At 32.1% G+C, this 532,456-nt stretch overlaps 4 protein-coding genes and 1 non-coding gene across 9 annotated transcripts; 3 read left to right on the forward strand and 2 right to left on the reverse strand.

Moving 5' to 3' along the window:
• Positions 1 to 15,595: 15,595 nt before the first annotated feature.
• On the reverse strand, positions 15,596 to 85,680 carry LOC118190480 (dual specificity protein phosphatase 22-like). Its single transcript, XM_035361199.2, has 5 exons — positions 85,252 to 85,680; positions 51,306 to 51,422; positions 49,816 to 49,940; positions 38,116 to 38,287; positions 15,596 to 22,027 (listed from the first exon to the last, which is right to left on the reverse strand). The coding sequence occupies exons 1-5, from the start codon at positions 85,270 to 85,272 to the stop codon at positions 21,776 to 21,778; spliced, it is 687 nt and encodes a 228-aa protein (XP_035217090.1). The 5' UTR covers positions 85,273 to 85,680; the 3' UTR covers positions 15,596 to 21,775.
• Positions 79,188 to 79,260, forward strand: TRNAK-UUU (transfer RNA lysine (anticodon UUU)). The gene has a single exon. It is a non-coding gene; the product is annotated as a tRNA-Lys (tRNA).
• Positions 85,681 to 109,459: 23,779 nt separating the features above from the next.
• LOC118190479 (coiled-coil domain-containing protein 102A) lies at positions 109,460 to 153,875 on the forward strand. 2 transcript variants are annotated; one of them, XM_035361198.2, is made up of 10 exons: positions 109,460 to 109,635; positions 120,434 to 120,768; positions 124,051 to 124,614; positions 126,160 to 126,268; positions 127,988 to 128,104; positions 139,169 to 139,378; positions 142,313 to 142,483; positions 144,123 to 144,226; positions 144,420 to 144,450; positions 148,381 to 153,875. In XM_035361198.2, exons 2-10 carry the CDS (start codon positions 120,446 to 120,448, stop codon positions 148,423 to 148,425), a joined length of 1,674 nt encoding a protein of 557 aa, XP_035217089.1. In that variant the 5' UTR covers positions 109,460 to 109,635; positions 120,434 to 120,445; the 3' UTR covers positions 148,426 to 153,875. The 2 variants fall into 2 exon arrangements, with proteins under 2 accessions (XP_035217089.1, XP_035217087.1); XM_035361196.2 differs by lacking the exon at positions 144,420 to 144,450.
• A 9,339-nt stretch (positions 153,876 to 163,214) lies between these two features.
• On the reverse strand, positions 163,215 to 346,801 carry c11.1 (maestro heat like repeat family protein c11.1). Its single transcript, XM_035361194.2, has 37 exons — positions 346,644 to 346,801; positions 345,357 to 345,416; positions 330,462 to 330,607; positions 326,166 to 326,297; positions 325,911 to 326,073; positions 313,772 to 313,870; positions 310,283 to 310,434; positions 307,893 to 308,033; positions 304,534 to 304,626; positions 294,621 to 294,699; positions 289,166 to 289,279; positions 288,992 to 289,062; positions 276,927 to 277,049; positions 270,560 to 270,664; positions 267,091 to 267,235; positions 266,599 to 266,781; positions 262,179 to 262,339; positions 261,974 to 262,093; positions 261,735 to 261,851; positions 253,445 to 253,597; positions 246,850 to 247,052; positions 240,038 to 240,272; positions 233,510 to 233,614; positions 227,216 to 227,351; positions 214,491 to 214,603; positions 210,411 to 210,563; positions 210,061 to 210,215; positions 203,086 to 203,245; positions 198,456 to 198,667; positions 187,960 to 188,097; positions 184,008 to 184,269; positions 181,718 to 181,906; positions 173,907 to 174,062; positions 171,616 to 171,750; positions 171,411 to 171,513; positions 167,716 to 167,781; positions 163,215 to 164,400 (listed from the first exon to the last, which is right to left on the reverse strand). The coding sequence occupies exons 2-37, from the start codon at positions 345,412 to 345,414 to the stop codon at positions 164,318 to 164,320; spliced, it is 4,959 nt and encodes a 1,652-aa protein (XP_035217085.1). The 5' UTR covers positions 345,415 to 345,416; positions 346,644 to 346,801; the 3' UTR covers positions 163,215 to 164,317.
• Positions 346,802 to 347,827: 1,026 nt separating this feature from the next.
• Positions 347,828 to 390,277, forward strand: LOC118190477 (homocysteine-responsive endoplasmic reticulum-resident ubiquitin-like domain member 2 protein). Of its 4 annotated transcripts, none has more exons than XM_035361191.2 (9): positions 347,828 to 347,983; positions 366,434 to 366,589; positions 366,687 to 366,764; positions 372,829 to 372,897; positions 375,774 to 375,916; positions 378,047 to 378,181; positions 382,068 to 382,361; positions 385,525 to 385,681; positions 389,967 to 390,277. In XM_035361191.2, the coding sequence occupies exons 2-9, from the start codon at positions 366,449 to 366,451 to the stop codon at positions 390,135 to 390,137; spliced, it is 1,188 nt and encodes a 395-aa protein (XP_035217082.1). In that variant the 5' UTR covers positions 347,828 to 347,983; positions 366,434 to 366,448; the 3' UTR covers positions 390,138 to 390,277. The 4 variants fall into 4 exon arrangements, with proteins under 4 accessions (XP_035217082.1, XP_035217083.1, XP_085669208.1 ...); XM_035361192.2 differs by having other exon boundaries at positions 347,862 to 348,018; XM_085813082.1 differs by lacking the exon at positions 347,828 to 347,983 and adding an exon at positions 362,367 to 362,475.
• Positions 390,278 to 532,456: the final 142,179 nt, after the last annotated feature.

Here is a 532,456-nt window from a genome sequence, read left to right on the forward strand (position 1 = left end):
AGGAGGCGTGGTCACGAGTGGAGTTGAGGTGTTCGTAGACTGCTGATTGAGTTGTAGACCTCCTGCTTCTCATTTAAAGTTAGTTTTTTTTTAAATTGGCAACGGGGTCATGGCGTCCTCTAGGGATGAAAAATGAAAGTAATCTGCTTAGGAATTGCTCATGGCGTCCTCTACGAACGAAAAAAGAAAATAATTTATTTTAGAAATTTCTTTTTTTTTAAAAAAAAAATATTCTATGATTCAAAATATAGAATTGAACTCTCAAACAAAATATCTCACCAGCTCAGTAGTTTGAAGATCTTAACCACTAAGCTGATGTGATACATTCAGATTCAGGTAAAAAAGCCTATTTAAGAAAATGGAATTTGAATCGACTCATCAATTTATTCTGATACTTTTATCCTTTCTAGTTTTTCATGAAACTTTAACTTATTTCTCAGGTTTTCTGTTTCATAATAACATATTCATTTACTGTCATATTTTTTAATACTTAACGTTTCTAATTTATTTGTAATATTTTATTTAATTTCCACATACTATTTTTTTTCATACCTTTCATAAATTTCAGAATACCTGATTTTTAACTTATACGTTATATTTCACAAACGTTCCCGCACGTGCTGTTTATTTGTTACATTACTTAATTTTAGATGCAATTTCACACTTTTTTAACGTTATAATGTTCAATATATTCTGAATTTTAACTTCATTTACTTTTTTTAAACCATTCTAGTATTCTATATACACTTTAACTTAGTGGTATGAAATTGTATTTAAAAAGAAACGTTTAGTTTTCATGATCTTAGTTCTTTTACTAAATTTTCTACAGAATTTCTAATTTCTTTCACGTGTTTAACAATATCTTCCTTACATTACCGAATATTTTTAAAAAAAACTTAAGTCTATAACTGTTAATTGCTTTTCTTACGTTCATGACTTCCCTTCTGTGTTTATATTTCTTAATTCTAGCTTAACTTATTTATTATAATGTTTTTATTTCTGTCTCATCACTCGTAATTCCAACATTTTATCCCTTTTTATTCATTTTAACGATATGGATTGTTTTCATTTACTCCATATTCAAATATTTCCTTACAATTTTTTATAATACTTGTTTTATTCCTCGATCATAATAGATCATCTACAGGTTTTACTCAGAAATTTCCATTCACAATTTTACAGTTTAATACCATTTATATCTAAATGTATTTCTTTCTCATATAGTTTTATGGTCTTCAAAGTTTCTAACATCATGTTTAGTTTTAAATCCCGATTACCTTTAAGTGTGTTGATAATTTTCATTTCTAATTTTACAACCACGTTCAGTGTTTCATCCACACATACCAAAATATTTCTTACATTTTCTGATATTTAGTCTATGTCATATTTCAGTACTTCAAATGAATTTACACTGCTCACACTATTATTTTTTCATGTTTTAGAGACACTAATTATACTAATTTTACTATTTTTCCTGCACTAATTGCATCTATGTCAGCACTCATGATAAACTAGCAATTGTTTTGCATCACATGCATAAAGAAATTCTTAAAACCAACTTTTTCAATATCGTATTCAAATTACTGTTTTCCAGATGGGAATTACCAGTATTCTTTGGTTTTACTCTGTTACATCTTTTTAAATTTTAACATCTTACTTTTAATTCTAACATACATCTTTTAAACAGTTTTTTCTTTTAATGATAGCCTTACCTTATTTGTTCCAATTAATTCTTTCATTCACCTTCTTTACTACCTTTCAGTACCTTCATAATTCACTATGCAAACGCAATGTCTTTCACTGACATTCTGTTTAATAATACCACAAGTTTCCTTAATTGACAAAAAGCGAAGTATTTCTCGTTTCAAAATAGAACTACTATATTTTTGCACAAACATTACCTTTATCCATTCAAGCCACCCCTTAACCTGTAACTGACGTAGCGATAGGAAAGGAGATTCTTATCATATGCTCTTTCGACATTTGAGGTTTCTAGAACTTCTTTGACAAGTATATCAATACCATCAGAAAATATACTTAACACTTTTACCCAGTTTAAAGGCACCATACTGTTATAAGAATGGTTTTAGTTAAATTTATAACACAAATAAACGCATTTTGTGCTAAATAGGCATAAACATTTAGATTCAGAATATTTCTTTTTAATCCGATGTAAGACTTGAATTTCATTCATGATACGGATTGTCTCTTGATTTTCTTTTTGTTTACCTTACACTAATAGAAAATTTTTATTTTACAAGTTCTGCTTTTAATGAAATAGAAATAAAAACTACGATACACCTGCTGTTTTTAAGAAAAGGAACTTTGATATATTTCTGGAAATGTAAATGCTTTTAGAGTTTTCTTTCAATAACGTTGATTTTCATTACTTTACCAACTTCAATAATTCTCTTATTAGCTAATATGAATGAAAGAAGATTGTCAAAAATGTGACACAGTATAATTCTTACGAACATACGTACCTTTACCAGCATACAGATATTACCGATTGAAATGAAGAAAGATACAGATATTTTACTCCAATCCACATTAAATTAAAAAAAAATATTTAAACTTTCATACATTCCAAAGAATAAACGAAAACTCAATAGATATTGTCATGTTTGTATATATGAGATAAAAGTTTTATGAATGGTATTTAAAGTAATGCTTAGAACTTCATAAAAGCGAACATTCACTATGTTAATACACATATCATCAGTTATTTACATTAATAAATGTAATATTAATCATTACATGTACTATATGCATATATATTTAAAGTTTAATTGTCTTACAATTGAATAATTAACTATTGAGAGAAAGAGGTTCATATCTTACACTATTTAATTCACATGGAACAAATTTTTCCATCAACCACATTGAACCACGTTTATTAAATTCGCCAAAGATCTTTTATTTCTGCATTTTCACACTCACGACACATTTTAAATGTAACTATTGATTACCATTTCAAACACCGATATCATAACTCAGTGTAAAACTACATCATAACTCATTTTTTTCCCTACTAACTACAATTTTATATATTCAAGAAGTACATCTAGGACATGATCATTTTCTATGTTCTAGCAAATCGATTCAATTGCGAACATACTATTAAGACTTGCGATTTTAGAAGACTTGCATGTATTAACGATGTCAACGTTTCTTCGTTTTTGTAAGATTCGTATCAAACCATGTCGCATTCGAATGTGGTGTAAGAGATCACTTTTTCTTTTAAACACTTGTAAACAATGGATGCAATTTATAAGAAGAGAAGTATTATGCTGTTTCAAAACATCATCATTAGCATATTTCTGTTTCTTTTGACACCAGCAAAATTTAAAAAAAAAAAAAAAAAAAAAAAAAAAAAAAAAAAAGAGGTTCGTGAGATTTTCTTCAAATTCTGTTTTACTTGAAAAAATGTCCGAACATTCAACACGATGTAAAGATTCATATTGTTTTAATTTCTTATGCTCACTAAATATTTTTTATCATGATTTACTCTTAAAAGTAACTTTATAAGTTTTCATATCCTTTTTACATGAAAATAACTTGTGATTATTCACTACAAAATTCTAAGACGAGAAGCTTCGCGACTTTTCAAACTATAAACTTAAATTTCTTAGGACATACACTACATCTGATGTTTCTTTCATGAGATTTCAAATATCTCTTCAGATTACTCGTATTCAAGAAACCTCGCAAATATATCACATAAGTTCAGCGAATAATCGCTTCATAAACTCTTAAATTTTCAACACGAGTGAATCACTTAAAGCATATACTGCACTGTAAACATACAATACTTAAAAAAATTGTTATAAAAAATAAAAATACATTCATTTCACCAAAAAGCTTTTCTATTTAAATACATTTATTTATTTCCAAAGAACAAGTTTCTGTATTATACATAAAATATACTTAGAATTTTCTTTCATTAGTTAATATCAAATTAACAACAATATTCATTTACTGATATTTGATATACATGTTTGCTTTAAAATTAAAACTAAAATTTCAATATATTTCTATTAAAAAAACATAAGGAAAAAAAAATACTCATAACATCAACCAAAGACAGAAATTTAAATAGAATAGCTGTACTTATATTAGTGCATTTTTATAATCTTCATAACATTTCGATTCAAAAAACCTATTACAAAATAAATGAAACATTTTTTTCTGCCTTAAAGAATCTCTTATATTTTTAAAATTAATACATAAAAATATATCTTCACCAATATATTTAATTCTATCCTCAACACTTATTATAATGCAATCATGTCTTGTTTGTGAAGGATGATTTACAATGCAACCTTCGCATTTATATAGCTTTTTTATCACTGAATTTAATTCAGTTTTGATAGAGTTTATGAGTTCTTTAAAAAGTTCATCATCATCACTTACCATATCCGAACAATTGTTTTTACATTTGATTTGCAACGGTAAAATAATTTCAAAAATACTTTTATATAAAGTATTAGATACATCAGGAATAATTTCTTTCAATTTTTTTAAAATATCACAGTTTACTTTTAGGTATGTAGGTTTTAGTTTAAAAGAATTTTCATCTTGTTTAAAAACTTGTTGAAAAATACACTCACCTTCTTTGTTGAAAACTACCAACTCATTATTGCAAATGATGCTGGTACTCGTATAGACAAGATTAGATTCATATATTTTTGAGGAAAATTCTTGCCATGTTGCAGGAGTTATAACAACACCGCGTGTAGTAGGGTATAATATTTTATTTTGTTCCACACATTCACGTAGATGAATGTTCATTCTCTGTTTTCAAACTGATTTATGGACACAAAATATCCCCAAACAAGAGTCCACTGTGCAATCAACTTCGAACTTTCTTTTTTCTGTTCTCGATTATTCGGCATGAAGATATTTTCAGGAACAGACTTCATATAGTGGGCAAACCAGTCATCCTCTGGAAGTTCATCCTCATTATCTTCCAAGCGTCGTTTTTCAATTTTCGAAATTTTTATGTTTCGGAATGTGATACTAATTCTAGGATCGTTAATGTCAGGTTGAGAGGATATTCCGTGCATCCAAAATTGATTCGTTGGGGGTTTCATTACAAGGAGAGTTCCATGAGTTAAGTCCACGCTTCGAGATGTGAAATTTCGCCTGGTAAATACCATTTGACGTTTTGCACCTAAACTGATGATAGGTATATCACTTTCAGGTTCGAGACAAGTTTCATTGTCTTTATGCGTTGAAATTTTCGCCAAACTGAGTCCCATTAATTTCTAAACTAATATTTTTAAAATCATAATTTGATAGTTCATCTAGCAAAATATCAGCTTCATTTCGTGAATAAAATTCTTCGTATAATTCCACATTTAACTCTGTATCACATATATTCCTCATATTCGCTTTTGAATCTAACGACAATTCTGAATGATATAGAAATAAGTAGCATTCTTAAATAGCAAAAATTATCTAAAACATACATTAACGAAATGATTTCATCAACACTTATCGTAATACATTCTTCTCATATCTTGTTTGTGAAGCCAGTCTTTCCGGCGTCATATGTGTAAAAATAATCATGATAGGATAGTGGGAAAGAGTTATAGTGTCCTAATGTTGTTATTCTGAACCTCGATATTACATATATGCATAAGGAGAATCTTAAAAGCATCATCCACTTATCATGATAGAGTAATGGAAAATTTCTAAAACTCTAATAATCATACGCGAAAGAATGTATTATCTTAAAGTTGTTGTTGCTATTCCAAGTTTGACAATACATACAGAAGTGAAGGAAGACCCTTGATAAGCGCTGCACGTTATCATGATAACGCGAAGTCTACAGCGCATTTTATTGCAAATCGTTCTTCTCCGCTGCAAATTTTACAGTACTAATGTGTGGACTTTGTTTGGTTTTTAAAAAGATAATTGTGCGACTCCTTCGTCTTGCTTTGAATGCATTTCGGACAGTTCCACGCAGTTTCAATCGTTTTAATATATCAAAAATAGTTGAGTGCTTCTCATCAAGAATTTTTTTTAAAATTTTGAATACTTGAACCATGTTTAAGATGGTGAAAGGTTAAATTTCTAACAGAACTTGTTAATTTGTAGCGTCTTGTTATGTTCACCTTAGATGTAGAGCAGTTAATCCGTATTTATGCGAATCTAATGCGCCATCGAATCTAATGCGCATCCCCATTTTAAAACTTTAAATAATAAAAAAATTGTTTGTCGGCGAATGTAATGCGCATCAATGGTATGAGGAATTTATTGAATCTTATTTTATACAACAATGGATTTGTATATAAACTATCAATCAATGGTATGATAATTTTATTTAAATTTAGATACCATATTTTATACAACAATGGATTTATAGATAAAGTAACAGAACATAGAATTAACCTATTAGTGGGCTATTGTTATGTGAAACAATCATTGTTAATTACCACTACCGTATATACGGTACATATCGTAAAGTATGAACATGAAATAAATGGTAACATTTCTATCTAGCTAACAGTTTCTACAATCAGTGATTAATAGTAAACGTCTTTATTCACTATTTTGATGATAACTTTTTTAGTCCCCTTCTCCGTAATGGTGTAGTTACGAGGCATATCAAACCAAATTGGCGTCTCGTCAGCGTTGCCAATTTGCCCCATTGAAAAATTCTTTTCCTTCCGAAGTGTGATGACATACCGCTAAAATGTTAGTAGTTTTCCCTCAAAATCTGCAGGAAGCTTTTGGCATATTGTTGTACGGCGTCTTAGAAATAAGCCCATCCGCTTCATAAACCGATCCACCCATCGACGGCTAGCTTTAAACTCTCGTTTCGGTATTCCAAGAACTTCAGCCTCCTCTTTTGCTTTATTTCTTATAGTGTCGCTAGTCACAGGTTGTCCATTCTTCCTCCTTTCACGTACAAATTCCAAAACTTTTTCTTCAATTTTAGGGTGTCTTCCTTTGCGAGGGCCAGTGAATTTCTTTCTACTAGTTTTAGTTGCAAACAGTGCCAATTTCTGTTGCCGCCACAAGCGAACATTGCTCTCAGCTACGTTGAACTCTCTCCCAGCCTTTCTATTGCCATTTCTTTCAGGATAAAGAATTACTTTACGTTTGAAAGTAGCGTCATATGACATTCTTCTCTGCTTGCCCTCCATTTCGTGACTACGTACTCTGCAGTATGCAATAATGTGTCAACGATAAATGTAACGGTAAATGTAGTCGAGAAATACAGTAACCCATTGTTACGATTTAAATTCGGTTGACGTCATCGGCGAACTTTGCACTCGAATCTAATGCGCCATCGAATCTAATGCGCACCCCAATTTTGAGTACTACATTTGGCCAAAAACGATGCGCATTAGATTCGCGTAAATACGGTATTTTGCTGAAGAAGTATCAATTTCCAAAGACAGACATTAATTATTGCGATGTAGTACTTTTACTTAAAACAAAAAAATATGGCAAGAACATCGCTTCCCAAAACATTTGAACGAAACTTTTGAAGTGTCCGTAAAAATGAGACTAAGCTACACAAAAATCAAAAGTAATATACACAAAAAATTATCAATGGCATCATGTGCTAATCATCGACTGACCTGAAATAAAAGCGATTACGATGTTTCAAAGTAAGAAATGTTATTTTATAAACAGTAAACAGAGAAAATTATGGATGCAAATATTAACTGCAAATTCTATACCTACTTATCTTCAATAATTACGTTTATGAAATTTTTAATAATAATCAATAATACTAAGAATATTTTTCAGATGAACGAGTAGCACAAAAACGCAAATATTTTTTAGCCGTATTGTTTATTAATTTCACGCTTGAACGCTCATATAATATACTCTGGCGAAGAAATAGTAAATTGCTCAATTAAGCAAAATATGTGCAAAGGCGTTAATAATAAGAGAGCTTAAAACTGTATTCCAATTCATCACTTGAAGTAATTAAAACCTGTCAAAAGTTTTCTTGTTTAAATATGTTCTTAATTGCCTTCCTAATATCCATTACTGTTATTTTATGTCCACTGGATTACCTGTCAACAAAAAATTAAAATTAATGTTTTAAACTCCACTATAGAGAAGCAGTTTCTTGGTCTTAACAAATAATTAATTATATGACAGACTTCCAATGAACATATTTTACATGTTTTCTTTTGCTGAGCAGTAAATTTATGTATATGTTAGTTAAAATGGGGTAAAACTGATTTTTTATCACTAGATTTAACATGAACATTATCTCAAGGTGGCTTAAAATAGCATTACATTTCTTAAAAACATTTGATTTAATAATATCAGTAAAGAAAATTAGGAAAAATGGTTTGTGATTTAAAGAAAACGTTCCATGCAAGTACTTAAATTGCATACCTTGTTTCCTCGAAAATCAGATAGGGTCTTGCATTAATTTTTTATTCAATAGCCGCATTAGAGCTTATTTTCATTATAAATTATTTTTTCATGCACAACAACTAAAATTTATCCATTTACAACAATCTACATTTAATCAAGTACAATCATTGGCTGACAGCCGGCAGGGCAGCAAAGTCGCTGAATACTGGTAGTTTTTCCTAGGTTTCATTTCCGGCAAATGAACTCGCTGCATGAGCGGTTTCGTGGTTTCCTCTGTGAGTAACGAGAGTATGAGCCAGTTTCTCTTAAAGGTACTCCACTTGACATACCTCCCTTTAGCGAATGCCATTGTGTATCGCCGTAATTGAATAATAACAAAAGTTCAGTCATTTTTATCATAAATCTCCAAATCCCGAATTTTGTCCTCTTCTATCTTCTTAGATACAGTTCATGTCGCTGAAAGAAGCCACCCGCTCAAAATCGTGATGCTTTGATTCTTCTGGGGATATGTCTAACTGTGATGCCATTGTAAGGAGTTGAATATTAGCCTTGCGAACAACTAAACCGTTCCCAGCAATCCATTCCTAGACAACGCAACTGAAGAAATGCTGATGTTTCCAACTGAATAAGTACCGACTACTGATCTGATACACATTTGTGTTTCTTAATATTTCTCTTGACTGAGGTTACCGTATTTATTGTTATTTTCAGAACATTCTTAGATCTTAGATTCTTCGACCATTCTTAGATACTTTCAGACCACTTTTGTACTTCTTATAGCAGAAAGCTGTACAAGTATTACCCCAGAAATCCTTCATAACTCCTTTGTTGTTCTTTATGTAATAGCTCTTTTTTTACACTCATCTTGTTTAAAGATCAAAACATTATTATATTTAAATATATTATTAACTCAAGGGTTGACTCAAGATTTACGAGACAGAAGTGGCCACAAAACGTACTAAGAATGATGGACCACACAAAAGAGACAAAAAGCTACAAACACAAAGTTCAAAAAAAGTTTCTTTATTTAACATGAGTATATTAAATACCGCATCTAAACTACACTCATGTCTATAAATTAAGGATAATTCGGAGTCACGCGGAAATCAAACTCTAAAATAAATATATCACCTGTAAAATCACCACATGTGGACACACACCTTCAAGAATTATATGCAACTTTCAGGAAGTAACCAGATGACACCAATGGTACGTCACAATGACGAGAGTGATATATAAGGAATACAGGCAAAGAAGTAAAATTGTTCGCAGGGGCTTTATAAACATTTCAGTGCAATAACCGAACAGTTGTGACACAAAGGACGCATTAGTATGATTTTTTACGTGGTAGAATTATCGGCCGTCTGGAATGAGGGCGTACCCAACTGAAAGTATCAGAGGAGCTTGGAATTGAACAGAGTATCATCTCCAGGCTTGTCAACTATTCCAAGATGATGGTAATGTGAGTAGACGTTACAGCACAGGTCATCCAAGAGTTACAACGCCGAATGAGGACCGGTATTTGGCAGTTACTGCCAAAATAAACAGGCGGAGCACAGAATCAGACCTGTCTCGTCAGCTCTCTTCAGCCACTGGTACGACAATTTCAAGACAGACCGTGTACAGACGCTTAGAGCAGATTGGTCTATATGCTCGTAGACCTGTCAGATGCGTTCCACTTACTGCAACTCACTGTCGCCTGCGGTTAGCCTGGAGTAGAGAGCATGCATTGTGGACACCGCAACAGTGGGCTTGTGTGATGTTTTCCGACGAGTCTAGGTTTAGCTTGCAGTCTGATTCTCGCCGGACTTTCATATGGAGAGCTCCAGGTACCCGTTACCACCAAGAAAACATCATTGAATGACACCGTTACGGTTGTGCAGGAGTGCTCGTTTGGGGTGGAATTATTCTGGGTTCCAGAACTGACCTGCATGTTCAAATTGGAACCATGACAAACCAAATCTATTGGGACGTCATTCTGGAACAACATGTACGTTTGTTTTGGGGCACCATAGGTGCACAATTTGTGTTTATGGATGACAACGCCTGTCCTCACCGTGCAAACATCGTAAGCGAATGCCTTCAATCTGAGGATATCATCCGTATGGACTGGCCAGCATTCTCACCGGACTTGAATCCAGTAGAGCACGTGTGGGACATGCTTGGCCGACGAGTTGCAGCCCGTCAACCTCCTCCTACATGTCTACCGGAACTTCGGAGAGCATTGCTTTTTGAGTGGTGTAATATCCCCCAAGCTCAGATCGATAATTTGATACTCAGCATGCCTAGGCGTTGTACGGACTGTATTGCATCGTCTGGGAGACATACAATGTATTAACAATCATACCAACCATGTAATATTAATTTTTTGTAAATAGGTTTTTTTTTTGTAATTTGCTCCAGGGAGAAAAAATAGCTAATTTTTTTAGTAATATCAACATATAGCATTTTTTTTTTTTTTTTCTCTTTACCTTTTGTTTAATAAGTAAGCTTTACAAATAAGTCAAATTTGTTTTGCTTCTTACTCTTCCTTTGCCTGATTTTGCATTATCCTTAATTTATGGACATGGGTGTAAATTATGAAGATTTTCAATAGTCACAAGCATGTCCGTTCATTATCAAGTTTTCACATCAGTCCCCAATACTATTGAAAAATCAGACTGGGCTTAATTTCCGATTATGTCTTATTTTCGGGAAAACATAGTATATACATTCATATAAACAAAAAATGGGGCTACTTGTATTATATTAGAATCAAACTGAGTTTTGAGCTTAAGACTTTTTACTTTATCTCGATTTATGTTCTTAATCATTAAGAGGCTGAAGTCAGGTATCAGTTTCAAATAATTTCCATTTAACAATTCGAGGACTTTACTTGAATAACAATGAACTTCACTTAGCCGACTATCAATGCAACGTGTGCACGTTTTATATTCTCCTTGCCCATGCTAATAAGTGTTCTTATTTATTTAGTTACTGAACTGGCACATATATTAAGATACGATTTACTTCGAGATTCAAGTCATTTGACTTAATTTGGACTTCACTGACTGGCTGTGTTCTTCCCTCATTCCGACTATGAAGACTATTGAGTATATGATTCTTATCCGCTATTCACAACTGTAGGTATTTTTTTTACAATTTATTTCCAATTATTAGATAGTTTTAATATTCTCCTTTGGCAACAGACGATACATGTTGTTGTTTTAGAAGAACATATTCGATCGGACGATTGATATTGTAACTTAATGTAAGTTTATTACGAAACATACGACATATATTAAATATTCTCTCTTTCCCTGTTCTGTTACCGTAATTATATTCTAAAGTATTACTTCCATTCAAAAAAGGAAGTTAACAAATCATCAGAAGTGGAATTGCAGTGAATGAGCACATTAACGGACATCACTATTCCAAGTTTGAAACCGGAGTAAATCACTTTTAAGAATTTTCAAGTCTATAGAAGTATCTGAAAATTATTTTATGTGTATGACGATTACATTTGATTATTGGTAAATTTTGAACAAACCTATTTTTTGAATTAGGACTACATTTGAGCGTAAGAATAATTCTATTCAGTACCATTGTCTGTTTTAACATTGTATTAATTAATTAATTGGTTACATTAACAAATATTTGAATTTTAAACGCTAATATTTAGGTATTAATTTAAAATTTCATTAATTATTAATTAAAAACTCATTAATTTAAATTTCAAAATGTCTAAGTTTGGAAAGCAAGGAACTGTGATTTTTAGAAAAATTGCGAGCGAACATTAAGAATAATCCGAAGTGAATGACGTGAAGAGAATGATTTTGGAGAGTAAAGAGTACAATAGGGATTGTGTTAACATACATTTGAGCACTACTATACAATAGAGAAAAGCAAGAAAAGCTATGGAAGTAAAAGGTAGTTAAATTAAGAAAACTGACAGAAATTTGAATATCACGTAAGTTTATTGGATCAGTAAAATTATTGGAAAAACACAATTTAAGATGACTGTGTAACACAATTTGAAGATGGAATTTTGAGATGGCGAAAAAGGTGAAGGTTGGAAGGAATCGGCAGAACTACAACATGAAACTAGTGGAAAAAATTCCTAAACAATGAGGAAAGTTTTTCAAGCAGAACTTCTGTGCATTTATCTTGCCGTCAAATGGATCCAGGATCATGGGACAACATCCTCAAAGTACCTTATTTGTTCTGATTCTCTTTCTTCTCTTCAACTTTTGAACAGTATTACCAGCTGCGATAAATTAGTTATCGAAACCCTAGTAACTGTTAGTTCACTTAGAATTAGAGGTATTGATATCTGCTTTGCTTATGTGCGTGCTCATCATGTTTTCTACGGAAATGAAAGCTGATTTCTTAGCTAAAGATGCCTAAAATTTACCCATTGATATCAACATTAGCATTCCAAAGAGTTATTGGAAGTCCTTTCATTATAAAAAGCTTTTAGCTATGTGGAATGAGGAATACATTTCATCTTGTAATGCTGAAGTCACCAAAAAGTTCCTTCCTTCTATTTACCATATACTGAATTCCGAGTCTTTCCTCTCGTTAAATTTTAAAGTGTCTCAGTTTTTATCTGGTCACGGTAAATTTGCAAGTTATCTATTTCGTTTTAATCTACGATCAAACAATTTATGTGAATGTTCAAAAAGAGTTCCTCAGGATGTGGAACATTTGATTTTCTCGTGCCCTACATTTGATGGCTCTGGATTATGCTTACAGAACGATTTGAAAATGTTCGGAGTGACTTGGCCAGTGAACTTATCTGTTTTCGTGAAGTCCAGACTGCTGTTCTCTGCTTTTGTTCGTTTTTTTTATGCATGTAATTTTTAATGTTTATTTATACATGTAACCTTTAATATTCTAGTTAACTTACTTCTGTAAGTCCCGTGTTGTACATATGTGGTGCACGGGGAGTCTGTATGTTCTCAAAAAAAAAAAAAAAAAAAAAAAAAAAAAAAGAAAAGAAAAGAAAAGAAAAAAAACAATGAGGAAAAATGAAAACTGATTATTACAAGAAGAATTTCGAGCTTTTATCATTTGAATAAGGAGATATATTAGTAAGAGGAAATTCAAAATATACAGGAAAATCAACTAAAACTCTATTGGCTGTGCATTGCGAATCGATTTTTTTTAAATTTCATTTCATTTTTTAAATTGTTTATTTAAACAATATTGTGTTCAACATAATGTTTTTCAGTTTAGGTCAATTGTAAAGTCAGGATTGGACGAAATTGGGCTTTTTAATTCAAAAATTAATTTATGATTATTTTATAGTCTTCATATTCTTCGTTGGGAATAGATGACGTATATTGTTGTTTCCGAGGAACGTATATACAGATTATGTGATCGAAATGTAACTTAATTATTTTTATTATGATAAATGTGACATTTATTAACTATTCTGTGCTTCGCAACGCTATTGTTTTCCCTCGGAAGTATTACTTTGGTTTAAAAGCATAGAATCTAACTTTGCTTAAGTGAAAAACCTTTCTACTAAGTTACAATAAGTATAGCAAAAAAAAAAAAAACTTTAATAAAAATAAACTAATTACCTTAAACAAATTTGCAAAGTAGTTGTTTTAAAATATTTTCTTTATAGAAATTATTAAAATATCGACAGTAGATATCTCTTTAACGTTAAATTTTATTCTTTTTTAAGGTTCCTTTATAATGTATATTTGTACAAAGTAAATTATTTAATATTCTTACGGCTTATTAGAAATTTTAATGTAATACAATTTCCTGTAAAATTGTTTCCCCGATATTAAAGCAAGGATGAGTTATTTAATAAGGTCTTTCATATAAAATTCGAAATTTTTTATAACCACTTTGGGATTTTAAAAGGTTTAGGAAGCAATCAGCGATATTTTTACTGCACCTTCGGCTATTTAATTATCTTTTACTAAATGTAAAAGAGGAGAATCAGCTTCTGATTTGCGCTTAAAATCAGACATTAATATAAAATCTCTTAATACTTTAATGCAAAGAGTAAATATTCCTTTGACAACTTAAATTTACAAAGTATTTTCTCCCTTCTTTCTGCATACCTTCGTGGTGTAACTGGAAGCATACTCTGCGCGTATTCGACAGGTACAGGTTCGAGTCCCAGTGAGAACCCTGCACATTTTTTAGGTCTCCAGCATCAGTAAAACCTAATGACTCTACAGTGGCACCTGAAATATAAGGTGGTGGACGATAATTTGTCACCATCATGTTTCGGCGATTGGGTCCCCTAATCCCCAGTTGTCCTTTAAAAGGGGAAAAATATAAGATATTTTCTCTCTTTCTGCGTACCTTTGTGGTGTAATTGGAAACATACTCGACGCGCGTTTATTAATAAACATAACATTACCACCCTTTATGATGAGTTGCGCTCATAATTAAGTATTCGGATATTTACAGAGTTTAGATAAATACATTATTACTCATTTGCATGTAATATAATGTTATAAGTAAATGAATGTCAAATTAATTAATGTACAAATAGATCATAACAAAAATTTCAGGTATATAATTAGTGACAAAATATTTATTAAAACATGAAATATTGAACTTCTTCCAATGTTCATCCTTAATTATGTATTATCATAGAAATATTATAATATTATAAATACTTTTATCCTCGCCATCTTCCATTTTGTGTTTTTATGCAAATTTACTTAAACAACCGGTAGCAATGTAATTGACTCGATGCTATTTGATGTTTATTAAAATGACTACTGTAAACTTATATTAATGTAAAATAATAATGAATATTTAAAATAACTTCAAATAATTTTAACGAATTGTTTATTACACTTTAGAAGTGGTTAATTCCTAACTCCAGAGACGTAAAAATGTATAAATTTATACTGTGAAATATCGGCAATTTTTATCATAAAGAGGAAATACGAATATCAACCTATCAGGATTGTTTGGAAGCGAACACTGAAAATAGGAGATCTGAAGATTTCAAAAGTTAAATGGCGAAAGTAAGTAAAAAAATAAATAAAAATATGTTTCTGCAATTAATGCATAAAGGATTTATTTATAAAGAAACAAACACTTAAACATAATGTATTTTCATTATAATTAAATGCAATGCAATATATTGTAACTAACATAAATTTTGCAAAATGAATGACTAGGAAATCCGTATTAGTTCTATCTTTGTTTTAAACGTGTGAAATGTGAAGCTGTAATTGTTTGTGCTAAGTAATAAGGAAATCAACAAAGTATTTATAAAATACTTTTATTTGAATTAATATACTTGCTATGTTTTCAAGGCAGTCTAATCCTCATATGGGAGATACAATATAGTTTTACATGCAAGATAAAACTTTATACAGAATAATGAAAACTTTATCACAGTTATTGCTATCGGGTTGGTCCACCAACCTGTTTACAGTTGCTGTGATGCATCTAAATACTTGAATAACTGATAACATTGTAAATATACTTTTACATCATAGCCTTTGGTGCAAAAATGTGAAAATACATAGAAGCTGCATTCAGTTACTTATCCTGTGCCTGCACAGGAAGCAACTACTATGATTACATTGCTTTACCTGATGATGAACTATAAAATTACGAAAACCTTAGATTTAAGTAATTAACTTTGCCTAAGTTGGGCAATGTTACTTAAAGATAGATTTTAAAATGTTTACTGAGCAAAATTGTTCTTATTTTACATACTTTACATATGCATACAGGGCCGAATTTGTATATGTAAACTATATTTACAGATCAAATTGTTTCAATTATCATTTATGAAGCTCGCACATTAGGAGTTCAATGACCTCGATGACATATTTTCTCCTTTTACCCATTTTTGTGTCTAAAGCTTTAAATGATTTTTTAATAATGAAATCTCGGACTTTGAAGAAGGCTTCCAAACATTTTAACTAAGTTCTAGCATTTTGTTAGGATTTTAAATTCAACCATAGTTGGTTGAATCCATTATTGTAGAATTTAATTTACGGATTACTTGCATTATGATTTGCTTCTCATTGCCAGCATTGTTAAATGACCTCGCAAACCAATTTCTAAATTAGTAAAAATTTTAAATGCAGAAGAAATTCAAGTTTTTCCCAAAAGAAATCAAAGTTTAGAACATTAATTTTATAAGAATAAAGGCGAAAATTCTTTCTTTAAAATGGAAAACTATTATGCATCTTTCTATCAGGCTTTGAAAAACGGCATTATATATTTCTCTATCAAAAAAAGAACACATACTTTCCCTTTTCTCAAAACATATAAAATTAATTTGATGGTAGCCTAAACCTGAAATTTTCTTTCTATTAAAGCTGTCATATTCTCTATTTTCTCTAATAATGAGGTTCAATTATTAATATAAAGTATCCTCTAATATTCTCTGATACACACACACACACATACTATATATATGTAATAAACACCTGTACTCTTCTCTTATCGGAACCGATTTAGAAATGTATTTATGTACGCATGTATGGATGGATGGATGTGTTCATGTATGCATGTATATATGTACTTATGTATGTATGTATGTATATACATACATATATGCACATGCATGCATACATACAGGCATTTCTGAATCCGGTCCCAATAATAGAAGTGTACCTAAACACCTTTTATTAGAATTCATATAAATTTTATAAAACTGAAAGAAAAGGTCAATTTTATAATAATTTTAATTCCTATAAGGGGGTATATATTTAGTAGCTTCATGTTTCGTAAAAGCTCAGATGAGTTTTATAACTTGATCCCTAGATTAGCATTTTTATATTTAATGATAAAATATTTTCAAGTATTTTTCTCATAGAAGCAGAAATAAGAAATAGTCTATTTAGCTACTTAATATGCATACTACGCAGAACTAGCTGTAAAAAGTACTCTGATATATGATGCTGAAGGAAGATTATAATTAATGTAATTTCCTAAGATTAAGTTTCAAGCAATAAAGTGTCAATATTCCTAAAGTTCTTAATCTGTAAAATTAATAATTCAATTTGGCTAAAACATTCTCTTGAGTAAACCAAATGGTTATAATAAGCAGACATTTTTTACATACTGATAGAAATGATATGTAATCATAGCATTAGACGAAGCTCATTTGATGCTTCCCATGCAATTCAATATGTATATTTACAAATATATTTAAGTCTTATCAAGTCTTATCAAAAAGTTGATATGACTTCAGCTGTTTGACCTGTTGCAAAGGTTTTGCACTGTTTCAGCTGTTTAATGAAATTTCATTAAACAGCTGAAACAGTGCAAAACCTTTGCAACAGGTCCTTTAAAAAAAAAGCTGTATTTAAATGGCACTTCATTATTATTTAGTCCATTTTTACTGAGGTCCGTGAATAATTCAACCAATGAATCTGCTTTGCTCTAACTCAATTCCAGTCTCAGTTTTGTTCATTCTTACTCTATATTTCAATGGATTCATAACAGAGATTTCCATCTATATAAGGCACTCAAGAGCTAATACAATTTAAAAAAATCTTTAATTCATAAGTTAAAATAAAATTTAAAAAAAGAAAAAAACAGTTTTCTTCGATGCGTACAAAATCTTGCCTGCTATGGAGATTACAGGTAAATAAGCGCACCACAAAAAATAAAGATAAATGCATTGAATGCATTAAAACCGTAATGTTTAAAATGCTTAAATTATTAATTAAATAACTGAATTAAGGTGATATCCTCAATCATATAAACATTCAGTCATTGCGGTTGGTAATATTCAATTTCAGTAAGCTCATTATGGGAAAATCAAATTTAAAGCTTTAGAGAACTTTATCTTCTTTAATTACGTTGTAAGTTTGTAAAATGGAGATGAAAAAATTTTTACGAATGAAATTACTAATTAATGCAAGCTTCTTCTTGTGCTTTACTCTCTGCTTATCATTTAACCTTTAATTATGACCTCGAACAAAAACTTATGCGTTTAGATCAAAAATGCAAAAGCAATATTTAAAAATTTATTCTGATCTAAAATCTTAGATAAAACTTCTATTCAGTTTGCTAATGAGAAGAATATTAACTTCAGTTACAGTCGCAGAAAACATCCCTTACCATAAATCAGCAAGGAAAAAAATCTAATGCAATATTTCGCTAATGCAAAATATTAGTTGATTCCACTAATGCTCGAACTATTACTCATCATTCATAATGTTTGCGGCTAAATATTTTCGCTCATTAAAACTTTAAACAGAAAGCTGTAATTCGATCATTTGATACATAGTTTTTGCGAATATTTTTCTATCCAAATTTCTGGAAGCTGTATTCAATGCATTTTGCGTGAATGATGCTTGTTTTGTATCCCTATCTATTTAAAATATAATTCTGCAAATTTTTGGCATTGTTTCTAGATGCAGCGTAATTCACATGATATCAGAAAGAATAACTAAATATATAAAGAACCTTAAAGTCTTTCTCGTTCTATGTTAAATTATGACGCAAATAAACATAATATATCTTACAGTAAATAGCACATAAAGCAAGTCGTTTTGAACTACTAAATTATTTTCATATAACTGTAAGCTCGTTGAATGATAGACACCAAATTTCATAAAAACAGATATAAAAACTGTTCATCGCGATACTGAAATGCAAAAAGCATTCTGAACGTGTTTGCAGTGATATGAGCAAATTCAGTTAAAATTCTTTTTCCGAGTCTTAGAAATGATGAATTGCAGCAATGCAAAATACGAAGGAATAAAATAAATACGATCGAAAATTGATAATTTTTAAGCTCATCGCAAAGCCTGCGGAAAAAGAATATGATATTTGCAAGAAATTCGCAATATTTTTGTAGTGAGGCACAGTTATGGATCACTTTACAATATGTTGCTAATTAATTCCTGAATTGAATTATATAGGTATTTGAAAAACTTTATGTTTGTTATCTTCTAATAATAGTTTGCTGGCGCTATATAGCAACATTTTTCAGATAGAGAGTTATTTCAGACAGTCATTTCAATTACTTTCGCTATTTTACAGCAAATATCACAATTTATAATATACTATGATGTCACTTCACTTTTCTTTAATTTCGAAGTGACTATAATTAATCGTCTCTAACTTTAAGAGTCTAATATTTGACATTTTCAGATACGATTCATTCTAACTATATTATTGACGGCAAATAACTGTTTATGATTATTTAAATTAATTTGATAGTCAATGTTCAAAGATGGAAAATAGCTTTATTGCTTATTATTTAGTTATTGACGAATGTAGGCAGCAACCTACATGCAAGTATTTTCTTGTGCGCTCTCCGTTTTTGGTGTTTATGTGTGTTTAAATCGACACGCATTGCTAAAATAACTTAAAAATCGGACCTGCGGACATTCAGGTTTCCTTCGTTTCCGAAAGCGAAACATTCCAATGCAACAATTCAAGGCTAATAAATAATCTGACAAAATCATGTTCAATAAAACAAAAAAAATCTAAATTAGCCCTACAAAAAGCAAGATCTATACCGTAAATACATAGCTTAAAACTCTAAATAGTGTAGATAATAATAACTGCAACTTTATCTTCCAAAATCACGAAGAAAGAAAAATTGATGGATTGATGAATGATATGTTCGGCTGAAAATCGGAAGTAGCGGTGATAAGAGATAGAAGTGATTGAGATAAAGAGAAGTGGTGATGAAAATCATCAATAAACATTTGATTGCCCTTTAAATTCATTAGGGTAGATAGGTCCCTAACTTTTGCAATTCTTCATTGTCTGTGTGTAGCTCAAGGTCGAGGTTTGTTGTCTGTTGAGACTGATCTTGAAAGGCTTGAAATTCGAAAATATGCTTGCTTGCTTAACCTATCATTCAGTACTCATGAGCTCTTACAAAGTAAACTAAATCTAATTATGCGAACCTGCCTCAATATTTTTCAAAATTACAGTCATACATTTTATAATCCTAATAAGAAACAAACACTGAAAGCTATTTCAGGTTTTAAATTTTTTACAGGCAGGAGTGGAACTTTTCTTTAGCTTTCTTTCAGCTGGTTAAGATAGGCATTTCTTCCGAATTTGTAATATTTTGTAGGTAGGTCTTTTTTAAAGCATAGGAAACTATAATCCCACAAGAATACAGCAATTAAGCATACTTTTTACTTTCTGAATTATTTTAAACATTCTTTTTCATAAAATCTTTTCTAAATAGAAATGTTGACTTTATTTTTAATGTATTCTGAGCATTCTTAATAGAATAAAATAATTTTTAATATATAAATTTAAGTATTTGCATTAAATATTCAATGGATAGTTCTTGATAATCATAATAGTTTTCAGTATGTTCTTAATAGAAAACTAAATTCTGCGTTCTTAGCGAAATTCAGACTCAAGACCTATTGCGAAAATAAGTAATGAACGAAATGTCCGTTATAAATAAAACTGTAAATTTTTGTGAAATGGTAGATAAAAGATAAAAACGCATTAAGATCATATTTATAAATTGAGTTAATGGCTTAAACATCTCAGATAACATCAAATTAAAATATTTGAGTATATAAGCTGAAATTTGTGATTCAGTAACCGATCTGTTAAGTAAATCTTTATTTTATTGCTCTTTGCTAAACTTATCTACAGTCCTATTAATTTACCATAAATATATCGATTTATTTACGTACTTACTTTTTTAACGAGAGGAACATTATTTTCAAAATTTGTTTTCTTTTCTCATTTCCTATTTTGCAGACATTTTAATTTGAGAAAAGTCTTAATATGAATTGTAATAAATTGAAGGAGGGTAAACTGCAGAAACGTAACAAATCATTAACAGGGCGACCATGATGAAAAGATATTCTTAATATTTTTTTCAAAATCCAAACTTGATCTGAAGATTATGGATTATAGAATATCATCTAGCTCTCAAGTATACCATTAAAGTTTCTTTAATATGACATTAAATTGCTTTCTTTTGTACAGCGAATGCCTTTTTTTTTTTGGATGGAAATTATTCGAATAACACTTTCAAATCTCTTTCGTATAAAATAATTCAGGTTACAGAAATACTTTTCTACTGTGGTTTTTCTAAAATCAGATGCAACTGGCTAAGTTTTAGTTACACGTAACACGTTAATAAACACGGCATCCATAGAATTCCATACTTTTTAAGAAAATGTCATTGGGAATAGATATATTAAGACTCTTCCTGTTTTTTTTTTTTTTCGGGGTAATGGAATTTGAATCTTCCATTTAATTTTAATGCTTCAGTTATTATTAAATTAGCTTTGCAACACCTCATGCGTTCGGAGAGAATATAAAACTAAATTTTTCTAAATATGTTATTTGAAAAATATATGCAACCATTATTGAAATTTCGGTGGCCTTTCCTGTACTTAATCATAATAATGTATATAAAGAAAAATTACTCTGTATTAATTAATCTGTGAAAAGAATCAAACGCCTGGACCTTTCGCTATTATATTAATGGAAGTCAATTTCTTCTGGGACTACTCGAGATGCTCCTCTTCTTTTTCTGTCGATGAACTGGAGAAGATGCTGGGGAGGAAGCGGCCGATGATGTAGACGATCTCGAGGTTGAAGGCTTAGGAGCTAAGGTGCTAGAAGATGCGCTACTCAGCAGCGGAAGACTGCTGCTGTGGTAAATACTGATCATTTTAGCACATTCGTCTTCATCCCTTCTTATGTCAAATTCAGGATATCTGACTCTTAAACGTTTTCGTTCCTGCATAAAGAAACAGTATCTCAATAAATATACTAATTTATTTTAAAACATATGAATAAGGTATGTTTGTTAGGAATTATAATAACGTTACTAAGTGATAATAAATATATAAAATCAAAATTAACGGTAGGAAAATTATATATCGTTTAAAAAAAAGAAAATTATCCCATATAATACTGGTCATTTGCAATATAAAATAATATAATGGAAGTAATTTGTTTTGTCAACTTGGATTTATAGCTTACATTATAACAAAAACTTTGAATAATACCCAATAAAGCTTCATTTAACTTTGTGCTTCTATTTCAGTCATTTAAAGAATTAGATTCAAGCTTTCTTGAAAATATCAGAAAAAAGTCTCCCTTCAGAAAAGTAATACTAATATTATTATTTTCATTTTCTGCAAGAGTTTTTACCCAGAAGATTCGTACTGACCTAGATATGACGTTCCTTATTTTTTTTATAGTTCCTCAAGTTTGGATTCATTTTAATCGTTCTTCAAATTTGGAAATGAGCCTTTATTTATTTCCAAATATTCTGCAACAAATTTGTTTCCATCTTGATGCGTCCCAAGGAAGTTGTCGAAAGTTTTTCAGTGGGTGGAGGATGTCCAAGTTTTAGCTTAGAGTGATATTTCTTTGAATTCATTCAAAAACCTCTAATTCACTGATCATTGATGACCCTTCTTAGGATGTCCAAACAGAATGTATGTTTTCTTTAAACACAGAACCATGAATCACACAGAATCTACGACCATAAAACAGCTCCACTAATATTTCAGTTGGTATGCCGAAAAGAGATCAGTGCAATTTCACTGCTTCTTTCTTAATTCTTATCAACAAATAACTTTTAAGCAATGTCAAAATCATAATGCACATAGAATAATGATGTCACACGTTCATTTTATGCAGTGCTTCCAAAATGAAATGCTTTTATGTAATTCTTTTATGTAATAGCAACTCGTTATTTTTTAAAGGCAGCTGCTGGATATAAAATTTTATTTCATAAGAATCACCCAGTACTTTTAGCTTTGAAGTTCTTTACAATGTTTACACATTTATACCTACACATGTGCGAGATTCCAATATTACTCTTTATGTTATATCTTCAACATTGAATTAGCTATTTTAAGCCCAAGTCTGTACTACGCACTGTCTGCTCAAAGCGTTTGTAGCTGGTTTTAAAAGTTATATTCTAACTAAAGAACGAAACATGTAGTTTTTTGTGTATTACACAGTTTTATTGCACCATGTATTTAATTTGGGAGGCCATACATTTTAAGCATAACATTTACGTTGATATAAAATATGAGATAAATGTAAAGCGATAACTTTTTAAATATAAATATAAAATAATTCTTGAGTAGATTATTAAATATCTTATAGTTATTCCAAATTGATATACGTCGCTGAAAATTTTGTAAAAAAAACATCTTATGTTTCCATCTCTGGAAAATGCTGCCCAAATTGTTCATTTTGCAATGGAAGGCTGAACAAACAGGTCCTATGACTCGCTATATACTACTTCCTATATCGCTGGAAAAAGCTACCCAAACGGTTTCAGTTTTTAGGCAAAACGTGACTGAACGGACAAGTCTTTTGATTTCATTGCTGGAGAACAGTTAAATTTTGAGTTAAACTTCTTTCCTGTCAAACTCTTAACTTCAACTTACTACCAGAACGTAGTTTTAGATTCACGTCTGAATACATAATGAGGAAGAGTGGTATTTAACCGCGTAGTTCTACTTACTGAGTTAAAGAGAATCAGAGATTCTAATTAGCGCGCGTCCACCTTTTTGGCACCTCTCTCTCAAAGCTGTTATTACGTTCGGCCGTACTCAGGCCGTTGATAGCTTCGCCGTCAATTAGCGTTAAGGGGCCAACTCGGTTAGAATCTTGATAGCTTCGGCTATAACTCTTTAATTAAGATTGGCTTTAGTTTACTTCTTAGCCTCTTAAGTTCAAGCCCAAGTGTCGGCCATTATTGTACACTCCAAGACGGAGTTCTGTTAAATCTTATTTGAATAATAAAGGGTTATTTACCCTTCCATCTTGTTGTTTCTTGTCACACGAACTCAAGCGATTATTCGCTTAACAGTTCTTAAGATTCTTACGTTCAACTCTAACGCAGCATTTACAATGTGAGGAATCCTATAAAGTAACTGAATCTTATGATTTTACTGTAGAAAAATGCTGCCCAAAACGTTTCCATCCCCTTTTTGGTATGAAGTGAATGAAAAGACAACACGGAGATTTTTCTGTTTCCTAAATTCACCAAATTTGTTTATAAATAGAAATAAGCGTCATCGATAAACCAAATATTCATGAATTTTAGGCCCTTTTATGTGATTATTTTCTAAAATAATAGGAAAGTGTTGTTCAAAGAAAGCAGGAAAATGCCTGTATACAGGAAAGCATCGAAATAAAACAAATATATCCAATATTAAATCTTCAATCATATCTATAATAAACGTATATCCCAATCTTCAGTCTTATCCTTCAATCATATCCAAACGCATTCATGATAGTGTTCACGGAACTTCTTTTTGTTTTGCACTACTGCACATCTTATTATCTAGTATGATTATTGAAATTATTTCTATTGAAACAACTTCATGGGTTTCTTAGTAATCTGTCATTCTAATATGCCTCTGTCATTCTCAGATGCAATTTTTTCATCTGATTTCTGGAGACGTGAAGCAGTTGCTGGAATAGTGATTTAACGCCTTTTAATTATCAGCTGTGACGTCAGACCGCTATTATCTGACATTTCCGACCCCACCATCTACAGTATCTCATGCTCAATTATTTCCTGATACAAGAATATTCGGAAAAGTCCAGAAAAACTTAGCCACAAATTTCCTGCATCGTAAAGCTACGTTTTGAAACTTTAAATTAACCAAGAAACCGACTTCAAGCCAATTCAAAATGAAGAAGTGGACAAAATTTTGCGCCTTTAAACCAAACCCTCCCCCCCCCCAAAGCCTGTTTTTCCGTCCTGCTGCCATTCAGTCTTAATATGCAATATAATACAAATTATTTGCTAAATCGAGTCGGAGTACAGTACTTATACCTTCACGTCATCAATATTAAAAAAAGAGAACAGAAATAATAAAGCATACTTTAGCAGAAATTTAGGAAAAGTTAGAGGAAGTCAACATGATTTGAGAACATTTAAGAAGAAAAAATTTTTAAATAAAATTGTTGTTATTACTTTTTGGCTTTTTAATATTTTTTGATTTTCTTAATATTTTAAGGTGTATCGTAAAATACAACACTAAAGATAAAATCAGAGAATAAAGCGATTGAAACTAAAAGATCACCTGGTCGCATGGTCATAATATCATAATGCAGCAATAATTAGGTGTGTGGTAAAATACATTTTGGCAGAATTTAATCTGCAGAAACTGAAGTGATTTTCAGAGCAGGAAACTAATCGCTGTGGAACGGTGGTGAAATATCATTAGCATGAAGTATCATGGAAAATAGTCTTTAGGCGTTTAACTAACGACAGTAATTGTTAAAAGTTTTGGGACGTTTAATTGATTGATCGGCAAATGCATCATACTTGAGTATTTCCCGAACTCCTTTAAAGTCAGATCTCTTGATGTTGTCATAGATCATTTTGTGTGTTAGACAGGAGATGTAAAGGAATAGCTTCCACTGTCAGGTCTCTGCACAGGAAACTTGATCTCACGAACCATGGCACATTTGCAATAATGTGAAGTCACTTGTCTTGGGAAGACGTTTCCTGTAGGTAGACTTTGCTATAGTTCAATCAAAAGCAGCATACCTGAAAATGGATCTAATCATAATTTTATGAAACAGAAGTTTGGAATCGATGGCTAACACTTAATTCCTGCTTTTCGAAACGATTTGGCTCTTGAAAGCTACATTGTTCAGCCCATAGTTATAGGCTCTGAAAAACTAAAATTTTTATCAAGCAGGGACTTCGCATCTTCTTTTAAGTGCAGAAAAGGTGACGGGACTCGCGATCAATGACAGAGCGTAGTCGCTTCGCAGAGATAGGAATAGTAGCATCTTAGGCAATGAGTTCTTAAAATTCATGGTAATCAATCTGTTCAATTTTGAGAAACAAACTTTGGCTAAATCGTTTACTTAAATCATCCAGACTAAACGGAACAGGCAAAATATGCGAAAACATTCAAGGATAATTTACGACATTTGCAGCTATACGCTACCCCCAGAACAGGCCTAAGAAGTTGCGCGTGCGTTCTTAATATTTTCAGCCATATTCTATATATTAGACATAATGTGTTTATTATGTGAGAGATCATTGTGTGTTAAGGTGCATGGTTGGCAAATAACGTGTTTATTTAACGGCAGTAATTGTTATTTTAGTTGAATTATAGAGAACTCTAATCTATTCGACTGGAGCAACTAGTATTGTAAATTAATAAACGTATTGTGTGAATAATTCAAACGGCTCGTAATTCTCATGCTATGGTACAAATACTACTGACAGAGATGGCTAGAAATATCCAACAGAGAATGCAGCACCGATGTATGCTAAATTAGCTCACTGTACGCAGTTATTTATCCTGTTGGAGCAGCATACCGAAGAAGACGTTATCCTGTAGGAAGGACAGACTGATTTCCCCGACTATGAAACATGAAACCGTTCACAAGCAGTTTTCCAGAAAAAATAATTAAATTAAAAGTAATAAATTAATGTATTTCAATGGGTTTAAAAACAAATGGGCCTCTTTTTCATATTAAAGAAATCTGACCATTATCAGTAACCTAAAAAAACTTAGTTCACTATTTATATCCTTATTATTACATTCTAATACTATTTAATTCACATTTCAGAGCATAAGTAAATCAATTCATTTGTAAAAAATTAACTCCTTTAAATATTTTACGAAATGAAATGTAAAACTTCCGCGTGGTATTTTTCTTTTAAACTTTATATATTCACAGTGGTTTTTTCCACCATCTTTAAAAAGTTATTAAAACAATAATAGTTTATTTGTCGGCAAAAATACTTGTGATCTATCTAATTCACCATTTTTATTTCTTTAATTTAATACGATTTAGATCGATCTTTTTTATTATAAAATTTTCATTTTCATTTTCATTCTTGTTGCGTATAATTAGATATTTCTTTTACCTAATCTTCATTAACATTTGAAATAATATTCTTCCATTTTGAGATCTAAATTAGGTGAATCGAATATATTTTCCAGACTGATGGGAAAAAATGTCTATTTTTCTCTTTTTTATGTTTATCTCATTAATTTTGCATAATTTAGTTTAATTATAATAGTAAAATTAACTATCATTATAAAGGAATAATAGATGACAATAAAAAGTTGAAACAGCTTCAGAATGTGATGAATTTTCAATATAAACTTTATTATCGGAAGTATTTTCATTACCGTCATCATCATTTCATCATTCAAATCAGCCGATAAGCATTTACCGTCATCATCATTTCATTTCATCATCCAAATCAGCCGATTTTTGATACGCATTTTCTAAGACATCCCTATCATCTAAGTATCCAGGCGATGCAATACCATAAATGATTTTACCGAATATCTCCTGCTCTGCTTTACTTATATCGATATCAGAAAGATGATTTAGCTCATCATCAATCAAGGTATTTTTTTAAGTTCCATTAATTGGAAACCAAGCACGTCTGAAGATATTAATAAGAGTTAATGTTTTCTGAAATAGTAATCCTGTCATCTTTGCTGGTTTCTCTTATCTCAACACTTCATCTGCGATTTCAATTTGTTTGCATTATCGAAATCTTTGTATTACAACTATCATCTGCATTCTGAATGAATTTCTGAATTAGGTGCTTCCAGTACAGCATATATTGATTTTACGTAGCATTCTGGTCTAAAGGATAGAAAACTGGTGCTGAATTTGCTAGTAGGAATAATAAATTATTAGAAGAAAGACTTTTCTTCCCAAGTTTGTGAGCCAGGCAGTTAATTAAAATGAAGATACCTTTACGATTTTCACTATTAAATCTCCTGTCTATTTTAAATAATCATATTTCAGGCACTTATGAAATCACGGAATTTTAAAAAAGCTGATTGGAAAAAATTTGAAAGTTTAACTAGAGATGAAATAAATGAGGGTAGGTTTGACTTTAATAGCCAACCAAGCATATTAATTACTTTATAAGGTATTTCTCCCACCTTGTTGGGGTGCCTTCGTGGTGTGGTGGTCTGCACACTGGGTTGGAGTTCTAGAGGTCCGCGGCTCGATTCTCGGCGAAGGCGTTGCATATTTTTCATCTTTCCTGCTTTAAAAAAATACTTAATGTCTCTAAAACTGGAATAAATAAAGCCAACTTACAATGCGTTAAATTGAGTATTCCTTCAGAAAAAGTGAAACTTCTTATAACTTCTGGACCCAAGATCTGGAGGAAGCAAGGCAAAAACGTGATTGCCTTATAAGGAAGGCTGAACTAACAAATATCTCAGCGACGTCAAAGCATGGAGAAAACAAGTAGCAGTCTTCAAGTAGAATGGTTTGGAAATTGCATGTAAGGTTTTTGACAGTTTCATCCTACATATTAATATAGATAGGACAGTTTAAAGACTTAATAGATTTCTGGAAAATCTACGAAATAAAAAGTCTTACACCAAAAAAAAAAAAAAAAAAAAAAAAAAAAAGAACCAATTATTAAAAATAGTAGATTTCTGACTTCGGACAGAGAGATAGCTAACGCATTGAGTGGGAATGCAGAAACACAGAGAAAAGTAGTATATGCTAGAAAAATACCATGTTATATCACAAAAGTATTAAAAGATTAAGCCTTAACTAACGTTAATCGCCATGATATTGTTAATGTCTCTTTTGATGAGGTGGAGCTAAATCCTGCATTGAAATATTTAAGGTTGGATGATGAGGTGGAGCTAAATCCTGCATTGAAATACTTAAGGATGGCTGATGAGGTGGCACTAAATCCTGCATTGAAATTCTCCAAACATGCAGCTATCTCCCGATCTCTCTTACAAGTACATTGGGCAAAACGATCGAAATACTCATAGTCGATAGATTGAATTAGTACTTTGAAGAAAGTGGGTTAATGGCAGCAGAACAGGCTGGATTTCGAAAGAATCGCTCAACTAGTGACCATGTTACTATTCTTTGTTAACGTTGACGTTGTTAACTTTTCATCTTTACTGCTTCAAAAATACCTAATGTCTCTACAACACAATCAGATAACGAAAAGAAAGACCTCATAGAAATATGTTCCAGGTTTGATTATAAGAGAGCAGATAACAATTTTATGGATTTACTTCTATGTCAGGGAAAACAATCTTTTTAAAAGCAGTTTTAGATTTGAGATAAGCATATTGTATAGTCCCAAGTAGCAAATCTGACCACTGATGATAGTCTGAACTAGCATACTTTCTGGAGGTCAGAAACTGATATGTAGAGTCACACATTGAAGGTAGTTTTTTGCACAATACTTTAGGAACAAAATGTTCGACAGTGTAGCGATGTAAGAACATGCCATTAATATTGTTGCGTGCGTACGGATTCGTTACTAAATGAATGCACAAGTCCGATGAAAAATGAACAAAAATTTATTATTATCACAACAAAAATGCTTAAATTTTCTCAAATTATCACGCAGTATTACAATATCTCACAGTAGTTTTCTTTTAACTACTCAAATGTCCAATAGAACGTAATTCAAAACAGCTAAAGAACGCTAATCCGCGAATTCGCTACAATCAACAACAGTAGTTTTCTAAACAACAACAAACTAAGCAACTACTACGAACTGAGATGTTTTCCTCCTTTTATAACATTTTAAAATCACGCGCTAGAATTTTCCAGTACTTTCTCGAAATGAAAAAGAGTTATTTATTTATTTAATGCACGCGCTCTTGTATTTTCAATTTTCCGGCTTAGCTTTCTTTTAATATTCGTCACGCGCTGCACTGCGCGAGAAATAAAACCATTTAATTTATAATTGAACTAACATTTGCTTTTTAAATACCAAATTCGTAACACTGCCCCCTTCCCAAGGACTGCACGTCCCGGGCAGTACAATCCCTGGATAGGAAGCTAAACTTACAACTGTGGCATAAATGCAACTGAGGCATAAACATTACATTACAATATCAAACAACATGAACAATAAATGCAATAACTAACTTGAACAAATCAAATGCTATCAAATACTAAATATAAAACAAATACTAAATACAAATCAAAAACTAAATACAAATCAAATCAAATACACATTTAAAAACAAAAAGGACCATGGTCTAATACTATTTACAATTATTTACATTATGTACTATGGCCATAGTAACGAGCTAACCTGTCGTAAGAGTTCGAAGACTCACGGATCCGAACCACGACGTCATTCGTGTTCAGCGCTGTATATGGACCATCCGAAGGTGACTGTAATTTAGGACTCAGTCCTTTTCGTTGAATCGGGTTCCACAACCACACCTTGTCTCCTTTGTTGGATCTATGTCTAGTAGCTCTTGTGTCGCATCTGGTCTTCATTTTCTCCGTCGCCAAGTTGACTCACTTTCGTGCAGAACGGTGCATCCCCTCAAACCGGGCCTGGGCGTCTTGGATGTGTTCCTCAGGCGATGAAGGCGCATCCGTATGGCGATCAAACACGTGGTCACAAGGCAGACGAAGGTCTCGACCGGAGAGCTTCTGAGATGGAGAATAGATGGTAGTCTTGCGTTTCTTTTCGACCCCGGTATGATTTCGGCGGCTTCCCGAGCTGGGTCTTTCGGACAAGGCGTCGGCATTTCCAAGTGAGGATCTCTTCTGAGGATGGATAGTCATGTCACCAGATGCTGAAAGCAGTTTGTTGTTTTTGAAGTCTAAGGAAAAATTGTATTTCCTTAAAAAGTCCAATCCGAGTATGCATGGATCTGTGATATCCGCCACATAAGCCGTGTGATGGTAGGTGGCATTTCCAAACGTGATGTTTACGTTTAACTTCCCAGTTATGTCGATCTTGTCACCAGACGCAGTCTGAAGGGTAACACAGGATGGCGTCCAAATAAGTTTGTCTTTAAACTGTTCAGCTAAATCTTTCCTAATGATGGTAACATTAGCTCCTGTGTCAATGATCATATCGCAAGGAACTCCATCGATATTCCCATTAATGGACATTCCATTACTGTTGCCACTCACTGTATAAATTTTAAGCGCTTTAAAACAAGGTTTTTCATTATCTGACAACCTCCGTTCCTCGATATGGTCACTAATTCGTTTACTGCGTCGTTGCTGGGAAATGGTCTTATTTTCCGTACCTCGGGATGTTCTGCAATTTCTTCGTATGTGGCCTTCAACTCCGCAGTTCCAGCATTTTAGATTTAGTTTCTTTTCACATATGTTCCGTCTCAAGCCACTGACTTGTCTGGTAAAATCATCTGCTTTATATTCCGTACCCTGGGGTGCTCTGCAATTCCGTCTTAGGTGACCTTCACTACCACATCTCCAACACCTTAGAGCCACTTTCTTCTCCCTCCTACTCCGTATCAAAGCGTCGACTTGTCTGGCTAAATCATCTAAACGAGCCATCAGTTGATCCACTGGCTCATGGACTCGCACAGCTCTAATTGGGTAGCGATCTCTACTAGTTGCTTGCTGGGCTGCCTCGAACTTCATGGCGTACAACAGAGCGCTTTTCATGTCCTTTACATCTGCCATTCGAAGAGCTTTCTGTATTTCAGGATCTCGGATGCCGTCGATGAAATATTGCAGCGACAGGATTTCTCTTGTTTCTGTCGGGCACTCCGAAAAGGCGAGGTGGGACAGCCTTTCAACATCCGTGGCGAGCTCCTGAAGTGTTTCGGTAGGCTTCTGTTGACGAGATTTTAATTGGAGCCTGCTGTAGTCTTTTAAACACTTCTCCCCAAAGCGCAACTCCAAGGCGCCGGACAGAGCTTCGAAATCTAACCTTTTGTTTTCGGGAAGAGTCTGAAGGATATCCGCTGCGTCGGCTCTTAGAGAAGCGGCGAGATGACAGGCCTTAGCTTGGGAATCCCATCCATTCGCATCCGCCACGATAGAAAATTGTGTCTTATACACCTGCCAGGAGGTCTTCCCATCATATGTGGATAGCTTCAGAGGTGGACGAGCAGGCATTGGTAAGAATTTAAAATCATCACTCCTGCTCCCTGCCGACGCTACGAATTTCTTTAAAGTATCCATTTCTTTGGCAACTTCAGAAACTCTCTCATCAATTTGTTGTTCGATTTGGTGTTGGACGGCACAAACTCTTCCTTCAATTCGTTCCTCCACAGCAGAAACTCTCCCTTCTATATGTTCTTTTACAGAAGAAACTCTTTCTTCTATTTCTTCTTTCACCGAAGAAACTCTTTCTTCAATTAGTCCAACTTTATTTTCAACTGTGTCAATTCTGCCTTCCATAGCTTCAAATTTATTTTCTATTATGCAGGTAATCTCTCTTTTCATTTCTTCTTGACCTGCTTCAATCTTTTCTTGACTAGCTTGAACGGCTTTCATTTCGTCCTTAACAGAGTTGATGGCCCCTTCCATCTTTCCTTGGCTAGATTTCATCTCTTCTTTAATTTCTTCTTTAAACAAGGCAAAGGCTGTTATCAATTGCCTTAACTGCTCTTCCATCGCTCTTGTTATTGGCATTCAAATCCCACTTCTGACACCAAAAATTGTTGCGTGCGTACGGATTCGTTACTAAATGAATGCACAAGTCCGATGAAAAATGAACAAAAATTTATTATTATCACAACAAAAATGCTTAAATTTTCTCAAATTATCACGCAGTATTACAATATCTCACAGTAGTTTTCTTTTAACTACTCAAATGTCCAATAGAACGTAATTCAAAACAGCTAAAGAACGCTAATCCGCGAATTCGCTACAATCAACAACAGTAGTTTTCTAAACAACAACAAACTAAGCAACTACTACGAACTGAGATGTTTTCCTCCTTTTATAACATTTTAAAATCACGCGCTAGAATTTTCCAGTACTTTCTCGAAATGAAAAAGAGTTATTTATTTATTTAATGCACGCGCTCTTGTATTTTCAATTTTCCGGCTTAGCTTTCTTTTAATATTCGTCACGCGCTGCACTGCGCGAGAAATAAAACCATTTAATTTATAATTCAACTAACATTTGCTTTTTAAATACCAAATTCGTAACAATAGACTCAGTGTTTAACTTCCAGGTTTACAGGAATTTTAAAATAAAGACCCACATTATTTAAATGCCACGCTGTTCATTTCCTAAAACTATTAATTTGCATTTCTATCATTTTTTGCATAAATTGCATTCAAACTGGAATGCAGATGAATTTCTTATCTTACATTTAACTGTGAAGAGACAAATGTTTTCACTGCTTTGCATTAGTTTTTTTCTTGATTTTTTATACTTGCATGACTTCATGCACATGTTTATATGTTGCTGCTTTTTCTCACCTGCTAATGATAATTCTAGTAGTAAACGTAAATTAATTCCGCAACTACTGTGACTGAATATTTGAAAACAAAACCATTTAATTTTTTTTTTTACATTCATAAGGTCAATGAAGAATTTAGAAACCCGAAGAACTCAAATCTCACTCAATTCAGTTTATAACCTTTAGCAAATCTGCTGACATTCAAACAGAGATATTTATTTGATAAGGAAAAATTGGTACAACTTTGGAGCATGAATCTTAGAAAGTTTCCTCTGGCCTCGTTCTGTCCGGGCATAGTTCAGCATCTTTCAGGTCCCAACGTGTACGCTCATAGTCCCCCCCAACCGAGATAAATTAGACAGAACGAGTCGTTGGTGCTCCTTGAACATTGGAAAGTCCCAAGATCCCAACTCAAACGGCGTGTTTTCGCCCTTTGCTTTCATTGCGCATCTGGGCATGGTCAAGACCTATTGAATCGAGCACATGTTAGACTCTTTTGTCTGTGTTTCAAGACGGGTTGGGTGAGCACCCGATCTACTCGCCGTTAGCCGTTCAGCACCCCCACGGGCACGACGTAGCGATTGACGTCGAGACAGCTCTAGCCCCGCGCCATCATCGAACACCTGCTGCGTTCTAATCCCAGTTCTCCTGCAAACGAAGGAGGCGGACAAAATCGGGTCCATTCGGATCTCAAAAACCTCAAAACCAGGAGAACAGGCTGACAACGACGACACAACCGAAGCCACGCCACCAGCCACCTGCCCAGCGTCCACCCTTAAATCTGTCGAGCTCTTTCCAACCGGCTACGACGAGTTTCTGTATCCTAACAAATTTTCTTCAGTAAGCGATCTGAGCTGCTGTCACAGAAGTTCACCCACAATCAGCTGAATGTGGTGTGCCAAGATCAACACTATCCAATTACATGAAAAGAATATCTTTACATGAGGCTGTATCGCCTGGCTATCAAACACAAGCATAAACTCAGCATGTGTTGAGCGTGACAATTTTTACTTGAAATACACTAAACTACCTTATCAGAGTCAGATATTATGACTTCACACAAGTCAAATCAACCAAAAGTCAAATGAAGCTGAGGTATGGGAGGTCTTTGATTAAAAATGCCTAAAACGCTGGAATAAAAGACACAAATGATGAAGCCACAGAAATTTGGGTTTCCATTTCAAAAAATACCAGCACACTAGCCATGTTAATTGAAATGTCTCCTATTCCTCATCTTTTAGTCGAAAGTTATCAAGCTACAACAATATTTTTATGCAGAAAACGTTGTGCTTTGTTAAATGCGTGAACGAAAATAATGCTGCTTTTTAAGCAGTGGGCAAATAAAACGTAAAGGCGAAATATATTTTATTATTAAGTATAACATTTTCGTTTTGTTTCTGACTATTTCATGCAATAAATAGAGAACCTTTTCGTTACTAGACCAGAATCAAAACTATGAATACATTCCCTATTGCAGTTATAAAGTTTCATTATAGACAGGGAGAACATATTTTGTTTTACAAAAGCTTAATAGTTTCCAGAGTTTCGTTTCATTATATGCGTAAACACAAAATTTAGATCTGAGAGTTTTACCTTAACTAGAAAAGAGGTGCCACCCAGTATTCATGATGCGACATTAAATATCAATCCTTATCATAATATTTAATATCAACAGAAGTTTAAAAAAAGAGGAAAATGAGAAATCAAAAGTAGATTACCCGCACACAGTGCAGAATTCTTTTCTAACCTTATGATGATCCTATATCTGGGTTTTCCATTAGAGGACTAATGTTTCTTCACTCGTCGCTATTATTGGCACTGACTTCCATTTTAAAGTTTCGGTTTTCATTAAAGATTGGAAGCTAACCACCAAAAAGAAATTTTATTTCCAAATTATTAGATCTATTACTAAGGAGTATATTCATGTTCGATGAAATAATTAATGTTAACCTTGAAATAATATAAATAATCACGAAATGCTTGCTTTCGACTCAGAAAATTATTTTCTAAATAAATGATTACTAAAGCATTATATTACATAAAATTAAAGGTACATTCAGATACCTCCTGCAGAAACTCTTTAATAACAAATATCCTATATTTTATTGCCGTAACAGATAAACAAAATGTAGTTATAACGATGAACATATTTCTACTAATGCTATTACGATTTAAAAATATACAAAACTAGTTACAAAAGTTATTGGGACAGACACGAAACCATTTTTATTAGTGGTATTATTAATTTTAAATATTTAAGAAATAGTAGTAAAATTTAGTTGCATAAAATTGAAAATTCCTTTAAATTCGAGTACGAATTTCTACAAATCTATGCACATCCTAATTAAAGATTTATGTAATTAAATTAAAAGTTTTTTAGGGCAGTCCGTCCTAAAAGTTATTACTGTTCTGTTATACATTTAGTTATTAATAAAGAACATTTTAATCATTATCATTGTAAAAAATTTTGTTGTAAAGTTCTTTTTAATGCAGAAGCAAACCAAAACAAATAATTAGATTCCCATAAAAAGACGTCTAAAAATTATCACAGCTCTTCTTTTCATCTGTTTCTATAAGAAATTATTAGGAATAAGACTTTCTTGTGATTTCGAGAATACCAGTGAAATGTCATGAGCTACAGAAATTTCTAAATTTTAAAACTAAATTTCTAATAAAATAGATTGTATTCTAGTATTAAGTTTCCTCAAACACATTTTCTTTCATACCCCGTTTTGTATGGATGAAAGTTTGATACACTAGAGTTTTGATACACGAGAGTTTGATATTTTGATACACTACGGTTTGACATAATAGAACCTTCTTTTTATTAAACTTTTGAAACAGTCTATTGCTCATGTGAAACACATTAAGAGTCTTATATTAATATCAAAGATTCTAAATTTCAACTCAATGCCATAAAAGCTGATATCTTTCGCTGTGAGTAATATAATTTAATAATAACAACCTCTAGTGAGAAACCTACATTCATTTTCAAAATTGTTAACGGATACGTCCCTATTCTAATGTTTGTCTTTTTTTCCTAAACACATATTTTGCTGCTTCCTCCTTTCACTGCCAGATAAGCGATATGAAATGTATGTCAGAAAATGCCAAGTAACTACCGTGTCTCCTACATAAATGCCCATTAATACCTTTTTATATATTATTGTTTACTATGCTTAAACTCTGTCAAATATACCACTACTGCATCTTCATTTTTACGGCAAAGTAATGCTATGTCTAAAAGCAAATGTATTGATAAAGTATACATGACTATTCATTATGAAGAAAACATTGCTGCTATACTAATCTTCATCTACTTTACATGTCACATCATTTCAAACTATTATTACACATAACACGTTATAGATGTAGATTCATTTGTGACACACTGACATATTTGAATAATTTTAACATAAACAGAATATGAATAATTTTTATATGTTTTCACACGAACTGGTAACCTTTCCTTTGTGTCAAGTATCAGCTGATTTAAACATTTCTTTCATTTTATACCATTTTCTTTCATTAACATTTAATACTATTCGCTTCGCTAATTGATTCGTGATAGAGTTTTCAATGGAGTTCAAAAATATAAAGATTATTGTGGTTCGCAAACGATAGAAATTTATTACTCAGTTACGGGCTAAGAAATAAACGTTCGTGCAGAAATCAGAACAGCACGAAAAGAATGTTTAGTTATTCAAGCACCTCCAGAAAAGGAGCAAAAAATCAGATTTAGGCATGTTTCCAAATAAAGATTCAATAGTGTAACGGACACTCCCTCGATCAATACTAGCCAGTCCATCAGCTTTTGCCTGTTGCCCTAACAGCAGACATCAACATTAACCTTGGAGCCAGTCTTGGTTTGTTTTGGAACTGGATCTTTAATAAATCTTGATTTATCATTTCTAAATACCGAAAGTACAAATGAAGATATTCTGATAATGTGAACCAAACCTCAAATAAGAATTTTATCGATATACGGCAGAATTCGCTTTTCCGAATTAAAGTGAATGGAGATATTTTCAACAGACCATGAGAAATATTTTCGACAGTTAAAACTAAAACTAAGAAAATAATACTCTTAAGCTGAAATATAAATAAAAACATTCATATATCTGTATAATTTAAAATTAATGATTTTACCGAGACGATGTTAAATGAGCTGCATCTTTACATTTTTGTAAATTTCTGTAGTATATGCGTGTACCATTTACTTATAGATTCCTTGCCGAAACCATCAATCCTTAGTAAACAGCATTTGAACTCTTTACCAGCATAAATATAAATTAAAACATAGGTAGTTAAATATTTAAATATGTATTTTGGACCTTTTCGTTTAGTGATTTAATTTTAAATGAAATTTGGTTCACTTGCTAAAATTCATGTGCATTGTACTAGAGAATCTATTACTAAGGAGTATATTAGTACAGCCTAATAAATCTAACTATTAGATTTCGTAGACTATTAAACTGTTTTGACTTAGTTGTATGAAATTATATGCCATATTCTTCAGATTTTATGTTCAACATTAAGTTAAAAAATTAAATTTTATATTACATGTTAAGAAAATAAAGTCGAATATGACAATGAAATTTTAGTGCATCTTAAAGACGATATTTAAATATTTTGTGTGCAAATTTTGTTATTCAAGAAAGAAAGAAACTCACCGTCGTTAGAAGATAGGCTTCAAATTCTTTGAGCTGGGAATGGAACCCGTAATTGGGATTGGCGATGTTTCTCGCACCTCGAACTACTTTGAGTGCATCTTTACATGATAGGCTTGTTACAGACATAATATAGGCGGCCGCTATCGTAGCGCTGCGAGAGACACCTGCAAGGCTATAAAGAAAAGCATAGTTTTTTTATGCTTCAGAAATATTCTACATTAACTGGCTCCGCTTAAATCTACTTAAAATGCAACTATTCAGCATTATTTTCTGAATCATTATTCATCTTTATGCATATTTTAAGGAAAGAACATAGATGTAATACTGTTCAGTTTGTGTCAAAATACACCTATACATCTAAATTACTTCAAGAGTTTCAAATATTAAAACGTTATTCTTCATTGTTCGCAAATAATTTAAAATAGTTGCAATTTAGAGACAAGTTGGAATATTAATTGTGAGGAATAATGGTAAAAGGCAAATGAATATACCAAAAGCATTCAATAAATACCTTTCTTGGGAAGACTGTTTTAATAGAAGGCTTTCTAAGGAAACGTCTGAATCCTTTCTTTTTTGAATGCAAAGAATTTACAGATATTTTTACACAGATAACTCGTTCCTGTAAAGCTTAAAGCCTTAATGAACTCCCCAGTGTCAAGCGGTCTGTTTAATTTGTATAAATTAACTTACTAAACTTACTAACCTTACTTTAATCTTAGATCAAGAAAGATAACTTTGAACTTACAACAAACGCTATAATCAACTACAAGAAGATATTTCATGCAATTTACAGATTTCGAAATGTGTGCTATTTTTATTGGAATAGTTAAAATTTGGGTAATAACTTTATTGTCTCTGTTATCAGCAATCAATATTAAAATATACCTCAATATGTCGAGTTACTTAGGGGAATAAAGCAAAATAAGTTTAAAAGGTCTAATAAGATGATACAAGGCATAACTGCATTGCTACGATAAAGGACAAAACTCACAGTGTTATCGTTGTTTGCTCTCTTATCCGTCCGCTTAGCCAGAAAATAACTATCTTTATTAAGATCTATTAAAGTAATAACGGCGTTTGTATGTCATTCTGGACTGTTAAGATTACTGCCTTTCTAAAATCCTACTAGATTTGTTTATTTTTTCTTTCAAACAAAACTCATTATAATGCAAAATAGAACATTTTGAAACCGAAAAAGTTCCGTCCCGCCTTTATAAGAAAACCTGTAGCACTTTCAAGCTATAACGGCTACGTATGTGAATTAGGGTTTAGACTGCGAACAGGTGTCCTCAGTCATATAACGGGCAATAAAGAGAATTCGCTCAAGTTCCTATCATCAGGTAGAAAATACGAGAAGCTTATTCGATAAGCTTGATAATGGTCTTGGGTCTAGATATCTGGTTGTTCAATCAGGCTGTTGAATATCGTTCCTTTGAAGTAATCTTGTCTATCTGGATGAGGTTGTCGTCCAGAAAGAGAAACTGACCACCAAAACAGCTCTTCAATAAAGCTGCAAGTAAGATTCCAGATCTCTTTTGCACATTTCTGAGTAGCCATGATTTGTGGAGTAGTAGGCTTGTGTAGTCAAACATGTGAAGTGGCATGCCACAATCTAACATGGTATCTGCTAAGACTATGACGTTGCTAAACCTTTAATGGTCCCTTTTCTTAATAGAGGAGGAATGGTATCGGATCCATGTCTCTTCAGATAAAGACGTTCGAAAATCAATCTCTAAGCTCAATCTAGATTCTTTACTGAAAAGAGCTCAGGCTCACTGAGTTTTAAGACTAATGGTTCTTTGCAGTGTGCCAGATGCATTTTCTTGAGCCAAGGAACAAGCAGGACGCAGGCAGAAGGTTTTCTAAACAAACGCTCCATCTCATGAAGCCTTAGAGAAACAGAAATGCTTGACAATTAAGATTTCAGAAACGACTGCTACCCGTTACTTGGCTGAAAGAGCAAAAGCTCTGTCATTTGACAGCGTGGCTCTTCGAAATGTTTGCCCAAACTATCTATATATAAATCTTTAACTCTTAAAAGTATTTCAATAAATTGCAGATGACACTAGGTGTAACACTGAAATGTCTTCGTAAGTGAACTTGGAGTTATCTTACCTCGTGTCTACTAAAGATTACATATTTATATCATCTAGAAGATGGTGATTGCTGATTCTATCGCACTGCTTATGCTGTCAGGACTTGTGTTTCTTTTGATTTGCTTTGGAAACATGAATGATCCTGAATAGGAACAGGGAGCTTACTCAAGCTAGGTTCAAGAAGGTGTGAAGTAGACAACACAAGCAGGAAGGGTATACGAAACCCTTTATTTTCTATCTTTTACAGGATCTTCCGAACTTCGGAATACAGAGACCAACCACTTGTGGTCTGAACGTAAGAATATAAAAACTACTAACTAAGACTCTAACTAAAAGCTAACTTTGAATTAGTATACAAATGCCTAGCACTAAGACTGGCCTTTATTTTAAAAATGTACGTATGTAGTATGCCGAGCTGCTGAAACTACAATACATCTGCAAATATCAAGAGGGCTAAACCTGTGGCCTTAAAGGCAACTAGCAACCGAGTGAAAACTCGTAAAACTACAGTGGCAAGCGGCTTGCTTCCTAAAACTCCTCCTCTCTCCCGCTTGGCAAAAAGCCACAACTTAAGTACTTGGGCGTTAGCAAAACAATTTGCATAAACAAGTTAAAGCAGTTAATTCTGGCCGGAAGTAGAAAATAAGAAGTGATAGTACAGTTTTAAAATAAAATAAGCGTTAGTAAAACTTAGGATCCTTACAATGCATGTAACAAAATTTTACAACAAACGTATAACTATAGCTGCACGAACAAAATATACATGCACGAGTAGGACACTAGTATATATTTAGTTTTATATACAACTAAAAAAGCATACAATTTAATTCTAAGATGAAATGGGAACAAAAAACCAATTTTATTGCTAAAAGTGATTGATTGCTATACATTTCAAGAATGGTTCGCAGAAGCAATTCTAAATGAATCATAAAATGAAATATTAAATTCTTATCTTCGAAACGGAACTTTGGAGAAATTGGGAATTAATAGGCATAGCAATCATGAAACATCGTTTCGGAAGAATAGACTGATAAAATGCTTTTGTTAGAATATAAAATTCTACTACTATTTTCCAAAAGCACGAAAAGAAATAGCATTTTGAAACACAATTTAAAAAATGTTTTAGTGCACGAAGCTCTCTCTCAGCACTTACGAGCTTAAAAAAAATATGCCCACATATACAAAGCAATGATTCATTACCTTTGCCATGAAATAAGAAAAGAAAGTTGAGGCAAAATTTTTGCATAAGCAGGACAATAATATTAAAATACAACACATAAAATGTAAAACCTGGAAAGTGGAAGTAATATATAAACCGCTAATTTTATTTTAAGTAGATTTCAATTCAGAGCTTCGTTTTTTGGCTGTAAGGTATAAAGATTGAGATGTAAAAGAGTTTTCTTGATTCTTTTAAAAACAAGTAAAAAACGGTAGCGAAGCGGGCTATTATAGCTCTGTGTCCTAATTCAAATCCCGGAAAAGGCATATATTCGTAAGTATATAATGTCTTTGTGGCATGCTGTCAAGCAGAAAGTTCTCCCGAAAACCTAAAGGAGAAAAACAGTAAACGAGAACGGATGTGTCTTCCGGAGTGTTTTCATCAACATTAAGAAGCTAAACAAAGGTGCCATTCAACAGCCGACATGCTAAAATCTCAGCTGGTCAGCTGGACCGTAGTCATTGCAAAATTATGTCAATCCATATGTGAATATAATAAGAGACCTTACTCATTTCTTGCTTAAATAGTGAAGAAGTAATCAGTTCATAAAGATGCGACATTCTGCTAATATCTGCACAGTACCTTTAAGTAGAATAGCGTTCAAAATTAATAATATCGGATTTAGTGGCGTAATGAGGGCATGTTTTCACAGTCCTTTAGGTCCCAATAAGAAATAAAGGTAGCCCCTTAATAAAAATAGACAACTGCAAGAATTTTATTCTGAAATTAGCTATTGGCTCCGATACCGAGGGTGTAACATTCTCGGTGGAAAATGACTAGATCTTGGATTCCAGCTCAGTTTCAAAGGGCAGATCTTTAAAAGTCATTGTGTGAAAGTCATTAAGGGAACAAAACGCAATCATTTGACCATATATCATAAATGCAGAAATTTTTCACAGAGTTTAACATTTTGTAATAATAACATAAATTTAGTATTAATCACTAAATTTAAATTAAATAATTTAAATAAATCATTAAATTAAACATTAGTATTAATCATTAAATTTATGTTAAATTTAGTGATAAATACTAAATAAATCTCAGTTTGGAGAAATTTTAATAACATAAATTCAGTATTAATCGCTAAATTTATGTTATTAAAATTTCTCCAAACTGAGATTTATTCTAATTAAAAGATTTCACAAAAAAATTATATTATATGTGACATATAAAATTTTAAAAAAATTATTTTACAGATTTTCACAAAAGTGATAAACAAAAATTATTCACCGATGCTTTTATTATTACCACTGATTAACGCATTATTAAATAATAATGCATGACCCTACAAGAAAACTTGAAAAAATAATAAAAACAATAATTATTATAATTATTAAGATTATGGCCAAGCAATCAAAATATATTTGCTTAAGTGAAGAAATGTTGGAACTACTCTGATATGCGCCCTCAAGTCGCCAAATTTCTCGCCAAACATTTTTGGCGAGAAACTCCATGCTGCCATATTGCTATCTAAATTTTTTCTCTACATTTCGAACTTTAAGCCTAAAATGTCTCCCAAAACACGATTTTCGCGAATGTAAAAACCACGTTTTGAACACACAATTTAAGCTAATCCGAAATTCGGATTAACGACGACATCAGTTTTTATTCCTGTCATTTGTGTATAAAACAAATCCAATTATTAACTAGTACAATAAATTATTATTAAAAAATTGAGTAGATTTTACGAGCATTTCAGAGTTCCTTTGCTACCAGCCGACTGAGCATTAAAGTTGCTGAACGCTGGTAATTCGACCTTGGTTCTGTTCCAGGCCAACGGGCTGGCTGCATGGGCATTTTCGTGGTTTTTCCCATGAGTAACATAAATATGAGTCAATTTTCTTCAGAAAGTCCTCCATGAAGTCATTCCTTCTCTCAGGCAAATAGCCCTCGGGTGTTTTGCCTTAATTAAGTAAACAAAATCTTTGCTATATATTACCGTGAGAAAATTACGTAAGCATAATCAGGGAAATTATTTTCCTTTTATTTTTATTGTCACACGAGGATATATACAATTCATCTTAAGAAGTGTTTGTTATTTCTAAGAAGAAACAAATGCGATTATGAACGAACTATGATTTATTACTTATTTAATCCTCCCAAAGTTCAATTTTATAATCCTAGGAACTCGGATTACATGAAGTGCTATATATTCTTCGCGAAAGCAAATAAATCATTATTACAGATCTTTTAACGTTATGGCGAATTATGTGTCTAGATCCAGGGAGAGTCAACAAGAAAATTAGTTTGTACGACAAATGAATATCATGATGAAAATTATGCACTTTCAGATATGTAAGATGTTACAAGGTCTGATGCCACAACAGACAGTATAAAGATTAAAAGCATTTTGAATCATCAGAAACCTTAATCTGTGCTCTACAACTGGTTAAATTGGAATAAGTTATCTGAATATTGAAAAATACAATACGGCTATTTATTGAAAAGGAATGCCTGTGGAAAGGATTTTATATAGAAAACTGACTCACCTTTGCACTACACATAGGAAAAACCATAAAAACCCTCGAACAGAAAGCCCATTCGTTAGGATTTGAACATGAACATAACTACCAGTATTTAATTGCCTTAACAATTTAGTAGCTGGTGGGCTTTGCATTTTTTTTCGGGGGGGGGTATGGCTTTTGATTACGGCGTCGCACCCAGTGATATTCGCCAGAGCGAGGCAATGCCTCGCGGATATTTCTTTGAAGGGAAATTGCTCGTTAACTGGGAATTGCTCCGTGTTACACACGGAGAAAACAAGGAAAAAGTCTCTGCAGCCAGGCTGTTCGCCGGGGTTTAAACCCCTGACCAAAATTCCAGTGTTCATCAATTTTACTACACGGCGGCTTGTGGGCCGGGCTTTGCATCTGGGAAACAATTTCCTCGAATTAAACATTTAACAGTTCGTATAAAAATAACTTTTCCATACAAAAGCTGATTAACAATCATTAGCGAAAAAGGCCTTTTTGCATTGTGTGGGCATTTTTTCTTTCCTAATGTTTCATTCAGATGCTTTCACACTGGAATTTAATATGAATATAAGCACCATGGACTCCTTCGCTAGTTCGTCATGAGCTAAATGACATGAGCGTAGTTACATTTGTAGGGTTTATATTTATTTTAACTAACATTTATTTTAAGTTTAAACTATCTTTCCTGTCAAGCCTTACTTTCCCCTGGAATTGCCAATGCCAGAGTATGTAAATTTTAGTAGAACGCGCAAAGTATTCAAATCTTTAAGCAGAAGTAATTTGAGTTAACTAGAAGGGAAACGAGTTCGTAAGTGTGTTTTCTTGCTTCACGAGCGTGAAGGTTGCTAGGTGGAAAGTTAAGAATCGCGCATTTCGGCCTGTGTGCTTGCCTCGGCAGATAGTTGAATCTTTCAACTTAATATTCAGAAAGTTTGCTGAAATATCAGCTGTATCTTAGAACGCGGTTAGGTTAGTTACGTTTAGAGAGCCTCGTAGGTAGTAACTTGTTATTATTCATTTTTAGTTTCTTATTTTTATATTACCGCCGGGTCGGCGTAGTTTGTGAGCGTCAAGTGCACGCATCTGTAACTTCTAAAGTAGAATAAAAAGAGAGTTAAACTCTTCTTAAGAGTTTTGTGTATTTTCCAGTTCATAGCAGTCACTACTATTGTTGCTTGTAGGTCGGGGCCGCGCAACACCACACATTGATTAAAAATCTGAATCAGTTTTTGTTTGCGTTGCTATGGTTTTGTGCCTCCGCAGAAGAAATTGTTTTTCTAGCCTTATTTCCATTCTAAAACATTAACATAAAATAATTAAATTCCGTTTTTTGCTATGATCTCAGCTATAATTAGAAACTGAATTTCTTAGTCTCATTCTTAAGTGTAAAATGCAAGTGATGTCCCATTAATTGCTTGCTTCGTGATTCTGCTTTTACAAAGGTATTCGTATTATCAATCTTTTGAAAAACCACTTCATATCGGCGCAAAGTACTCACTTTTTATATAGTCATAGAAGCATTACTTCTTTTTTCTGTCCTATGAAGTTTAGAAAACAATTCAATTTCTGAATGTTCAAATGGACAGAAGGCAGTTTCCCTTAAAAAGTTCTCCAAAACATTTTCTCTACCTTTAGGCAGATAATTCTCGTGTGCTTTGATATCATCTGAGTAACCTAATCTACCTTTTTATACTATTAAATATACTGATTTTTATACTATTAAATATACTTATGATATCAAACTGTTCAAATTTAAAACCTAAAATCAGTTATTCAACTTACATATGTTGGTGCTGTTATTTCAATGACAGCAACGGCTAAGTCAAATTTTTTATTAATTCAAAAACATACGAAGGTATCTGATTAAGCAGAAGCAATTTCGAGGAAGACTTTTTAAGGAAAACTGCTTTGTAATCACATTCCACATGAAACTGAGCTTCAAACCCATGTAATCAGACCATCCAATAGCGGAGGAATAAAGCTTAAACAAACTACTAATGATCATTTTCCCTCTCCCATCGACTACAGTAAGCCTGATTGGTACAAATATCTGTACAGAAGAGAATGTAAACCTTAACCTTATAAGGTGTTTGCTCCTTTATTTCTGCATGCCTTAGTGGTGTAACTGTAGCGCACTTGGAGTGTATTCAAGAGGTCCAAGTTTCGGCAAGGGCATTGCATAATTTTCATGTACCCTGCTTCAAAATAACCTAATGGCTCTGCAACATTACTATAATAAATAGAAGTGCAATATTGCTGATCAGGACTTTAATTTCTAATTACTAATTTTGAATAACATCAGCATACATTTAAACAAAATAGGTGAAAAATCTGAGCTTCGAGAGGACTCGAACTTAAAGCCTTTCATCTTTACGTCGCTATCATATCTCCTGAACGAACATGAATATGATAAATGTTTTCCTTTCTTCTCCTTTTTCTCACTGGTGGGATACATGCGGCCAAGTTCAAATCCTGAATGTAATCACGCCTACCACCCAATGATTTTATTTTCCAGTCAGTCATCATTATAAGTCTGAGCTTTGACTTAAAGAAACGATACCATTTCTCTTCTCTGTACGCTCGGGATCTTATCATGTAAGGATTTATTTTATTCTAACCAATTATTTTTAGTGTTCTTTCCTTTCTCTCCTGGTTTCAGTTTCCTGCCGGAATGTAAAGTTGTATGACGCAGTACTTAAATTAAAACGTGTTTCAGAAGCATTATTTAAGCCGTGTTTCAAGAGTTCAAAGAGAGTAGTAGAAGACTTAGTTCCGAGTTTATGCTGCGTGCTTGAATTTAGCTCTCTTAGCCGGTGTTAGACACTTTTCAGTTTGCACCGGTATTCCTCGGCTCGGCTTTGCTGTGTGCAGCCGATATAGCGTTAAGCTAAAGAGCCAGTCTTTAGCTATCTTAATTTACTAGTTATTTGTTACATTCTTATTTTCTGTTAATTTACGTAGCCACAAGTGGTGATGATTTGTGAGCACGAAACGCGTGCCTCTCTTTTTAGTTTAAATAAAAAGGTTATTTAAACCTTTCTTCTGCAGTCTTTATTCTTCAAGACATATCGAGAATTCGCTACTTCATCTTCTATATAGAGTCCAAGCTGTATGCTATCAAAGAATACCCGTAGGCTCTATAACCAAAACTAATTAATATCTTACTCCGTATAATTTACGTCATCATTTAGAATCTGAGTAATTTCTCTCTGCATTTGAGCTTGAATTGATTTGACCTAGACTCTGCTTGACATAGATTTCAAGCAGTTTCACAAATTTATAATTTCTTAATCTTGATAACCTATATATGAAAACAAAATAGAAAAATCAAAATGATAAAAGAGCTGCCTCCCATTAAAATTTTTAAACAATATTTTAATAAAAAATTTGCCATATGCAAAGAATTCTAAAGTTAGATCCTGAATCATTACCTCTGAATTGCCTCCCTTCTAAAAATAAAGAAACCGTAAACCCGGTTTAAGTTGTAGAGGAAAAAAAAATCGAAGTTTTAAAAAGTTTCCCTGTGAACAATCCAAGCCCATTTCCGTCGTCACATTCCGTTATTGTCTTCCACAAAAGAATAAAAACTACTTCATAAAACAACGTCTTTCTGAGGCAGCAGAACATGTTATTTTGGGAGAAAATGTTCGAAAACATAATTTTCAGAAATTTTATTTTGTGAGGAATAAATCAAAACGGTTATGGGTTCTCTTCAAATATCCTCCCATGTTCAAAAAGAAAGTGATTTATTTTCGTTTAGCAGAGGACTTCATAAAAATAAAGTAAAATAAGACAGTTGCAGTATAAGATACGAAGAGGAAGGGAACTGAAGTAATGATTTTTGATTTCTTTCAAAGTTTTATTGACGGCAGGGAAAGAAGTTTCTAGTACTTGGCTCAAGGAATATTTTTCTGGGCTACATCTTCAGATTCGAAGACTGCTTTGCTCAAGGGTAAACTGATGCCGTACACTATATTATTCGAAAAAGAAACAATTTTGAAAGTTATTTCATCATATAGATAAATAAACCTGTGATAATCTTATCTTCGCCTCATTTTCAAATTCTTTTTTCTTATAAATAACAGCTGAAACTATTTTAATTAATTATAATTAGAAGCTCTAAAGAGTTCCAATAATTTTTTTTTATCTATTGTTGTCCGCAATTAGAAGAAAAACTTTAAATTTCGTAGTTACTAAATAAAGTTTTAAAAAAAATGTTATTTTCAAAGGTAGGCTTTTAAAAATAAAATAAATATGAAAAACACAGCAGGTTAGGTTATTTAGTAGTAATGCTACGAGGATTATGTACCTAAGAAGAAAAATGCCTCCGTGGGGACTTTCTAAGGTTTATTTTTTGGGGGGGAAAGAGGATTTGATTATGGAAAAGCACTTGAGGGCTATCTATTTAAGGGGATGGATGTCTTCGGGGAGGACTTTCTAAGGAAAACTGGCTATTATATACGTCACACATGAGAAAAACCATGAAAATACCCATGCAGGCAGCCCGTTCGCCGGGATTCGAAACCCGGACCAGGGTTTGGAAATTCACTATATTCAACGGTCTTAACTACTCGGCCGATAGTGGAGCCAAAAAAGTATTATTGCAAAATGAAATTTTAAAGCTAGTTATGAACTTAAAATTTCTATCAGTTACGATTTTAGAAAAAAATTACTATCCTTTGGAAATCATCCAAAGCCTAAATAAACTCACGTCTTCACCAAATAAAACTATGTGAACTATTACGTCAAATTTTCAATTAATTGCACACCTTTTTAGGAACGATGCTCATTTTCCGAATCTTTAGGCTTTATGCATGCCACATAACAACTTTGTTTTTTCACAATTTTCAGTGCAAGTAATGATACTATAAATTTGTGTAAATAGTTCCATATATTTGCTTAATATGTACTTATATATGTACCTATTTTACCATGTTTTAATATAAGAAATGTATATACATAACTTATTTTAATTTTTAGTAGCTACTGTAAACAAGAGGCAATAAATTTAGTGAAATTTTTTAAATACCTCAAAATTTTAAGACGTTTCCAAAGCAACAAAATTTTTTATTTTATACTCCAAGCAGCACAAGAGATCGGAACACAAAGATTTCTGGAGGAAGTCTGGATCTTCTCGCTTTCCTGGTATCAGTTGGTACTTGGACATTCACTGTTCAGTTTTCTTACAACTGAGTAAAAGCGTCTGCATCTTTTAAGAGCAAATTTAGATCTAATTCAATCGAAATTTGATTGATTTCCAACCTATTTACTAATATATTGCTATCTAAGCTTCTAATATGCTGTCTGAGTTCGTAGGAGAAGTTATATAATATGTTCTCGATTTCTAAAGAACTTTCTAGTGATAACTTCAAAAACAATTAAATTATGTGATAATATTGAATACTTATCGTACCACGCATATCGGTTCGAAATTTCAAAATGATCAATTTCTCCATACTTTCCAATTATTTATTCAAAAAGCCATACAAAATGTCAAAAAACAAATTTCCAGAATAGTAGTTTTTGCTTAGTTCCAGTTTACCTTAACTCACTTCCACTAATGTTTAATGTTTTTTTCTCACTAATGTTTAGTAAAAGATAAGTAAATTTTTCAGCTTTACTGTATCATTTTCTTTTGTCCCCCTGAACTTAACAGTTTAAATTTATTTACAGCAGTGAAAACTGGATTTCATTTAAAAAAAAGATGAGAACCAAGATCTTTTGCATTTTCCAAAGCCCCAACTCCCTTTTCACATTGTAAATGGTAGCAGTAACTAGGTTTTGAATTCTTTGAAATCAAGAACAAGCCAAATTTTAAATTGTGATATACTATTTCAAATTATGATATAACGTGTACGTAGAGTAGCAGAAAGAAAATTGCAGTTCCAACTTTATTGGTTCTCTAACTTACCAGTGAATTAAGACATTTCCACCAGTCGTCCTGGCATGGTGAATAAAATCGTTGCATTTCGGAAAGTATCTGCTGAGATTTTCTTCTGGAGAATCAGGTACTCGAATGCATAGATACTGTTTATCCTGAAAAATAGAATCACGAATCCATAGATTTCTGATGTAATTTTAATTTTATAAAACTCATTGTTAGAAAATATTTAGTAATACATTGATATTTAGTAAAACATCTCTTTATTTCAATTTAAGTCGAATGTGTTCATTATCTGCAGTTTTAGTTTTTATTACTTAATTTTATTACTTATTTTAAATTTTTCGATATTAATATTTTTCATTTTTTGTATGATTACTAAGTAAATATAAAGCAATTCTCCTTAAAATGCTTTCATGGAGACCCTACCCGCTTAATCACTTAACATTAAAGGTAAATAAATGTAACTGATCATCTATTATTCTATGCGAAAGGAAACATATGTATTTAGTTTTTTATCTGAGAACTCGATACAGGTTAAATAATTTTTTTGATGAATGCTTTCATTGTACAGAGCCAACTGTACGTGACCTGCTTTTAAGCAGGCCCGTTTTTCTCTTCTAATATACATTTCAAAGAGAAGAAAGAGGAAAGAAAGAATACAAAACAGTTTCACACGTGAAGTCATCTAATATTCGAATATTTCAACCTATATTTACAAAGGTTCCGCTTGGTTAGGAGTAAATCATTTCTACTAAAGAGAAACATGTACCGGTTTGCCCGCGAAATCGTTAGAATTTCAAGTTTTGCCTAAATTTAAATACTTCTGCGTTTTTATGTATGATTCAAACACATATTACTTTCATTTCGTGTACTGATAATTGGTGCTACATAAACAAGAATTCTTGTAAAACAACTGAAAATTTTTTTTTTCCGAAACAGATACTTTATGCTAATTTGGAAGCCATTTTAAAGAACTACAGTAACTTTCCTGGAGCATTATAATTCGGCTTTTATGAAGTAAGAAAGTGCTTCGAAATGAAAATCGCTGATTCTTTGTGCACTTAAAATCAAAAGCACTATACAAAACATTCATTAAATATTCTAGCAGTAAATACCTTATTTTCAAACAAAAACACAAATTCCAACCATAATTAAGATTATGAGTAAAGAATTTTTCATATTTTTTATTTTGTCTCATGAAATCATATTTTAATTAACTAAACAAGGAGAGATAAACAGAAGGTAATTTTTTTAATGCTTAATAAGACTTAATTTCCTTTTTTTTTTCTAAATTCAGAGTTATGTTATAAAAATAATCAAGTTTATCCTTCTTTTAGTATGATAGATATCAGTATTTATTAAAAGAGTGCCTGGTATCTTTTTGTAAAATGTAACCTAATATGCTTTCATAGCTCATGATTTCTAAAATTTAATTAAAATTTAAATGATCTCAACTAAGCATTGCTACTGTTTTAATTGTTAAAAAATTAATTAGTATTTATTAATTAAATCCTTACCTCCACAATTTCTTTTGCTGTATCATGAATCGAAATAATATGAGTGATTTCATTAGCCCGTAACTGTTCTGAATCTTTACCATCACGGAAACTACCTAAATATAATCCTGGTAAAACCTAAAATAACAGAAAAGATTTTGCAAAAACGAATATATTTTTTAGTTAAATGTTGCCATTCAATGAGAAATAAATAACCGAATAAAATAACGAATTTTCTATTTTTCGCGTGTCTGGAAAAATTTACGTGATCCAAAGAAGAAATTCTTATCATTATGTTCATTTATGTTTGAAACTCAAGTACACTGAAAAGCGGTTTTTAATATTTATGTGTAAATATTAAACTCCTATTAATGTTGAAAGCGAAGTTTAAAATTTGTTATGGAAATTTAGTCGAAAGAAAATGGCTTCTTAAAAAATATAAGAAATATATCAATGTAGAATGAAATTAACTGTTAAATATCTAAACTGGTAACTCTTAAGATACGAGAAATATCAAGATATAAAAGTATTTAGAATTTTCTTTGCTGTAAAATCTTTACTCGATTGTTGATTTGATTAGATGATAGTGAAAGAGAAGAAGGTCAAAACATCTTCGAATCATGACTTCTAATAAATTAATAGAGGCTAACTACTGATTTCGGCATCATGCTTGACCAAGAAAGGGAAATTTTGGATTTTCTTGAATTTGGGATCGAAGAGAGGCCTAGAATTTTTTACTACAATCAATTTAAATATTTTACTTTAACTAATTACTTATCAACAATTTAATGCTTTCGTAAACCTTAGAGAAATGAGTTCTTATAAAAGTGAAAATTTATGTTCCTAATTATTAAAAAAAAGAGAGTTTTTTGAGCAATTCTTGGACAAAGAATCCCTCTACTCAAAACGTGTGAACTTCTCTTTTCTACATTTTGATGTAAACAGGCTTTCTAACTCAGCGATACACTATGCGTCAATACTTACGCGTAACAATGAGCATCATAAAGGTTCTTTATTCTTGTGCGCTGGATTTTAAGCAATGGCAAAAAACTCAAAAATTCGTAAAAATACGTAAAAAATTCAATTGCAGTTAAATAGTTACAACTACATTTTCATATTAATGCACCTTTATTATGTCGAGTAGATGAATCTTTCAAGGAGAAGTTAATTCGAAAAGCCATAAAAGTTCGATTTATAAGCTATAAATTTCATAAAAAATACTTATTAAAAATTCTTTGTATAATTTTAAAAAATTAGTTTTTAAAAATTTAATTTAATTTTTATTTTTAAACCTTAGTGTCCCTCTCTCTTTTTTTTTTATTTCTTGTTTTGGAGCAAATTTTTACAACGATACAAGTTACATATAACAGTCAATAATTGAAAAGTAATCTTGAAAGAATTAATCGTAACTATAACGGTGCTATTTGATTTTACTTCACTTTCCAGACTGACTAATGTGCTGACTCAGAGTACAATGCTCCGTATGTTTCTTTAAACAAGAAATTGAAATCTAATTCTTAAGAAAATTATACCGAAGAAAATAAAGCCGGCAAGCAAAGCCACACAAAAGGCAGTCTAGTGTATGTGATAAATTTTGTATCATTTAATTCACATGCAAGTTTGGGTCTAAAGTTGTTTTAAATTCTATTATCACAAAAACCGAAGAAAATTGTAAAGAATTATTCTAAAAACATTTTTTTATCTTAACTAAATAACAAAAGATAATCTTGACTGCCTGCTGGCCATGACAAGTATTTTAAATTATTGCTTCAGGTCATACATGAGCAAAAGGTAACTAAAAATAGTAATAATCAAAATAAAATACTCTATTTACGTAGGCTGAGCCTTTTTTACATTGAATAATTTAAAACATGAAGTTTGTATTTTTATTTCCCATCAAAATTGTGTAGTCGAAGAATACCAAGTTATCTGTTTTCTTCATTTTTTCCCTTTTTACTTATTTCTTTAAATTTTCAGTTTAAATTAGTTCCAATTTTTGCTCTTTCGACTTTTAGTCTTTTTAGTCGATGACTTTATGAAACACGAAATAAAACATTTCTTATATTTTAACGGAAACTAAACGTATTTTTAGGTTTCTAATTCATCATCGAAAAAGCGTACTTAACTACATTTCTCAAAACTGGTCCAAAGTCTATAAAAATTTCAAAAACTTGTAAATATCAAGCAAGTTTTATTGCGAATCGCGTTTAATAAAAATAATTCGCTGAAAGGGAGAATGTTTTGGTGAGGATAAATATTTAGTTCAAATACCTGAATATGGCAAAGCATACGATTATTATTTGTATAAACGGAGGGATATCTTCATGAAGGAATTTCTGAGGAAAACTGACCCGTATTCACATTAGGCATGAGGAAAACAGATGTCAATAAACAGAGAACGTTTTAAGCTTCCCTCAAGCTGAATGACGTCACTTCAGTTACAAAAATGAGAGAAACGAAGACAAGGTTACATTTAGTTCCCCGAGGCAGTAGTTGCTATGGAACATTTTATGATGTCCGATGCTCACAGGCTTCTGGTTGAAGTGAGCAAAACTTGTAGTAACATTGGAAAAAATCACGAAAACCAACCACGCAGCCTAGATTCGAACTCATGTTGAACTACAGTATTCAGGGGTCTTTGGTTACACGGTTATTGGTGAAGCGACACTATATCATATCAGCAGAAATGGTTACATTCATAATAATACTACAAACGATTTATTCACAAGCAATGGATCTGTTGTCAGAGCCGTAAAAATAAATTTCTCAGCCCAGAAGAAATTATTGAGTATCTCTTCTTACCATCTATTCTGTCAATGTGGTACAACGCCTTGTATCCATAAAATTTTAAATTAAATAATAATCTTTTGCTAAAAAGTTGTAATACTTGTTTGCACATACTAAACAATACCTGTTTGATCAAGTTTTACAAAATTTTAAAATTTTTCAGAAGTTTGGAGAATAATGTGTCTTTTCTTGTAGTTAATGTTCCAAAAGAAAGAGCTTTGAGCCAGAACTTTTATTACGTATTTGTAAAGGTGAAGTTATATTAGGGTATTTGAATATGGAAAAGCACACGAAGGCTACTGCCTAAAGGAAAGGATGTTTTTCTTGGAGGTTTTCCGAAAGGAAACCGTCTCTTAACTTACGTTACACATGGGGAAATGCTCGAAAACAAATCATTCCAAAACCAGGCAAACAGCCAAGCACGTTTGCCTGGTTTTGGAATACTAGTATTCAGCGGGCTTAATCCCTTGCGAAACTCGTAAAGGTCAGACTAAATTTTCAATATATATTGTTACGAATTTTGTATATGTGTAATTAATTTTGGTGAAACTGAAGTATCTCTTGTACAATGTACCATGAAAAGTCTGAAAAGAAGAAGCTCTGTTGGAAAAATAAAAATTCAAGGGCAAGGTCTATTTAACATTGAGGTAAATGGCTATCTCGCTGAATTGGTGAGAAGCTGGAAATCGTTTCGGCTACTGATTTTTGTCACCAAATGTTTCGAGAAGTCGTCAAAAGTAGCCAAACTTGACGAGCATTTTTAATACCGATAATTCAATATTAAAAAAATAATAAGAAATATAAAATTAACTTCTGAAACATTTAAGTTCTGAGAACAAAATATTGAAATTTTGTTTTGAAATCAAATGATATTAGATGTTCATTAATTTAAAGAGCGAAGCGATCAAAGCAAGTTCACTCGCAAAACGTTTTATTAAAATTTTAGTATAGGTATCGCTAATTGATATTAATATGAAATATTGATAAATAAATGATACTGCTTGGTTTTTCCTTTGCTTCGGCTGATTCGAAAGCAACAAAAAAACAAAATTTCAGTAATTCGAAAAGTACAATACAGACAGTACCACTATGCGGTTTTTACAGAAATACTTTGGATGTTTTTAGAAACAAAATATTTTATTCCCAAAAATAGCTATATTTTCACTTACATGTGGCCTGTAGGATGCTGGAGAATTGATATTTCGTACGAGACTGCGAGATCACATAAGATCATCCTCAAGGTATTCTCATAAATTTCAAAAGATTGAGAAAGTAATGCGATCTAACTTTTAAAAGTCCTGCGGATAGACGAGGCATCCTTTCGCTTGGTGGGAGTGCAAACACACACACCTGCCGCATATAGATGCGGAGAGCCCACAGGAAAACCCAACCAAAAACGGGTGTATATGTGTTATGTACCAAAAACGTATCGACCAAAAAACGACTGCGCGGTGCTAGCTCACTGTTTTATCCATTATAGAATCTTTTATTAACCTACAGCTTTAATTTATATGTAATTTTTCTGTCACAGTTAAAAGTTATGCAGCGATTTTAAGAGACAGAATCATTCCTTCCTTGCAAGAGGGGCAAGAGCTCTGTAATATAACACAGCGCTTCTTAATCTCCTTCATTCATGATCCCTTTTCTTTATCGAAAGTTTTACGTGATCCCAGATATTAAATATAAAATAGAGATATAAAAAAATATTCCCATACATTATTTATTTCTTATATAAACAATACATTATGCGAGAGGAGGAAGTTTTAGACATTGTTTCAAGTGTACAAAAATAAATGAATAAAAATCATATTCTAAGGAGACGGGCGTATATTAATATTTGACACTGCTGGACGTGAAGATCTTTAACGTTTAAAAAAATCGTTTTACAGACATATGTGGTGCTGAATGGGAGAACATTTAACACCATTTCAGAAATTTCTGGAAACCCAGTTCTAGCTCTGATCCAGAATTCTGTCAAGGATTTTAGTGGAAACTCAAATTTTAAATTTGTGTGTTTCAACAGTTCAACAAATTCCTCTTGGACTTTGCATGGCAGATAATTAATCTCATGTTAATGAAAAATGTATTTTGTAGCCAAGATAACTTTTTGAAATCAAAATTTAATACCAAGATTTGGAAAATTGTTCTAAAATTTTTAAATGATCTATAATAATTTTTTAATTAAATTTTACATTATTTTTTTCAGTTATGAAATATCTATAGTCGAAAACATTTCAAATGAATCATGTTCCTTTCTACAGAGAGCACATTTATTATTAGACGGTTTTACTTTCTATGAAAACAATCGTCTGGATTTTTTTTCCAGCTGAAACAACATTTTTGAACGCATAAATTATCGTCAGCTACTTGAACGTTTTGTTTTCATGCAAAACGACACTTTTAAAGAAGCACTGGATGGAAGGTTATGTTTGTGCTCTTTGTGAAGAAAATTATTCCTCTTAAGTTTTTAAAAAATGCAGTACGGTCATGGTTTATCCATATCTAAAGCTATGATAGGTAATATTGTCAAAAGAAAAAAGAAACGTCAAAGTTTGGCTTCAAGTCGGAAAATTGTTCCAACTATATAACCAAGGAATAAAAGGAATATTTCGAATGTTGCAAAGGTAAGAATTTAAACTTAAGAGAAACTCTTCCAAGTGAACAAACAGTTGCAAAATCAATCATTAAAACGTTCAGCGTCTGTAGTAAATGATGATTGTCAGTTGTTGTCAGTTGTTAATGATGGTTTGAATCTTAAAAAGGCGAAAAATTGTAATGTGCATTATCTTTCTCCACGACATGTCGCCGAATGCAGAACGTGATGCAGAATTTTTTAGAAGAAGCATTAATATGGACAAAAATGGGAAAATGTTGTCACAATAGATGAATGTTGGATGTATTTAAATAACTTCAATAAAGCGATATCCATTTATTGTCATCAAAGAGGAGAAAAAAGATCATAAAACATGGTTCAAAGACTGTAAAGAAAATTTCACAAAAGGATATGTGCTGATTTTTCAAATAACGGCAAAAATCACATCAATCAGTAGAACTCCATCAAGACAGAGCAAGCAGCCACAAATAAAAATCTAATATAACACAGCAATGAAAATGGGGAAAATGGAACAAGAAATGGGTACCAAGGTCCATACTCTTCACTCATACACCTACTAAATCTTCCATTGCATGACTCCTGATGTATCAATTTTGCGCGTTTGGACTTTTAACAGGTGGATTTTCCAAATGTCGACTTACAACCATCCTTGGACTTGAAAAGCTGTTCAAGAGGAATGGAGTAAAACACCACTTCCGATACTAGAGAAGGCTATCTTGGAAATTACGGTTTAGAAAGATAATAAAGAAAGAATAAGGATTATCAAACACAAAACGTTTAGGCAAAATATTTCTGTAAATGTAATGAAAATAGTCTCAAAAATTGTGCGGATAGCCTTCATTCTTCCAAATGCTCGTTTTTTAAATATTTTCAATTTTATTATTCTCAGTAAATATGTTGCTATTTTTTTCCTTGGTAAAATAAGCTGAGATGGTTTATTTTTTCAAAAATATTTTACAAAAGGCATAGCTTTGATAGCACTAAGTCATTTTGATAAACAGCAGCAAGATCCAATTTTTGTTCGTTTAAAAAATGTAAAAGTTTCGTTTTTTAATAAATGCAATCTTAAACTTCAGCCTCTTGACATCAATCTTACATCTGCGTGTGAATATAAGTTTTTGTATTCGAAGTCCATTTCTTTACTGAAATTTGGAAATAAATGGCTGTTAATAAAGTGTATTATTTTGACAGCATCCGGGAGCGCATCAGCAAATTCCGTTATTAATATTTTTCCTTCTTGTATAGTCTTCCAAAACTCGACAAAATTCTATACTAATTCTATTGATGTTCATTGATGTTCTATGTTTTTCATTGATATTTTCTTTATAAATATATGTAACGTATTCTAACATTATAAGGTATTCTTGAAATATCAGTTGTTTCGTCGAAATAAATTGTAGATTTTGGGTTTTCTGTAAATCTAGTAATAAGTTTCTCGAATTGGTCATTAGTGATTTCAGAAAATCTAATGATGATAGTGTCGTTTGACAAAGAAAATTTCCTAATTTTACCGCCATATTTACTTTCTTGAAATATTTTTATCATCTTAATTGCAGCAGGTAAAATAAGATCGTCTCCAGTTGTATATATTTTATTTTTAACAATCAAGTACGAGACTTCGTATGAGACGAGTAAGTATTTTTGTTAACAGTCATAAATTCCCTTAAAAGGTCGTGATCTTTATTTCAAGATTTCATCAGTCGTACGATATATTATTCTTTTGGCTTCAACAAACGCAAGAAGCTTGGATTCAAGATCTAGATCTCTTTTTAATTTTGGTGGTTTCATACTCTCTATGGCAAAAACACTTTCAAATTAAACAAAGAGGTTGTTCATTATCCTGACAGCTATTTTAAAGGTAAAGCCGAATTAGAGCGATGTCTCATCATATTTTCTTCTTCGCATCTTAAATACCAGTCTTTGTTTACTAGAACTTGCTTGAAAAGACTCTACAGCATGGCCATTTGCATACTTTCCTTTGTTATTCAAGTAGTTCAAATATTTGTCTATGTATAAAAAATATTTTATCATAAATTAGGAATAAAATATCATCTCTCGTAATAATTATTAAAATAAATACTAACATTAGTCGAGTAAAATAGTGAAATAAAATGCTGAATTGTTCTTGAGATGTATAAGCTTGTTTCAATGATACAAAAACAACTGACTCTAGTAGAATAGTATTACGTTGCGATGCCGACATTATAAGGTATTTCTCCCGCCTTCTTAGCGTGCTTTCGCGGTTCTGCACACTGGGCCGGTATTCCAGAGGTCCGTGGTACGATTCCCGGCGAAGACATTTTCTAAATTTTCATCTTGCCTGCTTCCAAAAAATATCTAATGTCTCTACAACCTTATTCATGGCGAAGACGTTAATTTCTGTGTGTTTGCGGGCATATTTTGACTCTGAAATTGCTGTGCGATACCGGTATTATGACGCGCTTAGTAGTATGTCTTAATACATGAATATAATTTACAGCTGAAATTGGTCAGTATTACTATTTTATAATTGCGCTGTACAGAAAATATAGTATATTAAATTAAAAGTAATGAAGAGATTGTGGTTAATAATTTTTTAAAACTCATGTAACTCAATTAAATTTTTGCAACTCCAACATTTTGCTTTGCGATCTCATTTGGGGTCTTGACCCATAGTTTAAGAAACCCTGATATAACACAATACTACTATGCTACAAGCTTTGCTATTCTCGATCAAGGTCAACCAGCGTAGTGATGTCGACCGCCTGCTATAAAGTACTTACTCCCAAGGTTTTAGTTTCTTTCACTTTCATGAGTAAAGTGACGGTACTGAGCATACGGAAAAGACACGTCCGATGGTCGCTTTTTCCGGTTTCCTACGCTCGGAACAGCGACCGTTGGAAAGAGAAAAGTTTGACCCTAAAAGAGCATAACTATGTCTGTAGCATAATGCGCCAAAATTCGCTAAATTATTTGTAAAATTCCATCAGTAAGAAAAAGGAATTATCGAAAAACTTTCATGTGCAGCATTATTTTTCGATCTCTCTGATGATGTAAAAAACTAAATTCTGCTCTGATTGATATGATTATTAATATTATTAAACTTTTTTTAATTTAATTCATTAAGACAAACCAGTCACAGGCTATTTGCCTACGGGGACGTGGGCCTTCGAAGAAGACCTTACTAAGGAAAACTGGTTCGTATTTTCGTTACGAATGAAAAAAATACGAAATTTCCCATGCATCCAATCTATTCGCCGAAATTTGATTTCGGATCAAGCCACCAATATTCAGCGATATTACTAGTCGGACACTGATGGGCACCATTAAATTGGGACATATGAGAAAAATTCGACACTAAATAAAAACATATCCATATCGAATTTTGAAAAACCAAAATCCTGTAAAACCCAGTATTTTCATTTCAGACATATGTGCAATGACTATATATATTCAAACATATGAAAACTTTTAAGAAAATTAAATTTTGTAGAAAATGAGGGAAAGTAATTTCAAGATTTGACCCATACAAACAAACAAAGAAAACTAAATAAAGTAAAATTATGTAAAATTCCACGTGGTGGTTTAGAATATATTTATAAGATGGTTTTGTTTTAAATTAATTGTGAATTTATTTATAATTTGTTGTTTGAAGCTATAACCCCCTGAGCGTATACAAAGTACACAGGTTTTGGAAGATAAGTTAAAAAGTTCTTATAAATTGAATGGATTTACATAGAGATTCGGATTTTATACTGCTTGTAATGTTAAACCATTCGCCTTTGAAAGAAATCTAAGAGCATAAACCTCATGCATGTTCCATCATGACAAATGAAACCGAACGAAGATAATACGAACGAAACTAGATATTTTAGAGCGAAATCAAAGAGCGTCGTTTTGTTACTTCAAATAAATTGATACCACTCACTAAACGTTAGCAAAATTCGGGCTTATACTTTACTTTTATTAATTCTTGGAAAAAATGTAATTAATATTTTAAAAGCATCTGTAGATCATCGATCTCTTGCGTGTTCTAATAAACAGCCATCGTAGTCTATCACACAAACCGATTTTTAGACTATCGCAAAATTTTGTGAAGGAAGATAAAAGTTGAACTATGTTATCACGAGAAGGTATATAATGGAATTACATTTATAATGAACAGAAAATGTTCATTATAAATGACAACAATCAAGGTTAAACAACCTTCATTTAACCTTGATTTTACATGTTTAACACATCACAGATGTAGCGACTAATAGTTACAGTAATAAAATTAAGCAAGTTCGCTGTGTTTTAAAAAAAATAGATTTTTTTAGTGTTAAAATAATAATGTGCAGAATGATACGAATTAAAATTAGTATAACTCTACATAAACTTTTATATTTTACTGTAATTAATTGAAAATTTTATAATACTTAAATTATTTTTAATTTCTTCGAAAAGTGTTTGTATCCAGAAAGAAAAGATTTGCATGATTTGAGAATTATTTATTGGAACATTAGCCTTTAGTAATGAAAGTGAAATCAAAGTAAAAATGGAATATTTATTTTTTATTCCATTGATTCTTTAATATATGAAGAGTTTCGAAGTACAGATAAATAGAAATTTGAGCATTTATTCATTGCATACTTGAATAGCGTCAGTTCAGTAGTCAAAGAATAAAATGTGGTATGAAAAAAAATTCATGAAAATATCATCAAAGAATGCACACTGTGCTTAAACATGGGTTCATTGGGCTTGGACATGGGTTTGAACATGATTAATGAGTTAGCCAGAGGTGTATAAAAGTTTTTTTTAATCACAAAAGACTATCTCAAGACATTTTTTAGTTCTTATGAAAGTTTCCCTTTGCGAAATACCTCTAAGGAAACTTCTTCGAGATCTTCATTGTTGTTATTCAGTAGATTACTTTAAAAAACGAAAAAAAAAACCTTATTTGTTATAAGCTTTATGCTCATGGGATTCAGTAAAATAAATGCAAAGCAATGTCTTGACAATTCTTTTCTTTACTAGTGAAGTGCGTACATTTTTGCATGGTGTTAACTTACAATCAAAAATCATCAAACTTTTTATTCCAACCATTGGTTTTGTCATTCTCTAACAAACTCATTTTGGAAATATGATTTTATGTCCAATATTTTTGATTTTCCAAGATGTCAATTTTTAAATTACTAGACTGCTCATATTCAAACTATTTGAGCATTTAATTTAATGGTAAACTTTTTGAGGTGTTATACTGTAAACAAACCAATGCTTGTAATGAAGTAGAAACCTAAAATTCACTGGATAAACGCATAAAACTTTAACTCTCATGAGAAAAACTTAAAACCTTGTATACACTAACCCTTCTAATAGATAAACTAGACAAGAGATATTCATTTTGACTGAGTCTGCTGCTAAATATTTTCAATATTATTTAATTCCATAATATTTCTCAAGACTAATATTTAAAGATTATTATTTGGGTTTTATCTTAAAGCATATTTTACGCTTAATTATTTGACGTGACATTTCTAAACAATATAATATAATTTCCTCTTTAGTCTTCTTCCAGGATAATGTCTTTAGTCTTCTTCCAAGATAATGTCAATTTCAGTAACCGGTGACGGGGCTAAAAATAAGTTCTTGAGATTGCAACCTAAAAATACCACATCGTTAATGGATCGATGGAGAACAATACGAAGCAAAATTCTTCGGCGGATACTTTGTTAAATAATAAGAAAAAACTCCTTATATTCCCGACTAAATGAAAATACGCGTATTTTGTGTGCGAAGAATACTTCAGAAGATATTTCATTTGAAGTGTATGTATGTTTCTCACCATCGCGTTTCATTTCAAAATTTGTAATACAATTTTTGACACATTAATTCAAGTGAATAATAAAAATTGAGAGTATAGAATATCATTTTGTATTGTCAACGCATATGATACATTTAGAGGTCATAGAATTACTATTATTATCTCAATAATTTTAATTAAAAGAAGTATTTTCTAGTTATCTTATTAGATATGACTGTTTAAACAATGCAACTTTGAAAAAAATTTTCTGTGAGAAGATACATGTGATTTTTATCGACACAGGAAGCATGAAACTGTTCTTTGTCAAGAGCGAAGAACTGGATCGTATTGAATCGTATTGGATTATTTGAATTACAGTAAAGCTTAGAAAGGCTATCTGCCTGACGAAAGAGATGCCTAAGGAAAGGTATGTCTAAGAAACGAGATGCCTTTAGGAAGGACTTCTTAGGAGAAACTGGTTCATTTTCAACAGTTCATATGGGAAAAGCGACAGAAACTCTTGTGCAGTCCCATTCGCTGAGACTCGAATGCGTGTCTAATTACCAGTATTATCACTTGACCATCAAGAGTGAAAATAACATTGAAATAATAGACAGGTATATTAGAAAAAGTGAAAATGCCCTATTACTATGTGTAAGTTATTATGTAAATGAGAAAGTCTGTAAAACCTTTGATTCAAACAAAAAATCAAGTTAGAGAAACCTATTCATTGATGAGAAAATTTCGGACAATTCAAAAACGTAAAGGAAGCTGGGAGAAACTAAAACACAAATAAATCTCGAAAATAAACCCCAGAAAATAATGACAAAAATGTATCAAAAACTAAAGAAAGAATAGTAAACAAGTAGAAATGGCGTACCTCTAATTTAACACTACCATGCGTTTTAAATGCTTTTCAAGACTCAAAAACACATATTCTCTCCACTTACTTTCACTGGTAAATTTTTGACATTATTATAGCGTAAAATTTCAGAGTCCCGACTCCGGGGATATGTACATTTTAAAGAGTGTTCAACGAGGTATAAAATAAAATCTTCTCGAAATAGTTTAATGCTTATTTAAGCAGATTTTGCTGACTTTTTTACGACCTTCTTTTTTTTTCTCTAGTAAACTTTACAATGATGCTCCTTTCTTCTGATACTGTGGATTTAAAGTTAGTAAAGAGATTATGGAGCGCGGTGAGCTTTAGAATAGGGAGCAAGAGTTGTTGATACCAGCTTTAATAGGATGATGAAAATAATCAAAATTGACATATACCATAAACAGAAATGAAATGAGTCTAGAACTTCATGATGATTAGATAGAGATAGGCATAGATTTGCAATCAACGAAACTATTTGGATTCTGCGTTTAAGCGAATATTTGTATTTTAATCCAAGTGCAGAGGTAGGCAGGGAAGAAGAAATGCGGTGAGAACACTCTGTGGAGAACATGGCTGTAACTTTCAAACCGTATTTTTGGGAGTGGTGGGATGATAGTTTGGTTTAGTTTGTGTGATTATGGCAAAGACTTGAGGGCTGTCTGCTTAAGGGGAGGAATGTCTTCGTGGAGGACTTTCTAAAAGAAACTGGCTTGTATAGATGTTACACATGGGGAAAACCATGAAAATGGCGCTGCAGCCAGCACGTTTGCGGGATTCGAACCTCGGACCGAACTACTAGTGTCCAGCGACTTTACCGCTCGGCCGCTTATGGGCGGTGCTATGACGGAGGGGTAAATCTAAATACTTGTTAATATACGCCCTTTTTCACGAGAACTGAAATGAAACTCTATTACCAATATATCTGTGATCAAGGTATTCAGGGGAAAAATACGATGTTGCAATTTTCAGTCTTAAAAGTTAACTGCATGCTAAAGTCAATGCAGTTTTGGAAATGAAGAAAATAAATACATGAAATATTAGTGAACGAGTTATCCGAATACTACTAATTGATGTTAAAGTTAGACCACTAAAAGACTATTAGTAATGTCATTAGAATAATGGACGAGGTATTTATTACACTTGTAACAAATTCCTGAATTTAAACTTGGCGCGTTGCTGAAAAAACAGTTTATCAATAAAATCATACAAAATAAATTCGAAACAGAAAACATATTTAATAAAGAATCAAAAAGTGTTTTCATAATTTATTTATATTATATAGATTTAATATGACACAACCGCGGCCAGACTGAAAAGAAAGAATTGGTATCTTTGTGTTTACAAACGTACAATATTTTTCTGGTGAAAAAGAAACTAATTTAATTATCTTTTGTTTTTTAAAATAGCTGCTCAGCCGGTATATTGGCTATTGACTCCGGTTGCACTACCGATGGGACAGAGTTCGAATCTCGGAGAAGGCATACGTATTTGTAAGCGTACAGTGCCTGGGCGGCAAGAGGGCTCTTAAAACACGGGACGAGCAGAACGTCCTTTCGAAGAGCTGTAGGCGAAGAGGGCTGAGAGACCCTTGGATCGCCTCCCTCCCGGGAGCTCTCACTCAAAATTGGCACGGAATCTTTAAGTCCCAATCGCATTATGTTTCGGCTATGCGGGACTTGACGTCGAAAGGGACAATTCTCAGAACCCGCACAACTCCAGGAAATCAATGTAGCTAGGTTACCATTTTCACTTACTACAAAGACTTGAACGCCAAACAGTAACCGCTTATCGCTCAGACTGGGATCACGTGATCCTTCAGAAGCAGAACTTTTGTCTTTGGTTGTCTGTACCCGGGACAGAACTATAGCCGAGACATTTTCGATGAGGTTTGAAAAAATCCCGCGTAGCCGCAACATCGTTTTCGTAGATAGGCGGAACTTCGCTTCCAGCGGGACTCTTTTTTTCTAGGAATTCTCCCGTTTAAACCAGTGCTATCAGAATCTCGTTTCTCAGAAAAGTCTCGTCTAAGAGGACTTGTGCCATACGTGATAACCTACTTACAGTTAGCTACATTCAGCAATATTTCAAACACCTGTGTTACTATAGAGGTGCTGGCTTAGGTTGTACCTGTACCTGTCCTCGGAATTAAATTACTTTTTTATATTATTTTAAAAGAAATTTTTCATGGATGACTTACTGAATTTTTTGAATGTATTTGTTTATTACTTTTTTACTCCTGCCTCACTAAGCATTACGATAATTATGAAGTTGTAGTCAGCGTTAAATATTCACATTCACCTATGGTTTGTTCATGAAGGTAGTAACGCAAGAATAAGGTGGCTTATCAAAAGGAATTAAAAAATTATCAAAAATAACTTTCAATTAAAAAAATAGAATTCACAAAGATCATGTATATTAATCAATACGTAACGATGGGTTATAACATCATATACTAGCGAACTGTTGAATTAGTTACATATTTAAAATTATCCTTTTGAATCTTTTTAACCATTCATCGTGAAAAAGAAAATTTACCAAAGGAAGCTCTGAGAAATACGTGTAACTTAGTCATTTAACGTAACAATTTGTAGCCGTTAGAAATCTATAGACTAGCTGAAATCGAGCGTAATAGATACTTGAATAAAAGTCATTCTATTGCCCAGACTGCGGCTTTCTTCAATTTTACATGAAATCCTAAAAGTTTAATTGAAGGAAAATTTTGAATTATAACTGCATAATCTCAAGATCACTTGCTTAAAGAGATGGGATTGCCACCTCAGAGATATCTAAAAATTGTGTAAAGTATTCATTTGTTTTTATTAACCAGTTATTTATGTTAATTTTCCATTCTGTCTTTCTCGCTTTCTATTTTCCTGCCAGAATGCAAATTTCTAATTCGCACATAATCAAATGAAGGAGAAAGAGAGAGTATTTAAAGGAACGTTTTAGATGGTAGAATCAGAGCATGTTCCGCTTGTTGAAAGCCACGTTGCTATTTGATTCTTTTAAAAATTTATCTGCGGTTTTGCGTGATTTTCGCCATTAGACTTGTCATGCCGATATTAGGTCTGGGATAACTTGAGCGTATTTTGTATGTGTAGCCCTTTCTACTAACTTATGATTTACTTAGTTACGATTACTAACTTACGATTCATTCTTTTGAGTTATGCCATAAACGCAGGCTGGTTCTGTAAGCACAAAAGGTGCCTTCTATTGAACTTTATCTGAGTTAAATAAAAGAGTCCTTTACACCCGTCCTACATCTCTGTTGTAATTTCCAAGACATAGCGATAAGTCGCTTACGTCTTTTTAGAGTTCTGACAATTTATGTTCCTAAAGCGAATGAAACTCTATAACTGTACTCACTATATAAGCATTGGCGTCTGCTCGCATTCTTACCGATCACAAAGCGTAAGTCTTTTCTCAGAGCCGGAGAAATAAAGCAATGAAAACTAGAGTTAAAACTAACATCAGGCAGTGAGGCTTCATAGGAGTTTCAACTGCACTGTCATCTCCCGAAACCAAATGAGGAAGTGCATCGGGAAACCAGTAACAGCACAGCTGTTTAAACTCAAAGCCAACTTCCGTTGTTTTATTTTCTTTGTCCCGTTGACTTTATTTGCGATGCAATTTCCAACAAATTTTTTAAAGCTTTAAACAATTTCAATTTGCTGTGGCTGGAGCTCTTTAATTTTTTTCGTTTATTTGAACAGATTGTTGACTAGAGTTTTAACAGGTACAGCATCTAGTTGATGAAAGACACATACATTTTCAGGACATCATCAAGACCATTCATCCCACTTTCATAACGCCTGATTTAACTCTCGTCCATCGGTGCACCTACATTATATTATGAAGAAGATTTATACCAGATGACTAATATCATGAGAGAAAACAAAGCTCAGTGTTATTCCAAGATAAAAAAAAAATTAGGCTTATTTACAAATTAAACTATTTTTTTTACTTGCCAACTGCACATGGAGTATATTCGGTTAAAACCAGGAAAACTCTCCGTACCATTATCTAAGAACTGGACTCGTAAGCTGAAGAACTAAGTGTTGATTTAAAGAGATAATTGATCAAATGAAAATACAAATCTCTAAATGTTCATTAAAAGAATAGTCTATAATTCTGGAAAGTAAGCTAAAATTATTCTTCATCTCTAAGTGAAGTTCTTGTGGGTACTTCAGGAATTTTTCCCCTCCCTATAAGACGATAAAGCTCATTCGTACAAGGCTGAAGTTAACAGAATATGATAAGAAAGCTTTCATGCATACTGATTAATCAATTAGTACTTTAGTATTTTAATGCTTTAATTTTAGAACTCTTCACAGCCTCGCTTGCACCTTACGTCTTATCGCCAGCTCTGCCGGAGGTTATTCCGGCATTAGCCATTCTGTTAGTTGACGTTAAAATCGCGCCATTTAAAAATATTGAGCCAACTTAAAACTGGCCATTTAAAAATATTGGCCAGCTTGTGTAGTCTCTGATTACGAGACTTGAATTTGAATTCCAACTTATGTTATTTTAAAATATCCCTAGTAGCGGAAGGTATTCATTTTTAACTTAAAGATTAACAAAAAGTTTATTTAAAATGACTTTTTTTATCTTAATTCAGACTACAGCGATAACTTGTTTGTTTAATAGGGTCTGAAAGACGTTGAAACTCCTATGCAACATAACTCTACAATTTAACTCCTTGATATTGTTAAAAAGAAAATAAATCCTCCACCGGCATGGAGGACATGATATTTTACTGATGCACTAAGCTAAGATATTTATATTTTTTATTTTCTGAAATTTTATTGATGCTTTTAGCTAAAGCATTTATACTCACTATTTTCTGAAATATTGCTACTTTTACATTACCTTTTTCTGAATGCCCCTAAATTTATGAAAATCATTTTATATCGAGGTTCTTCATTTCTTTTAATGAATTCTCAATGCATTAACAAAAAAATGTTTATTTCAAGAAAAGCAAATAGTTATCAAATGTTATCAAATAAAGAAACAAACAATTTTAAGAGAAATGTTATTGGTACATAACAGCAAGTAAATATTTGCAAAATTTTTAAGCTATCTTTTATTGTACGTAATACTGTAAGGTACATTCGTAACTTATAACAGAGTTGTACATAACGATCAATGATTTTCGCATAAAAAAAGAGGGGGAAAATCTATCAGTTTATTAATTTCATACATTTCTATCTTAAATAATTTTAAACGCACAAAAAAATTCAATAACAGAATTATTCTCCGATTTAGTATACAAAATATCAATTTAATGTACAAAAAATAACTTTCAGGGTTGTTCAACAGCTTGTAGAGACATTAGGTTAATTGGAAGCAGAAAAGATGAAAAATATGCAACCTCCTTTGCCGGGAATCGAACCACGTACCTCTGAAATACCGGCTCAGCGTACAGAGCCACTACACCACGAAGGCTCGCTAGAAAAGTGAGAGAAATACCTTATATACTCCCCTTTTTAAAGGGCGACTTGGGTTTTAGGGGACCTAGTCGCCAAAGCCTGGGTGAGGAGAATCATCACACAACCCTTTTAGTTCGGGCGCCACTTGTAGAGTCATTAGGTTAATTGGAAGCAGAAAAGATGAAAAATATGCAACCGCCTTCGCCGGGAATCGAACCACGGCCTTCTGGAATAACGGCCCAGTGTGCAGAACCACTACATCACGAAGGCTCGCTAGGAAAGTGGGAGAAATACCTTAGAAGCTGATCAGTTATTAATTTAAGCAACACACTGAGAAGGAAATTTATAAATAAATCATATTTTGTTAACTAATATTTAATCATTATACTTGAAATATATGCGTTGTGTTGTGATTTATCTCACTTGGCTGACAGTAACGGCAGAACAAGCCCACAAAATTCAATGGCAAGGAGAGAAAGATTGCGCTTGTCGTTGGCAAAAGACTTGAGCACCATACTTTTCGGCTCCCCTAATCACTATACCGTTTGGGCGGCTCCTTGAAATATATTACTTGTTATTTCAAATTAATAATTTCATTAATTGACAAAACTATTTCTATTCTTTTATTCATTCATTCCTTTCCGTATATAAATTTTCATAATCATCCATAGAAACAAAACTTTCCTACTGAAGTTTCACCTACTTTTCTTTAAAGCTCATTCAAACCGAAACAAAAATAAGGAAACAAGTTCAGTAAAATAAATGTTTTATCAAACATCAAAATTTTCTCTTTTTATTCTTTTACTACTGGGTGGAATTCTTTGCGTGACATGTATCCTTCTTTCTAATGTCTGTCAAATGCTTTTTGATATCAGCAGTCACGAACAAGCAGAGGTATGGTATTCTCTGCCCTTTTTGTGTACACCATAGCAACAGTTAAGAAAACATTTAGACTTCTTTGCTGGCATTAAATTCTAATACGAACTCCGTTTTCAAACTCTGAAATTTTTATTTTTTATAAAAAGCATTTTCTCGAAATGAATATGTTTAATAGTGTTTTTGAAATGTTTGATCTGAAAGGCTAATTTAATAACTTTTTAATCAAGTACCATTTTTATTGATTGTAAAGGTGGAACGAACCTGAATTCTCTCGAATCCAGATCCGAATTTTAAAAAGCTTTCACATCTCTTTAATCCGTCGAAAAGGAACAAGAAAAAGAAAGAAAAAATTCTTTATTTAATCAAACTGGAAGAAACATACGTCAGTGCAAAAATTTAAATTATTCAAAAAGTAACCAGAATTTGGCGTAGATTTTCAACGAAACTGTACAGATTTCAAGGGGATCAGACATAGGTACATCTTCTTCAGAAGAAAAAATATGTTTGGAAAAAAACGAAAGGAGGATGGCAAATGGGCGAAGCAAAGCGAAAATGGACATAACGCCACCTGTCGCGGAAACTATTAATAAAATGTGAAAAACTTAGCTTTTAGAACTTAGCTTTGCTACGATCACTGATCTCACTAGCTTTCGCACTAGCAGTCGTGATTAAAAACCAGGAATCTTTCTCTGTTTCCAACTTTTTCAGAAAACCTTGCTGTAGTCTAACGATTCTCAAACCTATTTCAATCGCGAATCACTTTTTAAAATTAGAATATTTTGAGGACCACCTAACTTTCGCTCCTTCGAAAGCAGTTTTTTGGCGTACGTGACTACGAATATGAGTGCATTTTAAAAACAAAATTAATTAAAATTCCTTTAATTTTATATTATTATTAAGTAAATAAGCTAATTTTCTTTTGATTACTCAAGGTGGTTAAAGCATGGATAACCATTACCTTATTAACTGAAAATTAAGTAAATGTTGCAACTCCCATCAGTGAGATGAAGGATCCTGCCGATTCCAGCGCAGCTCTTCTATGTTAGATGAATGCTCCTAAGAAGCACCATAGTCATAGTGCTGTAACTCCCTCTTTTATTGCTAACACTAGAGTGGAAACTACATAGGTAGAATAAGCGGTGGTAAATCAGTTCGGAAGAAAATGTAATAGATTATTGTCATGCGTAATTTGCAAACTTTGAGATTTTCAACTACATTCCATGTACGGCATTCACAGTTAATTGGAATATTTTACTTATTTTTTTAGTCCAAAGCGGTTTTTCCCCTGAAGGACTATTGCTTTCTCTTTGCGATTTTGCGTTGAATCACTATAAATGTCCGTTTCCCTTTTCAAACTGTTGCCACCAAATGTTAGAGTCTTGCATTATATTTGAAGAAATTAAATAATTAAAAATCTGCATAAATGTATATCTATTTCTCCCATTGTGATAAAACAACGGTACATAGAACTATCGAATTTTGAATGACGAAATCCCCCTACGAATATGGGCATGTGGAAGACTAAATTTGAAATTGTTTTATTATCGATTTCATATTTTGTAAAAGTTTCACGAATTTTTTAGTAACAAATTCAACGATTTAAAAGCGAGCAATGGCAACACTCCACGGCGGGGAGAAAAAACCATTTTATCTCTATCGGAAACTGTGTATCGGAAATTCCAAAGATAAGCTCATTTTAAAATTATTTTCCGACATTGCTACTGAACTGAATTTTATGAAACACACAAAACGTTAAAAAAACGCCCCTTTGGAAGTAATTTAAAACCTGAAACCTTTCAGATTTTTTTTGGGGGGGGGGGGCTTGCATTTTATTAATTTTTTATTTTAAAATTAGTTTCATTTATATTTTTCGCCATTTCGAGACTAAGAGGTTATTAGTCTCGAAATGAGTTTTGCGTTCATTCACTATAAACGGTGTATCACTTTTCACTGTTGCTATCAAATAATATCTGCCTTAAATAATGAAGAATCTGCATACACGTAGACATATCCCTTTCACTTTGAAAAATCGACGGTATCTAGAGCCATCAAATTTTGAATAACGTAGTCCTCCACTCGAACATGTGCACCAGGATAACCGGATTTTTAATTTGGTTTATTATTTATTTCATATTGTTAAGAATTATGTACATAGATAGATGATTTTAGTGCAATTAAGTATGAAATTGTTGTATTTTTGTGTGTAATGCAACGCGAAAAATTTCAAGAGAGAAGCTATGCTGGAAAAGTAAGAATACAGGTACAAAGTCATTTAACATTGAGTAAATGGATATCTCTGTAAGTTGGTGAAATATCGTTAAGCTGAAAACGGTTTTGGCGTTAAATTTGGCAAAAAATCGCCAAACATCACCAAACTTGGCAACCATTTGGTTACATTTTGGTTCCGGTCTCTGTATCACCGTAATTGATGTTGTAATTGAATAAATGTAATTGATTACTATATTAGCTGCAACCGTAATTCGATACTCATATTGCTTTCCAGTTATTTCGTGAAGCAGAAAGTATTAGAAATATCTCAGCGGCCAGTTAAAAACTATATAAGGGCGGAGAGAGCATCTGCTCTCAGTTGTTTAGTTATCGTTGTTGCAAGTTGTTAGTTCAACATGAACTGTGATCTCTCTCTGGGTTAGCTTTCTCTTTAGATACACTTTACACTGCATTGTGTTTAGCGTTCCTAGTAGTTTAAAGCGTAACTACTGCTGATACTATGAACACCTATAAGAGTATTTCTGTAGAAAATTCCAGACCTTTGAGGTGTTAAATTTTATTAACCTATCGTCGGAGATATGCGCGTTCAATCTATTACGAGCCCGTACGCACGCAAGAATATTTTGTAAAATTGTAATGAATTTTTTTAATCAAGCCTAACGATCTGAAAACGAGCAATGGCAACACTGTTCGAAATAAGATATTTTCATAGCTAGTGCGCAGAACTCTTACCCTTCGAAAAAAATGCAAGATATTTGTCTTTCAGGTTTCATTAACAAACTCGGCTCTATAAAAGCAATGTGTTGCCGTGGCCAAAAATAAAATGCATTTAACTTCCATGTACTAGCATGTTCTCATTCAGAAAATCCCAAGATACTTTCAGGTTTAATCTGGAATGTTGCTGAATAATAAACTAAGCGATTTAAAAGCAAAAATACAGTTCTGAACAATTTTTTTTCTACTTTTTAATGAGACTGACTTAAATATACGTGTATTAATAATAACAAAAATATGTAAATATCTTACATGCTTATATTAAAATAAATAAACAGTTAACAAAGATAGCCTTCGTCCAATTTAGTATAAAATGTTTCGTAATTTTACCTGGGCCATATTTATTAATAATCTCTGCTGATAAACCAAATTAAACTGGTGAACATTAAAATTTTCATATTTAATTTTTTTTATTTTTTGATAGCAAGTTAAACAATTTTTCAGACCAGCAATATCCTATTAAAGTTTTTAGTCCAAAGGGGCTTTGTCCCTGAAGGACTATTGTTTTCGTTTTGCGATTTTGCGTTGTTTCACTATAAATGTCCGTTTCACTTTTCAAATTGTTGCCACCAACTATTATCGCCCTGTATTATATTCAAAGAAATTAAATAATGAAGAATCTGCATGAATGTATGTATGTGTCTCCCATTGTGATAAAACAACGGTACCTAGACTGCTCAAATTTTGTTTTGAATCTTCCAAATTTTGAATAACGAAATCTTCCATAGAATATGGACATGTGAAAGCCCTAATTTGAATTTGAAATTTGTTTTATAATCGATTGCATATTTTATAACACTTCAAGGAATTTTTGATTAACAAACGATTTCAAAGCGAGCAATGGCAACACTGTACGGAGAAACAAAACATTTTTATCTCCAGCGCGCGAGACTCTGTATTCGAAATTCTAAATATATGCTCATTTTAAAATTATTTTGCGATATTGCTGTTGAACTGGATTTTACGGTTTAAGTGCGAAGAACATGATATTTAATAAATAAGGGTAACACACAAAACGTTACAAAAATGCCCCTTTGGACATAACTAAAATCTGAAATCTTTCAGATTTTTTAAAAAAATTATTTATTTGTTAATCTAAGAGGGCTGCAAGTGTAGGCTTCGAGAACCACTTATGGTCCATGGTCCACAGATTGAGAAACGCTGTTGTAGCTATTGTTCGGCGAATGGTCAAGTCTGTTTTATTTAATTGAGAGGAGAAAAGGTTTCAAGGAGCTTTAGATCAATCACAACAAAGGAAATTAACGCAGCAGCTCACGGAGGACTCTTTGGAATATTTCTCCTGCAATCGTTTCACGGCGAGTTTTGACGATTTATGCAGTGACGAAGGGCCAGGGTTCGAATCCGGAGAAATCCCTGGATGTTTGTAAACATATAGTGTCGGAATCATGTGGTTTGATGGAAGAAGCAGAGGAGTGATAGACCCTCGGACCCGTTCCCCCGGGGTGCTCTCCATCAAAATTGGGGGCTGAACTTAGCTAAATCGCACTGTCACCTGAATGGTGCTCAAGGTTGTTGCCAACGGCAGGTGTAATCTAGCGTTCCTTGCCACGAGGAATCTCGTGGGCTTGGGCTGACTATTTCAGACAACTGAATATAAGTAAACACGAACAACAAATAATTTTTTTCTTTCAAGGAAAGATTAATACGGGAAGTAAAGTTAAGAAAAAAGGGTATACCTTATATTCCAGCGTATAACGTGCGCCTATTATATCAAACTACATTTTTTACATACGAGTACTTTGGGGGCGCTCTCATGGGCGGCTCTGGGACCCTTATTTGTGGTAGAAGAGATCATGAAAGCTGCGGACTATCTGAACTTAACTGCGGATCAGCTGCATGGCGTTTGTCTTACATGGCCTTACATGGCGTTTGTCTTCCCAACTGGGGAATGGAATCTTCCAGCAAGATAACGTCCCATGTCAAAAGACTCGAACTGTGTTGGAGTGACTCGAAGATTATAAGGGTGAATTACAATTAATGTCCTTTGCCACCCAACTCGCTAAGTCTTAACACGATTGAGCACACTGGGGATGTAATAGAGCACTAGAATGTATGAAATAAAATACAGTTGCTCTTAATATCTTTATATTTATTGGTTAACATAAAGATATTAAGAGCAACCGAAATCTTTGATTGTTGTAAAGAAGTCATACAATTATTTTATTTCATACATTTTAGTGCGAAAGAAGCTAATATAAGTAGTATTTAGATTGAAAATTTTATTTAATTTCTTTAAAAATAATATAGGTAATATTATTTGATGACAACAATTTGAAAACGATCCGCCGTATATAGTGAACCGGCGCAAAACCGTATTTTGGAGACTAATATCCTTTTTAGAGCTAAAAATGACAAATAATCTCGTATCTGCGAATTAATGCAATGGTCATGCTATTTTCGGAGCAGATAATTGTCATTAGGACAGCCCAAAAGACAAATCCGAATGTAATTTAAAAAATAATTCCTCCAAATATTTTCCTTTTCAAGTTTTATTTTATTTTAAGCAGTCTCTTCCTACAGTCTTACTGTGCAGTGTCCTTTCTTAAAAAAATTTGCTAACTACTTGTTTTCAGATCTCAGTTGGTTTTGATAATCGCTAAAGAAACCTTTTCAAGGATAAAAAATGCAGTCAACACTCAAGCTGTTTTAAACAGTGAAAATACATTTGAGAATTGGTGAACTCATGCATAGACTTTATAGCAGATGAGACAGAACCTGTCACTTAGGTATCTGTCATAGCCTTCCCGCATACAGAAATAAACAAACATTCAAAAGGTCCATTCCTCAATAAGTCAGATGTGTCTTGTTCATTTTCGTGCATAATTTTCAGAAGCATTCGTAATAAAATACTTTTCCAGCTAGAATTCTATCTTTTGTTATAATTCCCTGATAAACTTGGACAGAGATTTCAATTTACTTCGTCTGTAATTGTTTGAAATTTTTGAAGTCATAATGAGGATGGACTTATTCACTACAAATAGCTACGCTGTTATGGCTGTAACTATTGTTCCGGAGATCCTAGTTTCTTTTATTCTTTATGTTTTAAGTTACGCTACCTTATTTTTAAGTTTAATAAATGTTATGTTTTGTTGCAATAAAGTCCCATTTCCTGGATTATTTTATTTCTAGGTTCAAACATACGAACTTGGGGTAAACCCGATCGCGACTGCATTACTAACGTTGTTGCTATATTGCATTATTTCTTAAAAGAACATACATACAATGGAAATATGATATACTGATGATACATCTCAAATACTGCTGAACGATATTCAGTTTAAAACTAAAGTTAGATTAAATTCTAAATGTCCTAGAATTTTAATCCTAATGATTTATTCTAATGAGAGATTTTCCGAATTTTTTTTAATATCAGATCATCAAAATTTTAAAATCTGTGTTTTATAAAAAAAATTTAAGAATGCATTTTTTAAATACAACTATATATACTAAGAAAGTGCGAATGAAATTTTGTAAATGAAGTAGATGGTATTTTGAATTTTGAGGTTCATTTTCTCTACGTAGTTTAATAAATATACTAAACTAACATTTCGAATCTCACTAAAAGTTCAAAAATCAGCATATGCCATATCACGAGTTTTGCAAGCATAGAAGACGTATGTATAGTAATCTACCTACGTCCAAAATTTTTGAGATGATCCTAGACTTAGTTTCATGAATCTTCCAGGAAGGATTACGATTACGTGAAAATTCACCGATTAATTGAAAATTAATTAACGCGAGAGCCAACACACTGAGGGATATCAAATTAAATCATTTATTTAATTCTTTAGATGTGAGCTGGATTATCAGTTAAATTATATTTTTTTCTAAGGAAGGGACATTTGAATGATCATCCCGCAAATCTGCAGAAAGATCTGAGTTTTCAAAGCCAAACCTCAGCTTATTTTACTTATTCGAATATTTCACTTAATCTAAGAAAACGCCGAACATTCTGAAATGAGACTTTGGAAATATAAGTTTCATTGGCTCTTAGTAGAAGGTTTTACTTAAAGGAGAATGTAATGGCCGAAATCGTTTGAAGCCATACGCTTTCAGAGCCATCATCATGTGATTTTAGTGATTCAGATGCAATTGAACTTGTAAGGAACACATTCCCTTTATAATAAAATCTTCTATTAACAGCTAATAAAACTAATATTTCCAAAGTTTCGCGTTAAAATGTTAGACGATTTCTTAAATTAATTGAAATATTCGAATGATTAAAGGAATTTGAGGTTTGATTTTCAAGTCTTTCTACAGATTCGCGGGACCTGAATACTCAAATGTTCCTCCCTTAGAAAAAATAAAATTTTACTGATAATCCAGTTCAAGTCTAAAGAATTAAAGCAATTATTTAATTTGATCTCCCTCAGTATGTTGGCTCTCGTGTTAATTGTATCCAAAAGACTAAATATTAATTTTAAAGCGAAATCCTGAAAAAATTGGCAAACCATTTAAAACCATTTTGCTTTCTCAATAAGAATATATAGACTTCGTTTTCAGTAGAAAGTTCTCCACAAGGGCATCCTTTCTCTTAAGCAGATAACTCTTGAGAATACGTTTTTTAGCTTATCACATATCACGATGAAGGTAAATTTCGAAGTCTGGAATAAGCAATGAAGGTACCTTTCTGCAGAATAAATGCATCATCATATGTACAATAAATACGGATCTAAATCAAGATCTGCGTCAAATTAAGGTTGCTTTTTTGCCTAATTTTTAATTCTTTATCCAATACAATTAAGTTTTTAATTAAGGCGAGATTTAAAGTATGAATTTAATGAAAAACAAAATGAATAACACAGTTCCTAAAAATTCGCTTCATTTTTTAGGAAGATACAAATTAAATTTTGCAAGTGAGGTACATAAAAAACTACGAACCAAAGAATTCTTGGTTCATTTGTTTAAGATAACAAAAAATTGTTTTTTCAACAAACGGTACATACAGTTACTTCTCACATGCGTATTATTGCTATGAAACAAGTAATGTAAAAAAAATTAAATCAATTCCTACTTAGGTCAACAAAGAAAAAAATTATTTTAGTTACTTTTGATAACATTCTTAACAATTTACTTAAAAAATTCTTTTAGTAAAACATTTTTTAGTCAAATTTTTGTTTAGTAAATATTTTTCTAAACTGTATTAACTTCAAGGGCCATTCACTATAAGTTTAAAAAAATGTATTTGAACTTGCGTGAATGAATAAAAAGTATTTTATTAACGATTGAAGATTTGAACAAGGTATAGGGTGAGTGTGAGCTAAGGGAAAAACATGATGTTTAAAACGAAGTAAAATAATAATTATGTAATAGTAAGCATATATATATGAGAAAAAAATAATTATAAATGAATTTCTAAGTACAGATAAATATATGTAACAGGGTGACCAATGAAACTTAGCTCACCTCCGGCAACGATATTATGAGATAAACACCATCTTTCTGTCGCGAATCTTGAGAACCGTTGTGCTACGGCACATTTCTATTGGAGTTTCGATTGATTATTTTCAAGAAAGCGATAATTTGAAAAATTCATGTATATTTCTATAGATAGCTTGTCGAGACATTAGATATTTTTGAAGCAGGAACGATGAAAAATATGCAACGCCTTCGCCGGGAATCGAACCATGGATCTCTGGAATACCGGCCCAGCGTGCAGAATCACTACACCACGAAGGCATGCCAGGAAGGTGCGAGAAATACCTTATATACTCCCCCATTTAGAGGGCGACTGGGGATTTTAGGGGACCCAATCGCCAAATCCTGGGTGTGGAAAATCCTCATCCAACACCCTTTTAGTTCGGGCGCCACTGTAGAGACATTAGGTATTTTTCGAAGCAGAAAAGATGAAAAATATGCAACGCCTTCGCCGAGAGTCGAACCACGGACCTCTGGAGTATCAACCCAGCGTGCAGAACCACTACACCACGAAGGCACGCTAGGAAGGTGGGAGAAATACTTTATAAGCTTACTGGTAAAATTTTTACCAGTAAGATAATTTTACCATACATTGTCATTCAAAATTACCCCGAAATTGTATTTGTATCTAAGGGCGCACTTTTTTAGTTGCATGCAACTGAAATTGCAACAATTGTCAACTACGTTCTTTCATTCTTTCCCCCTTTTCTTTTTCTTTCTTTCTTTCTTTTTTTTTTTTTTTTTTTAATTCAGAATTTTCAGTTAAAAGGCTTAAGATATTTTTAGGTCAGAATTCGAAAGATTAAAAATGAATGCAAAGAGTGTTTTCGAATAAAATACAACAAACGAAAATTCGAGTTTTCGAATCTCGAATATTTTTCGAGATTTGCAGAATTAAGAAACACGAATAACCCGTCCCTCGTTGATTATAAATTCACGCTGATTATTTAATTCTTTAAACAGCTGTTTCTCGCTGACTCATCAAGCTAATGTTATTATACCTGCTGCAGAGGCAAAACTGGAAATAAAAAATTTTCTTTGTTTGAAATTGCACGTTTTATCGCAATTCCTAAGACAAATCCTATGTAGTTCATGCTTCCTACTCAGAGCCCGAATAGCTCAGTCGGTAGAGCGTTAGGCTTTTAACCTAACGGTCCAGGGTTCGAGTCCCTGTTCGGGCGGTTTTTACTTTTCTGTATTTAATGCATTTATAAATTCTTTGTGATGCGGGACATCGTATTAATTCCATTTTGCCGCTCAGCCGGTATAGTGGTTAGTGACACTTACTGCCCCGGGTTCGAGTCCCCGAGAAACTGTCCTTTAACTGTTCGTCCATTCATAGGAGGCAACGGTGGACACCTATTAGGAGCTTCCATAATGAAATAGCCACCAAGTCCGACCCTTGTAATGGAGCAGGGATAATGGCTATTAAGTAATCCCGGCTATTAATAAAATATTCCTGCTCATCAAAGAAATACACTCTTATTAAAAGGGATGAATAAGATAGACTGAATAAGATTCTAACTATCTGTTACTATTCTCGGAAGCGAAACAGAAAATAGCTGTTTCTAACCAAACAACAAAATACTTAGTTCTCATCTGATAAATCTCTTCAACTACCGTAACAGGATAAGTTTAATTAGGCAAGCGCGTAAGATTTCACAAAGAAACAAAGCCAAAGAATAGTTGACAGGGTAAAAGCAGTAAGAACGGAACTTATTTGTTCGGGAAAAAAATAGAACTGCACTTCTTGATTAAAAGAAAAAAATAGAGGAAGCATGGAAGTGTAATTTCTTTTTTTATCTGAAAGGTGAAAATAATTAATGATAACGTAATTAATGATAGTTATTCTATAATAATAGTTCATTTAGAGAGATTTTAAGTGTTTATTCATAATTTTCCCCGAAATTACATTTATGCATCGAGTATTAAAATACCTAAATTTATATCATGCTGATTAGAACATAATTTTATTATTATAAACTCGGTAAATATTTCTTTGCATTTATTGCAAAAATATTAATCTGTGAAATAACATATAAATAACTATCTGTATGAATTTATTACAATATGCAATGCCGCCCAACCGGGAAACTGGTTAGTGACTCTGACTGTTGTACCCCGAGTCCGAATCTCGGAGAAGGTATGGGTGTAAATGTATAGTCTCCCGGTATACAGGCACTCTAAATATGCGGTCCTCTCGAAAAGTTGGTGGTAGGGGAAGTGGGGTAAGAGAACCTTGAACCCGCCCCCTCCCTGGCGTCAGAACTAAGTAAAGTCGTACTTTCACTATGGTACTCAAGGCTCTTATTAGCGACAGGTGCAGTCTTGAACTCCTTGCCACGATGAATTTCGTGGTCTTGTTCTAATTTTACTGCCAGACAAATAAGATAAGTCACAGCAATACAACACAGCAATATGAAATAAAAGTATTTTCTAATTAATATATTATATAAGCTTTCTTAATTCATTTGCATATTACAAATTTGTTTTCGTATTTTAACTACTTTGGTGAAATAAATTAAGAGAATTTTCATAATTGATATACTATCTCCGGAACTACTGAACAGATTTTAATAAAATTTGGTGTGAACATAGGTTCATATAATACAAACAAAATAAACATTCAAAGTAATAATAGGTATACATGTTCGTGTGTAACACTCCTCGGAGTCGGAAGGTCTGAAACAGCGGTTGCAAAAGACAGACAAGAAAAGGGTTAATAGAGGGTATGGTCTCCTTTAGAGCCATACAGGCATCGCAGCGTGATGTCATACTGGAATTAAGGCAGTTTAGCGGTGCCTGTGGCAAATGGTCCCACTCATTCAGCAATGGTGTTTTCAGTTCTTGGATGGTTCTCAGAGAGGAGTTGCGAATTGCCTTCCCCAGAGTGTCCCACACATGCTGTATAGGATTGAAGTCTGGAGACCTGGCTTGCCAATCCATCCGGGGAATATCCTCACTCTCGAGAAATTCGTCGACCAGAAGAGCTCTATGTGGCCTCACGTTATCGTCCTGTAAGATGAACTCGGGGCCCATTGCACCCTGGAAAAGGCGAACATAGAGTTCCAAGACCTCATCCCTATACCTCACACCAGTCAAGGAGACTCTGTCAAAGACGTGGAGAGGTGTGCGGCCATCAAACATGATGCCTGCCCAGACCATTACACCGCCACCGCCATAACTGTTGATTTCGCGGACATTGGATGGTAGGTGGTGGGTCCCTGGCTCTCTCCATATGAAAGTATGGCGAAAATCGGTAATTAGGCTAAAACGGGACTCGTCGGTGAGCAGAATGGCCACCCATTGTTCCGTACTCCAATCACTATGCTGCCTGCACCATGCTAATCGGACTCTCCTATCCGTAGACGTGAGCGGGATGCAAACAGTCGGTCTTCTGGCTACAAACCTCTCTCATTCAGTCTTTTGGAAACAGTCACGCTTGTTACACGCGTTCCTGTGGCTGCATACAGGTCCCGAGAGAACTGAGAAGCTGTAGCCCCCTCTGTAATGCCTCTCTAAAATGGACAAATAGCGATCTTCTCTGGCCGTGGGGCCTCTTGGATGACCTTGCCCAGGCTTTCTCTAGATGGATCTAGTAGCCTGGAACTGTTTCCATAAGTTACAGACTGCGCTGGGCGTTAAATTAAACTCTCTTCATATCTGAACTTGCGATTGGCCTGCCTCTAGCCTGCCCACCAGTTCATTCCATCATCTAAACGTTGGTGGTTACTCATTTTTACTGTTCCGATGTGAATTGCTGCCAAATTGCCAAGAAATTCGCCGAAGTGTGCTTAGCGAACGCAATTCGTTTTACCCTCCACGCGCTTATAAAGCCTGTTTTTCTGCTAGCTCCCCATACACACGTGTACGCTTGTGTATTTGTCGTGCAAGATTTGAATTTTTATCTAGAAGCAGTGGTTTTTCCTTCAGTTCAGTTTTTTCCATGCAATTCGATAAAGTATGCAAATTCTCTTAATTTATTTCACCAGTGTATTTGTAATATAATGTGGATTTTGTTTTACTATTTTTTGCCCACATTTTTTTAAAACTTATCTTTATTTTGAGTTCAAATGGAATAACAGTTCATATAATTTTGGTTATTTTATTTTGGGCTAATTGGTTAAGTTTTAAGTAGAGAACAATTCGGATATTTTAAATAGCTCTAGTGGAAACAGAGATCCTGCTTTTTGCAAATCTACTAGCTCTAGACGACATTTATTGAAATGTCGCTACATTTGACGACATTTTGAAGGCTTCAGAAAGGTATCCATAACCAAAGCGTCAATCTGAAAGATTTTATCAAGAAAATTAACATTCTGCTCCCTTCCGCAGAAAAAGCCTAAAAGACTAATCTACAAAACTCACGAAACAGCTCAAATGAGACTTGGGAATAAATTCAAAGCGGTTTAATAAATGAGGGTTTACATTCTTATTAAGCTCTTTTGTAAGCCTTAATTATGGCGAATTTATGGAGTAAAGAATCCCTCATCCTTTCCGAATATCTCAACTTATGAGCACAGGGTATGTTAACCACTTTTTTAAAAATAAACCCATTAAGTGCCATTAAGTAACGTTTGGTGTCTCTTCACAGTGCCATAAAATATAAATGAAATTGTGAAAAATGCGCATGTTCATTCATTAATATGATTAATACTGACGGGATAATTATTCATATTAATCATTTGATGATTTTAACATGATATAAATCGTTAGAATATTTGTAGGGCTTAACTCTTATTAAAAGCTTATTATTTTGCTTATACTATTATTTTTATTTCCCTTGGCTCCCACCAGGATGCAAATTATTTAATATGTGTAACAACAGAGTTGTTGATTTTGCGAGATAATTTTGGCCTTTTCTTGTTACCTCTGGACCGTTTTAATATAATTTTCGCCTAACTTCTAAATTTATTTCAATTAGCTTTACCCTTTTCTATTCGTGTTTGCTTGCGTGAGTCAAGAGCTCGACGAAAACTTATAGGCGAACTTTGTCTACTAAATATCATTGATTAAATGCTTGAGTTAAGCTTTAATATTTGTATTCTGTTATCCTTTTGTGTTCTGTAATTAACGTATATAGAACATTAATTTCTGGGTGTCAGAAAGATGAAAAATAACCCTATCTTCATCGGGGTTTGAACTACGGATCTTCTCATTGTTAACCGGGCATGCTGATTACTCACAAAACAAGTGAACGCACAAGAAAAAGTAGGAATTATTTGTGCTCTCTACAACTCAAAGGATCAATGATAAAAAGCTCGAGACCTAGTCGAGCAAGTTCGATTGGTGACGAGAGATTGCCAGCCATATTTTCGTCCAAACGCTAATGAAAAGACCATTAGAATTTTTGGTGTAAGGAGCTGGAAAAATTCAATTGTGTCCTCGCAAGCATTAGAACCACGGTTATGCCAATATTTAAAAGTGAATATTTATTTAAAAATTATCATTATTTAAAATTTAAATGCTTATTATTTTAAATTTATTATTTAAAATTTTTTAATTTAAAATTTTCTCTTTATTTAAAAATGAAATTTTGTCACTTTAACTAAAGTCTGCTAAAATAAAGCTACTCTTCAAATACACAAATTTATGGTTATAAGATATTTTCTCCCTTCTTTCCGCATGCCTTCGTGGTGTAATTGGGACTATACTCGAAAGGTCCTGGGTTCGAGTCCCAGCGAGGGCACTGCAGATTTTCACGTCTCCTGCTTCAAAATAACCTAATGATCCTACAAGTGGCGCCCCAACTAAAATGTGGTGTACTGTAATTCGTCACCACAAGGATTTGGCGATTGGGTCCCATAATTCCCAGTCACCCCTTATTTTCTCTCTCCTTTCCACATGTTTTCGTAATATAATTGGAAGCATACTCGAAGCCTATTCGAGAGGTCCATGGTTCCAGACCCGCCATGAGCGCTGCATATTTTTCACATCTCCTGCTTCAAAATAACCTAATGATTCTACACAATTAAATATCTCAAAATTTCAGGTGAGGGAGGTAGTGATTTTAAATATTTTGTTCAGATTCCTTAAATTTTTTTGAAATTTCACCAACGAGTGCTTTTTGAAAAAATAAAAAATAATATTTTATAGCTGGAGATCAAAAGCATTGGATTAACAAAAAAGCCACGGAAAAGTGGTGGAATAAAACATTACTTCTTATTATCAAATGCCTTTTTCGCTTAGAAATATAGTTAGAAAGTAGATAAAAGGCCTTCAAAAAGAAACTTCAGAATGTTATTCAAAATATTTACTATGCATAAAAGTTTTTCTAAAATTGTGTAAACACATTCTGTATTTAAAATGCTTAAATTTGGTTTTCTTTAAACTGAAAAAGTGATTAATTTTGATTACTTGTTTTAAGATAAAATACGAAGGACTGGTTTGAAGGCATTTGAGTAAATAAAATAACAAAAGCTGCTAATTAGAGTTACGGCTTTTAATTTGCGTTTATATAATTAAAACTAAAACTGTAAAAACAAAGCAAAAAAGTAATATTAATAATATTTAAAATGTATATCTCTCTAAAAATTCATTGGAAATGTCTGATTTCCTCATGTTTTACGCTGAATTTAAATTTATCAAACGAGAATTTTACTTTATCAAACAAGTATTAAGTTTTCTAATTTGATAAGAACTTCATACTTTTCAGCTTTAAAGTCACAGTTGTTTACAGATAATAGAAATAATGTTGAAGCATTAGTACATGTAAAAATCGATTCAAATTTCTTTTAAGGAGCGAACTTCATTAAGATTTGTCATTGGAATAACTGTTTAATTTCTGCCCATGGAATCTATTATAAACTCTTAATAAGTGACAAAAATATGCAACGGTTCTTAAAATATTTGTGCGGCATGTATGCGCATGGAAAATTCGCAAATACTTACATTTTATTTCTCTCACCTTAATATTAGCAAACGAAGCACAGAAATAGATTTCCCCTAGAAATTTTTTAATCAAACAAAAACTCGCAGATGTGGAGTTCCAAATTTTTATATAGAAGAAGGATATATTTAAGGCATTTGCAAAAGATTGCATGATAATTATTAAATGTTTTACATGTGTATGCTTTGTCCAACGTAGTCTTTGAAACTATATAGCATTACAGCTAATTTTCGTCATATATAAAATAGCTAGCTACTTATTTAAATTATAAATAAAAACATACCTTATTCATTCCATTTCCCATCCTTCAGCAGCATTTTACTATACACCAGCTTTTAGAGCTTTGAGCTGCAAAGTTTAATAAAACAATTAAAAACTTCTCAGACTTTAATTCTGTAAATTCAGTCATTATTGAGCGTAATTGGCACTTAGAAGCAGTTTAATAGAAATAATCATAACAGATATTTCCTGGCTTTTGGAACTTGTACAAACCAAACTTTTTACTCCCTAACATAGATCGAAACCTAAATATCACATAGCGGCACTTAAATAGTTAAAGTTCTCGTAGCATTTTTATATTGTTATGGAGTTTCGCTTCGCTGTGAAGCTGAAAATTGGTGTCGAATAACGTGATATGCATGCTAAGTATCATTGTAAAAATCGCATGCAGATGTAAATTTAGCGAAGTGCTCGAGTACACTGCGACGTTCGATAGGTTCTGAAAATAATTTCTCCTCTCACAACCGTCGAACGAAAGGTACGCGCCATATTAATCGGCCATCTGGTGGCTATTCGAAAAACTGTTTTTTTCCCCTTCAGATAGTAATTCTTTACTTTGTCCACTCCTAGGAAATAGCAGCTGAAATATATCGACACCAAATTTCCACAGTACAGTGACCTAATGAGACTAGGGAAAATGTCTTAAATACAATCAAAAAGTAATTTGTCACCTCTATGTTAAAGAAGTATGATTGTATAATACTTTATAAGTTTACAAAAATGAAACTGCCCTTGCGCTTTCAAAACGGGAAAATATTTCTAAAATAGATTTATTTCGTTAAAATGGACGGGTAAGAAGAATTAACAAAAACAATACCGATTATATGACGAATAAAGAAGGTATTTTAAAAATAGAAATATAAAAAATAGCGAATCATTTATTTATTGATTTATTTATCTTGCTTATTTGGGATTACACACTAATTTTTGCACAAGTAATAAAAAGCTGTCTTTGAAAAATAGAAATTAAGAAAATAAACTGTAAGAATTAAAATTTTTCATTGTTATGACTTGTTTTGCAATAGTTGTTAACTAATTATTAATTCATTTTTAGCTAATATAACCATAAATAGTAATAAAACATAAAGTTCAGAATTAAAATTGCGAACCTGCGAAATACATATAATCAAATATATCTTTCTAAAAAGAAACTTAATAGTTAATTTTTTTCAACAGCACGGGAATGAGTGGACAAGACATCAAAACTTGACCCCCTGAGGGACATATACGAGTATAGTGGCATCGAACTGCAGCGAAACCTAAAAATGTTGCTAGAAGAGAAAATTACGCTACGTATAAATGAATGTAGTAGTGAATGACATTAGATTGGATTGAATTATTTGAATTACAGCAATAATAATCTGCCTAAGAAGAGCGAGATTCCTTCGTGAATGACTTTTGAGTGGAAGAAATCTGACCATATAAGGTATTTCTCTCGCCTTCCTAGCGTGCCTTCGGGGTGTAGTGGTTCTGCACGCTGGGCCGGTATTCCAGAGATCTGTGGTTCGATTCCCGGTGAAGGAGGTTGCTAATTTTTCATCTTGCCTGCTTCCAAATAAAACCTACTGTCTCTACAGTGGCTCCCGAACTAAAAGGGTGATGGATGATGACTCTCAACCCCAGGATTTGGCGATTGGGTCTCCTAAGAACCCCAGTCGTCCTTTAAAAGGGGGAGTATATAAGGTATTTCTCCTGCCTTCCTAGCGTGTCTTCGTGGTGTAGTGGTTCTGCACGGTGGGCTGGTATTCCAGAGATCCGTGGTTCGATTACAGGCGAAGGAGATTGCTAATTTTTCGTCTTGCCTTCTTCCAAAAAAAAAAACCTAATGTGTCTACAACCAGAGCATAAAATAGTGACCAAATCAACCTTATTCTCTCTTCTATTGCAATGAGATTTAATATTTTAAAATCTGAAGATGCTAGTAGTTACAAAAACTACATTTTCAAAAAGTACTAATTGAACATACATATTTTATCTTAAATGATATTCAACTGTAAAGAGCATTTCGATCAGAAAATTTACAAAAATTTAAATAAAATCTGTTAACTTACAAATTGGAACGTAGGATCACGAAATACCTTAATTATTACTTAAAAAGCAGCTAAAAAAAGTCAAACCTTATTACTGAATATTCATGGGAAATCAAACTATATAAAGAAGAAAGTCTGTTTGTTTGTTCGCTAATAACTCAGCCACTACTACAGATATCGTCACCAAATTTTCTACAATTCTTTTCGGGGTCTTGGAAAAGGTCGACGTCCACTTTTTTCAAAAAAAAAAAAAAAAAAAAAAAAAGCTAAAATCAGATATATTAATTATAAACGCTTAAAACGCTCATTTTCGCCCTCCTTTTCCGAGTGGCAACAGTCTCACACGTTGCTCGTTGCTCGCTTTCAAATCGTAGAGTTTGTTAATAAAAAATTTCTAAGCTTTACAATGAAATAAAAATATCATTGCCAAATATTAAATACATTAGCTCCGATTCCAAAAAATCGTGGGAAGCCATTTCGACTTCTCATACTCGCACGACTTTAATCAGCCGAGATATTAATTAAAAACTCTGAAAGGGCTAATTTTCGCACTCATTTTTGCGAGTGGCAACAGTCTCGCGCGTTGGAGATAAAAATTCTTTATTTCAAAAAGTGTTGCTACTGCTCGCTTTCAAATCGTAGAGTTTGTTATTCAAAAATTTGAGGTTTTACAAAATCTCTCTATATAAAGAATGCCTGTTTATTTGTTTGTTCGCGTTATCGATTTCTGATCAATTAACTGATAATTTTTGCCACCTTTAATAGACTAAAATTGAATATAGTGAAATACTAGGTGGAACTTGAGCTTTTACGAAGAAAGACGAATAGAAGAATAGAATTAAAAACTACGGCCATTGTTTTTGATATAATGAGAAAGAATTAGTTTATTTTTCTCTCGAAACTTTTTATGCGGGTTCCGTATCGCATCAGACTGAAAAATGTATGACTATGAATCGTATTTTTGGCATCGTTATTAGAGAAGGATTACAAAGAAGATATGGTTCTCTCTGTTAGATACATCACTCTCAATCTAACTTAACTTGCATCGGGTACTTCCGCTAGTATTAAATAAATTAATAAACATTTTAAGGTTAAATGTAAACCATTTTATTTAAATGGTTGCATTAAACGTTAAAATAGTAATTTGGAGAAGGGAGAGTTCCCGCCTTTGTGGCGAAAATGTTAAAGCAATTACAGAAATGTGAAATAAAGCTACAGTTCTAAACTTTATAAGTGTTTTCGAGTTATTGAAAAATTGTTATTTATATAATATGAACTTTCATGGATCGACGAGCCCGAATTAGAAACGAATCAGCGACGTCTAAATAGTGAGTTCGGGAAAACGAAAGTGTGCTCTTCTTCCGAAGCGATTGTGTTGTGTAACCTATGTTCATAATAATGGAAGAAAAAATTAATTCGTTAAAGCGTGAAAAAGCTACCCTAAAAGGTAAAATCACCCGTTTAGAAACCTTTGTAGAATCGGTGGTTGAATCTATAAGTGAATATTATAACCGAATTAGAAGTAAAATTAGAAAATGTGTGCACCGTCAAAAGATGTATAGCTGAATTACAAAAAGGATTACAAATTGCGTTTAAAAGTGGATATTAGTGAAGCAGAATCGGATTTGGAAGAGATGCAGGTTCGTCTGGAAAAAAATCTACGTAAGATTAAAAACATTCTTACATAAATTAAATGTGAAGCTTTATGTGAAAAGTACTGAGAATGAACAAGGTAAAATAAGTGTTGATAATTGCTCTAAAATACCCCTAGATGTAAAGCTTCTGAAATTGAGTTTACCTACATTTACTGGCAATGTTTATGAATGGATAGCTTTTAATGATCTATTTAAGGCTGTTGTGCATAACAAGATAATTTGTCAAAAGGACAAAAACTTCAATATTTATTATCAGCTCTTAAAGGCGATTCACTCTGAGTCGTAAAGTCAATCCAAGTTTCGAATCAAAATCATGACGTTGCTTGGTCACTGTTACAAGAAAGATTTTCCAATCATCGAGAACAGGTTTTTGCACACATTAAGCGATTTATGTCAATTCCACCTGTTCACAGTGAATCTGCTAGTGCTTTACTAAATTTGGTTGACATTATCTTTGAATGTATGATTTGACATCGACTTAAAATTACAATATAAAATTTTAATTGAGAATTTTACGAAAACTTATTTATTAATTCAAATATGTATCTTAATTACATTTTTAAATTTTAAATAACATTAAAATGTCTATTACGCAACAAAATATTAAATATTGTTGCGCTTTTTTTTCTGACACCAGTTGTTACGTTATTTTCTTCCTTCCCGTTCGTACGGGATTTGTGTGGATTTGGAGTAATAACGACGACTCTTGATGAATTAGCGAAACACACTTTATTTAGCCAATATTAATCAGAACAGCTCCAAAACACTTTTACAGTCGTCGAAGATCTACTATAAACACGCTGGAACAATCAGCGACACAGCCTTCACACTATCAGGCAATAACGGTGGAGACAGCTTCACTGCAAAGCATCAGAATACAGCTCCCGACTCTGCTTAGTCGTTCTCGGAACTCCACGTACTCTCGAGACTCTCCACGCTACAACTCGCGATGCACTCGACGACACAACAGAGCACCGGCTTTCGACTCTTCGGTTCAGTTGTTCCCAGGGCTTAACACAATCTCTCGACGATGCACTAACCACGATACACTACGAGACTCTTTCGGTGCACTCGACGACCCACTCAGCACTCGCTGCCGGCTGTCAACGCGATCGACTCCGCAGGGATTGACTCGCTAGACGAGACACCAACTCGATACTAACTAACTCTCCGCGTACCAAGCAGGGTTTATATAGCTTTTGACTGGTGTTCGAGAACGTTCTGGGCTAAACCGGTAAGAATTGGTTCCAGAAGGTTCTCCATCCGTCCATGGCATATCGCCAATTCTATTGCCAAATGTCGCCAAACGGACGATTTCTCGCCAAATGTGGCAACTTTGCATTAGTTTGCCATTTTATGGCAACCCTAAAACTGCTTTGCGGGGAAGCTATCTTGCCTCTCCTGTACATTTCGTAACAATATATTATATGACTTAATAGCAAAAATGAAACAAAAATATTAAAATATTTAAGTATGTTTACGTAAAATAACACAATAAATATTTAAAAAAATGAAATCTATAATGTTGTAGAGACATTAGGTATTTTTGAAAGTAGGAGATGGAAAATGAGCAACACCTTCGCCGGGACTCAAACCACGGGTTTCTCGAATACGCGTCGAGCGTGCTAACTACTACACCACGAAAGCATGCCAAGAAGGCGGGAGAAATACCTTATAATGTAACATCTTTAATGTAATAATCTATTCGAAAAATGTTTCTCTTCTCGCCCTAAATCTTTGATCTTATCGTTATTTTCTATTATATTTATAAACCTGTTTCACATTTCGTCAAGACATGTTCCTCTAAACGTATTTATTTCTTATAGCTATTTCCTATCAGAGATTTAAAATTGAAGTGATAATTTTTAATCCAGTTATTAAACAACTGTACATTAAGGGTAAAACGCCCACCAGCGCCCGAGCGGTAAAGTCGCTGAACACTTGTAGTTCGGTTCGATGTTCGAATCCCGCGAACGGGCTGGCTGCATGGGTGTTTTCGTGGTTTTCCCCATGTGTAACGTGTATACGAGCCAGTTTCCCTTAGAACTTCCTCCTCCACAAAAGCAACCCTTCCCTTAGGCAGACAGCCCTTGTGTGCTTTGTCATAATTAAATACACCACACCACACCATTAAGGGTAAAACATTTATAGTAATATTCTCAAAATATATTCCAAATAAATTTTTCTTAAAATTATAGTTTTTAAAATTAATTCACAGTTCAGATTTTCTTATATGAGTTTAAATAATGTTATACAGACTTTTATGAATTCGCGTAAACACACAGGTGTTCTAAATTAAGAGAATTTTACATTAGGTCTGTTTAGTTACACATTTTACATTTGTTCCAAAGTAAGGGAATTTTCTGGAGAACATTTCACATTGATTTTCTCCCAAACTAGACAGATTTTAATAAAAGTTCGTATGGACATAGACTGATGTTACGTAGAATATATATCATCGGTATAAAAATATCTAAAACAGAAGTTAAAAGAATGAACGTAAAAGGAGGTTTAGGGAAATATAGTGTCCTTTACCACACATACAGCAATCAAATATTGAAAATGAAGCAGTTTTTGAGTTCTTGCGGCAGTCAGTCCCACTTCTGCAGCAACATTATTTCAAGTCCTAGAGATTTCTTACAGGGAATAGCAGGTAGGAATTGTCTTCACAAGAGCTTCTTGGACGTGTTCTATAGGCTTTGTCTAGAGATCTAGCTGTTCAATTCATTCGGTATCCTCACTTTCTCGAACAGCTTTCACCAAATTAATGGCTGAGGGAAGTTGTCTATAAAAATGAACTGAGGGCATCTGACCCCTGACCAGAAAAACGTAGGACTCTAATCAGGTTTGGATTAAGCATAAATGGGATAAGCCTTTCTCTTCGTAGATGAATCCCGGTTTGATCTGCCACCAATTTTTGATGTATCTACCTGGAGAGAACCATGGCTACTTAGTTCCCTCCATTATCATAGAAAGAGACCAGTATGACAACGGATTGTTTTCGAAGTTCTGAGTAAGCACCATGTTGGATGAGCGCACACTTTATGGCTTTGTTCTATGAATATTCTGTGACTTCTGAGAGTATAGAGACTATCGTTTGCCTTTTCAGGGATTCATTTTCAGGAATCACTGCATTAGTCTACATGGGCCTAATCTGGTGGATGATATTCTGCAAAATTAGAATATTAATTAGATGAATCGGTAAGCCAAATCTTCAGTCCTAAATTCTAGAAGACATGTCTGGGACACTCTTAGAAGAGCAACTACAGCTCACCTTTCCTCTTCTGAAACCTCCAGAAGCTAAACTGCTCAAAACAATTAAAGGATATTGTAAGTTTTATATAAAATAAAGATATAAGCGAAATGTTTTTTGCCGAAAATGGAAAAAGAGAATAACAAATGCAAATTTTTCTGATTTTCAAGCTGTGGAGTATGCTAATTTTGAGTTCGACGTCAAAAACGTCCCTTCAGCTACAGCGAATGAAATTTGACTTTCAACTGAATAAAAGACAATGAAGACAAGGATGATCGGCATTCAGTGACTGCTTTGTTTCGATGAGTACGATGTCTCAGCGAAGTCATTTAACCGGTTCAGAAGCTTGGAGAGTTGTTGGTAGGTTAGAATGGGGCCAAACTCAAGCCGAAGTAGCGCAAGCCACTGGAGTGTCACAAAGTGTGATTTCCAGGATCTGGAACCGTTTTTTGGAAACTGGAAGTGCAGGCCGAAGACCAGGGCAAGGTCGTAAACGGGCAACAACGCTCAATGGAGATCGTTATTTAGTGTTAACGGCTCGGAGACACCGAAATATGAATGCTACTCTTCTCCAACAGCACCTTCGCTCGGCTACTGGCACCACGGTTTCAACTCAGACTGTCTGAAACCGGCTCCATGGTGTAGGTCTGTATGCTCGCCGACCTATGGTATGTGTTAGACTAACATCAAGGCATCGTCGCGACCGCAGGAAGTGGGCAATAGAGCATGTGAACTGGAGGAGAAATGAATGGAGCAATGTTCTTTTTCTGACGAGTCCCGTTTTTCTGTTCATCCTGATAATAGGCGTATTTTCATCTGTAGGGACCGTGGCAGTAGAAATAATCCTGCGTTAAGTGTCAGATTTGGCAGTGGGAGAGTGTTGGTGTATGGGGGCATCTCCATTGACGGGCGCACAGACCTCTACATCATTCGAGATAGACCTCTGACTGGTTGCCAATATAGGGATGAGATCCTCAGGCCTATTGTAGTCCCTTACGCTTTTTTATGGACATTTTCATTTTAATGGACGATAACTGCAGGCCCCATGGTGCTAACCTGGTGGAGGATTTCCTTTTCGAGGAAGGAATCGTACGAAAGGAATGGCCAGCGTGTTCTCCAGACATGAATCCAATACAGCACGTTTGGGACGGTCTAGGAAGACGAGTTGCTGGCCGCCAACCACCCCCACAAACTCTCCAACAACTGGAAAGAGCTCTTCTGGAAGAGTGGGACAGAATACCCCAACTTGTGATTAATAGCCTCATTGACTCCATGCCTCAAAGGTGTTCAACGTTGCTGGCCGTCCGTGGAAACCATACCCCCTACTAAAAATGATTTCCTTTGAAGAAAACACCTTTTCTTATTCTTTTTTTCTCATATGCACAGATGGTGTTTTTTTCCTTTTGTACACAAATGCGCAATAAAATGCATTTTTTTCTGCCAAACATGTGTAATTTATTCTCATATAACCTACTACGTCTGTCGACCATGTGTCAATCAGCTAAAAAGTTTCCCAGCCACAAGATCCACCTAAAACCGCAATATCCTTTAATTGTTTTGAGCAGTGTATATCCAAAATTGCTGCAGTACTAAGAGCGATTACAAGAGAGTTGCATAAAACTGTCTCATTTTCGGTATAAAGTCGCTTTACGATAACACTGTGACTGTTAGATGAATTCATACCTGGTATTAGCTTTCTTTTTTCGTTCGATTTTGCAATTTCGGTTTAGAACTTCCTGTTTCGATTAGCCGAACCCTCTATCTTGAATGTGTACATGACTGTTATATGGTATGTTTTTTTTATTTTTATTATTATTATTTATTTATTTCGTCAACCTATGTTCGTTCCAAATTTCATTAAAATCTGTCTGTCAGTTCTGGAGATAATCGATCAAATGTAAAACTTTTCTTGAGTTTGAGTTCAGTGAAGTCACAGATACGGATTTTATGCTATAATTTAATCGTTCTCTTCTGAAGGAATTATGCTTTAATACATTAGAGGTAACTTAACGTGAATTTTCATGAACGCTGTATATTTAATGATACAGATGGAGGCAGCACTGTCAAACAGTTCTGATTTTGCGGCACAGAATTAGCCTTACAGTCAAAATAATGCAGTAATTGCGAGATTGTAATTAGTATTAATTGAGTGAGATTGTAATTAGTACCGATTAGTAATTGCGAGAAATTGATATTCTTATCAAAGATTTGCTTTTAGAAATTAACAGCAAACAATCATATAATTTCGAGACACAAATAACTACATTTATCATAAATATCCCTTCAAATATACAGATGCTAATAGCACACAAAACATCAATTCAAGCATTTAATACTGGAAGTTCATACTCAAGCGAAATATCAGTTTGAAGAGTTTATGACTAATGGTTCCAAGCCTTTTCAACAGTTTGATATAAACTCTCATAATTCAAGCCGAAAGACCATCCACACTCCTATAAAATATGCAAAGAAACGAAACTTAGTTACGCAAATGTTTAGTATTCCTTTTTCAAGACAATTTCAAAATCTAGAAGTAGAACAAGTGTAGTTGTTGATAATGATAAAAATCTGGATCAAGAATTATTGGTTAACTCAACGGCCAAAATAACTCACCGGCTCAATTAACTCACCTAACTCCAACGTTCACATACAAATCAGGAACCTCGTAGATTTTAGTAGTGTTCAAGCTCATACCTAGAAATTGCTTGAAGATAAGGTGCTCAAAGTCATAACAAGAGGTCTGGCATTCACAGGAATCCCCAAAGAAATCATTCACAATCTCATTGCTAGATTCAAGTCTACATATAGGAGACGGTTAATGAATTAAATAGGAAATAGACTCCTTCCTCTATAATATACAGTGGAACCCCGAGAATACGAGCACCTCTATATACGAGAAATTTGATATACAAGGAATGTACGAAAACTTCGTCTCTAAATAAGAACATTGACTCGAATAATGAGCCAAATTGTTGGCATGCGTGGCATGTTTTCTGATCCGGGTCGACTAAAGAAATCCTCTCGTCAGATCACTCAGTGCTCTTTGATCTACTTGTTTGCGCGCTTGTGAGTTAATTGGTTTTTACATTTAACGTGAAAATATTTCACGATGCCTCCCAAGAATATTGTTGGCTCAGATAGTGTCGTAAAGAAAACGAAGGAAGGCATGGCCGTTGAAAGTAATAAAGGAATCATAGATATACATAAGCGTGGTGTTAATGGGACGGAATTGGCGAAGACTTACGGCCTCTCGATATCGACGATCTGCACTATTCTGAAGAAGAAGGAATAAATTAAGAAACTTGATGTGGACAAAGGAGTTACCGTTATTTCCAAGCACCAGTCGAAAACTCCTAGAAGATGTTGAAAAGCTGTTGCTGGTGTGAATTAACGAGGAAACAGTTCAAAGGCGATTCAGTATCGGAAGCTATCATTTGTGCTAAGGCTAAGAATCTGTACTTGAACCTTCTCCGAAAAACACCAGGTATTATTTACCAGTGTTATTTTTTAGGAAAATTGAATTATATGTTGATATTTCGGGATGGTGCGGAACGGATTAAGTGGATTTCCATTATTTTCAGGGGGGTGTTTGTTTCTAGATATGAGAAATTCCCTATACGAACTGAAAGCTGGAACAAACTAAACTCGTATCTCGATGTTCCACTGTATCTCCAAGTGCAGTGTCACTGCGCTTACCCAACGCAGTGACACTGCGCTTACACAACGCAGTGTCACTGCGCAAGGCCCAACAATATGGCCCTTGTGAGGTTCAAACCTTTTATCTAACAGCTAAATGTGTAGGAACTTCGTGAATAGATAAGCGAATAATCGCTTGAGTTCGGGAACAGAGACGTAAAACTCAAGAAGGGTTAATTACCCTTTATTATTCAAAATAAGAATTGAACAGTTGGCTCCTTTCTCAGAGCGTACAGCAAAGCCTCCACTTGGGCTTGAACCCAAAGTAATAAGAAATTAAACTTAACTAATGCTTAACAAAAACGATACAGCCGAACCTATCAAAATTCTAAGTAGTTGACCCCTAAATATTAAATAAGCTGGAGAAGCTATCAAGGACCTGAAATACGGCCGAGCTTAGTAATAGCTTAGAGAGAGACGTAGCCAAAAGGCGAACGCGTGTTAGTCAGAAACTCTGAGCCTCTCTAACGAAGTCAGTGGAACTTCGACTTACTATATACCACTCTTACTCATCTGTATTAAATGCGATTCTAAAAACATATTCTTATAAGAAATTGTAAGCTGAAATTAGGAAGGACAGGAAAGTAGCTTTAAATAAAGATAACTGTTAAAAACTTTGGATAAACCTTACAACCTGAATATCAAAACTGAAGTCCGAAGAAAGATTCCGGAACCAATGTAATGTTTTCGCTGTCAGAAATTTTTATCATAGCTTGCTGTACTGCACACGCAATCCAGTGGAGAAGGTCATTTTTCAAATCAGTGTAAATTATATGAAGATCAACTAGAGAAATGTTGCTCCACTGTTAGATTTATTTGACTTTTCTTTTCTGAAAATGCTATGGAATATTAGTAAGACATAAAACAGGCGTTATTTCATATCACCTAGAAAATTTATCCGAGCGTGTCTAATATCCTCAAGAGCACAAGAACAGAAGTAGATCTATCATGTCTTGGACTGCTAATGGCCTTTATGGCAAGAAAGAACTTATCGATCTTATTGAAGATTAAAATCTAGTCTTCATTCAAGAAACGCATCTCAAAATTTCTTCTAGTGTACTACTTCCTAATTATCAAACTTATAGGACAGAGAGGCATACTGGCGGAACCATTGGTACTATCACATATATACGTAAAAACATTCCTTGTTTTTGGAATAAGTGTAATGCACATTCCTTAAAAATCAGAGTTAACACCCTTCAAACAGACAACAAAAACATTACTTTAGGATATAGAGGTTTATTTTAATTTTTGAATAGTTATTTTGGAACAACCCTTTCCTTTCTCGTATTCCACCTACATTTCCTTGCCAGAATGAGGTTTTAGAAATGAGATAGAAACAAGTATTTAATCTGAACTCTAAATCACTTCACTAGAATACTTAGTAGAGCGTAGATGGACAGCATGTTCTGCCTTCCAGTCAACGTTGTTGCTAATCTTACTACTACTATTCGGCCACATTGTTACGTGCCTGCTAGTATCCGCTGATGATCTTAAATAAGGGCCAACTCTGTTAGTTGATTCTATGCGCTGGTTTATTTTAGTTAATATTAGATTAGTTTTTTTTTTCTTTTTTTCTATCTTAAGTTAAATACCAAGTGGAGGCTTACTGAAATCCCGAGAAGGGGCCATCTGTTCATTTATTTTGAGTTGGAATAAAGGGTAAATTTAACCCTTCTTTAGACTCTTATAGAATAGATCTCTGCAATAATTTGCTACACAGTTCTTCAATATTCTAGCCCTCAAGAACTTCCAAATTAGACAAGATATTACAAGGAAACATGTACAGGGTGGTCTTTTTTAAAGTGACAGTGTTTGGAGCGCCCTGTAGCGCGATCTAATAGCCAAAATGGCACCAAATTTGGTATTTACACTAATCAAGACACGGAACATCAAGACATACAATCTTACAGTTAAATTATTAATGTTTATTGAATACATTAACTTCCCCGGTGAGGAATTAGACCACATTCAATGTGAACACCGCTCTCAGAAATAACACCGTGCATTCTGTGCACAACGTTCTCCCCAGCCGTATGTAACATATCACGAGGAATATTCCGCACTGTCTTTGTTATGTTGTCCTTTAGAATAGACAAATTTGATACTCCACCAACATAAACTTGAGATTTCAAATACAGCCAGAGCCAAAAATCGCATGGCGTCAGGTCAGGAGAAAGAGACGGTCATGCAACTGGAAAACTGCGAGTTATGAGTCTATCATCAGTGAAGTTTTGGCGCAACATCTGCTTTACCTTATTACTAATGTGTGGTGGAGCACCATCCTGCATAAAGATTGTCTGTTGGAGACGGTTTCTTTACTGAAGTTGTGGAATAACAAGCGTTTGCAGCATTTCGTGGTACCTTTCTGCATTTATGGTGCTCGTTTGGGGTCGGAGTGATGGTCTCAAAAATGAATGGCCCAATTACGAATTCGGCTGCGAAACCACACCAAACAGTGACTTTTGGGGAATTTAATGGGATTTCGTGCACGGTGTGGGGCTGCTCAGAAGCTTAAATTCGGCTATTTTGTGTGTTTACGGACCCATTGAGATAAAAATGGCACTCATCTCCCCACAGAATGTGCCATGGGAAAGCATCATCAGTTTCTACCCTGGCAAGAAACGATAGAGCGAATGTCACTCCGTTATCATAATCACTTGGTTTCAGTTCGTGCAAGCGGCTGATTTTGTAGGGGTAAAATCCAATAACGCGCAGCAAAACTCTCCATACCGTGGAATAATTCATGTCCTATTGTCGAGCTACACCCCGGGCGCTGCTAGTACCAGCAATGGTTCCCTGCGATCCTTCGACAATTGCAGTTGCCACATCAGTTATTACATCTTCTGATACTGGTTTACGTCCTCTCCCAGCGCGAATGATCAGTAACCCCATTTCCTCGAACTTCTTAACCCCATTTCCTCGAACTTCCTTTCTTCTTCTTAATCATTTTCTTAAGACCATTCAGCGATAAAGGCCCCTTTCGTAATTTTTTTCTGGTTCGAAATTCCCGAAGAGCTGCGGATGCATTACATTGATTCATGTAATACAGCTTCACCAGTAACGCACGTTCCGGTAACGAGAGAGGCATGTCCACTGAAGCTCGTTTACTTCAGCTGAGATTATTTGTCGGAGCTGTCTACTACTTGCTTTTATAGGCCCTATTACTGGCGCTGTCATCGCACAACATTTGCATTTTTCTTTGACACCCGTGTTTTATGCTAATTCTCATTATTGTAAGCTACAGCAGCACCACAAAATGCCCAGCAGCGATTTTTGGAACTAAAACTCTTTTTCACGGAATCCTATTTCCCATGTCTTGATTAGTCTAAATACCAAGTTTGGTGCCATTTCGGCTATTAGATCGCGCTACAGGGCGCTCCAAACACTTTCACTTTAAAAAAGATTACCCTGTATATGTCACCCAGTAATATTACTGATTATGCGGAACTGAGTTATCCTTTGAAAATTAATTCATACATTATCATTAGCGGCTATTTCAGCACCAAACATCTTAGCTGGTATCTGGCTCTTTGTAAGTACAGAAGCTGAAGAATTTTTGTCTTCATACAATCTAAGCATTTCATTGCAATAGCACCAAATCCTCATACTCACTATCATTATAATACTTCTGCAATATTTGACTTTTTCCTCTTACGAATATCTCACATAACTGTTCGATTAAAGTACATTCAACAATTTTATCGAAACATTATCCAGTTTGCCTTTATATTGAGCTTCATTCCTTTTTATCACCAATTTAGGAAAGCACTAATATTCCCAGATAGAAAAAATTCACAAGTATTAATGAGTCCATGATCAAAAGAATTCCCAAAATTAACAACATTCAAGACTTAAAAATGAAATTGAAATTCTGGCGAAAGCTGCTGCTTAAATTTATCGATATTATTTTTAGTTTGGCTGTTTAAGGCAATGTTATTATCTTTTAATAGCGGGATCATATGCCCTTTGGCAGTGTTTACGTATTCTGTTATGCATTTTTATATTTCTCTCTGAACCGGTCATGTCGTCGGTATTTCCAGTAATTCCGGTCATGTCGTCAGTATTTCCTTAAAACAAATCTTGACACACAAACTCCCTTCAATCTACCATTTTATACGCGAATATCAAACTACGTAACGGAAATATAAAAATGCATAACAGAATATGTAAACACTACCAAAGGGCGTATGATCCCGCTATTAAAAGATAATACATTACCTTAAACAGCCAAACTAAAAATAATATCGATAAATTTAAGCAGCAGAAATGGACCACTTTTTTTAAACAGTCTGCTAATGAAAGGTAATTCCCTATTAGATATTTCACTCATAACACAAAAACATACACCTATCCTCCCATTTCTTGTCATCACTGATCTTGCAGTGATGAAGACAAAGCTAACGCATTTGTAGACAATCTATAGCCAACAATTCAACATAATCCAACACTTAACAATAATAATTTAATTACACATGTTAAGAAAACAGTTAACAATTACCTATACTCTCCCTTACCGAAAATTTTACCTTTGTTGTCCTACCTACTTTGGAAGAGAATATTATCAAGAAATTCAAAACTCCTGAAGCTAAAAGGAAGTATAATATAAAAAAATCTATTTTATAGTATAATATGTTAAAAATCTATTTAATATGCCCTTAAAGATATGCCCGTAAAATATATCACTTCCATTAGAAAAATTATTAACGCCCTCCTCAGACTCTGTTACTTTTCCTAGTTGTTGGAAACATGCAATTTAAATTACTTTTCTTAACCCATATCAAAACAGCACCTTTCTTCAAAACTATCGACCCATTAGCTTATTTAACTCGTTTTCAAAAATTTTAGTAAATGTTATACTAAAGTACATTCAAATCACCGTTCCATAACCTGCCTTTCCTTGACACGAGCAATTTGGATAGGAGGCGAAACATAACACTACACAACAACTCCTTCGTGTCGTCGACACAATTACTGAAGAACTTAATAGCAAACTACCCACAGGCGCGGCCTTTCTTGATATCATAAAAGGATTCTACCGAGTCTAGCACTATGGCCTATACAAATGAAACTTAATTTTCCAGATAATCTAATTCGAATTACGCTTCTTTTCTATATGAGAGATGTTTAATCGTCCACACTGGAAATGCATGAAAGAGAGAGGAGAGGCCGACTTCGCAGAGCCCGACTAAAACAAGTGTATCCTAAGATTGAGCTCTAGGTCCTCTATTATATATATATATAGATAGATGTAATATAAAAAATATGTAAATCATAATTATAATTTAAACTAACGATAACCCTTTAATTCTCCCTCTCTGTTTCTTTGCGTCATTTCTAAATCATTCCATCTTGCATGAACTGCGCAAAACCGATGACATAACTCTTGGAAACTAAAACTTTTCGAAATTAAACCCAAACCTTCCTCTTGGCGAGCTTTCATATTGGATAACTACTGACTTCAGCTTGTGAACTGCTTGGACGTAATTTCGCTGTGAACTGCTTGGACGTAATTTCGCTGTGCTCCGCTTCCTATCGCAAAAATATCAAAAGTATAAATGTTCTTGAATAGGCACGAGTAGTGTGTCAAGTGATTGTGGCCACAAACGTCAAATGGAAAATAAAAATGGAATTAAAACCACCTCGACAGTCAAGAACTTGACCTCGACTGTCAAGTTCTTTTTCTTTCTCAAGTTTAGATATTACGAACTCAACATATTAGCATACTGCGCAGTCAGATTGCTTCCTCTTCAATATGGATCTACGATCTATCCTATATAGGTGTTACGCATCAACACTGCTCAGTGTTTTTCTTGTTTTTATTACATTCATATGACATCCCATATAACCCTATAATTCAGTTACCTCTCTTTGCTGTCGATACAAATATTCTCACACAGGCCTTTCAAAATATTCACTGTCAACTTCAGCATTATCTTGGTTTGCTAGAGGCATGGCTTAAAGACTGGATAATTTCCACTAATGTAAACAATTCAAATGCGATTTTATTTGACAACGGTCAGTCATTCGATTTACTATCTATTCCCGTGGTATTTGAAAAAGAAATACACTAGAAGCAAGAAATCACATACCTTAGCATCATACTTTACCACATATTCACTTTTAGACCTCATTTTGACGAACTTAAAAATAAATTTAATATTTCCATAGCTAACTTAAAAACTCTTCTCGGAAAACATAGCAGCCTTTCTCTATATAATAAATTTATATTGGATAAAAATAACCCGTCCAGCCTTACTGTATGCCTGCAACACATCGAGATCAAATCTATGTAAACAAATCTCTATACAATTCAAATCTCTATAAAATTCAAATTCTGGAAAATTAAGTCCTTAGGAAAATAGCTAATGCTCCTTGGTTTATAAGGAATATCGCTTTACACACTGATTTAAAAATCGTAATCCTCAATATATATACATTTCCAAAACTGTTCATGATTTTTACTACACTATTGTACATCATCAAAGCACTTATAATTTCAATTCAAAATCACGAACCATGCCTACAAGAAAAGTATGCGTATCCAACTAATTCTCTTCTTTTGTAGCAATTAGCGTCATTTTAAGGCGGCAAATTTCAGCCTTTCACACACGGAAAAATTTTAATGTTTTTAACAAACATCCCACTGCTTATTATTACGCCTGACTCATGCTACCTGCAACGAAGTAGAGTGGACTACTTCCCGGAACTTCAAATTAATATATGTTCTTATAAAATCGTACTTAACCCATGCGAACCATGATTTACAATCGTATTTCTAATTGACATATGACACGTGTTCTAGTTTCAGCTGTTCAGATGCTGCAACAGAACGCTACATAACCGTGACCTGACATAAATGTCACCGCGCATAACGACGCCCGAACACAAAGGTGCCGACACCTTTGTAAAAGTTAACTATTAATCACTAGGAGAGAAATTTTTATTAGTGCATCCTCGCATAAAGGTGCTAACATCACACACGTATAAAACTCAGTTTATAACTTAAAGATAGAAATTTCATAAAAGAATATTTTTGGAGTACTTTTATAAAAGTTTTTGTCTTTGAAATAGGAGATAATATGTGTAAATGTAATAATAATATGTGTATGTTATGAAAAGGCGTGGTTTAGAAACTTTCCAGCGGCGAGGCATAGAATCTTTCCATCTTTATTCTACGGGGTATGTAGAGTTACGAGCTTTATTTCAGAGTAAGAAGCATGGAAATTTAGCAGCTAGATTCGAAAGCTGGGCTAACGAATTACCAATAGGATTTGCTTCCAATTTACTATGTAGACATGCGGTAAGGAGAGAGAATTTTTTTTACTTCCTTCTCAATTGAAAGTTGACAGGGAAGGAGGAGTTACAGTTGTCAAATTCTGTTGGTGAGGAATTGTAGTCCACTACCTGCTTTTGAAGCCGGAAAACATGAAAAACAACCGATGCCTTTGCTGGGATTCTAAATTTTGGACCTTCCGACGCTAGATGGATGTGCTTCTAATTACACCATGAAAGTACGCTGCGAAGAGAACATCCCTTACAGGTAAAAAATTAGACCGAACGTCGAGGAATTCATGACGATCTTAATGATGAAAATTTTAAGATGATGAATTTAAAACATTTAACATCAGTTTATTTTTTCATTAATTGCGCTTTTTTATAATTATTCATTATTATTTTTTTCACTTGTCTTGAATGTCACTAAATATCTCTTTTCTATGCGTTTATAAATTTTTGCTGCATGAATTCTGCAATTATGATCATGGGACAAGGAAGCACCCCTGCCAATCCGGAAAATTTCTCTTAATTTCTCTTGTCCTCATTTACTTTTGAGTAAATAACAAAACTGCCCTGTGTATTAGTAATCAAAACGATATCCTGTCGGGAAATAAATACATCCGTAGACACATTTCATGATTTATTATAACAAGCCATTGGAGTTCATGATAATAAAGGTGCATGCTTAGGAGAATTCTTGATATGTACATGTTTGTAGTTTCATAAAAATCTAATAATTCCAATGAATGCGTGTTTTAAAAATAATTTAAAAAGGAATTAAATTTTGAAAAAATGTACGAAATTAAATCACAGTTAATCATCCGAATTGAAAAATTCATTGAAATAATTCAATAAAAATTAATGACAATTCATCCTTGTTAAAAATCATGCTATCTGTTTTAAATCAAAAAGGTATATTTCAGAAAAAGACTACTTTTAAAAATGCAGTAGTTTCGAAAAGCTTACAGAATTTGCTAAGCTTGTGCAGAAAAAATGATCTCAGTTCAATTTCTAGCTGTAAATTCAAGTGAACTAACACGTCCCCAATTAAGAACATGAAAATGATGCGAACAAAATGATAGAAGTGAGAAACCTCAGTTCCTCAGGAAAAAAGGTGAAATTTAGCATTCCCTTGTACATTCGAAGTCCAGCTAAGCGAAAGAGATAATTTATAAGATAGGAAAGAAAGTTATTTTATTTTAAGTATGCTTAATACTTTAGCTTTATGTTGTAATACACTAAAACAGAAATTCACATATTTTTTATTGGCTATAGCAGTTGTTCAAATAGCTATTTCAGGAGAATGGTACTTGGTGCAAATAGGGTTTCATTTTTCCCCTCTTTTTTAAAGCATTTATTGGCATGCTTTAAAAATTTAAATAATTCTTAATTTCAATTAAAAAACACATATTTTAACTTTTATCCATTTATCAATTTTTAGAATTTTTTTTTATGAGATCTTGAGAAAAATGTTAATTTTGATTCACCTACATTAAATAAAATAACTTCATGGAATCAGAAAATCTAAAATACTAAACAAATAGAGATAAAAATAAACAGCAAATAGATTTGCCTGATACATATCAAAAGCGACAGCTAATTAGGGGTTCGGGGATTTAGATAGTTGCTCAGCTCTGTGTATCTCCAAGTTCTATTAAAAAAATTAAAAGCTTATTTAAATTCTATTCTAACTTATTTCTAATGATTTTCTGACCTGAAATTTCTAAATGTAATGAGAAAATGTCTTTGTCTAATATTGAATAAAAAATACAAAAAAAAAAAAAAAAAAAAAAAAAAATGCTATTTTTATTAAAATTACAACAGTACAACAATACCGCTGTATAGCTGTTTCTAATAGATTACAAAGGGACATTATATATTTAGGAAACCTGAAATTACTAACAAATAATTATCTAAAATTAGTCACAGGCTGCATTTTTTAAAAATAAAAGTTTTAAATAGATCCTTTTCAGAACCAACAATCTTATGACAAGAAAATAAATATTAATAAAATAGAACAGATTTAACTGAATTTAATGATTTCAGTTTATGCGTGTTTTATATCTATGAATCTCAAAGAAATTGCCTTGAATTAAGATGAATTACAGAAATATATCTATGTAAATTTTTGCATACGTCTTTCCACATGTTCAATTATGTAAATATTTTACTTATTTTTATCGCTATATTGCCCAGAATTTTGTAAGCTTATGCAAACAATTTTTAATAAAAGAATAGTTTATCTTGATCAAATGCACAAATTATATTCGTAACAGCTCACAAAACTTAAAAATTAATAATTAATACATAACGAAAAGCATTACTTTATTTAGCACCTTTACAATTCATAAAAATACTAACAACTGATTTCTTACTTTTCATGAAAATTATAAAAGCAATTACCTAAAACGTTCAAATTATATAGTTTAAATCCTGGCATATATCATTGTATGTTAAGAAACGAAGATACCAGCTATAAACAGGAACATTAAAAATGTATTTAACATAGTTTGATTATTATTAAGTACTTTTTTTTCAAATCTGAAAAGAAATTAACATGACATTGTGATATTTTTCAACATATTTATCGAATTACATAAAAAAAAATCAACACTCACGCGTGAAAAGTAATTGCACTTTATTTTAACTTAAGTTAAAATAAAGTGCAATGAAAAGTGTAAATACCAAATAAGCGAAATTATCACTAAATGAAAATTTACACTTTTCATTGCACTTTATTTTAACTATTTTCATTTAGTGATAATTTCGCTTATTTGGTATTTACACTTTTCATTGCACTTTATTTTAACTTATGTTAAAAAATTTTTCACCTATATAAATATACAAATTCATAAATATATAATAATATATTATTATATATATATTTATTTAAGCCAATATATAAATTCATATGTATCTTGGTTACCATATATTTTGTTTATTCATATGTAAATTTTTATTAAAAATTTCTACTTTTTTACAAGTTTACCTAGAAATATATCGACTTTAAGTTGGTGGTAAAAATTTTATACGTTATGATTCAAAAATGTTTTTAAAAAATTATAAAAATTACCCAAATTTACAAATTTATTATATTTATAAGAGCTCACAAAAGTTTAAAATTAATAATAATTAATACATAACGAAAAGCATTACTTTATTTAACACCTTTACAAAATTAACAAATCTAAAAAACAAATCAAGTATCTGAGAAGTTTATTTGGATTGAAAATAAATTTTGAACTGTGAAAGAAGAAATGAAGTAACTTTAATAAAAAAAAGAGAGAATTAAACCAAACTCAATTAAGGCTGAAGAGCTAAAATTTTGAAAGTCGCATTTTTAAAGACTACTTGTGCGAGTTTTACAAAACTTGTCCCCCCTGTCATAAATTGAGTTATAGAATTGAAATATGAAAAAATATCCATATGCCATTTCAGAAAAGGTTCCATTTTGTGCCGAAATACTTATGTTTGAATGATTCTGTATATTAATCGAATATAATATATTAGTCTCTCTTCTGACACATAAAAAACACAAGTTAATTCCTTCATTCTTCTTGGTAGAACGGGAGAAGTAGAACTGTCTTTTCGTTGCTGTTGTTGTTGTTCAAAGTGTACATAAGGCTTAAATGTTTTCTCAATTTTTTTCAAACTTTGTTTGGTAACCTTAAAAATCACACATGCGTTATAATAAATCACATTTCTTTATTGCATTGTTAAATCAATTTTATTAAAGAAAGAACTGCATATATCATGTAAAATTATAACAGATTATTACCTCATGAAATCTCATTCCCTGAAATCAAAATATGTAATTAAAAACTTTTAATTATAATTCAACAAAATTGATAAATAAAATAAATTAGACAAAAAATGATCTTTTCCTGGTACGTCGTCAAACGACGCCTTTCTGTCACATTTTTGATGAAAATTAGTGTTCTCTTTTCAATAAATGGTTCAACAAGGGCTAGAAATTAATCGAACTGACAAAGTGTCAAGCAAAAGTAATTAAGATATTTTCGACATCGTTCAAGCTCATCGCCTCAATTAAATTACTTGCATACCATTGATGGAATTGTATGTCACTACCTTTTATTTATCTTTACACGTAAAGTAAGAGGTAAAATATGTTTTTAACTAAGAGATACTGGATCCATTTGAATTTTAAAATGTAACCCTAGGAAGACAAATGCCACACAAAAATGCATGTTTTTCTTTAAGTTTTCGATATGAAGAGCCATCTAGTGTGAGCGGCATATTAACAAAGCCTACAGACCGGTTCTGCTGCTGATTGCTCCGATTAGTTAAAGCAGGAAACGTAGGCTTACAGAATCTTGTGATTGGCGACTTTTGCTTCATCGCCTTTACTTTTTGTATATGAGCGTGCTGTACCGAAAAGTGTTTGAGAGTCAACGGAGAAACCGCAGTTCAACGGTAACGAGCACAGATGAAATTCTCGGACTTCTAGATCGCCGGTTTTATCCCCACTCATGACTTTTAAAAACTCTGTCCTACACCGATTTCTTTTTATCCTGACTTTATTGAATGACTTTTTAATTACTGGTCTTTTCCCCTTCGGGTGCGGTGTTAAAAATTTAACACCTTTATTTTCTCAATTTTTGTTAATGCTAATTTTTCTTACTTTTATTTACTGGTTTATACTCTTTATAGTAGGTACTAGTAGCAAGATTACGATTGGAGATCCCGAGAAGCATTACAATAGAAATAGCGCATAATGGAATAAAATATAATTCTAGTTATACTTACTCATAATTGAAGTAAAAAGAATAAGTATCCAACGCCTTTAAATGTTTTCCTTGAATTGTTCCTCTGAAATTGAATGTTTTCACTTGGGTTATTTCTTTAATATTCCTTACTTTTAGCAGTTTAAATTCATTCTTTAACCAAATACAAATAAACTATAAGATTGGTAGGTTATTTAAAATATATTCCACACAATTCTCCTTAGCTTTCATTCATAAAATAAAAAATTATTGAATGAAATAAACGCTGTTTCTCCTCGCTTTACTGAAAGCCCACAAGGTATGTTTGGAGTTAATTACCAAGCCCAAAAGATATAATTAAGATACAATAACACCCACAAGATATGTTTGACGTTAATTACCAAGCCTACAGGCCTAACTCGCCATTCCAAGTATAACCGCCAAAGCAGATGTTTCATCCAGTGAGAGCAGACCGTAGAGGTCGATAAGCTTTGTGATTATCAGTGTGAGCGTACAAAAGACAAAAGCGTTTAATGCGAAAGTTTCCGCTTGGTGTGAACTGACGCACAGGGAAAGCGTTTTGTTCCCCGTTTCCATTTTTTTGTGAAAATAGACTAATGTGAACGCAGATTAAACACCTATATTCACTAACTTCTCTATTTAATTAACAAAAAAAAAAAAAAAAAATGTTTATAATTCAAGACAGAAGAGAAATATGTCAATGTAAAACATCCAATTAGGCAAAGCATTTCTTTATTTGTAATGACAAGCACTAGCCTTTGTAGGCGTTGGCCACTACTAAGGAAGTGGTGGTCACTTTATTACGGAGACACCCTTGTCTCCTAACAGGCGGGCCACTTTTGTCTCCTAGAAAGGGTCATACTTGATTCACATCCATGACTTCTCCAAGAATCGAACCCGGCTTCCTTCGGCATGGCAGGCAGTCACTAACTACTTTCCCATATGGGCGGCATTAGGCAAAGCAACAACCTTGTGTTTGAAGTGGATTTTAACCCAGAATCAGTCTTTGGTTAAAATAAACACCAAACACGAGTTTGTTACTTTGCCTAATTGTTTATTTACATTTTTTTAAATAGAAAGAACTGCTGCGCGCTGAGGCCATTCTGTACTATCCGAAATCTCCCTTCAGGTATTTTTAAGATCTATGTAATACTAATAAATGTTCAAAATGTAATTCAGCAATTCTAAATCACTTTTGCGGTTCACCTTTCGAGAGGTTTCTGAGCTTAGGAAAATACCTTCGCGTCTTTACCTAAATTAATAATGAACCGATTAATTTTTACTGTAAAATCTCACATATATATATATATATATTTCCAAGCGAACTCTTCTATTTTTATAGCTCAAGCAATACATGATTTTATCGTTCTCCAATAAGTTCCCAATAAGAAATAAATAAATAATAAGAATAAGAAACTCAATAAGAAACTTTTGGCTTTTTGTCGGGTATTAAAATTAAGATTTTATTTTCCCGCTTAAACGGTGCTAAGAGCAATGCCAACATATCCTTCAAACAAGGTCTTTCCTGTTATTAAGTTTTTCATAATGAAATGAAGTAAAGCTTTCTTATACGTCAGTCGCTAAGTTTTTGTTTAATGTTTATTTTCCATAGCGATAATTTTAACAATATAGCACCAAGCGTTATATTTAATTGTGTCAGAAATTTGATTTTAGTTCTGAAATTTGTATGATTTATGACGTAGTAAATGCATGCATTAGATTACTTTCTAGGTAAGTTGACAGTGCTGTCAAAGTGTCGGCATTTCCAAAACATGTATTTTCTATAAGGCGGTTGTTCTTCTTTGATCGTTTATTGTTGTATTTTTATTAATGTTATTTACTTTGGTTATTCATTTGCAGAAATGGAATATTTTATCTCATTTTATTTCTGTACTAATTCAGTTTAGATAGTGTTGCTGATGGTAGATAAATTTGTTATAATATATTTAAAGGATTAAAATTAAGAAAAATGCCGATTTCTTAGTTGAAAATTTAAATGTATCGAAATTTAAAGATAAATAAATGACTAAATGTATGTTGTCATAAAATAATTACTGTAGCATGCATTCATTATAAGTCTAAAATTTATTTTTAAAATGCGAACTGTTGGTAGTGTTTGCGTGGACTTATTTTAAAAATAATGATTTAAAAAGAAAGTCCACTACTTAAAAAATGTTAGTTTCTTACCATTATTATGTTACAAATTAAAAATCGAAATAAAGCTGTGGTTTAATATTATTTCGTGACTTAACGTTTATCATTTGTCAGTGGTTTTATTCAGTTTTGACAGTGGTATAAGTCGTCTATGCATTCATACTAATGTTCAAAAGAAAGGATTATATTTAAAGTATTCAGATGCCGTAAATTCTAGTTTTATTCTCTTTTACATTTCCATACTCTAAATTATTTGTACTTCTGTAAATTTAACAGACATACACACATATTTACATACATACCTACATTTCTGAATCCAGTCCTGATAACAGAAAAGTACTATATTATTTTATTAAAATTAGAAAAACTAAACTTTTGGGTAATCTTCAGTTATCAACACCAGAGTGAATGTTCCAGGAACAAGAACTTTTTACAGATTTTACTGGAATCTTAATAGGACTCTAAAAATGTGCAATTGTTTTAAAGAATATAGTGCTTAAAATTGTCATTCAATTAAAAATTTTATGAGGTATAATTTTTTAATTGTTCAAAAGTTAAATTTAGTTTCAAAAGATAATTTTATTTATTCTCTCATATTTTGCTGCCATAATGCTTTTTCTCTCAAAAAGGCTTCTCTATTGCTCTGCCTTTTTCTCTTTGAAAGAGGGGGGGAATGTGTAAGATGCTAAAATATTGTAGCAAACTTCTAATTTTAATTGGCTATAACCTCTTTTATTTGTAATTTAATTTGAGTACTTTCTCAGTCTATCTTAAAAATAGTGCTATAAGTCTAAACTGCATCATTCAAATTAATTATGTGATCCTACGTAATGCTTAACGTAGATACCTCTTTTCAATCACTAAATACAGTACGGAATCCATGATCCAGACTCATTGGGACTTCCGCGATTCCGGATGTATATTAGATCATCCGTTTAAATCTAGAATTATAAAAATATGAAATTGTGATTTACAAAACAATGAAGCATTTATGATCTAAAGGTTATTAAAATTCACAAAAAAAAGTGTGGTTGATCTTTGGATTGTGGTAACTTGGCGATTTTGTGGCGAAAATTTGGCGACCAACTCTGCTACACCAACACTCTATTTTTTCTTCGCCGCCATTTTCTCTTCACGAAGTGAAGACATGTTTCTTTTTATTTACTGAACACTTTTTCCAACAATCTACTAGCCGAATTACACTTATGCTAGAAATTTTATGTAACAAAACTGCTTAATCATGGCAAATTAACTGCAAAATAGGGAAAAAGTGCACAATCGCAAACACCTTGCGCGTTTTTCAGAATAGCTCATACACATAAACCATGTACACGTCGACTTATTTTTACTTAAAAAAAATCCCAGAATTGCACAAAAATGGCATTGCGCACACTCTTCACTATATCCATGAACACTGCTTTTTTCTCATAAATTAGAACTCATAAATTAGAAATTTCACGAAAATGCATGAAAATTTTGTGAATCTTTAAACCCGGTAAAAAGAACATATATGAAATTACCTGATCACAAAAAAGTATATACCCTTTCCAAAGATGAACATTTCCACGTATAAAATAAATAAAATATCCAAAAACTTTTACCTCTAAATTATCTATTATATTATAATACCAAATTCCTACAAACATAAAATTCACAAAATAACTATCATTTAATTAAAATAACACTAAACCATGTACACGTCGACTTATTTTTACTTAAAAAAAATCCCAGAATTGCACAAAAATGGCATTGCGCACACTCTTCACTATATCCATGTACACTGCTTTTTTCTCATAAATTAGAAAAATTTCACAAAAATGCATGACAAATTTCTGAATCTTTAAATCCGGTAAAAAGAACATATATGAAATTAGATCGCGAAAAAGTATATACCCTTTCCAAAGATGAACATTTCCACATATAAAATAAATAAAATATCCAAAAACTTTTACCTCTAAATTATCTGTTATATTATAAATGTCACCAACTAATTCATACCGCTAACATTACAAATGGTTACAAATACTTACTGTCAAATATTTAAATTATTTCCATGCACGTTTACTTCCACTCAAACGTATACCAAATTCCTACGAACATATAATTCACAAAATAACTATCATTTAATTAAAATATAATTAAATTCAAAAACACTACTTAAAATACAAATAAGCACATACATTAAATTAATAAAAATTAGCTTACAATCCTAATTACTTTAAATCATTGCTAATAACAATTTTCCAATAATACCATATTACTTTATTTACTCCTTACATTTAGAACAATGCATACAAATAATATCCTCAAATAATTAAAAATACTAACTTACCTAATCTTCTTCAGAATCTTGATTACGTGGCAGATACACTTTTCTTATTTCCTCCGCTAAATAGAAAGCAATCGTATGTGTGCCTGTTTCAGGATCATTAAAATCATACTTATAGTTCACGGGAAGATGTAGAAAACCTTCATCCTCCAAACAGACTTAATAAAACTTAATAAGCAATCTTTACTTCTATCTCGCACAACCTTAAAAAAACACTTATTACTACCCCTTTCAATCCCACTAAATACCCATTTCAAATTCACTTTAGATACGGCCATGGGATCCAAAAATTAACCAACACCGTTTCACACAACACAGAATAAAGCTAAATACAAAATTTCCAGATTTCCCCCTTTTTCCGATTAAAGAACTGTAATTCGTCCATTAATGTCACATGACATATCTCATGATCTCCCATTTCTCTCACACAAAATAATGCTTAATCGGAACTGAGAAGTACTCAGTTACCAAAGTCCTAGGTAGTAACAAAGTAGTAACTAAACTAAGTAGTAGTAACCAAAGTAGTCCTGGGTAGTATTACCAAAGTCCTAGGTAGTAACCTTTATCGCCTCCAAAATGTCGTCAAACTACCAGTTACCATATTCCAAAGATCAGCCAAAAGTGTAATACAGTACAAAGTCCGTAATCTGTACTCATTGGGACTTCAGCGATTCTGGATTATAGATCATCAATTTAAATCTGGTCAGATGGCATGCAGAAATTATATAATTAAAAATATGAAACCGAAATTTATGAAATAAAGAGCAATTATGATTAAGCAATTATGATCTAAAGGGTATCAAAATTTACAAAAATAAGCTTAATATTTATTTGTTTACTTTATTAAACATTTCTTTCAATGTAAGTTGTTTAAGTTGCTTCGTTTTTTTTTTTTTTTTTGTGCTAATACTTTCTCTTTAATTATATAAACAGACATAATTTCTTGTTCAGTTACAAAGTTCCACTGTTCAAGTCCTGTAATTGCTGTGTCGAGAATACCGACTAAGTTGTTAATCAAAATTTTTTCATTTTCTATAACCTCTCTGTCACTTTCTTCACTATTGGAAGTGGTATTTTCTGGATCTAGAGCCATACTACAGATTTTGCCATCCGTTAATTGATTGATGATTGGGGCATTGTCGTTGCGGGGAAAGTGCAGAATCGCCCACTGCTTGGCGCGTGTATAAGAATTGCACATACTCTGTATCCATGTACAAATCAACCTATTTTCACTTTAAAAAAATCCCAGAATTGCACAAAAATGGCATTGCGCTCTCCCTTGACTTTATCCATGTACACATCGACCTATTTTCACTTAAAAAGTCAAAGAAAATTGACAAAAATCCAATTCTTCTTACTCTTCTAAAAAGCGCCAATCAAATAAGTGGGTGATTCTGCACTTTAGTGGTCATTGCAATGAAAAACTTCGTTGATCTTTACATTATGGTAACTTGGCGTTTTTTTGGCGACAATTTGGCGACCAACTCTCCTACAACAACCCTCTATTTTTTTTTCCCGCCGCCATTTTGTCTTCACGAAGTAAAGACATGTTTCTTTTCTTTTTATCTACTGAACACTTCTTCCAACAATCTACTAGCCGAATCACACTTATGCTAAAAATTTTATCTAACAAAACTGCTTAATCATGACAAATATTCACTGCAAAATTGGGAAAAAGTGCACAATACCATACACTCCTTACGCGTTTTTCAAAATAACACATACACATAAACCATGTACACGCCGACTTATTTTTACTTAAAAAAAATCCCAGAATTGCACAAAAATGGCATTGCACACACTCTTCACTATATCCATGTACACTGCTTTTTTCTCATAAATTAGAAAAATTTCACGAAAATACATGATAATTTTCTCAATCTTTAAACCCGGTAAAAAGAACATATATGAAATTACCTGATCGCGAAAAAGTATTTACCCTTTCCAAATATGAACATTTCCACATATAAAATAAATAAAATATCCAAAAACTTTTACTTCTAAATCATCTATTACATTATACACGTCACCAACGAATTCATACCGCAAGCATTACAAATACTTAGTATCAAATATTTAAATTATTTCCATGCACGTTTATTCCAACTTAAACGTGTACCAAATTCCTACAAACATAAAATTCACAAAATAACTATCCTTTAATTAAAATATCACTAAACCATGTACACGTCGACTTATTTTTACTTAAAAAAACATCCCAGAATTGCACAAAAATGGCATTGCGCACACTCTTCACTATATCCATGTACACTGCTTTTTTCTCATAAATTAGAAAAATTTCACGAAAATACATGACAATTTTCTCAATCTTTAAACCCGGTAAAAAGAACATATATGAAATGACCTGATCGCGAAAAAGTATTTACCCTTTCCAAATATGAACATTTCCACATATAAAATAAATAAAATATCCAAAAACTTTTACCTCTAAATCATCTATTACATTATACACGTCACCAACGAATTCATACCGCAAGCATTACAAATACTTAGTATCAAATATTTAAATTATTTCCATGCACGTTTACTTCAACTAAAACGTATACCAAATTCCTACAAACATAAAATTCACAAAATAACTATCATTTAATTAAAATATAATTAAATTCAAAAACACTACTTAAAATATAAATGAGCACATACATTAAATTAATACATACATAAATACCCATTTCGAATTCACTTTAGTTACGGCCATGGGATCCAAAAATTCACGAACACTGTTTCACACAACACAGAATAAAGCCAAATACAAAATTTCCAGATTTTTTCCCAATTTCCCCCCTTTTCCGATTAAAGAACCGTAATTCGTCCATTAATATCACATGACATATCCCATGATCTCTCATTTCCCTCACACAAAATAATGCGTAATCGGAACTGAGTACTGCTCACATTATTACCAAAGTGCCAGGTAGTAACCTTTATCGCCTCCAAAATGTCGCCAAACTACCAGTTACCATATTGTAAAGATCAACCAAAAACTTCTGTTATATCATCTTCATTTATTACCGCTTCTCCACATTTCTTTTCAAAATCCAATAACTGGAAAATTTCCCCTTTAGCCGGATCCAATTAGAAGATTAAGGAACAGCGCAGTCTGCAAACATTTAACTGAAATGCCTTAGAATCAGTAAAGACAATTTTAGCCTAGTTTATACCGTCCGTTATACATTAAACACGCATGCGTAAATGCATTACGCACATGCGTAACGCATACAAAAAAAGTTTGTAGCTTTGAGGTCTGGATTATAGATCATTCTGGATAATGGACGTCTGGATTACGAACTTCGTGCTGTATTTATTTTTCTATTTTATTAAACATTTCGGTTGGATCCTAGCAGAGCCCACACCCTTGACACGCCTACTTATATGCCGTGTATCGGTATGTGCATAGACAAAGTCAAGGGAGTGTGCAATGCCAAGTTTGTGCAATTCTGAGATGTTTTTTTAAGTGAAAATAGGTCAATGTATGCATGAATACCGAGTTTGTGCAATTCTTTGACTTATTATTTTCAAGTTGGCGATTTCGAGAAATGCGCGAAGCTGTGGGTGATTCTCCATTTTCCCAGTTTGTCGCCAAGGGTGTGGGCTCTCCTGGGATTTTACCATTATTCCTTTCAATGTAAGTTGTTTAATCTCTTTAATTCTGCAGACAGACATAATTTCTGGTTTAGTTACATTGTTGAAGTCCTGTAATTGCTGTCTCGAGAATTCCGACTAAGTTGTCAATAAAATTTTTTCATTTTCAGTAACCTCTCTGTCATTTTCTTCACTATCGGTAGTGGTATTTTCTGGATTTAAAACCATAGTACAGATTTTGCCATCCATTAATTGATTGATAATTGAGGAGCATTATCATCACAATGAAAACTTCTTTTTTACCATCTTCATTTATTACCGCTTCTCCACATTTCTTATAAAATCCATTAATTGGAAAATTTCAACTTTTTTTGCGATTTCCAAAAACATTTAAAATTCGCGGCTGTCATCATAAAATTTAGCTATCGTTCACTATGTATGGTTATGTATCATGAGATTGGCGACTAACGACAAGTTGTTCCACTAAATAAGGGAAGGTGCTAGAAATTGTACCACTTGATGCAGCCTCTGTGGGTCCTAAATTGTGTTACCAAGTGCCTCCCTGTGTCTTCCCTGAATTCTGCCACCTGGTGCAGCCATACAAGCTCTGACGCTGGTTCTGGGTTTATGTGAATGACAAATCAGTTATTCTTAATTCAAATAGCACTAAATATAATCTTTTGGCCTATGAGAATCATTAACAAAATCTATTTTTAGCTTATGGAAAAGAAGTTTTTGTTAAATTTTTCCTCATCAACAATTCTTAGGGCATTTAACTTAAATCTGTAATCATTGTTAAACGTAATGTCGACATGAAAGGTTACAATACTCTTTATTATTCAATTACTAACATAAAAAAAATTGTTTAGGCATTTCTATACGAGTTACTACTCAAGTTGCCATGTGTTGATAAACATGCAGTGATGAAAGCAAAATATAATAAATAATGATTCATCAGGGATATAAAATCCCTGATGAATCATTATTATCGCATCAGGGATATAAAATATTAGAAATATATATATATATATAAAATACTAGAAATATATAGGGATATAAAATACTAGAAAATACTAGAAGGGATATAGAATACTAGAAAGTGTAAAATCAATGATGTATCTATGTAGAATGTTTCAGTTTGAAATGTATGTCAAGCAGATCAGCAGCAACGGAGGCAAATTATTGATCATACAAATTTATCCTAAAGTGATTGTTTCTTCAATAACGATGTATTTTATTTAGTGCCAAAGTGAAATTAAGAATGGGGACTCTCCATGTTTTATTATGCGTGGGAGAGATGCAAATAAATAATTTAAATAAAAAAAAGCTGGTGGTGGCTTTGAGGTCCAGATTTTTAGATCACTGCAGATATCGGACATCCAGATCTCGGACTTTGTAGACACTTTCACTTATGCTTTCCTCCTGGCAAGACTCTTTTTAGCTACCTTCTTTACTCACTGAATATGTACTGAGCTAACAAAAATGTAGGGCGCATAAGACGCCCATCCGTATGTGAACCAATTATTGCAAATCCAGAACTGATTTCCGCAATAATAAAATTACTTTGAATCTGGCCATGCTGGCCTTGACAAGTTTCTTCGCTAGGCATCTGTTATGCCACCACCAAGTTCCAAATCATTCATATCATGACATGTATAAATACAAAACATTTTTTATGAAAAAAAATATATATATATAAATGCATGTATGTGGTTCTATGTGTTAATGTATGCATCTGTATATGTATGTATATATGTATGTGTGTGTATACATGCATACATATATGGACATACATACATATCTGCATACATACTTGCATCCATTTCTGAATCTTGTCCCAATAACAGAAGAGTACCAACTTTTGTTATGAAAATCATTATGTGGGTAAAAGTTTATTTTAGGGTACCCCTTGGCGAAACTTGCAGATTTTTTGCAGTACATGGATCCCGAGTTTGGGCAATTCTTTGACTTATTATTTTGGCTTGTATAACGGCGAATTTTGGTGAAAAATCGCCGCTACACAAAGCCAAAATAACAAGAATTGCACAAACTTGGTATCCATGTACACATCGACCTATTTTCACTTAAAAAAATTCCCCGAATTGCACAAAAATGACATTGCGAACTCCCTTGACTTTATCTATGTACATGTTGACCTATTTTCACTTAAAAAAAATTTTAAATTTTAAAAATTGCCCAAACTTGCATTGCACACTCCCTTGACTATGTCCATGTACACATCGATATATTTTCACTTAACAAGTCAAAGGAGCACCCAATTCTACAATACAGGCAAACAAAATATATGTAATCTCAATAAACTACATTTTTAACCAAACAATAAGAAAACATAAAAAAGGAAAAACGTTATACATTTAAGCTCTTCAAAAAGCAAATATTCACTTACCCTATTTAGAAGTTCCTTCATCTTTAGGCACACAAAATTCCTCAACAGCATCCAAAATCTTCCTAAAATTTTTTTAACTTGAATCCGTATATCGGCGTCGCAACATCTGAACCTTTCTTCCTACAAACACATTCAAATCCATCTAAACGGCTTTAAGTTTGACTAGACGCATATCCTACATACAGGACACTTATAATAGCTACTAAGTAAATCTATATTTACCACGCCAGTCAATCAACACTCTTTTCCCTTTTGTTCCAAATCATACAGAAACTTCAAATTAATCTTACTACATTGAGCCATTCTACCGTCTAAACAATAAAACCACCACAAAAGCGCTTACAAAACATCCCATGATGCAAAATTTCCCACAGAATCATGCACCCGATTACATCACAATAGGGTTTCCATAATATTCAACTACTGAGGCTACCATAAATGAAACAACAACATGGAGATAAATGAAACAATAACTTCACCATAATACAAGGGGTACCTTGAAGTCTACTCTAACCCATTAAGTGTGATAAATAATAACAGAATTTGTGCACTTGGTATTTTTATAGGCTTCTTTTTCTGTATAGCTGGCAAATTATAAAAGTAAAGTTATGTTATTATCTGGAAGCAAGAATGCTAATATGTTAGATTGATTAACAAATATATAATGCTAATTTAAGATTAAATTGTAGTGCATAGATATATTGAACTGAATACATACATTTGTTTTTGTGTTTTCTCTCTCTCTCTTTAAATTTGACTACTGTGATAATAATTTCATTCTTTATATTTTCTAAAGAATTACTGGCTAATCTGTTCTGTTATTTTAAAAAAAGGATTTTTTTTTTTTTCTTTCTCAAAACGTTTTTATAGCTTGATTGCATGCGGAATCACAACTTTTACTAACCCACGTACCTTTTTTTCATTTTCCCTCTACTTTGGGACCAGTTTTAAATTTGAGATTTTGTCGCTTAGCCATCTTGGATGTTTTTTTCTTTTGAACAAAACCACCAAAAAACGATGCTATGTTGGACACTTGTTACCTCACATTAAAAGCACCCCCACCACCCAGACTCCTTTTTCTGGGAAAGCATATAGTGGCTTCACAACAAGAAAGCGTGGGCTTATTTATGGTTTGAAGTCCCTTTCTATTCATTGTAAATGCCTTTTTATAGTTTCTAGAAACCCCTTTACAAGGTTTGTTCGAAATTTTGGCTACGTTTTCTGCATCCAGATTTTTTGCAGTTTTTACATACTGCCGGCTTTCGTGTTTACAGAAGTTTAAGTTTGATTTATTCAATAGTTTTAGTTTTCTGAGTAAAATATTTTTCCTTTTTTAGCAAAATTACTTCAAAAATAGCATTTTTTACTTGATTGGATTTTTATTTCACAAAAGTAATCTAAATTCACTCAATAGAGCCCACCCTTATTTTTGGTTTTATAATAAGACTATCAATATTATTTTCATTTTGAAAATTAATTAATTATTTTGTTCTGTAGCGTTTTCTCCTTTTTTATATAGCTGTCATTTTTATTCATTTTTCCTTTTTTGGTTATCTATTTAATTGGTAAAATTAAAAATTAATTTTGTTTATTTATTAATTTGTGCATTTTTTGCTCCATAATTTTTGTTAATCAAAAACATTTTATTGTTAATGTTATTAGTATGAAATTGTGTTATTTTGGTTTATTGTTGACCATGTTTTACTGTCAGATATTAGTGCAGATCTACCACATATATTTCCGTGTACAAGACGAGAATTTTTTTCTCGGGATAAATTATGGGGGTTGGATATGCTGAATATGTTAAAATATATATATGCTATGGATATGCTGAACAAAGGATATGCTGGACTTGTTATTTTTTATTTCACAAAAGTAATCTGAAGTCACTCAATAGAGCCCACCCTTATTTTTGGTTTTATAATATAATTATTGGTATATTATAATATTTTAAATTCTCGTTATGAACTTTAAATATGAAAGTTATTTTATTTCAGTATTTAATTTATTACAAAATAAAATTATTATTTTTATAGGATAATCACAAAATGTCTCACACTGGTTCAACTGCCAGTTCTGTGAAACGGCATGTTGGTAATTCTTTGTCTCAGTGGTCTGAGCATGGAGATATGCCAAGTGATGTATCACAACATTCTCTGTCATCCCATCATCACCACCATCACAGCTATGATACAGAATGGGATGCCAAGGAAGAGTTGCGATTGCGAGAGTTAGAAGAAGCTCGTGCAAGAGCAGCTCAGATGGAAAAAACAATGAGATGGTGGTCTGATTGCACTGCAAATTGGCGTGAGAAATGGAGTAAAGTAAGAACAGAACGAAATAAAGCTCGGGAGGAATCTCGTGTCCTTAGGTATAGATCTCTTAATTATATAAAATTTGTTTTATGTGTATACTTCATAATTATTTCAATGTCATATTTTCATTTTCCAGTCTTTTATCTTGTACTAATTTACATTATTTATACATCCTTAATTGAATTTTAACATACCTTTTCAGATATGTATTTATAACTTATTTAAGGATCTCTATAATCTGTTAATTCTTATTGTTAAAAGCATTTTTTAAGCTTCTCAGTTTTCTGATGTTCCTTTTAAACTGAAATTTTTCTGTGTGTTTAAATTAAAAATTTTTGATTTTTTTCTTTATTTTGTATTTTTCAGAATTGGAGGAAGATTTATATTTACTTATTTATAAATTTGTTTTTCAGTAAAGTTTGACTAGTCGTAAGTTAGCAACACAGAAATTTTTATAAAATGTGTGTTTGTTACGTACTAGTATTATTTACCCCTTTCTCCCTAAAAATGAGAAAAATTCCTTTTATTGGAATCTTTATATTGAAATATCTTATGAAATTCAACCACACATTTAGTTATAATTATTAATGGTATCATTATTTAAATATAGTGAAACATCAGTTTATGAGTTTAATCCATTTCGAATATAACCACCATTACCTAAAATGTTTGTGAAGTGAATGGTTTTACCTAAAGGAATTGGCATAAAATTGATTATTATATTCATAAACAATAAATGATTGCTTATTTAAACTTGCAATAATATTTTGTGCGCAAGGGGGAGTCATTAAATTAAAGATGCAGGGAAAGGTTAAACATAATACTGAATCGATAAATAGCCAAAAACTAAATTTTATGGTATGTGTACTCAGAAAAGTTGATGAAAATATTAAAAAAGTTAAAGGGAAGAAATATTTTTTAATGGGGAATTCCATTCTGTGAAAAGATTAAGTAAGCATCATTCTAGGATTTCTTCATTTCTTAGCACCGTTTGATCTCAGTCTTATTCAAAGTTTGTTTAGTGTGATTTGTTTTTATCTCCATTTTACATTTCAAATGTGAGTCAGGGAACTGCCATTGAAAATGCTTATACTCTGGCTGACTGCTGCTTTCTGAGAGTGATATAATTCTGTAAAGTTTTGCTTTTTTCTTTGTTTTGCATAAATTTTGAGGATTAAGGAATTATGATAATTTTCCTTTCCTTCCTCTTTCCTTTCCTTTTCTTCCTTTGAAAATTACTTTTTCCTTCTGCATTATATGAGAAATATTGATCAGCTTTCAGAGGTGGTTACTGTGAGACATTTCACTTATTTGATATTGTATATAGGATATTTGATTTTATTCCATTTTATAGCATAGTAACAAAGTACAGTCAAAAGTCGTTAATCCGGACTCGTCGGGACTTCGGCGATTCCGGATTATCGATTTTTCCGGATTATAGATCATCAATTTAAATCTGGTAAAATGGCATTCAGAAATTATAAAATTAAAAATATAAAACCGTAATTTACGAAATAAAGAACAATTATGAACTAAAGGGTATCAAAATTTACAAAAAAAAAAAAAGAAGCTTATTATTTATTTGTTTACTTTATTAAACATTTCTTTCAATGTAAGTTGTTTAAGTTGCTTCGTTTTTTATGCGATAATACATTCTCTTTAATTCTATAAACAGACATAATTTCTTGTTCAGTTACAAAGTTACGCTGTTCAAGTGCTATAATTGCTGTGTCGAGAATACCAACTAATTTGTCAATCGAAATTTTTTCGTTTTCAATAACCTCTGTCACTTTCTTCGCTATTGGAAGCGAATTATAATGATGAGGCATTTGATTTAAATCATATCAAAGACGGAGTACATCGAGATGAAATACTACATTTAGTAAGCAATTGTAAGCCAAATAAAATAAAAACATCTGCCCTGAAGATAAGGATAGTGCTGACAGATCAACTTCTAATTCATTGCGCAGGGCGTTAAAGATAAACAAAGTTTAGATAAACGTTAAAGTTTAGATAAACAAAAGATATGCCTTTATCCATTTTTTGCAGTAATTCCACTTTTTGTTTAATAGACTCCGAAACATACTTTCGCTTAGTAGATCCTTTACAGATTAGTAAATATATATTGGAAATTCTATTTGACATAATCGAAAGTTCAAGCTTACTTTTATAAAATTGCTCTAACAGTCTGCAAAAAATAATAAGCCGGATCCAATTCGAAGATTAAGGAACAATGCAATCTGCAACATTAACTGAAATAGATAATTAGATAATTTTAGCTTAGCTTATACTGTCCGTTATACATTAAACGCACATTCGTAAACATATTTTGCGCACGCGCACACGTAAATTCGCAGCCGTAAAGGTCTTACGCGCATGCGTCTGTCTGAATTAACGACTTTTGACTGTATTAGTATTCTGTAAAATTTAAAAAATTGCAATACTATATTTGTAAATGTAGTGCAATTTTTAGCTTTGGAGAAGTATGTCTCTAGAAATAAATCAACTCCTTTGTATGTATATAATACATCATATATTAAATGTTTCAGGCTTTATATTCTTAAGTATTTATCATATACTCATATTTCAAACTGACTACAAAATTTTTCAAAATAACATAAAGAATTTTTTGAAAATAGTTTCAGCATAAATAATGAATAAATAAGTGTTTATAAATAATGGGAAAAAAAACTTTTAATTTGATTTCTGTAGAGCATAAAGTCCACTTAGTAAAATGTTAGTTTTAAATGTCAAATATAAAATGTTCTATATCTTTACATGTAAAATTAATAGATACATTTATTAGTAAAAAATAGTTTTGTAGATTCTATTGTACAAAATTAATTAAGAATATCAATTTAATGCAATATAGAAGCATTAATCCTCAAACGAGGGACTTTTGTTTTAGTTTCTCTCCTAAATTCTATCAAAATCTGCTCCAAAGTGCTCAGTAGTGATTTAAATTAATAAGTGTTATCTGATATATATCTTTATGAAATTTTGTAGGAAATCATGAAATGTTTTATATTTAACTTATTTAAACATAATTAATGTTTTATTAATTGATTTGTTTGACTTGCATATACACACACAAAAAAACTAAATTTTACATTTATAGAAACTTTCAATCAACAACGTTAAAATTGCTTTTAGAAAATTCTCTGTTGTTATGTGTTATGAATAAATATATTTGTGAGAAAAAAATGTGAAACTTTTTATATTTAACGTACGAAAACATAATGCATGTTTTACTGCATCTACAAGAACATTGTGTTTTTTTAAACATCCCCTATGGCAGGTTAGTTACATCCAGATTTATTATATTTATTTCATTTTAGGGGTAAACTTGAAGTTACAGCTAAGGAATGTAACACGTTAAAAAGAGAAAAACAAGAACTGTATTTACAAATTGAGAGACTTAAGAAAGAAAATCAGCTTTTCAGTGGCAAACAGGATTATATAGATGATAAGAAAGATGATTTGCTGTTGTATTCAGGTGTACAAATAACAGAGAGAGTTGCTGCTGAAAGAGATGTTGGCCCTGGTGATAAAATTCCAGATTCCAATGAATCTCTGCTTAATGAACCTTCATCTAAATCATTTAATCAGGACAATGTAGATGAAGAGAATACTGAAGTTTCATCAACAATAGTTGAGATTTCTGAACCATCGCAAACCACAAATCAGGACTTGCAGTTTTTAGATAAATTGCTTCAGAGAGATTGTAAAGAATCCATAACCATTAGCACTATACCAACGGTAAATGAAAAAAAGTGTTCCCGATTATCTCATCGGGGTATAGAAGATTTTAATGTTCCTGTACAGGAATTAACTGAACAAAAATTAGCTATGTTACAGCTAAGATTAGATGAAGCTACAAAAACAATTATAGCAGAAAGACAGTAAGTATTTTTAATTCTCTTAAATAAAAGTGTAATTTCTCTTTTAACTCATAGGATTTGCATGATAATGTAAAACCATTTTTGGTAGTAATTATGTATTAAAGTGGTTTTTATGAGCCAGTTTTTTTGCAACTGAAAATTTGATCAGTTTTTTTGACTTTGTACATTGAAGTTGATAAATTAAAGTTACTTAGTAAAACTTTCCCTAAATTGAGTATTTGTTTTCCCTTATCAAATAGTTAATATCAAATAAGAGAAAGAATTCTCTTTGTTCTTTCTTCTATTAGCTTATTTCAAATAGATTATAGCTTGATTTCAAGCAGTTAAAAAGATTTCCCCCCCTTCAGATGTGTTAGGTTAGAATGTCACATTTGCCTTTTATATCACTTTATAATATTTTACATAATTTTAGTAATCTGTATCCTTTTAAGTACTTTTCTTTCTCTTTTAATTATTACCTTTTATTAATATAAGTTTTTACAAAGATCTCCGGAATATGAATAAAATTTAGAAGCATTTTTTTTTTTTTTTTGCACAGTACAGGAAAAGCTGGAGAAATGCTGAAATATATATATAAAACAACCAAAAAAGAAAAAAAAAAAAAAAAAAAGAATTAACATTAGAAAAGACAAATTAGTGGAAAAAATTTCCTGCTTTAAAATTATATAGCTTATGTATTAACATGAATATCCAAAGTCTACATTTAAAATTCAGATTTTGAGAAGACTTCAGTCATATAAATGCCAGTATTTCATAAGCAAATGTAAAATCCCTTCAAATGTGAAAGTTGCGGAGATATTGCCGATTATTGTGGTAGATGTTTGAATGAGCAAATTGTTCTTTAGTTTGTTAGATATTTAAGAGATACAAACTGCAGATATAGCATGTGAAAACTTAAATTGCTTATCATAATTTTCATATTATGTCATCATTGTTTATCCATTTTCAGAGTTGCATATTGTGGCTTATTTTGATATCTGGATCCTGTAACTTTGAAAAAGCTCCACTTTATGCAGTCCCAAATATTAATCTTTTTTTTTTTTTTTCAATTTGTGGAGAAAGTTGAATTTATATCTTTCTTTACCAAAATTAAAGTACCTTAAATTAATGTAATTAAATTAAATTACCAAATTTAAAGTAGCATTCATTGAATTTGCATTAAACCAAAATGAACATATGATTGTGTTGTAACATAGTATCCATTATTTGCATTAAATTTGCACTCTTTGATGATAATATATCTGTGTTTATAGTATTATGAACTCTATAATGGCATTACAAGTATCATTTACTAATTTAGGGGGATTTTTTTCTAAAATTTAAATATTTTGGTTACTTGAGCTTTCTGAGTAGTTGAATGTCAGACAACTGGGCTTTTACTGTATTTTAATTACTTTTTAGAGTTTTGGCAATTAAATTTGTATAATTAATTGTTTTAAAATGTTTTTATACATATATTGCAGTGTTTTATATTTTATATTTTTAATACACTAATCTTTAATTAAATTTTAGAACTGTGTAATTGAAATATTTTATATTCAACAGAGAAAAGAATAAATTAATGAAAAGTATAGAAAAATTACAAACTGAATACAATCAGATTCGAATGAAGTATGATGACTTGAAGAAGTCAAAACAAGATACATTAAAAGAAGTAAGATTTATATTGTAGTTATATTTTTGCTGACATAGTTTTGTTTATAGAATATCAAACTTTTGAAGTATCCACCCTTTGGAAAATAGATTTCTGATATTTAGTAATATGTTTTTCATGCTATATGATGATTTTTAATGAGTACCTTGAAGATGTATGTGATATCATTAAGGCTTTGCTATATTAGCTAAAAGATGCAGTATATTAGCCAGGATTATTATGTAATTGTCTGATTCTTCTCTTTAAAAATTTTATTTAGTAATGCAGTTAAGTTTATTAAAGGTCTTGTGTATGCATATTATGCTATGCTGGAATGCAAAATATTTTCTATTAAGTAGCTGTAGCTCTAAAGTTTTGTTTAAAAAAGCATACAAAATAAGTTACTAATAAGCATTTATTTTCAAAAGTGTATTTAAAAGAAAATACGGCATTTAACTCATTCATATAGAATAAAGAGTTAGACTTCTGGGATGTATGTTGTTTAATGTATTATAACAACCACCTTAGTTGAAATCACCAAAACTTCAGAACACACCAAATTCTGGTAACGACGGACATAATTATTCAGACAACCATACACATAACAAATATTCGGTTTCCAATGTTGCTATTTTTTTGCTGCATTTCATGTTCAAATGGCTTTATAGAAAAGTTATGATAATTTTTTTTAACTTAAACTTGATTTTTAAAAATTTGTGCTAGTATGACTTTCCTATAATAGAAGAAGGAAAGGTGCATGCTTGTGAAATTTCTACAGGAACGTATTTTTTGTTACAAAAATGCTAAAAGGGCAATGCTTCAAAATCTTTCCCTAAGCAATTGCTATAAAATTTTCAACACAACAAAAACAAAAACCTATTTCTAACTAGGTTTACTGATTGTCTTATGTAATAACTATGTAGTTGAAAGGTAGAATATTTATGTAAGAATAAGCATGTATGTAATATATAATTTTTTTTTACAATAAAAGTAATTGTTCTTTTTCTTTCATAAAATTCGCTAAATTGTGCCCAGGTGGTTGCAATAATACACAATTACCTGTTTTTTAAATCAAGATGCACACTACTGAGTTTAAGACTCGTACATTTATAGTAATTTTGAATGCAAGGTTAGCTAGTTTCACATACATTGTGTGCATAGTTGCTATTATCATTCTATATAATTTTGAAAAAGTTTAATTCATATTATGTGTAGACAAGCATTAAAGTAATTTTGAAGCATATAAAGGTTATGGCAGTGACAGTTTTATTTATGCCTTGGAAGATGCTCAAAACCACATTTTTATTTATTTAGATATTTATTTTTAACATACAAGATGTAGCATTCTCCAGTAGGTACATATTATATCACAAAATTACTAATAATCTGTTCCATATAAGTAAGTATCTTTGCTCAAGGAAACTAGTCCTCAGAAAATACATTATTAACCTTCTGTCATGGGGATTTTTTTCACCACTAAGGCATGTTACACCTATACGCAGCATAAGAAACATTCTAAGGTTGTTCAGAATATTAAAAAAAGGAGTAAAACCGTTTGAGAATTGATTGTTATTTGGTGGCTTTACATATTCCTGAATGCTTTAAAAGGTAGCATGAAATACAGATTCTCATATTAAAGTAAAATAATAATATTTTTTTTAATGTTTTGTAAAATTAAGAAGTATTGATATTTTGCATTTTTGATTTTCTTATATAATGTGGTATTTTCCAATCGGCTAGTTGAGTCAAATTAAAGCAGAACATCAGGATGAAATTGATAATATGAGGTTAGATTTAGAAGATGAAGCCAATAATCGCACTACCCTTGACCAAAGACTTGCTGAATTACGAACTGAGGTAAGTTGTAGAAAAACTAAAAATTCTTTGAATCTGTCAGTATTTTTTTCTTTAATTCCAATTCTCTAAATACCGTATTTGACGGCATAAAAGACGCACCTTTATTTAGAAGGCCACACACAAGGAAGAAAAGTTTCAATAGTCCGCGCGACAGCACGGTATCACAATAACTTAAAATGTGGTTTCTTTCAGTTCTCACATTTTGTAAAAGCCAAATAAACAATCATTGATTACCAAGCATATTTTTATTAAGGAAAATTAACAAACAGCAAGCTATTTTGAACATGATATGTAAATTTCAGTAATGAATAAATGAATGAACGGCAAGCAATCAAACATAATACAAAATAAAGCAGAAACAACAAAAAACACAGATTCAAGGAAAACATTGCCTATCATGAAATTAGACTTTAATCACTTTCAAAACCATTAAAATCCTTTTCACTATCATCATCATCGAAAACGAGAATATTGTCATCACTACTGTTTCCGTCATCGCTAGTATCACCTTCTTCGAATAATGCGTCGTCTTCTGTTCCGTCAAGAGCATTACTGATTCCGCACTTCTTAAAGGACTTAACAATTACTTCAGCCTTTACGTCCTCCCAAGATCTTTTTACTCATTCGCACACTTGTGAAATAGAGGCCGCTTCATTCTACCTGAGGGCGTGATATGGCTCTTCTATTCACTTCTTCCATCGTTCTCGCACCTTTTTCTTAAATGGCATATTCACCGATATATCTAAAGGCTGCAATTGGCTAGTCAGTCCACGAGGAATGACAGCTATCTGGGTTTTTAATTCTCTCGCTTTATTCTTTATGGTTTCAGTTCTATGGGCGCTAAGCTGATCCAAAACCAAAAGAGAGGGTTTTTTTAAGAGTCCACCAGGTTGCCTCGGCCATACGTTCTGTAACCTCAGTTTCATTCCAGCTTCGTCCATCCAGCCTTTCGCATGAACATGAACTATTACATCCGTTGGAAGTTTTTCTTTCAGATGAGTTTTTCTTTTGATTATGAAAAACGACGGTAGTTTTGTGCCATCAGCACAACAGGTTAGAACTACCGTATATCGGGTTTTTTTTCATGACCTGTGGTTTTTATGGTTATTGATTTAGACCCTTTAATACTCACAGTCTTGTTGGATGGTACATCAAATGTGAGGGGAATTTCATCCATATTTCCTATTTGACCGAGCTCAAAAGAAGATTTCTTGTGTGTATTTATAACAAACCTATGAAATGCTAGTATTTTTTCTTCATAATCTGCTGGCATTTTCTGTGCAATAGTTGTTTTTGTGTGCATTGATAAGCCTTGCCTTTTCATGAACCTGTAGCACCAGCCCTCAGACCCTGAAAAGTTCTGATTCCCATGTTTTTCTGCAAATCCTTTGCCTCATTGATTACCATTTTGATTGAAACACTTAGCCCAGATTTCCTCTTATCTATCACCCACATTTTTACGGCATTTTCAAGTTCAGGCCAAGATGGAGCTGGGCATCGAAGGTTATGTTTTTGTTTTTTAGCAGTCTTCAGTTGATCTTCCTGCAGTCGCCAAGTACGTGTCATTTTTTTGGTAAATGATGGACCAAAATGCCTTGCTGCTGCTCTGTTTCCATGCACTTTGGCGTAGTTCAACACTCCTAGTTTATACTGAATTGTATAGCTTAATCTCTTGTTTCCTGTAGTCGTATTTTCCAGGGTATTTTTTTCAAACAAATAGTTTTAAGCACCAATACTGAGATGTTTATACAGAATAGCACCGATACCAACACGTGTGTCAGCTGAGTCAAAGAAAGTCTATGTAAAGAAGGAAAGGTTCCATAGACGTAATGTGACCGTCGAACCTGTTCGAACTTTGACATCAGCTTCGAGCTTTGGCACTTTTTGGCAACAGATATTTCACGCATGCGCAAAATAATTATGGCAGATGTAGAAAAAGGTATGTGTGTCTAGGCCTTTATCCGAGCTAAAAATAGCATTCATTATTGAAAGTTAACCCTTGTCCTTCACGTATAAGACACAGGTAACATTTTTTAGACCAAATTTAGGAAAAAAAGTGCATCTTATATGCCGTCAAATACGGTATGTTATTTTTTTTATTAAATATAGACTTGTTATGGTATTAAACTATTGAGCAATTAGAACAATATAACATAAGATATTACAAATGTATTATTTACTTCTTAACCTGTGTAATTGAATAATCAAGTTAATACCTATATTGTAGTAGGTAAATGTGTGGATAGGAACAACAGCTGAAGACATTTTTATAAACCAATTCTGCATCAGTCACATTAAATAGCACTTCGAGTAATGATCAGAGTAAAACATAAACAATAAAGCAATTCTAAATTACATTGTTTGCGTTGTGTGACATAATGTTGGGCAGTAACCCGTTCAAATACTATGGTCCAGTGCAAAGTTAATTAAAATTAATTCACAAACAAGGTAAGTAAAATCAAACTAACGTTTATTTATGGTGATAAAGAGAAAGAATACACGTTACAGTTTACATTGGTGGTGACCGGTCTTCTAAATATCTGAAGAAACAATGGAAAATGTTAACATACCTTCTTTAACATATTTAACATTTCACAGTTCCCGGTTGGGATCCATCATACAAAATTTGGATACTTGATACAGGTGTAAAACTAAGACAAGGGTATCTGTCATGAGGCAGGGAATAATAAGTATACGTCTGAAGATACATCTGTAAGAAGAAAAGACAATATGAGAAAAGTTAATCAAGGGCAACTCTTTCGGAGGCCAGGCTTTCCTTCCCACAGCCGCTTCCAACCAGTAGGATTCCAGTCTTCCCAAACCCACGGGCTGTACTTAAGACAGGAAAATCTCAGGAATTCTTGATTCATTACGCCTTTCTTCTGTGTAGGTTGTTTAATCATTTATAACACCAGGGACTCTGGACTGCTGGTTTCTGCTCTGTACCTTAGAAGTCATCTCTTGTTTTTTTTCTTTGAGAAAATTTCCTTCTCCATCTCCCTGGCTCCATCAGAAAAAGAAAAAAAAGAAAAGGTGTAATCGAAAATCTTTTCTCCCTTTCCCCTCTGAAAATATCACGCAGCCACTTTTATAGCTGGCGCGTTTTTTGAAAAATCTGTCGAAGAAGGTGATCAGCAGGAAGCCAAGCACAGCAACCCAAACAGAGAAATCTTCACGGGAAGGGGTTTCCCGACTACCAGAAGAGCCAACAAGCGCAGTTCAACCATTCGGCCTCCAAGGCCACTTCGATGGGTCAACAACTCTCCGCAGATGAAAACAAGGGGAGGGCACTAGCCTCGAATCGAGTGCAACTCGACCATGTAGAACTTCCTATCCAACGCTTATTCCCCCCTCCTCACAAATTCAATGTAGAACCTTTCCCTGCTAGAGATGTCACAGCAACCGGGGTCCTGTTTAAGTAAAACTCCAGATGGTGTAAACATCCAACACGTCATCTGACATGTGTTTGAACGCTTGGGCGAAAGAATTACGGGTTGCAGTAATCCTCTGATAAGGGATTCTGAGAATGAATTCCAAGTCGAGGGTTGGGATGAGAAAAGTTTCAGAACTAGTGAATAGTTAGTCAACACAAATGAATTTGGGACATTAAAAATTAAACTATTTACATAACAATATAATTCATTAAAAAATGTCAGCACTATATAAATTGCTTCTTCAGCAGCATTTTAAGTATACACACTCATTAACCAGATTGAGTTTCAATTACTATTGATTTACCTTACCACCAGTCAGAAAATATGTATTCAACAACTTTAATAGAAAGAGGGATAAAAATTTAAGTTACCTAAAGTTAAAAAAAACTAACACACTAAAAGTGCAGCAAACAAAACTTTAAGAAATAATAAAAGTTAAACAACCTTAAGGGTCAAAAACAAATGTACAAAAACCAAGCAAACTTAAGTCCCTAAACTCAAATTAAAAACTAAACAACTTCAACTTAAAAAAACTTTTAAAGCAACCAAACCTAAATTTCAAAGTTTACAAAAGTTACAGTTTAAACTTACAACCACTTTAAACAACTAAAGTAAAAAAAAAAAAAAAAAAAAAAAAAAAATTAAGAACATCAATTAAAGATTAAAATTGAAATAGTAAGCAAAACTTAAGCTTGAAAATAATAACAATTAATACATAACAGACTTTAATATGGATATCAGTTGCACTAAAAAATTATTCTGTTAAATAACAGCAACAAAAAATTGAATTCTTAAAGAATTTATAACATTTTAAAATTTATATTCTTAAATATCTGAAACTATTAAAAACTGTGTGTGACAGAGGGTCTGATGATTTGAAAATTCACTTTTGTGTTGAGACATATGCAAAGTTCATTCTCTATTGGCATCAAACATACATGTATTTTTTTTACTTTTCTTCAAATTGCCATTCTGATTTCAAATTTATTATAAAAGTACCAGGTCTGGCAAATTCATATTTTTGTAAGGTCACTAATGGCAGAATAGTTAAATGTGTGGAACAGCAACTGTTTGTTTTGAGACTATTTTCCAATAATTCCATAGGCTGCCTGTGTCATTTTTCTATGATTTACTCAATGTGCTCATGCTGTAAATACAAGGTAATTTTCTGTGTTAAGTCTTCACAAAGGCATCCTTTCTTGTGTATGTAACTGTCAAATACTTTGTCATAATTAACTGACAAAATATATCTAATATCTTGAACTTTAAATTATTGTTCGGTGTTATGCAAATTGTATTTCTTTCTTTGTACCGAGGAGCGGCGCAGACGCAAATTTGTTAGGTTTTTAAAGCTTGTGTTTAGAGCTTTGAGGTTGCTGTGAATTACTGGAGTTTCAACTAGGCAGAGGTTCTTCTGAGTTTGTGTTGGTAAGCCGCTACTGAGTTCGGAGTTGGCAGTGTGGCCTTCGCCGTTCCTCAACTAACTTACTTTGAAAGTCAATAAAGAAGTTTCGGTCAACGTTATGATTCTGAGCTTTTTTGGGTTCTATACTGAAGTAATATCAAGTCAATTTATAGTCCACTATTTTTAAACAACGGAACGTACATGGTTTTTGTTCTGTCGGCCACAGAGTCGCAGTAAATTTGGTGAGTCAGTGTGTTTTTTTATCTTTCTTATTAGATAATGGAATTTACAACGCTTAAGACTAAAAAGCGTGTAGCTAAAGCTAAATTAAACTGAAAGAGAAAATTACAGTGACTTACGATTCTGCTGATGTTGATCAGTTAGAACTTTTTAAATCTAGATTAAATAATTTAATGACCGAACTTTCGGATATTTTTAGTAACATATTTGTAGTGTGTGAAGAAAAAGATATTGATGTATTTATAGAAGAACAACAGGTCATACAAGATACTGTTGATGAGTTAATTTTAATGCGAACCAGAGTTAAGAATGTTAAAGACATTAGTGTGGAAACTAAATCTTGTGAAATAGCGAGTATACGCTTACCTAAGCTAACTCTTCCTGTATTTAGTGGCAGTACTGAAAAATGGTTATCATTTTTTGATTTATTTAAAACGGTGATAGTGGATAATGACCGTTTATCAGGTGCACAAAAGCTACAATATTTAAAGGGTTCTTTAAAAGGAGATGCTTTGCGGATTGTTCAAGCTTTAACTATTTGTGACAGGAATTTCAAAATAGCGTGGCATTTATTGTGTCAAAGATTTTCACATAAGAGAGAATTACTTTCATCGTTATTAAAGAAAATCTTGTATTTATCAAATTTACAAGCTGAAATTCCTAGTCAGATATTAGCGTTAATAGACACTGTAAGAGAGTGTGTATGTTCGTTTGAAAATCTAGGATTCAAAGTGGAGCAATTCGCGGATACTATTTTAATGTTAATAGTACATTTTAAATTGGATTCTTCGACGAGAGGATGGTGGGAAAGAACATTAAAGAGTGAGGAAATACCAACACTTAATAATCTGCTAGAGTTCTTGAAATCTCATGCCAGAACCTTGCAAGCAGGTAAACCGCAAGGTGTTAAAAAACGAGTTACAAAAGACAAATTAACTTCACTGGCTTCAGAGATTCGCGCGCAGTGTACGTATTGTAAAGCCGGTCATTCAGTTTTTAAATGTAATAAGTTTTTAAATCTGAATGTTCAGGAACGCATTAATTTTGTCAAGAGAAATAATGTTTGTTTTAATTGTTTGGTTTCAAATCATAAAGCTTTCGAGTGTAGAAGTACACATAAATGTAAAAAGTGCTTTAAAAATCATCACACACTACTGCATTTCGAAATAGTTCAAAATGAACCAAAGGCACGTAAAGGAGTTACGAACAGTTCGAAATTATCAGTGACGGCTAAGCCATTTTTCCCTAGGCCAGAACCTCGCGCTCAATCGGCTGTGTCAGGGGAGAATATCGCAAGTTCTAGTCCAGTAATTAAATCTTGTGTTTCAGACTTTAATTTTCAGAGTGAAGTTTTATTATATACGGCTGTTATTAAAGTGTTAGATTCATCGGGTGAATACCAATTGTGTAGAGCCCTCCTTGACCCTAGCAGTCAAGCAAGCCTGATTTCAGAAGATTGTGTACAAAGGCTAGGGTTAGCAAGAAGAAATGCCAAAGTTTTTATTTCATGTTTAGGGTTTTTGGATACGAAAACTAATGGAATTACAGAAATAAACTTCTTTCCGCATTTTCCGGCGAAAGTGTAATTTAAAACACCAGTATTTATCATCAATAGAATTATTGGAACTTTGCCTCATTTTACATTGGATAAGAAGTATGTTGAGGAATATAATGATTTAATGTTAGCAGATCCAACGTTTTACAAAAGTGGGCCTGTTGATATACTTTTAGGCGTAGATATTGCCTTACCTCTTTTAAAGGGAGAAATAATTAAATGCGAAGAAGGTAAACCGGTAGCTTCTCGTTCTGAACTAGGATGGATTATTTCAGGTAGTGTGAATAATTCAACAGAAATTAATCCTACTATCTATGTTAATAATATACAAGTGGAAACTGATCAGATGCTGTCAGACTTTTGGAAATTGGATGCTGTACCTACGTTTGACATGCTTACTAAATCGGAGAGAGCATGTGAAGATTATTTCAAATCTACATATACGAGAGAGGAAAGTGGGGTATATACTGTGAAATTACCGTTCCACTCTCCGCCTTCTCAGCTTGTAGATTCCAGACAATTAGCTATGCGTAGATTCCAATCTTTAGAAAATTCACTTCTAAAAAGGCCTCAGATATATGAACAGTATAAGGATTTCATGAGGGAATACCTTGAGCTGAGACATATAGAGGGAGTGCCTAAGGAAGAGATTCTTATTGACTCTACGTATTACATGCCTCATCATGCCGTATTAAAGGAATCAAGTACTACGACTAAACTGAGAGTTGTTTTTGATGCTTCAGCTAAAATGACGTCGGGTCTTTCATTGAATGATATTTTGATGGTTGGGCCAAGAGTTCAGCAAGAGCTGTTTCCAATTCTTCTACGGTTTAGAACTCACAAAATTGCAGTATGTGCCGATGTAGAGAAGATGTTCAGACAAATTCGTGTCCACCCAGAAGATACAAATTGGCAACGAATGCTTTGGAGGGATAGTCCTAGTGAGCCCTTGAGTACATTTAGATTAGTGACAGTTACATATGGGACTGCCTGTGTGCCATATTTGTCTACTAGAGTAATGAAACAACTTGCATTAGATGAACAAGTGAGATTTCCTTTAGCATCAAAAATTGCCCTTCGTGATTTTTATGTTGATGATTTGCTTTCAGGGGCACAAAATGAAGAGGAAGCGAATGTTCTAGTTCAGCAGTTGAATGAAATGATGAAAAGGGGTGGATTTCGCTTAAGGAAGTGGATTTCAAACAGTTCAGCTATTTTAGAGAATATTCCCGAGTGCTTACGAGAATCCAGTATTTCTCTTGAAATAAACAGTGACAAGAAAGTAAAAGTATTGGGAATTAATTGGAACAACTCTAGTGATACGTTTCATTTTTCGGTATGCATAAGTGATAAAGAATTTACTTAAGAGGACTATTTTATCAGAAGTAGCCAAAATCTTTGATCCAATGGGATGGTTAGCGCCAACAATAATATACGCGAAAATATTATTACAAGAGTTATGGAACTTACAGCTGGGTTGGGATGAACTCGTTGATAAGAGAATAAGTAGAAAATTGAAGCGTTTCTATCTAGAATTGCCCTTACTTTCAAGCTTACAATTTCCGAGGTATGTCTTGAGTCTGAAGGCAGTAATTATAGATATCCATGCTTTCTGCGACGCTTCAGAAAAGGCTTATTGTGCAGTCATCTATCTCCGAACAATCAACCTTGATTCGTTAGTCAAAGTCAGCCTTCTGACATCGAAAACCAGAGTAGCGCCCTTAAAAACCCAGTCTCTTCCCAGACTAGAGTTGTGTGCTGCGTTACTTTTAACCAACCTCTTACATGCAGTATTATTATGCATAGAACTGCCTATTAACAATATTTACGCATGGACCGACTCGCGGGTTACATTGGCATGGGTCTCGTCCGAACCTCGCCGTTGGCTACCTTTTGTGGCAAATCGAGTTGCAAAATTCCAAGAAGCTGTTCCAGGTATTCAATGGAATTATGTTGCTGGGAAAGAAAATCCTGCAGACTGTGGGACCAGAGGTTTTATTCCATCAGAATTCCTACAATGTGAGTTATGGATGAAGGGACCGCAGTAATTAAACAAATCCCTAATTCATGTACAGCAAAATTCAAGTGTAGAATTAGAGAGTGAAGTTATGTTGAAGGAATTGAAAAAGAGTTTCAGTTCAAATGTTTCCAAATTTGAAGAGCCTAGTGTGTTTTCAAGATTTTCATCATGGTTAAAGTTATGTCGAGTGTTAGCGTGGTGTTTAAGATTTAGAAATAATTGTAAGTTACCTACAGAGCATATAAAGGGTTATTTATCTACTGAAGAATTCTGTGAAGTTACTTCTATGATTGTTAGGATTGTGCAAAGAGCCAAATTTCCAGAAGAATTGTTCTGTTTAGACTCTGGTAAACCCTTGAAGACACCAAGTAAATTACTGTCTTTAAGTCCTTTCTTGGATTCTGTGGGTGTAATGAGTGTAGGCAGAAGGCTCAGAAACTCTACAGTTTCAAATAATCAGAAACATCCTATGATTTTACCTAAGAATCTTAATGTTACGCATTTAATTATTAAGCATTATCATGACACGTATCTTCACGCAGGTACGCAGCTACTCACTTCTGTCATACGACATAGATTTTGGATTGTGAATGCTAGAGATATTATAAGAAAGTGTATAAACCAATGTGTTATCTGCCGTAGAGTTAGAGCGCAAACTGCAACTCAGCTAATGGCAGATTTACCCGCTTCAAGAGTTACTCAAAGTAGAGCTTTTTCTCGTGTAGGGATTGATTTAGCAGGACCATTTAACATAAAATATCGTCCGGGTAGAGGAGTCAAAATCTTTAAGTGTTATGTATGTCTATTTATTTGTTTTACTACAAGAGCAATACACTTAGAATTAGTTGGAGATCTTTCAACAAAATCATTCCTCGCGACACTTAAGCGGTTTATAGCTCATAGAGGCAAACCGTGTGAAATTCACAGTGATTGTGCAACGAATTTTATAAGAGCTAATAAAGAATTAAGGAAAGCCTTTTCTATTGTTCAACGTGATGAACAGCTACAGGGTTATATTTCTTCAGAAAATATTAAATAGTTATTTATTCCTCCCTCTGCTCCTCATTTTGGAGGGCTTTGGGAAGCGGGTATCAAGTCTATGAAACATCACTTAAAAAGATGTTTAGGAACACTTATTTTAACATGCAAGGAATTTTTGACATTAATAACCCAAATTGAATCCTGTCTTAATTCTAGGCTTTTGGTACCAGCTTCAAGTGATTGTAGCGACTTGGAGGTGATAACACCAGAGCATAACCGGAGCGGCTTTAAACGCTATTCCAGAATCTAACCAAATTCAAGAAACCATGAGCTGCAGTGACCATTGGAGGAACGTGCAAAGGTTATTTCAACATTTCTGGAATCGATGGAGCAGTGAGTATTTATCTAGATTGCAGCAGAGACCCAAGTGGTGCATGTTACAACAAGATCTGAAGATTGGTGATATGGTTCTTATTAAGAACAAAAATCTACCTCCGTTACGTTGGAAATTAAGTAGAATTATTAAAGTGTATCCTGGTCTGGATGAGAAAGTTCGAGTGGTGAGTTTACGCACGTCTAATGGTGAAATAAAACGACCTATAGCAAAGTTATGCTCTTTGCCATTTAATTCCTGATTTAGAGACTTTAATTTTTATTTTTCAGTTTTTTGCAGTTCAACAGTTTAAATTTATTCTTTGAACCCCCCTTGGGACTTCAAGGCTGGGGGTATGTTCGGTGTTATGCAAATTGTATTTCTTTCTTTGTACCGAGGAGCGGCGCAGACGCAAATTTGTTAGGTTTTTAAAGCTCGCGTTTAGAGCTTTGAGGTTGCTGTGAATTACTGGAGTTTCAACTAGGCAGAGGTTCTTCTGAGTTTGTGTTGGTAAGCCGCTACTGAGTTCGGAGTTGGCAGTGTGGCCTTCGCCGTTCCTCAACTAACTTACTTTGAAAGTCAATAAAGAAGTTTCGGTCAACGTTATGATTCTGAGCTTTTTTGGGTTCTATACTGAAGTAATATCAAGTCAATTTACAGTCCACTATTTTTAAACAATGGAACGTACAATTATTTTGTTAGAAAAGTGAACTAATAACCTTTTAGATGATTATATAAACAGTAGCTTCACGTTTTTAATCAGGTGGAAAAAATACTCAGTGTCATATACATTATGAATTTTTTTCATTTTTTTTATTTAATACCCTATTAAGTTTCTGATTTATTTATTTATTTATTTATTTTTGTTATTTTTAGTAAAGCTAAGGCAAAATGAATCTATAGTAGATGAATATCTAGATGAATACAGCAAGTAAAAAGTAACATTTAACTTAAATTTAGCTCAATTACTTTGAAGAAAGCTGTTTAATAATTTAGAAAGTTATTCATAACATTAATGAAGTTCTTTGCTAGTTATTCGATTTACCTTTATTTTAGTTGGAGAGACTTCAGGGTGAAAATGCTGCTGAGTGGGGTAGAAGAGAGCGCTTGGAGACAGAAAAACTTGCTCTAGAAAGAGAGAATAAGAAGTTGCGCACTCAGATTGAGGATTTAGATGAGAGGTTAGAGAGGAAAACAAAACAGATGACAATAGCATCAGACTCAGATGTTAAAGCTCTTCAAGTGGAACTGCATGAAAAAAATAAAGTGAGTTAGAAAGCAATAAAATTTGCCAATTTGACTTGATAATAAAATTTTCCACTGTGTAGAAGCAGTGCACTTCTCTTGTCTTTGAAATACCATTATCATTCAGGAAGAAGAATCATGGAGTGCACGAGATCTTCAAATCTCATTAGAGATTCATAATTCACTTGGATCAGTCATATACATTTTACTTTCGTTTGTGCAGTTTTCTACTACAGGTATTTGTAATATATATTGTCATAGTAAAATTTGACATATATTTGGTTCCAACATATTGATGTCCTGATACATGGTTCCTGTTGTGTAATTCATAGGTATGATGACAAATTACTAAAGTGGGATTATTAATCTTTTGTTTATGACTTTGGCAATCAGTAAGTATTATGCATTTATACAAATAATTTAATTTTGAAAAGTGAAATACAGATTTAATAATAAAATGGGACATAGGGTGAGATTTGCTTCAAATAGTTAATTTTACTTTGAAAGTAAAACTTCTGCTTATTCCAATTCAAGCCACATTTAAGAAACAAGAACCACAGTTTGGTGGTGCCTGGTCTATAATACAGGATCATTTATATCTAAAGCTGACAGGAGGAGGAAAATGTGAAAATAAAGTATATCCTAGAAAGAAAGAGATATCTTAAGGTAGTGTTCTCAAATTACATTAGGGGGAAACGCATGATCTGAAAACTGCTGATGGGCTGGTTTTTGTTTTAAACAAAATAAGAATGAATTTATATTTATATATTGCATCATAACTTGATGTTACTTGTAATATATGTGTGTGGTGTGTTACATGTTTGGAAATTATACTTTTAAAATTTAATGTGACTCAAACATGGTTTAATTAATAACTTATTTCAATGATATTCAATTATGTTTTCCAGGATGTTTTGCTCTGCACTTATTTTTTTTTTTTTTTTTTTTTTTTTTTATTTCTCAAACTTTCAATTTTTTCCTTCTGTCTGTGGCTAAAATTATGGCTCTTTTCTTCTGTTTTCTTTAGGTGCCTAATCCTTTATAGACATTTATCAACACATAACAATAGTAATAATAATACAAAGAAAAAATTTCAAATTTATTTTCTATCTGAAATCTAAATTTTGGTATTTGCAAGACATTTTTTTTTAATACTCATCTTAGTTCAAATGTATTGATGACTAAATATTAAATTTTGAAACTGACATTTATATCAAATAATTCTAATATGTGAATTAATCTTTAAATAATTTACTTAAATTAAAAATAAACAAATTTTACACAAACTTTCCAAATTTTCAGAGATAACTTTTGAAATAGGGCAAAACGTGAGAATAAAAAATGGCAACTTTCTTTTATTTATTAATTTTTTGGACACATGCAGAAAAAAGACATATATTTTTATGTTAAGAGTTATAAACTTCTTTATTTCTTACATCTCCGTGACACTTGATGGCATTTTGACTCTGATAAATTTGTAGCCTTTGAGAAAAATTGCTAAAATCTATCTTCATCATGGATTGTATATGCTTATAGCCAATTGGATTCTTTTCTCAGATTTAATAATTTTCTTTTGAGAAAAATGTTGTTCACATATCCCAAACAAACAACTCATGATTCTCATTGCATAAATTTATAACTGAGGGTATTTATCTTTTTACTAATGTGAATAAAAGTCAGTCAAAAGAATAAAAGGATTTGAAGAATACAAATAAAAGGTTATAAAGAAACCATTGTATCTTCAAATCCTTGAATAAGATTTGTATCACATTGGTAAATTAATTAGCTCCTTTAATAGATTTTTTTGGTGCAATACTCATATTCATTTTAATGGTAATGAAACTCATGTAAAATTGGACAATAAATCATTAAAATCTATGGTTCTTTCTTCAAATTTTTGTTGTAGTAATGGTTGTTTCTTGCAGATTTTTGACATTTTTAATAATAGGACATAATTTAAGATGTAGGAAAAGTATGAAATATTTTCACTCATTGTGTTTACTATAAATGCAGTTTAACTCTAAAATGTTTAATACAAGCAACCATGTCAATGATAAGTTTATTCTTTCCTTAGAGCTCTTCATTGAGAACATTTAAATGTTCGCTTTAGTTGAAACGAAGTGCTAAATCTATTAAACATGTATCATTATAGAGCTTGTCCATGATTTAACTTATTTATTTATTTATTTTTGGGTCATGAAAATTTTAATTTTATTTATTAAATCATAAAACTGTTTTAATAAATCTCATTGATATAACTACCTCACCGTGTTATACTGATTAATTTCTCTGTACTCACTTTTAAGTTTTTTCAAGCAGGGAATCAAAACTCGATGGTTCAGAGCTCGTTTGCGAGTAAAGTTTCGTGTTTTAATTATTGTTTCAACAAATTTTTGGCACTGTATTTACAACAAATATATGGCTAAAATGTATTTTTTGGCCACTACAAACTAGTTTGAGACTACTGTCTTAATGTATGTGCTTAAAAGAATTGCCGGCTTTTTTAAATAAAAATTAATTTATATGTTCTTTCTTGTTCTTAGATATTAGAATTCTTGTGAATGTTTAAAATTTGTGAATCCAAAGGGTTAAATATTTTAAACCTTTGGTATTTATTTTATTATGAGCTATGAATTAGATATGTGTTCATATTATAAAATATAGTGTCATTTGTTTGACTTGAGTTTAATTTTTCCATTCAAAAGAGAAATTTATTTTGGAAATAGGATTCAAGGTAGTTAAAATTTATGTTTGTCTGATAATTTATAGTTGTAATTTTTTATTTAGATAAAAAAGTCTGATGACTTCAACTTTGCTGATGCTTGTTTAAGGAGACAGTATTATATACAATACTTATGAATGTTCTTTATTCTTCCAAAACAGGAGGAAGGAAAAATATAAATAGTCATAGGTCATATAAAATTTTTGACTCAAAATTTACATTTCTTTCTACAGGAATTAGCTGATTTGAAACATGCCCATACAAAACTCAAGAAAGTGTTGCAGGATAAATCTACTGAATTGGCACATGCGTTACGTCGTTCAGAACAGTATGAAGCAGAAGTAAAAAAACTCAGAGGGAGGATAGAAGAACTGAAAAAGGAGTTGGCTTCTGCTGAAGATGAGGTTTATTTCTTCCCTTAAATAAGATTATTAAATCAATTTAAAATTAAAGAATTTTAATCTCAAATTTATTTTAAATGAGAAGAATGAAGAACGTTTTTTTTAAAATTTTGTATAAAAGTTAGATAAATAGTGTTGTCTGCTGCGGATTTGTGACTGCATCTTTAAATACTCCAGTTGAGCCAGAATATATTGATAATTTATTGATGCAACAGTGCATATACAAAATGAATAGTTGTGTATAGCTTAAGAAGAATGTGGCCATTAAGCACATTTTTGTTAACACTCGAGAAATACCATAAATTACTGATATTATTCTCAGAGTAAACTCTAAAATAACCCTTTTTCAGTTGCAATCTCTTGGACCTGAATAACAACTGAATAACTCTTAGCCAATAGAGCCATATTTATATAGTGTTACATAGGCTTCTAAGCTTTGGTAAAAGTGGGTCCTAGAACATCAATAATTTATTTTCCCTAAACTTTCAAAAAATTGCCTAGTTGGCGAGAAATCACCAAATGTTGCGAATTGACAGAAAAAATTTCTGGAAAGGCCACTCAATAGCATTTTTGCTCAAATCTTGCATTCTAGTTGAGCTATTTTAGCCATTTAAACATCATTGGATTCAGAATTGAAAGATCTACCATACTACTTAAGAAATAAACACTTATGTATAAAAGTGTGGCCACAAATTCAATTACATGCAAAATAAACTAATTATTCAAAATGGGAAAGTTAAAAAATAAATAAATAAAACAACAACACACAATATTACAATAACGGATAAAAAACAGCAATGCAATCAGAAGTATTTAAATATTTATAGCAGTTTCCATTATTATTGTGTTATATTATTTTCTTTCATTTTTTTCATGTGAAGTTCATCTTTTCGCTCATTCTTGTTCTTGATATTGATGATCCCACCAAATACAAGATTAACTGTGTTGTCAGAGTTCTTAAACGTAGAAAGTCAAAATGTAAATTGTATAATGTCAATCAAATTGAGTAGTATAAATGCTTCCAGAATTTACGAGAAAAATAAACAGATGTTTATGATGAAGAAAGTCTTTTTTTCAGATTATACTATGTGTTTGCTTAATGGCCAGGTGACTGTGACCAAGGCTTGCAGCATATGTTGTTATATAATGTTTTCATTGGAAATACTTTTGTATTGAGAAATACAATTGTATTGTTTACTGTATTAACTTTTTCCCCTCTTTCTTGTTTTTATTTCCAGACTCTTCAGATTTTAACTGAAATAATTAATTATTTTTTTAAAAATTTAAAATAATGATGGACCCATTTTAAGTAGAGTTGATTTTAGCCAAAAGCAGTAATTGCAAAATTCATCTAAGAGATAACTGGAGGGGCAGGGGAATGAAGTCAAAAGAAATTTTCTTTTCCAGATAAAAGGAAATAAATTTGAGTATTTCTAAAATATGCTGGTTGTTCTTCTAATGCTACCTTCAGCTTTAATAATTAGTTGTTCAGTTTTCTAGTTTTTATACCTCATTCCCCCACCCTGAAATAGCAGTATAATTATTTTAATTTAACAATGCATTTAATTTATGTTTTGAAATTTCATGTATCATAATTGTTTGTAAGTCTCCATTATTTAGTAGAAGGCATTTTGTACTTTAGGTCGATAGTGCCACAAATAATATTAGAAAACTTCAAAGAACAAATGATGAATTACAGGAGCAAATCGAAAGCTTGCAAGTGCAAGTGGAACATTTGCAAACTAGGTATGTTTATATGACATATTAAGATTTTTATGTTTTAATTTCATCATATATTATATAGGATTGTTATTAAAATAGATTGGATTCTATCTAAAAGCGTAATATTTTGGGGAATTTACTTCATGATCTTAATTTGTGCCTCTGATTATTTATTTATCTCTTTTCATTTCCACGTGGCTTTGGTTTCTGTCTGTAGCAAAGGAAAAGACCCATCTGCCATACCTATGGTTAGTACTAACTGCATGTATTTTCATCTCCTTTATTCTTCTCTGTTATCGTAATTTATCTCAGATATTATTTACTAATTGATAAAAACAATAAAAATGAATAATAAAAAATATACATTTTAGTCACATAATTAATTTTTAATTACTATATGTTAATTAAGTTCTCCTTTATAACTTATTGTTAATAAATATATTAATTATTCACCTTTTTTTTGTTAAACTTGCAATATATTCAACAATATGCAAGTTTGTCAACTTACATATTTTTCTTGATAAAAAACATTAAAAAAAATTATTGTATTACTTTTTAAGTATATCTTAATGCAATGTTTAATTATATCCCTTAGACTTTGATTGATTTATTTTATTTGAGGTAAAAATAATCTAATGAGCTTTCAAATAATCATTCAGAAATTTCAACACGGCAAACTTTATGCTATGTTAATTTTATTTTATATTGTTTCTTATACTGATATAGACAGTGCCTTAATTATAAATATATTATTTTATGTATAGTTGATACTCAAAGCATGTGAGAAATGATTTATGATGAAATATCAACCATCTGAAATCTGTAAATGGTCAAAACTCCTAAAGCCATTTCTCGGGAGATTTTTTTTAAAGCACCTTAAAGGGGAAGCGCATATTGTCTTTAAATTGCAGCTAGTATACACAAAATAAATATTTTAAATTAAATGCATCCTAAGTTGGGAATTTTTTTAATGGAATTCTACTGTCTATATGTAATAATGGCTATCTGTCTGTTTATCTCACTTTGTAACATTTTTTTTTTTTTTAACTTTTGTCCACCCCTTTTTTTAAAATTTATTTTGTAACACATGTGATCACAAATCCACATCTAAGCTCTGATTAAAAATATTGGTCTCTTCTAAAAAAATTTGATGTGAACAAACAACACATGATTTCCTTGTATAGCCTGATTTGTCAAGGCAAGTTGAGAATGACACTAAAAATTGCAAATTTTGAAGTTATATATCCCGTTCAGTTCTTTAATACGGTAGTCAAACTTCTTATATTTTTATTTTTTCATTATGAGTGTAAAACTTTCCCAAATATAAGTAAAAAAATTGGGAGAACGAATTAAAAGTTTGATTTAATAATTTTTCAATAATTTTTTTTTTTTTTAAATTTGACATTGCCAAAACGTGAATATTTTTGTCATTTAAAACACTTCTATAATTGGAAGTATATGACTACAACCAACAATTACAGCAATAAAAGCTGGGTAAGGGAGTAGGATATATATATATATATGTTTGGTATAGTCGATTGAAATAAAAAAGGGCCATACACAACTAGATATAATAGCAGTTCCATATACAAAATTTCAAAACTCTATGGCCAATTGTTTTTCAGTTATGTGAGATACATAAGTATGTACAAACATCACAAAAAAAAAAATCCCTTTTGAATCCATTTTACAATCTGTTTTGGAAAAAAAAAGAGTCCTTTATTTTGACCATGTATACAGACGTAACATTCGGAATTGATCAATATGAATATTTCCATTGTAATATGGTACAGTAAATTTTTTTTTTTTTTGCAATACTTCCTTTCATTTGTACAAGGAAGTAAAAAAGTGCATATGTTCATAACCTTTATTACATTTAATTGTAAGATTTATAAATCTAAATACTCATATTTGCATTAATTTTGTATCCTTTTCAACAAAATTTTGTATCCTTTTCAACTGATGACTTGACATTCTTCATAGGGTAAATTAATTTCATTTTTTAGGTCGTACTTATCATTAGGTGGCAACTATCCACTGGGTTCTTTAAAATCATATTATAACTGAATCCATTTTCCTTTATAATTTATTCAATTTTTTTTCAGAATTCAAAAATGCATTTCGGTCATGCTTTCAGCTGTTAACTGTTAGTAACTTAAAAAAGTTATAACTTTTATAGCCCAAAGGGCGTTAGCTCAGAAGGGCTATTAATTTCGTTTTAGCATTTTGTGGCAGTTTCACTTTTCAAATTGTTGCCATCAAATATTAGAGCCCTGCATTATACTTGAAGAAATTAAATAATGAAGAATCTGTATGAATGCATGCGTGTTTCTCGCACTGTAAAAAAACAACTGTACCTAGAGACATCAAATTTTGAATAACATAGTCCTCTATTCGAATATGCTCATATAAAAGCCCTAATTTGAAATTAGTTTTATTATCTATTTCATATTTTTAAAACATTAAAGAATTTTTTATTAACAAACTCGTTAATTTCAAAGCGAGCAAGCAATAACAACACTGTACCAAAAAAAAAAAAAAAAAAAAAAAAATCTTCAGCCTGCAAGACTGTGTATCGGAAGTTCTAAAGATATGCTCTTTTTAAATTATTTTGTGATATTGCATTTGAATTGAATTTTATGGTTTAAGTGCGAAGAACATGATATATAATAAATAAAGGTAAAAGACAAAATATTAAAAAATGCCCCTTTGGGCATAATATAAAATCTGAAAGCTTTTTTTTAAAATTTTTTAGTGTTTTATTGTTTCAATTCCTAAAAGGGTTTTATTGAATAAAGTCACTTGGATAAATCTGCATTTCAATGCAGTTACTTGAAAACAGCTATTGCATAATTTTTAGATTTTGTTCATAAGAATGAAGGCAGGACTGCTTTATATTTTTTAATACCAAATGCATATTGAAAAAAGGGATGTTTGCAGTTTTGCAGAATTTTCTGTGCCCTAGCAATTGTTCAGTCATTGAACTTAGATAACTTACATAAAGACTAACTATAAAAATATTTACATTGGATCTTCCCATTATTCCTTTTTTAAATACTTTTCTTAGGCTGGAAGAAGTTTTATTGGCCCATAAGATTTGGGTAAGCCTAGCTTTTAGAACTTTTTTGTGAATAGTACATTCTGACCTGCTCTTAAACATTTGGGAGGGTTGTGTTTTTCAGGACGTTTATTACAGAAATTCTTAATTAAATTGTTATTGATTACATGAACAAGTTTTATGATGTGGTTGTCAACCCTGTCTGGTCCTAGGGCTTTACACCTAGCTAGGCTTTTTATTATGGGTGAGATTTCTTTTATTATGAATAGAATCATGTCTGTTTTCTCTGGAAAGACTTGCCACATACTGCATTCTGATTAGGAAAATCTTGTTTGAACATTGTATCTAGGATGCCATTTATTGTTATTGAGAGCAATATGTATGTTATTGCCTAGATTTATTTTTGCATTATTTGGAAGGTTGAATCTGTGTAGGTTTTAAAAATTTTTAGCTACATTTTTATATAGTGGGTTATAAATATATCTTTATTGTACATACAATATTTTTGTTTCTGTTATGATCTTTTTGTAGTGAGCCTTTTGTTTGTAGAAGTTTGTCAAAATTATTTTTCTTCATTTTTAGTGAATTTTAGTTTTCTTCGAATGACTTTTGTTTCATTGCAGTGAAACCCTAAGCTCTGTAGTCTACCAATAAATTTTACTGATTGAATTGTTTTTCTGAATTTGAATACACGCTGGTTATCAAATTTAAAAGATAATGACAGAAATAAGGCGTAATTGATACTGAATGAAAAATTATTAATAGAAATTTGTACAAAAGCATTAGTTAACATAAATTACAGTGTTTAACCAATGATTATTAGCAAAATATTGAAATTAAAACCAAATTTATGGGACTAAAAACATGACAGAAAAAATAATTTATCAAGTGGCATTCTGTATTTTTTTATATTTTCTAAAGCTAATTAAGTAAATATAAACTATTAAAAGTAATAATTTATGGAGACATTTAATTAGGAATTTTTCATTAAGACCGTATTTAAATTCTTTCACAAATCTTGCCAAGTTAAATTTGCCGTGTTGAAATTTTTGAAAAATTATTATTTTTATTTTGCAATTTATTTCAAATAAACTGAACATGGACTAATTTTTTTCTTTAGACTGAGGAACTCGGCAAGCCATGCACTATTGACTCGCCATGCTAGCAGCAGCTTTGTCCAAGCTGATCCAATGAGTGAAGATGATAATTTAGATTTCTGATCTCTACTATAGCTTTTTTTTGTGATATTTTTTATTATATATATATACTTACAATTTTTGATCCAATGTATTTTAGCTGTAGTTAACTTCATTATTTTCTAAAAATCTGTATTTTCTTTCAAAAAATGATCCTATCCTCTCTTGAACATAGTATGTATTGTCAGCTAACAAAATATGAAATCATGTAAATTTAATATACCTTACTAAAAATTAATATTTTAAGTTTATATAAGTTTTTATAAAACTGTAAAGGCCATATTTATGTCAGGACTCATATAGAATGATGCTGCATTATTTCATCCAGCTAATATTTTATTTATACATCTTCTCAAATGAATATGTATTCTATAGAGTTTACTTCATGAATTTTATTGTAACATTCAATTACAGAGAGTTTCTTTTTAATTATTTTGTAAGCATTCATGCTTATCTTCAAGTATTGAAGTATTTATAGAAACAGTTTAAAATAGATTAATCAATACATAAGGTCCATCCAGGTAATATACTTAGTTATAATTCATTTCTAGGATAAACTGCTTATTATTATTTCAAAAGAAAATTGATTAAAGCAGGTGTGCTAAAAGCAACTTAACACGTTGACTGCTGTGGGGGTCACAAGGTGTCCGGCATTTGACTTGGCTGCAGTGCCGTGGAGGCTGCTGGTGACCAATAGCAAAAGTATATAATTAGAGTAAATATCGATACTGATAAATTTTTAAATAATGCCATTGTTACTATAATGGTTGAAGAATAATAAATTGCAAAAATGGCCTACAGCACCTCAGGGGTCACCGGTAATCCCCACCTTGAAAAGTGTATTAAATGCGATTATATAACTCACATTATCTTCTGAAGATAATATTTCAACATAATATACATCGCATAATAAAAAATTTATGTTAGAGCTATGGGCAAACCATGTAAAATGTGTGCATCAGTCAACATGTTAATCAACAACATTCTTTGGCTTGCAGATTGTCAACATTTTGATATAATTGCACATATTATCTTCAGTACATATCTTTGTATTCACATCTTTCATCATTATTACAAAATTACTAGTAAATAAGTTCCAAGAACCTTGATGTGTACAGATAAAGATATAATTAAAAAGGGTTATGTTAGAGATTGTCTATAACTCCTGAAAATGAGATGCATAAATAAAAATAAAAATCATTTCATTATTCTGTTAATAAAATAATCATATCATTTAAATGTACAACAAAGTTTTCTAAAACCCAAAGTAGATTTGAGAAAGTAAGTAAAATTGATGGTAAAAAATTTTAGAGCATACAGATAGAATAAGCAAAAAAAGTATTCATTTGAATATAGAAATAAATATTTGAGTTGTTAGATAATTTTAATTTTTACTTATTATTTTTAAATAAATAAGTTTTTTAATTAAGACACAATAACACACTGAATGAATACTAGTTCAGAAGTCAAACAACAAAAATCAGTGTTATATTTTCAAAATTTTCAAGACTAGTTTCGATGGTTTTACCGAACCACCATCCTCAGCTGCAACACATTTGCGGTTTTGAAAATATAACGCTGATTTTTGTTGTTTGACTTCTGAATTAAGTTTTTTAAGTTGATACATCAGCAACAAATAATATTTTTAAGGTGGTTTTTTGCAGTGGTTGTACAACTTCTGTTCCTGAGATAATCAGTATGTATATATATATTTATATATATTTAATCAAACGCCAGGCTCTTGCCTTTTCAGCATTGGCCATGCCTAAGCCCGAAAGTTGTAGCCATTTTATTGTGGATGCACCTAACAAGTGGCCACCATTATCTCTCATAAGGGGACAGACAATTTACATCCATGCCTTCTCCTAGATTCGAAGCCGGGCCCTTCGGTATCTTCGGCTTTCGTAACCATTATACTGTCTGGGCGGCGATATTCAGTATCTGCATCATAGGTTGTTACTTAAAATACAAATATTTTCACTGAAAAGAAAACCTTCAGCATTTACTACTGAAAAAGATTGTCAGTTCAATATATAAATTTCAATAACATACTGAATTAACAGAGATCTTTGTTCATTATTGTAGCATTAATGATTGAAAGATCAAAACTTATCTTATATAACCACGGACAATATCATAAATCCTTCTTTATGGTAATGTCAGTGTGACATGCTTTTTAACTCTTTCTTATAAGGGAAAGCAGAATAATAGCCCAATGAATTACAGATAACCTTGTAGTACCGTAAGAGGAAATTTGCTTCCTTTAACATCACATGACTTGTTGGAGTATATAAGCCACTTCTGGGGTAAGTGCAAAAAACTATTAATAGCTGCACATTATTTTTAGTTTAAACAGTTTTACTGTCTATGTATAGATTTCTAATTAATATGATTTTATAATAAAGCTTATTAGTGTTCTTAATGCTATGATGTTACTAAATAACCTTATTCATTCACTTGAACTCTCAAATAGCAAATTATAAAATCTGTGTGTAGGAGATGACAATCAGTTGTAGAGAAAGTTTTTGAAAAAATGATTGAGTTATATCATCATATGAAGATAATCTGTATACAAAAGGCAGTAATTGCTTTTATACAGATTTCTGGCTTTTATGACATTATAATGCATAGAATACAAATTTTCATGTTTCCAATATATGGAAAATGAAATTTCACTTTAAATCACTTATTTTGTAATAATGAATTCATAAACTTTTAAAGGAGTGCCTTGAGGATGTGCAGTCATATATCAAAATTTACAGATTGTAAACCATTGAGTGCTTCAAATTAATGCTGATGTTATTGTTTGTATATCTTTCATAAATATTGTTTTTGAAGAGTATAAGTTATTTCACTATATTAATGCAACTTTAATGTGCCCTTATTTATTTAAAATATGCAAATAAGTTTTTATTCCATTCAAGAAATACTGACAGAAGCAAAAGCCCAATCAGTTGAAATATCAAGCCTTTATCATAGGAGTGTTCCTATTGAATTTCGTCCAAATAATTTTGATATGATCTTAAAAATTTTCTGTACATCAACTTGAGCAAATCAGTTATTCAGAAATACAAGTTAAATTTGTATAAGAAATGAATATGTGTGCCAAAAATTGTAGTGTTTTTATACATCTGTGACTTTTCATAATCTATTAGCATGCTTCTATTTAGGGCATATTGAAAGTATACATGTTTTTATGAAAGTGAATACTTTTGCTGTGTACCCAGTGAGTACTAACTTGTCTTAACTTATCATATGTAAAATGAAATGGAAGTTAAGTACATGTCAAAGTAGTTAAAATTATTACTGATATGATAAATGCACTAAAAACTAAATATTGAATTATGTTATGACTCTGTGAATAAATCTCAATCAACAATATTGTGAAAAAGAGCTACAAATTTCAAGAAAAATTAGTTAGAAGTGTTCATCATTTCTTTAAAATTATGCACACAGGAAGTAATAGTCTGGTTTTAACAATGTGACCTACATAGACAAATTCTTCATGAGAAATCTCTTTAATGCCAAAGAAGCAATTCAGTGAATTAATTACAGTGCTATATCTGAAAAGCTTTATATATTATCTGAAAACTGAGATGTTCTATTAGAACGAGTGTTGCTTGTTTCAGGATGTATCCATAAACTATTCATTATCAGCAGCAATTAAATTCTGAGGTATTTGGGTATTCTGAGGTATTTTGCAGTTCAGTAATTGATGATTGATTAATAAATGATTTGTTACTTAACTCTTGTAGCACAAACTTGGCAGCTATCTTCATGTTCCATACAGTTATCACAAAATTCATCTATCTGTATAATTTTTTTATGAAAATTTCACATGGTATTTTCTGGTGTGCTTGTGAAAGAAGGTTTATATCTTTCCATTCAGCCTCATGCAAGTTCTCAGTGTGTTACCATTTGGTATAACATTTCTGATTTATCTTTCAAATGTAATAAAAATCTGTAATTGCTGTACAAATTCAGCAGTTCAAAAGCAATAAATTCTTTTTGTAGTAATTTAAAGCTTTGCTTTATTTAGTACATTTAATTTATAACATATCCAACTGATAACTTTAATAAACATCTACAATGTTATAATTAATGAAAGATGTTTCTAACATCATTTATTGTGTGTCTGATACAGAGTCATTTGTTGCTTGCAGAACTCTTGGGATAGGAGTACATAAAGGTACTTAATATTGCCCTAACATATAATGTTCAAATAAAATGAGGTAGGTTATTATGACAAAACATCCATCAGTATTATCTTTTGATGGACACTATAATGGAGAAACATCTTAAACAAAACTCTCTCATACAATAGCCTATAGCCATAGTGTGGCATGTGAGCCACATGCAGTTCTTATGCAAATAAAGTATATGTATGAAAAATGGTAAACTAAAACTACTTAATATCCAAAAGAAAGAGGGGCTAACTGATATTAAATTATTGTTTAGACACTGCTTTTAAAATGATTTTAATATGGACTTATGGCTTTTTGGAAAATCTTGTGGCGGCTCTCGAACTTACCAGAATTCCAACATGGGGCTCTTGCTGACATGCAGCTTGGCCACTCCCTTTCTGGCATGCCTTATAACCATTATAAATTTGATGATGACAAAGTCCCCTAATTTGCTAAAATCCCCTCTGTGCAGTGATTGTTAGTGAGGGGAAGTAACAAACTGTGTGTGGGGAAGACTGCAAGCCTACGTATGATGTTAGTCTTTTCTACCAATGAAGACTAAACAGGAAACCAGATCATCAAATTTTCTCTTGTGCTTTTAATTCATATGGATGATAGTGCATCATTTTTGGAAGGCAGTAAATTCTTAATAGCATTTTTTTTCCATAAAATACCACTGCTTTGTATTATATTATTCCCATTCCTTATTATTCATAGGGGTGCTAGTGCATCATTGTTGGAAGACAGTAAATTCTTAATAACACTCTTTTCATAAAATACCACTGCTTTGTATTATATTATTCCCATTCCTTATTATTCATAGGGGTGCTAGTGCATCATTGTTGGAAGACAGTAAATTCTTAATAACACTCTTTTCATAAAATACCACTGCTTTGTATTATATTATTCCCATTCCTTCTTTTAATGGATATATAGGTACTGTAATGGGTTACACAGCAGAAGTTCATCATGTACATTTGTGTATATAGATGTGCATTTAATTTATTTTAACTGCTTTTTTTAAACATATTTTTAACGAATTTATGTTTTATTGTTATAATGTTGAGCGAGTATTTAGATAACGTCAGGGATTTTTTTCCTCTGTCGTAGTGATTTACCAAAAGTACAAGATAAATTTTATTATTTATATTCTTTGATTTCAAATATGATATTTAAACAAATTATATATATTTTAATTGTTTGTAATTTTGATTGGTAATAAATAGTCTCTAGCACTCAGTTTTCTTCTTTATTATAGTGCATTTTAAAATTATTTATGTTTTTATAAATGATGTATAAAAAATATATGGTATTTTTAAATATTTTAGTTATGGAGTTTTAAGATAAGTAGATCTGGAAGTGAAAATTCTGATGAACATCGTGATTTTCAGATTGTAACTAACAGCATCTGCCTTTGAAATTTTTGCCATTTCAAAAATTACACATAGTTTAAGGATATTACATTTCAGGTATTATTTGCCATTCTTTCTAACATAAAAGAGAAAGGTAGATACTTGATTGACTAATCAGTAAAGTTTTCATGTGTAATGAAACCCCTTCTTTGGAAAAACTGAAATTGTATATTTTTTTATGATAAGAAAATAGTTATACATAGTTATATGTAACATGAAAAGTAAACATCTATGCAAAATTTCTGAGACATATTGCTTTGTTAATACTGATATGTAAACTAAATAGGAATTTATATTGAGAACCAAATTTTGAATGTGAAACATAATATAAAATAAAGAGTTCATTTTTAACTAAAAAAAATACTTATTTATAGACATATAAGTCTAAAACATAATACAGTACTATTAAGCCGATTCGCGTTTCAAAGCAAAATCTTTTTTCACACATTTTTAATTTGCCATTCAAAAGTTACAGAATTCTGAATGTTACAAATAACACAATAGAGTCATAAAAATCTTTTACTCTTCCTTTTAAATAACATATATTGCTACTTGATAAACTCATGAAACACATTGCCACAACATCCCAAATACCTAGGATTCATCCTTCATCTTGAATTCAATAGCAACAGACATATAGACTTTTTGGTTTCGAAGGCCTGTAAGCGCCTAAACATCCTTAAATATCTAGCTGACAGAGATTGGGGAGCTAATGCAAATACTCTTAGAACCACATCTATTGTGCTATTCTAGAATATGGCTACCCAATTTATTCCTGTGCGTCTGAAACCAATCTTCTGAAATTAGAACATGTACAACTGAGTGCCGCTTGAGTTATTCTTGGACTCAGAAATAGCTGCCCTTCTGGTATAGGCTTGTTCGAGACCAACTTGCAGCCACTGCGTATTAGAAGAAGAGCCAATTTAGTTAAGTATTTCAATAAAATCTACAGCTACGGCTCCCCAACATCGTACTTTGTTGTATCTCCATACTTGGCACAACAATCTAAGACTTAAAAAATACAGCCCTTCGTAAGTAAATGGCAGAAACTCAGAACCTGATCTCTTGGGAGGTTGTACCTCTAAGATTTTTTATTGATCCCTCAGTGGGACTACCGAGAATTTTCTTCCACTTTGATTTCAAATCCCCTGCAAACAAGCAAACTCACCATGAAGACCTTCTTAGGAACTGGCTCTAGAAATTAGTTGCATTCCTAAAGATGCAGTTCAGGTCTATACTGATGGTAGTAGTTCAGAAGATTGTACTGACAGCGATATCTTTATTAAGACTACAATAAAGTGCTTTGAAACAATGCAACCCTGACACTTACTCTGTCTTCAGGAGCAAGTTAATTACGATTAATGTGGGGCTTGTAGCCATCTTGGCTTATGATTGTGATTTTCGGGAACTATGGATTTTATCAGACAGTCGCAGTGCACTACAACATCTTAGTGGCTGGTCATCTGCATGTGATGAAACCAGCATATCTATGCTGCTCAAACTGAGGAAGATCTTACAGACCCACAACGTTCACCTCCAGTGGATCCCATCACATGTTAATATTAGTGGTAATGAGGTCGCTGATAAACTGGCAAAAGAGGGTAGTGAAAATGAAATGGTCACTGGCTTCTCACTTACTTATCAAGAAATTTACTCAAATGAAAGACCTAAACTTAATTTAATGTGCCGTATTCCACCTACACACCAATGGTACACAGGAATATCCCCTGACTCCCTACTGGAAATCAAATGTGACCGTGGCTCCCAGACTGCTCTGACTAGACTAACAAGTGGCCACCTTAAATGTCTTTCCTTTGATAGTGGCAGAAAAATCCACTCCGCTTGTAAAAAATGCTGTGACCATCCAGCTTCACCGGATCACATACTGGGTTGCACTGGACTTTCTAAAGAGGACTTAACATCCGATCCCCTCACTGTTATTGACTTTTTGACGGTCAACAACCTTCTGGCGCTGAGATCTTTTGAGGATAAACAACAAGAAACATTTCTCCCCAAAATTTGCTCAGTTGCTTATGCGAACTTTAAAGAATTCCATTTTCGTTACAGCTATAATCTAACCACTTCCTAAACAGCTGAGTAAGATCCTCTTGAACAGATAGTTGCATATGTTCGCCCAAGATTGTACATATCTGAAGTAATCATCCATTTAGGAAAGTTGGGGTCACTATCCACTTTGTTGCACATCTCCAACCTGTCTTGTTTCTGAGAGGAGCTAACCATGCACATATTTCACACTTACCCTACCTTTATGTTGATTGTATAAGCAGATCCATATGTTATATATATATTGTCATTGTGAGTATTTGAACTATCAATCAACAATCTTTAGTTAAAAGTTGGCAACAAGTTTTTGCTGTTGCATAATGTCACAAGCCTACCTGGCTGTTGCATGCTGTTCTGACCATCACAGAAGCTCTTGTACTATTTGGATAGTTTTTTTCAATAAAGCAGTTGTTGCAGCACATTGTGACATTCCCTCGGCATTTCCACAAGATTGAAACAAAATTTCACATTTAGTTGTTTCTTTCACCTGTAACAACATAGCTGCACACCTTACTTCGACAATGGATGTACAATTCACTGACCTGACCTTAAACTAGTGAATCTGTCAGCCCAGAGAATGCCCAAAAAAATTTGGTTAAAAAAGGCATTTCCATAGCCAAAATGTAGGCTGGAGGGGTGAAAGTGATGACTTTTTCAGATACTGTTGAAGATTAAAAACAAAAGTCATCTGTGATAAATAAAATATATATAATTATGATATTATTTTGCATTGATTATAGAAGGTGGCATTTAAAAAATTGTCTGCCTGAATTTTTCAAGTTTTCTTAAACTGCGTAATATTTCAGTGTTTTATTGTAATGATTGCTTCATGAAAGTAACTAATTAGAAATTCATAAACTAGTTTTTTATTTTGAAAAATCAAAATCTGTAGAAAATTTGCTGAAATACCTAATTTAAGGGATTTACCAATCTTTGGTGGAATAAAACTGTATTCAAAGCGTGACTTTTGAAGACTATCAGAGCTGTCCTGTGGAATGCAACAGTATTATTAAAAATATTTAAAAAATATGAAAAGAATCAAATACTATGTAACCTCAAATATGCAACAGAATTTTATTAACAGTTTAGGAATCTACTAATTTAGAGCATGTTAAAATATTAATCCAATCTGCTGCATTTAATAGTCAGGTGAAAAAGGAAAACAAATCTGTGTCTGCCAAAGACTAGAAAATTTTAGCTTTCTTTCTCAAAACTCAATGAGAAATAAGAATTCTAAATACTGAAATGAGGTAATATTTAATAGTAGCTAACATCTTTGGTTGAAATGATCACTTTTTAGTATAGACGAGATTCAAAGAATATCAGAAACTCAAAATGTTCCAGCTATAGAACAGGAAGTATGATATATACAATTTTCATGGTTACTGTAACTTAGAAACATGTAAACAACACAATGTTATAAAGGCCATAATGCTATGAAGCAAAATTTCCTTGAAACCAAAAGTATTGATGAATTGTTGATTAATTGGTCACTGAGTTATTGAAAAGAGTTAAATGCCTTTTTTTAAATAATCTATTAGTCATGCTTTCAGAAAACAAAATTATTAAATGGATTTCAAATGATTAAAAATAAACTAATTGTGGCCATTAATGCAAAGAATGTTGAATCGATTAGTAGCAAAAGAAATGGCAAGTGCAGAGAAAAATTCAACTAGAGAACATCATGCAAGATATCACTTTGCATGAGGTATCGAGTTTTCAAAAATTTGCTTAAGAAACTGATGATGATGTCGTGTCTATGACAAAGTGCAATTATATAGCTTCAAAGCAGTCAAAGACAGCTTTTGCAACCTCGGCAGCTCTATCAGTATAAAGTAGGTCCACTGGGTCTTCAATGCCGATGTTAAACAGTCTGGACTGGATTGCTGGGCAGCTGAAGATGTGATGGTGAGACAGTGGGATGTCATCTGGGCAATGAGGACAAATGTTGGTGTAACTACGCTGTCCGTCTGCAGAAATCTTCATCCCTTTTAAGTGATTTATCCTAAGTCTGGTTATGATACCCTTTTCTTTCTCACCCCTTTTCTTTGATTATTGCGGTGGGATCTTTCTTGGTACAAGGCTGTAAGAGATTTAAATAAATTTTTGTTTGGGATATGGCTCTGTCACAGTTTAATTCCGGGATGGAGTTTTCCTTAACTTGACCAATTAGTCTTTGGCTGGCAACTGCATTGGGATCAACAAGGGTTAGGCAGTTGGATGGCTGAGGAGAATCATGGGATGCCTTTGCAAGCTCATCGACGTTCCCATTACCAAAAATATTTACATGAGCCAGTATCCATTGTAAGATGCAGGATCTTTGGGCGGCAATGATTTTGTTTGTGAGCTCAATGATCTGATGACTGAGTTGACATTTGCCCTTCTGGATCGCTTGTAATGCTGATCTGCAGTCAGAGAAGATGATGATGCCCTTGGAATTCTGGTCTTCTTTAGAGAGAGAAATCTCCAGAGCACTTTTGATGGCGATGAGCTCGCATGTATAGTTGGAGGCGATTTTCCCAACAGGAATACTGTGGCATTTCTGCACTCCATCTGGTCCGATGAAAAAGACTCACGCTCCTCCTCTGCTCAGATTGGAGTCGGAAGAGCCGTCTGTGTAGGCGATCGTCAGATCTTGAGTTGAGGTCGGAGTTCTTCAATGGTTTGGTCACCCCTTTTCTTTGATTATTGCGGTGGGATCTTTCTTGGTACAAGGCTGTAAGAGATTTAAATAAATTTTTGTTTGGGGGAGAGGGCACAGAATGTTGTAAGGTTCTTTGAAAATCCTGAGTCTCATATTTGTGGTTGATGACATTTCTGATATCTTGGTCATGTTGGAGGGTTGAGGATCTCTTAAGCCTGCAGTTGTCACTCCATGCCCTGAAGGTTCTACTTGAGATATGATGTTCAACAAGGGTTTGTATTTTGTTGGTAAATTTAATTGTTATTAATTTTCTTCTGCTCTCCCAAGGGGGCGAGGCCACATTCCTTTTCAATTTTGATGTTATTTGTTGATGAAACAGCTTGAGTGATGATTTTAGAGGCCCTATATTGAACAGCGTCGATCTTTCCCTTAGCAGTAGGCTTTGCCGATGCCCATATGGGTGCTGCATAATCTAGAACAGGCCTGACGATGGAAATGTAAGTATTCTTGAGGGTTTTTGGTCTTGATCACCACAAAGTCTTTTAAGGATATTTAGCTTTTTCAGTGCCTTTATTGAAACATGTTCAAGGTGTTTAGAGAATCTCAACTCTGCATATAGAGTCAGTCCAAGAAACTAAAATGTAATATTGAAGAAATAATAGATGCTAAATCTGTATAGACTTTTTTTGTTTATTTTTGAGATAAAGTGGAATTTATGAAGCAGGTGGATATTCAAATTTTATTTAGTAAGACCTTTTCAAGAGTTTAGTTTAAAAATTATTTGATTTATTAAAAATAAATTTTAACTTAATGATTTTGGAAAATAGAAGGAAATTTGTCTAAAATCATTATTTTTTAATCTAAAAATGTTTTGGTGGTTGTCTACACTAATTACGAGAAAGCATAGAAAAATATTAAAAGCTGAAAAAGTAAAGATTTAGGAGAAGAAAATTTATATTCTTTAGTGTCAGAAAATAGGTTTACAAATATAGTTTTCTCAAAAGGTGATTTATGTCCATGCTAGTTTATGAACACAATATCTAAAAAAAAAAAAAAAAAAACTTAATATAAATTTTAATTTAGAAGTCAAACAACAAAAATCAGCGTTATATTTTCAAATTTTTTGTTTTGATAGTTTTACCGAACCATCATCCTCAGCTGCAAAAACACAAATGAGCTTTTGCAGCTGAGGATGATGGTTCGGTAAAACTATCGAAACTGTAAAAATTCGAAAATATAACACTGATTTTTGTTGTTTGACTTCTAAATTAAAATTTGTTCAACATGTTATTGTATCTCAATATAAATTTACTTGAAAATGTCACCAACTATAGAGCAAGAACTCAAAGCATAGTAAATTAGAAGTTCTAATACTTAATTAGGCAGTTTAGTTTATTTGATATAAAAAGTCGCACTATTCTAATATTTTTAGAACAAATTATGATTCATGCATGGAAAAAAATTCCTTAATGTATTTTTATTCAGTATTTTCCAGTTAATGAAATTATAATTATTGTCAGAAAATGATATTTATGTATAAACCAAGCTAGTTCGAGTACAACTGAAAACCGAACACCAGTGCTAAAATTTGGATCCTATCTCTTCTGCTGTCTCTATAGAAATAATTTTTTCCTCCTCCAAAATGAACAACCCACAATTCTGTTGCTTATTTCATTATCTGTTCAGAATCCTTTAACAGAAATTGGAGCTATTCAAAGCCCCTAAAAATCTGAAGTGCCTGTAAAGCAACTAACACAGGAACGGGATCCTGCTAAAAAAAGTAAAGTACAATCTTGCAAACTCAACGAGTAGCAGCCATAGTGAGAACAAATTTTCTGTGTTCTATGTTCTTATATTTTGTAAGTTTTCCGACGGCTGCTGCAGAGCATTGGAAAAAATTGCGTATGTACACTGTGCCCCCCGCTAAAAAAAGGACAGTTCTTTATCTCCCATTCTATTGAGCCAGTTGACAAAATTCAAATTGTGTTTTTCATGCCTCGAATGTGCTACTTAAGATATATATTAATATATATCATTGTTTTAATATAGATATTTTGACACAAAATCGGACTTTTTCTGAAATGACATGGCAATCTTTTTCCATATTTCGATTCTATGACTCGAATTATGCCTAAATATTAAATTTTGTAAAATTTGGTGTGAAATTTAAGGAGAAATTAAAAAAAAATTTTCTCGGGGGACATTTTTGTTCAGTTTGCGCCAAGAATAATGCGCTTGGCGAAATTCTTAATTTTTAATAACCTATTTTCCTTTCCTTTTTTTTAATGTACATGAGAGGGGAAAAAAAGTCTTCATTCATTACTTCAGTAGTAACCCTCAGGTGCCATTGTGTGTTGTCCAGCAGTTAGGGAAAATTCAATTGATTAATCTTGTGAAAGCCAGCTGTCCTCAGCCATTTGGAACTATCGTCGTCAAGCTGTATGCACGCTACTTTGTACAACTCCTGCCATGAATTGCTGTTACAGTAGTTTAATTGCCATTCTATTTTCGACATCGTTAGCCGGAGTAATTTAATAACGCAGACTTATTTATACTTCACACGAGAAATTTTATTCTCAATTAAAGACTTCAGATATTTTATGCTATATAAAGTCATGTAATTTCTATCCATTACACTCAGCATGCGGCTTTAGCCCAGGAGCCTGAACTATGTGACTTTTGCACCTAAGTCTTCAAATAATTTTAACAAAATGCTTAAACCACATTTGGCGTTATCACTCAAGGAAAAAAAGAGGCCTAATTTCAAAATGAACCAATATGTAAATTATTGTATATCTTAGAAAATGTTAAATAAAATACTCTAAGGTGGGCCTAGAAATACATCTACTTTAAGATGCGTTACAAATTTAAGTTATAATACAGAAATTTTTTCGAAAAATTTATTAAAAATATTTAAAAATAACTTGTAAAAAATGGGTGAATTTTATTTGGAATGAACCTAAATTTCAAACTGTGAATGAAGAAATCAAGTAATTGTAATGAAAAAGAGATATTAATTAATATATATATCAAATTCAATTTAATATTGAGGAGCTAAAATTTTGAGAGCTAATTTTTTAAAAAACTTGGCAGTTTGGCATAATTTGACTCGTACAATCGAAATATGGAAAAATATTGACGTGTCATTTCAGAAAAGTCCGATTTTGTGTTAGAATACTTATATTAGAACAATGCTATATATAAATCTAATACATATCCCAAGTCGCGCTTTCAAGACATGAAAAACGCAAGTTGAATTTCGTCAATTGGCCTAGGAGAATGGGATATATTTAACTGTACCTTTTTTTTTTGCGTAGTGTACTAAAGAAATGGGCTCTTGAATGGTGATATTTAAAACTAATTTGGTTTTTTGCTAAATGTCTTTTACCATTCCTTTATTACAACATACACAAAATTTTGAATTTTTCTAAATGATTGGTTATGGCTGTAGGACAGTCCTGAATATGGGAACTTTAATTATAAACACCTTGTATATAATAAATTTAATTACATTTTTTGAAAAAGTTGTCTTCCATGGTTATACACAGTGTGTGACAATTTATGTTATTTTAGTATTTGTCTCACATTCTGCTTTTTGTGAACTGTATTTTTCAGAATCTTTGCTTAATTTGCTCCACACCATGCTTAATTTTGGACGTAGCTAGAAGTGACAAGAAAATACTTCAATTTAATGAACAGGATAATGTAATTGGATAATCCCCCCAGAAAGTTTCATATAAGGAGTATATTGTGACTATGCGTGTGATGCATAAACATCACATTAAATTTTTTGCATGTCAAGTTCTTCAGTTAAAGCTAGTAAACTTCTGAATTAATGAGTAATTTTATCAGTTATCAATCTCACAAACAGTCATTAGAAACAGTCATTAGACTGTATTATATCACAACCTGTAAATATTAATGTCCATAGTTTGCTTTTAGGTTCATCTGGCACATCCCAGAGTCTCTTACACAAATCAGATAGACTTGATTTTTTCACCATTTGCATTTTCAATGGTTCTAACCTATGAGTAGCACTTTTTCTAGTTTTCACAGAAATCCAATTGGCCATTTTTACCTCAAAGTACACATGCAGATATTTATTGTATTCCAAATAACTCAACACATGACATTATCATTCAGAAATATTTTATTTCTCAATTATCATAACTAACACCTATCTTAAAATTTACTCATACATTGAGACATGTTTAAACACAAATACTCACGATTTCGATATAATTATGCAATGGGCTACATTAATTGGCAATTCTGGGAATTAAATTGTTACACTCTGCATGTGCACATTAAAAATTTAATTTTACCATGAGTATAAATATTCATTTTAGCATAATTGTTTTAATGGAAATAAAAAGTTCTAAGTGTTTAAAGAAATGAAAATGAGAAGTTCAAATGAAACTCCCCATCAAATATATTACAGCAAAAACAAAATGTATCCCCCAAAAAATATTTATTTACAATCAATAGACAAACTGAAATATACAGTTTATTTCACAGTTTTACATTTAATCAAACTTTTCAGATTAGAAACAAAAATCAGACCTAAGACACTAATCTGTAAAAATGGTGTAGAAAAATATAAGAACTATACATCTAGCAATATTTCGAAACAAAGTATCACAAATATAGCAAATAAAAGAAAATATACAAAACATTTTTTTGTTTCAAGTTATCTTGCAAAGATCATGGCACATAAGCATGTAATAAAGCTATTTTTTAATTTACATATTCAATCATGCATTAAAATTATAAATCAGAAATTAAAAATAATTCATATTTGATTGCTACAAATTATATAAACACATTACTTTATAATTTCAGCTTCAAATATAACACTTCAGTATTGTCTATAATTTATAACTCTTCTACATATCCAAATAACTGCTGTGCTGTTTTCTATAGAAATGCTCACAAACTTTTTATTAAAAAAATAATTTTGTATACACTTCTATACTGTATATAGTTTAAATAGTTTTACACATGTAATATGACAACACTTTACTTTATAGTTTAAGAATAATAATAATATAAATCTTAACATTTTGCATCTGTTTTCATTTACACATAAGCTGATAAAAAAAGTTAATTCAGCTAGAAGTATATAATATCTGATGCATACCTTTTTCTTAACGAATTATTTTACAGCTTTAGATTAGATTTTAATTATAAAATGTTAAGCTTTAATCACTACAAGAAATCCACATTTTCAATAGAACAAGATTAGAATTATTTATATAAATCATAACACATGCAAATAAAGTACCTGAATTCAAGAATTTAATTTTTAGATGGATTTAAGTATACACTTTTTTATGTGAGGTATATTTCAAACTATGTGGCATGAATTCTGTATAACTGTTATAATTAATGTTATGAAAAAAGAACAGGATGCAAATAAATATAAAATTTATTATTTCTTGGCCAAAATTTATCGAAATATGAAACCTTTCATTGAAAAAAATATCAAGCAGATCTATTTTCACTTACTAGTATTCTACTTGAGGCATTGAATAGTTCAATATCGTAGATGTAAAATTCAGTACTCATATAGCAAACTTAATGCTTCAGCTGCTCTTATTCTTACATCAGATGACTGGTCTTTTAATAAAATAAGCAAGGCTGCAATATAAGAAAACATTTTTGGATAAAACAGTTTTCAGTGATAAACACATATAATACATTTTCACCATGGATCTTTTCCCTTTATATAGCATAAACATCAGAATATCTGAACCTATATGAAAACTTCAAATTTGAATTAATCTAAACTCATTGTTTGCAATTTTCTTAATCTGGTGATCTCAGCCTCTGGATCAATTTTATCTCTTTATGTCAAAATATATTAAATATTAATGTCTGCTAATTCAATGTTATAATATACATTAATATATATATATATATTATTATTTGATGGTTTTTTAGTTTTGAGTGAGACATTTTTAATTAGTAAGTAGCCATAACTTAATACTGATTATAGAAAATTATGCAAAAGTGCATCATCTGAAAAATTCATATTAAAATAGAGTCATAAATGCGTCATATACAGTCAAAAGTCGTTAATCTGGACTCGTCGGGACTTTGGCGATTCCGGATTATCGATTTTCCTAGATTATAAATCATCACTTTAAATCTGGTAAGATGGCATGCAGAAATTATAAAATTAAAAATATGAAACCATAATTTATGAAATAAAGAACAATTATGATCTAAAGGGTATCAAAATTTACAAAAAAAAAAAAAAAAAAAGCTTAATATTTATTTCCTTACTTTATTAAACATTTCTTTCAATGTAAGTTGTTTAAGTTGCTTCGTTTTATGTGATAATACTTTCTCTTTAATTCTATAAACAGACATAATTTCTTTTTCAGTTACAAAGTTTCGCTGTTCAAGTCCTTTAATTGCCGTGTCGAGAATAGCGACTAATTTGTCAATCGAAATTTTTTCGTTTTCAATAAACTCTGTGTCACTTTCTTCACTATCGGAAGCGAATTATAATGATGAGGAATTTGATTTAAATCATATCAAAGACGGAGTACATCGAGATGAAATACTACATTTAGTAAGGAATTATAAGCCAAATAAAATAGAAACATCTGCCCTGAAGATAAGGATAGTGCTGACAGATCAACTTCCAATTCGATTGCGCGCCGCGGCGCCCCCCCCCTGCCACAGAGCAGCGTGAAATTGATAAACAGGTTTCGGAATGGTTAGAGAAACAAAACCTTTATCCATTTTTTGCAACAATTCCACTTTTTGTTTAATGGACTTCGAAACATACTTTCGCTTTGTAGATCCTTTACATATTAGTAAATATATATCGGAAATTCTATTTGACATAATCGAAAATTCAAGCTTACTTTTATAAAATTGCTTTAACAGTCTGCAAAAAATAATAAGCCGGATCCAATTCGAAGATTAAGGAACAACGCAATCTGCAACATTAACTGAATTAGATAATTTTAGCTTAGCTTATACCGTCCATTATACATTAAACGCGCACACACATATTCGCAGCCGTAAAGGTCTTACGCGCATGCGTCAATGCGACGCATATGCAGAAAGTTTGTAACTCTGAGGTCCGGATTATGGGTGTCCGAATTAACGACTTTTGACTGTAATATGTTCAGGTCAAATACTTTGGTTATTCCAAGATGCTGTATTTATTATAGTTTGAAAAATAATTTCTCATTAATCCCTTAGTTCTTACAAAATAAAACTCCATCTGTTTTATACAGTTTTGCATATAAAGTGACACAGTTAAAAGATCTCAAAAGCTAAAAGTTCTTTTTTTCTTTTCAGTTCTTTTAAATATATATATAAAATTATCTGATATGCTGGTCTTCAAGTATTAATTTAATACACCATGAATCTAAAAAATAAACCAAGGACAGTTTTTTGAGGTTTTATAATAATGAGATTTTCTTATGGACTATGTATGACCTTGCACATCATTAAATTTTGAAAAAATACAAAGCAATAAAAAACAGTTCAAAACTTAATCTAATCGTGTGCTGATAGCAGCAAGTGGTGGTGGGAAAAAAAAATAAGAATACATTTAAAATCATCCTAATATTCAATTCTAAATAAACCAAAACGAGAAGAAAAAAAAAAAAAAAAAACCCAGAAGCTCAGAAGCAAACTACAAGAAATAGGATGTAAAATATGCCAGAACCAAAAATGAAATTTAAATCTTTTGCTGCATTGTCTCCAGCGAGTTGGTGCAATGAAAGAAGTAAATAAAACAGCCTGTTCTGAACAGATGAAGACACAGAGTTAAAAAATAATATTAGAAAAACAATCAAAGTAATCTGTGTCTTTAACAGTATAACCTCTGTATGTTAAAGCAGTATCAAAATGAAAAGAAGTTAGAGCATCAAAAACAATGATAAATAAAAAAAAAAAAATTGAACAAAATAACAAATTTAATAATATATTGTGACAAGCTAGAGTCCCAAAAACAAAACTTGCAAAAATAATAATCCAATACTTGAAAAAATAAAAGCATACACAAATTTTTAAATCTAAACTTGGAAATAAAAATTTATATATAAAACACAAAACATTTTTTTAAAACCAAATTACTTTCCTGTTAATGCTTCATTAAAGGGAAAAGAGAGAAAAAATATATGAATAAATAAAAAAAATTAAATAGAAATTACAAAATTCCTTTAGGTAAATATTATACTGAGGTAGGAGAGAATGATTATAAAATTTTTATTTTGAGAACTTCAGTTTCTCTGCTGAAAAATAATTCTCCTGAAATACACAAAATACAAGTTACGTAGGAAGCCAGAAGAATAAAGCATTTCTTACTTGCTAAGATTAAACCTGAACTGATTCCTTAAACTATACTAAATTGATATAAAGGATGTTTTGTCCAAATCATTTCTGTACTCACTTTTTTTCTCGTGTAATTTTTTTGCATTCAAATTTTTCCTCACACTAAACGATTATTTTATTTAAAGAAAAAAAATGTTATTTCGGCTGGCCTAAATTAATTATTTATTATAATATATTTATCTAGAATTATTTCATTAGCTAATTAATCATTTAAAGTTTTGTCCTAATTTCTAATAAGAAAATACCATAACATTTATAAAGAAGTTTATGTCAATATATATACATATCTTAGAAAATGTATTTTTCATACTTATTTAATCAAATTTACAAAAGTTTCATTTAATTCTACATGTTAATACGGAATTTTTGAAAGAAATTTTGTACTAATAAAAATAGCTTTAATTTACATATAACTTTTAACATTTCAAAGAATATTATTTTTTGAATTTAAGATTATTCATGACATGGAAATTATGAAAACATACAGAAACATAGTATATACAAGAAATATAGTATAATTTACCATGCATTACATAATAAAAATTATGAACACATTGATTGTATAATCAAAAGAATAAAATCATGAGCACTTGCCTGAACACACTCTTTCCTTTGGTATTAAATTTTGTTTTTCAACAGGAAGGTTTCCAAGCAAGTAACCTATAAGAAAATACAAAAATACAAAATTAAAATGTTTTTATACATTAAATAAAACTGATTGTTACTGAACTTTTAAACCATATACAAGTAATTACGAAACAATAACACGCTGAACAAATACTAATTCAGAAGTCAAACAACAAAAATCAGCGTTATATTTTCAAATTTTCACAGCTGACGATGGTGGTTCAGTAAAACCATCGAAACTAGTCCTGTGAAAATTTTTAAATATAACGCTGATTTTTGTTGTTTGACTTCTGAATTTATATACAAGTAGTCAAAAATCTTTCATCAGCTTTCTCAAATAAATGTTTTCATAGTTCAAAATATATCAAAGTTAATTTTTATGTTTTATTATTACATTTTTGCATTATTTTGATTTTTTGATATTAACTAAATGATCTTATATTAGTTTTCTAGCTCTTTCCCTTTAGTTCATGTTGGCAATTTTGACATTGTTAACTATTTTACATTACATGCATTCTCCCTAAAATGTTAATGATGATTGTAATTCTTTTTTTTCTTTTTTTTTACTTTATTCTGAAATTTTATAAAAAATGCATAGAAAATTTCACATGAGAAACCTGAATTTTACCTTTTTTGATTTGAATTTTACCTTCTTCTATTTTAAAGAAGATTAAATTGTGCAAAAAATATTCTTCAATAAACAGAAATTACAAAAACTTCTTTTATTTCAAAATAACAAAAGTGCTTTAAAAATGTTATTTTAGTGAGCATTATGTTATTGAACCAGACAGCATGTCTAAGGGTGCCTGATATTTTGAGTTATTTAAATTTGATATATAATTAAATGAGTAAAATAACACATTTCACCAAATATTTCTCAGACACATTTGTAAGTGCTTACTGTGTTACTGTTGATTTTACATTTACATGGAATAATTTATGAAGTGCACTTAAACACAGTAAGAAATAAAAACTTTTATTTCATATTTCTGCTTATTTTTTTTTTTGCTTCATTCCTGCATTGATTTTATTTAAATCAATTTTATAACATAAATTAAAAAGGTAAGCCCTCTCAAGGATAAAGTTTGTTCTACAGTTAAGATACACAGTATTAAGGCATTGGTAAACATAAACTTTCAGTTAGTCATCATGCTCATCTAAACATTTGTTCCAAGAGGACACTAAAATACAAGAAATTAAAGTCAAATCCTTGAAGTCACCACACCAGGTTTACATGTTTCATCTCCTGTAACAGCTGATGCAGAATTAAAATACCTTTGTTATTAAACAGTATTGAATGCATGACAGCTAATTCAAGGCTTGCAGTTTTATCATCATCTATGAGCTACTCAGGCATTCAGTATGAGCATGTCTTCTTCTAGCCCAAGTGCTCATTAATAATACTGTGCATATTGTTTTTTATCAGATGTTTAGTTTCTTAGCAATATTTTAAGTCATACATGACAATCGTTTGAATAAGAGCATCAAAAAGATAAACACCGTAATCTGTGGGGTCATGCTTGGCCAACTGTTGTTCATCTGTGCTGCCTTTATCAAATTCAGTGCATTAAAATCAAATGTGTTTGTGTGATATGATGATATTGTTGTATACTTCAACAACTTATGCTATTTCTGTGTCTAAGTTCATTTTAGACACAGAAACCTTATTACACTTCACTATTTGGCAAAATTTTCATTAGTATAGCCATTTTACAACTGATGTTTCATTACGTAGATGCAACGTATGTACCATCTACTGGCAGCATTCAAATACTTTGGTCATTTATTGCTCCTAAGAAGAACATTTTAAAAACTTTCTATCCAAAATTAATTTGTTTATTTAAATATAATACTCATCTATCAAAAAAGAGAATTATTACAAAATTTATGTACAAAGAAATAAATTTATATCAGAGAATTTATCTGAATTTTATGATCTGTTATAGTCACAAATATTTATGCATCTTCACTCATTTACAAAACTCAAATCTTATTTATTAAAGATAAATGCAATTATAAAATAAGAAAGCATATAGAGACTAGAAAACATGTAGGTTATTTAGAGCAGTGGCCATACGCATGGGTTGTTTGCATGATCTGGAAATAACTCCCGGGTAAGAATATTTATAACAAAATAAAATATATTTTACATAAATTAAAAATTTTGCTTATTAAGTATTTTTTGAAACATACATAAACAGTAGTATCAGAAAGGCAAAAAGCTCAAACTTATATTTATTTTCTATCTGAAATCTGAGTTTGGAACCTGCAAGACATTTTCGTTGGTGATACTTTGTAATACAAATATGCTCACAACTAAATTTTAAATTTACAGGCTGATGTTTATTTAAAATAGTTCTAATGTATTTAATTTAACATTAAATAACAAATTTAAGCAGAACGAAATTATGAAATGTTTAACTTTTCAGAGAACATTTTCCAAAAGGGTAAAAATTTGAGAATAAATGATGACAACTTAAGTATCTTTTTCTTATTTATTAAATTTTTCCTTGAAGCATAAATAAAAATAACATATGCTTGTATGTAAGTAATTATAAGCATCTTTATTTCTTACTACAACTTGAAACTTGATAGCTCTCTGATTCTGATAAATGCATAGAAATTATTAGAAATTATTTTCATTATGGATTGTAAATGCCCATCAGTCAACTGAACTTTTTTTTACTTATTTATTTTCAATTGTGGCAGGGGGGACCGCTCACATATAAATGTATTCCCGAACAAAGTGATTATACCTGGTGCAAAAATTTGTAACTGAACTTACTTCTTTTCGACAAGTACAAATAAAAGTTACTAAAATCTGTTCTTTAAATGATTAAGATTTATATCACACTGTAAATTGGTTAGCACCATTTTATAGATTTTCTGATGAGTTACATTAGTTTTCAAGAGCAACGGAAATAATATAAACTCGGACTTCAAATAATTAAAAATCTTGATATTTTTATAACGGTGTATTTGTAACAAATTTATAATTGAAATATCTTTGTGATCCACATACAATTGCTTCACGGGCTGCCAGTTTGAGACCACTGTATGAGACATGAAAAGTCACCTTTGTCTTTACCAGTATTTGAACTTTGATCTTCTTACATTAACTGGATCTGCTACCAATTACACCACAAGGGCATGCAACGAGAAATCTTTTATATTCTCCCTCACTTAAATGGTAACTCAAAAGAGAAGGATGAGATCCAATTGGCCAAATGCAGGTGGTGATGATTATTGTGCATTACATTTTAGCCAAGTATTACTTAAGTGATATTTGATTATGTAAGCCAGGAAATGGAAGAAAAACAGCTAAAAAGCTTGCAATATGAAAATTGAAGGTCCAGGTCAAAACTTAATTTTATTGATACTTTGCAACTTAATTTAACTTTATTTATTTTGCACAAGCCTAATCAAACAGGAAGTTTAAATCATAGTCAATTCAGAGTCACTATAAATAAGATCTTCAGTCAACTCAAGCCTAGACCTTAAAGTAGTCTGGAGAAATATGTCAGCTATGTAGGCTTATTTATTCATATGCAACTGCCATGTAAAATAACTAAACATTTTGTTTTGAGATGTATAAAAATAGTTCTTAAAAATGCAAAATTTGTTATTATTAGACATATATGATAATATTGAAATTTACATACCCAGAAATGAAATTGCATTACACTGTATTGATAGAAACTGACTCTTTAAATAGGACATGCATGATGTTGCATAAAATCCTACTTTTTCTGGAAAATCTGCTATCTGCAAAGGTAAGACTTTTTAAAATATTTTTATTCTTTTAATAGAAGATGACTAATAAAAATCCTGAAATTATTATTACTCATTTACAATTAATTCTCTTACCACAGTCTTTGTAAGGTCATTTATGAATTCACCATAATGTAAGTGCGCATCATCGAGCAAATGTTTCTGAAACATATTATTCATACTTTCAGACTTTAAAAGTGGTCCCAGCAGCCTTAAACTGTATTTGCAAGCCTAAAATAATACAAAAAAAGCATGGTAATATGCACAGATTTAAATTTATTAACATCTGGAAGAAATCTGAAAATGGACATCAGATTTTTTTTATAGTTTCATTTCTATAAATAATACTTGTGTTTCTGAATAGAATACTGCATAGTGAAATAGAACTGTTTTATCAAATATAATAATACATTTTTTAGAATGATTGAATATTTTAATAGAAGAGTAATTAGTCTTAAATGTAACTGAGCAAAACTTGTTTTATGCTTTTTAGTCTAAAAGACCTTGATTAACCTCGTCATTAACAGCATTGAACATTCCAGCTGCTTGATGACTCCAAATATTAAGTATTTTGAAATGGAGAATGTTACTTCAACTGTTTTTGCTGTCCAACTTATAGAATTTTGGGAAAGAGTTTGAGAATTTTTGGGCTATGGAAAGCTTCAAGAAAATCGAATTCACTAATTTTGGAAAAATTATAAAAATATTTGTTATAAAAATAAAAATTTTGGCAGAATTAAAATTTTCGTTATACACACACTAACCAATGAATTAGAAACCTTTGAGATTTTCCTTTGAATGCATGCTAGGGATGAAGTATGAAATTATTTTATGATGTGGGTTACACGTAGTTAGAATGCTAGTATAAATAAGGTGTAAGAGTGCTTTTCACGATGAACGAAGTAAAATGGGGAAAGAACAACATCTTTCACCATTTAAAATAGGGCTTAATGTTGGTAACCGTTTAGCAGGGGGCCTCGATTTCGAAGACAGCAAATCTTAACTGGGTTCTCAAAAGCAGCAATATCAAAGATTTGCAAAAGTTGCAATCAGAACCCAAAGTCCTTTACTAAGAGACATAACTGCAGTTTGAGCACAGTTTTCCAAGAAAGTGACTGACATCATCTTCAAAAAATTGTATGCCAGAAAAGGAAGTCTCCTATGTTTCAACTGGCACAGATCGCCATCCAAGGTTCTTCCCAACAGATTTCAGCTAGAACCATGTGCAGAGAATTGCAGAGGCTAGGAATGCATAATCGGGTGCCTGTGAGAAAACTATTCATTTCTGCTCAACATGCAAGAATTCATTTGCAGTGGTGTCGGGAAAGAAGACACTGGACATCTGAGGACTAGAAATGGATAATGTGATCGGATGAATCACGCTACACCTTTTTTTGCACTGATGAAAGATGTCAAATTTGGCGAAAGTTCCATGAAGCCATGAATCCATCTTGCCTTACTCGCACTGTGCAAGGGTCTGGTGGGAGTATCATGTTGCATTTTTACCCTGATGGCGCTGAATACTTCATGGATGATAATGCAACTATACATTGTGCCAGATGTTCGAAATTGGTTCGCTGAACATCAGTCTGACTTCCAATACCACCACATAGCCCGGATCTTAACCCCATAGAAAATGTGTACGATATGGTGGAAAGACACATCAGACATTACTCTCCTCTTCTATCTAATTTACATAGCTGGATAGTCAATGTATGGTATTTTCTGGACGGAAAGGCACTCAAGCATGTACACTTTGATGTCCAAATGAATCAAAGCAGTTATCCATGCAAAAGCTGGTCCAATAAAATATTGATCTTGGGTTTCTAATTCATTGGCCAGTGTATATAATATGTAATTCTAACATTATCAATTTGTTATTATTAACAACATAATGGATAATTTACCACTCATTTTTCTAAATATAAATTTTGTTTCCACAGTCTAAAAATTTAAAGATTGATCACTTTGATCAACATATCAGCCACAATAACAAGATGTTCTATAAAGTTCTAGGGAATTCTTATCATAAATTTGGTCTTTATGAATTTAAAATGTGAAATTTATGCAAAGTTAAATTTAAGACTTCCCCTTTCCTTCCTTCTTTACTAAAATCTTACTGATAAAAAAAATACTTTCTAATTTATATTTCTTACAATTTAAATCCAGTATTTTTTACTATGTCAAAATTCAATATTTTTTTAAAATACCTCAGTGTCAAAATAGTAAATCCTTACCAATGTTACTAATTTATACTAAAAAATTTAAAACAGAAAAATATTTGAAAACAACAATATTTAATAAAAATTTACAAAAATTGAAGGAATTTCATATTTAGTTATATTATAAGAGGAAAAAGATTAGGAAATTAAAGACATTTTATGTACCTTAACTACATGCTTATCTTCGTCATTAAGATGAAGAAGAAGTGGAATTAAATTTCCATGAACTTGTTCCATGAATTGTTCTTTCGATGGACCATTTCCAAATCGTGACAAGTTTCCAAATAAGGTAAATGCTGCAGCACGTATTAAAGGCTTTTCCTATATTTAAATATAACATACATATTTATATATGATTACAATATCAGTTTAATAAAAGAATAATTAATATACTAAAGTACATAAAAATTATAACTTTCTACTCAGCATGCTACATAACATAAAAATAGAAAAAGTTAAAAAATATATATATGAAAAATAAATAAAAATACTATATTATCCATATTGCAAATATAATAATTAACATACTGTAATTTCCGGAAGAAACGCCACGGCGTTTACGTGTTTAAAACTTAAATTTTCAGCGGGTGCGGCATTTCTACCCATGCGGCGTTTAGGTGCACTAAAAATAAAATATTCCCTATGATGGTCATTGTACATAGTTTGGATGGCCTTGTCATTGTGCATAGACTGGTGCTGTTCCCACACAAAAGACCACTCAGTTGCTTTTTGCGAACGTTATTTTGTTTACATTCTTTCCCTTGAACGGACCTACATGCCTTATTCACCCTAAACGAGATCTCAGAACAATAACATTCTTCCCCCTTTCAAATCAACATTCTCATCAGTTTGAATAGTCTCTCTCCTCTGCCATTCGATGAATCTTCCAGGACCCATCCTCTCCCCACCCCTGCCTTTTCTGCAATTTTTTTCAAAGGCGGACACGACTGCACCTGCCTCGCAATAACGAACTCTGACATATTGCCCCTTCAGCATGAATGGATTTTTCTTGGCATTCTGCCAGATACTGGTGAAACTGGTGCAAAAACTGTATCTGTGTTTATGATGGGGCATGAAAGAACGTCATTTACATATGCGTTAGCTTGTGGCGCAAACGGTGACAAGCTAAAGCCGATGATCATTTTTAAACGAAAGACTATTCCAAACGGAGATTTTCCTAATGACGTAATTATTTGTGCAAACGAGAACGCCTAGATGTGCAAAACAATCATGCATGAGTGGCTACAAAAAGTTTGGCAGTGTCGTATGGGATCTTTTTTCCAACCAAAGGGGTTATTGATAATGGATTCCATGCGTGCTCATTTCTTTGAGTCGGTGAAAACCAGATGTCAAAAATTGTCTACGACCGAAGCAATAATTTCTGGTGGTTTGACAAAAATCTTACAACCATTAGATTTGTCAGGTAATAAATCCTTCAAAGCTGAAGTCCGAAAGCGGTGGGAGTGTTGGATGAGTGAAGGATTGCATACGTAAACCAAAAGCGGTAAAATGCGTAGAGCATCTTTTGAAGAAATTGCAAAGTGGGCAGGAAGTGCGTGGAAATCAGTAGAAACATCGTCAATAATAGCAGGATTCAAAGAAGCTGAAATTATATCCTTAGATAAAGAGACTGTAAACCAAGAGGATGAATGTGACGATCTGGAAGACTTAGATCAGGATTTACTAAATCTTTTTAATTCAGATAGTGAAGATAGGTTGAGTTTTCGCATCTATACAGCCCACGACGATGTCACGCGCAATTTAATTTATTGCAGCGTTTCTGTGTAATTTTAATTTTTTTCCCGCCATTTTTCTCGAGTGCGGCCTTTCTTTCGGAAATTACGGTATTTCTGTGACAACTGCAGATGTGCAGTTTAAAAACTTATTACCATATCTGCAATTTAATACATTCATGGATCTAAACCAGTAACAAATTTATAAGAATAAAAAAACAGGCTGATATTATTCAGTTGCGAATATTTTCTATTGTGAGCAACTAGTAATTTGAGGGCATTTTTATAATGCTAATTCTATTTTCAGAGTTTAAATTCTTTTTCTTCATTTTTTTAAGAAAAAAAAAAAGTGTTTATAATTTTTATATTAAATAAATATTTTTCTCTAATGATCTTGTGGTGAAAAAATAGGAATGAAAAATAATGTAAAATAGATTAATTTACAATCTCTTATCTTTTTATGTGCTCTACTTAGAATTAAAAAAAAAAATTGACTGGCATAAATTTAGAAAAAAAAAAAAAAAAATCATACTTTGAAAGGTAATCCGGCATAGATCCTGTTTTTTTAGAAGCAAAATTTTATTGCAAATGTAAGAGAAGCCACAATCACATTCACAAATACAGTATAAAAAAATTATAAATACAGTCAAAAGTCGTTAATTCGGACACCCATAATCCCGACCCCAAAGCTAAAAACTTTCTGCGCATGCGCCGCGTTGACACATGCGCCGCGGCATTTACACGTGCGCGTAAGACCTTTACGACTGCGCATATGCGTGTGCGCAAGCGCAGAATACGTTTTCGCGTGCACGTTTAATGTATAACGGACAGTATAAGCTAAAATTATCTAATTATCTATTTCAGTTAATGTTGATGATTGCGTTGTTCCTTAATCTTCGAACTGGATCCGGCTTATTACTTTTTTCAGACTGTAATAGCAATTTTATATAAGTAAACTTGAACTTTCGATTATGTCAAATAGAATTTCCGATGCTGGAGCTCCCAAAGGATATACAAAATGAAAGTATGTTTCGATGTCCATCAAACAAAAAGTGGAATTGCTGCAAAAAATGGATAAAGACATGAAGATGGTGACAGAGAGGTTAGTGAAAACGAAAAAATTTCGATTGACAAGTTAGTCGGTATTCTCGGCACAGCAATTACGGGACTTGAACAGCGAAACTTTGTAACTGAACAAGAAATTATGTCTATTTATAGAATTAAAGAGAAAATATTATCACATAAAAGGAAGCAACTTAAACAACTTACATTGAAAGAAATGTTTAATAAAGTAAACAAATAAATATTAAGCTTTTTTTTTTGTAAATTTTGATACCCTTTAGATCATAATTGTTCTTTATTTCATAAATTACGGTTTCATATTTTTAATTTTAGAATTTCTGCATGCCATTTTACGAGATTTAAACTGATGATCTATAATCCGGAAAAATCGATAATCCGGAATCGCCGTTAACGACTTTTGACTGTATTGTTACTCTTTCTATCTTTGCAAAAATGTTTTGCCTCTGAAGAAAGATGACCTCTCTGATCACCTCATGACCAGTACGTACAAAGATAAGAATGTTTTATTTAGAATTCACATCAAACTAAGACTGCTTCCCACCTGCTATTTAAGTATATAATACAATATTTACAGTTTTCTAGAGTCATCTAAAGTTGCAAAAAATAATTTAAAAAAATGCATGAATCACATAACACATCAGAAAAACTAAGGTCTCACAACTTTTAATGCTTTTAAAAAAGACTTTCTTTCTGAAATATCCCATTGCATGTAACATGATTTGCCATCATCTATAAAAACATGTTAGATATTATCTATATAAATTTATTGCAATATCACTTTTGTGGGTAAAAAACAGTGCAACAGCTTTTGTGATTCTTGCTGTTCTAGCAATGGTTTAATTATGATAATGATGAAGCATGTCACTATAATGCAAAGTGAACATGACTATGGTACATAAAATACATGTCAGTAAAACAGCATTAGGTATGACATATAATATGGATGTTACCCAATGATACTAGTGGGACTAAAATAGTAAAATACAAACATTTTTTAATACAAAGACTATGGGAATATGAAGGACGGTTCTTTGATATTTTATTTGCAAAAAGGAATAAATTTTGACATAATTAAGTTTAAAAAATATAAAAATACTTAAGAATATTAATGCAGAAGACATTTTTATATTCACTAATGATAAAAAAGCAAGACAACTTAAGTTATCCAAAGAATTCTGTACAATACACCTATCCTTCGATTTACATGGAAGATAGGTTCTGCACAAAACCGTGTAAATCGAAATCTTGGATTTTGCTATGTAAATTCTAAAACACACTAAATATGCATAATTAGTAATTTATTTACATAAAACAAAAGTAAGAAATCTTAAAATAAAATTATACTTCATTCATAAAATAACAAATATAATATGTAGGTAATAGAAGTACATATTTAATTTATTTTACATTAGGAAACTACAAGATCATTCAAAAAAAAAAAAAAAAAAAATTATACGCTTAATCACTGTCATAACTTTCATGAACTATTATCTTTTTGATTGGTATGATGTCACTTTTATCACTTAAGCATTCTTGATATGATTTTGCTTCAATGGTTGACTAATTAGGGAAGATCTCAGATCGACAAGACTTAGTAGTGAAATCTATAATTAACAATTGCCTAGTTTTTTTTCCCTAAATCTTTGTAAACCTCCTCATATTGATTTAAGCACTAACTGAGTTCCCATTGAAATTGGAGAGCTCATTCAACATTCGTGTCACACTGTAATAAATGATTACCTAATTTTCTTCCCAATTCAAGTTCTATGCTGATGACTCTTACTGTGAACATAACTGGTTCAGATTGCTCTTCTTCAGAATCATCGTCTTCATCATGCTTATTTGTTTCATGAATCATGTTAACTAATTCCTCTTTATTTAGTTCTTCATCAGCCATTATGTCTTCAGTATCTGCATGAGCTAAATCCTCAAAACCGTCTCCTTCTATAGTTTAGTGATCTGAGAATATTCATGCTCTAATTGTAACCTATCATTCTCATTTGTAGCAGCATTCGGCCATATTGCTTTCCAGCATGCATTGAGCTTTGATTGTTTAATCTGTGTATATGACAGTCCAACATGCTTAACACAATCTAAGATAGACTGTAAATTTTTTCCAAACATTCATAACAGTAAGAGATTCATCATTCTCCATTTGTTCTAAAATATACCCAAAAGTTTGTTTGATATACAATGCCTTAAAAGTCAAAATTATTCCTTGATCTAAAGGCTGTAATAAGAAAGTTGTATTCTTTGGCAAAAAGACTTTTACATGTTCGTGTTGTAAATCTTGAGGATGACCAGGTGTACCATCAATTAAGAGAAGAACCTTAAAAGGCAATCCCTTAAATAATTTTTGACATCTGGAACAAACATGTTATGAAACCATTCATTGAAAGCTATGGCAGTGACCTATGCTTTCTTATTAGCCATCCAATAAATGGGAAGGTTATTTTATGTTTATTCCTTTAAGTAAGCGTGGTGTTTTTGATTTGTTAACCCCTTAACTGCCGCGGAAAACGTACAAGATTCATTTCCTAGTACCACCGTTTTTCACACAGGCCCGCGTAGTTATGTGATGTATTAGGGGGAAAATAAGTGCAAGTTTTACTTTCTGAAAACTGTTTACTTTCACAAAATAAAGAATAAAAGAAAAAGTGAAAGCACAGAATTTAGTGTTTTGAGTAAAAGTATAATAAAAAGATGTAAGTATGATAAAAAAAAGATCCCTAAAATGGAGTTTTGATCAATTCATTTTTAGACCAGTAAAGTGTAATATCAAGTTTCAGTGTTCTACCTTGTGAAATCAGTATGCCTAAAAAAAACATATTTCTTCTGAACTGGTTGAATGCCACAACTTTGTTCTTGATTTTTCATTTGCAAGGTGTTAGTTCATATACTCTTCTACAAAACGGTTAGTTTCAGTAACAATATGAAGCACGTGCAGTTCATCAAAAAATAATTCAAAAAAGATAAATGAGTTTGAAACGTCTGTTATACCTTTCTTTATTCCTGGAACCTACTACAAAAGTAAACGAAAATGGAGGACACTGAATTAAAAAAAATACGTTTTACTGAAACACCAGCCAATACCGCACAGTCATTACTTTCACCACTTTAGACACACCCCTCTCTCCAATTTCTCCCCACACTTCTCTGAAATAGTATCCTCCTTTGCATACTTTGTCAAGGTCATTGTGGTGTTGCATTCCCAAGCTTTGCGAATAGTTTTATGGGTAGCAGCACAAAGCAAATGATAGTAGTTTGGAAGGGCATATATATATGCCTGGGACAGTTAACGCTTCGGCTGAGCAAGGCGTATATATATGTCCGCGGCAGTTAAGGGGTTAATAATCAATGGTTTTGTTATATAATTGCCTGAAGCACTGCAACAGAAAAGAATTGTTATAAGACTTTTCACTACCTTATGTCCACACTAGTTGATTTGCAAGCTTTAGCTAAATAGGTTCTTTCAGGCGACTGATCAATTGAAATCTGTTTTTGATTTTGGTCTTCTATCCATATCACTAATGTCTTCTATATTTTCAGCTGTATTATATCTTATATATGAAATTGCGTTCTTACTGCTGCAAGTTCCAGCTGCTACACCTTTTTCTTATATAGTCTTCATTTTTTCTAACTGTCCTTATTGTGGCTTCATTCATGGAGTAAAATTTAGCTACATGTGTTACTTGTTCGCTATTATGTAGACAATCTAATATTTTAACTTTTGTTTCCAAAGAAATAACTTTTCCTTTTATTTGATTTTTTTTAAAAATCTTTTGGCATTATAAACTTTAAAGAATTTACGTAAATTATAAAAATGCCACAAAAAATATAAATGTTGAAAACTTACCAGTAAGCATTCAAATATGTAGATAAAAATGATGTAAGCTTTGCTGCTAAAATACTGATACTACACTAGTTCACATGAAACAAATACTTTTGCTGTTGTGAAATATGTATACATACTATGGGGATTCCCCATCCTTGTTGTTGTGTGAACCAAAAGTTAGCGTTACCAAAAGAATGAGATTAAAAAATGACTTCAAATATATGTATTTGTGTATATGCAGTCAAATATACATTTTTACCAAGTTGAAATCCGTTAATTTTTAAATCGTGTAAAATGAGCACAATGTAAATAGAGGGATAGGTGTAGTATGTTTCAAAATGTTAATGAAAAATTAAATAATAATAAGAAAAACAAGATTAACAATCTTAAACTGCAAGTTACAAATCAGTTAAACAGCCTTTTTTTATTAATACAGATAAGTATTAATGTGATGATCATACAATAATAAATTATTTTCACAGATGAATAGTCAAATTATTAGATTTGTGTTTAATTAAGTAAGAAGTCTGCAGGTATTTGACTAGTAGTTTCATTTAACTAAGTAGCCATTTCCAGCATATAAAATGGCTACTTAGTTAAATGAAAGCAATGCTACGGAACAAAATTTTCTGAATGATAATAAAAGTATAATTTTCAATTAAAAAATTGTAACAAAATCATCATGAGGCAATACATAATTTATCAATCTGTACCATGGTATGTAAAATACGATATTTGAAAGGTCATTAATTGGTTACATTAATGGTATTTTAAAAATTATCAGTTGCATATAAATAACATCAAGCATAAAAAATTATAAAAAATAGAATTAAATAAAAATAATTAACAAGCATGCATATCATTGTTAAATAGCTCAATTTTAAAAATATGTTCTACAATGCATTACACTAATATGCAGTACAGTTTTGTAACTTTCTAGATAAATTAATGATTTTTTATAGGAATAATGTAAATACAATTAGAATTAGGAATTTACAGTAAAGATAAAAATAGACAGACCATTCAGATAGGTAATGCCTGTAGTAATGTAGGATAGCACACTATAATATAACACGGAATAAAAATTGAAAGACTAAATTACAGATCTCTTAGCATAAAAAAAGAACATACATATAAATTTTAGTAAAATATTTATGAGAGATGATAGGTTACTAAAATGCCTTAATAAAACCAAAACTGCTACTGACCCTGTGCTTAAAATATTTGAAATTTATCAATCCAAATATAGAACTAACAGATTTATCACTAGTTTAAAAAGTAAAGTGTTGAAACAATACAAATATAGATTATGCAGAATAGCAAACCTTTTCAAACATTGGTTTTATCCGCAGAGCAATATTAATAAGTATATTCCTCACATCTTCCTCTGCTACTTGAGATAAAATTGAAGACAATCCACTCATTGCTTCCAAAGTAATACTGCAGCCAGGATCTTCTCTATCATCCATACCTGCCATCATAGCAGAGAGGATAGTGGTAGAATATCTTTCTATCTAAAAATAAAGACATTTAAAATATATACAATGACATTAACACAAGGTGAAATTACAATATTAAACTGTATACAATCACTCAATTCTTTGATTACATTTACTAACCCTCTATACCTCTACTATTACTACTCTATACCTTTAGCAATATTTAAAAGACCTTACATCATTAACACTTTGACTGGAGCTAGCTTACTTGTAATGTTTCCAGCATATATTACATAAACATTCAAAACTATAAAAGAAGAAAATTTTGAAATTTGAAATGAAATCTGGTCTATACTTCAAAATCTGTCTAACATACAGTTATGAGAAAAATTATTATCACACGAAGGCTTTTTATTTAATTTCTGAAGTGAACTATGGCTTATTAATATATTGTTAATAAACATCCCTTAAAAAATACATATATTTCATCCACATCTTTTCAGTTATACCGTGAAATAGGATTTTAATTGTTCTTTTACTAGCTGTTCCTTACCACAGCTAATAACATAGCTGTGGATAGCATTTGTTACTGATATTATAGTTTCATCGAAAAATAACTTGAAAGCTACAGAAGCTGTTTTCATTGTGGTGTCCAGTTCCCTTGAAGCTGCATTTCATTGTCAACATAAATATCATCCACTTTTGTTTATTTCACCATGTGATTACATTCTGCATTTCTATCTTCATCATTACTATGAATTTCTTCTACCATTTTCACCATTTAAATGAATGCTTGTAAATCTGATAACAATTCAATATATTAAAAGTCCAATTCACTACAATTATAGCATAATTTTTAGTATTTTCATTATCAATGATACCTTAAAGCATGAAGCAAACTTAATAAAATATACTAATAATACTATAATGAACACTTTCAGAATGTGCTAGTACAGTATCTACCAATAAGTATTTGGACACCCATGCAAATGCCGATATCAATGGTCTTGATAAATGTCATGCTGTTTGCCATTAAATGCCACACAGGAAACAACATTGGAATTAGTTGCATGCAAGATGCCACAAAGTGATGATTTTGAGAAATGTGTAATTGTCAGGTATCACAAAAATGGCCAATCCTTAAGAGGCATATCTGGTAAGCTGAATAACCCAAATTCAACAGTGCTCTAGGTGATTCAGAAGTGGAAGATAAACAGTGATTTTCGGAATGTGCCTCAAGTTGTCAGACCCACAAAACTGGAAGACAGGGATTGACGCATGCTGTCTAGAGAGAATTCGGAAGAGCCACATCCATAACCAATGGCCCACAAACTCTAGGAGTTTTAACAGGCAACCAAGAGTGTTGTTCCGATGAGCACCATCCATAAGAAATCACATCTGTTTGGTTTTCATGGCCATGCTACTGCCCATAAGCATTTGATCATAAAAGTCCAACCGCTCTGCTCAGTGGTGCAAAGCACGTCGACAGTAGACCATTGATCAGTGGAAATGGGTTCTCTCGAACAACAAATAAAATTCACCATCTCCTGTTCAGATGGCAGGGTCTGGTTCTGGCATCTGGCCTGGAAAACACCTCCTGCCAGAATGCATTGTGCTCACAGTAAAGTTCAGTGGAGATGGAATCATGATCTGGGGGTGTTTCTCTTGATATGGACTGAACCGTTGGCCCAAATTCATGCTAAACTCAATGCCAATGCCTACTGCACTATTCTGGATGAAAGTGTGCTTCCTATGCTGTGGCAGTTTTTTGTCGACCCACATTACTTTCAATATGGCACTACCAACTGCCTAGTTTGGTGGCAATGACGTTAACCGAATGAATTGACCTGCCCAGGGACCAGACCTGAACGCTATTGACAGCCTCTAGGATGATTTGGATCACTGAATTAAGAGGTGCAACAACCGTCCAATATCAGTGAAAGCTTACATGTCTTCTCCAAGCTGAGTGGAAGAAAATATCAATAGCTCAAGGGCTTGTGGAGGGTCGTGGAGGTTCCACAAACTGTTGAATATGAATAAATTTTGTTTTTCTTTTCTATCACATGTGTCCAGGTACTTATTGGTAGATAGAGTACAGTTTAAACAAATATATATTTTAAACAAATGCAATTTGAAATTCAATTAAAATTATTTAACATAATGAAAAAATCTATACCTGTTCCTTATCTAGCATGGATATATTTCCCAAGCCTGAGATACAAAAACGACGCACAGTTGGCGATGAATCAACCAAGCGACCCAAAAGATTATTCATTAGTGGTTCTGTCAAATTCTGTCTGCCTTTGTAATTTTGTGATAGAAATTCTACAAACAATGATACTGAAATGATGCGATGCACATTTACAGAACTATTCAACAAAGGGTTTAAGAAAGTTATAATTTTTGGAACTTGATCTGGACAGCATGCACATATGGACCTAGGAAAGGGGGAAGATATTTATTAAGCTATGAAAATTACAGATGTACTTCTATCATAAGACACTTAAATATTAGAAATCTTTGGTTTTGGGTAAGAAAAATAACAGTTTGATTGAAATAATGCTAAAATTAAAAAATAATTTTTAATTTATTACAAAGTATAGAAACTCTTATATTCAGTGAACTCTATAAATATTATCTAACTTTTGTCACTCAATAAAGTCTTTTTAAAAGAAATGAATGGTTTTCTTTTTACACCCAATAATTCAGGAGTAAGAGTTTTAATCCCTACAATTTTCCTAATACGAAAGAAATTTCAGAATTTGACTTCACCTGCAAATTTTGTATACTACATGCACAGAATACACAAGCTGACACATGTTTGCATCTTTGTCACATGAGCAAAATTTAAGCTTACTGAAGCTAGGACATATTTTATTATCCTTGGCTCATTAAAATTTCTCCAAAGTTTGAACTCACCTTCAGCTGTAAGAAATTTTGATTATTAGAAATAAATTTTCCCTTCAGCTGTCTTATAGAGTTGTATATAGTTATTTACATTTATCTAAACAACAACAACAACAACAACAACAACAACAACAAACTTTTTGATAATGTTGAAAAGAGTTTCGAATTCTGAAGCTGTACAAAGTAAAAGCATATTTGTTCCTTCCCTTGGCAAGAGAAAATGACATTTGCACAATTTGGGTTTAATAAAGAGTCCTTTAAAAATTGGGCAAAACAACAACATTATTTTGGCATAGATTATTGTAAATGCTCTAGAAGATGAAATTTTCCAATTAATGGAATTAGTGAAGAAAGGTAAAGAAGTTATAATAAATGGAGATGACACATTAGAAATTTTCCATTAAGATGACAATGCCTTAATCAGCAATCAACTAATGGATGGCGAAATTTATAAGATTGGTTTTAAATTCAGAAAGTATTACTTCCAATAGTGAAGAAAGTGAGACAGAGGTTTTTGAGAATGAAAAATTTTCACTGAAAATTTTATGGGAATTCTGAATACAGCAATTACAGAACTTTAAAAATTATACTTTGTAATCGAACAAGAAATTGTATCTATTCATACAATTAGGAAAAAAAAAAAGCAATAACGCACATACACACACACACACAAAAAAAAAAGACTGCCTTAAAAACTTACATTGAGGTATAAAATAAAAGAAATAAATATTCAGTTTTCTTTCCCCCTTTTTTGTAAACTTTGATTCCATTAAGATTAAATAATATTCCATTACTTCATAAACAGTTATTTCATATTTTAAATTTTATTATTTCTATATCTCACGTTACAAGATTCAAATAGATGCTCTAAAATCAGGAATCGTCAATGTCAAGATCTGGATCTCAGACTCAGATCCAGCATTCCAGTCTTAAGACTTTGTACTGTACATTAATTTTCTGAACACATATAAAATAAATATATATGTATATTAATTGTATATCAAATGCTGTATGATCTTAAATTCATTTAGTGCGAAAACAAGTTACTACTACTTGCGCAATTGCTGCAAAGTTAGTTAATAATAATTTATTTCCTAAACAATATTGATTAATTGATTATATTATCTCCTAAGTTTAATTAAAGTAAAATTATTTTAAAAGAGTGAATCCATACTGGTAAGTTATATTTTGAAAGATGTTTTGAAGTAACTTGAAAGTAAAATGTTAATAATGTTTAAAGGGGGACTGGAATTAAATCATCATGAAGAACAAAATTTCAATTGTAAAAGGAAAAATTAAATTAAAAACATGTAATCATTGTCATTGATCGGAAATTAGTTGACTTTTCAAGGGGAACAAACCAACTCCCGTTCAATGAACAATAATTAATAAAAATAAGTAAATACGAAGGTGTTTCGTCTTTACTCTTATAAGGTAAAGCCAAACCGGCAATTCTAGTCAAGCCAAAATTTCCACGAATGGAAGGGATTATGAACCAATGCTGATACTCAAGAGACTTATTCTTATGACGCATTTTAGCCAATTCAATTTGGAGTAAAAAGCAATTTCTGTAGAGAAATCTGAAAAAACTCGAGTAACCGTCCCCAACACCCTCATGTTTATGCATTTGAGTTCTATATTATTTGTAAAAATTAAACATTGGAAATTGTCATTATGAAATAAAATTCAAAGTAAAGTTGAAATAAACATAGAAGATTACAAAATAAGATAAATAATGCAAACTTTTTAAAACCAATCAAAAATAATATTAAAAAAATATAAAAATAATATAAAAAATATAATAATTGCTTCATAAGAATAAGATCATAAGAATTGGCTAAAATGCTTCATAAGAATAAGTTCCTTGAGTATCAGTATTGGTTCGTAATCCCATCTATTCGCGGAAATATTTGGTTTAACTCGAGTAAAGACGAAACACCTTCGTATTTACGTATTTTTATTAATTATTGTTCATTGAACGGGAGATGGTTTGTTCCCCCTGAAAAGTCAACTAATTTCCGATCAATGACAATAATTACATGTTTTTAATTTAATTTTTCCTTTTACAATTGAAATTTTGTTCTTCATGATGATTTAATTCCAGTCCCCGTTTAAACATTATTAACATTTTACTTTTAAGTTACTTCAAAACATCTTTCAAAATATAACTTACCAGTATGGATTCACTCTTTTAAAATAATTCTACTTTAATTAAACTTAGGAGATAATATAATCAATTAATCAATATTGTTTAGGAAATATAATTGTATACATATATTTATATTTAAAATTCATTTCCTGCCTATAATACAATTTATAAATATGATACATATGTATTTGTGTTTATTTATTTTTTTTTTAATATTTGTTTCCACTTAAATATATTGCAGTTTAAATTTAGACTTTTTGTTTAATAATAGAACATATAAGTAAATCAGCAGAAAAACTTAATTCTCATATTTGATTAGAAAGTCAAATAAAATTTACTTGCTTAACTTCTTTCTGCATAATGATCTATATCTGACTGAAACAATGATATTTAAACAATGATGGACAAATGATTTTTAAACAATGGTATGAAAGCTCATGATATTTTTGTGCATGGTAAGTCAGAAATGTACCTTTTTTTATAGGCTCTTTACAAGCATTAGATTTCTACTTTGCTACCAAAATTCTTGGCTACATAGTAGATATTGCAGAGATTGTGAATCAAAATCATTCAAAAACAGATTAAGAAAAATTTGATGTAAAGTGCTTGAAAATTGCAATGTTTACGATACGTCTTTTTAAATGTTAGAAAACATTACAGAAAGTAATTATGTGATTATCATTGTTGTTAAAGAATGATTTATTAACTATATAAATAATCAATTTAATAGGTCTCTTCTTTGTGCCTCAAAAGCTTTTGGTTATTCAGAAATTAAGATGTATGGTTCTGAGCATTAATTCAATAGATCATTAGATACATGCTTTAAAACTATTAGGCCAACAGTATGCAAAATAATAAAATACAGTTACACCTTGACTCCTCCTTATTTTTTGGAGGGAAAACAATACAGACTTCAAAAATAGAATTTAAAAAAAAAAAAAAAAATAGACTTCAAAAAATAGTGAAATTCATGAAATAAAAAATACTTTCTAAAACTGAATTTAAATCTGACAGACTTCTTTCAATCACATAGCTAATAAACAATAATTACTTTCAAACTAAAATAGTTCACCTTCCTAATGCAGCAACAGCTTCCGGATACTTGTCAGATTCTTCCATCATTATCCAATAGCCACTTTCAGTCATACAGCTAACTACAACTTCTTCTTTAACACACAAGAGGAAGTTTTTCATAGCATCAATGGCAATTCTATAACAAACTTAAATATGTTAATAAATAAGTAACACTTACCATATTTGACAGCCAGCATATAAGACGCACTTTTTTCCTAAATTTGGTCTCAAAAAAGTTACCTGCGTCTTATACATGAAGGTAATTGCATTCAATAATTGTTTATTTGGCTTTTAAGAAACATGAGAACTAAAAGAAATCATGCTATTGAAACTTTTTTCCTTGTGTGTGGCCGTCTACATAAGGGTGCGTCTTTTTTGCCGTTAAATACGGTATTTATTAACATGCTTACACACATGTGTGCATCTTTTCTGAATTTATTTTAATCCATTTTAAATTTAAAAAAAAATTCTTATGGATTTTTGTTTTTGATTCTGTAAATTAATTATTGATACAAATATTTCACAAAATGTATTTCCATTCTCTTTTACAGAATATTGAACACGAATTACCACTATCATTATTAATTTTACGCTATGAATATAGAGTCAATAGAAGCTTTTATATGCTTAAAAAAGTTGTTATTATCAACAGGACAGAAAACCAAGAACCATGTGAAGATTTATGAGCTTAATTAGCTTATCAACAAAAGTATAAAATTAAGTCCTTATTTTTTTTTTTTTTTTTTTTTTTTAGTTTCACATTTAGGAGCTTTACCCCTATCTAACAGTAGTTTAATGTTAGCTATGTGTTATTTCACTGGAAATGGGGGAAAACATTCTTTCGGTTAATTATTGAGAATTTCTAAAGGATTGCTCAGCACTATATTTCAAATGTGGATGTTGTTGGACTAATATGTAATGAGGAACTCTAGAGAGGCAATATATATCCTACAGGCAGAGGAGGCATTAATAAATAACTGGTCAATAAGGACACACTTTAAAATAATTTCACAGTGCAAAAATATTTTAATAAATAAACACTATCTTGATTACAGAACATTGTATAACTTTACAAAAATCATAAAGAATGTCATCAATAAATTTTTCATATACATTATTGGGAATGTGTACACTCTGGTGTCTCATGGCAGTAATTACAGACAGGCATGTATGATCTCGTGAATTAAGAGCTGACAAAAAACTCATTTGATTCTCCCAACTCAAAAAGGCTATAATGCTAATTTCACAATGCTTGGATTAAAGGGAATATTATCACAGGCAAGTAATATTAGTCAGGTTTGGAGAGTATTAAATACTCAATGACCAAGCATATGTCTTGTTAAACCTTCTCACTTTCTATAACAGAATCTGCAAGGAATGGGTTTTCTTAAATGCACAGAATAAAGTTATTTATTCTGTGCATTTAAGAAATAAAGTTATTTAAATAATAACAGAATAAACATGAATTATGTGCACAGAATTCTTTTTCTGTCTGACCAGCAAGAAAAGAATTCTGTGCACAGAAAGAAGTTATTTATTTTGTTAATAAAAGTTATTTATTCTGTGCATCTGCGTTTGAATAAAGTTATTTATTCTGTGCATCTGTGTTTGAAGGTAATAAAGATGATTTAAATAAAGTTCTTTCAACAATGAATTTTATTGATCCTGCTATTCAGTTCACTTTTGAACTTGAGACTTGCAATTCTCTTCCGTTTCTCGACATTCTGGTCACACGTAACACATCCAACTTCAGTACTACGGTTTAACGTAAACTTTCATCAGTTTGCCTTCCACCACACTTTAAATCATGTCATCCGAGTAAACAAAAGTTAGCTTCATTCTATTCCTATGTTTTCCGTGCTCTTCAAGTTTGCTCCTCCAAACTATCCCTTGATAAAAAACTAAATTATTTAAAAGCAATAGCTGTTGACAGGGGCTTTTCACCAACATTATTAATCAAGCAGTTAAAAAAATCTCATCTCAACACACTAAAAGGCACACTCTTGTTTTAGGAGATTATAAAAATTCTGTTGTCATTCCCTTCTTTCCATCAGTTAGCTATAAAGTTGCATATATTTTGTAGAAATTTAACTTTCGGGTCGTTTATTCTCCCATCAATAAAATTCCGAGTTCCATACTCAAGGACCCCATTCTGGATATGAATTCCTGGGGTATTTATAGGATTCCTTGCCAGTGTGGTTTAGTTTACATTGGACAAACTAAGAGAGCCTTAAAATTTCTGTCAAGGAACATAAGGCATATGTTAGAAAAAAGTAAAAACAGAAGTCTTCTGTTGCCCAACATTGTTGGTCCGAAAATCACACTTTCAATTTTTCTGCTGCCAAAATTATTCAAAAGACATCTTCCATTGGAGAACTCGATTTTCTAGAGGCATTTCACATTCAAAAAAATCTTTCTGTTCTAGTTAACGATCCTAATTCCAATCCATCTTTGCCTTCAGCCTTTAAAGAAATTATGTTTTAGTTCTGGTTTCATCAACAGATGGCACCACTAGCTTATTTTCTGTCCAGGCTTTCTTATCTTATCTGATCATTATATCATATCTCGTTCATTTGCGCTTTTGCAGCTGACAATGGTGGTTCAGTAAAACCATCGAAACTAGTCCTGTGAAAATTTGAAAATATAAAGCTGATTTTTGTTGTTTGACTTCTGAATTATTTATATCCCTTTATTAAAGGAGATTAAGCAAAGAATCATGCTAAATATATCACAAATAAAGTGCACTCGTAAATTGCTTTTGCAAAACTATGGGGAGAAAAAAGGTTACTATCCATTTTGCCTATAACAAAAGCATAATAGTCTCCTTTCTTTATAATAAATGTTTCTGAAAAGGTTGATAACTTCTGACAATTTTTTAAACTGAAATAGCTATTAGAATTGGTGTTAAAAATCACTCAGTTTCCATCTATATTTTGATATGAAGATATACAACAAGACACTGATCGTATAAAATACTTTACCACTTATATTACTATGACAGGAGCATTAACCTATCAGTTTTCATAAGAATATTTTGAAAGCCGGGGCATTTCATGTAATGACAGGTTCTCTGCTGTTTAAGGATTTCATTCAAAATACATACTGATAATATATGCATATATATACAGGGTGTCTTAGTACCATGTTTTAGAACTTCTAGCAAGGGTAGTGTGCGCTTGGTGATTCAGAATCATAGCAATGCAGTCTTTCCCGATGTGCTAGTGCACACAAAATCATCAGAAATTAAAAGATAAGCTAGCTAAGTTAATGTTTGTTTTAATAATAAATTTACAGGAACAAAAAGTAGCATGAGTCAAAGATAGTGTTCAAAGTTTTCTCCACTGATGCCTCCTATCTATGGCGCATGGAATTCTGAATATTCTACATATCTCGAATTTCCCCAGCAGCTACTGCGATTTACGCAATCAGCTTCTAGCCGATGTCAACAGGGGCATCATAAATCAGTTCATATGCTCCCTTAAAAAAGAAATCAAGACATGATAGTTCCGGTGGTCGAGCAGGCCAATGCAACGGAATACAGCATCCGATTCACTGTTGGCCAAATCTAACATCTAGGTGGGTGCGAACTTTATAGCTGAAATGGGAAGGGGCCCCATCATGTTGGAACCACACTGTCTGTTACAACCGGTTAGACCAAAATGCAAGTAAGATCCAATGAGGTGATCCTCCATAATGCTGTCTCAAACTTTAACTGAAAACCGACTCTGCACTGCACAGTATCGTGTTGCATGAGGGTTCTCTACCACCTAAAAATGGATGCTATATGTGTTCAATATTCCTTCCCTTGTGAAAAATGCCTCTTGGTGAATAGCACATTAGCATGGAAATGGCGACCCGTAGAACACTTTCAAAGACAGCATTGTGCGAAAGCATCATGAGGAGCATAATCGCCTGACTGTTATGCTGGACATGATATGAATGCATTTCGTTTTCTCCGAGAATACTTCAGATGCTGGAATGGGAAACATCGACTGTGTGCACTACACTTCACATACTCAAACTTGGAGTCAACTGTACTGATTCAGCACATTCTCTTCAATTTCCGAATTCCATGCTGAACATGCCCAATTCATGGCAGCTTTTTAAAAGGAGCCTGTTTCAGCTAACCTTCAGTGCAGCCTTGCAAAGATATTATGGTTGGGTGTACACCTCATAGGACTCGTTTTGCGTACAAGTGCTACATGTCTGGCCTACTACAATCTGCAGCCTCATTATGCCAAATGCATATCAGCTAACTCCAAGTTTGTATAATTATAATTCCTACTACCGTAATTTCCAGAAGAACACCACAGCGTTGCTACCCATGCGGCGTTTAGGTACACTAAAAATAAAATATTTCCTATGATGGTCATTATACATAGTTTGGATGGCCTTGTCATTGTGCATAGGCTGGTGCTGTTCCCACACAAAAGACCACTCAGTTGCTTTTTGCAAAGGTTATTTTGTTTACATTCTTTCCCTTGAATGGACCTACATGTCTTATTTAGCCTAAACGGGATTTCAAAACAATAACATTCTTCCCCCTTTCAAATCAACATTGTCATCAGTGTGAATAGTCTCTCTTCTCTGCCATTTGATGAATCTTCCAGGACCAATCCTCTCACCACCCTTGCCTTTTTCTGCAATTTTTTTTAAAGGCGGACACGACTCCACCTGACTCGCAATAACGAACTCTGACGCATTTCCTCTTCAGCAAGAATTGATTTTTCTTGCCATTCTGCCAGAGACAGATACCATCAGTTTGGGTACAAGTACTTGTTCCATAGTTTTTAAGTAAGAAAGGAGCGGAAATTTTTTGAAAATGGCACCTACATGGCACAGAAACTATACTGCTGGTTTTAAGCTTAATGTAATTTCACGAGCTGAACTAATTGGAAATAGAGCAGCAGCTCGAGAGTTTGAAGTGGACGAGAGATGTATTCAACGTTAGAGAACTGAAAAAGAAGAACTTAAAAATATGCCACAACAGAAACAAGCCAAAAGACGTGGTACTGTAAGGTGGCCGAATCTAGAGGACGACCTTGCAAACTGGATAACGGAGCAATGAGGAAAGGGAATGGGAATTTCGACTGTAAAAATTCGCTTAGAAGCAAAATTTATAGCAAAACAAATGAACATAAATGATTTCAAAGGAGGGCCTTGGTAGTGTAGCAGATTTATGAAAAGAAAAAATATTTCTGTGCATACTAGAACAACAGTTGGGCAACAATTACCAATGGACTGGCAGAATAAAAAGGCATCTTTTCTAAAATATGTGACAGATATTATTGACAAAAAAAAAAAAAAAAAAAAAAAAAAAAAAAAAAAAAAAAAAATTCTTCGGTCACAGATAATAAATATGGATGAAACACCATTAGCTTTCGAATCTCCTGCAAACAGAACTCTGGATGAAACTGGTGCAAAAACTGTATCTGTGCTTATGATGGGGAATGAAAGAGCGTCATTTACATGTGTGTTAGCTTGTGCCACAATCAGTGACAAGCTAAAGCCGATGATCATTTTAAACGAAAGATTATTCCCAAGGGAGATTTTCCTAATGACATAATTATTTGTGCAAACCAGAATGGCTGGATGTGTGAAACAATCATGCACGAGTGGCTACAAAAAGTGTGGCAGTGTCGTAAGGGATCCTTTTTCCAAACAAAAGGGTTATTAATAATGGATTCCATGCATGCTCATTTACTTGAGTCAGTGAAAACCAGATGTCAAAAATTGTCTACGACCGTAGCAATAATTCCTGGTAGTTTGACAAAAATCTTACAACCATTAGATTTGTTAGGTAATAAATCCTTCAAGCTGAAGTCTGAAAGCGGTGGGAGTGTTGGATGAGTGAAGGATTGCCTACGTATACCAAAAGCGGTAAAATGCGTAGAGCATATTATGAAGAAGTTGCAAAGTGGGTAGGAAGTGTATGGAAATCGGTAAAAACATCGTCAATAATAGCAGGTTTCAAAGAAGCTGAAATTATATCCTTAGATAAAGAGACTGTAAATCAAGAGGATGAATGTGACGATCTGGAAGATTTGGACGTAGATCAGGATTTACTAAATCTTTTTAATTCAGATAGTGAAGAATCAGATTTTGATGGCTTCATATGATGTTTAGTTTGCTGTAATTCCTTTTGTAAGGAAAATTTAAAATTTCTTTTGTCATCCAAATTTAATATTTCGTTGTTGCAACATTTTTTATAATATAGTCTGAGTATTACAAATATGGACTTTAGTGGGTAAATATAAGTATATACATAAACGTAAATATATTTTCGACATTTCTTTAATTTATTTTTGAGTTATGGTTTTATTTCATGCATTTTTCTTAACTGATATGTCATATATCAGGACCTAGGTTGAGATTTTGCATCTATACGGCCCACGACGATGTCACACACAATTTAATCTATTGCAATTATGCTGATGCGGCCTTCCGGAAATTACAGTAACTCTGCGTCCTTCTGCAAAATGCCCATTCCCTGCAAGAACTCTCTCAGAACTTTTGCACAATGCCGTCTACAGCATCAGAAAAGCATTTCAAATCCTGCATTGCCATATGATTCTGAGTCATTGGGATGCACCTGCCCCTCCTAGAAGTTTTAAAATGTGGAACTAAGACCACTTGTACAATGAATATTATATATGTATATATATATATATATATATATATATATATATACATATATTTAAATTTCTATCATAGTTAAAATTGCAATTCCTCCAATATTTATTATTTGGCAGCTTGCAAAGTTTTTGAAACAAAATTGCAGCATTTTTACGAATGTCATACATGACAGGAGAAATATTGGTTAACGCTTACATAGCCACTATGTGGATGGATTTAACTGCAACTTTATTAGGGAAAGAGATTGGTTTTATAATCTTTCCAAAATGTTGACTGTACTAATGGAAGCAGTGACCAAAACTTCATTACAATAACAAAATAATGGTTGAATGTACATTTTATATGTATTCATTAAAGTTTCTCTGTTACATCCCCATCGCCAGCCCACCACCAGCAGTCTCAAATTGAAAGTCTCCCTTCAGTTTCTTCCTTTATACAAGAAATACGTTCATTCCAATTCAGACGTGAATCAAGTCTGCATCCCAAATAGGTAACATTATTATTAACAGAGATTACTTCACCACGATAAAAAAGGTGGAGTAAAATGTGCTGTCTATTCAAGGTAAAAAACTGGCAATTAGTTTTATCTAGGTTTTAAAACATGTTATTATTCCTGCACCAAAGATCCAATTTCCCCAAGGCATCATTGAAATTAACATTCAGGCTTTGCTATAAATTCTTTGGAGCACAGCTCCAGAAAACTAGTTCATCAGCGAAGATTGTAGTCTCAAGTGCAGGATCAGACATCAGAATATCAGGCAAATTATTTATATAAACATTAAATAATCAGGGGCTCATTACAGCACCCTGAGGCAGACCAGTTTTTGTCTGTCTAAAAGGGATATGCTCTGGCCATAGCGAATCCTAATAAAACTTTGGTTGATAAATGTTTTTATCTAGGCTGTCATTTTGCCCTCTACATCAAGAGAGTGGAGTTTTAAGCGACTGACTCTCTCATAGGTGGATTTAAAGTCCACAAAAACTCCCAGGATGGACTTATGTTTATCTAAGGAGTCCTTTATATCTTATCTAAAGTACATAACTTGCTGAACTGTACAGTTATAAGTTCTAAAACCAAACTCCATAGGAGGTAATAAATTATTATACTCCAAAAACCAACTCAATCTTAATGTAATCCTGCACTCCATGACCTTAGCCAAGATACAGATCATGAAAATAGCTGTATAACTGTAAATCTGATCGCCAGGTTTATGCTTCTGTAATATACGAATAACAGTAGCTTTGAGCCAAGTAGATGGAACACGACTGTGTCAGCTCCTGTTCAGAAGTGCAAGAAAAGCCAATCAAGAAATAGGTCTAATATTCTTCAAAAAAGTCAGCTTGGATGTCATCCGGTCCTGCAAGAACCGGGCTGGACCTAATCTGATTGTGCACTGATGCTGCAACAAGTGATGATAATACTAATGCAAAATATATATTTATGTATATACATAATATGATAGGCAAACACAATTAAGCATTATAAAACACACAATAAATTGGGTGACCAGATAAAAGCCCACTGGACGAAAGCGCACAAAAAAGACCCCACTGAAATAATTGCCCACATGACTAATACCTACACCGATGAAAGCGCACATTGATAAAAGCCCACATAGATATAAGCGCACGCTGATGAAATCCCATATTGACAAAAACCCACACCGATATATATGCTACGTTAAAATTAATATTTCCCCCTTTTTTCTTCAGCTTCGCAAAGCAGATTCATGAAAAAAGATAAAATAAAAAATAAATTATATTAAAAACAAATAATTGAACAAAAATTTAAGTAGCGGAACACATTTAATTTTGGGCTCCAACTGAATTAAAATCCTGTATGTATATAGAACAGAGAGTCAATCAAAATAATATAATTAAAAACCTATACATGTTGTTTTTATATTTACGCGACAAATGGAAGTGACCTCGTATAAGTCCGACAAAGGGAGGTGAAAGGGAATACTGGCCACACTTGCTTCTTTTAATTCTACAAAATTATAAGCAGTGTAAAATGTATGCAAATTTTCATCATATACAGAGAATAATTTATGAATAATTTAACAATTCAGAAAATTTTGCATATAATGAATTTAATATGGAGAATTAAAGCCGAACTTTAATTTCAACGAAAAAGATAAAAGTACCGTATTCTATTAATGATTAAGAAAACATTTGCGTGCGCTATCATAAATAGTTTTAATAGTAAATTAAAAGCACAGCTTTAAATAGTTTAGTTAAATTTTGAAACTTCGCTTTTACATAAATCAATTTCATTCCCACTTGAAATTTCATTTTTAATCATAATAATTATTATTCATAACATTTTTCAGAATGTCATAGCTATTCTGGACTTCCTGAAAATGTGGGCAGTTTTTAAGTGGGCATTTGTCTTATGGGCTTTTGTCATGCAGTTTTCTAACTGTCCACTGGCTATTCAGGTGGGAAACCATTGCTTTCCTTTTCTTTTGTCCCCAATCCAATCCAGTCCAAGCATATATTGCCAGTGCGTCGCGAGTAAATGCAACTTTACCGGCTCCCGATGGTTTGCCATGATGGCACCTGGCAGTTGGAGGTAGCAAATTGGTGGTAAAGGAGGAACTGAAGTCTAGGGGGAAGATGAGGTGACCATGCGTCACAAGGGTGGGAAACCAGACAATAAGACCATGGGAGACAAGACTGAGTGCGGGGAAATGATAAATTCATGAAGAATAAGTCCTGATAAGTAAGGTAGTAGAGCATACATATGCATGATACAGAAATAAATTAAAGTGCAGTAATAATACAAAAAAAAAAAAATAAAAATACATTCATAATCAATATAATAAATAACTGAAATAAAATTCTGGATTAAAAAATGAGAGAAAAGTTTCTAGATTAATAAAACATAATATAGAACAATAACTATGATACAATATATACACAAAAGACAGGTGTCAGCTCACAGTTTTAATTTATTATTATTATAATTTTAATTTATTATTATTAAAATATCTCTAGAAAATCTCCAAATTATAATTGTTACATTCAAGAAAGCTTTCAATAAGAAATATGTTTAAAATTTGATAAGCTCAGTCTAAAGTAAAGAATAAAATATCTCTTAGCCAAGTTTTCATCGTGCTTAATTACATAAAACTGTTTTAATATTACTAAATTAAAAAGGAACTAAAAGAAATTAGAGGAACTAAAGGAAAAACTAAAAAGGAAGAAAATAAAATTCAAGTGTTTTTGCATTAAAAAGTTAATAGTTTTAATAATGAAGCATAATTATATTTAATCTCAGCCATATTACCTTAAAAATAGCATGTGAGGAGCTTTATAATGATATTTTTCTTTTTCACATACACGTACCAAAGTTAAGCAAGTAAATAAATCATAAAATGCATTTTCAGGTTTCTCGTCGAAATGTTATAGCTAATCACTTAAAAGCAGAAAGTTTGCTTTCAACCTAATAAAATAAACAGATAAAGTAGTGATAAAATATACAAACAGACGTATTTTTGAGATAATTAAAATTCAGAATACTCCATTTACTATAATTAAAATTACAAATACATTTTATAGTAATAAAAAAGTCCCTTTTCATTATGTGGGTTTTTATCAATGTGCGCTTTTATCAGAGTGGGCTTTTATCAATGTGGGATTTTATCAGTGTGGGCTTTCATCAATGTGCACTTTCATCGCTGTGGGTATTTGTCGCATGGGCAATTATCACAGTGGGCTTTTGTTGCATGCGCTTTCGTTCAGTGGGCTTTTGTCTGGGAACCAATAAATTGACATGAATATGTAACTTACACAGTATTTATTCCAATTTCTTTCAATAAACATATGTGACAGAATCCTATGAAAATAACATACCTCACTGGAGAAGAACAGGAAGACTGCGAATCATTTTTTTTAGATAATGTGGATACAGAGCTTTTTGCACTTTCAGAGGAATATACAGGAAAAACAGCTCCTACATAAGCTCCAATAACAAGTAATAAAGATGAAAATATTCTATCAAAATGTTCTTTGCCACAACTTTCCATCTCAGGTACTTTGAACATTTCACGTAAGGCACAAACAGCCTATAAAAGACAAAAGCGAAACATGAGTCATACCATTACTTGATTACAAAAACTTTGAACCTGAAATTTGTCCCTATATGCGAAACCTGTCAAGTTTGTATCCACCAAACTACTTAAATTCAAAACAAGATTTTTTTTCATTGAATTTTTTCAATAATATTTTTAGACAGCAAAATATATTACAAACAAAAATAAGTGGTAATAAAAATCTTATGCATGAAGCTTTCTCTATCAAAAATTCTATTAAAACTGTTGAACATACTCATTGCAAGTTTCATTACACACTGTGTTGATCATATCATGCTTTACTGGAATTACACTCTTATACTTTTTTTTGAATTATTTTATTTAAAAATAACTTTTCAATATCAGCCATTTTGGTAGCTCTTTTTTTTCCTTTGTTTTGACAAGAATTTACACGATATATACTTTTCTCCTTCTAAAAGTTTCTCTACATTAGTTTGTTACTTTCAGAAATTTACCATTTTCATCAGTATATTTATTGAGTTTTCAATTAGTTTGTTTGTTTTCATAGCAATGATTTGAAAATCTGATGAGAGAGATTTTGAGATCTCCTGCCATGATTGGTTTTATATGCATTTGCAACTTGGTATTTGATCTTCATTCATCTTTCAATAAGCAGCATTCTATTGAATATCCCCCCCAAAAAATTAAATACTCATTTTGTAATAGACATTTATTGGATTTACTAAAAAATGTTATTGCAGCAGAAGAGCCCTGTTAAGATGTATTTTTCCTGCAATGTATTTTTTCCTGATTTGGTTTCTCCCTAATTAACACAAACTGCAGAGAGGTACAAAATTTAGATGGAATATTATAAGCATTAAATGAAAATGAACTTCACATAGGCTTCATATAAACTAAAATTTATCTTGAAGATTTAAAGTCTTTAAATGTCCTCTACAGACATAAATAGTCATTGAGTAAATTTTAAATTAGAGTAAATTAGTAAGGTAATAGGATGAAGTTAGGAATTATATATAATAATCTTATTTATTGTTTCTGAAAGCAAAAAAAATGCTGAATTTTTGAAAAATCTTTTTTTTTTTTTTTTAACAAACTATTTCTGCAACTTATTTATTTGTCAAAATTAAAAAAATACCAGACACATACACTTGAAAAAGGGATAGATATACAAAAAAATAACAATTATTGCCAATTTAAAAATATAATCAAATGTTTCACAGCTCAGCCACCCCCCAATTTTTTAAACAAGGATTATGGCAGTTTGAGAAGCTGACATGTAAATCTTTAGGTTAGACATATTACAACTATTATTACAATATTTTGAAAAATAAAAAAATAAAGGTTGATCTGAATTTTACAAGACTAACGTACCATTTTCTAGAACTGAGGATATAAAATATTTCATATAATAAATCATAAGAAATTTTTGAAGAACATCAACAACTGATTGTTATTAAAGTACTTATTTAATTAAAATACTACATAAAAAATTCTAATCAACTGAATTTTTACTTTTAAGTAGGATTTTAAGAAGATTTCTCAGATCACACACCCTTTTTTTCCCTTACACTGATACACATTTGACTGTAATATAACTGTAAAGAAAGATAGCTACATAACTCATTTAATTTTTCACTTAACGTTAAAAATAATATTGTCTGTCAATAATTTTATATGAATTGCTATGAGAAAACAAGAAAAGATGTCGCCACATATGATGGGTAAGAAATCAAACAAATTAAAGATGTAGTCAGGCTAGTAATAACTAATTATATCATTTTCACACACAATCATCAGTGATGATCATCAGTGATTTTGGTCACTGATGATCACCCTAGAATTCCTCACAATTACTTTTCTTTTTATTCAGTAACAAATTAAAAATTTTCCGTTTTTTTAAATCAGTATTCATTACAATAATTTGTTGTTTTCTGCCACTATTGTTAACATTTTTGTTTATCCTTGACTAAGGTACACATACAACAAATACTAATCTAAAGTATACGCATACTAATGTAAAGTTTTAGATACAAAAGACAAAAAAGCTCTCACAGAAGATTTATTTCCAAGAATTCTAAGAAAATATTATTTTATATATGATTACATATAATGCATATTAGTTAATTCTTTTAATAATAATTGCTTACAGATTCTACCTGTCATCCAGAATAATGCTGAAATTTTTTTATGAATATTTAAAAAAGCTGATGTGTACAAGCTTGTATGGAATATTAAATTATATGAATTTTTTCCTACATTTCATTTAAATTTATTGAATTTAATTAAACCTACTTCGTCAATAGCACATAAACCACAATAGTGTAAATGCACTCTTTAAAATTTACTATATTTATTTATCATAGCGACATTCTGGTGTGAGGTTCACTTAACAGCATTACATCACATTCATTTTATAATTCAGAAGGTACAAAAGTTATATCATATAAAGAATTATCTAATCATTGCTACATGTTCTATTCAAATGCTATAATACATCTAAAACGATGTATCAGAGAAATTAAACAAATAAAAAAGAAAACGTTTTTCATAAATGATTTAGCCTCACTTACTAATGCGCATGCACTATGTGTAAACATTCTCCTCTGTCAAAGACAGACTGGCAACAATATTTTCTGCTAAAATGAAACACTTATTTCCTCGAATTTCATTAGACATATATTTCTCATTCAATTAATTCAGTTCTCACTTTGCAGCAAGGTAAAAATAAAGATAAACTCAAAATATTTTCATTAAAAATAAAATGATATAGAAAACATAAAACACCAAATACAGTTAAAACAATTTACAGTTTCTGCACAAAAACAAGCAGTTTGGCCAGCAGGCAAGAAGGCAGATTTTTCAGTGCACAAAGCTAAAAGTTTTCTTTTAGTCCCATTTGGCAAAAAGACAGTGAAAGTGCAGAAAGAACTAATTCACTATTCTGCTAAGTTTCAAATGTAAACAAATATGGCTGTTATGGTTACAAAAAAGGCTTAGCCGCACTTAACAACTTTTAAATTGTTGATAATTCTGCAAGTATTGCATGCAGATTAACTAAAGGCATAAAAAACTTAACCGGAAGATAAGAACAACATATTTCAATCATTTTTAAAGCAAAAAATGCACAATTCTTCAATATATAAGAATTAAAATAAACTGAGCTCATTGAGACGAGTAACAGTGTGTGTGTGTGTAACAATAACAGTAATATGTGAGTGTGTGTAACAGTAACAGTAATATGTGTGTGTGTGTAACAGTAACAGTAATATATATGTGTGTGTAACAGTAACAGTAATATGTGTGTGTGTGTATTTATATACTTTTGGTGCGGGCGGGTGGAACCACAAAAGGAGGTGCACAACTACATGTTATAGAAGTCCTATATAGAAAATTTGAATGTTCTGAGACTACTCATTTTTGAGTTATGTGAGATACATATGTACATACAGAAGCCATGTAAAAATCTCTTCTGAATCCATTTTCAATCAGTTTTGTAATTCGTTTGGGGGGAAAAAAAAGAGTCCTTTATATTCCATCCTTACAAACAGATGTCAGGCAAAAACATCGTTAAATTGCATTTGATAGCGGTCAAAATGGTTATTTTCATTGAAATATGGTACCTGGAATTTTTCATGATTACAGATCTTTTACTTCATACAAAGAAGTAAAAATGAAATCATATATTATATAAATTTTGTTAACAGAAATGCATTTATAAATATATTAATTAAAAATTATTTTACATAAGATGATTTAGGATTACATTTAATGCAGATTAGTTAATTCTTTTGTCCGATTATCTGAGTAGGAAATGCATTTAAATCTAAATTACGTATAATGCTGTAACATCTTTAATTCTTACATATGATGTGATTTAAAATATCTGGGGAGATTTTTAAGATGCAACATCAGCAGCTGAACAACATAAAGGTACATTTAGTTAAATCAAATTATTTCAAAGCAACTTAGTAACTAAAAACATTAATTTAAGAGACTTAAATTTGATGCTTCTTCAACTTGGACATCTATATTTGCTGTTACTCAGCATCCTTTACTGTGTGATAAGTTACCCCCCCCCCAAAATCGTTAAAGTTTTACAAAATATGAAACCGATAATAAAACAAATTCTAAATTTCAAATTTGGTCTTCCACATGCCCATATTCGTAGGAGGATTACGTCATTTAAAATTCGATGGCTCTATGTACCGTTGCTTTATCACAATGCGAGAAATATACATATATTTATGCAGATTTTTTATTATTTAATTTCTTCAAATATATTGCAGGACTCTAACATTTGGTGGCAACAGTTTGAAAAGTGAAACGGACATTTATAGTGATTCAGTGCAAAATCGCAAAACAAAAACAATAGTCCTTCAGGGACAAAACCTCCTTTGGACTAGAAAAAAAGAAAGAAAGAAATAACTTACAGCTAATGGCTTGTGAGCTGCAATATATGCAATGCTGCGTCCATGAGGATCAGGTGGAGAAGACAGTACATTATCAGAAAATATCTCCAAAAAGTGTTCAATAATATGACTAGCAGTATTTTTATCTAAGCATAAAGTTCTCCAAATATCAATTGTATGCCTGTCAGAAGAAAAAATATTAAAAAAAGAATAAAACCTGAAATATATAAATAATAAAGTAAACAATAATATGACTTTTGGAAAAACTGAAACAGATTTTTAACCCTTACTATGAAAAATATTTAGCATTAAAAACTGGTTTACAACAACATAACATATATTCTTTTACTATAATGATTCACATTATAGGGAAAAAATAATCTATTTCTGATCAGCAGTTTACATTAGCTAGAATTATATGCCATTTATATCATTGGAAAATAATCCTTTAAAAATTTATCAATCAGAAATTTAGTTCATTACATTTTCAATTTAAAACTTATGAATTAATTAAGAGCATAAATTATTTTTAGCAACACTTTCATTCATGATAAATGCTATATCACAGAACATATGTTACCATGCATATTTTATACTTTATTTATACTAATAATATTTAGCTTATTGTATACTTATCATCAGTCTTTATTTACATTAAGTCATTTACATCAGTCTTTATTTACATTACTTTATTTACATTTATTTACATAAGGCTGAGCATATTTTCTCCCTGAATTTTCATAAGAATATCCTACATGTTGATTAAAAATGTTATACAGTTAAATTTGCTTTTGGCACATCTACAGAAAGATATGAAACCATCTTGGGGGAAGGGACACTTTTGTTGATCTTTGAAATATGATAACAGATGTTTGGTGACTTTGTGGTGGATGACTAAAGAAGTTGCCAAATGGGATTTTTTAATGGCAAATGTATCTTCAGCAGTAATTCTCAGTTTGCTGTTGAAGATAATCAGCAGTAAAATTTTGGAGTAACAATTTTATGTTTTTAACAATTTAAAAAAAAAAAAAGGAAGACAGTTCTATATCTCTCATTCTACTGGGCCCACTGATGAAAATCAACTTGTGCCTTTCATATATTAAAAGCATGACTTTGGATATATCTACATATACCATTCTTCTAACATGCGTATTTTGACACAAAATCGGACTTCTTCTGAAATGACATGCCAATGTTTTTCCATATTTGGATTCGAGGACTCAAATTATGCCTAGTAGTATTTGGTGAGAAACTTAAAAAAATATCTTGCCATACTTCTTTCAGTTTGCATCTTGACGAAAATCTTGATTCTTAATTTATGGTAACCTACTTCACTTTCATTGTGTTCACGGAAGGGGGGTACATCATTTATTCTTTCAAATTCTTTATATTTTATTTTTTAAATCATAGTTGTTAGTTTAGATAATTTTTTTTTAATTTTATTTTAAATGTTTGAGTTGCATGGTTGAATTAATTTCTTCAAGTAATTATTGTTCAATTACAAATATCCGCCATTTAGCTTAACAGCTAGTCTTCTCCTGATGCATGAGCAGTTCGCCCATATTGACGTGCACCATGATGATGTGAGCTCCCTTCAGCCATATGTATATGCTATTCTTCGCATTCTGTCAAGTATGTACACTGTTAATATTTATCTATCTATGTAATTAAAATGCTGACTAATGTTATAATCTGTTTAGGCTCATTTTTCCTTCAATTATTTAAAAATTTCCTATTTACTTATTTGAACTGTGTATTTTAAATATATTTATTAATACACATTTTTAAGAATTTGATTTTATTTATTTGAACTGCATTTCTTTTGAAAGAATATTTTATGACCCATACTACAATGCATTTGAAAACTGCACGTATTGGGGGAAAAAAAAGAAAGAAAGAAAGAAAATACACTAAAGCACAGTTAATAAGTCTTTCAGTAGGATGTTCAGAAAAAAGATATAAATGAGAAAGGTGTATGATGACATTTTAATTTAGGATCATTGCATGCATTGCTTTACACAGTTTTATCACTGTGCCATTACTTTACATGATTTTATCAGCCTACTTTTAATTTCTTAAAATATTATTCATATTTCAGTTAAAACTGCTTTTTCTCCTTAATGGCTTGCCCTTTTTTTCAGGCACTATGCAAATATATTCAAAATAGCTTTTTTTTTGCTCTTTATATAACACAAACATTTTCACAACACCTTGATATTTACGACATTCATATATATAAAGGTATCGTCTTTTGTTTCACCAGTATTTGGTCAGAGTAAAATAGGGAAGTGACTTTTACCATGGTATTGAACTTCTTTAGAAAGGTAGGCATTTTGAAGGCAAAAGTGCAAAGAAAAGACTAGTTTCATCAATACGAATGATGTTCTTAAAAGATATTCACATACATCCTTGGATAAATTCTTGAATCTTAAACTAATTCAACTGAGGATTCACCATTTATGATATGATAAAATAAATTTCTATAATGTAATTTAAATTTATACAGTCATTTAGTCAAAAAACAGTAGCCCTTTATTTTCATCTGCAATGATATTTCTTCTGCCTTTTCTGTTAGCACAGACTCATTTGCTGGTATATTTGATGTATTTGAATCACAGTGTACTAAAAATAATAGTTTGTAGAGTTTATGCTGATGCAGGTTCCTGGCTTAAGCAAGACATGAAAGATAATGAAAAAGAAGGTTTGTAGAGGTCTATTTTTGACAAGCATTTATGAGCAGATGTCGTATTTCTTTTGTCTCTTCAATGTCAAAACTTTTCTTTGAAATGTAACTCAGTTTTCAGGAAAGTGAAGCAATCACAAGGAAACAAATCTGGAGAACACACAGGATGATTAAGTACACATGCTTATTTTCAGGACAGAGTGGCTTTGCAAAATGTTTTTTGACCAGTCATAAGATGCATTATCATACAGCAGGACAGCTTCCAACTGAATAACATAAGATTAAAAATCATTTGCTTAATTCTCTGCTATGTAAGTGGCCTACTCAGCTGAACATTTAAACTGCAGCACTGTTTTGACACTTCAGCTTATAAGATGACCTAATGTCACTTAATCTAAAGAAGACCTTTTTGATCTTCCTGGGTGAATAACTTAGGGAGAGAATTGTACTGTCTTTAGTTTAAATCCCAAGAATACCAAGCAAATACAGTAACAGCAAATGTAACTAAATGTTCATTTGCCCAACGGCTTATGTTGTATTAACAACACTGAAACTCTGATCTTTGTGCCCGAGAATATCACAATATTTTAAATATTCAAAAAAGTAAATAATAAATTAGAGACTTCATAACCTGAACATTTCTACCAAGAGCCTAGCATTTAAGATTGTTGAATAGAGGTAATTTGTTCTGGACCAGTATATAAAATGCAGTTTAGTAAAAGAGCAGATGATAAAATTTAAAATTTAATCTTATGAAAGAAGGGGAGGGAACTTCAAAATTTCGATATTTATTCTTTATAAATTAAAAAAAAAGCTTTTCATGCATTATTAAATAAATATTTATTAGGCATTATTAATATGAAAATAAATTCCAGATAAATTATCCTCAGTAAAAGTTTATTTGGAGACTTAATATTCAAAATAATTCTTGCAATTCATTGAAGATTGTAACAAAGTATGCAAACTACATTTGGCTTTATTATCGCTTATAACAAATATGCCAAATTCAAAATTCATCTATATATAAATTCATGTATACCTTCATGTATACCTTGTAATTTTGAATAAAAAAACTCTTATTTGCTGGTATGCCTAGATATATACCTATATATGTAATAGGTTATATTTCAAAATGTTTTTAAAAAAAATTATTAAAATTATTTAAATGCTCAGATTTTCAAAATAAATTAAGAAAAAACAAGAATTTTTGGGGGGATTAAATCTATATTTCAGATTAATACAGAAAAAAAGTTAATAATTTTGAAAGTTGATACTGTTAAATATATGCGAAAGTTAGAGGAGATATTACAGTTAGAGCAGACATTGTAGGGGGATTTTGACTGCTAACTTTTACAGAACTACTGCTGCGATTTTTACGAAACTTGGCATTTTGGTATAATTAGAATTTTAGAATCAAAATATCAGAAAATGCTTGGTTTTGCATCAAAATTTGCAATTTAGAGATGTGAAAACCAGAAGTTGAATTCTGTCCATCAACCAAATTAAATAGGAAATATAGAATTGTCTCGCTGTTTTTTTTTTTTTTTTTTTTTTTTTTTTTTTTTTTTTTTTTGGAGTGAGCATAAAACAACCTATGCCAAATAAGTTTCTTGTTTTAAGTTACTAGGATATATATTTTCAACCCCTTTTTTAATTTAATAAAATTATTTTAATTAGTTTATTTTTTGACCATTTGAATGTTTGCTTTATGAATATGAATTTCACATGTCCCCCCTCCCCAAGATCTCATAGTTGCTATAGAGAACAAAATGGAACATATTTTTTATTCCAATTTATTTAATTATTTTATATGTACACATCATATGACACTGTGAAGGTTTGGTACCAAAACTTAAAAAACAAGGACTATGACATTCAAGAAGCAGAGCGCTCTGGCCGGTCTAATAATATTAATGAGGCCCGTCTGTGAGAACTTGCAAAAGATCAGTATGCAACCACTCAAGAGCTTGCAAAGGAGTTAGTGAGATGTCCATTAGTCATGCTTGGCATCATATAAACTTGACGTACAAGTTCAATCACTGGGTCCTGCATGAACTGACTCAAGTAGATAAAGGGATAAGGACAGACATGTTTGAGACTGCACTAATTTGCTCGAATATCAATGCAAAGACAAAATTCTAGACTGAATCATTATTTGTGCATAAAAGAGGATTTACTTCAATAATATAGGCCGAAAAGGAGGTCGGTTTGCACCCGGAGAGCCTGTTGACAGCAGTACAAAGCAAAATTTGACTGAAAAATCATTTGTATCTGGTGGAATTGCCATGGTATTATCCCCAAAGAGTATCTGGAAAAAGGTAAAAACCTCGACAATAAGGTGCACAGTGAGGTGCTAGTCCGAGTTGATGTTGCTATCAAGAAAAAACATTGAACTGAGTTCCAGTACAAAAAGGTAATGTTCCAACAAGATAATACAAGACCACATGTGTCAGCATTCCCCGGCTGGACTCTGTATGGACTCGAGTGGGATCTTTTCCCACATCCCCCATATAACACCAACATCGCTCCTTCGGATGTGTACCTTTCTTCACACCTGCAGCTACATCTTGTTGGTGCTATCTTCCATTTCACACAGGACATCCGAAATGAGGTTGATCTGCTCTTAGACACAAGGCTACCAAGTTTCTGAGCTGAAGGCTTTAAAAAACTACCAAAGCATTGGTAGAAAATCATAGATTTGGGTGCTGGTTGCTTCCATTTCACACAGGACATCTGAAATGAGGTTGATCTGCTCTTAGACACAAGGCTACCAAGTTTCTGAGCTGAAGGCTTTAAAAAACTACCAAAACATTGGTAGAAAATCATAGATTTGGGTGCTGGTTGCTACCCACACTTAAGATACTGTTTTCATGTTTTTTCTAACTTTATTAAGAACATTTTTATTATTTTATGTGTGCAAAAAAACCCTTTTGTTTGTGCCTGGCAAGCAGTATTTCATGTGTAAAAAAAATTGGCCTTCAATGTTTCTTGGCTTCAGTTCATATGAAACCCGATTTCCTTGCTTTTGAAGCATTTCCAATAATTTTAAATTATCTGAAATTGCTCGAAATCACTCCTAATGTAAGGACAAGTTCTACTCGCTTTGGCACAAATCTTCATCCAATAGTGCTTCCGATTCTGGGTCTTCATACACTTTCAGCCTTCTGCTATATTATTTGTCTTCAATGTCAAATTCACTGCTTTTAAACTTTTAAAGCCACTCACAACAGCTTCTCACTGTACCGTATGCTATTACAAACAATTTGCGCACCTCAGCTGCAGATTTCTCAAAATTACAGAAGTAAATCAAAAGTTCCTGCAAATCACATTCATTCGGCTCAAAACCTTAAATTTTCACACAATATATATAGTATATATGTATATATATATATAATTTATTTCCTAAACAGTATTGATTAATTGATTATATTATCTCCTAAGTTTATATATATATATATATATATGATGCTGATACAAAATCGCTAAAATTTCAAGGTTACGTTTTTAGCAGATGTCCAACTTGACGATATTGTTTTACATCAGACAATTTTAACCATAACTGACTGGTGGCGACATTTTTAGTCAAATGGTGGAGACTTACTTGTATTCCCAATAATATTAGATATACTGAAAAGCTACCATGCTGTTTTGATATGATTATTATCTTATCAAAACTGCATGACAGTTTTCACCACCACTCAAAAGGACACTATCAATACATTTGAGACTACCGGTTCTAAGTTGGATAGTTAGGAATTGAAAAAAGTCATATACATTCCAGTTACATCAACTTCAGAATCATTAGCTTCTTGATAAAGAAAGTGATCTCAATACTAAGGCTGTCATTGTGTTTTAGCGAAAATTACAGCATTAACTAATAGATCCCATATTCCCTTATTCTCTGAAAATTTCAAACAAGATTCAAAATTGCCATTTACTAAATGAATTCCACAATGCTCATACTTTCCAGCATGTAGCATTTTCAACTCAACTCACGTATCCAATATCTTGTTCCTAATACCGCAAAGGTTAACCAAAAAAAAGTTTCTTACTAATTTAAGAATTTTTAATATAGAAATGCAAAATCTGAAACAGGTTGCTTGAGAAACAAATTTAATTACTCAAAAGAAAGTGTTGGTGACAAAATTTCTGAAAAAAAATGCTTCAGGTAATTTTTTAATTCTGCTGATCACATTTAATCATCAAATATGTAATTTGTTCAATTATACAAATTTTACAATTTGACTAACTATAACATTAATAAAAAATTACTACTTTCCTTGTTGCATTCATATCAAAGAAGATATACATACATATCTAAAGGAACAGGTGAGCTAAGTAATGAGGCTAGGACAGCTGATAAATGATGATTTGCTAAGTTCTGAAAGGTACGTAATGCACCTTTTCTAGTGTGAGGACACTGAATGTTGCCTAATTTATCTCTCACTGCATCTAAGAGATTCAGTGTCTGCAAGAAAACATAACTGTTGTATATAAAATTAAAATTTCATGCAATCACAAACAAAATAGTAACAAAAAATTTAAATCATAATTCTTAAAAATTTCAATCTTACATGTATTTTCAACAATAACTACAAAGTTAATTTTACAATCACAGCCTTTATTTCAATTTTAGAGTTAATAATTTATCTTTCTACTTCACCTCTTGTCTAATCTCTCGGCCCCTGCCCTTTATAACTGTATTCAAAACAACAGAAGCACCAGACGAACTTTGAGAATGTGGATCACAGAGACCATCTACTAATGACCTGAGGAAGGGATATAATTGCTCTAGTGGTAGCTTTTCAGATATGAACTGGAAAAAAAAAAAAAAAAAATACATAAATTATAAATCTCCATAAATTAAAAAAGGGGTAAATTCAAACTATCAAGATTAAAACGCTAATTGCATTAATTATTATATTTTAAAATTATACTATTATATTTATATTAAATTATATTATTATATTACTATATTTTATCAGCATTTTATATATATAAAATGACACCATTTACAGGAACTTTTCACCATTTCACTTTTGAATTACTTTCTGAAAATTCTATGATTAATTTTCATAAATATGGCAACATTTATTATTAATTCCCTCCCTCTCCTGGTAGTACATATGAAAATCCAGTTCTTCTGATCTAACAATCAGAGCTAACAGTCCATATTATTAACACATGATTTCTATAAAACTCACAAGATATTAAAACTAAGATAAAAGTAACTAAATCATTGTGCATTACACAGCATTACAGATAAATTAAATGGAAAAAAAATGACACTACAAAATGTAATGAAGAGGTATGCATGTAACTGTCTTCTATTATAAAAAGAATAATACACACTAATTGGATAAATAAAAAACATAATTGTTGAAATAAGGCAAGTAAATGTTGATTAAATATTTAAGCAGAATATTTAAAATGGATATCAGGAATAAAATATGATATCTTCCATTAAATATTTTACATTAAATTACAATAATAATGATAATAAAACCAAAAATCACATAAATTCAAACTGCATAATATATTTTAGCATATTTTTTAATAAGAGAAGTTATTAAAAATTAATAAATTAAAAATTTTATGTGACATTTGTATATCTATGTATTTGTAGTCATTCCAATTGTTTTAATAGTGTTTTCATATATTATTCCTTTACTATGGCTTTTCCAGTACTTAGATTTTTAACACGTTTGAAAACTTTTCACTACAGACGGACTTTTTCTTTATTTTAGAGGATAATAATGCAATAAAAAAGTTTAACACCTTTTCAAGAAAACTTTATCCATGATATGATTTCCAGAATTTAATTAGCTCCAGTGAAAGGAAGAAATATAAACTTCATTGCACCATAAGCCATAATAATAAAATTTAAGAATAATAAAAAATTAAAATAAAATATATTAAAAAAAATTAAAGCAGTCATGTAGTTTTATTAATTAAAGTTTCAAAACAAGTCAAACTCAAATCTCAGTTGCAATACACAAGGCACTGTACCACAAAGTTGCTTTAAAACTTCAAATAACTACTGCTAATTTCAATTTAATACCAGAAAGTTTATACACATTTTGATGTAACAGTCATAATAACATTTTTAACAATAAAAAAATCTGAAGGCTTTCAATTTTTTTTATATAAATATTTGAAAATATTTTTAAAACTTTAGAATTTCTGATATACAGTTTCACGTTCTGGAGATAAAAACATTTTTCCCTACAGTGTTGGCACTGCTTGCTTTGAAATTGTTGAGTTTTTTAATCAAAAATTCGTTAAAATTTTAAAAAAATTAAACAGACAATAAAACAAATTCTAAACTCGGGCTTTCAGGTGTCCATGTTCAGATTGAGGACTATGTTATTCAAAATTTGATGACTTTAAATACTGTTGTTTTTTCATAATGCAAGAAACATACATTCGTGTAGATTCTTCATTATTTATTTTCTTTAAATATAATACAAGGTGACAATATTTGGTGGCAATAATTTGAAAAGTGATACAGCTGTTATAGCCATGATGTGAGTGATACAGCTGTATATAGCGATTCAATGAAAAATGCCATTTCAAGACTAATAGCCCTTCTGGGCTAAAGCCCATTTGGGGTAATAATACTAAAATATTGTTTAAAAAATTTCATTTTCATCACTTTTAATACAAACAAATATAAGTCTAATAGTATTACATACATTCAGATCCTTTTTGTCTCTCACTTACCATAATGCAAGTGCAAAGAATTTTTCATTAAATTTTATATTATAATTTTAAAATAATATATATTAGAATCACTATTAACAAGAATAAACTATACCATCAAGTGTGGAAAATTGTAAAAAAAATCTTAATATTTCAACATTGCAGTTTACAAATTATAATGTGATTTAGCTTTAATTTTAATAAACAGAAAATATTTAGCTTCATAAGATGGCAGCAGTCTCACAAAATTAAATTCAAGTTAGTTCTAACTTGTTAGCAAATGAAAGTCTGTGACACTTAGCCGACAAGGCACTTAACCAACAGGACATTTAGCCGACATGGACACTTAGCCCAGGACATTTAGTCTATACAGACACTTTGTTGGCAGGTCATTTAGCAAACACAGAAGTTAGCCGACAAGGAACTTAGCTGACAGGACATTTAGCCAACATGGACACTTAGCCAACACAGAGAATTACCCATCAGGACATTTAGCTATGAGACATTTTACTGTCAAGACATTTAGTCAGCAGGACATTAAGTCGACAGTGATGTTTAGCGGACACATACCCAATATTTATTTAAATTTGCTAACAATTACAAAATTTCTCGACTTCTCCATAAGTTCAATATTTAAGTCATTATTTTTCTTTATCAGTAAAATTAATTTTTCGATTCTTAACCTTCCAGCACACGCGTATGCACAAAATTCATGACAAATTCAGTTTTTAATGCACATTTTTTGCATATCGAAGCTGAGACGTCTGAAGGTCATTTCTATTCCTCCTTTCTACCCTTCCCCACATCATGGAATGTGTCAATAGGAAGTCATTTGACTTTTTTTTTTTTTTTTTTTTTACTGGGCTTTTGTGCTGCGTGGCAGGTTTTTCGTAAAGTTTACGACACAAGCATGGTCGTGGGCGAAAATTCGGAAAATATTTTTTTCTCAAATATTTTGTAATTTTGTGTTATTAATTGCTGTGTATTATTTTAATCTGAATACATTTGGCTCTGTAAATTTTATATCGGTTTTCACGGCACAAAAAATATGTACAACCAGCTGATTTTGCTCACATTCTTTAAGAATTATCTGATGAAGAAAAGAAAGACAAGGAAACCTTTGGATGGGAGAACAATAGCGATTTCCATTCCCGATTTTCTTTTATTTCTATTTTTTAGAAATAAATAAAAATATTAAAGTTAGTTTAAAGTGCTTTTTTATAACCAGTCAGAAATCAATTTCTCTGCAGAAGTAAGTAATGCTAAACTTACTTTTTTCCTACCAAGGTGTTTTCCTTTTTTATTTGTCTATAATTGCCTTTGATGAATAATAAAATTAGCTTTGATTTTAAAATATAACTATTAAATAATAAATTTAAAATTTTCTATAATGAAATACATCATTGCATTTCCATCTCACTAATATAAGAACTTAAAAATAATTTACTTACATTTGAATGTGATATCATTTGTATTTTGCAATAATAAGATTGATATTTTATTTCTTAAGAAATTTATTATCAACATTCACTCCTTTCTGTCATTTTTTGTGCCCAAAATGGTAAAATAACGGATGTCGTAAAAAATACCACGTGCATGCGCTCACGTAAAATTGCCCAGCGCATGTGCTGGAAGGTTAAAAATCCCATATGGGCTTTGAATTCTTGTGTAATTTAGTCTTGTGTAATTAAATTCTTGTAAAAATAAAAATATAACAGGATATCTATGCTTGAAAAGTTAAGTCAGATTTTTATTTATTTATAATCATGGTTAAGGTTATCCACGTCCCATCCTGTGCAGAAATGAAGCTTTTATGAAAATCCTTTAAGGAAAATTATGGATTGATTTTATGGATATAATGCAGAAATTCACAAAATTTCTTTCATTCAGCTTATTAATTCACTATGCAGTGAATTCCAGATGAATTATCTATGGTTTCTGATTTAGATACACATGCACCTATGGATGCCAAAAATAGACATTACAAAATAAATTACTAAATACACAATCATTTTAATTAGAAACTAAAATAGTAAAATACCTTTCCTAAGCTTTTAGTAACAGCAAACAAAGATGATGGATCATCATTAATAATCTGCTGCTTCAAATGCGTCAAAGAAATGTTTGGTGTTTCGTTAAAAGACAGAGCAGAAACTGAAAAATTAATGTTACTTCTTTATTACTGAAATACTAAATGTCAATAAAACAGAATTGAAAAAAAAAAAAATAATAATTTACATAATATAAAGGGCATCTAGCAACAGTGACAACATACTGTAAACTAATAAACAATACTGTAAGCAATTGTTCCATTTTTATATTATTTACTTTAATTTTAATTTTGTTTTCTAAGTTTTTATTTCAACTGCTTTAAATTTGTACTTTCTTGTTAGATAGTTTATCCCTTCTGAGTTGATATTAATTCTATACATCTTATTTCTTTCTTAATTAAATAACTGCAGCACTTTACATAACATTAATAGTATTTACTATTTACATATTCTGCTCCTCAATCTGTATAGTGATTAGTGACACTGCTGTATTGATGGGCCTGGATTCGAATCCCAGTGAAGGCATGGTAAATATAAAGTGTCTGTTCAGCATACAGGCACTTAAAATACATGACAAGCCAAAAGTCATCTCAAGTGGTTTGGGTGGAAGAGGAGTGGGAGACCCCTTTCTCCAACCCCTGGGGTGCTCTTTCAAATTGAGGTGGAACTAGGCTATCATACTACCATGCATATGCTGTTCAAGGATTATGCCAAAAACGGACACAATCATGCACTCCTTGTAATGATGAAATTTACAGACTTATTTTGATTAGATAAGATAAATGAGACTAGCTGCAACAATGACAATAACAATTAAATATTCTTGTTTTTTTATCTTTGATATTATATATACACACAAGCATATGGCAGAAAATGGCAATTATTACAGTCAAAAGCCAACTATTGCTCATTTAGTTGATTTTGTTTATTCATTCTAGAATTCATAGTTACATGTTGACACTGTTTGTTTGGTACTTGTGTATTATTGCAACCACCTTAGTAGATATTGTTACCTTAGTCAAGTTTCAGAATACACCAAACTCTGGTAACAACTCACATGACAATTATTCCATTATTCAGGTAACCATGCACATGACAAATATTCAGGTTCCAAAGTATTCACTCCATTTGCTGTATTCTATGTTATGATGACTTATATAGAAAAATAATGATTACTTTTTGTCTCAATTTTAAAAGTTGTGCTTGGAGAATTTTCCTATAATAGAAGAAAAAGAGGTGAAATTTCTGCAGGAATACATTATTTTTCCACAAAATCACTAATGGAAAAATGCTTCGAATTCTTTCTCAAGATAAAAACTTTCATCACAATAAAAACAAATACCCATTTGTAACTAAGTTTGCTAATAGTCTTTTGCAATTAATATATATATGTTACGGTGAAACACCGAAATCTGGAGAATGTCGACTTTCACGGGTGAATGTCAACATTTGCATAGTCACTTGGTGTATGTCCAAAATACTTTCAAAATACTCTTATTTCTGACTTACACCGGTCAATGTCGAAATTCACCATGTACTAACGGTGAATTATATTTTCTTCCCCGTAATTCAATCGCGAATAAACGCACTTGAGACTAATAAACGCACCCCGTAATTCAGTCGCGAATAAACGCACTTGAAATAAGAACTTAAGACCATAAGAACCTAAAACACACAATACATTCAAAATGAGAAAGGAAAATAATAGAAGTTAAAAACTTACTTAATTACACAGTACGTTCTAAATGAGAAAATAAAATAACAGTAATAAAAAACTTACTAAATCATGTTATTCAAATCTTATTTATTGCAACAATTTAAACTATTATGGCACTTAATGACCTACACCAGAGCATATCTGTGATTGTCGACATACACTGGTGAGGGTCCGAATGTAGTACAATATTCGATCATTCACTGACGTATTTGGTGAATGTTGACATTCTCCAGTGAAAGTCGAGATTCTCCAATTTCGGTCTTTCCCGGTAATATATAATATTTTCCAAGAAAACTATTTGTTCTTTTTCTTCTGTAAAAATCGCCAAAATACAAAAGCAATTTTGCAGCCTGTTTTGGAGCAGATTTGCTTCTGAAATGGATTTTAGGTTTTATTTTTAATTATTTACCATTAAAATTGTTCAAAATATTATTCAAATTATCAAAATTCTACCAAAACCCTATTCAGAAAAGTGCAATTGTGGTTTACTTTCTGAAGAAGAGTCACAATTTCATGTGATCCTTCCATTTTCTGTATTAATCACAACTTCCATTATTTAAATAGTTTTTGCTTTTCCATTTGTTCTTTTGCCTCCTAGATTTGCCAATCATAAGATAATAAAAATATTTTTTTATAATTTACTTGCTCTATCACATCATTTGTAGTAGCATCTGGCACAAAATTAATCAAATTTATTAAAAAATCCTTATTTGTATTGTATATAACTTATTTATACTCTTAATTCTGCAACCAGAATACAATTTAGTTACTTTTTATTACAAATAAATTAGATAGCAGGCAAGCTGATTACAATTACATACTTATATATATGTGTGTATAAGATAAAAAATATGAAAACAAACTTCTAAATTTAATTCGTTACAACCTCCTTTATTTTTTATTTCATCTATCTGTCCTAAAAATAGCGCTTAAGTCTAAACTGCGTCATTAAAATTAATTATGAGATCTTACATAACCCTTAATGCAGATGCCTCTTGACAAATCAGCTAATGGTAAACCAAAACTTAAACTTTTGCCTCCCCCTTCTTCCTCTGCATCACTACTGCGACACTCACTCTCTTCTGGCTTATGCTTTCATCCTGTTAAGACGCTTCGCTGCAATCATCTATGCTCTGCAATGATCTCTTATATCACAACAGTATCAAAATTGTTCTGGAAATAGGCACAACTGGCATGTTAAGTGAATTGTGACCACAAAATGTGAATTTAAATAAATAAGGAATTTAATTCAGCTCGACTGCTTTTTTCTTCAAAATGGATGGATGCTGTAAGCATCAAGTATCTATGCCATCAGTAATTCTGCACATCTACGTCTCAGTGTTCTTACATTCAATGCTTCCAAAATTGTGTTAACATTACAGTTATTAGTTATACAGGATTGGACTTTGCTACTAACCTCAATGGAACATTTATTCCTCAGTTGGATTTCTGTAAAATAGAAAACAGTATCTGCAAATTCATCATTCTAAGAAATATCATCGAGTCAGTATGGCGTTCTTAAAATGTGTGCTTTCATTACATTTTTTGGCGCAGTAGTTTTTGAACCGACATGCATATCTCAAGTGTGTGGAGCTCCCAATGCCGAGTTTATTCAAGTAATCTATGATCATTTAACTAATGGATAAAATAAAGTGTTCATCACTACTTGAATTCTGACTCAGAGCCAAGATCACTGTAACATCAAAGTATGCAGTGTGAAAATTTCTTTTCACAGCATATACGCAATGTATTTTTCCACAAGTATGAAAGCGATTTAACAACGTCTACGAATTGCTTATCTCATTTAGAACGTGAAATATTATTAGCGTCAAAATGTGATTAATTTCTTCGGTTCTAAATTACCGTAATTTCCGGAAGAAACGCCACAGCATTTACGTGTTTAAAACTTAAATTTTCAGCATGTGCGCTGTTTCTACCCATACGGCGTTTAGGTGCAGTAAAAATAAAATATTTCCTATGATGGTCATTGTACATAGTTTGGATAACCTTGTCATTGTACATAGACTGGTGCTGTTCCCACACAAAAGACCACTCAGTCGCTTTTTGCAAACGTTATTTTGTTTACATTCTTTCCCTTGAACGGACCTACTTGCGTTATTCACGCTAAACGGGATTTCAGAACAATAACGTTCTTCCCCCTTTCAAATTAACATTCTCATCAGTTTGAATAGTCTCTCTTTCTGCCATTCACTGAATCTTCCAGGATCCATCCTCTCCTCACTCCTGCTTTTTCTGAATTTTTTTTCAAAGGCGGACCTGCCTCACAATAATGAACTCTGACGTATTTCCCCTTCATGATGAATCGACTTTTCTTGGCATTCTGCCAGATACAGATACCATCAGTTTGGGTACAAGTACTTGTTCGATAGTTTTTAAGTAAGAAGGGAGCGGAAAATTTTTGAAAATGTCACCTTAACGGCACAGAAACTATACTGCTGGTTTTAAGCTTAATGTAATTTCACGAGCTGAACTAATTGGAAATAGAGCAACAGCTCGAGAGTTTGAAGTGGACGAGAGATGTATTCGACGTTGGAGAACTGAAAAAGAAGAACTGAAAAATATGCCACAACAGAAACGAGAGAAAACAAGTGGTACTGTAAGGTGGCCGAATTTAGAGGACGACCTTGCAAACTGGATAAAGGAGCAACGAGGAAAGGGAATGGGAATTTCGACTGTAAAAATTCGCTTAGAAGCAAAATTTATAGCAAAACAAATGAACATAAATGATTTCAAAGGAGGGCCTTGGTAGTGTAGCAGATTTATGAAAAGAAAAAATATTTCTGTGCATACTAGAACAACAGTTGGGCAACAATTACCAATGGACTGGCAGAATAAAAAGGCATCTTTTCTAAAATATGTGACAGATATTATTGACAAAAAAAAAAAAAAAAAAAAAAATTCTTTGGTCACAGATAATAAATATGGATGAAACACCATTAGCTTTCGAATCTCCTGCAAACAGAACTCTGGATGAAACTGGTGCAAAAACTGTATCTGTGCTTACGATGGGGAATGAAAGAGCGTCATTTACATGTGTGTTAGCTTGTGCCACAATCAGTGACAAGCTAAAGCCGATGATCATTTTAAACGAAAGATTATTCCCAAGGGAGATTTTCCTAATGACATAATTATTTGTGCAAACCAGAATGGCTGGATGTGCGAAACAATCATGCACGAGTGGCTACAAAAAGTGTGGCAGTGTCGTAAGGGATCCTTTTTCCAAACAAAAGGGTTATTAATAATGGATTCCATGCATGCTCATTTACTTGAGTCAGTGAAAACCAGATGTCAAAAATTGTCTACTACTGTAGCAATAATTCCTGGTGGTTTGACAAAAATCTTACAACCATTAGATTTGTCAGGTAATAAATCCTTCAAAGCTAAAGTCCGAAAGTGGTGGGAGTGTTGGATGACTGAAGGATTGCACACGTAAACCAAAAGCGGTAAAATGCGTAGAGCATATTATGAAGAAGTTGAGAAGTGGGTAGGAATTGCGTGGAAATCGGTAAAAGCATTGTCAAGAATAGCAGGGTTCAAAGAAGCTGAAATTATATCCTTAGATAAAGAGACTGTAAACCAAGAGGATGAATGTGAGAATCTGGAAGACTTGGATCAGGATTTACTAAATCTTTTTAATTCAGATAGTGAAGAATCAGATTTTGACAGCTTCATATGATGTATAGTTTGCTGTAGTTCCTTTTGTAAGTAAAATTTAAAATTTCTTTTGTCATCCAAATTTAATATTTTGTTGTTGCAACATTTTTTATAATATAGTCTGAGTATTACAAATATGGACTTCTTTAGTGGGTAAATATAAGTATACACATGAACATAAATATATTTTCGACATTTCTTACCTTTAACTTATTTTTGAGTTATGGTTTCATTTCATGCATTTTTCTTAACTGATATGTCATATATCAGGACTTAGGTTGAGATTTTGCATCTATACGGCCCACGGCAATATCATGCACAATTTAATCTATTGCGGCATTTACGCTGATGCAGGGTTTCTGTGTAATTTAAATTTTTTCCCTGCCATTTTTCTCGAGTGCAGCATTTACACTGATGCGGTCTTTTTTCCGGAAATTATGGTAACTATTTAAAGTTGTTTCCATACAGAAAATCAAGTGTCGATATTCCGAAAATGTGTTTTGATGACCTGATAAAGTTTTTTGAGTTTCTCTCCAAGTGCATCATTATATAAAACTTACTCAATAATTAGCTATATTTTGAATCTGAAAATGTAATGTGGCACTACTTTATCACAATATCAAATTAAAATATATAAGTATTCTAAGATTTTAAAATTTTATTGTTATTAGTAGTTATAAGTTTTATCAAAAATTTTGAATTAATGTTAAGAATTTTGGAATTATTTTATTAACAACATAAGAATTTTGGAGTTATTTTGTAAATAAGATTGTTTAAAAATTTGAATTTTAAGAATTTTATAATTATTTTGAGAACAATGTCTATATGAAATAATTATTAAATGGGAGAATGTTAAATATTGTTCAAAGTAATATACAAATACCAAAGATTTAAGAAATTGAATAATCATAATGAAATTTATATTAGAATTTAATTATGAGTACCATGTATTAAAATTTGTTTGGAATTATGGTAAATGAATGTTATAATTATCAATAATTGTATGTTAAATATGAAGTATGAGGGAATATTGGTTCAGAAACTGAGGCCTGTTTTAACTCTGCATAATTGTTCCTTTTACCAGGGCCGGCGCTAGCAGTTTCGCAACCCCGGGCAAAGAGGTAAAATGCCGCCTGCTTATAACAAATACAGTCAAAAGTCTTTAATTCGGACTCGTTTGGACTTTGGCGATTCCGGATTATCGATTTTTCCAGATTATAGATCATCAGTTTAAATCTGGTAAGATGGCATGCAGAAATTATAAAATTAAAAATATGAAACCGCAATTTATAAAATAATGAGCAATTATGATCTAAAGGGTATCAAAATTTAAAAAAAAAGAAGCTTAATGTTTATTTGTTTACTTTATTAAACATTTCTTTCAACGCGCGCATGCGTAAAGCATAAATTACGCATAGCCGAAATTAGAAAATTGCAACCAGAAAACTATTTGATTTGTATTCGTGATATTTATAATGACGAGGAATTTGATTTAAATCATATCAAAGACAGAGTACATCGAGGTTAAATACTATATTTAGTAAGGAATTATAAGGCGAATAAAATAAAAACATCTGCCCTGAAGATAACGATAGTGCTGACAGATCAACTTCCAGTTCATTGTGCGCCGCGACGTCCCCCCCCCCGCGCAGAGCAGCATGAAATTGATAAACAGATTTTGGAACGGTTAGATAAACAAAGGATATACCTTTATCCATTTTTTGTAGCAATTCGTTTTTTGTTTAATGGACATCGAAACATACTTTCGTTTTCTAGATCCTTTAGGAGCTCCAGCATCAGAAATTCTATTTGACATAATCGAAAGTTCAAGCTTACTTTTATAAAATTGCTCTTACAGTCTGCAAAAAATAATAAGCCGGATCTAATTCGAAGATTAAGGAACATTAACTGAAATAGTTATTAGATAATTTTAGCTTATACCGTCCGTTATACATTAAACGTGCACGCGAAAACGTATTCTGCGCTTGTGCAGACGCATATGCGCAGTCGCAAATGTCTTGCGTGCACGCGTAAAACGCCTATGCGCATGCGTCAACGCCGTGCATGCGCAGAAAGATTTTAGCTTTGAGGTTCGGATTATAGATCATTTGGGATTACGGGTGTCCGAATTAGCGACTTTTGACTGTATTAAAAGAGATAACCTAAACCCTTCCCACGCTTAATGGTAAAATAAAATATGAGCAAAAAAATTGCTATCAATGATGTTGAAGTTTTGATTAGCAAAAATACTATAATTTATGTTTTGGGCTCTAAATTAGGGTTGCCCAGACAAAAAGAAAGGAGTCATTTCTAGTGTATAATTATAAAATACAGATATTAAAAAAATACTAAAACAAACTATAGAACCACTAAATATTAAAACTTAATTACATATTAAAAATACATTAAACCGAGAATTAAACTTAAAAGTGTTTTTTTTTTTCTCCCTTTTAATTCTGAGAACTTTTTTATAATCTCTTTAACAAAAATTTCTTCAGCCAGTTCATGTTCAATGGCTATTGTTTTCTCAAGCTGTTTAGACGATTCTCGGTAGTTGTGGAGCGTAAATTTTTTTTAATTAATTTTAATTTGGAGAAACTCCTTTCTCCACTTGCCACACTTATTGGGAGAGTAAGCAATATTGTTAAAACTATACCGAAATTTAGAGCAAAATCCAAGTTCGATATGAATTTTAAAATCTCGATTGGACTTTCTTTTTTATTCAGCCAAGCCAAAACCGCTACTATCTCATCTGCCAGGTCCAGAGCATTTGTATCTGATGAATTCCCATAAGTTAACACTGTTTCTAGATCTTCACAATACTTTAGTACATCGTTTTGAGGAATATCTTTTAAATCACAAACATTGTATAAAAATTGGAAAGTAACTATGCCTCACACACAGGTGCGCAAACAATATGCGCAGATGTCAGAATTTGAGAGAGGTCATGTAGTTGGGCCAAAGAAGCCGGTTGGTCTTATTGGTGAATAGCTTGGCATTTGAGCAGGAGTGATGCCACTATTAGACGATGTTGATAGGAATGGGTGAACCATGGCCACACACAGTGTCAAGAAAGAAGCGGTAGGCATAGAGAAATGACAGTACGTGAAGAACGAGCAATCGTCAGAGTGGCACTCACAGCCCCAGATGCATCATTATCATCGATTGTATGTGCAACTAGTGCTTTAGTGACCGCAAGGACCATTCATAGACGGCTCACAGAAAGGGCGCTGAGGTCACAGCACCCCTTGTGCTGACTACCATTGACCTCTGTACAACGTCAAGCCTGTTTTCAGTGGTGTCGGGCTCATTTGCACTGGAATGTCACTGACTGGAGTAGAATAGTCTTCAGCAATGAGTCCCGCTTTGAACTGAGCCCCGATGACCAGCAAAGGCAAGTCTGGAGATGCCCCGGACAGCAGTGTGATACCAACCTGACTGTCTTCCGGCAAACAGGCCGACAACCAGAAGTGATGGCCTGGGGTGCCATTTCATTTCATAGTAGGACCCCTTTGGTTGTATCCATCGCAACCTTACAGCACAGCGGTACACTGATGAAGTTCTAAAGACCGTTGTGTTGCCCTTCATGTCACGCCACCATGGGCTTACATTTCAGCAAAATAATGCCTGCCCCCACACTGCACATGTTTCTAGTGCTTGCCAAATATTACCTTAACAGCAAGGTCGCCAGATCTCTCTCCTATTGAGCACGTTTGGAGCATTATTGGCAGAGATCTCCAACCAGCTCGGGATGTTGACGATCTAACACGCCACTTGGACAGAATCCCTCAGGAGGACATCTGCAACCTCTATCAATCGATGTCAAGCCGAATAAGAGCTTGCATAAGGGCCAGAGGTGGACAAACGCGTTACTGACTTTTTCACTTTGTAAAGCTCTATCAGTTCAATAAATCATCCAATTTTTCTCAAACTGTAATCATTTGTTTTTCTGTACATGTACATCACTTCTAACTAATTTTTAATTTAGATTTCAATGAATCTTGGTTTATTTTCCTCATAAACTAGTTAATTTTACAGCCAATTAATTTGCCGCCTCCTAAGGTTGCCACCCCAGACAGAGGCCCGGCTTGCCTGCCCCTAGCGCTGGAAGGGTCCCACTTTATTTAATTTTTTATATAGGATTTTTTTCATATAATGGAGTGTGTGTTTTTTAAAAAGGAATGTGTAGTGCAATTCACATTAACACTCATGATAATGATGTCAGTTAAAAGTGGATTTGCCCAAATACGTATGTACTAGGAGAAAGCTGTGGGTCTTCCAGTTTGTGTAATAAACAAAAATTGTAAAATATAATAATAAAAGTAAAACCATAATTGCAACCATGCTATTCCAAATGATAAAGCATTACTTGTAAATGTGAAAATTAGTATAGTATAAAATTTTAAGATTTATGATTATTCATAATAATTAATGAGTGTAGAAAAAGTTTTGGAAATACTTTCCTGAAGTATCAAAATTGTGATACAGTACAAAGTCCGTAATCCGGACTTGTCGGGACTTTGACGATTCCGGATTAGGGGTTTTTCCGGATTATAGATCATCAATGTAAATCTGGTAAGATGGCATGGAGAAATTATAGAATTAAAAATATGAAACCGTAATTTATGAAATAAAGGGCAATTATGATCTAAAAGGTATAAAATTTTACAAAAGAGAAGCTTAATATTTATTTGTTTACTTTATTAAACATTTCTTCCAACGCGCGCATGCGTTATGTATGTGCATTCTCTACCCGCACGCGTAAAGTTTGTGGCTTTGAGGTCCGGATTATAGATTATTCTGGATAATGGACGTCTGGATTACAGACTTTGTACTGTATGAAAGTTCCAGAAACAAGAACGTTTTACAGATTGGACTAAAATTTGAAGAGGACTTTAAAAATCTGCAATTTTTTAAAAATAATATAGTGCTTGAAATTATTTTTGAATTCAAAATTTTACATATTATAATTTTATTCTCCAAAAGTTAGTTAATTTTTATGTTTGCTAATTTCAAAATATTTCTCATGTTTTGCTACTTTAATGCTATTTTTCTCAAAAAGGCTTCTCTATCACTCTGCCTTTTTCTTTTTTGAAAGGGGAAAATGTGTAAGGTAAAAAATATGAAAGCAAACTTCTAAATTTAATTCACTATAACCTCTTTTATTTCATTTGGAAACTTCATCTATCTCTCTAAAAATAGCGCTTAAGTCTAAACTGCATCATTCAAATTAATCATGTGATCTTAAGTAACCCTTCATGCAGATGCCTCGACCAATCACCAAATTGTAAATCAAAACTAAAAACTGACTCCCTCCCTTCTTTCTATGAACCGACACGTCACTTTTACTTGTGCTTTCCTCTTGGCCAAATGTCTTTCTGCAATTATGTGTGTGCTGCTACTTTCGCTTCTATGGCAATAATATCAAAATTGTAAATGTTCTTAAATAGGCATGAGTGGAGTGCCAAGTGAATTGTGGCCACAAAATGAGAATTTAAATAAAAAGGGAATCTAATACAGTTCGACTGCTGCTTCTTCAAAAATGGATGGATGCTCTAAGCATCAAGTATATTCGCAATCAGCATTTCTGTGCATAGTGCTTCCAAAATAATCAAATAAATATAATTCCAATCAGCATTTCTGTGCATAGCGCTATTATTACACACATATATATATGTATATATATATATATATACACAGGGTATCCATAATTAGAGTTGAAATTTGCGAGCAGTCTGTAGCAAAAACTATACAGCGAAATTACATGAAAATTGGGTAATGGCAGAATGAAATAATGGGAATTTTATCAAGAGAAAAAAAAACACAATGAGCTTCAAAAACCACTCCTAGGTGGTGTATCATAGTTTTAGTGAGAACGTATAAATAATCTACAAAAGTTTACAAAACATGCTCGATAAGATCTTTACCACTGTCTGCTACCTTCTGGAAGCGTAAAATTGCATGTTCGACTATTGAAAGCAGTATGAACTGGGAATATTATGCACATGGCATTCTATGCTTTCTTTAAGGTCGGACAGAGATGTGATAGGATCATGGTAGACCATGGCCTTGAAGTATCTGCACAGATAAAAGTCGCAAGGAGTCATATCTGGAAATCTAGGAGGCCAAGCTGTAGGAAATTGCCGACTGATGATTCTGTCATCACCGAAATGGTGGCGAAGCACTTGTTTCACACAACGGGCGATGTGTGGAGGAGCACCATCCTGCATAAAAACTGTGTTTGTATTATATAGCCTTGCCTGAAGAGGCAGAATAACAGATTACTCTAATAATGAAGTATATCGCTGACCGATGAAGGTGAATGTAACAGACCCTGCGGTGCTGTGCTCTTCGAAAAAAAAAAAAAAAAGATCCACAATGAAGGTTGCAGTAAAGCCACACTAAACCATTACCTGAGAAGAGTATAATGGAATTTGTAGGAATTGATGTGGGTTTGTAACCCAAATATGGGAATTGTGCATGTTACCCGTACCTTCCACACGAAGGTGGCCCTCGTAGGTCTGTAAAACGTTCCTTGGCCATTCTTTCTGGAGCTCAACTCGCGCAAGTAACTGCAATGCAAAAGTTTTTCGACTATGCAGATCAGCTGGTAAGAGTTGCTGCACTATCAACAATTTATACAGATAGTAGTGTAAAACACTTTGAAGAATCTTATGAACCGTGGAATGAGGTTGGTCAATGGATGCTGCAATACACCAAACACTAGTGCTGCCGATGATTTACGATCTGTCTTCCTCCACTTGCACCACTACATCATCCACTACCTGTGCTGCAACACACTTTCGTCCCCTTCCTGGCTGAGTCCCCAATGTTCCCGTTGCTTCAAATTTCTTAATCATGTTTTTTAGTCCTTAACTATTGAGTGGACCTTTTCATAACCGCTTCAAAGACCGAGATTTTTGCAAAGCTTCAGTAGCAGATACTTCATTTTGGTAACACTATTTTACCAGTAAAGCACATTCCTGGAGTGTCAACATTATTGGAACTTGACTTGAAAACGAGTATGACTGCTGCTTGCCTCTCGCATCCTTATAGAGTTGGTGTGCACGCATAGGATTGCTATGGTTACGACATTTGCATATGCCAATAGTTTACATTGCACAACGTCATCTAGTGGTGGTTTTTTAAACTCGATTTTTTCCCCCCTCAATAAAATTCTTATCATTTCATTCTGCCATTAAACAATTTTCATGCAATTCTGCTGCATAGTTTTTGCTACAGACTGCTTGCATATTTCAAGTTTAATTATGGGCACCCTGTATATACACATATTTGCAGCTACTACTAAAATTTTAAACTTACCCTGAACTCTCATTGCAATGGCGACAGCAACATCAATGGAGTCAAAGGCAAGATGCCGAACTGTTATTTGTGGATCTGTGCATCTCGGAATGAGAATTCCAAGAATAGTTCCAAGTGTGTTAAATGGAGCATATGCCTATAAAAACAAGAGAAACATCTAAGTAGAATTCAACTAAATGTAATAAACTATTATAATCTATTAAAAAAATATACTGCTGACCACCCAAATTACAACACCAAGAAAGACAAGAGATATCACAACAAAATTTATTTAGTAGATAACATGTTGACCACATATCAAATGATTAAATTTATAGACTTCTGTGAAGTATGGTTCCTTCCAGAATCAGTAGCCAGAGTAGCCGCCAGTGTTGGAGACCACTGCTGCCACACACCTCGGCACTGATTCAAAGAGACTTTGGATGTGTTCTTGGGTTACAGCAGACCAAGCAGCTTCCACACGTTGCCAAAGTTGATCTGGTGTGGCAGCTTGAGATGTAATCTGGGTCAAACGTTTTGCAACCATGGACCACATGTTTTCTATCGGCGAAAGATCCAGAGAGCGAACCGGCCAGGGAAGCAATTGAATCTGGCTATTGACGAAGAACCCTTGCACAATGCGTGCCACGTGTGGTCGTGCATGATCCTGTTGAAATATGGCTGTGGGCAAACTCTGAAGGTAAGGAAGGGCAATTGGCTCCAAAACCTCGGAGATGTAGTACTGGCTGTTTAAAGTACAGGAATACGTACTAGAGGAGAGCGAGAGTGATATCCAATACCGCCCTTAACCATAATACCTGGTGCATAACGCAGCTGTTCAGCAGCCTTTCTCCACGGTGTCTCTAGACTCAAACTCAACCATCGTAGCGTGACTCGTTAGTAAAGACAATTTCATTCCATTCTGCCATCCACATCTTTCTTTCATCGCACCATAGGCGGCGGACGCAATGGACGTCTTGTGGACAGACCAATCTACTGCAAACAGAGTCGAATGGTATGTGCAGACACTGGATGATGCGTTACAGACTGAATGTGCTGTGCTATGGTTCGTGATGTGACTGAGCTATCCATCACTGTCATGTGCACAATGTTCCTGTCATCACATGAAGTGGCGCACTGAGGTGGATGCGATCGAACACGTCGGTCCGTCGTACCCTCCTGCATCCAAATTAAAGTTGTCTGGTTTCGTCCAACATGACTACCGATTTCCCTGAAAGATAATCCACACTCTTCCTAGGCCCCTATCTTTTCACTGTCAAACTCGGATACTTGATCAAACGATGATCGCTGTTTATTACAAGGCATAATTGATAATTTTTTGGGGAAAAAACACAAGAAAAACACAATTGCTGAACTTGAAATTGTCGGAAACTCCAAGCCTTAAATAGCGCTTTGAAGTGGCACCACAGGCACGCGTGATGTGCATCTGCGCTGAAATTCTAATCATTTGTGTATCTCACCTCCGCTAATGCATGTAGTACATTTCATGTTATTTGCATGCTTCCTTCAGGGTGTTGCATTTACCATCTTTAATGTACCAGCAGTGTACATAAAGCCTCAAAATAGCTTTATTAAAATTGACAAATATAGAAAAGCATAAAATACCAAATACAGTTAAAATAAATAAATAATATGATGTTTACATCACACGACTTCCTTGTATGGAATATTAAAGTTTAAGGTAATAAAAACATTTAGCAGAATTAGCAATAGAAGCTCCCTAAGATTATATACTGTGCAGACATAGAATACAAAAATTTTAAACTTAACCGATTTATTAACAATATATATAAAAATAAATATACAATAACTAAATTTAATCAACACCAGAAACTTAAAGAGTGTAACATTATCAAAAATTACATTTAGTTGACTATTCATTAACCCTAAGGGTTTTTCCTTTAAAGAATATTACACTATTAATGATACAGCAAATATATTACCTGATCTTTGAATTCGGCATTCAATACACGAAAAACATATCACAGAACAAAAACTACGCGGTTAATATGAATTTCACTTCACTATAAATAAGTCCATGCTTTTTGGTCAAGAAGGCACCTGAAAAATTAAACTAAACCTTGAGTGCACTTGAACTGGCAAAAGCTGTTCACTGTAGTTGCTCACAAGAGATCACAGCCTGGAATTTATTGCCGCCGAACCATAGAACAGGTTGCCGCCCACCGCAGTTGCTCACCGGAAATCACAGCTTGGAATTTGACGTCCCTTAACTATGGAAACAGGATGCCACCCACGGCAATTGACCACCATGAACCACAACTTGAGATCTATCGCCGTCGAACCATAGAAACAGGATGCTGCCTACGGCAGTTGCTCACATCATAGCCACTTTGCAGAATTCAGGAAAATTCATCATGGACTGGAGCCACAGTACTTATCGCTGGACGGCACGCATCGCAATAACATCTTCCAACGAGCGCTGGAACGGCACACCAAGGAGCAATGAAACAGGAAGCCTTAGACAGTTCTATATTACCGAGCTATTGCAGGTGCAACGTTGCCGGTTCCTTAAATTAAGCCCAAGGGCACAATGACATAATGAATTCAGGAAATGGAAAACATCTCAGATGAGAAAACAGAGAAAGGAAAAGTGAGATAGGTACCAAAAGGAAAAAGACCAAAGGCATCTAGCAGGTGAACGGAACTTGACAAGATGAAGAAAACCGAACGGATCCTTCCCAATTCAGAGAAACGACAAATGCAAAACATGGTTGAAAATGCTATACAACTACAACAAAAGTTCAATACAACTATAAAACTACACAAATTCAACCCATATAAAAGAAAATCAATACACAACGACTATTACAACATCACATTAGCAATCCAAATGACTTGGAGTACAGCACTGTCTGCCAATGCCAATGATTAAATTGCGGAGTGCCTATGGTTCAAAACCATGTACCTCCTCATCAGAATTACATAAAAGTGAGCAGAAATAGGAAAATTGCATAAGTAGTAAACTTGATGCTCAATAGAGGGAGCCACATGGCTTGAGAAAGTTTAGGGATAGCAAGAATTTATAAAACTTAAGAATACATAATTTTTTGTAAGTTTTTAAGGCTCATTGGCATGTGGCATACAGTGGGAGTGCAAATAATAAAGTTAACGCGAGAAAATATTCAAGGCAGAATTAAATTCTGCAGAAGTTGCAATTCTACAGGGAACAAAATGATAATTTTGCCTAATGACCACTTCTCAGGTTGCAAGAAAGGATGATGGTAAAGTTTGGCAAAATAAGCAACAACGTGGCAGCTCGCTGAGGGGACGTCCTTCGCTCACGGGGCAGCATCTGGAACTGGTGTTAGAGGAGCGTGTCTACACCTTTTAGGTGGTGGGTAAATGCCGTAGTCCAGAACAAATGATGGCTCTTGGTCTCTTTCGTGAGCTGTGAATAGCTGAGTCGTCAGCACTGTCTGTATCAACGATGTGATATACTTATACCTGAAGTAGACATGATGTCATCTCATGGCAGCCAATCAGCTATCGGCATGACTCAGCTTTCCAGATGACGTAACATCCAAGTTTCGTTTTTGCATCTTAATTAGGCTGGAACAGTCCGTTCCTAATACAAACAGTGGCAGTGAAAAAGAAGTAGAAGTAATTGCTATATACCTTTAAAATAAAAACTAAACCTTATGTAAAAGTTAGAATTATTTCAAGGAGGAGAGATGATGCAGAAAAAGGATTACAATAGGTCATATTTTCAACAATCTCACCTCCGCTAATGTATGTTGTAAATTTCATGTTATTTGCATGCTTCCTTCAGGGTGTTGCATTTACGGTGGCCAGCAGTGTATAAGGGGATGAATGAAAGCTGATTGTACAATACAAATTTTCAAAATAACAAAACAAAAAGCAATAAAAGGCAACTTCTCTGAATGGAGGTCAAATTTAATGGTTGTAAAGGATGGTTATATTTCCTTAATTTATAATGCTTTCCTTTGAGAACATTTACCCACAAAATATTTATCATCTTCAATTATTAGCCTTAAAGAAATTATTTTTTATTCAGAATAATTTCAGAAGCCACAAATGGATATGTACTAAATCAAAATTTGTTCACTCGAGTTCCTCAATACCTAAACACAATAATACAGTAGTTTGCAAGCTGTTCTCCCCCATGCCCCATTATATATCTGAAAAATGAGTGAGGACTGAGCATGCTGAATTTGAAAATGAGAGTTGATTGGGAAAAATTTAATAGATATCACATAGTACAGTCAAAAGTCGTTAATTCGGACACCCATAATCCGGAATGATCTATAATCCGGACCTCAAAGCTAAAATCTTCCTGCGCATAGGCGTTTACGCATGCGCGCAAGACCTTTACGACGGCGCATATGCATCTGCGCAAGCGCAGAATACGTTTTCGTGCGCGCATTTAATGTATAACATACGGTATAAGCTAAAATTATCTAATTATCTATTTCAGTTTATAATTATCTACTTCAGTTAATATTTGATGATTGCGTTGTTCCTTAATCTTTGAATTGTATCCGGCTTATTATTTTTTGCAGACTGTAAGAGCAATTTTATAAAAGTAAGCTTGAACTTTTGATTATGTCAAATAGAATTTCCGATGCTGGAGCCGGCGTGCAATGAACTGAAAGTTGATCTGTCAGCACTATCGTTATCTTCAGGGCAGATGTTTTTATTTTATTCGGCTTATAATTCCTTACTAAATGCAGTATTTTATCTCGATGTACTCCGTCTTTGATATGATTTAAATCAAATTCCTCGTCATTATAAATATCACGAATACAAATCAAATAATTTTCTGGTTGCAATTTTCTAATTTCGGCTATGCGTAATGTATGCTTTATGAATGCGCGCGTTGAAAGAAATATTTAATAAAGTAAACAAATAAATATTAAGCTTCTTTTTTGTAATTTTTGATACCCTTTAGATCATAATTGCTCATTATTTTATAAATTACAATTTCATATTTTTAATTTTATAATTTCTGCATGCCATCTTACCAGTTTTAAACTGATGATCTATAATCCGGAATCGCCGAAGTCCCGACGAGTCCGAATTAAAGACTTTTGACTGTATACAAAATGAATTGAACATACTCCTTCGACACTGAAAGTGTCGAAGGAAAGATCATTCATTGAAACACTAACAAATAGTGTTTCAATGAATGATAGAATTTACAATTAAACTGAAATTAAGGCAATCTCATATTAAGCGCAAAAACTCAATTCACTTCCGAACTTTTTTGCATAAAGTTATGTAAGCAATGAAAAATGTGTAGCCCTGCACGACTCTGAGAACAGATTTCAAGATTTCATAGAATTTATTTCAGTGCATTTACTATTCCATTTTTAACTGATATTAAAGTTAGCTGTAAATTGCAGATTTTTGCCAGAAAATGCATTCCTTGACCTATTTATGCTGGACTAAAAGTTGTATCCAAGTTAACTATCTAAGTTGCGATGTCTGAATAATGGCAATTTATTGACATTACTTTATCAATTAAAAGTCAACATAACATAATTAGTAGCTTAAGTGCTTTTTCAAAAAGTACTAATCCTATTTTAATTTCTTTTAGCTGTAAAATATATAATGGGAAAGGCAGTACCAGAGTTGAGTATATTTAGTGTCTTCCTTGAAAAAAATCTTGCTCTCCAATAATAATCACATGTGTTATCAAGCACAATCTTGTTTTCTAATACAGTATTGATGGAATGAAATTAAGCAAACTACATCTTCTAAGTGTATTTACTTATTGAATAAGCTACATAACACAGCAGACACAGTATCTTGAATCTATTTTATATTTCTCTCCTTTAAACATAAAAAATTACCAAGAGTCAATAGAAATTAGTAGCATTATACATTCCAATTTAAACAATTTATTCTATTTCAATTAAATAGAATAACCCAAATCAAGCACTAATTCAAATAATGACAAAACTAGCTGTTTCACAATACACCTACTAATACTTCTTTGCATGCTGTGTTCCTATATTCAACTAGTGTCATCTATCATAAAACTTAACTTATATCCTAACTATATAACTTATTATAAAGTAATTAAACATACATTCTTTTAATTTTACAGACCATTTAAAATCAACAGGAAATGTTTTCAGACTTATAATAATTACTAAATTATTTAATAATTTATTATAAAATTATAATATTGCAAATTATTTTATAATTTAGTAATTATTTTAATGAAAAACTGACTGAACTTATTCATTTATAGTAGCATTTAAAAAATGTATTAATAACATAATTGCTTAAAGCTACATAATATCTTACATCACTTCCAGAAGCTTCAGCATATGATCGAAGAAGATGCAAAGTTGAATGCAAACATCTCTCCCTCTCCACAGCATTTTTTGAAATCATATATGAATGAAGGATCTAAAACATAAGATCTTTTTGTGATACATAATACTTAAATTATTCTATTAAGTTAAAATGTTATTAATTATGTTGAAAAATTATAAATTTAGGACTACATTTTATAATCTGGAACTTTGTATTACATATATATTCTTGAAAGGTTAATAAGAATCTTATCTATTATATCCTAAAATAAAGACTTATTTACATAAAATTCCTGTGGCCAAGAAACTGTTTATTCTGAATATAATATCTAAGAAAATGCATAAATTTTAGAGAAAATAAGCAACTTTCTATTAAATTTTTGGCAAGGCATCAATCGATACTTAGTAGAAATGGTAATTTTTTAAAAATAAATCAGAAGAATGTGGACAGTGTAAAAATGGTGTCATAAATGAATTAGAAAATATGGGTCCTCATAAAGGGTGTCCCAAAATTAATGCAAAATTTGAATTAAATAAAAAACACAGTTTTTTTTAAATTGATATTTTTTATTGAATCATAGAGTATACACACGAGCAATAACACACGAGCAATGGAATAACACACGAGCAAATGGCCTCAACGGCTTTGCTGTCACATACTCACACTTGTCGAAATTTTCCATGATCATTTCGCATAAATGTGGCTGAATTTCGTTGATGCAGCACTCAATTTTATCCTACAGTGCTTCAATCGCATGCTTGTCGGCCTATTGGCATAAACCTTTAACTTCAAATAACCCCATAAGCAGAAATTTAATGGTGTTAAATCACACGTTGGTCATTAAGACATGCATGCAAAATTTTACATTAAATTAAAAAAATAAATAAATAAAAAATAAAAACAAATGTAAATCAAATTTTGAATGGCTTGTTTTACAACTTTATATTGACACCTATATGCAGTGTGTGTAGAAAATTTGAACTCAATCACTTATCAAGAAATAGTTGACATGGCATAAGATAAGATTGATGATAAATGTTAAACTATTGCAACAGACACCATGAATGCTTATAAAAAGCATTTTTGTAGGTGAAACTTGCACATCCCAGTTATACCAGTGTGCTCTGACAACTTTGAGTGGATTATCTGGTAGCATATAGCTTATTGTATGACAGTAATGTGTACAAAACAACAATGAAAATGACACTCATTAGCATGAGTTATGGCCAAGAATCCAGTGTTGTCCAAACTTGAGGTTGAAAGATGACATCGAAAATGTGGGTAGTATGGTGGCCTCTGACAGACGGACGGCATGCATAATGAGTAGACATGCTGTTAGCAAAAGAGTTCAGGAGTGCTTGTGGAAGTCCCACCCACTCCTCCACCAGAGCAATTTTTAACTCCTCAATGGTTCTAGGTGGAGGTTGGCGTATTGAAATACAATGTTCCCTCGTCACTCTGCTCTTCATGTTTCACAGCTTCAGTGCTTTGCGGATTTTTCCAAAATATTCATCAAAAAATAAAAATGTAAAAATACAACCAAACGAAGAGATGAGTTCACTCAGAGTACATACCACGGGCTGTCATAAGCGCACGTGATTGGTTCCCGGTGCGACATCGACCAATGAGAGTACGAGTGGATTTATCCCTGTGAGTTGATTGTCTGCGCATTATCGCAGCCTCACTTAACATATTCTCTTGTTGTATCTCGCCAGTCTTGTCCAAGATGTTGACTGTTTCATATACTATATTTTAGTGTTGTGTTGGTGATAGCTTTTTTTATTAATTAAGCCCTTATAATGCCACCCAAGAGCTGTGCCCCTGCGAAAGCTTCCTGCAGGGCACCCAAGAGGAAGAAGATGATGACCATCAGCGAAAAAGTAAAACTTTTAGATATGATCAAAGAGGGCAGAAGTTATACATCTGTGGCACGCCATTACAGGGTGAATATGGAAGCTGCACTGGCATTGTGGATTGCTGATTGCAGGAAAAAGACAGTGAGTTTGCACACTAATATGATCAGGACAAAGGCCAAAGCTCTTTACGACCAAATCTTGCCCAAGGACGACTATGAAGAGGGTGAGGAAGGTGCTGAGGAACCTCAAACCAGTAATAGTGCTGCCAGGAGTGATTCGCCTCCACGAGGACTAGGCTTTTCAGCCAGCAAAGGCTGGTTCGAAAAATTTCAAAAAAGATACGTACTTCAGAAAGGGAGGCTACCTCCCTGAACAAGTTTTCTACATGGATGAAACATGCCTTTTTTGGAAGAGGATGCCTTCGCATACATTCATCTTCAAGGACGATGAAGAGGCCAGGCTTCAAGGCTCACAAAGACCATGTGACTGTCATCATGGCTGGCAATGCTGCAGGTTTTATGCTTAAGCCAGGTCTTATTTATAAAGCCAAAATTCCACGGGCTTTAAAAAACAAAAATACAGCTCTGTTGCCCTTGTTCTGGATGCATAACTGCAAGGCCTGGAGAACAAAAGCTCTGACCCTTGAATAGTTCCTCCATTGCTTCATTCCCCAGGTTAAGCTGTATCTGGCTGAAAAGGTGTATCTGGCCTTTAAGGTCCTTCTCCTGATTTACTGTGCAGGAGGCCATGCAACGGACTTGCAATATGAGAGTGTGCAGATAGAGTTTCTGCTCCTGAACACTACATAATTCAGCCAATGTATCAAGGTGTCTTTCATGCCTTTAAGCCACTCTACACTTGCTCCACGATGGAGGGCCTCATCTCGGCAGTTGACGATGCCAATGACGAATTCACCTTGAAAGCATACTGTCACAGTTACAACATTGCCTCATATTTGTCTAATATTCAGCAAGCATTACAGGACACAAAGAGTGAGACCATAAATTCTAGCTGGAAGAAATTATGTCTGAACGTGGTGCATGACTATCCAGGCTTCACTCCAGAAGAAGTTCATCATTCAGCAGTGGAGAAGGCGGTGAGGCTGGCTCATATCATAAGGAATGAAGGATTTGTCGACATGACAAAAGAAGACCTCAGTGCCCTTATCGATTGCCACTTGGACCCACTGACCGATGAAGACCTCCTTGAGATGACAAAGTCTGGAAGTGAGGACGAAAACGAAGAGGAAGATGAAGAAGAAACTGAAAAGCATGGCCTTACCTTTGAGAATCTGCAGCAATTGTGCAACATGGCAAGAGCGATGCAACAATTTGCACAAGACATTGACAACAATATGGTTTGAGCTGTCGAGTTCAGCAATCACATTGACGTGGTTATGCCCTTGTACAGGGGAATTTTGAAGGAAAAGTAAAAACAAAGACAACAACTACCCATCACCATGTTTCTCTCCAAGGTAAAGCCCCCGGCTCTACCATTAGCACCTACAGCAGAAGAGTCTTTGAGTGAGCCTAAAGCTTCTACGAGTCAAGTGAGAACCTCTCTCCGCCACCAACACAAGACTCTTCGCCTCTCTCAGAAAGCAATGTTGATTAGTGTTTATTACTGTATAAGTTTTTTAATTAATCTTATTAATTAGCACTGGTACGTTTAAGTAAATACATATATTGTTGTAATTTTTGTCTTAAATGTGCAAAGTATAAATACTGTTTACATATTTAAAACATTCTTGTACCCGCATACATGAAAATTTCTAGGGGCAAATCCTACTTTGCGGTTTTTCAGCTTTCATGGAAGGTTCTGGTCCCCATTAACTGCGAAAAACGAGGGATCACTGTAGTTCTCTCAAGAGCATTCAAAGCATGCTCAATAGGGCTGAGGTCAGGAGATTAGGCTGGCCAATCCATTCGCTGAATATCCTCACTTCCAGATAGTTAACAACCAGGTGGGACCTACTGTCATCCATAAAAATGAACTCAGGGCCAACAGTATCCCTTTTGCAGATATTGCTCTAGGATCTTCTTCCTGTACCTCTGGGTATTCATAAAACCAGTGTAAGACATGGAGCAGTGTATGGGTATCTATCATCACCCTACCCAGACCATCACTCCTCTTCCATCCCAATGGTCCCTTCCCATGATGTTGCTGGGATGGCATTGAGTCCCAGGTATTCATAAAGAGATCATTAGCCCACTAAAGCTATGTCCAGTGTTGGTGTTGTATGCACCATCATAAATGCTCTCTTTTTTTGGGAGGGAGTGGGATGCAAATAGTGGGCTTTCTGACATACACTCTTATTTCATGGAGCCTTCTAGCAATGGTTTTCCTTGAAACTGCTGTTGCTGTGACAGTAGCGAGGTCACAAGACAGTTGCGTGGCTGTAGATGTCCTTTGGCACTTGACTGAAAGTACCAAATACTAGTCATCATTGGTCATTGTGGCTCTCAGGCAACCTTGTCCTGGTCTTCTGCACATGGTCCCCCTATTTTTAAACTGATTACACAAATTAAACATGACACTTGATGTTACATCCAATTCTCTTGCACCAGAACTTGGGTCTGCCCTGCCTCAAGCCTACCCATGATTCTCCATTTCACACTTTTGTCTAAGCAAAGATGTGTACTCAATTCACCTAAAAACAGTAAGGTTCAAGAAAGATAATAAAAATCACAACTATATTCCACAGCAGAATGAGCTGAGCTGGACGCAGATTTTTATACCTCCTGTTGGTATAATGATGCCCACCAGGAATGTATATACTCTTTCCAGCATCACAGTAACATTCTATGAACACCACCTGTTCAGGTTTTGTCTGGTATTTTAGGAGAAATGCGGAAAATGTTTTTCATCTCTTAATTTTGTTCATCAGTGTGTGTGTGTGTGTGTGTGTATATAAAACAGTACTTTTTTTAGTTAACCAATTAATATGCACTGTGATGTAAAAGAATATACACACTCAGAAAGAACTGAGCTACAACTATGAAATTTGGCAACAGTACAATGTTCAAGTAGATAAACAAATGATCAAAAACTGAAGGTGGAAAAAAATGTTTTATTAACAAGTAGCAATATAAAGAATGTGAAAAACAGTAGGTGGTAAAGTCACCCCTGGAGCTTTACAAACCATTACCAGCAGTAGATGTGCCATAAATGGAGCAACTAGTCAGCGAATTGGAGCATATTTGTAAAGGGCTGAATTTGCCTGCCCAACATGTTTGAAAGCCGACAAGTCAGGAGACTTGGCAGGCCAGATGAGGACATTAACACATTAAAGACATTGTTAGGAACATCGTGTTGTATGTGGCCAAGTGTTGTCCTGCTGGAAAACAGAACCTAGATGATCTACTACCATAAGTAGTACAATCAGCTGTAAAATGTCATCATTGTATCTGTAAGCAGTCCAAAGTATTGTATCTGTAAGCAGTCCAAAGTATTGTATCTGTAAGCAGTCTAAAGTATTGTATCTGTAAGCAGTCCAAAGTATTGTATCTGTAAGCAGTCTCTATTGTTCCTCTGTAAGCAGTTCTGCAAAGTATTAGAGTACTCCGCAGCCCCAGACATGTATGCAATGGTCATCAGCATCAAGAGAATATTGGGCACTGTCCAGCTTGAGCGACAGTGACACCATGTAAGATGACACTACTTATGGTGCAGTGTCAATGGCAAGTGTTTCAATAGACATTGACATCTGAGCCCAGCATCACTCAGTCTTTTGTGAATCGTATTGCTGGATATTCAGGATCCCTGAAAGTTGGCAAATAGTGTTGAATCCATAATAGTGTAAATGTTGGTGCAGACGTGGCAGCTCTTGTAATTGCACGATTATCTTGTGTACTGGTGATCCAGGAACATCCTGAGTCACAATAGTGGCTGACTATGCCTTCACAGAGCCACTAGTTTCTACAACGGACAACAAACATATCACTTTGACTAACATGCTAATATCGCCTGTTCCACCAATCACCACTCTTAGCCCTATTAAGTGACCCCTCTCAAAGACTCATAACTTTTCGCAATGCCATTAAGTACATCTTAAAGGCGCCTTTCATTACAATGTCATGTATGCAAACCATCAGCATGGTTTGTAAATGCTCCTCACTTGTCGCACCTGCACTTTTACATTCTACCAGCTGTGCCCATCAGACACACGTTGTATCGCTCCACAATGCTGACTGGTGCTGCAAGTTTAATCATTTACAGAACTCACCAAACCATATTTGCATGTTGCGTTTTGTAGTTGTGGCTCAAATCTTTCTGCTTGCATACATTTTTTTACAGCAGAGTGTGCTTTTATGTCAGAATATTATAATATACTAAATTGTACAAACACCAATTTATACACCTTAAAACTGATATGCATGCTGACTAAATATTTTACATGTTTAATTTATATCACAATTTAAACTAGTCAATTTACATAATTAAGAATTAAATACAGAAAAAAACTGATCCTATTGCATGTAAAGCAGTCTTTGACATTAGATAAATTGAAATTAAGTTTACTCCAACTAAAACACAAAAGGATTATATTAAAATGCTAATTTAAATAATGATTATTTCTACTGCTAATATATTAAAAGATCAAATAATAGAAGTAAGAATTTTAAAGCATTCACAAGTTATGTAATTAAATGAAACTTACCAGGAGGATATGTTCTAAATTGTTAAAGTTCTTTTCTTTCAGTAATAACTTTTGCAAAAAAAAGTTCAAAGCATCAACTGTAGAAATCAAAAGCTGATCAAAATCCAGTGATGGATCAATACCTTCTTCTTTTGGCTTCTCTAATAAATAATCACGTGGTAAAGAGTAAACAGAACCAACTGCAACTAATACAATACTCCTCTTCTCTTCATCTTTTAAAGCAGGATCCAGAGCACTGAGTTATCATTAAGGTTAAATAATACATGCTGCATTTACATCACTAAATTTTACACTCAACAAACTTTATTATACTTGTTTATATTAAATAAAAAAGAAATTAATAAATCAGATATTAACTCAATTTATCTTTATTCAGTAGAAGATTCATAAGAATAATGGGATATTTAGTGATAAACAGAAAACTTCACACTTGTGGCTAGCACACAAACCACTATTTAACAGGTAAATAAACAAAAATGTATCCCAGCATTCAAGCACATAATAATTTGATACTGGTACGGCTAAATACTGGACTATTCTGAAGAATAATTTATTGCAGATGCTTGGTTAATTCACAAATATCTCAAACATCAAATAACAATACACATAAATAACACATTTTTATATGCTTTTCATTTTGTCCATAAGTGTAAGACAGTATGTTATTTCATGAATATTATCATAAATTCTATGGTAGACAATGAACAGTGACAAATAAATGTGGCAATTCTTATTTGTCCCATATTAAATCAGCTAATTAAAAACAGCAAAATGAAATATACAGATTTTTGTAAAAGGACACAACAGAATTCTTTTTCTAATGCACTGTTATACAGGGTGTTTATAAAGTGCCGGACGTATTTTGATGTTTAATAACTCATAAAATAATGAAGATATAAACAAACTTATGGCATTTATTGATGGAATAACTTATATATTTCCCTTTTCAGGTTTGAATATCTTTACTTTTGTAAATATTGTCTGCATGTGTGGTTAATTTCATTTTCCAGTCTAAATATCTGTACTTTTCTAAATATCGTCTGCTTATTAATTGCAATTTTCTCTCTTTTGTTTTTGGCAACTATTGCAATATTATGGGGATCTGAAAACCCCCATGAATACCGTGAGGCACAAAGGGATTTCCCAAAGGTTAATGTGAGGTGTAGATTAATGCACGACCGAGTCATTGGGCCTTTCTTTTTTACGGAAAAGACGGTCTCATAAGTCATATACTTAGACATGTTGGAAAACTTTGTATTTCCACAACTAGAAGAGCTTCAGCCACATGTCTTTTTGCAACAAGATGGTGCACCAGCTCATAGGGGTACCATCATTCGTAGTTCTTTGAATGACCATTTTACAGGAAGATGGATTGGGCGAGGAGGTCCAATTCCTTGCCCACCCACATCACCTGATATAACGCCGCTGGACTTTTTCCTTTGGGGATTTGTAAAGAACAATGTTTACAGGATGAGAGTGTCGAACATTGATGACCTAAAAGCCAGAATTACAACCGCAATAGCCTCTGTGTATGCCGGCATCCTTGCCGGTACCTGACGTGAAATTGAATATCGACTTGATATTCTCCGTGCGACGAAGTGGGCACACGTGGAAGTTCATTGACAAGGGTTATGAAACTTTTTGAGTCTATCTAACCATTTATGTTATTATTTTAATCTGTCCTTATTATTTTATGAGTTATTATACATCAAAATGGGACCAGGACTTTATAAACACCCTGTATTTTACAAAAAAAAAAAAAAAAAAAAAAAAAAAAAAAAAAAAAAAAAGCTCTGAATCTTAGAGACAGACAGGTTTTCTGATGCATAGATTGTTTGGAAGAAACCTACTAAACTTATAGATTTATGAAGTTGACATGGAGCAATCCAAACAAGTCAATGTTACATAATAGTACAGGATTTATATCATAACACATTTCAGGATCATGTGTATTACCAAATGCATGGCAGAATGAAACAAACAAATATTCTCTCTCTGATCATCAGGCACCTCCAGAGCAATACTGTTCAATAAGACATTATTCCCATAAAATTAGAGCCATGATAAATGTTTAAAGTATATAATCTAATCAGTAAAGACTGCAAATATGTTTATAATTCAAAACAAAAAGAAATAATGGGATAAAAAACCATGCTTTCAAGAAGAGGTCTCAGTGATCTTTATGACATATGACAAGCAGGTTACTGCCTCTCTAGAAAGAAAAACATAAAAAAGGAGAGTTGCTGGTTCAGTTATATAAAATGTTGCCTTGTTGATAAAGACAGTATTCCTTCCTTTTGAGAAGGAAAAGTAGTAGATACCAATGAAGTGGGAAACTTGCAATAAAACATTCCTTCACAATCCACTTCACTTCACAAGGTACGAAATACATATATTTGTGTCTTTATTGATTAGCGTCTACAGCATTCTGCAGATATTACAGCCATGAAATGATTTCCCATTCATTGTACATAAACTCTTGGACATGAATCTTAGAAATGCTATGAAAAGATCCATATGGAAGAGAGGTTCTCAACCAGAAAGGAATTTCAGTTTCAGGGGGAAATGTTGCCAGACTTATATTTAAGTTTGGTATTTACTACCATTTTCTATACTTTTTGTTACTTAATTTATAAATGTTAGAAATATACTATAAGCAATCTAAATAGAGTATATAAGGGGTACCTAAAAGAAACCAGACTAATTTTTTGGCGGGCAAATCTCTTGTAGTACTGCATTTTGCCACTATGGGTTCACAAAGTGAACAGTCTTGAGTCAGTAAGCCAAGTGCCATCACTGAAGTAGATCAGAACAAGTTTCAGAAAGTTCCTTAAAATATCAATATAGATAAGAAAGAAAAAATTTACATATATTATAAGTGAAAATACTTCAGAACCATACATTTATCATTAGATGTTAAAATGCCCAAATGTGAAATTTCTGCATTTGCATTTGTTAAAAAAAAAAAAAAAAAAAAAAATATTAGAAGAGAAAAATTTTGTACAACAAGCATTTTTAAATTGTTACTGAAGATCAAAATATGCCTTAATATAAAAGAAAAATATAGTACAGCACAAAGCCCAAGATCCGTGCATCTAATATCTGAAATCCGAACCTCAAAGCCACTACCTACCTTCCCCCTTTCTTTCTTTTCTTTTTTTTTTTGAATGCTTTATGCATTTGCATTTGATTTTCCCCACATAACAAAACATGCGAAGAGCCCTTATTCTTAATTCCCCTTTGGCACTAAATAAATACCTCATTATTGAAGAAACAATCAATTTAGCATAAATTTGTGTGATCAATCTGTGTACCTGCTTGGCATAGATCTCAGACCAAAACATTCTATATAGAAACACAGTTCATTTTACATAAACTATTACTTTATGTCTCTGAAGCCAACCTGGTGAATCATTATTTATTATATTTGGCTTTCATCACTGCATTTTATCAGCACATGACAACTTATGTAGTGACTCAAGCAGCAACGCCTAAACATTTTTATATATATTAGTAATTAAATAACAAAGATCTGTTGACACTGCACTTGGAGGTGATTGCAGATTTAAGTTAAATACGCTAAGAAATATTGACAAGGAAAAATTTAACAAAAATGGCTTTCCATATGCTAAAATAGATTTTGTTAATGATATTCACATTAAAAAAGATTACATTTAGTGCTATTTGAATTAAGAAAAACTGATGTGTTATTCACATAAACACAGAACTTATGACAGAGCTCATATGGCAGCACCAAGCGGCAGAAATTAGGGACGACAAAATTTCTGGAATTTAGAGAAGCACAGAGCAATAAAATTAAGGGATGGCGAAATTTTCAAAATTTAGAGAAAGCACTGAGGCCCAAAATTCAGGGATGGCAAAAAATTTAGAACTTAGAGAGGCATTTGTTAGCAGAACTTAGGACCCACAGAGATTGCATCAGGTGGTAAGATATCTAGCCCCTGCCTTGGCTAAGCCTTAAGTATATGTGAGAATTTATTTATTCAAGACACAGATAAGCTTTAAATATGTGCCAGAAATATACATAAGTATAATAAATAACTAAAACAAAACAATTCAGACTTAATTGTCTCAGTGCATGAAAGAAGCAAGACAAAGTTTAGTGAAGTAACTTGTCTTTCATTGCCAATCTTATGATAGCTGATACTGAAGCTGCTGAACTATTTGCACATGAATTCATTGAACTCACCAATAGTGAAAAGTTATCTCAACAGATTTACAATGCTGATGAAACTGGTCTTTTCTAGCAATATGTACCTTGGCAAACTCTACAGAAAAGGCTCCAGCTGGTGTTAAAGACTCCAGAGTGAGACTAACAATTTCAGAATGCACAAATGCCTAAGTGCAAATTTTTCGTAATCCGGGGGGGGGGGAACTGAGCATTTAAAGGCGTAAAGATTTTCCCTATTATATATCATGCAAATAAAACAGCATGGATGACACAAGCGCTAATGAACTACTGGTTTGAAAATCATTTCATACTCGAGGCTTAGAAACATTTGAATTCAATTGATTTACTTGATGACTCAAAAATTATCCTGATTGTAGACAACTGTACGGCTCATACTTTACTTAACGTTTGAGTGGAAGATAATGTACCCATATTATTCTTTTCTTCAAATTCTGCATCCATCATTCAGTCTATAGATCTCGGAACCCTGCACGAGCTGAAGTGCAAATACAAAGTAGCATTTTTAAAGTTCATATTATTTCTTTTTAATAATGGCAAGACTATTCAAGAATTTTTGAAATATTTTAGAATAAAATCACTTGTGTGGAGCATTGCAAGACTGTAGATGTGTTTGAGTGGCAAAAAATGTACCAATATTATTCTTTCCTCCAAATTCTGCCTATAGATCTCGGAATCATTCAGCCTATAGATCTCAGAATAGTGAGTGAACTGAAGTGCAAATACAAAGTAGCATTTTTAAAGTCCATATTAATTTTTTTTAATAATGGCAAGACTATTCAAGAATTTTTAAAATATTTTAGAATAAAATCATTTGTGTGGAGCATTACAAGAATGTAGATGTGTCTCCAGATACTTTAAAAAATGCTTGGCATAATTTATGGCCACCTACATATTTCATGGTGGTGGCCATAAATGCTGCTGAAGGCTGCTGCTGTGGCTGCTTAAGATGGTAGCTGCAAATTTGAAATTTTCAGGTATCACAAAACAAAGGTGAAATTTTCCAATTAATGGATTTTGTAAAGAAATGTGGAGAAGCAGTAATGAATGAAGATGACATAACAGAAGTTTTCTATTGTGATGACAATGCCCCAATCCATTAACGGATGGCGAAATTTGTAGTATGGTTCTAAATACGGAAAATATTGCTACCGATAGTGGAGAAAGTGACAAGAGGAGTTATGGAAAATGAAAAGATTTTGATTGGCAAGTTTACAACGCTAGTCGGAATTCTCAACACAGCAATTAAAAGACCCTGAAAAACTTTGTAACTGAACAAGAAATTAGATCTATCTATAGAATTAAGCAGAAAGTATTAGCACAAAAAAAGGAAGCAATTTAAATAACTTTGATTAAAAGAAATGTTTAATAAAGTAAACAAATAAATATGAAGCTTTTTTTTTTTTTTTTTTTTGTAAATATTGATACCCTTTAAGATCATAAATACGATCAAAAGTCATTAATCCGGACTCGTCGGAACTTCGGCGATTCCGGATTATCGATCATCAGTTTAAATCTCGTAAGATGGCATGCAGAAATTCTAAAATTAAAAATATGAAACCGTAATTTATGAAATAAAGAACAATTATGAATTAAAGGGTATCAAAATTTACAAAAAAAAAAAAAAAAAAAAAAAAAAAAAGCTTAATATTTATTTGTTTACTTTATTAAACATTTCTTTCAATGTAAGTTGTTTAAGTTCCTTTGTTTTATGTGATAATACTTTCTCTTTAATTCTATAAACAGACATAATTTCTTGTTCAGTTACAAAGTTCCGCTGTTCAAGTCCCGTAATTGCTGTGCCGAGAATACAGACTAACTTGTCAATCGAAATTTTTTCGTTTTCACTAACCTCTCTGTCACCTTCTTCATGTCTTTATCCATTTTTTGCAGCAATTCCACTTTTTGTTTGACGGACATCGAAACATACTTTCGTTTTGTAGATACTTAGGGAGCTCCAGCATCAGAAATTCTATTTGACATAATCGAAAGTTCAAGTTTACTTTTATAAAATTGCTCTTACAGTCTGCAAAAAATAATAAGCCGCATCCAATTCGAAGATTAAGGAACAACGCAATCATCAACATTAACTGAAACAGATAATTAGATAATTTTAGCTTATACTGTCCGTTATACATTAAACGCACATGCAAAAACGTATTCTGCGCTTGCGCACACGCGTATGAGCAGTTGTAACGGTCTTACGCGCACGCGTAAACCCCTATGCGCATGTGTCAATGCGGCGCTTTGAGGTCCGGATTTTAGATTATTCCGGATTATGGGTGTCCGAATTAACGATTTTTGACTGTACTTCTTTATTTCCTAAATCATGATTTCATATTTTTAATTTTATAATTTCTACATGCCATCTTAGTAGATTTAAACTGATGACCTAATATCAGGAAAAATCCCAAATCCGGAATCACGAAAGTCACGAAGAGTCTGGTTCTCGGACTTTATAATATACTGTAATAAATTATTGCTGCTATCATTCATGATCATCATTTATTAGTTATAAGTAAAAAATTAGAACAGAAATAAAATTTTAAAAAAATAACATCGTATCAATAACATGTAACTACCAGGTTGAAAATAAGGATACACAAGACTAGCAGCTGCATTCAAAGCCAATGACCTAATATTACTAGTTAATGGTGCAGAAGTTTCAGATTTCAAAATGCCCTTTGTAAGGTTCAGAAGTTCCATTCTAGATCGAAATTCGAGCTGCTCTCTGAGATGATCAGGATGAACAGCATCTGCAATTAATTTGACAGTTTCCAACATACTTTGTTTCACAATTAGCTCCTGCAAGAAAAATGTATAACATTGTTTACAGTGACAAATGAATAAGAGATAAAAAAAAGTAACATATTTAAATGCAGCATTTGGTTATTTACATATATAAACACATTGTTGCAATAGATGTAAACATCTGCACTAATTTATTTTATTTTATTTCGCTAAATTTTAATTTTTATCTATGTCACTATATTATGCAAATTTTATTTAATTAATCTAGGCATTATTTTACTGTAATTTTTGGTTTAGTTATTGCATATTTTGTGCAATGTTTAATTTGAGTGTGCTTACTGCATTTCTACAGGTTTAACCCTTTCAAGACTGATGAGACAATAGATCCCAAGACAATTCTTATAAATACTGCTGGTAGATCTCATCCTAAATATAGCTATATTGCAAATACTTTATTCTTTTGCATGTATTAACCAGTTCGCCGTTAGGAAAATTGCAAACATTTCGTGCCATTTTTTTGCGTCCAAAGGTACACTTTTTGTGTCTAAAACTGGGCTCAGAGTATTTCTTCCCCCCTTTCACCAGCTGTGAAAACCTATTTAGAAGTTCTGTTCAAATCAGATTGAACAGCGTACCTGTCACACTGAAGGATGCTGAATAACAATCGCCTAAGGAGCAACATAAAACACAAAGACTGGTGTAGTCCTTACAGCAGATATTTTTCCCTTTGCACCCAACCGCACTTCCACTTCCTGCACCCAACCCCAAATCTATTGCAATCTATTACAATGAAAATGTAAAGTAAAAGCTTTATTTAAAGTAAAAATAAGTGCATTAGCTAGCATTTGAAATGTTCTTGAATTTTGTTTTATTATTTTCTTCATGACCTGTAACAAAAATAGTGATCGAATTATTTCTCGTATATTTTTGCATATTTAATTAAAAGATTTACTTTCTTTATGTGATAAAAAGATCTTTCTTTAGCTCAGATATTTAAGGCTCTTATTAAAAATTGTAATTTTTTAATTTAGAGTTTTTTTAATATATACTTTTTCTACAGCAAGGAAAGTTTTAATTATGTGAAGTGCCTATTTCAAAGAGTAAGAAAGTAATAAGCGTTTTTAGTGGTTCTTGTTGAATATACAGTCAAAAGTCTTTAATCCGGACTCGTCGGGACTTCGGCGATTCCGGATTATCGGTTTTTCCGGATTATAGATCAACAGTTTATATCTGGTAGAATGGCATGCAGAAATTATAAAATTAAAAATATGAAACTGTAATTTGTGAAATAAGAGAGCAATTATGATCTAAAGGGCATCAAAATTTACAAAAAAAATCTGATGTGTACACCACATGACTTCCTTGTACGGAATATTAAATTATACACATTTTTTTCTTGAATTTCATTTAAATTGATTGGATTGAATTAAATCTACTTCGTCGACAGCGCATAAACCACAATAGAATAAATGCATTCTTTAAAATTCACTATATTTGTTTAATATAACGACACTCTGAATGCACAAAATTTATATCATTTGAAGAATTATCATTGCCACATGTTCTATTCAAATACTATAATAAAACTAAAACGTTCTATGAAAGAAATTAAGCAAACAAAAGAGAAAAGAAACAGTTTTTCACAGACGATTTAGTATTTCTCATTCAATTAATTCAGTTCTCACTTCGTGACAAGGCAAAAATACATAAAAACTCAAAATATCTGCATTAAAAATTACGAAAAATCTTAAACACTTATTTCCTTGAAAAAATTCCAGAAAGGATTAAGTATGATTTAATTCGCAATAATAAATGAAGGCATTATTTTTGTGTTGCGAAGCTTAGTCGCTCTAGATTGGCAACAAATCTACAATTCTGCTGTTTCAAATGTAAACAAATATGTCTGCCAAGTTATTTAAAACTTAACTGCACTTAAACAGCTTTTAAATTGTTGATAATTGTACAAATATTGCTTTCAGAATTACGAAAGGTATAAAAATCTTAACCGGAAGATAAGAACAACATAATTAAATCATTTTTAAAGCAAAAAATGTACAATTTACAAACATATAAGAGTAAAGAAACTGAGATCACTGAGCCGGGTAACAGAGTGGATATATATATAAATATATTTATATACGTTTGGTGCGACCGATTGCAACCAAATCACGAGGTGCACATCTACATGTTATAGCAGTCCTATATACAAAATTTCAACGTTCTGAGGCTACTAATTTTTGAGTTATGTGAGGTACGTACATACGTTCGTACAGACGCCACGAAAAATTCTCTTCAAAATTAATTTTAAAGCAGTTTTATAATTTTTTTGGAGGAAAAGAGTCTTTTATTCTGCCCTTACGTACAGATATCACGCAAAAACATTGTTAAATTGCATTCGATAGCGGTCAAAATGGATATTTTCGTTGAAATATGTTGCCTGAAACTTTTCGCGATTACAATATTTCCTTTTTACTTCGTACAAGGAAGTAAAAAAGCTTAATATTTATTTGTTTACTTTATTAAACATTTCTTTCAATGCGCGCATGTGTAAAGCATACATTACGCATAGTCTAAATTAGAAAATTGCAACCAAAAAACTATTTCATGTGTATTCGTGATATTTATAATGACGAGGAATTTGATTTAAATCATATCACAGACGGAGTACATCGACATGAAATACTACATTTAGTAAGGAATTATAAGCCGAATAAAATAAAAACATCTGCCCTTAAGATGAGGATAGTGCTGACAGATCAACTTCCAGTTCATTGCTCGCCGCGATGTCCCCACCCTGGCGGAGCAGCATCAAATTGATAAGCAGATTTCGGAATGGTTAGAGAAACAAAGGATATGCCTTTATCCATTTTTTGCAACAATTCCACTTTTTGTTTGATGGACATCGAAACATGCTTTTGCTTTGTAGATCCTTTGGCAGCTCCAGAATCGGAAATTCTTTTTGACATAATCGAAAGTTCAAACTTACTTTTATAAAACTGCTCTAACAGTCTGCAAAAAATAATAAGCCAGATCCAATTAGAAGATTAAGGAACAACGCAATCTGCAACATTAACTGAAATAGATAATTAGATAATTTTAGCTTAGCTTATACCGTCCGTTATACATTAAACGCGCATGCGTTTAGTTTGTAGCTTTGAGGTCCGGATTATGGACGTTCGGTTTAAAGACTTTTGACTGTATTACTAGAGAAGTGCCCATTCTTTTGAATAATGGATTGAAAATTCAACAATGTTCATAATAAAATTAAGCAGCAAATTTTTGATCATTTTTAATTTTTCAAATTATAATTGTTGCCGCTATCTTTATAATGCCATTAATATTCCGTTTTCCTTATTCTAGCTTCATAAAAGTAAATAACTTCAAGAATTATATCCAGGACTATATATATATATATTCAAGAATAGATAGAATATACGTATTCAAAAATTATTATTAATTTTGATAAGGCTACCCTCATAAAACTTTAATATTCCATTTTCCTTATTCCTCATAAAAGTAAATAACTTCAAGAATTATATCCAGGACTATATTCTCTTCAAAATTAATTTTAAAGCAGTTTTATAATTTTTTTGGAGGAAAAGTGTCTTTTATTCTGCCCTTACATACAGATATCACGCAAAAACATTGTTAAATTGCATTCGATAGCGGTCAAAATGGATATTTTCGTTGAAATATGTTGCCTGAAACTTTTCGAGATTACAATATTTCCTTTTTACTTCGTACAAGGAAGTAAAAAGTATATATATATATCCAAAAATAAAGAGAATGTATGTATTCAAAAATTATTATTAATTTGATAAGGCTATCCTGATAAAACTTTTTTGTATCCTTAAAGTTTGATTAGGTGAACTAAATACTTATCTAAATTTATTTCTTAAGGTTTTGGTATAGGTTGGTTAAAAATATGAAGAACTCATATTATAGCTAGTATATTTTAAATGATATAATTATGTATAGAATCGAGTTTCTTACTTTGTTTTTAAAATTAAGTGTTGTTTTGAATACTAAATTTTAATTGTTAGCATAAGTCTGTAAGTGTTAAATAAATACCGAGAAAACGTAACACTGCGTAAAGAGTCGTAAACACTGCATAAAGAGATAACACTGAGTAAAGAGTCATGTATAAATCAGATACATTTGAATTTGATTGTTTATTATAATACTAGTTATTTCCTAAACGTTAGAGCCATTTTCCTTCCTTATTCTTTTTAGCTCAAAAATTTCCTTTACCAGAGGCTATAGTAAAAATTTTAAGAAATTTGCTCGGACCTCTTATTTACACAGTCACAAATCATATGATCTCTCAAATGAACTATAATTCCCAGAGTAATATTTTATGTCACAATCATATTCCAGTTAATCAGCTCTCAAATATAGTTCTGTCGTACTTTTAACTTAAAGACCTTCACAGAAACTTCTTATACTTTTTACCATACAGCATATATATAATTAAACTTACCTTATGCTACAGTGCATTTTTTTTCCTGTCATCATATCAATATTATCCTCTCAGTTTTGCTTGAAATAATGTTCAAAAAGGACATTCTCATTTTAGATAATACTCTCGCATTAAAAAATAATAACTTTCTTATATCACAAAAAATTTTATTTATTAAAATTAATCTTTTGTAACCTACTTCACATTTTTTACAATAAAAACGAGTTTCTTTTCTTATTCTCTTATTGTCACTCTTCTTACGCCAACAAATAAAACCATAAAATTCAGTTCAAGTTAAAATCAAATATATTTTTTATGCATACTCTTACATTACATAATACTCACCTTTATACATTTATACCTCCGTACCTACTTTATACCTCCATATACATTTGCGAGACAATATTTCCCAAAATTATTTACAAGTGAGTATCCCAGGAGTTTACGGCAGATATATTCTGTTTTAAAATGGAAATGAAGGGAACCCTAAGTTTAAAATATCTTGAGACAATTGTCCAGGGATAAGGAAAGAATTATCAGAAGATGAAGATAAGCCTTTTCAATACAATAGCGATAAAGATCCTGAATGGATGAGTTCATGAAATGAAAACAACGAAAATACTATTCAGAGAGAAGTTGGAGTTATATTTATTTAGGAAAACAGAGAGGATTTTAAGCTAGACCTATTGGGGTAATATACTCCAAGATTAAAAAACCAAAGTAAGGACTGTTTTAAAAATAAGGGGGGGCATGCATTTTGCTTACAGAATAGCACCCCCCCCCCCCGAAAAAAAAAGAGAAAAAACAAAAAACAAAAATCATACATATAATTATTTTTTATAAAATAATAATAAATTCATCTATACTTAATTATACATCTAAATGATATAATTCTTTGATTTTAAAGTGCATTTTTTCTCCCATACAAACACTGATAAAATTGGAATAAACCGTTGAATTGATGAGTCTTAGCACTATAGAATTTCCTATATTGCAAACTATTTGGAAGTAATTAATTTCTGTAGATTACTAATTTAAACTGATATATCATTGTTAATAAATAAATCATTGACTTATCACTGTTAATAAGTCAATTACAAAAAAATATATGCTATATATATTTTGGGATTATTTCATTAACTTTTATTTGCTTCAAAACAATACCCCCTCGTTGATATTGATATTTAGTGCTTAATTAAGTGAACATGATTTAAATAATTTTTAAATCCAAATTGCAAAGAATACCTTTTATGATTTAATTTTAAACAAAGATTCATCTTTGATACTGTTAATTGATAAATGAGCTATGCTAAGTGCTTATGAGCTGACTGTTTGCTTATGAGCTAAATATCTAGAATGCTAAGTGCTTTGTTTTATACAAAATAGAGAAAATGCAAGTTATTTGTAGTAAAATTAAATATCAGCTTTAATCTAAACTTTACATCTGGCAAAAAGAACTACATCTAATTCATCAAATGATTGCCAAATGTATAAACTCAGTGAAGAGACATTCGAGATAGTTTACTGCATGGGAAAAGAAATCGTAATTCAGTCATTGTAGCCTTGTACATATTGTCAGATTAACCTGACTAGCAAGCTGTTTAGGGCTTGCAAACTTATATATAGTGTTTGTAATGGCTAACAACTGGACAGACTGCAGAAATGCTTTGAATGTTATCTAAAAAAGATATCATATCTCATTGGGACAGTGCAAAACCTCATTAAAAAAAAAAAAAAAAAAAAACTCAAGACTTCAAAAATTGAGGCAATGTGATACATAATTAACGAGACATTCTTCTAAATTGGCCTATCAAATTACCACTATTTTTAGGAATTTTCAGAATAAAGAAGAAGAAAAGAAACAGTTTGTTTCATTTTCCAGCTTGAAAAACAAAGTTGAATACAATTGAGTTATCAATTATAGAAAATACACTGTTATGAAGCTGCATGCATTTCAATTGGTTAATAGCTTTATTTAAATACAAACCTTTGAAGACTGATAAAAGTTTGCTACACTTCTTAAAATTGGTGTTTCAATTCTTGTGGACAGAATCGAAGTTGGTGCATTCATTGTCACATACCCGTAACATAGTATAATAGTAGCTTTCAGTTTTTCATGATCAGGATCTCCAGTAAACTCCTTCATAAAAAAAAGTGTACATAAATAAGTATCTCCAATACCATAGAAGCACAACTGCAGAAAAATATTTTAAGCAGAATGTTAAAATAGATAACAGTGGAGGAAAAACAACATAAAATTACATTTTAATTCAATCAACAAAGCTTTAAAATCACATATACAACAAACTTCAATAAATAAGATCAAAATACTCTTATGATGGCTTTTTGTGCACAAGTACATGCAACTGTGTACTCATGCATAGGACTGAATTTTTAATAATATTAACAAATTTCCATTGACAATACATAAAAATTTTCTGACATTATCACAGTAAAATGCTTTTTTTTTTATAGAAGTCAGATATTCGAAACTGAGCAATACAATTAAATCAATTAACATTAATATAAAATAAAATTTTACAAAAATATCAAATAAAAAATAATTAAAAAAGTAAGAAACAAGACTTAAATATTCTGAAAATATGTAATAAATATACCATATTTCAAGATACGATATTTAAAAAAAACTGAAAGTGTTCATATTTCAAAAGTTGGACAAAAGATTAATATAGTTTATCAGTACAGATTATCAATAGAGACGGCCCACATGTAACAACAAAACATTTTACAGAACAACTAGATGACTATATATTTAGATTAACATAAGAACATTACATATCTTTTCTATATTTTAAAAGTGAAAAAGGATATAAAAATGAATACAAAAGACTGAAGACATGATATAATGCTATTCAAAGTACATTACTTTTAACATTATATGTCTTTATTTTAATGCGTTTCTGATTTATTTTTCACCTTAATTTTTTATGATATATGAGATAAAAATGCTAATAATAAATGAACATCTAATTTAAATTTTCCCCCTTCAAATAAAACTCATTCTGCTCTTGTGAAAGATAAAAAATTTGCTTTTATCTTCCAAAATACAGCAGGAAAATAAGACAATAAAAATTCATTTTACATTTTAAATAATAAAAATTCATTTTATATTTTATTACAGTACCTATCACTTATTAAAATCCCTTTTATTCCAAATATATTTGAGTTTATTAAGCAGTTGAATTTAATATGACGGAGATTTGTGTATTGCAAATTGTGTTATCAATTTTATACTTTTCATGTAAAATAATAACTTACAAATAATTCAATAATGGATTTTAAAATAATAATTAAAATGTAAATTATTAAGCCTTTTTCTTAGAACTTGCACTACTTTTCTAGATTCGATTGATATTTACATATCATCCCTTTTTTTTGTATCACTTTCGCTGTCAGTTTGTGTAGTTTTTTTATCGCTTTCATAGTCGGTTTTTATAAAGGTTGTCTCAGTATTGCTGTGAATTGACACATATTCTAAAAGTTAATCTTTATAGCACTTCTTTGAACGATCTCTGAAATATTAGTTTACAGTTCCTCTGACTCTTCTTCTACATAAAAGCCCCATTTTCAAAAACAATTTTTAACTCCCTGCACTGACTATAGTATGCATGGCAGAGATATCGACTTGTCTGTTTCAAAATGTTTGCATTTTCACAAAATTCAATTCTATTCATCATTTTCTAAACATTTTTCCTGTAATGACATTTAAAAGCTTTTATAATGGCCTAAAATTAACCAAATGTAAGGAGTTGTATTTGCAGGAAGAGACACTAATATTTTCAGAAAGAGATCAGATGTGTGCATGTTACACAATTATCTAATTAGTCAAACTATTTTTTCATTTTTCAGTTCGCTATCTCATTTCAAAAGAAAATCAGTAAAAATACAACTTGATGTACGTGTGAGTAACACGTGCATACGAAAATATCCCTAACATTAAGTAGGAAAGCCGAAATCTTAGTTAAGATAGACATGTTACAATTAATAATCAAATTTAATAAGGAAAAGTAACAGTTGCCGGGTACATTATAATGGCTTAAGAAATTCAGAGCACAGTACAGATGCGAGTACACAAGTTTACATTTCTCGGCGAAAACAGAGACGCACACATTTGTTGAAGTAGTTCCACTTGACTGCCGGGGAAAAATCTTCTCTCTCCGTCAGCCTGTAGGTTTGCCAAACGGGTTTACTGTTTCGCCAATTGGCACTTTTCTGTACAGTTTTTAAGTCCGTATCGCCTGTTTGGCGCTGCCGCTGCATACTCCCTCCGCAGTGTCAACGAAATGTGACATACCGATGCGGGGTCGGATTAATCGTCCAGAACGGGTGATACAATTGTCCGAAGTTTTTTTCACACTCTTGGAAGCAACTTGAGAAGAGTCCATGGTTACAAAAGCGGGTTTCAGTCTATCTATGGAGATCGTTTGCTTAGTCCCTTTTATTTCGAGATCAAACGTTTTATCTCGTCTTTCTAGCACCTTAAATGGTCCATCATAAGGAGTTTGAAGTGGTTTTCTAACTCCGTCGTGTCGAACAAACACATATGTGGACTTGTGAAGGCGTGGATGAATGAAACATGTTCGCTGGCCGTGGCTAGAAGTCGTGGTCGGGCGGACACTGGCAAAGTGAGATTTTAAATCCTCCACAAACTGTTTGGGGGACGCATCCGGAGGTGTCGGATTGAAAAATTCTCCTGGGAGACGGATAGTCTTTCCACACACCAGTTCAGAAGTGGTTGCTCCTATGTCCTCTTTGAGAGCGGCGCGGAAACCCATCAGCAGCGTTGGAAGGGCAGCCACCCAGTCACTGGTAACGTGCGCTTTTAAGGCAGCTTTCAAAGGACGGTGGAATTCCTCGATCAGTCCATTCGCCTGTGGGTGGTAAGGAGACGTCCTGATCCTCTTGATTCCCAATAATTGGGAAAGGGCTCGAAATAAGCCGCTTTCAAACTGTCGCCCTTGGTCGGTAGTAATAACAGTCGGACAACCAAATCGAGTAATCCAGTGGTCATAGAAAACCTGTGCTACTGTGCGTGCTGTTATGTCTGGTAAGGGTACTGCTTCGGGCCATCTAGTAAATCTATCTATCATAGTTAGACAGTAATAATTATTTTGAGAAGGAGGTAGGGGACCAACTAGATCAAGGTGGACGTGATCAAACCTCTGTGATTGGTCTGGAAACTTCATTAACGGGGTTCTAGTATGCCTGCTTACTTTTGCTTTCTGGAACGGAATGCACTGACGTGCCCATTTCGCGCAATCTTTGCGGATGGAAGATCAAACAAACCGTGAACATACTAACTTTGTTGATGCGCGAATGCCGGGGTGAGACAAATTGTGCAAGGTGGCAAAAATTTTCTCACGGAATGCCGGAGGAATGTAAGGACGGGCGTTACCTGTTGACACATCGCAATATATCGGTAAGCTACAATTCGGTAAGGTAACTTTTTTGAGATGTAGAACTTTTAACTCTTTAAGCAATGTTTGTAATTCTGGGTCGATTTCTTGCATTTTAGCGATTTCCTCATAGTCGATAGGATTAGGCATGCTTATTGCTTCTATACGTGAAAGTACGTCGGCAGCGATATTCTCCGAACCTTTTATATGGCGAATTTCAGTGGTGAATTGGGAGATAAAGTCTAACTGCCTAGCCTGACGAGGTGAACACTTATCCAAACGCTGTCGGAATGCATACGTGAGCGGTTTGTGATCGGTGATTAAAGAAAAGTTCCGTGCTTCCAATATATGCTTAAAATGCCTAATAGCAGCATAAGCTGCCAATAGCTCTCGATCATACGCACTATAGTTCCTTTCCGCCTGCGAAAGCTTTCGTGAGAAAAATGCGAGAGGCTGTAAATTTCTATCAACTATTTGTGATAGTGTTCCACCGATCGCGAAGTCTGATGCATTAACCTGTAAAACCAACTGGGCATCTTTCTGCGGGTGTGCCAAAAGAACAGCATTAGCGATTAGCTGTTTGCACTTTTGAAATTCACTCCGCGCTTCCTCAGACAAATTCAGGATTGTCTTATCATTTTTCTTAGCCCCTTTTAAATACGAAGTTAAATGTATTTGATTCTGGGCTACGTTGGGTAAAAATCGAGGTAAAAATTTAAAAATCCTAAAAATCTCTGCAAATCTTTTACCGTTTTAGGAAGTGGGTAGTTAAGTATCGGTTCCACTTTGTTCGTCAGAGGCTTGGTACCATCTTTATTGATTATATGGCCTAAAAAAGATATTTCCGGAACGCCGAAAACACATTTCGAAGCGTTAATTGTCGATCCATATGAAGTTAATCTTTCAAAAACAGTACGTAGGTGAGATTTATGCTCATCTTCCGTATCACTAAATATCAAAATATCATCTAAGTAGACGTAGGCGAATTTTAGATCTCCAAGAATTTCGTTCATAAACCTTTGAAAGGTTTGAGCTGCTCCGCACAGTCCGAAATTTAAAAACGGAAATTCGAAAAGACCAAATGGGGTGCAAACTGCAGTTTTCGGTATATGATATGGATGGACTGGTATATGATGATATGCCCGAACGATATCAATTTTTGAAAAAATTGTCTTTCCACTAAGCGTATTATTAAAGTCTTGTAAATGCGGGATAGGGTATCTGTCGGGTTCGGTGCACGCGTTTAGTTTTCGGTAGTCTCCTACTGGCCGTATGTCGCCCGAACTTTTAGAAACTACATGAAGAGGTGATGACCATGCTGATTTTGATGGTCTACAAATACCTTGATCTATCATAAATTGAAATTCTTTTTTTACTGCTTCGTATAACTTAGGGCTTAACCTACGCGGTTTACTGTGCACAGGAGGACCGTTTGTTTCGATGTAATGAACCGTACTATGCTTTACTCTACCCGAATCGGATTTTAACTTCAGTACTTCCGGAAAGTCTTTCAAGATTCTGTGATATGGTGAATCACCAGATATTAACTTTACCGAAAAATAATTTTTAGAATCGGAAAGAGAACCAATACGAGTTAATTTCGTAGTATTATCGATAAGCCTACCTCGTTTTAAATCGATTAAAAGATCAAAATGCCTTAAAAAGTCGGCTCCTATTATAGGCACTGGTACATCGGCGATTAAAAACTTCCAAGAAAAATTTCGTCTAAGTCCTACATTCACAGTTAACAATTTTGTTCCATACGTAGAAATTCTGGAATTATTCGCGGCAAATAATTGAAGCGAATCAGGATGCATTTTCTTAAATTTAGAAGTCGGTGTCACACATGAAACATCCGAGCCCGAATCAATCAAAAAGTTTAAATTTAGTCTGTTATCGTAAACATGTAAACGACATGGATGCGCGACTGCCGATGAATTTCGATCGACAGCCGCTACTGCTAGTTTTCCTGCGCCGTAGTGTTCTGAGAACAGGAACAAGGTGCTCGACATTTTCGTGCATTATTACCGAATCACGAATGAAAATAACAATAATTGTTCACACGCTCTCGGGAATGCCCACGCGAAAAACTACGTGCTGTGTTATGTTGATCCCGGGGGAAATTATTCCTCGTTTTTCCGCGGGAGAGTCGCTCGACTTGTTTACTTAGGGCAGAGATTTCACTCCTTAAGGCCTTAAGCTCCTCGAGGGGGGCACCAGAATCGTTAGGGTTTCTGGGGGAACTCGCCGAAGCTGCCTGGACCGCGAACACGCTGTTGTTCGTTGGCGTGCGCACTTCAGCTATCTTATCAGCCATTTTTGCTAAATTGTCTAAGGATTCCGAACTTATTGATAAAATGGCATGCACCTCGGAAGGTAACCTTTGCAGCCATAATGATTTTAAAAATTCGTCAGTTATACAGTTTCCACCTAATTCTCTCATTTTTCTCAATAAGTGAGATGGTTTGTCGTCCCCTAAATGCAATTCAGAAATAAGTCTGCGTATTTGCTCGCTTTCCGAATCTGAGAATTCTACTATTAACCTAGCTTTAAGGGCATCATATTTAGCCGTCGCTGGGGGATTAAATAAAATATCTGATACTGCGGAAAGAGTTTCAGGGTCTATCGAAGAAACCACGTGGTTGTATTTTGTACTATCGCTACTAATCTTCGCTAAAGCAAAGTTACTTTCAACTTGAATAAACCAAAGTTTAACATTCTTTTTCCATAAAGGGGGAATTTTAACTGCCACGTGTGCGATTTGTGGCTCCTGAACCGCCATATTCGATTCCTCGTTGGTTTGGCCTTCCGATCCTGGCATGGTTGCCAATTATAAATATATCGTAAATCGTAAACTTAATGTTTTGCACTATACCTTATCAAAACAGTATCAATTTAGAATAAAATAATGAAGACATTCAATATCTCAATAAAAGTGTGAGCACGAATATTACCCAAAGATCAATTTTAAACAATCAATAATTAAATTAAAACTATAATTTTAGAGCAAAACATATCACAAAAACATAATTAAGACCAATCACAGATAATTAAAAAAATTTGACCACATACCTGTAAATCCTCCTTAAGTGTGATAAACCACGTGTAATCCGTACGATAAAATGAGGAGGAAATAAATAGGGTTGAGCCTTTATCAGTCATAAGGAAGAGCATTGGCATCAAAATAAGCATATTTTTAGTTTTTAAACAAAGATTGAGACAGATAGTCATTAGGGATCGAAACAGAAGGAGCGAGGGACAGGGTCACCAATGATGTACGTGTGAGTAACACGTGCATACGAAAATATCCCTAACATTAACTAGGAAAGCCGAAATCTTAGTTAAGATAGACATGTTACAATTAATAATCAAATTTAATAAGGAAAAGTAACAGTTGCCGGGTACATTATAATGGCTTAAGAAATTCAGAGCACAGTACAGATGCGAGTACACAAGTTTACATTTCTCGGCGAAAACAGAGACGCACACATTTGTTGAAGTAGTTCCACTTGACTGCCGGGGAAAAATCTTCTCTCTCCGTCAGCCTGTAGGTTTGCCAAACGGGTTTACTGTTTCGCCAATTGGCGCTTTTCTGTACAGTTTTTAAGTCCGTATCGCCTGTTTGGCGCTGCCGCTGCAAACTGTTATCCACGAGTTCTTGCTGCTGTGATACTCAGAAGCAAATTCTTGACTCTTTTCAAATACCAAAGTTTTCTGCTTTTGTCAACTAGAAGTGCTATGTTCCTCATTGTTGGGTCCATATGGCAAGTTAATAACAAAGTAATTTATTCCTTCAATTTCTTAAACCAGCTACTGTTTCACTTTTAAATAATGTATGTTCTTTAATGCAATCCCAGTTTCATCTATATTATAAGTTTTGTGTGGCTTGCATTCACAATCGGCTTGTCAATCTGCCACTTTGTGATTACAAGCATGAATAATTTTTTCCCCTTTATCTTCAGCCTACAATTACTACCTTCATTTTTAAAGACATCTCATGTACAGCAGTGTTAAGCAGCATTTCATGATTTTTTTTTTTTTTTTTTTTTTTATATATATATATAATTCTCTGTGAACATAATATATCTATTCCAACGAGAAAATTTTGAATGTGGAAACCTTAAAAAATGGGATACTAAAGTTGCAGTTTTCCTTTCTAACAGCAGGAATTCTCATTCACTTACACTGTTTCTGCTTAAGAGGATTGCTAATCTTAAGATAAGGAAATTCTGCCCTTCTGAAATTAAGTGTAAGCAAAGAACTCTGAAAACAGGATTCACAGGTACAGGGACGAACAGGGTGTTAAAAAAGTTTTAATAAAACCTGTTTTAATGAAGTATTACATACCTGAAATATAAAGCCATAATCCACAATAGGTTGAATAGATGAACTACAAAAAGCTTTAATAGGTTCAAGTAAGATATTCTGGCACTAAAGAATAAATTTTTCCAATCTGGGTTTAATAAATGGTGGTTTCTGTATTGATTAGCATATTACTTGGTTTGGTTATTGGAAATATGAATGTAATTAAGCGCCTGAATTTATTAGCCAGTGAGTTTAATAAACAGCAGGTACTGTACATGCTTTTGACTTGGAAATCGTTGTCAGATATTTTAAATTGTTCCCACCCTTACAAACAAGCCTTTTACCAAAATTAGATGTCAAGAAATATTGAATAATTTTAAAAGGATTTCTCCAACTTGTGGATTTGAAGAGTATTCACAAGTTATATATTCTTTACAATTTTAATTAAAAATTAACAGTTTACTTTGCAGCTTCTACATTTAGCATTTAGGCTTTCTTATTGAAATTTTGTATAACATTTTATCCATTGTAATAAGCCATGCAAAAATAAAGTACCTTAATGAAGCCAAATATTCCGGAATTCTTTTTGTCATCTTTAGCCACCTTCTCTAATTTCACCAAAACTATATCTAAATGTGTAGATGCACAATATCCAACAGCTACAGCACATGCCTAAGTTTGAAGAATGAGGAGAAAGCATTAATAAAAAATATATTACTAAAATCTGAATGATATAACAAAAGAAATATAGCAGCATTTTAATATTAAAAAAAGCAGTGCAAAAATACACATACCACTCTTTCTGTGACAACAGAATGATTAACATTCTGAAAAATTGCATCTAATGCTTCATTCACAAAATTCTTGTTGCTCACTTTTTTCATGACCAATCCAAGAATTTTCAGCAGAATGTACTAAAATGAAACCAACTCCAGTTTTAAAAACCATGAAATATGGATGTAATTTATTAAAAAAATAATGCAAAAACTAAAAGCCAACCTTATCTTCAGAAGCATTTATATACAATGGAAATTGTGCAACCAATGATTTTCCAAATTTTAATGTCCATTCTTCACGATCAATTTCTTCAAGAGTATCCATAACAAATTCTGTGACATTTTTTTCCCATATTTTCTGCTCCCAGTCCAAAGAATCACTCCCTGTAAAACAATTTAAAGTAAACACAAAATATTAAAACTTAAAACAAGCAGCAAACCTGAAGGCCATATTCAAAATGTTTTAACATTTTCTACAATTACAGATATAATACTTCGGTCTTTTGGGACAAATTCTTTAGAATTTGGAATGATATCATATGTTAATTTTCTTTAAGCAATCATTTTCAATTACAAGTTTTAGAAATAACATATATGTTGTTATCTCAAGAAAAATTAATACATAATTAAATATATACTCTTAAATATTAACAAAGAAGTTTCTAAACCCAAAGAATTCAATTTAGAGAATTCTTTGGGTATTATATTATTCAATGAATGAATAATATAATAAGTGTTTATTTAATTCTTTCAATTTCAGAAGCTCTTAAAACCTCTGTTCTTAGAGTCTGAAGCCATTTGCTGAATCCTCCCACTCCTCATTTTTAGTGAGTTTGCAGCCGTAAAATCTTCATGCATTACATGTTTTGTCATTCAGGTGTTAACTGCTTCATAAAATTTAACTACTTTGATGACAAGGGAATGACACTAACTTGTTTACAGTTGCTTGGCAAACAGAAATTGTAAGAGCTAGAGCAAAAGTTATCTCTTACTTCTATTTCTTCATATTTATGTCCAGTACGAGTTTAAGAATCATTTCACTAACAGATGCTATTTCCTATGCTTTTCTGATTTTTTTTCCACTTAATCCCGTTTTGTAAGTTTTTGCATACATTATCAATTTAGATGGCAAAACATGTAACAGCTTTCTGTACGAAGTTTTGGCGAGATTTCTTTGCCCAACTTATGTTTTGGAGGAGAAATAGTCATATTTTCGGATGGAAGCTCACTTCATTGCAGTATTAAAGAAATAGTAGAATTTTTTAATCAGAAATAAAATGCAAACATTCTTTTGAAAAGAGGTGTACTTATGATATTCGTTATAACCCATATCATTTTTATTTTATTGCAAAAAGCATATTTTAATAATATTTTTAGACACATAATAGTTATATAAAGAATTAAAGGAATAAAATTAAATGCATATGCATGAGTAAGAAATTTCATCTGAAACCTGTATGATTTAGCAACAATTTTAGTTAGTTATACAAAGTGAAAAATATAATATGTTCTAGATAGAAATATTGAATTACAGAATTTATTACGATTCATATCTTGATTTTAAATGAAAGATAACAATCTATGAAGAAAATAAAAAAAAAATTCTCCTGTGAAATTAATATTTGTTTCTTAGAATATCCTACATGATTTTGCATGTTCAAATTACTCCATATGGCAAAATTTTAGTGCTTATTAGCACACTATTAACCATGAAGTTAATTTAGAATATTAAATATGTGCTCAGTTTTAAAGTTAAATTTAACAAATATTCACAAAATATTACTTATGTAAAAGCTAATTTTTAACATTACGCTTACAGAATACACATGACAACCACAAATACCTATGGGCAGTTTAGTTAATAGACACTACATCTACAAATTCTGATACTTTTTAAAGACTAAGATTGACACAAAGTGCTGCTTTAGCTACAGTACCTTCTAATTCAATATAAAGTTTATACGGAAAACAAAAGTTGCAAGTATATTTTTTAAATAAAAATTAGTCACATTTATTTTGGGTTTATTTGGGAGTGAGAACTGCTTTCAAAACACATTTAATTTATTATGATATATGAATTTTTCCATAATTCAATAATCATAGTCAAATGCAAAAATTAAATGAATATTATAGTCATACACATAAACTGAATAAAACTGCTGCTTTTCATAAGCAACCCGCATCAAACTACTCACACACATAAACTAAATAAAACTGTGTTAATTGATGTTAAAAATAAAAGAAGTTTCCCCCATTAGATGAATTAAGTTTTCTGGCAAACAGAACTTTAGTCTTAGAAAGTCTGTATAAGTATACTAACCTGAAATCAATAATGCATAATCATGTCAAGGGAAACAAACATAACATAAACATAATAATGCATAATCATGTCAAGGGAAACAAACATAAGTTTAATTGTAATGTAAGCACATCGAGGAAAAAATATTAGCCCTATATTCTCTCTAACAAGGAACATCCTTCATGCAATTTTCTAAATTCCTTACTATGAATGTTTCAAAACGTATATAATTCAAGAAATTTACAAAATAATTTCAAGAATTGAAGTTGAGGGGTACGAAATTTTCAGCTATCCCCGGACACTAAAAACCCTAGTTACAGCACTATAGGTATATTCCAACAACAGACTCCTGACATCATTTCCAGGGGTACCTCAGGACAGGGGACCTGTTAAATAATTCCTTCTAATGGAATAACCATGGCTGGTTGACTTTTGACCTTCCAGGGGCAGGTGCTTGTGCAGCACCTATAGATGAGAATTTTGAAAAAGAACTAAAACCTTTTACTTACTAATTTCACTAATCAATTCAAAATGTGACTTTATTGACAATTTTTTAACTTTAAATAATAATTGGACTAAATTTTGTCAAATATTAAGTTTTGTTTCCAGGTTTGCCTATGATATAAAACATACCAAAGAGCCCAAAAAGGATAAATGTCAAAGAACTGAGGCCTGCTGTGGATGTGCTCGTAACATTAGTACAAAAGGTTGAATTTTGTGAAGAAATTTCTTGTTTAAAATAGAATAAAGATATTAAGAAATCTAAAGCCTTTTTCAGATGAAAATGAGATTCTTATGGACGTGGATGTTTATAAATGCAGACCTAGATCAAAATAGAAAAAGCATCCAAAACTTTTGCTTTCTCAAAAACTTACTAAAATTATTATGGAATTCCTCCATTAGAGGTATTTACATATAGGTCCTCAAACACTGTTACATAGCATCAGGCAAGAATTTTGACCAATAGAAGGAAGAAATTCACCTCCAAAATTGTAAATTAGAGTATAAAATCAGTTCTTTAAAAATAAACCTACAACTTCTGAGGAACTTCTAAAAAACCTGCCTGCAGAGAGAGAGTTAACCATAGTCGTCCTTTCTATAACTGTGCAATAACATTTTGTAGCTCATTTTTTATTAAATCACATTTAAAAACATTTGTCTCATTATTTGTATGCTTAGCAACTAAGAGTTAGTAACTTTGGAGTAGTAGTAAATTTAGATTTTTAGTAATATTTAGAGTTAGTAACAGACTTATCTACAGCTGCATTAACTGCAACTTTAAAACATTTCTTCACAAGATGAGGAAAAGCTTTTTGTTCATATTCTGACAATGCTAGTAACTTTGTTGGCACCAATTCAGAAATACAGAGGTTGCATAATCTAACTAGCTATCCCAAAGAAAGTTTAGCTAATTATCTAAGCTCAGAAAATATTAGTTGAAAGTTTATGCCCCCAAGGTCTTCTAATATCAGCAGACATCAGGAATCTGGGGTGAAATAATTTAAACACCATTTAAGATGTGCTGCAGGCTATTATGTTTGAAGAATTTCTTACTTTAACCACAGAAATAGAGGCTATACTAAACAGTAGACCCTTTGTATCTAAGTCAACGGCTTCTGATAATTATTTAGTTTTGACAATTAGATATTTCTTAGTAGGCCATCCATTACTCTCTATTTCTGAGCTCAATATGACTGACACTTCAGATAATGTTTATCTGGATGGCAGAGGAAACCAAACTAGTGCAATTAATTTTGAAAAATTGATCTCGTGATTATTCAAATCACTTGCAATTAAGAAATGAGTGGAAGTTTTCAAAGAATAATGTTAGTCTGAATAATATGGTGTTTGCCTCCAATGAATGACTGAATTTCCATTGTGCATAGATTGTAAATAATGTATTTGTATCTGTATATGTTATTTTAATAAATGTTTGCCTTTTATTCACTAAATCTCCTTGTTTGTTAGGGGGGAACTGCATCAGTGTTCAGCTGTAATGTAAATGTAAAACTGAAATTTGAGATTTCAACATGAAATGCATGTTACATCATTAGTTACACCTATGCATTCATAGCCCCCTAACAGCATTTTTTCTATATACTTGGGAGAATAAAATTGTATGTTTGTTAACACTAAAATATTTGCAAGAATAATAATTAATATTTTATATGCTTTTAAAACAAATTTCACTTTAAACCTAAATAATATCTGATTTTTTTAAATAAAAATTACTTAAATTAGAAGCCTTACTTATGCTAAATAATGCATCAAACAAATCCTACATAAAACAAGATTTACAGACAAAAGCATGAACTAAACATATCAATCAAAAGATCCCTATTACCTTCCAATAACTGGAGTAAATTAGGAATTTTTGTATCCCATAATGCTTTGAGGTTTTTGTTGATAGCTGGTGCAACAACTTTCATAAATTTTAGAACATGAAATCCTCTTTCTCTGCCTTCATGAGGCTGGCCAATTAAAACAAGCAACCTTGCAAGAAGTGATTGAGATGATGTAACATTAGCTAGATGGGAGAATACATTAAATATGTACATTTTGCACTACTATACAAATAAATATAAACTATACAAATAGATATAATTTAGTTTTGAAAACTTAAACATAGAGCACTGTAATGCAATAAAATTAATGAAGGAATCTTTTTTTAATTGATATCTTTAGATAATATTTCCATATTGGTTTTTTTTTATTACAATGAAAATTATTTCTAAGAGGAAAAAAAAATGCTTATTAAAAAAGCACCAAATTTGTTAAAAAATATTATGAATGGAATTTAGTCATTTTGACTTGTACTTTAATAAAAATAACTAACTTAAAACTTTATAGTCGATTGCAAAATCAGTTCCTAGATCTTCTCTTTTTTTGCTTGCCAAAACGGTTACGCTTTTGCATATTGGACTTACTGCTGAAGTCAAATTTTCATCCAGTAAACCATCTAAAATATTTGGCCATAGTACCTGTAAGTAAAAGAGATCATAAACAATAGAACAATCAGAACCATGCTGAGAAATATAAGTTCATGTTAAGAATTTTAGGACTTTGCATGCTGTAAAAGTTGGCAACTATGTTCTGCAGTGGAAAATACCAGCTAAAAAATACAGTTTTCTGCCATAAAAGTGGATGAAATGGAAGAAATTAGTTTTTGAATATATTTACATTATTATTAGCACACCCATATTACTAATTTATATATTTTAATTCTTATATAATTTAACTTGCCTTATTTATATGCTTGCAGTAACTTTTTTGGTAATATATAAATACATATATATTCATGTAAATTAAATCAATATGTTTAAAATCCATTCCATATTCAATTCAGAATAAATCAAATGCAATAAAAAAAAAATCTGAAATGTTTCAGATTTTAAATTACGTCCAAAGGGGCGTTTTTTAACATTTTGTGTGTTACCTTTCTTTATTAAATATCATGTTCCTCGCACTTAAACCATAAGATCCAGTGCAACAGCAATATCGCAAAATAGTTTTAAAACGAGCATATCTTTAGAATTTCTGATACAGAGACTCACGCGCTGGAGATAAAAATGTTTTTTCTGCACAACGTTGCCATTGCTCGCTTTGAAATCCTTGAGTTTGTTAATAAAAAATTCGTCAAAGTTTTAAAAAATAGGAAATCGATCATAAAACAAATTTCAAATTTGGTCTTCCACATGCTCATATTCGTTGGAGGATTACGTTATTCAAAATTCGATGACTCTATGTACCGTTGTTTTATCACAATACGAGAAATATACATACATTTATGCAGATTTTTCATTATTTAATTTCTTCAAATATAATGCAGGACTCTAACATTTTGTGGCAACAGTTTGAAAAGTGAACCGACATTTATGAGTCCGACGCAAAATGCCAAAACGAAACTAATAGTCCTTCGGGATTCAAATCCCTTTGGACTAATAATGATAAAAAGAAGTCCATTGATAAATTGCATGAAGGGTGCAAAAAATGTTAAAAATAAAAAATGTAGAAAGGAAAATGCAATTTACATCGTTCACTGCATCCTCAATCAGGGGAATGGTGCAACAAAAGAAGTAAACATAGATTCAGAAAGAAGTTCTGTATTGAAAATGGGAAGATTTTAAGTGTATCAGTTTAAGTTATTTTGCATTATATTATGTGTATATGTATTTTTTGTGTATTTGCTTTGAGATCTGCTCTCATATCTTGAGTTTACATTGATTTTGAATACGAATTTCACTTCTTTTCAATATCAAAAATAATAACAGAAAAAACAGAAAATAAAACAGAATTAAAAAAGAAAACTTACAAAACTTAATCTGCATCCTCCTAAAAGCAGAAATTTATTTATTATTATTATTTTGCAATTATATACAGCAATCTATTTTGTAATTCTCAACGAATAAATGCAAATGAACAGAAAATTTGTTGTAATCATCCTGTAATTAACTTTAATCTAAACTACACTGAAGTGACATATTCATTTAAAATTTCAGAATGATACATTCCTTTCTCTTATATAAAATTTAATGTTCGAAATTAGGCCAAAAAAGCAACTTTATTTTGGTGTAGATTTTGAATAAAACTCTACCAATTTCCATGGTAATCAGACACAAATCTCTCTTTTTCAGAATCATATTTTTTTTTTTTTGGTCAAACATGAGTAGGGGGGGGGGAAGAAATCTCTCTCTCTCTCTTTTTTAATTTTTTTTTAATTTTATATATATATATATAAAGAAAGGGAACTTGTGTTTTTATAAAGAAAGGGAACCTTTGAAACTGACAGTTTTATTTAAAGCCTATGCCAGAATAAGGCTGCATTATTTTTTTTGTCTTATTTTGAATTTTATATTACCATGCTTCTCTTCCATTTGATTAAGATTTAATACATTACAAATGGATTCATGGTAAAATAAGCTTTTAGAAGTGGGTGTATATTTGACAGGGTTGTAAATTTTCTCTTGTAGTTGAAAAAACAGGCATGAAAAAATTTATTTAAAAAAAAATTTCACATTAGTATTATATTTCTATGTCATTCATATATACAACACTACTATATTAATAATCAATTTAAATATTTTCATTATATGTATATGTAGCCTCATTTATATGCCTGCAACAGCCTATAATTTTCTTATTAGGCCAACATGTTTGAGGGGAAGGAACTTAAATAGCATATCAATACATGAAAATGAACTTATCCACACTTGCAATGATTTTTTTGAGGGACATAATTTAATTGCACAGCAACTTATTGTATAGATAATAAAATATTTATTTTCAAAAACTATTATTAGTAAATTTATCCTCTGTATAATTATTACTATTAAAAAATAAAAATGCTTTTGCTATCGCTACGAAATGTTCATCAAAGAGTTTTTATGTGCAATTAAAAAACCGTAATACTTATATGTACCACAGCCTAATTTAATACAAACTATTTTAAAATTTTGTATGTTCAATTTCAAATCTTCATTATTATTATTATTATTATTTTAGAAATTAATACAAGAGAGAAATAAAAATTATTAATTTTATTCATTTCCTCTTAATAATAAAAAGCAAAAATGAACATCATTATCTTAAAATGTAAGTAATCTGATGCATCTTAGAATAATACCTCCCCTTGTCTAGAGGTTGAGAAACTCAAATACAAGCCCATTACAGAAACATATTACCATTAAATCTTGGACACTTGATAAGTCTTGCTAATGAAAAAAACTGAAGTCTAAACTTTTTTTCATTATAATTATATGCGAGCCACGGTTACTAATTGTGGCCCACATGTGCCTGAGTAATAAAGTCGCTAAACACTCTGCGAATAGGTTGACTGCATAGGCATTTTTATTGTTTTCCCCATGTGTAATGTGCATATGAGCCAGTTTCCCATAGAAAGTCCTCCAGGAGGGCATCCCTCTCCTTAGACAAATAGCCTTCGAATGTTTTGCCGTAATCAAATCAGCCTACAACTAAAGTTACTAACTACAAAATTGCAAACCAGAATTTTTAAGAGAAAGAATTTTTTTAAATAACAAAATAAAACTATAATTCTTAATCAAAAAGAAAGGGGGAGAAAGAAGGAAAAGTTTCTCAGAAATTAATCAAAATATTGATTATTTGAGTAAGATAAAGTCACACAGAAACAAGTTATCCTCTTGTAGATATTTCTAGCAGGTACTGAATTCTAACCAAATAATTTTCTGTTTAGATAAATAATAAAAATAAGCTTTTAAATTTTAAGTGCATCACTTTAAAAGGGGAAATATATAAACTAAAAAATTCAATCATATGTAATATCTCACATTTTCCATTTTTTCCACAGTTGTTGTTAACAAATGCATCACATTTTCACACATTCCTCTAAGTGCTTCATTACTCACATAACTTGGATCTCCAGTTCGTTTTCCCTGATGAAAAAAAACAAAACTCTAAATTATCTTAATTATACCACTGAAAACGTTCACTGAAAATATTACACACCCTGGAAAAGAGTAAGTGAATTCATAGCAGAGTCCAAACATGAAAAAATTCTATTAAAAATACTCAGATAATTCAAAAGTATTTTATTATTTGAATACAAGATATCAAAGAAAACGTTAATATCTGGATTTAAAAAAATATATAAAAACAGGCATAGCCTTTATATATAAGCCCAATTTTACATATATATCCCATTTCTACTACAAAACACAGTCGTAATAAAAATGCAAAATCATCCTTTCAATGGAAGTATAACAGCTGATCTTTTAAAATTAGATTTAAATATGTTTATGCCTATCTATCATTCATAATTCTATCAAACATAACATATAAAACTACTGTTATGAACCTTCTAATGTTATATTATAAGGTTACAGCTGAAAACATCGCGGAGAAAACAACGCAATAGCAATTTTGTCGTGCTACAAAACATCGTGGGAGAAAACATTGCAACGAGAAAAAATCGCAGTTCTAAAACAATGTGGTACAAAACATTGTCGTCGAAAATAAAGCGGTTCAAAAACTTCGCAGTTTAAAAACATCGTCGTCGAAAATATCGTGGTAAAAAATAAAGTATCTACAAATCATCGCATGACGATAACATCGCAGACATGCTTCTTTCAGGCTTTAATAACTGTAAATGGATATTCCCATACTGATTTGTGATCGCAAGATGGAAAGAAGGATAATTTTTACTTTCATACTTTTTATTAACTAATAAATTTTTGCTGAGAAAATAAGAATGAAACTTAAGCATAGAAAATTAATGCAACTTATAGCACTTAATGGAATTTTAAACCGACATAGTTAACTAACAAAGACCATTAATAAATCATTTTTATAAAGATTTTACTGGTAATTTTTCATGAAAAGTATAATCTATAATTTGCATTTAATTTTTTATGCTTAAGTTTCCTTCTTACTTTTTCAGCAAACATTTATTAGTTAATAAAATATGTGAAAATAAAAATTATCCTTCTTTACATACTGCGCTCACAAATCATTATGGGAATATCCATTTACAATAATTAAAACCTGAAAAAAGCACGTCTGCGAAGTTATCGTCATGCGATGATTTGTAGATACTTTATTTTTTACCACGATATTTTCGCTGACGATGTTTTTAAACTGCGAAGTTTTTGAACCACTTTATTTTCGATGACGATGTTTTGTAGCACGATGTTTTAGAACTGCGATGTTTTCTCCCACGATGTTTTGTAGCACGACGTTTTCGCCTTGCGTTGTTTTCTCCGCGACGTTTCCGTCCGCGATGTTATCGGCGGACACCATATTATAATGTACAGATTTCAAGTTATTTTCAAATAATAATATTCACCTTGGCTATTATTTTAAAGAAATATTCTCCATACACTATAACAGTTTACATTAGTTATAAAAAATAAATTTTTGTATTCTGATTTGAATTATTCAAAATAAAAAAACTAAAGCATAAAAAAGCATAAAAAATTATTGAGCAAACTATTATACAAATTCAGAAATAGTAAAAGCAAGTGAAATTTTAAAAAGAATGCTTTAAAATTTCTACATAGTAAGAAATTATTCTGAATATTTAAACTGATAGTTCAGTGGACTTCATGATTTTCTGGATGTATATTACCTGTTTTTGGCATGAAGAACCAGGTTTGTCTTATCATGACCCCAGAGCCACTACTCTCAGAGTATGATTATAAAATGATATATGCAGCTATAGAAGATAAATTAAGGAGTATGTGCTACTTGATATATTTTGCTCCAATACATAATTTTTCAAATCTTTAACCAATCAATAGCTTGATTTTAAAGTTCAAAAGTTTATAACCTGTGCTATTTTTGTTAATAATCATTATAGCTTTTATTAATGTTATCTATAGTTCTTAAGCAGAAATTTTGAAACTGCAAGCCACATTGTTTTTAAATATAAAAAAATACATGACATTTTATGTCTTGAATAATATTTAATTTTCAATTATTCACTAGTGAATTTCATAATATTTAGTATTCATTAAAAATTGTTTAATACTGTGAATTCAATAAAATATGGATTCTATTACAGATTGAGGGCTCATTATTTACTAAGCCACTTATTAACTGTTTTCAGAAGAGACAAATCACACCTAATAGGGGTACCGGAAAGTAATGTTGCTTTCTTACATTAAATTCAAACGAATAAATTTGAAACAAGTTTTTATTTTAAATGAATATAATCACCCTCATTATCAGCAACCTCTTGCCATCTAGTATGCCGATTTCAATCCCAGACTGATAAAAATCATTGGTTTTTGAGTAAAATATCTCGAGATGGCATTTTGGACATCATCCAAATTTTCAAATTTTTTGTCACTAAGAAAATGTTGTAGGGATTGGAATAAATGGAAATCTGAGGGTGCAATATCGGACAAATATGGTGGGTGAGGCAGTATTTTTCACCCCAATTCATTATATTTTTCCAGTGTTCGTCTTGCACAGTGCGGTCTTGCATAGTCATGTTGCAGAAAGACGCTTTTTCCGTTGACAATCGCCAGATATTTTTCGATTAAAGATTGGTTCACTAGATCCAATTGTTCACAATAAAGGTCTACATTAACAGTTTTCCAGGTTTCAGCAATTCAAAATGAACAATTCTGTGAATACTCCATCAAACACCCAGAAACGCCTTTTCGGGATGTAAACCCTTTGTAACCCCTATTAAAATGGCCTTCTGAGTTTTGGATTATCATATAGGACTTATTTTTTTTGTCTCCACTAATCAAACAATCAGAAAACGGTTTTATATGGTGCCGTTGAAGCAATACGTTGCTTGTTGTGATGGAAGGTTGGCTTTGTTCTTTTTGGACAGATTAAGGGGGACTCAAACACCTGCCTTGCTTATTTTTCCATTCTGCTTTAAATGTTCTTGGATGGTCGACCAAGGTTGGTTAAATGTGTTTGACATGGATTTGCTTCCACTTCTGCCCTTAGCATGTTGTTGTCAACATGTGCAGAAATGACATTACTTTCCGGTCCCCCTATTATAATCACCTTTTAAATGACTAATCGATAATCATATTCTCTTACTATCACTAGTAGAAAAGTAGTTCTTCATTTCTTCAAAACACAGCAAAATCTCCTGCTAAAAATTAAATAACTGCTAAGAAACTTAAAATACTATTTCAAATACCATAAAATACTATTTCAAAGAAAAGATGAAGATTTTTTTCTTAAAAAACACTGTATTAATATTATTATACACTCTGCCCATAAAGTCCTTAAGTGGCCTTTATTTTCACAACTGTTGGTCACAGAAATATACTTCTAATTACAAAAATGTTTAAAATAAATGAGCATATTCATATGCACATGATCTGTCATTTTTAAATTAAAAAATTGTAAAAATTATGAAATGTAACCTTTCATACAGTCTCCCAATACTTATAGTCAGTTAATTTTTCACTCATTATAAGAAATAAAATAGAGTAAGTTTGATTTCTATATGGCAAATATAGACTAAGATAAGATAGTGGTCTGTTAAAAAGTAAATTTAATTCAAAGTTGATTCCTTTCCCTTTATTCTGAAACAGTCTTTTGCGATTTATTAATGTGTATCATTCTTTAACCTTTTACTGCTGTGACAATTTTTTCAGTGTAATTACTGTGAGAAGTCTCACAGACCGCTTTGAAGAAATGCGTAAAAATACACACTTTTATGCCTTTTCAAGGAATGTCATAGATACTTTATGCATATTTATGGAATTCTAATTCATTTAAATCAATATATTTTAAACATAAATCATTTGATTTTACACAGTTAAATTTATATAATAATATGACTATTTTCTTCGTTTTAAGGAACAAAGTTTTTATCAAACATGCATGAAAATATGTGACTTTATTAAATATTACTGTCAATTAAACAATAATTCTACAACAGTGAATTTAATTATTAATAAATAATAGATTAGTATATCTTTGTTTACAAGGATAAATCATAGTCTGATATACAAAGTCAAAACACACTTTTTTTTTTGAAAGCACGGAAGACAGACTGGTTCCTTGCATTCCAAGCATTTGTATGTTGTTTTTCTCTCTTTACAAGGTGGGCACAGACTACATGGTTTTCTTCTAGTTTTTCTTCTTGATTTGATAAATCCATTCTCTTAATTTCCTCTGTCCAGGGATTCTTCTAATTGTTATCTTCAGTTCCCTTGGCAAAAAGGCTGAAGTCATTCCAATTTTCAGATGTGGTTTAATAAATTGATTAGCTAATAAAAGGATACATTTTTTTTCTTTTCAGTTTTGTAGCATCAGGATATGGCTGGAACAATATGTATGAACATAAATTCCAAGTATCTTCGGGATCTGCTCTAGAACCTATTTTTGCAGGATGTTTCAGACCAAGGAGCTGAAATATTATGTTATGTTTTGGTGTTCATATCTCCCAACTTGGTTCTTTTTTGCTTCATTTGAAGTGCTTTTGTCCATAATAATTATCATTCTGTTTACAGTCATTAGAAAAATTATGATGCTTATCTGCAGAAACTTTTGCTTTCGCTGTGAATACTACACAATTCTTCAGAATCAGAGTACTCTATGTCAAAAATATTGACAAGATGTTCAATTTCTTTTTGAGGTATAAGGGACGCTTTCTTGTAAAATTTGAAGCCATATTTATCACTTTTATGAAAAACAAGCATCCGATAAATAATGTCTATCGTCACTAAAACTGGCATGCATCTGCTGTGAGTGGTCTCCCAGGCACCTTAAAAAGTAAAAAATATGATAACTGAAAGCATAATAAAGCTAGAATTGTGAAAGTGGATATGTGACCTTGTGTGACAGGCTTGGGAAGGTAGAAGAAAGGACAGGGACCATTCTCCATTTTTAGGCGTGGAAACGACGTTTAGAAAATCATAAGCGATCTCTCAGACTGCTCACAGCAGTTAAAGGTTAATTTATAATTTTGTTGTGTATGTTACAGTGAATGAATGTTCACAGAAATGTTAATAATAATAACATATTATTAACATTTTGATGTAATTTTATTACTTTAGATAATCTAACAATCATACAAGTAAAATTCATGAAACCAAAAAGACTTTTCATTCTTATTTCCTGCAAATAATATTATAAGTTGGTTATATGCCAATACTTTAAAGCCTGCCACTGTTTTTACGACATAATTTCTATAAAACTCTGTAAATAAAAGCTCCTTTTAGGAGGGGACATGCTGAATAATATTGATGGCAATCTGCAAAGTAATGACTTACCCCCAGTATCAACGGAAACATATTTCTAAATTTTTATTTTCAGTTATGGACAAATGAAAACATTTTGCTTTTCAACTTTTATATGATCCTTGAACAAGATCTCACACTTTAAAATTAAATATAATGGTCAATTTTTGTTATACTTAGAAGCCATATGAAAACTCAAATTTCTTAATTTTCACAAAATTGATTTTTTTAAATTTAAAAATGCTGTGATATGAATATTGTACTTATTTAAAGAAATTTTTTAAGTGGAAATATGTGTTTAGAACCAATAGTTGTAAAAATAAACACTACATAATGATTTTTATGGATACAATGTATAATTAATCTCAATTTTATAATTCATGAGTTATTCCAGCAATACTTTAAAAAGTTTAATGCAAGATACTTATTATTAATAATACTTCAATGAAACTTCTAATGATCCTTTCCCTCCTCTGCTAAAGAAGTTAGGTAGTTTCAGATTATCCGCATCCCAACAAAAAGTTGACAACTCAATGGTCACTTTGCAAAGTGGTGAAAATTTTTTGATTGGCTTGTTGTGTTTAAAAAAATAATAAAAAGAAGTATTTTATAAAAAACAAGAAATTTAAAGAGATAAAGAAAATTTTTTATGGCTGATATTTACACTATTAGCTGGTGGATAATATTCAGCAAAATGATAGTTTAATATAAAGCATATAAATCCACATGCACTGAAACATATGCATGATATGTGCTTGTGTGGGCTCGCTATTCTTGTATGCAGACTTGAAAATACATCAAAAACACGACAATTCCACTGAATGTTAAAAACTGAAGTGCAAATAAAAATTTAAAAACAAAAACTATGCTGAGATTTACAATACTTATACAATTTAATTCAGGAAGATTAAAAATACATAAACATAAATAAAATAAAAGTTTATACTTAAAAAGGAAACAATACATAAAATTAACTTACAGGTGGATCATCTGGTAGTGCACACTGATGTATGATAAACCAAACCATATCCAAACCTCCCTCTGATTTTAAGTAATCATGATGAGCTAATGTTACAATAACCTGGACAATGACTTTTTTAACCTGGGCAAAAGAAAGTATAAATGAATCAGTTATAAAAAAAAATGAACATTAGGAAACAAATGCTTAGAAAATTAATTCTTTGACATCCTGTTAATCCATGAAAAAAAAAAAATTATTATAGAGAACTTTTTAAAAAGGTACAGCAGAACCTCAAGATACAAGCACCTTTATATACGAGAAATTCCAGATATGAGGAAAGTACAAGAGAAAAATTTGTCTCTAACTATGAGCACTGACTTGAGTAACGAGTACTGTTATTAAAATAATTATTTTGTGATGCCTCACAAGAAGATTGTTGGCTCAGATAGTGCTGCAAAGAGAAAGAAGTAAGCCATGGCCGCTGAAAGTAAGAAAGGAAGCATAGAGTGATAGAAGATATAAGAGTGGTATAAGCGTGGTATAAGAGTGATGGAATTGCTGAGGACTTATGGCTGCTCAACGTCGACGATCTGCACTATTTGGAAAAAGATGGAAGAAATTAAGTAACTTGATGGGGCCAAAGGAGTTACCGTTATATCCAAATCCCGTTGAAAACTCCTAGAAGATGCTGAGAAGCTGTTGTTGGTGTGGATTAATGATAGGCAGTTAAAAGATGATTCAGTGTTAAAAGCTATCATTTGCGCTAAGGCTAAGAATCCGTACTTAGACTTACTCCAAAAATCATCATTTATTATTTACCGGTGTTATTTATTAGGAAAATTGATTTATATGTTGATATTTTTGTGGGTGCGGAACAAATTATCCGAATTCCATTATTTTCAACTAGGAAGTTTGTTTCTAGATATGAGAAATTTGCCATACGAGCTCAATGCTGGAACAAATTAAACTCGTATCTCGAGGTTCCAGCGCACATGAAAAAATATAGTAACAAGAAACAGAAACATGAAACAACAGCTGAAGCAGCTGATAGCAGGATTGCAAATCTAACAGAATCCTAATATTCTATACAAATACAGCACAAAGTCCAAAATCTGGACATCCGTTATCCGGAATGATCTAAAATCCAGACTTCAAAGCCAGAAACTTTTTTTTTTGGTATGCTTTACGCATGTGCATTTGATTTTCCCTTCCATAATAAAACGTGTGGAGATTTTCGCTTAAAAATTCTGATTCTTAATTTCACTTAGGCATTAAATAAAATACATCGTTATGAAAAAACAATCATGTGAGTATAAATTTGTGAGATTAATAATTTGGTTCCGCAGCTGAGTGTCTGCTTGGCATTACATTTCAAACCAGAACGTTCACCTATTTTATATCCCTGACAGCAACCTGGCGAGTTATTATTTATTATATTTTGCTTTCAACACCGCATATTTTATCAATACATGACAGCTTCAGTAATAACTCATGTCTAAACTTTTTTTTATATTAGTAATTGAATAACAAGAGCAAGGGAATCTTTTCTGCTGACATTACACTTAGAGATGATTATAGATTTTTTAAATGCTCTAAGAAATGTTAATGAGGAAAAATTCAACAAAAATTTTCTTTTCATATGCTAAAAATAGATTTTGTTAATGAAACTCATAGGCCAAAAGATTACATTTAATGTTATTTTAATTAAGAATAACTGATATGTTATTTACCATAAACTCAGAATCGGCGGCAGAATATGTCGGCACCGAACGGCAGAATTTAAGGAAGAAGAAATTTTTGGAATTTGGGGAGCACCAAGCTGCAAAATTAAGGGATGCGAAGTTTTTATGTACAGTCAAAAGTCGTTAATTCGGACACCCATAATCCGGAATGATCTATAATCCGGACCTCAAAGCTAAAATCTTTCTACGCATGCGCATAGGCGTTTACGCGTGCGCGCAAGACCTTTACAACTTGCATATGCGTCTGCGCAAGCGTAGAATACGTTTTCGCGTGCGCGTTTAATAACGGACGGTATAAGTTAAAATTATCTAATTATCTATTACAGTTAATGTTGATGATTGCGTTGTTCCTTAATCTTCGAATTGGATCCGGCTTATTATTTTTTGCAGACTGTAAGAGCAATTTTATAAAAGTAAGCTTGAACTTTCAATTATGTCAAATAGAATTTCCGATGTTGGAGCTCCCAAAGGATCTACAAAACGAAAGTATGTTTCGATGTCCATCAAACAAAATGTGGAATTGCTACAAAAAATGCATAAAGGCATATCCTTTGTTTATCTAACCGTTCCGAAATCTGTTTATCAATTTCACGCTGCTCTGCGCGGGGGGGGGACGTCGCGGCGAGCAATGAACTGGAAGTTGATCTGTCAGCACTATCGTTATCTTCAGGGCAGATGTTTTTATTTTAGTCGGCTTATAATTCCTTACTAAATGTTGTATTTCATCTCGATCTACTCCGTCTTTGATATGATTTAAATCAAATTCCTCGTCATTATAAATATCACGAATACAAATCAAATAGTTTTCTGGTTGAAATTTTCTAATTTCGACTATGCTTAATGTATGCTTTACGCATGCGCGCGTTGAAAGAAATGTTTAATAAAGTAAACAAATAAATATTAAGCTTATTTTTTTGTAAATTTTGATACCCTTTAGATCATAATTGCTCATTATTTTATAAATTACGGTTTCATATTTTTAATTTTATAATTTCTGCATGCGATCTTACCAGATTTGAACTGATGATCTATAATCCGGGAAAATTGATAATCCGGAATCGCCGAAGTCCCGACGAGTCCGGATTAAAGACTTTTGACTGTATTAGTGAAAGCACTGGGATCCAAAGTTTAGGTACAGTGAAAATTTAGAACTTAGGAAAGTGCTTTGTAGCAAAATTTAGGACCTGTAGAGACTGCACCAGGCGTCGGCCCTAGATAAAGCCTTATGTATATGTGGGAGCTTATTCAGGACTCTGATTAGTTTGAAGCATGTGCAAGAAATAAACGTAGGTATAGTAAATAACTAAACTATTCAGGCTTAATTCAGCATGCAATAGGAGCAAAACAAAATTTAGCGAAACAACTTGGCTTTCGTCACCAATCTTGTCATACACAGCCAATAATGTATAACAGACACTATTAAGCTAGGCTAAAATTATCTTTACTGATTCTAAGGCATTTCAATTAATGTAGCAGACTGCACTGCTCCTTGATCTTCTAATTTGATCTAGCTTATTATTTTTTGCAGAGTATTATTATTACGGCAATTTTATAAAAACCAAGCTTGAACTTTTGATTATGTCGAAAAGAGTTTCCAAAGGAATGTGGGCGATAAAAAAAAGGCGAAACTATGTTTTGATGTCCATTAAACAAAAAGTGCAATTGCTGCAAAAAATGGATAAAGGCATATCTGTCTCAAAATTATGAGACTGTATTATGCCATTGTATATGACACAAGAAAAAAGAAAAAGGAACTTTTTGAATTTTTGGTGGAAGCAACTTAACCGCTTACCTTACAAACTTTTTTGAAAAAAATTGCAAAAAATCACCACATTTTTTATTTTATTATTAAATACAACAAAACAAAACAAATAAAAATATGTAGGTTTTAAGTTGAATTTTTAATTTTTTGAAGGTGTAAAAGCATTTATTTTTAATATTAAACTCAGGATAGTAAACCTCGGGATAGTAAATCTTTCACCTTTGTTTTCCGATATCCGGAAACCTTTAAAATTAGCAGCTATCATCTTTAAATTTAGCTATTCTTCACTATACATATTTGGCTATGCATCATGAGCTTGATGACTAACGACAAGTTGTTCCTTAAAATTTTATCTTGCTTCTATCGCACACTGAAACAATTAATCCTGAATTGTATTAGTTTAATTATTTATTATATTTATATCTATTTCTTGCACATGCTTAAAACTTAGAGTTCTGAATAAATATATTCCCACCATATACTTAAGCAGTATATGGTGGCTGCTTATTGAGGGCCGGCGCTAGATATCTTACCACCTGATGCAGTCGGTTTCTGTGGGTCCTAAATTCTGCGACTCAATGTAGCAATACGAGCCCTGGCGCTGGTTCTGGGTTATGTGAATAACAAATTGTTGGTATGCAAATAGTGACATACTGTCGCCAATAGCGTGATAAACATTATGAACTGGAAACCCTGCAAAGAAGTTAATTGTGTAACTCGTTCTTTACACTTACTTTTCTCACTCCTTCAGGAAAGTACAGTGATATGACACTCTCTATTATAGTGCAACTCCCTTTTCGATACATATTTGTGATACTAACGAATTTTAATCTATTTTCATGTATTAATAAAGAATGTGTTTCACTTACAATTTCTGTCTACAACCTTTTTTGGATTACAAGTTAATTAGGTATGATCTCGCTTGAAACTATGCTGGATACAAGGAAAGAGAAATCTCTTTGCTCTCTACTTTTATTAATTTGTTGTGAAATTTTGAGGCTATAAAAATGTTTTACAACAAAAGATTATGAGACTAAAGTGAAAAGATCATAGCTAATTAAATAATAATAAAGAGAAAAAAAACTGTAAAAGCTAAACTGTGGTTTCATATCAAAAGCGAAAATAAATTTTTTCGACAATACAAAAATGTTGAATTCAAATGAAATGCAAATTGCAAAACTGAATTCCAGCAATTACTCAACATGGAAATTCAAAATGCAAATGCTATTAATAAAGAAAGATCTTTACGATGTTATCGAAGATGTTCCTCCAAGCCCTATTACAGAACAATGGATTAAATGAGATCGGAAATGTCGCGTGATGATAAATTTATTTATCAAAGACAGCCAAATAATTCACATTAAACATGAAACTACTGCTAAAGCAACCTGGGGAAAACTTGGGCAGATACATGAAAGGTCTAATCTTTCAAGTAAACTATTTCTTCTGCGAAAGCTTTACAGTTTGAAGCTTGAAGAAGACGGAAATATGCAAACACATATTAATACATTACTGGAGTTATTCGATAAACTCAAATCAATAGGTGAGAACATAAAAGAAGAACATGTTTCGGCACTTTTGCTTCGTTCAATGCCTAGTTCTTACAATACGCTCATTACGGTTTTTGAAGCCAGAGCAGAATCGGAACTGAATCCAGAATTCTTAAAAGGGAAATTAATTGACGAATTTAACAAGAGAGTTGAAAATAATTCATCAGATTCAAAGCCATTAAAGCTTCATTTCAAGACAAGACAAAGAGAGAAAAGTTCTGCTCATACTGTCACAAAAATAATCAATTTAAATCAGAGTGTTATCATCTAAAATTGAAACAACAACAACAACAACAAAAAAAAAAAAAAAAATGAACTGCAGCAAAATTCAAAGAAAGCATACGTGGATTCTAAAACCTGCGAAGCCAAGAATGCTTGTAACCTCGCGATGAATCAACAAGAAACAAAAATTAAAACATCGGAAATCGAATCCAGATGGAATGCCGCCACTCTGTCTGCTGACAAAATCATACATCAATCATCCAAGAGTTTTATTTTCGATAACGGAGTAAGTAGCCACCTGGTAAATAATAAGAAATATTTCACAGAATGTAAACCCAAAAATCCATCAGATATTATAACTGTGAATGGGCAATGTATTAAATCAACGGCAGGCAATAGGAACTGTCCGTTTTAAAACGTTAAATGCTAAACAAAAAATAACTGAAGTTCTATTATAGGAAGTTTTATATGCTCCTGAATTAGAAACAAATTTAATCTCAATTAAGAAAATAACAGAAAAAGGACTTATGGGATCATGAAAGGAGATCCGATTATTCTAGAATGTCATGCAAACTAACAATCTTTACCAAATTAAACCAATCGAAAAGAATAACGAACTATCAGCTCATGTAGCATTTCAGTGCAAAAATGAGAACTGTGTTCAACTTTGGCATAGATGCCTTGGTCACAGAAACGTTGACACAATCAAACAACTTGTAAAGAAAGAACTCGCTGAAGGAATTAAATTGGATAATTGTAAACATGAAACATGATACCAAATTCATTCAGTGCATAAAAATGTAAACTAACTGATTTTCCATAGCTCAAAGAATTGAAATTCAGAGTATCTAAACCGCTAGAACTTGTTCACACTGATGTTTTAGGACAAGTACAAACACCGTCTGTCAGTGGATACCTATACTTCGTAACTTTTATCGATGATTACAAGCAAATTCACAATGATTTACCTAATGAAAAAGGTAATTTCTAATCTAAAACAATTTATTGCTCTTACAAACAATAAATTCGGGAGAAAGGTAAAAACGCTAAGATATGATAACGGTGGTGAGTATGCAAGTAAGGAACTTGAAGAATATCTTAAAAAACATGGTATATAAATCACCAGCTTACTGTACCATATTGTCCAGCACAAAATGGAGTCAGTGAATGCAAAAACAGGTCTTTGATGGAGATGACAAGATGTCTTTTATCTGACTCAGGTCAACCTCACAGATAGTGGGCAGAAGCAGTGCCGAGTGCAAATTATTTACAGAATCATATGCCTACAAAACCAAATGCAAAAACGCCATACGAATTATGGAATAAAAAGAAACCCAACCGCTCTCATCTGAGGACTTTCGGGTGCAAGGTTTTTGCTTACATCCATAAATCTAAAAGGGGTAAATTCGATGATACTGCTATAGAAGGAATACTCGTCGTATACAAGAACAGAAGTAAAGGCTACAGAATTTTAGTCCCTGGAGACAAAATCATAATAAGTCGATCTGTACGATTTATCGAAGACACTGGAACTGACGAGCCTGTAAGTGTCGCTTTATACCAGGATGAAGAAAATCCTTAGGAAAAAAGCTCAAAACAGGAAAAAATAAAAACTGAAGAACCCGAAAATGAAGTAATATCAGAGCACGAAGAAGAAGCTTTGGAACTCAGAAGATTGAACAGAGTCACAAAAGATAAACCTCCTGATCGCTTTGGATTCCATGCAAAATCTCCAACCTCCCACGAACCCAAAACCTGGAAGGAACAAACTTTAGAAGAAAATGGCTGACAGCTGTTCGAGAAAAAATTAATTCACTAGAAGAAAACAACACTTGAGAATTAGTTGATTTACCAAAAGGAAGAAAAGCAATAGGATGCAAATGGTCTTTCAAGACAAAGCTCAGTGCAAAAAGAAAAATTGAAAGATACAAAGCCAGATTAGTCGCAAAAGGATTTAGCCAGAAGTTTGGATCTGACTATGATGAAACCTTTGCTCCTGTAAATACACAACTCTATGAGCTTTCCTATGTGCAGCTTCGTATAAAAACATGTCTGTCAGACATATCGATGTCAAAACAGCTTTCCTTCACGGAGAACTAGAAGAAGAAATTTACATGACTCAACCTGAAAGATACTCAAAAGCAGGACATGAAAATAAGAAATCTATATATATAATTTAAAACAAGCCAGAGCTTGGAATCTGAAAATAGGAAAAATACTTCTAAACATGTAATTTAAACAAAGTAAAGCTGACCCACACTTGTTTTTCAAAAACACCAATGGAAAATTCACATATATAATATTACATGTAGATGATATGCTTATAGGAAGTGAAAGGAAAAAAGATGTAATGAAAACAGTCCAATAACTGAATGCTAAATTGGAAATAAAAAACCTAGGAAAAGTCACCTACTACCTCGGCATAAACATCGAAAGATTTAAAGATGGAACCTTTGCCATGAACCAAACAAATAAAATTGAAGAAATAATTCAAAAATTTAGACTTCAAAACAAAAAACCAACATACACAACAATGGAAACAAATTACTGCAAACTAGAAGCTGAAGATGATCTTCTAGAAGATAATACAGAATATAGACAAGAAGTAGGGGCTTATTATATGCAGCAGACCAGATACAGCATGTGCTGTCAGTCTACTGAGTAGAAGAAACAAAAAACCCCGAAACATAGATTGGAATGCTGTCAAGAAAGCCATTCAATACTTTCATACAACTAAAGACTTTAAGTTGGTCTTTAACAAAATTCAAGAACCTATACTAACTGCATATATTCAGATGCAGATTGGGCAAATGACAGAACAACAAGAAAATCTGTCAGCGGATACAAATTCAAATTAGAAAATAACTCAATTTCATGCAGCAGCAAAAGGCAAAACTGCATTGCACTGTCTTCAACTGAAGCAGCAATTAACACAACACAAGAAGCACAATGGCTGTTAAATTTGCTTAAAGATCTAGGACTAAAACAAAATCTACCGATTATTCTCTATGAAGATAAAAATTCGTGCATCAAACTATCACAAACGGAGAAAAATACCTCCAGAACAAATCATATAGACATCGAATACCACTACTTGTATGAACTTCAAAAAACATGATCCTGAGCTTAGACTACTGCAGAAGTTCCGACATGATTGCGTATCTACTAACCAAACCACTAGGCAAGCCTGTGTTCGAGAATCAAGGATCGCTGCAAATGGTGATCCTGCCCATCAAGTAGGGGTGTTGGTATGCAAATAGTAATGGACTGTCGCCAATAGCGCAATAAACATTATGAATTGAAAACCCTGCAAAGAAGTTAATTGAGTAACTCGTTCTTTACACTTACTTTTCTCACTCATTCAAGAAAGGACAATGATATGACACTCTCTAGTATAACTTCCTTTTTGATATATATTTGTGATACTAATGAATTTTAATCTATTTTCATGTATTAATAAAGAATGTGTTTTACTTATAATTACCGTCTACGATCTTTTTTGGATTACAAGTTAATAAGGCATGATCTCGCTTGAAAGTACGCTGGATATAAGGTAAGAGAAATCTTTTTACTCTCTACTTTTATTAATTTGTTGTGAAATTTTGAGGCTATAAAAATGTTTTACAACACAAATCAGTTATTCATAATTCAAATAGTCCTAAATGTAATCTTTGGGTCTATGAGTATCATCAATAAAATCTATTTTTAGCATATGGAAAGAAATATTTGGTAAATTTTTCCCGTCAACATATTTTAGCACATTTAACTTAAATCTGTAATCATCGCCAAGCATAATGTCAACATAAAAGGTTACCGAACTCCTTTATTATATTACTAACATAAAAAATTGTTTAGGCATCGCTACATGAGTCATTACTCAGTTTGTCATGTTTTGATAAACATGCAATGATGAAAGGAAAGTATAATAAATTCGAGAGGTTGGCATCAGATCAATGATGTATCTGTGTGGAATGTTTTGGTTTGAGATGCATGCCAAGCAGATATGCAGCAACGGAGCCAAATTACTGATCGTACAAATTTATGCTGAAATGAGTGTTTCTTCAATAACAAGGTACTATTTTATTAGTGTTGAAGTGAAATTAAGAATCAGGACTCCAGATGTTTTATTATGCGTGGAGGGGGACATAAAATGTGCATGCATAAAGCCTACCAGAAAACATTGTTGGCGGTTTTGAGATCTGGATTTTAGATCATTCTGGATAATGGACGTATGGATTTTGGACTTTGTACTATTATGAAGTCATTACACCAATGCTAAAATTATTTTTACCAAGGGTAACAAATTATCAGCTATGTTGGAGACTGTACTTAAAGATTATAAAAGTGACTCTATGGCATGTCGTTCTGATAGTAACTTGCATCATTGTAGAAACTACTAAATTTTTAGACCTTCACACTCTATTTTTTTCTGCACTTCCAAACTACAGTGAAGTAGATAATATTACCATAATTTAATAATCATTGCTTGGATAAGGTGTGTTTATTACTAAACATTTACCAGTTGCAATCATCTTAGTATTTATATAATTTAATCACTAAAAGACTACAAACAGAAATGGCAATCCTACATTTTCATTTACAATGAATGCAAAAATGAAATCTATACTTTTGATATAAAAAATATTACAAAACCAATAGCAAACTTTAATTTGAATAAAATTCATCATAATATAAAAATCTACTTATATTCTCATTTAAAACTTCCCTTAGAAAATGTTCACATAATTGCACAAATTAAACTAAAAGTGTCTAGTCATTGAATTACTGAAAACATTCCCTTTTAAAACTGATATAACATTAAGATACATTAGATCATACTCATTAATTTTATTAAACTTTTCAAAATTTTATGGCAAATTAAATAAAATAATATTAATGGAAGAAAAGAAAATTAGGATGTTAATATGTTTAAATCAATAATTAATAAAAAGAGTGCAGTATTTTTAACAGTTTAGTTTTAATTTTAAAAACTCAGATTTTTAGTACAGTCAAAAGTCGTTAATTCGGACACCCATAATTCGGAATGATCTATAATCCGGACCTCAAAGCTACAAACTTTCTGCGCATGCGTCTTTACGGCTGCGAATATGCGTGTGCACATGCGCATAAAACGTTTACGCATGCGCGTTTAATGTATAACAGACGGTATCAGCTAAGCTAAAATTATCTAATTCAGTTAATGTTGCAGATTGCGTTGTTCCTTATCTTTGAACTGGATCCGGCTTATTGTTTTTTGCAGACTGTTAGAGCAATTTTATAAAAGTAAGCTCGAACTTTCGATTATATCAAATAGAATTTCCGATATATATTTGCTAATATGTAAAGGATCTAAAGCGAAAGTATGTTTCGAAATCCGAAATCTGTTTCTCAATTTCACGCTGCTCGGCGGGGGGAATGCTGTGGCGCGCAATGCATTGGAAGTTGATCTGTCAGCACTATCCTTATCTTCAGGTCAGATGTTTTTATTTTATTTGGCTAATAATTCCTTACTAAATGTAGTATTTCATCTCGATGTACTCCGTCTTTAATATGATTTAAAACAGGTTCCTCGTTATTATAATTCGCTTCCGATAGTGAAGAAAGTGACAAAGGTTATTGAAAACGGAAAAATTTCGATCGACAAATTAGTCGGTATTCTCGACACAGCAATTATACGACTTGAACAACGGAACTTTGTAACTAAACAAGAAATTATGTTTGTTTTATAGAATTAAGGAGAAAGTATTATCACATAAAACGAAACAACTTACACTGAAAGAAATGTTTACTAAAGTAAACAAATAAATATTAAGCTTTTTCTTTTTGTAAATTTTGAAAGCCTTTAGATTATAATTGTTCTTTATTTCATAAATTCCGGTTTCATATTTTTAATTTTGTAATTTCTGCATGTCATCTTACCAGATTTAAACTGATGATCTATAATCCGGAAAAATGGATAATCTGGAATCACCGAAGTCCCGACGAGTCCGGATTAATGACTTTTGACTGTAGTTAAAAATAAACATTATAAAAAGAAAATTCATGGCTTGCTCTAGTTAAAATTTCATGGCATGCGAAAAGAAGATATTATTAATGGAGGAAAAAATCAAAATTCTGATAAGATTTTGAAAATTTTTAAAGAATAATATGTAGTATTTTTAACAATTAAAAGTACATAAAAACAATATTGTCACAACAAAAATAGGCTTTATTTACATTTTAGAAAGCAATCAAAGCACATAATAAAAGGATTGTTGAATCTTCTAGAAAAAAATATTAGAACATTCACCGGCATTCAGCAACTATAAATCAAACAAAAGGCAATACATGCAAAATATTAAATAGCACAAAAAACTTCATAAAACTTAACAAGCAAAGGGTCATCAAGCTTTTCTGAACAGCTTTTTTTTTTCAACTTATTTAATATACTTCCACAACAGTATGAAATCAAAGGATTTCTTTTTTTTTTTCCCTTTAAGATTACAGACATTATTCAATCCTGTGAGTATTTACTTTGTTACATCAAGCTTAATTCACTTTGAATTCATAATTTTAATCCTTCAAAGAACACTTCTTAATAAACAAAAAAACCATTTTTGTGATCTGCACATTAATGAAATGACAGGAAACTAATTATATAAAAAATAATTAAAATATGGCAGATGCTTAACTTTATGAACCTTTTTTTTTTTTGATTCCATCATTCAGATTTTATTATTTCCATACATCCTAATTTTTACTACTCCCAATTTATACATTCATATACTTCCCAAGAAAATTAAAAAACAAACACTAACAAATCAATACCTTATTTCCAGAATCCAGAACAGGTTTTATGCCAGAAATAATAAGGGGCACTTTGCTAGCAATGTGAGTATCTATTAAAATTAATAAAATACATGCAGTATTTAATGCAACATTAAGAAATCAAATTAAAATTTATCAAAGAATTCATTTGGAAACAACTTTTTCCCTACTTACCACAGGAATTAAGGAGGTGTTTTAACACAGTAAGAGACCCAATACGATACGATTCGCTGCTGCTTTCAAGTCGTTGAAGTAAGAATGAAACAAGCCGATTTGAATACACAGAAGCTAAAATTTAATACAAAAAAAAAAAAAAAAAAAAAAAAAATTTTCTTTAAAAAATTGTTTTAAAAAAATCATAAAGAAGAAATCACATAAAAATAAACATTCTTTTGACCAAAAAAATGTTAATTTTCACAAATTTCATAAATATATAGACATTTTGGATAAGTCAGTTATTTGCTTATTGGATGGTACCACTAAAATGCTATTTTTAAACTAGAATGTGCAATAAAATGATGGGAAAAAGAAATAATTAAAATAAGAATCAATTTAAGGTTGCATTTTAAAAAATAAGTAACAAACTAAAAGCAGTAGATCACATATTACATGGATACCAACATTTTTAACATATTTCAATATTTTAAAAAATCCCAAATAAAAATTCCTAAATTATTAATTAGATTCAATTAATCTACACAAATAACAATAATTTTAGTTTATGTTTCTGACATTCTTCCCATAGTTAGTTCATTATTTTATAATAAAAATGTGAAATAAAAAATTATTAGTAGTATTATAAGTAAATCTTATAATAATATTAATACAATAATACTAATTATTATTAATTAGACTGCATTATGATGAAGCATACTAGGGTTATTTACTAAGAAAAAGAGTGCCTTCATGGAACACTTTCTAAGAAAATCACATGAAAATAACAGGTACTGGTAAAAGTGTTGGGAGCACCAGAACTTCATTAACCCTTTGTTGCATCATGTCCACTCTAGTAGACAAAAGTTTAAATTTGTTTATTCTTATGCCTTAACAGATTCCATTCCTGTGTTTATTGATTCTATATTATTAGAACTTTCAACTGTCAATCATAGATGGCTGTATAGCATCACTAAGTAAATCATTGCAATTTAGAAAATGGCTGATACTTCTGTTTCCAAGTTAGTATAACTTCACATAGTAAACATTATAGTATAATATTGCTTACATTTTCTTATACTGCCATTTTTTATTCATAATTAGTAATTTTAGACATTTTATTTTAAATGTCAGTTTGAGAATGTTGTGGAGTGGGTAGATAAAGATCTACTGAAAAGAGTGAATTGAAATCCAAATGTACTGCTTATCAAGCCAAAACACCACTGGAAATGTTTATGTTTGGCAAGGAATTTCTAGAACATTTGAAATTTGAATCCAATAGGTACAGGTTACAAAATCGTAGCAAAATGAATTCAATCACAATCGACAAAATGAAGGTATTTTGGGGGATCTGTATGTACATGTCAGTTGTAGATTTACCATTTAGAAGATGGTAATGATCACTGCAAACAAGGCAGGAAATGATTTCAAATGCAATGACCGTAAATCGTTGGGAAGAGATTTGTATGCATGCATGTATATGCATGCTGTCCACTGTAGTGAACAAACTATAGCAATTATTTAAAACAAAATTTGAATAAAATTATTTTTTTATTATTATTACTAAGGTTATTTTAAGTAGAAAAAAATACAAACATTTTCGTTTAACTTCTCTAGATTACTTGTATGTAACAAAGGGTTAAAGATTGCACAAGTATAGCTCCCAATCACTAACCGAATACAGCAGGGAGGGAAGGACAGAAAAAGAATAAAGCTGATGTAGTTCTTTAGAGGAAGATTTAGAAGTTTATTATTAAGAGAGGAGGACAGAAAGAGAGAACGATTATTAGAAGAAAAAGAAGAAAACTAGAGAAAGGGTTATTAGAAGGGTAAAAAAACATGAAAACTCCCATTCAGCCAGCTTATTAAATCTGACATGATCTCAGGTCAAACTATTAGTAATCTGCAGTCTTATCAACTCGGCTGCCCACAGGCTAATCCTGTTGCAAAATACTGTAATACAGAATATCTAGTATTTTGAAGCTATAAAAATAGATACAAACAGACATTATGAGACACAGAATCTGTTATGACATATATTATAGTAGCATATAAACTGCTACATATTCAAGAAACATTATTTAACAGCAAAAAAATTCACAAAGGACCAATTCTATAGCTTTTTTGCACTTACATAATGAATGAGATGTACAATAGCATTGTCTTGTACCATGGATTGAAGCAGCTGAGGATATCATTTATAAAAGAGTATTTTAATTAATATTTATATACATTTCAATATTTTTTTTATTACTGTTGCCTTTCATATTACTTTAGCTTTTAAATGACATAACAGGCTCTTCAATGATTCAGTTTAGAGATAAAAAGGATTTACTACAAATTTTTTAGAGTACTAACAGAAAAGATCAATCGTAAGAAAGAATTCAATGTAATTTTAGAACACATACCATCTTCAATTCCCAGATAGTTACAGGCATAACTTTTAATAGTCACACAGAATCAGTCTGACTATTCTCACTTCCACTTAAAACAAGCTCAATTTATTCTAACCAAAACAAACAATAGCATTGTATAGACTTACGGATTTTATACACCGTAAGGTTGGGAATTAATCCTTTGATCAGCAAGGATATTTTTTGTGATGTCTTTAAGAAAGTATACATACATACATCTTAAAATATGTCCAGGAAATTAAGCCATTATATTAAAAGTACATAAATCTAGGTGTAAAGTACCAGTAGCATTTTCACATTACATTTAGAAAACACCTCTCTTTCATGGCTGTTTTGTAAATTTGAGCTTTCTTACCAAAACCCCATGCTGTTCAGAGGGTTAAGGGGGGGCTTTTCAGGGAAATTTCAAATATCAGGCTACTATCAAAATTCTTAAAAAAATTGTTTTACTTTCAAGTATGAACTCAAAACTGCAAATATTGGAAAATTTCAGCGTTCAGTATGTTTCCAACCACAGAACCTCTAAATGTAATGAAACTATTTGTGCATGTTAGATAGACTCTATTATATAAAGGTTTACATGAAAAGAAAAACAGCAAATTATAGAACAAAACAACATTAACAAAATGTACAAGACAATATGAAAATTTGGCAAAGAATATCATACATAGATATAAATGAATCTTTAGAATAAGACATAATTTATATTAGCATTCTATTTTGCTTTTTTTCTTTTTCTTAAAGGGCTGAGTCAGGACAACAAAAATCCCTTTATTATTACCAGAGGAGATTAAATAAATTCTTTCATTACTGCCTTTATCATTTTCCCACTTACCCTCTTTTTTTAAAAGCACCAGCTTTATGCACTAAAGGAAGCTGCTGGCAGTGCACACGCATCCCCCCCCACATAAATATATGTCACCATCAGCTTATACATATAATAAACTTATATATATATTTACATATACACACATAAATACAAAACAAAATGCTCTAGATGCACTTAAAAATGAGAAAATTAAATATCAAAATACTGACAAGAATAGCATCAGAACATTCCAACAAATCTTTGGATATTTAATATATATTTAATTATTAAAAATATTTAAAATCAGTATATATATATACACACACATATATACGAGTATATATCGATTTTAAATATTTTTAATAATTAAATATCAGTAACCCATATTTAATACATTCTTGTGCTTTTTTTTTGTTGTTGTTGTTCTGTATTGAGATTAAATTTCATATATATTACATACAACTGTTTTCACAGGAAGTAACTGGTTAATTTGATGAACGGAAAATATTTAAATTAGCAATTAAACTAAAAATTAAATTTTGCTTTTATTATTTTTAATACCATAAAAAATAAGAATAATATTATTAAAGAATAAAATAAATTTCATACACTGTTAAACTTTAAGAATTGTTTATACACACTTTTGCAAAAAAATCGAAGCACCAAGGACTTTTGCGATTGTGACGAAATTTGGTATGCAAAAACATCTTGATTCAACATGCAAAGGGACAGGAATTGTGATCACAGCACACATGTCTAGTGCACAATTTGCAAAGTATAAAACCAGTAACAGAGGCGGAAAATTTGTCTTTTTTGTTGTTGCCATTGTAATTCCGTAAAGAAGCAACTAAGGATGACATTACGATGATATTGAAGACATTACAGACAACTAAACGACTTCAAATGTGGTCGCATTGTAGGGTTGCATAAAGCTGAGTTGTCATACCGAGTAATAGACCACCACCTGCAGCGTACAGACACTGCTGTGCAAAGATGTTGGCAGCAATGGTTGCTTCAAGGAAATTGCCGCTGAAATGAAGGCTCTGGACGGCCAAGGAGCACAAATGCAAGGCAAGATAGGATGACTGCTTGCTAGGCCTGAACCGCACCAATGGTATCATTGTCAACTATTCAAAGCACTACAGACACGTCTATACCTCCCGTGGTACTGCCCACCATCTCATGGCACTTATCTGAGGCAGGTTTATGCTCACAGTGGCCTTTAAGATGTTTGCCTTTGACCCCACAACATCAGCGGAGTTGTCTGGAGTGATGTAGCAGCCGATCAACATGACTGCCATCAGACTGGCATCATATAGTGTTCAGTGATGAATCTGCTTTACTCTTGAAGCAGATGACCACCGTGTTCGTGTCTGGAGAAGACAAGGCCAGCTTTCCCAATCAGCCTATGTTTTACAAAGGCATACACCCATAACCCCTGGTGTGATGGTGTGGGGCACCTTTTCTTATGACAGCAGGTCATCTTTAGTCATCCTCCTTACATCTTTAACAGCTCAACAATATGTTGATACCATTCTTCGGCTGGTTGCATTACCCTTCATGGCACGTCATCCTGGGGCCATTTTCCAACAAGATAATGCCAAGCCACATACCACTCGCATATCTCTGGACTGTCTTTGTGCAGTTGATACTCTTCCTTGGCCAGCAAGGTCACCACACCTTTCACCAATCAAGCATGTCTGGGACATGGTGGGCCACCAGATTCAGGCACCACAATATATCACAGATCTGGAGTGACAACTGATGAAAGTCTGGCAGAATGTGTAGCAGGATGACATTTAGGAACCTCTACCATGTTTTGCCTCGACGAATTCAAGCATGCATTGCCACCAGGGGCGGTTCAGAAAACTATTATTTTGAACACTCAATGGGTGATTGTGAGCCGTGAAGAGGTACCTTGATTTTTTAATCATTTTATTATCTGTGTATGAGCTATACATATACATTCAATTTCATAAAAAACAAGCACTTCCTTTATGGTGCTTCAATTTTTTGCAAAAGAGTGGTGTATATACAATCAAACAATTTGTTAAATCAATAGTCAGACATGTGATTTTAATTAAATTACCTATTTTAATGATAAAACATACCTATAAATAGTATGCCAGATGTATAAAATTTACATTCTACTCATAGATGCCATAGTTAAAATGACCTATAATCACAATTTCTTATTCTATACTTCCTCTAGTAAGTAATGACATTTACCTAATACACTAGTAATGACATTTACCTAATACAGCAAAACATCTTAACACTTCATTGTGATTCCTCACACCAGCAGGCTGTGAATAATCAGGCAGAGAACAAACCTAGATTAAAAAAAAAAAAAAAAACAAGCAATAAAAAAATATTATTAAACACATATAATAAATATAAAATAAAAAAGATGATAATACATAACTTACACGTCTGTGTATTCATAGTTTTTATCTAATTTTTAATTTTATACAGAACCATTTTCATAACAAAGCTCTAACAGTAACACTTTTATTTATAATCTTCAACATCCTTATAATCTTTTCTCAGGTCTCTGAAGTGCATTAATAATACAGTCAAAAGTCTTTAATCCGGATGTCCATAATCCGGAATGATCTATAATCTGGACCTCAAAGCTACAAACTTTCTGCGCATGCGTAAATGCATAATGCGTCTACGCATGTGCATTATACCTCTACGCACGCACAAAATATGTTTACGCATGCGCGTTTAATGTATAACGGACGGTATAAGCTAAGCTAAAATTATCTAATTATCTATTTCAGTTAATGTTGCAGATTGTGTTGTTCCTTAATCTTCTAATTGGATTCGGCTTATTATTTTTTGCAGACTGTTAGAGCAATTTTATAAAAGTAAGCTTGAACTTTTGATTATGTCAAAAAGAATTTCCAATTCTGGAGCTACTCAAGGATCTACAAAGCGAAAGCATGTTTCGATGTCCATCAAACAAAATGTGGAATTGCTGAAAAAAATGGATAAAGGTATATCCTTTGTTTCTCTAACCATTCCGAAATCTGTTTATCAATTTCATGCTGCTCTGCGGGGAGGAGGTGGGGTACGCCTCGGCACGCAATGAACTGGAAGTTGATCTGTCAGCACTATCCTCATCTTCAGGGCAGATGTTTTTATTTTATGCGGCTTATAATTCCTTACTAAATGTAGTATTTCATCTCGATGTACTCCCTCTTTGATATGATTTAAATCAAATTCCTCGTCATTATAAATATCACGAATACACATCAAATAGTTTTCTGGTTGCAATTTTCTAATTTCGATTATGCGTAATGTATGCTTTACGCATGCACGCGTTGAAAGAAATGTTTAATAAAGTAAACAAATAATTTTTTTTTTTTTTTTTTTTTTTTTTTGTAAATTTTGATACCCTTTAGATCATAATTGCTCTTTATTTCATAAATTACGGTTTCATATTTTTTATTTTATAATTTCTGTATGCCATCTTACCAGATTTAAACTGATGATCTATAATTCAGAAAAACCGATAATCCAGAATCGCCGAAGTCCCGACAAATCCGGATTAAAGACTTATGACTGTACTATCCCAACTTATCTTTACTTCTTTTGTAGTTATTTAGATCTTAGTGATAAAACTATACTGACTTACAAGCAACTTTGGAGGCTTCTGATTTAGCTGGCCAATATTAAAAAATGTTAATTTCTTTCAAATAAATTTGCAATAACAATAAACAGATTATTTGGTAGTGTACCCTTGATCATTATGGGATGCAATGTAATGAATGTACTTAATAATTCAGCAGACTTTTCTATTTAAATTCCTTCAGTAGCAACAAATCCAGCATTTTTCAAAAATGCAAAATATTATCTTTCTGAAACATTATATTCATAAGGAATTATCATATTATTTCATATACACTCTTATAATATATTTGGTAACATGTCCAGCTAACAATCAAAAGATATATGCTTTGAATCTTGGCAAAGGCATAGCTGAGTTACTATATTTCTCATGGGAAATAATAATAATAATATAATAATGCCTCTTCATTGACTAAAATGTGGTGATGACTATCAAAAGATCTATGGTTTGAATCTTGGCAAGTGCATAGCTGAGTTACCATATTTCTCAAGGAAAAGAGAACTTAATCCCTTTTCAATGACACGCAAACTAAAATATGGTATAATAGTAAGTTATGACCTGGGAATCCCATTGTCTCTCCCCAGTCATCCTTTAAGCAAGGAAGACTATAAAGAATTACTGCATTTTTCCAGCCATACTCACATTGGGTAACTGATAGTACGTCCAGCTAGCTACTGGAAAATCAGTGGCTTGAATTTTCGCAGAGGCATAGCTCACATTTCATGTTCCATACAAGGATGGGATCTTGTGTCTATCTACACACTATATCATAGCTCATATATTAGTTCAGTCAAATTTTTATATATCATTATGATGAACCTTGGATAGATTAATAAGTCTGAAACAGATAACTTTGCTCAAGCTCTATAACAAATTTAGTTTTCCAAAAAAAAATTTGAAATGTTTCAGATTTTAAATTACATCCAAAAGGTCATTTTTTAAATGTTTTGTGTGTTACTTTTATTTATTAAATATCATATTCTGCATACTACAACCATAAAATTCAGTTCAACAGCAATATCGCAAAACAATTTTTAAATGATTATATTTTTTGATTTTCTGATTACACAGTCTTGTGCGCTGGGGATAAAAATGTTTTTTTCTATACAGTGTTGCAATTAATCACTTTGAAACAGTTGAGTTTATTAATCAAAAATTCGTTACGGTTTATAAAGAATTACTGCATTTTCCCAGCCATAATCTCATTGGGTAACTGATAGTATCCAGCTAGCTACTGGAAGATCAGTGGTTTGAATTTTTGCAGAGGCGTAGCTCACATTTCATGTTCCTTACAAAGATGTGATCTTGTGTCTATGAAAGGAAAATATGAAATCGATAATAAAACAAATTTCAAATTTGGGCTTTCAGATGCCCATATTCGCAGTAGGATTACATCATTCAAATTTTGATGGCTCTAGGTACTGTTGTTTTATCACAATGCGAGAAACATACATACAATGATACAGATTCTTCACTACTTTATTTCTTTAAATATAATACAGGGTGATAGTATTTGGTGGCAACAATTTGAAAAGTGATTCGCTGTTTATAGTTTTCAACGCAAAATGCCAAAACGAAATTAATAGTACTTCATGACAAATTGCACCTTTGGACTAAAAATTGTTCTGCATAGAATACTAGACAAATAGTGGTAAATTTAATTAGCAAAGTTTAAGAAATATGATAGCTGTTTTTGCTTGCGCCTCTGCAGTGTAGCAACGTAACTGCTAGGATAGAGGGTTGCCGCTGGCGGCATACAAGAAAGTTTTTGAATTGGCTCATTGAAAGTCATGAGTTATTAATTTTATAATTGCGAGTTTGAGATATTGTGTCATTAATAAAAGACAGTTAGAATTCACTTAGGGGTCATCATTATTTTAAGAATAAACACCATGGTACGTCGACTGGAGTAAAAGAACTGGAATGTTCTTCACTTTCGATTTGGCGTAAAGACAATTGCTTCAGGTGAGTGTTTCATTTTATACAGTTAAAATTAGTGTAAGAGAACTTTTGCTGAAAAAAAAAAAGGGGGGTTCTAAAAACCCAACTTACTAAGCTTAAACAAAATTTAACAGATCCTACTTGTTCTGAGGTTAATGACTTTGATCCAATTGAAGAAAAGCTTAAAAGCTTAGAATCAGATTTTAAAGTTATTTTTGAAACCATTTATAATGTTTGTGATGAAAAAGAAATTGATACCTATGCTGGTGAACATGAAGAAGTTGATAATATGAAATCTGAGTTAAAAAGAAAATGGTTGATTCTAAAAATCTGGTTGTTACTTCAGATCAATCTTTAAATGTAAAACTACCAAAAATATCCTTACCTATTTCCAGTGGCAATTTATATGATTAGTTATCATTTCAAAATATTTTTAAAACCACTATCCATCAAAATTCAAACTTATTAAGTGCGGTAAAACTTCAATATTTAAAAATCTTCTTTGAAAGGAGACGCTTTTCGCATCTTACAATTCATTGCTATTATGAAAGCAAATTATGACCTTGCTTCGTCATTGTCAGGGGAAGTTACAAAGGATTTTATGGATAGAAGGCCAATTAAAGATTTTGATCTAACCATCATTACCTATGGTACTTCGAGGGCACCATTTTTAACAATGCTAATACTTGTACAGCTATCTATGGATGAAGGAAATAAGTTTCCATCAGCAGCACTCGTACTAAGACAAGACATGCACATGGGCAATATCTTGTCAACAGCTGAATCATTATTTGAATTATCTGCATTAGAACTCCGAAATCAGTTAAAAGACATTCTGAAGCATGGTACTTCATAAGTGGTGTGGTAATGAGACTGATTTGTGTTAAAAAACGACTAAATATACTATTTTGGTGAATTGGAAGAATCTAAAGCATTAAATATTTTATGGAAGTTGAAAATAGATTGTTTGGGCATCAAAGTTAGAATAGATATGTCACTAAACAACAAGTTTTATCCATTATATCTTGTATCTTTGATTCCCTGGGTTTAGTAGCCTCAGCTATAATTATAGCAGAGATATTCATGCAGAAATTATAGTTATTAAAATTGAACCAGAATGATGTTCTGCCAGAGAAGGAAGCTAAAGAATGGATGTAATTTCCCTCTACCTTGCAGTTAATTAACAAAACAGAAGTTGGCACATGTATTTTGTTATCAGATACAATCAAGGCAGAATCACACATCACATTTCGCTGATGCCTCAGAGGCGACTTACAGAGCCACGTCAGCATCAAGCAGTACAACAGTGAGGTTGGTGAGTAGTAAATCTCATGTCTCTCCTCTGAAGATGATTACCATCCCAAGATTTGAGTTCTGGGCAACAGTTCTCATGGCTAGTTTAATTCATCAAGTAAAATCTTCAATGAAACTGGGGCTTTCAGCTATTCCCCTTTGGAGTGACTCTATGATTGTGATGTCATGGATTAAAAAAAAGAGCCTCATCTGCTCAAGATTTGTGTTGCAAACTGGATATCAGAGACGCAGGATTTTATTGAAATTCAAGAGTGACATTATATTGCTTCTGAAGAAAACCCATATGATCTCATATCTAGAGGTATGAATGTTAAAAAACTGCATCTAAGTCAATTGTGGTGGAACAGGCCTGAATTTTTTATGAAAGATAAGTAAACTAACAGAATTGTACTTGAAACAATAACTGAAAGAGACACAAAAGAACTTTAAAAAGTATGCTGACTGTGAACTATTAACATCTTTAAATCTAAATGTGAATGACTTTGTTAATGTTTATTGAATTGTAGCAATAAGTATTAAAATCAATTTACATTATAAGCTTTTGCTTTATAAGAATTGTACATAGCAAAGAAGGTAGGTAATTTACAAGTGGGAGAATTAACAGTAGCTGATAAACTTTATTAAGATTAATGCAAGATGAGTATTTTATAGGTGAGACAAATGTCTTAAAAAAATTTGGTATGGTTCCAAAGAATAATCCTATTAAGAATCTTAACCCCCGTATTAACAATAATGGGTTACTTAGAGTAGGAGGTAGCTTAAGAAATAGCAATTTTAACTTGTCAGAAAAAAAAAAAAAAAAAAAAAATCCTATTATTCTGCCTTTTAAACATAAATTAACAGAGTTAATATTTAATGACTAACATTTTAAATACCTGTATGTAGGTCCCCAATCTTTATTATATCATATAAAACAGAAATTTTGGATTGTAAATGGCAGAAATGTTTGTAGGGAGGTTGTAAAATAGTATATAACATGTTTCAAGACTAATCCCACAATAGCTCAGCAAATCATGGGTTATCTACCAAAGAAAGAATTGCAGCTAATCTTACATTTAATTGTACCATAAATGACCTCTGCAATCCATTTTTAATTAAAAATAAAAACCAGAGAAAAGGTATATATCAGAATGTTTATGTATGTATATTCATTTGCATGGTCCACTATAGTCATTCATTGGGAAATGGTAACAGATCTAACTTCAGAAGCATTAACTGCTACCTTGAAACGCTTTGTGTTTCTGTTCTGTGCTTAGAAGTAAAGAATTCTATATTTAGAAGTATTATAAAATCAGTGTCAGTTTAGTTTATTTAAAGAATTAATTTTTTTTGGCTTTTTTTATTTTATCTTATTTTAAAAATTTGTATGTAAATATAATTTTTTTATTATTATTAACAAATACGTGTATTATTTTGTGTTGTTAAAAGCCTTATTGCTCTACAAATTGATTGATTCAACAACTGATTGCCATAAAACGAAAATTTAAAGAACTACTGTTAGCGAATAAATTTGTCAGAAGAATATCTGAAGTTATCAAAACAAGCTACTCATACTTTACTTCCTTCTGCAACATTATTTGCATGAGGCAGGTGTTTTTAAAATTATGTTGCAACAAAATCAATACATAAAAGTAGAATTCATGCAGCATTTGATATAAAAATTGTAATTTCAAAGATTGTGCTTGAAATTAAAGAAATTTGTAATGCAAAGAATCTAATACACTAAAGTCACTGAAAACTAAAAATGTTTTAATTTTTTTATTATTATTTTCTTCATTTAAATGGTTTTACGAATCAGTTTTTGTAAAATTAGAAACTGAAAAATGTGTCTTTTATATGTACGATATAAAAATTGGAATAAATACTTATTTTATTTATCATTTTCACTTTATTATTTGCATTATCATTTAATTTATATTACATTAACTTATGTTTACTTAACTTATATCTGTATTATGACTTAATTATAGCAGAGATATTCATGCAGAAATTATAGTTATTAAAATTGAACCAGAATGATGTTCTGCCAGAGAAGGAAGCTAAAGAATGGATGTAATTTTCCACTACCTTACTGTTAATTAACAAAACAGAAGTTGGCACACGTATTTTGTTATCAGATACAATCAAGGCAGAATCACACATCACATTTCTCTGATGCCTCAGAGGCGACTTACAGACTACCTCAGTAAGACCTCAGAGGCGACTTACTAAAAACCCATATTTACTCTAATGATCCTTAAAAAGGTTAGAATTTAAAAAGTGTTTCACAATGAGAAAAGCTTGAGAAACAATGCATTAACAGATTGTAGGTAGTTTATTAAATGAAACTACAAGGTGTGCCCATAAAGTAAAGAAGCAAATTAAAAAAAAAAAAATGATAAATAAAGTGAAAGAATAAATGTATGTTTAGAAAGGTAATACCTCAACTAATGCTAAAGTCAATTAAAACTGGTTATTTTGTCATTTGCATATCAAAACATATCAAATTCACTGAAAAGTCATTTTAATTCACTGAGAAGACATTGTGCAAAAAATTTGCTTCGAGATGGAAGAATAACATTAAATTTTATTACAAATTAGATAAATCAGGTACTGAAGCATTAGAGATGATTCGAACAATATATGGTGATGCACCGTTATCAGGAACACAAGTAAATGAGTAGTACAACCTCTTTAAATTTAGGTGTGAAAGCATTGAAGATAAATCAGAGATAGGATGCCTCTTTCAACATTAAAGAATAAGGAATATGTTGAGAAAATTCATTCTTTGAAGACACGTAACAACTCAGAAACTTTTTAGACATGCTTGGAATAAGCAAAGAAAGCAGTAGGTTAATTTTAACTGACAATCAAAAAGTTAGAAACAGAAAAAAGAAGACAAAAAAGGCTTGCATTAGCATTTGCTGACTACTGGGAGACATGACTACAATTTCTTAAAGCAAATTTTTTAATGAGGATGAGACCCGGTGTCTACTATACAACCCAGAAACAAAAAGACGACATACACATTGGAAAAGATCATCTTCTCCCACACACACACAAACAAAACAAAATAAAACAAAAAAAAAAAAAAAACACAGGTATCAAAATCAAAGACTAGATGATGCTGAATGCATTTTTTTTTTATTACAAGCGACATATTCACCATGAATTTGTCCCTGAAAATCAATCAATTAATCAGTATTTTCACAAGGAAGTGCATTTTTAAATTAAGGAAGGCCTCTTAGGAAGTATTGTTTTAATTCTGTTCAATGGTTCCTTTTGCATGATAATGCTAAGCCCCGTACAGCATTGTCTGTACAACAATATCTTGCTAAACATACATTTGAAGTGAAAAATGATCCACCATATTCTCAAAACGTATTGCCAGTTGATTTTTTTCTCTTTTTCTGAAACTATGCTCATGAAAGGATATAGATTTGAAAATGTCAAAGATATTAAACCAAATGTTATGCACAGTTTAGCGAATGGTTAGTTCCAATGTCTATAATTAGTGTTTTGATGACCTGAAGAAACAGTGGAAAAAATGTAGACTCCTCTGGCAATTATTTTGAAGAAGTTAAATTTATTTGAAGGTTAGTTATCTTTCTCTTATTCATAAGAAATTGTCCAGTTATTTTATGGATGAACCATAGATTTTACATTCCATAGAGCTGACACCAGAAAAAAAAATGGTGCTATTGGGAAGATAGTGGAAATGATATAAGACAATTTGGATAGCATAAGTAGAGTAAGGGGCATGCAGCAGAGGGACAAAGCATTTGGAGTGAAGGAATCTTCATAGAGGTTCATGGAATAAAATGATAAAAACAACAGCACACTGTTGAACATTATTAAGGAGTGGATTAAGCTGGGAAATACAATTTACTCTTGTATTTGAGAAAACTATGACTGTTTAGGTAGAAAGGGTTTTGAGCAATTAAAGCTTAATCACAGCCTAAACTTTGTTGATCCAGTCACAGGATGCTATACAAATAAAACAGAGAACACACTGAGGTGTATAAAAAACTTCTAACCAACACACAATCAGCAAACAGATTTTAAATTTCCTTTGGCATTTTACAGCTTCATTACATCTTGCAAGGATCAAGATGTTTGCTTTAACAAATTTCTAGAAACTATAAAGGGCATAAATTGGATTGCATTCAAAATTTCCTTGTAAATTTATCAGCAATTTTATCACTTTTCTTAATTGCTAATATTTCAGTTTTTTATGTGTGAATGCATGCGCTTGTGCTTTTTGCATTTTAAACTTTAACCTGTATTCCAAACCTGGATTTTCAATTTCACTGCTTAAAATGCTTATCTAACATTTCAAAATATGCTTTTTCATGGCTTGATAACTTTTTTGTTGCCAAGCCAAAAAATCACCACTGGAAGTTCTACAAGAGTTTTGACAGGTAATAAAATCCTCATGCATAATAAACTACATTTTGAAAGATAAAAATATTACTTATGAAATAACATATTTAAAATGAAAGAGTCGCAAATACTTTTAAAAACAATAATAATATTTTATATTGATATTAATATAAAAACATTTTATCCAATTCCTTTAAATAACAATTACAGAAACTACCATATTCTAAAATACTGGTACAGAAAGCATCTGATGCTAAATAATTAAGATCAAAATTTTAATGCAATACAAAAAGTATACTTACAGTTCTTACTATTACTTTATACAGATAAACTTCAAAATATTTTACTAAAGATTAAACTCGCTGATCAAAATTATTTCTTGAAATATGCATTAAATTATGAGTAAAACTTAATTTTAGCAGTCCATCAGAAACTGCATTAATGTTAGGAGCTTCCTTTGCTTAGTATGAAAACAATAAAGTTTAAAGAAAAAAGCTAAAATAAAATATTAACTTAAGAACATATAAATGTCAATGCAATCAAACCTGATTATAAAAAAACCATGAATTTCCACACATTTTCAAACAAAAACATTTATTTTCTATGGTTTTAATTGTAATCTTATCAATGTTATTAATCAGACAATCTTATTAATCAGTCATTTTATTATTTCTGATAAAATGTCTGATTAATAAGATTGTCTGATTAATAACATTGATAAGATTACAAATAAAACCATAGAAAATAAATGTTTTTGTTTGAAAATGTGTGAAGATTCATGATTTTTTAAATCAGACATTTTATTATTTCTGATAAAATGTCTGATTAAAAAAAAATTCTCAAATCTTTCAACGGTCTAGTATTACTCCTAGAAATATTATAAAATGTTTACAAAGCAACAACATTAATTTACCTGAGGGAAAAGAACATTCAAAATATTCTCTAATTGTGATTCCAAAATAATACTGTGATTAGAAACAGCAGCATCCAAAACCATACACAGGCCCTATCAATAAAGAAATTATAAATATAAAATTGCTATTTTTCTATTCCAGAATTTTCTAAATTTTCAGATAATATGAAAAAAATATATACAATAACGTGGAGTTTATTTAAGACTTTGCATCATGAGCAAATTAAAAATGATCACTATTAGGGCTGCCAGCCATTTGAAGATGTTTGCATTGACAATTTATTTGTAATCTTGTTGACATTTATAAAATGGGGATTGTAATAATTAGGAAGTATGTGCATTATTACGTGAGAGATGCATTGTACTGCCATGTACACAGGATAATCTAACTAAAAGGCTCTAGATTTTATTTCCTTAAATATGAATTACAGTCATGTACTTCCATTTAATATCATTTCTAAAATTACACATAGAATTTTAATAAAACAATTTTTACATTCAAGACGAAAGGATGACTTTTTATAAAACATAGAACAAATATACATTCCAAATATTGATATGCAGAGTCTGCATAGATGCACATAATTAATATTTTCATGGAGAGCAGTTGTCTCTTCAGAAACAATTACTATTTCATTTTCCACAGAAACACTAATTGCTAAAACAAAAGAAAAAAAATTGTTATGGTTTTCCCCAAACATAGTTGAATTTTTTTTTAAATTTGATCAGCAGTGGTCATTGAAGAGAAATCTAAGTTAGTAAATTTGCCCTGTGAATTTTGCCTGCTTTGTGTTTAACTTATTAAATACAGTAAGTACTTCACTAATTTTTGCTGTACATATATCATAAAAAAAGCTAGATTTTATTTAATCAGCAAGTTCTCAATGCTGAAACTACTTTTATAAAAATCTGCATATTATTATCATCCAGTCAGTCTGTAACTGGAACCAATATTTAAGTTAATATTTTAGGAAAAAAAATGTTTAAAAATGTTAAAAAAAGGGGGGAGGCTGCAACCACTTCATAGGAAAATCTTGTGTAATATGAATATGTATCATAAGAATCAATTTATCCATATTTCAAATTATTTTATTTTCTGTATAGTAGCTTTTAACAAAGTATGATTCTAAATCACAAGACACAGTTTGGAAAATGCCATTGACTATTTCCAGAAACATTTAGTTACTTGAGAAAGCTACTAAAATAACCATAGAAACATGTCAGTATTATTTAAAATAGATTAAAAAACAACCTTTTATTTAAAGCAGCAAGGATTAAAAAAAAAAAAAAAAGTGGTTAAGAATGTGAATGTTAAACTGATATATATATAAAAAAAAAGCCATCTAGCTATGGCAGATAAATAAACTAGTTTAAAAAGCTGCCTTTCCGTGGCTGGGTATATATTTCACAAAAAATTTTCATTCATAATTAATTCTTCAATGCTGCTACACAGCAGCATATAAATCACAGTAATTGGTAACAGTAACATTGCAACAATAGTTAGCACACATCCCTGTCATCAAAAATAATACTTCTGTTCAACACAAGTAATTTTAGATTTTCAAGGGCCTTTTCAAGGGCAATATTAAATAACATGCATGCAAGGGCATCACCTTGTCTCAAACCCCTTTCACTATAGAATGCATCTGATAGATCAGACATGACTTTAACTCTGCAATTTACTTTCTTTAAAGTCATTCTAGGGAGATCAATCAATTTCCTAGAAAATCCAAATTCCAGCATAGCTTCAAACAACTTTTCACAGTATTATGCTAGTAGCTAACTTGAGCCATCCATTCAGATTATTATTTAATAGGCCTTTGTTTTCTCTTTTTGTGTTACTCCCACTAATGAGAAAAATAGATCCAATTAAATTTGAATCAGCTGTGATTTTGCTTTCTTGAATGGAATTCATCATTTACAGGGATACAAAATTTATAATTTCAGTGCTAAGAGGATACTGTTCTAGAATGGCTACTTTACTTACCTTACATTTACCATAAACTGTATCTATCAAAGGTAAATTTGAATTTTCAATAACTATTAATATACTTGCTTGCCATCAAAAAACAACTTCCATTGAGAAGTTTTAACTTGATTCTTTAACAGAATAATTTTTGACACAGAAATAATCTCAAATCAAATTAACTAATTTAATATCTACTTGATTTGATAACTCTGAATGTAAAAATAATTTTTAGATTGAATTAATGCAATAATTAATTACTCAAGTGCAAAACTAATTATGAAGGCCAGAATATGGACAAAAAATTTACACTACTACTAATTTTCCTTCAAGAGTGAGTATGCATTTCATAAAAAACGAGAACAACAAAATTCCAGAACTGACATTTTAAATTATCTTTCAATTAATTATTGAAGAAACTTTACATAGAGGTAGCTGCCAAAGGTGATCTGGTAAATTATGTATTAATTATGATACATATTTATGCTCAATAAATTACACATGACTATTGCTAAAATTATGAACCAACATTTATTGCTACTTAAAGACATCTTTTAAACTGATTTTTGGCATTTTGCATAATGTAATAGGAAAAGATAAATATAAAAAGTCACATTTAGATTTTTCTGCTAATGAATTAAGTCTTAAAATAAGTTTTTTCTTCAAGGATTCATTCTAAATTCCCAGTTTTAGCACTATATTAATGATGTGTTTTACATATATATAGCACATGTACACAATGAAACCCCACCATACTGAATGCAGTTTACAACAAACCCACATAATGGAGCTTTCCCAAACATATGATGATTTACCTGCAATGATCCAAATTATGTAGGTATTTTGATGGAAATTAAAATATAAAATGCTCCAAATATAAAATCCATTATGTAGGTTATCTCAAGATTCTCCTTCTGATGTTGAATAAATGGCACACACAGAAAGTGAACACCTAACACAGCAAATATCAAAGCTGCAATGCATGCAAAAAAAAAAAAAAAAAAAAAAAAATCAGACAACACGACTTTCCTTCAATCTACATAATGCCAACAGAAAATCATATACTATTAATACAATTTGTTAAGTTTAAGTCATCAATGTTTTTGTTATTCAGCAATATTTTTTTATTTTTTATGGATAAAAAGAATTATGCATTATTATAAATGCATATTTTAGAGAGAAAGTATTTATTTTAATAAGTAATTTGAGGAAAGGAACAGATACATGCCATTATTTATGTGTTTACAAAAAATATTAAATAAATCAAATATTACATACAATATTCTCAATCTAAATATAAAACTATTTTGCATGAAACCAACTCATAAGTGGGAAATCTTTGCAATTGAAATAAAAAGATTGAAAAGGAATATAATTTTGTTTTAATAAATACCTGAGTAGTATGTTGATATTCTTGGTGCCTTTTATAAATTGCTAAAACAGCTGGAATAAACTTTGGTAGAAGTTCTTCTAATTTTTCAGGACTAAGAAGATGTGTCATTTGACCTAGGGCAACAACAACTTCAGATCTTACCTGTAATACATATATATTTTAATATGAAATAATAGCAACATTAAATAAAACTCAAAATGAAACCAAGAGACAAATATTAGCAAAAAGTAATACTACTGCAGAATGTCATTACAACTAAAAAATTACTTTTATTGTGTTTTTAACTAGGAAAAAAAAATATAAATAGTTCACATACTTTTCTAAACTAATAACTGAGTTCAAAGCCGAATAAAATAAAAAAAATAAAAACATCTGCCCTGAAGATAAGGATAGTGCTGACAGATCAACTTCCAGTTCATTGTGTGCCGCAACCCCCCCCCCTGCAGAGCAGCGTGAAATTGATAAACAGATTTTGGAATGGTTAGAGAAACAAAGGATATGCCTTTATCCATTTTTTGCAGCAATTCCACTTTTTGTTTGATGGACATCGAAACTGCTATCGCTTTGTAGATCCTTTGGCAGCTCCAGAATCGGAAATTCTTTTTGACATAATCGAAAGTTCAAGCTTACTTTTATAAAATTGCTCTAACAGTCTGCAAAAAATAATAAGCCGGTCCAATTAGAAGATTAAGGAACAACACAGTCTGCAACATAAACTGAAATAGATAATTTGATAATTTTAGCTTAGCTTATACCGTCCGTTATACATTAAACGCGCATGCGTAAATGTATTAAGCGCATGCGTAAAGGATTTATGCGTTTACGCATGCGCAGAAAGTTTGTAGCTTTGAGGTCCGGATTATGGATCATTCCAGTTTATGGACGTCCGGATTAAAGACTTTTGACTGTATTAATATCACTATCTTCTGCATCATAGATAATATCAACTTCAGTTATGTCCACAGCATTGCTCAGCAAATATGATAATTTTAGCTTCAAACTAGTAGAAAACTGTCTGGGCATCTTTTTGACCATATAGCAAAAATGAAACGCTGAATTGTATTTCACTCATAAAAATTAATACAGCAACTAAGGGGCAAAAAAATAAAAACAATAAATAAATTAATTAAAATCTTGCGACTGCTTTAGAATGCTGACTATAATTGAGAGCCAAAGTAAAATTAACAACACTATTGCCAACACACCAAATGATCAGTATGCCAAAATGTTGGGAAATTGAGAAAGACAAGAGCATTGCTCAATGAAAGGGCAGTTGGGAAAACTGCCTCTTCATTCAACAATGCTCTAATTACCTGTTTTACAAATGGCATCCAAACATAAATTAAAGATAATCTTCAGCTTCCCAAATAGGTGCAGCTACGCTAGATGACCAATTGTTCTCATGCTTGGGCAATACATTTAGCTGGATTTATTAAGTAATTCTAAATTTGGGTTATATGCAGAGCTTTGGCTGATTTATTACCTTTCACCTTATGCCCTGTATTGGCTTATATTTGACAAGAGATGGTATCTTTATTATTACAAGACAAATCCTAATACATGAACAGATATAAATTCAATTTCTACGCTGATAAAAATAAAATGAATAGCTAACTGTTTTTCAAATAAAAGATGAAAACTGTAACAACTTAATGCCTACAGAAATGCTTCAGATTTTCCTAAAATGTATGCATATTTCAAAAATGTAACCAAAGACTGACAACATTACTACTTGAATTTTGAAAATATAGATTAATAGAGAAATAGGACTTCATGTTGTTTATTTCATTATATGATTTAGGAAATATTCCAAATTTGAGCTGACATATATTTTATATGTGGTTGTGTTTAAAAGTTGATTCCTCAAATGATAAAGGAATACACTTTACTACATACCATTTCTGAAAGGATGTCTCATTTTCCCCCCCCCATTTACAGTGTTTAGGATAATTAGCAAAAGCTACTGCTGTAACATTATCAACATTACAACAATTTAAAAAACATTTCTCAGCTTCCCCTCCCCCCAAAAAATTATCAGTAAAAGTTTTTAGAGTTACTGCCTCCTTGAGATGGCCAGCAAAGTGATTAGCCTATCTGAAAACATAAATCAAAATGTTGCTACTTGATATCACTTATGCTCTCCAAAGTTCTCCATAAAAGATCCAGATATTCTGAAATCACAGATGACCATCTTAAGTAGGCTTCACTGAATTTTCTCCACTAAAATAATAATAATTTTGTACTTACTTGATATATACAGACACATATTTTTTCTTAATTAAAAGGGTTTTTTTAATTATCTGTTTCTGTATTAAAAATAACTGCACAATAATTATTCATCAAACAAATTTTCTAAAAATTTTAGAATTCTATACAATTTTTTGACATACCTTTGCTTCTCTAGATGGAAGCCAATTGTTAAAAAGAACATCATAAGCACTACTTATTTCACTCATAAATGCCTCTTTGGTTACTGATGGATCAGGTGACTTTTCAGCATTAGCAATATATTCAAGAATGGACTCGCAAAATTTTGCTAAAGCTAAAATGACATTTTAAAATAATTGATTCAGCTGTTAAAAATAATACATTTATACACATCAAAAGATAAAAGAAGTCAAATACAAACAGCAGACATCAAATAACATTATTCACATTTTATGGAAAATGTATACAAATTTTATTTACAACCTACAAGTAAAGAAGTCTGCATTAAATATGGCCCCATGCCTACATGTATTAGAGCCTCTCCCCCCAAAAAAAATAAGTTATGCAAAAAAATTTAATAATATCATATACACAACATCAAAACGTAATTGGTGTTCCATAAAAATATAACCCAATTTAAATTACTACAAAATTTCTAATACAAATAATATGAACACATAACTTGTTTTAAATCAAAGTACATTCATTACATTTTTATGCACACTCACCTGTCAATTAGAACATTTTCAAAACAGTAATCAAGTATTCAAAACAGTATTTCAAAACAGTATCAGTATATCCTTTCAAGGATCTTAGAATTACTTAATGAAATACTTCTGCATTTCTCCCCTTTAAATTTGTGATGCATGCAGAAGGAGTGGTATGAATCTCATTTAAGATAATTCACCATAAAACATATAGTATGGATAAGTCAAGTACATGTTTACAGTACTCTAGCTCTGGATCATGCTTCTACAAATTATTCTACAGAACATTCTTAATTCAATGATGTACAATTCAGTTATTATATAATACACAGGGTTCATATACATTTCTGCACACAGAAATTAAGTACTTTTAAGGAACATTAATGAAAAATTAAGGACCTGTGAGCAAATGGGAACTGAATAAATTCAGTTAAAAATATTATCTATGCCTGAACTTCATTTTTGTAATACCATCCTAAAAATAAAATAGACTAATAAGCAGGATGCATTATTATTAAACATAATTTAATTAACATAATTATTAATAAGTTTGAGAATAAAATAAACTTTATGAAATTTATCAAGTAACATTAAATATTTTACACTTATAATAGTTGGACGTATTTGAAAGAAGATCTGAGACATTATATTTATGTTCTACTAACAGTTAGGTTTATGTTCTTTTTCTTAATTTTTTTTTTTTTTTTTTTTTTGGTCTCATTTTTGTCTTTCTCAGTCTAGAGGTTTACTAAATAGCATAATAAATACTTTAGAGGTTTACTAAATAGCAGGTGCATTTTATGTTAAGTGACATAGGTTAAAATAAGAAATAAAATAATAATTAGCATGATTCATAACAAAAGATTGCCTGTTGTCACCACTGCCGCTTGCCTAGCCACTTGCGCTACAATTAAACTTCACAGTTGTGGAGCTGTGTGCTACAATATAACAAGCAGTAAAGTGCCTCATTTACGCCACTCTGCGTCTGTGAGTGCAATCCAGAGCTGTAACTCGAGAAATAAACAATCTCGTTGTTAGGCGACATGTGCACAATGTTATTTTCATTTTTGCGATAAATGCCTATCAACGTGGTGTTCACGTCGCTCGCGGTTTGAGACAAAAGCATCTCGATTGGCACGTCTTTCTGGTGCAAGTGGCTAGAGAGAGATCTGATGACCAAAACAAACCTGAAAGTCCTGATGTAGGCACGGTTGGCAAGTTTTGAAAGTTAGTTGGGCTCTGTCTGACCCAGTTAGCGTCATGATTTTGTGTAGAATTCCAGGGGTTGTAACCCAGTTAATGTACTTAAAGGTTCCAATAAGCCACTAAAGCACCAGAGGTTATAAGTTATTTTGGGTACTTTTCTGGCACAGGCGATAAAGTTGCCAATAATGGTACAACCGAAGCCAAACGGAATATCCTCACTGGTGACTTTTTATGCCTCATTTTCAAGACAAGTAGCAGCTATTTCTTAGCAGATTGATTGTTTCCTTCAATACTGGCATACAATTACATAGGATTTTTTACCAGATAGTTCAATTTTATGCCCTAAGGCCATTCACAGTAATTAAGTCAATAAGGATGCAATCACACCACTCACCCGAAGGAAAAAATCAGTATATCAGTAGAAAAGGCAAAGTCAAGGGTTATATTCATCAATTCTAATGAGAATGCACTAGCGAAGTAAAGCACTGCGGTTTTACATAATATCTGAGTAAGCTATTCGTACAAATTGAAATAATTCTTGCATTTAAACTTGTATTCCAAATTGAGATTTAACTTGAAATTAATGTAGCAAATTACTGAGAGAATTAGATTTTTGTAGCGTAGTTTAGATGAGATGAGATCACGTGAGGTCACATGATATGGACTGGCGAATCAGGATGTTGAACCATTAAAGCGTAGTAAGTTCTTAAATTAATATCTTTTTACAAATTTATTGTCTATATTTATTGGCTTTTTACAAAATTTTAAACAATATTAAAATGCTTATGCCTTCAAAATACAAAATTCTTAGAACTAACATTTATTAACATTTTTTACGTGTATACTGTATGTGGTCACCTACAGTCTGCTTGGTCAGATTTGCGCCGGCGAAGCAAAAAAGTACCTTATTTTGTATTAAGTCTCATTAGATGCAGATATTTAAGTTTTACATTAATTTTCACATTTAATATATGACAACTTTCAAAGCAAAAGTTTCCACCTTGATGTGAATTGATGTATGCAGTAAACATTTTGTTTTTCTTTGCATTTCCAGTTTTTGTGGCGATGTACCAGTGTGAATGCAGATTAACAGTTTAGACAGGCATTATGTTGGGTTGCAGCACATCCTTACACAAGTTTGACAAAAGCTCCCTCACTGCTATGAAGTATAGAGAGATCTTTGAGAAATATGTTCGACTTTTTGGGGGTGCAGTTGGTCCTGAGTTCCTGTTAATGGATGACAACATTCATCCACATAGGGCTCTTGTCTTGTCGATGCATTGAGTAGCCAGCCACATATCCTGACATTAACCCTATACAGCATGCCAGAGTCGCTCTTGGAAGAGCAATTTGATCTAGCCATCCCCCTACAAAAACCTTGTGGAATTAAAACTGCCTTGCTGTAGTAGTGGGATTGACAGCCACAGGAAATTCTCAACTGCTTCCTGTACAATATGCCGACACACTGTACGATCTGTCTGACTTTCGGAGGGGAACAGTCACCATATTAGACTGATTTTCAGTTCGATATCATGGGCTTTGGACATACCTTTACTAATCATGCATAAATAAATATTTGGATAGTACATCTCTTTCTCTGTTATAAATGTATATTCATAAAACATTTCATTAAAGTCTGTCTACTGGTTTTCAGAAATTCAACATAATCTGCAAATTTTCTTAATTTTGCACATGAATGTAATATATAGCAAGCCTAACAACAACTGTATTTAAATATAATAATAAAGAATAACTCACCATGTGCAAAAATCCATTTCATATTTTCCTGTTTTACCATGCACAATAATGGTAACATAGTTCCAAGCACTGCCTTTAAAAATGGTACCATACCAAACACTAAAAATATTAAGAAATAACATACAAAATTATTTTAAAAAATACATATAATTTTGGAACTACTCTTATATGTCCCCAAATTTCTTGCCAACGGTGCAATATTACTATTTAAATTTTTTGTCTACATTTCGAACTTTAAGCCTAAAATGTCTCCAAAAACCATGTTTTGAACACACAATTTAAGCTAAAAATCTGAAACAAAAACAAAAAATTTAGATAGCAAAAACATAAAGTTTATAACCAAAATATTTGACAAGAATTCATGTACACAGCAATATGTTTTAACTTTAAAAAAAACCATCTACGAATTGCACAATCTAGGCAGTAAAAGAATCTACGAACTACACACATCTCGCTTTAATAAATTAACATAACAAAAATTAATTTCAAAGAATACCATGTACATAGCGTTCTGTTTCAACATCTACGGATTGCACAATCTAGGCACTATGGACTATTCAACAAAATAAACTAAAATAATTTCAAAGAATTCAAAAAAACAACAATAATGACAGAAATTCATACTAAAAAAACAATGAACATGACATTCTACAAAATAAGAACAAGAATAAAATAAAATGCACTTACCATAAATGAATGCTTTTTCGAACAGCAGAAATACCAATTTCATGCTGCCACGTAATCACTATTGTTAGATATGACAGTAAATGTACACCATTTTGTCCATTCATCAACTTATTTCTACCTAAATAATATCTCTAAAAATTTAAACACAACCAAACAAGTTTATTCTACCAAAAATAATAACGTTTTACAGCTGTTGCCACTCAAAGCAAAGCTAAAAGAAAATTAATATTACACTGGTTGAATGTATATGAACTATGCTATACATAACATATTCCCACCTTTTGATAAAAGGATTTTATCAAAGCAAATACTGAATTAATCTAAAATATAACCTAAAACTCCATTTTGAAGTTCACTTAAAAGTCTATTTTAAAGTTCAAAAGTCCTTGAATCTAGAAGGCACCTTTATAGCTCGATCACTTCATCATCTAATCTGAAGCACTCATTCAAATAGTCATCAAACATTTTGCCATCTGGATCACAAACTGGTTTAGATTTAGAAATTACTTTATGAAATAAGGATTTCTTTCTAACCTTTATCCTTCCTGTGTGAGTTGATTCAATCATTTCTTTCTTAACTTGTGATTTAGAATAAATTTTGAAATTTGTAATCTCAACACCTGATGTTTAAGATTCTTCAAGTTGTTCTTCACCACACTCATCACTTTTACTTGATTCAATCCAATGATCCCAATCTTCATTATCGAGTTCCTCATCATATGGAAATTTTGGACATTCTTCATCTTGAATAGCATAATAATCATCATTAAAAATCTCTTTTGTTTTCTGGTCAAGGTTCAATTTTTTTTTTTTTTTTTTGGTTTTGGTTTTCAGGTTCAAAATCACTTTCAATATCATCTTCGTTAAAGTTTAATTCATTTTGACCAGGCACTTCTTTCAACTTTAAAAATTTGTCTTCAAGTTCTTTTCTTATTAAATCTTTCAAATGTTTCAGATCTTCTATTTTCTGCTCTTTCTTCCTTTTTATTCTTTCAACGTATTCTTCACGCTTCTTCTTCTTCTTCTTTTTTTTTTTTTTTTATTATCAACACATCTGAGAGAATCTTCAATCATCCTTGGATATCATTTAATGAATTTTGAATCCGGCTCTTCAAATCGGGAAATATACTTATATTCAAACAATTCTTGCCTTTTCATATCTTTTTCATCATCACTTGACACTGCGATATCTGTTTTTTCATAAGTCGGAATCTCATCATTTTTATATTTTCCTTTACACTTCTTCTATAAAATAAAATCTCTTATTCTCCTCCAGGTTTGGATGATTCCTGAACTTCTTCAAAAAGGACATTTCTTTCTTAACTTCTTTTTGTATGTTTTCTTGACCTTTCAAACATTTTAAATAGTCAGCCTCTGCATCTTCTCTTAAATTTGCTATAAAATGATCATTTATTACCTTATCAATTTTACTTCTAGATTTCAATTCAAAGGGATCTGTAATGTCAATGGCTTCTAATTCCGAAAGGTTTCTGATATTTTGATTGTGAATTAAGAGGGACGTAACAACAGCAGCAATGGAATTTTCACCTCCAGTTGTTGGCAATTTGCCCATCAAAACCCATCCGAGCAGTGTTTCCATGACAAAAATGCCTGTACTTAATTTCTGTATTTTTCCTGTATAAATATTTCCTGCAAAGTCTGGCCTATCAAAAGATCAATTTGTGGGTTGACACAATCAACATCTGTGATATAAATTCCTTTCCAGCTAATTCTGATATCCAAGGTCCTTTCTGTAGACTAGATATAGATCCATGAATTATAGGCTGATCTAACACAGGAATCTTGCAGCTATAACCAGTATGCAGATTCTCAACATTTATTTTATAACATTTATGATTCATATCAGATGTCCTTCCTCCAAACACAACATGTGTTAATTTTTTATGAGCTTCTGATCTTATTCCTAAAGATTCTACTGTTGATTTTAAAACATAGGAATATTCAGATCCAGTATCTATCAACGCTCGAAGATGAAGTTTCTCTCCTTCATGTTGAATGGCAACCACTAAAGTTTGAAGCAAGTCCTGAAGTTCTTCCTGAAGTGCCTGTTGAAAAAAGAGTGCTAATTTCACAATTTTCTTGATTGCACTCGACAGGAACTTTTGATTTCTGCTTAAATTCTGGACAACACACAATGTAATGCTTCCTACCACAAAACATACACAGAACTTTACTTTTACAATTTTTTTGCTCGATGGTTTGTTTTCAAATACGTAAAGCAACATTTTTCTCTTTCATTATTTTCAATTTTTTATCATGACTTAAACTTTGTGCTTTGTAGCTTTGCTTTAATGAGATTTTTCACAGAAAATACAATTTACAACATTATTGTTGTTTATTTCTTTTGCTCCCGAAAACATGTTGCTTGCAGTAGGTATAGTAATATCTTCCTTATCCTTATGAACTTTTCTATAGGGATCACTTTGCTTCATACCTGACTTTGCTAGAGTTTTTAACTTTTTAACTTTGCTAGTTATTCTTTCTTCCCCTTCGACCTCAGCCCTTAGAAAATTTAAAAGTTGGCTCAGCCTTGCACTATATGATTTCTCTTCATTTACCAAGTTTCTAAACCAAACTCTCAACACGTCTTCTGGAATACACGACTCCACAAGGAGGAAGAGCATTGCAGAATATTTGTCTGATGTCATCCCAATGGATTCTAAAGGTCTGAGGTGGGATTCAAGTTTATCATATAATTGAGTGATACTAAGCCTTGATTTGGTAGCATTTTTAACAACCCTTGCTTTGGTAGCATTTTTAACAACCCTTGCTTTGGTAGCATTTTTAACAACCTTTGATTTGGTAGCATTTTTAGCAACTAAAGTTAACAGTTCACGAACATAGTATTTCACTAACAATTCCTCATGGCCAAATGTTGCTTTGAGGCTTCCATTGCTTTTGAATAATTTTCTGCCGTAGGTGGATATCTATTGATAATCTATTTCGCTCTTTTACCTGGCGACCTACATTGTATTAAATATTGAAATTTTTTTTCCAATTCCATTTCTTTATAATCCTGAATTCGTTTAAACTGACTCCAGAAACACAACCATTCTTTAACTTCACCGTTAAATTTCATTAGTTCAAGTTTGGGAAGTTTTGTTTTTGATTTCGCATTACTTAATATATTCCTGTTTGGCTGTGATTTACTTTCGATAAAAGAATTGACGCAAACTATAGCTTCATCAAATTTGACTTTATATTTTTCTACAGATTCAAATTCATCAGAATAACTTTCACCATTATCGTTTGCACATAAGGCAAGTTCTAAAATTCCGTTATCAAGAGTCATTAAACTAGCACTAATGCGTTTTAAAGTAGCTAATTTAATCTTAACATCATTTATTTCTATATTTTCATCATCAAACAGAAACATTAGACTTTTATATGTCTTAGTAAACGATATTCGTAACGGAGATCGCTTCTTAACAAGAAGCTCTATTGCAAACCAAAACCAAAATTCAATTAATTATTTCTTATATACTCACCTCTTATATTTAACCCCTTCGAGCCGGGTAGCAAAAACGCGCGCTTATCGCGGAGGCCGGCAGTGTCTTCTGCGAGCGTCTCTCCAGGGCCGGGGACTTTTTTGCTACTAAACCTAAATCCATGAAATTTTCGAAGTATCAACGCATTGTTTAATAATGCTCTATAGAGTATTTAAACAGCTTATGCTTTATAGATATTTTTATATATATACTTTAATTACCTTATTTCTTGTTTAAATGCATATTTTACACATTTTATTTTAATTACTCACCATTTTATGACTTTTAACATTATACATCTGAAAACTAAATATATTACTTAAAATTCTCTTTTCGTATGAAAAATTTTAAAACAGGGATCTAAACACAGTCCTACATTACATTCCTTGAACTCATAATAACTCATTTGCCATTCTGGAGGATTTTTCCGGGAATGTGAACAAACGAAGCATCATCGTCTCATTTTCTTATCAGTCTCTTCTGAACAAAGTTTTGGAAAATGTCTTTCAGTTAATCTTTCAGAATCAATATCAGAATATCAGAATTTCAGAATCAATATCTGAAATATTTTGCATCATTTCTGCTATTTCATGCTCTGTTAAACATTTTCGACGCTTCAACATTGAACCGGTAAAAACAGAAAGAATTCACGTCTAACAAGATCTAATTATTTTTTAAAAACTGAACTGTAAACTGAAATACTCAACGCTTTAGCGCATATAAAACTTCTACTTACAATAAACAACCACCACGTGCGAATAAAGTGCGATTTAAAGAGACGTCATAAATCACGACATTCGGAAACATTTAGTTCCCCGTTTGTTTATATAATCAAAAACACGTGTATGTGAGTCATGCTTCTCTTATTTCGAGTAGAAGGTCTAATGTACATGTATCTGAAACCATATGGGCATACAGTGCCATCTTGTGGCAGAAATTATAGTTTGAAAAACATTCCAAGGTACTGGCACAAATACGTGACAGTCAGTAGATAAGTGTGTTCATTGCTGGCACGTATACGTGACAGTCGGCGCGAAGGGGTTAATCACGTACTTAGGGTCACCAAATGTTAGATACAACAGTAACGTACACCATTTTGTCCATTCATCACCTTATTTCTACCTAAATAATATCTCTAAAAATTTAAACACAAACAAACAAGTTTATTCTACGAAGAATAATAACGTTTTACAGCTGTTGCCACTCAAAGCAAAGTTAAAAGGAAATTAATATTACACTGGTTGAATGTATATGAACTATGCTATAATTAACAACTATCATATTTATATGACAGCCATACACACTATCCAGAAAATTCATACTATGATTCACAAATAAATGTTCAAAACCTTCTTTTCCTAAATCCTTGTAAGATTTCCAGCCATCCAAAAAAAAAAAAAATAATCTGTACAAGGCTCAATCCACTCTTTAATACACTGTATCAGCATTTCCTTACTTCTATCATGTACAGCCACTAAAAATAATCCCCCAGACCCTCTCGCAACTACATCTCTCATTGCAACATAGGCCATTTCAAAATATGCATGAAATGAACCAATGAGCAATTAAAACACTCCAGCAAAAGAATATTCAACGTCATTTTATAGCAAAGTCATACAACATGCAATCGTGCCAAAAACCAGCACAGAACACATATTGCTACATTTGGTGATCTTAGGGCGCATCTAAGAGTAGAGCCATAATTTTTAATAACTGCTAAACTATACTAAAATAACAAAACACTTTATCTGAAATTCCTTATAACATATATTTTGGAAACAAAAATTAAGAAGTGAAATAATTTAATAATATAACAAAAATTCAAGCACAACTCTTAAGTACAGCGTTTTAAATAATTCACTTTTTAAAAAATGCAATTCATACCATCATTAGAATTATTTATAGTGGCTCACAAAAAATGATTGTACACTTTAAATTTTTGTATTCTTTAATGACCATAAAAACCAAAATAAATTAAAACAAAAAGAAAGGCTTTTATGCTGATTATATACAAAATCTACATCATTTTATAGCAAAGACATTTTTGACAAGATAATGATTATTTTCATAAATCAATATTGTTTGTTTAATGAAAAAAAAAAATCTCACAAAAATAATTGGACACTTTTAATCACAGCCTAAACTGACAAAAACTTATATTGTTTTTGCTTCTTAATATCTTGTCGGATTACCTTGATCACTTCATTTAATCTTTTGGGCATTGATTTCACTAGGTTTTTTTTTTTTTTTGTTATTTTTGAACTTATTTTATGCCATTCTCTTGAATAACTGCTTTCAGTTGCTGACATGATGATATAGTCTGTTTTTGAATTTTTTATTCTAGTTCCTGACCAATAGGATTAGTATCTGGTGATTGGGGTGGTGCCTTAATTACTTCTGGACACTTATATAACAGCAACAGTATTAGCATAATGCACAGTATGCTTTGGATCATTGTCCTAGTAGAATTTGAAACTATTTTGTATATTAAGTTTTTGTGCTGAGGCTGCCAAATTTCACTTCAAGATGTTAAAGTACTTATACTGATTCATAATACCATTTTTAAACTCTATGTTACCAACACCGGAATGTGCCATAGATCCCGATACCATAACATTTCCTTTGCCGTGTTTAATACTTGGTACTATGTTTTGCTTCCAAAATTCCTTTTTGGATTTTCTTCACACCAGCACATGTCCATCTGAGCCAAAGATGTTAAATTTGCATTCACCACAAAACAGCACTTTTTTTCACTAGTCGGTGTCTTCTGTTTCATTAATTCTGTGAAAGTGAGTCAACATTTTTTTTTTTTTTTTTCCTGACATAAATTTTTTTTTCCATGATATCCTGCAGATCACAATACTCTTCTTACAGTTTCTGGATTTACACATATTCCATATAATCCACAAAGTTCCACAACAAGTTTAGGAGCACTCAGTCTTGAAATCTTTTTTATATTCCTTAGAATATAGAGTTTAATTCCATCAGATGACTTTAGATGGCTGTTTTTTAGATGATTGTTTTTTTATAAAGCTTAATAATATCAAAAACTGTAGAATTACTTACATTAAATAGGCAATTTTTTAATAGGTTTCCCTTTCTTTTAATGCAAATCAATAAGTAATCTGTGGATTTCTAACAATGTTTCCTTTTATGACTCAGCAATTGAAAAAAATATTAAAATAACAAACATTTTTTAAAAAGAAAACTGAAATTCTAAAAGCAAACGATTCTTAGATTTTTGCCTAGCTTCTTTATCTACACTAATTCCATAAAATCTCTATTTTATTCCAGATGATTTTACTTAGAAATTATGGAACTGTCCAATTAATTTTGTGGTATCTTCCCCCCTCCATTTCAGCCTAAAACATTATTTTTTAAATTTACTATTTAACTTTTTCAAACTAATTTAGTACAAAGAGACAGCCAAGACAATATGTATTCAAAAAGGAAAATATTATTTATTACTGTATTTCAAAGCTTTTCTCTTATTACTTAAAAAAAAAAAAGAAAAATTATAGTGTCTGATCATTTTTGTGAGACATTATACATTTATTTTCTTTATTGGTTAAATTAGTTATTTGGCAACCAATGATCTAGCAGCATATGATTGGTACATTTCTGATTAAAGTATGACTATGTAACTGGACCTTAGACCGAATAAATAAATGCCTCGTTATTCAAAATTATGATAAAAAAGAGCACTTAGGTTGGAAGTCAGATTTTAAAAATTTTTTTGTACATTTCGTACATAAACCCTTATTAAATTTTTAATTTATTTTATTAAAAAACGAAAAATTAATTTTTTTATTAAAATTTTTATTCTGAAGTAAATCATGCAATTTTTTCATAAACATAAGAATAACTGTTTTGCTGGTCAATATTTTCATTACTTATTTCAATATTTCATATGTTTTATATCAGGCAGAATTTCAGTCCATTTGTGGTTGTTATAAGGCATTATTGCATTTTCAAGCTGCTTATGAAATCTTTCTATCAGCTCATTGGACTGAGGATGGTAAGTGTAGTTCGAAAAAAACCTTCATCAAATCCTTCATTCAGCCTTAGTGAGTTGTTATTAACACAGGGCAGCCAAATCTAGCAATCCAGTTATGTATTAGCACTTTATACGTAGTCTGAGCAGTCATGTCAACAGCAGATATAACATCATTATTTACTTATAACATAAGTAAAGTGGTCAATAATTGTCATGCAGATGGTGAAAAAGGACCTATGAAATCAATATAGATATGTGCAAATCTTGCATCAGACAAGGAAAAGATACTTAAAGGTGATTTTGAATGTCTATGAATTTTAAAACATTAGCATCATAAGCAAGACTGAATAGCAGTTTTAACAAATTTCTTCATATTTGGTAAAAAATATTGCTTAGTGATTAGTTTTGTTGAGGATGAAATAATGGCATGAGAAAGACAATGAATCTGCCGAAAAATTTTAGAATGAAAAGATTCAGGAATAAATGGGTGAGGTATACCTTCTATATTGCAGTAAAGAGTAACATCTTCTAAAGAAAATGTTTCTCTAGTTTAAAAACTGGTGAAGATTGAGAGAGAGAATTTTTAATGTCAGGTTTTCAAAGTTGTGCTTCAGGTAACTTTTTATAATCAATATGTTGATTATCAGAAACTGCATCTATTTCTGTTCTAGATAAAGCATCAGCAATAATGTTGTCACGACCTTTGATGTATTGCATATCAGTGGAAAATTGGGCAACAAAATCAAGATGACACTGTTGTCCTGGAGAAATTTTTGGGGCTTTTGCTTAAAAGCATATATCATATATATGTCAATATATAGATTGACACGTTATATAGATTGTAAAGGCCCTGCCTTCGAGCATAAGCTGAAATTTCTTTATCAACAAATGTATACCCAATAGTTCTTCAGCAAAGGTTGAGCATTTCCTTTGATTTTTGCTGAGTTTAATGGATAGAAATGAAATGGGTTCCCAAACTGAATTATGCAATTGCATTAATGAGCTACCTAACGCAGCATCCAATGCATCAATATAGAGTTTCAAAGTAGCACCAGGAACTGAGTATCTGAGAAGGGTAGCCTCGTCTACTGCCTTTTTTGCAGTGATGAATGCTTTCTTAGTTTGTCATCCCATTTGAGAGGGTGTCCTTTTACTTAACTCAGCTCTGAAGGTTTTTTTTTATTAGCGCAGCCTTCCAATAATGGATTTAAAAGTTATAAAATATGTGAAGCTCTTGTGACAAATCGTTTGTAAAAGTTAAATGTTGAAAAATTTTCTTAAGTGCATTAAAGAATTTAGTATGAGAAAAATCTGAATGGCTTACAATCTGTGGGGTAAATGTTTTAAACCCTATTCAGATACATGAAAACTTAAAAAAATCAAAAGATTTTGCACCTAAATTGCATTTAGCTACATTAATTGCTAACCCATAATTACTTAATCTTTCAAAAACTTTCAATTGCTTAGCTTCCTCTTTCTTCTGATATAATCAACATATCATTAACATAAGGAAATGCCTCTGACAGCTCACAAGTTACTTCATCAATAAATTGTTGAAATGTTGCAGCAAGGTTGCATAGTCCAAACTGCATTCTTGTACTCTCAAAAAGTCCAAAAGAAGTGGCAATAGCCATTTTATCAATATCAGAAGGATTAACTGGAATCTGATCATGGACGCATTAATTGGAATCTGATTATTGGAAGGTCGCATTCATAAAAAGAAACCTTCACAGCTGAGTAAAGTACAAGGTCACCCTCTCAAATTCACCAGTGCCAAAAAGGCAATAGCTGAGGCTACCCTTCTCAAACTTCCAGTTCCTGGTGCTACTTTGAAAGTGTATATGAGAAAATACCTTTGTTCCATGCAACTCTGCTGTAAAATCACAAATGTTGGGAATAGGATACTTATCCCTCACTATCAAAGCAGTTAACCTCCAAAAATCTTCCAAATGTCTCCATTTGTTCGTGTCTTTATCTGATACTGTATGTGTACAGTAGAGGAGTAATTACTTTCATAGGGTCGCATGTAGCCTAAATTGATCATTTTTTTAAATTTTGTTCTTGGCAGTTTTTAATTTATCTGGAATTAATCTCCTAGGCTTACATGACACAGGAATTTCTACAGTTTCAATAAAATGCATACCATTATGCTTAACACTCTCATTAAGATCAGGAAGCTTCAACAGTTAAGGACAGTTGACAGAAATTTTACCACGTACGCTATTCGCAATAACTGCTTTGATAGAATACAAATGTGTGTTGATGATACTGCAATTAATTTATAAGTTAGATTTTAAATCAACAAGCTTCCTATTTCTTAAGTCAGACAGTAAATCGAAATAATGTACAAAATCAGATCCAATAACATTTGTTCACATTTCACATACATAAAAAGCAAAATTAAAACTTTTAAGTCCAAGGTCAAAAAAACGTTTTTGTCCATACACCTGAAATTTTGTACTGCTGGCAGCAGAAAACGTCAAAATAGGTGTTGACGCATTTCGTTTTTGGTTGCTGAGATCTCAGCCAGTGTCGTACAAAAAGATTTTATCCGATTTTTTGTCTCTAATAAAAAGGCAACTACACTCAGAGGGTAAAGTACAAGTCACTGTCATACTTTCTCCGTAACTCCAATATTCGATCTGCAATGCTAGCAGCTTTCAAAGAATTGAGCAGCTTAATAGATACGAGAATAGATGGAATATTTGGTGACATTTGCTGAAAAAATAACTCCAATAATGAGTCAGAATCTTGTTTTTCAGCACTCCTTTTATTGACATGAAGCAGTTAAGGTGGTTTTCTTTCTCCAAGTTGCTCTCCAGTGCGTAATTTCTGGATTTCCTGGGTACTGCTTTCCCCACATTGCTCAGTAATGATAGCATCAGGTCTTGATAAGAAGCATTAATGTGCTCCTAAAGTATCATGTCTCAAACCAAAGAAGCAATTTCTTGTGTAAATGAGTGATGCAATAGTTAAATTTTATCTTGGAATCCATAATAGGCTTTGGCTAAAGCAAAAGTTGATTCACACATAGCAAACCACAATGTAAAATGAATAGGACTGTAAATCAGTATCTTTACTGCTGCTATTTCATCCATGGTGGTGCCTGAAACGAAGAAAATGAAGTCTTGAAACAAACAAGCTTTAGGCTAAATTTGAAACTTCATGTGTGTAGATGGTTCGCCATCGTAAGAGTTGTGGATGTGGCTCGGTGTTGCTTCCTATATAGCTAAACAATCAATTTTACTAACACAACTTATTCATAAAAACACATGAGCTTCTACAGAATAAATGGTAACAGAATAATGGTAAAGGCAATGTAGTGTCAGCTGGTGGCGTGAGCAGCTATTATGAAACAATGTGATGTCAGCTAGCGGTGTGTGCAGATGAACATAAGACATCCACAGAAACAATGTAAGCAAAAGAAACGGGAATTAATGAAAAAAATATATACAACCCAAAGATAACAGCAATTTGTTAGAAACATAAGCTTGAAAATTTTTCAAAGTTGGGATCAAAAATAATCTCTTTTCAATTTTCTTTCTGAATGAAGTAATGCATTGCTCAGAATACATTGTGCACTGAATTTTTTCCTAGAATTGGCAGGAGAAATCTGATTTGCCAAAAAAATAATATTGACAAAAACATGATTAGTCAAAGTGAAAACATTATAAATGAGACTAGATAAGAGTAACTGAAAAGATTATTGTATTTAAAAACCTGAGGGAAAATAAACTTTAACTATCAGAGCTATCAGAAATTAACTTTATTTTCTAAACATACGAAAAACATAAAAATTTAACAGTTGAATTCTAAGAAATGATGGATGAGAAAATTTTACATTTAGAGAAAACTGCATAGGTTTAGGAGGGGAAAAATATTGAAAAAATTAATATTCACATGCTGCACAAAATAGAGTAATTTGTATTTATTATTAAAAAATTACCATTTGCAGATGCAAGATTTGCCATAGTCTGGATGACAAAAAAATGAGGCAAAACTCCAGGTTGAAATTTGATTAATAGTTGTTCCATAACTTCATTGTGGTATTTTCGGCCCAAAGATACCAATATTCCACTTGCAACACCCTGCCACTCAGGCACTATTTCCTTTGGAGACAAAAGTACAATATCAGAATGAATTCCAAATCATCTAATTGTTCATAAAAAATTAACAATAACTATTCATTCAGATTATTTACCTTTGTGTTTACCATTTCTTCCACAGCTAATTTGATAAGATCTACTGCTACATTTTTCTTCACTGAATCTAATGCTTCATTACAAATTTTTTCAATAATTCCTAATATGATAATTTTGTGAACTAAAGCCAACTAAAAATATAAATAAAACATATTAAAATTGACTTTATCACAAATACTTACATTACAGAATGTACATACATATTAAAATTTTAAATACAGCAACATCTCTCGTAACCAGCAACATCAAAATAATGGCAAAGTACTAAATTTAAATCCAAAATTTAGGCCTATGAAATAAAAAATAAATAATGAACTAAGAGTCTGAAGATAAAAAATGCAAAATATATTTTTGTTATGTTTTTGCCGCCCAACATAACAAGCCAACAATCCAAACGATTGACAAAGAAGTTATCTAGAACAGCATTTCTTTGCAGTGGACTGATACTACTATGAGAATGAACCACAAGTGTCCTTGCAGCCTGCCCTTGCCGCTTTTCTAGATTAAAAAAAAAAATCCTGTTATTTGTAAATAAAATCAACAAAGATTTTACATCACTTCTTGCTGATGGCATTTGGTTAGGTACATTGGCATACTCGCAGATGTATTCTGAAAGCTAAATGAATTAAATTTCTGTGTATGAGGTATTTCTTTCATTATTCTCAATGCCCATAAGAAAAAATTTCTGAAGACATAAATGTGGAAAATAGTATTTATCTTATGATTTTGTCAACCCAATGTAACAAGGTAAAAATCCAACCAATGGATCAAATAATTGTCTAGAGAGCATTTCTCTATGGTCCTCACACAGCCTGCCTTTATGGACTTCATAGATTTCTAAAAAATGTTATTTGTAAACAAAATCAGTGAAGATTCTACATCATTTCTTGCTGATGGCATTTGACATATGTTTCAAATGTATTCTAAAAACTAAATGAACTAAATCTCCACCTATAATGTATTTCTTTTATTGCTCTCAAAGTTCATGAGAAAAAGAGCTTTGAAAGGGAACTTGGTTTGCGAATTAGTTGTGTAAAAAAGAAATTTTCTGCCATTTCCAACTTCAGAAAAGTTTTTTTTAGGAGAAAATGATATCATTGAAAAAGTTGAAAAAAAAATTATGCGGTGGCATATGTCTGCATCTTGAAACTCCGACGTCAAAATTTGAAACTATTTTCCTAGTGTTAAAATTTTCATAGGTTTGTAATTCTTTCCATTGTGATACTGAAGATAACAAACTGTCACTTGATGACACAAAACAGTTAACTGAACTTTCAAATGATATCAGACTTAAAATTCCAAGCAGAAAGTCTTGCTAATTTCTGGATCTCATTACCAATGAAAACAGAATACAGTGAATTGTTAACATTGGAGCTTTAAAGATTGTAATTCTCTTTGCTTCTACATATCTGTGTGAGAAAGAATTTTGATCACTAACTCAAGATAAAGCAAAGTACTGAAATTGACATATATGCTGATTTAAGACAATATTACCAACATACATTCAAGAATAGAACAGCTGTGCAAGAACTGGCAGGCTCATCCATCTCAATAACGTGAGTTTATTCATTTAGCTTTCAATGAATAGGATAAATAACATTCAGAAAGTTAGGCTCTCTAGCCAACTCTTGTAAGTTAAACAGTACTTAAACTTAAGACATTAGGTACAGATTCTTGAAAAAAGATGTCTTAGAAGTCTAGTGTGTTTAATTTACTAACCTTATACAAATTCAATTAGTAGCTAGTTATTGAAAATTGTACCAATATACACACTCCTTCACCCATTACAAGTGCTGGACAGCAGGGGGAGGGTAAGAAAAATGAATTTAAAGAAAAAGCATAAGTGTTAAATGTTATGTGAAGATATGAAAGGCAACATGAAAAGTTTTAAACTTAAGGAGTTCTATGGCTAACTACAGAAGGTTGCTTAGGAGAAGTTTCGCCTACTGAAGTAGCGAAACGAGCACTCTCTCGCGAGGGGCCCTATTTGACAATCTGCGCAAAAGAAGGCAAAATTCAGTCCGAGATGATTTAGCAATTTAATACGAGATGCAAAGTCAAATTTACTCTGAGATTTTCGCACACTGTTTTCACCTCATCTGCATCTCATGATCATCCTTTCTTAACTCGAAACTGATGTGAATTCATAGTGAACCAAACCATTAAATACTTTTGATCAGTATCCAGCATCTTGTGTTTCTGACAAAAAGCGCAATTTAGTGTGAGATAATTCTACACATACTTTTCACCCTGCCTGCACATGAAACTGGTATGTAAAACTCATTGTCAACCTAGCCATTAAAGATTCTTGACCTGTATCTGGCAGTTAGCCCAATTAGGGTTTCTGTAGAGATTTCCTAGGTGGTCAAACTAAATAAGCAGGAAGATCTGTTGAACTATTAAATTAAATATCCCTAATATTCAGTTGATGATGCACTTAATGTACTTAATGATGTACTTAAATACTTAGTAAATCTCCAGTAATAGAAGATTGATGTATAAACTTGTGAGTGATGATTTTTTTTCCCCTGTCTTTTCTATTTAAACTGTGACTAAGTAATGATAAATTATACTAATATACATGTAAACGAAGTGAACAGATGAATTAAATAATGATCAATTACATTAATTTACATGTAAACAAAATGATTTGAAGATTTAAGTAATGTCAAGTTATTTTAATGTATCTGTAAACGAATAATTAGAAAATTTGTTCAACCACTTAAATTTGTGAGTTATAGAACATTTAAAAAAAAAATTTATACTTACTATTAATATAAGTGTTAATTTTGGAATGATATATACGTATTTTTCATTTTAAGGTTAATTTTGTAGGATACTGATCAGTTTATCCAACTAAATTTAGTCTGGAATTAATAAATGTGTTTTGATTAGTATATTTATGTTTTTCTTTGTTTATTTTGTGTTACCTAACTTGGGTCTGCCCAGTCACTCCATTGTTAGATCCGTACGGCTTTTAAGAAACTTGGAGTTCTACTCGAGGTTTTGTTACTATAGGGTTTCACAATGTGCCCTTTAATTTATGTACTAACCACTTATTTAGCCCACCAGTGGCCCAGCGGTTAAAGCCGCTGAACACTGGTAGTTCGATCCGGGGTTTGAATCTCAGCAAACGGGCTGGCTGCATGGGCATTTTCGTGGTTTTTCCCATGTGTAATGTGGATGCAAGCCAGTTTCCCTTAAAAAGACCTCCCACGGGGCATCCCTCCCTTTCCGTGCAGTGCCTAAGGGCAGAGCACGTAATCAGCAAAAAAAAAAAAAAAAATTACTTATAAGCATTTAAATGATGGTTTTGGATAAATTGTAATGCTTTTTTAGGTGCCTGGAATGTATTTAAATGCTTGATTTTTTTTCCTTCGAAGAGACTGATTTTATAATTTAAGAGGAATTAGCAAATTATTTTTAGGTAGATTATTCTGTACTTTTATGTTAGTTTTTGTCTGCCACCAAAGAAAGTTAAGAGTCAGGCACTTAAATCTTTAAAAATTTAATACACTCACTTTTTCATTATTCAACAGAAAAGGAGAGGAAGATGACATGCAGAGCAAGAAAATTATGTGGAAGAAAGCTGAAGAAAATCTGCAAACTAATATTTACAGAGAAATGTTTATTGATATAAGTCATAACCTTTTGAAGCATTTGTTTACACAGCAAATTTTAAAAACTACAGCCACAATCTTGTAAGCAGATAGACATTTGAACATTTAATTTTGATTTTCTGAAACATCATTTTACATAAGCTGTATGTACAGTTTCCAATATTATTTAATTCATTATGGCCAGCAGATTAAAAAAAAAAAAAAAAAAAAAAAAAAAAAAAACTGTTTTTTGATCTGTTGTTTGTGTATTTTGATCAAAAAACAAATACACAAACAGAGATTCCATATGAGCTGAAATCTATGCATTTACTATGCCACAATTCTGTAAATTGTTATTTTATTAACTGAAAATAAATTAGAAATTGTTAAACAGTTTATAAAGAAGTGAAAGATCAAGTTCAACATTCTTTCATTTAATAGAGTGTTGCTGCTTTAAAGCTTGATATGAGATTCAAAGTATTGTGAAATAAAAGGAACATTTTAATGAAGAATCCTAATCATTTTTAAACATACGAAATAAATAATGTGAATTCTAAACACATGTTATCAAGAAGATCATACAGTATGCTACTAAAGAAAAGCAGAATGACATGTGATACTTTTACACTTCATATCAAACAAACTAGCACATTAAAGCACTCTTTTCCTTTTACTTAGAATAAATTTATTTATTACCTTAGGATGTCTGCCTAAATATGAATGGCAGCTACTAAGGACTAAATTCGGTTGATGTTTCCCAATATTGAATAGAGATAGCTGTACAGCTTGAGTAACATTGTCATTTCGATCAAGTGTAGCATCAATCAATGCAAAGACAATATCTAAAAAACAAAACATATTTAGTATGCAGTGTCTCTGATTTAAGAAAGTTTTGTACTTAACAATAACAATCCTCAGAAAAACTTTTCTATCAATCAGAGAAAGGCAATAAATGTTATCGCTAGTCAAAAGAAAAAGTTGCAAAATGTAATTTGAATACTTTAAAAGTAGCTGATAGTAGTCTGATTTTGCTTTTTGATAGGTACAGACAGTTTTAGCAACTAATCAAAAATTTGAATACATATATTAAAATTCTGATATTTACTTAAATACTTAGTGATTGCATGACTAAATACATACTGCCAATTAAGGATATAAATATACGTTTTTTTACATTTTTTATATCTTAACACATATGAATTCACACATATGAATATCATACAAATCAGCCTCAGTTCATAAAAGAAATAAAACCTACTTATCACATAAAACATTCTGCATAATGCTTTTTGAAGGGATGCTACTGATTACAGAGTATAAAGTATAATAAATTACATATTTATATAAAATTAACCCTCTAAGTGGCAAAGGTTTGATCTGAGAACTTTAGACTTTATAAAAAGACCATCAGTAAATAGTGTTTTCTCAATTATAATTTTTGTATAGCTTATTACTCTCCTATACTACACCACGATTCTTTTCTTTCACTATTTATATATTAGTTAATTGTCTGAACACATTTCACGATGATATCTGTGTCCTTATACATATCTGACAAATAGTTTTGAACATATATATATATATACACACAGACACATACATATAATGTATGTGTGTGTGTGTATGTATATAAAATTTTCTGCAATATTGCTATAATTTTTATTCACAATTTTTGCATCTCAATTCTTATGCATTTCCACTACTATTAGCTTGTGTAATAAAGGCAATTTTTTAAATCTGTCACTTTTTCTTTTACAATATTTCTAATTCCTTTTAAATAAAATCAATTTTATTTTACCTTTCGTTTTAATTTTTCTTACTTCCCTTTTCTATTACGACTTAGTAGATTGGAATTTATATAGTCTTGAAATTGCAATTCTTAGTTTTCTTCATTAGCTTTCTAAATTTTTACTTTATTGGATTCTTTGGAATTTTAACAGTATTATTGCCCTCTCATTCATTTGATTATATATGTATATAAAATATATAAAAAAAAACATGACAGATTTGCTCTTTGCGAACATGCAACCTTTAATTAACTTTCTGCAATTCAGGATCTTTCCCCAAGACCAGTACCTTCTACAATTTGATAACCTATTACATAACCACTACTAAAAATAATGAATGCGCGCCATTTTGCGTTAGAAACTCACCTCTCCTCCTGTGCTATACATCTCGCTGCTGCTTGATCTAGCTTTCCTTTGTTAGAAAAATTAATGATGCATAAAGTTTAACTTTAGTCATACTTGGTTTAAACTACTATTGAATATGTGATTTAGAGAATTTCATATGAAGTAAAGCATGATCTACGGTAAAAATTGAATTAAAGCTATGGAATAAAGATGTAGCATTAAAAGCTAAATCAACTTGCCTCTTCATTTGGATTAGCCTTACTATTGTGTAAAAAAACATGCCTGAACTCTGATGCCGAAATATCACACACATATATATATGTGTGCATGTGCGTGTAAAATATATCTACCTTTCTAATAATACATTAAAAATAAGCCTTTTACCCCTAATTGCATCATCCAATCTTTATTGTGCAATTATTTCTGGAAGACAAAATCTTAACCCAGCATACAATATTAATCTATTATGCATCTTGAAATTTAAATCATTTAATGTACACATTCTTGAAATGTGATCAGAAATGTAATGGTTAGTGTAATCATGTCTTGGTATAAAAGATCTTTGCTGTACAATCTTGAGCTCTTCTTCGTTCGCCACTCTTTTTTCGCTTCTCTTTGTGCTCTTTCATTTTGCTGTAGCAATATGCTGTTGTGTACTGCTTTCAAAAAATACATTTTTCAAGTTTATCTGATGTAAAATGTTTTTTATGAAAAATGCACTTTAGCACCAATTTGATTATTATACCAACATTATTTTGACTGTACTGTCGAATTAAATAAAAATGTATGCCAAACACGAATATAAAGGAAACAATCGCATTTGGCCACATCTGCATGTTTATGGTAAATGCATCCATCTGCCATGCCAAGTTATTATAATAAGCTTCTTCCAACTTTATTACAATTAGTCGACAGTGAGAAAAGTTCTGTTTCATTGAAAATTTTAATGCAAGTCTGCACTGATTTTATTTTCTGCATTCATATTTAAATCGTCATCCGTGTTCTGTGTGGTATCTAAGAACGGGAAAGTGGGAGGAGTGCTCATTTGGGATTTAAAAACTGCTTTAAAGATGCAGTTAACCATCACTACTTCAAAATTTACTTGAAATTTTTTGAATGATCTTAGCATTGCAATTATGAATTGATGTTTACGAGAAATGTTTTCAACTCCCGTTGTGAACTTTTTTGCACACTTCAGTTTTAGTACTGAGCATGAGCTGAGATCATCAATTATGAGTGTCATTTATTCCATATGTGTAATTGCCAAAAGTGAACAAAATTTATATTATGTGCTCAATGAAACAAACTGCTTGCTCAGTGAAATAAATATATAGAATGGTTTTAAAATTTTTACATGCAGTGCTTCTGTTTGAAACTCTGTGAGTTCCTATATCGGATAACTGTGCACTTGGTTTCTAACTGTTCTCAATAAGGCATTGCTTAATGCCTTTCTTCCTATCACAACTATTTCTAAAATCTAACTAATCTGAAACAGGCATGATTAATGTGCCTAGTGAATTGTAGCCACAAAGTGTTTAAATACAATTGAAAAAAGAATAATTTCTCGGTTGCTACATTTGCTCTTCATTACCTATATATATACATTGCCTACTTACACACACATACATACATGTAGGGTTTGGCCACTTAAGTTATACAAGTTATATATAATTTTTAAATTATTATTTTTATTAATAAATAATTACTTTTATGTTACTTTAAAAATACAGTGAGGTAAGCAATGATTTTGACTGTACTGAGAGAAAATATGAATTGAAAAAACTTCTCAAATTTATTACAGCAGTAAATATCTGCTTACATTACCAACATATAATTATTGCAAAACAAATTTTTTTTTTTATTTTATTTGTTTTTGTAGAGATTTTCTTTAACATGTTTTTTAACCACATTACCTAGTATTTTTATATTAACAACAAAACATATTAAGGTTTGTTGTCTTATATTTGTATCACTGATAAAAATTAAATAAAGGATTTTATACATTCTGGATGTTGTGATAATTATGGAGATATGAGTAATTAAAAGATTTCAAAATGGCAAAACAGTTTCATATACACTCACTTCCAAAAGTTAAGCATGGAGAGGAAAATGCTAATTTCCGGAAGCCAATTAGAATCGAAGAGGATGCAGTTCGCTGCAGAGGTAGATGGAAGAATACAAATATGTTAGGTAACAGCCAATCTCACTTTCATGTCAAGAAATATGCAAAAAAAAGCAGTCTTATAAGAAGCCAGCTTTATGAAGGGTTACAGAAGTTGATTGTAAGTGCTGATAGAAGGTGTTTAAAACTTTCATACCATTTGTTTTCAAGATATACGTGTTTCTATGACTTCCTCAAGACAAATGGAAGATTCTGAGCGCTGGCGTGCTGTGGGGTGCATTGAAGAAGGACAGTCGATCACAGATGTTGCTCTTTTCTTCGGCATTCATTATTCTGTAATTTCACGTTTATGAAAACAATTCCAAACCACACAGATAGTTGTCCGAAGGCCCGTAGCCAGTGGCCCAAGAATTACAACCCCTGCGGAAGATTGATATATTGCTATTGTAGCCAAGCGAAATCGCAGAGCGACCTCCACACATGCAACATCTATGGTTACAGCGTCCATTGGTAAGGCGACATCTGCAGCTACTGCACACCGAAGATTACATATGAGTGGACTGTAAGCCCGGGTACCTCGAGTATGTGTTTCTCTATCCATCCAATCAAGAGGGGCACGATTAGAGTGGTGCCGTGAACATGTCAATTGGAATGTGTCTGAATGGGGCAATGTCATGTTTACTGATGAGTCAAGATTTGCTCTGGAGCCAGACGAAAAGCATATAAGGATATGGCGTAAGCAACGAACACACAATCAGTCCCAAAACATCACCGAACATCACACATTCTGAGGCGGAAGCATTATGGTGTGCGCAGAGATTTCATTAGGATACCGCACCGACCTGCACATCTTTAAACGGGGTTCTTTGACGGCTGTCCGGTATTGAGATGAAATCCTAGAACCCATTGTGAGTTTGTACGTTGAAGCAGTTGGCCCTACTTTTGTTTTAATAGATGATAACACACGTCCCCATAGAGCTGACATCGTCGATGACTACCTGAAGGGATTGCACATATGGTGTGGCTAGCATATTCGCTCGACCTTAATCCCATTCAAAATCTTTGATATGTTCTCGGCTGTGCTTTATCATCACATTTCCCACCTCCAGCCACTCTTATTGAGCTGGAAACTGCTCTACAAGAAGAATGGTGATTGCTTAATTCTGCGGTGGTTGACCACCTAATTGAATGCATGGTCATGGTGTAAACTTTGTATACAGATGGGGGGGGGATCACATACCCTATTAATGTCCTTTTTTGAATTTTATGCTGTTTATTTTCACTTTATACATAATTCTGTTTAAGTCTCCAGTATGTCATTATCTGATAACTTACAAAAATTTAATATTGTTTTCATTTCTGTATACATATATATATATATATATATATATAATTCAGAAATATATATATATTATTCAGAAATATATATGCTACTTTCCTGCCAAATTTTGTGTCAATCAAAGCAATATTTGCTGTTTTTTTTTTTTTTTTTTTTTTTTTTTTTTTATTTTACATCTCTGTGCTTAACTTTCGGAAGTGAGTGTATATTCCTTGAGCTATAAAAAAAGACAGCTATTAACATCTAACATTATACATTAGTCCTAATAATAATGAATTGCATTAATTACAATACTAAACAGCATTAATTACAATACCACACTACACTCACTTTCAAAAGTTAATCACAAAGATGTAAAAGATGGACTTACAGTTCCAATAGTCACTAAATGAAATAGATAGCAACTGCGTAGGGAAGTTCTGATTGCTATTCAGGATGAAAGCTGCGAAAGGACACAGATGTCTGTCTTCGTCTAATATTTCAAAATGAAATGGATTAAATAAATTCAGATGTTCACAGTCTTTAGCTTTCCTGAAGAACTTGTCATTTGTTTTGCGTAAGAAAGTATCCAGTGGCTCGATTTTTAAGTCTCTGTGGAGTACTTCGTTCCACACAAAGTAATGAGCACCAGTTATCAGTCTTAGAAAACGATTTTGCACAACCTGAAGCTTGTTTAAGTCAGTTTTTGTCACAGTAGTCCAGGTTGGTGAGGCATACGTCATGATAGGATGAATAGTTGAAAGATAGATTAATCTCTTTTTGGGGAGATCAAGTTTTGAAAAGTGTCCTAACATAGGATACAAGCATTTCCTTACATAGATAACTTTATTTCTCACATTATTAATGTGGTTAGTCCATGTCATTTTACTATTGAGAGTAACTCCTAATAACTTAGCATGTTTCAAAACAGGTATGGGTTCATTAAACAATAGGAGTTACCTCTTGAGGTTCTTTTTATTTTTATTTTTTCTGATGATGAGTAGTTGAGACTTGGATGCATTAATTTGTATATTCCACATTTTGCACCAGTCTTCTATAAGAGGGATGTGGTCTTGGAGTTTTTAACTGCATGATTCACATTTGCAGATTTCACCGCCCAAGCAGTATCGTCTGTGTAACAAGCTAAAATTGAGTTAATGTTGTAGAGTACAGAAGGGAAGTCTGCAGTATAGAAGAGACAGTATAGAAGCAGTATAGAAGAGACAAATTGGGCCTAATACACTCCCTTGAGGAATGTGAATTGGACGTTCTGAAGAGAAGGCACCGTGAACAGAAACTATGAATTTTCTGCTGCTGATAAAAGAGAAAATAATTAGCAGGAGCTCACGTTCAAAGTTGACATCAATACATTTCGCTATGAGACCCTCCTGCCAGACGCGGTCCAAAGCTTTCCCCACATCCAGCATGAGGATAGCAACATTTTGATTTCAGTGACAAGCTGAGCCTATAAACTCAGTCAATCTTACTAGTTTTTTGGAAGTTGAAAAGTGAGCTCTGAACCCAAATTCTTTAGGGGGCAGTAAGATGAGATAAGATTTCATTTTTCCCAGTAGAATTCTATCAAAGACTTTGCTTAGGCTCAGGAGGAGATTTATTGGGAGAAATCCGTCTGGTTGAAATTGATTTTTCCCCGCTTTGGGTATCATGATGATCTTTGCAACTTTCCAGGGGTTGGGATAGTAAGAGTTTGAAATGCAAGCATTGAAAATGCTAGTAATTTTGGTGATGATGTTACTCGGGAGATGTTTTAAGGTAATGTTAGTGATACAGTCTATTCTCAGCGCTTTCTTTGGATGTAATTTTCTTATAATATCAGAAACTTCAGCAGGAGTAGTTAATTTACAAATATTTTTGGCTGTTGTTGCGTTGAGCCAGTCTCGAACTTTAATTAGTGTATCCTTTTCAAAATAAGGATTCGCTTGCCAGTCATTAGGCATAAATTGAGTTTGGAGGTGAGATGAAAACATATCAGCTTTTTCCTGATTGGATGTGGCTACAGAGATATTATAATGAAGAGGATAGTTCGTGGAGAAGGTTTTCTTCAAATTTTTAATTAAAGTCCAGAAGGAACCATCTTTACCTTTAAATTCAGTATTTTTTCTGTCCACAATTCTACTTTTTAAAGTTTGATAGCCTTGCTAATTCTTTTGTAATTCCTGTTGTATTCTTGTTTGGTAGATGGATCCCAAGTCACATCATATGACTTCCTAAGCCTGTTATGCTGTCTCATCATATCTCTGATGTTTTTAGGCAAGCGATATAAATTGTTGCTAACGGGAATTTTATTGCTGGCTTGCATATTAAAACAGCTCAAAGGCTGTTTTAATATGCAAGGTGAGCGAATTAATGGCAGAGTCAATTCCGGTCACAGTACTCAAATCACTAAAACACACAATTCTATTTTGCAGCAAATTTTCAAATAAACACCAATCAGTTACAGTCCTTGTATTTACACAGTTCATTTTTGAAACACCTAGCATTGCAATAACAGGAAGGTGATCAGATGTTATCTTATGCTTTACTGTGAGAAGCATCGGAATAGTCATTGTAGATAGAAGAATATCCAAAATCTCCAATCTCTCGATTGTTGTCAGGTTGGTATGTATATTAATTAGGTGCATGGATAACCACTACATGACTGAGGATGTAGTCATGTAGAATTTTACTGTTCACATTGCTGCAAAGACAATTCCAGGCAGAATGTTTCGCGTTTAAATCCCACGCCAGAATAGCTGGAGTATCACTGGGGAGAAGATTATTCAAAATTCGTATCACTCAGTCTGCTTTTGGGGGATTATAATAGCTGCAGAAATTATATTCCCATAAGAAAGAAGGGTGACTGACACTGTGAGTGCTTCACTGCTGTTGTCTTTAAATTGTTTGAAGAAACAAGACTGTTAGGATCGTTTAACATATACTGCAACTCCACTGCTGCGATGGGTTGTTTGATCGCATCTGTATAGCTGATAATTAGAAATAGCGAGATGCTGGCATGCCTGAGCATGTGTCTCAATGATTATTCTTATATCGATGTTATGAAATTGAAGAAAATTACCGAGTTCATGCATATGGTTGTGTAACCCGTTGGCATTCCACACTGCGCAAGAAATTGGAGTAAGTGTTCAAAGAAATCTGTCCATTAACAGGTTTCTCGTTAACACTGTCATTAGATTTGGAAGAATTTTGATTTACAAGTTATTTACATAATAGAGGCAGTCCAGAGTTGATAAGAACCACAAATATTTTAAGTCCGTTGAGAACTTGTTTCGCCTCATTGATCGATTCTGGTAAAAGCCGGAGTTGAAGGCTTGGGGTGAATGACTTGTTGGTCACAAATCTGTCTGCAAATGTTTTAACAAGTTGAATAATCCTTAGTTTAGGGAACTTCTCGCACCCACGGTAGTTTGCCATGTGTCCTTCTTTAGATTCTGAAACTCTTCATAAAGCTGGCATCTTATAAGACTGCCTTTTTTGCATAGTTCTTGACATTAAAGCACGATTGGCTGTTACCTAACATATTTGCATACTTCCATCTACCTCCGCAGCGAATTGCATCCTCTTCAATTCTGATTGGCTTCCGGAAATTAACATTTTGCTCTCCGTGCTTAACTTTTGGAAGTGAGTGTATTTTTTATATATAGAAAATGATTTAATTAAATATGTTTTAATTATATGTTTGATATTCATAATATATGAATGATATTCTATTTAAATGAAACAAACAATATTACCTTTACAGTTATTACCAATGTATAACAATAATATTATAAGAGAATAATACTGGATTTAAAATTTTGAACATATCAACACATAAAAGTTAACTAATGGTCCTGAAGATAGTATGATTTATTATTGTTTAATAGTTTGCTATCAAAAATACTAGTATCAAGATTTTAAAAAATGAGGTAAAATTATCATCCTAAAACATATAAATAAATAAATAAAATAATGCATAATACTACAGGATTTAAATACTGACAGAAATTTATAAGAATATGTTCTTATTATGCAAAGCTGCATGGGATGTCCCTTGCACTCTCAAAATAATAATAATAATAATAATAATAATAATAATAATAATGAATGAATGAATGAAAGATTATTTTTTGTAAATTGTATTCTCAACATAAGTAAAAAAAAACTAATAAATTTATTAATCTTCAATTTGCAATATAGATAGTAACTTTTATAATTACACTACATTTGGCATCTATGATATTGTAATAGTAATAAAGATAACCACAACTAAATAAGCTACAAATTAGCCACAAACTACTTATATGGATACAACCTTAAAGTGGCCACTGCATATGCTCTGCCAAAATTTGGTGACAACAAATATTCATTTTGGAAAAAAAAAAAAACTATGGTAACCTTTAAAAAATGAAAAACTGCAACACACAGGTGGAAATAACATTTATTTATCTTTATGGAGGTTATAATTCAGAAATTATTGTTAATTATACAGTCAAATACTCCCTCTCATCTTACATATTTTCACCACATAAAATTATCCTAAAGAGAATCAAAATTCTCTTTGTCTTTTGCTTTTAACTGCACCTCAGAGTTGTTCAGTTTCCCATGTAAGATTGCCACATTTTGAATCTACAAAGTTGTATTTATGATTCACGGTAAAAATGTTCAAAATTAGCCTTATCTATTTCCTTGCCCTGATAAGCATGCCAGCAATCTGGATATATTGTACTTTCTTCCACGTAGATAATCTTTCATTATTTCCATTATAATTCTGACATTTCTGTTTGGTATTTATTTACACAAGGAAACATTCATTTATTTCTCTCTGAAATAAACAAGTTAGCAAAATTCAACCTATATCTCCTTTTGCTTCATGAACAGATTTTAATAAATCTTGACATTTTTAGGGTCTAATAATTCTGTGTGTGATTAAAAAAAAAATCTGTCATATATGTAGTTATTTCAATTAATCATTCTGTTTCCACCCATATTTAACTGTCTATTGCATCATTGGGGGAAGCTAACTCTTTAATTCCACCATATATGAAGTACAAGAGGGCAAGAAAAGGAATCTCAGAACAATGAAACCAGTTATCAGCATGAAGAGCCTTCTCCCCTTCTTGTAATTTTTTACGCTGTATCTCCAAATAGATTATGTCTCAATCAATAATTTCCTTTGTTGGCTGATTTTGAACTCTCAATCAACATGAAAAGTATCTGCTCTTAGGAAGGAAAAGAAAACATTGTTCCTTTTTCAGTTGATCCTTAAGTTAAATATGGTTAACATTTTAAAGGGGGGGGGGAAGTAACGAAAGACAAAGAATGAATAATAGCATAAAGAAATTACGGCTCATTTTCTGTTTGATGGAAAGTTTAAAATGATCAGCATTTTAGGGGTGGGGATATTGAATAAATAATATCACATGGTCTAAAATGAGTATGAAAATGATAAATGTTGCATGTTACAAATATTTCAAAAAAAAAAAAAAAAAGATAGCTTTTTGTCCAACTGATTGTAAGTTAAAAACTGTAAACACTTTACGGGAAGGGGGGGGTATGTTCAATCATTATCTTCATACCAAAACTGTATCAAAATCAAATACAGTAGATGTTAAAAATCTGACAAGTTCACTAATGTAAACTCTCAGTGACTAATGTTGCAGTTTGCGCAACTGACTGAGGTGGATGTTTTAATATGGAATTTCTGGTACTTCTGCACCATCAGCTTCCTGGAAATTGTCCATGATTTTTAGACAATATGGAACTACTCTGATATGCGCCCTCAAGTCGCCAAATTTCTCGCCAAATTCACGCTGCCATATTACTATCTAAATTTTTTGTCTACATTTTGAACTTTTAGCCTAAAATGTCTCCAAAAACTACGTTTTGAACACACAATTTAGCTAAAAATCCGAAACAAAAACAAAAAATTTAGATAGCAAAAACGTAAAGTTTCTAACCAAAAATATTTGACAAGAATCCATGTACACAGCGACATGTTTTAACTTAAAAAAACATCTACAAATGGCATAATGTAGGCAACGAACGAATCTACAAATTATGCACACCTCGCTTTAATAAATAAACATAACAACAATAAATTTCAAATAATACCATGTACACAGCATCCTGTTTAAACTTTAAAAAAATTCTACAAATTGCACAATTTAGGCAAGGAAGGAATCTACGATCTACGCACTCCTCGCTTTAATAAAATAACATAACAACAATAAATTTCAAATAATACCATGTACACAGCGTTCTGTTTCAACTTTAAAAAACATCTACGAATTACACAGTCTAGACACTAAACAACAAAATAAACTAAAATGAATTTCAAACAATTTAAAAAAACAACAATAACGACAGAAATTCATACTAAAGAACCAATGAACATAACATTCTACAAAATAAGAACAAGGATAAAATAAAATGCACTTACCATGAATTAATGCGTTTTCGAATAGCAGAAATATAAATTTCATACCGCCTTTAACATGCTGCCACGTAATCACTATCGTATTTACATGACAGCCAGACACACTATCCAGAAAATTTATACTATGATTCCCAAATAAATAAAATTACAAATCCCTACCTCTATCATGCACTGCCATTAAAAATAATCTCCCAGACCCTCTTTCCACACTTCCAAATACCCACTACCCCTCAACAGGATAGCCACAATGATATTTCCTTTTGCCGAACTTCAATTCAACAACTACCATTTTATCTTTCCCTCCCATCTTCTCAGACACAGAGGCGAACCAACGAGCTCCAGCGAAAGATTTTTCAACGTGAACAGGGTTGCCATAGAACACGCAATCTCACCAAAAACCAGCGCAGAACACATATCGCCACATTTGGTGAAATTAGGGCGTATATTAGAGTTGTACCGACAATCCAAATGATTGAATTGCAAAATGAAACTATTTCATACCAAGTTATGTTTTCAGCACCTGAATTAGTTGACTATAAGATGGTGTGTTGTTTAATATAAATATAAACCTGCTTTTCACAGAATTTTTTTTATACAGACATCTTTCCCTTTTGCAGAAACCTTCTGTTAAGTTTTGCTTAATTTACAATTCAATCTTTGCATATATTTTAAATAATTTATTACAAATACTTTTAACTTGAACATCAAAAAAATTTTATTTAATAACTGTAAATTCACAGTTTGTAGAAAAATTTATCCATATCCTTTTAATATGTGTTAATTATGTTTTTTATATAACATATTGTTACTTTTTTTAATACTTAAAAAAATGAGAAGCTAAGCAGATAAAATAACAAGACTGCTTTATTAATATATAAAATCAACATTTATTTAAGAAATTTATAAGATTTTTAGCTCCTATAATTTTGTGCAATATTTATATTTTCTACAATGTATAATGCCCACCAGAGGTTGAACGGTATCGTCGCTGAACACTGGTAGTTTGGTCCAAGGTTCAAATCCTGCGAATGGGCCGGCTGCATGGGTGTTTTCATGGTTTTCCCCATGTGTAACGTGTATATGAGCCAGTTTTCCTTAAAATATCCTCCACAAAGGCATCCCTCCTATAAGGCAGATAGCCCTTGAGTGCTTTGCCGTAATCGAATAAACCAAACCAAATCATACCAATCCTACAATGTAAATCATGGCTTCAGAATTTCACCATAAATAAAAACACTAACAATTTAGGCTAGCTTTTAGGGTACTTTCTGATTATCTGAATCCTGGTTTCAACATTAAGTAATACTGCCATGTTTTGGACATCCTTAGTACACACATGGCAATAGCCAATCCCCACATGCATGTACCATTCACACATTTGAATACATGTGGATTTAGACGCGGGACTTCCTTAAAAGTGTCGAGATCTCCCACGTATCGAGATGTCCCTCAACGACTATATACAGTCAAAAGTCGTTAATCCGGACTCATCGGGACTTCGGCGATTCCGGATTATCGATTTTTCCGGATTATAGATCATCAGTTTAAATCTGGTAAGATGGCATGCAGAAATTATAAAATTAAAAATATGAAACTGTAATTTATGAAATAAAGAACAATTATGATCTAAAGGGTATCAAAATTTAAAAAAAAAAAAAAAAAAAAAAAAAAAAAAAGCTTAATATTTATTTGTTACTTTATTAAACATTTCTTTCAATGTAAGTTGTTTAAGTTGCTTCATTTTTTATGTGATAATACATTCTCTTTAATTCTTTAAACAGACATAATTTCTTGTTCAGTTACAAAGTTCCGCTGTTCAAGTCCTATAATTGCTGTGTCGAGAATACCGACTAATTTGTCAATTGAAATTTTTTCGTTTTCAACAACCTCTGTTACTTTCTTCGCTATGGGAAGCGAATTATAATGACGAGGAATTTGATTTAAATCATATCAAAGATGGAGTACATCGAGATGAAATACTACATTTAATAAGGAATTATTAGCCAAATAAAATAAAAACATCTGCCCTGAAGATAAGGATAGTGCCGACAGATCAACTTCCAATTCATTGCGCGGCGCCGCAGTGTTAAAGATAAACAAAGTTTAGATAAAGAAATGTTAAAGTTTATATAAACAAAGGATATGCCTTTATCCATTTTTTGTAGCAATTCCACTTTTTTTTTAATGAACTTCGAAACATACTTTCGCTTTGTATATCATTTACACATTAATAAATACATATCAGAAATTCTATTTGACATAATCGAAAGTTCAAGCTTACTTTTATGAAATTGCTCTAACAGTCTGCAAAAAATAATAAGCCGGATCCAATTCGAAGATTAAGGAACAACGCAATCTGTAACATTAACTGAAATATATAATTAAATAATTTTAGCTTAACTTATACCGTCCGTTTTACTCGTGTGCACGCGCACAAGCATATTCTCAGCCGTAAAGGCCTTACGCATGGCCTTTTCTGCGCATGCGTCATGCGCAGAAAGTTTGAAGCTTTGAGGTCCGGATTATAGATCATTCCGGATTATGGGTGACTGAATTAACGACTTTTGACTGTATATAAAATCTACAAAACTGCTGCTGAGGCAGTCGTTACTCTTTTCATTATTATTTATGGACAGAATAGTACCTATGAGCTATAAAGGTAATCAAACATTTTTAACATTCACAGTTGCCAATGAGTGGAGCCTGGTGATACAAATGATCAGAAAATATCAATTTTAACTTGATATAATTGTGATTTTGAAGGGGAAATCACCATAAGTGTGTTTGGAGGCAATATCTGATATAATTAAACAATATGAGAGACAATTTGGAGTTAGATCTTTTAACTGAACAGTTTAAGAACACCCAAGTTATTTTTAAAGATTAAAATTTCACTTCTAAGAAAAAAAATTCGGAGCAGTTTTTTTTTTTTTTTTTTTGGCAGGTTCTATGCTTGTGTCTAGAAAAATTGGAGTTATGCTTGCTTTTATATATTATAATTAGGCTTTTCACTGAGAGATACATATGAGAGACACATGTAGTTTGAAATTTATTTTTTATGATAAATGTAATTTGGGCTAATCTTTGGAATATGGTAACAGGTAGTTTGGCAAAATTTTGGTAAGGCGATAAAGGTTGCTAGCTAGGACTTTAGCAGTGTACATGGATAAAGTCAAGACTGTGCGCAATGCCATTTTTGTGCAATTCTGTGATGTTTTTTTAAGTGAAAATCGGTCGACGTGTACATGGATGATACCGTGTATGTGCAATTCTTAAAAACGCGGCAAGCAGTGGGCGATTCTGCACTTTCTCCCAATTTCGCATGAATAAGCACTGTTGTTCCATAACAGTTCTAGCATAAGCGTAATTTGGCTAGCAGATTGTTGGAAAAAAATGTTGAGTAAAAAAAAAAAATGCCTTTACTTTTTAAACAAATGAAAACAAAATGACGTCCAAAACAAAGCTAGCAGGTTGCTGTAGCAGGGTTGGTCGCCAAATTTTCGCCAAAACATTGCTAAGTTACCATAATCCAAAGATTAACCGAAATTTGTTTTCATTTAGGAAGCAAACAAAAGATATTTACTATCAATTTGGCCTCCAGTGGTTCTTAATGTATCTTCCCCAGAGCCAGGCATCATCATATCTGAAAAATATAAACTATATTTTGTCACATATAAAAACATCTAAATTAAAATATAACATGCAATTTTCAATTTATAATATTGTATATATAATTATAAACCATAGTGGTTTATTATTTTTCATAACAGAAAATTTAGATTTTCTTTTAAGCATTAACCCTTTGACTACTAATGGGACAGTCTCACTAAAAGTTTAAAAATTACAGCCGAATTAAAAAGTACTTAGAATCTCCTGAATGTTGGGAATCATCTTCCAATAGCTGGAAAATCAATATGTCGCTGTGCTCGTTTGTACACAAATGAACATAGAGAAAAGAAGAAATATGAGTTGCCCAATGCGTAACGTTGGGTTATGCAAAGAATGACACCCTGTACCATACGATGTAAATCTATTTTATATAATATAGTTTTCCAGACTTATAGGTGTGCTTATAGTAAGTTGATTGCTACATGTGGAACATGTGTATCCCAGCATTAGCTACAGCTGGTACATACGTGTCCCAACATTTGGCTTGAAACCTGTTTGTCAAAAAAATCCCAGATGCTAAATTTAGATATAAAGTTACCTTATTTATGACATATTTCGTTCACTTAGATAGAAAATGAGTTAATTTTTTTTTAATTCATAGTCAAAGGGTTGAAGGAGAAATAGAAACTATTTATTTATCAACAGCTCACATTAAACAGAGATAATAAAGATAAACGAGTTCTCAAACTGAACATATTTTAAACTTAAATGGGCATTAATTTCAGAGAAAGAGCTTTAAATCTGAAGAAAATCTCAAGCAATAAAATGCGGTTTTTACGTGAGAATATGGTACGAATTCCCGGAAATAGCAAAGTTTCTAATTTCTCACGTTACTACTCTTAAGACCTACTATACTTAGCGTTAAATCTGATTTGATATGTCTAATGTTGAGAACTGCATTATAGTCTTCTCTATCAGATGTTATTTTGTTTATACATTTTTTCAGTGAAGGAAATTTTTAGAAGTAATATGCAATACAGAAATTACGCAAATTTTTATTCTTAAAATTTAACGTCCGCCTGACACTAGAAATTACGGCTTTTAAAACTTAATCCTTAAATATATATCATACTGTTAAACAGCAAATGATCAGCTGAAGGAAATAAAATTAAATGTCCAATAAACGCTGAAACTAGCAAATATATATCAATAAAATGAGGTTAGAAAATCAATAGTCACGTAAAAACATAATTTAACATACTGTATAATGATCTGGTATATTCTTCAATCAAGTAAGGAAATGATCTACATTCATTAAGAAATATTATTCCACACTATCGCAATAAGTGTGGTAACACCGCACGGTATATTCGTTTGTTTTCATCATGTGATTTCACCTGACCTCCGACAATTTAAAACGTTTACTTTGATAACATCTTTTTCCGACGGTAAAAATACACCAATCAGAACGTGCTATTATTTTACTTTAAACTTCTTTACCTATCTCCCCTCAGTAAATAAAAAATAAAAATAAAACAGGGAGAAACGATAAAAATAAGAGAAATTTTTCACGCAAATTAATGTAATTTCTTAACTAGAGTTTATTTTTCTTCACTCAATGAAAAACTTAAGTCTTCAGTCTAAACTGAGAGTTGTGTTTGTTAGAAACGTAAATTTACCTAACTAATCTGTTTTTAAACTCATTGATGTAAGATTAAATTTTATTTTCCAAACAGAATGAAATTTCATTCTTACATATTCAGCTTTTAAATTTTTCTTATTTAGATAACATTTCTGATATTCTAAAATGTATTCAATGAAGTTCATTATACATTTTCCCACATCTTCCAGTTTTAGTAATTAGATTTCACACATTTCACCCTTCTTCATGACTATATTTTCTAAATAATTTAAGATTTTATTATTTTATTTAATAAAAAAAGTATTTGAGGACCAACACCGACTCTTCTCAATACTTCAATATCTGATTAAAATGAATGACACAGTTTGAATATCTGTTCGCTTAATTTTTGTTTAATAATGGTAAAGTACTGATGTCTTTGAGAACTTTCAAAAGGAACTAATTGGCTAGCCCGTAGACTATATTCGCAGAATATCTCTGACTTCGTACTTTCCGGAAAAGATATTTCATTTCGGGCAGTTAGTGTAAAAGCATATATTATATTCTGATACATTCCCATCTGAATTGCTTTAAAAAGAAAGTTATCTCCCAGACATTTTCAGCATTTTTCGTTTTGATGGTCTATCATTAACCTACCAGATTATTATTCGATGCATTACATGCTATCAAATAAATATTATTTCTCATATTTTTAACAGTTGCGAATAATCGTATGTAGTAATATTTTAATTTCGTAAATGGTATGATGAATTTTTTTCTTTATTTATTTTATTTGCTTATAGTTTTATGATTGTTAGTGAAATTTGGCATCATCGGCTTTGTTGTGATGATGGCTCTCAAATAAATAAGAGGAATGTCTGGTCGTGTTTGAGCTGTTAATTCAGCCGTGCATTTGTAAACAAATGACGCTTGCATAAAAATCAGCTGGAAGATCTGAATTGTTAACGTTTGTTGCAGCTGTAAGTAAATCATAGGAAGTATTTTCGTGACTTCTGTAAGTTTACTGTATTTGCTCACATTTTAAGGAATGTGTGTTACTGTAAAATAATTAATGTTAAAAGGCTTGCATTTTCCTTCTAATTTTTATATTTTTCGTGCATTTGTTTGTGTGAAAGAAGTATCAAAAGTATTCTCTCTTTTCTCATGATGAGCAGAAGCACTTCAGGTGAAAGCAATGCTTATCAATTGTGCACTTAAAATCGGTGCCTATTTTAAATGTACTTTGAATCTCTTTTATTGAAATTAATACTAAAGAGTTGAGCTCCGCCATTTATTTAGTTGGTGTACATTTTTATATATTCTAACATCTTGAATGTTCAAAAATCTATACGGATACATTATCACAAATTTTTCACAAATTAAAAAAAAAAAAAAAAATTGGGTGGATTAATTTTTATTTTAATTGGATTTATATCCACATTTTTTATTAATTTATCTTTAAAATAGTATTTAAAAACGTGTAATCACAAATAAGAATCTTGTAATTCACAAAATATGTAATAATAATTTTAGAAACATTCTGAATTGAAATTCAGATTTTTGTTTTTTTGTTTTTAAGTGTGCTCTTCTATTTTTAATACCTAGCAGAATATGGAACTACTCTGATATGCACCCTCAAGGCGCTAAATTTTCGCCAAGTATTTTTGGCGAGAAACTCCATGCTGCCATGTTGCTATCTAACTTTTTTGTCTACATTTCGAACTTTAAGCCTAAAATGTCTCCAAAAACACGGTTTTCGCGAATGCAAAAACCACGCTTTGAACACACAATTTAAGCTATTTTTTTGTTTTTAAGTGTGCTCTTCTATTTTTAACACCTAGCAGAATATGGAACTACTCTGATATGCGCCCTCAAGGCGCTAAATTTTCGCCAAGTATTTTTGGCGAGAAACTCCATGCTGCCATGTTGCTATCTAACTTTTTTGTGTACATTTCGAACTTTAAGCCTAAAATGTCTCCAAAAACACGGTTTTCGCGAATGCAAAAACCACGCTTTAAGCACACAATTTAAGCTAAAAATCCAAAACAAAGAATTTAGATAGCAAAACCGTGAAGTTTCTAACCAAAATTATTTGACGAGAGCCCATGTACACAGCGATATGTTTTAACTTAAAAAAAACATCTACAAATGGCACCATCTAGGCAACGAACGAATTTACGAACTACGCACACCTCGCTTTAATAAATTAACATAACAACAATAAATTTCAAAGAATACCATGTACACAGCGTTCTGTTTCAACTTTAAAAAACATCTACGAATTGCACAATTTAGACGGTATGCACTAATCAACAAAATAACTAAAATAAATTTCAAACAATTCAAAAAAACAACAATAACGACAGAAATTCATACTAAAAAACAATGAACATAACATTCTACAAAATAAGAACAAGAATAAAATAAAATACACTTACCATTAATGCTTTTTCAAGCAACAGAAATACCAATTTCATACCGCCTTTAACATATCGCCATGTAATCACTATCGTATTTATATGACAGCCAGACACACTATCCAGAAAATTCATACTATGGTTCACAAATAAATAAAATAACAAATAATCACAAATCCCTACTTCTATCATGCACAGCCACTAAAAATAATCTCCCATACCTTCTTTCCACACCTCCAAATACCCATTGCCCCTCAACAGGATGGCCACGACGATATTTCCTTATGCCGAACTTCAATTCAACAATTTTCACCATTGAATCTTTTCCCCCTAGCTTCTCAGACACAAAGCATGACGGGAACCAATGAACTCCAGCGAAAGATTTTTCAACGTCAACAGGGTTGCCATACAACGCGCAATCGCACCAAAAACCAGCGCAGAACACATATCGCCGCATTTGGTGAAATTAGGGCGTATATCAGAGTTGTATCCAGAATATCTGTCCTTCTTATTTTATAATGGAGTTTCAAAGTAATTCACAGTTAATTCATAACTGTAGTATTTCATTTTACTGCTGAGTTAAAATTTAAAAAAATAAAAAGATCTGATTTTTTTAATGCAAATATTATTTATATTACTTTATTTTTAATTTGGCATTAAATATGTATGTGTTTAAGAATGTGTGTATGTACAAAAGAATACAATAAAATAGTTATAAAAATAAAATGCCTGAAAAAAAACTGTTAAACCAAAGGAATGTATTGGTTACTGTGAAGATAGAAAAAAAGGATTGGTTGATCTATACATTATGGTAACTTAGCGTTTTTTTGGCGAAAATTTGGCGACCAACTCTCCTACAGCAACCCTCTATTTTTTTTCCCCGCCGCCATTTTGTCTTCACGAAGTAAAGACATGTTTCTTTTCTTTTTATCTACTGAACACTTCTTCCAACAATCTACTAGCCGAATTACACTTATGCTAGAAATTTTATCAAACAAAACTGCTTAATCATGACAAATATTCACTGCAAAATTGGGAAAAAGTGCACAATACCATACTCCTTACGCGTTTTTCAAAATAACACATACACATAAACCATGTACACGGCGACTTATTTTTACTTAAAAAAACATCCCAGAATTGCACAAAAATGGCATTGCGCACACTCTTCACTATATCCATGTACACTGCTTTTTTCTCATAAATTAAAAAAGTTTCACGAAAATACATGACAATTTTCTCAATCTTTAAACCCGGTAAAAAGAACATATATGAAATTACCTGATCGCGAAAAAGTATTTACCCTTTACAAATATGAACATTTCCACATATAAAATAAATAAAATATCCAAAACCTTTTACCTCTAAATCATCTATTACATTATACACGTCACCAACGAATTCATACCGCAAGCATTACAAATACTTAATATCAAATATTTAAATTATTTCCATGCACGTTTATTTCAACTTAAATGTATACCAAATTCCTACAAACATAAAATTCACAAAATAACTATCATTTCATTAAAATATAATTAAATTCAAAAACACTACTTAAAATATAAATGAGCACATACATTAAATTAATAAAAATTACCTTACAATCCTAATTACTTTAAACTAAATCATTGCTAATAACAATTTTCCCAATAATACAAAATTCCTTTCCACCTTACATTTAGAACAATGCATAAAAATAATATCCTCAAATAATTAAAAATACTAACTTACCTAATCTTCTTCAGAATCTTGATTACGTGTCCGATAAACTTTTCTTGAGTTACGGCCATGGGATCCAAAAATTCACGAACACTGTTTCACACAACACAGAATAAACCAAATACAAAATTTCTAGATTTGTTCCAGATTTCCCCCCTTTTCCGATTCAAGAACCGTAATTCGTCCATTAATATCACATGACATATCCCATGATCTCTCATTTCCCTCACACAAAATAATGCGTAATCGGAACTAAGTACTGCTCACATTATTACCAAAGTCCCAGGTAGTAACCTTTATCACCTCCAAAATGTCGCCAAACTACCAGTTACCGTATTGTAAAGATCAACCAAAGGATTTAGTTTTAACTGACAGTTTATCTCTCAATCTATTATTCTTTGGGTTAGAGTATAGAGAAGGATACCCCTTGTATTATTGCCAAGTTGTTTGATTTGTGGTATCCTAAGTAGTTGAATTTTATGGAAACTCTATTATGACATAATTGGTTGCATGATTGCGGTAAGTTCATGAAGGCTTGTGGTGTCTGTGTTGGGTAGGAAGTATATTGCTTGTTTTGTGACCATATCGCAGAGCAGAGTTTGAACGATAGTGAAAAACCATATTTAATGTGCTCAAGATTTCTGCAGCGAGTGGCAACAGTAATGGACTATCCATCAATGGGCATATCGATGGAATTCCTTACAATATGATCATTGACACAGGAGCTGAGGTTATCATCATTCAGAAAGATTTAGCTCAACAATTTAAAGATAAACTCATTTAGATGCTATCCTGGGTTACCCTCCAGACTGCATCTGGTGATAAAATCGACATAGATGGGGAAGTTAAACGGGAACATCATGTTCGGAAGTCTTATCACACAGCATATGTGGCTAATATTACAGATCCTTGCATACTCAGTTTGGACTTTTGAAGGAAATACAATTTTTCCTTGGACATCAAAAACAACAAACTGCTTTCAGCATCAGATGACATAAATATCCATCATCAGAAGAGATCAGATGAGGATCTCTTCTGATGATAAACAAAAATTAAGCGAACAGATATTCAAAATGTCTTGTCTGAAAGACCCTGCTCAGAAAGCTGCCAAGATCATACTAGGGTGGAAGAAAAACACCAGACTACTGACTTTTCTCTATCCCAGATGCTCATTGGTCATGACCCTTGTCTTTTGTGTGATCTCTTATTTGGTCACCCTCCGGATGCACCTTCATCGCCTGAGAAATATATCCAAGGTCTCCAGGCCCAGTTTAAAGTGATGCACAACTTTGCATAAGAGCAAGTCATATTCGCAATGAAGAAGATGAAGACCGGATATAACATGAGAACTATTGGACATCGATTCAATGAAGAAGACAAGGTGTGTTTGTGGAATCTGACTTGTCAAAAAAAGACTGTGTCTGAAACTATAGTCATCTTGGAATTGTTCATACACTCCAAAACAAGCTGAACGGCATCATAGTATGGCTCCGTAAGTCATCGAACTCTAAGCCTAAAGCCATTCATTATGACAGGTTAGTTTCTTACTATGGCCATAGTATGTAGTGTATATAATTGTAAATGGTATTGTGAATAGTAAAAGAGCATGGTCCTTTTTGTTTCTAAATTTGTATTTGATTTGATTTAAGTTACTTATTGCAATTATTGTTTATGTTGTTTGTTATTGTAATGTAAAGTTTATTATTGCATTGATGCCTTAGTTGTAAGTTTGGCTTCCTGTCCAGGTCCAGGCATTGTACTGCCCGGGACGTGCAGTCCTTGGAAAGGGGACAATGTTACAGATTTTGTATTTCATTTGCTATTTTTACTAGAATTATAATTAAAATTGTTTTATTTACCCATGCAATGCAGCGCATGGCGAGTTTTAAGAGAAAACTATAAAAAAGTAAAAATACAGGAGAATGCACATTTAATATTTAATAACTAGATATCTCGTAATTGTACTCTTTTGCTTTCCAGAAACCTTGAGAAAGTGGAAATTACCAGAAACTTCTTGTGGCTGGTTAAAAAGCTATTAAAGCCAGAGAAAAACATCTCAATTCGGTTGTTTTACTAAGTTGTCGTCGCTTACTTAGATGCTGTAATTTTGAGATCAGATTAGCTTACTCTGAACTTTGAATTGAGTTCTATTTAATGTTTTAGTAGTTTAAAATTTAACTACTGTATGATGTTGTACAAATATCTGTGAGGAAAAATTTCAGCATTTTGTTTTATTTCCTGTGTTAAAAATAAATTTTATTAACCTTTCATGAAACTTATGCATTCAATGTATTACGAACGCTTACTCACGCAACAATACATTTCGAAGAAAGGAATTGTTGAGGAGTATTTATTTTATGAATCTCTTCGTGATAGAACAACTGCAAATGAAATTTTCAAAGAAATTCACAATGTCAGGAATGGATATTACTTGGAATAAGTTCATTTCCATATGCAGTGACTGAGCTTGGGCTTTAACAGGAGAACATTCCAGTGTTATTTTAAAATAAAGAAAGTCATATCTGAAACTAAATTTACTTACTGCTCTATTCATCATGAACCTTTAATACCTAAAACAATCCCCAAAAATCTAAAAATGGATCATTTTTTAATAGCCGAGTTTTAAATTCAAGAATATTTATGTTTTATGACAAGAACTAGGCAGTGAACTTGAAACGTTTTTGTTAGATTCCGAAGTAAGATGGTTATCCAGGGGCAAAGATTTGAATCTTCTTTTTGAACTTAATCAAAAATTTAAATTTCCCTATGCGATTCAAAATTTGAATTACAAAAATGTTTATCTAGTGAATTATGCTTCGCATGTTTAGCCTATTTAACTGATATTTTTTTTTTTTAAGTTAAATGAATTAAATTTAAAATTACAAGGACAAAGTGTTAATTTGTTTACTATTAGAAATAAAATAAATGCAATGACTAAAAAAACTCAAGCTAATAATCAAAGAATTGGGTAATAATATTTTAAGCTTTTTACCACATTTTAGAAAGTTTTATAGCCAGGAATAATTTGAAAGTAAAAAAAGAATTAGCATCCAACATTAAAAATCATTGTTTTCCATTCATAAATAATTTTAACATGTATTTTTTCGAGGATTTTCAAGAAGGAAATTGGATTAGAAATCCATTTTGTTCAAATATACACTGCTCGGAAAAAAAAAAAAAAGGGACAATTCTATATCTCTTGTTCTACTGGGCCGATTCACGAAATTCAAATTGCATTCTTCGTGTCTCGAAAGCACGGCTTAGGATATATATTAGATTTATAGGTACTATTCGGTTTCGAGGGCCGTAAAAAAGTTGCAGCGAAATTGTACGCGCAAAAGCGGCAAATCTAGCAAAAGCGCCCATTTAACAGTGTCCCAAATCTAACGTACGCGCTGATTTCAGATTGCGTAAGTTTATATAGTTCTATATTTCTTAAGACGCCATTGAAATACTAATTTAATTTTTAAATCCTTTTTTGATATCCTATGGATTAACAATTTGAGAATTGCCCACGACGAAAACTCGACAATAGAATTTTATTTTTTCTTCAGGCATTCTGCTTCATTCTTGCTCTTTTTCTTTAGGCGTTATGCAAGTATTATTAAAAAGCATCCAACTTTTCGAAACATCTTGGTATTTCTGACAATCATTTTAAATAAAGTTATCTTTCATAAAGGCCCACAAACGGCCGAGTCGCCGAATACTGGTAGTTGACTCCGGGTTTCAAATCCCGGTAAACGGGCTGGTTGCATGGGCGTTTTCGTGGATTTTCTCATGTCTAACGCAGGGGTGTTTGTACTCCGGGTAAACCCCGGAATTCCGGGTATTTTGAACTTCAATACCCGGAAATTCCAGGGATGGTCGTTCAAAAGGAAGTAGGAAAAATAATGAATTATTTATTTTGATCTGGGTAATTTTGTTTGCTTTGAAAGCAGAAAACACAAGGTCAGTTTGTGCGGTGAAAACTTTTCCTTTCTTTCTCCAAAGGCAGTGATAATGCGTGAAAAGGAGGAAAAAACTTTTTGTTCTTTCCTTATTGCGAGTTATGACACATTCCCCCGGTTCTCGGACATTCTCTTCTGGATTCTTTTCGGCAAGTAGGCGCGGCAGAAAAAAAAGGGAGAGACTTCGTTCGACCAGATGTGCGATCACGTGACTCTGGGTTCAAAGGTCTTATCTCTCCTGGCATGGTGCCAATAAGTAGAGAAGGGGGATTTTTTTGCGGTATTAGCTATTTGTCATTGATCTATTCTCAACTTTTTTTTTCCTCTGCTGTGTAAAATTTTCGTTTCATTTATTGATGCACATGTAAATTTTTCGTTTCGTTTATTGAAATATTTTTTTATTTATGTATGCAAGAGAATTTCACTATGAAATTTCTCGATATAAATAGTGATATTATACAATTATCAACTGTAAATGAGGAAAATAAAAGTCAACCTTCCTGCAATTATGAAGTTCACCACAAAAGAAAGACAAGCCCACAAACATCAGAAAATTAAAAAAAAGCAGCAGAAATTAGATAATTTTTTTTTAAAGAATTAATTCAGCTAATTTAAAATATTTACATAAAATGTAGTAGTTTATATGTTTGAAAATTTATGGTTATTAATTTTGCAAAAAAAGTAATTCATTGAACTTTTATAATTAGGTCATTCAATACTTCATAATTGTAATTTTTCATTTCTCTCCCCCTCCTTCTCGAAACTCCAAAATGTCGGTAGTAAGTCCGTAAAAGTTTCAGGGGATTTTTGGGGTCCCACAAACACCCCTGATAACGTGTATGCCAGCTGGTTTCCCTTAGAAATTTCTTCACGAAGGCATCCTTCCTTTTAGGCAGATAGCCTTGCTTTGCCGTAACTTAATAATCCAAGTCAATCCATTTCATCAGAGCCTTTATCAGTCTATAGAGGCTAAGCATTTTGAAGGTATGAGATAAAAGGAAAGACCGGTTTCATCAAGAGGTTTTGGTTTATTTAATTATGACAAAGCACACTAGGGCTATCTGCTAAGGGAAGGATGCCTTCGTGGAGGACTTTCTAAGGGAACTGGCTCGTATACACGTTACACATGTGGAAAACCATGAAAATGCCCATGCAGACAGCCCGTTCGCAGGATTCCAACCTAGGATCGAACTACTGGTGTTCAGCGACTTTACCGCTCGGCCGCTGTTTCATTAGGAGGGAAAAAAAAGTCTTTAGTCATCCACATACATCACTGGATAAACTCTTGAATCTTCAAATAATTTGACTGAGAAATCATAGGATTCTCCATTTATGATACGCTATGATGTTCTATAACGTAATTTAAATTTATACAACCATATAGTCTAAAACCAGTTGCTCTTCACTTTAAGCTGCAATGATATCGTTTTTGTCTTTTCTGTTAACACAAGCTCAATTGATGGTATTTGCTGGTGTACATGTCCAAGTGTTTTCTCTTTGAACACCTAAATTCTTTGAAGTATCCTGAAAGTATCTTCAAAAGCGTCCAACTTTTTTAAACATCTTGGTATGTCTGACAGTCAAATTTCCCTGCAAATTTTTGCTTACTTTTCTCTCTAATTTTCTTCTTTCCTTCTACAGTTATTTTCAGTGCTCACACAAGAAAATTATGATTTTTCGATTGCTAGACTTCCATAAATTTTACATTCTTGTCGGTTTCTTTAAAAATATCAATTACATGAATTGCATTTCAGCTGAAGACAGCTTTTCATTTTCTAGTCATTTTAACTATAAATAAAGTTTAAAGCGAAGTCCAAAGGATAAATATTTTAATTGAAAGATTTTTTGCTAAATGACAAAAAGTAAAACAGTCCAGCAGTGTTTATTGTGTACCACCGAGTGACCTGATTCTTATATCGGCTGAAGCAATTTAAATCATATTAAAGATCATGTTTTTTTATACAATTTATAAGCGAGAGAAAAATTAGATTCTTAAAACATTCTTTCTAAGAGGATTAATATAAAAATTTATATTTATATATATATTTTTAAAGCTGGGACTTGAATTAAACTGTCAAACTTTTAAAATTTAATTTACATGATGCTTATAATTAAAGTTCCACTTTGAAATGGTCATAAAAGGAAAACTACCGGACCAAATGTTAATCACACTTGGGAATCCTGTAAAGGAGGTTATGGAAATTTATTTTCCGCGGGAAGAAAAAAAAAAAAAAAAAAAAAAGAGCTAAAAAATTCGCCACCAGGGGAAAAATGGCGCTCTATGCAATATTGTTAAATGAAATAAGACATGAAAATATCGGTTTAAAATGTGTTTAATCATTTCCGAAATATGTTACAAAGCTTGTTCAATGTAGCGTCCAGCATTTTCCGTAAGCAAGTTAAATCCTGTTACTGCATTCTCAATAGCAGCTCTTAGCATATCAGGAGGAATGTTACGGACATGTCGGTGTATCACATTTTTCATTTCTGCCAAATTGTTTAGATTATCACCACGTTACTGCAGTACTTACGTAAAATGCCACGTTACTGCAGTTCATGTATCACGAAACATTTTAACATTGACTCTAAGCGAGCTACAATCACAGTAGTCCAGCTGTCGATTGCTATTCAGAGAAAAATGGTTCAGTTATGAAACTAGCTGTCATTCCACATCAAACGGTGTGGAATAACTGTTATGCAATCGAATGCAGTAGGAGAATGCAATGGAACTAGGTAGATAACATAAGGGATTTCTTTGGCCCAAATCAATTAAAAGCGTTTTAAATCGGTATCTTCATGTTTTAGGGCCGAATTCAGGCTTCAAAAATTACAAATTAGCGATCTGTAAGAAAACGAGTTCCAGATTGTACGCACTTGTGCGAGTGAATTGCGATCTCACATTTTCTAATCGCTAATTCGGTGTTTTCACGGATGAATTTCTCCCTTACACAGATGGCGCACTCGACTTTTATCGAATTTAACGCCTTTAAATGGTAATTTGCTTATTTCAAAGTTTCTTAAGTTTAACATATTAAACTTGTGTAACAAAAGGTTAAGTTAGATTCCGACCCATATTTCATTTAACAATATTGCATACAGCGCCATTTCCTCCCTGGTGGTGAGGTTTCAAACTTTCTTTTTTTCACGTAAAATAAATTCTCATGACCTCCTTTACTCGGTTACACAGTTTGATAACATTTGATCCAGTAGTTTTCCTTTTATGACCATTTCAAAGTGGAACTTTAATTATAACCACACTGCATATTATTAAATTTTAATCTGAAGCTATGCTTTATATGTATACCTTGCGCAAGATTTTCGCTTTTATGGAAAAATAAAGAATCGAAGCAAATATACTTAGGATAATGTACGAAAACTGAAAAAATTTCGCCTCCCTCCAAAAATAAAATACTGAAACTTTCACCTTGAATTTATCGGATTATCGAAATATTCAATTTGACTTATCTTCTAAATCCTAGTTCCAACAAAAATTCCGAATTACTGAATCTGAAGTAAAAGGTTATTATATATTCACTGTATGTTAATAAAGTAATCAGAGTGTAATAAAAATAGATTACGGAATTTATGCTGATCCAACATTTTGTCTGAATGCACAACATGTAATGGAAGAGAAGTGTTTTTGTAGAGACCTGTTTTTCACATGCCTCTAAAAGTAGATGTCATACTCTTTTTGTCTCTTCAATGTCAAAAAACTTTCCTGTGAGAGGCAACTTTAGTTTTTTTGGAAAGAAAAGAAATTGCAAGAAGACAAATTTGAAGAACATGCAGGACGATTGAGTACACATACTTATTTTCAGAATACAAGCAGTTCTCCGATTGGTTATTGAATAATGAAAAGATGCATTGTCATGCAATACAAAACATTTGGAATATGTTTTCTGACTGAATAACATAAGATTAAAAGTCATCTGCTTAATTCACAGCCATTTACAAGTCAACTACTCGGGCAATTGCAGAATCGTTTTGATTTTGAGCTTGTAAGACAAACTTAATATCACTGGATTTAAACACTTCTTTAATCTTCCGAGAACATTCCTTCTTTAGCTCATATTCCAAGAATATTAAGTAAATACAGTTATTGCAAAATTGAATACAGTCAAAAGTCATTAATTCAGACACCCATAATCCGGAATGATCTATACTCAAAGCTACAAACTTTCTGCGCATGCGCCTAAGACCTTAACGGCTGCTAATATGCTTGTGCGCATGCGCAAAATACATTTACGAACGCGCGTTTAATGTATAACGGACGGTATAAGCTAAGCTAAAATTATCTAATTCAGTTAATGTTGCAGATTGCGTTGTTCCTTAATCTTCTAATTGGATCCGGCTTATTATTTTTTTCAGACTGTTAGAGCAATTTTATAAAAGTAAGCTTGAACTCTCGATTATGTCAAATAGAATTTCTGATATATATTTATTAATATGTAAAAGATTTACAAAGCGAAAATATGTTTCGAAGTCCATTAAACAAAAAGTGGAATTGCTGCAAAAAATGGATAAAGGCATATCCTTTGATTATCTAATCATTCCGAAATATGTTTATCAATTTCACGCTGCTCTGCGGGAGGAGGGAAACGATGCGGCACACAATGAATTGGAAGTTGATCTGTCAGCACTATCCTTATTTTCAGAGCAGATGTTTTTATTTTATTTGGCTTATAATTCCTTACTAACTGTAGTATTTCATCTCGATGTACTCCGTCTTTGATATGATTTAAATCAAATTCCTCGTCATTATAATTTGCTTCCCATAGTGAAGAAAGTAACACAGATGTTATTGAAAACGAAAAAATTTCGATTGACAAATTAGTCGGTATTCTCGACACAGCAATTATAGGACTTGAACAGCGGAACTTTGTAACTCAACAAGAAATTATGTCTGTCAAATAAATATTAAGCTTTTTTTTGTAAATTTTGATACTCTTTAGATCATAATTGTTCTTTATTTCATAAATTACGGTTTCATATTTTTAATTTTATAATTTCTGCATGCCATTTTACCAGATTTAAACTGATGATCTATAATCCGGAAAAATCGATAATCCGGAATCGCCGAAGTCCCGACGAGTCCGGATTAACGACTTTTGACTGTATTCATTTGCACTACGGCTTGGTAGTTTACTAATGAGTTAACAAAACTTAAATTCTGCTTTTTGTGTCTAAGAATACAACAATATTTTAAATATTAACAAATAAAATATTAAATTGGAGATTTAATTGGAGCCTCATGCCTAGCATTTGAAGATTGTTAAATACTAATTGTTTGTTGCGAAGTAACTCAGGCTGCATGGGTGGTTTTCATAGTTTTCTAGGTTCTCTTTACAAAGGTTCTCTATGAAAGCATCTTAACCAAATAGCTCCCATGTTCTTTCTATGTTCAAATAACCAACTAATCTAGTTTAAGTGCGATTTCCAAGTGAAGTTACCAGCAAAACCCGAATACTCATTAAAAATCATGTAGCTTGCCAATCGGAAGTAACATGAAAGATACGGCGCCAATGATTAAATTGCTGTTACTATACACTGTTTCTAAACGTAGATGGTCATTCCTTAATTAAATATAATTAATTTGTAACTTCTACTAGAGCTGATGGTAAGAATTGAAGTGCAAATAAATAATATCGTGTGCATTCTTTATTAATATAAAATTAGAAATATTTGCATTCAGACAGAAAGTTTTTTGAAATATTTGCAATTACTTTATAAGAAGGATTTATTCATAACCGTAACAATTACTTATTATATTGCTGATGATTAGAATTCAGTTCTTGACAATTACATTCAAAATTAGAATTTTAAGGATATAATGAAAATACGCTATGCAGAAAATACATTTTAGTATAAAAAATGAGTTGATTTTTTATGTTTAAAACTTCTTAAATTCATTTAATAAACATCGTACTCTCGTTGTTAACTGAATCCAGAATGTTGGGTGTCGTTTATATAATTATTCTTACTTGTCCACAGAACCTGCTGATTTATCCAACCATTAAGTAGCTGCAGATCATTTCTACATAACCATTGAACTTCCATTTATTCGGTCTCTAGAGGGTTGTTCTATGTTTATATCATAATTTGACTTTTATAAAAAATGTTTATTCTAAATCTTATGTTTCTATAAAAATATACTGTGCTTTAAAAATATGGATGATAGTATCAGCCACTCTTTCAGCCACTTCATAAGCAACAGCTTATTTAGAAATAAATTATGCAGTTAATGTCATAAAATATTTACATAAAATTCAAATAAACATCAAATGAAAGTTCTCAGTTTTAGACAATTCAGTTTAAACAAAGTTGAAGTAAAGTAGCAGACGATAAAATGCCGAAGATAAAAATTTACTTTTGTAAATATTTTTTTTTAAAAAAAAAGGAAGAAAGAGAGAAATAAAAAAAAGTAGTTAAAAATTTGAATAATATCATCTATAATTTTAAAAAAATACCTTTTTGTATAGTATTAATAAATATTTATTACGCATTATTGAGGGAACAAATTTCATATAATTAATTCTCCGTATAATTTTACTTGAAATTTAAGGTTAAAAATAGCTGTGGCAATTCACTGTAACAAAAATCCATAAACTACATTTGGCGTTATTATCGCTCAAGAAAAAGATGCCAAATTTTAAAACGGAAAATATGTAAATTCGTGTATATCTTAGAAAATTTTGAATAAAAAAGTCTAATTTTTTGCAGGTATACTTAGAAATACACCTACTTTAAGATGATGGTAAAAATTTTATAGGTTATAATTCGAAATCTTTTTTGAAAAATTTATAAAAATTATTTAAAAATAGAAATTTATAAAATAAAACACAAAAAATGGGTAAATTTTATTTGGAATGAACCTAAATTTTGAAATATGAATGGAAAAATAAAAAAAAGTTTAATAAAAAAGAGATATTAATAAATATGGTACAACTCTGATATACACCCTAATTTCACCAAATGTGGCGATATGTGTTCTGCGCTGGTTTTTGGCGAGATTGCGTGTTCTATGGTTACCCTGTTGATGTTGAACAATCTTTCGCTGGAGCTCGTTGATTCGCGTCTGTGTCTGAGAAGATGGGAGGGAAAGATAAAATGGTAGACGTTGTTGAATTAAAGTTCGGCAAAAGGAAATATCATTGTGGCCATCATGTTGAGGGGTAGTGGGTATTTAGAAGTGTGGAAAGAGGGTCTGGGAGATTATTTTTAATGGCTGTGCATGATAGATTTAGGAATTTGTGATTTTATTTATTTTTGAACCATAGTATGAATTTTCTGGAGTGTGTCTGGCTGTCATGTAAATACGATAGTGGTGGCATGTTAAAGGCGGTATGAAATTGGTATTTCTGCTGCTCGAAAAAGCATTAATTTATGGTAAGTGCATTTTATTTTATTCTTGTTCTTATTTTGTAGAATGTTGTGTTCATTGGTTATTTAGTATGAATTTCTGTCGTTATTGTTGTTTTTGAAACAGAACGCTGTGTACATGGTACTATTTGAAATTTATTGTTATTATGTTATTTTATAAAAGCGAGGTGTGTGTAGTTCGTAGATTTGTTCGTTGCCTAAATTGTGCAATTCGTAGATTTTTTTTAAGTTTAAACAGGATGCTGTATACATGGATTCTTGTCAAATATTTTTGATTAGAAACTTTACGTTTTTGCTATCTAATTTTTTGTTTTTGTTTCAGATTTTTAGCTTAAATCGTGTGTTCAAAGTGTAGTTTTTGCATATGCGAAAACCGCGTCTTTGGGACATTTTAGGCTTAAAGTTCGAAATATGGACAAAAAATTTAGATAGTAATATAGCAGCATGAAGTTTCTCGCCAGAAATGTTTGGCGAGAAATTTGGCAACTTGAGGGTGCATATCAGAGTAGTTCCATAAATATTTGCCAAATTCAATTAACATAGAGGAACTAAAATTTTGAAAGCTAATATTCTAAGAACCACTCGTACAATTTTTACAGAACTTGGCATTCTGGCATAATTTGAGTTGTAGAATCAAAATATGTAAAAAATTGGTATGTTATTTCAGAAAAAGTCCGATTTTGTGTCAAAATACCTATGTTAAAATAGTGTTATATATAAATCTAATATATATCCTAAGTCGCGCTTTTGAGACATGAAAAGTGCAGTTTGAATTTTGTCAATCGGCCCAGTAGAATGGGAGATATAGCACTGTGTCATTTTTTTTTTCTTGAGCAGTGTATCTGAAATTTTATCTTGTAAAGAAAAAGAACAATTGATAGAAATTTCTTGTGATCAAGCTTTAACTGAAGATTTCAAAAATAATCCACTTGTTAACTTTTGGCTGAACCCGCCCCCCCTCCCAAAAAAAAAAAATTAAAGCTATTAAATTTTTATTACCTTTTTGAACAACCTAGTTGTGTGAACAAGGATTTTGTTCCATGTTACATTTGAAAAATAAATACAAAATTAAAAGTTTATTGTAATTTATGGTTGAAAGTAAGTGAAATAAAACCAGACATAAAGAAATTGATCTCTCTTAAACAGGCCCAGATTTCACACTAAAGTTTAGAATTGAAGTATTATAGCTTAAGTTTTAATAATTAAAATGGTGACCAATTTTTAATTTACTATTTTTTTATGTGTGCATACTTAATACAAATAGCCAATATGTTGTGCAGATGGCAAATTTTTTTTTTTTTTTTTTTTTTCTTATTTCTATTGAGAAATTGTAAAATGTATTGGTGGTACTAAAGTTTTTCAATTTTTGTTTAGATTGTACGCATTAGTCAAAAGGCTTAGAACCACTATTCTAGATCATTACATTTGTTAATTAATAGGATTTATGTATACTTTAGATTTCCAATGTGAAGTTCAGGGGCAGAATTAAAATATGAGTATTTTTGTTTTTATCTGCATGTTCAAAAGTTCTGGCATCTAAGGAAATTTAATGTATTACTAGTACATGATGCATTTCTATGTCAACAGCTTCTAAATCCCTTTATATAACAAAAATTTGTATGATGATGACATAGGACATGATGTTGCTGATGCAGACTTGCAATCATAACTAATTAAGAACTTTTTATTCTTGACAAAACATTCTTAGAATTAAGCTTAACTAAGCTGACATAAGACGTACCCTTTCTTTAACAATTACTTTTGTGCTTTTTCACACATTTGTAAGAATATATGATAAAAGAGATAAGTGGGTGAAAAGAAAAGTGGAGAACAAATGCATAGATAACATTTTAAAGATTTGGCTAAAAGTAATACAGATATATTTTTATTTTATTCTCATTAGTTCATTAAAGTTTGGTTTGCAAATTTCTATCTAGTTATTGGCTCAATTTTTTAAAATAAATTTATTATAAGCATTATATAAGCATCATAATGACATGGGGTACTTTCAAATTATCCAGGCATGCCTCCGAAATGTCAGCAATTCATTAACATTTAATTTTTTGCCAACTTCTTACAGGAAAAGCAACAGTGATTGAAAATAGCACTGCACTAAGAATTCCATAAAGGGCAAGTGAATCAATGAAATTAAAAAAGCAAGAAATATCTATAATAAAATACTTACCTTTCTGAAGAACCTTATACGTATAATGTTTTTTGCCTTGTTGTTCTCTCCATGTATATAGCAATTTATTTTCACTTAAAAAAAATCAGAGAACTGCACAAATTTGGCATTAGCGCATAAATTTTTATTCATAAAACTTAATCATTTACAAAGTACAACTATATGAAATATGATTTTTTGCATTCTGTGCTGTTGGACAAATGCCATATTTTTTTAAGAAGTTCAGCACTTTCTTTTTCTTCAGCGGACAATATAAACAGTCCCATTATGATTTTTTACAAGAAAAAAGGATAAAAAAACAAATGGCAAATTTGAAATTAAAATTTTGCTCATGTACTGTACATGTGTGCATACCTGAATCCACATAAATACATTTTGGCGACGTCATGGGTTGCTTGTTTTGATGACCTTGCTTTATGAATACTTTTTGGCAGAGTGCGAATAATCAGAGAAGTACCCGAGAAAAATTTATATTTCAGTTAAATTTTAAAAATTTAACTCTTCTAAATTAATGCATTAAAATAAATTAATAAGTATTTAAAATTTTCTTTATGCAAATTTGGGAAAAATTTTTAATTTCCTAATACTCCCTCTGTATTGGGATGATTATTTGATTTATAAATTTGGTACCTGATTAAGGAGTTAGAAGTGGAAAAGTTTCGAATACATTACCTTCTACTTTTATAAAACAGAATTTTGATATTGTATGTCGATTTATTTCCATTTTTTTTATTGAGCTATGGGGGAAGCAAATTAAGATCTGAAAAGGAAAATGTGATTCTACTGGAACTACTGACTAACTTTAAAAATGAAAAACCTAAGCATGTTATTATAGTGTCTGTCAGTAAAAGACATGATGTGTCAGTCAGAACTGTTCTCTTAAGATATGAGACTGATCCAAGTGCTGCTATGAGACAGCCCTCTAAAGGTGATACAAAAATAAAGGGGCATAGTGGTCCCTGATGCAAAGGATATGAAGGAATTTTGAAAAAACTCCTGAAGGTTTTCCTTCCCAAACATACCTTGTTAAAAAACCTTGCTGTTGCTATGTGATTCACTGCAATGATGCAGAGAATAGAAAAGGAATGTATATTGAAGCATGTTTCAAGTAGTACTGTAAAATACAAATTGCAAGATTAGAATATATGAAAAAAAAAAAAAAAAGCATTGCTTTGAGCTCAGAACATGCTCCAGTAATGAATAAGTTAAAAAATTAAATAACATTTAATATTAATAAAAGAAAAGTTAATACTTATTATATTCATATAGTTATGTTGTGCTTGACAAAATATACCTTGAAATTAGTTGCAGAACAGGTAAAATAGTGTTTTTTAAATATAGAACAAAATAGTATATGCAAAAAGGAGAATTGTTTCGATGTAGAGGGAGTTGGTGTAATGTTTTACAGTACCTTCTGATTATCCGCAGCCTCACATATATTTGCCAATTTTTTGGCAACTTTGAAAATTAACAAAAATATTTTCTTTTTTCCTATTCTTTTTTGCTGATAGGCATACTTCTTTCATAACTAATAATAAAAAGAAGTGTTTTGCAAGGAATAAGAAATTTTATCAAAGAAGTCTGTATGGCAGATATTTACATTTTCATAGTCAGTGATTCAGTGAAATTATGGTTAAATATAAAGCACTTGAAACATAAAAAAATATGTTTGTTGCTGTGGATAAATCAGAAGGTATCTATTTGTATATTTTTGCTTTTGGAATATTTTGAAATAGTGATTTGTTTTGCATAGTTCAGTAATTCGTTTTCTTATTTTAGATTCTTAAATGTGAAATGGACATAATGGGTATGGAAATTCAGCTAGTTATAAAAGCTCCCAATCAGAATGTTGAAGACCAGATAATTTGTTGTAACTTGAATTGGACAGTTCAAAAGCTGAAAAATCATTTATCAGAAGTTTATCCCAATAAACCTGTATGTATAAGTTCTAAAGTTTATTTTCCTAGTAACAAATTTATTTTTCCACTTGTGATTTTTAAATTATATATTTATTTTATTTTATTTTATTTAGATTATAGAAGAGCAGAAATTGATATATTCTGGACGTTTGCTTCATGATCATTTGCATTTAAAAGATATATTAAGACATGTGAGTTAAAATAGTTTCATATAGGCATGATTTATGAAAATTTTACTGTATGTATATGAAATATGAAAAAGTAGTTGTAACTTGTTTTATTTGATTTTTTATTTAAAATGATTAAATAGTAGAGTATCGTTAATAAGCTGCTTTTTTTTTTTTTTTTTTGATAGATATTTGAAAACTATAACTTTTTCCTTATGTATGTATGTATTGTTGCGTTCTTTCTCTTCTTCTGACACCAGTTGTTACATTATATCCTTCCTTCACATTCGTACAGGGTTTGTAGATTTAGAGTGAATAACGATGACACTTGATGAAGTATCGAAACACACTTTATGTACCAATATTAATCAGATAGCTCCAAAATCACTTTTACAGTTGTCAAACTTTATAAACACGCTGACACGTTCAGCGACACAGCCTTCACACTGTCAGGCAATAACGGTAGAAACAGCTTCACTGAAAAGCGCTAGAGTACAGCTTCCGATTCTGCTTGGTCGTTCTCGGAACTCCACATACTCTTGAGACTCTTCACGCTACAACTCGCGATGCACTCGACGATACACAAGAATATAGCTCTCGACTCGGCATAGTCTAAGACAAAACTTGACGATGCACTAATTCGCAATACACTAAAAGACTCTCTTGATGCATTCGACGACCAACTCGGCACTAGACTTCAAGAGACTCGCTCAATGGCTGACTATCAGCTCTCTAGACAAAGCACACACTCGATACTAACTATCTCTCACTCTAGATGAGGCACACACACTTGCCTTCTCGGCGAGGCACACTCACTGCGGACCAGCAGGGTTTATATAGTAGTCGGCTTGTGTTCGAGAACATTCTGGGCTAAACCGGTAAGAATTTATTGCAGGAGGTTCTCCATTCGTCCCTGGCATATCACTAATTTTGTCGCCAATTGGGCGATTTCTCGCCAATTGTGTAAACCTTTCCATCTTTTGTCATTTTATGGCAACCCTGAACCTTCTTTGCAGGTTCAGGGTTGCCATAAATGACACGTAAATATAATATATAAAATAATGACCATAAATAAAGCTATCTCACCACGACTGTACATTTCGTAACAGTATTATATTTTATGTAACTAAAGAAGAATAAAGTTAAAACATATCTTTCTGGAAAAAAAATTTGATGTGGATGCAGTTTTAAAATGGTATGAGTTTGAATGTAAACAGATAAAAATTGATGAAATTTGCATTATTCAGATAATGATGTGATTCTTATATAAATAGACTTCTAAGCAATTGCAGCCGTTTCACTTTTATCTTTGTATAGACTGGAACTCAGTTTAGTTGAATGGTAAAAGTAGCATAAAGAAAAGCTCATTTTAAATATATAATGAGTTTTTTTTTATTATTATTATTATTATTATTATTATTAGTCCAAAGGGGCAGTTTGCCCTGAAGGACTATTATTTTCATTTTGGCATTTTGCGTTGGTTCATTATAAATGTCTGACTTACTTTTGAAATTGTTGCCACCAAATATTATTGCCCTGTATTACATTTAAAGAAATTAAATAATGAAGAATCTGCATAAATATATGTATGTTTCTTGCATTGTGATAAAACAACGGTACCTAGAGCCATCCAGTTTTGAATAACGTATGTTTCCACCCGAATATGTGCATTTGGAAGCCCAAATTTATAATTTGTTTTGTTATCTATATCATATTTTGTAAAACTTTAATGAATTTTTTATTAACAAATTCAATGATTTAAAAGCGAGCAATGGCAACACTCTACAGGGTGGGAAACCTTTTTATTTCCAGCGTGTTTAACTATGTATCGGAAATTCTAAAGATATGCTTATTAAAATTATTTTGCTATGTCGCTGTTGAACTGATTTTTATGGTTTAAGTGCAAAGAACGTGATATTTAATAAATAAAAGTAACACACAAAAAGTTAAAAAAAGCCGCTTTGGAAGTAATAGGAAACCTTTTTTTTTTTTTTTTTTTTTTTTTTTTTTGGTGTGTGTGTGTGTATTGCTAGATTTGCATTTAGGTGCATGAAACTCAGACTGTTGTTATTAAATTTATTGTATTTAGAACAGCATAATTAATATACGGGTTGTTTACATCCCCTGAGTACTAAATTCAGTTGGGTTAACAAATAAAATGCATACAATATCCAATTAGAGTAATGTATATAATGAGAAAATAATTTTAAATTTTTTGTTATAGCAACCTTATTCATGAATTTTAACTCAGTACCTCCTTATCATTACAGTCCCCTATTTTAATAAATGGCAGCAAAACTGTTGATAAACTGGTAATGCAAACCATCTAAGAATAAATAGCTGGCAGTCTTAATGATCATTTATAGTTTTTTGTGATAAGAACTTTGAGTAAAATGTGTGTTATCAGCTTATTTTTTATACATAAATGTTAGCAGTTCACGATCACTCATAATTCTCTTATGACAGGAAGAGTTTTTCACATGTTAATGTATTAAAAAAAAAATTGCTAAGAAAAATTTGTTTTACCTCACATTCAAATGTGCAAAAATGCCCATTCAATAAAACTACATATCAATGACAGCATTTGGAGGTATAATGTTAAAGTTGTAGGTGAAAGAAAAGCCTAGGTTTTGACAACCAATTTAGTAATTTTAGAATATACGAGTATAACAGCCTAACCATTTATTTATTGTTGGGCAAAGAAACTGATGTCAAAGTTGTTGTTATGGCATGAATGGAATGCACAGCCACACCCACCACGATAGCAATATCTGGCACCCTCGAATTATGATTATTACTTATTCCAATTTTTAAGTGCTAAAAATTTATTACAAATGAGGATGTCAAAGATCAATTAGATCAGTTTATTGTAAGCAAAGGTCAGAACTTTTGTAAAGGCAGAATCATACACCAGAAAAATGGCAAAAGATATTAGACTAAAATGGTCAATATATAATTCAGTAAAATATTTTTATAAGGAAGATGTTTTTCTTCACATGTAAAATAATTAAATTTCTTTCTGAACAACAGGTTATTTTCATATGATATTTGTAAAAGGTGGCATTAAGTAACAGATATGGAAAGTGTAGGTTAAAACTGGTTAAACAGATTAAAATGCATTATTTGGAATAGATTCAACAGAGATATGAGATCATTAAAATTATAGTGACAGCAGCAGCATTATAAAAAAAAATGCTTTTTTGTGGGAGGCAGAAGTAGCAAAAAGAAGAGAGTTTGGTTAGCAGCTAACATTCTGCTTTATAACATCATAACATGCTGTTACATAAAAAAGTAACTGCTGTTTATGATGCATTTCCATGAAGTGAATTGATGTTTGAAGTGATTCTCAGCATGTTTTTGAACAATGTTATCCATTGTTATTGAAATGGATAAAGTATAGTACAGCAGTTGTAAGGAATGGTAATGCCAAACACTAAAAAAGCTCTAGAAAGTGATCAAGTAAAAAGAATGTGCATTTTTAAAGTTTTTTTAAGGGAAAAAAAAAAAATTTAAAATAAATGGAGAAGAAGTTTTTTTAACCCCCTAAGGGTTGTGGACATAAAATTCCATGTAGGACAAGGCTTTTCAATTTGTTATACATGAAAATTTCTGCTAGCTGATCTATCCATTTTCAGGTTTAATATATATTGGAATAAAAGAAGTTAAGGTATAAAGTGCGAGGGTCATTTTGAAATTTTAATGAAGAAAATATGATTGTAAAATTTCAGGGCCAAACCTGTAATGTTCAAAAGGTTAATTAGGGTAGAATATATGCCATATGAGAATATTGAGATATGACATTGAGAATGACATTGTCTCATATGTGGTCTTGTGCTGTAATAGCAGCATGTCCAGCTAGCAGTTTGAAGATCCAGGGTTTGAATCCTGTAGAGAACTTAGTTTATTTTTCAAGTTTCCCAACTTTGAAAAATTCTGCATATCTTTATATTGGCACTCAGGCTGAATTACAGTGAACAATAATTTGTTACAATCTGAATCTGAAAATAGAAGAAAAACATTCCAAAGTTAAATATAAAGTTAGCACAGCAACAATCTTATGTGTGTTATAGATTTAGTCAACTCATTCGATTCCGAGAGCAAACAGGTACGGGTCACTCTTCCTTTGCGCACTTATGGCTAACTGTGGTGTAAACAAAATGACAAGTAAAACATTATGGACATTTAACATGTTTAAGTGATATGAGTGTTAGGATAAACAGAATGCAAAACATAAAATGATGGTCCAGTAAACAATTAACTGTCAAAATGATGCCTGAAGAATTGCAAATTATCTGAGAAACTGTTAGTGTAATTTTAATTGAAGGACTGAACATATAAAAATTTATGAAGTGTGGGCTTTGAAGACATAATCACTGTGCATTTACTTATGGTTCACTTTCTAGACAAAAAATTATTGCCTATTAGATCATTCTGTTTATTAAACTGACTTCAATCGAAAATAATCCTGCAAAATTTGAAAATATTACGCTGATTCTTGTTGTTTGACTTCTTCAATATGCTATGAATCTTTTTATTGATGGAATTTATTTATGAATCGTTTTATTATTTGGTTATTAATGCTATGAATAATTTGGGTTTAAGTTTGGAGGATTAAGGAGCCTAAACAATAAAGTCTTCCTCATACCTTTCCAAGCACTCACATATATTCCTAGTTGTATTATGTGTCACATTGTCTTGGAAAATACTATTATTCCTCTGAGAAAATATCCTTTGCATGATCTAAAAGGATTGATGCATACTTAATGCAACCCAAAGTGTCATCTGTAATGATGTGGGTACCTAGAGAATGCCTTGAAAACATTCCTCGGTCCATAATATTACCTCTACCAGCTTGTATTCATCCACAGATCGTTGAGAGGGTGTTGTTCTCTGATGTTTCTTGCTGTGTGCACCAGTGTCCATCCAGGTGATAAAACAGAAAAGATGATCAAATAAGTAAATTTTGAATTTCTGAGTTATATATTTTAGATCTGTATGGAACTTGAAGAAATAGATGTGGAATTTCTTAAAAACAAAATTGTCAAGCAACTCACTTGACTAGAAAAATCATCCTGAGTTGTATTTATGAAAATTATAAGATGACTTAGTCTGATGACTGTGTATTTTCAAACAGGCCCAATGAAAAAGAAGCAACATTTCTTAATTTTCTTGTGGCTGATAAATTTTTTGTCACATTATTATATATCCTTATCTGATATTCTTCTAAGCAATACTGTTTTTAAATGTTTTGCCAAAAACCATTTACAATTATGCTTCATATTACTGTACTTTAAATATTAAGAAATAAAATGAAACTGATGGCTTATAAAATCACATCTGATCATATGTTGCCTTTTTAACACACCTGTTTTTTTTTAATGTGCTATTAAATTTAATGTGTTTATGCCAACATTCTGAGACAATGTCTGCTTGATATTTGCAAATTATGTTTAGTTTTATGTTTCCGCTTTATAATGCAGATGATAGTTTCACAGTTAATAGTTCACTATGTATAGGTGATAGACATTTGAAATGTAATTTATTCATTAAAAATGTCTATCATTTGATAGATGGCTAGACCTGATTCTGATGTGCCTCAATCTTGTTTTGTTACTGATTTTTTACTGTCAATAAATTTCCTAAATCCAGCTTGGAAGTATGCAAGTAAAACCTTCTTAAAGAACTGGCTGCAAAGAAATCCTGGAACACCTTATTGAAAGTTTTGATCTGTCATGAATTTCTAAGAGTTGGGAATTCAGCAAATTTTTCAAATTATTGTCTCGGAATTGGTCATGACTATTTTTGAATAATCTTCATTATATGGGTTTGGTAAACTCATTGGATGCTCACTTTTTGGCTTGGTTGAAATGACTGTGATTACTTCTACATTTGACATGATTTTAATGTAATTCTGCAGAAGACATTAATGTTTTGCTTGCTTTAGGACTTTATAGGGCTGCCAGTGGGGATTAATGGCTGAGAAGCCAAAGTGCACTGTATATTGAAAATGTACTTTTGACTGCATATTCTTCTTATCATTCATTAAACTTTGATATTAAAAAAAAAAAAAAAAAAATTACTCTTTCAGGAAGAAGGTCAGTCTCCTGTGCACATTCTTCATTTAGTATGCAGTAGTAAACAAGCCTTACAAAACCAGGTAACTTTTTTTAATTTTATAATATTAGAAATACTTGCATATTATGCCCCATTAGGTATTTCTGAGCTCTTCAGTTTTGTATGGTGGAAGCTAGCAATTTTCTACCATGCAAATCTGGTATGGTTAAGGGTTAAGCAGTTAAATTTCAGGTAAGACATGGAAATTCATGACTGTAGTTTCTTTGTAGAATGCATGTTTAAAATGTCGGTCTTAAAAGCTTTTGTAAAGTTGTTGGTTGGAAGTATGTATGGAAAATTTTAAGATTCTATCACTCTGGCAGTTTTTTTAAAAATTTGATAGATATTAGATGATGAGTATTCTTCATGTATTCTGTCTTATTTTAAATAATTCATTCAGATCATATATTGATGCCATCATACTGCAGTGAGTACTAACTTCAATGACCATTCCATTATGGCAGCTGCTGATCTCCTGTATATTAAATTAATTTTCATTGCAGCAATTAGTCATTATAATTTTCCCCTCCATGTAGGACAAGAGAGCTCATTAAAATGAATTTGAATTATATTTGTATGTTATAAAAATCAATTTAAATTTAATAGTTTTATGCTTTATGTGGCATAGATTTTCATATTTTATGTAACATTATTTTTTCTAAAATTGTGGTTTGAATTGATATGTGATTTTAAACAAAATATAGATTATGTAAGTTTATGAATTTTTTCATATTTTATGTAATATTATTTTTTCTAAAATTGTGGTTTCAATTGATATTATTTTAAACAAAATATGGATTATGTAAGTTTATGAATTTTTATGATTTTCTTTTTTAAAAAAATTTTCAACTCATTTTTAAGTGTAAAACTGTAAAATGCGCATTCTTTACTGACATTCATTAGTACTTGTAGAATTGTCAGATTAATGCATAAATATAGTACAAAATCCAAAATCTGGACATCCAGTATCCAAAATCTGGACCACCAGCTGAAAAATCTGCAATGTAACATAGTAAAGATTGTATTTCATAAGACATTGGCAAAGCTTTGTATTGCTGCTTTGTGAAGTATAACATATTTATGTTTCAAATTTAATTAGAAAATGCAATGATATAAAAGAAGTGTGTTGAAACTCAAAGTACTTTTTTTTTAATTATTTGATAATAAATTTAGCAATTTTAACAGAAATGCCCAAATCAAAATATTTTTATCTTCCACATAGCAGTTTGTTGTTTAGCTAAGCATAAGATATGTACTTTTTCTTTCAGATTTATTCTGTTGGTAATTAATGAACTAAGCAATAAACATAGATTCTTTTCAAGTATTATTATTAAATATTAACTGAAATAGCACGTAATTAAATTAACATTTATCTATGCTGAACTTATTAAAATCATTTCTCTCTCTCTCTATATATATATAAAGAAGAGTGTTCATTTACTTTTGTGTGTGCATGTGTAATTTGTATTAATCTACTGTTTTGTTTCAGTCTTGATGAAATGTTGCACACTTGACCTTCAAAACAATAAGCAGGTCACTGTCTACATAAGATTTCTAAAAACCACTTCACTGGGCCCTTACTCATGGGATTTATAATACAATGTTGTATGCCTGGGACCTATCTTAGGTTGACATCATCAATATTGCATTCCTTCTATAAGTGGAAGTCATTCATGCTTAAGAAGAAATTTTGAATAGTTTTTTTACAAAAATGAATTTTAATATTTTTGTGTAGTTTCAGTTTTGAAATTACATCGCCTTTCTTAGGTTCACATCACCAATGTTAGCTTTAAGTGGGACCATGCTTTTAGTGATTCAATGCAAAATGCCGTTTCAAGATTAATACCCAGCGCTCCTTTGGGCTAATAATAATAAAACTACCCCATATCTTACAAAGTTTAGGAATGGTTAACTTAATAAAAGTTAACAAATGGGCTTTAAATATGATTTTTTTTTTTTTTTTTTTTTTTTTTTTTTTTTTTTTTTTGGGTCTTACTAACTGAGATATCTTCAGGTCAGTTTCAAGCAGTTACAGTTGAAAATATCGCAGCAAAAATGTGTAGGATGAAAACAACACGGAGAAAACAATGCAAGGTGAAAACGTCATGGTACAAAACTTCATGGCAGAAAAGAAAGCAAAAAGAAAACATTGCAGTTATAATACAGAAACATGCCATAATGGGAAAAGAAGACTGTTGAGGATACAGTGAATATGTGTTTGAAAGCCAATATTTTGCTGCACAAATTAAATACCCAGCTATGCATGTTATTTAGTAAAATGTATGCCTGGTTGAGGTAATATCCTTCTGAAGATGCTTTTATGTTTAAGTATGTATCAATTTACACATATTTTGAGAAGGAAGAAATTAAAGAACAACTAAAATATGGTCGGTAGTTGTAACTGTCTAGTGAAACATTTTTTTTGTTTTAGTGCAGTAGTTTATTTAGTTCCAGAAACAGTGATATGTACTTCTTATTTTTAATTTTTTCTTTTGTAAATTAATGTAAAATTTTCATTTGTCTTATTTTTGTGAAATTTCCAGTTTTTAAAAATGAAATTACATCTCCATCTCCTAATTACCCATTGTCAAAATCACTGTCAATGGGTTTTTTTTTTTTTTTTTTTTTTTTTTTTTTTGCATTCATCATTATTTTTCTTACTGATTTTAATTATGATGTTTTTCCAAATATTATGGATAAAATCTTTTAATTAACTGAAAAAAATCATCCTATTTCTCTTAATGAGCAATCATTGCCTGACATATGATGATTGTATGTCTATGATGACCTTTTTTTTTTTTTTTTTTTTTTTTTTTTTTTTTTTTTTTTCATTTTTGGATAGTGAATGATGTATAGCTGTGCCTCTTATGTTTCTTGGTTTGACTATTAATTATAAAGAATATTTTTCTTACTTTTCAGCTTCCAGATTCTAGTCAAGGTACTTCTAATCAGTCAATTCCACCACAATCTCCTGGATTACATTCTACTCCTGATACCAGTCCTGGGCCTTCTTCAGAAACTGTCTTCAGACAGAGGAATAACGTTAATATGCCTTCAGCAAAGTATGAATGTTAAAATTAAAATTATCCATTTCGAATATGTTTCATGCATTAAAAACGTGCATGAAGGCTTTTATGAAAATTTTTCCCTTGCAACTAAATCATTTAAAAACATTTGAATTAAAAATATGTATTCTTAATTTTATTGGTTTTTAAAGTGTTAATTTTCCTGTAGGAATGTGTTAATGTCAACATTTTCATTTTCTATTTGTAACAGTATTTTTTATGTAGATTTTGTATTTGCTATATGTGTTAGTTCTTTTATAAGTTGAAATATAGGCATAGCCTTAAAATATTAAAGACCATTTTAAAATTCTTTGAATGATATAATGGCAAATTATAGCTGTGAAAAAATGTATAGACTCTGCCTTGCTGTTGAAATTTTTAAAAATATGCTTCCTTCCCCTTAGACTCTCCATGTAATGCTTTCAGATGGCTGATATGTATATGGGGAGAGGAGCATAAAATAGATTGTGTATGAGTATATATTATTTTATTATGAAAGATTACTAACATACATAAATTTATGAAATTATAGGGTTTGAACTCCCCCCCCCCACACACACAAAATAGCTAGGCACTTGCTCCTTAAACATATGTTGGGAATGGCCAAATCCTCTGGTCATCAACAAAATCCTTGACCAAGGTGTAGACTGATATTACACCAGTGAGAAAGAGTAAAGAATACACATAAACTATCAAGCTTTATGCAGGATTTGAATTTGCACCCTGAAGTTTAGATTAGCAGTCAGTCTCCACTAAACACTATACCATCTGAGAGGACCAGCTTGATTTCTGAAAAGCAGAAAATATTTTTTTTTTTTTTTTCTTAATTTTCATTATAGAACATATTACCTGGCAATTTATTACTGCCTACTATAAAATACTTACTAATTACTCATTAAATATAAACTTACTAAATTATTTGTATTTAATCCTTTAATTAAATTTAGTACTTAATCCTTAACAAATGCATAGTCACGTCCAATTTTAAGGCTTCATAGTATGTGTAGTACTTCCTTAATGATAGCATAAATAGTCATAGTTCAGCTACAACCTTTTCTGAAACTTACTCTTAATTATTCAGTCCAAACTGATGTTCAGTGGTACATTGTATCAATAAAATGTCATCTCTATCTCTACATATAATAAAAGAAAGAGTCTGTCTGTCTTTCGTTCATGCTGTGCGTAAGTAATAGACCCAGAGCTATGAAATTTGGTATATAGGTGCATCTAGACAAGAGCCAATGCACCTCGAAGCGACTTTTTTCAAAATTCAAATCAGATTTTGTTTTATTTTATCTTTTTGATTTTTATCGCATTATTTTGAATAGTTTCATTCTTTTAGAAATATGGGTTCGGCAACAGTTTTTCATTCTGTTGTATACTGGATTGCTGACTTGAAAATTAGCACTGTTGCCACTTGGAAAAATGAGGATGATAATTCTGTGCAGTTTTTAAATTTAATATTTTTCTTGTATACTGAACGTTTGTTGAGAGAAGGCAGGGGGAAATTGGTTAATTTATTTTTATGATAATTAATATTTGCATTAAGGGATATTGCTTATTTCATTGTAATTTTGTTATATGAAATAATTTTTTTTTTTTTTTAATTTGTGGTTTTTTTTTTTTTTTTTATGAAGTTGTTCTGCAGAGTAAAATTTTGTGCAGTTTTTAAATTTAATGTTTGATGTTCCCTTCAGGCACTTTTTTGGTACCTTTAAAAGCCAGACGAAGGCTGCTAGTATTGTTATATTTTAATTGCCTATGGTAACATAACATGAAAATCTCGTGTCTTTCATAAGGAACATGCCATCTTTTGTTTTATTTGAAGTACTTGCAGTGCACTATAAATATATAAGTAATAGTCTGCCAAGTTGCATGTAGCCTGAGTTCTTTATTTTGCAGTTTTATGAACTTATGGAGTTATATATTTTACAATTTTAAATATGTTATTAAAGTTTGTTGATAATCAAGATATTTTTTATATTTTAAACTATTGTGAAAATACTAGAGAACTTCTACCCAAGCTATACTTCAAATCTGGAATACTTCAATTCAAACCTTGTCATGTTATATATATTAGTTCCCTTAAATATTTAAATGACATATAAATCTTTCACTTTATTATAGCTCTTTTGATTCTCAGCTCCAGTCAATTGAAAATAGTGCAGTTGCTCCCACATTTTCATATGATTCTCAAATTTTAGCACAGATGGCAGCAATGCAGCAAATGTATGCTTATTATTTCACCCAGTATATGCAGAGGTAAAAATTTTTATTTCAGTCTGTAGTTTTTTATTTATTTATTGCAATAGAAATTCTTTTGATTTAAAATCTTGCATCTTTTTTTACAAATATTAGAGGCATTTGATATAATTTTGAATGGTGATTTATAAGGATTTAAATTGGGACAACGTTTCTTTAAAATTTCAAAGAAAAATATACATTTATTAACATTATAAAAATCCTTTTGCTTATCATTGGAACATTAGATGAACCTTCATTTTCTTTCATTATATTGTTGCGTGCATACGAGTTTGTAATTGATTCAATGCACACAGACCCGATGATAGGTTGATAAAGTTTATTTTATCTAAAGAAACACTTCAGAGTTCTAGAACTTTCCTTAGAAATACTCGTATGGGTGTTCACAGTAACATAGATTACAATCAGTAGTTACACTTCAAACAACTAAGAACATTAATCACAATGTAAGTAAAGCACATCTAAAAGGTGAAACTTTCAATGCTCCGAAGTCGCTCTGAACTAACAACTCATAACAGCAAATGAGAACAGATGCTCTCTCCAGCTTTATATAGTTTTCACCCAGCCACCGAGATATTTCTAGTACTTTCTGCTTCTTGAAATTATTGGAAGGCATATGAACGCCGAATACAGTTGCAGTTATACATGAAATAAATTATAGTTATTCAATTACAATACCTATTATGGTGATACAGGCATTGGACTAAAATGGTGCCAAGCTTGGCGACTTTTGATGATTTTTTGCCAAAAGTTAGTCACAAAACTGTTGCCAGCTTAGCGATATCTCGCCAAATTAACAAGGTAGCCATTTACTCAGTGTTAAATGGACTTGCTTCTATACAGAGGCTTTTCCGGCAAGTTCATCTCTGGATTTTCATATTATGTTACACAGAAAAATAGAATTTTACGCATGTAATTGTGCTAAAAACATCTATCTATGTACAAAATTCATAACTTGTTGAATTTCTTTGCCTAATGAAAAGTGGTAAAATATATCATTGATTTTACAATCCAATATATCATGGAATACTAGAGACATCTATTAGAAACACTTGAAAGTAAAAAAAAACTTGAAAAAGCCAGGAAAATCAGTAAACTGGTGTATGAAATTACACAGCCCGAGTGGTGTATGGGCAAAACAGTTAAGTGGTTAAACTAATCGAAACATAATTCTAGCTCCTTTTTCCTTAAAGAAAACAAGAAACGGAACTACTATCAGCAATATGAACATAAGTCTGAAGAAACATAAGTTTTCAGAATTCGCTTGTTGCCTATAAGATAAGACAAAACAGCAAAATGTTGCCTCTTCCCAACAAGCATTTGATAGCCAAAAATAAAAATTTAATTCCCTGACCAGCAGGTGTTCATTTAAAACAACATGCAGGAAGATACAATATCCTCCTCCGCCACCACCACGATTTCCTTTCACGTTTATCTCCTGTAAAGTGTTCTGTCCAGTTTCACCGTTTCATCAGAAAAAAACCAACTTTAAAAGTAAAAATGGCGATACTTGTAAAAGTTTTTACTGTTTATTAGAATTATTATAATCGATTAGAATACAAAATTGTTTATAAAAAATATGCTTATTTTTGGTCACAATTTGGCAGGAAAATGAAACAGTTAAGTGGTTAATTAGGTAACACTGCAAATTGCAAAAGAAAATTAAATTTTCTTCAACTTTTGCTACAACTTATTATTTCATTCAATTTATTATTATTATTGTTTATGCTATTATAGGAAGGTTGCTTTTATTTAAGTAATTATTGCTATTTTTTTTAATTAATTGTTTTTCTGAAATGGCATGTGATAAGCTTAGCAGTTTATCCAGAGTGCTGTTTGTAAAGCATCACATACTTTACATATGATGGTTGACTGTAATCGCTGTTGACCACTGTAAATCTTTTGAAAAAAACAGCACATCTTCATCTTTTCTTTGTATCAAAAAGTGAAATGGAAGCATATATACCTGCATGGCTTTTTTCAACTTGATGTAGACGGTGTATGAGCTTGAAGATAAGAATGAGGAATCAACTTTCTAATGAGATTCATTCAAAATAACTTCGTAATGTTTAAATATTACCTATTTTGCTTAGAATGTATTGTTAAGTTAAGTGCGTGAAAAAATAGTTTTTTTGTCTACTTCAGAGTTCTGCCAAAAGTATAACTATTGGCCATATGATCATTTAAATCAGCATAGCCCATATTTTTGTTGTATTTTATGATCTTGGGTTTTGACTGCTCATTGGCTGTAACCATTGGATTATTCATATTAGACAGCATGAAAGCATCATGCTTATCTTGCCAGTGTAAAGCTGTCATCCCATTTATGAAGTGCAGAATGTCCCACATACATTTGTTTTATCTTCATTATCTTCATTTAATAAATAAATGAAACATTCTGGTGAGGAAAAAAAATTGTACATAAATAATTTATGACCTTTGTCTCTAATAGTTCCACTCATTTCTTTTATGACATTGATAAGACAGTGAGAAGGTAGGATCCTTAGATTTATCTTTCCCAAGGTAAACTTCCGTATAATAGGTATAACCTTCCTTATCAATGATCTTGTATAACTTCGTACCCCACTGCTTACATTTGTTTGGGATATATTGTCTAAATATTACTCACCTTATAAAATTTGACAATAATTTAGTCCGTCGTGAGATCTTCTGCGGAGCTGTAAATTTATTTATAAGCTGTGTTTAAGTAATTAAAATTTAATAAATATATACCTGCATGCCTTTCCACAGTCTGTTATAATTTAAAATTTTATTAGGTTTTTCCTTATTATTTTCAAAATGCAGAAGGCCAGTTTTTAATCTCAGTTTTTTGATAGCTTTTAATTGCTCAATATTACAATTATTAATTGCTCAATATTATATTCAAGATATTTTTAGAAAACTCATAAAGCTTTGAAAAACTACTTTAAAAAATATAGGCTGAAATATTCAAACAGGATTTGAAGCATTTCAAATCCAAAAGCATTTTTCAAGTAAAGGACAAGGCCAGAATTCAGTAAAGATACATTTTTATAACATTCGTGACAAGAATGATTTATCATTATGAAATTTGCCAATAGACAATTTACATTTTGTCAAACAAAATGTAAATGAAAAAATTACATTTGTCAAGAAAGACCTCTCAACACGGTCTTCTCGAGCGCGTTCGACTGTTGCCGGTGCATTGCATAATCGAAACAGCATCAGCACCTTGAACTGCCGAAGTCCTTGTCTGGTAGTAAATGCTGTCTTTTTTCAGTCATCATGGTGTATCTCTTAACTGCCAATATCCACTCTTTATATCCAGTGTTGAAAACCAGAGAAGAGTATCCAAAATGTTATCAAATCTATTGAGAAGGTAGCTGTCTTTCTTCATGACATCGTTCAACTGGTGATATTCAATGCAAAATCTAGTTGAACCATCTTTATTTCTGACCAGTATGATAGGAGAGGTCCAAGGACTTGCCCAAGGCTCAATATTATCTTTTTGTGTGTGTGCCCTTTAGAAGTTTTGGTACCTGTTCGTGTTTGGCAATCGGTTGACATCTTGGATCTCTTGATTGCTTAGTTGTGCATTCTGCAGTTAACTGTGCTGCAGATCTTTGCAGATGATGATAACATTGGCTCATGATGATAACAACATTGAAAGTCAGGTTATGAAGAGCTCCATTTATATGGCCTGTGATGAAGAGTCCATTAATGCATCACTAATTGCAGAACTCAATCAATAGTGCAAATTACTATATTTAAAAAATAGGGTACTAAATACTATTTAAGTGTATTACTTTACGGATAACTGTTTAATTGCTGTATGTTTTACAGGTGTTATTAATAGATGTAAAATTTGTTTCTCTAATATTTTTATGTTTATAATTTCCTTTTTCAGTATAAGCAATTCTGCTATGATAGGAAGCAATCCTGCTTTCCGAGATGTGGCAAATTTTCAGCAAAATAATTCTAATTTTGTCCCTAATGAAACCCCTATACCAAGGCCTGCAAACCAAAGAATGAATGCTCAAGGAGGACAGATTATAGAAGAAAATGATGACTTAGGAAACATAGATTGGTTAGACCATATGTTTCTGTGTTCTCGCTTTTTAATATTTTTCCTTGTTGTTTATTTCTATTCGACTCCTGAAAGGTTGATGATTGTTGCTGTCTTTGCAGTCATTGCATTTTTGTAAGTATAATTTTATGGTTCTTCACATTTTTTAGCAATAATTATTTATGACCTTATATGGTTTTTGAATACACATGTAATTTCAATAAGCATTTAAAATGAAGTTTTTGTCCCCTAAAAAATAATTTATGATCTTATATATATTTCGTATTTTTATAAAATTCTGATTCTTAATTTCACTTGGGTATCTATCATTTAAGACTTACTGTCTAAAGAACAATTGCAAGAAAAGTATTTATTTCACAGCTAGTGTGAGCTGTTAACTAAGAATTTCTATAGAAAATTTTTCATTCGTAGATCTGAGAATTTTTCGACGATTTGTTTTGGAAACATTATAACATTGATAAATTTAAGTAAAATCATGGTAATATATTTAAATTACATTTAAGAAATAGCATTAAAATAAAACATTTTTATTTTCTTTTGTTGTCATATTATAAACTGGCATTACTTTCCATTTTGGTGACTTATATAGTATTTTTAATCTGAAAAATAAACAAGGTAATAAATGCTATAAAGCACAGTTTACAAAACAATTCATAGCAAAAGCAAAATAGCTATATAATTAATTAAAAATTTCTTCCTTTTAATTTTTTCATGGTAAGAATTTTTCTCATGTAATTGTCTCGGAATATTCAGAATTGTCAGAATATGTACCAGTTTTCTCTATAAAATTAATTTTACACTTTTCCCACTGATTTTTTTTTTCTTTCTTTTTTTTTTTTTTTTTTTTCCCCCCCACAATATTTCTAGCCTTTTTCTCTTGCAGAATTGAAAGGGCTAATTTTTCTTTAGGATTTTAAACATTGCAACTTGGAAAGATTAGAAGGATTTGAAGGCAAGATTTACAGACCCACCTTGTTTTAGCTTCCTGATTTTTTTAAAAAGAAAATAGATTGATGTGTACATGGACAAATTTAAGGCAGTGCACAATGCCTAGTTTGTGCAGTTCTGGGATGTTTTTTTAAGTGAAAACAAATCAATGTGTACATGGACACAGAGTTTGTGCAATTCATTGACTTTTCCTTTTGGTTTTGTGTAGTGGCCATCTTGAAATTGTGCCTTCCTGGTACCGATCTTGGCGTCAAAAAACAAGGGGCACCCAATTGTAAACTTTTACCGAAAATATCAAAAATGTTTCTAATCTTTTTGCATGGACAAGCATTTATATATAAAAAAATTCTATTAATAAAGAAATTAGAAACTGACAATTTAAAAGATTCACCTTATATGTCTCAAAGGATCATACACAGGGCTGACGCAAGGCATTTTCCCACCTGATGCAATCTCCGTGGATTCTAAATTTTAAAAATTCTTCCTCATGGGTCCTGAAACCAGACCTTACTATACATCATTTCATATTTATCAGCTTTTTCTTTACATTCTAAATGCATTTGCTTTTTTAGAATAATAGAAATTTTTAATTAATTCCAAAAATTCTAAAGTGAAGAGGAAACAAATTGAAGGAACAAACTGAATAAATAAAGAAAATTATTCATCGATGATATGTACAGTTATTATTATGCAAATTAACCAGTGTTTTATAATTTTAGCCTTTACTATAAGTTCCCCTTTCCATTTCCTCATCATAAGTCAATCAAATAGTTTTTAAGCTGAGGTTTTGGGACTGAAAGACAGAGTGTTTTTGCCCTCCACTTAAATGTTGCAGTAGTTTCTGCCAGCTCTGATAATTTGTAATTTTTCATCTTTGCATTATCTCCGCTAACATTTGAATTTGTTACAATGATAGAGTTACTGAGTCAGCTTAGATTAAAATTAAATTGTGTAGCCTTTGACTACTAGTCCACATTTTTAGTTGGAATTTGACTGTTTCTGTTTAATTGCATCACCACAAGCTGTAGTTGAGTTTGCCAACATAGGAACGTGCCTATATGTTGTAAGTTCTTTTTAAATAAAAGGTTTATTTAAACCTTTATATGACTTTGTAGTTACTTTCAGATATAGCGATAATTCACTTCATGTCTATAATAGGTTTTGGACTATTTAACTTTTACCAGATCAAGTAAAACCTCATTACATACACTGATAAGAGACTGACAAATTAGGACATAGAGTACACAGAAACTAGTGAAAACATTGGTTTGTGTATTGAAACAGAATTTTAATTGTTAGGAAATGTTTAAAGAGAAGAAAATTTATATAAATTAAGCCAAAATGTCTGGGAAGTCTTCAAATTAAAAAGTCGTATAAATATTTTGTCATATGTTGTTGCTACAGATACAGCACAAAAATGTAAAAATTAATGTAAAACTTATTCTTTGCATCTAGTGAGACTAAAATAATGCAAAACAATTTATCGCCTCTGGTGCATGAGGGACTTATTAGAGCCTTAAAATGTATTAACTAGCCTACAATTCCGGGAACTCTTTATGAAGCTATAACACCAACTGCATCAGACAGATGGAGCACTACTAACTTTCAAAGCTTGCCAACCTCAAAACTACATCAGGCTTTCAGGTTTGTTCTGATCAACAGATCTCTCTCTAGGCAAGCAGCAGCACTGACAGCAGCCAGTCTTCTGTTATGAATCATGCTGATAATGATTTTATTTCTCACTTTAACCTATGCCATTTGACATAAAATCTACGTACTATTTACTAAACCTCTAGACTAAAGTACATGGCAAAATGAGACATAAAAGAAAAAATCAACATAAAGCTAACTGTTAATAAAACGTAAATAAAATGACCCTAATCTTCTTTCAAATATGCCCAACTATTATATGTGTAAAATATTTAATGCTACCTGATAAATTTTATAAAGTGGATATTATTCTCAAATTTGTTTTATAGTTATGTTTATTAAATTATGTTTAATAAGAATGAATCGTACTTACGGATCTACTTTACTCTTAGAGGGTTATTACAAAAACAGAGTTCGGACATAAGTTGATTGAATTTATTCAGCTCCCATTTGATGATAGGTCTGTAATTTTTTTCATAATTTTAAAAGTACTTAATTTCCATGTGCAGAAATGTGTATAAACCCTGTATATATTCCTGTTTGATAAAAGGTCTTTAATTTTATAAAGTGAAAATATTATATACTTTTAAATTATTAAATTATGTCCTGATAATATTCTGATATTGAATTGTGTACTGTTTTTCATATTTACATATTTTACATGGTACTTCTTTTATAGGTATCAAGAAGGGTGGTTTGTTCGGAGGCCAAATCCAGTAGCTCATTCAGAAGCACCTTTAATACCAAGGAACAGAAATAATGTGGAGGTTAATCCCAATGTTCGGAATAACTTAAATGAAGGAGCTGCAGCTAATCAGAATCAGAGTGCCAATGAAGTAATATTTATCATTTCGATAACTGTAAAAGAATTGATGTATGGGCTGAATGCACATAGATCTTATCAAGCAGATGATTATTTTTTTTTAAATCTGGTGTGTACACCACATGATTTCCTTGTACGGAATATTAAATTACACGCAATTTTCCTGCATTTCATTTAAACATATTGAATTAACGGTTAACGAATTTTGAATTAAATCTACTTTGTCAATAGTGCATAAACCACAATAGAATAAATGTAGTCTTTAAAGTTCACTATATTTATTTACGATAGTGACACTTTAGCACTAGGTTCATTTAACAGCATTACATCTCATTCATTTTATAACTCAGAGTGAAAAAAAAATTATATCATCTGAAGAATTACCACAAGTTCTATTCAAATACTATAATGAATCTAAAACAATGTATAAAAGAAATTAAATAAATAAAAAGGAAACAGTTTTTCACAGACAATTCAGCTCCGCTTACCTAATGTGCATGCACTACTAATTAATTCTGTTCTCACTTCGTGGCAAGGCAAAAATATATAAAAATTCAAAATATTTTCATCAAAAATTGAAAGATGTAGAAAAAACATAAAACAGCAAGTATGGATAAAACAGTTTTAAAAAAATTTACAATTAAAATTACAGTTTGTACAAAAAGCAAGCTAATAATTTAAATGATAATAAAAGATTATGTTACTTTGTTATTGCAAAGCTTAGTTTCTCTAGACTGGTAATAAATCCACTATTCTGCCAAGCTTCAAATGTAAACAAGTATGGCTGCTGTCGTAATCAAAAATTAGGCTTAGCTGCACTTGAAAATTTTTAAAATTGTTGATAATTACACAATTATTGTATGCAGGTTAATTAAGGCTTAAAAATCTTAATATAATCAGAAGATAAGAACAACATGATTCAATCGTTTTTAAAGCAAAAAAATGCACAATTTACAAATATCTAAGAAATAAAGAAACTGAGCCAAGTTGACTGAGTGGATATACATATATACTTTTGCAGCAGCTGATTGCTACCAAAATAGGAGGTGTACGTACATCTACATATTATAGCAGCTCTATATACAAAATTTCAACATTATGAGGCTTTTCATTTTTAAAATATGTGAGATACATACATACATACGAACGTACATACGTACAGACACCACAAACAAATCTCTTCAAAATTAATTTTAAATCAGTTTTATAATTTTTTTGGGGAAAAAAGTAATTTATTTTGTCCTTACAGATCACCCAAAAACATCGTTAAATTACATTCGATGATGATCTAAATGGATATTTTCGTTGATATATGATACAGTCAAAAGTCTTTAATCCGGACTCATCGGGACTTCGGCGATTCCGGATTATCTGTTTTTCCGGATTATAGATCATCAGTTTAAATCTAGTAAGATGGCATGCAGAAATTATAAATTTAAAAATATGAAACCGTAATTTATGAAACAAAGAGCAATTATGATCTAAAGGGTATCAAAATTTACAAAAAAAAAAAAGGCTTAATATTTATTTGTTTACTTTATTAAACATTTCTTTCAACGGGCGCATGCTTTACGCATGCACGCCTTGAAAGAAATGAACCAGAAAACTATTTGATTTGTACTCATGATATTTATAATGACAAGGAATTTGATTTAAATCATATCAAAGACAGAGTACATCGAGATGAAATACTACATTTAGTAAGGAATTATAAGCCGAATAAAATAAAAACATCTGCTTTGAAGATAAAAATAGTGTCGGCAGATAAACTTCCGGTTCATTGTGCGCCGCTACTCCCCTCCTCCGCAGAGCAGCGGGAAATTGATAAACATATTTCAGAATGTTAGAGAATCAAGGGATATGCCTTTATCCATTTTTTGCAGCAATTCCACTTTTTGTTTGATGGACATCGTAACATGCTTTCACTTTGTAGATCCTTTGGTAGCTCCAGAATCAGAAATTCTTTTTGACATAATCGAAAGTTCAAGCTTACTTTTATAAAATTGCTCTAACAGTCTGCAAAAATAATAAGCCAGATCCAATTAGAAGATTAAGGAACAACGCAATCTGCAACATTAACTGAAATAGATAATTTTAGCTTAGCTTATAGCGTCCGTTATACATTAAACGCGCATGCGTAAAGGTATTATGTGCATGCGTTCACGCATGCGCAGAAAGTTTGTAGCTTTGAGGTCCGGATTAAAGACTTTTGATTGTACCTGAAATTTTTCAATATTATAATACTTCCATTTTACTTCATACAAGGAAGCAAAAATGTTAATTAAGAAAAGAACTACATGTGTGCATTTTTAACATCTTCTTCTCTAGCACAAAGAAAATCAAAATTAAAATCAATGGGATGGCTAAATTCCTTCTTTTATGTTAAAAATATGGAATATCTCATGTTTATTCAAATTTACCATTTGCAGGCATAAGCTGGTTTTTATCATCAAAAATATGTCTGGAAATTTTTTTTTTTTTTTTTTTCTATAGTGGAAAGTTATTTAAAATATAAAATCATTCAGAAAATGAAATTGTGTATAAAAATGCTTACTGCATTCTTTTTTCTCTTAATCTTTGCTTTTACGAAAATTAAAAATTATTTAATTTTATGCTATGTCAGAATCTTGCTAATTTTCAGCACTGTGCTTGTCAATGAAACACTCACTACTCGGATCCTAATTTTGACGCACTATCTGATTGCAAGTAGTTGCATTTTCCTGCATTCTTTCAGTTTGGGTGCTTAACTTTTTTTGTTTATCAGTGATATAATACTTCTTTCATTTGTTGTCCTATTCAGAAATGTTTTTGCACTTTTTGATGTATATCTAAGATTTTATACCTACATTAAGAACAGCAAAACAGATAAACACTGGGGTCCGACGACAAGCTGACCACTTGTTCAGGGCATATGTTTACGTATCCCGGGACCCATGGTCAAGAAAGCAGATTTCGGGGTACTGCAGGCCTTGGCCCATTAGGGCTGTTTAAGCTACTGAGCTTAGTGTTTTTTTTTTTTTCTTTTAGATCAGCAAATCAATTTGCAATTGGCATTTAAAAGTGAATGCTATGGGGATCATATTTTATAAATATGTTTCATACAAATGTAATGAATATTCTAGCATTCATAAAATGTATAGATAAGAAAAATAAAGAAGACTAAAACATAAATGAATATCTTCATTTGTAGATTAATGCAGTAAGAGAAACTTTTTTATTCAAAATTATTTTATTATGTATAGTAAAATTGCTTTTAACTGTATAATGCATAAATAATTGTTATGTTAGATGAATATTTATGAGGAAATGCAAATAAATCTTTGTATGTGACTATTGTTCAGGGTTTAAATATCTTCCAGTTCCACTTTTAAACATTTGAAAAGAAAAAAATAAATGAGATAGATGTATTAATTTATTATTTTCCTGAAACTGTTTGTTAACTCTTTTAGGAATTTTCCCATTCCATTGTGGCTGTTCTCTTGATGTAAGTGGTATCATATTCAGTTAGCATTGCAAGATTTCTGGTTTAAATCCCAGAGAAAGTACAGTCAATTTATCACATTCGCTAATGTGTAAAAATTTAGGTATCTGTTACTGTGGCTCCTGAACTAAAATGTGGTAGATAATAATTCACTGCTACTTGTATTTGATTACTGCTAAGGAGCAAAAATGGGAGGATTTATTGCCTATCCCTGTGTCTGCTTTCATGGTGTAGTTGTTAACATGCCCAGCTAGCTTCATAAATTTTGTGATTCAAGTTCCAGAGAAGTATAGTCAGTTTTTCACATTTGCTCGCATCTTAAGTTTTAGTATCAGTATAGTGGCACCTGAACTAAAATGTGCTAGATATTAATTTACTGTTACTATTTAAGTATGCTGTGTTGTGCCCTTCCGTTTGCTGTTGTGATGTGTTGGTAGCATGTGCAGCTAGCATTGGAAGACCTAATGAACTGAATTCCAGTAACCCTTTCAATTTGTCAGATTTTTTGGGTTCTAAAAAATATAAAGTCTCCACAACTCTTTCTTTTTCTAGGGTTAAAAAATATATTTTCTATATATAAAAATAGTAGAGGTTTTACTTTAACAGGAACTGGAGGAATATTGAACTGTTAGGGAAAACAGAGCAAAATAAAACATCTGTATCAATTCAGTATGGCTGACATGTGCAAATAGTGAGGCTTGGTTATTAACGTATAAAAATTAATATATTTTTGAAGTGGTAATGCTTAATATGAATGCATATATTTGTATACATGCATACTTAAATCTTTCTTTCTCTGTTTATTTGCTTACAATAGGAATTGCATGATGGCCATGAACTGGAGGCAGCAATGGATGGGGAGGAACCACCTCATGCTCAGAATCCTGATCTAGTCAACAATAATCAGATTTTCTCACCTCTGACTTTCCTTGCTGCCTTTTTCTCTTCGTTGATTCCTGAACCACCACCTCCTGTAAACATAAACTGATCTTGGTGTACCAAATGTCTTGTTACATGTATATTTTAGAAAAGACGTTACAACCTTTTTAAATGTATTATTCAGTTATGTAAATTTTTACAGTGGCCAGTATTTGCTTAGACTGTAATAATATCTGTTGTGTTTTATAAGTGACTTTTTTTATTCCTTTAAATTATTTTATTTATGTGTAATGTTAATCTAAGATATAATATTACACATTTGTCATCTTTACACTTTTTCTAATACATCTATCTGACTTGTGAATATAAATACTATAACAATCATTTTAACATAAGTAATTAACATCAGCTAAATTTTCAGTCATGAGGTTAAGTTATTCAACATAAAATTTTTGGGCAAAACTTTGTTAATTTTGAATATCATCATTTCACAATTTAGTAACGTGTTTTAAACACATTCTAATTTAATACCCCGTCTCGAACTCGGGAGATTTCCAATGCAAATTATGAAAAGTTAATACAAAATATAATATGAATTCTAGGCCCCCAATATTCAGAAAGATCTAATATCCCAATCTCCAGGCAGTGCAGCCAGATCTTGCGAATTTTCACAAATTTGCTACTTTTCCCAAACTTATTTCACTAAAATATATGTCTATGCGACTTTGCAAATTTTTGCAACTTCACCGTTTTTGTGCCACTTTTTGGTGCCTTAAAATTTGTTTAGTAAAATTATAGAATATGTATTTGTTAATACAATGTATCTATTGAAATTAATTTATAATAAAAAATAATAATACATTTATATTTTAATAAAAATTGGCAACTGGAAATCCTGCAGTGATAGTCTATGAACACATCTGGTGTCAATTTTCAAGAGAAGTTTTTGCTATTTTCCTGTGTTCAATCGATTGCTTTGTTTGATATCTTGATAATCTGTGAATAGGATTTCAAAATCAGTTTATAGCTCGTGTTAATTAAATTATAAATTATAAGTAACATGAAAAAATTTAACACCTTCTTTCGAAATGCGTTGCTTAAAATTGCCCAAGTTTGAGACTTGGTTAAAAGAATTAAAAGAGGTAAGATAAAAGCATGTAAATGTGAACTGACAGCAAGTAAAATGTAAACTACCATCTCCAAAGAATTATACTCTTAACAATCCAAATGTAAGAAAGGACCTATCAATGAATATGAACAAATTAATTAAAAAATAACAATCTATAACTAACCAAGAATTAATTAAAGGAAGAAATAGAGATTTAAGGAATGGAAAATTAACAATATGGTTTTAACATTTTCATTAAAACTAATATATATAGTATGATGACCAATTATAGAGTTGCAATCCATAATAGATGGAACTTGATAACATCTGAGTTCATGTGAGCTTATGAATATAAGACATCACATATCTCTGACGTCGTATACAAAATAAGAAAAAAATCAAATTATACTCCATAACGTAATAGTTTATGGAGACTGGACTTTGTGATGACGTCAGAGGTAATGTGAGCTTACATACCTCTAACATCATAAAAACATCATGTAGTCTCTGACGTTTCTTACTACTTTTTGTGACTTTTCAATCCTTCTCTTGCTGCTTTCTCTTAAACGTTTCTAGCAACATTGCCTCCAGACTACCAATCCAATTAGTAAATAAACATATAAATAATAAATATTTAAAGTCACAAGAAGAACTATCTTTCCCGCTAAAAATCTAAAAGTGAAAAATATAATATTCAGTAAAAAAAGGGCAGGTGTGCCATAAATGCCATTTTTCTCCTCACTAGCTGAAATTCCCTGCAGGCATGTCACATTCAAACACAGTGCTGGCTAGGAAGTGGGGCGGTAACCAATGCTAATGAATTGATTGACATATTTGTTGATGGGCCAGAAAAAACTTCCAGCCCTTAAGCGATTTTGAGGGTACTCAGTTTTTTTTATCCCAATGTTGCCATGCTTGCATGTCATTTTCCTAGGTTTAAACTGATGATCTAAAATATAGAAATTTCCCAAATCTGGAATTGTTAGGAATCATTGAAGCCCTGATGGTTCTGGATCTCAGACTTTATCTAATATTAGAACATCTGAAAATTTCTTTTTTTTTAATATATATATAAATTATAGATGCAATTAAAGCAGTTCAAAAACGGAAGAAAATTTCATTGAATCACATAAGTACCATTATCATCTATGACTATTAGCATCCTTCCGGCAGCTGAAAAATTTCTTTTTAAAAAACTTCATTTCGTTTGTTTGTAAAGAAGTTATTTACATGCTGTTTGGCAGTCTCCAGAAAAGTGAATTCTAGGATGTTCAGAGAATTTTGAAGTGACCTTAAGAGAGGAAAATTGGAGGGTTAAGTTAGATATAAGGAGATATGGTTGGTGACAAAAAAACATCCCAGTCATACTCAATTAAGTTTTTGTCTGACATTCATGAAAATGCAGTGCTGATCATTGTAATGTATTTTTAGTAATTGACAAAATAACAGATAATCTTCTTGGTAAATCATAAATTTTATTTTTAGTTTACGGAGATAGATAATTTGAATGCAGTCTTTTAGTTACACATTTTTCATACATCTACTAGTTAGTAAAACTTTCAGAATAAAAATTTTTTCTTACTTTGCTGAGCAATGGTTACATCATACAAATATGGCATTGCCACTTCAATAATAAATGTAGTTATTTGTTAAATAACAAAATATTACAACCTCCCCCCTTCAGATAAACTTTAATTTATATTTTTATAAAGTTTACAATTTTTTTTTTTTTTTTTTTGAAACAGCAGATTATCAACACAATACATAATTTAAATACTGCATGTAATATAATAATATACAGTATGGAAGAAAGGAAAGAACAAAATATTTTTTATCTATATAGTGAAATAAATTATTTAATCAAGCCAGGGAGTATGACTTAATGCGTCTACATTTTTATGGTTTTTACCACTTTGATGAAAGACCGTGTAATTGTAGGGTTGTAGTACTAGTGCCCATCTCTAAGTCGTGGATTTTAACTCCCATTATTTTTAAGCCAAACTAGGGGATTATGATTGGTCATGATGAGGAATTTAGTATGCCCATCTAAATAACATTGAAGTTAGCAAATATTATGGCGGCACATTCCTTTTCTGTGGTAGAGTACTTTTCTTCAGTTTCTGTAAGCTTCTTACTGAGGTATAATGCTGGATGTTCATTGTCTCATTCATCTTTTTAAGCTAAAATGACACCCATACCAGAGTTTGAAGCATTTTCAAAATAAACTCCTTATTGAAATCAGGTGCATTAAGGATAGGCTTTTGAAACAGTTTCTCCTTGACTTGCATCTCAACTGCAGAACTTGACAATTCATCTACAATTTTTAACTGAGAATCGTTTAATTTTGCCAGTTCTTTTGCAAGAAGCATATAGTTTTTGCTCCTTGCGAGATGAACTTTTGTTCTGATCTGTTACTTGCATTCTCATTGAATGTGGCAACTTTGAGTATCCTTTATCATGTTTGTGCCTCTTTATTGAGTTTTCTGACGTACACTCTGAACGTATTTTTAATTTCTTAGCTTTAGAAGCACCTTCATGAGTTCTTTTATCAGAAGTTCTTTGATCTGCTGATAACAAATGATCAAACACTTCTTTGCTTTTTGGAGAAGAAGGAACTGGGGAACCTGTAGGGGAATAATCATTCACACTATCCATAGAAGATGAATCACCAAGCAAATAAGGTGAGTCAACTTCCATATCAATAACTTCAGTTTTCTCATCAGTAGATGAATGCTTAAATTGTTTGTCTGATTTCTGTGAAGTATTGACAGAGGCTTGACTTTTAGGAAGGTGAGTATTGACCAAATTACCCTGAGTTTTAGAGCTATTATTTGTTTGGTTCTGCATCAAAGTTGTGTAGTTCTGCATTTGTTCCATATATTTTTCAGGAATAACAATTAATTCCCTTTCATTTCCACTTTTATCTATTTTCTTTTTCACCAACAACCCATTTTCTTTTACTTTGAAATCATTTGTCTTGCTGAAATTTTCACTTTTAGCTTTGGTAAGCAATGAGGCTAGATCTTTGTTTTGATGTTGATATTCAATTAATTCCTTAGAATTAATATTAATTATTTTCTAGATTTATTTGTCTTCTTCATCAGCTTGCAGTAAAATATCTTCATCAGTCTCAATAACAGACAGTTCTTGTTTTCCCATTTTGGTGTCTCTACTTCGATCTTCTTCACGAGATCGTTTTACTTGAGATCATATCAAAACCGTATTTATCCTTTCTAAATTTAATGATTGTTTATCTTTGAATAACTGACCAATTTTTCTACCCAGTACATATCTGCCAGGATCACTTGTAACAACAGCTGCCTTTGTCTTTATATGATCAAGTTCACAATTAATATTAATTTCAGCTAACAACAGACACCCTAAATTATCATTTAAAATATATTGTACCCAGACATGTTCTCCAGTCATTTTTGCATTATCTATGTATTTTCGAGAAATAGCATCTACTGTGGGTCCTCTGTCTCGAAGAATAGGCATTTCATACCCATTAACTAAACCGTTAGTTGTATATGTCTTTAACAAATCATCATTTGAAAATACGCAATTCACGCTTTCATTTGGTTTCATTTGGCATTTGGTTTTCATCTTAAATTCAGGTCTCGCGGTTAAACTTAACTCTTCTGCCAGTACTTTTAAATCCTGTTTTTTACTTCTAGGTAAGAATGACATGTTGAACAAGTTACCTTTGATAGGCTTTCTTTTAAAATTGAATCTAAAAGATCGTACTTGTATTAAAAATGTATAATTTCTGGTGAGACTTAATTTATCAAAATTAACACTAACCAATTGGAGAGAATTAAAATAAAATAACATTAAGCCGAGTTGATGTTTTAACTCACTATTCACAGCCTCGTTACCTATAACTATATAAACACCTTTGACAGACAATACAATGGAATTTTACATATGTCAGTTTGACGATTTTACTATCTATCTCCATGCCTGGTTGGCAGTAACAAAAACAATTTTTGTAATATACAATCTGTAATACGTCGGTATGACGTTACTATCTACCACACGCCTGGATGGTGAGAACTAAGAAAAGACTTTTGCCAATTCTACAGTGTAATCAAATCACACTACGTCAGTTTGACGTTACTACTTATTTTCCATGCGCCTGCTTGGCAACAAATTCAAAAACTCAGCTAGAAGTTCTTTTTTTTTTTTTTTTTTTTTTTTTTTTTTACATAAATGGCTTACATATATCAATTATCAACAAAAGAATTCAAAACAAATAATAGTAAAGCGTAAATAATAATTTTAAAATACTCCTTTACCACAAATATCAATTATAAATTGCTTCTAATATTTTTAGTATCAGTTATTTTACACAAAAATTTTTACTATTTAAATATAATTCTGAAATAAAATACTAAAATTCAATAAACACTTTTTTTCTTTTTTTACGAAACCAAAAGTTAATCTTATCTTCGAAGATCAGCAGTGTCTTGTTTTGACAATTCTTTGCTCGGACACGAGATATAGAAGCACAGAAGATAATCTTTGAATCATCCGCTTCAAAATCTGGCTTTAAAACACCAGACTTCTGACATCCATTTTTCCTTGAAATAAACAAACTCGGCAAACTTGTTCTAAAAAATTCAGCAACTTTCTGGGATTAGGAGACCAGCACCATCGAAGCTGAAAATTGTGCTCTTAATTTCCAGTATCTCGGTGGAACCTCCAAATTTATAACGCAGTAATGTATTTTGCAGTAATTGACAAAATAACAGATAATCTTAATAAAACATAAATTTTATGGTACTATTCTGTTTTGAGGACTGTAAAAAATTGCAGCGAAAATGTGTGTGCAAAAGCGCAAATGTAGCAAACATGCCCATTTAACAGCGCGCCAAATCTAGTGTACCCGCTGATTTCAAATTGCATAAGTTTAGATAGTTCTATATTTCTTAAGATGCCATTGAAGTACTAGTTTAATTTTTAAATCTTTTTTGATATTTGATTTAACAATTGGTAATTGCCCATGATGAAAAATCTGCAATCCATGTACACATCGACCTATTTTCATTTAAAAAAAAAAAAATCCCAGAATTGCACAAAAATGGCACTGCACCTATTTCACTTAAAAAGTAAAAGAAAATTGGCAAAAATCCAATTGTTTTTACCCTTGTAAAAAGCGCCAAACAAATAAGTGGACGGTTCTGCCCTTTACCGAGAACTTTTTCAAAGAAAAGGCACCATTCATTATGGAAAATTATGTTTGAACAACCAACGAGATGAAATTATGCTTTAGCTATAACTCGGTAGCGATGTAGGAAGCCATTCAGTATGTTTCGCTTTTTTTTATATAACTTATAATGATGATCTCAAATAGATATTTACTCGTATGCTTCCATTCAGTTATGTTTAGCCTTTTTTATATAAATTATAATAATAAAAAGTATTATATGAAATTAACCTTTCATCTAAATTAAAACTAATCTTTAGATAGTTATTTACTATTGCACTTCCTTTCTTGCATTAGGGTTGCCGCAATTATTTTTGGCAGCACTGACATCAACAATAGTTTGGTGATTTTTTATGGTCCTCAAAACGGAATAGTACCAATTTTATTTTTAGTTTACGGAGATAGATAATTTAAATGCAATCTTTTAGTTAAAAATTTTTCATACATCTACTAGCTGGTAAACTTTCAAAATAAAAATTTTTTAACAATTTCTTATGTTGCTGAGCAACAATCATACAAATATGATGTTGCCACTTCAATAATAAATATAGTTATTTGTTAAATAACAAAATATTACAGCATTGTTGTGATAGAAGACGACACCTTGTCAATTGGTCAGTTGTGGGTGCTTTACTTTGATTTTTAGTTTTCAAATTGCCATTTAGGAACAGTGTTTTTCCAAATTTCTTATCTAATTTGATGGCAGAAATTCATGGCATACAATTCTTTTGTAGTCCTACCATACACTAAGCATTTCTTTTTTGGGATGTAATCTCCTCTTAGCGTTACTAAAGATGCTGTTTTGGCTTACCCTATAATCTTTCTCCTGTAACTGTATTTTATAGCATCCACTTCTGTTCTTCAGTTATGAAGCATTTCAAAAGAGACCTACTTTTTTCTTTTCAGCAAAGAATCACATGCTCAAATTCAAACAAGCATATTCTGCTCTGTTAAAGTATCGGGTACCTGTACACCATACCAGCTTACATACCTCTCTTCTTCAAATGATTATGTACTATACTTTTTGAAATAGTTAGTCTGTTTAACAGTTCCTAAACTGAAAAATGTGGATTTTCAGTAATAGAACTCTATTACTTTTAATAGGTCCTTGTTTGCAGAAATTGGTCATTCAAAATGGACATCATCATTGAGGCTAAAATCTCTGTGCTGAAAAGTTCTGAAATCACCTTTGAAATGTGCCATCAGAAACAGCACTTTGTCCATATATGGCACAAATTTTAGAAGCAGTCTGGTTATATTTTTTTTTTTCTTTTTTAAAATAAAAGAGTATAATATGATTAAAATGAACTTTTTCTGTTCTAATCACTTCACTGAAACAAAAATTATGCCACAAACACATGCTAGAATTATGCAGCATAGGCATCAAAAAACCATATTTAAACATCTACTTCAATCAAGATCACTTTTTATTGCAGTAATAAAATAATTAGAAGCAAACACTCTTCGATTTGAAAAACCGCAAAGCTTTTCAAGTGACTCAGTGCTTAGAAATTATAGGAAACATAGGGACTATCAAAAGGGAACTGTTTGGTTGTAAAAATTCAAAATATTTTTATTGCAGTACTTTTTTTTATTTTTTGCCTGCAGGCATAGAGAGGTAAGTATTTATGATGATCTAAAAGCAACTTTCTGGATTCCTTCATAGTAATCTACTTATTTATTCAGTCATCAACTGCAGCTTTTCCATCTGTGCATTTAATAAAGTCATGAACTGCAGCTTTATTAATTTGTCGGCATCATAACACAAATTCTTGAAATGAGATTCACATGAGATTAGTCTCGTGATGGTAACCAGATATGACGAAGTTTGAAAACCTTCTAACCAACGTGTCGAATCAATTGACAACTTCTTATGATAATCTTGGACAAGCATATGTTATCACATAACTGATAGATACTAATTAATTATCACATATTTCTAAGGATCTGTGGTAGGATATTTTCTCTCCAAACACAGTATAAATTCTAGTAGAATTAAATCAAAAGTTCTTAAAGAATTGCTTTAGGAAAATTAAATGAATTTTTTTAATATGAATATTTATCTTAGATGTAGTGATAACTCAACAACTGAACAGTAAGAAAAATACTTTTTAACAATAGGCAAATTATTAATTAATGTAAATTAATATTTTATTATGAATAACTAATCTGACATAAGTTCATCATTGATATCAGAGCTTTTAAATCTATTCGTGCTAGTCTTTCTTGGACATTAAACAAATTACAAACTGTTATTTTAGTATGAGTAAACGTCTCTTATGGTACTAGTTTCTGCTCATTACATTGCATTATGCCTTATATATGAATACCACTTCTAGTAATCACAAAGTAATTGTATTTTTCAGCTACACACTGAACTTTTTAAATCAAATTAAATATTTTTTAGTAAGTAACCACTGATCAGAGATTTAATCCAGAACTGATGTACTTGTGATTATTATCTAGTTTCAATTTTTACTTCCATAAGCAAAGGGGAAAAATTTAATCCTGTGCTTTGCCATTTTGGATAAGTTTTTGAAATATAATCTTGTAGTTGATGTTCCTATTAGTTCTTTGCCAAGCACCCGTGTATACCTGTAGTTGCAATGTGCGAATGTAAATTACAGGAATGAATTCTGTGCATTCATTAGTCTTCTCCTTGTACCATATTTGACTCAAAAGTTTTTATTTATCTATGCCTCATGTAGAGATGGCAGTCACAAGTCAAGGCTTTATACAAGATTTTAATCTGTTTGTTGATTTATCTACATGTTTACGGGTGGCCCTTTTTTTCTTTACCTCTACACAAAAATAAATAAATAAATGAATAAAAAAATATTCTATATTATGCCCTAAGGGGCGTTTTTTTTTTTTGCATTGACACACACAAACACATTTCAAGAGCATTTAGGCTAAAAATATTAAGAAACAGCATATCTTTAGAATTTCTGATAGACAGTCTCACACACTGGAGATAAAGATGTTTTATTCCGTACGGTATTGCCACTGCTTGCTTCGAAATCATTAGTTTTTTTCAATAAAAAAATCTTTAAAGTTTTTCAGACTATGAAATGGATAATAAAACAAATTCAAAATGTGGGCTTCCCGGTGCCCATTATGATGTGGAGGACTACATTATTCAAAATTTGATGGCTCTAGGTGCAGCTGTTTTTTTCACAGTATGAGAAACATATATTCATGCAGATTCTTCATTATTTAATTTCTTTAAATATAATACAGGACAATAATATTTGGTGGCAACAATTTGAAAAGTGATTCAAAGCTTTTACTGACTTGACACAAAATGCCGTTTCGAGACTAATAGTCCTTCTGGGCTAATGCTGCTTTGGGCTTGGAAATAAAAACACCATAATGCTAAGATATTTTGTTTAAATTTTTTAGGAAGGGAGGAACAATTTTTTATTCTTTATCTGAAATAACTGATATCTTTGTGAAAATTATCACAGCCCATCTGGATATACTATGTTTATTTTCTGTAGCTCAAGTACATATATCTTGTTAGGAATTTTATTTATTAATTTGTTGAATTGTATATCAGATTGAAAATAATGCAGGTTAAAAAGTATTTCTTGTTGAAGTAAAATTTTATTTTAAGAAGTATAATAAATAAAATTTACATTTTTGAAAGTTTAATTTGCTATGTATTAAAAATGTTTTTATTTTTCTTAAAGATTATTATTGTACTTTTATGCAAAAGAGATTATTACAGGTTAAAATGTATTTTTATTTCTATTAAATAATATGCAGAAGATACTTATCTCGGTAAAATTTTAAAAAAATTAAGAAAGAAAACTGTGCAGAAAGCAGTGTTATAACCACCAGAAGATTAATAGTAAGAGAGTGACTGCAGTTGCTGTACATACTAAGACAAAATTTCCTCACATTGAGAAGGTATTGACAGACATAATAATATCACATATGTTGTCTATTTTTGAAAAATACAGCACTTATTATTGCCAAACAGTGACTTACAGAATAAGCAGAGCAGTAGTAGGGAAAGTAATCGCACACTATTTACAATGTGTGATTACTTTCCCATAAATGTTTGTAGGCTGCATATTTGTTGAACATTGTAGGCCAGTGATACAAACAGTTTTAAATAAATTTAATAACTGTTTTGAAATGTGTACTGCACTCTATTGAGTTTTTTAATATTGAAACATAAGAAAATTAAAAACTTAAATATTAATTAATAACAAACTTAATTTACTTGGAACAAGCAAGAATTTTTCACGATGAGCAGGAAGAAAAAGAAATTCAGAAAGTTAAGTTCTGCTGTATTGTATATGAGTAAATCTGACAATATTTTCACCTAATTTTAATTTTAGTTAAGCACAAAAGCATTTGTTTCAAGATCCACTTTTTAAAATTGAATAAACTGGTTGTGAACTAACTAGTCAGAAGGATCCAAAAATATGAGGCAGTGTTGATACTTATTCAGGTATCTCTTGGAATATGTAATTGAAAGGGAAGCATTTCATTGTATGAAATAGTTTTCCTTTAAACATTAAAAGTAGATTTTAATTTTACAGTTATTTTTAATTGGTATTAATTTTAAAAAATATATCCGAATATCTGTAATGTCCCAAATTTAAAATAGCCTCATCTGAAGATGATTCTGTATATTTTTGAGCAAAATTTTAGGCTGCACATGTTAGATGGACATTTTCAGAAGTATAATTATTATTGTCCATAGTTTTTTTTATTCTTGCAGTTTATAGTTTAATAAAAGTTCTCAAAACTTCTTGTTTTTACCTTATTTCTCTTTAACTGTCGAGTAATATTCTTTATTTTGTAAATGCTAGTATATCCAGCAATACTTAAGCTTTCCCAAATGAAATTTTCATCTATCAAACAGAGATTGCTTTTATACAAAGTAAGGACTATTGTGAGTTCTCTTCTATCAGTGTAGAACTCATCTGTTCTTGGGCTTTATGCAGTTCCGATTTTTCTGGGATGCTGATTAAGTGGTTGAATGTTGAACTTAAAGGCGTGACAGTTCCTGCCTATTACAGCTAAAAATGAGAAATTCAAAGTATAAAAAAAAAAAAAATGTATAGCGGGAATCCATCTTTCATATCTGTTTTAGTATATTTATCTAATGTTTCTGGATTAACTAATATTTTCATTTATTTATAAGCTGTTAATTTTATTTATAATAATAGTAGCTATCTACTAATAATGAACACTAATCCCTTAATTTTGAGTACGTATGTTAACTGTGTATTCAGTGCATATCCAGTGGGATATGCACTGAATTTGGTCAACTTATTATGTCTAAGGGTGTCTATTTAATTAAGTACTTCTGTTCTGCTCACTGTAGAAGTTACTCCTGTTTATTAGTAACTTTTTGTTTTCCTAAATTCTGACTGTGGACACAAGATATAACCGAAAATATGAAGTGTAACATAAAGTTTAATTTTCCTACTGTTGATGAGTATATTAAAATAATACAACGCAAAATTAGTCTTCTTGAGACAGTAACTTTCTGAATTTACAGTATGTTAACTGGATTACACTCTCAGTACACCTAGGTGAAGCTACAACAATAATGGTTGGACACAAAAAGCTCAATTAATATTTAACTCTCACGAGCTGTGCCAATGTTAAGCGTTCACGTCTGTTCCGATTAGCAGTTTTCCTCCGTATAAGTAAGTAATAGACCGGTTACGATACCTATGGAAGTGACCTTTTCGAAAAAGTATGGAAGGAGAACGAATTAACATCAGTATATTACGGCCATCAGGAACAGAACCAAAAATTAAGATGTTATCGACAATTTTATGCTAATCGAAATTACGTATTCAGGCCGGTTATCTCAGCTAGTTTAAGGCTGATATTGATATTTTAAATGTTGCATTATCGGAACAATGGAGTGAAAAGGGTTAATGAGAAAAAATACATTTCAGATGAAATACGAACAATTATTCTAAAATTCACTAGGGATAGATAAATGCAAGTTATTTACCCCTAGTGAATTTAAGTTAGTTATGCATCTTACACGAGTCGCATAATTCGCCAATCTTAGGCCATCTTAGAGTAAGGAAAACAGCACAGCGACGCGACTTCGCGAGGCGGTATATTTTCCGCAGTTGCAAAAGTTTGTAAGTGCGTATGTCAGGTCGTGCCATATTTGCCAGCTAGCTAACGATGTTAAACCCGACCAGGTATCCAAATAAAGGCTACTTTTCAAAATAAATTAATCGGAATAGACTTATTAGGTTCATACCTACGCACTGAAGTCAATAAAAATAGATATTTACTCGTTATCGTTGATCATTTTTCTAATTGGGTAGAAATAGTCCGTCTAAGAAGAGCCTTGGCTGAAATCGTTTCAGATTCTTTTCAAAATAAATACATTCTAAAATATAGAGTTCCAGCGATCCGGTTCGAGCAAGTTTCCAGCTGAGAGGCTCAGCGGAAATTTCAGATCTGACACCATAATCTCAATGTACAAAGCGAGCAGCGGAGCCATAGAGTCTTCAAGGACCGTGAAAAAGTGGGAAAATTTCGGGAAGAATCCCAAAAAAAGAAACGCCAAATTTAACCAGCCGGTGAAACCCAGCCTCGGAGACGAATGAGAGCAAAACTCTACCCCTCGTCGGAGGACTTCTCAAGCGAATGGAGGAATTCCGAAAAACCAAAATAAGTAAAATTTTATTTTTCTTCGCTGATTCAGTTTTTGTTTTAGGTTGAGAAGTGTCACAGTTTAGAATTTTGCCTCAAGTGAGGTCATTTCAGTTGTTCTATGCATTTACTCATACTTATTTTAAGTTAATCTAAAAACAGGAATTCTCTTTTAGTCTAAGATACTGATATAAGGAAAATTCGGCAAAATTGTAAAGTAATTTTAAGCAACTTATATAGATATGATATAAAGTTTAAGCTGAATTTTCTTAATACAATATATTGTAATATATATTTCAAAGTAAAGTAAATGTTTGCATAGTCATAAGAATTTTGTAGTATGAAAACTAAGAGAAAATTAAGTTAAAAACAAAATCTGCAGATTAGATTTTTTTTTTTTTTTTTTTTTTTTTTTTTTTTAAAGCATGAGACTTGAAAAATGTGCAGTGCCCTCGCCTACAATCGAAACATGGACCTCTGGAATACGAGTAAGCTTCCAATTACACCATAAAGGCATCCGGAAAAGAAGTAGAAAATACCTTAGTTGCTCCTCCTTTTAAAGGGCGACTAGGTATTAGGGGACCCAGTCATCAAATGCTGGTGGTGTTAATTAATCCTCGACTTTTTTTGAGCTCGGGCGCCGACTTGTAGAGTTATTAGGTATTAAAAAAAAGCAGGAGACATGAAAAATGTGCAATGCCCTCACCCGGACTTGATCCCTGGACCTCTGGAATAAGCGTCGAGTATGCTTGCAATTACACTGGTGTGCAAAAATTAAGGACGAAGTTGAAAAATTAGCGTATCAGCTGGACGAAGAGGCAGAGCGGACAGAAAGACCAATCAGGAGATTAAGTAAGGTGATGTATGGTAGCACATGCGCAGATATCCAGGTAGACGTAATGGGGGAGTGTCTGAGTAGTATAAAGCATGTTGTCGGTGTAAGATCAGTATTTCTGACAAAGAGATTGCACGCCGTATAGCAGTTAAAATCACACCGAGTTGCTGCCTCAGCGAGAAATGGCGAGTAATCAATCTGTTAGACGACATCTGGATGCTCTTACCAGAGGTCGAATCATTGGGAATTTGGAGGAAGGCCGCAGTGTGACAAGTGTGGCTGCAGAGTTCGGAATTGCTCACAGCATCGTTTCACGACTTTGGAGACAATTTCAAACTACAGGAACAGCTATCCGGGGGTTTAGTAGTGATCGTCCACGAGGAACCACACCCGCAGATGACCGGTATATTGCCTTACAGGCCAGAAGAAACAGGTGGCAGACAGCGAGAGAAATCGCTAGATACACGACACAGGCGACTGGACGACCGATATCGCGTTTTACCGTGGCCAGAAGACTGCACGGTGGTGGTCTGTTTGCACGACGCCCTGTACGGTGTGTACCTCTAACGCCTGCCCATCGGAGAAGGCGTTCTCTGTGGTGCCGGGAACACCGGAATTGGAGAGACAATGAATGAGGACGAGTACTCTTTACAGATGAGAGCAGATTCAGTCTGAGAAGCGATTCTCATCGCATACTCATCTGGAGAGAGCGGGGAAGACGCAATCATCCCTCGAACATCATTGAAAGGGACAGGTATGGAGGTGGCGGTGTTCTCGTTTGGGGAGGCATCATGCTTGGTAGTCGTACAGACCTTCACATCTTCGATGCAGGTTCAGTCAACGGGACCCGTTATTGTAACGAGATTCTTCTTCCATATGTGCGTCTTTTTAGAGGCGCTATGGGTCCGCAGTTCCTTTTCATGGACGACAATGCACCATGTCATCGCACAGTAGCTGCCGAACAGCTCTTAGAGAGTGAGGATATTTAACGTATGGATTGGCCGGCACGATCTCCGATCTCAATCCCATCGAGCATGTATGGGATTTTCTAGGCAGACGCTTGGCAGCTCGTACCTTACCACCAGTAACGATTCCGGAGCTTCGATTGGCGCTGCAAGACGAATGGGCAGCAATGCCTCAACTACTCATTGACACCCTCATTCTCAGCATGGGCAGACGCTGTGAAACCTGCCTAGCAGTCAGGGGAGATCATATGCCCTATTAAAGACCGGATGTTTCTTGCTGGACACCCATCACAGGGATGTTTCGGCCTTCAGTCGCATTGCGCTCCATGCTACTTTTTCAATAAAGCTTCTTTTTATCCCTCTGATTTCTCTTTTAGTAAGTGTTGCTTACATTACTCACGTCCTTACGTATTGGGGATCTTACGGTATTAAATGTGTTGATTTTTAAAGCTTTTGTACAAAGTTATATTGAAAAAACCGTTTCGTCCTTAATTTTTGCACACCAGTGTACATCTCCACGACATGGGGAAAAGAGGCAGAAAATACTTTATTAAGCTAGCGGAGTACATAAAATTAAAGGTTAGACTCTCCAGCTAACACAGAAGTTTAATCACCTATTTTATTAGCATATTATTTTGCATTTCTGAAATTAAGGTGTTTCTGACTTCCAGTGAATCCAATTTTCTAACATGTAGGATGTGGCTTAGAGAGTTGTACCGCTTATACAAAAGGGGCAATTGCTCATTCATCTCAATCCTTTTTACTGGAGAGCAGTGAGAAAGAGATTTATTGATAGAATAAATAAAATGCATGAATATTCTGATAAAATTTAAATGGAAAGTTCAGATATTATTGTATAAAAAAGATTTTGATAAAATGTTTAAATAAGAAAGGTTCCGAAAAGCTGAACTGAATTGAATTACTGTAACATGTGCTGTTTTTTTCTACTAAAACCTTTTTCCATTCAGATGACTAAAGGAAGATCAACAGCTGATTTATTGTGAATGCAAATTGAAGAAAACTGTTAAATGGAGATCCTGCTGTTTGTGATCCACTTGTGAGATTAGCTTTAAGTTAGTTGTAAGTTCTGTTGCTTGTAAGAAGTTAACTTATGGTTCTTTAAAATTTAAGATCTTAACAAAAGACGTTTCTTGCGATTACTTAAATTCTGGCAGGGAAAAATGTAAGGTGTTTATTTATTTTATCTGATCAGTTATTTTATGTTAAGTATCTTTAGTCTTTTTCCCTTTCCGTTTTCTTGCCAGAGGGCTAATTTTAGTTGGCACGTATTCAAATGAGGTAGAAAAAGATAGTATTTAAAAGAATTTTTTGGATTGTTTAGACAGAGCGTGTTCCTCCTGATGAAGGCCAAGTTATTAGTTGAAATTCTTCGATAGAGTATGTATTTGGCATTGCATTATTCTTGACATTACTGCTTGTGACATCGGCTTAGGCTTGAGGGAACTTAGGCGGTATTATTTTTGTGTAGCCTTTGGGCTAACTTAAGATTTAACGTTGTTTTAATTTGAATTCCTTACTTTTGATTTACACCATAAATGCTGGTTGGTTTTGTAAATGCAAAGAGTGCCTTTTGTTTAATTCGCCTTAGTCTTCTAGAGTCTCACATAGTGTATGCTTACCAAGAAAGTGAGACTCTATAACTTCATGTATTCTTTCTTTCTTTTATTAATATTGTTTTCATACTTCGACTCCAACTAAAACAATTTGCTCAATGACCGGGAATTTCTTAATCCTTCAAAATCTTGAATCTACATAACTAACTTGTAACCACGGGACCATTATCTTCAGTACTTTAACTTCCTCGCGCCCACCAGCGGCCGAGCGGTAAAGTCGCTGAACACTGGTAGTTCGGTCCGAGGTTCGAATCCCGCGAACGGGCTGGCTGCATGGGCGTTTTCGTGGTTTTCCCCATGTGTAACGTGTATACGAGGCAGTTTCCCTGAGAAAGTCCTCCACGAAGGCAACCCTCCCCTTAGGCAGATAGCCCTCGAGGCTTTGCCATAATCACACACACACACATTAACTTCCTCGCCCTCTTACTGAAATCTGCTTTACAGCTCAGTTCTAGCTTTGTCCTTATAAAACATGTAGTCCGAATAAGCAATCAAACACAACTTCAATCTTTTAGAACAAACATTTTCCTATTTATTTTTAACAATAACAACGGTAAAGAAAAAAAAAAAAAAAAAATGGTAACCACGGTAACACTTTGCGACTGCGCGTATATCTCGCAGATTATTTTCACAGACGATATGTTAGCGTCGCAGAACAAATATCAAAATATTAAACAGTCCTGTTCTTCACCAGTAGAAATACTTTAAACGCGGCTTTCTCAAACTCCTCATATATACAAATTTATGCACCGATGGGATCTTACAGTGGCTTGTTGACATGACATGCTTATGTCAGTTTAAATCCTGACCCTTTAAAACTACTGTTACTTTCTGCGCTTCGGCTCTGCGTGCAACAGAAATGCATCTGCGACTCTTGTAAAAAAAATATAACACTGATTATATCCCATCAAAATTACGTTTGGTTTACCACACCAGTTAATCGGACCAAATCCCTCTAATGCCTCACTTCCTGGCCTGGGATAAAACTTTCCAACATTGCGGCTTGACGAGCTCTTATGTAATCTCCGTTATTGCATTCACATGATTAGCTATACCCCAAATATAGATTTAACGAAGCACAAATTACAGATTACATCCAACAATTTCACCTTTAATTATTCAACACTTTCGTTAGGAGCCTTTATAGCGTCTTTTAAGGGTGTCTAACTACCTAAATTAACTACTATTCCTGTTCTCATCCGTAGAAGATACTCTGTGTCGGTGAGTTATCGCCTTTGCTCAGTTCTGATTGGGTGCGTAAGATACAATACAAAATGTAAAAGTCAATCTTAAACTTTGTCTCCTCACCGCTGGTGAGTTTAGCTAAGAAAAATAGCATTATTTCAGTTATGTTTATTTTTATAATAATTATAGTGTTAATTTTAATTTTGACGTTTAAAGGTTAAAGCGGATTGTTAGTATTTAATCGATAAAATTTATCTTATTATTCATTAAGAAAGACCGTTTTAAAATGAAAATACTACTGACCTGAAACGTCTTCTTAATACACACACAGTTCGGTTGATTTTGACCCACAGGGGGAAAAAAAAAAAGTAGACCAGTTGCTTCTATAGACTAATTGCGACTGCCTGTGTGTTATTGTTGGAAGAATACAGCACAAAATTAAAACGTTCCTGCCGCAGCAACTTGCTTTAACTTACAATATATCAACTGAGTTTCGCTTCCAGTCAATATACGCGAAGCTATAGCACTAAGTTATCGGACAGACAAAGCTCAACTAATGTTTAACACTTACCAACCGTGCCAATGTCAGGTGTTCTCGTCTGTTCTGGCCAGCTGCTTTCTATTCATAAGCAAAGAGCGAAGGCTTACAACAGTCAAATCTTGATGGCTATTGCTATTCTTTTTCTCATTTTAACCTATGCCGCTTACCATACAATTTTTATAACCTTCTGGAATGAACATGCACATGATGAAACGAGGCATAAAGCAAGGAATTAACGAAAGTTTAACTGTTATTAAGGCTGGTATAGTGGTTAATGACGCCTTTACCGATGGGCCGGGGTTCGAATCCGGATGAAGGCATGAATATCCGTAAGTATATAGTGTCTGTGTGGCAAGAGGGCACTCAAAATACACGGTGAGCCGAAAATCATCTCGAGAAGTTGGTGGTAGGGAAAGAGGGGTAGGAGACTTTCGGACTTCCACCTCCAGGTGGGAAGCTTAACAGTTAGCTAGGTTTGGCAATATTTCAGTCACGTGTGGTATTACAGCGGTGCTAGCCTAGCTTCTACCTCTACCTGTTAGTCAACTTAAATATCACAAACTGATACGAAACTGATTAACTAATAGTTTGCATAGTATACTATTTATTCAATAAATATGAGCTTTATTGCCAATTTAAATAAGCACAATTTAAGGTGACAGTAGTGTGTTTAATAATATGATTCAAGTTTCACTCATCAAACTCAAAATATATCTAAATTTATAAAACACAAATCATGGACCCTCGAAGAAATTATGTGTATAGTCTGGGGATTGCAAAACTTATACATATGTCTGATGCATAATCGGTGTGATAAATAGCGTTAGAATGATACCATATTGATAAAATTATTAATAAGTGTTGTAGTTATACTGAGTACTTTGTTCCCAAGTAAGAATCATGAAAAATCAACTGTTCCGTCACCGGGATTTGAATCAGCCCCTATATATGTTTGTAATGAACCAATCTGTAATTTTTTTTAGCTTCGAGATCTTCATGATTGTTGTCTGGGATTGTCACTAGAAGAAGAAAAACGTTTGAGCCAGGAAATAATTTCTTAATTATTTACTCTTGGGCAAGTACAAACTACAGCAGGTGCAAACTACAGACCTCGTCTAATGGATTTGGCTAGTTTAAAAAGCTTTTAAAAGAATTTGTACTCGGCAGTCGCAAAACGTATAGCAGTTTAATGAATCCTTGTCTCTGGATTGGGCGATTCAGCTGTTATTGCAAAATATCTAACCTGAAGCGTTCTGCCCTACTTATAAATTATGAATTTTAGGAAATTTATTCTGGCCTGAGATGCATCGCTGTAGTTAGGTTACCTGCATCAGTCAATCTGCAGAATGTTTCTACAAGATAAATATTTTGAAATAATCTTCAGGATTTCAGCTGATGATATTGTAGAAGCTTGATAGTCTTTCGAGTCAGGAAACCTGAAAAAACAACTGTGGCTTTGTCAGGAATCGAATTACAAATTTTCCAGATACTAATTGGGACGTGTTAACTAAACTTATACCATGAGAAACGCATGGAGAAATGTGATAATTCCTTACATATCTACTTCTTTTAACTCTATGAAACTTATCATGGTGAGCTAAAGATTTACTACTTGAACATTACTACTTGTGCGATTGAAAATTTGAAAATGTAAAGCGAAGCAAATGTTAAGCAGGAAAGAGTTTCAGATGACGATTTTCGTTTTGCTTTTCATAATATTACGCAATAATGAATACATCGGAAATGGTATGAGTATTCTTAATATGAAACTTGCATTTTAATCTCCAAGCACATTTAACAATATTTCAAAATTAAACCTGTTCTCAGCAAAGACACAAAAGCAGTTACCTCAGCAATGAAGCGCGAACAAGCATATTCACTATGATAAAAAGATTCAACCTAAAGCTAAACAATCTTAATTATCTATTTGGATGTAAAATAGTGCTGTCAGTAGCGAGAAAATTCAGAGACAATGGTCCTCGTGCAATCAATACCTCGATTAGAAATCACTTTTCCGTTAAGTTTCCAAACTCTTATGGCTTGCGAGTGTTAATGAGAAGGCGGGTTCATCCAAGTCTCATTCATTACAATCTCAAATCAATAACCGTTTTTAGAAGGGGGAGCTTCTAAAAATAAAAAATAAAAATTTAAGTCTGATTAACAAAAATATTGCTTGAGGAATGCTTTCTGGTTTATCAATTTTCAGCTGTTATCTTGGAATACGGTCGCGGATATGTCTAGCCTAATTATTCTAACATTAAAATCGCAATGGTACTGATATCATGGACAATCTCTGGTAACTCACGTAATTTTTCAACGCTTAATGTCAATAAAGCATCAGTTTCATAGTCGACTTTAGATGTACAATATGACACAATCACCGAATGCTCATGTTTTCAAAAATACTGAAGTTATTTGTGACGTTATTTGCGCTTAAACAAGCATGTACACTCTACCATTTCTGCCTCTAAGAGAAGCAAGCAAATTCTCTTATCTTCCGCCGAGAGAACGTGAAAGTATTCATTCACTGAGTTATATGCTGAAAGAAATACTGATGTATCTGAAATAGTCTATCTAGCGATATAGAACTAAGTTTTTAAGAACTATAAGATCAAGAAATATAAAAGGAAATGTGTAAGAACTAATTTATTCTCATTATTGTCCAATGTTTCGGTCTGAAATTTTATCCAGAATTTCCTAGGGAAATCGAATCGTAAGTTGACCTATCTAGAATCTTGAAGAGTAAATATGAGCAGTCCAGTCATGGGCAGAGGTCTTGTCTAATAACCTGAATGAGCTTCAGGTTATTTGGCAAGACTAGACCTTGACTTTGCAAAGACAAGTGTTTTGCAAGACTTGTCTTTGCAAAGTCAAAAGACGGCAATTTGGCAAGACTTTTGCAAAGACTTTGACTCTTTTATGCAGACGAAGTCTACGTTTTTCCAAGATATTTTTATTCTTGTAAGAGAGTTAAGAGGGCTTTGAGTTCTACTATCTTATAAAAACACAATGCAAATTAATTGCCAAAAATTTATAATATGTGTCGTCAATATTATGGTCTTGGCTGAGTTACAATTTGATGAATCGGTTATAATATACAGCGTATTCATAAATGTTTATGACTGTTACAAATCCTTCCCTTGATTTTTTTCTTTGAGGATATGTTAGAGATAATGTGTATCACACAACAGTTTCTGATATTGTGACCTTGCGATAATGCATCACAAACGTCATTTACACAATGATTTAGAAGTATATGGAATTGAAGAATATATGGTGTCAAAATGAATACTCCTTCTATATTTTGCGAATGACAGGTGTGCGTATGTGGTAGTTTATTAAATAGTTTCAATATGGTTATAAATTTTGAGAGTTTATGCATTTGAGGCTGAGTCCAAAATTAGTTATCTGTGCACAATCATGAATTATCATGTTTTGTAAACATTTATGGATATTCGGTATTTTCTATGTTTGCGACGTCATATTAATGATACTTGCTATCTGACTGCCTGCTCAGCTGATGAGATGTGGATTTTCATTGAATATCGATTAAATTCACAAAGAAAAGGTTTGGGTGTTGACATTTAGTGTTATAAGTGAAAATATACCCTAAAAAACTCAAAATTAACAATAAAAAGACTTGAAAACTAATATAAAGTGCAAAAACGAGGTCTTTTTTTTTACTTTTTAGAAGGACGTCCATGCGAAATATGTTACCTTGGTACAATTAATTCAAACATGTTTTCTCGGTGTACGCACAGGAAAAATTTAACAGAGTATGAACTGATTCTGTTCTCTCACTGAGAATTTTTCAGGGATTAATTTAAACCTTTAAAGATTATTTCTCAACTATATGTGATATAGTCTATTATACCGCTCATTGGAAACTGTGAGTGAATAGGATAAAATATAGATAGGCCAAAATAATTGAGACACATACATTATTTCTGGTTGCTCTCAGAAAATAAATTTCAAACGGTTTTCCTCGTTTATATGGGAAACTTTGCAAAGATGATCTTAGGTCTTAAAAGATTATTTCTCAGTCATATACGATATCTTTCATTATATTGATTCATGATGAGAAAATAAATTTGAAAGATCTGAATAAGTTGTAATAGCTGATTGCTATTCATGAAAAGCTACTGGGTCTGTAAAATAAATAAATAAACAAAAAAGGGGGAATAAAAGAAAAAAATAAAAATTAAATAATTTTATTGTACGATTTTAAATTCGAAAACTAATTTTTCTTCTTCAGCAACAAGTATAGTTTAGCAAGACATTTACATTTAAAAGTAGCAATAATTATATTTGATTTACACTCGAATTTTTTTTTAATTATACGCTTTCATACAACTTGCTATTGTAAAACAGCGGGTTGCTTTAGCAGAACTGTAATGGAAATCCTCAAATATTTGATTATCTAGACAAACATACATAAAAGCTACTTCACTAAAAAATTATCTTTAGTTTATTAACATAGACAACAGTAACATGGATCACGCAAAGTGAAATCAAATTGTTTGCTTAACCCAAAATGCAGTTAAATTGAAAATTAAAACCCAGAAATTACATGAATTATTACATAGTTCATTATTTTTATAAAAATGATTGCTAAATAAAAATATTCATGAAAAATTCGCTTATGACCACGAAGAAATAATTTTGCGACATACAGTATTTATTTTTTTTATTATAAATTTATTTCTTAATAAATAAAGCCCGCTTCTAATCGTGAAGTAATTTAATGCACATAAAATTTGTCTTGAACTTTTATTTGTTTCTTTATTTTATCACTGGCGAGGACAGCAAACTCGCAAATTTATATCTAATTAACTACCTTATTACACCTATTTAGAGTGTTCAGATGAGTTTTTTTTTAACGAATTAAAATGAAGTTAGGCCCGAAGACATATTTAAGTCTAAACTTCAGTAACACAAAGAAGAAGTAAACTTAACTTAAAACTTTATTTAAAACTAGGTGTTACGGTGCAAGTAAAATTTAACAAATATTAGCCACAGCTACTTGGTGGAGTCTCGATAGTTCAAATATTTAAGTACTTACACAATATTTAAACTATCTTTCAACTTCTAAATAACTCGACCTCAAAAGATATGGTTCTAGCTTCTCGATAGTAAATACAAAATTTACATACCAGATAAAATGGCCTATTATAATGCGCATCATAGGCTAAACAGTTTTATGGCTGGTTGGATCAGCACTCTCCTAAACTGTATTTTCATTCTTTGATTTAAACTCAACCTAATTTGCATTCTAGCAACAGCTAAAGGAAGAAGTAGAAGGTACCGGAAAAATATTATTGTGTACACTAAAAAATAAGTCTATATTAAAAAGCATGCTAACCAATGTCTAACCTGTGTCTAACCAATGGATAATAATTTGGCAACAGACAAAGCGAACCGAGAATCGGCATGGGCAGGTAAGCGGCTTTTATTTATGATAAATTCCTATATATACAGATACAGTCCGATTAAAGTACACTGCGGGAGGGGAGAAAAAAAGCGTCAGTTCTGTATCTCCCGTTCTACTGTGCCGATTGACAAAATTCAACTGGCATTTTTCATGTCTCAAAAGCGCGATTAAGGATATGCATTAGATTTTTATACAACATTGCTTTAATATTGGTATTTTGACACAACTCGGACATTTTCTGAAATGACATGCCAATGTTTTTCCATATTTCGATTCTACAACTCAAATTATTCCAAAATCGCACGAGTACTTTTCAAAAATTAGCTCCTTAATGTTAATTGAATTTGATATATATTTATTAATATATCTTTTTTTATTAAACTTACTTGATTCCTTCTTCCAGAATTCGAAATTTGGGTTTAATTCCAATATAATTCGCACATTTTTTATTATTTATTTTTAAAATTTGCCTTTTCAAATATATTTTATAAGTTTTTCGAAAACATTTTTGTATTTTAACCTATAAAATTTTTGGGCAAAATTCCAATATAATTCGCACATTTTTTATTATTTATTTTTAAAATTTGCATTTTTAAATATTTTTTATAAATTTTTCAAAAACATTTTTATATTATAACCTATGAAATGTTTAACATTTCAGATATATTTCTATATTTCTAAGTATATCTGCAAAAAATTAGAGTTATTTATTCAATATTTCCTAAGATATATGTGAGTTTACATTTTGGCGCGTTTTGAAATTTGGCATATTTAATATAGGCTATAATAACGAAAATGTGGTTTACGCACTTTATTAAAAATATTTGAAAGAATGAACGATGGACCTTTTTACCTCTCGTGCATCAATGAAAATAAGGAAAGTAAGTAGGTTACTATAAATTAAAATTTCCGCCAAGTCAATTATCCTTGGCGCAAACTGAAAAAAATTCGCCAAGATAAATTTTTAAATTTCACCAAAAATTTCTCACCAAAAAATTACAAAATTTAATTTCTAGGCATAATTTGAGTCGTAGAATTGAAATATGGAAAAACATTGATATGTTATTTCAGAAAAAGTCAAATTTTGGGTTAAAATACCTATGTTAGAATAATGCTATATATAAATCTAATATATATTTTAAGTCCCGCTTTTTAGATATGAAAAACTCAATTTGAATTTCGTCAATCAGCCCAGTAGAACGGGAGATACAGAACTGTCTCCCGCCCTTCTAGTTTTTTCGCAGTGTACATAGGTACGTAATGAGCAACACATATAAATGAAACACTGGTACTCGATGTCAAAGACAATTTATAATACGTGTAGTGGCATTCCGAATATCTGAACAAATCTTCGCTTTAAAATTGCATATGCTATTAACATTATGTTTTTTTTTCTAAATAACTAATAAATACGTCTTTCTATATAGCTTATTTCCTATATTTTAGTAAAAATTATGTAAGTTAAGTAATATGCAATAAAATTACATACGCTATTTATATCAATGATATGAGTAATTTTGTATCCACTTGGAAAAACGTTTAAAATTCATCGCATATTCAACTCGGAATAAATCCCATGTAATAACCGAAAAACCAGAAGCACAGTGGCAAACTACAAGAAGTGGGAGGGCAACACATGCCCAAACCAAGAATGAAATATGAAATTTACATCTTATGCTGCACCTTCATCAAGGTGTTAGTACAATGAAAGACGTAACTAGAACAGTCTGTTTCTGAAGCAACACAAGACGCAAATTAAAATTAAAAATCTAAAATCAGTCTTAGAAAAACAATAAAAGTAATATATATATACATTAGCCTATTTCCTAGGAGGGAATAACCTTTTTAATAAAAAAATATAAAAAACTCTTATTATAACAATTTATATATATATATATATATGCGCGCACGTGTGTGTATTAAAGTTTTTAATGTGAACATTAAAAAATATAGTGATCATCACCACAAACTGAACGTCAAAATATTAATTAATTGAATAAAAAGTAACTTGCAAAACTCACACTTTCCATCATAAAGATATTTCTAGATTTTAAATGGGAAATTTACTTAGTAAATTCTTCGTTGGTATCCATATTTGGATTTTGGAAAGAAAACTGATGTAAGAGAGTATACTACTTTGGAATACGAAGTTAAACAAATCATTCGTTATTATTAGTAGAATTGGCATTATTATTAGCAGAATATATTTAAAAAAATTATCCGCATCAAATCTACTTGAAGTGCACACAGTTCTTCTCTAAAATACATGGCACTCTAACTTTTCTTACCTAATTTAAAATTCTTGGAACGTGTTAAAGAAACGAAGTTGAATATTTTAATCAAAAAATGCTAGCTAGCTTTTAGCTTCATTAGGAATACTCTCATATTTTTCATAAACTTCAGAAAATCCGTGAACAAAATCTGATGTATTTTAAAACCTTGAAGTCATTCCTCTTGTACAACATATTTAGTTCTCTAAATCCAAATATATGCAAATATATGCAATTTGCATGCAGGGCTTAATGAAACTAATATCTGTTAAGGAAGGTGCAAAATTTAAAACGTTTTTTGGAGAATACGAGTAAAGAAAATAAACAGAGAAAAGAAATTTGTTTTTATTTATATAATTGCAATATTATATTTACTTGAGTTTAACACTGATTATTAGGGGTTTAGTTTTTCACTTTTCTTCTTAGTAGACTACCAGCCATAAATTTTGAACTGTAGCCATTTCTAGAAGATATTAGAACATCTATGAAAATTATTTTGGGGGATTTTTAATTTTTAAATTGAATATTTCGTCCAATTTGCGTTTTTATATAAAAGGATACTTGGACTAAACATTCTGTTTAAAAAATTATTTACAAAATTTTATTGGCAGTATTACTGTAACTGTTTCATTGCTAAGAATTATAATTCTAATTCATATTACTATACAAAAAATTAAAAACAAGGTTCTGGTTATAAGCGGAATACTTCTGTCACTTTAAAAATAGTCAAGGAGAAAATTAGATAGAAATTATAATTTAAAATTGAATTTCTGTCCGAATTTGACTCATTTTGTGATCCGTAATGCTACACAAACGTATTTACACACGTGAAATTATTTCAGATTACTCTTCTGCAATGTATTAACAAATAATTGATAGTACGTTCAAGCTTTACAAATCATAATAACTGAAATGCAGGCTGATAATTAGGCATTGTCAGACCGTAGTCTCCAGTTGGGGAGGAGACCATGATTAATATTATTATTTCAATTATATAGATATGCGATATAGTGTATGTAAAATGTTTATGAAATAGTATTTAGTACTTTTAGATAAATCGATTCCACACTAACGGCTTTCTCATTAAAGTGTATACTAGAACACTATAGTTCTGATTAGAAGTCTGTGGCTCTTTCGGGAGCATTCTTCAATTTGTATTCTTTCCCCAACAAATTTCATATTGAAAGATAATTAGCGCACGTGAAATCGCCACTAACGCAACCTTCGAGACAGCCAGAGAGAAAAGGCAAGCTCATCCTCTCTTTTGGTACTGCTGCACCATCAGGAGACGCAGAGAGAGAGCTCTTCTCTCAAAAGCGTTACTTGCCCATTTACAATCCGAAGATTTCTAGGATGAGAAGGGAGGCTGGGGGTTGAAAACCGACGAAATTCAGATTCGTACAAATGGGAGTGGGCATAGAGTATGAGAGAGTTTCCGGTGAGTCAGCGTATCCGGTTCTGGAACTCTCTCCCATTCCGTTCGACGGTTCTGGTTTTGATAGGAGAACCCCCATCGGGGATTGGGGGAGGAATAACGGTGGGGAACAATGGCCAGGGGATTCAAAGTGACCGGCTCTGGCGGAAAAGGTGTAATTAGTGAGCTGTGATTATTAAATGGTGGTGTTAATAATCGACGCTATAGCTCCCGGCGGATAGATTTAATGGACAGCAGCGGACTTTAAGTGAGGCGCGGCTGCTGCGGAGAGGGGTATGGTTTTTGAGGACAAGTCAAGAGGTCGGAAGAATGCGAGGGAACATTTTTTTCCTTATTCGTATGGGGAAAACTATTAAGTGAGTATGATATCAGCTTTTAAGGAATCTATTTAACCGCCAAGAATGCTACTGATCAGGAGCTGGTAACTGAGGGATCGAATGCTTAGTGAGTCTTTCCAAATGCATACTTCAGAGAAAGACTATTTTTTGTCAATTGCGAAAAAGCGCTTTTTGTGTAATTGCATTCGCAGAAAGGTGGCAGTCATTCGTTGAAGGATAAAAATAACTGTAACAAGAATTTAATATGAATAAAAGCAGCTACTTATCTTGCTTGATATTGATATCTTGCTTATCATTATATAAAATAATTTATTTCGTAAAACATAATTAATAACTGTAATCCAAAAATTAGTATATTTTATGTAAGCGATGTTGTAAATGTTGTATACACTGTATGTATCACTTTCGGCGATATTTTCTCTCCTTCTCTATCCCTTCTTTTTCCTTTTCGAGTCTTTATATAAGAACGTATAGTTTAATGTTATTTTTTATTCTTGATTAATTTTAAATTCTTCAATAACTGGGAAAAAACAACTTTTATTATAAGTTAACTTCGATACGAAACATATCCAGAGCATAGCATAATTTTGTCCTTCCTCATCACCAAAGAAAATTATTCTTCATAAGAGTGTAATTCAAGCTCATCAACAAAGGAATGAGACTTTTCATTGAGAAATAGATAGATTTATTTTGTCCTGGTGTTGGATTCAAAAGAGAAGCAGAGAAGGAAAAGTGATGTAGGACTTCGGACTCGTAGAACACAATTTGCAATGAACATTAGAATTTAAATCATTACCTAGAATTGTCAAAATTCACTGTATACTAAAGATTTAAGGAAATTCATTTGCATACTTGTAGATTTGTTTGAGTATGATTCTACCCCAACATTTCTCACGCTTCTCGAAGTGGGAACCAGTATTATAAATTAGAATGTTCGCAGACCTTCAAAAGCAAATTTTTCTATATGTTATAACATATTTAGCCTATTTCTGTCGTGGTACTATCGGTATATTTATATATTTAAAATAAAGTTCATTAAAATTCACATATATACGTCTGGTGTTGATTGCAATAAAAAAAGAAGGTACGCAACTAAATATTATAGCAGTGCCATATATAAAATTTCAACATTTTAAGGCTAAACCGTTTTGAGCTATGCAAGATACATACATACATGCGTACGTACAGATGTCACGAAAAATTCCTTTTGAACTCATTTTACAATCCGTTGCGAAAAAAAGAGCCCTTTATTTTGTCCATACGTACAGACTTCATGCAAACAAAAATCGTCTAGATATTTTCATGGAAAGTCAAAATGGATATTTCCGTTGAAATATGGTATCCGAAATTTTTCGGGGTTCCAATATTTGCTTTATTTCCTACAAGGAAGTAAAAACTAACGATGCTACACGACGTTAATTTTAAAAACCACATTTAAAGGAAACTTCTGTATTCAATAGATTGTTAAGGAAATTTCTATATTCAACGCATTGTTTTTATGAAAGGAAATTTTAAAATATTTCTTTTTTTTTTTTTTTTACATTTAGTTTTACTTTAACTGAAGGGATGTTTTCGTGGAGGATATTTTAAAGAAATTCTCTCGTTTCAGTTACTAATGCGAAAAAACTGAAAACTACTCAAATAGCCTGCTCATCATAAACCGTACCAGTACATGCTCCTAGTGTTATCCCCTCGGCAACTTGTGAACACGAATATTAATGGAAAAACCAGAAACGCGTAAAATTCTGCTTAAATTGCAAGTTTTACTTAATATTTTGTAAACCATTATTTGTTGATCTGTGTTAAAGGTGAAGAAAAGTAAAACGGAGAAACTGGAAAATTTATTGTAATTAGCGGAATTCGAATCAGAAATGGAAACATGTCAGAATAATTGTTAGAAAACCAAATGGTTTCAGCATGAAAATCATGCTCATGTATGACACTATTTTGATTTACGTAGGATTATTAATATAAATTAGGAGTTATTTTCGATTTTTTGCTCTAATAAATTGATTGTGACAAAAATTTATTGCAAATTTCTTATACTGAAACAACAATTTGTATTAATAAAAAGGATATTTCCGTTATAGGACAACACGCAACAAACAGCTTTGTTCAGATATATATATCAATATTGTTGACTATCGGCCACCATTAAACTGAATGTCTTATTCGTCTTATAATAGTGTTATTTTTTCACATTTAATAATTCGGATATGCAATGAGCATCGAGAGCAAACGCTGTTACAACAGAGCAGAGAAAACATTTCCAGAAGAAAGAAAAGAATGAAATGAAAAATCGGTAAAGAAATGTAAAAATTTATCTTTAGAGATAAATTTAATTTGTACGGAAATGAAAAACAGATAATAAAAGGAGATCAGATAGTCAAGAATTAAATTAATAAGAAAACAAATTTCTCAGAAAAATATTTTTTTTCATAGTACAAGAAATAAAAAATGTGTTGGATGTTTTAGTCTCGCAACGAAGATGGAGATATGAAAAATTAAGCAAAATTTTGTTCTAGTTTTCAGTTTCCAACTAGTGAAAATCAATGTCATTGAACTTTAAATTTAAAAGTAATTTAAAAGCAATAGTTTATAATTTAGCACTTAAATATCCGAAAGATATAAATTCCAAAAATTTTCAGTCAGAAATAACTAGTTTTAAACAACAAGCTATTTCAGTAATTTTTCCCACTAAAACAGCTACTAGCTTAAATCTTTTAAAAATATCCACGAATTAAGTTTACTTCAATCATATCCTAATTTTGAAGTAGCGGCTAAGAACATTTTTAACGCTACCAGTTACTGTTACTAGTGATGAAAGCAGCTTCAGCAGATTTAAAATAATAATACAAAGTTATAAGATATTTACTTGCTCAAGAAAAACGTTTAAATATGGCAGTTTGCCGTTTAAATATGGCATTCTAATTAAAAGATGAAATTGTTTCTAAAAATATTGTTGATGATTTTTGCTTCGTAAAAAGCAAGAAAAGTTCCGTTATTGAATGTACTTGAAAAATCAGTGCAATTTTTTATATTAATTAAATTATTTAAATGTTATATGCTCTTTATAAAAAGAGAAGATTTTAGTGCATTTATTTCAAAATATAATTTATTATAAGTATCATTTTTAACATATAAAAACTATTATAAAATATTATTGTTACAGTTATGGTATTATGATCTGAAATAGTATCTTTAACGAATATAAAATGGTGCAGATATAGTTAACTTGTATTGGATGCATTGTAGGGTATTAATTGCTCTCGTAATGCTGTTTAGTCCAATAACCCTAGGAGACGTGAAGCGAATTATTCTTACGTCTCAAATAATGACAAGATCGTGAGAAGGTTAAAAATAACCTTTTTATTTAAAAAGAATTTAGAACCTAAAGGCACTCCAATTTTCACAATTCGTGGTGATGCAAAATAAAATAAAACTGTGCAAATTATATCAGACACTGAGCAGTAGTCAAGGAGTACACAGGTGACAGGTGACGGAGGACGGGGACGCCTGGCGTATAACATAGGTAAGCAGGCATATGTCCCACGTCCTCCACTATCTCCAAGAAGCAACTCGCTGGATCCCCGTGAGGCTGCACCGGAAGTTTACATGGCCATACAGGTGCTAGATGTCGGGTAGTTTTTACATAGGACGTTGTTAATAACACAAAGTAACTTAAAAAAGAATATAAAGGATAGCATTAAAACACTAAAACACTCATATAAGCTGAAACACATAGATATACAAAATTAAACGTAAAAGCATAAAAACACACTCGTAATTACGTAACATAAAGACATAAAAACACACACGAGAATACATATCATGACACATAGAATACATATGGAAACACGAAGAGCACATAAATGCAAATATTACACACAGAAGAAACATATGAGACATAGTAACGTGTGCGTAAAGCAGTAGCGCTGTGCGGAAATATGCTCAGTTCACATAATACATAATGTACATACTTTCATTAGGGGCTTCTGTTGCATGAACTACATATTTCGTTGCATACACTACATTCGTGCATTGTACGGATATTATATATTTCGATTTACGATAACACATCATTCCATTGGGTGCCCAGTGCTTTACACTGATAAACATGTCAGTAACATTATTTCTGCAAGTTGGTGGCTATTGAAAGCAGATGTTAACACGAGGCTCGAAATTGAATGTGTAATGTGTATTACAGAATGTGTACATACTGCGAATATCTAATCGTTGAGTACATTGTCTGCAGTACCATGCTACTGTGGCTCGCAAATGTCTTGCCCTAGGGCGTTGATTTGCTGTACAACTGCGCAGATACTCCTTATAGCTGGCGGGTGTTTGATTATGAAACGATAGTAAAGTGTTCTATCATTCGTTGGATGTGGTAAGTGGTGGTTAGTTGTTAGACCGCAGTCAAATAGGTAGTGCTCGGGAGAACCTAGCATGCCACAGACACAATTGTCAGATGCTGAGATGCCATGACGCATAAAATAAGATGGAAATGGGCCATGACCCGTTATGTACTGTGTCAGTGGGGCTATTGTTATAAGACGTTCCGTGTCTACCTTTGGTAGGAAGTTATACGTCTTCTCCCTGTGTCGCAACTATTCCATTCTTCTTGCCACTTTTCTTTACAGATATTACGCAGAGTTTTCTTGAGGTGTGAGACGGGGGTAGGGGCTCTTATAGTTTGAGCGTGGATGTTGTTGGCAGCCTCATTAGCCAGTCGGTCTGCGACGTCATTCCCTTCGTTGTCGGAGTGTCCTTTCACCCATACCATGTTAAAGCGGGCTTGATGATTATTGCGTAAAAGTTGCTATATATCTAAGATGATGGGTGAAGTGTGGTGATGATCCCTGAGTGCGTGTAGCACTGACATGCTGTCCGTGTAAAATGTCGCATTGGTAAGAGAAAGGTTGAGGGCATGTCGTAGCGCATTAAATATTGCTAGTGCCTCTGCTTGTTTTTTAAATTTAGACTTAATAAATGTCTGCAGGGCGGACATCATACTGCAAGGGCTTGTTCCCGGTCAGTAGTCCTCTTTAGCAGTGTAAAAGTAAAAAAAAAAAAGTGCCTCTGCTTGGACGATACTATTGCTGTTCGTGAGATGTCCTTTCCATTCCTTTACTAGTGTGCCATGTTCGTAGTGAGCAAACGCGCAGCCCACTCCCTGATCATGTTTTGATCCATCAGTGAACAGTTGTGTAATCGCAGAGGAAGTGTGTTGTCTGGAGTGCGATTGCTGATGTTGGATTTTGACATGGATCCCTCTACCTTTGATGGCAGGGTGGATGTGTTGCACACTGCCAGGTAGTTCATAGTCTGTTGTTCTGAACGTAATTCCTGCATATGTGGCTTCTTGTCTGTGATGGGTGATTCGTACATAGGTAGCCTCTGCCTCTGCCTTTATGTGTAATGGCAGCAGGCCTTGTGTCGGCAGCGATAGAACGCAAAAACGAATAATTACAAATATCAGAACTAACAGGAAACTAACAACGTAGCACGGACACGATGCCAGAAATACGCTCTGTTTTAAAATCCAAAAACTTTAGATTAAATACTTGCTACACGTTTGCGTTCTGGTGAGCAAAACGGAAGGAGAAGTTACAGTAAACTAAGAAATTATAAATGCATTATTAATTAACATTACATTCCCTACAGTATATATATTCCTTCTTCCCCCTGTAATTATTTATTATTGTCATTTTATTTACTTGTTTTTTGTCATCAAATGGTTAGACACCTTGCATTGTATACTGCGGGGCATGCATTTACCTCTTTGCCTCATGTGAAAAATTCCGCAGACAAATCCCTGGCTGGAATATTCATTGATTGAGCTGGGGAGATAGAATTTAAATTGCAGGCAACATTGGCAAGAGCAGTATATCTACAACTTCCTAAACCCTCGAGTGAAATACTCTACTATTTAGTTTGCATCCTGGTGAGGACTAAGGAAAGGAGAAGTTATAGTAAACAATATAGGTTTAAATCATAACAATTGATTAATTAATATAAAATAATCTATCAGCATATATAAAATTTAATTCTTAAAACTATGCAAACCATTTTCTTTAAAGCATCTATAATTAACTGTTTGATAGTAGTTTCCAATCATAAAATGTATCCACCGCTACATGATAATACCATTTAGCATATTTTTCTGTTCTGAAAGCTGTCTTCCTGGACCTACGTTCGGAAATCAGCATACTTCAAGTGCTCATAAAAGCACTATACATTATGATAGCCAGAAAACAGCTTGCGTAATGCAAGCTAGTCACGGCATATAACGATAGTTGAAGTTGATTGCACTTATTTGAAAAATATAATATTTTACTTTCTCCTGTGCGCAACAGACCATCACTCATTGAAGCAAAACGATTTTTCATTGAAATATAAATTTTTAATTAATTTATTTTTCTCTTCTGGGCCTGATAAAACATGTTTAATGCCCTCGTTAGAAGCACTGCGAAAAAAAATAAGAGAAAAGAAAAAAGAGGATAGTGTTATATCTTCCGTTCTACTGGACCGATTGACGAAATTCAATATATGTTTTTCATGTCTCGAAAGCGCGACTTAAGATAAGTATTAGATTTATATATAGCATTAATATCTAATATAGTTATTTTGACACAAAATCGGACTTTTTCTGAAATGACATACTAATGTTTTTCCATATTTCGATTCTACGACTCAAATTATGCCAAAATGCCAAGTTTTGTAAAAATCGTTGGAATAGTTTTTCAGTAATGCCGCTTTTGTTCGACTGTATTTTCTTATATCCATTTCTTTACCCAAGCTAAGATAGCAAATTTCTCTCAATATTAAAAACCTCACGTCAATGAAAGAACAATTTGTGCTGTTTTGTTATTTTTGAGTTAGGCAGGTACATCCACAGCCCCAAAAAACGGGAGAGAAGTCCCAAATGAAGGTTCAATATTCTAAAACGGTCGTGGTGCATATGTTACTTTACAATTCAAAACTATTGAGGAAAGGGAAAGCGTGAACAATACCGTTGTCTTCTTTAACTGTTAAGAATATTTAGCTACATATTATTTTTACAATATTATTATTGTCTTCTTAAATAGTTAAGAATAGTTTTAATACATACTTTATCATGTAATACTGTAATGATCTTTTCGATCTCGAGTTATATCTGTGCTACAGATAAAAACTTTGGTGTCACGGAATCCAAGCTTGCCGTTAGGATAACTGGTATTATTAAAGATGACAATATTTAAGTGATACAAATTCTTTTTAAATATCATCATCTGCCAAAATTCCTGAGAACGATCGTTGAACTTTTCTTGAATCTGATGTTCTTAAAAACTGTGTTTTCGTTTTTTGGGTTTTCCTTTGTTGTTTCTTTGAATGCTTAAAATATTTTCCTTATGTGTGCAAAAAAATTATATTAGCTGCTGTGTGCATATTTGCGATTTTTGTAACTTGAATTGCTAGTGAGCTATTAAACTGACTATGTCTGATGCAAACGACATTTGTGCGCTTATTTGTTTAATTGAGCTACTTTCAGCTACATACTTATACTCAAATCTAAGGATAAATTTTCCAGTTCCACTTTCCAAATAACTACATGCTCTTGGCGTAAATCACAGGACGTGACCCACTCTGTGAGCATATCGGACGCGTAAGCAAAATGCTTTGTCTGAGGATGTCTTTGAGCAATTGGACTTTTCACCTAGAAATTTAATTCAGGGGCTGTGATTTTTTCTTGCAGATAAACAATATAAAGTTATTAATGCAAGAAAATACTTCGAATTATTTGACAGATTTTATGTACTTGTAGACGGCTGCTTAATTAAAATTTTTATCCTTGCTTATTACTGTTTTGAAGAGAGAGTTCGTCGCAACTTTACACAGTCTATTATTAAGGAAGAAGATATCAAACCTTCTAATACAATATTGCAATAATGTAACATGAATTGTGATATAAGTTGAAATGCATTAGAAATCTCATGTAAAATCTGTAATAATAGTCTATTAACTGCTGAGGGATTGAACCGACCACAAAGTACTGAATAGGTAATGTTGGTTTCTCTGCATACATAATCGAAATGATGGGAAGAGATATATACAGGTACGTATGAAATGTGGAAGTAAAGCTAAAAGTGCGAAATATATGAAGAGGATTTCAAAATTTTCTAATATTACAATTAAGAAAAATTATCAAATAAATATTGATTTTTGTGGACTACTTTAAATAATCTTAAACACAAAAAACTAAAGAAACAACAACAACAAAACTAAGCAGCAAATGCGTGAAATTAAAAAAAATAAAGTTGGAATATATGTAACTGAGAAACTTGATTCTGTTAAGTGGTAATTTGATTAAAATATACTTTTCTTAATCTACTACATAATTACGATTACGATTATATAAAATGGTATTTGTATTTTTATTTTTCAGTGGTAAATTTCGGAATTCCAGTTTTTATGCTAAAGACAAAGATGTTACGTATTTAATGATATCACGCATAAATGATTTTTTTCCGAATAATAACAGCATTCGTTTTCGAATACAACACAAAATTATTAATTTTTTTCCACAACAGAGGAAAGCTAGGAAGTTAGATTTAACTGAAAACAGATAATAATAATAGCCTAGTCAGTGGTGTCTGCTAATGAAGAAGGTGTTTTTCTTAAGTATTTTCTGATAGAAAATTGGCCCATATTTGTATTATATACGAAGAAAGATTCTCATTTGTTTCACTTGTACTGCCAAAATCAAATCTTTGCTTACCATACTTAGCATGTTTATTCATTCGTCGTCTAATATTCCAATTGAATAAAAGCAAAATTAAAAAAGTGTAGAAATACTTCTTTATAAATAACGGCAAAGAGCAAATTAAACACACTGTAGTCTCAGTTTAATTACTTCTTATGAAGTCTTAAAAATACAAAATAAAGCAATGATAATACACTTTATAATTAATTTTATTACCAAGAGCAATAAAAATATTGTAAAACTTATCTTTTGCAGTTTGAGTATTACATGAAAAATAGTTTGACTTTCAGTTATTTCAAATGAATATTTATTATTTCTACCTTTTTAGTACGTCTTAAACATTTTGTTCCTAATTGCTGGATTTGTACTGGTTGTAATAAGAGATATATTCACATTGCTAAATAATAATTGTAAGCATTAAAATATTTGCCCTTCTCGTTCGAATATATTATTTATGTAATTTGTCAGCTAATACGTTTTTCATGCAGTTGTTTTAATTTTATTTTTGGAACAGTTTCCTTTTTCATCATAATTTCGACAAGAATTAGGCCATATTTTTATTATGTGTATCTATTTATAATATTATTTAACTTAAAATGTCAGTTTTAATAATACATTTGTGTTTTATATAAATATATTGAGTTTAATTTTAATTTCCGTTTCTCCTAAATTTTTCTCTAGCCAACTATTTTCTATGGGGATGAAAAATTATAACGAAAACATTTAAAATAAAAACATGCAATGTGTAAGCAATAAAAGTTTTGTGTATTAACATGCACTCATCAAACTTTGTAAGTAAAAATTAGAGCTGAATATGCGTTGCCTTTGCATTGCATAAGTGTGAAAATTGGCGTCAAAAAGTATTATCAAATATCCTTTTCATCCAATGCCTTTATTTATGTAGTAGATTTAATCTTCGGAAATCTACTAGAATTCAAGTATACCTCCAACCGAAATGCACACGGCCAGAAACAAAATACCATCGCAGATGGGCAAACAATTTGGAGCGATAGTACGAAAGTCTCGATAAAGAAAAGAAAGAGCGCAGCATCGTGAAAGCTGCGAAAAGCTGACCAAAAAGCACGTGACCCGAGCCTTAATCAAAAGCATCGCCTCTTTCCCCTAAATCCAGCCGGAAGCCAAGTTGCGCATGCAGAATGTCTTCTCCAGGCCCACCTAATGGATCGACTTCCGGTGACACACTGTTGCCGGAAGTGCCGCCATCTTACCTTTCTTAGCCTCGAGCCCAAAAGTCTCTGCTCTGTGTACCAAACGATGTTTCAGCCTGATTTTAAACACGTCCTTCTTCTTCTTTCTTTGTTACGGCTTGAGTTTTCCGACGGAAACGGTTTGACTGTTTTACAGGCAACCCAATTCGTCACCGGTAGAGTTAAAACTGCTATAAAAGATTCGAGATAATAGAAAAAGGCATTCCCCAGCCCACTCGCTTTTTAAGTTTATTTAGTTTTGTTGTCTTGAACTTTGGGTTCATCGAGGGAATACGAATTTTCTTCAAGAGTGATTTGGCGTTTCCTGCGTTTGGAAACTATAAAGTAATGCAGAGCTTATGTTTCTGGGGAAAGAATTCCACGCTCAGTCTTTCTAATAATTCATTTTCTAGAGGGAGAGAGCTTGAATTAATTTTTTTAATTTAGGGAAACTGGATTTATTTACAATCCATACGAAGGAAAGCTTATAATAAACTGTAATAAATATTGCTTTATTTAGAGTTACATCTGTATTTATTTTGACTTTTGCTAATTTATATTTTATACTGAAAGCAATCAAGCAACTTATTTCAGATTTAAAGTATGACTTGAAAGTAAACCTTGAGAATTATATGATATCTCTAAATTAAACATTTTTTTCCTTAAAAAAATCTGTCCGCTATCCTGTGACGTTCGACAATGTTTTTGATCATTTGTTAGAGATTACAGTTTTTACTGATGTAGTTAAAGCTTGTATATTTCTGCACATTTAAATTGAAACAAATATTTTTCAAACTTGTTATGTTGATATTAATAGTTGCATCCTAATATTTTCAAATATTTCAGAAGTGAAAATCAGGCATGAAAAATCGAGCACTGATAAAAGTTAATATAAACAGATGTCACTAAAAAGTTCTAGATATAAGAAAAATCTGAATTTAAATATTTTTAATAATTTTAGCACAAAATTGGGAAATGTTATTAAAAGAATTATATACGTTAAAGAAGATATTAGTAACAGAAAAGAGGAAACTGACAGAGTTAATACTTTAGCACATTTTATACAACGTGCTTTTGAGTTTCGCATTGCTATTGTAGTTCATCTGTACCGCATCTCTACGGTGTACAGAGTAGAAAATGCAGTTCCCAAAACAGTTCTAATTCTGGATCCTAAAATCATTCTGTAAAAGTTTCATACTGAATCTGTAAATCGTCAGTTATCATTTGAATTGATAAAACTTAACAAAAGGTTAGATAATCACTCAGGCACTAAATACGAAATTTAAATACGGAATTTAAATGTTCTAGAATCTTCCTGTAACGAGATAGTACAAAACAAAATAGAGATGTGATAAGATAGAAAACTCATATCGATAACAAGTTAACAAAATTAGTTTCCTTTTGTTAGTTATATCAAGTTTGTTAAGAGCTGTTAGATTAGAGTAGTTTTATTGCTTAACAATTTCACTGGAATAATTATGTTGTTCTTTTTAAAGTAAATATTTTATTTTCAATTAATTATTATTTTCATATTCAAGCATAAAAAAGTTAATATTTGCATTTTTCAACAGTGAACAATGTTTAAATATTTGATCCAGCGAGTTTCTTGGAGTCTTTATTTACATGAACCTGCCAACATTTTGCTGAAATTTAGATGAAATTTGAGTTGGTACATTTAGCTATGCAGTTTATTACTAAATTCTTGCACATCAAGTGATACCTTGATTTGGTTTGAGAGCTTGCTTCAACCAATGTATTAGCTTGATTCTTTATAGTAGCTAGAGATTTAAATTTTAACTAATATGGGAATCATTTTTTAATTATTGATGAATATTTTATCGCCGAAAATAAAACAATTACAAATAATCATTATAAATAGTCCTTTGTAAATAGTATTTTGTATTCCCTTTCATAAGAGCAACCCTGATTTCAAATTAATTAAGCTGAAATTTGTAATTTAAGCGCAATGATGATTAAGATGTAGAGCTATTTTGCTAACAGTTAGGTTATTAATTGTTAGATTTAGAAGAACATATTGCTTTTCCATTTTACTATTTATACATATGATTCCTCAAAAAATGCAAAATGTTTAAATGAATTTATAATCAGGGATTTTACATTTTAGAAGTTTTATTATCAGTTAACACATTCAGTTATTATTTATAAGCAGAGTGCACGATCTCGTAGTGTCGTCCAAGGCCTTGTAGTTATAATATATGTTTTAAAGAAAAGAATTTTCAAAATCTTTCGCACCTTTATAAATTAAGCAAGAAAACTGAGGTGAAGTTTAACTAAATCTATAATTTATCAGTTTTGTTAGCTCAAAAGACTCCAGTGCTTTTACGTTGATGTACAAATGCTTCTATAATACCGGTCAACCTAAGATTGCATATAGTAGAACATTGCATATAGTAGAAAGTTTATGTCCCTTCCTTAAACTGTAGTTCTACCATTTCGAAATACTATTTTTAAAATTACGCTGCGAAGTATAAATATTATTCAGCAAAGAGAACGGAATAAAAACGGTATGTGAAACGATAGATTATGTTGCTTCCAGCATTTTATGAAAAACTTTGCTAATATCGTGTCATTCATTCGAATGACCAATAGAAATATATCCCCTTTTTTCTGAAACAGAGAATTCCAGCAACTCCGATCTCACCTCGACTCTTGGTGAGAAAAGCAATGGAAGCATTCATTCATTCACTAAGCGGAAGGAGAAGAAAAGCGTATGCTTCATCTTTGACATACGAGTATAATTTCAAAGCCTCATAAGGCTGGCAAACCACTATGCAGTTTCGCTAAGGTTATCGTAAAGAATGTTTTTATCAAATTATGGGAGAATTTTCCTAATAAATTCGGTAACGAAATTGTTAATTTTGCTGCTGACATTTTGACTGGCGTTTCTGTAACCAGAATAAATCGTATGAAATCCGATCTGAAAGAAATGGTGGATTTTCGGCTCCGGGATAAAAAAAGATCTCTGAAGTTCGGTACATAAAAACCGAATTAACGACAAGATGAGCTAACTTTAGCAACAATACGAAGAAACCTTCACTATTTTTTTATGAAATTAGCCATGAAAAGGTTGTTATAGCCTTGTACTTCTTCTCAGATTAGATTGTTGTGAGGTATAGCAAGCAGACTAGGAGTTTACACCTCAAATATCGAAGCATTTTGCGTGTATTATTAATTCTTTAAACTTTATTTCATCTTGCAAGAAAATTTAATAATAAATTTAGTATTTAAGTAGTAACGCTAGGAAAGAAACTAATATTTTATGAATATTTGGTCCTTCTTACAGCATTTCCAGGTCATATAATTATTGCATATATTTTTTTTAATTGATCGTTAGGTAATTTCCCCCCTCTAGTTACTAAACAGTTCGAGACTTAGGGAATGTAAGTCTGTATATTTTAAATGTCTCAAAATCAGAAAATACTTTTAAGCGAAAATATCATAAGAGGTCATTCTTTAATACGTTATTATTTGCATTATATTTTGGGCTACACATTTCAAACCAGAATTAGAGGTAGATAAACAAATAAGAAAGTTTAAAAGACGGATTTTCTATTTATTAGCTGGACGTGAAAACCACTTAAAGAGCGACGATAGCCTTGTACGCGAAAATGCATTCTTACACTGATAAGTCACCAAAAGGTTCGAAAGAGGATATACACAGAACTCTTGCCCGAGATCAATCCTAAGGAACTTCATAGCAAACACAGGCTTTTAAATACCTTTGAAAAGTTGGAGAAGACATAGCTTATAGTTTTCGGGATGACTTTGTGCTGGTGACAGCAAGCAGAACAGATTTAGAAGAACAGATGCAATGTACTCTGGACATATTCGCAATAGGATTTGCTGCCTCAAGCAAAGTCTGTAACGATTAAGACTAACATCCTTACGATGTTGAAACGTAATCCCTCGCTAGTCGTCTGGGACAATCTGCATGGCGTTTCAAGGTACTAAAGCATCTAGGAGTCAGTTTTGATGAAAAGCTTTTCTTATGTCGCATTTAAGGCAATCAAACAAAAATTTGGCATTTTTACAACCGCAATTCAAAGAATAACAGCATACAGTTGGAGCGCTTATCCTCATTACTTCAAATCGTGGTACAAAATTATAACTGGAAAAAATATTTGTGAAAATATTCATTTGGGAAGAGAAGTTAACTACTTTCCAGCCTTATATAAGAAAAATATTACAAGACATGCTGCGCTTCCAAAATGTTGTAGCCAGCTACTGCTCATAGGTAAACGTTGTAAGACCTCATCCAGATCCACACTATAAGTTATAACAAGGGTATCTGCCTCAGACTTGGTGGTAGAACGAGAGGCAACAATTGCAAAGTGGCATGAGCGAGCCAAAATGGGAAATTTTAATTATGGGACAAACATGAGCGGAGTTTGTAAAACGTTGTCCGACTCTCTTGGGACATCCAATCACCATTGCCTCAAACAAGCACTTATGAATACACCGGTACCTATTATAAGTTCTGCTCACCATTTTTATCGATGTACAAAGGCAAAAGAAGGGCTAACAATGTGCTTTTTGAAATAGAAAAGAACATACTAATATAATGGCAAAGAAGGTTTGAGGAGGCTAATTTTATTTTTCAAGCTGAACTACACACACTGGCCAATGAAGCAGAAACTCAAGATCAATATTTTATTGGATCACCTTTTGCACAGATAACTGTTCTTATCCGTTTGGGCATCGAGTCTACAGGCTTCTGGAGTGCAATTACGTACAGAGAATAACATGCATTGGCTATGCAGCTTTTTATATCTTGTAAATTAGATGAAAGAAGGAAGTGCTGTTGAATGCGTCTTTCCACCATATCCCACACATTTTCGACGGGGTTGAGATTCGGGCTATGCGGTGGCCAGCGAAGGTGTTGGAAATCAGACTGATGTTCAGCGAACCAATTTAGAACACTTCTGGCACTATGTATAGTTGCATTATCGTCCATGAAGTATCCGTCGCCATCAGGGCAAAAATTCCACGTTGTATGATGCACTTGATCTGCCAGTATATCTAGGTATCTCGCGGCTGTTTGTTTACCCTCTAGGAACACCAGAACACCAATTCCATGCCAGCAGAACATATCCTATATCCTGATACTCCCACCAAACTCTTACACAGTGCGAGTAAGGCAAGATGGCTTCAAGGGGTTCTCGCCAAATTCGACGTCTGTCATCTATGCAAAATAAGGTGTAGCGTGATTCATCCGACCACATGAAACCTTTAAATTAATCAGATGTCCAGTGTCTTCTTTCTCAACACCACTGCAAACGAATTCTTGCATGTCAGTCAGAAGTGAATGGTTTTGTGGGTTCTGATTTCAACCTTTGAAAACCTTTGATATGGTTTGAGAACACAGTGAGATTTGTTGTCTTCGAAATCGAGGTCCCGCTAAATGAGCACCATCAAAAAGTCCTTTTTCAAATGGTGAAGAATCTGTCTTTTTTTCCCATTTTATTCCGTTCATCGTGAAAAGCACTCTTACACCTTACTTATACTAGCACGTGTAATCCGCGTCATAAAAAATTTACATACTTCATCCCTACCTCGCATTCAAATGAAAAGCTCAAAGGTTTCTAAATCATTGGCCAGTGCGTGTAATAGTTATTGAAACAGTCATCAGATTTAATAGGTCAGTCCCAGACAAAAAAGAAATCTGGAATCTGGAACAATTTAGCGATTCCTCCTCAAATCCAGTGGCAATCAAAGAAAATAGCAGCCCGGACGAATATGTTCCAGTTATTCAGCTTTTTTAATGTTCAGAACGCCGAATCTAACATGAAAGTCTGCGTATGTTAGTATTAATGGTGACTATATATTTGACGGGCTGGCCAGAGGGACAGCCAATGATACAGAGAGACTAGAGCATTCGGTAAGGTTTCTTGTTTCTTATCTCTAAAGATTAACTCTGAAAATTTTACTGGGTACTTTGCAAGTCGAACAGAGCACAGTAATTACTGGCAGATGCTCCCATGTATTTTGTCTCATAGGAGGAACTGCTTTAAGAACCACAAATGAATCCACACACTTCATCACAGGTCACGGTCCATTCCACAGATATCTGAAACGCTTCGGCAAGACTGAAAACGATATCTGCAAAGGTGGAGAAGTAGATGACCCAGATCACTCATCCTTCAGCAGCTCCAATACGGTTCTATTTTATCTCAAAAACCAGCTGAGGACACAGGTCATATTGGAGTGAGCACCTGATACGAAATAAAACAGCGCTGCGCAAACTTACAGAAATCATTAAATACTGCTCAGACAAATATGCAAACGTCTCCATCTACAATCTAGAGGGGCAACAATAATTTTAGGAATATAAAATACTACTATGTTTTAATTTATGAAAGTGAATTCTTTACTTAAAAAAGGAACTATTGAACTGCACAAAGTTTTATCGCACACAGAACGCTGAGCTGGGAAATGTTGATTTTTTAATGTAACAGATCATTGCCACTGTTTATTGACTTCGTGCCATTAAAGTCAGTGGAGTGATAACGAATTTGCGCATGGACATAGTGCTCATATGCACTAGAGAACTGTTTGCTTTTATATGTAAAAGAATTGTGTTTGTGTTCTTTTCATCCTATTTTATAATTACAAGAGTGATTCGAAGCAGTTTTATGCAACAGTATTCTTCACTCATTAATGTAATTATTTAATAATGTAATATTAATAACTACATGTAATTATTTTTGCATGTGCTACTTAGTGTATTTTCGATCAGTATATCTGCATATCTTTACTTAGTGTTTAATGAACATTATTTTATTTGTTTTCTATGTGAAAATATTGAATCTATTCCTATGTACTAAGGTAATGGGATCTCCATTTGCACAGCTGTACTATCATACTGCAATCTTGCATTAGTGTAGTTGGGAAAATTGTTATTTTGTATTACGCACACTTTGGTATCACACACAATTTAATTGTGCTTATAATTATATTAAGGGTATCATAATTTTTATCTGTATGTTCTTACCGTATTGAAGAGATTACACAGAATAATTTCAAGCAACAGGTACTTTCAAGATTTCCCCCTCCAGACTGTAAACTTTAATACATTCGAATTTTGAATTTTGAAATTTGTAAACTTTAATACATTCGAATTTTGAAATTAACTGTTTTTTTCACCTCAACAAATAATATTCAGCTAGACGGAGCATTACGTTTTGTGTGATTTAACAAATTAAAACCCTGAATTTTTGTTTGGGAGGAGGGTAGTAGATAAATAATTGCAGTCTGACTAATAGGCATAACCCTTGGCTATGTTTCGCAGATATTAGATAACTTCTGCCAAAACAATATTTAAACACCGTGAGACTGACCAAATCCTAAGGTCAGTGGTGTTGCTGACTATGTTAGTGTTAATTCCTTACATTCTTCCCCACTTAAAGGGCGACCATAGAAAGATGCTGTCAAGCCACCATACTCAGATGGTGAAAATTAATTCTGCATCAATATAGAGGATATTAGATATTTCGGCAGGGGAAACAGAAAAAATTAACTTCGCTCTAGTCAGAATTCGAACCACGGATTTTCCAGTTACTAGTTGGACATACTAACCATTTGTGCAATGACAGTAAGTCATCGAAAAATGCAATGATTTCTTACCCTCTCGCCTAATTAAAGGCTGATTGTGGAGAGATACGAGAGCTTTCAAAACAATGTGTGCTTTTTTCTTGTATACATGTTTTCCGAAACTTTAGATGGGTGCTAGGATAGAATTAAAAGTTTATTAATTATAGTAGAACACATGTTATTTCAAATTTCATTTTATATTATAGTAAAGACAAAATTTCTATTAAATTATATGCAGAAACATTTTAAGATATTATTACATTAAACGTAGAAACAAGGTAAAAATTATTACATAAAATTATACTATTATTATGCTAAATTCAAAATCAGCATTCATTTCTGATGATGATTAAAATTATCTCAAATCTCCATCAGAAAATTTGCAAAATTATTATTTTAAAGTTAACCGGTTATTATGATTTTGGTCTTTACTGTAACTTCTCCTTTCCGCATTCTTCGCTAAAGTGCAAATTAGTGGGTGTATTTAAGCTGAGGTTTTTGAATCTTGAGTGACAGTGTTTCTGGCATTTCGCATTACATGATTAGTTTCTGCCAGTTCTGGCAGTTATAATTATTCGGTTATAATTTTTAAGATTTGCGGTCTCTCGCCACCGATACTTTAATTTGACATGCCAATAAATTATTGAGCCATATTCTAACTTAGTATTTAATTGTGTAGTTTTATACTACTGCTCAACGTTTAAATTTGTTGATCGTTCTTACTTTAATTGCATTTCCACAAGCTGCGGTCATTGTAGAACAAAGTCGTGCTTTTATGTTCAGAGCTCTGTTTAAATAAAAGCGTTAATTCTATAGTCTTCCTAACACTTTGCTATTCATCACAGATATAGCGATAACTGGCTTCATGTCTATTAGGGTGGTATCGCTAGATCAAGTGTAACCCAGTGTATTTCTATTTTCTTAATTTCCTTGTCATTTTCCTCTTTTCTCATATATTACTAAGTGTCATTTTGCATTCTTTCTACTCCAACATGTTATTCTACACCAAATCTCAAGTTAATCCTTTCCGTTTTGTAATTAAAATAGTTTCTTGTGTAGGTTCATATTTATATTACTTCGAATATTGTGTAGGGTAATACTTATATTACTTCGAATGTAACAGCACCTATCTACAATACCTTTTTTATGCTCTTATATCTTAGTAATTAACGTACTTTGTTATTAAATACGCGATAAAGGTATATGAAAAAGTTATTTACAAGGTATACGAATAATTATTCACTATAAAATCATAAAATTACTTACAGAAGTTTTAAGCACATTTTTATTTATTTTCAGATTTAGTTTTATGCTGATTTATTGAGAGTTTAACTCTAAATAATAATTACCTCTAAATAATAATTGGTTTGCCTCTAAATAATAATTTTAAATTAAAAAAATGATTTCTTGATATACACATATATTGTGCGTACATGAACATATAGGTGTCCATAAATACAACAATCATTTGGACTTGCGTTTTTTGGAATACATATTGATTTTCCTTCCAACTTTAATTCCTTTTTTTCGTTAAGTAAGATTTTTTTTTCTATACATTTTTCCAAAATAAATGCAAACTCCAAATGTGACACAAAGAAAACAAACTTAAATCTAAAAGATGCGTATGAAGTAGATCTGAAAAACATCAAAGAAAAAAAATGCCTCACAAAAAATAAATGTAAATAAAAACTTTATATAAAAGATAGGAAGAAAGTCAATTGACACCTTGGACGAAATAAGAAGGGAAAGTGAAAAAAAAAGAAAAGAGAAAAAATTTAAAGCCCGACTGTTTGTCGACACTTGACCCGTAGGCCTAGTCAAACACTATCAACGAAGGCGTGGAACAGGCGGACGTACAATATTGGAGCAAAGTATAGGGGATGAGGCAAAAAGTCGCACGTACATACGCGGTGTAAATTGAGAAAGCGGGCAAACACTGACGAAACTGGTACGACATGAGGTAGAAAGTAGGGAAAAAATATATATACTACAGTTTTATTTATTTTTTATTTTTTTTTTTTTTTTTTTTGCACTGCTCGTCTTCTTTCTCTCTCAATACCTAAAAAAAAAAAATAAAGTGGTGGATTTGGGGAGAAATGAAATGAAGAAACGACTGTCTGTTTTTCTACGTGGGGAGTTCGTACATATTTCATTTTGATTTATTTATAGGTATAAAATCTGGAACCGCCCAGAAACAAATTTTCTTTAAAGTATAAATTATCGATTTAGGATAAAACTGTTCCTTAATGTCAGATACATAAGCAAGGATTAATTTATTACATTTGGAGAAGTCAGTTAAAATAATTAGGTGTCTCTAAAATATGCATGTGAAGAGAAATATGATCTCTGAAATCGTCATTTGAAATCATGCGCTTTTAAAGTATCATTTTAAAAACATGTTTCTGAAAGACATTTTTAAGATTTGTGAATTATGAAACTTACAAACAATTAATAAAAATGAGTTATGAATAATAAAATTCTATAAATTTAAGGGAAATTTTGCCTAGGAGATTTCTAAGTTCATAAATGGTACGGCTATAAAAAGATATTTCGAAATTTCCTAAATAAAAAAAATTGTTTTATATGCACACAAAAGTACTTTTATTTCTCTGTTAACGTAAGACATTTAAATTAAAGATGTGATAATGAATCATTAAGCTCTAGCTCATAAAAATTCTTATACACAAAACGTATACTATGCTTAATTCTATTTTTCCTGGTTTTGCATGTTACGAATACAAATATTATTTTTTAACAATTGTTTTGAAATAAAGATCAACAAAATAATTAATTAAGAAAAAATTAAGGCATGCCCCGATGAAATCTAACATACTAATCACAAAAGCAGGATATAAAGGCTAATTGTCCAAGATGAAAGAAAACAAAATTTGTCGTTTGAAAAAAAGTGTATGGTTTAAACAGCAATAGATTTAAAAATTCATGCCACTCAGCTGTCTATATATGTAAATTAATAATTAATTATTTTAATACTTTCGAATAAGAAGCTAGGATAAAATACAAGTAATAAATTATGTAAAGAAGACATGTAATAATAATAATTCCAATGCAATAACTTCGAAAGATTTTCCGATTGAAAACTAAATAAAATATTTTAAAAATGAAAGATTTAAAACAATTAAAGAAGTTAAAATTGTTTTAAATATTTAAAAGTTTATAAAAGAATTAAAGAAGATTTTACATGCATAGTAAATTAAAATTTGGAAAAGTGATAACTGGAAACAAAACAGACTAATTTTAGACATAATTAAATTAAATAAATATAGATTGATTTAACTTAGTTCTTTCTCAAGGGGACATCTAGCCTTTCTTCATTTAGTAAATATAAATCATGATTATATTATCTGATTCGATCAAAGTAGTTCAGAACGCGCAAATTCAAATAGTAAATTTTCTCAATATAATTAAAATTAGTAATTTATATAAACTGCTTTAAATCCGCATATGTTTAATACAGCTCTAATTCTCAGCGAGAAAGAGCTTCCGTAATAATTATTTAAACCTCTTCTTTAAAAATTGGAGTCTTTTTTTGTATAAAACATATGACCAGAAACTTCTGCGTTTGAAAACTAAATATAAAAAAATCTGATGTGGACATCACATAGGTTCCTTGCACGACCTATTAAATTATATACATTTTTGCTGCATTTAATTTAAACTTATTTCCTCGAATTTTATTAGAGATATATTTCTCATTCAATTAATTTAATTCTCACTTTGCGGCAAGGCAAAAATGCAGTTTACTTTTGATCCCACCCGGCAAAAAGATACTGAACTTGATGTAGTAATTGACTTAATTCACTATTCTACTAACAGTTTTAAATATAAACAAATGGCGGCTTCGTTAGGATAAGTAGCTGAACATTATTCGAAGTTCAGATTTTGAGCGTGAAGGTGCAGTTGCCCCTCGCTCCCTATTTTTAACTTTGCTAATTTTCTTGTCCTTTGCGTTACATGTTTGATCAGATAGCCTGGCTCAGTAAAAGTAGGCGGCCAGTGTAACTCTGATTAAAATTCCGGTTATGACCGCGTGCAGTGCTGATAAGGACCACGTGGTTCTGAGACTCCTCCCCCCTTTATTTTTCTTCTTTCTAGGTATTTCTTTCTCCTGATGAGGAGGGACCTTTAGCTTCCCTCGAAATCGATTGAGTGTTTCAATTTACTTACGCTAAATACAGGGTTGTTTTTTACGATTTTGAGCATATAACATATTTGCTTTTTGAAAAAAAAAAAGAATTCTGCGCTTGTCTTCCTCAAAATATTTAAACTATTTTTACGAAACCAAAAGTACCATAAATGGGATTTAGCCTTATTTTGAAACGCAAATGCATTGTTAGAATTAATGTACGTATACATTCGTGCAGTATTTTGTCGAGAAGCTCACGACAATTGCGAAACGCTAGTGGCTATCCCCCCGTTTTATTCCCGAAAATGAAACATTCTGACTGCATGAAGTTTTCCAGTATTTCATCTTGTCTGATGTAAATATGATTCTGTTTCCTTAAAATATCCCCATGAAAATATTTCTCCTTACTACCAAACAGCCTTACTGTAATTCTAATGTTTTTAAGCAGATATAAATATTACAAATGTTTTTTACACAAGTCAGTTTTTTCATAAACGCTACAAAATTTGCATCAGAAGTAATACTTTTTAATAGTATCAAATATTAGACGAGTTAAGAATTTTGATCTTTGAAAGATAATTCATGAATATAGTTACTTCTTTCTACCCATATTCGTAAGATTTATTTAGATTATTACTATCGTTGCTAGTTATTGACGCTATAGTTTAAAATACTTAATTAAACTTATAGTTATCAAAATTATTTATCTTTACTTAATAAAAATGGTCAAATATGATTATTCTAATTCTCAATCATATTTTTAATAATCAAATTTATTTAAAAATAGTGCCAATTTTATTTCACCAACAAAAATAGCAATTATAGAATTATCATAAAAAATACTAAATAGTAAACTATATCTTTAAATACTCCGTTTATAAGGGCAAGCATTATATTTTTGCTTCATAAGAAATGTCTAGATATGGCATTTTTGGAAGGTCTCATCTGTCTTTCTAGGAATGGCTTCAATGTCTTGGCTGAATGTTGAAGTTTTAATTCTTTTCTTCCCATGTTTGCTTCTTTAACCCTTAGGAATTCATCCTGCCGCTTTGCTGTGATAGCTGTTCTTCTTTTAGTCCTATATTGACACAAAGTTTACTGATTCTCTGGAATTTTCTTTCCATTAATTGTCATATCGTTCTTTCTCCTTGGTAATCTACATTTTGTTTTGACGGATGCACCTACGCGGTTTTGCTTGACCAGCTATTTGATGTTTTCTCGGTGTTTTTGTAGGAACATTTTCAAACATTTCATATAATTCTTAAACCTGACCGTATTTGCTATTAATTTTTTCTGTTCCGTTTTCGTCTTCATTAGCTTTGACAAACATCCAAACTTTTGAATCATTTAATAGTAGTATTGTAGAGTGCATTAGGTTATTTCGAAGCAGGAGACATGAAAGATGTGCAATGCCTTCGCCGGGACTTAAACCACGGACTCCCGAATACGCGCCAAGCGGGCTGACTATTACACCACGATGGCATGGTGGCAAGGCGGGAGAACTACCTTATATACTCCCCATTTTAAAGAGAGACAAGACTAGTACATATATTATGTAAAGTTTAAATAAAGTAATCTTTTATTTGTGAATGAGGTTTAAAGTTTGTAGAGACTTTAGCTTATTTCGACGCAGGAGACATGAAAAATGAGCAATGCCCTCGCCTGTACTCGAACCACGGACCTCTGAAATATGCGCTGAGAGTGCTGACCATTATACCAAGAAGCCATGCTAAGAATGTGGGAGAGATACCTTATATATTTTCCTTTTTAAAGGGCGACTGGGAATTAGGGGACCCAATCGCCAAATCCTGGAGATGGAGAATCATCACCCACCACGTTTGTTAGTTCGGGCGCCACTGTAGAGACATCAGATTTTTTTGAAACAGGATCCATAAAAAATGAGCAATGCCCTTACTGGTACTCGAACCACGGACCTCTCGATACGTGCCGAGTGTGCGAACCACGAAGGCATACTAAGAAGGCCGGAGAAATACCTTATAGTATGAGCTTCATCGTAATCAGCCGCATAGGGCCTTGAACCGCAAAATACTTTATGACCAGTATTTCGTTGATGTGTGAGACATGGATGAGACAGGATTTTTCATCAAACGTGTCAGATTAATTTTGAAGTTAGAACCTGTACCTAATTTTCTAACTTAAATTTAAATTAGTATTAACTCAGTTAATACTAATTTAAACTAGCATTAACCTAAGTTTAAAATAATGTTTTTCATTCTGTGCTTTTTTCTTTTTTTTCTTGCATTTTTTTAGTTCTATTAATTGATAAAATAAATAAAAGTAAAATTAAATTAACTTGAATTTATTAACCTTGTTAGTTATATGAAGTAAAATATCTATAGCGTTCAGCTTAAGAGGAATGTAATACAACCCAAAGGGAACGATTCATAAAGCAATAGAATCTTTAGTATCTCCACAGTGACTTAAAATTTTATAACAGCTTAAATTGCTTCTGAACTCGATAAACAACGTAAATTTTCATCCGTGTAAGGGATAATTACACTTAATTATCGAATATTGTTACATTAATCTAACTTAGAAGGAACAAACTAATCTATGGAACATTACAAGTGTTGGCTGAAATGCAAATCAAGCAGTTCGTGGTATATTAATTAATTTTCTTTTATCTAATTCGAATGTAAAAGAGATTAGAAAATAAGCGTTAAATTTAACTAAAACATTTGACGATTATAAAGATTAAAATATGCGTTTCTACTTCTCAGATTTAAATGCTCAAACTTTTAGCTTCAGAAAGTTATCCAATTCCTTAACTAAATTAAGAAAGATTCCTAACCAGATTACGACATACAAAAGTACAATAAGAAGATCCACAAAGGCGGAAACAAAAATCTTGCCTATAAATACTATTTAATACAGTTTTATTATAAGAATAAATATATAAATTCTGCTGAATTTTATCTTAGAATAGCTGTTTAAAATGCTCGTACTTTAACCCCAGTTGAATGAAAGGTTTAAAATGTTTCGAGAAGAGTTATAATTGCTGTATCACAGAGCGACAAAAGACATGGTCTACTACTAAATTGTTTTATATGCATTATTTTAACTGACTTGCTGTAACACGATCGATACTTTTGCCTATGGCAACTTTTCGGAAACTCATACTACGTTTTTACTTAAAATTTTTATAGATTTTTTTGGTTATAATTTCTCACTACAATACATATCCTTAAATTTTAATAGTAACAGCTTTCTTTTAATTTAAATAAAGTCATTTTTAAGACTCACTTTCTTTATTATCTATTGATAAACATTAACTAACTAGACTAGAAGAGAAACACGCTAATGTGACAATCAGAATCGTAAGAATAACCTTGCATTTAGCGTAGGTATAATGAAACACTCAATCGATTTCGAAGGCAGCTAAAGGTCCCTCCTCATCAGGAGAAAGAAATACATAGAAAGAAGAAAATAAAGGAGTCACAGAAACACGTAGTCCTTATCAGCACTGCACGTGGTTATAACTAGATTTTTAATCAGAGTTGCACTGGCCGCCTACTTTTACTGAGCCAGGCTATCTGATCGAGCATAAAAAATTAGCGAAGTTAAAATATATTATTCCTCCTCGCGTTTGGTACTACCAGAGGGTATAAAAATCCGTTCAGTGGTTGCTTTCCATTATTTGAAGTTCAGATTTTGAGCGTAAGGTGAATTTGCCCCTCGCTCCCTATTTTAACTTCGCTAATTTTTCATGCTCGATCAGATAGCCTGGCTCAGTAAAAGTAGGCGGCCAGTGCAACTCTGATTAAAAATCTAGTTATAACCACGTGTAGTGCTGATAAGGACCACGTGTTTCTGTGACTCCTTTATTTTCTTCTTTCTAGGTATTTCTTTCTCCTGATGAGGAGGGGCTGCCCTCGAAATCGATTGAGTGTTTCATTATACCTACGCTAAATACAAGGTTGTTCTTACGATTTTGATTAACTAACTATTAAAAAACGTGGAGACTTTCTTCATGTAATATGGTTAGTGATTAATAATTATTGTCGAAAGGAACTTTTAAAACTGACTTAAGTTCTTTTAAATGTTACTGCATAGTAACGGCGAATTATTATACAACACTTCTTGGAAGATCATTGATTAGTGATTAGCTGATATTTGTACAAACGCATCTACTGATCTGTTTGCAAGCATTATTCAAGCATAATTATTTGGTCATTGATTTAAATTAATTTCTCAGTAACTGAAGCTCATAGTTAGTGATTTGCAAATATTTTCTAAAATTCATCAACAAAAAGTTGACAATTGTTTATTCAAATTCCATTAATAATAGGTTTCAATGCAATATCATTTAATAAAAAATGATTGCTGAGAAAGGTTTGAGATTTATCACCATACTTTAAATGAGAGGTTATTTTTTCTAATGCCATTTAGAAAAAAATATCGATTTTCTAATGAGTGAAATATAAACTGATTAGTTTCCACATTTTAAACGGTGCCAATTTTCAGGGAAAAAAACCCAATAAATGCTTTCTTCTTTTATTAGTTTTAAACCTAAATATTATACAAATGCACTTTCTAGAAGCTCCCTTGCATGTGATAACAGGTCAGAAAAGTGCGAAAAGAGTCGCCGCCTGCGCAAAAGCTTATTAGTTGGTACAACTGACCCCGCACGCACGGATTTAATATCTTGCTATCCAGTTTCGAACCGATATGTTTACGCACACCAGCGGCATTAGCATGTAATTGTACCCCAGGGTATCTGCCCAAAAGATTGAGCCTCTATTACCCCTTTCCCTTACTTTTCCGTTACTGATTGGAAAATCCAGACAAATGAGATAAGTCAAAAGTCGCTGTTTACAAGAGTGCTATAGCATTTCTATCGCAGTACATTTAATTAACGAAATTAATTAAAAATATACTACGCATGTGCTCTTTTCATAAGACGCTTATCAATAAAGCTAGGGATTAGTGAGATGCAATAAATTTACATGTTATCAAAATATTCACATACATGGATTATGATTTTCTTTAAATAGATGAAAATTGCCAGAAGCTTGTTTTAAACTGTTTCTATTAGCTCGTATAGAGACAAATATTTCATATTTCATCTAACTCGATTAATAAATTGATGTGCCAAGCAAAACAATTTACATAACTTGAAATTCAAAATTAAATCTTAGAAAAAATACAGTTTGCAGCGTATTTCACAATATATAGATTAATTCAGAATCGAATTCAGAAATCAAAACTTTGAAAATACGAAAAGATTTGAAACTATATTATTTTATAGTACAAATCTCAGGTTTCAAAAAACATTGGCAGTTGTCTTCAAAAAGGAATACAGAGCTACGAATACAATCAAGCAAGAGATTTTGCCATTTTTGAAGCAATGGATTTTCATCTATACTTTAAGCAGTTTTAAAAGAGAAAGACTTTTTTATCAATTACTTGCCAAAACTGTATCAATCGAATACAATGAACACCGATCATCTACATCTCAAACAAAATGGAAAAGAGACTTCTGAAATCAGATTGAAAAAGGAATTTCACAGTTGAAAGTCATTGTTCTAAAGGGACACTAGTAAGTATTTAACATTAATCAATCTAATATACCTAATTCCCATAAAAACTGAGATTGAAATGTATTGAAAAGGTTTATTTACAGCTAACAGATGAAGCCGCTGAAAGGTTGAAAAATGTTCATATGATTCATATCAAATATCATCCCATGAGTGACGTAATAATTACATCACATATGGTGAAATATATTTCTTTCACATATAGGATAACATAGTGTAACGAAAGACACAGGACACAAAAAGTTATAAGAAGCAAAATTACGTAGTGGTTTTTAAAAGTGCAAACATTCCGTGCGGTATAACGATAAGACTTAGCATATCGTCACTGGGCATAAGCAAACCAAAAATGATGAATTTTCAAATGATCTATCCTTCATATGGTAAAAGGAATTTGAGAATGTTCATTACTCAGGCAGCTACTGATATTTCAGCTAAACTCCTCATCTTTCATAGTCTGGTATTATTATAATCTAATATAATATAAGAAATCTTCAATAATGGTTATCACCTCAACAAGATCCTTCAAGTTAGTATCTATGGAAACACCTTCGAAAACAACTGTACAGGCGAAAAAAGAAGATCTTCAAAACATTTTTAAGAATGAGGCTTTCAAAGAATAATAATGAAAAATAAACAGCAACATTAGCAGCAACGCCGCATAAATTTCTATAACATTCAATGAAAATCAAGTTAAATTTTTTAAAAAAAAATAAGCTTTCAGATGGGCGTTTTTTAACGTTTTGTGTGTTACCTTTATTTATTCAATATCAGTTTCTTCGCACTTAACTATAAAATTCAATTCAACAGCAATATCACAAGATATTTAAAAGAGCGTATCTTTAGTATTTCCGAAACACAGTCTCGCGAGCTGGAGATAATTTATTTTCCCCCGTACAGTGTTGCCATTGATCGTTAGTCGTTCAGTTTCTTAATCAGAAACTCATAAATGCTTTACAAATTATGAAATATATAATAAAACAAATTTCATATTTCAAATTTGAGCTTCCAAATGACATTATTTGGGTGAGATATTTTGGATATTTTACGTTATTCAAAATTTGATGGCTCTAGGTACCGTTGTTTTATCACAATGCGAGAAACATACATAGATTTATGCAGATTTTTCATTATTTAATTTTTTTAATATAGTTCAGAGCTCTAGTATTTGATAGCAAAAATTTAAAAAGTGAAGCCGTAAGTGAATAAACGCAAAATGCCAAAACAAAATTAATAGCCCTTCTGGGCAAATAATATATCTTATATAATAACCAAATGGGCTTTTGTTCCCTAACCAAAGTATTAATTTAAAATGTATGATGCTAGTGGGGGCAATATCGAAAACATCATCTAAAACATCATGTTTAACAAACGTTTATATAATTTTAAATTTGATCACATGTGCCATGCCCGAGTTTGGATTGTAATCGAAATTGATATTTCTTTTCAGCCACATTTCAATAGAGTCCAGCTTCAGTAATTCTCATTTTGTGAAAGAAACTGCATTTCTAAGAAGAACGCACCGAAATCCCAGATAGATTGAAAATCTATATTTCTTACATGTGGACATGAATCGTAGTATCAGTTGAAAATAAATTTTTATTTATGCAATATATTTTTCGATTTTAATAAGACGGATTTTAAGGACGGATTTAAGACGGATATTTAATAAATGCCTGGTTAACGTTTTTTTTTAAGAGTAAAAATTCGTTGCTTCATAAAATTTCTTCGTAAAATCTTTCCACCAAAACATAAGCTCAAGAAACGTGCAGGGTATAAGAAACAAACTCCTGTGTTTGAAGGAGAGTTCGATTCGGATGATATCAAATTTTCTGCAAGCAAGCTTCTATTCATATGAAACTATTACTTTTCATGCTTTTCGATCGTATTTTAAAAACATAAGCTATGAAGTAATGTTTCGTAACATAACTAACTTCAGCATTTAAGTTATCATTAAGCAATCTATATATATAATATATTAAACAATATTATATAAATTGAAAAACTATATGATATACAGGATTTCCCAACGGAAAGGGACCTTGGGAAAAGTGTGACAAACATCTTATAACAAGAGAAAATGGAACCAAATTTTTACATGACATGCCTTTATATTTGGAAAACGAAAGTACATTACAAAAGCTGTTGTTAAAGAACCTCACCCACCTATAAATGCAGTTAAAAACGGCGCAACATTTTCGTGTATGTTGCTGCCAGAGTACACATTGTATAATGCTTAGCGTGGTTTCACTAGTCCAGATTAAGTGAACCAACAAAACATACCTTTATGGAGTAGTGACCGCCAGCACTCTGTTTAGAAGGTCCAATATGAAAATTTTAATTTATCCAATAGTAACCAATTTTTTCCTTATAAGAAGATGCGGTTTGAAATAAAGCTTCTAATAATAGTAATTTAATATTTTACAAGAGCTGAAATGCTGACAGAGTTATTTACTTTCCTTTTACTTTTAATACGATGCCTTATTATCACAATTCATTTACTTTCTATTTGTTTTACTGTTTTATTTAATTTTTATGATGTATTTAATCTGTTTAATTAATTTTGTTATTAGTTTATTTATTTAACATATTTTGTTATTTATTTGTCTTTAATTTATTATAATGCTATTTTTGTAAATTTGTGAATAATTTATTTAGATTTAATCACACAATTGTGCACCATTTATTATTGATTAAATCTTGTACGATATCTTACAATCATTCTTTAGGTTTTAAAATATTTCAAATTTAGAAATTAAGCTGTGGGTAGGACACATTGGTAAAGGTAAACCATTCAAGCACGGTAGTGTACTGGCCTTGGGAAGGAAGGATCGTTCTTCGCCAAATCCTTTATTGAGTTCTTGAGTAGTATCAACAATATTTGCGTCCTGGCATTGATATTTGGCCAGGAAAACAGTCAAACATTTGACTGTATGCTACAAAATATTAGCGATGAGTGTATCTAAAGGCCGGTAGAGTCAAATCAATGCATTACAATATCAGAAAGAACCCTTTCTTTCCAACAGTCTCTACAAAGAACTGAAACTATATTCCAGAAAAATAATTGCCGTTCATAGGTTTTTATATGTCCTATTCATAGGTTTTTATATGTCTTATTCATAGGTTTTTATAAGTCAACTTTTTTTTTGTTTTGCCAATTATGTCTGCAGTTATATGAGAAAAGAATCTTATTGAAGCGATGGATGCAGTTCGAGGTGATAGTTTGAAAGCAGACTTCATTTTGGAGCACCTAAGGGTTTTTGTGATTTTGAGAACTATAAAATTATCGATAGGATGCAAACCTGATTATATGTCACAAATTAAATCAATCACCTTTTAAATTAATATTCTGAAGATATGTATTTCTCTATTGTTTGCTTCTTCGCAGTTTTATTTAATTTAAATTCGATTTTTAGTATTAAATTTTATAAGGAAACAATTTTGCGTTTGTATATTTCTGTAACTATATCTAAGTTAATACACAGTATGCATATCAAACTGCTTTCAATTTTAACCTTGAAAATGGAGTTGCCAGCAATGCAGTATATCATTAAAAATAGCTGGCACACCAATAGCCGAATTATAAGATTATTCCGTGATATGTTTGATCCATGTTCATACAATCATTACTTTAGATACTTTGTTAAAGTCCAAAACTTTATTTACCTCAAGTGAATTGTCTTCGTTGTTTTAGTAAAAAATGATTACACAGAAAGAAAATGTCAAATTTAAAAACTTATTTTACAACTTATAGGAAAAGTAGAAAATAAAAATATAAAATGCATTATTTACAGTTACACTGCTAGCCATTAAAACTGCAACACCAGGCAGGAATGATCTAATGAACGTCAAAATCACATGAAAGGAAGAAGAGGTTGGGATATGCATATGATTAGTATTTCAGCCCATTTAGACGAGGCAGAAGGGAGAAACGACATCTGAAGATCTGTGTAAAGAAGTTTTGTAGTGGATTTCTCATTCGGAAAGTGCTTTGTAAGGTCGGAATTTGCTCAGAAAATCGTGTTACGTCTCGAATAATAAGAAGAACTGGCAAGTTTCGGAATGCGACAGAGGCAGGATCGTTGCCTATCGAGATTGTGGATTATCTTTCCGTGATATCGCCCATCGCATTGGGCAACACCCAAGCATTGTTATGCGACTATGGAATCAATGGATTGCTGAGGGTCATATTAAACGGCATGCAGAATCTCAACGCCCTCCTATGACTAACGCCTAATAGGACAGACATATTGTGAGGTCTTTTCTGAAAAACCGTAGAACCACATCACGGACCATTAGTCATAAAATGAGCATGTTTGCAGCATGTCTAGTGTCCGCTCGTACTGTGCATTGACGTTCGCAGCCGCGTGGACTATCACCACAACGACCATGACTTCGGCTTCCAGCGATAATGAAGTATAGAGAGAAACAGCGACTCTGGTGCGCCGAACGGCAAAGCTGAATACAGGAGTGGCACATCGACGTCTTTTCAGACGAGTCCTGGTTGTTCGTGCAGTATTCTGATGGCCGTTACGTGTCTGGAGGCTCCGAGGAGACCACATGTCGCCTGCTTGCATTCGATATCGGCATATTGGCCCTGCACCTGGTGTAATGGTTTGGGCAGCCGATGGGTGCATTGCGCTTACATCTCTAGTTCGGATCGACGATAATTTGAACGCAGATCGGTACATTTCCGACATAATACGTCCAATGGTCGTGCCCTATCTTCGAGGCGTGCCAAACGCCATCCTCCAACAAGATAATGCAAGACCACATGTTGCACGTTGTTCTGACCTTCCTCGATACACAGGTATTTGATTGTTACCCTGGCCTGAATGGTCCGCAGATCTGTCACTCATTGAAAACATCTGGTCATGGTTTGCTGAAAGACTGGCCCGCCACCCCTCTTTATCTAATACGGTTGATGAAATGTGGCGTAGACTTGAAGCAGCATAGAATGAGTTGCCCGTTTTTGTCATCCAAGCCCAGTTCGACACCATATCACCAGGTAAAGGCCGTTTTAGATGCTAAGGGTGGCAGCTGTTTCTACTAATTTCTCACCCCTATAAATCCCCCAAACTGCTTACAAATTTAATCATTTTATCTTCATGCTATACTGTTTGCGTAGAGTAAATACCTTTTCTGTATTTGCTTTCCTTCATAGTACTGGAATTTTAAAGGCCAGAAGTGTACTTATCAGAAAAATCAAAAGCACGAAAATCTTTAAATCAATGTAAAGTTATGTACACAGATTTATGCTCTTGTGAAGTCTCTCATCAGAGTAAACTGTAAATTTTAGACTTTTACGCTCTCACCAAAATGATTTTAATTCTAACTCAACAGCTGAATTCAATAAATGTAGGGATAAAATTATGGCTTTTTAAACAGATATCAATATTGCCAATGCAAGCTAACAAAACATTCATTACTTTCTTTTATTTTATCTGATTTATATTCTAAGGGGGTCTGAACGAAAAGGAAAAGAGGATTAACATCAAGATATTTAAAATAAAATAAATAAATAATCTGAAAGCTTTTCTATTTTATATTACTCCCAAAGCGGCCTTTTTTTTTTTTCATTTAACCATGCGTACACGTTTAGAGAGCATTTAGAATAACGGCCCTTAGGGTTTAAAATATTTAAAAGCAGCATATCTTTAGAATTCCCGATATACACTTTCGTGCACTAGAGATAAAAATATTTTACTCCGCACAGTGTGTGACCATTGCTCGCTTTGAAATCATTGAATTTCTTAACAAAAACTAGTTGAAGTTTTAAAAATATGAATTAGATAGTAAACCAAATCCGAAATTCAAGATTTGAGCTTCTATATGCCCATATTCTGGTGGAGGACTACGTTATTCAAAATTTGATGGCTCTAGGTACCGTTGTTTTTTCACAATATGAGAAATATGCACACTTCATCATGCAAATTTTTCGTTACTTAATTTCTTTAAATATAATTAAGGACGATAATATTTGGTGGGAACAATCCTAAAAGTGATACTGCTGTTTATAGTGATTCGAGGAAAATGCCGTTGTTTCTAAACTAATAGACCTTCTGGGCTAAAAACTTTACGGTTTAGAAATCCGCGGAGATTATATGAATTCAGAAAAGGAAATCTTTTCTGAGATATTCAGAAATATGTCTCGACTAATTGACATGTTCTTTACAAGAAACATAAATTCATAAAAGAGGACCTATACTACACAATTATTTCTAAGTTCAGTCTAAGTGTCAGATACTACTAAAAAGAATTTTTGCGTTGAAACTCTGCTTCTGTAGTTCAGCAGCTTTCTGCTACTATGGCTGAGTATTTCATGAAATATAATATTAAATGTACAAAGATCATATTGAGGGAAGAAATTTTCTTTCAGACATGCGTTTTATTTCTTTCAAAATTTATTGGTAATTTCTATCGATATTTTATTAATTTCTTTACATTGATATCCATATTGAGATCCTTTATATATGCATACCTCTTATAATTTTCAGATTTATTATTCAAATAATGATTATAATTTTTATTGATTCCTTTTTATTACTATTTCAATATTTTGAATCGTCTTTCTAGCAAGTGAGCAGTAAATATTGTACTACGTTCTTTTATGAAGATACGGTATCTCAAACTGCGATCATAGTATAAGGTGCCTTATCCTTGCTTTGAACGAGCTGTCTGATGTTCGACCCCTGTGAGTGACATCTATAAGTGCGTAGCGAATGTCTTGCTAGTCACGTGATGCACAAAAGGACCGTATGTAGTTGTATGCCCAAAGGATGGAGATCAGTCCAGTCCGTTTCGAAAACAGTGCAAACAGAAACGGGATGCCCAGAAACGTAGTAGGGGTGGAGTTCCTCGCATGAAATTCTCTTTTTGCTTTGCTTGGCCGACCTCAAGAGGATGGCCGCACTTTACCGGACCATCGAGAGGCTTTTCTACGTTGTCACCCACCCCTCATCCACTTTCGATATTTGGAGTCTTGGGGTAGGGGGAGGTTTGAATTGTAGTCAATATACGATGCACGTTTCATGGCAGGTCTCAGTGTTTAAACAGCTTGAAGAGACATCAATACAGCAGTTAAAAAAGGGACGCAATAAAGGCATTAAATGTGCCTGCTTATTGGATTGTATCAAACAGAGTGGCTTCGCATGGGAAGGTTAAGCTTTTACGCATCTGATTTTGAAATGGTGAGATCATTTTGTTTCAGTTTTGTAACTAATTTTTGAAGAGAAAGATATGAGCTGGAAAGGATCTTTATTTAATTTTTTGAAATTTTCGGTATTCCTAATTGCTGCTCGGGCACAGCTGACAAAATGAAAGCATGCAGATTTTTAATCGAAAGAGAGGAATTTCTTTACAACTTACGACGCTCAGATTCACAGATTATAATCTTGAAACACATATTATTCGCTTTAAATTTAATTCATCATGCGCACTTTATAGATGAAACTGTTTTGCTAGAGAAGACTGAATAACTTTACTTAATACTGTAGAATTATTAGGTTATTTGGAAGCAAAACACTTGAAAAATGAGTAACGCCTTCGCCGGGTATCGAACCACTGACCTATGAAATACGCGCCCAGGGTGCAGACCACCACACCGCGAAGGCATGCCAAGAAGGCGGGAGAAATACCTCATAATACAACATACTAACCAATACTGCAGTACGAAAAAATTTTTTCATATATTTCTCTATTCTGTTGAAAACGCGATAACGAGTTACATATTAATACCAGATGCAAATAATATCTCTAATAATTATGTATCTTTTTGCATAAATTTTATGGTCAGTTTTATGTTGTCTTCGAAATTTATCATAAAATACATACTTTTGTAACAAAATGAATGTATATTCGAACATAAAATTTATTTTTGCTCAAGGATAATTTCTAAGGCTAATGGTCTTCGAATTATGTGAGGCATATACATACTTACAGACGTAACGAAAAAAAATCCCATCTGAATCCATTTTAAATTCATTTTGCAATCCATTTTGTAAAAAAGAGTCCTTTATTCTGTCCTTCTGTCCTTACGTACAAATGTAACTCAGAAACATTGTTCAAATAGATTCGAGAACGGTCAGAATAGATATTTTCGTTGAAATATGATACTCGAAATTTTTCGCGATTACAGTACTTCTTTTCCTGTGTACAAGTAAATAAAAAACTGGGGTTAGTTTATACCTTCTTCTGAGTTTGTTTCCACTTTGTTCTAGAAGATTCGAGATGATGATAACTCCTTTGACAGCCTTTACTATTTAAGCAGTTAACAATCAGAGTAGTGTCGAATCGTACAGGCTTATTGTATAATTTAGTTACCTTATTTAACAATTAAAAATTAATGAGTATTAGCCACCGCTATTTGCAGGATTTCAGGAACTCAAGAATTTAGATTAAAAAAAAAAAAAAAAAAAAAAAAATGCAGAATCGAGCTTTACCTGTCAAGTCGGTTACAGAAATAAGGATTCTCACTCTATGCGGTAAGAGATGCAAAAATTCACTATTTGTTATCTGGGTCAGCTAAAAAGGTCTTTCAGGATAAAAAGCTATCTTGGCTGATTGCCATAGCTCTTTTCTAAAGCATAAATTCGCTTGCTGATTCTTAGCCTAACTTTGATTCAGCTGGCGGTTGACAGGTATAAAAATCTGTTAATTAATTAACTAATTAATTTTAACTAATTAAAAAAAATTAGTTAAAAATTAACATGAAATAATGTACTTGCTTAAATACGTCTTAAAATTAATATTGTAAAGTTTCTATTTATGACCCTAAACACGTCCTTTGTATCTCTTTCAACTAAAATACAACATCCGACTAAACTTTTGTATGCATTGGACGCAAAGAAAAATATATAAACTGGTTTTTAAACTAGGTTAAATGTTAAGGCTTCTTAGTTTAATTTTAGAAAATCTGATCCATATGTGAAACATATAACATTTTCTTTCTCTCTTTTTTTCTTTTATCCCAAAGAGTTATAAGTCTCAAAACGGCATTTGCCGCCAAATATTTTCGCCTTGTATTTATTATATTTAAAGAAACTAAACAATGAAGAATCTGCATGTGTGAAAAAACAACGGTACCTAGAGCCATTAAATTTTGGATATCCTAGTCCTCCAGCTGAACATGGGCACTTGGAACCCCGATATTTTGAATTTGTTTTATTAGCTATTTCAAATTTTGTAAAACTGTAACGAATTTTTCATTAACGAACCCAAAGATTTCAAAGCGTGCAATGGCAACAATGTATGAAAAAAAAATATATCTCCAGCGCGCGAGACTGTGTATCGGAAATTTTAAAGATATGCTATTTTGTTGTTTTTAAATATTTTGTGATTTTGCTGTTAAATTGAATTTTATGTGGTTTAGGTGTGAAGAAGAACATGATATTTAATAAATGAAGGTAACACACAAAATGTTAAAAAAAACCCGCCCTTTTGAGCTTTAATATGAAATTTGAAAGCTTTCAGAATTTCTTTTTTTTTTCTTTTTTTAAATTAAACTGAGAAATTATGTTTTAATCACATATAATAATACGCATAACCTACTTTCAACTAAATTTAAGGTAAGAAACTTCTTTAATTGCTGAAAAATATTAAAATTGACCATTTTTTTATCCTTTTTATATATTTCACTCAGAAAAAAAAAAAAAAAAACGCATAATTTTTAACCTAGTTACATCAATGAAATTCCTAAATAAACTTGAAAGAAGCTTAATCATACTTATCCCAAAGAAAAGAACTAGTGATAGGATAACTAAAGTTAATTATAGCAAGGATTATGTGGAAACCTATTAAATGCAGTTCCGCTATGCTTCATAATAGAGTGTAGCTATAACATTAAATATCTTGCAAATAATTAATGATACTTTCTATACAATATCTCTAAAATACCCGGGCGATAACAATCTGTAAATATATCGAGATATAAATGCCGAAATTTCGCCCGATCATAGGATTTCCCATGTAATAGTTTACAGTTAAACCTGTGAAATGAATGCAACACATAAGAGGTGAGTCTTACAGGAATGAAGGTAAAAAGTGCCTTATTCAACGGACAATGCAACACTGACCACCGGGATATGTAAACGAGCTCATGGACCCTGAAAATGAAATCAGATGGGAGATACGTAGAAGTGGGGGAATATCACTCTGTAGGATTTCCCTAGAGACGGTCTCTTTTCGAATTCATTTTCTCGCTACAAGAGAGATACAATTTAATTAATAGAAAGTCTGCTTGGATTAAGTTCTTTTCCTTCCCGCCGGTTGTGGAAATTTCCATTCATTTATTTATTTGATTTTCAAAGTTTGTCCTTTGGTCTGATATTTTTGAAAGATATTCTTGTTCCAGGAGTGAAAGATTCCCCATTGGGTTTTCAATCGATTAACAACTAATGTTAAAGCAAGTGTGCCATAAAGGAATTGCCTTTGCATATTCTATTCGGAATGCTAATTGAAATCCGATTTAAAATTCTAAATTTTGTAAAACCTTATTTGAGATTTTTATTTTTTACTGGATTAACGGTTCTTTTTACAAGGTTCAATGTACACTAAATTTTATGACATATTCTTATTCCACATAAAAGTAATCCATATGAAAAATTATTGTAATATTATTGTTTATTTTTTTCAGTTTACATTCTTAAAATTTGCACTTAAGCGAGTAAAGATATGGCGGCCTAAGTACTGCCTAAGTACGGATTCATTTATTGAGAACTTTAAAAATTTCTAAATTATGCTACTTAATTTCCATCTAGCATGTCTATTTTATTTTAAAATTATTTTATATGACTTAAATATACTTTTAAGTACCAAAAGAGATCTGTTCTTTAATTAATGGTGTACAGTCACAACTTCTTAAGAGTTACGCAGAACTTCTTATGAACTTGTAAAAGCCTACATTGCTTTCGAGAAAAACAAATGCATTTTTTTAAGTCGAAATTCATCAATTTTTTGCTGTTTTTAAAAAACATTTAATTACTTATTTATAATTATCTTTTACATTTCTAATTCCCCCCCCTTTTCTTAAAAAATTATTATTTTTTATTTGTTTTGTTGTTACAAGTGGAAAATAATAAAATTTAGCTCTCCAATGCTTATTCTACCATTTTCCATGGTATTTCGCGTTTTTTTCTTCCTCAGACCTACTGATGAAGAAGAAAACTTCGATACCATCAGAAAAATAAGCCTCAAAACTGTTTTGCAGTGAATGAAGTAAGGAATATATAGGGGAGAGAGATCACGTAACTCATTACAGCTCAAGTGGCAGTAAGACAGCTTTCATAAACAGCTTTGAACTGCAGTTCTGTGCAACGTTATTTTATTCAAAAAATTATTTTCATTACAACTTATTTCATTTTAGTTTGAAGAATTCTTCAAAATAAATAAAGGTCATTATTTTTATTGTTAATTTATGCTAATAATGTAAACTTGCTTTGTGGTAGCATAAAATCGTATAATGTACAAAACAGTTTTTTTCTCTCTCTCTCTTTTTTTTTTTTTTTTTAAATCTTATTTGTAAGTCAAAAAGGGCTGTTAGCCTTGAAAATGTGATTTTGCGTGCTCCACTGTAAATGTGTTGTTTCACTTTTCATTCGTGTCTCTTACCATTCGGTAAAACGTAAGATAATAATCTTTCAAATTTAATGTGCCTATTATTAAGTAAAAAATTATTTAAAAGCAATAAATAAATATCTCAAAAATATTACTTTTTTACATTTTAATCTGATGGATTTAAATAAAAATACATTTAATCCGTAATATATCTAATAAAAAACATTAAATATTGTTATAGAATTACATTACATATTTCTTAGTTTCGAAATGCGAATATGTGTCGTCCGCTGTAAATGTGTTGTTTCACTTTTCATTCGAATCAGTTGCCATTCTCAAAAACGTAAAGCGTAAAATATTATTCTGTCGCAATTAATCTATCTGTTATTTATTAACAAACTAAGCTATTTAAAAACAATAGATGCAGTTTTGAAGAAGAATGTATTTTTTGTAACATTTTAACCTGATTAATTTAAATAAAACTCATTTAATGCATGACATATCTGATTAAAAACATTAAATAATTTTACAGAATTACATTTATAGAGTAGCTTTAGCTTTTTAAACATGGAGACGATATATAATATAACGTTCTCATGTTAGTCGAAATGCATATTCATCTTATATCCTGTAAAATATTTCGCTATTCCACCTAAGCTATTTCGATCAATAATTCCTACCAATTAACTGCATTAAACTTTAAAAGAGCCCTTTGGGGGGGGTAATAGTTAAAATCTGAACACTTTCAGACTTTTTTCCTATTTATTTATTTATTTATTTCTGTGTGTGTGTTTCCATAGTTTTGTGGTTTTTATTACTTTAATGATGTAGATAAACTAAATATTTTGGACATAAAATGCCCAAATTTTTTACTGAAATATATTGCCATTAATAAACAAAAACAAAGTGTGCTGAACTTTGACACGGACCAAATTAAATAAGCCTTCTTCAGAAAATTACTTTATTATTTAATCCTAAAAAACTCACCAAAAGATTTACTTTCTGATTAGATTTCTAGGTATTCACCTCTAATCATTGAATGATATAAATTAAATCATACAATGATAAAAACATTTCAGGCGAAAAGTTGTGTTATTAAAAAATGCTTGTAATTTTTCTTGTATAAAAGCGACTATTTTTAAGACCTATGATCTAATTTTATGACATGTTGATTGGGTATGTATCAGGTTAGATTATTTGACTACGGCAAAGTATACAAGGGATATCTGCTGAAGGAGAAAGATACCTTCGTGGAAGACTTTCTAAAGGAAGCTGCTTTGTATTTTCATTACGCAAGAGAAAATCACGAAATCTCCCTAGCCAGCTTGTTTGCTTGGCTAGCGAGTCTAACTACTCGAGAACACGGGTCTAACTACCTTTACTGTACTCCTCTGACAGAGCAAATGAGCCACTTGGTTTGGTTTATTTAATTACAGCAAAGCGCTTAAGGGCTTTCTGCCTAAGGGAAAGGACGCCTTTATAGAAGAGTTCTTAAGAGAAACTGGCTCGTACACATGTTACACCTGCAGAAAACCGCAAATACGCTTATGCAGCTAGGACGTTTGCCAGGATTCGAATCCCGGACCGAAAAACCAGTCTTCAGCGACTTTACCGCTCGCCCGCTTGTATGTCGCTGAGCCACATGGAGATAGTACTTATCTGCCAGTTTAACCATGCCTAGTGATTCTAACGACTTTTCAGCGGTCTTATTGGTAATGGGTAAATTGGGTATCAGAAAATGGTATTGTTGTTATTATTATTATTATTTTAATGGCCGGCGCTTTATTTAATAGTCATTAGCCTTGCACCACTACAAGGGACGGAAGCGGTGGCCATTTCATTATGGAAGCAACAATATGTGGCTACCGCTGCCTCCTATGAAGAGACATTCATTTACAACGATGCCTTCTTCGGGATTCCAACACGGGCCCATAGCTACAGCAGTCAGGTTCACTAACCACTATACCGCCTGGCGACTTGTTATTATTATTATTTTCCATAGTTTACTTTATAGAATTAAACGTTTTCTGCTTATTGGTGAATTTGTATTTCCTCCAACAAACCAAATATTAAAAATTTCTCATTTACATTTCTTTAAAAAACTTACACTCATCACATAACCAAATGAGATAAGTTTAACTGTAATTCACTAATCCGATTAATATAATGAGTTTCAGTGAGATATAGTTTTTAGGGATAGTTTCAGGGAGGAACAGAGCTAATGCTCGGTGTGCATTAAAACATGTTTAATACGAATCTTTCGGAATCTAGTAGTTAAGTTAGGGTCAGGATCAGGATCGTTGCTGCTTTGCGTGAAGCATCTATAAACAATGTATTAAAAAATGTATCAAAATTTGCCCTAACTTCAATCATGTTAGTAAAAAAGCTGAAAAGCAAACGCACCATTGAAGATAAAAAACATCTGTCTTGCCGAGACAAAATTCGATGGGGATAAAGCAGTCTCGAACCCGCTCTCTTTGCAATGAAAAACTTCCACTTTACTACTCCGTACCACTGAGCTGCGTTGTTTTCTTAAATTTCGTTAAGGAATTGGAATTTTTCATCCGCAATTTTCTACGTTTCGTTTTCTGCAAATTTTATAAGCATTTGTGCTGCTCTGAAAGCAGCTTTCAACTTTACTGCGGCGGATTCGCATTCTGTGATGTTTTTCAGTGTAAAAATAATATAAGAAGACTGTAATTATGCAAGAATAATATTCCTAAGGAAATTTTGAATTTTATCATCTTGTAACAATTTAAATGCTTCCCTAATATCTTTAGCTAGAGGTTTAAATTTCTTTTTGTAAGTATGAAAACAACAAACCAAATCAAATGTATCTGAAAAGCGTTTTAACAGTGGGCGGGTTTTCACTTCAGAAAATGAAAATTTCGAGTTAAGCAGAAAGCTTATAATGGGGATGTTTAAAAAGCGATCTAGAGTTGCTCACCCACTAAACGCCCGGGCAAAAAGCACCCTATACAGAGACATAGAAAGCGGCGAAAAGAGGAAATGAACATTTCCTTCCCACAAAAGCGAAACTCGACACTTGCGTTCGCAAATCGTCCTCCCTGAGTGGCTCGAACACAGGGAATCATTTGCGAAACTTCCGGATTTCAACGATTTTGCCACCTGAACTGAATAACAGCAGACTAGGAGCCAAATGACGGGCAACTGGGCTTTTGTGGAGAAATCGAGGCTCCAGCAGCGCCATCCTTGCTGCTAACGACTTCGCTGTGAATATCAAGGATGATAATATGGTTTTGCCAGAATTTTATGATAAGCTTACTTCATTACCGTGGTCCTTGCTACCTTTCAGAACTTCCCCTCCACCTACTCTGCTGCCTCCTCCCTTCAGCTGCGACTGGAGATAGGGTGCCGTTTTCAGAAATTTTCGCTATCAATTTTAGGTAAAACTCAGTGAAAATTATTTGAGCTACCTTGTTTGCAGTGTTTTCACGATTTCGGGTAGACTTGCACCCTATACATTGACTGCCGTACACACATCTAAGGGCAGACAATTTTAGCAAAAACATGTTGCCATTAATATCCTTTGAAATATAACGTAAAAACTAAGTTTTATTTCTAATTTGTATATAAAAGGGGATGGAGACTTTTTCCAAGCTGTGAGGCTATGGGATAGGTTTCGTCCTGGAACAGAGAACATGTTTTAATACTTTGTTAGAATTTTTGCTATTTCTTTTTTCCTCTTACGAACAGATACTTATTTTATGTTTGCTTATTTTTCCATACAGTATAAAATATAATTTTTTTTCGATTCTGAAACCTTTGTATGTAAACAAATTAACATAAAATGTTTAAGAAAAATCGAGTTCACTGATTCAGAGTCATTTTGCTTCATTTCATCTGTTGCGTAATTTAATTATGTATATATAGACTAAATATGTATGTATATAGTACATTTATATAGTACATATAAAGTAGAACACTGAGATTTTCATAATATTTTATTTTATTGAAAACATACGGCAAAGAAAATAAACCAACTAATAGTTCATAAATGCGTAATTTCATCTGTCAGATGCATTTTAAAAAGAAAATATCTGTGAGCATTGTACTAAATTATCTCAGAATAGTTTTAAAATATAGTAGTTAAAGTAAATAAATACACATCGTTTTAAAACTAACATTAAATAATATTCAGTATTTAATTTATTTTATGCATCTTGCAAATTAACTAACTCATTTTTAACTCATGAGCATAAGCTATTGTTTGAATAATTTGGAATCATTTTGAGCAAAGCCAGCTGAATGGTAGCAAACTGATCTATTTATTCCCTATTAGCCATGAAAACTAATATAAAATATACCAAGAAATATCGCCCATGCAGATCTCATTTCAGCATTAATTATTTCATTCTTTTACACAGAAAAGTTACATAGAGGGGGAAATGTATTTGCCGGGGATGTATAGCTTTCTAATATCAATATTATAGTATGTAAGATTGCGGTATTCTGATTATATCTCTAAATGTATTCTAAATGAATGTGGATGTCTCACAAATAAGCTAATCGTCTACATCTTTTTCCCCGTAATATACATACTAATTAATATTAATTTAAGCCTATGCGCATAAAATACTGAAGCTATTCATTTAGGTTTAGATTTAAAAAAATAGAATGTTCAATAAAAGAAATCTGGTAAAATTACGAATTACTTTAGTTAGATAACAGGAGCCTTAGCTAGCTAAGGATAATTGTTGAGAAAGACTGCACTTTATATTACACAACAAACATTATTTGGATTCTAACAAGACAGCTCTTCAGTTGCTTAGAATTATGTTTTATTGAAAACAATTAATTCATTTGTACTACTTAGTTATATAGTCAGTGCATTCCATAACATAAGAATTTATACGTCTGATGGATGCCTCCAAGTTTTCTCTCATTGAAATGTTTATTCCAATAACAGAATATCATTATAGGTTAAGAACAGCATGTAGTCCATCCTGTTACACATGTAGTACTGCTTGTTGTAAGTCTGTTTCTCTTTTACGAGTATATCTCCTTTCCAGTGATTCAGCAAATGCTTTAGTAAAAAATGCAATTCAAGAAGATTAATCCAATAAATTCAAACATGAAAATGTAAGAGGGTTAGAGAGCAGTGTGCTACAACGACAAACTTCCAAAGCTGTGAGCTGATTAATACAAATTCCGCCACATTATTCGCTTTCCAAATAAAAACTTCTGGTATTCTACAAAAGGCCGAAATGTGTTTAAATTTGTAGTAGTAATAAGGCATTCAGTAACATAGTTTGCCTATATGTTGTATTACACTGAAACTAGTGTAAAATTCCTATTATATAATGAATCGAATAATGCTTTAATATTTTTAGTGCCGAACAATGATGTATCGTCTTTCGCAACAATTGTGAGAAGTGCCAACGACGATGTATCGTTGCGTATCCGACGGTGCCTTATTATTCGCATTGCGAGAGAACTCTGTTTCAATATAGTATATTAATAAACCTCATAACTAGTCTAATGGCATTGCAAAAGAATTAAAACATTTTTAGAGGTTTTTCATAATGTTTTATATTGATGTTATTCGTATAAACTTCAACAAATATTGAAATACATTTGGCATTATTTTATTTTCCATTTACTTCGTAACAGGCTGCTTTTTGATTTTTGTAAATATCGTTCTTCATCTAGTTTTTGTGAGCTTCTCTCAAACCTTAGCAAATTTGTGAATCTGGCTCGGTTTTCTTCGCACAGGTACCATACATACTTTCGCTTGGCTGTAAAAAGGTTAAATTAAAATAACCAATCTGTGACTTGAGCAGCGTTCAACCCTTGCTTTCAGTTTTCAATGATTTGCTTCGAACAATTTTTTGATGCGTTACTATTGATCTTAAATCTCGTTTAAAGCATGGAGAGAACTAAACTTTTTTGACTGTTCAATGTTGATGTTCACTCGTCAAGCCTACAGAGAGAACTAAAATTTTTTTATTGCTCAATGATCTCTCTTAGACTGTTTTTGAATACTCTCATTTTCGAAAATACATTTATCAACTCAATGGGTATGTAGTAGTTTAAAATCGAGATGTCGTTTTATTTTCATTTTCTTACATATTCATATTTTTAAACAGATTTTTTTATGTTTTTAATATTTTGTTATCTCAATTGGTGTCGATGTGACAATATCTTTTTAATAATTAAAAGAACACAGAAGGAACAAAACATTAAAAAAAAGAGATAAAATTAAACAGATTTTAAATTACGTTCAAAGGGGCGTTTTTTTAACGTTTTGTTTGTTACCTTTATTTATTAAATATCATGATCTTTGCACTTAAACCATAAAATTCAGTTCAACAGCAATCTCCCAAAATAATTTTAAAATGAACATATCATTAGAATTTCCGATACACAGTTCCGCACGCTCGAGATAAAAAGGTTCCCCATCCCCCCGTAGAGCATTGCAATTGCTCGCTTTGAAATCGTTGAGTTTGTTAATCAAAAATTCATTAGAGTTTTACAAAATATGAAATCGATAATAAAACAAATTCCAAATTTCAAATTTGGGCTTTCAGATGCCCATATTCGTAGGAGGATTACGTCATTCAAAACTGGATGGCTCTAGGTACCGTTGTTTTATCACAATGCAAGGAATAGACATACATTTATGCAGATTCTTCATTATTTAATTTCTTCAAATATAATACAGGGCGATAGTATTTTGTGGCAACGATTTGATAAGTGATACAGCCTTTTAAAGTTTTCAAAGCAAAATCGCAAAACGAAAACAATAGTTCTTCATTGACAAAGCCCCTTTGGTCTAATAAAATGTATTACCAAAGTTCCCTTTTCGAGCGTTTCTTTATGCTAAATAAGAAAGTACGTAACTATTAATTTTGGAAGTCCACGCCACACACTGTTTTTTTCTTTTCGCTCTTCTTTTTATTCGTCAATTTTTTTTCCACTTCCGGAATCACATAAATCAATATGCTAATGCCGATGCTAAAGTTAAGAATATTAACTAGAGTAACAGCAAATAAGAGTTAAAGCAAACAATAACTGAAATACGCATCTCATGCTTTGAAACTCATTCATCTCATAATACAGCTAACATCCAAACAGTTCACAGAATACAAATCATAAAACTAGATCATAATAATAAGGCTTGTAACAGCTTATGAATCTCATTACAAAAATCTTAAAAATTCACTTAAAATCTTAAAAATCATATATAAGACCATCTTAACTATTTTCCAAAATAAAAAAATTAAAAATCAGGATTCCATTTTAAATTTCTTCATAAATTCTTGTCATCCACAACTTCAAAACGAAGAATAACTAAATTAAAAATTTTGATGTTTTCAAATGTTTTAAGAAACTAAATTATTACTTTTGTGTGTTAACAGTTCATATAAACTTTGGAAATAAACATGCCAGAAGAACAAAAAATTAAATTAAAATTTGGAACCATTTTTGCAACTCCAAGCAGTAATAATTTTTACAGGTGGATATATCCAAAGCAAATCATTCGGACACTTTCATGAATTTGCATCCCAAATATAAGTAATATAGCGAATATATATATAAAAAAAGCATGACAATATTTAACACTATGTAAATGTGAACAATTGATCAGCTGACTTGCGCCCACGCACACATCCTCGCCCTTTTTTAATATAAGATATAGGGCTAATTTGTTTAAGGATGTTATATTTAAAATATTCTCAAAAATTTTACAGTAAAAATTAATTTTAATAAGGCAGATACTACCATACTGCGAAATAGCCTCAGCAAGCTAAGGAGCTTACTAACAGAGCAAGAGCTTACGATAGCAAGACTAGAAGGGCAATTAGAGGAGACCAGATCAAGTGTCACTCTAAAGTGCACTCACCAGAACACGGTACATTCAAAAGACGAGAATAATCAAGTTCCTGAAGAGGAGGACGAAGCTAACTTGTCACTTTATACAGAAGTAGTTAAAAGAGGTAGAAGAAAAGGAATAAAAGGTAAATCCACAGCAGACAACTGTCAGAACGATTTTCATAGAAAAGCAGAGCCTGTACTTCTGGTGAAAGGTAAGGACGAAGATAGAACACCGGACAGTATTAGGGCACAGCTCATTGATACCATTAAGCCTCAGAAACTGGGAATCTCGATAACACTTGTACGCCCTACCAGATCAAAGGAATTGTTAATTCGTTGCAGAGAGAAAGCACATCTCCAAAGGCTCCAGAGCGCCATCCTGAATTCCACTAGTCTTAGAGAGTCTCTCAGTGTTAGAATTCCCAAACCGATAAGGAAATCACTTATAGTCTTTGGAGTGCCGCAGGACACCACGGCTGAGGAGGTAACTACAGCATTTGAGCAGCTTATTCCTCAAGAGTCCCGAGATATTGCTTTCCCTAGAAGACCTCTGCCCAGAACAGACGGTTACAGTAACTGGTTGGTAGAAATCGCCTCGGAACATTTTGTCAGAATTCTGAACTGCAAGAGGATATTCATAGGCCTTAATTCTTGCTCTTTCAAAGAATACTTCCAGGTTCAGCGCTGTTATAACTGCCAAGAATTCGGGCACTTGGGAAGAAACTGCAAGTCAACTCCAAATTGTGCAAGGTGCAGCAAAGGACATCTCACAAAAGAGTGTACAACAGACACAGAAAGTTGTGTTAACTGTCAAAATTCTAACCAGGCAAAAGGAACTTCTCACGACTTCCATCACCCAGCCAACTTTTCGAAATGTCCTTGTTACCGAGAAGAATTGGAACGTCTCAGCTTGAACAGAACCCTCCCAATGTAAATTCGCATAGTTTGACTCAAGAGTATGATGCGTCGCGCTCAGGCGAACAATTAACATCTCTATTTGCTAACGAATTGCAAGGTATGATATTCGCCCAATGCAATCTGCAAAGGGCGCGAGCAGCTACATTAAATTTTGCTGATCTATTGGTAAGATTTAAGGCCACAGTCTCATTTATACAGGAGTTTTATACTAGTGGGGAATACATACCTGGTCTGCCAAGCACAGCTAAAATCTACTTGTCAACTTTAAAACTCGCAGGTTTGATTTATCATGGTCCATTGTCACCAGTTCTAATCCGACAAACCGGACATACAGTTACAATCCTTTTAGAACTACACACTTCCTCGCTAGCCCTCACAAGCGTCTATATGCCTCCCAGTGGTTCTATGGATGATCTTCTGCAGGAACTGAATCCTGATTTTCTTGCCAGATATCCGTTTCACATTATAGCAGGGGATTTTAATGCCTCGAGTTCTCTTTGGGGAGCACGGGGAGAAAATGAGAGAGGCCGGAAGGTTCTAGATTTTATCTCGGAAAGTCGGCTAGTTGTGATCAACTCTGAGGAGTCCCCTCCCACTTTCTTTACCACTAGGGCGGAGGGTTGGCCTGATCTGACTTTAGCTTAATCCCCACTAGCACATCTTATCAGCAATTGGAGAGTCAGTGATACGCCGACGTTCAGTGATCACAGGCTGATTCTCTTTGAACTGAAATTGCCGAGCATATATTACACACAGTATCGCTTAAAGACGAAATATGGCGGACATTCCAAGTTCATGCAACAGTGCAGGCTGATTTTGCCCCAGTACCTCAAAGGACTAGACAACTGTACATCTGGTATCGATTTGGATAGGATCTACGATAAATTAATACATGATCTAATGGCAGTTGCTCGGATGTCATACAAAAGGAAGAGATTGAAAATATCTGACTCTTTATCCTGGTGGAACGGCAAACTTACGGAGCAGAGGAGTAGAGTTAGGGCTTTACGCAGAAGAGCGCAGGCGGAAATAGAGCCTGCCGCCAGGCAAAGTAGAATGCAACTTTACAGAATGGAACACGCCAGTTACAAAAAACTAATCATTAATAGCAAACTGGAAGCGTGGCAAAACCATTGCAGCAGAGTCATAGAGCATTATGGCAAGGTACAGAAAGTAGCCTGTGCGAAAGTATTTCGTCCACTACAGTTAGCAGCTTCGCAACTTGGCACTACTAGCGAAGAAATTTTGGGCAACATACTTGAAGCTATCTTTCGCAATGACACACAGGATACAGACTCAGCACGACAGGCGGACATCAGAAAACACTATGATAACTGTAATTGGACTACCACTGAAAGTGACTCGAAGCTGCCAGCGCCAAAAGAATTGCACAGAATAGTCAAGGCCCTAGTCAATAACAAGGCACCGGGCCCAGACGGCCTTGACAACATCTTAATCAAGGTTGTGCATCAAGCATGCCCAAAGCTCTTGGTTAAATTATGCGGCACATGTTGGAGACTGGGTCATTTCCCAACAACTATGAAAATAGCCGAGATAGTTCTCTTTCTGATGGTCGGGAGGGGCCCCGATGATCCAAGATCCTACAGGCCTGTCAGTCTGCTACCAGCCATTAGTAAAGTAGTTGAACGAGTAATACTGAGCAGACTCAATCATTTCTTAAGCAAAAGAAATATAATACACCAAGCTCAGTTTGGTTTTAAACAGGGTACTTCAACAGAGCATGCTCTGACCAGTCTGTTGGACACAATCAAGGATAACCGAAATAACGATCTGCACACAGCAGTCGTGTCAGTCGACATCCAAGGGGCATTCGATTCACTCTGGTGGCCAGATGTGATCGAATGTCTAGACCGAATTCAGTGCCCGATTGAAATCCTCAGGATTATTCGCAGCTATTTGTCTGATCGGCAAATACAGATAACAATGCCAAATGGCCAACTTCAACGACGACTGGTGCGTGGCTGTCCCCAGGGTTCATGCCTGGGCCCAGTCTTATGGAACCTGGTTGCCAACACGATATTTGATTATTACAATGGTGATGAGACTGTCAAAGTCCAGGCATTTGCCGACGACTTTCTGCTTTTGGTCACTGGAAGACACAGACTGCAGGAGAATGTACAGCGAGCACTGAACCTCTTTGCACAATGGGCAGCCGATCACAAACTGGAAATTTCAGCGTCCAAAACTAACATTTTACTCATAGGGCGTAAAGGTCCACTGAGGCGGAATCCAACTATAAGATTATTAGGTCATCCAGTTAGGACTGTTTCCCAGTTGAAATATCTAGGTGTCATCATAGACAACCGCCTCAACTGGATTCCACATTTGCATCATATACACCAGAAAGTAGTATCTCTTACCAATAACATGAGACGAACTACTGGCATGTATTGGGGCATTAGACCAGACATGTTGAAGATCTGGTATCGTACAATAACAGCGAGGGTGATTTTGTACGGGTTTTCAGCATGGGGTATTCATCTCAATGGAAACCTGAGAAGGAAACTCAATTCTATTCAGCGTCTCCAACTCCTCATGATTACTAAAGCTTATAGGACCACTTCTACAGATTCATTGCAGGTGCTCGCTGGGTTACCACCATTGGATCTTGTCGTGGAGAGGGAGGCTGGACAAGCACGGATCCTACGCATAAAGGAAGATTTTATCTTGTGGGGTACCAATTACCGCGCTCGTGATTACGAGGATCATTCCCCTCGTTCTCTAGGACATCCGGCGGACATAAATTATGATGACAAAGTCACCATAGAGCCCTTAACTCCGGCTAGGCACGAAATTTGTCTTTATACGGATGGACCAGATTCAGTCTTTATACGGTTCCAAAACGGAGCTTGGCACAGGTAGCGGCTTCTGCGTCATGCGAGGCAATACTATCTGCTACACTTGGTCACAGAGGCTGTCAGATTACAATAGTGTATATCAGGCGGAACTTGTAGCAATAAAGGCAGCATTAGATTATACTAAGCAAAATCTAACAGGACCAGTCAGAATACTGAGTGATTCAGCATCGAGCCTACTGGCCATTAAAGAACTCAACAGCAAAGCGGATTCTGTCCAAATTATTAGGGATGCTCTACTTCAGATTCCCGAGTCCCAACGACCGTACTTGAGCTGGGTTCCAGCGCATGTAGGCATTACTGGAAACGAAGAGGCCGATAGGCTTGCTAAGCTAGCAGCTAACGACTTGAATATGCCTGTAACACCCCTAAAAGCACCAGTTTCCTATTTAAAAAAGATTACCGAACTTAAAATGTTAGAAATTTGGCAACAGAGATGGAACAACTCCACCACAGGCCGCAGAACCTTTCGTTTCTTCCCCAAAGTTGGTCTGAATCTGGTCACTAGTAGTGCTCATCTTACACATTTCTTTACTGGACACGGACCATTTCCAAGCTATTTACGGCGCTTCAGATTAGCTACTTCAGACAGTTGTAGATGTGGAACACTAGGTGATCCGGATCACTTTGCTTTCGAATGCTCTCTCACGATACCATTTCATTTAAAAAAACCCTCTGAAGCACACTGGTCCGGGTGGTCAGACACCCTCAAGAGAAGTAAGCTCGCATTTAATCAGATTCATCGAGTAATGGACATTTGTGCTCGTGAATTCTGTTGAACAGAAGCGGTGTCAACAGCAGCTACAGCAGGTAATTCTATACCAACAACTTTCATAATTCTTACCTTACAAATTTGGTATCTTATTATATACGATAATATTCAACTACTGAAATTAGGACAATTTCAGAGACTAATGGCATGCCATTGTACCTATGTTACGTACATGCATGACAGCCATGCTTAGTGCAGTACATGAATAACTTTGCTGGAACATGTTACCTCCTAGATGCAGATTACCACAATCAATGTCTGTCTATTTGTACCTCAGTGTCGCTTCTATCCATTATTAATCTTTAAATTTTATTGTGTTTACTTAATTTTTGTATTGTATTCTGTGTATTTCAATTTACATATTGTCTTAGTGTATTGACCTGTTAAGTAGTAAGTGCGTTGTGTTATGTTTTCAATTAAGTTTGCGGTATAATAGTAAATACATATATAGAGCTCTCGGCTAGTACCATGAAATATTGTGTGCAAATGTTTTGTAACAGTTTCTAGTACTGTGCAAAATGCAACAGTTTATAACAAATATTCGTGGCCGCAGAACCAACTTTCTGATAAGCACATTGTATATTGATTGTTATTTTGTAGTATTCGCCATTTTATTTCAATGTATGTACAGTATTCCATTAAGTATCTTGAATAATTTTTTCTATTAATGTGGAGTATAATAGTTTAGGGTCGTATAATGATAAGTAAGTGTGATGTATAATAGTAGTATTGAATCAGACTTTCTTGGTTGTAGAACTTTGTAAATATGTATTGAAATATTTTGCTGGATTTAATGTTTTGAAATGACTCGTATTCTAACTCTGCTAGAATATATTATATTCCTAATTTCACTGTGACTGTTTCCAAAGGTTATTGTCTAGTGTTCCTTAGTTTTAGCGTTACAGTACAGCATCATGTACAGAATTGTCTACTTTTCTGATACGAGCAGTGTATATGTTGTGTTTTATTTGTAATATCAGCTTTACTATGTCAGTGTGTACTTTTCTGATACGAACAGTGTATATAGTGTGTTTTATTTGTAGTATCAGTTTTACTATGTTAGTGTGTTTTTCAGTCTTATAGTAATATATTGCATAATATGTTGTAATGTGCGGAATTATAGTAAGTGTATAATAGTAAGTCAGTGTGATGTATAACTGCAGGCTTGAAATTCCAATGTTAGTCTTAAATTTTACTGTTTTTGTTTTACCTTTACCAGTTTTGTATCAATGCAGCTTTGTACTTCTAAGTTTTTTTTTTTTTTTTTTTTTATTTATTATTTTTTTTTTTTTTTGTAACCTATACTATCAGGAATGTCATATGTATTCAAGGTAGTCCTTTGTATTCCCTATCTAGATGTGACTCTGTACTCTTTTTTTTTTTTTTTTTTTAATTTAGACTTAATAAATGTCTGCAGGGCGGACATCATACTGCAAGGGCTTGTTCCCAGTCAGTAGTCCTCCTTAGCAGTGTAAAAGTAAAAAAAGTAAAAATTAATTATTCCTTGTTTCTGCAACTTGTTACGTAAGGCTAAGAATAAAAAGCGACAAAAAGTGTAAAATAAATGAGCGACATCTAGCGCCTGAATGCGACATTCATATTTATTGTCACCCTCACTACCCAGTATTTACCACTGGATTCGAATTAACGAGGCGGGCGTGATGACAGGGCTGACAATGAGGCCTGATAAATGATTCCGATGTCGTTTGTCCAAGCCCATTCCTCCCTACCTTCTGTCGGCACCCTTTCCCATTTACACAGTTCTCTTCTTTTCCCCGGAAAAGAAGCAGTATGCTTGCTCGAAGAATACAGCTAAATATGACCGAAAATGAACAACCAAGCTTATTTGCATGAGATTTACTTCTACGAACGGTTACATATCTTCTTACATATTTCGTCTGACCCGACTTCCCTGAGAAAGATTTTGATAGGAGAATGTGGCTTCATTCTTAACTGGATTCAAAATATCTGAAAGCAGTCCACGCGCCATCTCAGTGTTACTTGTGGATGTGACCATTTTTAGAGAAAGCCAACCAGCATTTAATTTAATAAAAGTAATATTTAGTATTTTGGAAAGTATTAAAATATTTGAGAAAATATTTCGTTATAAATTTGTGGCTTTAGTTAAAAGCTGAAAAATAACAGTGCAAAAAGTGCAAAAGCAGGAACAATTCTAGCTTTGTAAGTGGGAATTAGTTATCAAAATAATAAAATTTATTTTTAATTTTTAGGATCAATACGAATTATGACAATATTTATCAGAAATGAAGATATTTAATGGGATTTTATTAAATATTGTAATTTTCTTTTAAGGAAAAAAAAGTTATCCCAGTACAGAAATTTAGATATTTAAAATAAAATTCATATAATATGATTTTATTTGATTTTTCTACGTTTTCTGTCATATTTCAGATCAGTAATAATTCTAAAATGAATTACTTAGACAACGTTCCTTATTTGTCTTAAACTGTCTGGCTGCAGGCGGCCCCTAAACTATTTTCCTCGAACCTTTGAACCATTTTCTGCTGCTGACATTTATATGCTACAGCTTTTCTGGTATTAGGGGCTTTCATTTTTCTTCCTTATCCATTCGAACCCAATGTAAATCATAATTCAGCCACATACGCAGTCTTTGATTACTTCCGAAGAAGAGAGACTCGCGTCCTTGAAAATGTAGACTTAAAAAAAAAAAAAAAAAAAAAAAAAAAAAAAAAAAAAATCTCAAAACTTTTAGATTTTACATTACGCCCAAAGGGCGTTTTTTTTAACGTTTCGTGCGTTACCTTTATTTATTAATATCATGTTCTTCGCACTTAAACCATAAAATTCAATTTAATAGCAATATCGCAAAATAATTTTAAAATGAGCATATATTCACAATTTCCGATACGCAGTCTTGCGTTCTGGAAATAAAAATTCTTTTTTTTCCGTACAAATGCTGAAATTGCTCGCTTTGAAATCGATGATTTTGTTAATCGAAAGTTCGCTAAAGTGTTACAAAACATGAAATAGGTAAAAAAACAAATTCCAATGTGCTAACTCGATTTGGGCTAAAAAAAGATTTTTATTCTAAATTTATTCAAAATTAAAACTGAATTCAGTCTAATTAAGTATTTCTTCATGTTAAAAATTAACTTTTGTGTTTAAAGTTACTTATTTATACAGTATTTTGATTTAATGTGTTTATAATTTAATGATTGTATATTTATTATCTAATTATATTCATTTAATGTTTGCATATTTATAATTTAACTATTTATATCTTAATGATGTATGTACTAGTAGAAAATTATATTTTGCCTCTATTTTAGACAAATTAATTCCCTAAACATGACGATACAATATTGATCAGAAATGGAGATACCAACATTCGTTGAACGCAATAAAAAATATTTTCCTTGTTCACACATCCAAACTTGAGAAAAAAGGGGGAAAAGATAAAAACGAATTCGAATGCGACATCTTGCTGTCTACAAAACCATAAGGAAACTATAGTCGCCTCAATGCATGATGGGTGTGCCACCATTGTTCGACCAAAAGCACATTGCGGTTGAAAGTCGACACTGTGACTACTTGTTGAAAAAAAAATAATGTTCAGAAAAGGATGGTCTCTTGTGCAGATTCCTTTATATTCAAGATTCTTTCTTCCATCCCCGCTTTTTGTGTTTGGTATACAGTTTTTTTATATCTTCTTTATTCCAGAAAGGAATACTTTCTCCCATTCTGTTGAATGTGATGATGTGATAGCCGTTATTTTTTTTCTTCATGTGGAAAGTAGTCAACAAATCAGATTTTATGTGTTTTGAAGTATATAAGGAAACAATTAAGTTTCTACTGAAATTTGTTGTGCATGTATTTTTTTTTAACTTCTCAATACAGGTTATGACTTCTTTTCCGACGATGCACTAGCAAGAAGTTCAGGAAACTGCTGCCATGTAGGACCGTTAAGTTCGTCTTCCGGAATATGATGGTTTAGCGGTTACAGTTATGCTTTTAAAGGCGACAAGAAATAGACGATTATAGCGTATTACGTCATTAAACTCTTTGAAAGTCATTTGTTTAACAATGTCAGCATTAATAAAAGTAAACAGCATATAATTTCTGCTCTGAAAACAAAACTTTTTTAAATAGATGTCTCAGTAATCATTCTATAACTAATACCGTTTTTGCCACATATTTTGAAAACAAATATCTGAAACTTCAATAAATCTCTCCTTACGACAATTAAGTGTGTAAAATAAATATACAGAAACTGCGTTCTAGTCTGTATGCTACGTGGTAAACTAAAACGATATAAAACAAATTTATAAATTCCATTGTTAGTGAGCAATAGTATTAATGTAAATAAGAATGATTTAAGCAAATAAAAATGCTCTGTTGTTACTAGGATAGCTCTAAGTCTTTCTATTGCATATAATTCTAACATTCACAAAGAAATATTCTTTATGGTTTGCATCGACCGAGTGATAGGATCTCTGAACACGGCAAGTTGAACTTGCCGTGTGCAGGTTTTGGCGAATGGCCTGATTGCTTGCCGTTTTCATAGTTTCCTGCAGTATAATGCAAATATGAGACAGTTTCTCTCAAAGCTTCCTCTTCGAAGGCATCCTCCCTCTTAAGCAGATAAGCAGTCCTCGCTTGTTTTGTTAGAACCACATAACTATGATAATAACTTCTCCAAAATATTGTCAACTGGGAGAACTAATTGTTATTTTATTATAAGTAAGTTAATTTATGTATTAATTGTGTTAAAAAAGACCCTGGATTTCAAAAAATTATTTTAACAAGAATTACACAGCAGCATTTTCTGCAAACAGTTTGTGCAACAGCATTTTCTATTGCAAATCAATATAAAGGATATTTCTCGAAGATTAAATTATGCCATTATGTTATTTCCCAGCGTTATTACCATGGCACTTCTGGATTCTATTTTCTGATCATGCGACAGGGAAGCTACTAATTCCAATCACTTTATTTTCCACTTTTATCTTTAATGCTGTATTGTGTACAAAATCATAAAAGATCACCAATTTATCTATCTATCTATCTATACATATATATATATATATATGTGTGTGTGTGTGTGTGTTTGTGTGAGTGTGTGTGTATAATTACTAAAATTAATGGCTAACTAATGTTTAGTAAAGTAACTAATTAACTAATGTTTGCTTTCCTTCATACAATACGGCTGAGTCATGCTCGTTCGAGTCTTTTGTAATATGCTCGATCTCTAGTTCTTTTTCCCACCATCCGTGTATTGTCTGTATACTTTTGACACTATCGACCTTGAAAATCCTAGATGTCTGACAATTTCTTCTGTGACAATCCCATGCTTCGAACGCCTATTTGTCCACGATCGAAGATATTTAAACCAGAAGTTTTACTCATACTGCCAACTGAAACTACTGATTAACAACAACCACAGTACTAGCTTTATATGAAGTTACTACAATCCCCTCATAGGAGCATAAATGCGGCGTAGCGCAATACAATTTGCATAACTATTTCTATCCCTAATTTAGCGTAATTTTTTTTTCTATATACACATGGATGGGACTTCAGTAACACAATAATAATATCCTAATGATAGCATTAACTACGATCGCATTAAGTGGCGTGTACTGTAGATGAATTTTTTCGATGGACACTGCGTACTAAATAATCCTTAGTCCTTTGCCCTATAAGTGATAACGTTAATACAGTCTGTAAAAAATTAATGTGTATAATTATCTGTATAGAAACAAATAATTTATTTAAAATTTCTAAAAATTAGATTTTTGAGAAACATTTTAAAGTCTTCCCAAACGCATATATTTTTATGCACATATAGAAGTATCTTCCATTTTAACCATACAATCGCATTTTTGTTTTGGTCATTACAGATCATATCAAAGTAGTATTATAAATGTATTTCATTGCGAGAAACCACGTACTTGGTTGCTGAAAACAGGCCTGAATCAGTTTACGTAGGTCAAGATTTGAAAATAAGTACATAAAAATATCCAAACGCTTTATAACGGCAGAATTTTTAAGAAATATTGTACGATTTAAAATTCTAGCTAACGTACCTTCATATTTTAAATGCTAATTTTTTGATAATCATTAATTAGTATTACCTATTTTGAGTATTGCCTATTCTTACTACCTATTTTTTATTAATATTTTAGTGAGATATATATAGTGTAGTTTAATTTATAATTTTTATTAATATTTTTGATATATATTAGTAGTATATATTTAGTGGTGTATATATATATGTATATAGTGGTAGAGGACCCGATTGCCATAGCCTGGGTTTCGGTTTCGTATCCTAGGAAAGGCATGGGAACACATAAAATACTGTCAATTTGAATGTCCTATGAAGAGGTCGATAGTAAGGAATGAGAAGTAAGCTATCCTAAGATCCATCCATTAGGGGTTTTTCAACATAACTGGGACGGAGATTGACAAACTCATATTTTCAACTGTAAGATGTCCAAGGCCTTGGCCAATAACATGCATTTTTTTCTCTTCGTCAGGATAAAATTCAGGGATCTGGTTGAGGTTCAGATCAGGAGGATAAAAGCAACATTATTTAAATAATGAACTTTTAAGACTACGATTTTTTCATTGTTACCAAACGATGCAATTTTTCGAAAACATAGATCTATATTTCTGTGCTCTTACTAAGTTATAAAAAACAAAACTAAATTTAAGATAATTCTCGTAAAATATATTACCTTGTCTTTAAGTATACTAAAAATTTCTAAATAGGAAAGTTTTTTCTGGTTTCTTTTCTTTTCCATTTTCCCTATATTACAAAAATAAGGAGAAATGATGAGAATCGCTGTAAAATAGAACATAATTTTTTCTTTTTAAGTTGCTGAGGAAATGCCCAAAGTTGTGAATTTCGCGTCCTGATAAAAAAAAAAAAAAATTAAAAAATATTGCTGCTTGGAAATATTTGTTGCAAACCCTGTGCGTAAGCGAATCTGGTAAAATAAATTCATAGGTAAATTTAAATAATTAAGCATTTTCCTTGTTGAAAAAGTACCAAAGTCTCCAGTTTGAGTTCATTTATGATAAGATAAAATTAAAAGATTATTTTATGAATTGGTATATTTTCTTAATTTCACCAACCATGTTCTATAAATTTTATTTCTAATTTTGGGTTACGACAGGTTTATTGGTTCGTAATTTTCAAACCAATAAACCTATCGTAATTGCTTAGCTTAAAATGATTCAGGCATTAAAGCGAAATATGCATATTAAAATCAGTGATCTTTATATATTTTTAAAATTTTAAATTTTAATGCTAAGTGTTTCGAAGGTTGTCCTATGATAATGTCAATGATCTTCTAGTATAATAATGTCAGTGATCTTGTAGTATAATAATAACGTCATGGTCTTTAACTATAATAATATCACTGAAATTTTCAGATTACAGTTTTATTCATTTTTTACTTGTTTATTTATTTATTTTAATATATATATATATATATTAATTCATAGTTATATATTTATTTTGTATAGTTTATAATAAAATTTGAAAAGGCAGATAAAATTAATCTAAAAAAATGTTTTCTCACTTTGAGAATTTCTTTCCTCAAATAAAAACTAACTTTATTTTCTAAACCTGAATAACCTTTTTTTTTGCGCTTGTACAGGGGAAATATATTATATTTGATGAATGTATTTGAATTTATTTAATAACATGCAAACGGAGCAAAACCACCCTTAAATTAGCAAAACTTTTTAATACAAATTGCAACTTTAAATCCAGCTTCAAAGAAGTGAATTAATTTTTCCAGAAATCTTTCGCACTGTCTTCGAAATACTTAAAATTAATTTAGATAAATTTCACTCATCTTTCTTTTCCTTCGGATCAGTGACAGATTAAGAATTAGAAATTTACATTTATAACACTGGGGTTGGCTGCTACTCCGAAGAGCTTCCATCTATTAAATATTTTATATTTCCTTCCAATCGTGTCAAACATTAAAATCAGACTGTGAGATTTTCCAATAACAAGGCTTATTTCTTCATCGGAGTAATCATAATATTCTCGTGAAAGCAATACATTTCGAGTAAAAATATTTCCGTTGGAGAAACTAAATCTCGAAATTCAAAGTTGAAATGAATTTATACAAATATCCCCTCATACATATAGATGACGATAAATCTCTCTCCGTGGTTTTCGAATTCTGTTTTGAAGTTTTAAAAACACAGCAATAAAATCCACCACGCGGCGTTTATAAGGGTTTGAGAAATTCATGTATATTTAAATATTGACGCCAGTCGTACTGCCACAAAGTAAATTGAAAGATTTTTCGAACATTCGGCGAGAGTAATTGGCCTTAGGTTATTGGAAAGAGCAATGGTAAATTTATTTTCGAGGTTTAAGGATATTAAATATTGAGAAGAGTTTAGAAAGCAATACGGATAAAACCCTCAATTTTTACTCAGCGTTGCCACTTTAAAACGTTATTAGCAAATATTAGGTTTGTGAGAGTTATGATTCGGAAAATGAGTTTCTGAAAGAGATCGGGGAATTTTCAGATGACATCAGGCTCCATTCGCATAAAAGAAACATATTAAAAACAGCCTACATAAGAATTTCTTACATTAAAGTGAAAATAGGATTGAATAAAAATTCCTGAAAGAGAAAGTTTTAATGTTTTTTCTTCTGTTACTTTTGGAAAGGACTGGAAAATATGCCTTTTTTTAATGTACAGTAAAAATAAAATGTATTTTATGGTTGATGTTGATTTGATGAAATACATGTAAGAAATATTTTTCCATCCATTTTTAAACATTTTTATGATAAAATGTTTTGTATGATTATCCAAAACTTATTCTATAATTTACACTTTAAAGAAAAATCATGGAGTGATTATTTTAGGTTCTGTAACCTGTAAAATAATTTCTATCTATCTTGGATAAAATATGAAATGACTTTTTATTTTGATTACGGTCTGTACAAATGTTTTGCTTTTGAGATCTAGCTATTTTTCATTGAAGTTTATTGCTATTTTTATGTGATATTCGTTGTATGTAATCTAAGTATAAAATTTGTATTCTTAATATAGTACTCTTGAAATGATTTAAAAGTGTTAAGAAGTAAAAATAAGGTGTGCGGATCCCGATGCATTAGATTTTGTATTTATTACACCAAAATAAGCTTTGTAAAAGAAAATTTAAAATCCAATATAATAATCAAATAATATTTGTTTGGACTGCAATATCGTACAAATATTCTTATGACTCGAGTCACATTTTTTCAAAACATTTCAATGGTTATATTAGTATTTTTAGTAGGAAGAATTTATTGAAATTAAACTATAATGATATGATCTGAATAACTGAATAAAGCAGAGTGCCCTAGATTCGAATACAGAAAATTTAATTTACATCATGTTCTAAACGCACTCTTAGTCATTTTTGTTTTCCTTTCCTCATACAACAGCATATTTATTCCATTCTTTCTGCACTCTTTTTCATTATCAAATAATGCTTATTTACGTAATTTTTGATTCTGACGTTACATAAACACTATTTTTATTGGGAGTAAATATAAGTAATGCTCTGGCTTAAAAGATGCTTGGCAAGTGGACTCGACACCAAAAACTGAAAAAGGAATATGAGCTTGGTATGCGAAAACATTCAGGACTTATGAGCAGTTTTAAAACCATAATGCAATTTAGGTACCTTCAAGGGTCCATTGCTAGTTCACAAGAACAAGATAAGAATTTTATATGAATTTTAATTATGATTAGGAAAAGGAATAAATTTAAACAACGAATAATGCAAAACATCGGTACTTATTTGCAAAATGAATTTAGGTATAATATTTTAATATCATTTAACAGTAGTTTACAGCTTATCTGAACTCAAAGGAGCATTCCCTTCCCCGCTCTTGCTAAAATCATTTCCAAAACTTTTTTTTTAGCCTAAAGATGTAATTTGCCCAGAAGGGCTATTAATTTGGTTTCGACATTTTGCGTTGGTTCACTATAAACGGGCGTTTCACTCTTCTGATTGTTGCCATCAAATATTAGAACCCTCCGTTATATTTAAAGAAATTAAATAATGAAAAATCAGCATGAATGTATGCATGCTTCTGGCACTGTGAAAAAACAGCGGTACTTAGAGACATCAAATTTTGAATCACGTAATCCTCCACTCGAATATTGACATCTGGAAGCACAAATCTGGAATCTGGAATTTGTTTTATAACGTATTTCATATTTTGTAAAACTTTAAGGAATTTTAAGTTAGCAAATTAACGATTTCAAAGCGAGCAATGGCAAAACCATACCAAAAAAACTTATCTCTAACGCCCGAGACTGTGTATCGGAAGTTCTAAAGACATGCTAAAGATTAATAATAATGATGGTAATTATTTTGTAATATTGCTGTTGAATTGAATTTTATGGTTTAAAATGTGAAGAACATGATTTAATAAATAAAGGTAAAACAGAAAACGTTAAAATAACGCCCCTTTGGCCGTAATGTAAAATTTGAAAGCTTTGATTTTTTTTTTTTTTTTTTTTTTTTTTTTTTTCGTGAATAGACAAATAAAGTGTACTATACTACTAAACGTAAAATGCTTGCGCCACAAATATTTTGCTGTGGCCCGAATAGAAGAAGAATGATTACTCTTTAAAGATAAGTTTCCTTTTTAATTTTAGTAATCCAAATTCTTTTACTGATTTTTACACTTATGTTATCGTTTTCCTTCTATTTACTAATACAAAAACTTGTACTCTGGGCAATAGAAAGCTTATTTCTATTTAAAATAATTTCTGATTTGGTAAATTAGGATTTTCAATTGTTATAGACTCTTAAGTAGATGGCCGAATTTTATTGAATGGGCAAAAAAAGTGCGCAAAAGTATTTGTTGATAGTAAACAATAATTTTTCCTTTGGATTATCCTATATGATAGTTAACTATTTCAAATTTTTATACTTCATTTAACATGCATTCTTTAAATTTTGTGTCTTTACGTAATATTTATTTAACATATCTAAATTTTGAAGCATTTTTCGCTAAGAAGGTATTCACAGGAATGCGTTTCCAAACTTGTGAGTTTTCAAACTTTACTTGATCAACCATTTTTTATTTAACGAGAACAAAATATTTCGAACAATCTTCTGCTACTGAGTTTCGTAAATAATATATGAATATAAGTTTACCTGAGGTTTATGTTCAACTAAATAACAGACAGTAGAGCACAATTTGCTCGAAGAGCCTCATGAATAAAATAAAAAATAAAATTCTATTCCGTTGCGCCTGCCCAGCATAAAGGTCTTTTTTTCCTATCACTGGGTTGCTAATTCCGATAATCCTGACTCTCTGTTGAACAAGTGCTGCTTCCCGAGGGTATTAACTCCGCGTCCCGGAGGTGACAAACCCCCTACACCCATGTTCTGATTTCGCAAATCCCCGCAACTAACTCGCAACCTTGATCTAGGGAAAGGGATTGCCAGTTCTCCCTCGTTATGCTGCTTTTCAGCACTGTGAGGAGTCAGCAATGAGTTGGTGAAGCTGCTGCAGACCACAAACAGGCCACTTTAATAGATATTTCTTCATCCCCTATTCGGTTTGGGGATTTGGGAATAGACTGGACAAAAAGAGGACAATGAATCTTTGCGTAAGCTGTCGACAATGCGATATGCTTTTCAGGTTTATACCGAAACAGAATGTAGTTGCAGTTTTGAATCAGATCACGATATGCTGTTGAAACGTTGGACGGAAACTTTGATTAATAATAATGATGGTAAAAATGTGATACTCTTTGCGTTTATAGTGCATTAGTAATCGAGTGCTTTCGTTAGTTATGGAACAATGGTAAAATAAATTGAATAACTTACATATTTTAAGGCTCGTGATGTTCAGACATTTCCATCCAAGGACTAATCTTCGTCGAAAAATGTTAATTAGTCCAAAGGGGCTTTGTCCCTGAAGCACTATTGTTTTCGTTTTGCGATTTTGCGTTGGTTCACATAAATGTCCGTTTCACTTTTCAAACTGTTGCCACCAAATGTTAGAGGTCTGCATTGTATTTGAAGAAATTAAATAATGAAAAATATGCATAAATGTATGTATATTTCTCGCATTGTGATAAAACAACGATACATAGAGCCATCGAATTTTGAATGACGTAATCCTCCTATGAGTATGGGCATGTGGAAGACCAAATTTCAAATTTGGAATTTGTCTTATTATCGATTTCTTATTTTGTAAAACTTTAACGAATTTTTTATTAACAAACTCAAGGATTTCAAAGCGAGCAATGGCAACACTCTACGGGAAAAAAAAAAAAAAAAAAAAACTTTTTATCTCCAGCGCGCGGAGCTGTGTATCGAAAATTCTAAATTTATGTTCATTTTAAAATTATTTTCCGACAATGCCATTGAACTGAATTTTATGGTTTAAGTGCAAAAAAACATGATATTTAATAAATAAAGGTAACACACATAACGTTAAAAAAACGCCCCTTTGGACGTAATTTAAAATCTGAAATCTTTCAGATTTTTTTTTTAAACCTTTGCTTCATTTTTTCCGCTTCAATAAGCGGTCCTCATTTGTTTTCTCTTTGACAACATTTGTTGGCTTTCTTTTGATTTGTATTAGTCTGAAAATTTTTATTCTTAATCGTCAGTTTTTAGCTCTGCTTTTAGATAGTTTTCAAAAGAACTAGGAAAACAATAAGCTATATATAGACATATGTTATAACATTAAACCACTTATGTTTATTTAAATCTCAAGCCGAATATTTCAAAACTAAAAGTAAAGAGAAATTATATATACACTGCTCGAACATTGAAAATGCGACACCAAGAACGAGTGGTCAGAAATTTATGCAAATTTTAGAGTAGACGCACGTCACTGAGTTATGCGAATAATGCGAAATGCGCAGCTCTCCGACGCACGTGAAGTAAGATATAAAGGAAGGAACGTGCAGAATGGGCAATATCGCCGGCCTGGTGCACGGCTACCAAGGAGGATATAAAAAGACTTCAAATCATGCAAAACAAAGTCTTAAGGCTTATCACCCATGCTCACTTTTTCGTGAGCAATGCTACACTGCACTGTGACTTAAAACTGGACACTCTAGAAGAGCACCTGAATAAGATCAACAGGAAATTCTTCACGAAAGCTCTGAACTGTGACCATATGAGAAATTTTGATATCTTTACCTACGAAATATTGAATGAGGACGCCAAACTGCGCTCACTTGCGGCCCACCTTGTCAGGGACCCGAACTTTCCCATTTAGTGCCCACCTGTAAATAATGCACCCAATGTGTTTATTAGCATTCTTAATTTTGTATCTTACTCATTTATTGTACTGTTTATTTCTTAAATTCACTAGTTTTATTCACATTCTACACTCATTTTATGACTCCCACTTAGTCACGCCTTTACCGGGCCGGTTACTTGCTAGTGAGCTCTTGCGTTGCTGGTCTTCCTATTCTTTATCCGTCTTTCTCCTCCTTACTGCGGACATTATGTGAAGATAGTTCTATGTTATTGTGCCCATCCGGCATAAATTTGATTGAGCCACATAAACTACTGATCTCAGTGGTATTCTGGCTATAAGTTATCAGTCAGTCAGTCAGTATATATATGTGGCAATATTCGTGTCATTATTTCTGCCAGACGAATTACCGAAGAAAGTTGGTTTTTGTCTCGGAAGATACGTGTAATAGGAGAGAATGCCAGGCCGCCGTCAACGAAGGCACTTCCAGCAGATAGACGAATTTGCGAGGGGTAAGGTTGGTTGGTTGGCAACGGAGGACGGGAACGCCTGATGTCTAACAGAGGTAAACAGGCATGTGTCCCGCGCCCTCCACTAACCAGGAACAACTCCCTGAGGCCTCAAGAGGCCGCCTCGGGAGCTTTTTAGGATATTAACAAGAGCATTTACATGGCCATACAAGAGCAGATTGCATACAAGAGCAGAGAGAGAGTTTTACCGTTTTGACATTTGTTGTTGCAATTGCTATAGTAATTTTGCACATTCATAATAAAATTCAAATAAAAATACAAATTAAATATACAGTTACAAAATAATAGGATTAAAATACAGGCTCATAGTTAAAAAAAGTATTATGTATATGTAGAAGAGGAAATGTTAAATACATTTGACTGTACATTATTTGATAAGTGTCTGTAATAGGGGCTTATGCAAGTTTTAGGAGTAGACTTATGTGTCTGAGAATGTGGAACTGCATGCTGACTTAGTTAGTGTACCATGCCTTGAGAGTTTTGGTTAATGAGGAGAGCACAAATCTTGACCCATTCTCTTGAGCTTGTTAACAACTTTGCAGATTGTATTTACTGCCGCTTTGTGTTTTATAAGGAAGCGGTGATAAGCTTCTCTATTGTTGATGGGAAAAGGAAGGTGATTTTTTGCTGTCAGATGGCATTCAAAAACATAGTGGTCTGGGGAGCCTTCCGCTCCGCAGGCGCATATGTGAGCTATTGCAATGTTGCGTTCAGTGCCGACTTTCGGGAGGTAGCTGTATGTACGTCTTCCAGTTGTGCAGTGCGTCCAGTCTTCCTGCCAAAGATTTAGGCCTTGATCCCGTAATAGCTCTTTGAGGTAGGAAGGAGGGGCTGGGATTGTGATTTTTTTCAGCTTCTGGATCAGTGGCTGCTTGCTTGGCCAGGCTAACAGCTGCTTCATTCCCCTCATTTTCTGCATGTGCCTTGATCCATGTTAAGGAGAGATGTTTCTGCGGGGTGCGCTGTAAAAGTTGTTGTAATTTTATGATCAAGGGCAAGGTGTGGTTGTGATTATCTAGTGCTAGAAGTGTTGACATACTGTCTGTGAAAATTTTCGCCCGTTCTATATTATTATTGTAAATGTAATCTACCGCCGTTATAATTGCCTGCACCTCCGCCTGGAACACACTGTTGTTTAAGTCAAGGCGTCCTTTCCATACATGGATGATTCTTCCTTTGTCATAGTGTGCAAAGGCGCTGCGTACTCCGTCTTCCTGCTTAGAGCCGTCGGTGTATATTTGCGTATCCCTTGAAACTCGCGTCATTGAAAGTGGCTGTATCTGTGAAATGTTAATGCTTATTCCTGTGCCTTTACGTGCGGGATGAGTGTGAAGAGTGTTACCTGGGATTTGAAATTGCAGAGGGCTGTATGTTATGTTGCCAAATGTTGCATCTTTGCGGAGGTATATGAGGGTGGTGTAGACTGCCTCTTGTTCTGCCCGAATGAGCCCTGCAAGGACTGTCGCTGAGCTGGTGGCCGTAGTGCGGTACGCTTTACAGAGATTCAGGGCGAATGGTCGTTGAAGAGATGTAAGATGTTTGATCTTTCGTCCTCCCATCGGTTGGGCCCATACGGCAGCAGCATACAAGACTATTTTTTCAGCTACCGCAGGATAGAGGATCTTCTGGATATGATGATTCTGACCCCAGTTTCTACTTTGGAAGGCGCGCGCCCTTCTGGCTATAGCTGATGTTTTGTTCTTTAGTTCTTGGATGTGAGGGATCCAGGTTAGTGTTTTTATCCCAGATTACACCTAGGTATTTTAGCGTTTGGACAGTCTTTATGTTGGCTCCTTGTAGTTTGATGCAGGGGACTTAGGATTCGTGGCCTGCTTGGGTATTATTATTGCTGATGACTTTGCGGTAGAGATTGTAGACTTTAAGTTGCTGCAGATATTGGCGAGGAGGAAGCAGACTTCGGTGCCGTTTTTCTCGAGCTCGGCACGAGTGCGACCTTTGACATGAAGAGCTGCGTCGTCTACGTAGGCGATGACACTTGTATGTCGTGGCCAGTTTGCATCCAGTACAGCGTTGAATGTTAAATTCCAGAGAATCGGTCCAGCAACCTTTTTCTTGGGGACAACCTCTTTCTTGCACTTTGAAGGTAGTGTCGTTGTTGGTGGCAATGAGAACACTACGATTCTCTAGATAACTACTAAAAACGCTGAAGAGGTTGGATGGACACTGTGCGTCTCGAAGGGCCTGTCTTATCGCTGGCCACCAGAGTGTGTCAAACGCGCTCTGGAGGTCAATGGATATGAAAGCTGTATGGAAACCTGTGGTGCTATTGCGTTGAATTGTTTCACGAATTTCGCAGAGGGCATGCGTAGTGGACATACCAGTGCGAAAGCCATACTGCCTGGGGCTGAGATGATTGTTGCTATGGAGATGATATTTTAGTCTGTTAACAATTAATTTCTCGTAAATTTTTCCCTGGGTGGCAAAAGGCATATCGGGCGAAAAGAGCACGGATCTTGCGGGCTTTTGTTCTTTTTGAGGAATAGGACAACTTGTCCTTTCTTGAATGCCTGCGGAAATATTTGGTTGTCAAACAGTTGGTTAAAGAATTTGTGGAAGAAGGAGGGGCGTGCTTTGTAGGCAACTTTGATGATGCTATAGTCCAGGCCGTCCAGAACGAGGGCCTTTTTCAGGGGTAGGTGTCGGAAAAATTTGCTTGACTTCCTTGTCACTAAATGGTATATCATGTGGAGTCGGTGGGATGTTGGTATTCAAGCGAACAATTTTCTGTGCTGGCGTATCTTCCTCCGCGTTGTCTGTGGGGAAGACTTCGTTGAGGATTGTGGTGGCTGTATTTTGTACTGGATTGTCGTTGCTTGTATTTGGTGGCTGCATGAAGATTTGAGCTGGCTGATATATTTCACTTGAGGCTAGCTTGTGGAGGATTCCATACGGATTGCTGTTTTCGGTGCAAAATTTTCTCCAACTGGTAATTTGGGCCGCTAGTATGTTGTTTTTGTATAGAGCGCGCTCTTTGCGGAATGTCGCGAATAGTTGGATTTTCTTATCTTCATTGGTGGTGTTACGTATGCGACGTCTAAAAGCCCGTACACACGAGGACGCTCCCGGCGTAGTTGACGTAACTTTTTTGACGCCGGCGTAAATTCGTAGGACGCAGAAGACGTAAAACTGAGTACGCTCCTGTTCAGCTTTTTCGCCCGTGACGCGCGCGTATAGCCAATAGCCGACCGAGTTCTTATCACGTGTCATAATCAGAAAACCTTCTTGCTTACCCGTTTCAATATGGCGTCAGAGCCACAGAGAGATGAGTTTTTGCTTAGAAATATAACTGTATACAGCAATAAAATAATCAGCATTGTTCACGCCCTCTTCAGATTTCTCAAACCGTACATATTAGTATACATTTAAAATTCTCATTAAAGGGGAAAACTGTATACTTATAAAGCAATGATCCGACCAGTATATCCATATGCTTCACCTATTTATAACACCGTAAGTAATAGGAACCTAAATAAATTACAGTTTCTACGAAATCAAAGTTTCTGCCTTACAAAATTCTCCTTAATTATTATAAATATTGGCTATATCATGTGTAATAAAAAGCTCTATAAATATCCCAATATTAAATACACTAAAAACTAACTTCAGCAATATAATAACTTCTAAAATAAAGCAGTTGACTGTGAAAGAGTATTCAATAAAATACAGTTACGAAATTTTGGAGGAAAGTTACAACTTGTGTCGTACAGCAATCATTTATTGAAGTTTAATTAAATTACCTTTGCAGCGACTTCTACTTGTTACATTATTTTTCACAGGCACTGCTATCACAGATAGTGGAGTGGTCAGCGCACTGCTTTGGTGGCGGAGGAAGGGAAAGGTGGCAAGTTCGAGCCTCACCCGTAGACGATGTAATTCAGTTAGCTTTTCTCATTTTGAAACGTGTTTCTTATATTTAATCATGAATCATTATATTCTTATTTTACCTATTATTATTGTTTTCACTTCTTATTTTATTCATTATTATTATTGTTTTTAATTTAGTTTAAAAATGTGCAGTGCAAATAGAAATCCTTATGTAAAAATATATCTGCATCTCTTTATCATATATCATCTATAAATTCTCTCTTTATTTTTACATTATTACATATTTTATCATGCACATAATTTCTCATAAACTGTCCAAAGTTTGAACCTCATTCTAAATTCAAAAATAAATAAAAAGAAAAACAAAAGACCAAGGGAGAGCGAGTTAAAAAAATATGAAGTTGGTTTTATTATATGGTGGATGGTGTATATAAAGAGAATTAAGTAATTTAATTCTCTTTATGTACTGTATTCCAAACCAATTTTATAAATCCTAATTTTCATACAATATAGAATCTGCAAGTCTGTCAAACTGGTCGATACTCATCCTGAAGGAATTAAAAAACAAGTAATATACCCCCCCCCGAAAAAAAAATTAAGTCAATTCCTACTTAGGTCCACAAAGAAAAGTTTAAAAATACAAAAATAAATAAATAAATAAATAAAATACAAACATAATTTTTTTAAATAAAAAATTTAAAAAAAATTAATGTGTGAAAAAGCTGTATTAACATCAAGTGTCATTCACTGCAAGTTTAAAAAATTGTATTGGAACTTGAGTGGATGAATAAAAAGCATTTTATGTACTGAAAATTTGAACAAGATATAGGGAGAGTGTGAGCTAATAGTAGGAATTTAATATTTCCGGATATTCCTTTCGCAAACGAGGCAGTAAAAAAAAAAAAAAAAAAAAAAAAAAATCTAAAATCTCTTTGTACAGGTCGCTCTAAGTAAATCTTTCGGACCCATTCTTGCCATTTTTTGCGGTTTTGCCTCTGCTTAATAATTGCACATAATAGTAAAGTTTCAGCTATAAAAAAAAAAAAATCTGATTCGGACAACTTGCCGCAAACATACAGAAGAACAGCGAAGTAATAAGATACAGCTCTGTTGACGCTATATTACAGCGTCACGTGATTTTTGCGCAAAATAATTCTATTGGTTAAACGCATTCTTCGCAAGCGTACTCGTTCGGACGCTTTTACGCTGGTAACGTAAAAGCGCGTTCGTCAGCTATGTTTCGAGCGTACTCGTGTGGACGGGCCTTGATAGCTCTGCATTTTTGCCGTTGTTGTCTGAGATCTTTCGTCCACCCCTTAACTCATTGTATTTTCTTTGCTGCGCGTGTGAGGAGTAGTTCACTAGAGGCTGCTTTAAGGGTTTCAAGTAATCGGACTGAAAAGGGCGGGTTGGACACGCTGCGGCGGTCCCGCAAGTCAATTGTACCGCGATTTTGCATCATGTGCAAGATACGCTGCATGTTCCCATGTCGACCAGAACCATTTCCCGTCGATTGGGTGAACGTGTCCTGCACTCATGGCTTCCGTTAAGAAGACAGCCATTGACCCCACAGCATAGACGCCAACGTTTAGAATGCTGTCGGACTGAAGCGATGTGGATGATAGAATGGCAAAACGTCGTGTTCTCAGTTGAGTCTCACGCTTCTGTTTATCCAGTGACATTAGCCGCATACGTGTGTGGCGTCTACGTGGAGACAGATCTAATCCGGCAGTAACTGTGGAACGCCCCGCCGCGCGACAACATGGCATAATGGTTTGGCGCGCTATTGCCTACGATTCCAGGTCACCTCTAGTTCGTATTCAGGGCAATATGACGGCCCAACGATACTGGGATAATGTACAGCGACCGGTGGCAATCCCCTACCTTCAGGGGCTGCCTAATGCAATTTTTCAGCAGAATACGCCCAACCACACAGTGCTCGCATCTGCCAACATGCTCTGCAAGGTATACAGAAGCTTCCCTGGCCACCAATCGAACATGTGTGGGATGTGATTGGACGTCATTTGCAGACTCTGTTCCTGTCTCGTTCACAAGACGAACTGTGGCAAATGGTTGTAAGGGAATGGAGAGCCATCCGTTAGGACACCATCCGCACTCTTATTGAATCTATGCCTAGACGTGTTTCTTCGTGCATCGCTGCCCGCGGTGGTCCTACTTCCATTTCGGCGGCCAATGAATTCCAACTAATTTTAATCTACATTTCAATAGATTTCTTGCTTTATCAAGCAATGGGCAGTCAAAAAGCAGGTGGAAAACACTTTGCTGATCGCTAAGACTGCAATTATACAAAATGGACGATGTCAGCTTAAATCGTTCAAGATAAACATTAAACTTACCATGTCCAGACAAAAATTGCGTAACTTTAAAACTGAGCAACAAGTCCTTACTTTTCAGTCTTTCAAAAATAGTTGGGAAGAATGTTTTTGTAACAGATCCCTTATCAGAAGAGATATAATCACAGTTCCACCGCTAAATCATTTTAGCTTTGAATGTTTTTTTAAAATAAGATTTTGGAATATTTACATCAACATTAATATCATTTTAGTTGCATTCTTAGCAAGCCAATCAGCTCTCTCGTTTCCATAATTACCCGAATGACCACGGACAAATGTAAAAAACACTGAAATACCCTTCTTCTCCAGATCTCCGAGAGACTGCTGTATATTAACAACATACAGTATCATTACATAAAGAAGTATTTTTAAGAGATTCCCGGGAAGAGAGTGAATCCGTACAGATTAAGTAGCTGGAACCACGTCCCTCCTGGCTAATTATCCACTTGATTGCAAAATTAATACACAGAAGCTCAGAAATATATACAGTACATCAATTTCTAATGCGAGCAGTGTATTTGAAGTCTAGTAACCCAGTCTATAATTCCAATCAAATCCATTTACAAAAATAATCAATTACAACACTTTTATGTGAGTGTTCTTGTTGTTACTAATCTCACCTGTCTGACATCATCAGTAAAACAAGCCCACGAAATTTACTGTGCAAGGAGTACAAGATTACGTCTGTCGTTGGCGAGAGTCTTGGGCACCTAATAGGTGACAGCGCGAATTTGCCCAGTTCCACCGCAATTTTGGAAGAAAGCACCGGGGGGATGGGTCCGAGGGTCTCCCACTGCTCTCACCCTTACCTTCAAGACACAAAAGGACCTTCGGCACCCCATATATTTAGAATGCCTTCATGCCGCAAAAACACTATACATTTACAAACATTCATGCCTTTTGCGGGATTCGAGTCCAGGTCTTTTGGTACGGTAGTACTAATTGCTATCTCGTCTGGGCGGCACACTTTGATGTATATATCTTCGTAGCTCTTATACTAGCTAATTTTAGATGACAGCAATTTAAACTCAAAGAGATCTATACTGGATAACCCAACTTCAAGTTGAACAATAGTTTCACACAACAGCTGAATTTAAATGTGTATCCCTTAGCCATTCTGGTCAAGAGTAAATGAGATGCCTGTTTCTGTTAAGATGAAAATTAACCCTTCACTACCCACACTCGATAGTATCACGGCCTAGGATATCTATTCTTCTTTTTCGTGATATGATGTTGGATAGAACTAAAATGTTAAGTCGTGTATAATAAACAAGCCATGATTACAAAATTTCTATATACTTCAAAAACTTTTAGCAAAGCTAGAAGCTTGAATGCATATTGACTTGATTATAATTTATAAGGATTTTCTCCCTCCTTTCTGCATGCCTTCGTGGTGTAACGGTAGCACACTCGGCACTTATTCGAGAGGTCCAGGTTCGAGTCTCTGCCAGGGTATTGCACATCTTTAATGTTTCCTGCTTTATTAAAACCAAATGACTCTACAAATTTATAAATAAAATAGCACATATTTTAGGCAATTTGGCTTGTTTTCAGCCCTTTTAAATCCGTTTGTGTGCATTATAAAATAAGATGTTACAAGTTTTCTGGTTATAGTTATAATATTAAAAAATCTATCAATGATACTTAAGAAAAATGGGTTATGTGTGTTCAATGAATTAAATTTTATAACGAATTACAGATTGTTTATAACATGCGTGTTGAATTTGATCAATAAGTAACGCTACGCAACCATATTATTACTCTGATGTATTCGATATGAAATTTTGGTTGCTGTTATAGATCGTGATAATAATTCTTGATTCTGCAAAACTTTCTAAATCCACAAAAATATTACAAATCAGCATCATTTTACAAAAACTATTTGCTTGATAAAGCCAATGTATAGGCTCAAAATAGCTGTCTTTTTCAAAAAATTATTCATTTTTCATATCAACTTAGTATTTTCCTCCAAATTAAAAATAATCGCTTGTTTTATTTTGAAATTTTATTAATATTCAATTGTTTAATACAAATGAATGACTGTTTTCATGAAAATTTAGCCTTTAGAAACGTCGCTGACTTCATTCAGCATTGACTGATCAATATAAATTAATCAGTTAACCAAAGTCCATCCTCCCCCTAACTAACTGTAGTTTGTTCTTTATGGGCTTATTTCCGAAATAAAAATGAGATGAAAATGAAAAGATGAGGAATAACAAAATGAACCGCAAAATTAACTATCAAAAATATAGAAACACACCAAAGAATGTTGATAAACTAATACCCACATAAGCGAATCTGAATTCTATTTTGGAAATAATTTTTAACGCAAGGTGTCTTATAGATGCTAATCTAAATTTCAAATCTTTTAGTTGATAAAAAAAAAACTTCATCCTTCTTTACTATATTAAATAATAACACAATATCAATGCTATAAAAACGAAGGAGTTCTTTAATGAAGGTTCTTTCAAGAATGAGGTAGATTTAAAATAACAATGAAACTAATTTAAAATTTTCCTCTTAAACATTTTAAGCTGAATGATGCAATATTTAAATACCGAATAGATTAATAGCAATATTTAAAATTTTTAAATGTATTATACAAAATTAAGTGACATATAGATTAATTTATCTAGTTTTTAGATAAAGGGGGGAGGGAAGAAGACGAAAGTAATAAGCTTAGAGAATTCCTTTTAATATAACCAAAAAACGATAAAACTAAAAAAGATGTGAACAACTTTTATTTAAATTATTTTTATTATATATCATTTGCAGTGATAATTTTTACCTTCATCCATTAAAAAAAATTTTAATTCCATAAATCAAAACTTCGCAAACGACTGTACAAAAATTTTTGAATGCAAGATGTTCTAAAATTGTTGTATATTTGAATTTATGTAAGTCTGTATTCAAACGTGGTAATTGTAAGTCATTTAAAAATTTAATATTTTCTTGGTTTCGAGGGTTAAGTAGACTCATGGAGCAATATAAGTGCAATTAACTAATAAAGAACACTTTATAAAAACGCATTTAAGAAGATAATGATATGTGCAATATAAGTGCAAAGAACATGATATTTAATAAATAAAGGTAGCACACAAAACGTTAAAAAAAAACGCCCCTTTGGACGTAATTTAAAATCTGAAATCTTTCAGACTTTTTTTTTTTTGGGGGGGGACACTTTTTTTTTTTTTTTTTTTTGGTTATAAAATGTTTCTGAGGTTAAAATAATACAACAAATGTAAAGAAGTCTGGATTTAACCTGTCCCAACATTCTCTCGATAAACTTTTATCGTGAGAAATATGATTGTCGTGTTTAAGAACTGGATAAAATAGCAAAATAATTCTAATTGTTTCATAATGAATTATGTGCACATAAAAATGCATAACACCGAGCAATCCAATTCTAGACCGCATATTCTTGATGACAAGTTTATATCATTTTCTACTGAGCTTTTATTTTAGAATTTATTTTCACATCTACATCTTTCAGCTATTGAAAAGTAAAAGAATGAAAGAAAAATGGTTGGGAAAAACATTTGCACATATTTCTTTTTATTTCCTTCCGCGCTATTTGTTTCCGCATATTCATTTAATTTCCCTCCTCACATAATTCTCCCAACAGTCGAACAAGGCAATATGGCGTCCTACGAGTCACGTGACCGCCTCCAACGAAATGGGAGTGGCTTTCATGTATAGCGATGTCAGTCGAACGGCTGATCGGACTTGAAAAGAAGGTCACTCGGAATTCAAAAGAGATCGGCCCCCATACCCCCCGGCGATTCATGCCCGCCCAACCAATGTTCCGCCACGGAATTCTAGTGGTCTGTAACATCCGAATAAAAGTTATTCACTGGCGAGAGATTCAGGAACGCTACGTGGTTTGTAAGAGTTATTCACCAAGGAAAGTGATTCCTTTGTCGGAGGAACATAAATTCTGCGTGTTGCTGAGGAATATATTTAGATACTTGACGTAAATTGATAGCTGTTAAGTTGATAATGGTTAAAAATACTAGTTTGAGGTGCAAAGCTTCGCTTGAAGAAGAGGATTTCATTTTAATTTCAAATTACTGATATTTAGAATATATTTCTTAAATGAATAAACTCCTGCATGTTTTAGAGCCGTTTTCTTTTGAATCGAAGCTACTTATAGAATGATCACAAAAATGATTTTTAGGTAAATTTTCAATGATAAGTAATTAAACATGTGTTGAATTTGCAATTAAAGTTTCCGAATTCAATTTTGGAACACGTAATTTAAAATTAATAAGAACTCAGCGACATAAAATTTATGGGATTTCTTAAGAAGGCAAAGAGAATTCTCAGCTTATGAAATTCTCGTTTTCCGAACTTTACATATTACTCTGAGTTTATCAGTATTTTCGAAATTAGCTAGATTAGCGGTGCTTTTTGACATTTTTATTGCACTGCATTTAAACATTTACGAAGAGGAGGATTTACCAGTATAGAATTTTAATTAAATACTACGAAATGACTTACGTTATGTTTTTCTATGCAATCATTTGCTATTATTCTTGTTCAAACTTCCACCCAAAGAGATTTTTTATTCCAGAAGAAAAAAAAGTCTTTTGATTGCATATTGATCCACTAGAATCGTTAGCCAGTTCATCAGACTTGAATTTCTCTTCCATTGTATGCTAGTTCTTTTCGATTCTACAAGCTGCCTTGTAGAGGGACATTATGTTTTTTTTTTTTTTTTGGGAGCAGGCAAGATGAAAAATTAGCAACGTCTTCGCTGGGAATAGAACCGCGGGCCTCTCAATTACGCGCTGAGCGCGCAGACCACTATACCACGAAGGCTCGCTAAGAAGGCGGGAGAAATACCTTATAGCATAAAATCTTCTTCTCTCCATACTTTTCATAACACTTCACAATAGGCAGGACTGTAACTTATATTCTTTCTTTATGTTTAAGGCATGAAAAGACTCGGATTTCATGATCAATGGCAGACAGCTTGCGTTCATTGGTTAATGCTCTCGGATCACAAAGGTGCAGTTCATTTCACCTGGCAGTTTTTAAAACACTTGTACCTTGTACCAATCATACCAGTCTGAGAAAGGCACACACCTCCAAAGTGATTTTTAAGTTTCGAATTAATCTGAGACATAATGACACTTTAGTTACCGCAGCTAATGGCGATCTGCTGCGCTACGCTACTGAGAACCTACTTCGATATGCTGATTACAGCTAGTAGGTCTAAAAGAACTAAGAGAAACTACATTACTGTTAATAAAATAAACATGCATGCGTTTGTTCAATAAACCATAATTGCGTTGAACTCTTTACAAAACGAACCATGAAAATTTATGCTTATATTTGAATACCCTTCCTAAGAGAACACACCAAATAAATTCAAATTTTGGGGAAATTATGTTGTTATGCTAGCAATAAACACTCATCTTCACGGGTTTTTTTTTTTCGAAATTCTGTTTTTATTTCTCTAATAAATTAAACTATTCACAATAAGCAATATTTCATCATAAAAGGAATGTATATTGTTACAAAATGCTTTATATTTCAGAGATGAATAATTAGATGATATATTTCTTTATGTAATACCTGAGTTTGGCTATCTCGATTAAAATAATTCTTCATAATTAGGAAATTTTAGAAAGATGCTTTCAGTTACACGTTACAATGCGTGTCGATTCGCTTGTTTTATTCACATTTGTTCGATTCGTTTCAAGGCGTTAATCATGACATGCTTAGTAGACGCTGGAGTCATCTCCCCAGAAAGCGTGTTTTTGTTTAAGAAATATATTTATTTTTGGCATTAATGATGCATAATATTTTCTAACACAGAAAATTTAGACATCAAATAATATAAGATACTAATTTCAGCGTTTAAACGTTTTGCAGTAATAATTTTTGTGATTTAATATTATTTGCTTTTAATTTTCCGCAAATAAATTACTTTGAAAATTTGCATGTGGTTAATTTTGCAGCAATTAATTTTGAATATAGAAGCTATGAAAATGTTTAGAAAAGTTATGAAATTAATTTGTCGTCATCATTCATATCAGAATTTACTCCAACTATATAAAGAAATCATTATCCTGCTGCAAATGAGATAAAATATTTTTTACTATTAATTTTGAAATTTTCATATTTTTATCTCCGATCACTAGGTGCCAGTTTTTTTCTATCATTTATAAAATTGCATCCTTTATTTTATAATCAAAAATATAAATATGTCCTCATTTTCTGTCGGTTTCTAAGAATATGTTTTTGTGTGATAGATACAAATTACTGCATGTAACAATGTTTCGGCCGAAATTTTTTTACTGCTGAGAATTCATAGACAAATTGATTACAAGCTCTTTTCACAGATAATCATGTATCAAACAAGAAGATGAAAGTGAAACTAGCTAACTGATCTCTTCTTTTCTAGTGTATTTACATAAAGAGTATATCTTTCTCTAGGCTTTCGAATAAAATTTTAGAAGAAAGGAAAAAGACAATTTTTGTTGCTATCCTAAAAAAAATGTCCTTTTTTCTTAAATTAAGAGTGAGATTCAAATCCATTTTATGTTTTTTTTTTTTTTTTTTTTTTTTTTTTTTTTTTTTAAATGCATTTTAAAATTGGGTAGGCCCTTAAATTCATTTATAATGAATTCCCACAAGCTAATAACACAGAATTTTGTCAAAAGATCTAAAATTGATATACTTCACATAACACGTACCACATTTTGATGCATATTATAAATATAAATTGATTTAAACTTATCAACATCAGACGAATATTTTTTATTCGATGTTTGTAAAATAAATGATTTTTAAAAAAAGGCGCAAAAGAACTTAAAATTGCTTTTTTATATCAAAAGATATTTTCCTGTCAATCATAGCTCAAAAAGATATCACTAGTAAAACAATTAATGTACTGAAAACTCAACGAAACAATTAATGATGAAATAATATTTTCATATAAAAGTAATTGAAAGGCAACTGCGGTTTTCAAACTCTGATGTTATGCTTTTTAGATTGGGTGAATGGGTGAATTTTTTATGTGCTTATAATTAATAAAATATGTCTAAAGTAAAAAATACAAAAATATTTTTATGTGCTTTTGTAATATATCTATAATTAAAAGCACTTTTAGAAGTGGAGCCAGGAAAAATTGACAAATTCTTAAGCCAGAAGCAGCATAATACGTGAAAAGCAAATATTAAAAATAAGCAATTAAAAATAAGCAAAATAATATAAAAAAACTTGTCTGTATAAATTTTTAGCTTTATGTTGCTAAAAATTTATACAGACAAGTTTTTTTATATTATTTTGCTGAAAATCATAGAAAATTGATAATTTAAATCTAACTATTTTCAGGCCTATTTTTCCTTGTTTATTTCAATCGCTTACATAAAAGAGACATAACATACATAAAAGAGAGACTACACGTTGGAACTTATAAATAGATGCATAAATAATATTAACTATTTGAACCTAACACAGAACAAAAACATGTTGCTTCAGCTGCTATTATTATTCTGTGATTTTTTTAAACCTCTCCCAGTTTCCAGAGAACTCAAATTCTTATAAAAAAGTGCCATTTTAAGATCAGTTAACTTTCAGAAATTACAAATAAGGTTGAGAATCTATTGGCATTTGTTCCAAGGTATTCTTGTGTAAATACAAGTAGACTCCGGTTAAAGTGTGTCTACCAATTGCACACATTTTAAATAAAGGCAGTCTTAATCATACCATTTTAAATGAATGAAAAACCTAATGTTTACTTGCAGTATCTTCTGTTAAAAGACATTTCTTGTCTATTCTTTTTGTAATTTTTAATTTTACGGTTAGAACTGTACACTTAAAAAACACTGTTTTTATAGATTTATATATACTATATTTTATAGATAACATTTTAAAAGAATGAAAAAACTAATGTTTACTTGCAGTATCTTCTGTTAAAAGACATTTCTTGTCTATTCATTTAAGTAAAGAGTATTCTTATCATATCTGCTGCGCTATTTCAGATTAAGGAAATCTTGTCATACTAATGATATTTTCGTGTAACATTTGTTACTTGAGTCATGATTTTAAATGAAGGAAATCTTTTCAACTGAGACTAGATATCCATGTTTTCAACTTGTCAAATGTCATAAATATCCGTAATACAAAATTAAAATTAAATTAAAATTTGACATCTCTTAAAGTAAAAATGAATTATTTTGACATTCCTACTACACTTTTAAATCCGTCTTAATCAATGCTCTCGATTAAGTTTAAACAGAGATTTCTAAGTACACTACATAAACTTCTGCTTCGCAGTTTTTTAGCTTAAGATAAAAGTAACGTATGGGTTATTGGACTAAAGGGAGATATAACACAAATTAATAGCGCATTTTATGTAATTCATCCTTTCTAAATATAGTAAGCCCACTTTAATATGAACCGCCGACAAATCTGCATGATTTTAGCCTAAAAAGGTTATCTGCTTTTGTAACGTGATCATCAGAGCTCAGTTAACCATTAAGCAAATTAAACACGTGTTTAGATCATCAAGGAATGGGGGCACCACGAAAAGATGCATGAGGGCTGAAGGAAAGGGAACACCACAAAAATTTTCCATGGAATGTGCAATATACGGTGCAGCTAAACAAGATTAAGAAAGAAGAGATGAAGAAAGTCAGGTGTTACACTGTACACATATGTGCATGCGCCTAAATCTTTCAAGTGCATAGGGCCTCTAAAAATCTGAATCTGGCACTATCATCTTCCAGAAATGGTGTTCTTTATTATATTTAGTATATCCTCAAAAGCTATGGCTGTTTTAAGAGATGATCTTCAAACCCTGTTACTTTTATTAAAAAATACAATAACTTTTAACTCACGTGCGTTTGAAATTATTTCTTAAGAATACAATACAAACTTTATTCCTTGATAATCTTCACTTTGTAATTTTATCTCGCTTTTTCTCCTCATACAAAATGAAGACTAAGTATCATGTAAATATACCACGTGTAATCCTGATTTTATGAGCGATGGAGGTGTTATATCTTCATATTGATTCCTGATATCTTGCTGATATCTGATTCATATTGATATCTTGCTGCATCCAGCTGAAAACGTGTTGTTACGCCTAAAAATCTCGGTTATTGTGTTTCAGTGCCACTATTAAATTGAAATAAGACCATATGAAGAATTTGGGTATCGATGGACAGACTTCAAAATCAAATCTTTGAAAAGATTTTGGTTGGAATGAATTTATGGATATAATTTGTATTTATTTATATTTATCCACTAATATTTATATACTCAGCGTAGGTTTCTTTTAAGGTTTGAACTTATTTTTATGCTTGCTAAAATGCAATATACGGTAGAAAAATAGGCCTGAAAATAGTTAGATTTAAATTATCAATTTTCTATGATTTTCAGCAAAATAATATAAAAAAACTTGTCTGTATAAATTTTTAGCAACACTATAGCTTTCATTTTGCGCTTTGATGAAAATAAAACATCTACGCAATATAATCGAACGATTATATATGACTGAAGCATAATTCTTACTTGGGTTGATTTTTCTGCTTATTTCAAGCAAATACGGTCATAAGAAATTACCAAGATTTACCTCGCAGAAAGATTTAACTCATATCAATCATACTTTGTATTCATAAATGTTTCTATACAGAATTACGGTGACTGATGTTAGTTATTAGTAATAATTGTTTTGATGCAAAAATATATTAAAAGGTGATTTAGAGATGAAAGGTTAGAAAATTAAGCTATTTTTAAGGAAGTTTGTTTTGGGTCATGCTATCTAGTATTAAAAATCCATCTATATGCTATTACTGTAAATGATAATTTTAGGGTAACTTGTAGAATAATAAAATGCTTGGCCTGACAAATGAAATACCAAAGAAACTGAAATGGTATTTAATAATAAATAGACGCGGTTATTTGTCTTTAAATTCTTTCCTTCCTAAACCACTTCCCAGCGATCCCTCAACTAAATATATTTAGAAAATAAAATGACCTTTTTCTCGACTTCTCAACAAATAATCCGCGAGATGCAAGAGAAACAAAACATATTCAGCCGCATTTTATCTTAAGTCTATTCGAATTTTTCCTCCTATATTACATCAAATAAACCCTTAAACGCTGGCTTTTCGGGAAAAAGACTAATAATAACAATAACTGAAGCAAAGAAGAGAAGAGGAAAAAAAAGGAGTATTTCAGCACGAGAAAATTTCCCTAAATCCTCGAAATTTCGACCGACTCAAGCTGCTTCCATTGGAGAAGAAATATTCATGTTTTATTTCTTAGGGACTTTTTTATCCCTAAAGATTTGTCTATAAGGCTTCGCACACATTTATTGATTTCCGGTTGTATTTACATTGCATGAATTCTTCTAGAGCTGTATTTTGCATTGCTAATGGAAAGCAAGAAGGAGAATGTGAAAAAAAAATAAGCTGAGATGGGGGATTTACAAAAAGGGGCTAAGAAAAGAAATAACAGTTAGATGAAAAATGACTCAGTCAGACATATTTGGTCACCAGTAACTGTGATATACATACGGATCCTTTTAGACTTCTGTGAATAAGTAGTAAGAATCCAAAACTAATAGTATCTTCCTGAGGGAAAATGAGTTGAGAAAATTTAAGCATTAGGTTTGTACAAGTGTTAAACTTTAAATTTCGAATTTCTTATTGAATTAAGTTAGTTCTCTTTTTTCTGAATAGCTACAATTAATCAGTTCAGCTTTTCGATTTTACTTCGAACTAGAATAATTCTTTGCATCTTTATATTTCAATATTTTTCAAGTGATAATCTAAAGACAATAGGATTCCAAAATTCCAAAAACTTAATATAAAAAAAACACGTCTCTGTTTCACTTGCTAGTTTGTTTTAAAATGCTTGCGTTATGAAATCTATAAAAACAGTGTTTTTTAAGTGTACAGTTCTAACCGTAAAATTAAAAATTACAAAAAGAATAGACAAGAAATGTCTTTTAACAGAAGATACTGCAAGTAAACATTAGGTTTTTCATTCTTCAAATACACATGAAAGCATCGGTTTTTGTCACTTTATTCAAAGTGAGATGTTACCCTTTATAGAGAGCTTTCCTCCAAATATTTAAGTTTCTAAAAGGCTCTCTAATTGCTTGAGATTGTTGAAGAAATTCCTTCGTTATTCCTTAGCCCACCTATGGAATCGTTTCGGTTTACCGAGGCTACGAAACGTGATAAATCAACTGTGCCCTTGCCAAGATTCGAATCCCGATTCTTCTACTTGCAAATGCAGCGTACTAATCTTTTACACTATGACAGTTCACACAAATAATGCGATAATTCCTTACAGTTTTCACTCTACTTAAAAGAGGTCTGAGAAAAGCCAGTGGAACAAATTGGTGATGAACTACGATCCACTACATTTTTAGTTCGGACTCTTTAATCTGATTGTCTAAGAACTATAAGAAATGAAAAAGGAAGGTGACATAATGCGGAATTAATTTTAAGATATGACGCAGTTTCGAAAAAGCTGTTAATATTTTTAGAATAGAAAGAGATAAATACCCAAATTAAAAAGAACAATTAAGGGGCTATTGCTAACATAATGCATAATAATAATAATAGTTGTATATTTCTTATCTTACATATATATATATATATATATATATATATATATGAATAAGTAGCAAATATGAAATAAATCAAGAACAAATTCAAAATATAGCTTCGAAGTGCCCATGTTGCGGTGGAGGACGACGTATATTGAAAATTCGGTGGCTGGTTTTTTCACAATGCTACGACATAATACATACATTCAGATTCTTCATTATTTTTGCTTTTTATATAATACATAGCGATAACATTTGGTGGCAACAGTTTCTTTAACAATGTCAACGTTGTTTGAAAAGTGATTCCGACACAAAAGTGATACGGAGAGAAAGTGAGTTTCGAGACTATTAGCGCTTCTGGGGGAAAAAAAGAAATTCCAGAACTTTTTATGATGTTAATAAATACATTACTTTATTACCAAAATTTAGACGTCCTTCTGATGTTACAAATTGATATTTTTATCTGACGTTTGTTAGATGCAGGATTTAAGACGGCTTCTACACACAGGTAAAATATGCGTGTCCTCAAGATTATAAAACCACGAACCTCGAATGAAATTCAAATATATAAGATATTTCTCTCCACTGACATATATGATACTCTTTTGCTTAAGAAACTGTAGGAAATTTGACCTAACTGACAGCTGAAGACTGGAATTCCATCGAATTCTTTTTCTAACTTAGAAGAATCTGTTGATTATCTGGTATAAGACGTGCCTTCAGAAGTTTATTTATCAAGATTTTTTATTATTTTTTGTATAAATATATAGTAAGTCCAAGTAGCGTGTTTGCTGTGTAATTTTATAATCACTGGAAGATGGTCTCTAATTTCTATGAGAGACGCCTACAAATTAGAGATGCCTCTCTAATGAATTAAAAATGACTAAAAGTCTAATGAAGGAATCCTAATGAATACTTGTCCCTCCCTCAGTTTCTAATTCTAGTACCTTTCTAATTTACTACGCCATTAAATTTTTCCTTCTTAATTAAATTCCTTAATAACAACTATTAATACAAGCGAATGGGAATTATTACAATAGAATACAATACAATTAATACAAGAATCCCCATGGGGTAAGAAAATACCCCAAACATTAAAATGAGAAATGAATTTATTAAATCTATTTTTATTACGAAATATATCTTTAATGGATATAAAAATTTCGCCAAGGTACTTAAACCAATCTATTTTAATTATTCTTGTTTAGATTTTTTTAAAAGCCATCAGTTATATTTTAAAATAAGATTTATTATCTTATGAATCAATACAGGAATAATTTAATCTTTAGTTGTAATAAATCTGATTTTACATATTAATAATTAGTATTCTAGTATAAATATATATTATAAATATTTAAAGATCTAGTGTCTTTAAATTTTTTTGACATTTAGTTAAATAAGCTTGTTAAAATACAAAAAGGAAAGAAATGTTTGCCTGTTAGTTTACTATTATTACTGTTTATCTGTTCGATTACTGCCCCTTAAGTCTGTGACGTTAAGAAGGAAAGATTAGCGCAAACCGTGCAAATATGAAGATCCTATCAGCTCGTAAATTTCACCAACAGCAATTACATTTGCAGCACTTTTGAGAGACAAATTTGCTGCTTTTTCCTGAATATGTTTCTTCTTACTTTCCGTTATTTTCTTTAATCCAGAACTGTTAAAAATTATCCAGATTATTATTTTTATTAGAATTTTGAAAAATTGACGCTTGTTGTTCAAGAAAAGCAAAAAAAAAAAGTCTTAGAGAAGCAAAATAGCATTCTGTGTATTAGTTTGAACGTTCTTTTAAACATATTAATAATTTTCTGTAAGGCAACCACCCACGGTCCCACATGATTTTTGGTCTTTTATAGTGGACATCTTTTTCAAGGTTTTATTTGAACTAACCCACTTACCTTATTATTTTCGCTTTGCCATAACTTCTATTTTCACCAGCTTTTATATGAATGCAAATTGAATCATGTATAATTAATTTTTGTGCAGCTTCGTGCTCTCAGAGAACGCTTGACAGTCTGGCCACCAATTCCGTTTTAGATTTGCTGCTGTTGCAATGAAACTTGCCTGCACAAGTTTCTTCTAGTCACAATTTCTTCTGAAACCTTAGTTAGGAATGAAGCAAGATTTAAGGCAAGCGTTTTAATTTTGTACGCTGAATTTGATTCCATATGAACACGTGATCTGGCAACACGTAAGCAGGTGGAATTTTATTTATTTTAAGCTTTCAGTTTGCGTGACTGTAAAGTTGAGATTTATTTTAGGCATTTGCGAAGTTCAAAGTACTAGCGTTCATATTACTTTAGAGGATGATAATCAATGTCCATGTATAGTTATGTTGTCAGAAATATTGGTCATTTACAAAGATGGTCGTCTTAAGAAGGTGATGCCTATGAAAAGATTCACCGTGTTTGCTTTCCATTTAATGATTCTATCTTTTAAAGCAAAGTTTTCGAATTAATGATATCTTCTTCATTTGCGTAATCTACATCTTCTTCAATATCTCTATCATGACGGCCATATTTCATTATACATTCTTCTCACATGAAGATATTCCATGAGATTTAGTTTCTACTGAAAGAGTGCTCAGTATCATCCCTTTTTTTCAAATTGAATACGCATGGAATAGGAAATTTCCCAATATTTTTAAATGAAAGAAACAGAACGTTATTTTTTGTGAACAAAAAGCAATTAACTTAACCTGAAAATAAAGTTCGAGAGCCCTTAGGAACGAATTATAATATGAAAATGTATGCGGGATAACTAAAGTATTCAAGCTTGCACATTCATATGTTGAAGAAAGAATAGTAGGCTCAAGAGACTATGAGAAGGTCATCAGAGTTTGGTTTGCTTTGGGAGGATAAATAGTTCCAAACTCCTAACAGACATAATTACCGAGACTTATTAAACCAGAATTTTGAACACATATGCATTTCTTATGCTAACAGAATAAACCACCACATAAGAGAATGTAATTAAAATAACAGTCAAAATTAAAACTTTAAACCTAGACAAGTAGTCAAAGACTCTACAATTAAATTTTAAACTGAGCTGGTTCAAGAATGCTAACCGTCGTATCAAATGTAAATGTCGTCAATAGTAACGCAAAGCCGAAGAATTACAAACTTATCAGAGCTGGCAGGAACTGTATAACGTGGCCTCGAGAGACAGAAACACGCTACTATGTCTTACAATCCCAAAACATCAAATTAAATATTCTATAAATCATTTACATTTCTGGTGAGGAAACGGAAAGAAGTTATAGTAAAGTTTGAAATTAAAAATAACTCGTGATCAGTGTTACTATTGCATCTCATAAAATTTAATTTATTCTTTAGTCTAGGAAACATTTTCTAAGGTATTTTCTCCCTCCTTCCAGTATACCTTCATGGTGTAAGGATAACACACTCGGCGCGTATTCAAGATATCCAGGGTTCGAGTCCCAGCGATAACATAATGATTTATTTAATTTATTTAATTTTACAGACAATGTACGATAGCACACAACAAGATTATATTTAAGACCATGTACTCCTCGTTTTGTTTTTGGATGAATAAATAGGAAAATCCACTTTTCATGCTTCGTAAATTTAGAAACATTTACAGTAACGAAAAAAAAAAAAGCATAATAGAACGTTGTTTATAATTTGCTATCTGGCTCACACATATACATAAATAACGTTTAGCCAAGATTGCAAGCCTAATAAAGTTTATTACTATGTTAAATAAAATGGAAACCAACAAATAAAAGTTATATTATTCGTAGCACTGGCGAATCGTATTCAAGTTTATTCTATTTTTTTAGCTTTTGTGCACTTTTAATCTGTCATAGTGTTTCTAAATAGTTTATTAGTTTTTTTTAACGGAATTCTTTGTAATACATAGCTGAAATTTCATCATTCATCATTCATCAGAATCTTTCTTGTATACCATCATTAAAACTAACCTTCATTAATGCATAATTATACCTATACTAAAAGCGGCAAAGGCATGTCTAAAACTGGATTGTTGCAAAATTTAGAAGGAAGCTCGGATCTACCAAAGTTAGTTACACTAATTACCGCCTATGCCATGAAAGCATATGCAGGGAAATGAAATAATTCTAAATATTTTCCACTTAAGATGAGAGTAAAGCACGAGACAGCATCAAATCCAGGTGGTGACGAGTTCAGGTCTACTACATTTTGGTTTGGTCCAGTTCCACTACTATAGAGACCCATTAGGTTTCCGATACCCGCAAAACAAGAAATCAGCTATACTTCCACCGGGGTTTGAAGACTGAATCTTTCCGTTGTCACCTGAGCGTGATAACCAAGTATGCCACAAGACCACGCACATGAAGATGACATAATTTTTTACAATACTGCTATTAGTAAATATTAAAGAAGGTAAAAGAAATAATTGACAAAAATAAAAAATAACTGAAATGAAACTGTAACCATTTTTAAAATGGTTTTACGTATTTGCACTAAATACCTTAAACTTCTTTATTTGTTTCACCATTAAAATTTTCAAGGGAATACTATTGTTACTGCAATGCCCAGTATTCAAAAGCAACAATAGTCAAAGGAGGGATATGAATTTTTCTCGTATTTTAAAAATTTCCATTTTATTCTCTGCTACTGTTTCGTTTGGGAGATGCCTTCTCTTTCTGTGCAAAGGAGAATCTGCGAAAAGTTTTGATGCAACGAATTTCATTGAAGTCGTTTACTTGCATAAATATTGCCTGACAGAGAAAATGCCATGCTAGGAAGAAGCAAGCCTATTGTTATACAAATTTCTGTGAGAATGAACTTCTGCAAGTAATCCAAAAAATTGCATATTTCAATACCAATCAAATTATTGCACGCGGACGAATCAGTGAACGAAGAATATAAGATAGAGTAATTTAGATGCTGTGGTGATAGTATCTGCAACAGGAAGGTTTTCACGACGATCTTATAGGGGCATTAATCATTTTATTTCGGAGCAGAAAATGTGAAAATGTGCAGTTTCCTTGCTGAGACTCGAATTCCAAACCTTTCAGTTGCTAGCTGGGCATGCTTCCTAATCAAACCACTAAGACAAGCAGTAAGAAGGCAGAAAATACTTTAAATTATTTCCCACTCGATGTGTGACCAGGGACGATGAGATCCAATTGTCAAATACTGGCGGTAGCAAATTATCTTCCAGAGATAGTGTAGAAATTATTAGGCACTTTTCTCAGAGCAAATGATGTTAAAATTGTTCAATGCCCTCTCCGGGAATTTTAACTCCGAACCTTCCCATTGTTAGTCAGACATTCTCTCCGATAATACCACTAAAACACGAGGTAAGTAGGAAAAAATACCTCACAAATTTCATGTGAGGTTTCCGTACGACTGATTCATGGGAAGCTTTCATTGATTTGTCCTTGCTCATTATCACGGAAGGAATGCAGATTGATACAGCAGCTACTGGTCTGATTTGAAGACAGAGGACTCAGGAACTAAATACACAGCTCCATAACAGATCCAGAACAAGTAAATTAACATCAGTCTAATAAATAGGGGATCTAAAAATTTACATAACTGAAAAAATCGAATAAGCGAGAAACATAAATATTGTGCTCCATTGTATCAAATTATTTCTGATACAAGACTTATATTTAGAGTATTTCACTCTCAATGTTGTTGTTGTTGAATGTTGGAGAGAATTAGTGTGCATGCATACTTTTTCAGGAAAAGTAGTGAAATTTCGGAACATTTAGTGGATATTTGCTCTTAATCCTTTACTGGTTGTTCTGCATGACAACAAATCTTTCAAGTAGAAATTGATTAATTTTTCAGATTTCATAATACACACGAATAATTGTGACCGCATAATGTTTAAAAAATCTGAAATAAGTCACATTCTATGATATAACCTACAAAAATAGCTTCCTTCCTCTTTTCTGTATTGTATATTAAGAAGTTTCCATTCATTTATCGCTTAATGACCCTGTTACATGAATCTAAACATAAAAGACTAAAAAAAAAATTATACCATTTAATCAATTTATTGCATTTCTAAAAAATACGAATTATATTTCGCTTATTCCAAATTTTCGAGTACCGTTAATATATTATTTAGTATTTCAATGTAAAATCTCATAGTTACTATCATTATTATAGATGTATTCATTTTAATTTTCCAAAAAATCCACGTGATAGTGTAATTTTATATTATTAATTATTGGGAAAGAAATGCAATAATTTTTGGGATGTTCCCGATATGAACCGAAATGTCAAATTGTTACAATTAAGTCTTTTAATTCTAAGGAAAAAATAACGAATTATAAAAGGATATTATTTTTTTAAATTTTCTATAATTCTAAAAGTAATTTTTATGCAATTCATATGCTTATTAAAGGAAAGCTACTGCAAGACAATCATTATTCAAAATTGCTGGAATATATAAAGTTGTTTATGTTGGTTTTTATTGTTACAGAACGATATATTTGCTAAAAGTATATCTTACATAGCGATATCCTTAATGCGCACCACGCCTCAATTACAACGGCAAGAGAGAGAAAGCGATTAAAGTTTCAATAATTGAAAGCTTTTCTTCATCTGAAGAAATGAGTGGCAATTTCCAGTCTAGGAATTAAATTTCATCAGTTGCTTTGTGGGTTAGAGTTTAACTTCAGATTCATGTGAAGGCATATTTTGTTAGCAACAGTTGCATGTTATTAATTTATTAGAGTATTAAGAAGCACAATCAACCTTACAAATGTTCAGTTAACTACGAGCTGTTTTGAAATGACGGAGAATTTAAATAAAAAACTTCCACTACCTTCCACAGCTTGGGGTTATAATACTCAGTCAGATATCACATGTTCGGTGTTTTGACAAATAAAAGTCTTTACAAAGTTTCTAAACAGGAAAAATTATAAGACTTCTTATTCTAAATAAATCACAGTTCGTTTTTAATAGCCAACATACAGAGTGTATAAGAAACTAAAACACGTTATAATATAAAAATCTAAAAGCTTTCAGATTTTACATTACGTCTATAGGGGCTTTTTTTTAACGTTTTATGTGTTACCTTTGTTTATTAGATATCATATTTTTAAACCATAGAATTCAATTCAACAGCAATATCGCAAAATAATTTTAAAATGAGTATATCTTTAGGATTTCTGATATACAGCCTCACGCGCCTGAAATAAAAATGCTTTTTTTTTTTTTTTTCTTTTTTCTTTTTGTACAGTATTGCCACTGCTCATTTTGAAATCGTTGAGTTTGTTAATCAAAAATTCGTTAAAGTTTTACAAAATATGACTTGTTTTATCACAATGCGAGGAAACATACATACATTTACGCGGATTCTCCATTATTTAATTTCTTTAAATATAATACAGGGCTGTAGTATTTGGTGGTAACAGTTTGAAAAGGAAATCAATGCAGAAAAGGAAGCCACGCAAAGTGCCAAAACGAAATTAATAGCCTATCTGGGCTATAAAACCCATTGCCGTAAAACTAATTAAACAATACTTAATATTTGGTGATATTTTACCATTAATTTGAAAAAGAATTTTTCTACTGAGTCTGTATAAGTAAAAGAACAAACAAGCTAAAATAAAGGTTTCTTTTCTCTGAGAGTCAATTTGTTTTCTTTTCATGCGTGTAGCATACCATTAAATTTTCTCAATTTAGACATATACCTTTTGCATTTATTCACGTGTTTCCTTAGATTAATAAAAAAAATGAAACCAATTTATTTATAATTTCCTTAAGATTGCCATAGATTCTGGCTTATTACTTCATGCAAGACAATAACTTACGTTTCAAGAAAAACTTCAGGGTTTAATAAAGTTTAAATTCAGTATACATTTTATATTTTTATTTGAGAATTTGGAACCAAATATAGAGTTTCAAAATCATTGGTATGGTTTCTACTGTACTGTAAAAATTATAGTTAGCATATGTTAAATAATGTCTTTGCCATATTCGTTATAAAATTATGCATGAAAATTTATCCAAATAATAATTTAATATTTTAACAATTTGAAAATAAAAAATAATGATCGATGCAAAAAAATATTCTACAAAATCTTGGAAATCCATTTTATTTCCAAAGAAATTAAGATTTTAAGCGAAGTCGTTCCATGTATATATTTGTTTTGAAATTAGGTATAAAATAGCTGTTTGCTCAGCATTTTAAATTTGAAATTATAGCAACAATTTAAATGTCTTTGATCTTTATAGTTGGAAATTTATTATTCGTATAAATTCCAGTTTAAGACATTCGGTAACCTCATAATAAGGGATTATAAAGAACTATCAAATAAAATTAGAAAGCTAATTATTTTTGGTTTCGAATATTATTAATTTGTAGAAAAGTTGTTAAAAGTTTGAATTAATCGTGATATATTGTTTTTTGTGTCAGAAAGTAGAAAATCAATTGCTAAGCAAGAAAAGAATTCAATTCTGTGAAGTTCCGTAGAATTTAGTGTAAGAATTGATGCATCAATTTCGCCTGAAATAGAAAAAGAATGATTACGGCAGTCGTATACCATGGTCGTCTAGCAAGAAAAAACACTTTTCTTCAAAACTGAAAGTTAACGATATAAAGAATTGAGGATTTGGTTTGAAAGATCAACAATAAATAGACTGTGCAATGCTGGGATCAGGTAATTTTTGCGGAATGTAAATACAATTCCAAATATGCTGTTCTTTGGTGAATTAAAAGTGAAGAACTAAATCGAAAGAACTTAATACACAATGGTCCAGGTGTCCTAGTGTGGGGTCGCATGTCTTTAGCAGGATAAGGTATGATATTGATTGTCCAAACTGTGACTGATCTTGCAAAATGGTAAACATACCACTTTTAATGTCAGCTTGGGCTTCTGCGCTTGCTGGCAGACACCCTCAAACTCCACTGATTTAAATCCAAATGACCATACTTGAAATGAGCTAGAAGAACTAATAAGAAAACTAGAATTTCTCCAAAAGTCTAATGAAGAAAAAAAGATGATGAAGCAAAATGGAACAATTTTAGTAAGTTGCAGAAAAAAGTCCGTTCACTAAATGTCAAATATTTGCAATGTGTAATAAAGCCGAAAAAATTCCCTACTGCGTATTAAGTTTCTTAGAATTTTAAAATTTAGACGAACATAGAAATTTTTCTCAATGTCCTAAGACTTTAGAGAATGTCTTTGCATTTCGGGCATTATTGTCTTTGCAGTTTATGTCTTTCAATGTCTTTGCAGTTTATGGTCTAAAATACTTAAATTTTGTTGTGGGTAATTATCATGCGTACTTTTGTAAGGAGTAAAAATAAGATATTATTTAAAAATAAATTAAAGGAGATTTTAATTTAATCTTCACGAATATCAACTTTCATGGAAAAATTTTAAGGGTTCCATCGTATTTCAAAGTGCATGTACTTGCAAAAGAGAAAAGGAAATCCAATCTATTCCAAAATGGCGATCGCTTCTGACTCGTCATTTCGGAGAAGTTTAATTCTTCTCCACATCTTTCTTTGTTCCGTCATCTGTGACGTCACCTTGGACCCGCCCCCTCACTGTTCATCTATTCCTTCCCTCCAATCCTAGATATTCTCCCCTTCTTCAACACTTCAATAGATATAAATGACTCAAGCATCGCTAATGCTTCAAAAAACGGCTTTGATCTTTTTATTTTTTATTTTTCTTTTCACTTTTCATTTTTTACCAGATTTTTTTCCGGACGAGAGTACGTTTGTTTCTTTCGAACTGAAAATTATCTCCTATCCTGTCTGTCTTCTTTTTTTATACAATCTTCTTTACTTTTTTTCTTTGTTATTTATTTTAAGCTTCTCTTTCATCTTGCTTTAATAAAAAACTGTTTTACACACAAAACATTTTTCATTTTCAACAGACTTGGCGTATTTTTCATTTTCTTAATTTTTTCTCCTCCCCGCTGCGTTTTTCTGTAGATTTTATTTTCTCTCTCTTTTTTAATTTTGCTATCTTACAACTACGTTTAAAAGTGTCTTTTTACTGAATTTTAATGCGGAAATAGAGCAAGAAAAACTTGGGGGGCAGAGAAAGATATGGGAAAAGAAGATTTCGCCGTAGTAAATAGAAGGGGCGTTTTTTAAGAGAAAATTAAAAGTAACTGATATTTCCATTTTAAAGAAACGAAAGTCTTTGAAGTTTTTTTTCCTCCTTTCCAAATCAAAAAAGCTCTTTCAACGACGTTTCATCTCTCAATCCACCAGAGTTCTTTTAAAAAATAATTACGAATAACATACATCTGTAACATACTAAATTTTAGAAATGATAAGACGTAGGTTAATAAGCAAGGGACTTCAGATATTTTTTGTATTTGTGAATCTGAGCTTAAATGAAGATAAAATTGATAAAATTTATGCCAAAGAAAAAGCTTTGGAATGAAGAAATATAAAAAATGCTTAGTTGGTGATTAGCGTTCTAGGAAAAACGTTGGTAATGTAGGCAATTTACGGAGCTTTAAGAAGTTTTTTTCCCCCCCGAAAGAAAAATAATATTTAAATATCTCTGAGGATTAGAATAATTTTTTTCGGTTCCTAGAGATATTTTCTTTTAATTTAACGCTTTTTGAACATAAATGAGGTAGGAATAAGAAATATGACATTAGTAATGGAAACAAAAGAATTTATAGAGATGGAAAGGAAAAATCTTTTGGAAAATGTAAGGCGTTCGTAAGTGACATATAATGACGTTAAAGCTGAGTGCGAATAATTTGCATTTTAACTGAAAATTATGCAATCTTATGCTAATTTTATATAAAACCTTTAGAAAACTAAAGTAAGTCTTTTGTTTAGTGTGTGTTACAACCTAAGAAATAATTGTATACTATTGTTAAAGAAAAAAGAATAGAAATTTCAGAAATAACAAATAGAAAATTCAGGTTTGATATTTGTTATAAACGTAACTCTAGGTGGAAAATAGAATATTGTTTTTAAATGTGCAAATAGATTTGCATAAATAATACTTTGTAATACCACTTTTGAAAGGCTGTAGGGTCATTAAATTTATTTTGGAACCGGAATTATGAAAGATCAGCGATGGCTTCGACAGGACGCGAACTCCGGAACTGACGCTGCTAGCCGGGCGTGCTTCCAGTTACACCATGAAGACACGTGATAAGTAAGGAGAAAGTTCCTTACAAGGTAGCTCATTCTAAATCACGTTTTAAAGGAGAATTGCGAGCTTTTATGAAATGTGAAATAGATGAATTACAAACAATGTGTAAATGGAATCATATTAATGATGAATATCAGTAGAAGGTTGTAGAAACGTTGAAAGTGGTCGAAGATATATCGGCGTGGAAAGAACACTGTTTGTAATTTAGCGTCACGATTAGCTGCGACAGTTTTGCTTTGATATGAAAACTAGCCAAGCTGCTTATTAACAAGAGGCTGAGCTGTTCAGTTGGGATACCAAATAAAAAATAAGTAAGCAAATCAGTGCCTTGAAAACATATGCGTCCTAGATTTAAGGGACACTTCATTCAAGCATATGAGTTGCTTGCATCCTTCTGAAGCATTTTGAAATTTAAAGGCACTAGAGATAGCTTTTTAAAAACTAAATAATTAAATCTATGAATCATGATATAATTCCTAGAGACTATTCTGGACAATTTTTAGCATAGAATTAAGTTGCCACTAGGTACTGCAAGACAGACGCCTTGATAATCCTCTTGCTATTATGTTCAGATAGATAAAAGAGAGGCCACATTGAACTTGAACTTTCTTCTCAATCAGTAAATTTTATTCGGAAGCGAGGCGGAATACTACACTTCTACCGTTTATATCTATACGTATTGCTACAATGGCATATTTCGTATAAATTAATGATAACACTCATATGCAAACGCATATGAGCAGATGATTCAGAAGTGCCAGGCCAAACAATTCTTCACAACCAATGGCCTGATAGAAAGAGCCAAACTGTAATTTTATACCACAGATTTGGGACATATTAAGAACATATGCCTTCCTGAACTTAATTATGTCCTTTTCCAAGCTTAGAAATGTTGTTGTAGTCACTTATCTCACTTGTATGATTATAACGTCAGATCTAGTGTACGAATTTTATTGTGGTTAACACACAGGATTGCGTCTGTTATTGACATTGGTCTTGAATAACTTGTATGTCACACTGTGACTAAGCTCATTTTGTTCCGATTTTGAGAGTGAATTCCTTTGGGATGTATCCAAAGATCTCCTCCTCTTTCTCTACCTCCAAACCTCTCTAGAGGACTTCTGGCTTAACTCATGTTTTAAGTGTCGTCATGTTGTAAAGCCGCTAAATACTTACAAGCATCCGAGCCTTCTCCGGGACTCAAAGATATGGCAGCCAGCAACATTAACCACTATACCAATAAGGGTAGCATTACTACTGTAAAAACTAATGAATGATGCCATTTTAAACAAATGTCATAGAACTGAATCCCGGTTTTAGTCATAAACGCTCTTCCACACATGCCACCACTGAATTGGAATCACTGTATTTTTATTGATGTCTTGCATAGCTGTGCCACGTAAAATTATTAATATATTTTTATATCTTAATAGCTATTAATATGAGCATATAGTATTTATTACTTGACGTCTGAAGTAGCTGTTGCTTATCCTCGAAAGATCTGACATATGTCAGATCACTTCCAGAAGGTCCAGACTCCCAAAAACCCAATAACAGTAATCGGATCGGATGTTAAGTCCCCCTTAGAAAGTCCGATGCAACCCAGTATGGGATCCGGTGAAGCTGTATGGTCACAGCATTTTTTTACAAGAGAGTGTATTTTTCTGTCACTAATCAAAGGAAAGATATTTAAAGTGGCAACTTGTTAGTCTAGCCAGAGCAGTCTGGGAGCCACGGTCACATTTTATTTCCAGCAGAGAGCCAGGGAATGTTTTTGTGTACTACTGGGTGAGTGAATGGAATACGCCATATTAAGTTTAAATCTTTCATTTGAGTAAAAGTTCTTGGTAAATAAGCATTCTCCCTATCCTCTTTGGCCAGTCTATCAGTGACCTCACTACCACGTGATGGGATCCATTGGAGTATCCATTACCACGTGATGGGATCCATGTGATGGGATCCATTGGAGGTAGACTTCATGGGTCTGAGAGATCTTCCTCAGTTTGAGCAGAACAGATACACTGGTTTCATCGTTTGCGGAAGACCAGCCACCAAGATGCTGTAGTGATGTCTGTTATAAACCTTAGGAAAAAAATCCTCATTCGAGAGTGTAAAAATATAAATTAATTGCTATCTCCTCAAAATACAACCCTGTTTCGGCTGCAACAATATTCTCGGTTAGCATAATTAGCATTCAGGCCAAAATATTCGTATGTGTTTATTAAGATTTGAAAATAAATATTTACATAATTCACTTCTGGAGGCGCTGAACGCTGAATATATAAATTAAGAGAAATATTCATTTTTTACTAATTACTATTAATAAAAATTAATAAAAACACATATAATATTATGCATAATATTTTATTATTAACTAACTATTTTCATACATTTTTATCAGGGAATTTGTTATCTTTAAATATTATAATTTAAAGTAATTTGCGATATTAAATTTATTTTGTAAATAGTTTTAACAAGAAAAAAATAACTGAAGTTAATTAAACAAGATAAAAAAAATCTTATTTTATATAAAGAGTTAATTATGCTGAACTAAAATTTATTACGGAACTTACTCCAACGGTAATTTTAAGAGGGGTAAAAGAAATGAAAAAAATGATGCAGCAAAGATTTTTTTGAAATCTTATATAGAAGTATATCGTTACCCATCTTTTCTCATTTAATGTCGACCTTATCTCAGAACTATCACTTTGCGTCGAATTTTCATCGATCCTGCTTCGGTAAGAAAACAGGAAATTTTTCGACAGGCCACTTAAATAACATCCATCACAACTGCGACATCCTGAACTCCTTCCTATCCAATTTCTTTTTTTTTTTTCTGCTTCTTTCGGGTTTTGAAATATAACTATCTAGCTCTATCTCTGCTTCACCATCTTCTCAGCACAGCAATCAAAAGATAAAAAGCAGATTTAAAGGCGAATGCTGGATAGATCAGGAGGTAAAAATTCGTCAATAGCAGTCTTCAGATATAGTGAACTCACAATTGATGGAATAGAAAAGGACAAATGGAATACGAAAAATCTTTTCGAAAAATTGGAGTAGGTAACTGATAAAAAGAGTTCGTAGAAGAGATTTGAACACATTTCTTGAAAGTTTCCTTTCCTTGGATTTATATGCTCGGCATTGAGTTAAAAAGTCTAATAGGCATTTACTCATTCATACGCATGGAAGTTATTTGTTATTATAAATTGGGCAATATAAGGAAAAACCGCAATTCGGTTCTTCAGAATGCAACTTGTTAACACTCATTTATTTTTTCTTTCTGTTGTTCCATGTTATTCATATTTAGTACAGTGATGTTATAGACATTTCACTTCTTTTCAATCGTATTAGGAAATTTAAGAGTTTTATCTATCTATCACTTCTTTTCCAATATCTTAGAAAATTAAGAATTTTATTTAGCTATATACAGATTTGTTCCATTCCTATCTAAACTTTGTTTTTGTTTTTAGTCTGTAACTATAGATTTTCGCTTTGGTATGATAGTGAAACGAAACTAGTTACAAAGTTGGATCTCGTATAGTCGCTGAGAATCTTGGATAATTTCTGAAGACCGACTGAGGAACATCAATTTATAGCCATAAAAGTATTTTGCAGCATTTAACATTCAGTTCCTTTCATTCTTTTAAACACTGCTGCAATAAAAAAAATAGAGGAAACATTGTCGTAACGCTATGTTTGTAAGTAATATTTACATTGTTATTTGCTGTGCAATTAATTTGCTTATATTAACTTATGTATATTTATTATTATATTAACTATGAAATGACTCAGTTGTTTGATGATGTTATTATTCAACGCTAATTACTTTTGTATTTATTATTCAATATGCTTTTTCATATTTATGCATAAAAAGTTTCATTTTTATAAATAGCTGTAACAGCAAATATTTCAAAGGTTGAAGAGAACAGCGATATCAGAATTTCAGATTACAGTCTGACATTTCAAAACGTATACCAATGAACTTGAATAAAAAATAAAATTATTTGAAAAATTCAGAAATATATAAATCATTAGGTTAAAAATTTTGCAAATTTCAGCTAATCTCTGAAACAATTTTAATATTGAGATAAGTTATGAATTTGTTTCCCAGAAATTTACAGAACATGAGATGCTAATTTAAATAGAAATTAATAAGAAAATAATAAGTAAATAGAATTATTCAAAATGACAAAGACAAACAACATAAAATACTTTCTGTAATATTATTTCACTTTAAACTAATATTCCATGGATGCATTTGCACTTAATAAAAAAGGTGTAATTACTTTAAATATAACTGTACTTATTTTACTGGATCGCTTGTGCATGATGCTTGCAACAAATATTTGTGGCAATACTTTCTCTTTCGCCGAAAAGCGAAATCCGCTCAGAACCAGCACTAAGCAGCTATCAGAAGATCCTTTGAAAGGTTTAGTAGCTCATCTTGCAATATTTTTATATATATGCACACAGCAGAATAAGAAAATAAAGCACAATATGATAATAGTAATATAAGCATATTAAATCCTACAATTGTAAGAAGCGCGTTAAATGCTTACTCTGTAAATATTTCTTTTCGTTGTATTTCGAGGACAGTCATCAATAAATTTATAATACGGTTTTATACAAACGCGACTTTTGTAATAAGTTGCGTAAATAAATCTTATGATTCAATTTTAACAACTTGTTCGCTGAAAGCAAGATATTTTATTAGGTAGTTCTGAATAATCTGTGCAGGAATATCTGAGTTCTAGCCCTGCTTACAACCATTCACTGCTTGCTAGTAGCTAGGTAGGAACAGACGTAGTTTGTTTCGAAATATTTGATTATTGTTAGGTAATTATCGCCAAATTTTGTACTGAGAGAACAGTTTCAGTCAAAAGAAATTAAACGTCATGAATATTTTAGGATTATACTCAAGCATTTCTTATATTTGTATGATTTATTTAGAAAATCGTGCTTGAGACGTGTGAAAATGGTATTGTACTGTAAAGCATCTTACAGGAATGAAAGCATAGTTGCATGATTTATTTAGAAAGTCGTGCTTGAGACGTGTGAAAATGGTATTGCACTGTAAAGCATCTTACAGGAATGAAAGCAAAATGAAATTCAGTTTAATCTTTAATTTACACAGAGCGAAGCAAAAATACGAACATTTAATGCACACAGCGTCACTATATGATTAATTTAATTTCATTTTAAAATTTACAGTTAAGAAACACAAGTTAAGTACTCAGTATAAAAGCAGGAAAAAAAAAAGAACAACAAAAAAGATTACGTGATAATTTCTAGAATGCTGTTTCATTTCTGTAACTTAGAAACTAAAATTCGCTTTTTAGTACTGAAATGTTCAAGGCATTATGTTTATTATTTCAGCAGCATGTGTAAAAATTTCCTGCTTTGCTTAAGAATTCAAAACATCGCAAAATGTATTGTCAGATAAACATGCATTAATGAACTTTAAAATTGTTCATTAGTTTCTGCCAAGATACATACATATATATATATATATATATATATATATATGTAATAATAGCAAGGAAACGACAGAGCAGCGTCGATGCGTAATAGCTATATAGGATATCTTTATAGCTATATAGGAGCTATAGAGCTATATAAGATCGCATAGATCGTAATAAGTATTTAAGATCCTAGATCTATATTGCGAAATCTAGATCTAATTGCTAGATCTAAGAAATCTAATTGCGTAGTATGCTAATATGCTGATTTCGAAATATCTAAAAAACTTGGCAGTCGAGGCAATTTTAATTCCATTTTTATTTGCAACTGATATTTGTGACCACAGTTCGCTTGGTCGTGACCTTCGAGAGGGAGAAGGCCATGACACTTAATAAACATGGCGGAGCTTTCCGTCCGATGTTATCGTCGGAAAGTCATGTGTATTTTTAAATTTTAGTCGGAAATATAACTCTTTTATCATGTTGCTTAGTTAATTAAAATAGCTGAAAGAAAGGAGACTTTATATACATTATTTTCACTCTTTAGGCTTTTTACAGATATTTTAATTAACTTTGCGCATAAATATAATTGAAAGAACCGAAGAACAAACGAACATTTTACAAAAATTTAAACTCTAATTGAAAATTGCCACTGTCATGATAAATTGAGAAGGGGTTCTTAAGATAATAATTAATATTTTACCTAGGCTCAAGTATTAATTTATTCGCGATTCAGAGCAAAATATATAACCACCAACTTCTATATCTACAACGTATGTAAATGAACTACTATATAAATTAGCTAATAAATGTGATAAAAGTATTTCATACAAGAAACATACCTAAATCTTGCAACAAAAAAGCCTTCCAACATTCATATTTGAAATGAGATAACCTAACAAACTTTATGTTGACATATTTAGTCTATGTGACAATATTTTAAAAAACACATAAACTATGCAGTGTTTGAAAGTTACCAAAAAAAGTAACAGAACTACTATTTCCAATTAATAAAAAAATCATTTAGTGTTTTTTAAATGCAAGCTGTTAAAAGTACAATAATTAGTATCAATGCTGATGATTTTTAACATCATTTCTTTCGATCTTAGGTAAATATATTTATATACACTTAATTTAGACAATGGCAGATTCTCACAGCCACTTTATTCATTTTTTCAAATCTATAACATTCCTTTGGGTACTTTCCCTCGGATATTGCGCAGAAATGATTTGAATAATATACACAATAGTAAGAACTGCACATTTAAATCTGCTCTTCATTAAATAGCACACAACAAAAAGTTTTTTCCCATTTATCTTGAATTTTTTCCTATCACAAGCGTACACAAATTGACAATGAAAATGGAATGTATTCAAATATAATAATTAAAAAACATAACTTGCAACATTCGTATTCATACCAAAAGATATACTACAAATACGAAGAGAAAAATAACAGAACTGCAATTTGCACTTAATGTAAAATTTAATGTTTTTAAATATTATATGATTAAAAATGCAATAATTATCGATTACAATATTTAGTAGTGATGCTGACGTTTCTTAGCACCATTTCTTTCAATCATATGCATATTTTTAGCTTCTAAATTTTAGGATAATGGGAATTGTGATTATCATTTATATGCTTTTTATTGCCAGTTGTGTATGTTGTTTGTTAGGTTATTTCATTTCAAATATGAATGTTGGAGGGCTTTTTTTGTTATAAGATTTAGATATGTTTCTTGTATGAAATACTTTTATCACATTTATTAGCTAATTTATATAGTAGTTCATTTACATACGTTGTAGATATAGAAGTTGGTGGTTATATATTTTGCTCTGAAACACGAATAATTTAATACTTGAGCCTAGGTAAAATATTAATTATTATCTTAAGAACCCCTTCTCAATTTATCATGTCAGTGGCAATTTTCAATCAGCTTTTAAAATTTTGTAAAATGTTCGTTTGTTTTTCGGTTGTTTCCATTACATTTATGCACAAAATTAATTAAAATATCTGTAAAAAGCTTAAAAAGTGTGTATGTATATAAAGCCTCCCTTCTTTCAGCTATTTTAATTAACTAAGCAACAGGATAAAGTTATATTTCCGATGAAAATTTAAAAATGCAGATGACTTTCCGACGATAACATCGGACGGAAAGCTTCGCCATGTTTATTAAGTGTCATGGCCTTCTCCCTCTCGAAGGTCACGGCTTGGCACTCTAGTCGTGCCTATTCAAGAACATTTATATTTTTGATATTATTGAGCTAGGAAGCGAACTGCGGAACTGCGTACAAGCACTGTACAGACAGAAGCTAAAGTACGTAGTTATCCAATATGGAGGCACAGTTTCAGTTTCGAATTATTATGTCATCAGCGTTGCGCAGGCCATGCAAAATGGAATGATCTAGAAACAAGGCAATCTAAAGACGTTATTAGGATTTTTAGAACAGAGAGAGAGAGAGAGAGAATTAAGGAGTTACTGTTAGTTTAAATTATAATTTTGATTTACATATTTTTTATCTTACACATATATGTCAGTCTTTTGATCATATATTAAAACTATAGTATTTGCTTAATTTTAGTTTTTATGCTTTTGCTGTCTGTAAAATGAAACATTTTCCATTCAGTTCTATCAATAATTTATATTATAGTCGAAGATAAAGATCCAGAGACGCAAATTAAGGCTTAATAAAAATCTAAATCACTAATGACCTTTAAATGCAGATATATTTTTAAAAGGACGGTATTTTACAAACGTTGTGATTATATTTTTGCTGAAAGGTTTTTTTTAATGCTAGGTTTTGCTCATACTTTTAGAAGGAACTCCAGAAAATACGACAACAGGAAAGCTAGAGCTATTTTAAAACTTCACTGATCAGTTAAACAGAAATAGCATGTTATATTTTTACGAAAATTTATTTAAAATGCGTAATGGAGTATTTTGTCCTCAACTGAATTCATTCAAGTTATTTGCAAATTAAAAAAAATAAGAAGTAAACTTTTTAAAATATCAAACAATGTGTTCATATGTAAGTTCAATAGTAGCATTTAAGTAATATTAAGTAATAATTTGTTAAATATGTTCATAAAATCTTGGTAAATTTTATATTATGAATACTAAGCACACAAAATGAAGTGAAGAATTTCGTTTCTGAATTCATTTTACCAAAAATGTTTAGCATAAAGACTTTCTGTCTGCACCAAATATTCAAATTCCAATAAATTCTTATTCCCAAATAAATTATGTGTTGTTTAGTAATATACATTTTAGCTCTCTCATTTTTACCTATGAAATCAGTATTAGAGATAATTTATTCCAAATTAATGTGGACCATAAGCGATATGGAAGAAAAAAGATTCGCTATGTTATTTCAGTACCTGATACATTTATATTTTTTTAATAATGTGTTCATAATTAAAAAAACATCAACTTATAATTTGAACAAAAAAAATTCTCTTTCTTTTCGCTTCTAAAAAATAAAATAGAAATGATTTAATTAAGCTTCCTTTGTACTAATTTGTCACAAATTATATAATTTGTCCTAATATTAATTTTCAAACTAACTTTTATGATTATAGCAGCTTCAGCTATTATGGTTATAGCATTTAGCTTAAGAAATCCGGAAAAAATAATTGGTTTTTATACTGAAAACTACATTTTTTAAGGTTGTGAAATTCTCGTTTAATTTTTTCATTTAATGGGCAATATAGAATAATAGCCACAATATCTTCTTTACCTTAAGAAAAGTTTATTTAAGTTCGAGGTAGTTTGAGCAAAATTGGTTAATCTGCGAAATAAACCGAGAACTTGGCCTGAAACGAATAAAATTCTACCACAATTATGAAAGTTTTAAAGAAAGAACAAAGACTTTTGTGAGTCTTGTTGTTAATTAACTCAAAAAAAGGCCCCAAGAATGTGTTTCATTAATTATTTTCGAAACATTAAACTCTGAAGACTTTATGAGGTACTTTAATGACCATTCCAAGAAATGGTGTACAATTAACTTTCTGAAAAAGAGCTTTATTTTCTTCTCAACTAAAACACAGACTAAATAGGCACCTAATTAGAGAAACCCCCTCAGCCTAATTTTTAGAATGCTTCCGAGAAAAACTTCTGGTTCATTTACCCAAGGTTTAAAATACTGCGCGAGTTCAAGTATTTTTTTTTTCATCTTTTACTTTGCTAAAATTAAATAAAATATACAATGCGAATAAAATAAAAACACCACTTGCTTATATTATGTAAGTTAGAAAATTCTTAGTTATGACTGGGTTCACGTATGACTTAGCTAGCCATCCATGTGCACTGAGAAAAAAGGTAAGACGGAATATTTTCAAACGGTACATACTTCCCTTTTATTTAATTTTTAGTCTTTCATTTTTTTTTATCAGAAACTTATTTCACATACTTTCCCACCTTCTCTGCATTAGTTACATCAGACTATCCTCCTATCGCATACTCGCGTACATTTCATTCATTTCATGTACCGACATTTTATGTTCATAAGCATTTTTCCTTTCTCTGAGGCCCACCAGCGGCCGAGCGGTAAAGTCGCTGAACACTGGTAGTTCGGTCCGAGGTTCGAATCCCGCGAACGGGCTGGCTGCATGGGCGTTTTCGTGGTTTTCCTCATGTGTAACGTGTATACGAGCCAGTTTCCCTTAGAAAGTCCTCCACGAAAGCATCCCTCCTCTTAGGCAAATAGCCCTCGAGGCTTTGCCATACTCACACACACACACACCTTTCTCTGATTTTATACATAAGATGTTCGTAAGACAGAAAAGAGTTCATAACACAAAATGACACCTCTTTTCGTATGACTTATACACATTTCAAAATTAACATGATCACCCGTGAAAAAAACATGTTCACTCAAACAGTGCAGCGAATATGATATATCGAGTTCGTTCTAAATCATGTGTGCAATCGAATAAATATATGGTGTGCATGTTGTATACACATGTACACTGCGAAAAAAAAGGGACAGTATCACCCGTTCTACTGAGCCGATTGACGAAATTCAAATTACGTTTTTCATGAAAAAAAGCGCGAGTTAGGATATATATTAGATTTATATTTGGTATTGTTCTATTAAAGATATTTTGACATAAATCTGACTTTTTCTGAAATAACATACCAATTTTTTTCCATATTCCGATTCTTCGACTAATATTATGCCTAAATATTAAATTTTGTGAAATATGGTGCTAAATTTATGGAGAAATTTTAAATTTTAACTTGGCACTTTTTTCCGGTTTGCGACAAGACTGATTCACTTGGCGAATTTCTTAATTTATAGGAACCTCTTTTACTTTCCTTTTTTTCACTGTAAACGAGAAGGAAAAAAGTCATAGTTCATTATTTGAAATAATTTTAACAAAGTGCGTAAATCACATTCGGCGTTATTATCGCTTATAACGAATATGCCAAATTTCAAAACGCGCCAATGTAAATTATATCTTATGAAATTTTGAATATATCTTATGAATCTTATGAAATTTTGAATAAAAAACTCTCATTTTTATAGGCATGCTTAGAAATACATCTACTTATTGATGATGGTAAAAATTTTATAAGTTATAAATCGAATGCTTTTTCGAAAAATTTACAAAACTTATTTATAAGTCGCGCTTTCGAGACAAAAAAAAAAAAAAAAAACGCAAATTGAATTTCGTCAATTAGCCCAGAAGAACGGGAGATATAGAGCTTTTGCATTTGTTTTGCGCGGTGTACATTCTTATGCATACGTGTGTATACGCATACACACACAACGCACAGAACGTCTCAGTACTAGGGTTACAAATTTGTAGAAGGGATAAGGTGCTCTGAATCACATAACACTGTAGGGTCGAAAATGATACATGCAAGCAAGCAGTGGGCACAAGAAGTAAAAGGCTATCTAGTTAGTGACTATGCGTTTTAATAATAAATGTAGTGCATTCACAAGTGTAATAAAGTTCAAATAAGATATTTGAAGTGTTTCCCACGAGCTGTGATGCAGGCCTCAACACTCCGGCATACTATTCAGGCACATTATTATAATATATCCGACATATTATCTTAAATATTCTGAAAATTCCGGGCATGTCTTGGACTTCTATCGCAGATGGTGCTACGCATATAACTAGTTCTTGAGTCCTGTCAACATGTGTGTCGTGCATCAGTGTTTTCATATGTCTCTAGATTGTCGATGCAGAAGTGTGGCAAGATGTGCTCCAGAAATATCAATTGGTTTCTATTAAAAGCAACTTGGAAAGTATGATGAGGTGGTCACCTGAAATGCTGGCCCAAACATATGCCGCAAATCGGCTCTGTGCTGCACGATTTCATGTCGCATGGGGCGTTATGTAAATTGAAGACTGATAACACATGAGAGTTATGTGAGTTGAAGCTTTCTTTCCTTCTAAAGCGCGAGTCATCGATGAAGAACACGGAAGTAGGAATAAAGAGATCTGTAGTACACTGTCCATTGTGCAAGAATAATCGAGGTGCATAATCATCCGTAAGAATCTGCCCCCAACTTCGTAATCTATAACACGAATATTCGAGCATAGAGTATAAATTCGAGCATGGAGCGTTGAGCATAGAATATAAATTCGAGCATAGAGGAATAGAGGAATTTATTGCACGTATCGTGGCAGCTGCTGGGGGAAGTCGGGACAAGCCCGGTATTTCCGGAACATCAGATCTTCCAGACGCTAGAGATGTGAGGCCTGCATCACGACTCAGGGTCGTAATATTTTGAACACTTTCTTTGATAACGATCGTTGTGTGTTTTTGTTCTTATTTCTTGGTTTCTACTGTACTAAGCAAAATAAACATACTCTCACCTTGCTCGCGTCCTTCCTTTCTTGTGTTTTGTGTCGTTACTAGTATGCCAGAAAAATGCTTCTGACTATGCATCGCAATGTGATATATTCTCACTCTGTTACCCGACTTAATGAGCTGAGGTTTTTTTTATTCTTATATGTTTTTTATTCTTATATGTTCAATCACTTTTAAAGAAAACGTTTTGCAATTTTTTTCTTTAAAAGTGATAGAACTTTATTGTTCTTATGTTCTGGTTAAGATTTTTATGTCTTTCGGTAATCTGAATGCAATAGGTTTAGGATAATTAATAATTTAAAAGTTTAACCGTTGAGGCCTAGCAACACTTTTTTTTTTTTTTTTTTCGTGTTCGAGATTTTTTTCGCGGCATCTCTGCGTACGTATTTCGCATAATTTATAAACGATTAGGCGTAGAACGTTAAAATTTTGTGTGTGGGCCTGTTATAGCATCTAGTTATGCACCTTTCTTTTTTATTGCAATTAGCAACAGCAAATGGGAATTTAGATCCATATATATATTCACCACCCTAGCATCCCACTCGATGAGCTCAGTGTTTTTATTCTTATATATTGCTTAATTGTACGCTTTTGGCTTTAAAAGTGATTGAATTTTCTTTTTTACATGTTCCGGTTAAGGTTTTTATCCCTTTTATTCCTGCATGCAGTAGTTGTAGAATTATCACAAATTTAAAAGTGGCGGCTAGGCCTAAGTGGCACTGATTGATTACATTTGAAGCTCTCAGTAATATAGTGAAATAAGACAGCTGGTGAACCAACTTCATTTCTTTTTTGGCCAGAGAATTTAAATTAAAATTTTTGTGCACCGAAAGTTTTTCTTTCTGTCCTTTGGCCGAATTGCTTGTTTTTGCGTGTAAAAATTACTTTTCTTTAAATGTTTTCCACTGTATTTGGTGTTTTAGTGTTTTCTCTTATTCACCATTTTTAATGAGGATGGTTTGAATTTTTATGTGTCGCGAAGAGAAAACTGAATTGATTTAATGAGAAATACAGAGGGTGTTCGCAGAGTTTTGAACGATTTTGATTTTCTCCATGAATTTAAATATTAATTTTAAAATACAAACGTCAATGACATCGAATTGGAATAAGGTTTACTTATCGTATTCCGTATTAAAAATATTCATTTCTTTAAAATGTCGCTTAAAAATAAACAATGGATCATAGGCCACATTTTTGCGCTGTCCGAAGAGAAATATTCTTATTCAATTATTTAAAAAAGATGTGAAAAGAATGGATTTAATATTTCTACACGAAAAATAAGTGACATAATTAATATGAAGGGAAACAAACGTCAGGGTTTACATTTGATTAAGGAAAAGGCAAAAAATGCATACCCGACAAAGGTACGTATAGCTCGTATTAAATCTAAAGTTGTATCTTATGGTTTAAAGTTAAATCTAGCCCTCCCAAAAAGCTATTGCAAAAGCTTTAAATATCTCTGTAGGAACTGTGAACAAAATCATAAAATCCGATTTAGAGCTAATCAAAACAACAGAAAAAAAAAAAAAAAAACTAACAAACAAAACAAACAAAAAAACATGATGTTCATCGTTTAACACCGAAACATGTTTCTCAGCGTACGACTATGTGTAGACTGCTGTATGAAAATTATTTGGCACATGAAAATTGGAAATATATATATATACAATTTATGAGGCTTGTATATACGTTTCTAATTGCAATAGAAAAAGATCGATTCACTAGCAAAAAAAGCGGAGAAAAAGACTTAATATGTTGGTTTAGAGAAAAAAGGAAAGATTTTCTTGTTATTACTGGATTCTCTTATAATGGAAAACTTAAAATAAAAACGTAGAAAAAACGTCCAAATTAATTCGGATTGCTATCAGAAACATGTTTTAACACCTATTTTTAAAGAAGAAATTCCATCTCTTTTTCCAAACAATCTTCACTGTGTTAAACTCTATCAGGATAAGGCTTCAAGCCATACCTCTAATTCTACTGTTAATTTTTTTTGAAAAATGGAGAAATGTAACCGGAATTGAAGCTATTCCCTTTAAATGTATCCCACACAGGTCCGCCGATGTGTCTCCTATGGATTACTATGCATATGGACTTTTAAAACACGCTAAACGGCATCCCAAAACAATGTGTGGCCTCTGGAAGATTATGAAGGGCAGCGGAACAAATCAACCTTGACGTTTGAAGAAAATGATTTTCATCTTGGAAATTAAGATGTAATATGATAGTTCAACAAAAGTGCTATCAGACTGAACGTATTAAAAAATAAAATTCTATAGTTTGTTTATATATAAATCTTTGCAAAATCGTTGCAGAAATGGGTGAACACCCTCTGTAAATCTCGAATAAAATTCGAGAAAATAAGTTTAAACGAAATGCAATAAAAATGTGTATAATTTAATAGGCCGTTCAAGGAAGTTATGTAATGTCCATATTGGATTTTTTTTTGGTTACGTGGCTGCATTACAAGAGTCTTGATATTCTGCAAATGAAACGCTGTTGTAAAAATCGCTCTCTCCTACGACTTGATATAAATTAATGTCAGGTCTATATTTAACAGAAATAGCCTAATATGTGTTGCATTATTTTAGATTAAACTCTTATTGTATAATGGCTTGTATTTTACACGGAAATATGTTAAATACCACTTCCGGTTTATGATATTCAGTTGAAATCTAATATGTAGTTATCCATCATGATTATATATACCTCGAATATGCGTATATTTTAGGCAGATAGTCCTTAAGTACTTTCTCTTAGTTAAAAAAATCATACTAAACCAAACATATATGGATACGAGTATATAAGTTTTAAAGACCAAATCTGAGAATTTTTGGATTATATCATAACATGTTTTTTCAGCAAAATCTGTTCAGAGTTTCAAGTAAAGTATCACTTCCGGTTTAACAGTTTTAGCCGATACCTAATATGACGTTCCCAATGATATATAAGTCATAATTACTGAAATTGACGGGTAGAAAATGCAGGTAGTTGGCGGAAGGTAAAAATAAAATAAAGATTTAAATTATCAAATTGAAAGGTTTTAGATTATACTTTAATATAGCTTTTTATTAAAAACTGTTATGGGCTTCAGGTAAGATAGCACTTCCGTTTGTTTATTAAAACTCTTATGGTAAGTTCAAGTAAAATCCACTTCCGGTTGTTCATTAAGAACTATTATGGACTTCAAATAAAGTATCACTTCCGATTGTCTAACTTTACCCGATATCTAATAAATTCTGTGTGTGGGTGCAGAAAGATTAAGTACGGAAAATGAATTTTTTTAATTTTAGTATAAGAGTTATCATAGACGCAAAAATCGTCTTACACATACACACATATAGACAGACAGACATCAGTGTAAAAATAGTAAAAACCTGTTGTGAGGACTATCCAAAAATTCGCAAATGCGTTTTCAGTGAATAAGCACGAATTAAAAACATTACCTCCCTTAACTTGTAGAGTCATTAGGTTATTTTTTGAAGCAGGAGGCGTGAAAAATGTGAAAAGCCCTCGACGGGACTCGAACCTTGACCTCTCGAATAAGCGCCGTTTGTGCTACTATTAAAAAAAATAAAAGCATGAAGAAAGAAGAGAGAAAATGCAGGTAGTTGGCGGAAGGTAAAAATAAAATAAAGATTTAAATTATCAAGACACGAGTTTACTGCATTTAAATCACTGAGTTGATTAAGCCATAATAAACTAAGTTCGAACAATACATTAAACATCTTATATTCTGCCAAAAAGCAAAACTCTAAGAAATTATTGGAAACCAGGCGTGTCGAAACTAAATTGAATATCTTATATTTTGTCATAATACTTAACGAATGGATAATAACGTAATATCAAAGTAAGGGTCTAAAATATGTTGGCTATTCTCGCCTAACAACAAAATTACGAAATGAACTCGCTTTAATGTATTTACAACCTCAAAATTAAATCAATATATTACAATATCCATCAATGCTAATGATATAATGGGTGACGGTCTATTCAAATCAATCCATATGTCACCGGTACGCAATGCGTTTTAGATATATTATCCATTCAACTTTAAATGAAATAGATCAGCTATGGGAATTGGTCACTGGAGACCTGTAGACTGACTATCAATGATTATCAGCCCGCAAATAACAGGTGTAGGAATTGTATTGAGTTTAAACATACATTAAAACTAAAATTTATTCAGAGCACATTGTTGCCCTTCAAGGATATTGACAACTCCTGACACGCAGTTTTAGGATCACTTGTGACAAGCTCATAATCATTACAACGTAGCAATGCAATAAATTAATTTAATATTAAATCGAGGCACATCGATACCTATCAAGGCATTGGTCACAGGTGTACGTCAATGCCCGTTAAATGCCTACAGTCAATGCCTACAGTTTGAGAATCACTTATAGTCAATATGTCATTTATGTTAGAAAATGTTGTAAATTTAGATATATTTTAAAATTAAAAGATTAAATCATCACTCAATGGATTTTTGACTGCTCGTTGTCAGTGACTGACAAGTTTATGGTCACTGATAGCGTTCAGTCCGTTGGTCAGAAGTGTGGACAGTGCAATTCAGGATCAGTAGTCAACCGAGACCACGGTTGGGGCAGTGCAATAAATTTATGTATATATATTTTTAATGAAAATGAAAATAATGTCCTCTAATGTTCGTCAACACTATTGATAACTAGTGGCCTAAGAGTTGAAGGTCAGTGGAGATCAGCGCATAAATAATAAGTGTAGAGCACTAAAATTTGAATAAATTTTAAAAATAAAATGAAACCAAAAAAACATTTGCATCCATCTTACCTGTAAGTTTCCGGTGATTTATGGTTACTGACTGTAAACTTAGGTTATTGTTGGGAGACAGCGTTAGGAATTAACATAAATAGTTAAATTTACATGAAATTTGAGAAAACTGTTGATTATAACGGAGGTACTTGCGGATCAACAAATCCATGGTCACCCACTGCCGAGGTCATTCTTGACCTAGGATGAGTTTTCAGTCTCTGGTGTGAGATAGTCAATGTGTTGCTATGGCAACGTTAGCCAAACGGTAAATGATAACGCTCCAAAAATTTTGGAAAGACTTTAAGATTTCTCATTTCAAAAAATAACCTTAAGAAAAGAAAATAATTTTACAAGTGGGAATATCATTACTGCTTTTAAGAAATCATTCATTTAGGAAAATTAACTGGGCTCTGTAAAAATCAAAAGCTAGAATCAAAGATCTCCCTTCTTCTGATGATTAAGTTACCAACATGCTGCAGAAACTGCAACCCATTTCTTATATTTCTTTTTAAAGCTAAGGAAATTTTTTAATTTAGGATTCTTATCGGACATAATCAAATGTGGCAGTGGCATAGTTAGCGACTTTTCCTCAGATCCGTATCCTTGCTGATTAAGCATCCAATGGGAACCGTGGTTGAACCAATAGGCCAAAAGTAGGGTTATAATGTTACTGCGACACGAATTTACACGAATATTTTCTATCCAATACTCAAGTCTAGGGCAGTTACTGAGATTTTGCAAATAACAAATATTTTCACAGGCATCGAATAAATTTACAAAGTTCTATTTTTCTGCAATTATATTTTTTCCTGTTATCATCTTTAGATATTTTTAGATTTAAATGATTTTAATACTTACGTTTTTAGATTTAAATGATTTTAATACTTACGTTTTTAGATTTAAATGATTTTAATACTTACGTTTTTAGATTTGAATGATTTTAATACTTAAGTTTTTAGATTGAAATGATTGTATTTCAGAATGGGCTCCGAAAGGTCGTTGAATTAGAAATGTACTTCGAAATCCAAACTAGAATTTGAAACTTTCGTTTTGTTAGACTTTCAAAATGGGAGACAAAATTTACTTATCAAAGTTAGTATAGTCATCATACATTGTTTGTCTATACTGACAAATAATTTCATTGCTGGATGTTTCTTTTTCTTCTGAATTTAAAAACGTACTACTTAATGAAGAACATCTGTGCATGGGCAACACTATACATAAAAGTATCACTTGCTTGAATTGCTTTTTTTATTTAATAGAATGGCCTCAATTGCATTTGTAGAAGTTTATAAATGTATGTTCTAATCAAAAACGTATATAATATAATGTTTTCTAAGGCATAGACTAATTATGTGTACTGATACCTAGCGATTCTGGTATATCATTTGCTCAATTGAGATTGATCCTCTATTGCGAAAATTCTCGTGGAGGTTTTAATGTAGACCTCAAACCTCCAATGCTCCAATGCTTCATGAATTTCGCTCATTATCTACCTCAACCAACAACAACATTTATGCCTTGATCATAACTATTCTAATCAAAGTGAAATTATCAAACTGTCGTTTAGGAGGATTTACCAAAATGCGAAGAGCATCCACAAGCGAAGAGAGACAAGATGACAAGAAAAAGGTCAATAGATTGACAATGTCAGGCTCTTCCAATACTCAAGTTCAATGACGTCATTTCATTTACATAAAAGAGAGAAAAGAAGATATGACTTTGTATCTTCGTTTATTGCATCCAACAAATAACGTCAGACAAAACTAGTGACGTCAAAGTTTACTAGTCGAGGAAAACAAAACTTACAGTATAGCAATCAAGCAAGAACACTAGCTTTGGTTAGGAATCAAACCAGCATCCTCTTTTTCGGATTGACAAATAACTTCCGCATGCTGCTTTTTAGCATTCGAGTAAATACGTAACGAACAAAACAGTATCAACTTTGATTAATAGTAGTAACACTGGAATAGCAAATTAGCAAAGTAGAGATAAGCTATTCGAAATTGCTCAAAACTACAAGATTCGGCCTTCATTTACAATTAGGGGAACGGGGCACTGACAATTAGGAGAATGAAGGCCTATAAGCCTTCATTCCCCTAATTGTCAGTGCGAGAATAGTTAAATGTTGTAGCGCGCGTGAACGAATGCAAATTTTCTACTTAGAAGCAAGTAGTTAAAAGCCGAGTTTCGGTAGGGAAAAAAGAGAGAGTTAGGCTCTAGCTGCCGTCTCTGCCGTAGGTACTTTTCATTATTACTGGTTCAAGTGGCTAAATTACATTGCTTTGCTGCCACTAGCTTAGAAGGGTCTTGAAGTTTGGGATCTCGATGAGCCCTGTAGGCTAGTTTTATTACTTGTTAATATTTCAATTATCTGACTTTCAGTTACCTCCCAAGTAGAGGCGAAATTTGTTAGCGTCGAGTTGACGCATTGTAAATTTTAAAGAGTTGATAAAGGGTACGTGAACCCTTTCTCCTGTGTACTTTCCTGCTACTCCAGTATACAGATAGAAGTTAACCCACCTGGACTCTTCAGGTTTATTATATGAAAGCTATTAATCAATTAATTAAGGGCAAAATAATACATTTTAGAATGCTATATTATTTAAAAGTATATGAACATCTCGTTAAAGTTTTAAATTCTTCGCTTAATATGGAAAGGATACAAGAGTTTTATGATAGGAATGAATCCAAAATTGTTCTTAAAGCTTCATTTCAGATGTAATTACTGTGACAAATCAAATTTATTGAAATTTGAACTCTTAACTTTCAGTGCCAGTTCCGCCAGTATAAATAAACTTTCTTTTAACATGAGATTGCATGACAAACCTTTGCCCCTGCTGTATGTTTTTTACTTTGTAGTATCTCAGGTGCATAATTATAGGGCAATAACCCAATGCATTGGGTTTTACAGCTATGGCTATAAACATAAAAAATTTAGCGGATGAAACGTGTAACATATTTTCCAATCATTTTTGACATTTTGGCTATAAAACTGTCCTATATAAAAATAAAAGTTTTAACAGTTACCTGACACTCAATTAAAAATGCTGTGCTTACTAAAAAATAATATTTTGCTAATAGCATGAAATCATAGTACGTCTGCAAAGTTAATTTAATTCAGTAAATGATATTTTCAATAAACTCCAAATTAATCTGCCAAAAGATAACTGAAGCAGTTATTACTGTAATATGTAAACTTGTTTTGTTGAAAATATAACCTGTTTACGAACAGAATTTTCTATGAAGTTTATAGTTTGCTTTGATTTAGTGAAGGTATGCTGTTATGGATTTGCTGTCTTCGAGAGTTGAGCTGATTTTTATTGTTACTTTTGAGTAGAAATGAAACTTGTTGCTTTGATTGAAAGTCACAGGAACGTTCATTTCAGTAAAGACTATTGAAGGCGTTTCGATGGGAAAAGGATAACTCACAGTCAATTTCTGAACGCAGAGAATTAACTGCATATTTTATGAAGACGTAATGGACAAACGTCCAAAGAGAATTTCAGCACATTAGGCTTGAAGAGAACCGATTAAACAACTGGTTTCTACTGCACAGCAATGCGCCTTCAGACAATTTCATTCTTTTCAAGCTGTTTTCAGAAAATGAAAAGTATCACAATTCTCAACCACTCATGAATGCCTTGTAGCTCCAACATCTAAGATGAACAAGTACATGACTGGTAAGAAAGACGATATGCGCTTACCGACTCTATGAGGAACGTACCTTATATTCCCGCAAGAAGTCTTCCTAGAATTGGTGAAGAATCTCTGGTAGGCATCTGGTGGTGTATATGTTTCAGTTCAATGGAGAACAAGTCCGTTTTTGAGAACACTTTTGGAAATACCTGGGTATCACCTTTCTAGGT

This window comes from Stegodyphus dumicola, chromosome 3, assembly GCF_044657685.1.
Source record: "Stegodyphus dumicola isolate Sdum_Otavi_A_Nest chromosome 3, ASM4465768v1".
Classification (NCBI taxonomy): domain Eukaryota; kingdom Metazoa; phylum Arthropoda; class Arachnida; order Araneae; family Eresidae; genus Stegodyphus; species Stegodyphus dumicola.

Coding starts and splice junctions, on each gene's coding strand:
- LOC118190480 (XM_035361199.2), bottom strand. CDS start 85,272: ATGGGAAATGGAATGAATAAG. Junction 51,423..85,251: donor TGGGAAATGGAATGAATAAG/GTATGTTTTTAT, acceptor CTGTTATTTTAG/GTTTTACCAGGATTATATTT. Junction 38,288..49,815: donor GGAAATGTCTTAATTCACTG/GTAAGTTAGAGA, acceptor TTTTCTTTATAG/CCTTGCAGGTGTCTCTCGCA.
- c11.1 (XM_035361194.2), bottom strand. CDS start 345,414: ATGATGATGCCTGGCTCTGGGGAAGATACATTAAGAACCACTGGAGGC. Junction 262,094..262,178: donor TAAATGCTTCTGAAGATAAG/GTTGGCTTTTAG, acceptor GTTTCATTTTAG/TACATTCTGCTGAAAATTCT. Junction 184,270..187,959: donor GCTGTTGCTGCATTAGGAAG/GTGAACTATTTT, acceptor CCCCTTTCCTAG/GTCCATATGTGCATGCTGTC.
- LOC118190479 (XM_035361196.2), top strand. CDS start 120,446: ATGTCTCACACTGGTTCAACTGCCAGTTCTGTGAAACGGCATGTTGGT. Junction 126,269..127,987: donor AACAAGATACATTAAAAGAA/GTAAGATTTATA, acceptor CCAATCGGCTAG/TTGAGTCAAATTAAAGCAGA. Junction 128,105..139,168: donor TTGCTGAATTACGAACTGAG/GTAAGTTGTAGA, acceptor CCTTTATTTTAG/TTGGAGAGACTTCAGGGTGA.
- LOC118190477 (XM_085813082.1), top strand. Junction 366,765..372,828: donor TAAAAGATATATTAAGACAT/GTGAGTTAAAAT, acceptor TTACTCTTTCAG/GAAGAAGGTCAGTCTCCTGT. Junction 372,898..375,773: donor AACAAGCCTTACAAAACCAG/GTAACTTTTTTT, acceptor CTTACTTTTCAG/CTTCCAGATTCTAGTCAAGG.